The 576716-nt window shown below is 47.8% G+C and overlaps 3 protein-coding genes and 3 long non-coding RNA genes across 14 annotated transcripts in view; 4 read left to right on the forward strand and 2 right to left on the reverse strand.

Moving 5' to 3' along the window:
* Nucleotides 1-70663: 70663 nt before the first annotated feature.
* On the forward strand, nucleotides 70664-318507 carry Hdac4 (histone deacetylase 4). Of its 9 annotated transcripts, none has more exons than XM_040753010.1 (27): nucleotides 70664-70787; nucleotides 102561-102796; nucleotides 192497-192568; nucleotides 222955-223196; nucleotides 237541-237691; nucleotides 248195-248315; nucleotides 253825-253946; nucleotides 258571-258702; nucleotides 262143-262255; nucleotides 266163-266279; nucleotides 266370-266568; nucleotides 268779-269017; nucleotides 275010-275264; nucleotides 277814-278000; nucleotides 279604-279737; nucleotides 283278-283398; nucleotides 285952-285998; nucleotides 289432-289539; nucleotides 291694-291749; nucleotides 292702-292789; nucleotides 294669-294788; nucleotides 295444-295541; nucleotides 302805-302923; nucleotides 303307-303440; nucleotides 312656-312740; nucleotides 313515-313656; nucleotides 313921-318507. In XM_040753010.1, the coding sequence occupies exons 2-27, from the start codon at nucleotides 102775-102777 to the stop codon at nucleotides 313958-313960; spliced, it is 3264 nt and encodes a 1087-aa protein (XP_040608944.1). In that variant the 5' UTR covers nucleotides 70664-70787; nucleotides 102561-102774; the 3' UTR covers nucleotides 313961-318507. The 9 variants fall into 9 exon arrangements, with proteins under 9 accessions (XP_040608944.1, XP_012977596.1, XP_040608947.1 ...); XM_013122142.3 differs by lacking the exon at nucleotides 70664-70787 and adding an exon at nucleotides 71231-71265; XM_040753013.1 differs by lacking the exon at nucleotides 70664-70787 and adding an exon at nucleotides 71405-71530 and having other exon boundaries at nucleotides 283278-283383.
* A 57191-nt stretch (nucleotides 318508-375698) lies between these two features.
* LOC106022146 lies at nucleotides 375699-379392 on the forward strand. The gene is made up of 4 exons (XR_005879807.1): nucleotides 375699-375829; nucleotides 377114-377243; nucleotides 378220-378321; nucleotides 379310-379392. It is a non-coding gene; the product is annotated as an uncharacterized LOC106022146 (long non-coding RNA).
* A 15357-nt stretch (nucleotides 379393-394749) lies between these two features.
* On the forward strand, nucleotides 394750-402717 carry LOC106022138. The gene is made up of 3 exons (XR_001197178.3): nucleotides 394750-401257; nucleotides 402158-402245; nucleotides 402470-402717. It is a non-coding gene; the product is annotated as an uncharacterized LOC106022138 (long non-coding RNA).
* Nucleotides 402538-450507, reverse strand: Twist2 (twist family bHLH transcription factor 2). The gene is made up of 2 exons (XM_013122113.3): nucleotides 449786-450507; nucleotides 402538-403189 (listed from the first exon to the last, which is right to left on the reverse strand). Exon 1 carries the CDS (start codon nucleotides 450304-450306, stop codon nucleotides 449824-449826), a length of 483 nt encoding a protein of 160 aa, XP_012977567.1. The 5' UTR covers nucleotides 450307-450507; the 3' UTR covers nucleotides 402538-403189; nucleotides 449786-449823.
* Nucleotides 450508-545962: 95455 nt separating this feature from the next.
* Nucleotides 545963-546317, forward strand: LOC101833538 (60S ribosomal protein L39-like). The gene has a single exon (XM_040752774.1). It carries the CDS (start codon nucleotides 546004-546006, stop codon nucleotides 546157-546159), a length of 156 nt encoding a protein of 51 aa, XP_040608708.1. The 5' UTR covers nucleotides 545963-546003; the 3' UTR covers nucleotides 546160-546317.
* A 20579-nt stretch (nucleotides 546318-566896) lies between these two features.
* Nucleotides 566897-576716, reverse strand: part of LOC110343126 — a 14003-nt gene continuing 4183 nt past the window's right edge. Inside the window, exons 2-3 of the long non-coding RNA XR_002385320.2 lie at nucleotides 572118-572349; nucleotides 566897-568061 (exon numbers count right to left, since the gene is read on the reverse strand). This is a non-coding gene — a long non-coding RNA (uncharacterized LOC110343126). The remainder of the gene's footprint in view (nucleotides 568062-572117; nucleotides 572350-576716) is intronic.

The following is a 576716-nucleotide window of genomic DNA, read 5'->3' on the forward strand; positions in this document are numbered from 1 at the left end:
TTCTCATGGGTGCACACTGCAGTGTGTGTGTTCTCATTGTGCACACTGCAGTGTGTATGTGTTCTCATGGTGCACACTGCAGTATGGGTGTGTTCTCATGGGTGCACACTGCAGTGTGTGCGTTCTCATGGGTGCACACTGCAGTATGGGTGTGTTCTCATGGGTGCACACTGCAGTGTGTGTGTTCTCATGGGTGCACACTGCAGTGTGGGTGTGTTCTCATGGGTGCACACTGCAGTGTGTGTGTTCTCATGGGTGCACACTGCAGTGTGGGTGTGTTCTCATGGGTGTGCTCTCACTGCAGTATGGGTGTGTTCTCATGGTGCACACTGCAGTGTGTGTGTGTTCTCATGGTGCACACTGCAGTGTGGGTGTGTTCTCATGGTGCACACTGCAGTGTGGGTGTGTTCTCATGGATGCACACTGCAGTGTGGGTGTGTTCTAATGGGTGCACACTGCAGTGTGGGTGTGTTCTCATGGGTGCACACTGCAGTGTGGGTGTGTTCTCGTGGGTGTGCTCTCACTGCAGTGTGGGTGTGTTCTCATGGGTGTGCTCTCACTGCAGTGTGGGTGTTCTCATGGTGCACATTACAGTGTGGGTGTGTTCTCATGGTGCACACTACAGTGTGTGTGTTCTCATGGGTGTGCTCTCACTGCAGTGTGGGTGTTCTCATGGTGCACACTGCAGTGTGTGTGTGTTCTCATGGGTGCACACTGCAGTGTGGGTGTGTTCTCATGGGTGTGCTCACACTGCAGTGTGGGTGTGTTCTCATGGGTGTGCTCACACTGCAGTATGTGTGTTCTCATGGTGCACACTGCAGTGTGGGTGTGTTCTCATGGTGCACATTACAGTGTGTGTGTGTTCTCATGGTACACACTGCAGTGTGTGTGTTCTCATGGTGCACACTGCAGTGTGCATGTGTGTGTTCTCACTGCAGTGTAGTTGCATTCTGCACTCATGTGCTCAGATCTGGCATAAGGATGTTTCTGGCCATGCCCACCCCAGGGTCTGAGAGGCCGTCCAGCCTCTAATTATTCCCTTACAGCCCCTGGAGTCATAGAATCCCCCTCTGACCCAAAGTCTCCCCATTGTCTCCTGCTCTTCTCCTGGGAGACTTGGGAGCTCAGCTGGGGACCAGGAAGGAAACCCAGTCCCATGAGTGACTTGTGCCTGCCAGCTCATCCATTGCCTAGAAATCAATGGTGGGGAACTGCAGCAGTGTGTATAGACCTTCTATGAGTCAGCCAAGCACATCAACCTCCATCCCTCCCCTCCCTGTAATTCTTGCCTCTAGGAACAAAATCAGCACCCTACATACCCAGGGAGACAACCATGTGTACCCTGACTCCACGTATCTCCTAGTCAGGCAGCACCAGCCCCTTCGTGATGTTCCTGTAAAACAGAACAGGGTGAAGCATACTCACCACACTTGTCACAGGGCAGAATTACCTGGGAAAGGCATTGGGAATGGGAGATAAAACAGTTCCACACACAGCCGACATCTCTCTCTCTCTCTCTCTCTCTCTCTCTCTCTCTCTCTCTCTCTCTCTCGCTCATTTCTCATCCTCTGTCTCTTCTCTCCCTTCTGTCTCTTCTCCATCACTCCTCTCTCCCTCCCCCACTTCTTCCCCGCCCATCTCCTTGGACACCAGAACTATGGATTCTTGGTTTTCAGACTCTAGGACATGCAGCAATGGCCTCCCAAGGCTCCTGGACCTTCAGTCTTAGTCTATGTGTGACACCATGGAGATTTCTGTCCTTGGGTCTAATGAAACTGTCTGTGCCACCTCTCCTCATGGTTTCCAGCTCCAGGCCACTTCTGTGGGACTGCTTAGCTCCCTAACTGTGCAAGTGCTTTCCCAAATGGATTATCTCCTACAAATGGAAGGAAGCAGGGAGAGCAGAGACAGACACTGACACAGAGGTGAGCAGAGGCAGATATAGAGGCGGGTACTGACACTTATAGACGTAGATGAGCGTGGGTAGATGTGGTCCATGGGAATAGATGATGTGGAGATGGTATTCTCCTGGTCTGAGTCTCTGGAGAGACTAACAGAAACAGCTTGATGCCAAATGTTGCTAGAAGTCACCATGAGGTCAAAGTCAAGGCCCTTTCTGGTTGTTAGCCTCTCATACACACTGGCTTGAAGTCCCCAAGTTCACCATGCCACCTCAGGTCTCACATGCAAGCATCATCAACATACACAAAGACTATGCCCTATTGTTTAAAATGGTTTGTTTTGTTTTTCTTTTTGGCTCTTTTGGAGAAGCCTGCCATCCAGCACCCAAATAAATCATACACAGAGGCTTATTCTTATTTATGAGTGCCTGGCCTTAGCTTTTATTTCTAGCCTTGGCATCCTCCTCTCCTTGTCCTCTCATTGGTCTTGCTTCTCATTTCTCCTTCTATTTGTCCTATCTGCCTGCCAGCCCTGCCTATTCTTGCTTCTGCCTCGCTATTGGCCGTTCAGCTCTTTATTAGACCATTGGGTGTTTTAGACAGGCACAGTAACACAGCTTCACAGAAGTAAGCAAATGCAGCATAAACAAAAGTTGCACAGCTTAAAATAATCTGTTCCTGCTATTCCATGCTAAAAACAAACAGATTTGGAAGGGTACTGGTGAAAAGAAATAACAAAACAAGGAAACCAAATATAGTATGCTACAAAGATTATCCTGGTAGCTGGGAATCTCAAACCTGCAGGTGATGGTTTTCTGATACAAAGTGTGGAAGGCTTGAATCTCTTTGAAAACCTTTGTGGATCCTTCTGTGGTTCTGTCTGCCTGGCAGTCCTACAGCAAGCATTGCTGTGGTTTCCATCCAGGACAGTCTTTCTGTGCATGGCATTTTAGAACATGTTTTAGAAGGTTAAATGATAGAAGGCATGTTTTCAAGGGATGTCCTAGCTTGCCAACTGTCAATCTATTCTCCTGTCACCTGCCCAGTCAGGAAGGATGAAACACAGTGGAGACCGTGCCTCTGCAAGAGCAGATGCACCTGTAACAGATTCCCAGGTCACTGTATCCAGTGGTTTTTTGTATCTAGTTGTCACTGTATCCAGTGGATCACTCTATCTGGCAGCTCAATGTATCAAATTTCGCACTCTATCCACAAATCACTGTATCCAGTGGGTCACTGTATCCAGGGTTTCAACACATCCAGTGACTCACTGTATCCAGTGACTCACTGTATCCAGTGGCTCAATATATCCAGTGGATCAATGTATCCAGTGGATCAATGTATCCAGTGACTCACTGTATCAAGCATCTCACTGTATCCAGCACATCACTGTATCCATTGGAACACCTTATCCAGTGGATCACTGGATACAGTGACTCACTGTATTAAATTCTAACTGTATCCAGTGCCTCATTGTATCCAGTGGCTCAACGTATCCAGTGGTTCAACATATCCAGTAACTCACTGTATCAAGCATCTCACTGTATCCAGTGTATCACTGTATCCATTGGAACACCTTATCCAGTGGATCACTGGATACAGTGACTCACTGTATTAAAATTCTAACTGTATCCCAGTGCCTCACTGTATCCAGTGCCTTGCAGTATCCAGTGCCTCGCTGTATCCAGTGAACCACTGTATGCGGCATCTCGCTGTATCCAGTGGTACACTGTATCCAGTGTCTTGCTGAATCCAGTGCCTTGCTGTATCCAGTGGATCACTGTATCCAGTGTCTCACTATATGTACCTGGTCACTGTATCCAGTGGCTCACTGTATCCAGCGTCTAACTGTATCCAGGGTCTGACTGTATCCAGTGTCTGACTGAATCTAGTGGCACTCTATGTCCAGTGTCTCACCTTATCCATTGGCCCACTGTATCCAGTAGCTCACCGAATCCAGTGAGTCACTGCAGGTCAGTGCATCACTGTAATCAGTGCCTCATAGTATCTATTGCCTCACTGTATCTGCTGGATACAGTGCCATACTGTATCCAGTAGCATCATGTATTTAGTGACTCATGGTATCCAGTGGCTCACGGTATCCAATGGCTCAACGTAGCCAGTGTCTCACGGTATCTAGTGGCTCAATGTAGCCAGTGGCTCAACGTTGCCAGTGGCTTATTGTGTCCACTGGCTCACTGTATCAGGCATCTCACTGTATCCAGCACATCACTGTATCCATTGGAACACCATATCCAGTGGATCACTGTATCCAGTGGCTCTGTATCAAACTTCTCACTGTTTCAAACTACTCACTGTATCCAGCTTGTCACTGTATCAAACTTCTCACTGTATCCACAACTCACTGTATCCAGTGTGTCACTGTATCCAGTGGATCACTGTATCCCCAGCTCAATGTACCCACAGCTCACTGTACCCAGCAGCTCACTGTACCCAGCAGCTCACTGTAGCCCAAGCTCATAGTATATACATCTCACCCTATACGCAGCTCACTGTATCTGCAGCTCACTGTATCCAGCAGCACACTGACATCTCAAATAAAAACATGGGCACACAGGTCAACAACCTGCTAGCCCTGGGGGAGGCCAGCTCCTGCCTCAGGTCCCTGGAGGAAAACTGTGTGTCATCCGGGGCTCACCAAGTTCCGGAAATCCTGATGGTGGTTGTGGCCATCCATCTTCCCATGAGAGGATATACATCACACTGGACCAAAGTGGTTTCCTGGAGTTGGACACGACCTGGCAAGAGGGTTGTTCTCCCTGGGGCTGGGGTGATGTAGGGTGGCAGATTACACAGAAGGGTTAAGAATCTTCTCAGGACAAAGTAGCAGAGCATAGGTAAAGCTTGGCATTCCATGCTGATTGGTCCGATGGGGACCCTTGGGCACTCTCCTCAGGAAAATGACAGGACAGTGTGACACCAAAGCCCTCCCCAGACTGACCCACCCAGGGGTGGGAGGATGATTCCCAGCCCCCACGCCTTTGCACATGCCCGCACTCCAACCATATCTTACAGCACAGTTGGGGGCTCTGTGGGAGGAGCAAGGGCTGTGTGGCTGGGTGGTGGGTGCCTCAGTGGCTAAGGAGGCATTGTTTCTGAACACGAATGTCTGGGATGGGTGTTGGAGGAGACTGATAAATAAGTCAGCTGAGTCAGGGAAAAACTGGCTAGCCTGTGGTAACACCTTCTTGACTGCACAGGACAAAACTAGAATTCTCTCTCCTTCTCACTGTCTTCCTTTTTCTCCCCCATGCTCTTTCCCACTCCTTCCCTCCCTCTCTGTCTCATCTCCTCTTCCTCTATTATCTCCTATCCCTTCTTCTCCTCTTGTTTCTCATAACCACTGTCTCCTCTCTCTCTCTCTCTCTCTCTCTCTCTCTCTCTCTCTCTCTCTCTCTCTCTCTCTCTCTCTCTCTCCTTTCTCATCCTCTATGTCTTCTCTCCCTTCTGTCTCTTCTCCATCACTCCTCTCTCCCTCCCCTACTTCTTCTCCGCCCATCTCCTTGGACACCAGAACTATGGATTCTTGGTTTTCAGACTCTAGGACATGCAGCAATGGCCTCCCAAGGCTCCTGGACCTTCAGTCTTAGTCTATGTGTGACACTGTGGAGATTTCTGTCCTTGGGTCTAATGAAACTGTCTGTGCCACCTCTCCTCATGGTTTCCAGCTCCAGGCCACTTCTGTGGGACTGCTTAGCTCCCTAACTGTGCAAGTGCTTTCCCAAATGGATTATCTCCTACAAATGGAAGGAAACAGGGAGAAAAGACAGACACTGACACAGAGGTGAGCAGAGGCAGATATAGAGGTGGGCACTGACACTTATAGACGTGGATGAGCATGGATAGATATGTGTAGATGATGTGGAGATGTTATTTATTCTCCTGGTCTGAGTCTCTGGAGAACCTAACAGAAAGAGCTTGATGCCAGATGTTGCCAGAAGTCACCATGAGGTCAAAGTCAAGGCCATTTCTGGTTGTTAGCCTCTCATACACACTGGCTTGAAGTCCCCAAGTTCACCATGCCACCTCAGGTCCCACATGCAAGCATCATCAACATACACAAAGACTATGCCCTATTGTTTAAAATGGTTTGTTTTGTTTTGTTTTTCTTTTTGGCTCTTTGGGAGAAGCCTGACACCCAGCTCCCAAATAAATCATACACATAGGCTTATTCTTAGTTATGAGTGCCTGGCCTTAGCTTTGCTTATTTCTAGCCAGCCTTTCTTAACAAGTTATCTTTTCTATCTTTTCCCTCTGGGCTTTTATTTTTCTTATTTATATATATTTTACTTTCCTTCCTACTCCATGATTGGCTGGATGGCTGGCCCTTGGCATCCTCCTCTCCTTGGTCTCTCACTGGTCTTGCTCCTCATTTCTCCTTCTATTTATCCTCTGCCTGCCAGCCCTGCCTATCCTTGCTTCTGCCTTGCTATTGGCCGTTCAGCTCTTTATTAGGACTATCAGATGTTTTAGAAAGGCAAGGAATCACAGCTTCACAGAAGTAAGCAAAAGCAGCATAAACAAAAGTCGCACACCTTAAAATAATCTGCCACAACACCCTCCTGCTGTTCCTGCTATTCCATGCTAAAAACAAGCAGAATTGGAAGAGTACTGGTGAAAAGAAATAACAAAACAAGGAAACCAAATGTAGTATGCTACAAAGATTATCCTGGTAGCTGAGAATCTCAAACCTGCAGGTGATGGTTTTCTGATGCAAAGTGTGGAAGGCTTGAGTTTTGCAGCCTCTTTGAAGACCTCTGTGGATCCCTCTGTGGTTGTTTGCCCAGCAGTCCTACAGCAAGCATTGCTGTGGTCTCCATCCAGGACAGTTTTTCTGTGCATGGCATTTTAGAAAGTGTTTTAGAACGTTAAATGATAGAAGGCATGTTTTCAAGGGATGTCCGAGCTTGCCAACTGTCAACCTATTCTCCTGTCACCTGCCCAGTCAGGAAGGATGAAGCACAGTGGAGACCGTGCCTCTGCAAGAGAGCTACACCTGTAACAGACGCCCACAGCCTGTGGGAAAACCACGCTGGTCACATTCCGTCCAGACTGCCTACACAAGGGCTCAAAGGTCTTGGGGTGAGGTTTGGGACAGTGCCCTCTTAGAAGGCTCCTCGCAAAGCTGCTGGGAGACTCTCTGCTGGCACTTCCTGAGGAAGAGAGAGGGTGAAATGCTGGGATGTACCTCTAGCTGATACACTCTGCATCTTGGCTCTGAAGTGAGACATTCAACTGGTTCTCTAAGGATATGAGAGCCAGGCCTAGCAAGAATGTCCCCTGTCAAGGTGCTGAACACCTCGTATTTGGAGCTTCTTGTTTTTAGAGATTTTTTTAAGTTCTAGAGATGGAACCCAGAACAGGTGTTGCGCCACTGAGCTACGTCCCAAGAAATTCCTGATTCGGGGCCATGTGAGCAGTTGGTCACAGTTAAGTATAGACACTTCCTGCAAGACAGCATCTGCCAATGTCTGCATGGTCTGGAGTAGCCACTGGTTCTCTACAGTGTGGACTGCAGCTGCGTGGAAACTGTTCTAGCAGGAGAATGATGGATCTGTCATTTCTGCCTTCCCGGCTGAGTCAGATACAGCCAGAGACCTGCAGCAGGGGTCCCAGTGCCCCACAGGCAAATCTACCAATCAATTGCCTCCAGCCCCAGAACCAGGTCAAGCTACCAGGGCAAAGGTGTGACTGGGTTCTGAGGCTGGGACCCAGCCTGGGGCAGCATCGCTACTAGGCTTCCTACCTGCTCCCATTGTGCTCCTGTCATCCTGGTAGACACTGACGGACCCTTTCCCTCCGGATGCTTTTCTACTGATGTCAAGTGCATAAATGCTGAGCCTGACCACTCCCTGCTCTCTACTCCAACACCACCAGCCCTCTGTGGGTAAACCTGGGCACACTTTCCCCGGGCATATCCTCCGGTGATTCATCAGCATTGGGGATGCAGCTGTGAGCCAAGCAGAAAACCTCTTCCTTCCAAAAACTAGAGTTTGGGGAGAGTGATGGAGAGAGTCCTTCTCATGTGGGAGAAGGGCCATCACAGTGGCAGCCTGCCCTGTTCTTTCTAGTGCTTGTCCCCTCTCCCTAGTCTAAATCAATCCATCTCAATGCATGCCTTTGAGTTGACTTAGTGGGGGTCAGAAGCTGGAAGAAGTCTTCTGGCAGAGGATGGTCTCCCCAGCTGCCTCTCTGGGTAGCATGAGTACAGTAATCAAAGCCTGTCTTTGCCTTTGCAAGAGGGGCAAAGGATGGCTGCATCCTCAACAGGAAAGGGCAAGATGGTGGCTATATTGCCTCTCATAGACTCTTCTGGCAGCCAGATATCTCGGTGTCCCAGACAGTGGATAAGGATTTCCTGAGCTCCCTGTGTGTCGAGCATGTGGTCAGGAAAGTGCCAGCTGCTAACATCAAGAGTCCCAGGTGGTGAGGAGCCACTCCCAAGTGCATGAGGACAAGGAGAGGTGTGCACCAGGGGAGTTCTCTAGGCTTGCAGAATGGGATAGGTACCCTAAAATTGGGGGTGGGTAAGTCCATTTGATGCAGCAGGTGGCATCCACTATGATCTTGTCCCACAGGCTGTGAGGTGTGGGAGTACATTTCACCCTGTGCCTGTGTCAAGCCGCTTAGACAACACAGGTCAACCCCTCACCACACTCCTGTTTTCTCTTCCGGGTCCCCCCCCCGCTCATGCCACCTCAGTTCAAATCCATCAGCAGTTGTGACTGACACTGCATGCAGCTGTTCAGTCACTCGCTGATCCAAAGATGGTGGTAACCAAAGCTGAGCGAATCGAATGACCTTCCTTAAGGGTTGGGGCATCCAAATAGCAGCAGGTGTTAAGAGCTAAGCTTCAGTGCAGGCCCAGTACCTTCAAAGGCCCCTCCAGATGGGAGATGCACTCAGTTATCCCTGCATGATGGAGGTGAACCAAGCTGGTCCCCAGTGCACAGAAGGCTGGTATGGCTCTCAGGGTCAGCCCTCTGAGGATTGTGAGAGCTTTCTCTGTTAAACACAATACCCTTCACCTCCAGGCCAGATGAAGAGGCAGCCATAGGTTACTCAGTGACCCTGGAAATACTCTCATGTCCCTCTCTGGTGGAAGGTGGTGGCTGGTCGCAAGGGTGGTTAGGCATTGCGAGAAGCCACCCTGGGTTCCTCTCTAAGCTGGAATAAAGTTGGCATCATGGAGACTCTGTGGGGAGCCTATATTTGCTCCCTGCCCTCCTCCAGAGGATCCTTCTTCATTTTGTGGCCCTGATGGGTGGAGAGGAAGTTAAATTTGGCTTCCTGTCAAATGGTTGTGGGTTCTTAGAGGGGCTGATGAAACCTCTTTGAACAAGCCTGAGGTGGTGGTTTGCACACAGATGTTACTGGGTGCTCTCGAAACTATGTGAGATAATTGGTTTTTATACTGGTGCTTCTTCATCTCAATTACTAACGTGTTAGAAGTGGTTTCACGTGAAATCATCATGGCTCTCAGACTGTTCAGCAGCAGCAGCAGCAAACAGCTGAACCTCATCTGCCATACAGGTGGGCCAAGTGACTCCCAAGCTACCTCGGGCATGGGAGACTGAAGTTATTCACTATCACAGGGCAGACAGTGGGCTCCATTTCCTCAAGAGATGAACCTCATGTCTACCACTATCTGGCATGTCTCTGAGCACAGGACTTAGTCCAAGACACCTAGAGACAGAGGGAGGAATACATCAGGGACACTGCAAACAGTACCTAAAACATGGGACCTTGGGTATTACTAGAAGTATCCTGCAACAGGATGGAGAGACAGCAGGGACATCCATGGTATCCCCAGTGATTACCTGTAATACAGCCAGACCTCCTCGTGCTCATCTCCCAGCTGCCTTGCCACATGACACACCCACACTTCAATATCAAGGTCACCCACAGATCACTGCATCCAGTGTCTCACTGAATCCAGTGTCTCACTGAATCCAGTGTCTCACTGCATCCAGGGTCTCGCTGCATCCACTGTCTCACTGTATCTCACTGCATCCAGTGGGTCACTGCATCCAGTGGATCACTGTATCTCACTGCATCCAGTGAGTCACTGTATCTCACTGCATCCAGTGTCTCAATGTATCTAGTGAGTCACTGCATCCAGCGAGTCACTGCGTCCAGTGTCTCGCTGTATCCTGTGTCTCGCTGCATACTGTGTCTCACTGCATCTCACTGCATCCAGTAAGTCACTGCATCCAGTGAGTCGCTGCACCTGATGTCTCACTGTATCTGGTGTCTAACTGTATCCAGTGTCTCACTGCATCCAGTAGGTCACTGCATCCAGTGATTCACTGCATCAGGTGTCTCACTGCATCCAGCGAGTCACTGCATCTAGTGTCTCGCTGTATCCTGTGTCTCGCTGCATACTGTGTCTCACTGTATCTCACTGCATCCAGTGGGTCACTGCATCCAGCGAGTCACTGCATTCAGCGAGTCACTGCACCCAGTGTCTCACTGCATGCAGCGAGTCACTGCATCCGGTGTCTTGCTGCATCCAGTGGGTCACTGCATCCAGTGGGTCACTGCATTCCATGAATCACTGCATCCTGTGGATTGCTGTATCCACAGCTCACTGAGTCTAGCGTCTCACTGCATCCCATCTCACTGAATCCAGTGTCTCCTTACATCCAGTTGCTCACTGTATCCAGCTACTCACTGTATCCAGTGTCTCTCTGCATCCTGTGTCTCACTGTATCCATAGCTCACTACATCCAGTGTCTCACTGCATCCAGCAGCTCACTGTATCCAGTGTCTCGCTGCATCCAGTGGGTCACTCTATCCAGTGGCTCACTGTTTACAGTGGCTCACTCCATCAAGTGACTTACTGTATCCAGTGACTCACTGTATCCAGCGGCTCACTGTTTCCAGCAGCTAATTGTATCCCTAGCTAAATGTATCCCCTTCTCACTGTACCCAGCAGCTCACTGTATCCAGCGGGTCACCGTATCCAGCAGCTCACTGTATCCCCAGTTCACTGTATCCACAGCTCACTGTATCTCAAACTCACTGTATTTCAAACTCACTGTATTCAGCAGCTCATAGTGCTTGTGGAAAGGTTAAGGCTCACAAAACCAGGCTGAAACCCAAAAGGAAGAGGACAGTCCTGCCCACAGGATGGCAGACAACTGGTTCTGAGCCAGCACAGGACCTGCTCTGCTACCACTCCACTCACTGCCACCCACACCCAAATGCTCCCCACGAATTCTGGCCCCCCTGGCTTTCCACAGAGCCTGTTCAGGCTGCTCCAGTATCTTCTTCATCAGGACCCTGACTCCCAACAAGGAATGAAGTTGGTCAAAAACAAAAGAAGACCCTGAATATGGGGGCATGGGGAACTGAGAGCAGGGAACTCCCAGAAGCACAGAACTGTGCACCCCAGGCTTCCTCTCTGACACTTCGGCCTTCAAGCAGTTCCATCAGCTGCCAGGGCAAATCTACACACCTCTACTTCAAACTGTTGCCCCTCCTCCTCATTGGAGTCCCCCAGATTTTCATCAACTTCTAAAAACCTGTCACAAGCTAGCAAAGTGTCTCAACCAGTTAAGAGGCTTGGCAGCCTAGCCTGACAACCTGAGTTTGCTCCCTCAGGTCCCCATTGGTAGAAAGATGGATCTTACTCTTCTGATATCCATTTATGTACCATAGCACGTGAATATCCACACATCCATACCCACACAAAGTCAACTAAATGTCTCTGCAGAAGCGAGACTGGTCTCAGTCTCCTAAAGCTTCAAGTCCCCTGAACAGCCCAAGATTCAAGCCTGGAATCCCGGAAACAGAGTGGTCAGCCTTTAGACACTGCCAATGTGGAGGCATGTCTCCTGTACAGGCAGCTGCAGCAGGGAGGGTAAAGAGGGGACTCCCTCCCTGCTGCTGGGGGAATAGCAGAACATCCCTCCTCTGCTGTCACTGTGTCCCTCACCAGATCTCTCTGTGGCACAGCTGTTGGACCCTTAGAAAGCTCTTCACATTGTCTGAGTGGTCCTCCTCTAAGGGGGCCATCATCAGCTAAAGGTGCAGACCCTGCCTCTGCCAACACCAGAAACAGGCAGTCAGGCAGCGCTGGGCTCATCCTATGTCCCAGGGAAGGGCCCCAAGAGGTTAGGAGTCAGTCTGTACCCTTCTTCTCCATGGCCAAGGACGTCCCAGGAGCCATTCTCATCACAGCACTGACCACCTGCACCAAGGAGGCCTCCCCTTGCTTCTGAGTTGTGTGAGAAGTCCTCAGCATGGGACAGAGTTGCTCAGGGAAAGGCCACACTCTGCTGGAAGCAAGCTCCTGTGTGGTCTGTAAGGCTAAGGACAACTGGGGCTTTCAACCCAGCAAAGAACTGGTCTATCACAATTGGCTGGGCTCCAGGGGCTTGGCTGTCATGGACTCAGTGGTGTTTATAGTGGTAGAAATCTTCCTTCACCTGGGCTAGGGCCAGGTGGTTAATTTCCAGCATGGTCAATTAGCTATCAGTATCCCAGAAGGATGGAGACCTGTTCTCACTCAGGTTTCCCACAAGAAGCTTATGAAGTGGTTATGTAGCACCTGGAACCCACAACCCTCCTTTCTGGTGTTGGCCATGATGGAGGAGCGTCGTCTCACAGGCCAGTGCAGCTGGTACACACAGACACGGAAGATAGGAGAATCGGGGTCAGCTCTGGCTCCTACACTTGGTCTCCAGGGACTCTACTGCTCACTCAGAGCCACTGAACAATCCTAACTCTTTCTGGAACTGGAACTGTCACAAAGATCACTGAAGATCTAGAGGCCTTAGTCCAGGAACCCCTCCAGCTGGTGTGGTCCTGGCACACACGAACCGACACAGGGGGAACAGAAGTTTCACCGGGCTGCCCTGCCCCAGACACCGCTGAGTCGTGTTTGTGTTGGAGGAAAATTAAGGCTGATCACGTCTTGTGCCTAACATGGAGCGACATCTTCTGAGTCTCCACATATTGCTGTTTTCACTGAGCCACATGTAACACTTCAGAGTGCCAAATGCTTTTTAAAAAATAGACCTGGCTCTGAGCGGGTGCTACAGAATAACATGGGTAGAATATGGCTTTTATGAAAACACAAAATGCTAGCCACTCCCCACCACCCCACCACACACACACACATGCACACACATGCACACGCGTGCACGATCACGCGCACACACACACACATGCGCACAGGAGAATTACATATACTTTTCAAAGACAGGCTTGTTCTGGACAGGAGCACTGGGTAGAGAGAGATATAAAAGCACTGCTTCTTTATGCCTCAGGTTGAGCTCCTAGTGCAGAGAAAGGGAGGCCACACTTATTTTCTGCAAAGTGGCAGCGCCACTTGACTGTCTGTGTTGCTCGGGTGTGATTAGGATTGGCAATGCGACCATGGCATTGGGGATTTCAGAAATAGAAGCCACACTCCGGTAACTCTACTCAAAACCTGCCTCCCACTCACCACCTTATACCTCCTTGCCACCTGTCATCACCCTGGTGTCCAGTCACTTGAAAACTGTGGTCTGCAGCCTCACTGAGGGATGTAGGGTCACCATCTATCTCCTTGCTTTCTCTTCTTCCTCAGAGACAGCCCCTCCACACCCCATACCTGTCAGCGCTATCTAGAAGGCATCACCAAATAATGAAAGTGCCAGTTAAGAACTCCTCCAGCTCCTTCTCAGCATGTTTCCGTCAGTCCCAGCAGCCTATGCTGAGCCTGACATATCTAGGACAAGGCCACCCCTTCTCTGGAATATGGCCGCTTCTGCTGGCTTCCTAGGGCACCTGCTCCATTCACATCTCCTTTCTTTTCTCGCCTACGCATTCTCCTCTCTGTCTCCATCGGATGTTTACATCCCATTCTCTTTCATCTTGGAAAATAAAACAAGATACACAGAGTGTGAAAAGATCGGAGGTTTCCGAGGGCTGGGGGAAAGGGATTGAAGGTGAAGCCGGACCTTGGGAGAAGGACCTCTTCTCAACAACACTACCTGACCTTTGGATGATACTGCATTTGTCAAAAGTCGGGATGTAAGGAGTTAGGGAGATGACTCTGTCAGTAAAGTGCTTGTTACACAAACGTGATGACTTGAATTCCATCTCCAGCACCCAAAATAGAAAAGCCATGAGATGATCAAGCAGTGCACGCCTTTAGTCCCAGCACTGAAAAGGCAGAGACAGGTGGATCCACATGAGTTCGAAGCCATGCTAGTCTACAGAGCAAGTTCCAGTTCAGTCGGGGCCACACAGAAAAACTCTGTCTTGAAAAACAAACAAAAAGCAACAACAAAAATGAAAAAAGAAAGACAAGAGTGATGGTACATACTTGCAACCAGCACTGGAGAAATGGAAATTGGCAGATCACTTGGCTCACCAGCGAATGGACCTAGCCAAATCAGTAAACCTGAGGTCCTAGGGAGAGACCCTGTGGATAATGACTGAGGAATGACACCCAATGTTGACATCCACATGACTGGCACCCACGCTCACATACACACATGTAAGCACTCAACTGCACACTCATAAATATGTGCACACACAAAGTCATAGTAAACACATGAAGACATGTCAGACTTCAGTCAGAGATAACACATTCTTGATGTTTCATCCGTTGTAAGATATGCTCTACACTGACGTGTGATGCTAATGAAAACAGACCACAAACAGTGGGATATGGGATGGAAGATGGGAATTCAGGACTTCCCACCTAACTTTTATATAAATCTAAAACCATTCTAAAATGTTTGACAAGTGAAGTCTCAATGATGAAGGCAAGCTATGCCTTTCACACTGGCTGAGAGTCTTCTCTTGCACTACCAGACAGCAGGAAAACAGAGGAGAATGTTGACCCACATCGATGCACCCATACAAATATACACACACCATATAACACATATCACACAAACCATACATCACAATACATATACCACACACACACACATACATAGTATCCACACACCCAACACATATCACCCATACATCTCTCTCTCTCTCTCTCTCTCTCTCTCTCTCTCTCTCTCTCTCTCTCTCTCTCTCTCTCTCTCTCTCTCTCGACTTTGATCTTTAAAAATTCCTGCGAACCATGTTCTTAAAATTAAATGCTTTATGGTAGACTGTCTCAATGACATCTTGAGGAAATAAATTCATTCTTTGTTGGAAGATGGGCAGATGGTTGAATAGATGGGTGGATAAGTGATTGAATGGATGAATGCATAGGTGGGTGGATGGATGGATGGATGGATGAATGCATGGGTGGGTGGATGGATGGGTGGGTAGGTCAGTGGGTAGATAGAGGAATGAATAGATGGATGAATCGGTAAATGAATGGGTAGATAGGTAGATGGATGCATAGGTGGGTGGGTGGGTTGGATAGATGAATGATTGAAAGAGTGCATGACAGATGGGTGGATGGGTAGATTGATGGATGGATGAGTGACTCAATGGGTAGATAATGGATAGGTGTGTGGGCTAGTGGATGGGTGGATGATGGATGGATGGATGGATGGATGGATGGATGGATGGATGGATGGACTGAAAGAAAAATTAATTCATTTTTCCCAGTGTTGGGGACTGAACCCAGGTCTACACTCATTCTAGGAAAGCAGTCTGCCATCTAGCTGTGTCCCAGCCCCTTGTTTACTTTCTACTTTAAGGCAGTAAGTATCTCTTAAGTCTTTTGACTATTGACTCCCTCTATTTACTACATTGAATTTATAATCCTCCTGCTTCAGCTTGCATAGTGACTAGAATTATAGGCTTGCAGCATCAAGCCAGGCTACAATGAACGTTTTACAAGTTTTGTTCAGGTTCCCCTCAGGACTTTTGGAGAAGAAATGGACCAATGGGATTAATTGTAGGGCCAGCCTACTAGAGTCAGTCTGCTGGAGGAGCAGGGGCAGTGTGGAAAAGGCAGTCTTAAGGCACATAGTTTTGTCCAAATAGAAGGATGGGAACAGAGAGAGAGGAGTGAATCTTCTGAAAGCTGGTTCCAACGCATATGCTCTGACATACGAGACACCATGACAGGAACTGAAAATGGAAGGACAATTTCCTACCACCCCCAGGAAGCTGGGAATTGCAACCCCACACCAAGCCCTGCAGCGCACAGGGGCCCCAACACCCCCCCAACAACCATAGAAATGTGCCCAAAGCCAAGAACCCACAGAATTCTGGAATTCAGTCCTTGGGTAGCCCCCTCCAAGTAAAGAGCATTTCCCAGCCATAGATAAGGACAGATCACAGAAGCAAAGACAGAACAGGTCATCCTGGCACATCCATGAGGAATTCAGTCCTAATGTAATGCATGGAGGCTGATCTGGGGCCACCTAGGAGCCAAAGGTGGGGGGGGCGGATCAGTTGGCCATGGCCCAGGGTGACACTGACACTGGATAGTGCTCGCCACTCCAACCTCCTCTCCCTTCTGTTCCCTACCTTCACATTTGCTGCCTTCCTGGCTGCACAGATAAAGAGTGGTGGCTGGGTCAGTCTCCCCAGGCTGTGAGTGGGGCATTGTGAAACAAGACCACTGATTCCAGGGGGGGACACCCCTCAGCGTAAAGCAGCTTCTGTTCAGGTCTGTGCTTGTTGGGATGGTGGGGGTGGCAGGCACGTGAGCTTTGAGCTCATCTTTGTAAGATCTCAGGGTGGAAACACATAATCTTTTAATTAAAATTTTACTGAATTTTAACTTGAATTTCCCATCTGCCACCCTAATTATGCCTAACCCTAAACCTAACTTGGAGCCATCTGTGTTCTTATCTCATTATACTGGGGTTATTTGCATTGCTTGTCCAATTCCTTCAGGAAACAGTGAGTCCCTCATCAAATCTGGGCATCTTAGATCTTCAGAACCAAACAGATGTCACATATGATGGGCCTCAGAAAGGGTTCAGTGGGCCACTGTTTGTCCATGGGTGTTCAGTCAGGTGGACAGATGGATGTGAGGACACATAAGTAGCTAGATAGGTGTGTGAACCCCCCAGCCATCGGGCAGGCCATGCTTGATATCATGATTATTGTGCTGTGACAGCATGCTGGCTGGAAAAGCCTCCTCTTATATATTGTGGATTTTGTGTAAATTTGTCTAAAAGGCATGGACTGTGTGTGTGTGTGTGTGTGTGTGTGTGTGTGTGTGTGTGTGTGTGTGTGTGTTTCAGCTTGCTGGTCTCGAGTATAAACCAGTACCACAGAACCTCATTCTGTGGGTTGGAGTTAAGTCTTGGGAATCTTTGGGGACAGAGCAGGGGCACAGGCTTTGTTATAACTGCTGGAGTGAGAAGTGCTGTGTCTTTACAAATCTGACCCAATATCTGCTAACGAGCCAGGGCCAGGCTTATCTACAGTGAAATGAGCCACTAGTCCCTAGTTGGCCATATGCTGGCCTGAGACAGGGTTAAAATTCTCCCTGATTCTTGGAGGCATGTGCAAAAGGGCCAAACATTCTCTACAGAGCACTTCATGCACACACATGGCAAAAGTCAACACCTCACATCCCCATCCCTCCACCTCCTGTGCTGTGTGTCATCTGTGCAGTGGCACTGAGCGGCTGGCTGTGGGTTCATTCATGGAAGATTCTGAACTCACGGGGGAGCCCCTGAGAAGCTGACCAGTTAGAGAAGCCAGGCTGAGCTTCCATGGCAAACTCACAAGAGCAAACAAAGTCTCCATGTGCATCACAGCCAACGGACAACCTGAGGGACTTCACACCAGGTATCACCAGCACAGGTTATACACAAACTGCTCTCAGGGACATTGTCCGCTAAGAACAAGACGTCTCTGCTCCTGCGGGTGGGGACATACAGGTACAGTTGCTCCATGGTACTCGTACTTGCATGTGCTCATGTGTGCATGCTTTGGGCTCCTCTGCTTTGTCCGCCTTAAATTCTACCATTCAGGCAGAGCATTCAGCCCCTCCAAAGCCAAACCATCATGGATCAACTCAGAAATCACTCTGCTCCTGGTCACCCACAGCCATGAGTGTGACCCCTGAGTGCCTATGAGTCTCCAAACACATACTCTGTTCACTGGGGAGCACAGTCACCAGGCATTAGGGTAAGAAGAGACCTTTTGGGAACTCTTAATTCATAGAGAGCATTCTACTGTAAGAGGAATGCAACTCACCCCTGAGTGAATGACCAAGGATTAATGTCAATTAACTGTTCCAAGTTGCATCATTCCAACATTCTGGGGCTGCTGGCTTCGGGGACTCACTGTGACTTGTGGCTGAGGCCAAGAGCTGAGTGTGCTCCTTCAGATGACCCTGCAGGAGTTCACCCAAGGCACAGGAGCACAACTTTGGTTGGGGATGGGGGACAAGCAAGACTTGAGCACAGTGACTTCTCTACCCCATGCTGCCCTGAGAATCCTAAAAGGATTCCAGGCACTAGAGGAAAAACCAAAACAAAACAAAAAGAAACAAACAAAAAAGGAACTCATTTATTAGTAGAGAGAGAGAGAGAGCTGCTGCTATTCTCGGTGGGAGGCATATTTATTTCTTTGCATGAAGGTATTTCTAAACACAGGTAATTATAAGAATCATTACCCCGTGAACCAGCATGGGAAAGCATATGGTAGCTGATGTTTCATAAATAACTCCTTCCTGCAAGCTTTCCTTGTCTGCCACACCTTGCCACAGACACCAGAGCCTCCACATCCTTTCGTTTGGAAATGCTGGCAGCAAGTCCCCTTCTTCAGGAAAGAAAAGGAGCCAGCAGAAAGACCCTGGCCTCACCATCTCAAGAGGTGTTGTGGCCAGGGGGCTTCCTGTGAGCCACAGCCACAGCCCATCCACGGGCCTTCACTCGAAAGGAACAGGTCCTGCCTCCTTCCCGGACCCAGCGGCAGCTTATGGTCCTTGACAACAGTTGGGGTAGCTCGTCCCTGTCTCTGAATTTCTCTCATGGTAAGTGATGGAACTCTCCAGAGACTCTCTGTGGTCAGTGCATGATACACACATGTGTATGCATTTATGTACATACTTGTTACTGTTGCAGTACTGGGTACTGAGCCAAAAGCTTCACACAAGCTAGGCAAATTCTCTGCCACTGAACTGTATCCCTAATCCTTTATTTACTTCCTTGTTTTGTCACAGGGCCTCACTAAATTAACCACGCTGACTGAGACTCATTCTGCAGCCTAGCCAGGGCTTCAGCCTGTGATCCTCCCACCTCAGCCCGCAAGTCTCTGGGATGTGAAGCCTGAGGCACCAGGCCCACCTCGTTTTATGCTGTGGACACTTTAAGCGCACACAAACAGAACAGGAGGCATGCAAATGTGCCAGCAACAGTGACCAACCCCTTGTAGCCATGATATGAACCTTTGCAAGCCATGAGTGGGTAAGAGATGCTATTGCTCACAAATGTGAGCAAACAGAGACTTCTGCTCCTCCCCATCATCCACTCCCCTCCCTGACTCCCTTCCTTCCCTCCCTGCCTCCTCTACTCCCCTCCTCCACTGGCATTCAGACCCTTCCCATCTGCCAGGCCTGGTCCTGTTTATGCCTTTCCCTTTGTGTTCCAAGGTCTTAAATTCTTAGTGTTTGTGGTTTGTTTTGGTTTTGCGTGAGTTTAGAAAAGCAACACAATTTGTAACTTGGGACCACCAAGACATTCAGCAAACATTCTTCATTTTCTTTCCATAGGTGTCTCCTTCTCATTGAAAAACCCTTGACCTGCTTTTTGCATAAGGCAAGTCCAGCTAGTAGGGTTTCCCCTCTCCTGCTCCCTGATACACTAATGAGCTGGCTCCTCGAGGCACTTTCAGAAGCCAGGGGAGGGGTGCTTGCTTCTGCCAGTGTCTCCATCTCTTCTATCTCTTCCATTCAAGGATGGGTGTGGCATACTTCAAGGCAGAAGCATGAGACATGCTGCCCATGGCTCTTGTTTTGCATTGTGTGACATCCTCAAGTCATAGACAGTGTCCTCCTGGACACCATCTACCAGCTCTGCTCCTGTTGGGCCAGATCCCTCCAGGCCTTCCACACGCTCAGCCTCTCATTCCAGGGACTGTGTGCAAGAGCTGAGGACACCCTGGGGACTGGTTCATTGCGCCAATGCAGGCAGATCTTTGGAGCCAAGTATTTCTTAGGGACATAGCTTGCCATATGACACATTGCTGTGTCAGACTCGCCTTTCTCTTCCAGTTCCTGAGGGGCCTGTATAGAAGGCCCTGCTGTTTCTGCACTCCCTGCCTGGCATCCTGGCAGGTTGCTTTCTTTGGCTTTTGCTCAGGACATTCAGATGTCCTCCAGACATTGCTGTCCTGCATTCTTGCCTGTCACATAATTTGCTTGCTCCTAGAGAGGTGGGTGTGGGCCATTTCTGAGTCTTGCACTGTCTGGGGTTGTTTGTGGTGATGTGAGGTCCCTCTGGTATGGGCCCTCTGCTGGGAAGCACTTGAACACACATACAGGAATCTCTGACTATATGGTACATTTTGCCCTTTCTTAAATCTACCTTGTTGAGAAATATTTGGGTTTCTGGTTGCAAGTTCCCATTTTCTACCATTTTCTTACATTTGATGAAAACTATTTTCTTTCCCAACAGTCTGCCCCATTATTTCCTTAGAGCTTCTTGTTCATTCCTCTTCTGATTCAGTTTGTATTTATAAGCAAGCATTCAACCCAAGTTGAATGGCTGCAGAAGTTGCCACTTCTTGCCCTAGACTCCAGTAAGATTGGAAACTGAATTCTTTTTTGTTGTTGTTGATTGGTTGGGTTTTTTGTTTGTTTGTTTGTTGTTTGAGACAGGGTTTCTCTGTGTAACCACTCTGGCTGTCCTGGGACTTACTTTGTAGACCAGGCTGGCCCCCAACTCACAGAGATCCACCTGCCTCTGCCTTCTGAGTGCTGGGATTAAAGGTGTGCACTACCACTGCCCAACTTGGAGACTGAATTCTTAACCCTGGTATTCATGCTACCACCCATGAGGTTACAGGAGAGCAGCTACATTCCTCCTGGGCAAAGAACTCCACACTGGAAACGACTATGGCTGGAAGAAGCTAGCTGAGGCTGACTTTGCTCGTCAGCCACCTATCAATCACTAATGTCCCAGTGGCAGATCTTATCAAAGGTGACTCTGATCAGAGCTCTTGAAGTCTCAAGTAGAGCGAAGGGATGTTGCCTAATACAAGGAAGACAGCTTACATACCTTAGGCAGCAGGCATTCATGTGTCTGAGGGACACTTACATGGATGGTGTCTGTCAGTGGACAGGGGTGGGGCTAAGGGGTTGTTGCTGTCTATGTACCTCATTCCAGACTGCTTCTGGTCCTGGTTGTTTTCTTGCGGTTCCCATCAGTGTTGAAGGTAACGGGTGCTGATCTGGCTTGAATACCTGGGATTGTACAGCTGATGAGGTATCAAACTGCTACCCCAGTACTGGCAGCTGATCACGTGGTGCCTTGGTGGTTGCTAAGAAATGACTCATGCCTGGAGAGGAGGGTCTAAACAGTGACCCTAAGATATTTTTTAACAAGGTGTGAACAATAGGTCTACTGACACCGAGATTGTCAGGGAAACAAGTTTCCTTCAAGTGTTAGTTACATTTCTCACCATGGTTACAACTTGGCAAAAATACTAACTAATTTGTATCAATAGGATAAAGTTTTCTTTAAAAATTACTCTCGAGTGTGCCTTTTACTCCAACAAATCCATGAACAATGTGTGATTGATAAGACCAGTGGAAAAGTCATTCTCCCAGAGTCCAGGGTCTAGTGGATCCAAAGCTTGTTGATAATTTTTGACCAGAGGAGCTTATCATCACAGAGCCTGCTCTGTGCTCAGAATCAGAAGGGACCCAGAACCCCTGTGCCACCACAGGTCCAGTCCATGCTCAGAAGCAGAGGTACCCAGAACCCACCCTGCCACTGCAGGCCTTGGCTCTGTGTGCAGAAGCGAAAGGTGCCATAGAATAGAGATGTCAAAGGGCCAATTCCAAGGAAGATGGGCGTGTCACAGAGCTGCTAACAGTGCAAGCTTGTGTGCCACAGGAAGTCCCAGGCTGGCACAGGCTCCATCCAAGAACCTGGGTTTTGGGTAAAAATCCTCTGCTTTGATGAAAATCCCAGTTGTCTAATGTAGACTCCAGGAGGGCCCTGAGAGGCTCCAAGCCAGCACTCCAGCCGCTCTTCAGAGAAGTAACTTTTTAGGGTGCAACCATGGACCATCATCTCACCCCACCCCCAGCTCCAGCAAAGAGCAGAACAGTCAGGATCGATCCTGTGCAGTTGATCAAAGGTACTGTGAGTTCAAGAGTGTAACAGGTAAATCAGCACAGCATACCTGCTGGTAAGTAAGATTCACCCAGTATAGTAGTGGTATGATTGTTACGAGGTAACCAACCACTTTCTGATTGGATTTCAGGCCTACTGTAAGGGAGGGAAACCATGCCTAGTACCATGCCAAGGCTGTGCTGGGGAGGTCACAAACTGTGAAGGGAGGGGACTATACTACTGTTGTTTTTATACATGGGCATGCTGTGTCCACCAAACTGCTTTCTAAATGCTTACGCCTACGGATTAGTGTTGCTCTCAGCCTTGGACACTTAAACAGAAGCATCTATTTATAGTAGGAAGATCATTTCAAAGGACACAACCCATCCACAGTGGTGTCAAAGCCAGCTCATGAAAGGTGCTGAATGAAGGGGAATTCAAACCCAACCTTGCATGTTTGCTTCGAGTCAACCAGCAGAAGTGGACCAGCCTGCTGGTATCTCCACTGTGGGGGCAGGAAGGGCGAGGACCGAGAGGGAGCAGGAGTTTGTCACGTAATAACTGAAAAGGAGTGAGGCAAAGGTGACAGTAGGTTCTTCACGCAGGGTGGTGGGGACCTAGGAAGAAGGTGAGAGGAACCTTGAGCTTAGGCCCTGGGGGTATGAATGTGAGGACACGAGCTTGGAGAGGACCCCAGCCAATTCTTAGGACTAAAGAGCATGTCCCACACAAGACATGCTTTAAAGGCAAGGGCATCACAGGGCTATCACTTCCAAAGGTGACAAGAGTGTGGTCCGTTTTCTTGGCCAGACCTTGTCATTCAGAGCTGAGATCTGAGACCTTCAGACAAGTTCCAAACGCTGGTGGGGTAGTCAGGGAGGTGATGAGAGGCGGTGATTCAGTGGCCATGCTCACCTCTTCTGCATGCGTATCTGTTTATGCAAATCCCATTATAAGTTTTTTGAAGTCCATACTGGGTGTTTACTTTTGTTCTGAAAGAAAATAGTATTGGGGCGAATGTGTCCATGGCAGTCACTGTGGCTCTGGCCTAAAAGCTATTTCCATGGGACATCAGTGCTTTTAGATTTTAGGAAATCACAAAGCTTCCTTCTGGAGCACCGTGAAAGCATAGCAAGACACAGCCACACCTGAGACCACGGATAGAAGAGCAGGTGTGCACAGTGGACAGACGGAGATCAAAGAAGAGGCAGCGGGGTCAGGGACAGCCCTGTGGCTGAGGCTCCTGAGGGGAGAGCAGAGACAGGAGAGGGCACAGGCCTAGCCAAGAACAGCTAAGAGGAGGTAGGAATGAGAGAGCCTGGTGCTAAGTAGAAGGAAACCTGGGCATGGCCATGAGCGATTTTCACTTCAACATCCAGGTGACATATCCAAAGGAAACAACAAAACACGAAGATGCGTGTGACCCCCAAGGGCCCCAAAGAGTGCAGATGATGTGTATGTACCTTATTCCAAAGCTCCCTTGATGGCTAGTCTTGTTCCTCCACAGACAGACTCTGGGCCACCGTGGGGGACCTGTGGGCTGTCTTTACATAAGACAGTTGCACCCACATAATACCTAGGGATGTGAACTTCCCAGCTCTGCTCTAGCCCTTCGGTCTCTGTACTGTACATGGAGACAATGCAATTGGTCCCCAGAGTGATGCCCTCAGGACATAGAGAGAAGGCTTATCAAGAAGATGGAGGGGCGTCCCATAGGACCCGCATGGCTTGTGGATGAGTGAGACCCAGACACCACCTTTTATCCCCCCCACATCTCAGCATGACCCTTATGCAGTATCCACACAGCCTGGAGACCTTACCCTTCACCATCAGTTCCCAGACAGCTGTTTCCCTGAGTGTGACCCTGCTCATGCCCTGCCTCCGTGTGTAAGCCAGAAGCATGCAGAAGCCCCTTTGATTTTAAGCAAAATTCATGCAACAGAAAGCTTAACATTTAAGGTGAACAACTTAGCAGCATTTGGTAGTCACAGCATTTTAAAACAGAGGCATTGGGGCCAAGAAGTTGGTTGCCCTCCAGAAGGCAAGTGAATACCCTATAATAACTTCCTATAGGCTCTGTTACAGCTCACCCTATGCTAGATCTCACACACATCATACACACACACTCCTCAAATACACATGATACATATATACATATACACAAACCCACCCAAAAAACACACACCAGACACACCACACACATATATATTATATACATATACACACACACCAGACACACACACACACACACACACACACACACACACACGCTTGCTATCTGTCCTTACAACATACTCACATATGCCCTGGATAATCACAGGCTACATTGTGGGTGTCTGGGTGCCTTTGGAAGGTCCGTCAGTGGCCGCCATGCAGCCTCCATGAGATTGGGACATGGCATAATCAGGGCTAATGACACAGCACTTACCGTGTGATCGCCTTGCCGCTACGCTGTAATCAGCATGTAATTAAGTGGTCACCAGTCACCACGTAAACATGGCTTACGCTAGACTCATCTGTAGCTTAAATAGCCCCACAAAGTCACTTTAATTTCAGTGTTGAATGGAAAACAGTCAGTTGGCATGTGCAGAGAACACGAGGTTGGAAATGTGAGGTCCCTTGGGAAGGAGGAGGGCATTATCTCCAGTCTCGGTGTCAGGGGTGTAGCAGGGCAGAAATGGGCCAGGGTCTCCCTGCAGGGAGAGCTGGTACCACACACAGAAGCACTTTACAGACTGTTGAACACTCGCCAAGTCCTTGGGGACTTCATTCTGATAGCCTGCTGCTCCCTTTAGGACCAAAGTCTGAAGCAGAAACCATTGCAGACCACTCGTCGAGAATAACAAAGGAGCTCTGTCTTTCCCAGAGTGGAGGTGGTTCTACCACTCTGAACTTCCAGTCCATTCCGAGGGGTCCTGGTCTTCAGAATGGCCAGGGGACATTTTTTTCTTGTGATCTAGAATCCTGTAGGAGGAAACATGACTTCTGATTAGGATGCCTCCTAATCACATATGTAACATGCATATGTTTGCACACCACATGCAACACACATCACACTCATAGACTGTATACGTACATGCTGTGTACACACACATATATATACACATACCATACCACATACACAAACATACCCCCACAGGTACACACGTTGACACATGTATTGCAGACCTCAGGCACTCACATTACATACATATGCGCACACTATGCAAAACACACATACACTAGACTACCCATGAGTGCCCTACTCCCACGGCCTCTATCACACCTACAGGACATTTCCTAGTTCTCACAGTTGTCCCCATCGCTCAGAAATGCCACATGCCATGCTCTGGCTTCCCTTCTCCAGCGGATCTTAATCTTCGGGTCTCCATCCTTCGGTGCAACAGCAGTTCTAGCAGACTGACTTCTGGCTGTGACCTCAGTCTTCCTTTTGGGGAAGCGCGTTCCCACAGATGTGCCCAGTTCCTTCCCCATCACGCAAGTCTTTGGAAGCCTGTCCTGCTGCCCCAGCAGCCAGCACCAAGTTATAGTACGCCTGGGATTGCCTGGGTTAGCCAGTCACCAATGACACAGCTAGGAAGGGGACCTGCTTGGGGAGGGGGCATTTCTGGGGTTGTGCGCACGTCTGGCGAGGAAGCATGCCTAGGGAAGGGGCCTACCCGGAAACGGTGTGTGTCTGAGGAGGCCTGCCTAGGTAAGGGCCGTGGGGAGGGAGCATACCTACCCGAGTGATGCCTAGTGATCCCTGCTCCTACCCACCAGCACTGGGATGCAAACTGAGAGACCAGCATTGTGACTTGGTAGCAGCTGGGAGTTCTCCAGAGAAAGAGGAACACTGAGCAGTGGAGGGATGATGGGCCATCCTAGCCAGCCAGTGCGGGGGAATGAAAGCCCCTCCCTGCTGTACACTCCCCGCCCCTTGCCTTGTACCAGCCTCCACCTTAATTAGTTCTGGCTCCTAGATTAGGGAAGCTGGGACAGCATGAGGCCAATGAGCCTCCAGGTGAGTAGAAAGGACCTCGGCATAATGCAACCAAATGGAAATTGGTCGTATCAATTAATTACAAGGGCACAGAGCGCTCCAACTTGTCACCCTGCATGGGTTTTACAGAAGTTTGCAGACAGGCACAAGAAATTAGAGCCTTGCTCCTAATTAGCAAGGAGAACCAGAAGTTTCTACCTCCCTGATCTGTGTTCAGGAGCCCTGAGGCTTCACAAAATCCCTGGCTGGTCCGGTGTGGCAGTGAGTAGCCACAGGGTATACAGATGGGTCAGTCATGAGCGCTGTGCATGTTCTGCCCGTGTCCAGCTGGGGTAGCTGTGCCCCCAGGCCTCCTGTACATCAGGCCCTGGGAGTCAGCATGATGCCCCAGGGAGGGCTAAGGATAGGGACTATGTAGGTTACCCCATAGGCTGCTGTTCACACTGCTTAAGGAAAACCTGGTTTGCCTTCAGTGCTGTTGTATACAGGACAGTATAGAGTGGGTGACTGGTTTCACAGAAAGGACTCTGATGGTCTGAAGGAAGAAGATGACCCTTTGTAGGGCAGAGAAGAGATGCTCTGCTCTTCAGCTGGTGCCCAGCACCTCAGCATCCAAGCCATACTGCCAAGCACCCACCACCACCCACCCGTGCCTGACCCTGATGGCGAGGACAGCAGACTCTATGATTAACAAGTGATCTAGTGTCACAAGAGAGGTCAGAGTGGGCCAAGGTGCATCTCAGGACTGGACTGAAATATGTGCAGAAGATGGCGGAACACCACACTGTTGGGGACGCCAGCTCTGACCCTTCTCCATGCCTGAGTGTCAGGTGTCCTACCCAGCCACCCTCTGACACAACCACCTCCTCATCTTCCCCTCCCCCCATGTAGTGTCAACCAGAGGGCTTGACGCTCTACCGACCTTCTGCCCTCAGACCTGACTAGGACCCTTGGGCAAGTCCACCTCACCTCATCTTTCCTCTGAGGTCACCTGACAGCCCTGAGTTGTGGTTCCGCCCCACAAACATGTTTCTTATTTGGCTTCCTTCATGCTGAGGGATGTCCCCTGTATGTTCCCCTCTGAAGCTCCAGGTCAGGGTTGTTCCTTGGCCATCTCTCCTCTACTCTCAGCTCCCCAGCTGCCAAACCAGCTCTCTTCCTGCCTACCCAAGATGTGGGCCTAGCTTAAACACCCCATCACCCCCCACACACACTACCTCCTGGCTCTTGCTCATCCTCCATGTCTCACAGACTGGACTGCAGCGTATGGCTCTGATCATCACTATAAGGCTTGTATGTAGACAGCTTGGACACCAAGGCCTGAGTCGAACTTGCCTCTGCCTCTCTCATCTAGGGACCTGGAGCAAGGTCACCATCAATGTTTGGGTTTCAGGCCTCCATGACATGCTCCCTTGGATGTGGTCCTTTCTGCCTCTCCTGGGGTACACAAGAAGCAGGGACCCTGAAGAGGCACCATTTCCATGTCCCCACTCAGACAACTCACATGTGGCTCTGACTGCTCAGCCTGACCAAGGGAGTCAAGTGGAAGCCTACGCCAAGCAGGGTCCTGGGGGTCCACAGTTCACAGCTTCTTGGACAAGAAGAGGTCCCTGCTGGAGCCCTGTCCCCAAGGCTGATGCCCCCGTGAGTTTGAGTCCCCCTGGCAGTCTCTTCCTTCACAGGTAGCAGGCACTGCCCAGGTATATCTCAAAACACGTGTCTGTACGGAGACTTAGGAAGGGACCACTCTCGGTACCCGAGAAGTACCCACAGTCTGAACTAGGTCCTCCACTCCACATTCAAACCCCTAGAGGTTGGGGTCTCTTCTGTGCCACGGTTGTTCAGGTGTGCATCCACACAGAGGGCTTGTGCCCTTGCTATCTGTCCCTTGAACCTCCCGTCCCCACTGAAGTGGCCTCATGCTGAAAATGGCCGCCCCAAGTCCCTTGTCAGCAACCATCAGCAGCAGCTATGAGCACCAGCCCGACGCTAAAGAGCCCTTTAGAAAGATGACCTATTTTTAGTCGAATCTTCTGCCAGTTGCTAAATATCTGTTTAAATACATGAATTAACACATCTGTCAACAGTACTTAGAGTGGGGATAAAACACACCCTCACGGCGGAAGGTAATTTAAAACAAAACACGCAGCATAATGAGCAGCTTGGAGCCTGAGGCCCGGGAGCAGCCCTCCATGCTGCGCTCTTGTTCTCGGCGCCGGGGGGCCGTGCCCATGGCAACCTGGCACAGTTGTTCAAGGGGCACCGTAGGCAGCAGTTGGTGGGATGCACGGACCCCCACCATCACCCCCTAGACAGGACAAAGGGAGCCTGAGAAAGAACAGAGAAGGAGGCTGTGGGGGACAAGCCCCTGGAGTGATTGAATGGGGAGCCTCAAGAGCCACAACGCCACAGTGGCAGCGTCTCTGTGTCACCAAGCCCCGTGGGTTGCAGCTGAATGAAGACAGCTCATGTGTTAAGTTGGCTGTCAGGAGTGTTAATTACACCCCACAGCGAGCCTCCGACTCGGACGTGGAAGGAACGCTGGGGACAGCCTCAAGACTGCTTCTCTGAGAATCCGGAGAAAGCCTGCAGAGGGACACACACAAAAGCGCTGGCTGTCCTCCCTGCCTGTGACTGCCCAGTGTCCTGAGCTGCCAGCAGCTGTGGCCTGACCAGACATGGCCATGACAGCCCACAGCCAGAGCAGCCTGCATCCTGGCTGACGGTAGTCTCTAGGCCTTTCCAGCATATTCCATCCTGTTCCCCACGTGAGTGCCACTAAACGTGGACATAGAATTTCAGGCATTAGAAGACCAGGCTCTTGGTCTAGCCTGTCTACTTCTTTGTTGCATGACACGAAGAAAGGCATTCACCTCACCATACCTCAGTTTCTTCTCAGACCTGAGTGTGGTAAAGTGGCCTCGCCCACGGCTGAGTAGACCGAAAATACATGGAAGAAAGCAAAGACTAGCATGGGCCAGGCTTGGATAGTGATCTTCCATGGGTAGGGTCTGAGGAAGGACAACTGGTCTACCACTCTTTGGCATCAGTTTCCCCAATGAAGAATGTGACTGGGAGGTAAGATGGTGCCCTTGAAAGATGGAGAGGTACGAGAAAAACATAGCGGCCCTGGTGAGACAGGGAAACCCCATGTGCTGAGATGAAGGTTCCCTTACTGAACACAGTGGACATGGAGAGGGGTTCTAGAGTTAGGCTGGAACTAGACAGATGGCTCAGCAGAGTGGTCATGACACACTCCACCCAGATGCCCCTGTTGGCTGGGTCTATCTACAGGTCCCTGGAGACAAGGCATTTCCCCTGAAGCCTTTCCCAGGCTTTGGAGCCCAGGATAGCTTCCATCCTTTTTTGGGGACTTTCCAAGTTGTACCCTCAGATCCCCTAAGCCTCCTCTGAATAAAAGATAATGGACAGGCTATGGCTCCTCTTGCTGTTTAATTTCCCTCTCTGTCTTCCAGTCCTACTCTGGAGGAGCCAGCCCACAGGAAGATTACAAGGCATTGGGAAGCACTTGCTGTAGTGAACTATTCTAGAAGGAAGAGGTTGGTTCTGGGACACAACCTTAAGACCCACTGAAGACTCTGGGTATGAAGGATAACATCAGTTTGTACCTCTGCATCTGTTCCTTTATCCCCAATAAGAACATTGATGAAGCTTCTCAGGTCCCCTGTGAATGACAGCAGGTAAGACAGCGTAGACAGCTACAAAAAAGAGGGGTAGGAGACAGTTCTCTTGAGACACTCCAGATGACAGGTGAGCTGTCAGTCTGCCTTCAAGGAGCTGCTGACTGATTAGCCCCACCAAACTGGCCTCTTCTAAGAAACCTCAATATGGGTCATAGCTGAGGGTTTCCTCCCAGGAGAGGCAGATAGCCTGTGGGCTGTGAGAAATCCAAAGTGGAATTTTGTCCATCCTTATCCAGTAATTCTGACTGTGAGGAAGAGTCTTGAGAAGGGTAACCAGAGGTAGCTATTGCTTGGGGAGCACTTTGCCTTCTGTGGGAGGATGGGCCTGCTATGAATACTCATACCCCTTGATATGAGTTACTGAACCATGACATGTATTCAAGTGATGAGCAGCCATGAGAGGAAATGTGATGTGCTGCTAGTTTCATGACACAATGTGACACAAACTACAGTAATTTTAGAAGAGAAAACCTCAATTGAGAAAATGACCCCATCAGATTAGCCTGTGGGTGAATTTTCTTGATTGATGATTGATGTGGAAAGCACAGCTGGTCAGGAGCAGTGCCACCCTTAGGCTGGTGGTCATGGGTGCTATAAGAAATCAGACTGAGAAGGCCATGAAGAGCAAGTCAATAAGCAGCATTCCTCCATGGCCTCTGCTTTTGTTATCACCTCCAGGTTCCCTCCTTGAGTTCTTGCCTGGTTTCCCTGGATAATGGGATATGAAATGAACCCATTCCTCCAGAGGTTGCTTTTGGTCATGATGTCCTATCACAGCATAGAAATTCTAAATAAGAGAGAATTTGGTACCAGGAGTGGGGTGTTGCTGTGGCAGACATGACCAGGTGTTTCTGGAGGAATGTAGAAGGACTTTGGGAGTCTGGGCTAGAAAAGCCATCAAGTACTCATAGCTTAAGGAATTGTGGGAGCTTAGAAGACAACCTTCTTAGACAGCAATGCAGATGATGCAAGCCCAGAAAGTTCCTGAAGAACTGGTTCCTATACCATAAGGGAAGCTTGGAAATACTGATCCTGTTATCAGCATAGGAATCGGGAGTGGTAGCAACAATGGGGTAAATAAACTCTGTGGCAAGATCGGAGGCCGGGCACACTCCAAGTGAGATCATCTTCCTTCTGAAACATCCCTTTTAAATCTGGGCTGCTACCTGGAGATGCCACTGACAATCAAGGTGGGTCTTCAGACATCAATCAACAGAATCAGGACAATTCTTAGTGATTCTAACTGGTGGCAAGTTGATATTAAGCCCAACCATAGCATATGGGCTTCCTGTTAACCTGAAAGCATAGATGCCCCACTTTGCTATTGGAAACGCTTGCAGAAGTCAAAAACAGCTAGCGAACTCTGAGAGTATGATCCATTCAGTGCTCCCCAGAGCCTTCCAAGTTTTAAGGGTGATAATTCTTTGGTGATTATCTGCAACTACCGGGGTGGGATGATACACAAGGCCAGCAAGGACAATAGCAAGACAGCCTTTTTAAAATGACCTAGTTTTAAATCTGAAGATGAGACATAATTTCCAAAATTATAAAGATGTCTATCATGTTGATATTGATGGCATGCGATCAGAATAGGCCATAGATCTCTTTGAGAAACCAAAGATAATAAAATTCCCAGAGAAGATCACATGTAAACTTGTCGTATGAAATATATGGCATAAGAGAACTGTTTTTTTTTTAGCAACAACCTTATGACCTTGTGTGGCAACAAGACTGAAAAGTCCCATCACTGACAAAGTGAGTCACAGGACAGCCCTGGACAGGTGCCATGGTTGTGACACCCAATACAAACACACATTCATTGCTTCCAGGCCATGAGCTGGCTAAGAGTTATGGCTGCCTGGGTGATGTGGTCCCTTCTGAAAGCATCACAGGGCTTTCTTTGTTGTTCCTGAACCCTCTGCACCTTCTGCTAAATATCTTTACCAGGAGAGCACTCCCATCCTCTGGAGGTAGCACTGACTTGGTGGGAACCCCTTTGTTCATTTGCTAAGACCACTACAGAAGAATGCCACAGATTTCAGCCTGAAATACAGGATTTTATTTCCTTAGATTCTGTGAACTGTAAGTTGGGATCAGAATATGAGGAGGGATTCCTCCAAAAGCCTGCGGCTCGGCTTATAGGCAGCTGTGTTCCTATGGTCTTCCCTCTGCACATGTCTGAGGAATGTGCCTAGTTCACCCTTTGTGTTGGTGTAGGCTCAGTTCAACTCAGTTACTCCTTTAAAGGGACGCATCTCCAAACACAGTAACACTCTGAAGTCCTGGGGTTGGAACTTCAACCTTCAGTTTTGGAGGAGACACAGTTAAGCCAATATGTTTTGTCAAGAGAATGGTATTTAGGACTAGTGTACATGGAGGTGACTAACATGCCACATTTTCTCATTCCAGATGGTTCTCTGTTGTCATGGTGACTGAGCACTAACTGGCCAGCTCCTTCCAGTGACCAATGAATGGGTGTCCTCAGTCGCTTTTCTTCCTCCACTTCCAATGATGCCCCTGCCAATGCTGGGTTCTGAGTACCTAAACTTAAGTGGTATTGGATGAGCCAACCCAGTGAAACCCATGCTTTTCCTATATCTATACCTGTTTTGGTACTTTGGAGGCACTCACATAAAAATATAGTCAAGTACGTAACAATACAACTTGTCATGATTGAAGTAGGCATAAACAACAAATAACAAATGGACTCTTAAGCCTCCAGCTGTCATTTCAGTTACAGACTTAAAAACAATTCCATGTACTGTGTTTAGAAAAATAATACACATTTAAAAATGTCTGTAGTGCACAACAACTAGTAATTCAGCAAGTTTTAGAGATTCAGATTAAACTTATGGATTCAAAAATATAACAATCAGAATAGTGGCTCCCATATATGTATACAATTATTGTGTCAATAGAAGTAAAAATACATATGTTCAAAACTTATAAATCCTAATTAGTAAAGGAGTGGTTGGGCTGGAGAAATGCTCAGCGGTAAAGAGCACATACTGTTCTTTCATGGGGATCCAGGCTCAGTTCTCAGCGCCCACAGTGGGTGGCTCACAACCTCTAGTAGCTCCAGCTCCAGTGGTACTAGCTCCCTATTCTAGACTCCTCAGGCACCCATACACATGTGGCACAAACACACACATACACACACACACACACACACACACACACACACACACACACACGATTGATAGGTAGACAGACAGACAGATAGATAGACAGACAGACAGACAGACAGATAAAAGGAAGGAAGGAAGATAGAATGATGAAAGAAAGATGTTCCCCATTACCTTTCTTAGAAAATACAAACATTAAACTCCAGGGAGATCATTAGATACAGTTGAGGAAAGAATTAGTGAATTGGAAGACTTGAAAGTATCCAGACTGTACCTAAGAAAACAAGAAAATAAAAATATGATGAGAAGGCTGGCATATAAACAATGGAGAAGAATATCCTACATATTTACTGGTAAAATGATGACATATTTGTATTATAGGTCAAAGGTGAGACAAGAATCACTTTACACTTACATTAAATTTGGATTAGAAGTTATCACCAACACAGTGAGGACAGAGAAGGAAACAAGTGCATAAGAATTAGAAAGAATGGAGTAAATGTTTCTATATCCACAATTAATGAATTTAATGAATTTAGCACAGAAGGTACTAAGTCAATGTGCAGAAATCAATTATGCATATATGTGTACATGCAAAACACTAATATTTAAAAAATAATGTGCTTAAAATACAATTTACAAAAGCATCCCAATAATAAATCTAGCAAAAGGTATAATCTCTTTATAGGAAAAAAAATCTAACAAAATGTCTGAGAGAATCCCAGATCAGTAAAGGGGTACCATGTTCTTGGATTAAAAGGGTCACTATTGTGGGTATAACAATTCTTCCTAAAATATTTATGGATTCAACTGCAATACCAATCAAAATTTCAAAATCTCTTTTGAAAATTGGCAGTCTGGCTTTGTGGGGGGGGCAGAGGGAAAGGAGAGGGGGGAAACAATCTGTAAGTTGCAATGAATTATATACCGTGGCTACTACACAGAAACAGAACAGAAAATGAGCCAGGCTCACAGACATCATTTTGGACAAAAGCAACTGAGGACAAAAGACAACTGCTGTAAGAGTTCCCTGAGCTGAAGTTCAGGTCACTCACCTGCCACACTGAACGATGGCCTCTGCAAGGCTGGGCACCATCTCCCACAGGTGGAACCAAACATTGCAGTACTCTCAAAGGTAACACCTGAAGCCAGTGCCAGGGTTAGAGTTAGGGTTAGGGTTAGGGTTAGGGTTAGGGGTTTAGGGGTTAGGGTTAGGGGTTAGGGTTAGGGTTAGGGTTAGGGTTAGGGTTAGCTGTGCCCCTGGCCTGCCTCCTACGATGTGCGCATGATCTCCTCTCAGTTCTCTTTCTGGCCCTCGGTCCCGGGCCTGTCACACTCCTGGGAAACTCCAGGCACTGGGTAATGGTTATGTGTGCAGGAAAAGCCCTTGGGGCCGCCTGCTACTTCCTAGCAGTGCTCCAGGCACCACTCCACCCGAGAAGCTAAAGCTTCAGCAGTGGAGAGTCAAACGAGGAGGATGAAGGTCTGCTTGCTAGCATTTGTAAAGATGTGAGCCGGGACTTTCCAGCATTTGTGCAAACAGCCACCGTTTGGGACTAGGGTATGGCTTGTTTGGAACAGGGCTTGCCCAGCGCACATGAGGCCCTACATCTGATCCTAAGCACCCACAAACTGATTGGGGATGCACATCTGTGATCCCAGCACTTGGGAGGTATAGGCAGGAAGATCAGAAGTTCCAGGTCATCCCTGGCTATGTAATGAGTTTGAGGCCAGCCTGAGCTACATGATACTGTGCCTCAAAACAAAACAACTTCCCAGTGAATATCAATCACAGAGAACATCCCTTTTTACAGCTTTTCAGAGGGAGATAAACAGTCCTGGCAGTTGGGACAGCCATGTCACTAACACTAGCAGACGACCATCATCTCCCGCTGTCCCCATGACTCTCGCCAGTCTGTGCTACAAACACATCCTTGTAGCTCTTGGGAGCAGATCTTCAGATTGAAACAAGGCTTTCCTCTCTTTAGTCTCTAATAGGGAAGTCCCACAATCTTTGCACATTCTTCAAAAATGAAAAAAAAAAGACTTCTGTTGCCAAGAAGTTTTCTTTCGAAAGTTGCTATTTTTGTAGGACCTATTAAAATGCAGCACACCCGTTCCCCACGCTGACTCGGCAGGAGTTAGGCTCACAGGCCCTATTTCCAGAGCCCAGTTGCCATCTGGGCCATGCGCAGATGTTCTGGTAGGACAAGACCCCTCCAACACAAGTTTTTGTTCATTGTATTAAACAAAAGCAGCCCTGTTAATTTCAGCTTCATTCAGCACCAAGTCTGAAGGGGGAAGGGGGAAGAGAATCAATATTTGCTAAGAGAAACAGAACAAAAATCAGTCAGGGGGAAAACAATTATTTGCTGGCTTTTCATAGAATGTTACAAATAATGATGGCTCAAACCCAAGAAAATAGTTCAAAGAATTGCCCAACACCAGCCCTTTAATCTGTGGTTCAGTTTACCCTCTGGTTCACTCTGTGAAGAACTTGAATCCATGAAAATGTTTGTGGGAATACAAACTAATTGCTGTGCCGGTGCCAGGCTCCTCCATACGGAGTGTTCTCAGCTGGGTGGGATCCCACCGCAGCCCAGCTCACAGGGCAGAAGATGTTTGCCGCACACAATAGTCTGAGTGTAGGTACTTCTCTGGGAAGTAAGTGCGTTTCACAACCCACTAGGCATCCTGGAGATATACAGAACACAAGCAGGCACCTTCAAGGTTGGTCCATGATGGCCCCTGGACTCTCCCCCTCAGGGGGTCAGGAAAGTATGAGCAGACGTGGGAGATAAAGTAATGGCTAATCAGAAATGACCCTTTATGTACAAAGGGCCACTCTGCACAAGTTATTATCTCCTGGAACAAAGAGCTGGCAAGCCCAGACATGAGTCACTTTATTAACCAAGGGATTAGTACTGAATTTCACAAGGCCAGAGGCCAACCTGTCACAAAACACCAGTATCCTTCTGGGAAACAAGGGGTCTCCATAGAGGATAAACGAAAGGCTTCTGGGCCAGAAAATGGGACCTAACGTGTGTTGCTTTGCTATTCCAGCAGAAGGGAGCCCCTGCAGAGGGATCCAGGCTTCTTACATGAACATCATGGGTTTTTCTGGCTTTTGGAGATTTACTCTGTGTTCCTTGTAGAATGAAGCTAGAAGCTGTCGGTTTTGACTCCAGATGGTAGTCCAGAATGCCCTCTGATCCAGCCTGAGCAGAATTGGACTGAAGTTTCAGCCCTGCCAGGAGGACTTGCCTTTCTCCCCACCCCTTGTATTCTGTCTACCTAGATCACCACCTGGGGCTTGGCGGGGCTCCCTTCCCGACCAGGTGGTCTAGCCACATAACTTGAGATGGACCGTTGCTCTCCATGTGCTACTTTAACAGTCTGCAAAATCAGAACAGAAAGCGCAGAGATGGGGTAGCGAGCAGGGGACCAGGCCTTCCACCCCACAGTTCAAGGCATTGATCTTCCTGAGTAGAAGTCCGCTGAAGGGTAAGGGTGCGGGCAGGACATGGCCCCTGAGAGTCGGGGATGAGGGACCCAGCAGGAGTCAAGAGGAAGCATGCAAGGTAGGAGCAGTGGGGTCCATCCAGTTCAGGGAGCTCCCAGGCTATACTGGGTAGAGAAAACCTGACCATGCTGTGCGTCAGTCCCTAAGGCTCGAGAGCAGATATCAGGACAAGACATGGAGGAGAGTTGCAGAGCCACATGCCAGTTGCAACAGTAAGGACAGCAAGGAGATACCAGTGTCAGCTCAGCACAGAGCCAGGTCCTCAGCCCAGGCTGGCATAGAGGCCTTCCTTGAAAGTGCCTTAAGGGATGCCTGCTTCGGCGACAAGTTAGGCAAAAGGGATTCTATGTCCTTCTGCGCTAAGACTCTGACTCTACCTGCTGCGCTAGGCACCAGAAGAGGACTGCTTCCTCCCACTCGCATCCAGCATCCAAGACAAGACCCATGCGCACTTGTTGGTTTTCTTTTATTCTAGCCCCACCACTGGAATGCCAAAATGCTGTTGGTTGTTTTATTTTACTCTTTTGGCTCTTTGGACTTTGTTCTTTTGGGGGGCACCACCCAGCTCCCAAATAAATCACATGTGGAGGCTTATTATTACTTATGAATGTCTGGCCTCAGCTTGGCTTGTTTCGAGCCAGCTTTCCTTAACTTAAATTATCCCACCTACCTTTTGCCTCTGGGCTCTTTCTTTTCTCTTGCTGCTGTATATCTTGCTTTCACTCTTACTCTTTGGCTGGCTGTGTAGCTCAGTGGTTGACCTCTAGTCTAGCATCCTCCTCTCCTTGTTCTCTTGTTTCTTCCTCTCAGAGTTCTCCTCCTATTTCTTCTCTCTGCCTGCCAGCCCCGCCCCTATCCTTTCTCCTGCCTTGATATTGGCCGTTCAGCTCTTTATTAGACCATCAGGTGTTTTAGACAGGCAAAGAATTACAGTTTCAGAGTTAAACAAATGCATCATAAACAAAAACCAATACATCTTTACATTGTTAAACAAATGTTCCAGAGCATAAACAAATGCAACACACTTTAAAATAATATCCTACAACACCTGTGGCTGACTGACATGAAGTAGTAGACATAAGGACTCAGTGGACTTTGACCCCAGGGCCTTGTCCTTGGGGTCAGCTGCTTCTCCAGTGCTGTCCACAGAGTCAGCCAGGACTCCCAAAGCTGGCACCATCTTGCCCATTTCTTCCAGGCACCAGTCACAGGGCAGGTGTGTACACCAGAAAGGGGACAGGTGCGACAGTCCAGCCAGTTGCTAAACATTTACCAGCACCTCGTATGCGCCAGGTCGCAATGCCTAGGTCCGTAGAGTTTTGGAGCCACACTCTCCCCGGAACACTCACTGCCTGGTGCCTTTCCCAGCCACGCTAGCCCTCAAGCCAAGTTGGACCTCAGGCAGGCAGCTGGACCTACTTTCAGCTCAACCACAGTCCCTAGCCACCCCTGGACTCTCAGGCAGTCCCACTGCTGGGTCACCTTCCTCACAGAAGGGAAGGGGCACTCCTTCCCTAGTCTTTAGGTCTCCCTGAGCACAGTGATGGATTCTGGCCACTGCCTCTGGTCCCAGCATCTCAGAGACACTGTAGAAGAGACAAGTGTGGAGGGGTTTCCGTGGCTCTGGCACGCGGAGCTGCCAGTTCCATCCCCGGCACCACAAAGAGGAAATGTTGTGTTTTCCCCCTCCCCACACACACCCCTAATGCCACCCCGGAAGTTATTCTAGGGAACTAGCTGGAACTGCGGTGAGCACCTTGCTGTGAGTTTTTACTTTAGGCAATTTAGGCTACAGACAGGCCTTCCAGATGCTGCCAACCAAGCCACAGTGGCTGACATGTTCCTCTGGGGTCTCAGATTGTAATGGACATTGTTCAAAGGCCTGGACATTTGTCCAGTTCTCTAACAGACACCTTGCTCTTCCCACGACCAGTAGATGAACATTCTGAGAGGGATTATACCCTTCTCCAGGGGCAGGGGGAGGGGGTGTGCCCTTTTCAGGGGAGGCAGGTCCCAGGCCTTCACCTGCTCAAGGGTACCATTGCTCCATGTTCAGAAATCTGCATAGGAAAGGGCTGCGTGGCAAGGCCTGGAGTCCCGGGAGCCAGATGAAAACTGCCCCAATGGCAGGCTTCTCCGTCACGCTTCCACTCCAGTGTCCCTCACGGAAGAGGTGCGAGTGTTGACCTCCCTCCCTCCCCAGCTCTAAGGCCAGCAGCAGCACATCCGCACATCCGTCTTCTTTCTTGTCAGCGGGGACAGCATGTGAGGACGGGAACACTGACCCCGAAAGTATTTTCACAGCTGCAAGAAGGCTTTTCCACTTGAGCCTTTAAAAATAGGTTGTCATCCCCCCCTGGGAGAAGTAATCTAAGCAAAACCCATTTCTGGGTCCAACTCCAGAAGTTTATAGACATCTTCCATCTGTTTGTGCCAACCACACAGAGCCTAAGTCACTGCCTGGGCCTCAAGGTTCTGACTTGGGACCTGTATTATGCTGTCTGTTGAGGGTGGCTCAGCGCCGTCTGGCAAGTCGCCAGCAGCCCATGCCAGGGGGAGGATAAGGCCCCCTGCCTGTGTGGCATTCATGGGCTCGGCCCTAGGGGGCTTGCCATCCTTATTTCGCCAGCAGAAGCCCCAGAACTGCCAAGCCCGAGCTCTACAGCGAGCACAGCTGGGCAGAGCCAACAGGAGCTTTGCTTTGTGTTCTGCGACAGCCTTCATCACGATCATGTACCTCCAACATATACATGTACACATGTAGCACAGGAAACCTGTGTGCCCCAGGCCAAGGCCAGGGCCCATCTGTGACCTCCATGGCCCTTGGGCTCCACCCCTGCAGCATGACAGCACTTCTGGTGGAACTGCCCGGACAACGCTGTGGGAGAGGGCACCGCTGTGTGTTCAGAGAGAGACAGCTGTATGGCTCACTTCGGGCCGGCTCAGGCTGGCTCCGCTCTGGAGTCAGGCTGCTGCCAAAGTAGAGGGAGCAGAGCAGCTTCGATCCTGTGAAATGACCCCCCGTTGACCTCCTCCTCTTAGCCCCTTTATGAAAGATGATACATGGGGGGTGCCAGATGGTTTTTCACGCAATGCCTGATTTTTCAGAACAGCTGCACCAGGATTTGGGTGACATCTCGGGAAAGATGCTCTCCCAGTCTCTGCAGCCTCCAAAGGACCCTGCATGACAGCTCCTGCAGAAGGGCTGAATGGAATGGATGGAAATAAATCAAATGGGGACCAGAGAGGCAGCACTGTGCACAAAAGGCCCCACCCCATCCTCCCTGAGACTTGGGGACCATGCCTAAGAGGCAGAGAGGCCCATATGGGACACACACACTGAGCAGACCCCTAAGATGGTTAGAGATGAGATGATGTAGCTCTATGGGTAAGAGCTCTCCATACCATGTGTCCTGCCCTTATACTGTGAAACAATGGCTCACAGTCACAAAGGGGACAGGGTCAAGATCTGTGACCTGGGCATCCACACATACCCTTGACTGAATGAGGAATGAGGGTTCCACCTGAGTGAGTCCCATCCCTGAGGTCAATGTGGAGTTCTTGGGGCTTGCAGGGGTTCGTGCCCCACCTGCCCCACCCACCTCCTACACAGAGGCCAGGCTTGTCCTGGAGAGCCTTCCATTCTCATTCATGTCTCTTGTCCATCATCCTGGTGTGTTCCATCCTCTTCTAGAGGTTTCCTATGGTGTACAGAGTAAGATGGCACCCCACTCCGTCTCTCCTGGTGGGTCTCTGCAGGAGTGTGGCCCAGACCAGAGTACAAACCAGACCTCAGACCTCAGGGCACGTGACCCGGCCCACACCACATCCTGCAGCAGGAGGCCCACTCCCACACGGACCTGGATACATCCGTCCATCAAGCCTCCTAACAAGGGTGGTGGCGTGGAAGCAGTTTCGCACACGTGCAGCGTCCCATCTTCCGAAGGCTTCAGATTGCCGCCACTCGGCAGCCCGCTTCTCACAGCTGCAAATTAAAAGCTTCAGAACTGTGTGTCGACTGAAATGTCTCCGCTGCTGTGATTTCAGACAGAGGATTATTGCTTTCTTTCCTGTTCCCCGTCACTCAGCTTTTTCTCACTTTTTAAAAGGCAGTCATTGAAGATGATCCCTAAGGAGATGAAGCAGAGAACTCTGTGTTGAGATATCAGAGCTGTCCTGACTGTCAATCCCCAGTTCCCCAGAAAATTCGGAATTAAATCTGTTAGTTCTACATTTACGGAAACACCGGAGGTTACCTGGGGGAAATATTCACAATGAAATTTGTGGCTGATGTGGTCTCCCTGCTCTCAACCCTACCCAAAGCTGCTGTTACGTGGGAACCTTTTATGAATGAAAAACACTGAGACTACCAGCACCTTCAGCATTGACAGTCAATGCCAAGCTCAGGAGGCAAGGTCCCTGTGGCATTAGGGACTCTGCAGATATTTCACACCCTCTTTGAGGCTGTCATAGGGCATACTTGAACTCTGACATACATGTTCTGGTAGCATAACAAATGATTGTCAATCATCTTTCCATCACTGTGAAAAAATAACTGAGACAGTCAGTTTAAAAGGGGGAAAGGCATCTGGGTGTAGTGGTGCACGTCTTTAACCCAGCACTCGGGAGGCAGAGCAGTGGCAGGTGGGTCTCTGTGAATTCGAAGCCAGCCAGGTCTGCATAGTGAGTTACAGGACAGTCAGAGCTACACAGTGAGACCCTGTCTCCAAACACAAAACAACAGCAGCAACAACAAAAAGGTTTAAAACTCATAGTTTTAAAGTCTCAGTCCATGCTAGTTGACTTTTGGCATGTGTCAAGACAGAACATTGTGGTAGGATTGTGTGGCAGAGGAAGTTTCTCACCTCGTGATGGCTACTGTTGGGGAAGTCTTGTGTATATGTCAATAAAGTACTGTCTGGCCAATAGGAATCTAGATAGGTGGGGCTAGGAGTCCAGGAGGATTCTGGGAAGGAGAAACACAGGAGAATTCGAGATGTAACGCCATGGGGTAGGAGCCCGGAACTATTCTCCGGTAAGAGACATACTTAGATGAACAATTATGGGGTAATTACTTAAGTCAGAGCTAGCCAGTAAGAAACAAGCAAGGCCAACAGCTTCATAATTAATATAGCCTCCTGTGTGTTTATTTGGGGACTACAATGCGCCAGAGCCCAGGTGACTGGCGGGTGATAAACCAAAGCAGCTAACAAGGAAAGCTTCTCTTAACAGGCTACAAACAGAAACAAAGAGAAATCAGCTGGGGAAGCAGGTAGCTCTTACAATATAGTAAGAGGCATCTTTACCATGCTCTAAGGAGAGCCCAGCAAACAAACGCAGAAAAGATAAAAACACTATGTTTCGTACTTAAACAAACACGGGGCTACGGAGATGGCACATAGCTCCTCCAGAGGACCTGAGTTCAGTTCCCAATGCTCACACAGGATGGCTCATACTTGTAACTCCAGCTTCAGAGAGCTCTAACCCCTCTGGTCTCTTTGGACATCTGCACACACAGGTATACACACAGGCATACATAATTAAAATAAAATAAATCTTTCTAAAAATAAAAATGGGGCTGGAGAGGTGGCTCAGTGGTTAAGAACACTTGTTCTTTCAGAGGATATGGGTTCAATTCCCAGCACATGGTTGTTCACAACTATCTGTAACTCCAGATCCAAGGGATCTGATGACCTCTGTAGGCACCAGGGATGCGCTTGGTGCATGTACATACATGCAAATACAGCACTAACACACATAAAATGAAGTGATTTTTTAAATAAATAAATAATGAAAATGAATAAACACGAGGGGAGAAAAATGAGAGACCCTGAAAGAGTAGCTCCTTTGTGTATCATGATACTGTCAGAGCCCCTTGACGGGCTTGGCTGCTCGTGGGAATCACAGAGCCCATCCAATAGCTTTCTCCATTAGGTACGTGCCACTGAAAACTAAGGCAGAGTGACCAGGAGAAATGGCAATCCTAACCACATTCCACCAAGTCAGCGTGCACACCAGTTCTCACTGCCTGCAGAGGAAAGCACTGGCTGCAAGACCAAATAGGTCAAACGGCATAGCCTGGAAAACACGACCTGGGAGCTGGGGAGATGTCCCGGTGGGTATGCGGTGCTTGCTGGGCAAGCAGGGGGACCGGAGTTCAAATCCCTGGCACTCACGGAAAAGGCTGAGTGTGGCCTCACACTGTGGGGATTGGAGAGAGGAGAATTTATGGGCCTTGCTGGCCATCAGCCTAACTCCAAGTTGAGTGAGAGACCGTGTCTCAAGGGAATATAGGTGGAGAATGATAGATCAGTACATCCATCCCCTTCTCTAGCCTTTACACGTATACAGGGGTGCACACATCCCCACACATCTGTGTACAACACTGAACGCATAACTCTATACATAATAAAAGTAATAAATCAATAAATATAAAGATGTGTCTGCTTCTAGACTAAAGGGGCTTTATTTTGTTTGATTCCTCAAAGTCACTTCCAGGGGAGATGGGGAGAGGTGCTGTGTGTAGTGAGTACAGGAAGCTTGGTTTTCACAGCAGCCGGAGTCGGAGCTGGTTTGGCACAGTGTCTGCCCCACCCACAGGGCCGCTGGGAACACATAGCCTCCTCAGATGGTGGAAAGACAGCAGATCTGACGACAGGAAGCCAGGCAGCCTGCATCCTCTATAGTGGAGGGTCACCCCTCAGCTCCAGTCAAGGAGAGGGGACTTCCAATTCTCTGTCTTTTCCCAAGAGAATCCAGGCATCCAAGTGTTTACATAAAACCTCTTGCCTTTAAAATGTTTTCTTTGATTTGTTGTTGTTGTTGTTTGGGGGGGGTTAAATAGTTTTTTTAAAGTTTTCTATTATAGAATCCAGTTTTCAAAGGGGGTGCTGATTGGTTTGGTTGGTTTTGTTTTGTTTTAAAGGCGGAGTCATGCTATAACTCAGACTGGGATAGTGTCATGTAGGGCAGGCTTCTTACTTTGAACCCACGGTAATCCTCCGGCCCTAGCCTCCCAAAGTGCTGGGACGGCAGGTGTGAGAGATCACATCTGGCTTGATTTGCAATTTTGAAGGAAAATAGAAAATTTATTCTGCGTGAGACAAAAAAAACCCAAAACACAAAAACAAACAAAACAAAACAAAAAGCTTGCTCGTAGGTAGAGAGCAGGATGAGAAAGCAGAATCCACGAGAAGCGTATTCCATACCTGGACCCTGCCTCACGCCCTCACACCTCCAAGTCACATCCAGCCCAAACCCCTCCAGGAATCTGCCTCTGCCAGAGAACATCTCAGTAATCGCAATTCTGACTTTTCCTTGAGAGAGGAGATAGGCAGACGCCCTGGTAGGCAGACAGAGAGAGATGCTCTGACTAGGCAATAAAGGTGACCATCTCCAAGATGGCTGGCTTCCTTCTCAACCTCCTGACTTGAGAGAAAAAATTTTTGTCAGCTTTTGTCTTCCACCAGCAGAACCATGCTGATGGACCAGGCCAATGAGTTCAAAGCCTGCTCAGGACATGTCACACAACAGTTCCGTGTCTCAAGCTGGCCGTCCTGAAGTAGGGGAGGGAACCGCTTCAGAGGCCGTAAGACCCCCAGGCCTAGGGAGAGACTGGCTTTTGGCTTTTCGGCTTCCCCTCTCTTCTGTGTGCCTGCCCGGTGTGCGAGACACCACCCCCAACGCACACCTCACCCCCCTGTTCCCCCGTAAATGCCTTCCTTCAACTGCTGGCTCTGTCCTCAGAGGTGTCTGCCCACTGCTACCTGTTACGCTTCAGATTGTCCTGCTTTTCATTCTTTAACTGACGGAGAAAACGAACCTAATCAAGACCCCTGGACTGTATTACGTCAAGACTGTATCACTCTGAAGGAGGATCTTGTGACAGACCCTGCTGTCCCAACCAGAAAGATGCAGCTTACCAGAGCACAGGCCCAACCCCACTTTCTTCCTTCCTGCTATGCTAACGAGAGGGCCACAGGTGCAGCAGCCATACTGTGACTGTGAGGACAAAAGATGAGTGTAGGGAATGCGGAGCATGGAGGTAGAGATGTGGGTCTCTGAGGACGCCTGTGGGTAGCTTCTCTCTTCCGACCTGTTTTCCTCCAGATTTACGTAAGAAAAAAATAATACTTTACCTTAGCTAGGGTTCTTCAGAAAACAGAGTTTTCTGTTAGGTCTCAGGATGTCCGAATATCCAGAAATGGCCTCAACCTTGACTACAGGAGGATTTCTAGTGCTTAGATGAAAGCCAGCATTCCTCCGGAACTTGTGAAACTGGTTCCCATCAGCAGACTGGCCAGGGCCAGGGCTGAGTAAGCAGAAAGAATCGTGGAGCTATCATGATAGCAAATGATAGAGAATAGAGCATAGGTGAGCAAGAAGACTGCAAGAGAGAAAGAGTAAAGGGATATGAGAGAATACATGGGAGTAAGAGTGATAGACAGACAGACAGACAGACAGACAGACAGATCAGTAAGAACAGGAGAAAATACCTTCAGCTATAAAGAGAACAGATGGGTGTCTGGAAAGAGGGAAGCCTGGGAGGTGAGAAGCCAGCATTCTAGGGAGAAGGCTTTGAAACATATGTGTAACAGGTACTTGTGTTACTGAGGGAGCCTGGAGGCCAGCATGGACTTTGATATGCAGCTACACATGTATGTCAGCAGAGGCACATGTCCTTTCTGCCAGAGGTAAAGGGGGTTGACTCCTTTTGGTAGACGGGGACTGGTTTCACAAGTTCTGGAGGAATGCTGGCTTGTATCTAACCACCAGAAATCCTCCTGTAGTCCAGACTGAGCTCATTTCTGGAACGTAGGACCTCCTGAGACTTATCATTCCAACTTTTTGTTGATAGTAAGGGTCAGCATGGCCTCTGTTGCTGCCTCTCAGCTGGGGTGGGTCATGTGGTGGTACAGAAAGCCTGGAATGAGGGTCAAATGCCAGGAGAGGGGAGGAGCTCGGGACACGAGAAAGACCAAAGAACAGCATTGGAAGTGGCCTCTGGAGACCACAGTTTGGAAGTCAGATCTCTTTCACATACGCTTGAAGGTTTTGCCTGTCTACCTGGGACTAGTGAGAAGCTAGCCATTTTGGAGCAGCTTGCTGGGCCACAGCTGATTCTTGGATGGTATCTGTCAGATGAGTGGAAATCTGCTGGGACAAACAGTATCTATATTATCTTACTGGTTTAAAAATTTCCTTTAGTAAGAGGCATATTGGTGGAACTGGAGAAATGGCTCAGTGGCTAAGAGTGCTTGTTGCCCTTGTAGAGGACTGGAACTTGGTTCCCAGCACCCTTGTCAGACAGTTTGCAACCATCTGCAACTCCAACTCTAGAGTGCCCTCTGCTGGCCTCCAAGGACACAACACACACACACACACATACACACACACACACACACACACACACACACACACACACACACTTTAGAGATCAACTCCCAAGACCTGAACTTTAGAAGTAGTCATGTCCTATTACATTCTCAACAACTGGCTTCCTGAGATGCAAAGCTTTTGTTTATGGTGTTTGCTCATTTGCCAATTTCTGCCAATGGAGTCAGGAAGAGATATGCACGGCTGACTCTCATGTCTCCAGCAACATTCTCCCCCAGCTGTTAGGGTGAACATATAGCTCAGCTCTGAATTATCAAGGTAGGTAGGAATCCTCCAGCCCCACATGGGAAAAATGTGATCTTAGACTCAGTAGCTTGGCAATCTCTGAGGGAACACATAAACAGTTAGGGCTCCTCCCAAACAGTACACCACACTGCTCACAGCCTCCCCACCCAATAAATAGAAATGAGTATTTTTTCATTCTGCAAATAAAGAATATCAAGCAGATGAACAGACAAGACCACACGGGTGAGGACTAGAATCAGCAATCGACAAAAGAAGCCCACCAAAGGCACCCAGAACAGAATTAGAAGAAGAAATTGATTCCGCCTACATAAAGGTCAAAGTGGCAAAGGAAAACTGTAATGTTTGGAGATTTGTAGTTGGGTAGAATGACTGCAGCAAGAGCTGAGCTTATGACACAGTAGAGGGAGGACGGGGTGACTGGGAAGCTGTGTGGGAGGCTTGTTCTCTGGTCCAGCACTCAGTGCACAGTAACTTATTGAACCACACACCCAAGTCTTAGGCATTTTCCTTTTGAAATTAATTTCCACAGGAAAATTTTTAAATAGTACTTCATGTCTAAATAGTCTTTATCCAAATTATACAGAGGTGATTCAATGGTTGAAAATTAAATCGGTGTCATTCTGTCCAATGGAGGGGAAAAAATCTCAACATTTGTCAAATAAAAAAATATTTTGATGGATTTAAAAGATACAATTAAAAATAAAAGTCTTGGAAACTAAAAGTAAAAGGAAATACTGTTTACTTGATAAAGAGCATTTACTTGACAGAAAGAGATCTACAGTGAGCCCTGGAGAGATGGCTCAGTTAAAGGTGCCCTGGACTCTGGAATTTGGTTCTTAGCACCCACATTAGATGGATTGTAACCATCTCTAACTCTGGGGACTCTGATGGTCTCTTCTGGGCGATCACACATGTGTGCATGCATGTGTGTGCACGCATACACACACAGACACACAAATAAAAAATAAAAAATGTACAGTGCCTAGACCTAGTGATAAATCAGCAGAAGTATTTTTACTAAAATCAGATAAAAGGCAAGTATTTTCGTGTGTGTGTGTGTGTGTGTGTGTGTGTGTGTGTGTGTGTGTGTGTGTGTGTATGTACATGTGGAGCCCAAGGGTCAATGTTGGGTGTCTTCTTCATGTGTTCCCTGCCTTATTTCTTTCTCACTGAACCTGGACTTCATCCACTGGACCAGCCAGAAATCCCCAGAAACCCTCTTTTCTTCAGATCTCCAAGCCTGGGGTTATATGCATGTACCTCTTTGCCCAGCTTTTCATGTGACTGTCAAGGATCAGGATAGCAAAATCTTTACTGACAAAACCATTTGCCCAACACCTCCAAGTCAAGTGTCCATATTGTCTTCACTGTTATGTATGATCCTGTTGGAAGTTTTCCCTAATGTAATACAAAGAATGAAATTCAAACAGAGGAGGGAAAAACCATTCTTCACAGATGTACGAGATGATGCATGTAGAACCAAAAAGAATTAGACAGTTCTGCTGCCTGCCCATGCCACAAGCCTCCCATGGATAGGGAACGCCTATGTGTGATCGTTACATGGTTGTATCTCCTAAAGCCTAATGGCTCGGCTCCCAAAGTGACACTGTTGGGATGGGCATTTCCCAACATCTTCCTCTCTTCCTGACTTGCATACATTTCCACCATGATTTACCTGGGGATCTTGGGCTGACAAATCCAGATCTGTGAACTAAGCAGAAGCTGGTTGCCTCTGGTAGTTTCTGTAGCTGTGGAAATGAATACTGTGGACTTCCTGAAGCTGTGTAGGTAGAGCTCTTCCCAGTCAAACTCAGAACTGGCTACACTGCCAGAAGTGGGGTTTTGGGGTCCTTTGAACTGGCTACACTGCCAGAAGTGGGGTTTTGGGGTCCTTTGGGGTTCTGTGACACCAGGGAACATATATTTTGAGTGTGCTGGACTGATTGGGCTTTTCAATGCCTAGTCATTGCAATAAAGTACGCCAACACCATCCACAAGGCTCAGGCTCTGTGACTTGAAGGCTTGGAATTGAAGGAGGTCCCCAAAGCTTATGAATGGTTTGAGAGAGGGACATCCTGGTTTTGTTTTCAGATACAAGTAAACACAATACAGTGTTTGTCCAGCTTCTCACCTTGTGGCTTCCCAGAGCCAGTGTAGTTACAGAATGAACTGATGAGCAGGGGTGCACTACCCCAAGTCCACAGAGCTCTCTGTGCAGTTACGAACTGCTGGGCAGGGGTACACTATCTTAAGTCCCCCGCGCATTCTGGGAAATTTCTGGGCTTCATCCAATCAAGTCCTAATATCCCTCTCCATGTGGCTTCAGAGCTACTCTGGTCATGGAGTAGGGGTGTCATGAGGGGCCTAGGCCAGTCACAGGCCTAACCGTCCTAGACACACATTCCTGCCAGTCTCACAAGCGCTTGCTACGTGTGGACCCCAGTAGGCCATCCACGTGTCAGTTATCCAGCACCCTGATGGGGAGGAAGAGGGCCACTTTGGGCCAGCCATCTTGGCTGCTGGGGAAGCAGGAAGAGGCTCTGATAGTCTGTTTGTGCCATTCCGGGAGAGAGCATTTGCTGTCATTTTCCACAGAACCAACTATATCAATTGCGAATCAAGAGTTAAGCGAAATTTTAAAATTAAATCTGAAACCACAGGATATGTACAAGAGGGTGAGGATTATGCTGGGTTTTTATCAGCCACAGCTGCTCCATTATGTCTGTTTAGGGTAGAAACAGGCCTTTGAAATGCACGACCAAAATAAACACACAGGCAGCTGTAGCTGGTGTGGGTAAGTGAGCTGGCGAATGGAACCAGCCAGGGAGGCCACAGGTCACAGTCGCCTGCGTCAAAGGCAAAGTAAATAATCCATGCATTCATCTGACAATGCCTGAAAAACAGTCATCTTCCCAGAGAAAACCCTATCAGCACCTAGGAACCAGACATTTTGTGGACTGTTGCAATTCGTGCAAAAGTCGTAACTTTTTAAAAATACCAAATATGGAATTAGAAGTTGTGTTGCAGAGAAGCCCCACCGAAAGCATGGCGCCTCTATGCAGTAGTCTTCAGCAGTAACCATTCGTAAAGGCCAGTGTCTTCAGAGAGCTAGCGGGATGTCCTTTGTTTTACCCAGTGATAGCAAACAGAACTGAAAACGGCATTGAAAATTCCTCTCTGTGCTGAATAGTGCTAAGTGACCTTGAAAGGATCTGGACTCACCAGAGTCTCTGAGCATGCTTGTCAGGGGTTGTCATGTTATATAAATGGAGGTAGGAAGACCTGCCCACTGTGGGCGGCACCATTCCCTTGACTGGGATCCTGGACTGTGCAAGCAGAGAAAGGGAGCTAAGCCGCAACATGTAGTCATCACCCTCTGCTTCCTGATGGGGCCAGTGCTGTACTTATGGATAGAACTAATCTACAGGGGCACACCATGCCAAGTCCACAGAACTCTCCGTGAATTATGAACTGATAGGCAGGAAGGTACCACCTTAAGTCCTCAGCACGTTCTGGGCAGTTGCTTCAAGATCCTGCCACTTTTTCTTATGCACCATGATGTACCATAGAAATGTGAGTCAGAATAAACCCTTTCTCCCTTGTGTTGCTTTTGTCAGGGTATTTTATAACTAACTAATATAACCTCCCATTGGCAAGAAAATAAATAACTAGTTCATTCTCACATAAGGGTTAAGGTATTTCAACAATTAATTTATTACACTCATTAAAACTTACTGATGCCACATTTATAAATAAGTTTTATTTGACTTATGGTCAATAAACCTTGTATATTTTAATTTTTATTTTTATCATTTTTAATTTTGGGGGGTATGGCATATGCACACGAGTGCAGATATTTGTGGAGGCCAGAAGATGGCATAGGTCCACGGAGCTGGAGTTGCAGATTGTGAGCCATCTGGCATGGGTGCCGGGAATTGCCCCTGGGTCCTCTGTAAGAGCAGCAAATGCTACTAACTGCTGAACTATCTCTCCAGCACAAACCTTACATTCTTATAAATACACAGTCATTTCTGGGGGGAAAAATCATCCAGAGAGGGAAATAAAAGCACAAGAAGTCATAAAAGACTTTGATTTTCCTCACCCACCCGTGTGTGTCAGCATGTACAAACACATGTGTGCCTCAAGCATGAATGTGCAGTGTTTCACTTCCTGGGTGGAAACAGTTTTAGAAAGTAAAGGTGAGGTTAACAGGCCAAACTCTTATTTCAAGGGAAAATGTTGAAAACGGCTCACGCAGAGGGTTGGCATTTGTGTCTCAGTCTGAGATAATGGAATTACAGTTTTGAACAGTGCTGTCCTTTTGGATGTAGTTGAAGGCGCTCTGGGAAGAGGAGCTGCTTTCAAAGGCACGCTGGATTAAAATTGGTTTGGACTGTCTCGGGGAGCTCAGCCAGCATGGATGTTCTTGGAGGTAATGACCCAGAGAAGAAGTGATTTGTGCTCGCTTATGGTTTCCCACAGCAGGAAGCACGGGAAGGGAGAAACAAACCCTCAGAGGCAGATCCTCACAGAAAGACTGAGGACTGACTTCCCACAAACACTTGCTCACAGAACTGCACAGGTTCACCTGAAGAAGACGGATCTGACGGGTCTGAAGATTAGACTGCAGAATGCATACAGCACCCAAGGGCATCCTGGGTCCAGATGCCACATCCGTCGCTCAACACCTCTGTCTTCTGGCAGCATTGGCGGTGTGGGAGGCGAGGGTGTAACACTTACACCTTGCACTGACATCGCTGTCTCTAGAAGCCTGTTCTGCAGGTCACAACGCCTCCTTTCCGAATTGGGAGTGCCTGTTCCTGGTCCTCAGGATTGGAACTGTACTGGTTTGTGTTGGAGACAGGAACTTTTTGTGAACGAATATTTATGCTAATTGTTTCTTATGCCAGGAAGGGTGATAGAGCTCACCCAGGGGAGAGGGCTTGAGGTAGAAAAGGGGTTCATGTTGGTGAGTGGTGAGGTATTCCCTGTCCCCAGAGGTAGGGGGCAAAAGGGAGGCAGCCCGAGCTTCTCAGCTGGTCCTGCAGCTCATGCAGCCTCCTGGGAAGAATGAAGTTTGCCTGTATGCTGATGAAGAAGCTGACCCCGGGGCAGAGCCTCTTGCAAGGTATACAGATCTGAGCTGTTCTCAAGAGCAGAGTGGACATCTGCAGACGGTGGCGGGTCTTTCCTTCACATGGAGGCCCCACTACTCACTCTCTGTGTAAGAGTAGCAGAGCGGGTAAGCCCCAGGCCTGCTGTCATCAAGAGAACAGAAAGAAGCTTGAGAAGCCATGTGGACACTCTGTATCTCAGTCAGGGAAGTGGGAAACCAGACTGAACCAGTTCCAGGAAGGACAGGAGCCTGAGCTCCCACTTCCCTCTCCGCCTTGCTCCGGGTGTCTCTGTGTCTCTCTATGTATTTATCCCTCTTCAGTTTTTATCTGTTTCTTTGTTATTCTTCGAGTTTTCTTTTTAGGTGTCTCTCCGTGTATCTCTGCTGCTGTCACTGAATCCCACTTCAAAAGCTACCTCAAGGAAGGCTGCAGCCTGCTTACCGTCCAGGTGTCTTTCCTGGTCTTGGTGCTCTCCTCTCGCTTTCCCCCCCCCCCCAACACAACAACACTGCCACACGCACACCCCATGCAGGGCTGCCTATGAGAAGCCCTGTGTTAATCAACAGCCTAGTGTTTTCAAAGAGTTCTTTCTCTGTGGTTTTTCACATGGACCTCATCTTTTTCCAGAGGTCCCATATCCAAAACCATCATCTTCTGGTGGAACAATTTCAACATTTCCTCGGGGGACACAAAGACCCTGGGTCCAGTCCGTTCATTTATGTACATGCATGTCTGCTGTGAGATGCATCCCTACATATCTGCACTAACGTTTTAAAAATCACATCTATCTATGTATCATCCATCATCTATCTATCTATTTGTGTGTGTGTGTGTGTGTGTGTGTGTGTGTATTTTGTGTGTGCGCACTCGTGCGCCCGCACATGTTGACAGCGGGGGACAACTTGAAGGGGTCAGTTCTTTTCTTATACCACATGGATCCTGGGCATCAAACTTAGGTAGCATCAGGCTTGGTAGCAAGCACCTTTACCCACCGAACCATCTCACCAGCCCTGCACCGACTTTTGGGGGTTTGATGAGTCTCTCTCCAATTCCCTGACTTACATTCTACTTCCGCTGGTCTCAAAAGAGACATTCTTCTCAAAATATCTGGAGAGTTTTTGATGACATCCTATAGTTGCTTTTGTCCTTGCTGTCAAAATCTGAAGGTGTCATACCTAGAGCTGTTGTTTCATGGGCTGCACAGCACACAAGCCCCAAACTAAAATCCTTCTGGAGATGGTTTGGCAAATCCCATTTCTATGCTTCTGTTTCCATTCTGAGTCCATCAGGGAACCTCTTCAGGAAGAATAAAAACCTGTCAATGCAGGGAAGAATCTCTTCCAGTCAGAGTCTCCCACGCTTAACACAGAAAAGTCAAGCTCTGGCCATAGGAGGCACATGACATTGCTCTTTGGGCCAGGACACCTATTTGGATCTGGCATCGCAGTACAGGGGTCACGTCTTCCATTTGTGAGCACACCAGAAGAAAGCATGGCTTGTGAAAAGCCCAGGAGAGTTAGCAGGGAGATGTCTGCCCTGTCTCCGAGACTTCCTTACTAACTGTGTGTGTGAATTTAGGAAGCTACTTGGAGTCTCTGTGTGTTCATCTTTCTTCTTGGAAAGCCAGAATAACAATGGAGGGCATTACTGAAGACTGTACCAAAGAGTCATGATGATCCATATATATGATGTCAAGCACAAGCCTGGCAAGCTCATGGGACTATGATTCATGTGATTCTTCCTAAAACCATTCAGAGTGAAAGATGAGCCTCTGTGGTGCAAAGGGACTATCCAGTAGAGGATTCCCGAACTCCTGGCCTCAGGATGACCCCATCCCCCTCTCAGAAGTCACCAGGGTTGTTCTGCTGTCCTGCTGAACAGGCAGCACTGCATCTGTTTAGCTTGACACCCAAGATGAAGAACTAATAGACTTGGGAAGAGATTGCATCTCAGAACAGAGTCTCCTGTGGTGTGGTGTGTGCTACACAGTGACGGGTCCTGGTCGTGAAGCTGGAAAGTGGGTTCTGACTGAGAAGGACCTGACTCAGCTTTTGACCTTCGAATCCACCTTACACCTTACACCCTTGCACAAGCCTGGAATGGGCCAAAGGTCACTGTTCTTGCCATACCCCACCACTCCAGTAAGATCCCCGCCTAATTCTCCAGTAAGTTTTGCTTTTCACTTCACAGAAATCCCACAGGGACTTCCTAACTTGCTGGGCCCCCTGCACCTGTCTGCAATATCAGTTATCAATTAGTCAGCCCGCTTGGCTTTCAAACCTGTTCATTTCTGTCCTGCACCTCTGTATAGAGGGGTGAGCTCCTGTGATAGGGCCTGTGGCTAGAATGAGGAGGATGTCACTGAGAGCAAAGCTGATTCGAGTCATGACATATGATGCAAAGAACCTTTATGCAATAGTGGCGGTATCAAGGGTCTGGGAAAGTGAAGCTTCACCCAACAGAAGCTCAGGGCAAAAGATTGGTTGGTAGACAGGGTAGGCTTCATGGTGGTGGATAGGAAAGACTCCATGGTTGGCAGAGCAGGCTCTATGGTTGGCAGGGCAGATGCACTGGTAGGCACTGCAGGGTTCATGGTGGTCAAGGCAGGCTCAGTGGTACATAGGACAGACACCATCCCATGGTAGGCAGGCAGATTTCATGGAAGAGAGAACACCAGCTTGCCTTTAATGCATGATCAGGAGGAGGAACATGTCTTTATAAATCATGTCTCTTGAATTGGAAATGATAGCACAAGACTAACACTCAGGAGCAGTGACAGGAGCACGCCTCAAAGTTTGAGCCCAGCCAGGTATCTGTGTTGAGTTTCCAGCCAGCCAGGACCACATAGGGAGATCCCTTCTCAAAAACAAACAAATGAACAAGCAAACAAAAATATCAAATACACAAATTTTGTTTTTCAGTCTTGTTAACTCCTTGGCACAGGACCAGAAAAATCTGTATTTTACAATATCTCAAGTGTTCTGAGTCACCATTGAAATAGCTCCTACCGATTGAAGGGCAATCATGAAAATCTCAGTCCACAAAACACCAGCAAAGCCCACCCATCATCATGATGGCCTTCCAATGGCTAAAACATAAAGGTGCTAACTCCATAGCAGCAGAGGATCCCTAGCCCCCTGCCAAAGTACTCCTGGGCAGGGGTGGTTTATGTCAATCTTGACTGACATCTCCACCAGGTTTCCAGTTGACCTCTAACTCATGGGTTCTCCTTCCTGTGGGTGGATGGTAGAGCTGACACACCACCTGGTGAGCTGGCACCGAGTGCCAGCCATTCGGGGCTCCAGATGTCCTGTCACCGTGAGGAAGCTGACAAGAATTGCAGTCAGGGCTCCTCGTTTTCATCCCTAAAATATAGAAGTAACCCCTGGAATGTGCCCTGAGAGTTAACCTGTAATTATAAGCAGTAATTGGCCATCCAGTCCCTTTCAAAATTTTTTTGAATTGGAAAGATAATGGTTTGTTCTGGAAGCTGGGATCTTTGACTTCCATTTGTCCCCCACATCTTGGAGTGTGTTCCCTGGATGTGAATTGTCCTCAAGAGGGGACACATTGGAAGTGGCCTCAAGGGCAGCAGACAAGGACAGTCTTTCAGGGAAGAGCAAGGATTTATAGGCAAACACAGCTATTCGCAGAGTCTTCAATAAAGACATACAACCTGAACAAAAGGTAAGTATTTCACTCAGTCTATGAAAGCCCGTGAAATTTATTTTTTGCAAGCTTTTACAGTCCATGGCCTTCCCTTTCAATCTTGAATAATAGCACTGAGTCGAGCTGTAAAAGCTTCCGAAGTTTGAAGCCTTTTGACAAGTTAATTTAGCAGTATGGTAAAAAGTTTTTCCCCAAGACAGAATAAAGCCATCATATCATGAATGTAGCAGTCATCCTGAGGAGAGAAAAGACCATTAGGATTACAGATGATGGGCTTTGCGGAGATAGTTTGTGGTTTCGTGTAATCTACCATCAATATTTCAGGAGAAAGATGCTACACTCATCAGTCAGATGGAAGTCGATATCTCCACTTAAAAACAACACCAGCCAGATCACATGTATCTTTTATTGGAAAAATAACATTGTCTGTGCAGTTTTCCTTCTAGAGTTCTTTAGATTCTAACTGTGGTGCTTGCACGTCTGTGTGTTTGTGCGGGTGTGTGCGTGTGACAAAGAAGTCTTCCTTTTTATCTAGGAAAGGAATAAGGAAAAAGAAGCAACAATATTTTTGCTCTCTCCAGCTACACACGAATCTCCCTCCCACAGCTTCCCCAGCCCCTGGGTGCTGTGACTTTGCCCGTGCACTTTACCAGCGGTGAAGCCAGGTGAGCAGGCTGCCTGGTTTAAACAAACTGAAAGTCAGTAAAAGCTTGTCTCTCATTTGCTGCTTGTTTTTTGTTTTTTAATTAAAAGTTGGTACCACAAAGTACCTGGCTCCCATTTTCTGATAGCAAAGCAAGAAAGGAAACAGAACCACTGTCTCCCTCCAGCATCTCTGTGGGCGTCGCTGACTCTGGGAGAGGGGTCCACCTATAAATAGGATGAATGGGAACGATCCAGCCTTGTCATGATGGAGGAAAAAAGCCAAGAAAATTAATTATATTTAACAAAGAGATGCTTTGGATACCATTTGGTCCTGTGCCCTGAATATAAATCTCCAAATGTTTCTCACTTGAATGTTTAGTGGGGGGAAATAAAATTAAAATTAACAAACAGATGCCCATTGTGTTCATAGTGATTTCCTGAGCTGCTCTGAAGTCCTCCTGGGGAGCCAGTGGGTTCCACAAGATGGCTTAGGGAGGTGACCCCTGAGTTTTAGGATAAAAGGCATTTTTGTCTAAGAAGAGGAATGAGTTTTTGTTGTTGTTGCTTATTTGTTTGTTTCTATTGTGTTGCTACTGAGTTTGCTTTTGAGACAGTTTTTTGTGTTCCAGGGCTGGCACTAACCTCACTATGTAACTGTGGATGGTCTTGAACTTGTGCTCCTCCTGCCTCTGCCAGCAAAGTGCTTCAGTTGCAGGCATGGGTGACCATGCCTGGTTTTACCTAGTGCTGGGGATCCAGCCCAGAGCTTCCTGTTTGCCAGGCAAGTGCTCTCTCTACTCATGGTTTTCCAGTGACTCCTACCTTGGTGTGGTGGGGCACACGGTAGTTTTCATTTGCATTTTAACAGAGGAGAGATATTAATTGTCTGTTAAACTGGTGTAGGAAGAAAATGCCCAAAGAGCTGGGACTAAAAAAAGGAATAACACAATTATGGGACAGATTTAAAACACACCCTTTTGGGTCAGCCAGCCCTGGGTCAGCTTGAATTCTGTCCTCAGCTTTCTGAGGGACTCACCGAGCAGATCATCTCTAAGGCCTGCCGTGCAAGAGATGCTATGCCACCTACAACAGCTACCGCCGCAAAGGTGGGAGATGTCTAAGGTGCTGTCTGCACGCGCTCAGGTGGATCCCTCTCATGGCTCTAAGCTTCTTTGCTCTGGTTCCTGAAACGATAGAGAGTCCTGTGCACACCTGTCTGCTAGGTGGCTATGAGGATAAAATAAGGAAAGGCCCAGCCTGGGTTTGCTTCAGTGCTCCTGTGCAAGTAACTGCTGAGATGTTTATATTGTGACATATGCTCACAAACTTAGTCACACAACCATAGCCAGGCATTCCCTTTCCTGCTTGTGTAATAATCCACTGTTCAGAGGCATCACTCAAGACTCATTCACTCAGTCACAGACGAGGAACAACAAGTCCTTTCCGTGGCTGCTGTTGCATCCAGTTGTTGTGTAAGCAAGAGTTTGCATTGCCCAGGGAAGAATGCCAAGCAGCTGGATCACCAGGTTCCATGTTAGGTGTGTTTACACCGGAAGAGACTTGCAATAAACAAAAACAAAAGCTCCGTGTTTCAGAGCTGTGTGCACACATGCCCGCAGCCATGCCTTAGGAAGACATCGCTCTGCCACAGCAACACAAGGCACCTCCACTGGGTTTTGTTTTCACTCTCCCTGTAGTTTTGGAGCGACTGACTGTGGCTTTAGTTTGCCTTCACTTAAAGGGTAATGGAGTTAAACAATGAAGCTTTTCTCTGTGCTTTCTGTTTTTCTTTTTTCCATTCTGTATTTAAAATCTACCCACAGATCATAACCTATTCCTTCACACTGCCTTCTAGAACTCTAAAATTTTACTTTTCCCACAGAGATTATTTTTCTGCCAAGTTTGTCTTTTCAGGATGAAATAGTGGTTTTATTCATCTGCTCAGTAGGGATAGCCATTTGCACAAGCCCAGAGACTTAGTGGTCTGTCCCCATTGGTCACAAACATGCATTCGCAAATGTGATCATGAATTCCTTTCCTGGTTGTGTAATACTCCACTTTTTAGAGGTATTGTTCAATTCACTCACTCAGTCAGGGACTAGGAACATTAATATGCTCCCAGATGCATTCTCCGTCACAGATCACTGTCTTAGCTAGGGTTTCTATTACTGTCAAGAGTCACCATGACCATGGCAATTCTTATAAAGGAAAACATTTAATTGGGGCTGGCTTACAGTTTCAGAGATCTAGTTCATAATGGTGGGAAGAATGGCAGCATGCAAGAAGAAATGATTTTGAAGAGGTAGCTGAGAGTTCTACATTTGTATAGGCAGGAAGAGAGTGACACTGGACCTGGCTTGAGCATCTGAAACTCAAAGCCTGCCCACAGTGACACACTTCCTCCAACAAGGCCACACCTCCTAATACAAACCACCACAATCACATTTCTGCATGTACATGTGCTGTTGTTTGGACATCTGAGTCCTATACTTCTCTGTTTGTCCATCTCAGGGCCACTCTTTATAGCTACATCCTTAAAGCTTAGGGTGGATGGTGACATGTGATCAACACACATTTCCTTGGCTATTTGTCAAAATTGCCTGACCTACTTCCAGAAGCAACTAGCCAACAATGATATGGGTTCATGATACAGCAAAGAGAAGGCTCCTCACCCAGTTTCTAGTCTTTCCATCTATGGACATGGTATTTCTTTAACCGCATCTAAGATGCTGCCAATTAAATATATATACCATTATATGCTCTGTTTTGAGGAAAGGAACAAGTACTGCCAGCTAATTTATGACTAGAAGCTAAGGCAGGGTCAATTTGAAGTTCTATCTGAATTTTGAGATGTTAAAAATATTTTTTAAAACATGTTTTAGAGTTGATGAAATTTAGTAATTCTCCAGCTCTTTCAATGGTTTCATAACTCTCCATCTGTATATAACTCCTGTTTATCTAGCTAGGTACTATAAGGCTCTTGCATCGTAAATGGTATCTTTACTGATTATTAACTTATTGTTAATTGACTAATTAATTTGTTAGGGTTTTTTTGACAAGTTTATGTTGGGCAGCTCTGGCTGGCCTGGAATTTGTTGTGTAGTCCTGGATGACCTTAAACTTTCCCATGCTGGGATCACAGGTGTGTATAACCATACACAGATGTCACTTTCTTTGAAATTCTTTGAAATTGATGTTCCTAACAGGTACCTAGAAACACAGTCATCCCAACCTTTCCTCTGGTGTGGTGTTTGCCCACAGAGGCAGAGCTGCTGACCCCTCAGCTTAGCACACATGGTGGGCTGCAAGATGCCAGTTCTCCCAGCATGCTAAGATCCGCTGTGGCGTCGGGTGCCTGCAAGGCCAGCACTTATGTATGGCTTCTCAAGACGGTCCCAGGAGTGTAGGATCTTTGGACATTAATATAAGTATGTTGGTTTATTACTCACAGCATGTGTATTTGACTAATACTCGCCATGCTGTGGGCTTACATATTCTTCCTTTGAACTATGAAGCTTTGGTTTATGTTATCATGAGGTCGAATGCCTCACTGAAAGATTTAGCTGCTGTGCCTTCCTGGCCAGGCTTCCTTCCTACCACCACACAGGGGCCACCTTTGTCCCCAACAATGCTTTCTTTTCCTAGAAAATTCCAGCAATCTCCTAATCACAGACATGCTTTCAAAAGTTTTGGCTTACACATTGTTTCGCTCCTCAGACCTCTGGTGTTTATGTGTTAGCCTGTTTGGATATCACTTATAAGCAGTAGGTGGCTTTGATTTTTAAATCCAGCTTGACAAGCTGTCTTTACCTGGCAAATTTAGTCCATGGGGCTTCATTGTGATTTATTGTTATTGTGGTGGTTTATGGGAGATTAAATAACAAATCCAAGGTACTCTTGGAAACGAAGCGCTTTTCAATGTACCTTCCACGGAAAGGGTCGAAGCATAGAGTAAAGGGCGTATGTGGAGAGATGGCTCAGCAGCTCAAAGAACTTGCTGTTCTTACAGAGGAGCTTGACTCGTTCTTAGTTCCCATGTGGTGATTGACAACCATTCTCTAGTCCCAGGGGGACCCCATACCTTCTTCTGGTCCCAATAGGTGCCAGGCATGCATGATGTACCCACATATACATGCAAAACACTCATACACATAAAATAATAATAAATGTCTTAAAAGCTCCCCATCTTAAGAAATTTCTGTCCTCTTCTCCCACAAGCCGAGAATCGCCCCTGCAGGAAATCTCCCATCTCATAGGTTTAGGACACAGAATCTTATCTAAATAACAATTTGGGGCTTCAGACTGCCCCTTTTCTGATTGTGGGCTCAGTCACGGAGCAGACTGCCTGTAACTTTCCAATTCTAAGAGTTCTGAGACAAGCAGGCACCAACTGCCAGCTGGGGAGAGAGGGAGCCTCCTACTATGGGTAACTCATCAACTCCAAGTGCTCTCCATATTGAAAATGGACCATAATAATCTAGTTTTTATGTCATTTGATGTGAAGTGTCCCCCCGGGCTCATATATCTGGATACTTGGTTCCCGGTTGATGATACTGATTTAAGGAGATTGTGGAAACTTTAGGAGGTGTGGCCCTGCTGGAGACCAGAAATCACTGGGGTTGGCCTTTGAGGGCTCTCAGCCTCATCCCACTTCCTGGTCCCTCTCTCTGCTTTTGTGTGTGAATGAAAATGTGAACAGTCAGCTTCCTGCTATGCCTTCCCTGCCACGAGTGACTGTAGCCCTCCAGAACTGTCAATCAAAATAAACCCTTTCTTATTAAGCTACTTTTGGTCATGGCATTTTGTGAAAGCTACAGGAAGGAAACTAATGCAGAGACGAATGTGGGTGTACTCTGGATGCCCACATGCTCTGGGCATGTGAAAAATGCATGGGATCCCTTGGAACTAGAGAATGGCTGTCGACCACCACGTGGGGACTAAGAATGAGCCAGGCTCCTCTAAGGGCAGCGAGTTCTTTGGACTGCTGAGCCATCTCCTCCACACTCCCTTTGCTCTCTGCTTCACCCCTTTCTGGAGAACGCATCCGGGACATTCTCCTAGCTTTCTCTCTGCCTTGCTGTTGTCCATCCTTCCTCTGCCATTGCTTCCTGACCAGGGTCTATTGGATGGAAGCACTTTGTCTCCCCTCTTTTCCTGTCCTCATTCATGTTTTGGAACTTGTTTATTCTATCTCAACGGTAGTATTTTCTTGGAAAATGTTAACGAAACACCAAGCCAAAGCTCCCAGCAACACTAGCAACACACAGTGCTTCTCTTCTCAGATCTCCTTTGTTTTTTTTTTTTTTTACACTAGAAAGCGTCTGTGCTTGGGCCCCTGTGCCTGTTCAGAGTCCTCTTAGCGTTGCATTTCTTTGCAGCTGATTTTTCTGTCCTTGGCCAAGGGAAGGATTAGGAGGAAGGGGACAGAGGAGCAGGGAGGTCACTTCAGGGGCTTGTCCTTGGCTTTTCATACCACAATAAGTGTTCCCCATCTTCCAGGGTTCTGCCATCTGATAGCTAAGTACATCTCAAGCCAAACTGATATCCATGGATCTAGAAAACTCTACACTCTGAGATTAGGAGCTCATTCATTTCAGAAAAATATGGGCCACTTGCAAACACTGGCCATGGTCATATGGTATGGTTTGAATATGGTTTATATCCCTCAGGAGACCTGGTCCCCAGTGCGCTGTGCTGAGAGGTGGCAGTGGTACTTTTAAAAAGTCATTAAGTCAATGGAACTCCACTCTTAAGAAGTGAATAATACAGTTCTCACGAGCCTGGGAGAATTATCAACCTCCCTCATTTCATTTTGCACACAGGTTCACTTTGCACGCCACCCCTCCCCCACTCATTCCTTGAACACAGCCTGGTCCTCACTTCTTTTTTCCTGGCCATGCATGGAGCAGCTGAGGATCTCATCTGAAGCCAAGCAGATGAGGCTAATAGATCTTGGATTTTTAGCCTCTGTAAGCTTAATAACTGTCTTCTAAATGACTCTCCAGTCTCAGGTGCTCTGTTGCAGAAGAGAACAGATGGAAAGAACATATGAGGCCACAAGGCAGATGTGAGCATGTACAACTGGCTTAGCAGCAGATATCGCAGGGTTAGTGAAGGAGCAGAGGTAGGGCTGCAAAGTCCTGAGTCTGGCGGAGCCTCGGGCCAGCATGTGGGGAGGTAAGTGTAAGGTGGTCCCAGAGCCTCACTGCTGAGTGTGGGCAGGATTTGTGCACAGGGGGGTTTGGAGGCAAAGTCTTGACCCATCCCCACCCCAGTTCCATTGAGGATCAAGGAATCTTTGAACCTAAGACAGATGTACAGGTGGAAATCACAGGTTTACTTATTTAGGATTTACATGACTCATAGGAAAGGAAGCCCCTACCCCCACTAGCAAAACCTAAGTGTTTTTGTACCAGCCTAGACAGAAAGAAGCAATTATAGAAAGTAACTGAGTTATGTTGGGAGGCTAAAGGAAATGGGGATTATTTTAATAGGGCTATTTGTGCAGAAGTCTCTGGACTATTACTTCCTACTAAAGAATCTTCCTTCTCTCTCTCTCTCTCTCTCTCTCTCTCTCTCTCTCTCTCTCTCTCTCTCTCTCTCTCTCTCTCTCTCTCTCTCTCTTCCTGTCCAGAGAAGGTACTACTCACCACTCACCTGGGAGGTGGGATTGCCTGCTTCCAGGAAGGAAATCAGAGATCAGAAGGCCCTTCCAGCAAAGTGGCATGCTCTGGGGAGACACAGTCTGCGACTCCTCACGCCTTTGCATGATGCCTTACAGACTCTGCCTGAGTCAGTGGACTTTGAGTTGATCTAAGAGGAGATGTTGATGGGCCTGATCTAATCAGGGACCCTTTTAGAGGTCAAGAGAGGCTAACTGGTGAGATTCTCCTGCTGGCTTTGAAGGCACAGGATGCTGTTTAGAGAGACAAGAAACAGAACATGGGGGTGGCCTGGAAGAGTTCAGAAGGGTCTCAGCTGATCGCTTCTGGAAAGCAGGGACTTCAGGACCACTGCTACAAAGAACTAAGCTCTGCCATCAGTGCACTTGGAAGAGAACCCTGAGCCTCAGACGAGTGCAGGATCTTGGCCGACATCAAGATTGCAGGCCGAGGAGCCTCCTCACCCACAGAAGTTGACAGCTTAGAAATAGGCAATGCCTGTCTGCAAAGTGAAAGGCAAACATGTAACATGGCCACTGTAGCAGAGGCACTAAGGAGGCAGGGGCAGGATCCCGATCTATCCCTGTCCTGTGTGCCCTTCTCTACACTGGCTGTGAGTAGGGTCCCTGTGCCTGCATCAACCCAGTCCTAGGGACAGCAGTTCCCCGGGTTCTGATGCTCCCTGACAGGGCACAGCCGCTCTCTGAATGGCTGGGGGGACACTGGTGGAGGATGGGAGCTACTAGTGAACATGCTGTGTCCTGGACCCAGTACTGCCGACTTGAGTCGAGAACTATGCTTTCTCGGCAGTTCCCGCAAGAGGGTTTGGGAAGTCAGTTCTCTCCGCGTTTGCCTGAATGTGTCTCTATTCTTCATCGTTAGTGCATTCAGCTGGCCCAGCTTGCTAGGTGACCAGGCTCTTTGCTCAGTATCAAAGTCTGTGATTCTGCAGTTCCTGTGATGAGTCCCATCATGCCTTAGGGGCCAAGTTGTCACTTCTCCCTGATGACTCTTATGAGGCTTCTATCTCATTTGGTGCGGCACAGCATCACTCCTGTGTTATCTGTCTTCAGAACTCAGAGAGATTCCTGGATCTGAGGAGTTCTTTCCTCTAGGCCAGCGGTTCTCAGCCTGTGGGTCATGACCCCCTTGGGGGGTGGGAGCATATCAGATATCCTGCATGTCATATATTTACATTGCACTCCATAACAGTAGCAAAATTACAAAGTAGCAACGGAATAACTCTTTAGTTGGGGATCACTACAATGTGAAGAACTGTATTAAAGGGTTACAGGGAGATTGAGAACCACTGCTCTAGGCACTTGACACATCCACATCCCATTGTTTTTCCCTCTCTTCCTCCTTTGCTGTCTTGTGTGAGATCAGACCCCAGAGGTCCAGCTTGATTGTACCCGTGACTTATACGTGAGAGACACTGTTCTGAGGGCAACAGGCAGGGCAGGCTGAGCAAGGCTGAGAGACAGGCTCATCCTGATCGGTTTCCTGAATCCCATGCAAAGCTCAGGCATTGTGGAGGGATGGCCTTTCTGATGGCCATCAACCAGGCACCGGATTAGGGAGGAAAGAGAGCACTGCCAGGTGAGGTGACTGTCTTTGACAGTTCTCCAGAGGGCACAGTCCTATCCAGGTGGGGTGAGGTGCAGCAGCTCCACACCCATGTGGCTCCTGCTCTGAGTGATGACCACAGCCCTCTCCTTGGTTCTCTGGTTTGCACATGGATGATTTGCTCGTATCCATTTATTTACAAGTCACCAGTAACATCATCGATTTTTATTTTCTCTTCCCTATTGGATTTCTAATTTTAGTCACTGCATTTTCATGTCTCGAAGTTCCATTGTTAAGAGCTTTAGTTCTTTTTCTTAGCATCTTACCATTTGGTTACATACCTAGTGTGACTTTCCATAACTTCTTTAATTCTTTTTAGTACACTTATTTTAAACTTTCTTACATTGTGCCCGTGTCTTGAGAGGGTTAGCCTTGTTTTTGACTTCTATGCTTGAGCTTTCTCACAGTGAATCATTTCCTATGGGTCTTATAATTTTATATGAAATTTCACATTCCATCTAAGACATTTAGGTTGTATAATTTTTGGTCATGAGCTCACTATGAGTGAGACTCTATTGTTGGGAGTCCTTGAGAAGCCGGATTGGGAGCTGAGTTATATCAGAAGCCCCAAGACACTCCCACGGGGACTCATTTCTGTGTCAGTGTCTGGCTAGCTTGGGCCAGAGATCCCCATGCCGTCTGTGGTGTAGACCAGACCGGAGTGAGAGCAGCCTTCCGCACTGCTCAAGGGTACCTTCAGCTTGTCTTCAGGTATAGAGGGCATGCTTTCCCTACAGTGTGCTCTCTTTGAAGATGTGAACTCCATCTTCTCCCTTGTGCACTCATGCCTGCTTTAGAAAGACCAGGACAGATGTTTGCCTAATGAATGCATCTGTGAGGTTTCTTCTTCCTCTCCCCCTCCCCACCATGCTGGGAGCCAGAACTCAGGGTCTCAAGCATGTTAGACTTCCGATCTTTAGTTGTTTTGCTTTTTCATTGTTGGGGGTCCTCTTGATTTCTTGTTCACCCAGCTATGTCTGTTCTCAAGGGCTGTCTGCTAGGTTACCCTCTTTGATCTTTCGTAAGCTAGTCTACTTACCCCTCTGTATAATCCTGGACTTTGCCCTCTCTCCATGCTGAAACTGAAGATGACATCATCCTTCTACTCTTGTGTCTGCATTTCTCAGGCCAGCCTGGAGAGCTTCCTACTGCCCCTCTTCTGCACACTTGCAGGTCTCTGATTCTTGCCTCTTCCCATCTACCATCCCTTCCTCACAAGAAGCCTAGATCCCTGCATGAACTGCGGCCTCTGCCCTCCACCCATAGTGCCATCAGGATACTCAGTTTTTGCTCTGTTTCTTTCTTTGTAAAAAATTCTTCTACATTAGAAAACTTGCTTTTTATTTATGCTCTGTGTCATTCACATCATCCATCTTGATACCATTCATTTCCCGTCCCCTTCACATTCACCCTCTGCCCTTGCAAACTCCCCTACCCCTGCAAATAAAATAAAATTTAAGAGAAGAAAGAAAAGGAAGCAGCTCATCATGGAAGCTGTATGTGACACAGTGAGTCACACAGTAAACCTTTTTGTTCTTGTGTCTTTACTTGTATCCACTGCAGAGTCATTGGTCTGGTTTGAGGCCCCTGGTTTCTGCTACTCTATGGATGCTGGTCCCTCACTGGGACTCCTCTTGAATATCCTGTTGTTGCCCTGTATCATGGAGATCCTGCTGCTTTGGGCCTGCAGAACTGGCCCCTTAGAGTGGTCCTGCAGATCATGAATGGGGTGGATGGTGGAGTGAGTCAACTCGTAACTCTGGTTCTGGGTCTGGGTAGCTTTAGGGTTAGTCAGCCTGCCAGGTCTCCGCTCTCCAGCATTGCCCCTGACTAGTTCACCCGTTGTAGTGCTGAGCAACGGGCAGGGCCAGTTCTCTTGCTTTCAAGCCTTCAGGGTTGCTCTCCCACACCTACACCATCAGGACTAGATCTACTGTGTTGCCCAGTTGAGGTTCTGGGGCCACTCTCCTGAGGGATGCAGCTGGTGAGGGGCAGGGCCATCTCTCCTGCTCTTATGACCTCAAGGCCAGCTCTCCCACACACCACAGGCAGTAAAGGTGCAGTGGTAGCAGCAGCGAGCTGGGGGTGGGGAGGACAACGGGATGATGACGGAAGGGACATTTCTCCTCTGCCCATAAAGCCAATATTGCTCTGTTTCTATACCAATTGCCCATTCACCCACCATACAAATTCTCTACAACAGGGTTTTGGATGCTACAAGCACCGGTGGCCCTGAGCTGTTACATGAATGCTATCTGGTCTGCCTGGTCTTGGCCTCACAGTGATCTTCTGCCTGTCCTGTTCAAGTCCTTGCTTTAGAATGGTTCTGCTGGGCTTTTTCAGAGCCCGAGGCTTCTCTCTCACACTCCCACAGTCAACGCTGGCATGAGAAGTCTGGGGGGCTAAGGAGTGGTGCACTTCCAGGGTCCCTTTTCCAGAACATGTTCCTCACCCCGCGTCCCAGGAGTCCACCTCTAGGTGGTTTGCGGCTGTCTTGAGGACCACCCCTAGAACTCATCATTGCTCCAAGATGCCTATGCCCAGGCTTGAAGACAAGACACGTGGCTGTGAGTAGTGTCTGGGTTAGTGGACAGGGCATGGGAATGAAAACCCTTGAGGTGGGGAATGGGGTCAATGACAAGGAGAAGGGGCTGTGACAGAGGCTGGTGTCCCTGCTCTGGAGTGAATCTCAAGGAGACTGAAAATTGTGGATTCCACAGTTGCAGGGGCAGAGTCCACAGAAGAGGGGAGTACCTATTGGACTGAAGTGCTTTCTGGGCCACTCGGCCACTAGGGATTCAGAAGGTGACGTGGAAGCCTTGTCGGGCTCTCCTCTGGATCCAGTGCTCCTCTGTCTTTCCCCACACACTTCTCTGGGCCACAGAAACACCAGTCCTCACCAGGGTCTTCCCAGGAAGTGCACTCCTTTCACTTCAGTCAATGGCCTGTGACCCTCTAAGTTCTTAAAGATGAACCTTTCCCACCTAAAGGGCCACTTCAATAGATTCTCTGAAGCGTGGCCCTCTCTGTTCCCCTCTTTCTGTGTGTATCTGCTCTGAAGCTTAAGGCGTGGTTTGGGGACACAGGGACCCCTGAGAACTTTCATTTTTGCCACCTGGAAGGGAAAGGCATAGACTTGGTGGGCCCAGTTTTGTCACTGGACTAGGAGTCAGTAGATGGACACATCCCCTTTCGTTCCCAAGTACACAGGCTAGCTGACTACAACACAGACAGAACTGGCTTGCCTTCCTTCCTTTCTTCTGTTCCCCCATCTCTATTCCTAACCTGTCATTCATACCTCATGTGACCACTGGAGTAGTTCAACTTAGAGAGCAACCAAAAGGTCACGACATCAAATCCCAGGCTTACAAGTCCAGTGAAGGAAGTCAGTTGAAGTTCCCAAATCAAAATCCTGGGCTCAGCACAAGGTAAGGCTTCCAAGTAAAAGGACAGATAGCAGCAGACAGACAACATCAGACCGGGCATTCAAAATTGCCCAGCAGAGACTGCCAAGTTGGGGCAGTCAACCGGCGCTCTCATTTGAGAGTCCTGGGTGAGGGTCCTCTCCATGGAGGACCTTCTGCTTTCTTGTTCCCATGCAGGCTTTTCCTATTATGAAATAAACACCAGTAATCTTTGTTGTAATAGTCTACTTTCTAGCTGTGCTCAAGGACACAATGTCTTCAACCCCCTTAGTTGCTTGCTGTTTTCCCTCTCTGTTACAGAGCCAGAGACCAGCCTGACCCAGGACAGGGGGTTTTAGAGGACACTCAGCATAAACATGCTTAGGCCTGGAGTGGAAGGCAACCCTGATTTCCAGCCAGTTTTTCAGTGAAGCTCAAACAACACATGACAGCTCATCAATATAAATTAAAATGAAAAAAACCCCACTATTATATAAATAATTTCATTTATCATTCATGTGCACTTGTGGAGGTCCATGGAAAAGGTACAAGAGTGGGGTCTCTTCTTCATCCTGTGGTCTCTGGGATTGAACTCAGGTCCTCAGGCTTGATGGGATTCATCTTTTCCTAAATGAGCTATCTTGTGGAACCCAACCATTTCATTTTGTTTCTATGAATCTTTAGCAGGATATTGATTGACAGCCACACTGAGTAGAATAGAGCTCCAGAACTTAAATCACTTGCTGAAAAATACACAAAATTCAAGGTTTCATTTGTGCCTGTAGTTAAGAAATTGTCTAAAAGTTTCCATCAGGTGACACTCAGTGACGGTGTAATGGTGTTTACTTCTTCATGTTTGCTTTTATCAACAGATAAAGTGTTGCCTTTCTCCTGTTATTAAGGAATAGAACATTCTGTCATGTTCATTGGGCGTTCCTTCTTTTGTTTTCTTGTCTTTGCCTCTGCTTGTTTGGTTTGGAATCCTGTCCTTGTCTCAGCTTTGAAAGCCTTCTTCCTGTGAAGACCAGCCTCTATGAAGATGATGCAAGCCTTTCCCTATTTTAAACTTTGTGTCCCGATGCCTCAAAAGTGAGGCATGTACTTCCTCCAATACTGTTTTCTGGTAAAGCCTGTCTGAGAAAGGCATAGCTCTTAAATCCAGTGAGTTTTAAAGGGGACCGCCCTCATGCAGACTGTATTCCACATTCCATGTGTATCTCTTCCTTCATTTGCAAAGATCCACCTCCACCTTGCCCTTCCCACTCAATCCTTCACCACTGTCCAGCAGAGAGAAGTACTCCTCTGGTTTTTGGTCCCACGGTTGTGGGCTGGTTCCTGGGTGTTCTGCTGCTGTCTGGTTTCATCACCAAGCTACTCACATTCATTTGCCTGTGGTTTACTTTTATACTGCTGAGTAATATTCGTGGGTATTTCACAACTGGGGTTTGTCCATTTCTCTGCTTATTATGTTAACAATTTTAATTAAGTCAAGTGATCAGTACTTCCTTTCATGATTGTTGATGGTATGTCTGCCAGATTTACCCACTAACAGGTTCTTTTTTAAATGCTTAGGTCTCCCCCTTCTTGATGAGGTAGAAATCCATCACTTTCTTCTTTAAATCATTAGCATTTTGCATTCCATCTTCTTTTCTCACTCATTTGAAAAGCTGCCTTCATTACTCCCCACAAGAGTAATATTACAAATAACTAACAATTGGCCAGACACAGACTTTGGCTTGGAAAGCTGCTCATTAGTGACAGCTTGGACAGACAGGTCCTATCAATTTCCACCCTGAAGCTGGTTAATTATCTGGGAGCAATTTTACCTTCATTTTTCTTCTTGACTGTTAAGGGTCTTGAGTGTTCATCTTTCCAATCATGCTGATTCTCAGTTGCTTTGGAAGTTACACTTGGGTATTCACTGTGCTCTCTGACTGGGATTTTCTGCCACGTGTTCTAAAGTATCTGATGTGCTTGGCCCAGGGCCTACTCAGTGCACATTCACTATTGCTGTTAAAGTCTAAAGTTTTTTCCTACCTAGGCACTGGTGATCAAACCCATGCAGCTTAGTCTGGCTCCACTTCAAAACTCTGAGATGCTGGGATTAAAGGTATGCCCAATTAATTATAGATTATCTGGCCTACCCTGACCATTTCCAGTATTGGGGAGGATATCCAGAGCCTTGTTTAAGTCAGTCAGGTGTGCTCTATCTCCAGTCTCAAAGTCGTTTTTTTTGTATTTAATTTTTAATTGCTTGGCTTCATACTAATTCTTGGGTGTTTTCATATTATTTCTGATCTACGGACAGGTTTCTAACACCTGACCTCAGTTTGCGATTGGAACTCTGTAAAAACTCTCTGGGAGGTGCTGGTGTAGCCCCTCCTTTGGGGATACAACACTTCTGTGTACTGAGTACAACTCTGTGATATTTAATCAGCACACAGCAATCTCTCCAGCCACCACCAAACTCTACCTTTTGAAAGTAACTGAATCTAAGATTATATTCCAAAACTTTCTCATGTAACTTTACTTCAGGTTTGTCTTCCATTGTACTGGTAAAATGTCGAATTACTGTACATCCTTTCCTGTACTTCTGAATTTCATGTTTCATCGAAATGTTAGCTGACTACAGAACATGTGTTATTTTGTATGTAAATTTGGTTAGGTGTATTTTTCTCTACGAGGCTGCACTAGCACTCCAGAGTGAGGTCATTTGCTTTTGCTCTTTTACATTCCACAATTCACCCCTTGGCTTCTACAGCTGAGCTATCCTAGCATATGAATTTCTCCCAGGGAACGAAGCTTTCTAATCACTATTACTCTGAGATAATGACAAGAATCCATTGCATTTTAAGAATTGTTTTAACCCACATACCTAAAGCGTTCTCCAAGTCAAGGACCAAAAATGCTATTAACCAATGCTCAATCCTAAAAGACAAGGCATAGTAAACAGGCCAGCATCCTAGGTCACTAGTCAGGCGCCATGCATCAGGTGCTTGCTCCCTCATGCTGGACATGGGATTCTGGAAATTGCATGCACGAAGGATGAGAAGTTGTACTACTCTCCTGATGAAAGGAACTGGACCCAGGGGCGCCAGAAACGTGGCCTTTCATGCCCCTCACACCAGCGAATGCCAATCACAGGCTCTTGACCCAGGCTTAGTAGACGCCCAGCGAAGTCGCCGGCCACAGCCTTGCTGTGTACCGCATCTCAGCGAACCGGGAGGCGATGGCGGCGACCCAGGGCCTACACCTCCGCCAACAGCGGCGGACACTACCCCTCAGTTCCCACGACCGCGCTCAAGGCCCCACAGCCAGAGCCGCACCCCCAAACGGCGCGCCCGCCGCGGGGCAGGGCGGGGCCCGCCGCGCCTGCGCACTCCCTCTGGGCTTGGCGTCCCCGGCACGCAGCCCACGTGACCCGTGCCTTGCCCAAGATGGAGGTAACGAGCAGGCCTGGCTGGGCCCCCGCCTCAGTCCGCGCCCCTCTGCGTCCCCTTGGAACACGAGACAGGAGCTCGTGCACACCGTATTGACCCAGGCAGCGCCGCGGGCTGTCGAGCAGGTCTGGCCAAAGCTTCCAATCAGTGCCCGCCCAAGCTCTCTGCTCTTTCTCCACGGCGAAGCTCCCATCGCTGGAGCCTGGAGAATCCTCAGTACGCCCCACTCACCGGGATTGACAAATATGGGAGCCAATGGGGTTTGGAACTTTTGCTAGAGGGCGGGCAGAGGCGGAGCTTCTTTGTAGTGTCCGCGGAGTGGGGCCGGCTGTTGGGCTACTGTGGGGCGGGCTCAGAACTCACGGTCCAATGGAAGGGCAAATGAGCATTCGGGGGCGGGGCCGAGCCGTAATTGACGCTTTCTTCATTAGAAACCAGGCAGGGGGGCGGGGCCCGCGGGGGGGAGGTGACGCAAGGCGGTTGAAGCCAATGGCTGACGGGCCGCCGGCGGGAGGGGCGGGGCTGGAGCGCCTGACGGGCGTAGGGCGCGGCCTATCCCCGCGCGGCTCTGCGCTCGAGGGGGGAGCAGCATCATGGTTCAACGTGGGTCAATTTTTTGTGAATGAGGAGGGGAGGTTGTGGGGCCGCCGCCGCGGAGCACCATCCCCGCCGCCGCCGCCGCCCGAGCCCGAGCCCGCGCGCCTGCTCGCGCCGCCGCCGTCGCCGCGCCGCCTCACGCCCGGCCCCCTCAACGCGGCTGCTGTCGCCGTCGCCGCCCGAGCCCGCCCGCCCGCCGGCGGCGGCGCAGGCTGAGGAGATGCGGCTCGGAGCGCCCGAGCAGGGCTAGACGCGGCCCGCCGCCGCCGCGGTAAGCCACCGGCCGTCATTGTCCGCGCCGCCCGGTCGCTGGCGGCAGGTGGACGCCCGGCCCCGCCGAGGCCTCGGGGCCCTGCGCCGCGGGCTGGCGGGCGGGAGAGCGGCCTGCGCCGGCGGGCGGGCAGGTGGGCGCGCGGGGGCGGGGGCCGGGGCGTTTATGTAACTTTGTCAGCCTGTGAGTTTGCAGAAAACGCCCCTCGGCGGCGGCAGGCGGCGGGGCGGGGGCCGCGGCTGGGCCCGGACCGCCGCTGGGCTGGCGAGGAGCTGCGCGAGCCCGGGAGGCGACCCGGTGTCCACCCTGAGCGAGGGTTCCGAAGGCACGGCTGAACCCCACATCGCGGGAGTCGGTCGGAAAGGCCGGGTGTGGAACCCGTGTTCTCCTTTAATGCACACCGAAAATTTGTTAATAACTTGCAGCCGCTGATAGCAGTGTTTTGGTTATTGCATGCTGTAAATTGACCTGCTGTGACACGATTTTCAAATAAAGCGTCGCAGAAATTAAACTTAAGTTATTTTAGAACTAATGACTTTCTTAACTAAATCCTAATTGCATTACTGTAGAGACCTACCTAATTGCTTTCTGAGAGCCACTCTGACTGCTCGGGGAGAGAGGAAAGGCCTGTGTAGTCACTTTGCTTCCCTGCTTTTCTCTGCTTGGGCTTTTCTGCCTGTTCCCACAAACCACCTAAGCATTTAAGGCCTGCCTGAGTGTATTAACGGGTAAACAGCCCGGGCCCTGCCTCACTTTAGGGCTAGGGGGATGCTGGCGGCTTGCACCTTGACCTGGTTTCGCTTTTTCCTCCGTGATATGATCGTGGTTGCCGGGAGTTTTAATTGCCTCTGATAATTCCGTGCATTATTTAAGGACCGGCCTGATGAAAGCTGGTGTGGTGGTTTCCGAATCCAGCCAGAAAGGTGGTGGTGGGAGGAGGGTGGTGCTTGGGGAGAGGCAGGGAGGTTGAATTAAGAAAACTCAGCTGCTTGTACACAAATATACACTATAGCAGTTACAAGGCAGCAAAAGTTATTGCAGAATTTTGCAGTCTCTATGGCAACACAATTACTCCATTATAATTGGAAATGCAAAATGCCACCCAGTTAGAAGTTTCATCAGAATGGAGTTCTGGATATCAAAAATATGGGAGATTTAGTTAAAATTTCAACCCCCCCCCCCCCCGGTAGCTTCTGCAGCTCTAGTCTAGGTTCAGTTGTCTATTTTTAAGACCCATCCGCTTTCCCAGATCTGCCACTCCTCGGGATCTGTGGCATCTTTCCCCAGAAGAACTCCCCATTTGTGTGGGAGGGAAGTATTTTCATGCCTTTAAAAACACACACCCGACACACTGTAAGACTTCTATGGTTTTCTGTGTTCTGGCTTTTCTTTTAAAGATCAAATGCCTTCCTAAAGAGCAGTAATCGCCCAGAAGAGGCTGGGTTTGCTAGAAGGCAGAGGTAACACTGCCCCCTTTAGGGGTCTGCTGTCTGCGTGAAGGGGCGATGGGAGCCCCGTGGGGTGGAAAATGACTGTAGACTGCAAGTCTGCAAGGCCTAGGGACCAAGGACAGATGTGACCAAAGCAGCCCTAACTGGAATGTTCTGTGGTTAGCAACATCAGAGAGCTGTGCAACATGAAACGCCCCCAAATGGCACCTTCTCAGAAGCCTAGGGGCTGCTGCTGCAAGAGGTGGGCAGGACAGCATGGCACTCTGTCTTCCTGGGGCTCCTGGCACCCAGCTTGACTTTGCTTTCAGACCTGTGTTAGGAGGATGCCCCTCTTGATGTTTACCAGAAGAGCTGTAGTGCTGGAAGTTTCCACACATCGTGGGGCTGCTGCAGCTTAATTTCGTTATAACTCCTTCCTTTTAACTACTGCATATTTTTGCCCAGTAATCGACTTCCATTTTCCAGCCTCATTGTGAGGTTTCAATGCAGCATGAATGGCTTTGAATTCCAGTCCTTTGATGTTGGGGGTGGCACCAAAGGAAAGGCGACTTTGTGCCGTCCTAATTGCCAGAGCAGAAGAAAATTTCATCACTCCTGTCGAGCTCGTCCATGCCATTTTCTATTGAAAACGGCTGCTTTTTCAGAACTCTGAAGCTGCCATAAGTAATACATTAATACCTGATGTAGGGAGCCAGGACGATGCAGAAATGAGAGACACCTGCTGCTTGCTTCTGCTGCTGGATCGGGTGGGGGCTCAGTTCCACGACCAGGGTTTTGGATGTCCCTGAGGCTCTGGGGTGACTATTCAGGCTTTAGAGGGTGAAGCCAGAGTTGAGCCCTGTCCCATTGGTTGTAACCCATTTCTATTCTGGTGTAGGGGCCCCAGAGAGGTTTTTGTAGGGACTTTGTTCTAGTTGCCAGTGACCAGCCAGTGCCCTGCTGCAACTCTGGGCATTAAGTGTGACCCTGACCTTCGAGGTTCAAGGCAGATGACCGAGGGGCTGAATCAGAAGTGCTGCTGCATTTGAGCAGACGCTAGTCCATTCCTACACAACTCACTGAGCTGAGATGGGGTGTGCTCCTGTCAGGTTGGTTGCTTGTTTGTACTTGGGCTCATGTGAGTGAGCAGGATGGGCTTTGTTTAGGGTGGAATGTGGGTTGGCATCTGCAGCTGCTCTAGGCTTTGCTGCTTCCATTGCCTCCCTGACATGCCTCCGCACTTCCTGGAAGGCCAGACCAGGGTCCACACAAATGGCCTCCCCTGGGACCCTCCACGTAACTGAACTAGGTTAAAATCCTGTAAGTTCCTGAGCAGATCAGACTGTCCTCTCTGGATCAGGGAGATCACACAAATCAGTAGCTGGTGTTTAATGAGCATCCAGTCAGGGTCATGGGCCATTCTTCGAGAACTTTCCATCTAGGTTTCCTTTATTGCTCCCATAGCAACAAGAGATGGATGGTGCTACATACCCTTTGATGGAAGGGATGTGTGAGAAGAATGATAGCTTTGAGTCCCCAAACCTGAGTTCTCTTTGCCTCTGCTTCTGGGCCAGAATGAGCCTGGTGTGGAAGGTCAGTGCTGTTTGGACAAGCACAGCTACCTTGAGATGATAATTTGGATACCTCTCCAGTGTAGGGCCTGTCCTTGGAGCTGTCACAGCTCTCTGGGTTTCATCTGGGTCAGGGAAGTAACTCTGATGTCCTCATGCTGTCTTACATTGTGTCTTCTGTGTATGGTTTTGGGCCAAGTGTAGCATTAAAAGGCCCCGAATTCCATCCATAGCATCACAGAAAACAGAACAGTTCAGGTTAGCCAGTGGTTGCTACATCCTGTTCCTTGCTTGGGTCAGACAGATTCCAGGCTGTCTGAGAGCAGGTGGTAGTGGCAGAAAACGGCCTGTGGTCTGTGTTCATTTTTAAACAGAGCTGCTTAGTAGTCACTGGTAATCTGTCAGTGACATGGGAAATTTTTATTGGAAGCATGTATGTGGGGACCACAAACTTATGCGTTTTTATCCTAAACAGAGCCTTAAAAGAAAATAGGGACAGATTTAACAGTAAGAAAAAAAGTCTCTGGCGAAAGACTCCATAACCAAGATTCAGAGACAAGAGAAAGAATGTGTAACCTATTTGGACTTCATGAGATTAATGGCCAGTATATAAAGAGCTTTTGCAAACTACTAATAAAAGGATGGTCTTCCCTGTTACAAGATTAGGAAGGAATGCAAGTAGACATATCACAGCTAAGAAGGAAAGACTGAGCCTAGCTAATAACCCAGAGTACCGCAGAGTCCATCTGTGCCCTTTGTATTGGTGAGTTTGATAACAGCACCCAGGGCTGTGATAAGGATTCCTGTACCATATGACTTCCTAGAGTATAACAAGTTATATGTAGCAATTCCTTAGATTGGGGCCTAGGCGCATGAAAGCAGAATGTAAGCATTAGGTATTATACATATTTGTTCTGTAGCTAGAACAATATATACTGTCATGTAAAATGTTTACTTGTTCTACAGGAAAGTATCAAAATGTAAGTGACCATTCATTGAAATTACAGTTCTATCTTAGAATTTATTCTGATGAGTGACTGTAATAAGCACATTGTCACCCAGATACATGCAGGACATGGACTCTGCCATTTACAAAAGTACACTTGTTGCTGTTGGGGAGTTCCCCTGTGCATGGCAGGCAGGCAGGCAGGCATTTGTCCCAGAGCAGTCTGCAGACTGGCCTTCTGGTTTTAAAGGAGTCTCCAAGGTAATAGTGATGGCCATTGGGATATCAGGAAAATGGCACATAATAGACTTCCATTGTGTTTATACATGTTGGTGTTGGTTATAGATTTTGCAGTATAAAACATTAAAATGATACAGTAAACATATTAAAACAATTAGTATTGCTACCTCCCTCCCCCTCCCCCTCCCTTCCTTCCCTCCCTCCCTCCCTCCCTCCCTCCCTCCCTCCCTCCCTCCCTCCCTCCCTCCCTCCCTCCCTCCCTCCCTCCCTCCTTCCTTCCTTCCTTCCTTCCTTCCTTCCTTCCTTTTTGAAGGAGAATAACCAGGTCCTTGGGAAGCTGATACACTAGCATTAGAAGAATCTGAGCTTGGTAATCTGAGTCACTCCTAAGCTCTCCAAGGTGGGACTGGCCTCCTAGATATGCTCTGCTCGGGCACAGTCCATGCTGCACAGGCTGTTTCTAATGGACCTCTGTGGAAGCAGGTCTCTACCCCACTGTTCATGCAGAAACCCCTGTCAAGGCTTCTCTGGAGGACCCAGAAAGTCTGTGGGTCCTACCCTCTGGCTCCCTGGCCTTCACTCACGATGCTTGCCTCGTTGCTGAGCTTTCACTATTCCTGCTTTGCTTCCTCCCTTCCTCTTGGTCCTCTTTGGTCAGGGCCTTTGCACGTACAGCTCCTGTTGCCTCTGCTTTCTTCAGTTCATGTCTTGCTTCAGTCCTCTGTTCAACTTAGTTTACAGGCCTTCTTACTCCTTCCTCACATTCTCCAGTTGTGCAACTTCAATAGCTCATTGTGACATTAGTTGTTTAATGTCATCTCTTGCTGGCCGAACACTTCAAGGAGTCAGAAGGCCAAGAGTGCCTCATGCCTGCTCTGTGCCTGGTACATGGCAGCTCAGGTACCTGATGGATGGGTGGGCGGTGCAGTGCAGGCCTAAGGCAGAGCTGGCTGAGGACATTGCCCCGGTGCTGTCTGCTTGTGTTCTGGAATTGCCTGTTCTCTAGCCACCCCCTACCCCACCCCCTTCAAGCATCTGGGAACTTCTTGCTCCTGATTTTGGAGATTACACGCTGTTAAGTAGATCCATAAATACAAGTGAAGTGGGTTCTGTGATGTAGCAAGGAGTGAGAGGCAGAAAGGACTTACACACAGCTGCCAAGTAGCAAATGGGCCATTGTGCCTGGCCAGGGCAAATGCGCCCAGCCTGTCCCCTGGGTGGGTGGAGGGGGCTGGCTGTGGTATTCAAGGTGGCAGGATGCTGCTCCTGTTAAAGACATTTTCCCTGTTTGTTTTAATTTGGAATTAATAACATTACTTAGTCATTTCTTATTTAACCTCATAATTTTAACATGATCCCTTAATATGGTTGCATACATAAACATTTTCCAGTCTGCTCTGTTTAAAACTGCATGTTGAGCTTTGTTAGTTTACTGTTGTCTATGAAGTATTCCGTCTGTGTGAGTCAAGAGCTTTTGTTGGATTGATGTTTAAGCTTGAGACAATAAATCATCTATGGCTTGAAAGCCTGAAGCAGTATTCCAAGTAGGAGTGCTGTCCCAGTGGTGAGGGAATGGCGACTCCCTCATTGGTTTTACGGGTTGCTTTTTGCTAGAGTAGTTCTTTTTGAAGCAGAGTTTTTTATGCTTCTACCCCTGGTCTCTGGTGCTGAAGAAGGTCCTGAATATTTCTAATGGATCTATTAAGTTGTTTTCTAAGTATTCATCCTGCTCACAACCCAGGCTATAGTTTCAGACTAGGCTTGGGAGCTGGGACACCTGCTTTGTGGCTGGCACAGAGGTCTGGAGGATCCCAAACCTCCTTCCTACCACTGGCCACCAGACAAAACACAGATGCAGATAGGGACCTAGGAAGAGCAATGGACACACAACAGGTGCTTAAGGTTACTATCTCAAGAACCAGGCTTGTGTGGAGTGTGAAGAGGGCTCCTTATGACTGGGTGGTAAGAGGCCCCAGCAAGCTGGGCGAAGGGCATTTGTCTGAGAGTAGTGGGTGTGGTCTTTTTGGTTCAGGAACTTAGTGGTGGGACTGCATCAGGGTGGGAAGGCCCTCATGGTGGGATGGTGGCCCAGCTCCAAGGACTGCATAGCTGGAGTGTGTGAGCAGAGAAGAGCTGGGTATTCTTGTACTGGCTGCAGGGGCCTTGTCCTGGAGAAAGACAGTTGTGCCTTGCAGTGTAGTCTTCTTGATTCTGTTTCTTATGCCTATGCCCGGCTCTGTTGCTGATGGCATGACTGGGCTCTCCCCAGAGTAGGTGGTAGGGCTAGGGTTTGAGCACCATCATGGAGAGCCCCTTATGTCAAGCGTGGGCCATCCCACTCTGAGGATAGAGCTGCTGGCTTAGGGGACCGGGCTTGGTCTCTCTTTCTAGAGATCCTGCTGAGAGTTTCCTCTGTGGCCCATTGAGGACCTCTTAGAGAAGAAGCTTACTCAGGTCAGATGTTTGCTGGGAGCCAGTGGAGGAAAACCTCACCTTGACATCAGTGTCTGCAGCAAAGCCCAGTACTATAAGCCATTGCTTGTTGGCTCGTGTTATTGTAGTAGTGTAGCAGCTAGCAGGTTAACAGAGTCAGGCAGGAGACATAGTCCCTGCTCTTCTGTACTGCCTGGGGGCGGGGGCATCCTTTAAAGCTTGCTCACCTCTGAACTGGTTTTAGAGCCCTGTGATCCACTAGCTGAGGTCTGGGCTGTGGTCTCCTGGGCAGGGGGTACAGGTTGGCCAGTTAGGTCAAAGGTGCCCTTGGACTTTAAAGACCTTAGGAAGTAGTTGGTAAATGCCACAGTGTGTGAGGCCCTTTGTATGGTGTTTCTGTGAAGTTTGTACTAGGTAGGACTGGCATTGGTGATCTCTCCCCTTTCTGTGGGACACTTCTGTGCAGCTCCTGTGTTATTCTTCCCTTGCCTCTCTGAGCTGGAGGGACACATCCAGGGGCTGCTGAGTTTCTCAACTTTGCTCGTGAGTTCCCTTCCATTGCAGGTTGTTGTCTTTCATTTTATTGCCCTCTACATTTTGCAGCAGCCCCAGTGTCCCTTGCAGTTGTCAGCTGAACTGGCAGCTGACCTGAAAGATCTGTGCTTTGGTACCCATTGAAGTCCCCAGGCAGCAGGGCTGGCTCTTCTCTTCGGCAGCTGGCACGGAGCAAGCCACAGTGCTGGGCCTTGTGGAAGAGCATGTTGGGATTTACAGCTAGTCAATAGTCCTTCCTAAAGAAGAACATTTCCTCCATCAGGATAGACTGTGATCATCATTTGGGTGCACTTTGGTGACAGATTTTCATAATGTAATGGAAATTCAGCTACAAGAGCTAAGAGGCCAGCAGTGGGGCTTTACTTGTCTGAGGTGCCTTGTCTTCTGGCTCCTTGGGTAGGCTTCTTAAAGGTGTGGGGTTGTACGTGTGACTCTGCTCATCGTGGCTCCTTGGGTGGGCTTCTTCAAGATGTGGGTATGTATGCAAGGCTCTGCCCATTGTGTTACTATTTGCATGTAGTATATGATAGTGGTTCTGAGCCTGCCTTTCCACAGCTCTGGGTTGTTAGAGACAGAGCATGAGTGTTGAGTCAAACCTGAGTTAACCCCCCAGCTTCACCTTTATGACTTCCTTGTCTGACTGGCATTGCATGGCCTCTGTGCATCTCATGCCATCTGTAGGATGGAGGGAGAGGAGACCCATTGGAGGTTCTAGACAAGTGGACTCTCTAAGGCCTGGCCTTCATCTCCCTGCTCACTATTTGCTTGCAGGCCTCTGGTAGGAATAGTGGGAAGGGTGGAGCATATCATCTGCAGGGGTGTTATTGGTGACACCAATTTTTTGATTCAACTGCAGGACTTTTCTGAGGCCTGCACCAGCTTAGGATATCTCTGCATCTCCCAGAATTGTGGTTGGGAGGCCTCCCTGCAGGACGTTAGTGTCATTTGGGAGCAAGAATTTATCCATCTTTTGTCTTTGCAGGGGTTGTTATATAGCTTGTGGTTATCAAGCACCTGAGGGCGCAGGATAGTTGCTTTTGGAATGCTATGAGCCCTCAGGCACTACTCTGTATGTTACAGTCCCTACCTGCAGACAAGGCCTGACCTATGTTTGTAGCTGTCTTGCTTGTGAGTCTGCACAGCTCTTTGGCATGATGTGTATCTGGGACAGTGGTGCTGCCCTGTTTCCTGGAGGGGCTGTGGAAGTGGCCTGATGACCTTTTTATGATAGGTCTCTATTGTCAGCACCCTACCTGGTGTTGTAGAAAAGAGCTGTTTTGTGGTCCTGTGCCACAAACACAGTTGTTACGGGTTTCCCTGCATCTGGGTGATTTCCACCCTCCTCTTCACTGTTCCCCCTTGATATGCTCAGGAATCACTGTCATCCTAGGCAAGCTAACGGTGACTGGAGGGACGCTTTATGACAGGATGCTCAGGATATGGGTGCTGTAGGCATGTAACACCGTCTGCTAGCACAGCAAGGGACAGAGACCCTGAGGAGGGCAAGAAGGACTGAGGGAAAAGTGCAGGCCATGTGCACTCTCCATGGGATTGCTTTGGGCAGCAGCATACACTCTGGAATGAAGCCCTTGAGTAGTGGAGGCGTATAGAGTAGGGGACCAGATGATGTCCTTCTGAGATGACTGCAAAGGCAGCTTGTGATGTCTCTGAGTGTCAAGTAGATCTTTCTGGTGTTAGCTTTATCAGATAGGTCTCTCCATGCAGTACATCACTCACTCTGGGAAACTGACTGGCTCCCTTTCCAAAGTACAGATGGAGGAAGTGTTCCAGCAGGGCGGGAGCTGGCTCCTCTGCAATGTTAGGGATTCTCCCCCACCCCCCTTGCGCCTGGTCTTAGAAGAGCCAACTTCGTGGGTGACAGGGCCTTGCTAAGTCTCCCAGACTCCTTTACTGCATGCTCTTCAGGAAGGGTTGTCTTTGCCTCAACAGCAACTTGAGTTCATGCTGCTTGGTCTGCCTTTGGTCTTATAACATCTCTGAGTCAGGCACTGCCATGAGAATCACAGTCTGCACAGCATGGCTCAGCCTACATGCTGGTGCTGGGCTGGCCTCTTCCGGAAACTGGCTAGGACACCAGCCACCTCTTGTGGAAATGGCTGCTGTCTAGAGGGAGGGAGAGAAAAGGGATGCTGAGGAGAGCAGCAGTTGCTAGGTTGCTGCCATCATTATGAAGCACTTGGATCTTCCTCGGGAGTTCAGGAGCAGTCCTTGAGTGAGCTGGACTTCTAGCACAGGCCGTGCTGAACACTTTGCAGACCTGAATCCCATGTGATCCTCGCTGAGGGAAGAATGCTTTGCTCAGGAAGTGGAGTGTGTTTGATGAGGTCAGCCAGAGGGCTTGGGTGGGATTCTCTAGTGGTGTGTTAGCATGACTGCCATAGCATCTTGAAGAGACAGGGTCCTGCTTTATTTTACCCCCACTGGCTAACTGGAGAATATAGATGACCCCAGAGAGGGACTCAGCACCTCTATGGGTCTAGTGTGCCACCAGGTGGAAAGAGATTATGTTGTGGAGTCTGGTTGTAGTCCAGTGAGGTCAGTGTTCATGGCTGGGGTTCTAAGTAAACAGGAGGGTGGAGGGCAGATGAGGGGTAGCTGGGCTACACAGAAGTCCATAGGATAGGGCTTCCAGACCCACTAGCCAACTTCCCTCTGTTTCTGGCTCTGTTCCTTATGGCTGTTAGTTGCCTGAGGATGCTTCAGCCACAGGTAGGAGTGGGGCAAGCTCCAAGTTTCTCCTGAGAAGACATAGTACAAATACAGCTCAGGCCCAGGCAGTGATCCTTACCATACCCCTTCCTGTGCACTAGGGAGTTTTTGGAAGGAATATACTTTGGAATCAGACGGAGGGGCTTCAGAGCCTAGGCTTTGTGGGCCTCTAGTCTGTGACAGGTCACAGAGTCAACTGTTCAGTCTTCTGATCTCAGTCTGTTCATTTACAGCTTGGCTAAGAGACTTCTTTTTTTTTTTTCCTTCCCGAGACAGGGTTTCTCTATTGTTTTGGAGGCTGTCCTGGAACTCGCTCTGTAGACCAGCCTGGCCTCAAACTCACAGAGATCCACCTGCCTCTGCCTCCCGAGTGCTGGGATTAAAGGCGTGCACCACCAATGCCCAACTGGATAAGAAAATTTCTGTCTGAAAATTTTTGTTATCAGGCAGAATGCGGAGCCCAGTCTCCAACCTTGCTCCAGCATGAGAGGAATTAGCTTCACTACCTTCTGAGGTCCACATGCGTGGGGTCACCTGGTCTTGCTATGCTTTAGTGTCTAGCTTGGGCCAGACCCAGTGCTATCATGATATATGGTCCCTTATGTCCCATAGCTTGGATGCTCTTGCTTCTAGCCTACCACTGAAGAAACTGAAGTTCCTAATATGGCAGGTTCCATGGTGATGGCCATGGGTTCAAGTTGGCAGCTGCTCTGAGCCTGTACCTTTTTTGTCTTCATATTAGTTGGGGTACATAGTGGAGTAATGCCTCAGTTGGAAGGGGAGGGCTCACTCAGGAGTCTAACTTTGGGTGGCTAAAATGCATGGTGAGGGGCTTAGACTTTGAGAACAGGCCAGGTGTACATCTGGTGTGGTTGTGTATGAGCTATTTATTCTCTTGGCATTTGCCTTGTTTCTCTTGTTTTCTTGTCTGCACAACCAGAGTGGTGGGACCTTGCCCTGGTTGAGTCGTGTGAGGATCAAGTGTCACATTGCTGGCAGCAGGCATAGGCTAGCCACAGATGTATGTGTGTGGAGGGAGGCAGCAGCTGTTTTAGCCTTGGTATGTTATGCCTAGTGTAGAGAGTACTCTGACCAGAGAGATGTCTGCACACCCTTCACAGGTTTCCTTATGTAGAAGGCAAGGTAGAACATTCTCTTTGTGGTCGTGTTGGTGGCTCATGTTCCTGGGCAAAGCACACTGAGGACCATGGGTGACAAGACTCAGACAGGAAGTGGCCTTGTGGAACAGGCTGGGGAATGTTCTGGCCATTGGTTGATATTGTGGGCTTGGCAATTGCTCTGGCAGGTGACCTTGTTTGCCATTTTTAGCCACCCTCTCCCTTCTCTTTCTTCAACTTCAGTTCTGGAAATGCAGCCCCTGCCCCCATGCATGTACATAGAGATGTGCACACAGCTCTCATCATTTGCATGAGTGTGACACGCACGTGCGCATGCACACACACACACAGAGGCATACACACACACACAGAGGCATACACACACACACACACACACACACACACACACACACACACACACAGAGGCATATACACACATACATGCCTGGACACCGGAGCCCACATCCAGCATGAATTCAAATTTCTCTCTTAGATTCCTGGTGAGAAGAGGGTTAGGGTGCTCATTCTCCTCACCATTACTCACTGAGGAACTGGGGGTTTGAGGGCTCTGCTTGTGATGGTGGTTAGGGTTAGGATGATGAGATCTTTGCTTAGCTAAGGAGTTCTTCCTCTGTGTGGAGATGCTGGGCCTTAATCTTTACAGCCAAGAATACTGTACTGAGCAGTCCTCTCCAGGACAGAAGTCAAATGCCATCTCATCAAATGACCTTGAGTGGGCCAGGCATTGGGAAGATAAGGTTTCCTGAGGGTTCTGAGCCTTGGATTTTTAGATTTCAGAGATAGTCCAGGAGTTGCACTTAAATTTAGTGCCGACCTCTTTTCCTTAGAGTATCCCCCTTAGTGTTTCAGGTATAACTGTGACCTCAGTCTTTGCCAGGATAACCCTGGAGGTCGGAGGATGCTTCTGCCTGGAGAACTATACCCTCCATCTTTTTGGGACTCCATATGGTTCATTTTGTTCTTGGAATCATCCAGGGCCCCAGACTTTATGTCCCTACTTGGCTTGCCAATTCTGATGTTCATGGAAATTTACCTAAACTTTGTACTCTACCTGGGAAGTTAGCCTCAGAGCTGTGTTACATGGGTCGTCCTGTGGTATTTCTGCCTCTGGTGCCATCTCTTCCATGATGGCCCCTCTTAACTTCCTGTTTCAGTGCTGACCCTCTCCTGGTTGTGACATTGACTTGTCATGTGGCTGCCCCAGGGATGCCTTCCTGGCTTGGACCTAATCCTCCCTTAGACTCTTGCCTCCAGTTTTTCTCCTTGTTGCCCTGAACTGTCATCTTTCCCCATTGCACCCGGTCATGCCATTCTAATCTCTAATTTCTGCCTCATCCTCAGGGTTTTCCTAGCTTCATTCAGCTCCATTATGCAGGTTCCTTCCTGTATCCTCAGTGGACATATTACCTGCCTTGCTTGGACATATTGCCTGGGCTCTTCTGCTCAAGGCATTTATGAATTCTTGCCTTGGGCTGGTTTGGGTTGTTAGGACAGAGCTGCAGGTGATTGTCTTGTTGCCTCTGATGGCCAGACAACCCACTCTTGACCCCAGTGACAGTGTCACAGCCTTCTGTGACATTGACTGTTGTCCTTCCCTGCCTCCTGCCCTCTTGATGAGTTATGAGGTGTGGTGGATAAGGCCACCATTAGGGGCTCCAAGACCTGACATGCTACCTCTTTCTACTCTGGAACTGAAGTAAGTGTGCTGCTCCTACACAGCTAAGCCTTATGCCTGGAGTTACAGCTGTTCACAGGCTAAGGCTGGGAATAGGTTGCTTCTGGGCACTTTTTCTGTATTCATTTTGTTTCCTTTTGTTTTTTTCAAGACAGGGTTTCTCTGTGTAACCCTAACTGTTCTGGAACTTGCTCTGTAGACCAGGCTGGCCGCAAACTTAAGAGATTCACCTGCCCCTGTTTCCCAAGTGCTAGGATTAAAGGTGTGTGCCACCACTGCCCAGCTTACCTTCTCCATATTGAGGTTAGCTAGGGCAGAGCTCTCCTGCCGTTAAGCTGGCAGAAGGTGGCCAGAATTCCCCTTACCTTTGGACCTTGAGGGTCCAAAACAGGTGCTTCCTCCTCTTGAGAGTAGGCATGAGGGAGGCAGCGAAGTTCAGCTGAGGCAGTGCCTGGTAAGTGCTGAGAGAGGCCTTTCTCCCACTGTGGGGTGGCGGTGTCTGAGTCTGGTCTCCCAAGAGAATCAGGAGAGGCACAGGGCGCACTCCATGGACGTCAGAGTCCTCACTCCTTGTGTACACACGTGTGTGTGCCATGTAGTATTTGTTTCTCCCGCGTCTGGGCTTACTAGTGACCCTGTGCTGGCCCCACCCACAGCAGTGTGAGAACCTGGGGGACATACAAGGAGACACTTCTCTTCAAAGCCTGTCAGTGTGTCCTTGACCCATGTATTCATGGATATGGAAGTTTATCTTAAATTGTTAAAACATCACCCTTGGCCAGGTGTGGTGGCACAGGCCTTTAATCCCAGCACTCGGGAGGCAGAGGCAGGCAGATCTCTGTGAGTTCGAAGCCAGCCTGGTCTACCAAGCGAGTTCCAGGACAACTAGGGCTATACAGAGAAACCCTGTCTTAAAAAAATTTAGAAATTACCCCTGTCCATATTTAATACAATGAACATTTTAGACTAAAAGCACAGGGGCCCGGGGAGTATGCCTGGTCACAGCCAGTATGTGGGGAAGCAGCCAGACCCATCTTTGCAGTCAGCACTTGCAGGAAGGGCAGTTCTTTTTATTGAAGGTTTCCCCAATAGGGGAATAAAAACCTTGCAAATGCTCCTTTGCTCATAGCTGAAGGGGTTGTGGATCTCTGGAGTCCACCAGGCACCCTAGGCATCTCAGATTAAAAATACCTGATCAGACATGTGATAGGCCCTTAGAACCTTCATGTCTCAGTGCTAGCTTGGCATGCAGCCAGCTAAGCAGCTATGGTCAGAGGTGCCCCCGGGGCATTTCTTTCTCCCTGTCCAGGGTGCTGTTGGAGGCGATAGTACGCTGCACCCTGCTACTCAGCACTGCAGAGGCAAGCTGGCCAGCTCAGATGCCAGTGTCTGGCTCCCTGAGCATCTGCTCAGATGCTTCTGTCTCTCAGCCTCTCTTCCTTGGTTCCTGCTCCTGTCCTTGTTGGCCACCATCCGTGCTGCTTACCCAGGGATTAGATTTTTCTGCACAGCCTGCAGAATTGTACGGACTTACCAGCATCCTCTTGGCTTTCTTATTTCCATTCTGTACCTGTTTCTTTTCCTCTCTCATTGTATGGGTCAGCCTCTTAGCCCAGCCATCTGAAAGGGGTGCTGTGAGTTGGACGAACTGGGACTGTCTTTCATCAGAACAGGGAAGACTCAGTTTGACTGCCCTGTCTGTCAGTATTGGGTTTGGAGATGAACTTGTCTTGGTTGCTCTACCCATGGACAATTGTCCTTGCTATGGGTTTCTTTGAGATTCTTGGAGGGTTCGGGTACAAGGTACCAATTGTGCCCAGGTGATTCCATGTGGTTAAGAGAGGACTCCACCTACCTGGAGTTGGATCTGTTTTCTAGGTCTGACTCAATCTCTGCACAGATTCCAGATTCGCAGTTTGCTGATACCTTGTTCATTCTCTAGATTGAAGTTTGTGTCTGACAAAGGTCTGTTGAAAGCTGCACCCCTTCTGGGAAGAGCAGGGCCAGGCCCCATTGGTAAGGGGGAGAGCTGGACCTACCGTGATGTGGAGATTTCCCTGAGCACATGGGATGGGGTAGCCAGGAACAAGGTGTTTTCTGGGTGCTGTGGAGACCAGAGCAAGATTAGTGTGCATTAGATAGGTGCCTTTAGCATGGCTGTGCTATGCTCAGAGGTACCTTAGGTATAAAGTAGAAGCTGTTCCTTGGGTTGGGCTGTGTCCTGGGAAGTTCTGGCTCACCTGGACCTGTTGTGGGGGCCTCTGGAGGAGTGGACACCTACATAGAGGGGAGGGCACTACAACTCTTGAGGTTTACCCTCAGTTTCTGTGAGGTGACTCATCCATGTTACTATTGAGTAGTCTTCCGTTCACATGATCAGAAAGGTATATAATGAGAATTTTGTTTCTTGATTGCCTAAGTATTTTTATTATTTTCTAATATCATTAATATTAAGGGAACTAAATTGAAAGAATAGATCAGCAATACAAATAAGCAGTTACTGTAATTGGGAAAATACTAATGATTTAATTTGCATATGTGGCAGAAGCATTTTTTATGACTGCCTTGATAATAAAAGACAGGCTGAGTAGCACAAATGCAAGCAAATGAAGAAATCCATTAATTCTCCTATTCATTTAAAAAATGGTATTTCCAGCTTTTACAGTGACAGTTTAATAATTAGGGTGCCTAATTTTAATCTGTTCCGTGGGTGCACACCCTGCTTAGCTTGGGTAGCCAGCTGCCAGTGGTGGGATTCTGTGCTCGGCTGAGAAGAGCTCAGGAGGCTGGGGCCCTGATGCTGAAGGCACAGTGATACCCTTGGCTGTGTGATTGCCACTGCTATGGAACATGTGTGTCAGTCTTGTTGGAGATTTTGTGATGACCTGAGTAACTCAGGGTTGAGACTGTTGGAGGGGTCTTATCCTAGGTGTTTTTGCCCCTTCCTTCCCCAGGAACCATGTGACAGTGAAGGAGATGGTCTGGGTCAAACCAGCTGTGCTTGTGGTAGTGGGTTGAGGCCAGGCTTCTGAGCATCCTGCAGTGCCTATAGGATGCCCCTCCCCCACTTAACTGTCCCCAAGTCCTGCTGGTACTGGTTCAGAAACCCTGACATGAACAGTTCTTGCACATGGAAAGCAAAGGACACTGCAGTAGAGGAGGGTGAATCTGCTGCACAGTCAGAAAGACTAAATCGCTTGGGGGCAAGTTCCACGCATCATTTCTAGTTTGGGGGTGAGGAAATGAAGTCATCTCATTTACACATTTGCATTTGAATGAAGCATACCTTTATCCTTTCCTTTTCCGATCTGTTCATTTCTCTGTTTCTAAGCTTTGGAAGATGGGTCTAGATTCCTCAGAACTTAGTGACTTAGCAGAGCAGTCAGATGCAGTTAGAGATGACAAAGAGGAGTATTTGTGTGGTAGTAACTACACAGAATGAGAGGAGACTGCTTAACTGTAGTGCACTTTTAGAATATGCTAAACAATGCGCTGAGAGTCCCTGGTCTTGCCCTGTAGCTCCAGGGCTACAGTTTCCATTGCAGTGGTTGAAGAAAGGCAGTCAGTAGGTGGCATGCCACACTGGGTCCAAAATTGTTTCCTTCACTGTGACATGATATGCGTCTCCCGTGTCTAGGTAACAGTTCACCTTCTGTAAATACCTGTACATGTTCTGATGTTGCGTGTTGACTACTGTTTATCACCAGTTGTCTTATCAGCAGCTGGAATGTGAACATGGCTTTCATTGTCTGCATCCTGCGGATTCTAATGAAGGTGCTGTGCTGGTCACTGTGCACCGGGAAGTTTATAAGAGTGCCTTTCCGTGTTCTCTGAAGTGGGCTATGAAGGCTGAGTAGCAGAAGGCAGGCAGCATGGCTCTAAAGGGAGGGACGTAGAGGGAGTGAACCTATATCACCAAGTAACTTGACAGCTTATTGGATTTGTGTGTAGCCTTTCAAATGAAAAGGTGTGAAACTTGGCTCTAACCATTTCTAGGTGTACTGTTCAGTAGCATCAATTCACAGTCACAGCCAACTGCAGAATACTCTGTTCAGACTATACATGCTGTAGTAGGCTTGAAAGGTGGGTGCCTTTTATAAAATGCGGTTTTTTTTTGTTGGTCCCATGGTAAGCACAAATACTTGTTTACTACAAAACAGACAAACATAAGATGGGATGAGACTAATATTTGTAAGTGGTGTGTGTGCTATATAAGCGGTATGGCATATACATACTCTAAGAGATAGTCATGCAGCAGAAATATGTGATATGTAACAATAGTTTATATTTAGTCGTTATAATACATAACATATTGTATAATTGCAAAGTACATTCAGTGTCTGCATGCGTGTCTGCATGAGTCTGTACTTGTGTAATTGACTAGAGGCCTTTGGGGAACAAGACCCACGAGTCACTGTAGAACATGTGTACCTCTTCACTGTTATTCCTTGCTGACAACATCTAAACCTCCAAATCTGATCAGGCTGTTTGCCTTCTTACTTTACATTAGTCAAACTCAACTCTTGGCCTTGGTGCTCAGAGGTCAGGGATTGAGACTTTGCATTGTCTATGTCCTGGGTCACGTCACCTTTTTTATGCCTGGTCCTGGCCCAGTGGGAATTAGTACTGCAAGTAGCATGTGGGTCAGGGACTCCTCACCATACTCCTGACTGAAGCCAGTGGTGGTGTGCATTGCCTTCTAGCTGCAGTTACCATGTGGCCTACAGCTGGGGAATTGCCTGTAGTTTTCCAGCATCCTCAGTGCCTCTGAGAGGGCCAGACCTCATTCACAGACATTATTGCTCTTTCTCAATGACCTATGATGAGGCAGGTGCTATTAGCTAGTTCCAGTGCAGAGAATCATCACATAGCTCTAGAGATGCAGAGTTTGCATCAGGGCCCAGCCAAGTCAAGCTCAGCTCAACTTGGTGCTCTGTGGGGCTTTTGTTTTGGAGTGGAACCCAGGAGGTATGAAGACAGGGTGAGGGTGACCAGTCCATGACCTGGGAGGGCAGATAACCCAAGAAGACCATTGACCCCACCATACTGGAGCAAGTGCTTTGAAGGCTGAACACTAGCACCCCCTCCAGGGATTCAGTTTTCTTGGACAGCAGCAATCACATCTGGAGGACTGAGCCAGGGCTGCCCTTTTCAGAGACGCCTGGAAGAGGTGGGCAGCTGGGAGCCCTGTGGGCAGGTGGAAGCTGATTGGGTACTGCCTGCTCAGGTATTTGAGCTCTCATTTATTAATCATCACCAGCACTTGAGTGTCGTCATGATGACGTTCTCATTTTCTGGCAGGCAGCCTGCTCATAACCAGGGCTCACATACTTGTACCTGTAATGGAACCCTAGTATTGAGTCCCACTTTTCCCAGACTTGCTCCAAACTCTCTCATGTACCCTTGTGCCTGTTGGATGGTAAGCCTCAGTTTTCCTCTTTTCGTCCCTGGAGTTTTCTGCCTCCCAGCTTTAGTGCCTCTGATTTGTCTGTGGGAAGGACAGATCTCCAAGACTGCCTCCTTTCTACTCCTTGCCTGGTTCCACCCTGGAGTTCATTGCTTCTGGCACTTCATGTCTCCATTACTTGTCTTATAGAAGCATTTTATTCCAAAGATCTCCATGTGAGATCAGTGGGTTGGTACAGGTCATCTTTCTGTGAGAATGGAGAGCTTGGGAGTTGGGTGGAGCTGGAGGTCTGCACAGTTTGTTTCTGAAAGACCATTTTATCAGAGGCAGTCATCTCAGAGAGGAGAGTAAGGTGCACACAGAACCTCGTTGGAGTGAAAGAGGACTGCTCAAACGACAAAGTATCATGGGTCCCTAGGTGCAGCCTCAGGATAGCTGCTGAGAGCAGGCATCTCAGGGGCCTGCAGATAACATTAGGAAATCCTTTGTTCAGGGAGTTAAGGGCATGGCCCTATAGCTATGCCTCTCAGTGTAGTAGTAGTCCTTGGATATTGTCCAGGTATGTGTGCACAGCATGGAGACTGGCGGCTGGTGCATACCATTTTTGACTGATTCTTAGTTTCTTTGCCTCCCAGGCCCCAGGGCACCCCATTCCATCTTCCCTTTGGAGGCCATTACTGCATTCCCATCCCTACACTTTTGCCTCCTGTTGACACTCCTTTGATGTTCTTTATTGTCCCTGATGGTGGTGTCTGCTGGGTTCTGTCTCAGCAGCACAGGTTCTGAAGCTGTCACACACAGCAGTGACAGTGCTTTTCTGTGGCCAACTCAGGAAAAGGTACAGCCACATGGGCCCAGCCTGGTCAGGTCTGTGTCTGGGCTGCAGGCCAAGAGGGCACTGGCTCACATAGGTAGGCTGAGGATGCTTCTGGGATACTTCCTCCAAAGTGACTACTGCCATCTGATACTGTGCCTTCTCTTCATTCTTTTTGGTGAATAGGAGATAAGGCATTTGCTTTGAATAGAATGCTAATTTAAAATGAAATGCCTTGTGATGATGACAAGACACCAAGCAGGTGAGGTGGCCTTCATATGGTGTGTGGAGTCAGCGTTCTCCTATAGCCTCAACACAAGAAGGAGTAAGGTAGCATGTCTGTGGTCTACTGGGTGGGTGGGCCTCTGTTCCTGCCCATGCTTCTGGGCAAGTCTGTGGTGCTCCTGATGAATCAGACCTTTTCCTTTCTGTATGCGGTTCCTGCCCTAGCAATACCCGCTGCCAGTTCTGCCCGTTATCAGGTGGCAGTGACAGAATGAAGGACATTGGGCTGATTAAGGTGTGACCCTGTGTGGTTTGTGGGGTCTCCAAGTAGAGACAGTAGGAGTCCAGTTGCTCTTCATTACTCAGGGAGGGCGGGGGTACACTGAGGAGGTTTCCAGCTTTGGCAGAAGATGCTTTCCGCCACAAACGAGAATTCCAGTAGGCGCCGGGAGGATGTTGGGCCTAGTGTAGGCTGCAGATGCAGGGTTTTTGTGAGCAGGTGGTAGCTGACTGCACACTTGGGAGCATCACTCTGAATGATGTGGGGAAATGCCATTTTAGTTAGCAGGTGGCATTAGGACCATGGTGGCCATGCTGTCCTTGTTCTCCTTCAGTTCATAGAGACCAGTATAGCAGGCACACTGGCCATGAATCACTGACGGGAAACCCAATGTGACACTTTGTGTGCTTGCTTTTTGCTGTTTTGTTTTAATTCCTCTCTGAACTTTGAGTCTTATTTTCTGTGACTTGAGGGTGTATTTTCTACCACCTCTTATTGTCGTCATTGCCGTCAACATCATTATCATAGTCATTCCCTTTTATCAGCTGTCTCCCTTGTTGGGATTTCGGTTGATGCCTTGTGACTGAAGGTTTTGACACTTACCCAGCCTAGTTTTGGATTTCTCTGTGGGGTTTGCTTCTGGTCTTTGTTTGTGTAGTCTAGGAGCTTGCCAGTCAGCTATCTTCTCTGGCATGTCTGCCCCGCCCCCAAGTGCTGTGTTACCTCGGTGGCATGTAGTCTTAGTGTTTCTGTTTTTGCTTGGTCATTTTCCTAATTGTCTATAAGTGGAGAATTGCCTGTTCCTATAGATCTAAGATGGATTCAGGTTCACACTTAAGTAACTCATTGGGGGTGGGGAGCATGTCTTAGGAGACTTTTGGGGTTTGTCCTCAACCATTCAGGTCCTGTAAGCTGCTCCCAAACGCCTCTGTTGGTGTAATAAGAATTCCACTGAGAGCAGGCAAAAATATCCTCAACCAGTTGAGCGAGTAGATGTGAGTTTTGGAAAATGTTGGGCAAATAGGAGTCATGCTCATGCAGAGTCTTAGAATTGAGAGCGGGCGATTCCAGAGTGAACGTCAAGGGCAGCTGAGGAAGGAGCAGGCTGCCAGCATGCAGAGCCCTCCAGTATCTTGTGCTCAGGAGTCATCCAGACAGTCAGAAAGGACACTCTATGCACTGGCTGGTAGAAGAGAGAGAACCAGTGTCCATTTCAGGAGGGGCTGTGGCCACTTAACCCCATGCCCCATTTTACCCCGCTGGTGCAGAACCAAGCTGTGAGCTTCTCCACCCTCCTAGTCTCCAGACACTGTCCAGATGGTAAGACACTTGGAGGGCAGTCTGTCTGTTGGTGGTGATGAAATGAATGCACCTTGATGGTGTGTTCTGGAGGTGTGGCTGAAGAAGTAATGAAGAAGTCTGTGTGACAAGTTCATGTTTTTTTTTTTTTTTTAAGATTTATTTATTACATATACAGTGTTCTGCCTACATGCCAGAAGAGGACATCAGATTGAATTGCAGATGGTTGTGAGCCACCATGTGGTTGCTGGGAATTGAACTCAGGACCCCTGGAAGAGCAGTCAGTGCTCTTAACCTCTGAGCCATCTCTCCAGCCCCAAGTTCATGTTTTAAGGCACAGTAGCTACCTGGTATGGGCATGTGCACTGCGGATAGCAACAGGATAAAGGCTGCCTGGTGAGCTGTGATGAGGAGAGAGAACCCAATGCTCCCCTTCTTGTTGTGTGCTTGACTGTCCTCAAACAGCGTCTGGAAAGTGCCAGTACCCTGGAGAGAGCAAAGCACCCTCTGAAAGGACTTTGGGGTCTTCAGAGGCTCCAGAGGCTCCTTGAATAGCACTGAGAACTGCTATTCAAAGGGTGTCTGTGTGTTTGGAGATGGGAACTCATTGTCACTCATTGTCACTGTTTTCCATCTGTGACACTGTGAGGCTTCTGTGCAGGTGGCTGGTACTGCCCCAAGTCAGTGTTTCTGAGTACCTGCTGCTTTGTCAGGATGGCACTGTGTTTACTAGTCCCTTTAGGTGAATGTATTACTGTTGCTGTGATTAAACACCATGGCCAAGGCAACTTATGGAAAAGGGTTTATTTTGGCTTAATGGTTCCAGAGGGCTAAGAGTCCATCGTGTTGGGGGCACATAGCAGCAAGTTGCAGGCAGGGCAGCAGGAACAGGAAGTTGAGAAGTAACACACCCAACTGCATGCACAAAATAGAGGGAGCAACCTGGAATTTACACAGTTCTTTTAATTTTAAAGACTGCTCCTAGTGGCATATTTCCTTCAGCAAGGCTGCACCACATAAACATTCTCAAATAGTGCCACCAACAGCTAGAGACCAAGTAAGTGTTCAAATGCCTGAGACTATGGGGACAATTGTCATTCAAATCCAGAGTGAGGCTTTGAAGCCATTTGCCTCCTGCTCTGGGATCTATGTGGGTCATTGATAAATCTTGGGTTTTCTTTGGGTGTTAACAGCCATCTGCCTAGGACATCCTGGCCTTACGTTTGTTGTAGTTTGTTACTGAATAATCCATAGGACCCTGTACTAATCTGTACCACCTAAAATCTTTCTCCAAAATCATTTTATTTTTCAGGTGAAGGAAACAAGTATCATTTTATCTGAATGTTTGATCCAGTGTGGCCTTTAAAGAGTTTATTTTACCAAGAAGTTTGTACACGTTACAGATCAGGACTAGAATGTGGGTGTTCTTCATTTGTAACCTCAGTAACTAGAGATGGCTGTCAGCAAAAGGACTTTTGTGAGGAAAGCATGTCAGGCCTTGAGTATGTTGGCAGAGTGCGACCCTGGTTTCTGTCTCATCACAACTTCCAGCATCTGATCTCCCATGCATGGACCCTCTGTGCAACCCCCCTTTCCTCGCCCCTCTTTCTCTGTCTGTCTCTCTGTCTCTCTCTCCCCCCTCCTCTTTCTTTTCTCCATACCCTCCTCTCTCTCGCTTTCTCTCTTTCAAGACAGGGTGCATTTTATTCTTGGATTAGAGCATTCTACAATATTAGCAATATCTAGAGGGTTTCCAGTTGTGGGTTATCACAACCAAACAGCTGTGGGTTTTTTAATTGTAATTTTTTAGCAAGAATTTCATATAGTCTCAAAGTCACAATGTAGCTGAGGGATGACTTTGAACTTCTGGTCTTTGCTTGTACAAGTGCTGGGATTGTAGGTGTGTACCACCTCACCAGTTTATAAAGTGTTGGAGATCAGGTCCGTGGCGTTGTTTATGCTGGGCGAGCAATCTGTCAACCGAGCCACATCCCCATTCCACTTCTCTGTCTTCATGGGCAGGGCTAGGGAACAGGTTGGGTCTGTCCTGGAATGACTTTAGTGGGACACAGAGTTTGTGTATGTTGTGTTATTTCCTATCATCAGGGATTTGTTTCCTGGGTGCTAGGGCCCTTCATTGTCAAAGTTGAGTGTGAGGGCTCTGGTTTTTACCTTGTCCTCGCTAATACTTGGTGCTTCTTTGCTTAGAAATTTTAGATATTTTGATGAGTTAGTCCAACCCTGTTGTAGCTTTAGTTTTCATTTTCCTATTGTCATAGATATGGACACCTGTCTGTGCGTTGATTGACTGCTTACAAACTCTTGTGAGACGCTTGTTCTTACCATTCATATGCTCTTTTTTCCCCTCTTTAAATTGGGGGTGGTCAGCTCTTCATATTTGTAGGGATCACTGTGAGTTTTGGGTGTCAGTCTCTTGTTGAATGTTCTGTGGCAGGCTGCTTCTCCTGCTGTTTGGCTGTCTTCTCTTTCTTCTGAGTCTGGATAAATTGAACATTTTCTTTTTCCTTTTTCACTTTATGGTCCGAGGAGATTTTTCTAACTGTATGAAAATACTGGTTTTTGTGGTCTTTCGGACTGGGTCTGTAACCCATCTCTTGTTTTCATGATAGATTGTTAGGTGGGTCATGACCCAAGCATTATATTCACAAAGACTGAAACCTTGGGATTCAGAGTGGGCTCTTGACTATTACCAGATGACCTTGCTTGTATTGGGTTCATACTAGATTATTATGTTCCTTGGCTTGTTTATAATAAATCAATATAATATAATTGAGAATGTAAGTCTTCCAGGTCCTTTGTGTTTCTTCATAAAAATATAATATTGACTTGTAAATTTACAAAAATTATAATTTTATTGTTATTATTTTTTTCTGAGACAGGGTTTCTCTGTGTAACAGTTCTGGCTGTCTTGGAACTCACTTTGTAGACCAGGTCGCTATCACCACCTGACTTAATTTTAATTTTTATTGTGATTGCATAGACTACCAGTTAATTGGGGAATGTCAATGTCTGCACCATTGTTAGGTCTTTAAATTCATATACATAGAATATTGTTTTATTTATTTAAATCTTTGAATTTTGCTTATTTTATTCTTATAATTTCCAATAAAGCTTATAAGCTTATCATCTTTTGATATATTTAGCCCTTGATATTTGCTGATAATCTGATGGTATCATAAATGTTTTCTCAGAGTTATTTTCTTTTTGTCCGTGGTGTGTAGAAATCTCTAGGTATATTGCTCATCTTACTTTGCAGTCTTAAGCTAATACAGGCATTTTGATAGTTCTTGGTTGATTGTTCTAGGTTTTCTGTGCATATGGTGTACTGTGTATGGATGGTGACATCACCCTTCCAGTTCTTTTTCATGTCATGTTGCTCTGGTGAGGGTCTCAAGAGATGGCATTGTTTGGAGAGGTAAGCGTGGCATCTGCTGTGTTCTATAGATGATCTGCATTTGTCACTCTGCTGTCTTGTCACTTCTTGCTTGATGGTGTCATAACTGATGGCTGGTACTCCACCAGCCACTGAGTATGGTAAGGGACAGAGCATGCCCTCTCTGCTCACACCTCTTTTTGGAGCTTCATAAAGATTTTTAAAAGGAATACTCTTAAGATTAATAGCTTCTAACACTTGCTCATTGGAAGGGTTTTTACATCATATGAAGTCAAGCCAACTAGGATTTCAAAATTTCCAAGTTACAGGAGGGAGGAACGCAGGTAACCTATCACATGAAGCCATCATGCTACTTATTCTGTATGGAGCCTGGGGAGAAATGCAGCAAGAGATGTCTTTGTAGAAGTTTGTACCCAGTCTCAGACTGCAGTTAACAGGATGGCACACCTGCCACTGTGTCCTGAAGGTACCTGTAAATCAAAGTTACTTACCTTCTTTCTGGCTCTTACAGACATGGTCTTCTCATTTGTGTGGTGCCTGGAACACTCTGGGCCAGCAGGCCTATGCGCTAACTGTCTTCTGACCTACCTTGGTCTGCTTCCCCATACCTGTGTCAGATGGCTTGCACATGGTCTCTGGACCTGGCTCATCGGTCTCCCGTTTCTAGCTGTCTGTTTCCAGATTTTCTTTTTTTTTTTCCTTTTTTTTCTATTGTCTTTCTCTTAGGATCATGGGCCCTGGCCCAGCCTAGCTCTGAAACAGTCTGCAGTGACACTGGGGACTATTTTGGCCAAGAAGGAACTCCAGAGGCTGGTGTGTGACTGCATGGAAGGCAGGGTTCCCAGCTCTAGAGACGGCCCTCAGCGGTCTTGTGCTGCCATAGCAGCCCGTCCCCACTGAGTTCTTCTCTGATCAGGACCCCGTAGGCTCTGCCTCTCTCACATGGAAGGTGGCATCTTTTGAAAACCTTCTTGCTGGTAGCAGAGCTCTGAGTAGATGGCTCTGAAGCTGATTTTCATCATGCCCTAGGCAGTGCACGAGCAAACAACAATAAAACCCTAGCCACCAAACTCATAATAGGTTGTTGATGAACCTACCTGCAACCATTTACAGTTAGATTTGGGCATTCAGTATGTTGAGAAGGAGATGTGAATGGAGCAAGAATGGCAGAGTGTTCATGATGATTGAAGTTGGTCCTTTGGGTTAGTTGTATTAGTTGCTTTGCTTTGTGTTTGCATCAGGTTCCATAGTATGAAGCCTTTCCTTCAGCAAGAAAAACCTATGTGGAAACTACAAGAACCTTACATTAAAATTACCTTTATAGATACTTTTTCTACTGAATTTGTATTTTATTTATTTATTAGGTTTTTTTGAGACAGGGTCTCATTATGTAGCTCAGGATGGCCTGAACTCACAGAGATCTGTCTCCCTCTGCCTCCTAAGTGCAGGGATTAAAGGTGAGCACCACTAAGATCAGGCCATGTTTTTATTTCTTACTCACCACGTATGAAAATGATAAATAGTTTAGACCCATCAGAATGGAGAAACACCAAATGGCACATGTACCCTGGCATCAAAGCCTGCTTTCTGCAGAAGCACAGCCCACTGTCCTGAAGTGATGCATGGGCAGCTCTGGAAGAGCGGCTTGGTGAGGCTGGGTGGATCTCGGCAGACTGAGGACAGAAGCAGCGTTGAGTGCCCGGTACCATCTCCTCATGAGCCTGTTTGTCATTTTAGGGCTTTTGAAACTACTTATGAGTATACAAGAACATAAACAATGCATTGTATATTGTAGGAGCCAGGTTTCTCACTGTTAAAAATGAGGAAAGGGTGACTAGCAGAAATCTTGCAGTGGTTAGTTAGCTTGGAACCTTAGGCATCAGTACTGAGTTGATGTAAACAAATGCTTAACAAAAAAGATGGAAAGCCTGGAAAGCACAAGCAGCTGACGTAATGGATCTCCAGTAGACAGAGCTAAGTGAATAAGCCAGAGAAAGTTGATAACATTGGATTAATAGTATACTGCGCAGAGGAAATATTCACCTGTCTTCATTAATGCAAGTGACCAAATGCAAAGATAAGGGCCCCTCAGCATTGAATTTGAACTAGTATGTATAAGAGAAGGAAGCCAAGTGCCATCATCAGGCAGACTCCCCACAATGGCAACAATTGCAAATGGGCCCCCCTGATGAATCTAGGACCCAGAAGATACATCCTGCTATGTCTCTGTCCTTCCAAATAATTGGCATTTAGGTCTTTCAAGGCTCTTGTTAATTTTATGTGTCCTTGGCATAAAGTTGTCTATGATGCTATCTTTTGTCCTTTTGCTGTTTGTATGGTTTGTAGTTCATTCCCTCTTCTTGATAGCGTTTCATCATCAGACTGACTAAAGCTTTGGAATCACATTCCTTTCCCCTTTCTTTCCCTCTGTGTTCCTGATGGGGACTCACTGTCAGTAAGGTCTTGAGTTTGCTGTCTTCCTTCCTCAGCCTCCTGAGTGACCGACTGGGTTGCAGGTGTACTCCACCGTGTTTGGCCCTCTTTTTCTTTCTTCATTGAATTGATTTCTACTTTTGGCTGTTGTCTCTTTGTTGTTTATTTGGAGTTTAGTTTGCTCTTGTCTAATTTCTTGAATTGAAGCCTTTTCTACCTCGGATTCAGTGCCGAGAATTTCCCTCTGGGCATTTCATTGTGTTTCCGTTTTTCATTCATTGCAAAGTGCCTTCCAGTTTCTTCATTTGTGAAGTGTTTTGTTGTTTATTTTGAGACAGGGTTCCATGTAGCACAGGCTGTTCTCAGACTCTGTGTAATTGAGGATGGCCTTGAACTGCTGATTCTCTTGCCTCTGCTTTCCAAATGCTGGGATCACAGGTGCGTGGTGAACTGAAATGCATTATTTAGCTTGCATATACTTTAGGTTTTAAAGATACTTTTCTGTTGTTACTGATTTTTAAATTAATTCCAGTTTAGTAAGATGCTTATTTTATGCAACTTGAGTCCTTTTAAACTTAATGGTACTAGTTTTAATGGGCCTAAAGGTGTTCTGTTTCAGTGCTTGCTCTGTGTGTTAAAGGACAGTGAGGAAAGTGCACCTCACTGCTTTTGTATAGGGACTGTTATGTAAATGTCATGGAGTCACCTTGAGGTGTGTGTGTGTTTATTCTAATGTCCTGCTAGTTTTCTGTCTGCTGTTGTGACAGTCCCTGAGAATAAGCATTAGATCCTAGCTGTAATGGTTGATGTGCCCATTTCCTTCATGCTTTTCTTAGTTTTGTTTGTAGTGTAAAATGTGGTTTTCATTTACTCTTCAGTTTACTGATCCTTATGCCATTAGGAACTGGGCCTCCGCATCCTGTGTGATAACTTGAGCCTAAAGTTTATTTTATCTGATGCTAATGTCTCCTTCACAGATTGCTCTTGGTTAATGTTTGTGTATTAGTTACTTTTATTATTGTTGTGACCAAATGCTTGACAGCTGTAAGGGAGGGGAGTTTATGTTGGTTTATGATTTCAGAAGGTTCAGTTGATCATGGTGGGGAGGGTGTGGCTGAGCAGAGCAGGTCAGGGCTAGGAAGCAGAAAGGTGGGCTGCTGTGCTGGCCTAGCTCTTCCAGTTCCCTCTTTCGTTCTCTGGGTCCCTCAGTCTATGGGAAGTGCTTCCTATATCAAGGTGGCACTTAGTGCTCGGTTCCTGCTTCTAGAAAGGCCCTCACAGACACACAGAGGGGTCTTCATCATCTCTTGGGGGCATTCTAAGTGGAGTCAGTTGGGCAGTGGCACTTAACCTGCATGGTTTGTGTGATAGATCTTTTCCTTTCTTTAGTTTATTTGTGACTTCATAGTCAAGCTCAGCTCTATGAAGGAATGTATTGTGTAGCTTTGTCATCATTGCCATTGTGTGAATATTACACAGGCTAAGAGGACCACATTGTCACATGATGATCCTTTTTAATGTGACCACTGCTGTATTTGCTATATGCAGTCTGTTGTTGAGTTGAATGTCATTATGTGGCATGTGTCTGTATTGAAAATGCATTCGTGTAGGTAGCATATAGCTGGGTCTCTGTTGCTTGGGGAACACTGATGTTATATGAGTGACCTTCTGTCTCTACACCATTTCCAGTCCTACCTCATGGTGGTTCTTTCTACTTGGTACAAAAACTTACTCTTAATATATGTCTGACAAGCTCTGCCCCTTAGTGTAGTGCTGGACAATTTGACAAAGTCACAGGTAAAGGTGAGAGTGGGCTCAGTTGTCCTTAAATCCCAAACTCAGAAGCATTTTCTCTTTATCCTCTTTAAATTGTTGTCACTGTTTTTAAATCTTAAAATTCTGTATTTATTAGACTTTTTGTTAGGACTATTTAGTGTCTTTTTTGAACTGTGGTAATGTTTTCATTATGTGTTTTTGTAGTGTATTAGTTATGAACCTCATTCTTCTTCTAAGCCCTGGTATTTCTAGTGTTCAGTTTTGCCAAGTATGAGTCCTCCCAGAACATACGTATTGTGTCACAACAAAAACTCTTGGGTTCTGTTCCAAGGGCCTCCCCTCCATCAGTGGAGCTTAGAGAGTTTGTAGGAAGCCTTGGGTGGGAGCTGTAACCCTGGAAAGTTGGGCTTGGGCAGTGCTCTGGCCTTGAGAGGCTATTCTTTGAGGAAAAACCACAGTCCCCATCTGGGGGCCTGTCAGCAGAGTATCCAGACTATCTAAGAGCACACCTCAGAACATGATTCCTGTCTTAGTCAGAAGAAAGTTTTTTGCAAGATTGGCTAGACATGTTACAAGAAATGAAGGTGCATGGGGTGAGGGGTGGGATGGTCAAAAAGAGAATCAGGCCAAATGAAAGTTCGCAAGGGAAGTAGTGGAGAACAGTGTTTAAAGTTTACTTAAATGGCATCATGACTACAATGAAGAAAGCTGATACTGTGGAAGATCTTAGCAGTCACGTGCAGAATGTACCAGAGAGGCCGCCTGGGAATGCAGAATAAACAACAGATGTGTCTGAGGCAAGAGGGGTGGGATCTGTGGAGAGAGTCCAGCAGCAGTATAGAATCTCTCAAGAAGCCAGAATGAGTTGAATAAAAATAATCAAGGGTGACTGAGCGTTTTCCAGAGCAGGAAGATGGAAATGTATTCAAAGGGTCTTGCTGTGAGCAAAACGAATCAAGAGACACTTAGCGGTACACCGTCTGACAGTATTTTTAAATTTCCAGACTAAAGAAAAAGACATGGTAGTGTGTAGGCAGAAGAAAACGACATCAGCAATACCCAGCCCTAAAAGTTATGCAGACAGGAACTCTGGGGTAACTGACCTTAGGCTATTCCATGGGGCCAAGGGAACAGCATTACAGGATGGATGGTGTGGCCTAAAACTTTTATAACTAGCCAAGATGTGACTTTGTGCAAGATGGCTACAAAGTTGCCAGAATCAAGGGGTTTGCAGAATTGTGCCAGTTGCCTCCCTTTAAAGAAGTGGTGTCATGACTGAGAGGAGTAAAAGTTCTGAACCTATGAATAAAAGCCATGGTGCTATTGGGTGCGTATCAGTTGTCATAAAGATAAGGGTTACATAGGTGTAGGCAATAGTGCAAAGCTGGAAACCACCTTGAATAGCCCATGTTTGGAGACTGTCCTTGACATGATGAGCTGATTAGTTGCAAACAGCTGGGGAAAATACTTGACTTGCTTAATAAAAGGATACATAGGCTGGATGTGCTAGTGGATGCCTTTAATTATAGCACTGCAGAGGCAGAGGCAGGGCCAGCCATTCTGGCCTATATAGAGAAACTCTCAAAAAACAAAAGGATCCATCACATTCTTAATGAGAGAGATAGATATAGATAGATGCCTCAGTAGTTACTGGAGCCAGTGTCAGTCAGGTAGTCTTGGGTTGACATTCATTGGCTTGTCTCTGAAGTGACTGGGTTGTAGAAAAGTCAGTTTGGGGAAGAATCTGTTAAATCTAGGGCTTTTGACAGTGCCCTAAAACCTGCAGTCTTCCCAAATCCTCTCGAGTGGTGTAGAGTGACCTGGGAAAGGGCAGCTGGGGAGTAGGATGCATTCTGGGCAAAATCCTGGGAAAGATAAGTACAGCACAAAAGGTCTGAGTTTGGGTGTTACCTAGCACCTGCCTCTTGGGAGGGACTACCCCAGGTGCTTTTCAGATACTCTTCTGCATGGCCATGCATTCCTTATAAACTTGGGAAAATGAAGTTATAAAGATGGGTACATGAGAAAGAACTTAGGGGATTTGAACTACATTTTATGGTAGCAGCTGTGTGCAGAGAAGTCTGGATGGCTGCTTATCAAAAGAGAGACAAGGTGGGATAGTGGCATTTTCCCTGTGCACGTCATAAAATAGTGCAGCTTGGAATATATCTGTATCAGTGGCAAGGTTCTATACTACTTCCTTCCAAAAGCCTGATGATGGGGATGTTTCTGGAAGGGTGGTTGATATCTCTAGATAAGACTTTAAGCTGAGGTTGATTTTGCGTCCCCCCCCACTCCCGAGACATTTCTGGCTGTCATAATTGGCTAATGCTACTGGCATCTGGTGGGCGGAGGTCAGGGATACTGCTGGGTTTTGTCATGAGTGTAACAGCTCAACAGCCCAGCCACTGCATAGCTATTGGACGTCAGCAGTGCAGTGGTGATGAGGAACATTGCTCACCGGTGGTGTTTGCTCACATGTGATTTTTGACAAACCTCACTGGTTCATGCTGATAGGAATGATTTGGTGTGAATTGTTTTTTCTGATTCCTGGGTTTACAAACAAAGAGAATAGTGAAAACCTATTTCCTTAGTTTGGTGGTATTGTCCAGATTCAGTGTTCACATCCCAACTGAGGGCTCCTTTCTCTCTGACCATGTAGGTTCACCTCTGCAAGGCCAGGTGACAACTTCTCTTCTTGTGGATTACTTGGTTTACAAGACCCTGCCAGTGAGACTTCGAGTTTACGCAGCTGGGACCCGAGCCGCCTCAGTTTTGTACTTGCATGTGCTGGTGGAAGTTTGGAGCTGGTTGGAGCTACTGTTTACGTGGACATTTTGAGCCATTTTGAACTTAAGGCGCTGACACTGCTAGCAATGAGCTCCCAAAGCCATCCAGGTAAGGCCCGCATCTTTGGTTTCTAGTGTTCCTCTTTACAGATGTGTTGCTGCTGCCACTGCAGTCTGCTTGTCCAGTTCAGATTTTGCTTTCTTGTGGTACTTGCTGTTGGTTTGCAGCATCACCAGGTGCTCAGTAACTGGGGTTTCTTGTCTTTTGGTTCAAGGGGCTAATGTAGACCTCCTGGAGATTCAGAGGATGCCCTGGCTTTGCATTCCCACTCCAATAGCAGGCACTTTCCTTGATGTCAGGAAAAACAATTGTGCTTGAGTAGGTGATGGATAAATACCAGCAGGTAACTTGCAGAGTGAGATTCTTGTCAGGGCAAGTGAGGGGCAGTACTGCTGTGATGACTCAGGGTGGGGTGAAACCTTGGTTCCAACAGTCCATATAGTGTCTTAGTTTGCTTTCTTTGGTGCCATGTTAAACATTTCACAAGCCTTTCTGATTCTCAACAGCCCTAGATGCATTTGGAAATGCTGGGACAAAGGACTAGTCTAAGGTCAAGGAGCTGGAAGGGCAGAACAGGATTAGAAACTGCATGCTTGGGCCTTAACACATACATCTGGGACTTGGACTTAGAAAGTAGCAAACCATGAACCAAGATAAATGTGGAGAGCCCTGCCTGACCTGCACACTTCCAGCTGCCTTTGGCTACTTCTGATGCATTGTGTAGTGTCTAGAGCTTTACGTGCCAGGATCTGTACTGGGGACACACAGGAGGCTGGGCAGATGCTAGGGTGGATGCTTGAGGCTCTGTCAGCCTGCCTCTGAGCCTGCTCCATTGGGTAGAGGTAGAGGCATAGAGGCTTAGGGTCTAGGCCCTTTTCTCCAGGACTGCTGGGAACAGAATGGTCACACATACTTCTCTGGGGCATAATGGCTTTGATTGAGAGCTTCAGAGGGCAGAGTTCTAGGTTTTATTTAGGTAGGAGAGTTTTATTGATTAAGTTGTTCATGTATTGATTGTTTTACAGAAATGGTCTATGGTGATTATAGAAAAAAATTAAGCTGTGTAGACTGAAATGTCTATAGTAGATGTGGTATGTAGGTACGCCTTCTGTTCTGCAGTGAGATGGAGATGTGTATCTTTCCTGTGTGTGAACATACAGTGATACATGTGTCCACATCTGTATGTGAGGTGGATGTGAGCTAGTGTGTTAGATGTTTTTCCATGTTAGTGTACTATAAATATCCTTGGTGTCAGTGTTCACACAAACCTCTAACATTCTATGATAGTTTGTGACTGTCTTTATGTGGTTATGGCAGTGTTCACAATAGCTCCAAGTTGACATCACACAATTACTAGGAATACATTATGTGCAGTACTGTAAGTGTCTCCTGGATACCTTCTGAAAAATTGAAGCTGGGTCAGTAGACATTCAGGTTTAAAATGTCTTTAGGATGACTGAAATTGCTCCACAATGTTGTCTAACTCAGCTTCCTAATTGCAGTATATAAGGAGGTGTAGTTTCCTACCTTTCTCCACTCTGGCACTGGGCAGATTCAGTCTGTTTTATTTCTGCTAGCATGCTGGAGAAAATGACTACGTTTTCTTTGCTGTTTAAACGGGGTACATACTATGTGACCTGACCAGATACAATCAGATCTTGCACACACTACCCAGGAGGAGTGTGCTCTTGTTATTATGTTGTTGGTTTAAAGTTTGCAAATATATCTTAGTACTTACTGTGTTTCAAATTCTCTCATACATATGCATGACCTATTTATGTACAAGAATATTTGTACTTTCTTCCTAAATGTTACCAATATCTATTAACTCAGTTTAGCTTTTAAGCCAGGATGGCCTCTACTCTGTCTTCTTGGTTTCTGAGAAAAGTAAAATGTTCTATTGTAGTTGTAATTTTGGTATAGTCTTTTAACATTATTAATCATTTTTCTCTATATATTTCAGTGTTTTCCCCCAGTGCTTAATTAAAAATTAATGACTATTCTTTTGATTAATGAGCTCTCTTACCAGAGTTCGGCGTTTATTTTGTTCTGTAAAATACTCGCCTGTTTTTGGTTAATGGATCTTGCCCCATCTACTTACTTCTGATTTTTCCCAGCCACCTTCTTCAGTCCTTATCCTTGTAAATGGGGTCACCTGGATTCTGGATTTCTCCCTCAGAGAGTCTTTGCCCTTCGTGTGGGGAATTTTATCCATCATTGCTCACTTATTTCTCCTCCCTCCCTCCCTTCCTCCGTTGAGGATCAGATTTGGGGCCTTTTGCACACCAGGTAAGTACTCCATCACCAAGCTGCACCTCCAGCCCCTTTGCTTGTTTCTCTCTCCTAGGACTTCTAGGTGGCTCTTCTCCTTGGGTCAAGGTGTGTGTGCCTCTGGGTTAGATAGAGCTGCCTTGTGCTGACACCATTCTTTTTCTCAGAATGTTTACATCTCTGTGACTGGGCTGTTTGTTCAGGGCTTGGAGTTGACTGAGACTCCTGCCTCTCCAGCCCTCTGGTCTTCTGCAGATTGTTTTCTGCAGTCATATAACAGGTGTCCTCCACATGGCACATCACAGCTCTGAATGGCCAAGAAGGGAGCTGGCTCTGTGCCTAGGCCATAGGTCTTTACTGGTGAGACATACTTGCCTCTTGGCCCTGTAGTTTCAGGGCCTGTAGAATAAATATTCTGGGCTTTTCTAGTTGTTAGGCATTGCCCTGAATCTTTTCATAGTTTATTTATATTTTGAATTTAGTGGATTTTGGGAAGAAAGAGAATTAATAGCTAATTACCTAATTCATTGATTTTTTTTTTTTAATATTGGGGAATTTAATATTGGGAATTGAACCTGAAGCCGTGCATAGGTTAATTACAGCTTTTTTCACAGAGTTCCCCAGCCTTTAGTTTGCTATCTGGATCAGGAGACTTCTGACTATGCTGTATAAAGCTAGGGAACCAGGATAGTCATGCTGGTCCTTGTCACTGTCTTGTAGTTGTCTGTCTGTGATTCCAGTGTCTTCTCTCTGGTCCCATGCCCTGATCTGCCTGGCTCACTCCTACCTGTTCCTGTGTGGCCTGGTGCAGTGCTGGTGGCGCATTAGGTCCTGGTGGAGTCTTGTGGCCTTTGGGCCGTCTCTAACATTGGCAGGGCAGCTTGGCTTTGGCCTGGTGATGAAGTGGCCTTTTTATTTGCTGTGTATAACTCCTCTCCTCTGTTTTCCTTTAAACTCCCTGTGGTGCTGGGTGAGGCCTGCGTTAGGATTTTATTGCCGTTCTTTTTGGACTTTGCTAGAGCCAGGCCCTGGCTCTCTGACGTAAAAGCCGCCTAGCTGTTGGGATTTATTGCTCTAAATAACTGTTTCCAGTGCTGTGAGCAGCCTGAGGAAAGGGCTTGGGTTGGTTCAGTTTGTGAAGACTCTGTGGAAGGAGGGTTGAATGGTGCTGCTGGTTTCATCCTGCACTGAAGCCCTCAGTGTTGGGATATGCCCAGGCAGGCTGTGGTGAACTCAGCTCCTAGACCTCTGACAGGGAGGCAGGTCCCATGTTCATAGCAGTGTGAGGACTGAGCTGCTTGAGGTCTGCTGGAAGAACAAGCAGCCATTCTTTATTTCCTGTCCATTTCCCTTTCAATAATTGCCCTTGTCTTTCTTGATGTTAAAGTGCACTTAGGTGTCAGTAACTGACTGGCTACCAGGAAACTCAAGCATTGTCACCTGGTCACTCACTCATTTTTGACACTACCCTGTGTCTGCAGTGTGTTTGAATTTCCTTGTTTGACAGTATCTGCTTAGAGAAAGTAGATATCCTTTAGGAGACTTCTGTGATGACCTAGCTGATGGCCTCAGATAGGAAGCCAGTCAGGCAGAGCCTGGATCCTTCTTCCTGTTTTCCTATCTCTCCCTAGCCAGTGTCAGGTTACAAATAAAGTAACCACTTTGAGGGAAGAATGTGTGATCCAAGACTAGTGCTTTAGTTTGGTCCATTCTATAGTTTAATAAAATTCTCTGTCAGTCTGAACCATCACATGGAAGGCTCTGAAGGCTGTGTCAATACAACGTAATGACTAGGGTTGTTCTCCAGTCTCCAGGAAGAGGCCCTCTGCCCTTGGCCTGGGCTGAGCGGAGATCCTTAGATTCTTTCCATCTTTGTGCTCTAGTCCTTACTTTTTTGTTTGTTGTTTTTTGAAGACAGAGTCTCATTATATAGCCCTGGTTAGCCTGGACTCACTATGTAGACCAGGCTACCCTTGAACTCACAGGGTTTCTCTTGTTTCTTGCCTCTAAGTGCTGGGATTAAAGATGCATGCCTTCACTTGTATGGTCTTGAGTCTTATTTATTTCAACCAGTTTGACTGCCAAGGTTATTATGTAGTAATGAAGAAATTAAATGGTAATGAGCTTGTATCATAAAGGAAGATTTTTTGTAGCTTTTACATGCTGCTCTGCAATGTGTATGTTTCAGGGATACTGCACAGTAGGAGAGAGAATGAATTTGTGGACTGTGATGCATACAGATGTGAGTTCTGGGCAGCTGGTAGCAGGTGAGTTGCAGACTCCTAGTGAGGCCAGGTGTAAGAGACCACCATAGACCATGGCTGGTGTCAATAGGTCTGTAGGACAGGTGCATAGGCAGTTAAGTGTAGCAGGAGGCCTAGGAGTGTAAGCAAAGAGAGAGCAGCTTCATACAGATCTGGGAGAGAGCACCAGGAGGTAGCCACTCTGAGGGTTTTGGACAGTGGGGAGCAAGACTGAGCTGGCCAGGGTCATGGAGAAGTGACCAGTTCTTCCGTTTGTGCATCCAGTTCTCTGGATAAGGATGTGAGATGCCTCAGGCAATGGACCAGAGTTGGGTGGGAGTGTGTTAATTAATCCTGGGAGTGCTGCAGCCTGTTTTCTGAAGGAAAGGCTTCCAGAATGCTTCGTGTACATCCTGTTGCCTCCTGCCCAGCTCCTAGCACATGTATCTTGCTGGCATCTTCCCAGCCGCCACCCCAGTAGCATGTGTAGCTCTCAAGTTGTCACCACCCTGGCTTATCCATGCTGTGATTATCTGGGATCTTAATCAGTCAAGATTTGTTCTGGAAATCATGTAGACATAAGGACTTATTTTTCAACCTATTTTTTTTTTCAATCCTCAAATTGTGTTTTGTCTTTTAAAAATCACGAATACTCTGTCACTAGGAAGAGCTCAGAATATTCACTGTCAATGGTGTGCTGATGGTTTGTTTTGGCAATTTTCTGAAAATTCTTACACAGTTTGGGGAGCATTTGCATTTGTGTCCTTCTTTCAAAGCCCCCATTGTAGAAATGCAAATTTCTGAGTTCTGAGATGCTGAATGTTAGATGATTAATGATATTGAAATTTAAGAATGAACTCCTGGTATGTATTTGACATAGAAAACTCAATACTCGAGTCATTAGGAACCATTGAGCACAGCTTGGTGCTGGAACAGAAAGGCCATAATTGCAGCGCCCGGCAGTGGGGGTAGGTTGTATGTGGACAGGTGTGCAGATGCATGCCGCCTCCAGAGCTGGTTTATGCGAGGCCGAGAACTGTTCCAACTGAAGAACTGACTCTGTTTAACCGTAGGTGTTTAAAACTTATAGTGATCATAAATCAGCATTGATTACTTGCTTACTCCAAGTCAAACACCGCTGTGCTTTTAAGGGACCAGAATGAATAGCAAGTTCGTTCTGAATTGTGCTTCCCAGTTATTACATTTATGTGGCGTGATAACCTTGTGAGGTGAACTGGAAAGCCATCGTACCATTGTGTGGGTGAGGAAACCAGTATTGCCTGCCATCGAATAACTGCCTAGGTTGAGGTTAGACAGTGCTTTGGAGGCCAGCCAGGAGCTGGAATCCGTGACCCACACATGCTTCTCTGTGGGCAGCAGAACTCTGGGTGCTTTGGGCCCAAATACGTCTAGTCATCCTCTCTACATTCCAGGCCAGGCAGGCACTTTGGGGATGGAATGATTCTTGCCATGAGAAAGGCTAGGCAGATTGTACAAGCTCCCAGACGAGCTGTGTACATTGGAAGATGTTCCCCCAGAAGAGCTGCACTGGCTGAGTCTGAAGAGCAGGATATGATGCTTGTTGCCTTGGGGTAGCTGGCCTGTTAGAGACAAGGCTCAGAATACAGGGAGGAGAGAGTTGGGTGTGCTGTTGCAGTTTGTGTGGTCATGATCTCACCATGTCTAGATAGAGGCTCTGACCTTACTGCCATGGGTCTTAGTTATCCTAACTCAACCATCCTAGGACTTCTGGTTTTTCACTATGTATTTCATATTAGGTGTGTTTCAACCATGTTAATTTGGAAATTTGGGTGAAATTTAGTGCTTCTCCTCAGCACCTCTCTGCTTATTTCATAAGAACATAAGAAATGGGTACCGAGGAGCACTGTGATGATTAAAACAAATGAAGTGAGAAGGTAGGCTCACACTTGGCTTTCATCAAGTGCTCTGAGCAGCTCAGGATCGCTGACAAAGCACTGCTCAGCATTTCAGCCATTCCTAACTCCTGCTGTTACTGTGTCAGAAAAGAAGTCATGGAGCTATAGGTAACGCTTATGTGTTTAAAAAAAAAAAAGAGAGATGTGGCTACTTATATTTCTTTTACAAATAGCATCAGAGATAGCATTGGTAAAAATCTATGAAGTTGGTTAAAGTATCTTGGTGTTCTTATTTAGTGGTCATTAACAGGATGAATTTGTTTTCTGCATTCAGTGACGTTCTCACAAGACCAAAATCAGCTTTTGGCTCCATATTCCCTTTAGATTGTGGGATTGGTTATTGTCCAGGCATATCAGCCCTTGAATGACCAAGATTGGGATGGGCAGTTATGTGTTCATGTGTGTATGTATGGGTGCATGTGTGTGTGTGTGTGTGTGTACAATGCTTGTGTGTGCATGTGGAGGCCAGGGGTCAACTTCAGCTGTCATCCTCAGGAGCTGCACACCTTGTTTTTTGAGACAAGGGTCTCTCACTGGGACCTGGGGCTTGCTGATAAGGGTAAGCTGACTGGCCAGGGACCCCAGGGATCTTTCTGCCTCCACTTCCGCAGTGCTGGGATTACAAATACATGCCGCTATGCCCAGCTTTTTACATGGGTGTTGGAGATTGAACTCAAGTCCTCATACTTGTACAGCAAGGACTTTCCTGACTGAGCTCTAACCCCAGCTCCCTCCTGTGCCCCTCTGCCTTTAAATTCTAAACTCTCAGATCAGTTTTTAGAAGACTGCCCCTTGTATTTTGGTTGTTTAGTTCCCATGTCTCCATTCCTTCCTGCTGCTGTAATAAAACCCCTTTGGTGATAGGACTTAAGTCTACAGAAGTTTGTGGTATATTTTTAGAGGCTGGAAGGCAAAGATCAGGACTCTGTCTGGTGAGGGCTTCCCTGGCCTCTGCCTGCTCCCACCCTGCTGCCTTCTTTTGTGATGGTGCCAGGAGCTACTCCCTATTGAAGGGCCCTCAATATACTCTGGGTGTTGTCCTCACATTTCATCTCTTCCCTGTGGCCTCACTTCTTAGTGCTGCTATGCTGGGTGGGGAACACCAACATTTAGACTTTCACAGAAGGTGTTAAAGCTTCCACTGGAAGAGCTACAGGCCCCACTTTGATTAGTTTGCACTCACAGCTGGTGTGCTCTTCTTGTATTCTCCCAGGAAATCTCTTGGAGAAAGTGGACTTTAATTAGAGCCCTGCTTCTCTGTGACTTGTTGACTTAAAAGACCTCACTATTGGCAGTATTAGTGTTCCGAGAAAACTGTGGGGTTACAGTTTCTAATGCATGCAGTCTTAAGAGCAAGCTACTCTGCTTTTAGTGGAAGCCCCTCCCACCCATATCCAGCCGGCAGCATAATGCAGAATTCTTGATGCTCCTTATTTTCGTCTTGTCATGGAGCCAGTCCATAAGAAGGATTCGTCAGTTCCATGCCCCTCCCAGTGAAGTGTGCAGACCTATCTGTACACATTACCTTACTAGTTGGAGCTGCAGGGGCTCCTTATGACTGGTCAAGTGAAGTGGCTACCTTCTCCTGTATCCCTCTTTCTGGTTAGTGGTAGTTTTTTTAAAAATTAAAATAAAAATGGATTTATTGATTATTTCATGTGTATGGATGTTTTGTCTGCGTGTATGTCTAGGTATCACGTGCATGCAGTGCCCACCGAGGCCAGAAGAGGGTGCTGGACTCCTGGAACTGGAGTTACACGGCCACCGTGTGGGTACTGGGAATGGAACTCAGAACCTCTAAAAGAATACTCTTAGCCATTGAGTCATCTGCCTAGGCCCAGTGCTTTGTTCTGGTTCTATTGAAAGGGCTCAAGAGACATAGTCTTTCTTATAAACCAGGGCTTGAAGGTGTTTAGAAAGCTTGAGGTAGTGACCTGGGAAACTGGATGCAGGGAATGCAAGCATTTTCCTTGGGAAGCTTCTGTGTAACCTGGAGCCATGCAGAGTTCTTTTCATACTGTGCCTGGGGCTGTGGGTGGGGACACTTGAACCCCTGGTGGTCACCATAGTGATGGAAGAAAGTGGGAGGTTAAGGTCCCCTGGATAGCTAGCCTACATGGGCATTGGCAGTGAGCCGGGGCCTGAGTGTGGTATCCAAGAAGGGAACCAGATCTTCAGTGACCTTTGTCTCTCTCTCGCAGCAGCATTAGGGCAGGTAGCAAACAAGGGGCCTGCCTCAGAGTGGAGGTACTCAACCAAGGGTCAAGGACCACAAGGCACAGATATCCTCATTGGTGGGCCTTGCTCTGAGAGTCCTGGGTCTGCAAAGGGCATTCCCATCTAGGAAAGTGGTTCTTTTCTAAGTTGTATAGGTGTCACTGTCCTCTGTAGGCAGTTGAGGGAGTGTATTTGTGTATCCCTTCAGGTAGTTACCACAGTCTGTATGGTAGTAGTGCATCCCCCCAGCACCACTGCTGGGACTGAAGCTGGGGCTTTGGGGTGCCCACTATGGCTTCAGTGTCCCGTGATGTTTGGCCTGCAAGAAATGCACCTGCTGGGCTTTAGGTGGCAGGCTGGTCTTTCTTTTGAGCTGTTCGCTGTGGGGCTCCTTCCCAGCCTCTGGAAGTAGTCTAGTTATTCATCTACCTTCCTGTCTGCCAGTGATCTGGGTCTCTTCTGTCTTCCCAGTCTTGGGTAGCAGCTTGTAAACATCTCCTGGTAGAGGGGGAGATCAGGTAGGGATGGTCGTGTCCACTTACAGGCTATAGCTGACTCAGTGCAACTCAGTTCCACTCAGGCATGTATTAGCATGAGAATGCAACCAGTGACTTCCTTGAGCTAGGGGACTACAGACCTTGAACCTGGTGGTCTGAGGGCTTTCTGGGCCATGCTGAGGAGAGGGAACAGTTTGATTTTCCTTCAAGCTTGTGTAATTGATAGAAGTTGGGAGCTAGGCAAGTGGATGATCTGTGCTGTTGCCTTGCAAAGGTCTTTACCAGGCAGCAAGGAGTTGTATAGCTAACACCCAGATACCTCTACAGTGAGAGGGCTTTGCTTAAATAGGAGTGGACAGGCAGTTCCAAGTATTTGAGTTGCTATATTCATCTTAGTTGATTTTTGTTGTTGTTTCTTTGTTTCAGGTTGGCCTGAAACTCACCATATGGCCCAGGGTAGACTTGAACTCAAGATTCTCCTGCCTCAGTCACGCGAGTGCTGGGGTTACAGCCATGCCATGGGAAATACTTTCAGCTTGAGCACTGTTTAAAATTGTTTGTGACGATAATATCTTCACCACTGCTTTCTATAAACTCAAGCTCTATATTTTCTAGTTTCAGACCTTTTATAGTTTCACCAGTCACTGTTAAATTTCAGGTACCTTCTCTTAGTAGCTTGCCTGAATGCCTTCAAAGTGAGTTTTATTTATATCTGTCTGAAAATAAAATTCTGACCCTGGGAAACTAACTTGAGCTCCTGATAGATCTCAGCACTGGGCAGGAGCTTCAGGTCCATGCTAGGCCCCTCTGGATGCTGTGGAGTCCCCTGCCTGAGTGAGGGCTTTGAAATGTTGGTGTTGGCTGTATTCTTGCTTTGGGTGCTCACAGAGACTTTGGGATTGGCAGAGGTCAGATCTTATCGAGTGCTATGGCTTCTGTTGGTTCTAAACTGTGTCTCAGTCCCCAAGAGTCCCAAGGTCATTGCAGTACACACAGGGGACCCGCCTAGAAAAATATCAGAACTTAAATTCGTCCTGATTTACATAGTGAACATAGAACATTGGATCAGGTGCCACTTTTAGACTTAAAATACGTAATATGAATAAATGTGAATTTAGCGACTTGGATTTACATCAGCGAATCTTGGGCAGTTGTCATTCTGAACCACAAAGGTTACTACATTGTTGCTGAGGTGACTAAAGGGCTTTTCAAGATCCTGATTGAAGATTTGTAGAGGAGAGTGATGGGCAGAGGCTGATGCTGCCAGGCTGTGTAGAGGAAACTTGTAGGTAATGAAGAGGAAGTTCAATTTTGCCTTTGGGTGTGTGGCATCATTGGGCTGCCGGGGAGGTGCACTGGGGAGTCATAAGAAATAATGTGTTTCTAGGTCTGAGATAAGGCATGGCCCATGCCAGCCTAGAGCCATTTTCAACATGCCTTTTTTGGACCCTTGTCTCTACTTCAGTGAACAGTCTCAGTGCCAGGCCAGCAGGTGGTCTGCATTGTACCACTGCCAGACAGGGCCTCCTGGATATGTATGTGGCCTGGCCTTCCATGGGAGTCTCTCCTCTGTTCTTTTTCTTTGTCCCTACTGAAGGTGAAGCAATGTGCAGAAACAGACTAGTGCTGCTAGTCTCATTTGTAGCTTGTCCCCAGTCTGGCGTGGGTCCAGTCGGCACTGCATGTATTCCACAGGGGCCTGGCCTGCAGACCTCAGCGGAAGCTAGTTGTCTTGTCTGCTCCTCTGTTCCTGGAAAGCCTTGCCACACACAGCCAGGACCATGGTGGGTGCATCCGGTCTCTGCTGCTGCCATTTGTTTGGGAGCTGCTGGCTCTGCTCAGATACGTGGATGTGCAGTTAATTTGTCCTCATTTTTGGAAGGAAGTTGGTGGCTCAGACGAAAGGAAGAGCCACAGAATGTCAAACCCAGCAGCAACTGTCTGACGTGGCTGCTAATCACCGCAATATGAAGGAAGCATTTGATTTCCTTGCTTGTCAGGTTTGGACCATATTTTATTGACTCTTTGGAGTCCTGATCCCTCCCTATTAGTATTGTTAAACTTTTCTGTTATTGGAACTACCCATGGTGAGTCAGTCTCATAGAAGTCTCAGTGTCTGTGAAGGCTTAGTTTTGGTGTGAGCTACCGGTGCAGCCTTCCCAGAGCTGAAGGGAAATGGCAGAATCTCAGGTATAGCCTGACGGTGATAGCCACATTTTCAGATTGTTGTTCCTGTCACACTTCCTGGCTGCCACTCTCCTGACAAACAGCTGTTCTGTACAGCCAATGTGGAGCTCAGAGCACGAGCGTGTTCTAGACCTGACTCTTGTTTGTGTGATGAGATGGCTTGTCAAGCCCTAACCAGTGGACCCTGGAAGAGGTATCCAGACAAACTTGCCAGCCCCTCTCATCTGCTGAGGCTATAAAAACCAGGAGGCATCTGGGGAAAGGTGGAATTCCTGGATGGGGGTCCAGAGTAGGAAACCATGGAAAATGTAGGAAAGCCAGGGAAAGTCATGATTTTAGCCATTAACTGAATGTCAGTGTTGGTTCCTCAGCCCTGGCCATGCCCTGTGGTCACTAAGAATCTGAGCTCCGAAACTGAAGTGCATCTGCACGAGTTCTTTCAGGGTGTGTGTTCACCACTGCAGGCATGCCAGCATTTAGCGCTTGCTTTGTTCCTTTATGGTTGCCTGTGACAGGCCTTCCTTGGTGGGAGTTGAGTTTGTTTTTGGTAAACATGAGAACTAAGTGTTCCCATGTGGGAGCTTTCTCTTGATGGATGCCAGCCTCCATATTGATTTGAGGCCTCGATGGGAGCTCAGGAAAGGAGAGCACCTGGACCTGCTCTGCAGGCAGAGAAGTGACCAGTGTCCCTGCGTGGTGTCTCCCTTCACTCTGTCTTACATGAGTTTTTTAAGCTTATTAAAACAAAGTCATGCAGTATTTGCTCTTTCTGTCTGGCCCCTTTCAGTAGTGTTTGCAAGGTAGATATGTGTGGGTATATGTTTCACTGGATGGGCTAACCTCAGGTATTCCTTCGTTTGGTACTGATGTTTGCATGGTTTTCACTTGGAGTTCTTCTGCTTGTATGTAGCAGATCTCTAAGTGTGCTCTGACGTGTGCTGTGTGAGTGTGCTGTCTGTCTCACATGTAATCTTCAGTATTCTGTATGTCTTCTCATCTTTACTGCTTTGGCTGAATTGAGCCTCCTGTGTAACCAAAGATGCTGATCACTTTCATATGGATAAACCAGTGGTATGTGGGTGGTGGGGAAGTTGCCTCTTCAGTTCCTGGATGGAGATTCAGGAAACCAATTTGTCTTTGTTTTTCTTACTGATTTGTAGCAGCTTTTTTGTTTAGATTGGGTGGATATGTGTCTTTTTGTTGGTTATTCCTACTGCTGTTTTCTGTCAATCCTATGGGTTGCCTTTTTCTCTTCTTAGTGTTTTTATTTAACAGATGCTTTTGATTTTAATGTAACACATTATTTCACTTGATTTATTTGTGTCTGTCTGAAGGACCTGAGGATGTGTTGTACAGTTTTTAGTAGAAATGTATTTTGGCTTAGATTTTGTTAAGTGTGGCGTGAAGTGGGGATTGGACACTTTTAATGTTAATATTTGGTTAGGTCAGTGTCTCACTGAAGGGTTAATGCTTTCTCTTTCACTGTGCAATGCGAGTCAAGTCTCTATGAGAGTGGGTTTGGTTCTAGACTGTTCTGACCCAGTGCTCTCTTCTCCTGTGCCAACAAAGCCATCTCAGGCAATTACTGTTTTTTAGCTAGTTATGCTAGGTTGTGAGTTTTTTTTTCCCCAATTGTCTAAAGTCCGTTTCTGTTACCTACTGTAGTCTCTGTATTAAAATTTTGTTGATTTGCATATGGATTAGCTTTTATTTCTGATTTTCCAACCCACGAGTGTGGGCTTCTGTTTATTTTGGCCTTTAATATCTATTTTGTATTTCTCATAGTTGAGGTTTTATTTCTTTTTGTTAGATTTCTCTGTTTTTTGCTGTTTTGTTTCCAAATTTACCTTTTTTGTTCATGATGTTTAGAAATACAATTTTTTTGTAGTCACCTTGTCACCTGACATGTCACATAATTTGCTTTTTACACTAGTTTATCTACAGATTCTTTCAGAAAAGTGAACAGTGTTTGGGTGATGACTGTTCTGTGTGCTGAGATTTAGACTGTTTTTCTGTGCTGTCTGTGATCTTCCGTCAGCTGCAGAGCAGCTCTGTATTGGGGTCTTGCAGCAAGAAGGAAAACTCCCAGAATGTCATTTGCTGCAGGGTTTGCGTAAATGGTCTGTCAAGATAAGGGCGTTCTCAATTGTTGTTAGTGTGCTGAGATTTTTTCATCAGAGCATGTTAAAACCTTAGGTTGAACCACAGATCTCACTCCTAGTATGCAAAGTTAAAACTTTAACTGGTTTGTCTTAATATGTTAGAGTTTTTATGCATTAATTAATGATAGATTTTTCTCTTTTTATTGGACTAATGATAAATTTTCTCAATTGACTTTGTGTTTGTTTGCTTTGAAATGGTTTCTTTGTGTAACCCTGGTTGTCCTAGAACTAGCTTCGGAGACCAGGTTGGTTTCCAACTCAGAGATCCATGTGCCCCTGCCTCCTGAGTGCTGGAACTAAAGGTATATGCTACCACACCTGGCAGCTTTTAAAAATGTTAATCTAGGCTTACAGTTCTGTAACTATGACTATAATACCTATGTAGTCCCCATATTTATTCATTTATTTATTTATTGACAGCATTTCTCTGTGTAGCTCTGTCTGTCCTGGAACTGTCCTGACGCAGAGACCCAGAGATAACACAGGCCTCTGCCTCCCAAGTACTAGGACTAAAGGCATGTGCCACCATTGCCCAGCTTAATTTCTTTTAAAATTTGATTTTAAGCTAATGCTGACCTCTTAAAGTGTGATGGAGTTGTGCTTTCTTAATTCTATCATTGACAAAGGTTTTGGTAGAGTCAGACAGCTCTGCTGACCACATAGTCTCCAATGCACCCCTACCTCACATCTTCCTACTACTTAAGATCAGTGTAAGAACCTGCTCTGTTTTACAGATGGAATGAAAATCAGGTCATAGATTTAGATTGTATTTGGCCTGTGGATCCTAGTGTGCCCACCCAGTCAAGCCTTTTGAAGAGTGCAGAGCTGTTATTACCCTGGAAGTGTTTGGAAGAATCTCCAGGAGAACCATCTCCGAGTTTCTGTGTGGGAAGATTGGTGCCCCGAAGTGATGGGGCTGTTTGGACATCTTACTTCTCATCTCAGTTTATTCCACCCAAGTTTTCATTTGTCACGTTCTCTACGCTCTCATCTTTGTACTATCTGTAGGATTGTTGTTATCTCTCCTTTTCCTTCCCAGTGTTGGACTAGGGATTTACTAGTTGTTTTAGTATTTGTAAAGAACCAAGCTCAATTTCTTGATTCAGTTGAATTGAATAAGAATCAATTGCTGCTCTTATAACCTTGTTTCATTTTATTCTCTGGTTTCAATATGCTTGGTATATTGTTTGTTTCCTGATTAAGGTATTCAGTTCAATATATTTTTCACACTTTCTTGCTTTGTAGTAACCATACTTAAGGCTTGGAGTTCCCATATGTGCATGACGTTAGCCAGATTGTGTAAACTTTTTGATACCATTTGCTTTATAATTCATTTAGCAGTATCACCTAATTTCTCATGGGCTATTTGGAAATCCATGGGTTATTTGGAAGCCGTGCGTGTGTGTGTGTGTGTGTGTGTGTGTGTGTGTGTGTGTGTGTGTGTGTGTGTGCTTATTTTGGTTAGTCTTCCAAGTGTTTCCCAAGTTCAAGTTTATGGCAGTTTAGTCAGCTTTGATAATCGTAGTGCTCAGATCTGTGGCCTGGCCAATGTCTTGCTGCATTTGGAAGGCCCTGCTGTGATTGTAGTTGGGGACAGTGTCCTTTTAGTCCTGTCCAGTTTTGTTCTTGTGTGTATTAAGGCTATTTTAAGCCCATGCACATTGGGAGCCTTACACTTTGGTGTTAGAATAACCATGTTTGTGTTATTATGGGATGCCTCTTTTTCTCCCTGTGTTGCTTCCTAGGGTGTACAGTTCAGTTTCAGGTTCTATGAAAGCCAGGCTGTGCTGCTTGGCTCCTCATCCTTTGCATGTGGCTTGGAAGCTAGCAGCTGCCTGAGAGGCTGATGGCTGCAAGTGCTCTTCCTCTCTCCTACTCTTCTCTCTATCCTCTCACACCAGCACCTCACAGCTCCTGCTGCAAAGCCTGCAGACATCTATAACAGTTTGCATTTTATACTTGCCATCCTCGCCCTTGACTGGAGGGGGGCTTGGCATAACTCAGTTCTGTAAGTCCATAATGGAAGTTAAGTCTTTCCTGCTAGGGGTAGTTATCCTGTTTTCTGTCTAATGTCAGAGGTGTGTTGTCTACCAATCTTTAGGGGCCCTGTCCCGCATTGTCCAGACGACTCTGTCCTTGTTTCATGGCTTTACAGGTTAGCTGACTTCATGTTGCAGTGAAATACAGTGGCCTGAATTATGTCTGTAGCCTGAGTTACTCCAGTAGCTCTTTTATTCAGATATTTTATGAGGTGATTTGTGTTGGATCTTGTTAGTGATGTAAAGTCTCCCTAACTACCTGCCTTCCTCCCATTTGTGCATCCAGCACTCTTAACATGAGTGAAGAGTCTGTATAGGAGTTAGTGTTACCCTGGGAAATAGTTAGGGAAGGAGGGGATATGGTGGGCATCAGAGGGTATGGGGCCAGGGACAGAGTACTGGCTAGACAGTGGGAGGGGGACACTCTGGTCCTTCGTCCGGGGCTGTTTGTTAAAAACCTTAGTTCTTGATCATAGGATTTCCCCTGTTCTCATATACTGATTGAAATCAAGGTCCAAAAGCCTACAGTAAACCAGAGGCCGGTAGGTAAATGGTTTTGGGGTACCACACTTGGGATAAGGTGCAACATGGCTTCTCTAGAGTGTTTGTTTGTTTTGAGATATAGGAATGCTAGATGTCGTTAGCCATGCATTTGATGTAACATGGTAACATGTTGTGTGTCATTAACCATGCATTTAAGGGGATATTGTTGTATATAGTTAGCCTTGTATTTTATGTAACATGCTATGTAACCTTGCATTTGATGTGACATGGTTGTACATAGTTAGCTATAGGTTTGATGTGATGTGGCTGTGTGTAGTGAGCCATGCATTTCATATGACATAGCTGTGCATTGTTAGCCATGCATTTGACTTGACGTGGCTTGTGTAGTTAAGCATATATTTGATGTGACATGGCTATGCATGGTTAGTCATGTGCTTGATGTGACATGGTTGTGTGTAGTTGACCATGCATTCAATGTCACGTGGCATCTGGGAATGTGCAAAGAGGGTTGCAAGAAGAGCCTGGCTTGCCCATGCATCCCATTCTGAGAGGAGGCTGCCATTGGGGCAGCGATTTCATCCCTCACATTCCAACTTTTTCATTTCTAGGTGGTCTCCTTATTTGCAAACTTTAAAATAAAAGCCCGTTCTTGAGAAAGGGATTATAGCAATAGATTACAAGATCAGAGGTTTCCAGTCATTTCCATAGACACCCCCAACCATGGAGTGTGCACACTGGTGGGGCTCTGCAGACGCCATCTGAAGGGACCTCTGGGACAAGATTGGCCCTGGGGCAGGCCACTGGATACTGTGGCCAGCCGCAGCAAGGCCAGGCATTGCGGCAGGACCTCCCCAGCCTGGGCCTGTGCCTGTGCCTGATTTGCCAGCCTGGAGCTGCTTGGAAGCATTGGGTGTGCTGCTCCCAGAGGAGGAGTGGCTCCGCTTACACTTTCAGCCTCAGGCCGGGCAGCCCTGGCCAAGTGGTTTCTTAAAAAGAATTCTTCCTCCCCTGATTAATTTCTGGCATGCAGTGCTTGGGAGCTCTTGCGTCAGTAAATCGTCATGAGCCCTCAGTTGTCTGGATCAGACATAAACACCAGGCCTAGCTTCACCACTCCTGACACCCTGCCAGGCCTGCCTGCCCTCAAAGCCTCAGGATGGGCAGTACAGACACAGAGACAGCAGGGGCTATTGCTGCTCACAGAGTCCTAGTTCACAGGGCGCCTAGCTTAGCGCCACATGCTGTGCTCATGGGTCAGGATGCTTCGCCCAGTTGTAGCTTATTTATGGAACTGTGTGCTGTTTCTCCGCTGACATCCTAGACACATCCATCGGGTATTTTACTCTTTGGGAATGGTTACTGCTTTCCGTTGGCATTCCGTTTGGGTTTGGAAAGGTTCCTCCCTGTGTAAGATTCTCTCAGTGGTTTTAGCATCATGACAGCCTAGAGAGTGAGTATGTTCTCTGCTGTATGGACCAAACTTGCTGCTGAAGTCTGAGGAATTCAGTGAACTCACCAGAGGGTCTTTTCACTAGCAGGCGAGCCTCCTCTATTTTTGTCTTATCTCTTCCCTCTGTTTAAGACATCCTTTTGGTCTTGGCCTGTATTATCAGAAGAGGCCCAAACAAATAAACCTTTCTGTTTCATCCTTGAGTGCACACTCAGTCAAAGCATGATCAAATGTCCTGCCACAACTCCTTCAGATTCCTGGAGAACAGCTTGTAACTGATGGCCTGCTGTCAGTTCGGGACTCAAACATTAGGGCTTAGGTATCTTTAGGGACTTTGTGTGACTGTAGCCTCTGTGATCCAGCTACTCCAGATGCCAAGGGGTAACAGTGTGGGTTCTGGGCATACACTGTGGCTGTGTCAGGCATCCTGTATTTAAGCCATAGTTACAGTGCAGTGCTAAATCCTTGATGCCCAGGTGGCCTGTACAGAAAATAATCTCAGGGTCTTTGTTTTCTAGTCATTTTCTTCTGCTTCTACTTCCCTGACACAGTTTAAGATTTATGAATGAAATCTAGGGTGTTGGTAGTACTAACATATGTGATGCCATAAAACCAAAGTTACTAGTTTCAGCCACAAGTGTCCCTTGGTAGACTCTAGGGCACTGCCACAGTGGAGCTAGATCTCAGGTGTTTCCCACACCACCTAAACTGAATGTGGATAGGTGTGGCCACTTCCCCCCGGGTAAGGGAGCATGAGTACAAGACTCAAGACTTGCTCCCTAAGCCCTATGCCTCTCTGTGGGAATAAACTGCTTCTGCTCCAGGTCGGTCATGTTGAGACTGTGACTGGGCTAAGTATTCAGATGCAGCTGAGAGGACAGAGCCCAGCCCTGGGTCCATGTGGCTTCCGGGGGCGGGAGGTGGGTTCTGCAGTCTCTGGTTTTGAAACATGTGTTCAGTAAAGGCAGTTAACCTCAGGCATCTTAGGCTAAGCTTTTCCTGGAAACGTGTGTGGGTACCATTGCAGGTGATGTGGTCTTACTGGTTCCCTATCTCTCCTTGATCTTACAGGGCCTGGGAAAGTCTTGGGTCTGTGTGCTTCTGTTAGGAATGAGACTAGAATGTTCTCTGTGGATAGGGTATTCATGGGAACTGCTTCACTGTCTCTGTTTGCTGTCTGGGGTCTTAAGGTAGCATGGAAGTGAGCTTCTTGAGCCACAGAAGCATTAGCTACTTGCTTGTTGGAATGCCTTCAGTAAGGGCCCTGAACTCTCCCCACTTAGCTCTACTGTTCTGAACAGCACAGGGTACTTGTCTATGGTGGGTTCCCCATCCCCTGGGGTCTTTCATTTAGTGTCTTGAAAACTTTTGCCTGGGTGTGGTAGCACATGCCTATAATCCCTGTATTCAGAGGCAAAGGCAGGAGTTTGCACTTATGAAGCACTTACTCTTTTCTTTTCACTTGGGTGTTATTCTAATCTTTTGCAATTTGCATGTGGGTTTCTTGGTTCATTATGTGCCTGTTATTTATTGTGGCAAATAGAGGCAGTGTAAACATTCCCACTGACCATCTTTAAGTGCATTTCAGTGATGACACAAGTACTTGTGCATGGTTTTGCACTAGTTGTCAGACACTGACCTTTCCAAGTAGAAACTGTCTGTGCATCCCCTTCTCAGCCCCAGTGGCCGCTATGCTGCTTTCTGTTGTAATCAATTCCTAGGTACCTCAGGTAAGAGGGTTATGTAGTGTCTGTTCTCTGCCAGTGTCTGTTGTGCAGCACAGTGTTTTAGGAACCATCTGTGTATAGCACCTGACAGAATCTCATTCCTTTCCCAAGCTGAATAATGTTCCCTTATGCATGATTCATACCTTGTTTATGCACTCTGCTGATGTAGACTTGGGTAATTTCCAGGTTGGCTGCTGTGAGCACTGGTGGACTTGTATTTGTTTGAGTTCCCTATGGGGCAGACCTGGAAAATGTGCAAGATGATGATCCAGTGGGTCTGCTTTTTTGGAGACCTCCTAACTTTTGATGCCTCGCCTTTGTTGAAGATGGCTTGTCACTGTGCTTTCATTTGCATTTGCTAATATGTAGAGCTCCTGTGCACCTCCTCATATGCTCACTGGCTATTTATGTATCTTTGTGTAGATGTCTATCTAGGGTTTGGCTGTTTTCTTATTGTGGAATTGCAGAAGTACTTGGTGTGTTTGGTCTATGGCTTGCCCATGCTTCTCCCACTCAGTGTTGCCTTTACATTCTCTAGTGTCTGCTTTTGAGGAAGTTCAGATCTTGTTTCCTTTTTGTAGATTGACTTTGGGTCGTATCTGAGTTGCCGGGTACAAAGATCTCCTGTTTTCTGCTAAGAGTTTTATGGTTTTAGTTTCTGTGTTTAGACCTTTAGTTTAAGTTAATTTTTGGCTACTGTGTGAGGTGGAGATCTGCCTTCATTGCTCTATTTTGGGTGATGCGATTGATGTTGCTTACTTCTGAGTGGTTATGTGATCGGGATGTGCCTGGTCTTAGAGTTTTCTTTGGAAGCACTACCAGCTACAGCATAGCTGTTATTCTCTCTAGGCCAGGGTGTTGTGGCCATACTTACTTTTCCTTTCCTGACCCCATCCCCACTGCTCTGTTCCTTTATTAGCCTGTTGTTATCCATATCTTCTTCTGTTGTGTCTTCCTCTCTGAAGAATGGAGGATTTGAGAATGGTTGACAAGGCCTTTGTAGGAGTCAGGGCAGGTGTCATGCAGCTTAGGTCTGCAGTTGCACAGATGTGAATTGGTGAACCCTGTAAGTGTGCCTTCAGGTGGCTCTCAGCTTGTTGCAGAGACCCTGTCGGGATCTGCCCTTGGACCCTGAGTGCACTGGTGGGGAGACAGTAACACACACAGGCACCCTGGCTGTACTAGGTTCCTGCTGAGCAGACTGGTAGCAGCAGCATAGCCTTTTCAGGGAGCAGCGTTAACCAAACGCGCTTGAAGAACCAACAGCCACTCTTCCTTGTGTTGAATTTTCTTTACAAACCTTCCTGTTGGAATGATATACCTTGTGAATCTGTTTTTCTGCTTGAACTTCATGTATGGGATCATTTGGACAGAGTGGGCTTTCTCACCTGATGCCCCAAGCTTCTGGTTCCTTTACCTAACTGTGCTTAGACTTTGCCTCTGCATACCCAATTTGAATTTTCAGTTCAGGATTATTTGAGCATTTTCTTTGAAAAATGTCTCAAATGCTCAAAGTTTCTGTTGCTGGGCAACATACTTTTCAGGTGTGAGCCAGTGCTACTTGCCTGTTGTGTCCTCCTTAAGTTTTATAAGTCCTGTTAGCCACATCCACGCTCCCAGAGTGTCTGTGTTTGTGACTCCATGTAGGTGCACTTTTTGTGGTATGGATTTCAAGTGAGGCTATAAAGGATATATTTTGCTTTGAATTTTCACAGTTCACTTAAAAGTACAGGCTTTTAAAAGCGTTCATGTTCTTTGAATTTTGTGACACCCTTTATGCTCAAATAGTATGACCCTAGCTTTGTGTGACTACCATCCTGTTCCTCTTTCCATGGCACATGCTGGGTGGATCCAGAGGGTATTGCTTTTAGGTAGTTTCAGATTCTGGCTGGATCTTCCTTCCCCTGAGATCTGGGGTGGGGTAGGGTAACCTGGAATGGGCAATCCTCTCCCAGTGGTTCCCTTCTAAACAGGAGTTTAGCTTATCTGTAGCATACAGCACCTCAATGAATAGTCTTACGCATGAATCTTTTTTGCTTGTGGTTAATTGTTCTTATTAGTGTTTTTGGATACTAATTCAGAAAAATAGGATAGCTCCCTAAGATGTCTGTGACATGTGTTCCCTTTGGTTATATGCAATGTCTGCATTTCCTCATTGCTCCTTTATTTAAGCATACAGGCTCACAAGAATGCCCAGGTGCTCCGATCAATTGTGGGGAGCTCATCAGTCTACTGGAGTGAATCTCAAGGTGCTGGTGTTTAGCTTCTCAGGGCAACAGTATCTAGTCTGGTTCCCATTCCATACCTTTCCCAACATAAATCCTTCACTGAGCACTTCCTACACATCAGGGTACTCCAAGATCTGAGAGCAGTGATTAGTTTGATGTCACTTATGTGCTAAGAAGAGGTTAGAGATCAGAGGAATGAATAATGGTAGTGTGGCTGGCATGCCTGATATGACAGGTGCTCTCCTACAAGTAGACAGATTGGACTTCCGTGACAGTTTATGGGCAAGTACTGTGAACCCTGGGTTTGCCCACTTTGTAGATGAGAAAGCTGAGGTATCAAGAAAGGGGTTGTGTCAGCAGTTTGAGTTGGGTAAAAGGCTGCAGGCTTCCGTCTATCTGAAGGTTTTGTGATGAGAAACCTCAAGAGATTTGGTCAAGGGTCTTCTGATTTTAAGTTTTCAGATATCTAGGCAACCATGTATGAGTTGATTCTGAGGAGCACATCGGGACTGTAAGCAGCATGATGTCTGGTCATTGAGGTCCAAGCATGGTATGGAATATGTGACGTTGACTGTGGGAAAGATTGTGAGGAGTAAGGGAAACCAGTAGACCTCAGAGCAGGTAGGATGCAGGGAAGAGAACTTGGCATAGACAGCATGGTGGCTGATGTGCTTATGTGTCCATTGGGTGGGTTGAGCCACCAGATCTTGAGGGGTGGGCTTCCATCTCTAAAAGCAAGACAGGGCTGTGTAGATTGTTCCTTTCCTGGGGTGGTGAGCAGCAGGTGCCTAGGGAATCTGGCTGTGCAGCCCATACTGATCTTTAATTTAGAGTCCTTCTGCCTCACACAGCCTTGTGAGTGCTGGGATTGCAAGTTATGTGCTACCACCATGGCAGGGCTTATGTCATTTATTATAAATTGTTATGACTTATATAAATACATTCTAATTGCTAAAGAATGAATTTACTATGCTTTTGTTTTCTTGTAATATTTTGTCAAATCGCCAAAAAGTCAACTTCAAGGATGACAGTAGACTTGCATGGATGTACAGATTGCTGCTTCCCAACCCAAACAGTCAGAGCAAGTGCTCAGAGAAGATAAACAGCAGTGCTGTGCAAAGTGCTCAACAGCAGAGCAGACAGAAGGCTGGGAGCACTGTGTCAAGAGCTCTGTGTAGTGGCTTTTCGTAGAGAGATAGATCACAGTCAGTGAGTGCCTGCACAACACTGCACTGTTCTTAGAGAAGTTGTCCAGACTTCCTGGAGTGCTGCCTGGAGGAAAAGCTGTTGCAGGCTACTGATTGGTCTGTGGGTACAGGGTGGGGACACTGGGTCAGAGGGGTTTGGCCCCAGGCTCAGTCTGCTGACCTGTAACAATGTGGGAGGGGGTTGTCTGAAGGAAGAAAAAGAAAGGCCTGGTAAGAGATGCTGAGGGGACAGCTAGTAAGACCTTCCCTATTTGAGAGTTGAAACCTAAACTCCCCAGCCATAGGTGTGCAGACTCATGCCAATCCAGACCCAGTGGGACTTTCCTCCAACACTGCTGGAGGAACTGGGGTTGTCACTGTCAGCATATGTGTCTTTCTGCTGACAGCTCTGGGAAGGATGCAGCCATGGGCTTTTCTGAAAGAGTTCCTTGCTACCTGGGCTTGGTCAGCTCACTCCCACCTTCTGAGCACCTTCCGTAACATCACCTCTTAGCAGGCACAAGTGTTGTCTGGCTTTATGAGGCTTGAATGCCTTGATTTTAGAACCTGTTAAAGAGAACAATAAAACAAAGATGATAAGTATGTTTAACTTGTAAACACAATTTTAAAACCCTGAGTGTGAGTGAAAAGAATATCAGCACTTTATATATACAGCCACAGGAATATTACACGAGGAATACTGTGTAATTCATATAAAAATGGGAAAATGGTTTAGAAGAATAAAAAGGTCAGGGAAGTTAATACTCTATCTTACATAGACTTAAAATATTCAGATTGGTGGGAACCTGTAGTTCTTATGAGTGATAGGTTTGGGCCATCTGCAAGCGGGGTGAACCTTTCCCATGGTTGGGAGGGCAGGAGGCCTTGTGTCCACATGGCACATCCCGAGGCTGTGTGGACATGGTGCTGGGGATCTGAACTCAGCTCCGTGTGCTTTTGATGCAAGCACTCTACTGAGTAAGCTGTCTACCCAGTCTGTGATGGATTTTTCTTAGCTCCTTTAGACAAGATCTCTCTCTCCCCCCTCATATAGCTGTTTTAAACTTTAATTACAAAATACTGTTACAAATGCACAACCCTATTTGCCCCATGTAAAGAAACAACACACCAGCACCACCTCTCTGACCCTCTGCTTCTTTCCCCCTGCTTTTAATAAATATTTAAAAACCATGTACAAACATGTTCCTAAAAATATTGTTTTAGTTATTCATTTTTAAACGATGTAGGTGGAATTATAGTGTATGCTTTGTAGCTTGCGGGACTTTGGATGAAACTTTTGGATAAGAGTCAGTCTTATATGCAGGACCTGTAGTCAGTGTCTCTTGTTTAGTGTCTGTCTTAAGTCTGCTGACACAGTCCTTGCCCTGTAATGGTGTGCTGCTTATTTGTAGACATTCTGCCAGCATGTATGGTGTTGTGAGCCTTCTCTGTGTTTCCTGGTACGAGTGTGGATGGTGTATGGTGGAAGGTAACATATGCAGGACCTTGAGGTGCTCTGACTGCTCCAGTCGGCTCTGCTTCCACCTCCCAGCCCCCACCCCTGCCAAGCCATGTTGAGCTTCCTGCCAACCATAGCCATCAGGCTAATGAAAGGGAGCTCTCTGGTATGCGCTGAACTACAGCCAGTCATCAGCTTCCTTTGCAGGTGGTTTGTATCTTCTTGTCTCAAGTACCCATGTTTCCCTTGGATACTTGGCTGCAGGTCTGAAGGATGGGTGGTCTCTGTGTGTGTCTTTCCCTTCAGGGCTGAGCTAGTCCACTGGTTGCTTTCTTCAGGAGCATCTCCTGCTCTCTCTGTGATCTCTCAGGAATATTCTCATTTTAATATTTCTGTGTTTATTAATGCCATTGTTAACTCTTTCTGCATTGAGGTCTTTGTTCTGCTTGCATGTTCATTTTGTCTACATCCCATCCTCATTGGACCATGTTTTCTTCAATCTTATTTCTTTTCAGGACTGTGCTCCTGTCTACTTTTTTGTCTGAGACTGGTATCTGTGACCTTCTCTGTGAGTTAAGTCCCTCCCTCTGTGGTGGCTTGATAGCATGGATGTCTCTTTGATCTCTTAGTCTTGTATATTTTCACTCAGTATTTTATTTTATTTTTTATTCTCAATCTGAAGAGTGATATATTTCAGGAATTTGAGGAATATTTTACCACTTTATTTTTCTATCCTTTATGTACTACCTAAATAAAACAAGGCTGGCCTACCATTATCCCACGTCATGAGTAAAGTGAGAAAGTTACTGTGACCAGTACTGTTCTCTGCAGTTCATGTGGTTGTCTGGTAAGAATGGCTTATATGTCAGAAGAAAACCTCAGGTCCTACCTAGTATTCATGCCTTTCATCCCACAGTCTTTTCTAAGCTGGAATAGTCTTAATTGTCTTTTCTGATGCTTTGTGACAATAACAGTATGGAAACAGTCAGGGTTGCCATTTAAAAAAATGTCCTTGCTCATGATTTGTTTCCGGTGGTTACCTGTTGGGCTGTCAGACTGCAAAGCTGTGTCCTAGTGCCCTAAGTTTCCTGGCTTCCACTTGTCCCGTGAGACTTAGGTAGTGGTGCCAGTTGCCTGCTCTGAGAAGCTGCTGTTACCCATGGTGTCCTTAGTACACACCTGACAGAGCTGCTGGGTGGCTGCAGGCACCTGACACTCCCTAGCCTCCGATCTGAGGCTTCTGAATGCTCAAGACTCCAGCCTAACCCTCCCGTGGTCATGGGGACTCCAATCACTGACATTTGTTGAAGGTGACTTTTCACATAAAAAGGAGTTTTCCTTTCTTGTTTCTGTACATCAGGACTGCCGGATTCTTCTTGTCTGTTACCTGGATTATACTCCTTTATTGCTGTGATCATTTTGGTGCTCAGGCTGCCCCAGATAAGACCCATAGGAACTCCTGTTCTGCTTCCACTGGTGGGTCCTCAGAATTAAGGCCTCTCCTCACACTAACTCAGTAATGTTCCAGTCCTGGGGTTGCTGTATCTTTCATGAGGCCTCAAAGTGTGTGTGTGTGTGTGTGTGTGTGTGTGTGTGTGTGTGTGTGTGTACATGCATGTGTACACCAGAGGTGTCTTCCTGTATTATTCTCCATCTTACTTTTTTAATGTATGTTTCTTTATTTAAATTAGAAACATGCATGCTTCAAATGTCAATCCCAGTTCCTCCCTTCTCCCTCCACCAGCCCCACCCTCACCCCCAACCCAATTCCCACATCATTCCCCAGGGAGGGTGAGGCCCTCCTTGGGGGGATCTCCAGAGTCTGTCATTTCATCCAGGGCAGGACCTAGGCCCTTCCTCATGTGTCCAGGCTGAGAGAGCATCCCTCCATGTGGAATGGGCTCCCAAAGTTCCATTTGTATGCCATGGTGAACACTAGTCTACTACCCAAAGCCCCAGAGATTTCTGAGGCCTCCTCACTGACACTACATTCATGGAGTCTGGATCAGTCCCCTGTTGGCCTCTTAGCAATCAGACTGGGGTTTAAGAGCTCCCCCTTGTCCAGTCAGCTGTCTTTGTGGGTATCATCATCATAGTCTTGACCGCCTTGCTCATCACTCCTCCATCTCTGTCCCTGGGTTCCAGGGGGTCAGTTCAGTGTTTAGCTGTGAGTATCCGTCTCTGCTTCCATCAGTCACAGGATGAAGGTTCTAGGATGTCACATAAGGTAGTTATCAACCTTATCGTCAGGTAGGGGCTATTCTCTCTGCTATTATTTAGTTTTCCAGTTGGTGTTATCCTTGTAGATCTCTGGAAATCTCACTAGTGTCAGCTCTCTCCTCAAAGCTATAATGACTCCAACTATTATGGTATCTCTCATCCTGCTCTCCTCTATTCTTACTCTGACTCAACCTTCCTGCTCCCCCATGTCTTCTTCTACCCTCCTCTTATCCCCCTCTCTTTTTCCTGGTTCCCTCTCTTCTCCCCCCATGTTCCCAATCTGCTCAGGAGACCTTGCCTCTTTCCAATTCTCTGGGGTATCAAGCATATATCTCTTGGGAACCTCCCTGTTTCCCAGACTCACTGGCCCTGGGATTGTAGGCTGAGACTCCCCTGATCCATGTCTAAAATCCATATATGAGTGAGTACATACCATGTTTGTTTTTTATGACTGGGTTACCTCACTCAGGATGATTCCTTCTAGTGCCATCCATTTGCCTGCGTTTTGCTTTTTTGAAACAGGGTCTCTCACTTAACCTGATACGCGCCCTGTAGTTTACACTGGCTGAGAGTGGAGCTCCAGGGACCCTCTTCTGCTTTCTAGTGCTAGGTTCATGCTTGCTCACTTACATGACTTTGCCCACTGAGCCATCTCCCCACCCTCTGGCAGAGGATGGCTTTTTGAAGCATGCATTATGTGCGTGTATTGGGTCCCTGGCTTTAGCACAGAGGTCAGCTCCTTTCTGTGCTCCTGCAGGGAGATCTCTTGTGCTTGCACTCAGACCTCCAGTTCACTTGTGCTGGTTGCCCATCTCTTTTTATATACCCATGGACAGCAAGGTGCTTAGCACCCAGAACCCACAATTTATTTATTCACTATTTATTCAACTTTAGAATATTAAACAATAGCAACAACAATACATGTGTCTCTGTGAACAAGAAACCCAGTGGCCAGAACTCAGCATGCATTGAAGGCATAGGACCAAACCTGTGACTAAGGTACTTTAGAGAGTATGCTCTGGAGACAGTTAGATTTGGAGAAGCTGTCCCATTCGCCTTTACCTTGTGGTTGCTTGTGGGACAAGGCAGGGATACACACTGTCCCCGCCTCTGCATTGTAAGGGAGTGTCCACGGCATCTTCATTGGCTCCTGACTTCTGGCTCTGGGATGCCTCCATGGTGGCATTTCTTAACAGGTGAATCTGTGACCAGGCACCTATGAGGGGGTCTGGCAGTATGCCCCACTGGAACTTCACTCAGGGAGCATCCATACAAGTGGCATTATAGGGGCTGGGGAAGTGGTTTCTGTAGAAAGATTAATAGATACATTTGTTCTAATTTCCAACATTTCCTGCACAGAAGGGTACTGTTTTATAGTACCACAAGCTGGGTCTGGCCTAGTAGGTGGTTCCTGCATGCTGTGCCCGCAGAATTTCTCTTCTTACTTGTCATCTGATAGATCAAGGTCTTTCCCTTCCCAAAGGCTGTTTTTCTGTTGGGATATTGGATTTGGTCCCCACACTTTTCCAGAGTTATGAGGGACTGTGACCGCTAGCTACAAATTTACCCAACATGATCTCTCTTTGTTACTTTTGACACTTTATGTTCCTTTGCCAGGTAAGCCTCCCCCAGAGTCACACTCTGCACCTGCCCTGGGGTCTCCAGTGGGAAGCCAAGCTCTGCACAGCCAGCAGAGGCTCCTTCTTGTCCCTTCTGCTGTGTAGTTTGTGTGTGCATCATCCCCTGACTGTTCAAAGGTTACCCTTGGGTGTGGTGTTTTTTGGGTCTAATTTTATCTTTACCCAGATTACCCTTCAGTTGTCCAGTGCTGTTTATTTAGAAATCCCCGTTTGTACCAATGACTGCAATGCCACCTTTACCCTGACCTGGACTGTGTCCTTTCACCTGGCTCTGTCTGATCAGTGTGCCAGCACCACGCTGCCTTAGGTGTAGTTCTGTTCTTTGTGCTTCTCAGCTCTCTCAGCACTTGACGTGTACTGAATTCTTCTCCTTCTAGAACACCAGTGATGTTGTGTATCTTCCTCTGGTCTCTCCCCTACCCCCAATTCTCATCATACCTCTTAGAAGGTTTACTTGTAATTAGGTGTGTTTGTGTTCCTGTGTATGAGTATGCATGTAGTTGAGTGCAGGATTCCATGGAGTTCAGAAGAGGCATTGGAACTCTTGGAACTGGAGTTATAGGTAGTTGTGAGCCATCTGATTTTGGTGCTGGGCACCAACTTCCAGTTTTCTGCAAGACCAGTCATTTCTCTTAACTTCTGAACTATCTTTCCAGCCTCTCCCCACCCTTCAGATCCTGTGTCCCTGAGTCTTTCTGTAATATATTCTGAATTACTTCTGTGGGGCTTTTCACTGTTCAACAATTCTCTCTTTTACTTTATCTACTTCATTATTTATCATTTCATTTAGTTTAAAATTTCAAGAATTATAATTTATTTCTGTTTAATATGGCTCATTTTTAACTCTAACAAATACTGATATTAGTAATGGCTGTATGTTAATAATGATTAGTACATATAATCTCATTTACTTCTTAATATCCCTCCAGGAAAGGAGGACTGTCATATCCCATATGGCAGATGGGGAACTGAAGCATAGGGTGTTTAGGAGCTCTCCAGAGGTTGCATAGCTGTTAAGTAACAGGACTGTCCAGTGACCCTGCTGCTACTCTCCTGGCTCAGTGCCTCCCTATAACTTGTTCTTACGACTTGTGTCCTTATAACTTTCTGTGGACAATGTATGTGCTGATGACACATTCCTCCAGAGAGATTCTGGCATGACTCTACTCAGTGGGTGAGGTCCTGCTTAGCACACACCTCAGGTCAGGGTGCCTGAGCCTCGGGTGTCTGTCTGTCAGCTCTCACCAGCTGTTCAGACTCTTCCCAACCACAGCATGGTGAATTGTGGCCCTGAGTCCTCAGAGCACCTTCTTTCTGGATCTGTTCCGTTTTAGTCAGTGACAGGCCTGTGCTCTGGCCCTGTCCCCAGATTTGCCTTGCTTTGAACTCTTCTGAGACATTCTTTGCCGGCCTGCTTAGCATAAATTTGTATGCTGCATGGTCTATAGTGACCCCCCCTTTCAGCCTTCATTTTGATGACTGTCCTCAGTTGACTGTCTTATGAAACACTTGCTTTTGCTAGAAAGCTCTAAGTAGGAGTAAGCAGAGAGCTGGAATAATTTGAGAATTCAGAGGGGCCAAGACCATGCTTGCTAATGGTGTGGAAAACTAAGTGATTCCCAGATGTCATTGCCCTATGGGAGGTGCTCCATTGAAGGTCTGTAGGGACAGGTCCTATGTCTTGGAGCATCAAACCTGGGTTAGGGTTTCCTCCAGGTCTTTGCTCCCTGGAGAAGAGCTGTTCTTGGGTTGCAAGCACTTCTAGGGTCCTTACCCCAGCCTCTCAGGTCTGAGACAGTAAGATCAGTTCTTGGTTACCTCAGGGACATCCCATGTAGCTCTTTTGTAAAGAACTTTTGTTGTTCTTCTTGTAACGTACCTTTAAAATATGGAATGAATCCAAGTAGAAGCCTGCTTGGTAAAGAGAAAGGGACAGAGGAGAGCTTCCTTGTCTGGTCATCACTCCTCTTCAGGTTGCCCAAAGGCACTTGGGCAGAGATCAAAGGAGGAAGTAAGTGCCTTAGTCTTCCTCTGAGATAGTCTTAGATAGTCTTGTATGCAAGCTGCATCAGGCCACTGCCAACCCCCCCCCGCAAGCACAGTGGTGGCCTGCATATAGGCTAAAAGTGGGGCTTGCTAGTGGATCTGGAGTTTGTGACTGTGCCAGCTCCTCTAGCTGAGGAAGCCGAGAGGAAAAGGAATGTGCCTGGGTCATCAGGCCCCTGCCAGTCCTGAGCCTGGGACCACTGTCTTGGACTCTGTGGAAGTCTGTTTTGCAGATGTGTCCATCTGTGGGTACAGAGTGCTAGCCACCTTCCTTTTTCCTCTTTCTGTTCTGGTGAGTGCTGTGCAGTTTTGGTGCAACAAATACCAGCTTCACCCTTGGGGCACAGCCCGTTTCTAATTCAGTGTTCATTTTCATAAAGGTTGGTATGAACGTTTTCATTAGTTGAACACAGAAAGAAGAGCGGCTTGTCTCTCCTGCAGCATAGGACAGATGACAAACATGAGCAAAATCCAACAGCGTATGTGTTGGACTTACCCCTCACTACACATCCCGCAAACAGCAAGCAAGCATTGTGTTTGGAGTGCAGGGCAATGTTGCTTGGATTTTACTGATTGACTTGTGTTCAATCAAATGGTCAAGGGAGGAAAGAACGTATGTGAAAGTGTGTCTGAGCAGACCTCCTGGGTGCATGGTGAGGATTCAAGGCAGTTCCCCTCACTCTGGTGAGCCACCTCATCGATGGCTGTGGGTGGTGGGGACATCAATGCCTCCTACTGTGGAGATGGCTTCTCTCTTGCTGGCCCTCATGGGCTAGGATCTGGTCATTGAAACCCTGGCAATGGTGCTGGGGGCCCCTCTAAGAAGAGTACTGTCTTTGCTGTGTCATGCTACTGGCTTTGGGACCCAGTACCTGCACAGGTGCTGCTGTTGTTTGCCCGCTTAGCTTGGCATGGGATATACGGCCACATTCAATGGTGATGCTTTCTCATGACACTGAGGCTTATCAGCTGCAGACTCAAGTTGAGGATTGGGATTTTCTTCAGTTCCTTTAATTTCTCCACAGCAGTCCAATGCCTGAACTAACCCTAAAACTACAGCTCTGGGAACAGTCCCCTATTCTTTGGGGGTTAAACTAGGAGTCTAATTTGGGATGCAAAGAAGAAGAAATGAGAGGCAAGAGACAGACAGGCTGTTCTCTGTCACTTATGGCTCTGACCTTACTCCATTGTTGAGGCATTCTCTCAAGGCTGATACTAATATTCAAGCAGGTTCCTGGGTGCAGGGCATGGTAGACCTTCCAAGGCTGACCTGCCTTTCAGTGGACAGTAGACCTTCCACAGCTCATTTACCTGCAGTGGATAGTAGACCTTCCACAGCTCGCCTAACTTATCTTCAGTGGGTAGGGTTCGTTTTCCTTGTCTTTGAGGGCTTTCCCTTTTTGAGTTGCCTCTAGGCTGATGGCTACATGGGAGTAAGGCCAGCACCAGTAGACCAAGTACGGTAAAGTTGAGGTGAAAGACCTGCATGACTCTAGATGGCTTAGTTGTCAGCTGAACACATAGAAGACATTTCTTAGCATGCATTTGTTGGAAGGAAAGTACTGCATTGATTAATGGTGTAGCCTGTGTGAGTTAACTCATGGTTTGTTGTCTGAATGTCTCCTGGCCATGGTATGGGTGTGGCTAGTTTGAAATGAAGACAGTAGAAATTCAGGGATCATGAGCTGGCATAGTCTGCCATATGCTCTAGAAGTTAAGTTAGGTCCATTTCTACCTTGCCTACTCTCTAGTAGTTCCCTGTTCTGGGCTTCTGCGTCTTCCTGCCCTCAGAATGCTCCTCATGTGCATGTGTGCATGTGTTTCAGGCCTGCTCGACTGACAGTGTAGTCCTGGGCCTCTGTTTGGTCTCTTTCCGTCACTGTTTTCACTCTGGGCATCTCCCAGTAGAGGTTGTGTCCTTCTGTTGCTTCTGCCTGGTAGGCCACTGCCCCTTGTCTACAGGGCTCCAGCAGGTGTTGTCCCTCAGCAGGACCTCCCTTGAGTTATGCCTCCTGTCCTTCCACAGGCATTGCTGTCTTCCAAGTAGCCTGTGAACCAGCTTCTCCTCAACAAGTTGCTGAGCTGTTGACACACCTTGAGTTTGAGTAGTGTTCTCTATGGAGCTCTGGACTAGGCCTGTTGTCCCAAACACATGGTGGGTTTCACTTCTGCTGGCTGGGTGGAGCAGACACAGGTTGCTGGCACAGCCTGGCTCAGTCTGTACTAAAGTGTTTTATGATGACTGAGCAGATAGTTCGGTTGGTGCTTGCTCCATAAGCATGAAAGGTCTGAGTTTGAGCCCCACACCAATGTAAAAAGCTGTTGTGGTGGTTTATATTTATAATCCTCACACTAGGAGGTGGAGACAAGCCAGCCTAGCTGAATTGGTGAGTCTGAGGCCAGTGAGAGGCCCTATTTCAAGTAAGCAGGGTGAGTGGCTCTTGAGGAATGACAACCAAAGCAGACTGTTGGTCTTGATACGTGCACATACGAACATGCACACCTACCACATTTCTGTTCTGTCCCCTCCTCTGGCCAAAGCTATTCACCTTGGGTTAATATAGTGGCTATTGACTAATTACCTGCTCTGAATGACCCTAGAAAAACTTGTGATCTCATTCCTGTTGCTGGGCCTGAAAATCTGCTTCAGCTACCTTCCCTCTCTGCTCTAGGAGAGATTAGAGAGCAGCACCAAAGGACCCTTCCTTGTCTGCTATGGTGACATGACAGCATCCTTCCTTACCTCAAGTGTGGACTTGAGATATTCTATCAATGAACTCCAAAGCCTCTGCAAATAAGCTGAGGAGGGCTGGACCTGTTGGTACAGGGTAGACAAGGCATGGAGAACCTCGGATGCTTGCTAGCAGGACTGCCCTCCAGTGGAGACCCACTTATGTAGCATCTTCTCTTTGGGCCCCACACAGGTGGAGCAGGCAGGAGTCTCAGAAATTCTCTATCTCTGATTCCACTGTGACCTGTGTGTTAACACCATCCTGCATGCCTGGAAGGCAGAAGTCATTTTCCAAGTACAGAAAAACTAAATGTAGGCCAGAGGTCATTCCCCATGTGGGTGGGAGGAGAGGACGGAAGGACCATTGGTTCATTTAAGGGCTGTCTTGAGGAGGCTTACTTTGCTTGCCCTGGAAACAAGGGACTTCCCTGGGACTTGAGCAACTCAGTGTCCAGTTTAGTTGAGAATGCTTGTGACCTGAGATTAAAAAAATGTCTGGGACATTCTCTGTGAGTCTTGAGCTGAAACTTTCGTGGCACTCCTCATATCATCTGCTTGTTATATAATGTGACAACATGGATATGAAATAGAAACCAGATGTCAGGGCTGAGCAATGGGATTCTAACCAGTGAGCCCGGCGGAGCAGTACTGGAGTTGCCTCCTCCCGGTGTTAACTGCCCTTGGACAGACAGCTTTGGAGGGGCTTCTGGGATTGAACAGAGATCTTAATCTATGGTAAAGTACCTTTGAACTGCTAAGAAACTGGGAAGGGATTTTCTGAGTTTTGTTATGTAACTGGTCAGTGGTGTTCCAAATGACCAGTGTCTTGGAGTCAACTTTCAGCATTTAAACTCCTTCTGGGGACCACTGTACATGCCTCTAATGGGCCCATAGCATGCTTCTGAAGCAGCCGGGCTTAGAAATGAAGTGGGCATGCTGTTTGTTGGTAGGTCTGCTTGTGTGTCAGGGATTGGAGAACATTCATACTGGATGTCTTTGTTGTGCACAAACAGCCCTGTGAAGGGTCTGAGAGCTCACAGACAGCTCACAGTGCTGTGGGGTCTCAGTCTGGTGACCAGGCCCTGATACTGAGTGGGAAGAAGGGACCGTCTAGGTTCCACTGCCCTTGCTCTGCCAGGACTGGACGTAAGCACACATCTTTGCCCTTTTAAAATGAAAGTGCTCACATACCTAGGCCAGAAGAATAGCTCTTCCCTTGGTAGGAAGATGGATGGCCCTGGGCAAGGCTGTATTTTTACTGACTAAACACCCATTGTTTCCTGAGGCCATGTTGAATTCTTATTAGGAAAATTTATCACCAGAAACCTGGTTTGCTGTGTCACAATTCCTAGCTCAGGGAGGTGGAAAGGGACCCTGGCTCTACTGGCTCTGAAGGTTGCAGTCATCTTCCAAGGGATGCCAGGCCTTGCTGTATTAGTTATTGCAATTTCCTCTGCACTCCTCAGACACACTTATCAGATGGTACCATTATGAACCCTGTTTCACAGATGAGGAAAATGAGGCTTAGAGATGAAAATGGCTTGCTCATACCCCACATTTGGCATCTCAGAGCCTTAGGGTGGGCAGACTTAGGCTTTTCCCAGCTTTTTGCTGTGTGGTCCTTCTATGCAGGGTAGATGAGGATAGGCCATGGGGTGTTGGCTGCTGGGTGTTGTGTTCATTTTGCTGGTGAGCCTCAGAAGAAAAGAGACTGACCTCTGACACTTGACAGGGTATGATGCATGTCTGGGTACACTGTAGAGCCAAGTGCAACTGTTCCTAAACCCCGCTGACTGCTTCTAGCCAATACCACTTATGGAAAGAAAATGTAAAACCCTTGAATATTATTGTTCTGTTTTCCTCTTATGAACCTGGACAAGGTGTGTCCCAATGTTGTGCAGCCTGAGTGTGGCATGGTGTCTGAAGGGCTCCAGCAGGTCCTGGGCAAGAATGGCAAAGATAGGCCTGAGCATGACAAGCATTACTCTGGCGGGCCTTTACTCTTCTCCATTCCCTCTGCCTTGCTAAAAACCATTAGATTACACTCCTAAAGCTGGCCACCGAGGTCTATTCTCTTATTTGGTCACTTCCTCCTCCTGAGGCTGACTGCCAAGGTCCAGCTACCAAAGTATTGAAGTTCAGCAATTAAAAGCACTTCCCTTGTCTACCCTAATTAGCATTCCAAATTAAAATTAACCAGTTTATCCTAATGTGGGCTTTCCCTTTTTCCCTTTATAAACTGCCATTTACCCACAGCCACATCTGTCTGCTCTGTATCCAGAGGCAGTCCTTTGTTCCTCTGGGGCAAATATCCCTCCCCTGTCTCCTTTGTATTTTCCCCTTCTCCCTCTTCCTCTACCTCCTGTCTTTGTCTCTTATTCTCTGTCCTTAATCCCTCTGGGGCAAATAAACCTCCTTCGTGCTCAGAGCTTGGTCTTGGGATGTCTTGTGCTGACACCAGTCCTTTCAATGTCATGGGCAGAGAGGTATCCAAACAAGTGGGGCTTCTTCCAGAATCCTCTTCCTGGTGGTGTCAGCTGCTCTCTAACTCTCGGAAAGTCAGCTAAGATCATGTGCGTCGTTAGAGATCTGGGCAGGTAAACATGGGAGTCTGGCCACCCTGCAGTCTTTGCTCTCCGTCCTCTTCTTGTTTCTGAAGTAGCCTATGGCTCCAGGGAGCAGACTCACTGATCCTACTTGTCAGGGGATATCCACTGTGAATGGCAGGCAGATATTAGTACTGTGTGGGCTCAAGGAGTCTGTATTGGCTGGGCCTCTGTACTGATTAGGGGCATTAAGCTGTCTATGTGTTAGGGTTTCTGGATCCTCCAGTCCACAATAGAACATGGAGGGTTAGTGTGGGTAGGTGGGACTTGAGAAGACTGCTATGTCTTCTCCTGGGTTCCCTGAATACTTAAGGTTGGAGTATGAATGGGTTAAAGAGGACAGGAGCTGCTTACCTTGGCCAGCGGCTTGTACCTCCTTCCTCTGCTGCCATAGGCTCGGGAAAGTATAGATACATGTCCCTGTGTAGCTCTTCAGTCCCTTCTAGAATGTTCTTTTGGTGAATTAACATGACTTGGTGCAGAGGTGGTTGGGAAATGAGGTGGGAGTAAGATGGGATAGCAAGGGTGAGTGTTGTCTTAAGTCTTGTAGTCTTTGTCCCTCTGTCACCAGTAAGCCCAGTGGGCTTGAAGCCAGGTCCCTCTGTGCCAGAGGACTTGTCAGGACCCCCCTTGGCCACATGGGGGCCTGACATGGGACAGATGCCCCATGGCCTAGTGAACAGCATCTTTTCCAGCTTTTGGGTTATGTCATGGAGTTTGGAGCTGATTTTGGGAACAGGTTGTCTTGGTCTGGGATGAAGTATCTGTTGTGTGTGACTGGCACCAGGCTGGCACCAGATGATGACATCTCAACAAGTGAGGCCTGGCCACATGTCTTGAGGACTTTATGCCCCCATCAGCAAGATTATGTCCCCAGTTGTGGTCTGATCTGCTGGACCTGGCTTAGGCTCATCTGCTACCTGCTGGACTGTTGAAACCTCAGGATCACTGAAAAGTTGAACTTCTCTGCCTTCCCACTTTAACAAAGCTTGGAAAGTAATAGGATTCCATCTGTTTAGGAAAGTGATTCCCCAAGGAAGAGCTGCCCCCGCCCTCCAAACACAGACCTGTCATCAGGGTGTAGTGGAAAGACTACCTGGGGAACTAGCCAGTCATCAGATACTGGCTTAAAAAAACACTTCTCATGAGTTAAGCTAATGTATAGGACACTGTGGGACACCATTGTGGCATTTAGTCATTGGCAGGAAAGGCTGTTTCCCTATTTACATTTATGACCAGTGAAGGTAAGGGAAGCTTTGCTCCCACTCATGTTGGGATCTGACAAGGGAGGAGTATTTGGTCCTGGTGTAGGTGTGTGTATAATCTGTGTAGTGTAGTACTTAAAGTACAAAATTCATTGCCTGCTGCTCACAGCTGCTTAGAAGTAAGTTTGTGTTTGAATTGAAACAAAGCTGCACATCCACAATTTAAATATGATGAAAGACCAAACACAGCTCTTACTCTTTCCCTAAATCCAGAAATTTTTTTATCCATTTGTGATATTATGATACACAAATAAGCTTTTTTATATTATTTATTTTTAAGTTTAAATTTAGATTAGAAACAAGGTTGCTTCACAAGTCAGTTCCAGGTCCCTCTCCCTTTCCCTCCCCTCCTCCCGTGCCCTTTCCCCAACCCCCCTTCTATTATCCCCTCATTTCCCCAGGGAGGGTGAGGCCCTCCATGGGGTGTCCATAGTCTGTCATTTCATCCAGGGGAGGGCCTAGACCCTCCCCCAAGAGTTCAGGGTGAGAGTGCATCTCACATTGTTGGATGGGAGTCCAAAGTCCATGTGTATACTCAGGATGAATACTGTAAATCCAGAAACGTTTAGCACTTATTCTAACATTCTTTTGATGATAGTTCAGAATATTTCATTGATTCATTCGATTTTTCCAGAAAGGGTTTTTCTGTGTAGCATTGGCTGTCCTGGAACTTGCTCTGTGAACCCAGACTCATAGACATCTGCCAGCCTCTGCCTCCCAAGTGCTGGGATTAAAGGCCTGTGCCACTACCACCACCCTGCCTCAGAATATTTTATAATGTACAAATGTGGTAATATTATTATTCATGACTTATTAAAGCTTGCCTGAGGATTCAAAGCAAAGTCAGCCACAAACCATAGAGGTGAGGCAATGGTGAGGCACATCTTTAATTCCATCAGCCACACTAGTTAGCTATAGAAACTAGTTGGTGGTGGTGGTACACACTTTTAATCTCAGGACTGAGGATTAAGAGGTAGACAGATCTCTGTTAGTTCACAGCCATATTGGCTATACGAAATTGATCCAGTCCTAAAAGAAACAACTCATACAAAGATGATCTCAGTACCTGGGATCATACACCTCTAATCCCAGCACTATGGAGGTGTAGACAGGAATGATATAACTGGGCAGAGAAAGGGATAAAAGGCAGGAAGAGACAGGAATTCAGAGCTTTTGCCTCAGAGGATCTGTGTAGACAGGATTGCCATTTCAGCTGGGTAGAGGTAAGATCTATTGGCTTGACTGCTTTGCTTCTCTAATTTTTAGCTTGAAGCTTGAACCCCAGTATCTGTCTCTGGGTCTTTCATTTTTCATGCTGCACAAAAAAATTTAGGAAAAGAAAATTGGAGAGTCCTCCCTCTTTTTTTTTTTTTTTTATGCCTGACAAGATGGCATTTATAAAGAAAGGGACAAAAGTAGGAACCATATTGCTACCAGCATGCAGTTTATACACCCAGAGGACATAGATTTCTCTAGTAAAGGAGGTCTCAAGTCACAAAGTGCCACACCAGGCCTAGTAAAGCTAGGACCAAAGGGGGTAAGGAGAGGTCTATTCTCTTGTCCTGAATGTAAAGAAGTGTTGCCTGCCAAGCAGGCTTCTAAGTTGCTGCTGCTTTGTCTGTCATGCTGTGTCACACATATCTTTAGACTACCAACAGGAGTAAGAGTTGCTGAGGTGGTAGTAGCAGTCTGTAGGAAAGTGCTTGACCTGGGGTGTAGCAAGTCTTTCTCTGTGCCACCAGCCAGCTTCCAAATCACAACATGGAGACTTATTATTAATTTTGAAACTTTTTCGGACTAGAAATTTATGTTACGTTGTTAAATGAGCTGCACAGGTACAGTATCTTAAAGAAGAGTAGAAAGGTATGTACTGTATGTTCTAACAAAAATAACCTTTAATTTGTATCAATATTCAAAAATCCATACCAATGTAAAACATTTGAGACTAACGATTGTTCAAAAGTAGACTCATCAGTCTACACTTTCATCTCATTATTTTTATACTACATCTCCCTTTTCTCTTCAGAAAGACATCCTAGAGTCTAATCTCCTTGGTTCAGATTTTTTTTCTGACCATGACCAACAACAATTTGTAACCAACCCCCCTAAACAATGACATATCGATAGCCCACCAAATGAGCAAAATCACCCATCCTACCTTTTGGGAATGTGAGTGCTGTGTTCTCTAGACTGCTTCCTGTATTCTGGGGGCTCTGGCATCTTTGGGGTCCCTGAGAAAATTAGGATAATGGTGATGTCCTTGCTAGAATAGTCTATGAGGCTGGACTATCTCAGCCATCAGCCTTGAAGCTGTCTGTTATGGATGCAGGACTCTGAGGAAACTACAACAGTAGCACTCTGAGAGACTGGGTCACCTGAACTACCTGTTTTCATTGGTGTCTGGTCCCCTTGCTCTGAAAACACACACACTTTTAAAGTTAACATACATATCTGAATTAATACAAGTATGGATTGTGCTTTGTACATATGCCAGCCAAAGATTTTGTTTGTTTGTTTGCTTATTGGTTTTATGTTTGAGCAGGTAAAATATATACCTGTTTTGTAGTCTTTCCAAGTTTATTTCTTTATGTTTGTAACCAGGATTTTCAGGTCTCTCCCTGTCAAATCTGATCTCTATTAACCTGGAAGGAATCCACAGCTTCTTGTTTCCTGTGGAAACAAAAACATAACCTCTTCCCCAATGTAATATTTTTTTACTTCCATTTGGAAGTTAAGACATTTAAAAAATATAGAGATTGGTTTAATTTAGTAGCTTTTATAATCCAATGATTCTGAGCAGCTATTGTCTGCCCATCAGCAGTCAAGAAATTTAAAGTCAATACAACACCGTACAGGATCCAGACTCCCTGTGTATTGCCCATCTCTACGTGGCTTATTCTTTTTTTTTTTTAAATTACTTTACTTTTCTCTTTAAAGCCTTTATTATTTTTAAAATATTGTTTTTTTCATGACTATATTTTTTCCTTTTTTTTTCCTTAAGCCTGTGCATGTTGTGAAACACATTGTAACTTGTTTAGAGGTCTTTTTCAGTCTGATCCTGTTTAACTGCATATCTAACTTTTCTGTTTGCACGAGCAAGATTTTAAACCACTGCTTAGCTTAGCTCTTGGCATATTGGTTGCTCAAGCTTGCAGACAGTGGCTGGGAAATGTGTCTCTCTGCCACAGCCTGCATGATAGACTGTAGAACTAGGAAGCCGTATTGAGTTTTCTCAGGAAATCCATGCTACCACATTGGATGCCATTTGTAGTGAGTCTTTCTCTTTTCTCCAGCTAGCTCCAAATCATGACACGAAGACTTACTTTTAATTATGAAAGCTTGGCCAATAGCCTAGGCTTTTTTTCCTAACCAGCTTTTATAACTTAAATTAACCCATTTTTATTAATTTATGTGCTGCCATGTGGCTCATGGCTTGTTTCCTACATGCTTCTTTTGTGTCTCCTTATTACTCTCCCTTTCTTTTTCCCAGTGTTCTCTGTGCCTGGAAATCCTGTTTAGCTATTGGCTGTTCAGCTCTCTTTTTTTTTTTTTTTTTTTTTTTGGTTTGGTTTTACGGGACAGGGTTTCTCTGTATTGTTTTGGAAGCTGCCAGTCCAGCCTGGCCTCGAACTCACAGAGATCTGCCTGCCTCTGCCTCCCGAGTGCTGGGATTAAAGGCGTGCGCCACCACCGCCCAGCTGGCTGTTCAGCTTTTTATTAAACCAATCAGAGTGGCACATCTTTACTGTGTACAAAAAGATTCGCTGGGGCTTGTAGTTGAACTGTGGGGCCTCAAACATGTGTTTTTGTTTGTTTGTTTCTTTTCTTTTTTGTTCCAGACAGGGTTTCTCTTTGTAATAGCCCTGGCTGTCCTAGAACTCACCTTGTAGATCAGGCTGGCCTCCAAATCACAGAGATCTGCCTGCTTCTACTTCCTGAGTGCTGGGATTAAAGGTGTGAGCCTGACTCAACTCTGTGTGACACCAAGGAGTCCTTGGGCTCCAAAGGGTTTTTCATGTTCAATATATATATTGTTTTGTTAACTTTAGAATATCACCATTCTCTTGAACAGCAATTGTCTGTATTGTGTGGTTGCTAATCTCTGTCATGTAAACCATTTTCCACTATCATCTCCTTTAATGGCACTGGGGTGACAGCTTGATTGTAGGTTTTAACCCCAGGACTCTGGCAGAGTGGCCCTGCCATCTTTGTAGTTTTCTGTTAGTCCCAGGTCCCTGGAACACAGCATGTCTTTTGAAGAATAATAAGGCCTAAACAGCGTGTTTTGCTTGCTGAGTTTGTAGGATGGTCTTGGGTATGCTGAATTCCACCTACTGTTCTCATGGGTGTTCAGGGTTAAACAGGGCCTACTCTGTTCATCTGTTGTATCAGATTAATAATGTAAGTGTCACTATGCTACCACCTGCTATCATTTCATACTTGTGATGTCCTCTGTGTAATCCTTGAAGCAGGAAATGAAAGTGTCATCAACAGGTCCTGTTCCTGTCACACACATACACACTTGGTGTAATGTCCTAGCTGAAGGCTCGTCTTGTGTGAGTTTTTCTGTCTTTGTTTTATACACAAGGCTAAACAACTAGTTGGGAGTCCACTGCTGTAGGTGATAGGCTGGGAAATACAGCCACTGTTCAATTCTATAGCACCTGCTGGCCTCTCATGTGTGACTTTAGAGGCAGACATGCAAATGGGTTTGACTTGGGGACCTGGAAGCTAGTCTTGGGGTAGGGTTGGGGAAAGATAAGTGGTCAAGATGATTGCTTGACTGCCATTTTTCCCAAGGGACACTCTGTTACTAAAACAGGCTGAGGCTGAGAGAAGATACAGAACAGTGCTGTGCTCTTTACCAGGGGACTTGTAGCAAGGGCTTAGGGATGGGCCATTTCTACACAATGTCACCAAGTTGCTTGATTCCTTCTGCTTTGTAATTGGAAAGAGGGAGAGATCTGCTGACATATTTGGAGCACTGGGACCACTACCTCATGGATTCTCCTCCTCTGTGGTGGAAGCTGCTCCTGTTCACATCTGCTTCTGTCTCAGCTCTGGTGGTGAGGAAGGCTAGAGTCTCCAATTCTCCCTCCTGCTCTTTTCTAGGGTTGACCTAGAAAGATTAATTAACCACTTTGGTTTGAGAAGTCAGTTGAGGTCACTGCCAGTTTTTGCTTTTCCCTTGACTCTGAAGTGAACTTGTTCAAATATCCCTGGAAACCTTCACTGTTTCTTCCAGCTGACACTGGTCTAGGTTTTGGCCACCATATGTCCCTCATATACTGTCTTTGGGCAAACTGTTGTCCAGGCAGATGGAGTTCTTGGTTCCAGCCACAGCTTGCAAGAGGGCTGAAGGGAGACTGGAGTCGGGAGTGTTTTCTGGCTGATTTGGCATTAGTGGTGGTTATTATTGGCTAGGGCATCACTCTTGACTCCTCAGTGAAAGACTTAGAGGCCTAGGAAACGTTGGTGGCCTCAGGCTTAGACATGCCCTCCTTGATGTCAGAAGTCTTATTGGGTTTCTGATGAATGTCCAGTAAACCACACCCAGGAGCATGGCAGCAGTTGAAGATATTTCTTGTTTTTCTTCACAAAGAAACATGTTAGCACTTGGGAGATGAAGCAGGAGGATCACCATGAGTTCAGGGCCAGCTTAGATAAAAACAAACAAAGTAGCATCAGAAATAGGGCAGCTTTGTGAAAACTTGGCCTGTTTTCTTGTCCCATGGTTTGGTTTAGCTGGGGCACCCCGACCCCAGCCCCCACTTGAATGAAGAACAGTCCCTGTGGCAAAAATATTATCATCCTCTGATGGTGGTGGCTGCCGTAGGAAACACTTGACATATTAAGACTTGGGCTGAGGGGAGATGCCGCTTTCCTAGAGGGTCCTGCAGCAGGTACATGGAATCAGGGAGGATGACCTCCATGGAGTGACGGCTACCCATCTCACAAGGCACTATAGAAAGGCCTTAGTTCCCATCATTAACCTAGAGGATAGGCCTTGGGAACTAGGTAGAAGGGTGTATTTTTCAGATAGTGTGGGTCAAAGGACACCAGCTTTCCTTCCCAAGGAGGGTTTTGTGGATCCCTTGTAGAGCTCCTCCTCCTTAGAGCAGCAGGAGCCCAGGTGGCATGGTGTGAGAAAAAGGCTAGTGAGATGGCTCTCAGGTGTAAAGGTACCTGTCACCAAGCCTGACAAGTCATAGTGGAAGGAAAGAGCCAACTCTAGAAAGCTGTTCTCTGTTGTCTACATGTGTGCTGTGGCACATAGCTGTACAAGCCTATGTGTGTGTGCACACACATGCATGCAAACACAATTGAGAAAAGTGCCTTTGACTGCTTCCTGTAGGTTTGCAATAGTCTTACAGAAAGAAGGGAAAGGAAGAAAAGAGCCAGCTGGAGGATGTGTGAAGGGCCGCTGGGGAAGTGGGAGATAAGGGTGGCTGTTTCCACTCCTGTTTCTTGCTTCTCAGGAAGACTCCACCCAGTCTTACCCTTTGTCCCCAAACAGTCAAGGACAGTTGAGAATACTTTTCCTGCCCAGTTGAAGGAAGAACAGGTCCTGGGATACAAGGATAACTTTCTAAAAAGCAGGGCTTCTTGGTCCTCTAGCCTGGGACTGTCTGGACTATGAATGTGATTGTAGCATATTATGTATGCATTAAGAAGTCTTGAGACATGGGGGCTGCTGAGCTTTTCAGCAGAGGCTAAAGTGACTACAGACCTGAGTTCAGTTCATTTAGCCATCTGTGGCTAGTGGCTGCCCACAGAGCTGCTGTGGGGCAGCCAGGGCTAGAGTTGGCAGGTTCTTCATGTGCTTATTTGAGGATAAGGGCCTTCATCCTTTTGAAATTCCCTGATGGGGTGAGAATAGTGACACTGGGTCAGTTGGGGTCATCGCTGGTTCTGGGCCCCTCCTTAGGGCTGTATGAGTGACAACAGCAAGAACAGCATGTGCCTATTGTTCGGAAAGATCATTTAGACACAAAAGAGCAAATAGGATGGGCTTAAGGAGAGTCTGTACAATAGACACCTGTCACTTGTCTTCTGTATCTCACTCTGTCCCTAGTCTTTGTTCTCCCCTCATCTGCTGGATCCCCAGCTGTGTCTCTTCAGGCTGTCAGCTTGTGTCTCATTGCTGCTTGGACTTGTCTGGTGCATCCTTTCCCATGGCAGACCAGGGCAGGAAACTGGCCCTGAAGGTGAGTAGCTTGGCCAGGCTTCATGTGGGATCTGGAAGTCAGCAGGGTTGGCACAAGATAAGACCTACCCTAGTGTCACCCTGGCCTTTGCTATGAAGTTAGGCTCATTTGTTTGTGTGGACACTGTTGATACTTGAGCTTGGTCCTAAGTAGCTATTGGTCACTTAGGTATTAAACATTAATGCAAACTACTATGTGTCCCCTGTGTACCTGCAGTGTCTGTTTTCTCCTTTGACATTTCAAGCTTGCATGATGAGTGTATGGTCATGACAAGTGGTGGGTCATTTGAGTGCTCTGTTGAGTGTGAGTGAACAGGACTGCCTTTGTTCTGTTTGTTATAGATACCGAAGTATCCCTGTACTGAGGTGCCTTTGCCTGGCACTTGTCTTTCTGATTCTTTTTATAAGGAGAAGCCTAATAAGTGCATGTCTTGTGGTGTAGGGAAGCCCTGAAGAAGCCTCATAGTGGCACATGTCATCCTGTTTCACAGTCTGAATAGCTGAAACAAGAGGCGTGGTAGTAAGAAGGGGCCGCTTCTGGGTGTCCATTTTAAAGGAAAGTGCTGCACATTATAAAGGTCGGCTGAGTCTGAGTGATGCTTTGTAGTTCAACATTTTATCAGTGTCAGTGTCGCCCTAGCCTAGCCCACAGGGGATGTGTGTGAGCTTCACACTGCAATACATGAGCTTTTACCTGTGGCAACGCTGTGACTGGAGCCTGAAATGAGGTTGCCTTTGAGGAGTTGCAAGGACTCCATAAGAAATCTCTCATGGTACAACTTGTTCCCAGACCTTCCCAGTGATGCAAGGGCTCCAGTGTGTAGCTTGGTTGGGCTCTGCAGGTGTTTTAGCCCCTGTGATGCCCAGGGGTCTAACAGCCTCTGATAAGCTAGCTACCTCTGTCAAGGGGTCTGACCCAGCCAAATGAGAAGCCTAGATTCAGTCTGGGTCTGTCTGCTCTAGGGACACCCAGATGCTCCTGTCTTGTTCCTGAACCTTTCATAAACAGACTTGCTTGGAGTGGGTGGAGTACCTCTGTCTCAGTCCTTGCATATCTGTTGTATGAAATCCATTTTCCCATTGTGATAGCAACAAACAAAAGTACACAGTGACTGATTGCAGGTAGAGTGCTGCCTTGAAGTTAGTGTCCATCTCCCATAGCATGGCCGCGTGTGCTTTGAGATATAGTGGTGGAGTGTGACAGTATAACATGATAGAACTTGGAGGACTGAGAGCACGGACTTGCTTTGATTGATGAGTTTGAGGAACACAACTTGCCTTTGTGTCTAGAAGCCTTTTACTTTCTAGGTCCCTGATTTTACAAGTTTTTCCAAGATTTTCTTTTTGTGCTTGTGGTCCTTTGTGTGTCTTCACTCTGTGCTTGGTAGACCTGCGCAAGGGAGGTTGATGGTATGGGTTCCTGGAAGCTGTTGGGGGCCTTCTCAAGCTAGGACAGTAACTAGTGGTGGGTTGGTGAGTGACTCCTGGATTGCCTCAGAAAGGCCTGCTAGAGTGTGATCACTAACCCAGTGCTGCCTAAACCTGCCACCCAGGTTTCCAGGGCTGGGGCTAAAGCCATGTCTTAGGCTCCCATCATCTACACAGACACTCAGCCCCAGAGCCTAGGATGGAGTAACAACTAGCATCCTGTCCATCCCTATAGCACCTATGGGCCTCAGTTTATTACTTCATGACTTATCTTCAAGGAAAAAGAGCAGACATGATAAGATGAATGTGTAGGCCTAAAAAAAAAAACCCTACAAAAAACAAAACAGTGCAGATTCTTTTAAATGCCAGCCAGCATTGTGACCCTGATCTATAGTGGCCCTAAAACAAGAAATGTTCAGGGGTGACCTTTAAAATCAAGCATTGTCTGCCTCTAAAAAAAGTGAAACTGCAACTCATGAAGACAGGCAAAGCAGAGAAGCAGTGGCTGAGGGCACTGCACTCCAGGACTGTCACCAGCATACACTGGCTTGACATTAATGTGTTGTGTATGTTTTCACGTCTGCACATATTTTGGTGTTTAGGGAAGCATCACTTTTGATAGTATAGACCCTGCTGATGGTGTCTGTTTTCATTGGCTCTGGTTGGGATTCAGCCTCTCTCAATAGACCTTGGATCTCAGTATTCTTCATTTATAAAACGGGATGATGCAATTCTCTTGTCTCTCAGGGTTTTTTTTTGTTGTTGTGTTTTTTTTTTTTTTTTTTTTTGGCTCTTACTGGTCCATCATGGTTGGCTTTCCTGCTTGTTGGCTATAGCTGTCAGCTCCTACTTGGGGGATGGGGGGTGGGAGCCACAGGAGCTTGCTGGAAGCTCCTGCAGGTGGAATGCTGTTTGATGGGACCAGGAAGTCTTGAGAGTATCGAGTATCTTAGGGAAATGGGCGGTTTGAGAAGATGGTGGTCCAGAGGACTTCCCTGGCTTGTTGGAACAGGGAATCCTGTGGTGATTCTGTGGTCACTGGTCTTGATGGGGACATTTTATTTTAGATGCAAAGTGAAGCTCAGACTCTACTAAACAGAATGGAAACCCTTGGAGAGGCAGTGGCATGGGTAACAGTGAGGTAGGTGATGGTGAGCTGCTTCAGATGGTGAGCTGTTGCCATGAGCAGTGTCCTAGTTTATAATGTTTATGCTCACTTTGTGAAGAATCGAAGCCTCTGAAGAAAGGTGGATGTTGCACATGCCTGTGTTCGACTGTATAGCATGGCCTTGTCTCCTCCCACATTCACTCTTCCTCTCCCCAAATGGTTGGAGAGGCCTCTCAGTGGTGGAGGGAGCCTTGCCTTTTCCCCTCAAAGTTTTGGGTTCCATCCCCAAGACCAGAGTAAAAAAGAAAAGCACAAGTAACCATGGAGATGGGAAAAGAAACCCCTCTGCTTCCTTCACTGAGGCCCAGCCTGGGCATGGCCAGCCCTGTTGGACTGGCTGACTGTCTCTCACCAGCTAGCTATGATCACTAGTCCATATTCCATCCATTTTGGATGTCCTTCAGTAGTGACTGGGTTTTAGGCCTGTGGGTTTTCTCTGACCTCTGACAGATTCCTGAAGTGATGATTGGCCTAATGCGTGGTGTTCTGGTCCATTCCGCAGCTCCCCAGCATTAACAAACATGGCCTCATATGTTCCCAGGGGAGGGTAGCAAAGATGTTTCTCAGGTGAGGGAAGGGAGGCCCAGGCTGAGCTGTGTGCTTCAGAGGTTGGAAGTGGAGATGGTCTCCCCTGGCAGCAGCTCCCCCTGCCTCCCGCTCTGTTCTCACCTGGCCTAATCAGGTGAGTTCCAGAGTTCCTCACTGTTCCACACCACGTTCTCCCGTCCCAGGAAAGGACAACCCAAGAAACATGCTTGCTTTTTTCTTTCATTCATGTCTCTGTCCCCCCCCCTCCCGTCTGCCCCCATGGCTACCACTTCTCTGCTCTAGCAGCTGAGTAGTTTCCAGATTGCTTTCATCCTGTCACCTGCTTCCAGACACCTCTGCCCACAAGGTAGATAGGATTGCTTATGCATCCTCTAGAATTCCTCCAAAAGCTGGCATCATCCGTTCACCTATGATGATATGACCCTCCTGTTGCTCCTCCCTCTAGGTGCTCTGGCTTGAGGTGTCATTCTCTCCTGAAGGGGGAGGTCCCTGTGGTGAAGTTGGTCCTTCATGCCCTCTTGGGTAATCGTGTGAAGTGGTCTTCTGTTTGAGCATCAGTGTGACCTGGCCCACTCTGTGCTTGCTGTGCATGCCAAAGTGTGTTGTGTAGTTAGCAGCTACTGCTGGGGGATTAGGGGATAGGTTGCTGATGAGGGTGGCCTGGCTCCCTCTGTAGACATTTCTGTGATTGATTTGCTGTTTTTGTTTTGTTTTTATCACAATGCATTTGAAGTCTTCCCTCAGTGTTTACCCCCTGCAGGTGCTTAGCAAATGGCTGTTGCCATGGTCTTTCACCAAAAAAAGGCTTCACCAGGAAGGAAGGAGGAGGCCAGGGTTGTTGCCTCTGGGGTTTTCAGCCACTTAGAGTTTCCACAGTGCCATTGCTGTGTCCATGGAGCGTAGGCCAGTGTCTCAGTGTGGGGTATGGGTGGACCCAAAGAGAAGAAAACTAGAGGAGCCAAGGAAACAGCTGTAAGATGCTCTAGAAGGCCTCTGAGTTCTCCCTACTCTTCAGTCCCTTACAGCAGTCAGGATCCAGGCTTCATGAATACCTGGAGTTCCAACTTGTGTCTTTACTTCCTGGACCATACCTTGCTCTGGGAGACATATCTACCTTTGGACTGGATACTTCATTTACTGAAAGTTTTTTTGTTTGTTTTGTTGTTTTTGGTAAGATGCTTAAAATTCTTCACTCACATTGGGAAAGGATCAGGTTTTAGCCACACTTTGGGAAAGGGTCTCTCCAACATTCTGAAGAAAGCTACCCTATCAATGTCCTGGGAGTTCGAAAGTCCAGAAGTCATTGGTCCTCTGTTATTTCAAGGAGTTCAAATCCCACATATCTCAGTTGGGGGTGGAGTTGCAGGCTCTGGGATGTCTGCAACCTCCAGGCTAGTGACCATTCCCAGTGTATTTCTATAGGGATACTTGGTTACATGTTCTTAAAAATAAAACTGCATCTAATGGGGTTTACTGTTTATAAAGTTACAGACCTCCTTATTCCTGCCATAGGGCTGGAATGGAACTTGTCTCTGGGTGTTGTCGGGTACCTTTTCCCACATGGCTTTGGTCCCTTGTAGTTTTCTTTCTCTGTGTGTCCCCCTCCCTCCCTCCCTCCCTCCCTCCCTCCCTCCCTCCCTCCCTCCCACCCACAGAGAATTAAGTCTTTAGAAGATGACTTGTTGGCTGTCTTCCATTCTGCCCCCTCCTGTGAAAGAAAAAAAAAAAGGAGAAATAACATTTTCTCTTTCTGGCCCAATGCTCTGCTTGTGGACATTGGGCTATGTCTTAATCATACCTACTACCTGACCTCACCTGTTACTTTCGTTTGAATCCTCAGGTAGGCTTTGATTTGCTCTCTGGAAGGAGGTAGGTATTTTAAATAAAGGTTTTGGTAGGCTGGTTTTCAGTGCCTGCCTGCGCTGGTGCAAGGCTCTTTCAGTGCAGCTGGGTCACTACCCCCTGCCCATTGGATTCTCTTGGCTCCTGCCTCAGGGACGCCTGTGTTTATGGGGTTGCTATTCTCTCTCAGAAGCTCTCAAAGCCTTTGCGTCACACATCCAGTAAACAACAAATGTTGGCCAGGGGTTTGTGTTCTCACCCCAGAGCACTGAGCCAGAGAACTGCTTCCTTTGGGGCCAGCACTGGGTGGACCTGGACCTCACTGCCTGTGGATCAGGGCAAAGGAGCAGCACCTGGTGCTCCTAGAGAGGCAGTGTGCAGTGTCACTGCTGGGGCCCTTACACTGCAGGCCCCATCCACCTCTGGGCCAGACCTGGCTCTGGGCCCCCTCCTTCAGAGAGTGTGCAGTGCCAGTCCTTCCCAGCCCAGGCAGGCCTTTGCCCCGACAGTAGTGTCCGCCCCAGTTCTGCTGCCAGGCTGCAGATAAAGGGCTCTTCAGAACAGACACTCACTCTCCTGGGAGGGTGGGGCCCGTGAGCTCTTGTGAGTCTTACCTCTTCTCTAGAAGGTGCTAGTGGACATTTAAGATCTTCCTTGACATCTTCAAACTGTGGGAACTTAGAGTAACCGGTGAAAAGCACCCACACAGATAGCTCTAGTACTCGCTCTGCCAGCAAGGCCTACCGAGTGAGATTAACCTAAATTAGGAAGATGATTGTTCCTGTGTTAATTGTATGCTGTCTTCTGAAGCTGTTTTTGTACCCTCAACCCCAGCAGAAGGCTGGCTGTGGGCTCTCCCATGGAGTGCTGCATACTGGCATTGCACAGTCCAAGTTCTGGGTGGGGCGTATATACCTGTTTCCAGAGCAACCCCAGCTCCATAGTCTCTGGAGGTGATGAGCTGATCATCTTTCCTTTTTTAGACAGACTGCCTGCTGTTGTGCAGGCTGGCCTTGAACTTTGAACCCTCCATCAAGTAGCTGAGATGGCAGGCACACACTATTTATCCTTCTCAAAATCTCACTCCTGACTGCTCCTGTCTTCCCAGGGCCCCACCCCCACCCAGGTTCTTTTCACAGGCGATGCAAACAAACACCCTTCTATTTTCAGTATGCCCGTTGGTGTCACAGCTGTCGTGGCTTGTCTTGTTGGCCAGTAAGGCAATCCTTAGCCCTGCAGCTGGCCCTGGAAGTTTACACTTGGCCTGGCCAGCCTGGGCCAGCCATGGCAGGTCAGGATGACTTGCAAGTCCATTCCTTGCCTTGGTTCCTGGCTTTCTCACAAAACTCTGACAATTCTTGCACTCCATTGAACAAGGCCCAGGGAAGCTTGTGTTGGTGCTTCCTTTATTAGGAGTATAGGTTTCTGTCTGAGAGTTATCCAGGGACGTGCGGTCATCCTGTGGGGCACATGTGAAAAGGCAGAGGTGAGCACCCACTTCCGAGCAGCCCTTTCCTTTCAGTTTTCTTGCTGTCTGGGTTATTTATTCTGTCAGTCATGATTGGAGAAAGCTTTTCAAGTGAAAACATCAATTCTGGTTATCTCTTCTCTCTGCAACACAGGAAGAAAGCAAATCTCTTCCTGTAATGTGCCAGCCAGGCACACTGTGTGGTACCCAGTGCATCAGTGTGTGTGTGTGTGTGTGTGTGTGTGTGTGTGTGTGTGTGTGTGTGTGTGTGTGTGTGTGTGTGTGTGTGTGTGTGTGTGTGTGTGTGTGTGTGTGTGTCTGCCCCTGCTTGAGCTTGCTCAGCCCCCTCCCTCCCTCCCTCCCTCCCTCCCTCCCTCCCTCCCTCCCTCCCTCCCTCCCTCCTTCCTTCCTTCCTTCCTTCCTTCCTTCCTTCCTTCCTTCCTTCCTTCCGATTAAGCTTATAATCCCTTGTCTGTCCAAAACTCTGTTGGTGACAGTGAAGGGTCTCAAAGCTTTCCTCCTCCTCTTGATACACACAGAAAGAAATGTCCTTCAGTGATGAAAGTAGTATGCCTTGGTATATGGGGTCCCTGTGTCATTGGTACTGGCTATACCCATGGTCAGCTCTTTGGGAAGGCTTCATTTCCCAAGGCAAGGATTTAACTGAGCATGGAACCTTGTAAAAGTAATAATACAGAGAATGATAGCTCATATTTAGAAAATAAATAACAAATTTAGTAAAAAGTACTAGTACATTTTTAGGTTTTAATTAAAAGACCCAAGTGGATTTTTCCTGGTTAAAGTCAAGCACCTTTTTAAAGATGTTATTAATACAAGAAAGATTATACACAAAAATATTTCTTAAATTGTACCTTGGCTGAGCCAAAACCAGTATTTTTCCTTTGGTGGTTTGTCTTTTATATTTTATTAAGAAACAAAATAGCAATGAAGCCTCTGTCTAGACCGTAGAGATTGTCAGCCCTGGGTTCTCCAGCAGCATTGGAAGCTCTGTCTTCATTGGAGTGAGCCTTTGGAGTAGGAATTGGCTCGACTTCCCTTCCCATGTAGCCTTGATGTAGGAGCTTTGCCGTTTCCTGTGGTGACTGCACCGTCAGCGGGTCATTTGTTAGGGTCATGTTGTCTGCGCCCAGCTTTGGTTGTACACACTGTGCAGGAACCTATCATGGTCCCAGGTGGCAATGTTTTGTTTATAGATCCTTTGGCATTAGGAGCCTTCTGTTGTCACCTCTCTGTCTGGGTCCCCAGCTTCTCCATGGTAGTGTCATCTCTGACAGCAAGTTCCTTTCAAAGTCTAAACTGTTGTAATCACATTGAGTATATGGACACATTTGGTGGAGAATTGACATTTTTACAATATATTCACTTGTGTAGTTTGTTGATTGGTCTCTTGTATCTTTTTTATTGATGGCTTTGTTTGCTTGAATATGTGTGTAAGTGGATGAGTGTGCCACACAGGGTACTTATGTTCATAAGAGGAAAGTCTTCTTTCATGCCACTATATGAATTTTGGGAATTGAACACATGTTGTTTCATTTGGTGGCAAATCCCTTTACCTCCTGAGTCATCTTGATGACCCATGGTCAGGGCTTTTGTATTTACCACCCTTGTTCCTGGTGCTGCTGTTTGGATCCAGGACCTTGTTCTTCTGTAATGTCTTTCAGTTGATCTTATGTTTCTTTCTATAAATATCTTACAGTGAATTTATTCTTTTTTACATTGTAGCTTATTTTTCTGTTACAGATTTTCTTTTAAAAAATTAATTTGGTGTGTGTTCTTTTGGATGTGTGCACATGTGTGTGCAGGTGTGCTCACATGAGTTTGGAGGTCAAAGGTTGATGCTTAGTGTCTTCAGTTCCTTTCTGATTGTGTTTTGAGACAGAGTCCCTCACTGACCCTGGAGCTCACCAACTGGCTAGGCTGACTGGCCACTGCTCTTCTCCCATCCCTTGCCAGTGCTGGGCTCAGGTGTGCATCACTGGCCCTGGGAGTCTGAACTCAGGTCTTCATGCTGCACACAGGCTCCTTACTAACCAAGCCCTTTCCAGGCTGTGTATCTTTCTTTTAAATCAGCATTTTAAGATTAGTAATTGTAAATTCACCATAAATGTGTGTATGAATGTGTATGTATATAGTATGTTGTATACAATCACCTCACTATACTAAGTTCTTACAGTTTTTTATCAGCTTTCTATGGCTTTTTCATTGTTTCTTAGACAAAGGTCATTATCTGTAGAGGGGGGACAATTTTTCTTCTCCCTTTCTAGTTTTAGATGCATTTCCTGGTCTTGTGGAGTGACCAGGAGTTCTAGTGAGTTCTACAGGAGTAGATACTGATTTGTTCCGGCCTCCTGGCTATGTGAGAGAAGGTCTGTTTCCAAGGACTGGAATTAGTTCTAGCATGGGGGCGATAGAACTCACCTGTAATCCCAGCACACACTAGAGTCAGATCAGGAGTTCAAGGCCAACATCAGCTACATAGCAATTTCAGGCCATCCTGTTTTTCAGACATGAAACCCCGTCTAAAACACACAATCAAGAATGTAGCATGCTCCACACAGGTTAAGTTCATGGTGATCATATATCAATATCTTTATTGCATCTGTTGTTATGTTGACTTGAAGATAACTTGTTGCTGCAGACTCAGTTTATGATGACCCCACCTCTCTGCTGGGCTTCTTTGGGATCTTCATTCTGTTACTGAATTTAGTGGCCTCTAATTTCTGCTTTGGATGTCAGCTTTTAAAATACATTCCAAAAGAGTTTAATATTAGAATTATTTATCAAATGTTTTGAGAATCTAAACCTTTTGTGGTCCTATGTTCTCAGTGATTGTTTTTAATCTCTCAACATCTTTGATGGTTACCAGTAGTCTGACTTTATGACATTCTCTCCCTCCCTCCCTCCCTCCCTCCCTCCCTCCCTCCCTCCCTCCCTCCCTCCCTCCCTCAAGCAGAGTTTCAGGGTGTGATCTTAAATATGCCTTGCTTTCCCTGTGCTGGGTTATAGGAATATGTTTCTTATAGGCTCATTTTTTAAAAAGAGTTTGTCCATTTTATTTAAATTTTATTGTCATTAGTTGTGCATGATATATCCATATATTTAAAATCTCTGCTTTATATGGAAATTTTTAAAAAGATCAACCTTAGTCAGCCCCCCTCTCTCTCTGTCTGTCTCTCTCTGTCCTCACTCTATAGACCAGGCTGCCTCAAACTCAAAGATCTACCTGCCTCAGCCTCTGAGTGCTGGGATTAAATGTGCCACCACTTTTCTGCCTTCCATGGGTTTTCTTAGCCAGCAACTCCCAAACCCTTTTGGCTGCCTGCCTGTGATCCTTTTTGACACTTTGGCCTTGCTTCCTTTGTAAGCTATTTTTTTGCCCCTGGGTGCTGTGTGTTATGTGTGACATTTCATTTTCCTACTGAGTTTTCTGAGCAGTCATGTTGATAGTACACAGCCTTTGTTGTGATGGGGGAAGGATTGATCAACCCCTCTGTGGGTTTCCTCTAGAGTGTCCACTCCTGTGCTCATCAGGGGACATCAGATAGATTCTACATGTACATTCTACCTCATACCCAGCAGGACACCTCAAAATTGTCAAGGTCATCACAAACTAGGAGCCTGATGATCAAACTGTTGCACCTAGAGGAATTATAATGGTCAAATGAGTTGTATGGGGTCCTGGATTGGGTGCTAGCCCTGGAAAAGTTAGCAGGGACGCCACAGGGAGCTTCGAGGCAAGGATGGCTTAAGCTGAACCTGATGCATCTGCATTGGTTTGCTGCCTGAGACAGGTAAGCTTTCTGCCAAGTTCAGCAAAGTGGTACTCCTGTGTTCTGTGCCCTGCGGGGCCCCTAGGTCTCAGGCTCTAGACTGTGCTTGGTCACCTGTTTTCCAGCTTACTTCCTGTCACCGGCTGTGTCTTAAACTTCCCTCTTGAATGAATACCTTCCTTCTTTCTGGGCCTTGTTTTGTATCTTATACGTGTAAAGTTTGCCTTCCTTCTTGAACTGTTGTGTTACAAAGTTTTAAGATGGTTCTCCTCCTCTCCATGGGTCTCCCACACTTATGACCACAGAACCAGCTCTCCCCATGGGCCTCAGGTTTTGATGCGCAGGGGGGGGGCGCGGGGGAGGGTAGGTGTGACTTCTTTGCTCCTTAGAGTTCAGTTTGTAGTTTATTTAGGTGTGGGTTTCTCTTTGTTTTTCTAGCACACCTTTTTTAAACCCTTTTTTTCCTCTGTGAATTTGTCCTTTTGTCAATCCTGAGTAAACCCAAATATAATATGGCTCCATTGCCTTCATTCTTTATCTCTGTTTGCTTTTCAAGAGTCTCGTGTCTGGTTGATTCTCCCTTGCTTTTGCTTTTTACCTTTTCTTGTTAATCAGTTGTTGTTTAAACAATTGTTTTCAAATTCGCCTGATTTTCTTGTTGATTAGTATGGTATCTGTGGCTTAAAACATCTGGTTTTTATTTTCTTCAATTCATCAGTTGTGCTTTTTAGTTTTGAAAGTTTATTTGGTTCTTATAGTGATTAATGTGGCAGCTTTGGCATACCTTTGCATTGCTTAAACTTTTTAAGTATTTTAGCAAACTTTTTACTTAAGCAAATATACATGCAGAGAGGATTGTGTGTGAAATATTAATAAAGTTGTTTCTTCAAGGGTTGAGGCTGTTCATCTGTTTGCAGTGCTGTGAATATCAGCAGTCAGGCCTCACATCGCTGTGCCTGCCGTCTCACCTTTGCAAGCTCCTTTGTAAGTGGAGCTCTTGGGCTCTGGGTTGTACCATGCAGCTAGAGTGTGGCTTTGCCTCAAGGACACTTCTTCAGACAGGAATCCACATGCTGCTCCTGTGACCTTGTTGTCAGTAGCCTGCTGACAGTGCAGAGCTCATTGAGACTGTGGCTGGATTCCTGCCTCAGTCCTGAGCCCCACTACCTCTCTGCCTGCCTGGAAGAGGACATTAATGGGGCTCATCGCTTTCAGCTGTGCTGTCAGCACAACTTAGGTTCTCTTTCTTTTGATGGTTTTCTTATTTGCTTCTGGCTTGTGGTGGGCTGAGCAGTGTGACAGAAACCGCATTTAATGCAGAATCTCAGTTTCCACCGGGTAAGTGCCTGCGAGACAGATTTGCCTCCACGCTCCCAGGGGAGGAAGTTCCCAGCATTCATTAGCTGACTCTTCGAGTCCCCCCTGCCTAAATTTCTCCCTATCCCCTACTGAGGTCTCAGGGCTAGCAGCACTAGTGCTTGCTGGCAGAAACCTCTGTGCCTCTGCCTCTAGATCTGCCTCAGTATACAGTCATGCTCCAGCCCTGGTTAGACCCTCTGCCTACATGGCTGCTTGTGTTCAGTGTGGCCATGTTCTTCTCCAGTTATTCAGAGCGGGTTCTGTTCATCATGAGCTCGCTGTAGGCAGTGTGGCCATGCCATCTTCCAGCTGTTAGGACTTGGAGAGGCTCTGATGCACTGGGAAGGTGTTTGTACAGCACTGGCCTTTGACACCGTTCCCACCAAGGTTGCTCCTGCTGTGATTCAGTGTGGCTGGTGACAGCTTCATGCAGATACTAGCTTGGTCTCTCTTATCATGGGATGTATAGGGTACCCACTTGGTCAGCTTTCATGCATATCACCTGACATAGTTACCCTGAGCACCGCAGGTTGGGAGTCAGCAGAGGAAGGAACAACTGAGATGTTTGTCTGAGGCTTCTCAGATGGTGCAGCCAGTGGTCAATACTGATCATGATGGCAGCCGCTGGCTGCTGCCTCTGTTTCCTGGCTCCCCACCTCTTTCTTCTCGCCCCAGCTGTTCTGGTCTGACTGCTTCCTGGAGAACTGGATCTCAAAGAGCCATAGTCATGGCTGTCTACTGCATTCTGGTTTCTTGTCAAGACCTTACAAGGTCCATTCCAGGTTCCCTTCTGACCCAGTAGCCTTGTGGGTAATGATAAGGTTTTCAGAAGGAAGCCACTGGGCACTGAGGTTCTGCTTCATATGACTTAAGTACCCTCATTTACAACAGATGGCACGATAGTTGGTAGAGAACCTCAGCCCTGGGCCCTAAAGTGCTCCTCCTACAACAAGTGTGGGCAAAAGACAGTGTCCCACTTCCCTACTCTCTAAGTCCTCTCCCCTCATGCCACTACATGGTGTCTCTGCCCAGTCAGTGTCAAACTGAAAGGCAGGGAAATATGTTTTGGTTTTCTTTCCTAGTTCTTGACACCTGATCTCTTAGTTGCCATTCTGTTTGGGGCAAGTCTTTACTCCAAATTCTGCTGGAGTCACCTTTGTCTGTCTAAACCACTGTGCTCCTTGATGGTTGCTAGTCACAGACACCATGGTTTGAAATTATGTGAACTTACATCTTGCTTCATTTCATCCGTGAGAAGCAAAGGAGACCAGTGCCCATAGCTCTCATTGCTAGATTATTTACTCAGGCCTCTCTTGACTGCCAAGGGCTGGGTTCTTGTGCTGCAGACACCTTGGGGTGGTCAGGTCTCTTCTGAGATTCCCCTGGTGGTATTCCAGGCTCTAGTCAGTGGCTGATCTAACTTGCCCTGGTCTTGCCTTGCTCCCTCTTTAGTTGGGGTCACGAGCTACATTTGATGTCCATTTTGGAAGCCATGGGTCTTTGACCCTTCCTCATCCTCCAGCCCAAAACCTGCTTTGTTCTGCTTCAAGAGTTCCAGCACAATCAGTCTCACCAGAAATAGCCAGCCTCTCCTTACTAAAAGTTTGCAGCACTCCTGTTGCCTTCCTTCTGGGATAGCTCTTTAGTTCAGTTAGCCTTGTAAGAGCAGGGCTTTGTCTGGTCCTCCAGCTACTAGTATAGAGCCTGCTGTGTATATTCATATACAGCTGTGGATGAGCAAATCCAAAGATGGCTTGTTTGGTTTGAATTTGTCTGCATGCTATGCACGAGGCAGATGATGGCCAAGTGGAACATTGGCATTCTGTGTAACATTCTGATCACATCTGATGTTTTCCTTATGTAGGGTAGGCTTGATCACTATGGCAAGAATGTCCAATGTCCTTCTCATGAGGCTTCTGTGTTTGGGTCCAGTAGAGGATGAACAGCTGCCCAGTTTCCTTGTGGAGACTGCCCTGCTTGCCTGTTGGAGGAGGTAGTGGGCATGGATGAGTCATTTTACCAAGAACACTGGATGAAGCATGAGCCGACTTCCCAGAAGCAGCTTGTATTCATCTGCTTCTGTGTGAGTTCCACATGAAGGAGGTTTGGGACAGAAAGTGCTTTAGGGAACATGCCTTGCTGCCTTTACTCTGTCTGGCCTTGCAGTAGTGTTCACAAGCTTCATTGCTGCTCTCCAGGGGGTCATCATTCATGGGTATTGCCCTCCAGGGTTGGCAAAGAACCGGCATGTGTCTTAGGTGAGCGTGGTCCAGGTCCTTTGCTGACCCACCTAGCTAGCTTCTTGGAACAGTGTTTCTAGAACTGTAAGGGGCTAGGAATCCTCCATCACATCAAATGAAGGGACTGGAACTGGGGGTGCACATCATCCATAGACCATGGGCACCTCTTCAGATTTGGGAGAGTGCTTCAGAGTGCTACGTACAGCATTGGGCCTTGTTTGAAATGTCTATGGGGTCCTCCAGAACTCATGGACACCAAGGAAGAGAGTGTGGCCTGTACCTTTTCATAGGTCACAATGTGCTCTGCTTTATCCAGGATAATGGTATTTAGGCATAGAATCATGCTGTACCCACTAGCCTCCTCAGACATCCTCTGCATCAGCAGTAGGAGATGATCAGAGCCCCTGTGTCACTGTGCCTGGGCCGCTGCTTGAATTAGTCACAGTGGACAGTTTAGGTGTTCTGGCTTCCTTTTCATCCACATCTTCCCAGCTACTGGTACAGTCACATCTTGACCCTTTGCTTGGCAGTCTAGCTCCTAGTTCATTCTAGGAGAGAAGACTCTGGTATCAAGATAGATGTTGAGTCTGAGAGACCAGCCTTTTTGCTTAAACACAAGGAACAAAACTTACTCCTCATCTTACTCTAAAGTGTATTGGGTATGGGTTTGTAAACATGATGTCAGGTAAAGGGTGTTCCCTGTTTTTAACACACACAATCCACTGAGGGTCTCCTGGTCAGGCACTAGCCTCAGGAGCCCAGAATTTTCTGGGGGAAAGAGTAAACCCTGACTATGTTTTTTCAAGCATAGAGTGGTTGTTAAGTGTAAACTTGAAAATTCTGGGATCTGGGGTGGGGGAGGGGCCTTAGCCTACTGCAGCTCTGGGTTGACCCGGGCCCTTTTACTGATTGGTAGCTGTGTGCTGTCACCCAAATGTAAATGGAGGTCAGCTATGAGCTGATGGGCATTAAACAAGCCAGACTTTCCAGACCTGTTCTCACTGATGGGTGTTACAAAATGTACCTTTCCACCTTACTTTTTTTTTTTCCATACAAGTTGTTTTCAAATCAGTTGAATCCATCCTTAGGGTGGCCATGTAGAAAGTTCTGTTTGGTAGTTAACTCTTCAGGAGGTTACATAGCTAATCTATGTAAACCTTGCTGCCTTGGGTTTATGTACCTCCTCACTATTCCTCTTTCCCACATTTCAGGCCAGAAACCCCAAATTCCCCGGTGCCCAGGTTGGGTGGGTGGTTATATACAGATGGGGCCCAAATGAGGAGAGACTCTTCTTGGATCCTACAGATGCAGAGTGCTTGGACTTGCTGTGAAGAAACGGTAAGTTTTCTGTGCATGTTGCTAAATGCTGGTGGGAAGTCTTGGAAAGGACTCTTTCAGGCTGATATTATCAACCTGGCTCTTGGGAGTGCCTAGCTGGGTGACACCCTTTGGTCCGCTTAGCTGGCATAGGGGTCCTTAGTTGGCTCATTGAAATACCACAGGGGCCAAGATCCAGTGACATGGGGTTTATGCTCCCCAGGTTGGCTCTATGGGAGTCTTCTTTGCACTATACCTACCTTGCATCCTAATGCTGTGGCCCAGATGCACCTTCCTGCTCCTGTGCTGACCTCAGCTCTGTGTTGATCTTGTGTATCTGCCAGTGACAGACATGACAGTGCTTTGTAGGATTTGTACTTGGGTGCTTGGCACTTGTCCTTCAAGTAAGCAGAAGGGTCCATACTAATGTTCCTTCTACTTGTCGTTCAACAAACAGGGAGTGTATCTGCTGTGCACACTCAGACACCAAGATTAGCTAGATCCAGTCTTGTTCACAAGGATTTTAGGTGTTTAGGAAGGTTTACAAAAACTTAGCACAATACAGAGTCAGTCCTGGATGCCATCAATGCAGGGAAGAGGCCCAGGAGAGTGGCTGTTACCTTAATGCTTTGTATGGTTCCCTGTAAGTGCTACAGGGTATACATGTGTCAGGATTAGGGCTTACATTTTGCCATTGTTGAAGAAATTGCAAGAGTGAAGATGGCTGCACGTTGAGGTCATGTCCCCTCTTCCCTGCTGTTCACCTACGCTACTGCTGTCCTTGCTGCCAGCCCTTGTCTGCAGAGGTTAGAGAGTCTTTTCTCCATCACTGGGAATGATGCTGAGGGTCCTAGGTACAGTTACTTATTTGGGGAGGAGTCACCAGAGATACAGAGACTGGGTAGAACCCATGTGCAAGACCTGACCCCCCCATGCCACTTCCACCAGCAACTGACACCCTTTCTTATAGGGAGGGAGGGAGGCTGGGGTGCAGAGCTAGGCACACAGACAAGCCCTATGTTATCAGTTATCAGCACAATGGAATTGATCTTGTTAATCAGTGTTTTTCAAGGTATCTCTAGTGTGGACTTCCTCAGTGGAACAGGCCTCACTGATCACTGTATAACACGTCTGCTACTCATGGGCTTCTCTGTGATCATCAGAGTTCATCACAGTGTCAAATCCTTGTGTGGCCTTCTTTCCTACAAAGGAGACCTTGTGACTGTATGGTCTCTTACTGCTCCTCACCCGTCTTGTAGCTCACCTACCTTACCCAGATTGTTGTGCCTTGATGTGCTGTTCCACATGACTGGAAGGAGCTTGCTCACCATTACTAGTGCATGCCTGCTTGATCCATTAAGCTCATTCCTCTTAGAAGCATTTCCAACCAAGATAGACAAGTTGGGGACTGCATTTCCCCACACCATATACTCAATGCTTGTTTTGAGTTGGTTCTGGGCTTGATAGGCTGGCCTTTGGTCCTCTAGCATCCTTAGCTGTCTGTGAGCTCTTGGAAGCAGGATCTTCTTTCCATGTACCCTCTTTACCAGTTAGATGTGTCTAGTACCCTAAAGGTGGGTAAGCTGGAGCAGAAGAGCATCAGCATCAACTCTCACTCTCTCTCTGTCTCTGTCTCTGTCTCTGTCTGTCTGTCTGTCTGTCTGTCTGTCTGTCTGTCTGTCTCCCCCCTCCCTCTCCCCCTCTCCCCCTCTCTCCCGCTTCCACATGATTCTCCTGCCTCTCTTTCTGAACCTGCATGTGCAGGGTAAGAATATGGGTGGGTGTCCCTTTCTTGAGGTGCCATGGAGTCATGTACCTACATGTGTGTGAGAGTTGGAGTCAACAATATCTTCTGGGACATTGAAGCTTTTTGGCGAGTCAGCAGGTTTGAGCTGGTGTCATTTTTGTGTGAGCCTTCAGCTTGGACAATTATGAATCATTTGGTTACCTCCTGATTTACGTCAATCAAACCACATGTGAAGAAAGCAGCCGTGGGCAAAACTCTGCTGGCAGCTTGGCATCCGACAGGGGACATTCCCCAGGCACAGCCTCAGAAGGCTGCTTTCTGTGCTTGTCCTGGTGGCTTGGGTGGTGGGCCTAAGTGCCTTGTAGCTTGGACCCCAGAGGCTTCTGGCTCTGCCTCTTGCCCTTGTCTTCCCCTTGCAAGCACTACAAGTTGCTGGAGATGGTGTGGTGGGGCAGTTCCTTTGCTGTTGACTAGTGCCCTCACCTGTGGAATGTCTGCAACCTAAAGTAGATTCTCCTTCCCTCCCTTCCTTCCTTCCTTCCTTCCTTCCTTCCTTCCTTCCTTCCTTCCTTCCTTCCTTCCTTCCATAAAATAAATTCAGAAAAATTCCTTTTAAGAAAGACTTAATTACAAAGGAATCTCAGCCTCAGCCCTCCCTGAGAAATGGGAAGGGGTTGGCACTGGTTAAGGCTGGCCGGCCTGATGTTTGCTTCCAGTCCAGCTGAGAAGGAGCCTCTTCCTTTTGGATTAGTTTTTGGGCAGGCGTGGCCAGTCTGCCTTTCAATCAAGTCACAGTGACAGCTGTGCTCTGTGTCTGCTTGAGGAAGCCTCTCCGAGGAGCACCAGCTCAGGAACTGGCTCCCAGGGGACCCTAGTTCAATAGTTTGCTTGTGTTGTTTTGTTTGAAGTAAGCCAGTGGTATTCTTGTTGTTACTGTTGAGGTTACTTTCACTGCTGTTGAATCAACTGTTAAAGGTAGCTGATGTCCTGATCTCCCTGTTAGTGATAGCCATTGCTAGACTCAGACTATCACTGCCAGGCCCCAGCCTCCTAGCATGTCTCCCAGTAAGCCCGGAGCATTCATTCTGCCCATGAGCCAGGAAGTTGGGTCACAGTGGGTTTATCCCGGTTTCTGACCTCAGTTGGTAATAACTAGAATGACTTTCATGTCCTAGGAGATCTGGCTGTTCTTCTCCTACATAGCCTGGGAGTGTGCTTCTCTATGGTTGCAGACCTCTGGGTGCACTCAGCTCCAGTGGGGAACAGAACAGTGCCTTCAGTAGCTCTACTGCCTCAAACATCTAAAGGAAGCCATGGCTTACTGGTGCCAGGCCGGCCTTGGCTGTTTTGTCTCTCTCTCACTGCACTGCTTCAGAAGGACTTTGACTGTTGCCAAAAGATACAACCACAACAGCACTGGCACACTTCAGATAGTTTTTAAATACCACCAGAAGGCATCACTTAAAGCTTGGGTTGTCTAGGATGTTTCTTTGAAGCTTTGTGTGGTGTTGAGTCAGGCCTGTCACCTGCTCTGCCGTTTGTCTACAGAGGCCCGCCTTCTGCTTGCACGTTTGCTTTCTCACGTGTGCCCAAGCGTGTGCACCACAGTTGCAGAGCGGGAGCTCTTGTTTTGTCCGGTGTCCTCTGTCTCCTCCCAAGATGCTCCGCTTCATTTGTGATGACCTGTCCACACTAGAAGCTGTGTTCTTGGGTGGTCAGCCGTTACTATCAACCTTGTCAGGGTTGCCTTTGCTGACCTGGGGCTGCAGAACAGCAGCCTGAGACCCCTCCTTTTCCAGGTGTTGGTAGAAGCCTTCTGTTGAGACAGTCTCCTCCCCACTACAATAGTTGAGGCAGAAAACTTTCTTCATTTGCCAGTTTTTAACATAATGAGTTAGTTGCTTTGTATCTTTCAAAACTGGTGTTTTATCACTTTTTGTGGGTAACTGTGAACCATGTGTTTCAGTGCACTAATAGTCTCTTGTTTCGCTGGCCTGTAGGGGCCCTTAATTCCTTTGGATGTGACTCTGTAGTCTGTGATGGCTTCCTCGCTTTGTTATGACAAGACATCTTGTTGTGCTGCACAGTTCCTGTCCTCACACTGGGATTAACCCTTTACCTGGTTCTCAGCTCAGGATCCCTGATCGCATCAGCAGAGTCCCTTCTGACATGGAAATAGGCGCATTTGTGTTTTTAGGCTGTACAAATAAGGGTAGGGGCACCTCTGCGGGTCATTGTTGAGCCTGACTTCAGAATTCATATGTTGGCCTTGAAGGTGACTTTCTTGTGAGGCCATTGAGGAAGGAAGAAGCCCTTTGAGGAATTTATCTGCATCTCAGGGCAAGGGTATAATATAAAAGAGCAAGAGCCAGTGATGTGCTTGTCTCAGTTGAAGGGACAGAGTTGAGCCTCAGTTTCTCACCTTACATACTGCCCTGCTCCACCAAGGTTAGACAGCTCTGTTCTGTGGTACCTGCAGAGCTGGGCAGGTGCACCCACAGGTGTCTGGGAGATGCTATGACACTGATGGTTGTCTTGTCCTGATTCTCATTAGTGGGTGTGTGAAGTAGTGCCTCATCCTGGTGACTTGTGCGTTAGCTGAAGCCTGTTGCTGAGTGTCTTCCACGTGCTCTGGCTGCTCTCCTCTTTGCAGAGCTGTCTGTTAAGTCTACTGCCTGTTCTCACTTAGCTTTTTTGCCTCTTTATGCTTGAATTGTAGATGCTGGTTTTGTATTCTGAATACAACTCTTTTACGTGAGAGCCAGATACCCCTTTTCTTTGTGGATGATGTCCTTTGAAAACAGTTTTATTTATTTTTTGTGTTGGAGAGTGTGACTGAGTACATGTGTATACTTGGGTGTGCATGTGTATGCATGTTTATGGAGAGCAGAGGAAAACCTGAGATGTCATCCTCAGGAATGCTGGCCACCTGCTTTGGAGTAAGGTCTCTCACTGACCTGTAACTCACCAGTTAAGCTACGCTGGCCGGCCAGTGGGGTCCAGGGATCTTCTGCTCCCCACTTCTCCAGTGCTGAGATTACAAGTGTGCCTCCCCACACCCAGCATTTTTATGTGGCTTCTAGGGATGGAACTCAGGTTCACAAGGCAAGCTGTGTACTGATTAAGCTATCTCTAATCCATAAAGGCAAAAGCTTGAAATTTTGATAACATCTTATTTCTTTTTTTTTCTTCTGTTATTTGTACTTTGCTGTCATATCAGATATTTATTGAACTCACTTTGGGTGGGGTGAGGTATGGCCCTCTTCTTGGGGCCTAGGCTTCTGGCTTGTGTCAAATGTCAATGCTGAAAAGCTTCTAGGGCTTTTAGGAGAATGCCTGTTTTATGGCCTAGCTGGTTTCTGCTGTTTCCAGCGGCTGGATTTATTTTCCCACAGTTGTTTTTAATTGAATGTCCATGAGAAAGTGGCCAAGTAAATTGAAGGTTTCTCAGAGAGAGCCGAGTTTCTTTGTTGGTTTTTTAAACTGTGCTTTTTCATCGTTATTGTGAAGTTTGTTGGAATCTGCGTCATGTAGTGACTGTTCACTGGGCCTGGGATTGCTGGTCTTGTTGAGCATTACAGCATTAATGAGGCGTTTCCTGCTCTGAACAAAAGTTCTAAAACCATTCTCAATGCTCTGTAATTTTCAAATAGCTGTTTCCCCCCACTGATAGGTTAATTATGGGGCGCAGAATCATCAGGAACTCAAAAGTAGACATGCAAGCAGAGTCGGTGCAGGATTAAGGGAAGGGCCCGGTACCTGTGATAAGGGTCCACACCTGCACCCCCTGTACTCCCAATTCCCCACTTGTCAACACATTTCCCACAATTCACGTCTGTCCCCCCCGAGAATCCAGAGAATGCCCGCCAACAGATGAGAAGCTCTGAAGAGACCGTGTACAGTGGTGGCAGATGCGTCATTATAGGCAGTCCCCGAGGATGCAGAGGTGTTCTCAGAACCCTGGTGATTCCTCATGGGAGGATGTTTGGGACTAGTAGAAACCCATGAAGATTAGTCCAGTCATTCAAAATCGTAACGGTGTGCCTGACACTTTGAGTTCTGCATCTTGCATTGCTTTTAGTTCCAGACTGATGAGGGAAAACAGAAGGGTTTGTGTGTTTCTCACATACAAACAACTCAGGTCTTTGAGTCGCAAGTGTATTAGAAAGTGACTAATCAGGCTGTGTTTAACCTTGCACTAGACATTTACCGCCTTTCTGACTGAAAATGGGTCACTGAATTAATTCTTAGGTTGGTAGCATAGCATATACTGGGTTGGTTTCCTAAGGCCTTGTATATGTAGGCCCTGATCTGACCCGGAAGCCACTTCTACCTGCCTGTGCTGCTCCTGATGACGCTGCATCTCACTTGGCAGCTGAACATTCAACTACTTCCCTGTTTGTGAACTTAGTAACTTATAAGTTACAGAAGTTTGGGACAGAGAAGGGTTTAGTTCACGGGAGGCGTGGAACATTTTAAAATCTGGTTATTTTAGCCTCTTTGCTGTTTGAAGCACATTCTCAGCTCTCGCTCCCTGGACATCCTTTTCTTATTTTATGTCACCATGGTGCTTCTTGAATCTCTCGGCTTTTTGTTAGCTTGCTTTTCTCCTTCTAGTGGAACATACGATTGTCTTATGGAAATGACAGATCTGGAGTTTGTATTGCCTACCGTTGAAAGGTCTTTGCTGCTTTTGTTTTCTGTTAGTTGATATGCATCCTGGGGAGGCCCTCTTCTGGCATCTGAGGGCACTGTAGGTACATGGTGCACAGATACACATAGAGGCAAAACACACACATAAAATAAGATTTAAAAAGAGAAAGCACATCTGTACAGAACCAGGTCCTTTCCCAGAGTTGCCCAGATGTGTTTCATGTCTAGACATCATTGAAAGTGAGGTTTGGGGTTTGGCAGGTACAGCCACAACAACTGTTGGAGAGAGACAGTGCCTGGTTGGTGCATGACTATGAATGATTAATTAATGAAGCCCGAAACTAAGAGCCTGAACTGGACCTGACTACCATCCTCGCTGGGCTAGTCATCACATCCAGCATATGGACAGCTTATACTTCCCCTTACTAGCTGGCTTAGAAGAGGCGGTGTGTGCGTTAGAATGGCTGCTGTCATTCTGCATGTGAGACCCACAGGGACCTACGGTAGTAGCCTGCTCACATGAGGACAGCTCCTCTTAAGGCTGAAGGGTATCTTCCTCTCATTTGTTGAGCAGGAGGTGGGAAACTGAGGCACTGGAGGTCAGAGTTCACAGAATATTCCCATGAACTGGCATGGAAATCACTGTTGATATGGAAGGCATCAAAGTGGTACCTTGTCAGGAAATGGAACCTGGTCCTTCCTGTGTCTTCAGATGGTACCTAGTGTTTAGAAGCCTGGCGTATCCCTGCACAGAGATAGAAGTTGCATTCAGGTCTGTGAAACTTCATCTTTCAATGCTGTGATGGGTCCTATGGTGGAAATAGAAAACCCCTTCCCCCAAATTGTTTTCTGACCTTCACATATGTGCTGTGGCTTAGGTGTATACACACACAAGCACACACACACACACATGCCCACGTGCACAATTCTGTTCTGCCTAGTAGGTCTCTGAGGCAGGGCCTTGCTGAGACTCTCCTATGCCTTTGTTCCTACCCAGCCAGGCTCAGCAACCTGTGCAAAGATTCTTCCTAGACCCCCCCCCCCCCCGCCCAGTCTTACTTGCATTTGGTTAAGCATGGATGAAAAGGCTGAAAAAAGTTCATTCTCATACCCAAGGAGTCTCGCTCCCTCTCCTGCCAGAGGATAGGTTAGCTGGTTTCATGCCCACTCTGGTCTGCCTCCTCTGCCCACCTCCTGGTCCTTCCAGGGGCATGGGCTGGTAGACACAAAGCTAGGGGTGGTTGTGGGATGACTCATGACAGCATAAGGAGCTCTGATCTCCTCGTGTGATAGTTCAGATCTGGGCGGGGGGGCTGTTTACTTTCTTGATGACTGTCTTTACCCTTTACATTGCTGTCCTTTCCAGTCACCCTGACCTTTGGTTGGCTGGCTCCATTGGAAACACATTGTGGACACTGCTTTGTCCGCTCCCACCACTCAGGCCTTACCCGTCTTTGCACCCCCTCTTGTCAGCAGGAGCCTTGAATACAAAAATCTAGTAAGAGTTGAGTAAGAAAAAGTCACAATTGAACATAAATTCCCTTCAAAATTGTTCCCGATTCGTTCAGTAAGCTTACATCAACTGAATTTTGATCAGAGTTAAAGAAAGTTGATTTATGCGTGGAATTCAACTGTAGCTTGCATTTTGATATAAAGTGTTTTTAAAAAAATGCTTGATGACATTTGCCTTTTCAGGAAAACACTTCCATTCTTAGATATGACATTTGAAGGCCACATGTCAGGAATATGACAAATGACTATGACAAATGACAAAATCCGGAGGTGGGCACAGTTGTAAAAGTAGCTCCTGCTTGGCCTGACAGTGGCCATAGACAGCTCTGTTTCTTGGCCTGGCAGTATAGGAGTCTCAGGCACAGCAATGCCCTGGGCCTCGTCCCTGTTTGTTTACCACCAGTTGCAGTGAAACTATTGTAAAAAGACAGAATACTGGTCTACAGGCTCCTCCAGAGCCCTCACCTCATACACCCTGCTGGCATTCCTCACGAGGAAGGGTTACAAGCTGTGGTTTGGCATTTCCGGTCTGTGGCTAGTTTCTTGTGTGTTCAACTCTGTAGCTGTTTAGGGCTCTTCCGGGAGCAGTTACTGAATTCACCGTGTTCTGTAGTGTTCTAGCAATCTTTACTTATGCTTTGGCTGGGACTCTACATTTCGGACTTACTTGTAGAGGTGTATTGGATATAATGTGCAGTCCAGGTGAGGCCTTTCATGGTCATGGATTGGTGTTTATGAAACATGAGTCTAGGCACATGGATGGGGTAAATGGGAGTAGGGAGCTGCTGTTGTAGAGCTAAATTCCCAGAGGTGAAACAAAATCCCCAAGGTCACATGGGCAACAGGTGGCCCAAGAAGTTGTCCCAGGCCTTCTGCTTTTGTTGCTCCTCCTGTCTGTGTGCACTACTGCGTATGCTTAGAAGGCCTAGGAGAGTGTCCTGTGCCCTACCTGTGGCCTGTGGCACTACTGCTATGTGATAGGTAGAGCTGGTGGCCAGCTGGGCACATATTGGGAAAGAATAGAGTGTCAGGCAGGATGGCCTTGTTCTTGTTATAGGGACATCATGTAGGAGATGGGAGACAGGCACCATTTTTCTCACTGCTGTAGCCTGCCTGGCCCAGATAGTGGAGACTGAGTGCTAGCCCTTCCATAGCATGCCTCACTCACTCACTTTCCTTTTCTTTCCATGAAGTAGGAGAATGTGTGGGCACTCGTGTCACTCCAGTGGTCCCAGAACCTCCTCAGAGCATCTTGACCTACTGAGTAGATAGATGTTGATGGTCATGTGAACATATACCCAGAGCCTGAGCTATCCCTCTCTTGTTCCTGCTGCCTCAGGTGTGTTTCAAGCTCTGGCTGAGCAGTAGAGCAGGACAGGACATCGCTCTGGAATCTAGGAATGAAGTACATTGGAGTCCAGCAAAGGAAGGGCCTTCGAGAGCACATAAGGGGCCTTACTGGAGAGGTCAAGAGAGGACTTGTTTTCACCTGTGCAGCTTGACTAATGCAGCTTGAGCCTCAGTCTAAATCAGGAGCACTTGGAGCCCAGGGGCTTCCATTGGTGCTAGGACAGTACTATGGATGGAGCTCATGAGGGGGGCTTCCCAGCCCTATTGCTTGTGCTTTCTCTGTCCTGAGTCTTGGGAATTTCGGGCTGGTTCTTTGTAGTTCATCTGTTGCTCCTCACTTGTGTGTAGATTCCAGTGACTTGGATCCTTTTCTTCAGGGGTCATCACCAGGGTTGAGGATTCTTCCTACAGGACTCACTATCCTGTGAAATGGCCTCTTTCTCATCAAGGAACTCTTCTGTCATCAGAAACAAGAAGCAGTGGCTTGTGTCCTGAGTGCCACCACAAACCTCATACCTGCACAGAAGGGTGTACATGCTTTTGCCTCCTGAAGTCCCAACTGACTATGAAGTGTGTTGTGCGCCACCTCCCGCTTTAGAATCTGGGGCAGTGATGGACGTAGGAGAATTTATCCTCACCAAGTTCTCATCTGCACAGAGAATACACAAATGTGGGCACTAGAAAGCCTGGGTAGCAAACTGGACGATCTCAGCTAGCCAGGGACAGTGTCAGGACTGCTGTCACTCTTAATGGTATTTTGTCTCCGGGAGTTCTTTCAGATGCTGTTGACATCCCCACTTCAAGGCCTTCCCTGACCATCTACCCTCTAGAGCATGTTCTTCACAAGGTCACTTCCTTGCCCTGCTTCCCTTCCTCCAACAGCAGTCATTTGTGAGCCTTTCTATAGGGCCTGCAGGGTGCAGAGGTGGTAAACACTGTGCTTAGCATATGAGTGCTCTGTCAGTGTCTCTGTAGAACTTGGAGGCATTACCTGTTGGAGGGTTAAGTAAGAAGGGAAAGGTCACTACTATGCAGTGAATGGGGCACTCTCTGGGGTGGCCATTGGGGCACCTATGTCCTCGGATGCTGTGTCCATGTACTCAACAGGTAGTAAAGAAGCACAGTGTTTGTCAGACAGAACAGGGGAGCTGTCATCACCTTGCCTGGCTGATAAGTATGTCATGAGCCTGAGCCAGGGCAACTGAGGACTTAGACAAAATGTGTATCTAGAGGGGCTTCTGATTACCTTAGCATCCAAGCACTGTGGTTGGAATCCCTCTTCCACAGGCTGCACTACAGAAAATGCAGTGTCTCTGCAAGTGTTGGGGTAGTATATGGGCTCTTTTCTTATTGTTTTGAGGTTTAAGCATCTCCCTCTTGCAGGAAGAGCCTCATCTATGTCTTGGGTTCTGCTAGGCTCCATGTGGGGGTTTCTCCCAGAGCACAGGTATATCAGGTGAATTCATAGATGCTTGGACCTAGATTCCAAGAGAGAACAGCCTCTGGGAACATCATGCTCCTCGATGGCCCACTTGTTCCTTAGGTCTCTGCAGCTCCCAGAGCACACCTGTACTCTCGGGCTGAGGGCTCAGCCACCAACCTGATTGTTTGCCCTCCTCCTGCCTTTGGGGGTTACACATTGGTGTCCTGCTCTAGCCCTACATAGGCTTGGGCACAGGGTGAGGCTGAAGTAGTAGCTGACTGTTGACTGAGAGTGCAGCGGTGGGCTCCATCCTTTAGTCCTTGGGGCTACATGCCAGGTAATGGCATTACCTCATCCCTGACATGGTCAAGTAAGGAAAAGGGTGATTTCAGAAAACCCTAATCCATTTCTAATTAGATTTTCACCTAATTCTGCCCACACAGAAGCTTCTTTCTCCTGTTCCTCCCTAGTTATTTTTAAAGTCTTAAGGAAAACCTCTTCCTCCATTTATAACTCCACAGAGAGCAAATTATCCTGTTTCTTTTTTTCTGTGGGGGAATCTAAGCTCCTATTCCTAAGGTGACTTATTGTGGCCTCAGACACTGAGCCAAAGTTGTTGTAATATGTTAAAACCCATTTCACCTCCTGGAAATCATGCTATTTTGAATAGCCACAGGGAGCTTATGCACATGTATGGAGTGGATAGCCATTTTCTCCTGACTTCTGAGGTCAGGGGGTTTCAGTAGGATATCCTCCACACTCCAAGTTCATGGGCATGTATCGGGGGTCCCTATGCCCACGGCTTTCAGGTGAAACTGCATCTCCTAGAGTGGGATTCCTCCTGTGGCACTAATGTGCTGTTCTGGTGACCCCAAATCCCTTTGGGTACATACATACTTTGTCAGAATCCTTGATAGCTCTCCCTGACTTAGACCCCTGCCAGTTACCAGCTCACACAAGGCAATGGTATCTGCTCTGTCCTGTTGGAGTAATGGAGGCATAGACTGTGGTCTGCATGGGATATTTAGCTTTCTGAGGGTGTCCACCTGCTTCTTACCCTAGCCCTTCCCCTGTCTTGCTATCCCTTTTCAAGATACCTTTTGTTCAGGAGGGAGACAGCTTCAAAGACTTCCTTTTCCTGCCTGGGTTGTTGGGGGAGCCAGAAGACTCCCTTTGTGAGCCTGTAGCCTCCTATGTGTCATTCAGTACACTGGCTGGTGTCTGTTAGGGGTAATAGTTGAATGGTATTTCATCATGTCCTCTCAGGATGTTGCACAGAAGCATAAACAGCAGCCTCCTGAGGCGCTGGACCCCAGGTGGGTATGAAGGTGTGGGCACACACTGGCTCCATTTATAGTGATTTTGGGCTGGCACCCTTCCTCCTTCCTCTCATCTGTGGCACATCAGGTGGGATCTGCCAATTGCTTTAGTGTAGTTGATCTCTATAGAGACTTGGGAGCTGGTCTGAAGCTCAGCCGTTTCCTATTTGTTTTCTATTTATCTTTGTAGGATCTGATAAATGTTATTAATCTTACCCCTTCTCACCCCATGCTTAGACCTCAGACACACACACACACACACACACACACACACACACAGAGGGGGGGGGAAGGTAGGAAGGGGGGGAGCAGAGACAGAGAGACTGCCCTGAGCCTTGGTGCTGACCTAAAACTGTCCTCTTTTGTGAGATGCATGGAGACTGCAGATCTGTGCTTCCTGGTTGCTGCTTCTCCTCTCTGCCTGGGTCACACCTCCCAGAAGGCTGGACTTGCATACTGGCTGCTGACAGGGTAGGGGCTTCAATGCATGTTTCTTGGGTTCAGGTGAGAATCTCTATCCTAGAAAGAACCAAACCACTCTCCCTCATGCCCTCCCTGGGAAAGGGGAGACAGGGTTCATATCCTAGGTGAAACACTGTGGAGACCACTGTGAGAGAAGTCTATCCTGGAGGGTTCTCTGATATGCTTGGGCTGTTGAGAAGAAGAGAATGAAGCATACGGGCCAGAGGGGACACTGAACCTGGGTGGGGGAGCAGACACTGAAACCTTTACTAGACACAGGGTAAACCCTAGTCCTCAAGGATCTTGTGTTCTGACGTCCTTCCTTCTCATAACACGACTTGGTCCAAAATGGTGTTCTCCCATTTTGTGAAGAGGGCTCAGGACACCTTATGCCTGTTTCAGGTCTCAGGGTCTTTCTCCTTATTCTGATGACAAGTTGGGGCATGTTATACCTTCCCCAGCTCTCATAGTGCACAGACTTTTCGTCACAGGATACCACTATGTATCTGTGGGTGGGGTGAGGGAACACATACTTACATGGACTTCAACTCTTTTTCTTTAGCTCCTGGCTTTCTACATAGAAAGACTCTGTGTTGTGTCTTTTGTTAAATCTTGCAGGTTTTTGAGATTAATGCTATTATATTTGAAGTTTTTAAAAAGGTTTACTTGTTACTACTTTTAATTGTGTATGGTGTGGGGTATACATGTGCAGATGTCCCCTGGAACTGGATTTGTATGGGGTTGTAGGATCTTGGGAAGAAAAGTGTGTAATCTTAACTGCTGAGCCATCTCTCCAGACTCATCTTTGGTATCTTGTAATTCTTTTATTGTTTGTTGCTATATGTAGAAACAATAGCTTTTTGTATATTGTTGTCCTTATATATTTACTAATTAATTCTGGTCCCTATGATTCTTGATTCTCTACATGCCAAGGTAGGTGATCATTTTGCTCTGATTGGGGGTGGCTGAGGAGTGAGAGGTACTTCCATTGTGTCCTTGCTGGCTAAGATGCTTGCTACAGATCTGTGTTTACTCTGGGGTGTTGAGGGGAGGGAGGGAGAGAGGCTGAAAGAGACCCATGTGCATTTGAGTGCCAGTGGAAGTTGGTGGGTGTCTCACATTATCACTTTCTGCTCTTAAGACATGGTCTCTCTTTTGTTAAATCTGAAGCTAAGTTGGTGGCCAGTAAGCCCCAGAGATCCTCCTGCCTCCACCCTGATGGCATTGGACATTGGGGTTACACACATAGGCAGCCACACCCCCATACCTAACCTTCATGGTGTAGATTTGAACTCAGTTCCTTATGCTTGTACAGCAAGAACTCTTAGCCCACTGAGTCGTCTTCCCAGTCCCCTTTGTTTGCTTTTGGGGAGTACCCTTATTAATTCAAGCCTGTAGGATTCTGTTCCAACATTTCTATGATGCCCTCACCTGTCCATATTGAATCTTATTAATAAATGCTTTTTCTAGTTCTTTGTTGAGGTGATGTAAAATTTATTATTTGTTGGTATGGCAATTTAAAAAGTACAGCAAATTATTATTTACTGACCTCCTTCAACTCAGGGGCTGCAGTCATTACAAATGGAGCTGCAGATCTGGTCTGGGGGTTCGGGATAGGGGTGATGTCTCGGGATTTTTTTCAGACTGAAAGAGTCCTGTTGAAGCCTTCCTCACTCACTCTAGTCCCTAGATTTCTACTCATGAAGCTTGTGTGTAAGAGAGGGTCAGAGTGCTGAAAGCTCTGGAAGTTTCCTGGGAGCCCTGTGTATGATCTCAGTGGAATACTGTCTGTCCCACATGCCAGGTTTACCCTCAGGCCTCCATTGGCTGCTGCAGTCCCTTCCTATTTGACTAACTTGCCAGTTCCCTTACTGATATGTTGTCTAATTCTGACTGTTCTCTTGATAAATCTTCATAACCCTGTTCTTGTGTATTTTAAGTTTATTTATCAAATTGTGGTATTTTTGTCAAGACCAGAAGTTCCTTTGCTTGCATAAATAGCACGAGGTGTTCAGAAGCCCATGAGACAGTTACTGGGAATGAAAATAAAGCAGAGCTAATTGTTGATGAGGCTATTAGAATGGTTGATCTGTTATTCACACGAAGAATTACTTGGTGAATTTATTTGAAGATATTTAAATTATGTGTATATTTGTGCTATGTCAGGGAATGTGCACATGAATTCAGGTGCCCAAGGATACCAGAAGAAGACATTGGATTCCCTGGTACTGCTACTGCAGACAGTTGTGATCCATTCAGTGCATGCTGGGAACTGAACTCTGGTCCTCTGCAAGAACATTAAGAGTTCTGAGCCATCTCTATAGTCCTGTGAATGGGTATTTTTGAGTTTAAGAAGCAAGTACTTCCTTTGAGGTATATCTGATAGTACACAAGTGGTTCTCCTTGGTCTAATCTGTGGGGACACTTGGCCTAGTACCTGTGACTATTAATTGTGCTTTTCTGTGCTCTTTAGGAGTGGAGCATATGTCTTAGTGTTTTGAGGTCCTAGTGGAGTAACTTTGGGAGGTTGGTGTTGACAAGGAACCTTCCAGATACTCCCTCTTTGCCAGAGATGGAGAATGTAGCCTGGACCTGGCCTGATATTAGACAGCTTGGTGCTGAGCTAGAGACCCACTGGTTACATTCAACTTCCCTTTTTAATCTGAATTCTTCTGAATGGATTTTCCTACAAATAAATTTGTGAAAAGGAATATTAATTTCCTCCCAAGCTTTTAACAAAGAATACCTCCCTACACACACACATACATACACATAGCTAAATCTTTACAAAAGAGATTCCTCCAGGGGCTCTTCTTAGATTTACTTCTTTTCCTCAGTGAGAGAGAAGCCATGGGATCCGTTTGCTTTCTGTTCTTTTGAAGGGCTGCTTGGCATGTTCTGCTCTCTGAAAATCTGCTCTCCACTATTAACAAGCAGCTGGAACTCAGTTGAGTCTCAGCACAAACTACAAAGCAATGGCAGTGGCTGTGCAAAACAGATGCTGTTTGCATTAAAATAAAAGACAAACATAATATTTGCATTAATACAAAATTATTTGCATAGAGAGGTTTATCCTAACCCAAGAGCTGGTTACTTTTAACTAAGCAATCTTTTGCTGATTATTTCTCACAAAGGGTTGCTTTTGCATAAGTGTGGCTGATTTCAAAGAAGGGTTCTCGGACATGCAAATGTGGTGTCAAGTGGTTTGTGTTGAGAATAGCCCATGTGCACCAGTGATTGCTGTCACTCAAGCTCTGGGTAGCTTTTGTTTCCAAGCTGGGTTAATGAGCCTTGCCTTACTTATAGTAGCACTAGACTGTTTCTGCAGCGTTTTGCAGTCACTGGCTTACTCTCCGTGGAAAACAGCAGCCACAGTGGGCAGTCGGTGTCTCCACCCTCTGTTTTCAGTTGCACTTCATGTGATTCATTCAAGAATAAAGAAATTGGCACCAAGGAAAAATGATGGACTCTTAGAAGTGAAGCACAGCCAGCTTCATCCTTTAAAAATGTACTGATTTGGGTTTTCCCAAAATAGAGAGGGAAGTTTTGTATTGGGGGATTTCTATCTGTATAAGAGGCTAGCAAGGTGTTTCAAACAGTGATTTTTAACACACACACTACACTCTAGCGAAACAAGTCTGAGGAAACAGTTAACTCGTGGTAAAAGTAGTCTTGGTGATTATGCGAACTTTGTGTTGTTTTGTACATAACTGTGTTTACATTAATGTTCACTAATGCTTTATCTCAGCACTGTTTGAAGGCAGTGTAACCACCCTGGCGATCCTGAAACTCCTTCTGTAGACCAGGCTAGCCTGGAGCTCACAGAGATCTGCCTGCTTCTGCTTCCCTGGCACTCAGATTGAAGGCCTGCACCACCATTGCCTGGCTAGGTTTTGTTTTGTTTTTAATACAGGTTTTTAAAAAGAATAGTAATGAAAATAATTTTCTACAATTGATATAGTTGTGACCCCTTTGGGGTCAAATGATTGTATTAGATGTTTACATTTTGATTTATAACAGTAGCAAATTACAGTTATAAAGTAGCAATGGAAATAATTGTGTGGTTGGGGGTCACTAAGGGAGATAGAAAACCACTCTTTTTTTTAAAGGGCCTTGTTTTCTTGGTGTCCTCCTTCTCATCTGGTTCGTACACTCTGTCCACCTCCTCGTCAGTGGAGTTCCCTGAACCCTGAAGGGAGGGGTTTGATTGAGACTTCCCATTTAGTGCTTGGTGTTCCAAGTTGTCGCTGTCTCTGTCTGTCTGTCTTTCTGTATTATGACTGGCTGTGGATCTTTATATTTGTTCCCATTTGCTGCAGGAGGAAGCTTCTCTTATGCTGGCTGAGCAAGGCACTGACTGATTTATGAGTATAGCAGAATATCATTAGTATTCATTGTATCACTACAATCTTTTCTGAAAGGGCAGTAGATTTAGTTTTATCCATGGTCTCTGGGCTATCTGTACTCTGGTTCTTGATCACCTAAAGTGGTGACGGCTTCCATTTCATGGAGTGGGCCTTAAGTCAAATCATTCATTGGCTGGTTACTTCTACAAGGCTTATGCCACCATTGGTCCTGCATATCTTGCAGGTAGATAAATACAATTTCTAATACAAGTGTAAGTATTAGCTTACTTAATAATATCTATAAAATGTGAATATTTAATTAAATTCATGTTTTATATTCTCTTCTGTTTCCTTACAATATTTGTAGCTATATTACAGTTTATTTTTCTGTTTTGTTTTCTTCACTAATTTTTAGGTTGTGGGCTGTTCTCACTATCATTTATAATTTTAAATTTTCATTGGAAGAACTAATCTGCAGTAGGACATTGCTCTCTGAAGAGCCATTGTTCTCTGTTTTCATGGGACTCTCAGGTTTCCCAGGTTCTAGACAAGTTTTACTTTAACTCCTGTACCTGGGTTTCCAGAACTACACAAATAATGATCCAGTAGGCTACACCCAACATGAATACTGGCTTGGGGCAACCTTCTCCAGAGATTTTTGTTTTTCTCTCTCTCTCAGTATCCCTTTCTGTTTCTCTGGCCCATGAGAGTTCTCTCCCTGCCTGGAACCTCTCTTCCAGCTTTACAAAGTCACTTGCATAGCCCACTATGTGCAACATGTGGCCTACTAGTTAAGCATTTTTATCCTTGAATTACACTGTAGCCATTGAGCCATAGTTTGAAAGATAGGTGGCCGGGGTCCTATACTGCAGTGCCAAAACCTTGGTACCACACTCTGTAGTTGTCATATGGAACCTGCAGGCTGAAATCCACATCCTGCCAGTGACATTAATGTAGTTCATAGCCAACAGCACATTGCTTCTCCTGGTGCTAGCTCTATCTTTAGAAGATTAAAATAGAACATAATACGATGAAATCACTATATTTTTAGAAGTTGAATTTTGGTTTTATAAAAAGGAATAATGTTATACCTTAGTTAGGCCCAGTGTGGAAAAGTTATGAGAGTCCATCCATACTGTACATAATAGAAATGTGGTGTCAGTTGCTACAGCTTTCAGACTCCAGCAAACCGTCTTTGTTGGGGTGACTCATGTGCTATGGGATTCTTCCTTTAAACAGCCAGGATGTAATTATCTTGAATGCACCTGGTATAGTGGGAGAGCATTTGTGAAGAGTACAGAAGACAAATAAAAGTGTTTAGAGATGGAGGAAAGGCTGAAATCACTGTGTGGTCATGGCCCTAAGTAGTGTCTGGTAGGATGGAAACTATATACACTTTGTCTAACATGTTGACAGTCATGGTGACATTTGCATGCTATGGTGTGTATGCCCTTCCTTTTAAATATAATTATGTTTTGAAAATTTTAAAAATATATAATTAAATCAATGTACTCTGCTGTTAGCACAAAAATTAAGGAAAGTTTGTGACATTTTAAAAGTTGACTATGTAGTAGAACCCAAGAAGAACCTCCTCTTTCCACTCTGCATTACCCCCACCCCCGATGGCTATTCAGAAATATAGGAGGTCTAGAGGGGCTGGCAGTGTTGAGGACCAGGCTCCTGCTCTGGAGTCTATCCTGTCCTGTTGGCTACCTAAGTCCAGATGAACCCTGAGCTTCACAGTAGGGTCCAAACAGACCTAGGGCAAAAATTCTGTTTCCAGGACCTCCATTTTATTTGAACATCTCCTCTAGAATAATTTACTAGATTGGATTTCCAGTCCCTACTCTGGGTCTTCATCCCAGGGTCTGTTGTAGTGTAAAACCAGTCTTATCCTACTCCAAGTCATCTTAGCTGGGCAGACCCCACTAGCTTCCACGAAGAAAGCTCTTTTCTAGTTGCTTTCCCATGAGGAGGAGAGCTGAGTGTCAGCAGCACTGTTGACAGCACACATGGAGTTTATAAGATACTCCTAGATGGATGGTCTGTAATAGGAGCAAGTACTCTGGGTCACCATGCTCTATTTCTCTTCCAAGTGAAGAGGTGGAGGTTTAGCCAGTGATGGCCCTCAAGCAGCAGAATGGTGGGGACTGCAGCCACCTGGACTGACAGGGGAAGGTAGTATCCTCAGACTCTCTGGAATCTGCCATCTGCCATTGATTGTTGCCTCCTAATGTTTTCAGCAGGGTGGCCTGAAGTCTTGAGTAGCATCTTGAGACTTGAGTAGGTCTCTCCTTGAGACCTAAATGCTGGGACAGAATGATGGAATTGCTTAGATACTTTCTTCAAGGCCCCAGTCCTAGAGGGCAGGCTCTACCTTGGTCTGCCCCTGATAGTGGTGGTCAGAGCTATGAAATTTAAGCAGGCATTTAATTTAGTTAGAGGATACCTCTGGACCTTCATAGGAACAACTATTTCTTCTATTACACAGCCTGACTTGCTGCCATAGCCATTATGGAGTCATTGGTCCAAGAGATAGTGCAGGGCAAGGTCTTACCTTCCAGATAAGAATTAACACACCAGGACAATAGATAGCCCTGTATTTAGTCATGTCTTGGTCAGCACAAGCCACAGTAAGGCAGACAAGAAAACCAAAGTAAAGCAGCCAGCTCCATTGTGGATTTCACTGCACATTCATTTTTGCACAGCCTGGGTGGCATGTATAGAATTTAGATTTCACTATGCTGCTGCCCCTTCCTTTTGCAACTTACACACACTGTTTCAGAAGGCCAGAGCTTAGTCCAGGATGGGGAGGTGTTTGCACTTGTTTAGGACAGCTGGAAAGTATGCTGTTTTAGCACACGGCCCCGGTGGACCCAGAACTGACCCATAGTGAGCTGAACGAGTAAAACCAAAACACACCATGGGGTTTTGGGATTGTGAGATTTGAACCCTTGAACAAATCCTAAACATTGTGGTTTTGTTTTTCTGAGAAAATTGTAATGACTCAAGGAAGATTAGGTGTCAGTTCTTCAAAGTGCTGAACAGGTCTCCAAGAATCAGCAGACACTGTCATTCATTCATGTTCTTTTTCTCTGTAGGGCTGATGGCTTACCCAAGCTGCATAAAGGCTACCAGAAAGTCCTAAGGGATTGCCTTTCAAAAGGTTCCCAAAGAGTACCCCTCCAGCTCCTTGGTGACTACTCTGGTCCCAGCCCTAGGGCTCTGGAAGCCCTCTCTCACCCTCTTCGCATGGCCACTTAACTCTTTACTTCTGCGCCCCTTTCTTATCTCTTTCAAGGCATCTGGAATGAGCTCCATGGCCCTCACCATGGCTCTGGGCCCACAGGCTTGGCTCTTGCCCCACTGTGCTCTTCCAGGCATATAGACTGTGTTCTATTTTCTGCCAGTGGCTTTCTCCTCCTGGAAGGCACTTTCTGGTGTCCTTTACATGACTCTTTCTTATATATAGGCAACCATGGGATGACCAAGATACTGCCTGAGTGTATTCTGCTAGGTGACGGGCAGGCCAGCATAAAGCCTGAGTCCTTACAGCCAGCCCACCCCTTGGACATTTATTGCCACTTCCTCTGTGCTAGCCTCCCTCTCTTTCCTTCTGGCATCCATCTTTAGTAAGAAAGCCAAGAGCAGAGGGCAGTGGTGGCACAAGCCTTTAATTCCAGCACAAGGAACCGGGGGATCTCTGTGAGTTTGAGGCCAACATGGCCTACATAGTGAGTTGTAGGACAGGCTCCAAAGCTATGCAGAGAAACCCTGTCTCAGAATAAAACAATACAAAACAAGACAAGCCATCAGCATTGTAGGGCAAGTACAAATCAGCAGGGTAGGTAAAGCCCTGGGCTCTGTCCAGCCCCAGGGTGCGCTGCCTCTGACGTCCTCTAATGGTTGGTTAGGGTTTATTGTTGTGGATTAGTGGCATGTTCCTCTGAGCTGCTTGTTAACATCTACCTATTTTCTAGCTTTCGGTTGCTTAGCCACAGACACATTTAGCTAATTTATGCTGTTCAACAGCATAGACAGTGTGCTTGGAGGTAGGTTCATCCATAAAGTAGTTTTGGCTGTTGACTCATACCTTGCAGGGAGTCTTTGCACTCCTATCAGATGCTTTGGCATTAAGGAGGAGCTAGCCTAGACTCTGGCTGAACTCAGATCATGGGCTTCCCTCTTTGTAAGTCAACTTAACTCTTCATCATCTTGGTCCGCTTAACAGACAAGGAAGTCCAGCTGGGCATGTCTGACCTCAAACCCCACAGGCCACAAGGCCCCAGGTCACAGCCTTCCACCTCTCCCTAAGCTCTCTTTAAAGGTGACATTTCAGAAAACAGGAGTTGGCAGGAAAAGAGAGGTTGCAGCTACCACATCTCCTGGTCTATAGGTACTGCCGTACTATCCTTTGTCATTGTCATCCATCATTTGTCATAGCGGTTCTGGGAAACATGTATATCTCATTTCCAAGGTTATTTCTTCACTACTCTGAGTAAAACTGCCTTGAAACAGTGCACCCAGTTGGTCCCTCACATAGGGTAAGTGGACATGTTCTTGAGCATGGAGATGAGTGCTGTTTACAGAGCTGGCCAGGACTTTGTCTCCTGATCTTTGAGCTCATTTATAAATGTCTGATCGCCACACTCTTCTCTGGGGAAGACCTGTCCCCTGAAAGAAGCCAGAGAGAGCCACTGTGTAGCTCTTCCCATGAGACATCTGCTTCTGGCCAGGGGAAGGTAGGTCCAGGCTGTGGTGACCATCTAGACAAAGATGTTTTCTTTTGCTTATTCCTTTGCATCCTTGCTGTTAGCCAACTGCTGGTTCAGTCAGTGCTTGTTGAGCCTCTGGCACACTTGGCCATGTGCTCTGCTGTGCCAGCACTCCCTAGGACCAGGCCTATTCTCCCCCTGGCCAGTGTCTGCCTGTGCATATGCTATATTCTACATATGTTCCTTTTTGAACATGCTGTATATTCCTTGTTTCTAGAGCTTCTTAACTGTGTGGATGCTGTCATTTTTCTACATTTATATCTTCTTAGAGATTTCCTGAGTGGTAACCATCTTTGGGTTCTTTATGGCTCAGGCCTGACTATGCCCCCCTTTACATACAAGTTTAGGTTTCTGTGTGGTATCCAAGTGTTTGGGCAGAGCCCTTGTGTTTGTGCTTTGTCCTAGATGATCTGACTAAGCATGTTACAGAGAGAGCATGGTCCTAAATACCAAGCCTTCCTGGTGATTTGACACAAGCCAAAAAAAACAAAAACAAAAACCTGTGATAAGAAGGAACTTTGGAGAACCATAGCCAGGCTAAGGACCAAGTCTGCCTGCTATCACTTCATGTCAGCCAATCTCAGTCAGCTTGACAGAGGAGGAAGTCCAGCTGGAGGGTAGTTATGCAGGATTGGTGTAGCTGGGCAAGATGTGTTGGTGGTTCTGGGCTTCTGAGCTGTGTTCTTGTTATACCCTGTAAGTTCAGCACCTCCTTGTAGATTGACCAGGAGCCAGGAGGGCACACTCATTGGCCGGCATGGGGTTGGCAACACACCAAAGAACATGGGAACATTAGTGAGAAGACAAGCTAGACAGATTTTATTGGTTTCAAGAAGGGAGGGCCTATCTTTATTCTTGGCTGCTCAAGAAAAATTTCAGACAGAAGTAAATGAAAAGGGTGTGATCCCTGCCTCCCTTTCTTTAAGTCCCTTGAGTTCTCTGCCATGCCCACTTCATCCATCCTGCCTTACTTATGTCCTGAGCATTTCAGACAAATCCCAGAGGCCACCATAGGAACACATGCACTTGTCAGTTTTAGAACCTTCAGTGTGAAAGCAGTTCAAACTCATAGATACTACACTTCAGATATTGAGGGTCGATGTTCCACTGGGGCTGTGCAGTCTGATCCTCCCTCAGTGGTCAGCTGCCTCTTGTGCACCGTGATTAAGGCCTTCCGTAAGTGAGAGCTGCCCATAAACCAGGAGTGTCTGTCCTTGAGCAGGTATTTCCAACAGACAAAATCCACTGTCACTGTGTTCTATTTTAATCGCTTTTTTTTTGGTGGTGGTGGGGGGTCCTCTTTAGTCACTTCTTCAAAACAGAATGAAAAAAAAAATCATTCCTGACTGCTTCCCCTCCCCTCCCTCCTCTCCCCACTGTGACTGGAGCTAGTTGTGATTCTTAGGGGAAAAACAGCAGGAACACCTCATAGGTTATCCTTGACATTTTAAATGTCTGCCTGATTACCCCAAAGGAAAAATAGTGCTTAGAGAAAGAGAGTCTTTCTTCCATTTTCATTTTCTCTAATAAATACACATAAACTATGTTGGGCATGCCTGAGGAATTCACGACACATACTCATTAAAGTTTAATTCCTATTAATGGGCAGATGCGAGCTTTATTATAGAACTTTGGTATTTCTCAATAACCTGTGTGGCAAGAAAAAGCAGATCTTAATGGATTGGGGCACTCAAGGCTATTAGTGAAATTCACACAGGGAGGAGCTGGGTTTATTGAAAGCTGAGTCTGGTGTTAGCTTGGTGTGCAATACTCCCTTGCCTGGAAGGGGCTGAGAGTGAAGGAACACGGGGCCTGGGAGTGCTCAGCAGAGTAGAGTAGTTGGGCATAGGTCTGCTGGGGGAATCTGGTAGCTGGCCATTTCTGTCTCTGAGCCATTCATGACAGACTTTGCATAAGTTAACTGAATGACATATCTTGGTGCCAATCGGATCTCACCAATGGTCACATGGGTCAGAACCAGGGGACAGTGGCATTTTCATGGACCAAGGGGATAGTGCACTGGTCATGGAACCCAAACAGATCTTGTAAAGCCACACTGACTACGCAGGGAATAGAGTGGTCTGTGACTGTGCACCGGGCTGCTGGGTGAGGAAGCAGTAAGGGTGCCCATGTTGCAGAGGCCACAGGCTGCTGTTCTCATGGCCAGAACTCCTAGGGGAAAGGGGGCAGAGGGCTATACCTCTATTCAAACAATCAGGGAGCCATTTATGTTCCTTCTTTATTCAATAAATCATTTTTCATCATTGTTATTTTTCCCCCTTAGGCTGTAAGAGCTAAACTATTTTTTTCAAATTTAATTTATTTGTATTACATTTTTATATATTTATTTTGAGTGTTTGTGCATTTGTGTTTGTGTATGCCATAACACATGTGTACGGGTCAGAGGACAGTCTGTAGTAGTCAGCTTTCCTTCCACCATCTGGGTCCCAGAGATTGAACTTAGTGTCAGGCTTAGGGGCAGGCACCTTGCCCACTGAACCATCTCATGCTGGCCCTAACCTGTTTTAAAAAAAAAAAAAACTGTTTGCCAGTGTTACCCAGTTTAATAAGACATACATACACACATGCACGCACATGATTGCAGTTATAAAATGACATTGGGAGTCTCCTTCTGTCCTTTGTGCAGTAAGTCAGGCCCTGGCTGGGTGGCAGTGCCCTCTCACCTTTTACACAGAACTGGGGGGGGGGGGGGGGGCTGGAACAGGAAGCAAGGGTGGGTTTGAGAGGAGTAGGATCAGTTCCTCTGTGTGTATACTAGCAAGAGCTGAGCTCTCTAGGGTTAGGCTAGGGCGACAAGGAGAACAGAGAGGAAATGTCTTCACCCAGATCTCCGAGGCAGATCTCCTGTTTTGGAGATGAACAGGAGTGTGAAATGTAGCCTCTGGAGCTCAAGATTGTGTGTACATGGCAGAGCGAGGCCTGGAGCCATGTGTAAGGTATCTTTCAAGGTCTTTCATAGCTATCTGAGCCCCCAAAGCCATGTAGGCAACATGTGACCTGGCCGCGCATTTGTGCCCGTGTGCCTAATGTCTCAGGCCCAGTACCTGCTACTCTCTGCCTGCCTATGTGGTGATCCCTGTCAACTCACATCGTCTGAGATGCAGGCAGGCAAGAAAGTGCATGTAACCTTTCATGTATGGCCGGTGCTTAGTGAAGCTACCTAGAGATAGCAGTATGGGTAGAGAATCAAAGCTGTTATCTTAACCTTGGTGAAATATGCCTCAGTCATGTGGGTGGTCAGCACTCATGCAGGCTTTGTGTCTCAGCCTGAGTTTCTGTTGCTGTAACAGAGTACTCCAGACTTGGATAATTTCTATAAAAGGTGGTGGGAAAGCTCAAAAGCATGTTGCTGGCATTTGGCCATTCTCTGTATGGTGTTCCAAATAACATGCTGGAAGTTAGATGTGTTAGCATGACAGGCAAGCTGGCTGTCTTTATAGCAACCATGTGCACAGATTAATCCAGCTTGGTAAGAAAGAAGCCCGTTACTCCAGAGTACACTCATCTTTCACATTGACCCACCTATTCAGTGCCTTCTACCACACAGCACCGCTTCCTTGGAAATCAGGTTTCAACCTGTATTTTGGTGGACACACCGTATCCGTGCTGTATTAGTGCCCTTGATATGATGTGACAGGAATAGCCAGTCAACCACTGTCTTCAAGTGTACTCATGAGAGTGGGCAAGGGGCATGACCTGACCAGTCCGGCATCAGAACCAAGGTGTGTTTCATGAGCAACAGCTGACATCGGCCATCTTAAAGTAAGTGCTAACAAGGAAGTGGAACAGAGTACACAGAGAATCTGGCCACCTTTAAATTCTTAGAACCCACAACTGTTGTAAAGATTGTTTTAAGAAGTTTAGTGGACTGGACTGGGTACCATGAAGACTTTGAATTATCAAGGCTGCCACTTATCCATAGGTTCCCCTATACTGTATATCTGAAAACGTCTTCAGTAGAAAGAGAAGGCACCGTTCATCACTATAAACACCTCAGCTTTTCCTGTATCAAACAGTCTCCCGCCAATTACTGTATCAATTTACTCCTTTTCCTTTATAATTGTGACAGTGGGCTGGTGTGACACTAAGCCTGAGAAAAGTCTGGAAAAGCTTGACCCCAGAGTGGAGGGGATTTCAGACCTTACTCTAACTTCTTACTGTCTCTGGCCATGACCAACTTGACCAGGTCTTTTTCCCAAGGGAAACAACATTGATTGCATTTGAGAAAAAGAAAATCACCATATTTCCAGATGGAAGGAGGAATTTCTCAGTGGTCTGCATTGATGCAGAAAAGTTAGATTCATTAAGCAAACATACCTGATTAAAGATCTGTCTTGGCAAACCAGAAATGCCAGGCAGCAGCTAGGGGGAGATGGTGCACACCTTTAATCCCAGCACTCAGGAGGCAGAGACAGGTAGATCTCTGTGAGTTTGAGGACAGCTTGGTCTACAGATTGAGTTCCAGGACAGCCTCCAAAGTTACAGAGAAGCCCCATCTTTAAAAGAGAGGGGGGGGAGGGAGAGGGAAAGGAAGAAAAATACTAGGCAACTTCCTCAGCATGGTAAAAATTACTAGTCAGAAATTTACAACAGGTGCCATGCTTCTTGCCAAAATGACATTGCCAGTAAGACTAGAAACCTTCTAAGAATCCTTGACCACTGCCCTTGTGCTGTGAGCCCCCAGTACTGTAAGAAAAAGCAGCCTACAGTTTGGGAAGGGAGCAGTAGGACTGTCACTTTCAATGTGGAGAACTTGAGAGAAGCTGTGGACATTTCAACATCCAAGGATGCCCATTGCCCATATGCATCAGCAAACTAAAATAGAAACTTAAAATCTTAAACAGTTTTAAAGCTTTTATGTTTTAATAACATTTTAAATATTGTTATGAAAACATCAAACACCTAGGGAGAAGCCCAGGTAATTCGAGAGCCAGACACCAAATACTTTAAGGCCGCAGGCTCAGTCAGACTGTGGTTGTCGTGTGTGAGAGGAATGGGTGTGTGTGTGTTTAGAAACAGATTCCAGGGAATGTGACAGTTCAGGGGCCACCTTTACTTAGCTGCTTCTTTAGAAGAATGTTGTGCCCTGCTTTGCCGAGTATAAAGAACTGCACAGAACTACTGCAGGCAGGAAGGTGTGATACTGGGCACAGGAGCAGCAAGCTGGCTGAGCATTGAGATGCCAGCTGCAACCCAGCAGGCTACTGACTGATGGTGACAGATCAGACCTCTTGGCTGTTCTCATGAGAAAACAAACAAACAAAAACAACAAGACTCAGAGCATTGTACTTCGTGCCATGTGCAACACACCCTGCATGGGATGCAGTGAATGAAGGTTCATGAAGGAACCCAAAGAGGGAGAGTCTGTACCATCCTTGGACTGAGCTCTGCCAGTGACTCCAGGAGGTTCAGTCCCTTAGAGTTGATGGGTGTTTGCATATGGTCATCTTTTCAGAGTCACTTCTTACCTTGGAGGCCAACATGTCACATCACAGTAGTACTGAATCTTTGATTAGATTCTCGTGGTTATGAGGTTGGTCATCAAAGATGTGAAGATGTAGGGCTGGGGATTCAGATACCATTTTTAGAGTACAGCAGTCTCCCAGTAAAGGAGAGGATGACTTTTGGTCCTGATCCTGGCACTGGGCCCCTGAAGTCCTTGGGGATTTCCTGAGGAATGGAATGTGTTTGGTTCTTCTTCACTCGTGTCCACTTTAGTCTAGTGAGATGCCTTGGAGTCTGGTCACTAGAAAGACAGAGGTTTCAGGGTTGGAGCTGCCAGCCCTATCCACTGATGTAGTGTATAAAGTGGGAACAGGAGGACTAGACAGTGGCTCATAAAACCTGTTAACTGGTGAAGTTGAGCTTGTTGCCAGGTCAGTGAGCCAGGAAGAAGATGAATGGTCACTGTTCTAGTTTCATTTCTGTTGCTCTGATAAATGGCCTGACTGAAAGCAACTCTCGGGAGAAAGGATTTATTTGGCTTAACTTTGCATCAGTGAGGGGGAAGTCAAGGCAGGAACTCAAACAACTAATCAGAGCACATCCACATCCAGAACAGAGAGAAATGAATATATCTTCGCTGACTGCTTGTACTCAGCTGGCTTTCTTTACCCTTGCACAGTTCAGGGCCCAGCCATATTCAGGGTAGATCTTCCTTCATCAGTAACCAATCAAAACAACCCGGACATTCTCACAGACTCACCTGATCTAGACAGTTCTTTATTAAGACCTTCTAAACATGTGATTATAGATTGTCAAGCTGACTGTTAAAACTAATCTCACAACCACCCCAACCCTGGGGATGAAACTTCTATACCTGGGGACTTTGGGGATCATGTACATCTTCATATTGGCATTCATTTTTATCCTTAATAGTAAACCTGGTGTGCAAAGACAGTTGCCCCGTTATTCATGGAATTGTGTTTCAAGATGCTTATTGAGTGCCCAAACCACAGAGGGTACTGACTCCTCTAAGTGCTGCTTTTTTATGTGCACATGTACCAGTAATAAGGGTTAATTCACAAATTAGGCACATCAATAAAGGAACAGCTAATAATATATACAGTATAGCAAACATAACAACGTGTTCACATAAATCCTGTGTATATAATCTCTTTCAAAACACTGTCCTGTGTGTGCCACTCGCCCCCTTGTGATAAAGGCTTGGTGGCCTTTGCAACTTCTCCTTAGTGTGCCTGAATTACTCGCATGACTGTTCTTGTGCTTTGTGGCTGCTGCTAAGTAAAACAAGATTTACTCGAATGCAAGCTTTGCAGTACCATGGCAGCTGGTCTAGTAGGTAACAGAAACAGCTGCTGAGTAGCTGAGTAACAAGTAGGCGGCACATCCCCAGTGTGGATATCCTGGATAAAGTTTGCCTCACAGTTTGGGAAAGGTGGGCCCAGAGAACTCATCTGGTATTTAGAATGTCATGTAATTTAAGATGTAAACTTTTTTGTTCATTTCTAGAACAAGCTGCTACTATTAGTTGTTGTTATTATTATTATATTTTAGACCTGAAGTTGTCCCGTTCTCTACAGTCAATGTGAACAACAGGTACACAGTGTCAGAGTTGAATCAGAAGGTGTTACTCAACTGGTAGCAGAGTAAGTGGGTGTCAGGGTACAACATTTGCTGTTCTAGGAAAAGCTGGAACATGTCAAGCTAAGGTCTGACTTATATGTAGAATTCATGTTATCTCATCATTGTATTGTTGCCCAGGAGAGACAGCTAATTTGTATGTACAGTAAATATTATCTTGAAAGCTAAGAGATTTATACCAGTAAAAAGCCAAGAGATCATGTTTACGGGCCAAGACTCAGTCACACTACACGTTGATATTAATACACAGGCACATAGAGAAACTTTTGTAACTACATTGCGCAGTAGTCACTTTGAAATGTGAAGTTTCTTGTGGGAGTAAGGCAGGTGTTAATGTGTGTCATCCAGAGTCATTGGGCCTTCAGAGCTCAGGACAGATACCAGCTCAAGCCCACACTCCAGAAACAAGTCTCCACGCCTGCTAACTTATTGTGCCAGGGTTGGAGTGCTCCAAACTTGTCAGCTATGAACCTGGGATTTTCCCAGATGGAAGTGTAAGGTGGAAATAGAGGAGACTGGTGGAGGCCTTCTGTTGGTGCGCTAGCTGCAGGAACAAAAGAACCCTGAGGGTTTCCCTGCATTTGTTCCTGACTTAGCTATTGGAAACCTGCAGCCAGCCTAGGTTCCTTTTGGATTCCTGAAAATATCAACCATGAGTTTAAAATGCTTAAGTGTACACACACACACATACACCCTTTTGGAGCATTTTACTGCTTTGTACAATAAGCACTTATTTCTTTGCAGGAAAGAAAGGCTTGGGAAGTATTTTCTGCCCTTTGAGATTTTTCTTTTTTTTTTTTTTTGAGTAGTCATAAGGATTCAAGGAGACTGTTGTTGCTTTTACAATCCTGTGGTCAGGCCGTCCCAGGCCATGCTCTTGAGAAAGCCTTCGGACTGTGAATGGCAGGGTGATTTTTTTGGGACTAGTGGTTGCCTATAAGATATGACAGTGACCTCTCTGTCTTCCTTCTCATTCCTGGAACATGGTCTATATATCTCAGATAGGCTTAGTATGCTTCTTCTAACTATTATAAAATGCTAAAGTTGCTAGAACTCGATCCTGAGTGGTGCGGAGGAGCAGTCCAACTCTGTCTCCTGTGTGACTCAGATGACCTCCTTTATGTTGCTGTCTCTTCTATGGAAGGGCATGCATTGGATCTCCTGGGCCAAAGCTTCTGACTTCAGAGTTGAATTCCTCCCAAGACACACAAATTGGCTCTCCTGCTTGACCTGATCTATTATCTGTTTGTGTTCTGCTTTGAAACCCTGTCTGTGGGAGTTGCATGTCTGCCCTGTCATGAGTGACTGCTGATGCAGGTCTGCAGTGGTTTGCATGTCACTGCAGAACATCAAATACCGCTTGTCACAAGCTTAGGTTTTATGTCCTCTTTCCCTCATGTTTACCGAACACAGAGGTACCCGGAGGTCTCTATCCATCCTGTGCCAGGCTTTGGTGGTGGGTGGGTTCCAGTCTTATTCTTGCCTCAAGTCAGAATAGCCATATTGGTTCCTGAATATGGTCTAAAAATGGATTTCAAAGAAATGATTGTGTAATCTCTGTAAGGCCCTGGTGCTGGCAAGGCATTCCCCAGGCAGCTTGGAGTACCCCAGCACCCTGTTTCCTACTGACTGCCACACGTGCCCCAGCTGCTTTGTTTGTGTCAAAGTCCAGACCCTTACTCGTTATCTTGGAAGAGGGGGAGCTTGTTATCTTAATGCTTGTGGTCTCTGCAGAAAAGCCCACTTCTGATAAGCTCAGTGTGTGCTAAATATAAGTGAGCCATGCTAGCTCAACCAGATGCCCTCAGGCGGGAATCCCAGTTCACCATATCTCACTGGAGGCTGTTTCGATTATTCTACAAAGGGCCTTTCATTTTTTCTGGCAAGTAAAAATAATCAGTGCTGGAATTGAAACTGTCCTCTAAAAGAAGATGGGTGGAGCTGGTGACGCTGGGGGGGGCGGGGGGATGCGCATGCTTTCCAGTACCATTCACTGTCAGAAACTTTCTGCTCAACTCGCCCTTTCTGAAGCCAGTGTCTCCTCTCCTCAGATGGACTTTCTGGCCGAGACCAGCCGGTGGAGCTGCTGAATCCTGCCCGTGTGAACCACATGTCCAGCCCGGGTAAGTCAAGGCACTTGGTTTTGCGTGGAAGTCCTGCTGACTGAGGGAGTATGACAAGAGGCACAGGTCACTTTACAAGTGGACGTGTGATAGGTGCCCGATGCTTTGTGCTTACTCAGATTACATTTCAGCTGGTTTTTTTTTTTTTTTTTTTTTTTTTGGTGCCTGGGCTCTGCCTTTCTCTTCCCACCTGCCACACCACTGGCTCTGCCCTACAACATTGAGCACAGGTAGGAGAACCCTAAGTATTCGCCCAGCTTTTAAAGTTTGACTTTTTGAAAAGTTTTGTCTTTCACTTTCTCTCAAATTCAGTTTGCTCAAGTCATTTTGTCTAACACTGCCATAGTTTTGGTGTTTTGAGATAGTTTCCTAGTGCTTACCCATTGTGGAATGAGATAAGAATTTCTCACATGCTCTATGGGCTATGAAAAAAAAAAGGCAAATAAACATAGTTTCTAAGAACACCAGAAAATATAGGCTTTGTGTTAGCTTTTCTGCCATGAAAAGCATGCAGCACTCTGTGAGAGCCTGTTGCTTACTGTGGGGTGGGCTGTGGTTCTCACTCTCTAACCTGCCTTCATTCTGCTGCTGAGGCTGCATAGTTCCATTGTTGAGTACCTGGGCTTTGTTTTCTCATTCCTCAGACATGAATGATAATGCTTCCCTGCAGTGTTCTCACTAAGCTCAAAATATGTGTTAGCTTTTTAGTAGTTCTTCGATAAATGTTGTCTCTTAATGTCACACTGCCTAGTACTGAAGATGGCGTGGGATGTAGCTATGACATGCCAGCTCAAGAACCAAATGCTTCCTGTGCCTGTTCTCCTCGTTTTCTTTCTCTGCTCCAGGGATGGTGTGTCAGCAAGGGTTACCCCCATGAGATTCACTCTCCTTTTTGTTTCTTGACATGCATGGCACATTTTTGCAGTGTTGAAGGTCAGGGTGTTTGCAGCATGACTTAAAGTGAATATAGCAGCATTGTCAGTAGGCAGAGAAAGGCATGTATCTGCAGGTGTGTGAAACATCTCATGGAGCTTACGTGTTAGCATGTGTCTGAGAAGACACTAGCATAGAGAGCATGCTTTCAACTCCATTTTGGTCTGTTTAGCCAAGTTCAAATGCCTCACAGAAATAATAAGCTTGGGCTACAAAAGGCTTGAAAATTGGTGTGAAATATCTTTCATGTTGCATTTTTATAATATGGAACAGAAACACTGTGTTTTGTGTCACCAATTTGTGCTGTATTCCTGACAACTGAGTAATCTTACCTATTTTCTGGCATGCCATGAGAGTATATCCCATGTAAGTATACATCCTTTCACTTGAGTAGGAAAAGTGCCCAGGCAATCCTCATTGCCAATCACATCTCATTTCTAGATCATTCCTTGTCCTGCATTCAGGGACACAAGAAAATTCTGGTGATGATAAACAAGACTTGCTACTTTGTAGCAAGAATAATTAGGATTAGAAGCTGCTCTTAAAATTTCTCTGACACCACCTGCTCCCTTGATGCCGTGCTGAGGAGTGCTCAATTGGAGTTGTTCTTGGGAGTTTAAGACTTAAGCTCTCAGAGAACTCCCAAAGTCAGCCCAGCCAGGCCTCCCTGTACACCCAGCTCACAGCAGTCCTGCTCTGCTCTTTGCTTTTTCTTTCCAAGGCACCGTGTGTTCAGGTGCCATTTCATCTCCTCTTTCATTCTGCTTTGTGCTCTGTATTGAAGGAAGCAGAAAAAGCCCTGGCCTAAGGCCACTCAAGACACCGTCTTGTATCCCTGTTGCATTTTGGCTTCTTTGTTCCTCTGGCCAGCCTGCCCCTGGTCTCTGGGTTTTACTACCTCCTATCCCATCCCAGAGGCTTTGTGAAGGTGTCCCTAGCAGGAGTATTACAGATGAAGCAAGCAGTCCAAGGAAGACCAATGAAAAGTCTAGGATGAGAGAATCTTAATGGCTCTTGGTAGATGAAATCAACATGGGCGAAGGTGTAAGAGGAGTAGCCCAGCAGAGGGATCTGGGCGTGGTGGTTTACCCAGTATGGAGTAGGGTACTTGGCAGTATCTCTTGTGCCTGCCAACACTTTACCACAACCCATGTGCTCACCCAGTGGGAGAAGTGACTGGTTGAGATGTGAACTAGAGCTACTTTCCAAGTGTCAACCTCTTAGTCCACTCTGATGTGTTATTGCTGATGGGACTGGGTGAAGAGTTATGCTGGGGTCCTTTTCCTGCTATGCAGCTGCCTCCTGTCCCTGTTTTCTGACTCCTCCTATTCTCTCTTGTGGCATGGTGCTGTCCAGTTTTCTTCACAGGTGTTGTGTGTCTGTTAGGCCTCTGCCTTCAGTCTTTTTCTAGCTAGTAAGCCCATTAGCTGAAAAGGCCCTTAGAGGCCCTGGCCTGTTGTAGCAGCTTATATTTTCAGTCTTTTTGAAACCCTGTAACCTCACGCTGGGATGGGTGCTGAGTACCAGCATCCTGGGGCAAGAGACCAAGCAAGCATCTCAACAGGTAGCCTGTAACCTCCACCCAATCCTGCTTCTGCTCTGTGCTTCTTCCTCTGTAGAAAGGGATCTCTGGCTTTGCCAGTGGTGTGAGTATGGGAGCCAGGTGGCCTGGGCTCTCTGAGCAGGTGACTATTGTTACTTGCTGCCTTGTTCCAGGTCCTGGTGCTGTCACTGCTGTGCCTCTGAGCACCTCATAGCTGGCCCATGTTTCCCATGGCTTCTGCTGCCTTTCTAGCCAGTCTGTATCTGAAGAGACACTGCTCAGGACCTGTCCCTGTACATCCTTATACAGGATGCACTTGCCTGCGTGTTAGTAGCTTCCACTCCTGTGGCTCTTGTATCTCTTTAAGCAACCCGCCTACCACTCTGATTGTGTTCACTGCTGTCATTTCCCAGAAATGCTGCTGGATTTGAATGCACCCTCTTGACTGGCTGGCTCCTCTCCCACCCCATCCTAGACCCTGCTCTGCCAGCCTGCTTCCCAGCTGGGTTCCTTTACCACCCCAGTGCACCAGGAGGAAGAAAGCAACCTTCCCTTTAGGGTGGGTATGGGGTTGTTTACACTTCACAGTGGTCCACCCTTTCAATTCTGTGTTGCTGCTGCTGCAGCTGCAGCTACAGACCAGAAAAGCTCCTTGTCCACCACAGGATGTTATTCAAGGCATGTTATACAAGGCAGGTTATACAAGGCAGGGCCAGTAGATAGGTAGGTAGCTCTTAGTTTTAGAGCTGAACACTCAGGGTAACTGCCCAAAGCAAACAGTTCTCCCTGTGTGTGGTGTGCTCCCAAAGGGTCTTAGTTCCACGGACCCCAGTGTCATGAAGCTGGTAACTGGTTGGGGGTGTATATGGGTGGGGGTGTGACTATATACGTGGGTACTTGTTTGTGTGTGTGCGGGTGCATGTGTGTGAGGTCAACCTTTGTGTTCTTTTGCACTCATCCATCATTCCTGATGTGGAACCTAGAAGTCTGGATTAGGCTAGGCTGGTAAGCCCTGAGGGTTCTCTCCTCGTTCTCAGCAGTAGAATCAATGGCTTCACCACCATGCCCAGCTTTTCACATATTTTCTAGAGATTGATCTCAGGTCCTCATGCCTGCATGGTAAGCATTTCACCTGCTAAGCTGTCTCTCCATGGACCCCCCCCACACTTCTTAATTTTAAAAAGAAAATGTATAGTGGCCTTGGGCGTAACCTCCAGGTCTTTGTCTGTACAAAAGATGGTAAGCTAACTGTGTTTTCCATAGATATTTGAGAGTCCTGACAGTTAGGGAGAAAAGAAGTGCTTGCTTCTCGGTGTTGTGGATGGGTCAGCAGTGTCATTTATAACGGGACTAGTGTACAGAGACCGGTTTCTGTGAAGTCTTTTGTGCTCAATGCACTTTGAATCTCTGTTTATCATCAATTTTAATTATAGGGTTTAAGACTTTGGTATCTCAGGTGAATCTGCCAGGACTCGCAAGAGGATTTAGTTTGTCCTTGTCCACCTTAGGTAGCTGGGATGTTGCATTAGTTTTCAGTAGCTACACGCTAGCCTTGCATGTTTTCTACTCCCAACAGTTGGTTACCTTTAAGGGAGAATCCTTTTGGGGCTATACCCTGTACACTTGGTTGAACCCTCAGGTTTCTGTGTACCCAAGTGGCTCTCATGCTGCCATGTAGAACCAGAACCTCAATACACAGATCAAGGGGCCTCTTGACTAATGGGCTAAGTGTTTGGCTGGAGGAGAGAGCAGAAGCAGGTGGCCCTGTCAGGTTGGTTAAGAGCTTGAGGTAGAGAGTGCCATTAAGACCATCTCATTAAGGCCTGCAGAACATTGTGAGCAGCCTGGGTTGTGTCTTACTCCCTTTCTCCAGCAACCCTGGCCACACCCCTTCCTTCAGGCTTCCAGAAGGGCTGTGTCTTTTGACTGGGAGGAGAGCTAAAGGGAGTGCTGGGTCAGTGTGATCCTGATACCTCCATTCTTTTCCTATGGGTTCCCTGCCTTTGTGACTGTGTGCATTCTCTCTTCCCCACAGCCTTTCCTGTGTTTATTTGGATGTTCTCATTCTTGGTTGGGCATTTAACTCATTTGTTTTGTTTTTTATTTTTGATAAAAGAGTTTAGGTCATACCCCTCCCTCAGGGTAGGAATGAGATGGCTTTTGATAAGTTCTGATTTGGGTTGTTTAATTTGTAAAATGTGTTGCATCAATACTTTGTAAAACATTTATGTTTCAAGAGAGTTATTTTCAGATCTCTTTTATGGTTCTTTAAAAAGTGATACTTAGGTGTTTAAAATGTGAAAGTGTGAATTCCCGTAGAACTTTGCTGGGAGACTAGCTTACTATAGCATGTTAGAAGAAGTACTGAGCCTTTGAATTGGGGAGGAAGTTTGTCTTATGGTCTGCTTTTTGAGACCTCAGTGTGTCACTTGTGTAGAATTGAAAGGTCAGAAGTACTAAGTGCCATGGGAAGAACAAGACAGTGAGGAAGATGGACTCTAGAGGGCTGTCCAGGAAGCCGTAGCCTTGCTCATCCTTCACTCGCTCGTTCATGTAGGTTGGAGTTTGTTTTAGCTAGGCTCCATCCTTAGCTTTTGAGATATCTGCATGAGCGACTCAGAGATTCCTGTTTCTGTGACTCTGAGCCATGCCTATAGGAAGGGACAGTCAAGTCAGAATTGATCATGGGGTAGGAGAAAGGGACAGGATCTTACTTGGGGGTGGAGTTTTCTTGAGAAGCTGACATGATTTCAGCAACATTGGATGGTGGGACTGGCCGGGGACCGAAGGAGGTCCCTGAGGGATATTGGTGGCTGGGAGGTGCCATCCTTTGTCAGATTCCCTACTGCCAGCTAGCAGGCAAGAGAGGCAGGACACAAAAGGTGCAGGCCATGTTATCACCATTGCTACTCATTGTCAGTATCCTAGGCAGTCAGCCTTTGGGTAGAGGAGAGAGACTTCTGGAAGTTATGTAACCTGGCCAGTTCTGTGGAGGGTGATGGGAGGTAGCCACCAGGGTACTGGGGAGGAAAACCCAGCAGAGAAAAACTAGATGGATGGTGGCACAGCTGATAGATACAGTTGAAGGAAAGAAGGTTGTTGGGGCAGTCAGTGGGATTCCCAGGTGATGCCTCCACTTAGGATGTGAGGAAGATAGCAGAGTTTAAAGTAAACTGGATTGACCTGAAGCACTTGCATGGAGTCACATTAATTGACTATGGCAGGTACTTAGATGTACCTACATGGACTTTCCTATCAAAGGTAATCTTCCATCCATTATGGAGGAGCACTGTGAATCTGATGCGAACTGGACAGATAGAGGGATGTGAGGTCATTCAGACAGCACAGAGGTGAACCTTGAAGGCAAATATGGTTTCACTCAAGGCCACCAAAGAGCCTTTGTTCCCAGTGTAGTATGCAGAAGCTGTTTAGTGTCCGCATGTGAGGAACCAGGTGCTATAGATTTCAGGAGGACTTGGTCAGGGTCCAGCTCTGGTAGCTCAGTATAAATGATGACACTGATGACAACTGTTCTCTTGTCTTAAATTTGTCCTTCATCTAAGCAACTCAGTATAAATGATGACATGGATGACAGCTGTTCCCTTGTCACAAGCTTGTCCTTCATCTAAATGCCATGTGTCTTCTGTAGTGTCAGTCTTGCAGGAAGTACCTCAGAAGGTACAGGTTAGGAAATACACTGACCTGCCAAGTAACTTCCCCAAGGTCACTCATTTGTCTTCTGGCTGGCTCACAACAAGCTCCCATGAGATTCTCCAAGATGCCAACATCTGAGCCATTGGCACATACCAGATTTCCAGCAGCTTTTTGGACTGTTTCTATCCCTAAGGACCCAGAAAGTCCTGGAATGCTGCATTCCTCTTGGACCGTCTGAGGTCAGGTAAGGTCAGATTGATTTCCAGAAAGCTCAGGTTGAATGCCCTTGCTGCTTTGAGAGGAAGAACCTGGAGGAGGCCCACTACCCCAACAATGCAGCTCTCAGTTCACCCCATTCGCTCTTTCCACCAAGTGTAAGAAGCATCTGTTTTTACAAATTATTTCTGCTGTTTGTGTTGGGTAATAGTGGTTCCTACTATGGCCCAGCAGTTAGGTGAAATGTATAACCAAGTGTTTGGAGGTTGCTAAGAAGGAAATTCTGAAATTCTGTGTTCTTAAGTAATACTGACCTTACATAACTGGAATGGCAAAGACAATGCAGATTTGGTACCCTTCCCAGACCACTGGGACTATTTTTAATTTTCCAGTAATATACTTTTACCCATTGAGTCTAGGGTAATGAGATTGCTTTCAGAGGTGGTTTGAGATGTATGCTGCTGTGCGCAGGTTCAGCAGTGTTTTGGGGAGAAACTTTAACCAGGACCCTGACTAGACAGATTTTATACTTATGGGTGAGGACTAAGCTGGCTGCTACCAACTTTGCAGCCTGTGATTTTTCCACTTGTAAGAGCATGGCTGTGACCATGGGTGAGCCAGTGTTCAAAAATAATAAAATGCTAGTTTGGGTGTTTCTGTGTAATTGTGAAATCTCAGAATTCCTCCCCAGTAACACTGTTTATAACATCATTACAGCAAAGTCTCCAGTGCATGGCTCTGCCCGTTTGTCATTTCTGGAGATTCTGCTTGGCTTTGGTAGCAGTACTCACACATGGAACTGTGGGACACATTCACCACGTTTTGCTGGGCCAAGCCTCATTGTACAGAGTTCAGGAAGAACATGTGCCTGTGTGCTTCTCCAATGCTGTCACCCCCTGTACCAGGCTCTATCTGTAGTTCTTGTTCATAGGTTCTTGCAAGTCTTCTACTTGCATAGGAGGGTTTTCCTTCTTGGTGAGTATAGAATGAATCTGAAATATTAAAAGGATTATTTTAGAGAACTTTGAGAGTGGTTCTGAACTAGGCAGCAGGAGAAATCTAACCCTGACTTGAGTGTTTAGCAGAGAACCCCAAATGGTTAGCCATCTTCAGTGGCCCTTCGCTGTTTCAGCCAGCAGAGGACTTCCTGCAAGCAGAGCGCTGACGAGGCTGTGTGAGCCCCGACTTTTCAGCCCCACTAGCTGCTCCTCTCCAAACAAGATCCCAGTGGGGGATGCAGGAGAGGCGCAGTGGGGCAATCAGGTGTACCTCCCTTGTAGCACAGTGGTGCCCCTCACGCCTGAGGCAGGTATGTGCACTAGGAGCTCCTCAGATGGCTACTCAGAGTTGTGTGTAACCTTTGGGAGAGAACTGCGATCTGTCTGAGTCAAATTTGGGACACTCTAATGAGTAAAGCTTTCTGTGTTGTTGACAAAGATTCTTGGAAGTGATTTGTAAAGACAGTTCTGTTCCTTAGATATCTTCAACATCTTCAGGACTAAATTTATGCTTGTTGTTTGGTAAGAGTCTTGAAGAAAAATGCACCACACTGGGTGTCCCTATTAAAATGACACTGTCCATAGCAACTCTGACTGTCAGGAGGACACTCAGGAGTACTAACAGATGTGGGCGTGTCCACCCTTGTGATTGAAGGGCTTCTGTGTCCTCTTGTCAGCATGCAGGGAAATATAGTTGGAGATGGAAGAGGGTACACAGAATGACAGAACAGCCTTTCCCTGGCAGCCTCTGGTCAGCCAAAGGAATCCCAAGCCCTTCCCACATGCTTGTCTTATGTGGTGGTTATTGTTGATAGCTTTCTTGGAACAAGCAGATACTTGTAGTTTTGTTGGTGGGAGCTGTCATAGTTTCTAGGGCTTTTTTTTCCAGAACTCTTCCTGGTCCCTGGGATCCTTTGGCTCGGTTCCTTTCTTTCCTAACACTATGTAGAAGAACTTAGCTATGTCTTTGTGATCTCCCCTTTATTTTTACCATTGTGTCTTGTTTAGATAATTGTGGTTGTTGTTACTGCTGCTGCTGCTGCTACTACTACTACTACTATCCAAATATATAAGAGTGGGAATTGTTTTCTGTGCTTAATTTTAACAATTTCAAAGATGATGATGATTGTTATTTACTTGGTTTTGGTTTTCCAACACATGTTTTTCTGTGTAACATCTGTTACTGTCCTGGAACTCACTGTGTAGACTATGCTGGCCTGGACCTCCTGTCTCTGTCTCCTGACTGCTGGGATTAAAGGTGTGTGCCACTGCCACCCAGCAATTACTAAATTTTTTTAATATGTGTTATGTTTATTATTTATAGTTGTTTATATATATTCAGAATATAAATGTTCCTGTAGTTGAACACTTGCTTTTGTTTGTCTCATTACTTTTGGTTTTGCTGTAGCATGATTAGGCTCATGGTCTGCCATGTATTTGTGATAATTTTTTTTGTTGTAGTGACAATACCTATAGCTAGTACTTTACAAAGGAGAAAAGTTTGCTATAGTTTATAGATATCAAGGCTGGGAAGTCCAAGAGCATTGATGCCAGCCTCTGGCTGGGGTTCCTTCCTTCCCTCCCTCCCTCCCTCCCTCCCTCCCTCCCTCCCTCCCTCCCTCCCTCCCTCCCTCCCTCCCTCCCTCCCTCCCTCCCTTCCTTCCTTCCTTCCTTCTTTCCTTCGATCCATCCTTTTGGTTTTTCGAGACAGGGTTTATCTGTATTGTTTTGAAGCCTGTCCTGGAACTCGCTCAGTAGACCAGGCTGGTCTCGAACTCACAGAGATCCACCTGCCTCTGTCTCCCGAGTGCTGGGATTAAAGGCGTGCACCACCAATGCCCGGCTTCTGGCTGGGGTTTCTGATGCTTCATCCAGAGGAATGCAGAAGAGTAGAAGCAATATGGGGAGATGAAAACCTTCTTTCCAACCTCAGGAGAGCAGTTGTGAGCCTACTAGAAGGGCTTTGATCTTCCGCAAAGTGTACCACACATCCCTGCCCCTCTTGCTCACACTGGGGACTAATACCACCGTGAGTTCGGAGAGGACAAACCAAGCTGTGTGTGTTTGAAAGTTTGCTTTTTTTTCTTCTGAAATTAATTTTTGTCAATGCTTCATGGAGGGTTGAGGAAGGAATAAATAAACTGGCACAGAACTAGAAGCATGAGTGTGACCACAGTATTCGCTCTGCTGTTGAATCCAGGGCACCAATCCTTTGTGAGCTACTCCAAAGTCAAGGGCAAGTCCTCATCTGCTGATGCTGTTTCTGACCATCCATTCTTGCTTTTGTGCCCTCCACATTCTCTGATCTCTCCTCTAAGCTATGTACATTTGCACTGTATGTCTTCATATGAACAGGTCTGTGGCTTGTTGGTATTCACCTGGCTCCAGCCATGAAAATGACTGTTCCAGACTTGGTTGGCGGGGGCACCAACCTTCCCTTTCTTCCTGTTCTCTTCTCTACCTCTCTGGCAGCCTCTTGTGCCTGGCTTCTGAGGGTCCCCAGAGAGTGACATGGAAGTTTTAGTCACATCTTCAACCTGTAAGTGCTTAGGTTTGGTGGAGGACTATACACCTGGAGACTATATTTGGACTGAAGACCACTAGTCCCAAAGGCTCTAGGAAGCATCTTTCTTAGTTGGGGTTTCTATTGTTATGAAGAGACACCTTGACCATGGCAAACTCTTAGAAAGGAAAACATTTAATTGGGGCTGGCTTACAGTTCAGAGGTTTAGTCGTTTATCATCGTGATGGGAAACATGGCAGCCTGCAGGCAGACATGATGCCGACGAATGAGCTGGGAGTTCTACATCTTGATTTGCAGGCAGCAGGAAGTGAAGTCCCTACCACATATGAGACCTCAAAGCTCCACCCCCATGACACACTTCCTCCATCAAGGCCATACCTCCTAATATGCCACTCCCTATGGGCCAAGCACTCAAACCCAAGAGTGGGGGCCATATTTGTTCAAACCACTGCAGCATCTTTGCTTGGAATTGCTTCTGTTTTCCAACTTGAGTCCTTTCCCAGGTATGATCTTAAACTTTAGCAAATGGAGCAGATCATAATAACCAGCTCCTCACATGGTAGGGATAATGGTCAAGACCTTGGCTCTCTGCCCAGAGAGTACCCTTTCTACTCCTTCTCTAGGCTCAGACCCAGTCCAAAGCTCTGGCTTCCGTTGGGACAGGCTCCTGCTTCAGGTCAGCACTCTGTAGCAGCAAGTCTGGAAGCTCTAGGGAAAGAAAGGTACTTCCCATTTAGAGGTGAACAGGAGGATAGAGGGCAGAGCTGTTGGTGGCCAGCACCCTTGCAGCCAGCCCTCTGGCTGGCCAGCTGCTCACTACCCTTCAGAATTCTGTGGCTGTGTATCCTTACATGACATCTTGTCTTACTGTCTTCAGAGTGCCATTTAGGGCAGGTGGGATCAGTGTCACCAGCCAGTCCTTTACTGGAAGCACTTTCTTATGCATGATGAGCTGAGGCCCTCCTCCACTGTCCAGGATGCTATGAGACCAAGACCCTTTGAAATTGTCTTCCCAATTTAAGTTGTAGGTTACTGGGACTCCTGGTATCTCATAACTTCAAAGGATGCCTGTTCTCAATCAGCTGTAGCCATTCCTTTTAGGAAGACATGGATGGAGCTGCAGATTGAAGCCTCTGGATTAAGCAGTCAGACTGCTTCTGTACATGTCCTCACTGGCCCTTAGAGCTTGCTTCAGTGTCTCTGAGCTGTTTGCACACTGGAGGGCCAGCAACTCCAAACAGTGTCATTTGTCAGTGACAATGTTGCCTTTGCCGTTACCTATGTCAACTTCATTGCCCCTCTTTTTGTTGTTGTTGTTTTGTTTTCCAAGACAGGGTCCTGGAACTTGCTCTGTGTGCCAGACTGGCCTTGATCTCACTGATATCTGCCAGACTTTTTCTCTGAGTCCTGGTATTATAGACATGTGCTACCACCACCTGCCACCCCTTAATTTTTACGGAAAGTCCCTGAAGAGATCTGAAGACATGGAGTCTGAACATTGCATCCTAGGGCTTGTATACACCTGCTTGACATGTCTGTGTAAGCAGAGGGGGGAGATTGAACCCCTGCCTGGGATATTTTGTTTTATTTTTAAAATTTAATGATGATGATTTAGAATTCTTTGTGGTGCTGGGGAGCAACCTCAGGACTTCACTGATGCTGGGAAACTACACTGCAGCCCCCTGCCTGGAGTTTAATCCTGTCTTTGTAGCATTAGCTGCTTAGTAACTACAGTCTTACTTTAGAAAACTCGTTGGCAAATTGGAGCTAGTGGGGGACTTTAGCTGACAGCTCAGTACAGTGAGAGGTGAGAAAGGGACAGAAAGGCTCCACACATTCCAGTACAGCTTTGTTGACATTTCTCTTACCTCAGGATAAAGTCAGTGCTGTGTACTCCATTCCTGTATCTTTGGGCCTGGCTGTGCCATTTTCCTAGAGTTACTATTGCTATGATGAAACGCCATGACCAAAAGCAAGTTTGTAGGAAAAGGTTTATTCCACTCACCTGTAGAAGTTCTCATGAAAAACAGTGAGGATAAGAGTCCAAGCAGGGCAGGGGCCTGGAAGCAGGAACGGATGCAGAGGCCATGATGGCGTGCCGCTTACTACCCTTTCCCCCAGTCTGCTCAGCCTGCTTTCTTACAGAACCCAGGACCACAGCCCAAGGATGGCACCAGCCACAACGGGCTGGGCTTCCTTATCAAACACTAGTTAAGAAAATGTTCTACAGCAGTGCTTCTCAACCTTCCTAATGCTGTGACCTTTTAATACAGTTCCTCGTGTTGTGGTGACCCCCGACATACAATTATTTTCATTTCTACCTCATAACTGTTGTTTAACTATTGTTATTGACCATAATGTAAATATCTGCTTTCTGGTGATCTTAGGTGACCTGTGTAAAAGGGTTATTTGGCCCTGAGGTTGAAAACTCCTGCTTTACAGGCTTGACTACAGTACAGTGTTATGGAGGCATTTTCTCAATTGGGGTCCCTTCCTCTTAGTTGATGCAAGCATGTGTCAAGTTGATACAGCATTATCCAGCACAGCCATCTTGGACCACACTGAGTAATAGGACCATCCTTCCTCTAAGAACCATGGGGAAGGACCCTCCTGAAGATACAGAGAAGTATCTCCAGTATTCTGAGCTGAGTTTTATTATGTGATGATTTTGACTGTGAGAGTCAGAGTTCTGTGTTTATACCAAACAGGATAAAGGAAAAAATGCACTTATTTTTATCTCTCAGAAGTTTTTACTCAAGTTAATTTCTAGTAGGTTGATTTAAAATGAAATGTATAATACATGTACCAAAACTCAGTAAACTGCACATCTAACATAGGTGGATTTTATTGTAAGCAGACAGTTTATATAATAAGGCTGTAAAGGAATCCATTGGTATAATCCACCTGAGTACTTAACTAAAACTGGAAGATTTCATAGAACAGTGGTAGAAGATGTTAACTTGCAAAACTGCTCCAACTGTCCCTGCCTTTAAAGCAGTCCCTCACCCCCACCATGACTCTAGGTAAACTCTAGGGCCCAGGGTCCTACTGTATAACCCGTGAGACTACTTCTCAGCCACAGCATTGGTTCCTAGAACCAAAACCAAGTTCTCTAAGAGAGAACAAGTGCCTCTCAGGAGGTTTTACATTCCACGACCCCAGCTCAGGGCCTCTGCAGCACCTGGTGTTGTCAGAAGGTGTAGCTGTGAGATGGGGTGAGCCTGGACTGGTGCACAAGTCTGGAGTCACCCACCTACCTGGTGGTTAGGCCTGTGGGTCCTTCTCTGGTCTTCGAGGGTCTTCCCTCTGAGTCCCTCAGTCACACTGTCCCACAGAATTAGCTTCTGCCCCAAGGGCAGTCCTTTATTATGTCCTTTGTCCTGACTTATTTGTTGTCAACTTGATGCCTTAGAGTTATTTGGAAAGAAGGATTCTGATGTGAGAAAATAGCCTCCATAAGATTGGCCTGTAAGCAGATCTGTAATGTGTTTTCTTAATTAGTGATTGATATGGGAGCACCAAGTTCATTTTGGGGTGCTACCCCAGAGCAGGAGGTGTCCTGGGTTTATAAGAAAGCAGACTGAGCCAGCCAGAGAGAATAAACCAGTAAGCAGCACTCCTGTGTGGCCTCTGTGTGGTTCCTGCCCTTACTTCTGGGTGATAGACTATAAGCTGTATGATGAAATAAACCCTTTCCTTCGCACGTTGCTTTTTGTCAATGGTGTTTTATCACAGCAATAGGAACCGTAAGTAACGCAGCTGGTGTGGCACGTGTACGAGCCTTCTGAGGCTGGCCTGCTCATCAGCTTTCCTGTATTGTTTAATCTTTCATGATAAAAAGCTCCTTCTACATCTTGGGTCCATTCCAGAAATAGGAGGATGTTTTCAATAACATTCTCTGAAAGTCTTCAGTTTTTCCTTCACTTTGAGTCTTGGTACACGTAGGGTTCATTGGGGCCTCAAGTGTGAGTGGATACGGCTGTGGCCCAGCCACAGAAATAGCTCTCTCTGACAGCATGCTTAGTAAGTCTTTCGTCGTTTGCATAGTGACTCCATCATTCATGTCAGCCCCTGGAATATCTCTGCTGCTTCCCTCAAACCAAAAGCCGTGTTTGCCGAGCGAGATTTAATGGGCGATGCTCTTTCCTAGCTTTGTCTTATGCTTGCAATTGTAAGTGTGGCGACTTCATTTCTGCATTTCCTCGGTGTGTGCTGCTGCTTGTTTTAGCTCTCTTGTGTCCATTTAGAATGCTGGGGCAAGCTGGCTAATGTCGTTTGAGAACTTTGTAGCTGAGACTGTAGTCTTTCTGTCTTCCTCACAATGCCTCTATATAGTTGTGTAATGAGGTTTTCTACTCCCTGGTAGGGTGAGCCAGGGCTACTCACACTTCGTCTTTCTCTGAAGTGTTATTTAAAATGAAGGATCACTTAGTTGGACTTTTCCAAGAATGCCTTGGGAATGATTTTTGTGGCAAGATTTTGAAATATTGTCTGGGTTTATGATGATAGAATTATTTTGACCTTTTCTTTTTCTTTTTCTTTTTTTTTTTTTTTTTGTCTATCAATCTTGGAATGTTACGTTTTCTAGAAATGTGCCTGTTTTACACTGGCTCTACAATGAATTGGTTTAAATCTCTGACATATCTGTAGTAACGGGTCTTTCTTAGCCTCTAATTTTTTTTATTTAGAAACAATCTTATTTTACCTATCAATCCCCCATTCCCTCTCCCTCCCATCCTCCCATGCCCCCACCGACCCCCCCAAACCACCCCCACCACTCCCCAAGGATAGTGAGGTATTCCATGGGGTATCATCAAAGTTTGTCACATCATTTGGGAGAGGGGCTAGGCCCTCCTCCATGTATCTAGACTGAAATAGTATCCCTCCATAGGGAATGGGCTCCCAAACTCTATTTGGACACCTGGGATAAATACTGGTTCCATTGTTAGAGGTCCTATAGACTGCCCAGACCTCCTAACTGGCACCCATATTCAGAGGGCTTGGTTCGGTCCAATGCTGGTTCCCCAGATTTATGACTGGGGTCCCCATGCTCTCACTAGGTCAGGTCAACTGTTTCTGTGGGTTTCTCCAGCATGGTCTTGGCTTCTTTGCTCATCCCACCTCCCTTTCTACAACTGGATTCCAGGAGTATGGATTAGTGCTTAGCTGTGGGTGCCTGCTTCTGCTTCCATCAGCTACTGGATGAAGGCTCTAGGATGGCAATTAAGGTAGTCATCAATCTCATTATAGGGGAAGGGCATCTAAAACGGCTTCTTCACTACTGCCTAGATTCTTAGTTGGGGTCATCTTTGTGGATCTCTGGACATTTCTCTAGTGCCAGGTTTCTCTTTAAACCTATAATGGCTCCCTCTATTAAGCATCTCTTTTCTTGTTCTCCTCTATTCCTCCCCTGACTCAGTTTTCCTGATCCCACTTGTTCTCTTTTCCCCTCCTCTTTTCTTACCTCCCTCCCCCTCTCCACCCGTGTTCCCAATTTGCTCAGGAGATCTTGTCCTTTTCCCCTTCTCCGGGGGACCATGTAAGTCTATCTCTCTTAGGGTCATCCTTGTTTTCTACCTTCTCTGGTGGTGCGGGTTATAGGCTGGTAATCCTTTGTTCTATGTCTAATATCCATATATGAGTGAGTACGTACCATGCTTGTCTTTCTGTAACTGGGTTACCTCACTCAGGATGGTTTCTTGTAGTTTGATCCATTTGCCTGTGAATTTCAAGATTTCATTGCCGTCGTCGTCGTCCTCCCTCCCCCCTCCCCGAGTAATACTCCATTGTGTAAATGTACCATATTTTCTCCATCCATTCTTTGGTTGAGGGGCATTAGGCTGCTATCAGGTTCTGGCTATTACAAACAACATGGCTATGAACATAGTTGAACATATGTCCTTGTTGTGTGAATTTGCATCCTTTGGGTATATGCCCAAGAGTAGAATTACTGGATCTTGAGGTAGACTGATTCCCATTTTCCTAAGAAACCACCATACTGATTTCCAAAAGTGACCACACAAGTTTGCACTCCCACCAGCAATGGAGGAGTGTTCCCCCTTTCTCCACATCCTATCAGCACAGACTGTCATTGGTATTTTTGATTTTAGCCATTCTTGCTGGTGTAAGATGTATCTCAGAGTTGTTTTGATTTGCATTTCCCTGATGACTGAGGATGGACTTACATCGAGGTCTTTGATCCATTTGGACTTTAGTTTTGTGCATGGTGATAGATAAGGATTTATCTGCAGTCTTCTACATGTCAGCATTTAGTTATGCCAGCACCATTTTTTGAAGATGCTTTCTTTTTTTTTCTATTGTATACTTTTAGCTTCTTTGTCAAAAATCAGGTGTTCATAGGTGTGTGTGTTAATATTATAGTTTTCATTTCGTTTCCATTGGTCTACCTGTCTATTTTTGTGCCAATACCAAGCTGTTTTCAGGACTATAGCCCTATAATAGATCTTGAAGTCAGGAATAGTGATGCCTCCAGACATTTCTTTATTGTACAGGGTTGTTTTGGCTATCCTGGATTTTTTGTTTTTCCATATAAAGTTGTGTATTGTTCTTTCATGGTCTGTGAAGAATTGTGCCAATATTTTGATGGGGATTGCATTGAATCTGTAGATTGCTTTTAGCAAGATAACCATTTTTACTATGTTGATCCTACCTATCCAAGAGCAAGGGAGATTTTCCATTTTCTGGTATATTCTTTAATTTCTTTCTTTAAAGACCCAAAGTTCTTGTTATATAGGTGTTTGGTTAACATTACCCCAAGATATCTTATGTTGTTTGGCTATTGTAAAGGGTGATGCCTCTAATATTGTGTGTGTGTGTGTGTGTGTGTGTGTGTGTGTGTGTGTGTGTGTGTGTGTGTGTATTGTACAGTGCCTGAGCCCCAGCATGTGGCATATGGTCTCTTACTGCCACAGGCCGTGGCTTGTCTCTTAGTTTTTAATTTGTAACTTTAGTTTCTGAATTCTTGTTATAGAAGTTTGTTTGCTGCTTAGTCAATTCAGAAAACCCATTGTCTTTATTTTATAACTTGGTGTGTGAGCATGCAGTGACTGTTTCTCTTTTGGTTCATATGTTTATCTTACTTGTTTTTGCATTTGTTCTGATATCATTTAATTTCTTAAAATAAATCTGTATTCTGATTGTCAGAGATAATGTCCTGCTTTGTTCATTATCTCCCCAAGAAAAATACTGTCTTTTTGGTTAGTTTTTTAGTGTGTGTGTGTGTGTGGGTGTGTGTGAGTATGTGTGCGTGCACATGTGTACATATGCATGACTGACACACTTGTGGAAGTCAGCAAGCATCATGTGGGAGTTGGTTCTTTTTGTCCTCTGTGTGGTTCCAGGAATCAGACTCGGGCCATAAGGCTTATCATCAAGTGCCTTTACACATTGAGCTTGCTCTTGCTCTCACATGCACACCTGTTTGCTTGCTTGCTTGCTTGCTTGTTTTATAACAGAGTCTTGTGATATAGCCCCGGCTGGCCTGGCACTTGATCAATAGACAAGGCTAGCTTTGAACTCAGTCATTCTCCTGCTTCTGCCCACAGTGCTAGATGTGCCACCATGGACACCAGTGCCTGGGTCTTTTGTTTCTAATGCAAATATGATACCATTGGTACTCTTTTCAGGCTTAGATAAGAGTGACAGCTCTTTCATCTCAAATGTTTGTTCAATGTTTTTATGTCCCTAGGGGTGTCTGTAATAGTTTGAGCGTGCTGTTAGCCTCAGGGTCCAGGTAGCATCCACTTGGTGGCTGATTAGTATCACAAATTCTGCTTAATCAGTAGGCTTCTCCTCCCTACCTTGTTTTAGTCCATGTTCTTGAGAATTGTCTGCAAGAGGTGGTTGGGCTTGTGAAATTTTGTGTTCAGACTTTGTGTGGGTTCAGCCCTATCCTATCATTTGAAAGGTCTTTGCTGTTGCCTGTCATTTGGAAGTTGGATCTATAGACTGGATCAAGGTTGGTTGTCTGTAGTAAACTTTCTGGCTTTAACTGTGTGCTTCTGCCTAGAGATGTGTGTCTGGAATCAGAAGCCAAGGACCAGCTTTGCACTTAAAGTCTTCTCTGATGGTTCTCATCCTACCCACTCTGCCCCATATGTCACCTAGCAGTCAGTTGTGAAGCTGTAGTTGTCCTTTGGGACCCCAGCTGTTAGGTGCTTCGGAATTTTTCCACCTCATCTCTGCCTGCCTCACTGTTTCCATACACCTCTTGTTGCTGCCAGGCTGGCTATCTCCTGGCCGAGGGAAATGTCCTCTTCAGCTTGTTTCTTAGAGCCACCTGTACTTTGCCTTGTCCATACTTCAGTGCCCATAGCTCCTTCGTTGGGCTTCATCACTTGTAGCTTCTTGTGGCTGCGTGTGCCAGTGCTGCTTCTGTGCTGTCTTTGCTGTCCCTCTGACATAGCAGCTGTCCTCTGTTGTCCCCAGAGGTGTTCTGGCTCCTGTCTCCTTGGCCCTCTAAAGGAAGACCTCAGTTACATATTGGGGGAAGGGGTGTCTCTGGCCTTTGTTTTGGGAGCTCAGTGGTTTCTTTGTGAGACTGTCTTAATGTATTATATTTTTCTACTTGATTATTTTCTGTATCTGTAGGTGTGTATCTTCCACTATGGAAATTTTTAGCTGTTGATTTTTTTTTTTTTGAAATGTTGCCTCTCAAGAATTCTGGCAAATCCAAGCTCCACTCTGGAACCTGAATCCCAGGCCTGAAACATATGTTGGCATGCCTCTTCCTGCCATGTGGGATGGCCAGGCGGGAAGACTGAGTATACAGGGAAGTGAGGGGGTAGATGAGAAAGCCTCTCCATGTCCCCAGGCTCTAGAGTTCTGGGTGTGCTGTGGGACACTGGAACTCCCAAGAAGCTTTGGGCTTCTGAGGTTAGAGGAAGGCATGCCAAGACTTCACCAGAGCAAGTAAGGCCTTCCATTGGGCTGCAGAGAAGACTTGGGTGATGAGTCTGTCCCAGAAAGCAAGGGTTGGTACTCAGCATGTCGCAATTCCTAGCTGTTGAGAGAAAAGCCAGCTCCTTCCTGCAGGGCCTGGACAGTCCTCAGCTCCTTTGTGCCCACACATCCAGAGTCACTACATGTTCTTCCCCAGACAGGAGTTCTGAGGGCAGCAGTGTTGGCAGATTTCTTTAACTAGCAGGTGCCGAGGACCCTCTGGTCACTGTCTGTTATCCAGCTCTCTGCCCAAGGTCTTCACTCTGCTCTAGAACCTTCCACAGCCTGGCACCTTTCCAATGGAACTTGGTACATTCAGTTCCCCATTTTCTTGAGATTGAGGCTGAGTTCCAACTGGACTGTGACTGGGGTGTAGAACCCTCTGCTTGACCTCACCGAGCATACAGCATATTGGCTACCAACTGTTCCATAGAGCTGGTTTCCTTTGTGTAGCCTCAGGAAGTCCCAGACTCACAGAAGCCAGTTCACTGTGTGCCTATAGACCATGGCTCAGCCAGGGATGTGAAGGTAGCCTTGATTCTGCTTCTCCTCCCCTCATTCTCCTATACCACAGAGGTCTCTGACCTCACTCATCTAACCAGGGACTACTGACTTAGGGCAAGGAAGCTCTTCTTCATGTCTCTAGTGCCTCTGATGCCTGATGAAACTGGAGGGCCCAAGTTGTGCTTCCATGAGGTAGAGTGATGAAAAACTGCTTCTGTGTTAGGATCAGTGCTTCTTTGTGCTGAGGAGGTGTCCATTATTATCTGACTGACACTGGACAGAGTGTGGCCCTCAGAATCACAGACCTAGATTTGAACTGACACCTAGCTTCAGGACCCATGACCTGCCACCCTTGCCATCGCTGTGCCAACATGTCTTCTTGCATCTTAGTTCCATACTGGAAATCTTGCAGAGCAGGTCCCCTGCCTCTAGGCCCTGTGAGTCAAAAGGAGCCAGCTCCCAGAAGTGGTTGTCTGCAGGAGGCCACGGAGGATCACCCACTGAGTACAGAAAGCACAAACCCACAGAGATCACCTTGTTTGGCAACAACTGTCTTGGCTCAGTGTGATGACACTCTTATTTGTGGTCACCTTGGGCTTTTTCTGCCTGGAAAACGTGGACTTTAGGAAAGTGGTGCAAGTGTATGAGGTGAGCGCTGCCTTGGGGAGAATGAGATGGCAGAGGGAGACACACCTGTGTTAATTGTCGCCTTTTGTTTTGATCGTGAAAATAACCTGTCAAGGATTCTCTTTTCCACCTCCAGTCTGCAGTAGGGTTGGGCAGGGCTTCCTGCTGTTCCTGTTTTTCCTAGGGTTGGGTAAGTAGGTGGCTGCTCCTGGGCACAGGAGCTGTTCAGGAAAGAGACTGTATGTTGTGGTTCTCAGGCTGCAGGCTTTCTAGCCCAGCAGTAGCTGAGGATCAGCCTTTGGTAAGAACAGAACCCACGTCTCAGCTAAAAGGAGGAGCCAGTGGTCAGGCAAGGCCTCCCTCCTGCAGGCCCCTGAGTGAGGAACTCCACCCTGGCATTTTTTAGCATCCATCTCTGAGCATTTCTGTTGAAAGGCAGTGTGTGGTGGTAGAATGTCAGTTCCAGAACACAGACTCTCAAGCTGTAGGGTGCCAGATTCTGTCAGTGCAGTGGGAGCCCACAGAGGCTAGCTGGCAGCAGGGGGTTGGGGCCTGGGCTTTGGCTTGGTTCCTGATCCTACCCACCCTGAGAACTGCAGCCCTGGCTGAGCTGTTAGTCCTAGGTATCCCTGGGCTGTACACCTTCCTCAAGATTCCTGATGCCAGTTGTGTATACTGGGCCTTTTCTGTACTTGGTGATGACTAGCTATGGGTTCATGAGCAACTTATCTAAACAATGTGTCCTACATTTCCCACTTGCCTGCTAGGGCACAGTTGCACTGAAATCTGTGGAATCCTTATGCACATGAAACAAGTCAATATATATGTGCATATATATGGCTTCCAGCAGACCAGCCTGCAGGCAGGACATGGTATGGACCAAGATACCAGGAAGAAAAGGTTTCCTGTTTCCAGCAGTGTTTCTCATAGGATGGGAGACGGTAGCTCACCTTCAGTTATGGAAAATGGAAATGTGGGGTGAATTCGTGCCTAGAAAAGTGTTCAGCCTCTTACTGACTTCCAGAACTGTTCGTGGGAGACTTAGCTCAGAGATTACAGTAAGCATAAACTGTGTGTGGTATGTGTCTCTCCTGCCCAGTGCCAAGTGGAAAACCTTCCTATAGATGCATCCATGTTTCAGCTGAAAGGAAACAACACAAAACATCCTCTGTTTGTATCATTGTTATTTTTTCAAGCATGATTTATATTCTGGTGAATTGTTAACAGAGTTTCTTAGCATTGCTTACAAGCGTAGCAGGTAGGCAAAGAAAGATGGTACAGAAGACCTCCCTGCCTCTGAGGCTCAGGCAGTGCCACTGTGTTGTACCTGCTTCCTACAAAACATTCTTAGGTGTTTGCCTTGGAAAGGGCTTTTGACATTCCTCCATACCTCCTCCATATATACGCACCTGCATCCTCGCATGCACATTAAATAATTGTAATTCCATTTCAGACATCTTTGCGAGAAAGGATAGTGCAAATAAATCAGAATTTCTAGATAGAGCTTTTCAGTCCTTGTGAGTGATAGTTTTAATAAGTTTTGTGCTTAGAAGTTCCAAGGCAACATGGAAGTTGAAACACATGTGTGTAATTTCATTTGCTTTAGAAATGTACAAAAATAACACTAAGAACATAATATATCCTAAGTCCCAACCCATAATAGCACTCACCCCAATAACCAGAGTCTAGTTGCTAAACATGTGACCACATCAAGGCCAAGAAGACTGTAAGAAGAGCAGAACAGGCCACCATGTCCCATCAGAGTAGAGCTATTCTGAAACCTTTGCATTTCAGAACTTGGCCCAGCTCCAAGACTCCCGTGACTGAGGACAGGACTGTTTGAGTATCTTTGAGATCTGCCGCTAAGAGAGACCCAGGTCTTTAGGACATAGGACTTTGTAAAACACACACCCATACTACAAGATTACTCATCAATTTTAAAACTTGGCAAAAAAAAAAAAAGAGTTAAGCTCTTGCCCTGCCTTTCTTCTAAAACCCTCTGTCAGTGACAAGACAGAGAGCTTTTATAGACAGAACCCAGTCCAGACATAAAGAAGCAACTGCAGAACCAGAAGAGTGCTATTGGCAGCCGGCATGCTTAGCTGATAACACCCACCTGGGCCGTCCCAGGCTCCCCAGCTCTTGCTGGAAAATCACAGCCCAATCTTCCAGGCCCTAGGAACATACAGTTGACAGAAATCTAGGACTGGTAGTTCACACAGGCAAGTGTCATCAGTAGAGCTACAGGGCAGGTAGCCAGTACACATGGGAGTGTGAATGCATGTATGTGTTCCTTCCCATGTGCTGGCAGATTACAGGGGCTTTGGGAAATAGTTTTCTGACAGTACTTGACCTTACTGGGTCAAACAGAGCATAAAACCCAGTTTGAGAATCTGAAGAATGGGGTGACTTTCTGGCCACCTGATAACATGGAATTCTTACTAATTTATTTGAATATGCTGACAGTATTTTATTGTTCTGTAAGAATCTTCCAGAGACATTTATCTGGTGTGTATGGTTAAAATGGTGTGAAGGAAAAGGTGTGGTGGATAGGTGTGGAGAAGGTATGAGAAGGACCCAGGTAAGGGATCCTTTGCACAGTTCTTCTGATTTGTGTACTTTGAAAAACCAGTGTGTGTGTGTGTGTGTGTGTGTGTGTGTGTGTGTGTGTGTGTGTGTGTGTGTGTGTGTGTGTGTGTGTGTGTATGTGCGCGCGTACATCATAACATTGATTCTCTCCTTCTACCATGTGAGTTCTAGGGCTGGAACTCAAGTCTTCATGTCTGTCCACTAAGCCATTTCACTGGCCTTGCTTTGTGTGCTTTTGAAATTGTCCCCAAATACTTAAATTACATATTTAAGAAAGGTGGCATGCAAGAAAAAGACACCATGCAACAGGGGAAAGGATTCAAGCAGAGGGTTTTTTATTAGGCAAGGGGGAAAGGGAAGTATGGAGACCAGCCTCTGGAGACAGGAGCAACAGGAGAGAAGAGAAAGCAAAGAGGGGGAGACAGAGAGGGAGAGAAATAGAGGGGGCACAGAAAGAGAGAAAGAAAGAAGGATGGGGGTGGGCAGGGCCCTTTTAAAAGGGAATAGTGATTGCGTACAGGTGGTGCCCGTAGTGGCTGCAGCTGAGGACATATCCTGTCAGAACGCCAAGGACAGGCCAGTGTAGGTGCCTGAGTATTAATACTAGGAAAGGGTCATAAACCAGCAAGGGTGAGAGGGGCACATGGGCCACATCCAGAGATGTGGAAAGCCGGTTTGGAAAACCTTAGCTTACCTGGCAGACCCACCAAAGCCAGATCCGTCTCCCAGAACACAGAGTGATGGCACTGCAGAGTTCCTTTCCCTCAGAAAAGGAGTGGAGGCAGGAGAACCCTACCCTTTGCTCTGCTGGGTGGCTCTGACTGCTTCCCATCTAAGGTGTTCATTGAGAGTTTGTTGGCTACAGACTGTGACCCACAGGTCCTCTGCCTGGGGACACAGTTAATTTGAGGACTTGGGTGTAACTAGAACAGGGACCTAGGTGAGTGTTCATGGTGACTGTGATGCATTTCCAAGGCTCAGCCTTCATTTTCCAGGTCTGAAGTAGGAACAGTCTTCTCTAGCCTTAGAGCAGAGGCCATGAAACCAAGCAAGGCTCTCTAGCCAGTGCCCTGTGAGAATTCATTCAGTTCTGCTCCACTTGAGATGGGCGGCCCCAGGCCAGGCTGGGAAGCAGGGACTGCTGAGAAAAGGACACTTCCCAAGATTTCCCTGAGCTGTTTTATGTCCCCAAAGGCTGTGGGACTGGATAGCATAAACACGCAGGAACTCTTGTTCTTTGAATGTGGCTGTATGGTTGATCGAATGTAAATAGTGGAAATAATGAAAACCTCCAAAAGGTGGGGATATACATTTAAGAAATTCTCATTGGGTATATGAAAAAAGAGGAAGCTAGGAGTAACTGAAAAAGAAAGATGTTTCAGGAGACTTGTTGTTATGCATGTTGAAGTTCCAGAAGAGGTAAAATAGGTGGTTTTGAATGAATTGATCCAGAATGACCCTGAAAAACCTTTGGGAAATGTCCCTCAGCTGGAGATCAGCACTGAGGACTGGGGGACCAGGAGGTCTACACACAGAATATGGAGCCTGAGAATAGGGAGCCCAAGTAGGAGGTCTGAGGACATGAGGAAAAAAAGAACTCACAACACGGGGTCCAGACGAGATGGCCTCCTGTTTTCAATGACAGGCTCATCAGTGTCTTCACATTTCTGAAGGCCTGGTTTTCAATCTGGAGTGCTGACACATGTGTTGGGTGTACCCCTCGAACCTCCGTTACCACGTCAGGCTGGGCCTCAGCTCCTGCAGAATGAGAAGCCAAGGGCAAGCAGTGATGGGAGGATACCGTGGGACTTAGGGAGGAGACGATGGGAAAGGCCAATCTGGGCAGGAAGCTGTGCAGGAAGGAGTCCAGGGTGCCGGCCACATGGAAGCTGGTGGACCTTTAAGACAAGCGTTTCTACAACTGGCCTGCTGCTGCTGCTCTCTTGAGGACTGGATACCCAGCTGAGGCTGAGTAGGCCTGTTTTCACCCATGTCACCTGACCTGCTCTTTGCCCTACTACCTGGATTACCTGAGGACACGCTTCCTCTGAGGGCCTTTCTCAGAGGCTGCTCGGCTGCACCTGAGTCCTGGAGTGGCAGATGCAGGCAGAAGAGCAGCACTGTGCAGCTTGCTTCCAGGGTCAGGGAAAGCCTGCTCGAGTCCCCACCAGATGCCGTGCTGGGGAGTCTTTGCCTCTGGGCGTCACTCATATACTTGTCCCAGATAGGTTCTGGTCATTTGTCCTAAAAGTTTGGGCTCCAAAGAACTCTTCTACCTTAGCCTGTCAAGTGTCATTGCACCTCACTCAGGCCCACTGCCTTTATAGTGACCAGAGAGGGAATACACTTTCAGGATTGCCCATGTCACAAAGAAGCAAGAGGAAGCTTAGCGAGACCCATATTTTCCCTGGGTAGGCGTATGGTGTTCCCAGGGACTCAGTGAAAGAATCTGTGCCGAGGTGGCATGTCACCTATGTTCCCTTTTGTCTTTTACTTGATGACTGTGCCCTTGAGTGTGGATGACACACCAGTGTCCTCACCCTCTTTACTCCCTCTCCAACTCTCCCCCACCCCCATACAGGCACATGTCAGTGAGAGGAAGCCGTGGTTACATAGCTGAAATATCTATTATTTTTCCCTGCAGCTGAATGAGTTATTCTTTACTGAGACGCCCCTCGACTCTAGTGTATGTCCTGAACAGTGCTGCTTTCATTCTGTGTCTGTGTGGTGGTGTAAAGTGGTGTCGGGAAAGAGGAGTGGGCCACGCAATGGAAAGCAGGACCCGGGAGGGAGAGCTGGAGGCTTTTCCTGTAGGAGGCCTTGCTCCCAGCAGACCTGCCTTTCTCCTTGGAGCACTGAATGTGGGCTTTGTGTCCTCACTGACGTCACAGGCCCAATTGTATTGATAAGCCTTTCAAAGCACAGCCTATGGAGGAGTTTTCAGCCCTCCATAGAATATTCCTGAGAATACAGGCCGTTTTGTTTTGATGCTGTGTTCTTTCAGAAGAGAGGATTTCATTTTCTTCTCTTGGAACCCTGGGTCAAAAGCACCAGGAGCAGCCTCTGTTGGGGACTTGTGGCATTTCCAGTGGTTTTGATACAGAAATAGCACAAGTCATTCTTGACGCAACTGCCAGTGCCATGCTTTCATGAGTGAATGGGGACCATGGCCTCAATCTTTGCAATTGGCACTTGAGCAGGGCTACAGCCACGCCCCTTGGCCTCCTGATGATGGCTGAGGGGGTGGACAGACCATGTTCTCAGGAGCCCTTGGCTGAGTGTCCTTGCCAGTGTGAGTTCCAGGCCTCATTTTGTGTCTGCCAAGGTGGCCTTACTTGAAGGGAGCAACAACAGTAGGAAGTCATGGGATGTGAGTCGCAGGTAAGAAAGAGCCTTTGATCTGCTTCCTTTCCACCTCTGTAGCCATGAGTGAAGTTCTGATTGGCACTTGGGGATACAGGCGAAGGCAGTCTTTCTGTCCTTCCCCAATACTTGTGTAACAAGGAAATGCTTCTTGCAGCTCTCTGGCATTCTTCACTGAAGACAGTGCTGACTCCTAGCACCACGCTCTCTGTTCTTCACATAAAACAGTAGAACCCAAGCCCCCTGTGGACTTGAGGCAGGGTCTCTGTGGGCTTTCACATGGGTCTTGCTTCATGATGCTTGGAATGTGGGAGTGATGCCCCTTTCTCTTCAGTGGAGGTACTCCCCCAGAGACCTGTTGTAGTCCACACAGCCCAGAACAGGAGGGCTTCCTCTCCAGCTGTTGGACTGCTGGAAATGAGAGAGTGGTAACCAGCCATCATGCATTTCATGTGTAAAGGATTGGAAAAGAAGATCTAGGCAAAACTGACCTTTGGGATGGATGGTACTTATGCAGGAAGTTCAGATACACATGGGGCAGTAAGCATGGATGATGTCTAAGTGAAGAAGAGGTCCAGCAGTCTTACTCTTGTTCATCCTGTGTGGTAGGCATGGCAGCATTCCACTAACCTTTCAGTCTGGCTTACAAACGTAGGGCACCTTAAATACCCAAGGTTACAGCTTCAAAAGCAGCTTTAAAAATAGTGCCTTAGGAATTCAAAACACCAGTAAATTGAGCATATTGAATGAAGAAGCAAAAAATTCAAAACAAGCAATACAATCTGCCCCACCCTGTCTTCAGCTTTAGTTTATTACAACAAAGCTATATTCAGGGCATGGCAAGTACCTTCAGAGTTCCCTCCCCTTTCTTCTTCAAAGAGTATGCCTGCCCACACTCAGTCACACATGCTGGCTGTTGTTCAGAGAACCTGGTGACCCTTTTAAATTCCTTGGTGGGATGCTGGCCAGCCTTGACCTGCAGGTCAGGAGCTATACTGCCTGTGTTGCAGTGGGAAGGCTATCAGTGCTGCATAGTTGACCTCTGACTGAAGAAAGAGGTTCACTTGGTATCACATTCACATTAGTACCCCTTGGCCCAAGTGTGAATGTGGTTTCCTTGTAACAGGCTCTAAAAGATCAGCCTCAGCACCAAAGTACTGCTATGGAAATCGCCCCAGCTGTTTGTACTCTGCCCTATGACTGAGGAGGAGCTGCTGAGCAGCCCGGGCTTGCCAATGCCTGGAGCTGCCCATCCCATCCCCAGCTGCCCCGTGCACACCCTGCCCTGCCAGTTCCTAAGCATTCAGTTGTGTACCAACTGTGCCCCACAGAGGCCAGAGGAAGGTATTAGGTCCCATGGAGCTGGAGTTATAGGCAGTTGTGAGCCACTTAGCATGGGTGCTGGAAACTCAACTTGGTCTTTTAGAAGAGCAAGTGTCTTTAACCTCTGAGTCATCTCTCTAACCCTACCATCCTTCTTACCAGTATATGAATGCATTAGTGGAAATGGTTCTTGAAGCTAACCAAAGCAATCCTTTTAAATGTTGTGTATTTGTTTTTGTTTTCTTAAGAGATGCCAGCTATTCCTAATGGTACCCCTCTGTGAAAATTAGAAATGGGCTGATAGCATGCTCTTGTGCCCAGCACCTATGATAACAACATTCTTAATATATAAGATCATAGGTCATGTCAGCAGGAATCACACTTGCCATCTCCCCCAAGAGCCAAGTGAAGTAACCCATAGGGAAAAGATACAAGCGGTGAGGCAATGTCATGGTTTCTTTAATTTTTTATGGGGTTTTATTTAAGCTAAACTAACACTATTTAACTAGACTCTAAGAATAGATAGTTGATTGATTGTAGGCTAGTGTCCATCCCTAGTCAACTCACATTCTAAAATAAAGTGGCCACAGACTAAGCCCATCAGGGACCTTATGTGTCTGTAACTAATGAAGATGATGTGACTTAACCCAGGTCATCAGAGGCAGACTACCTAGCTTGAGGCAGTCTCATGTCTGTGAGTTCAAAATGGGAGACAGGTAAACCCCAGCAAGAAGCACCTACTGGTCAGTCGGACAGCACAGCACAGCCCCTGAGGAAGGAGGTCGTCCCCTTTAATTCCTTACCCTCTATACTGTCTTAACCTTATAAGAGAAACTGAGTAAACATGGAAATAAGGTTGTCCTAGAAAACTGGCATTATTTGTATTTTTTCCATCTTGTTTCATTTTGTAATAAAAGAGACCAAAAAGGAAAGACAAGAAGTCCAGTCCTAGTTCCTGTGTGTGAGAGAGACCCCTGTCCATGGAACAAGCATACATCAAATAAAAAGCTTCTAGCGTACCTAGCTTGAGCCAAGGTACAGAAAGTGCAAACATGCCTGTAAGTAGCCAGGCCTTGCTTCACTGATGATGAGGAACAGAAGTCTTGGCTGAGTGTGGTAGGAGAGGTTAATTCATGGCTCATAGCAGGCTTTTGTTGGGCATGAAGATCTCTAGTTGTCTTATGGCCACTTGGTGTCCTCATGGCTGGTCAGGCTGCTAGCTCAAGGCCCGGTTATTTCTTGGCTTCTGTCTGCTCCTACCCCCCTGCCAGTCTAGTCCTGGAGGATCTAGTAGCAACCAGAGGGCTAGCTCACAAGCCAGGGTGGTGCAGGGATCTGGGATAGGAAGATGGTGACTTTCATTGGGAAACCCGAGAGTCTACATTATGGCCATACTCCCTCCCTCCTTGGTCTCATCCTGGACTCTTTCCAGGGAAGCTGTATCTTGAGTTCTGGTGACTGTTAGAGCTCTTTGCAGCCTTATCCTAGAAGGTCAAGGAAGAGTCCTGGGACCAGTGATCTAGGCATTTGGCCACTGAGGCCAGCTTTGGGCGTTGCTGTGTGGGAATGGCTACAGGAATGCCAGGGACCAATAGAAACAGGCACCTTTCTTACTTAAGTCTGTGGGCTCAAGATTGTCAAGTACAGTTTACTCAGAAAGAGGATTTCAGGCAGGTCTTGCATCTGTGAGTAGAAAGCCCTGAAAATGTATCAAGAAGCAAGGGTATAGGATAACCGCTGTCAGAGAGGACTATAGTTAAGGCCAAGTACATAAGGACCAGGAACAGGACACAAGGCGCCTGCCACCAGGGTTGCACTTTAACTCCCTCGAAGCTTGAGTTCCTTCCAGTGGGTAGTGTTCTTTCCCCCTTCCCTGGGACTTGGCGCTTGTGTGGGGGTAGATGATGCACTACATTCTGGGCATGGGAGGAGCTTTCTGGAGGTAGGGGTCTAACCCAGTGCTCATCTGCAGAGCTGCCTGTTGATAGGTGCTGTAGTAGCAGCACTACACTGTGCTGGCAACTTTCTAGCTTCCAAGGAGCCCATGCATGGCACACTGCTCATAACAGCCTTCAACAGGAGAGGGGCTGCTTCATCAAGTTGGTAATTTATTCTTTTATTGTTAAATTATGTTTTAAAATTTCTGTGTGTGTGCTTATGTGCATTTTGAGGGATGGGTAGGTCATGCATGCAGTGGCACACTTGTAAAAGTTAATAGGACAGCTTTCAAGAGTTGGTTGCCTACTTTGATTGTGTGGGTGCTGAGGATTGAACTCAAATTGTTAGGGATTGAACTCAAATTGCAGGAGCCTTTACTCACACACTTAGCCATCTCTCTGACCCTGTGTTAGTCATTTAAAACTTACCTTTCCACCACATTGTTTCTCTCGCTTTAATTTGGAATTAATTTTGAAAGCACTGAGACTGACTCAGCTTCTGCTTTAAGTCAGAATCACAGTGCCCTCTCCTTGGCAGAACATGGGCACAGTGTGAGTACAGAAGCCACCCCGATAAACGCTCATGCTGCCCGCCAGGAACACACTTTATTGGCTGCAGTCAGTTGGGTAAACATGTTTTTCAAGAGGGTGCTCATTTTGCCATGGCAACAGGCTCTCCGCTTGAGTGTCTATCTGGACCACTTCTGTGGCACACACTGTTCTTGAGGCTCATACATAGCTCTACAGTGGCTTCATTAAGAGAAGGGGCAGAAGCAAAGTACAGGTGGTTTGCCCATCCAAGTACTGGCAACTTGGCTCCTTACATGGCTAAGCAGAGCCTTTTACTGTAGTTTCCCTTTATTGCCTTTGCAGTGTGGCCTCAGGTGGGCCATTAGGCCTGCAATGATGTCCTTTGAGAGTAGGGCCTCACACTTTGGCAAAGGGTAAGGAGTAAGAACTCAGTGCAAGTATGTCTCCTGACCAGATGGGCCACTGCCCTAAGATCTTTGTGCTTGAGGACAGAGCTCCAGGATCCCTGAGACTTGTGCTTTGAGTGTGTCAGGCCATTGGCCAAGGGACACCAGATGCCATTTGGGGCCAGCAACATGCCATGATAGTTGTCATCTAAGCTTTACAGAGAAGAAAGGACCCAGGCCCTGGGGCTAGCCTGCTGCCTCAGTGACCCATTTTCCTGTGTTGTGCTCTCTCCACAGTGGATGTGGCTACAGCGCTGCCTCTGCAAGTGGCCCCTGCAGCAGTACCCATGGACCTGCGCCTGGACCACCAGTTCTCGCTGCCTTTGGAACCCGCACTGCGGGAACAGCAGCTACAGCAGGAGCTTCTAGCACTGAAACAGAAGCAGCAGATCCAGCGGCAGATCCTCATTGCTGAGTTCCAGCGGCAGCATGAGCAGCTGTCCCGGCAGCATGAGGCCCAGCTGCATGAACATATCAAGGTGAGCAGCAGCCTTGGGCTCTGTGTCATACTGTCCTTCCGTCCAGGGTCTATTTACCTTTGGAGTACTGAGACATATGTAGACCAGCTACTCTCTGGGTGACCCCTGCTTCTTCTTTTTCTTCCTGGTGGTTGATGGGATTTCATCTAGTGCCGAGGTGTAGATAGGTGACAGCTGCTCTTTCTGTGGACCTAGAATCGACATCACCCCTCTAGTGCTTAGACCCATGGTCCAGGATTGGCAGCATCCAAGGAATGCTAAGACCTGAGAAAACCAGATACCCTCTAGGTGGCATGTGATTCCTTCTGTGCCCAAGATCAATTCTTACCTACAGAATGTCAAGACCCAGGAAGCAAGTGACCCTCGCCATAAGGATGCTGCAAATGTCCTAGGCCTTATGGCTCCTGCAGAGAACACAGGAACTCAGTGTAGAAGTTGTCTTCTAAAAATGCACACCCTTGTAGGAAGATGGCCAGTGGGAAAACAGACCAAAAGGTGACAAACACCCCAGAGAACTCAGGGTTTATTGTGGTTTTTCTCAGACTTTCCCCCCTGCACGAAGAAAATGAACAAGGAAACCAAAACACCTGTTAACAGAGACCTTTTTAATGTCTACTTTCTACAGTTACTTAATCTGATCCTAGAATTTGAAATTAAATAAGTTGGAAAGATGCATGTAGATGTTATATGGTAAGGCTTTAAGGCTAGGTGTGTCTCTACTGAGAACCATGTTGAACCACACTGTTCAGTAGAAACTACATTTTGCAGTAGTCACATTAAAACAAAAAGCCTCCCATACCAGTTGTACAAGTTGCCCACAGGTGTGTAACAAAAGCACCCAACACACCACAGTTTCAGCAACAGTGTTTTCTGCAGGTAAGGAATTGAAGAACAGCCAACGGGTTCTGCTCTGAGTCTCATGTGATTGCGCTGTGTTGGTCAGGGTAGTCTCATCTAGGCCTAGACAGGCTGGGAATGGAGGCTGTATGGTGGCTTTCCCTGAACCATCTGGCCCACCCACTAAAACCAAGATGGAGCCCCAGCATCTAAGAGCCTTGAGCCTGGATTGGTACCAACTACCTCTGTAGTGCTGCCATCATCAGAGTAGTGTCATATACCATAGAACAGTCCTGGGCAATGACTTCTGTCTTTAGGTCATGATGTGGATTGCTAAGGAGGCTGCACAAGGCTGGTTCCTGGTTCAGATAACACATAACAGAGCCCTGCCTATCCTGGTGAACAGGCCCAGTAGTAGCTCCAGGTCCCCTTTCAGGAATGTATGCACCAAGAACATTGTCTTTCTTGGGCCTTATAAGAAAAGAGGGTCTAGGAAACCTCACCCAGGGCTCTGAGAGCTGTCTGCAAGGAGTCCAGGCAGGGTCTTTGGAATTTTGATGTTTGCTCTGTTAATTGTCCTGGGATGTGGGGCTGGTGCTGCTGCTGCTTTGTTCTCTTGGGTTTGGGGTTGGCTGGTTAAGGACTCCACCAGCACCAGGCTTTTCACACTCCTCTTCCTTTCCTGCCTGGTAGGAGAGGCCAGTATCAGGCCTAAGAGAGAAAGCCTTGCTGACAGTTACCCAGTGCTCTGCTGCGGATGGCCAGGCCCACTTCTCATGGGGCCCTGTTTTTCAGAACTAGGAGCTGGGTGTTTGAGACTGGCTTCAGGCAGGGACCATGTGCCAGCTGGAAAACAGTAGAAGTCATTCCAGGTAATGGCACCCAGTGACCATGATGTGCCAGCTGACTGAATGCCACCTTACCAGACTGCTCGACTTATTTTTTACATGAGCCGTAGCCTCACGTGTCTCTTAAAAGCAGTTTAAAACTAGACTCTTAGCTTTTTCATGTCCCGTGTGGCTAGCCTTCACAGCTCCTCGACAGCAGCTTCCTGACCCAGTGTCATCATGTCCCCTTCTCAATGTTTGGTTTTAGAAGGTCACAGTCTGTCCCCTCCCTGGGCTTCCAGGTCTTGCTGCTGCATGGCACCTCTGCACAGGCCTGTGGGATGGGCCTCTGTCCTATACTTATGAGCTTTTGCTGTGCTATGGAAATCCTGTCCCAGAGGCTGGTTCTGTAGTCAGGTTTCTGGGCCTAAGTACCTCCCCCCACCCTTGAAGGCTGACCCTGAACACAGGGGTATTTTGCCAGGGATATACCTAGGTTAATTTCAGGCATTGGGTGGTGAGAGCAAGAACCAGGCCAAAAGTCCTCTATCCCCAGAGCAAACAGTAGAGTGAGTCTTGTGGCGTGAGACATGGGTTCAGGGATGTAGACCTCAGCTGGACACACCCTAACTGTCCTGGCTACCTCAGAGCCAGCCACACCTGTGCACGCACCGACTACCCTCCAGACTCAGTGTGGACCCTGGCCAAAGACAGACTCAAGAGCTCTGCTGAATTATAGTTTACAGCTGTTTCTGCCCAGGAGCCTTGCCGGCAGCATGCAGTGTGACAGGAAGATAGGGTTAGATGTGCAGTGGGAGGCCCTATCAGGTATAGTGAAGAGTCACTTTGTGTTCTTGTTCTGTCAGTTGGTTAGATGGTCGCATGATTCAAACAACACGTCTCAGGAATAAATCTCCCCGCCTGTGTGAGTTTTCAGGGCAGTTGCAAGAAGCCTAAAGAAGACCCTTGAGTTAGGGTGCCATCAGCATCAGTCAGGGTGTCCTTGCTTAGCACCAGACACCTGGTGTCAGCTCAGGTGAGTTCCTGGGAGCATGCCTTTCTACCCCACTGTTCTAGACCCTAGCAGAGGTGCTTGGTACAGGCCCAGAAACCTAACCATAGAGCTGGCCTCTGGGACAGGACTTCAGAATCACAAAAATGTAAGGTTACTTTTTTGTGTTTTAATTTTTCATTAAAATTGAGATCATAAAAGTCTTTAGACTATATAATTGTGTCATTGCATTAGCAGTCTTTTGTTTTGATGGTTTAAACTCTCTTCATGCCATCATATTGTTAACGACACTTGGCAGTGGTATTTGTCAGACAGATTTCTTGAACACACAATCTAATTAGTGTCATTAAATCATCAGTGAATTTGAATAGAATTTATAATTGGAACAGGAGTACTTTTTAAAGTAAAACTTCAGTTGTTAATTTGGGGTAAGCAAAGTCTTTCTTGGGGTTGTAATTCTCAGAATCACCCTATCCCTGCTGTAAGCCCTGTTCTTCTGCTCATTTCCCTATAGCATTAATTTCTCCTTAGCCCAAGGTGGGCAGGTGCAGGCTGAATGGAGAGGTAGTGTTGTGTCATTAGCTGGAATTGTCCTATAAAGGTTGTAGTTGTTTCAGATCCAGGTGGCATGGAAGATGAAGACAGTGGCCTAGAATAACCACATTGTGGATTCATAGTATTATTTTTAGTATTTAAAAGTATTTACCAAAGAAATGCATGTTCCTAGTGTTTCTACTTGAAAAGTAGTGTGGGGTTAGCAAGTAGCAGTGGGTCATGTCTCTCTGCTGCTCCAAGCCCCAGAGCTGACCTGGGGCACATGGCCGCCTTGTGCTCCATCAGGACTTGGTGCAGAAGTTCTCTCCTCTGGAGGAAGATTGCTCACACATTCACACTCCATCCTGAATGCACATGTATGCACTGCTCCTTCTTAGCCTGGTATGCCTCACCTGTCCTTTTGGTTAAAGAATTAAATGTTTAATTACTGTGACTGTCATACACTTGCTGTTCAGCTAAACTCCACAGGACTGGCATTAGATGACCTTTCCTGTGCAGCTGTTGGTTTTCTGGCATTCGTAGTTTCTCCTTTTCCCATTACTGACTTTCCTATGTGAATCCAGTACCCCAGCCCGAGGGACTAATGGCCAGTCTAAAATGAGTGACACAGACACTGGCTTTCTAAGACAAAGAACTTACTCACAAATTACCAGAAAGTGCAGCCTAGGATAGACATAGATGCTTCCTGAGAGGCAGCTGAAAGATGAAGAAAGTACCCACACTGGCTGTGTAGAGAAGAACATCCACACTGCCGTGATACAAGACCCTTGGGCGTGTTAGCCAGTGTCCAAAGCAAGAGCAGTGACCACTCTCCTTAATGTCAGGGACAGGACCAAAGACACTCCTGGACCATCTGTCCTTACCTAATTGACCTCTCTATCCTCTCCCACATTTCCTGCATGTCTTAGTTTAGGTACTATTGCTGTGATGAAACACCATGAACAAAAGCAAGTTGGGGAGGAAAAAGTTTATTTGACTTGTGCTTCCACATCTATTGTCTATCAAGACAAGGCGGGAACGTGGAGGCAGGAGCTGATGCAGAGGCCGTGGAGAATGCTGCCTACTGGCTGGCTCCCGATGGCTTGCTCAGCCTGCTTTCTTACAGACCCAGGACCACTAGCCCAGGAATGGCCCCATCCACATCAATCACTGATTAAAAAATACACTACAAGCTTGCCAATAGCCCAGTCTTATGGAGGCGTTTTCACAAGTGGGTTTCCCTCCTCTTAGGTGTCTCTAACCTGTGTAAAGTTGATAGAAAATTGCACACCCATGACTGCCAGTGTAGTCAGCCATCTATGTATGCCTTATGACTGTCTGCATTTCTTATGCTGTTTTTATGCTGTTTTTAGTTGCAATGTTGGTCTTTTACCCATAAGGTGTAGGAGTTCTCTTTATGAATAAGGGACATTATTCCAGCCCCCACTCTATTCATTCTCACTTGATACAGAGTAGTTACCCACTTGTCGTATCATGAATCAAATGTTCTTTCTGAAGAGATTTAAAATGCCACCTCTCATGTGCATATTTATATGTCTGTGCCTGTATCTAGCTTGCTACATCCTTATGCTGGCCCCGTGCAGCTCCAATGATACCCACATAGACTGTAGACTTAACTGCTACATCCTTATGCTGGCCCAGTGCAGCTCCAACTGTCTGCCTCCCCACACCTTGCCTCTCTGCAAAGAATTTCCCTGGTTTGCCTGGCCTGCTTCTTTCCCAGATGAGCTTCACAACCCTTCTCATGAAGTCTCCACATCACACTGGGAATTGAGATTGTTAGCTAATAGCTTCCTAGCATTGAATTTGTACTCAAGACACAAGATATTTGATTCAAATTTCTACCCTAGTAAATTGTTTTTGTTTTTCATGTAATGCATATAAATGTTTAAATTGAGATATTTTGTATTTGTTTTTATTGTGAATAAATCTGTTTCTGCATTTTTTTTTCCTGTTCGCTTATTGCCAGTATATAGATGAGTCCTGGATTTCACTCTTATGTGTAATCTAGAGTAACTGCATAGAATTTTCTGGTGTTGATTTTTTTTCATGTCTTCTGGATTACTGATGTTACCTGCAAACACAAATCATTTCCTTTTTTATTCTCCTAAATTAACTGAAATTTCCATAACTGTGTGATGACTTTTGACATCCCCTTACACTATGGGGCAGTTCCCTGCTGTGAGGTCAGCTGCTTGTGCAGGGTGCTGACTTAAATCCTACCACTGTCTTTCTGTTGGCCAAGACTACTGCCACGCTGAAGGACCAGTGCTCCTTCCCACACCCTAGCCTCCAAAATCTCTATATTCTAACAGGTAAAGAATACAACTCAGGTAGTTGGCTCCAAAGGAAAGGGAGTCTGGTTTGTGGCCCTGGAGACCAAGGTGCTATTGATTTTGCTTACTATCTGTATACTTACTTCCCTTGTTGCTGTGATCAGATACCTGACAAGCAGCAGCTTGAGGGGTTAATTCTGCCTCACATTTGAAAAAGGGATCCAGTCTATGGTCACTGAGGCATGGTGACAGAAGTGCAAGGTGGCTGTCAGGACCAGAGACAAATTCTGATGCTCACCACTTTCTTTCCGTCTTCAGTCCGGGGCTCCAGCCTGGGAATTATGCCATCACATTCAAGGAAGACCTTCCACCTGTTAAATATTTCTGGAAACACCTCATAGATGTACCCAGGGTTGTTTTCTTGGTGCTTCTAAATCTCATCAAGTTCACAGTGAAGTTACTCTTCTAACTTACTGTTGTTCCAAGTAGCCCAGGTTGCTTGTGATGCTGTCACGATTAGAAGGACCCTGTGTCCCTGCCCACTATCTGGAAAATCATGCCCCTGGTTACCTGGTCAGCCTTCAGCCGAAAGGAGTGGTGCACATCAGTCCCACCCTGGGATTTTCTGTTACGGGCCCCACTTCACCTTCTGCGCAAGGGCTACTGGCCACTCTTGTGCCATCCTGACTGCCTCATTTGTGCCAGGGGCTCCTGGCTCCTGAGCCTCAGGCTTCATGTTTCCCAATGTCATTTAACTCTGCTTTCTCCTCTGGGTTGTGGTGTGTGCAGACAAGAGTGAGATTCCATTGTATTTCCAGTTAACAGTAGAAGTTGGTAATACTCCCAAAACCTTGGGTATGGTAGGGCACAAGCAACTAACACTGGCCATTGACACCTTCTGTGTGTTAGGGTGATGAAGACTAGGCCCTGCTGGCACAGAAAGTATAAAGTCTAAAGCTACCATAGACAATAGAATACCGTGCTTAAGGAAAGATTGGAGTTAGGCTGTTTATGGATGGGGCAGGCTTGAAGAGCTCTATACTCTGCCCTTGGGATACCTCGTATTCCAACCCCAGAATAGACTCCACTGCCAGTACTCACCTCCCTTTTCATGATCTTACTGCTGCGTGGTGCATCTGCTAGTCTATTTAACACTTGAATGTCTGGATTCATTTGGGGACGGTGAATGACAGACGCACTGAGGTGCTGCACGCTGCTGGCTATGCCTGGAAGAATAAATTGTTTCCAGGGTGCTGTATTGAGGTTGCCTTTGGATTTGAGCCAGTTGGTCCAGTGAGTGGAGATGGAAATGGTTTCTTATTGAGAGCCCTGGGACATTTTAATCCCAAGTGTTCCATTACAAACCCTGGACAAACAACCCATATCCTGCCAGTCAGCAGCTTCACACCAATGGATGACTATTTCTTTGCTCTGTAATATGTTTCGGCTAAAGAGCATAATGGTGCCTGCCCTGTGCTTATCTCAGGAAAGTACATGAGATTCTGCCTCAAAGGCTCTTTGAGTGTATTTGAATATAGCTACAGAACAGCGTATTGAGCTTTGGTGGCTTTAAGGAAACAAATGTCCAGGTCCATCAAGGCAGACAGGACAGCACAGCAGTCTGGTTATCTCTTTCTCTTCTTCCTCACACTCTGTCCCAGACTTGGATTTCACTCTTTCTTCCAGAGTGTACTTGACTTATCCTGGTTTTACCTCCGGTGTTTCCTTTTTTAAGTAACATAAGGGTAGGGGACTGTTAGTCTACATCTGGGTACACTAATGGGTCTTTCACAGAGCAGAAAGCTTGGGAACAGGCCAGCTGTGCCCCAGGACAAGCTGCTTTGGGAGCTGGTATAGGCTGCACCATTCTAACCACTCATGACCTTGAACAGAGTCCATCTGTAGCAAAAGTCTGTGTGCAGTATTGAAAGAGAAGAAAGATATATACATTTGCTTAGCTTGGCTTGAGTCCCACAGTGGTGGTGGGGGCACATGGGCTTGTGCCCATAGGGGCTGCACTGCTGTGGCCCTTGCTAGCTGGTCTGTCCCTGGTGGCTCCCATATACAGGGTGGCAGTTTCCTCTAGTCCTTGATGTTAACATGTTAAGTGTGATGTCTAGCCAAACTGGGTCTCTCTACCCCACATCAGAGGTGTAAGTGGTCCTTCTCTGGCTACTCTTTGCTGACTGGCCATCAGATGTGTGATTATCCTAGGTTCACTGACAGCCTTCTGGCCCTGCTGGCATTCAGAGGGTAAGGATTGGCGGAGCTGTGGCCAGGAGTGTGCTGTGGAGGTAAGATCAGTGCATTCATTCACTTTGGGAAGCAGACAGGTGGCCATACCCTCAACATGGGGGGGGGGCGGGGGATGCAATGTGCATTTTACTGGTAATTGTCATGTATTATTTGAACTCACTGAAAAGCTGGCTCTGGAAGTGGGGTTCCCTTCCCCATTTCAGACCAAAACATGTTAATCCCAGAATGCCCCTTGTCTGGAGATAGGTTGACACCCTCTCCCCATTCTGTGACAGAGAGCATAAAACACTGTGTTGAGAGTAACCAGGAGGTAAGTCTTTTGCAGAGGCGGCCACTGTTGTTTGTCTCATAGTATTCAAGTGCCTACAGTGGGAACAGGAAGCAGGAAGGTTAGTCATGGAGAGAAAGCTCAGTCGGGCTCCAGCTGACTAGCTCAACTACCTCAGTCCGTCTTTGCTAGATGTGGTGAGCAGAATTTAATGATACCCATCTACAACTCTTTGTTCTTTTATTGGAAGCCTCACCTGAAGGGAAGGGTCACTTTGCTCCACCATAGACATCCTTAGTTGGGAACTCCAGCTGACTGCCTGATTTGGACTTTCCAGTTATTTAGGGATGTCGTCTCTGATGCTGTGCATGCTCAGTGACAGTGTTTTACAGTCTATCTGCTGTTTTTATGTGTCAGCTACTTGCTATTTATCCTGCTACTTTTGCTTTATTAAACTCCCTCACTCAAAAAACAGGTCACTATTGTAGAACATTCTCCAAACCATACAAACCAGCCTGCTTTCTTCTTAGTCTGGAAAAGGTGGCATTACCCACAGTGGGCTAGCCTTCCCCTATCAATCACTACTTAAGGAAAAGCCCTACAGGCCTGCCTACAGCCTGATCTTAGGAAGACATTTTCTTAATTGAGTTCCCTCTCAGATGACTTTCGCTTGTGTCAAGTTGTCATAAAACTATCCAGCACACCAACTCTGAGACAAAATACATATTTCCTTAAGTTGCTTTTGTCAGATGCATTGCCACAACAATGAAAAAAGTAGCTAATACAGTCCTTTAAGAAGAAGCCTGCTGTTAGGGTCCTCCACTATGTTAAAGTCTATGTGTCTCCTAAATCAACTGTAGCCATCAGGACATCCTGGGCACGTGTGACTATAGGACACACACATACAGGCTCATACACAGGTATCTGACATGCCTACTCTAGGGATGTTAGGGACAAATAGTACTCCTAGGGTTCAGGGAACAGCTTCCTAAATGGCTATGTGTTCTGTTGAGGCTGGACCAGAGATGTTGGTATTTGAGCAGTGTTACATGCAGCATAATGATGTTAGGAGCTTGACCTTTCTTATTGGCTGGTCAGTAATCATTAGGGATAATGTGAGTGTCCTGGAGACCCAGAAGGTTCCTTGCCCTGCTGGAGCAGTGGCTGATCACCTGATCTCAGCATCAGGCTTTTCAGCATAGAAAGCTTTTATTCTTGTTTACTTTTAAAAAGTCTGATTGGGTTTATACTTAAAAGATGTCTGTTAAATTGAGTGTCTAGAAATTTAAAAGTTGGAGTCAAATAAGCTAAATTTGAAGTGCATGAATGACGCAAAACTGAGCATTGACTTTAAAGTGATCCCATTTAAGTTCTGATTAGAATAGTGGGGCTGCAGAAAAAAAAACAATGGAATCTTGAAATTCGCAGGTAAGTGGATGGCACTAGAAGAAGCCATCCTGAGTGAGGTAACCCAGTCACAAAAAGACAAACATGGTGTGTACTCACTCATATATGGATTTTAGACATGGATTAGGATAGTGCCAATCTGCCGTTCCACTGACAGAGAGTCTGGGAAACAGGAAAGACCCTAAGAGAGATATGCATAGTACCCCAGAGAAGAGGAATGAGGCAAGATCTCCTGAACAGATTTGGAACACGGCGGGAGGTGGGGTGGGGAGTGGGAGCTGGGAAGAAGAGAAGGGGAGAAGAGGAGGAGAGAGTAGGTCATGGGGGAACAGGAAGGTTGAGTGGGAGTAGAATGGGGGAGAACAGGATGAGAAATACCATAATAGAGGGAGTCATAGGTTTGAAGAGAGATCTGGCACCAGTGAGACTTAGTGATCTAAAAGGATGACACCAACTGGCAAGCTAAGCAATAGTGGAGAGACCAGCTTAAATGCCCATTCCTGATAATGAACTTGAAGTCTACCTTATAGGCCATCCTAGAACCTTCATCCAGTGAAGCAGAGGCAAACACCCACAGTTAAACACTGAACTGAACCAATGGAACCCAGTGACAGAGAGAGAGAAGCGATGAGCAGATTGGCACAGAATGGGCTGGCAAAACCAGCAGAGTCAGCTGATCTGAACAAGGCAGAGCTCTTGGACCCCAGACCAACAGCTGGGAGGCCAGCATGGGACTGACCCAGACCCCCCTGAGTGTGAGAGTCAGTGAGGAGGCCTGGGCAACCTATGGGGCCGTGGGCAGTAGATCAGTGTTTATCCCTGGCATACAAACGGACTTCGTGTGTCCATAACACAAAGAGGGATGCTCTCTCAGCCTGGACTCTTAGGGGAGTGCCTGGACCCTGCCCTGAGTGAAATGACAGACTCTGGATATCTCCTATGTGGAAGGAAGTGGGGATAGGGTGGGTGTGGGAGGAGGGGAGGGAGAGGGAACTGGGATTGACATGTGAAGCAAGCTATTTAAAATTAAAGTAATAAAAAAATCAAATAAACAAACAAAGAATAGTGGGGCTGCTGCTGCTGATTTTGCTAGAAAAATTAGGTCATGTTTCTTATTTTTCTATCACTGTGATAAGGCACCATGACCGAGGCAGTTTATAGAAGAGTTTTATTTTTTTTTTCTTCTACAAAAGAATGTCCTGTTCCCACTGCAGGTACTTGTATACTATGAGACAAACAACAGTGGCCTCTTCTGCAAAAGGTTTACCTCCTGGCTGATGCCAACACAGTGTTTTGTGCTCTCTGTCACAGAGTTGACGAGGAGTGTGGCAGCAGGCAGGAAGGCATATGGCTGAGAAGGCATGTCTTGAGGCACAGTCACAGGCAGAAAGAGAGCTGAGAATGGGGGGTTTTTGAAACCTCAACGTCTGCCCCTAGTGGCACACCTCCTAATCCTTCCTAAACAGTTCTACCAATTGGAGACCAGGTATTCAAATGTATGAGCCTATAGGGGCCATTCTCATTCAAACCACACACCATGGTCATCATGCTTTAAACTATTTCATATGGTGGTGGTGTTTGAATCTGCCCAAAGTCTCTTCTCAGGGGTTCTCCCCCTGCCATGGTGTAAGAATGAGTTACTAAGGCAGGGTTTACTCACTGTGAAGTCAGCACTTCCAGAAGGCCTGCTATTATGCTGTGAGTTCTACACTCTAGTGGTGTCTGTATGTATGTCACCCTCTCCCTCAACAGTACAAGCCCTGTACTTGGGAAGCTGAAGAAGGGGTTCCTTGTGACAGATACTGTGTGTGATCAGAGAAAGGAGAGAAGTTAAGATTCAATGGCCCTAGGTACATCAGGTCACTGTTAGAGTTCCTGACTGTGCTGGGCTGAGGAGCACAGATCTTGTTAGTCCTTTCTACCCTGACGATGTGACTGTAAAGTGGAGAACATCTCACTAGTCCGATGTCATGGCACTTGCACAGGGCCAGTATTGCTATGGTGTGTCTTTAGGAATCCAGTCATTATTTGTAATCTAAAATCTTTATTGTGGTACAGTTTTCCTGGACTTCTGTGCCTCGAGAATTTTAGATTTGTGTGTCTTTGTGGCTGTAACAGGAGTCTGTTGAGCAGTGGCCCACTCCATTCTCCTGACTTAGGTGACTTTGAACAGTGCTAGATGTATGGGCCAGTTGTTTTGGAATGGATGGTTATAAACTATTTACACTATTGTTTTTAAAATGCCACCATGTTTGCTTTCTGAAGGTAATTAAAGCAAATAGAGTTACCTGATGCCAGCTGCCTAGCAATACCTTGGAGGTGCCATTACCTGTGGACACCACTACCGAGCCTGACTCTCTGAATATCCTTATTCAGAGGTGTTATTCTCGCAGCCCTTTAGTCTTAGGTTTTACTGAAAGTTATCTCAGTGGCTCAGTGCCTGTATTCCATGCCTGGGAGTAGATAAAGAATGTGTACCTTATAAAATTATACAATTTGTCACTTTTCCATCATATTCTTGGTATAATGTGATTTGAACTTCACGTGCTGAGTAAGTGGCATATTATGACTCTGATTGAAACCAAATCAGTAGTTTACAGTCCTACCTCTTCCAGTCTACCCAGTACTGTAGTTGATTGTGGAAACTGCTGACAGACACTGTCTTAAGAAATCCAACTAGGGAGCTATAGGGCCTGTGGTTAGAGGATGGTACAGGTCAAATCCTTGTGTGCAGCTCAGACCCTTGTTGAAGCATGCCCTTTGAGAAGTGTGCCAGGCTTAACTGTGGCTGGGCTGGATTATGGCTTCCTGGATTGGGGAGGATTCTCCAGGAGATTCCTTGGAGCTGGCATGGTACACACAGCGCTGTCGGCAGTGCCTGAAGGCTGGCCGTAATTGCAGTAATTGTTCAGTCTGTGAGACTGGAGGTCTCAGCAAACCCAGTTTGGCACAGGAGTCCTGGAGGAGTCCTGGTTTTCAGTCTACATTGGAATCCCAAAGAAGTAGGCTCTAGTACTGCCAAAGAAATGGATGTGTCTGCCGCGGGACAGAGGAACTTGCCAGTGAGCTTGGGGCAAGTAGGCAAAAGCAACGTTTCCTTCCACCTCCTTTGTGGGGGCTCCCACCCTAAGAGTGGGTCTCTCTGCTTCAAATAATCTCATTAGGGAATCCTTACGACATCAGGCATGCTTGGTGCACGCCTTTAAACCCAACACTCTGGAAGCAGAGGTATTTCTGAATTCTAGGCCAACCTGGTCTACATAGTGAGTTCCAGGACAGCTAGGACTACATACCCTGTCTCTAAACAAATAAATAAATGGAAGGGAGGGAGGGAGGGAGGGAGGGAGGGAGGGAGGGAGGGAGGGAGGGAAGGAAGGAAGGAAGGAAGGAAGGAAGGAAGGAAGGAAGGAAGGAAGGAAGGAAAAATTCTTTACAGGAGGGCCCAACAGCTTGTGGTTTCAGTTGCTTCCAGATGTAATCATATTGTCATCACAAACTCCTTCTAGGCTGTAAGGATTCAGGTCTAGGTGAAAAGCACTCCAAAGTTCCCAAGCACCAGTTGGTTTCCTGTCATGACTGCATTCTGTGCTGTGACCTTCACAGTCTTGAGTGGCTGGATGTTCTGCTCTAGTCTGTCTCCATACTTAACCACTGATCACTCACTCTGCTAAGGACACTCTGTGTCAGATTTTTTTTTCCATAGAAACGTCCAAGGGTCACCTGGTTGTCAATTTCTTGATCACCACTCCCTGACACTCTTCCTTCCATGAGGGAGCAACACCAAAAAAGTACCCATGTCCACAGGGTACCCATCCACTAATGCAGTGAAAGCTGGAAACTGTTCTTAGGCCAAGAGAAGAGGAGCCGGTGGCCCTGCTGAAGTGAGGCCCTGGGAGGCTACGTCCTCGGGCTGGAGGCAGACTTCTTGTTTGCCTTTTGCAGTGCAGTGCCAGGGGACTGACTGGTGGGCAATGCATTACTTGTGTTGTGCTTCAGCCTCTGCAGTGGGCAGATTGTTAGTCTTCTTAATTAATGGCAGTGTTCACCTGCAGTTTGTCTATGTAGTCCCGAGTCTCTCTTCGTTGCCTTACATTTTTAACTAGCTCTCATAAGGACCTTATATTTTCATGCCATCAGACATGCCATATTTTGAATCATGAGCTCTAATGTCTACATAAAGATACCTAGACCTTAGGAATGCTAAGAAGTGCGTTTCCATGGCTGTGGGTGGGTGATGCATGTCTTGAGGTGTCCCCACATTCATCCCTATGTGTCTGTCCTCTCAGCAGCTTCTTATCTTTGTTATGTCACAGTGGTGTATCCTCCTAGAACTCGACAGTGATAGAACCTTTATTGACTTCTTCATGCCGTTGCCTGCGCCACATGGTGCCCTGTTGAGTTTGCTTGTGGCTGACTCAGCCTTGTGCTTTTGCCTGCTGCCAACTATTACCTCAGGTGGATGCATACCGTTGTCTGTCTTTCCCCTTGAGGAGCTTGGGCTTGCCTCTGGGCCTGCCATGTGTGTAGCAAGCACACTCTTAATGTGGACTCTTATGGATGAATCCCTGAGGTGGAATTTCAGAAATCTTCCGTGTCTAAGAAAATGCCCAGCAGTTGTACAAACTGGCCTCATCATTTTAGCTCTCTGGGGTATACTCAAAGAACATTTATATCCTTAAGGTCACCTACTCCTCCCCAGTACTCTGCACAGATCCAAGGCTGTACTGTGAATCTTGACCTTAAAGTAGCAGAGGCATTTTAGGCTTGTCCTCCTCTGTAAGCACCTTAGATGAATGGGCAGGTAGGCCAGGTGCCACCCTGGGAACCCTAGTCAGGGCATGGTGGGCTGGTTCCTGGGTGTCCGTGGGTCTCCAGGCATCTGACCTCTGTCCTCCTCTGCCTGCAGCAGCAGCAGGAGATGCTGGCCATGAAGCACCAGCAGGAGCTGCTGGAGCACCAGCGGAAACTGGAGCGGCACCGGCAGGAGCAGGAGCTGGAGAAGCAGCACCGTGAGCAGAAGCTGCAGCAGCTCAAGAACAAGGAGAAGGGCAAAGAGAGTGAGTGCTGGTGGGCACAGTGAGGACTCAGGGCGGCCCCACCTGACCACTGCCTCTGCCGTCTGTGCTGCTGCCCCAGGCAGCTCTGGAGGGGCTCGTCACCCCACGCAGGAATCATCAGTGTCTTCAGTATAATTATTTCCGGTCACTCTTATTGGGCATAAAGGCTAACCAGTGCCCCTGCTTTGGCTCTGTCCAGGTGTCAGGAAGGACTCGGTATCGGCCTTGGTGCAGTGGCATTCTGGAACTCCCATGTTGACTCGGGCATCTTGAGACTACTTGGCAGAATTCTTTGCAGACACATAGCATATTGAAGCCTCAGACTCTGAGGTCTTCCCTGTGTTTTCTTTGCATACATTTTCTAAGTGCCCCCCAAGTAGGTGTCAGCCTGTAGGTGGACATGAAGCTGAGGATGTATTCATGTGTGGCCAGTCCTGCTTTGAGGCTCACTCCTCCCATAGTCTTACTTGTTCATACAGAGATTGATGTGGTTGATCAATATAAGAATAGCCTTATTTGACAGTAGCCGAGAGGCCACAGGTAGCACAACATTGCTAAAATCTACCATGGAGACTGTATTAGTTGCTTTCCTGTTGCTAGGATGGAAATACCTTGACCAAAAACAGCTGGAGGAAAAATTAATTCATTTTGGTTTATGGTACTAGAGGGTCTGAGTCTATTATGCCAGGAAGATGGGGCAAGACAACAGAAGCAGAAAGGAAACTGATCACATTTCAACCATACATGGGAGAGAGGGGGAACAGGAAGTGGGGTGAGGCTATAAACCCTCATAGCCCACCTCCCCAGTGACATACTTCCCCTAGCAAAGCCAACGGTTCTATAACTTCACGTGCATCACCACCAACTGGGACCAGCTATTGAAATACATGCGCCTGTGGGGGATATTTCTCATTCAAACACCACATGGACAGACCCCCCAAATCCTTTATCTGCAAACACTGAAAATGGCTAGCCATCTTTACAAATCATTGTAACCAATTTTTTTATGAATTTTAATCTCCATCTGCACCACATAACCAGATGCGTATACTTAAAACATTCTTGTAAAGTCTGTTATTTGACATTGTTTGAGAATCATTTTGGCATGTGGTATACAAAGATGCAGACAAATATGTCTATGACAACAAGGAGTAACCTGGGACCCAGGATGCTAGCACCTAGGGACCATCCACCCAGCGAAGAACCCAAGCAAGGGCGTTTGGACTGCTAGGCCTCTCGGTCTGCATGTCTTTAGCCTTCCCCAGCACCGCTGCTGTTAGTCATCTCAATCCCAGCTCTGTAGTACTCCCTTGGGCATCTACTTTTCCCTGACTGCTACTGAGGTGCAGTGTGAGTCTCTAACTGACCCTGTAGAGCTCCCCTTCCAGGATGTGTTCAGTTAGGTCTTTTGCCTGTGTTTCAGGTGAGATGGCTCCCCTAGCTCCCCTTACTGTGGTGTAGAGCTACTACTTGTATGCTGTGGAACAGAACTTGCTGTGAGTTGTGTGCATTATCCACCCTTTTCTCCCTTTGATGGTGAAGTTTTTGCTCTTAATGGTGTTTGTTGAACATAGGATTTTCAGTTCTAGCTTAGTCCAGTCTCTGTTTCCTTTGTGTACTTTGGATTGTGTTTTGGAAACCATTTATTTCTCCCAGACCATCTTGCAGCATCTGAATAGTTTCCCACTTTGTGGACATCCATTCTGCTGGAGCTGGTGTGTGTTGCATAGTTTAGGATGTGCATCTGGCCTCTCTGGCATCTCTGAGAACTGATGTCTGCATCCATGTGTTTCCTTGCTTCCTATTGGTTACGTCAGCCCTTGCTGTCATTGCACTAGTACTTGTAGTTTCAGTCACCACAGCTTGGAAGTGAGCCTGAGTACAGCAATGCTAACTTCCTACTTCCTACTTTCCTACTCTTGGCACTTAGAGTTTTCATTGAAATGCTTGAAACTGGTGGTTGCCATCCACACATGTCCTGGGTTTACCTGATACTTGGACTGACTCTGTATCCAGTTGGTGAGATGTGATATTTTACAGCATTGATTATTCCTAGCCCTTCGGTATTCTTTTGGTCTTTGTAATTTTTCTTAACAAAATGTTAGAATTGTATATACAGAAATTGTATGTACAGGAGACTTGAATGCACTTTAGCAGGCATATTTCAAGCCATCTGATTGAGTTAAGACTGTTGTGCATAGCTTGGTTTTGCAATTTTGAAAAGCAATCAGCAACCTGCTGACTCTTGATTCTGTGCCCAGCAACCATGCTAAACTCATGTTCTAATTATCAGCAGGGTGGTTTCAGGTTTTCAGCATATAGAAGAACCTCATCCATAAATACTGGCAGGTTTGTTTCTTATTTCCCAATCACAATGCCCTTGTATCTTTTCCATCTTTACTTGACTGACCTAATCCACTGGGATGATGGGTTAAAGATGGCAGCCTGCCTCCCTTTTGTTGGTACAGGCCACATTTTCCAGAGGGACTTATTCATTGGCCTATTTGTTTTACCAAGTTACCTTCCTTTGCTAGTTTTTTTTATGAGTTTGAATATACATGGGTATTGATATTTATCAGATATTTCAGCACCTTTTGGAGGTGATCATGTGATTTTTTCTGACATATTTAGTTAATGTGGTAAATACATCTATTTGGGTAGAAAGTCCACCTGACTTTTTTTTTTTTTTTTTTTTTGGTTTTTACGAGACAGGGTTTCTCTGTATTGTTTTGGAGGCTATCGGTCCAGCCCGGCCTCGAACTCACAGAGATCCGCCTCCCGAGTGCTGGGATTAAAGGCGTGCGCCACCACCACCTGGCCACCTGACATTTTTAAAATAAATAGCCTCTCTTACATTGATCATAAAGCATACTTGGCTGACTCATATTTTATACATCCTTAACTTTATTTGCAAGAAGTATTAACCAGCATTTCCCTTCTTGAAATGCCTTGCCAGGCTTAGCATTAAGACAGTGCTGGCCTCAGGTTGAGCTAAGCATTCTTTTTCTCTGGTCTGTGTGGACTGTGGTGCTGTCCCATTTTACATCCTTGATACTGTATTTTTGACCTTCTCTTATGGATGGTTGTTTGGTTTCATCAATTGTTTTCTTTAGTCTCTCCAGAGGCTCTTATCAGTTATGCTAATTTGTTTAGGAATACAGCTTTTGGCTTTATGGACACAGTCTGTTGAATGTATTTCTATTTCATTCATTTCTACTAATCTTATTCTTTCTCTGTCTTCTATTTTCTTTGGGTTTGTGACTTTCTGGCTTTGTGAGTTACATACCTAAATGATTGATCCCAGTGTTCTCCTCAGACATCTGAATGTGAAGCTATAAAATTTCCTCTAAGAACAACAGTATCTGTATTCAGTCTGTATTCACACACAGTCTAATATTTGTCTTAAGTGATTTTTTCCATTTATATTTAGTGCAACTATTGATATGTTTGTACTGAAGTGTCAGTGTACTTTACAAACCCTAATTATCAACCTCTTGCCTTTTCCATTTTCTTGCTCTATTTTTTAATGATATAGTTTTCCTTTTCTACCAACTTGGAAATTACTATTCTGCCATCCCTTTATTGATCACAGTTGTGGGTGCTATAGCTCAGTTGACTCTATCAAATCTAATCTAACTTAAATCCAAGAGCATTGTTGATTCAGCTAGGGTGCACACTCCTATTTACAGGTTGGACTCATCTCCATATGGGAACTTTTCACCTATGATGATTTTCTGTCACAGTTCCTTTAATCTAGTGGTGATTAATTTTTGTCTAAAAATGTTATTTCTCTAATTTTGAAGGTTAATTTTGCTGAGTATAGCTTTACTAGGCTTATATTTATTTTCTCTTAGTTCTGAAGTTCTTATTCCCTTCAAAAAATGCTGTCATTCCTATTGTTCCTTGCTCAGAGATAATCTTTTTTTATCTGGCTACTCTTAAGGGTCTCTCTCTTCCGCCTGTCAGTAGTGGTGCACACCTTTAATCTCAGCACTTGGGCAGGCAGCAACAGGGGGATCTCTGAGTTTGAGGCCAGCCTGGTCTACAAAGCAAGTTCCAGGACAATCAGGGCTACTACACAGAGAAACCCTGTCTCAAAAGCTAACACAAACAAACAAACAAAGTCCCTCTTGTTTGAAGTACTTCTCAAATATATTTTTAACTGGAGTTGTTTTTTTTTCCCTTGGGATTCATAGTCTTATATCTATGATTTAGTATTTTTATAAATCTTAGAACGGATTATTTTCACCCTTTATCTCAAAAGAAACACTATTTTCCCCTCACTCAGTCACCTGAGACTTCAGTTGCACACATTGGGTCCATTTTCTATGACCCTGGGTGTTTTTTCAATTTGCTTTCTTTTGGTGATTTCTTCTATTCAGATGTCCACAGGACTAATCTGAAATTTTCCTGCGAAGAGAACTGCTGTTAAGCTTGTCTAATGCACTTTTCATTTGCTAGATAGCTCATTTCACATTTTTATTCAGATATAGTTTCCATGGAATTTTTGCCATGCATAATCCAGTTATTTTAGTGTGGCCCCTCTAGCTGGGTCTCTCCTCCCTGTTGCTTGCCCCTCCCTTCTTGCTATCACTCCCTCCCTTAGTCAGAGTGCCTGGACCTAGTGTTGGTTGTGAATGAAAGGCTGAGATGTGTGTGGTTCAGAACTAGTGACACACTGGCCTAGACCAGGTTTCCTCTTGACTTTGTGAAGTTGCCCAGATGCATTAAAACGTTTTAATCATCTCTGCACGGTTTGAGCTCATCAGAGGTGAGTGTCAGGCTGACTTAAACACAGAAGCTGCACTCTCTGGAGCCTGTGAGGCTCCTTTGGTCATTCCTCCTCGCTGCTGTCCAGATGCTGTTGCCTGACCCCTTGTGCCACCTGTTCTCTGATCCAGTTACCTACAGAGAAACCATTGACTGAGGTGACCCTCCCACTGGCCCTCTGTGTCCAGTTCAACCCTATGTCCCAAGTCCCCCAGTGTCCCTGGGCTGCCAGCAGAGTCTGTAGAAGCCTGCAGGTCTTCTACAGAACTCTCAGCAGGTTTGACCAGGTGAACTTGCTTGGATCCCTCAAGTAGTTTGTCCTTAGAGTCCAGTGTCCTCAGCTCTCTGGATTCTGCCTCCCCTTTGCTCTGTTGGTGGTTTGCATCTTGTCTGGGTTGAAAGAATAGATTTAGGTTTTGAAGTTTGCCTTTGTGTAAGCTTTAGGATGCATGATTGACATCCTACCTTTAATGAATCCTCATTAGATTAGAAGTATTTACAAATGGGACTTTCCTAAAACAAAGTCCTTATGTTTTAAAAGAAATTAAATGACTGTCAAGTAAATTTAATTCACTTGAATTCACTCTCAAGCTTATCTTTAGTGTAAAGATTGTTATTATGCCAAATTAATTCTAAATTTAAATCAGGAAGTAGTCTAATATGCCAATGTAATTTTGTATATTTTTAAAATTAATGGTTTCAAAACATATATTTTAAGTTTATTGCTAGTTTACTCTCTTGTCAATTTGTTTCTCTATTCCATGATTTCCAAGTTCTAAGAAATTGTTTCACACACAAAATTAACATTTAGAATCATCAGTAATGTGATGTTTCACTCTTGAAATAAGAACCTATTTAATCTTTTTCACTTTAATTGATAGAATTTCAAGGTAGTTTCTTTGCCAGTCTTTGGGAGGAGATGCTAAGCCTTAATGATGTGCATTGTCACATCTCACTCATCAGTGACCTTAGACAGCAAATTCCTTAAAGGCAACTAAAGGCCCTTCCAAAGTAAAGTGCAGACCTGTTGAGAACTATATGTAGCATTTGTGCAGATCTAGCGTCTGAAATTGACTGTCTAATACTTGTCACTCGCAGGTCACTAATCTCATTTTCAGACTCCTTAGCAGCTCTCAGGCACAGCCAGTGCTAGGTCTAGACAAGCCTTATGACTCCAAGTAAGGTGGTTCATGGCTTGCCTAATGCTCCTCATGGAGGGCTGCCTTCCTTCTGCTGGAAGCCTGTCCTCATAGGAGTCTGTGCAGGGCTTGATTGTGTACATGCAGGATGGACTGCCTTATAGGGTGCATGCACTGATCCCAATGCCACTGGCACAATCCGCAGGCTGGACTCCTCCCAGCCCTGGGACTGGCCACTGACCCCCTCGTTTGTGACTCGTGTACCACAGTGTGTATCCTATTTACTGTTTGGTTGTTGTTGGAGTCGGGGAAATAAATAGTTGTTATTTATCAAAAGATTACAGTTCAGATCTTAACCATTAACCAGGCAATCTGTGTTACAGCCAACCAACAAGTAGCATTTTTTCTAGTTGCTGAAAAGCAACTCATCTAAATACTTTCTCAGAGTTTATGAAAATGGTCCAATAAAAATATTATCTCAAGACTCACAGAATGTGACTTCAGAAAACATCTCAGGTCTATTTATGAGTCAGAAACGATTTCTGGGCTGTGTATTACACCCGCCCTTTGTTGACCCTGTGTTGGAATGTGCTCAGCTACACTCCAGTCCCATCATAGGCAGCAGCCGTGGTTTTCACTTTGTGGATTTGGGTGGTCAGGTTTTATTATTAATAATAAACTGTACAGTTGAGTCTTTGGCAAGCTTGCATAGGCTTTAAAGCCCTAAGAATGTAGTCCTGTGGGGAGAAGTCAGCCAGCAGACCAACACTGGGAAATGCTCTTATGTCAGGCCTAGGCAGCTCGGCCATGGTGGGAGATTCTTGTTTATGCAGTCAGATGCCAATGACAGGAGGCATCTTCAGTTTCTAAACATTTGAAAAACCAGTATATAAAGTATTTGTTACCTCCTTTCTTAAAGATTTTTTTGACTTACTTTATTCAATATTTAATGAATTTTGTATGTATTTGTAAACGCCTACAGTGTTAAACATTAATTCTTAATCATACTGCAGTTTACTTATTGCTAACAAATAATGAACTTCATTTGGCTGTCAGTGAGTTCATAGGAGTACAGAGCATTTTCCCTCTCAGGTAACAGCAACATTACCTTTGTCAACCATATTCCTATTTGGAGACACTTGAGGATCTGAGGTACCTGCTAGCCAGTTAGTTCCACGAACAGGAAGTCTGTCCTCTGAGCAGAGTGCAGATAGCATGGCACTATGGTTTGCCTTTGGCTGCAAGCACAGCCTTGATGGGCAAGTGTCCTCACTTTGACCCAGTCTGACATGATGCTAGGCTGGGTGGTACTCAGTGACAGAGTACTTGCCTGACATGCGCCATGCCATCCATGCCTGGACTCTGTCTATAGCACTGCAACAGAGAGACACAGGTACAAAGGCTAGGGTCTTAGGTTGGTCACCCAATCCTGGGGGTGATCCCTTGTCCTATTTGTGAATCCATGCCTTCTCCATAGGCACAGGGAGTAGAGTAAGAGTATCATGCAGAAGCCAAGTTTTACCTCCTTGACAGACTGGTCAGCGCTATGCCCTGCCTTCTGGGTCCCCTGCCCTCCCATCAGCCTCCCCATATATCCTGTTGCCATCCAGGTCTGCTGTTTTTCCTCTCTGTCTACATGTCTTGACTGCTTACTCAGGCCTCACCTTGGTGCCTGCTGGTGTATGAGCAGTGTTGTCACCACTGCCTGGGACAATGCTGGCACCTCTCAGGAGCTCTGAAAAATCTGTCCTGTGGATAAGTGATAATCAGTTTGGATGTGGTTAAAAAGAAAAACAATTTTGCTGTCCATTTATTATGTTTTTGATTCTAGAACTTGCCCTCTATTGGAGAAATATGTAGAAGGAGAGCCTGAGCCAGCAGTGGGACACAGAGTAGTCCTTACAAAACTTTCCTTCTTAATTCTCCTTGTAGAATCTAAGAATCAAGATGATTCCCTCCGAACTTCAGAAATTGTGACCCTGCACTTGATTTAATGGTGTCATATGCAGGCCAAGTCAGTACATAACCTTGAACCCTTAATTTCAGCCTTACCACCTGACTGCTGTCCCACATCACCATTCACCCAAGTGATGCTATGGAGTCAGGATGAGGGTGTGGCTCACAAAAATCACAAATCTCCCAGGGCCAGCTCTGTGAGCACTCTTGGATTCAGTAATTGCCATAGAGTCTCCCATTTTCTATGGAGGGGTGCTGGTTTGTAGACAGATACAGGCCTTCCTCATCCTGCATACCAAGAGCTCATTGCTTTCCTAAATGGCTTCTTACCCCTTATCCATCTGGGCATCAATTTGGAAAGGCTTAGAAAGGTGGCCATCTAGGCCACTATTGTCAGTTTCACCCCTGATGTCATCACCACAATCTGGTTTGTCAGCAGCATCCTCCATAGTTTTTTAAAAACATGGTATTTAAAAAAAACTAATAGTTTCATCATTGTTATGGTGAAAATGCTAATTTCGCTTTTCATATGTTTGTTTAGCAGTGATGTTAAATTTGCTTTCTATCTGGGCTTGTGTTTTTCAAGTAGCTCTTCTGTGGACTTGCTCTCTGCCCCTGCTATACCACAGGGCATTTCCTTTATTGCTGATTGTAAAGATACTTGGTGTGTTTGCAAGCATTATCCTTTTCTTGGTTTCTGTTGGTTGTGTTTCTGTTCAGTTAACCTGTTGCTTTCAGGAGTATCTAGGAGTGTCGCATGTAGGGTAGACATTTCCACAAGCACAGGATCCTTCCAAGTCCATGCATTGACAGAGAGTTGGACTCGGGTGCAGGTGACTAGCATTGAAGTATGAAGTTTCCTGTCATGGGGTCTGCAGATCCTCCCACCCTCCAGGTCTGTAGATCAGTATGTCAGCCTGGGCAGTTGGTCTGCTTTGTAGGACCAGAGGATGTGTAACCAGCAGAAACTCTGCCTTGGGCATGTGTTGAAGGTGAGAAAGAGACACACTTTCTGATAGCAGCCACTTACAGTCCCTGTACTGAAACAGCTCCAGAGCATGCAGGATAAAACAAGCAAATGGCCCTGACAAACCCAGGGTCAGAAGAAGAGGCTAGCTGAAAGGGTTACCTTTTTGTTTGGTGGTCCCCGGACTGAACCCAGGGGTTTGCTAGTGCCAGACGAGAGCCTCAGCACTCCCACCCCCAATGATTTTCCAGCCTTTTGAAAGAAAAATCATGGGCAGAACTTTAAAAAAAAATGGAGGGAGGATGTGGCATGCAGTGACAAAGGAAAACCCAGAATAGACTTCATAAAAAGTAGCATGGGACATCTGACTGTCCACATTTTGACAGGAAATGAGAGCAGGGTGGATGTGTGCCCTTCACCTCTCCAGGTCCTCACCTGACCTCCAGGTCTGAGAATACCTGCTTATAGTCTTTATTCTACAGTCTAGTGTGTAGACTCCTCAGTAAATTCTAAAAGCAGCCAAACAGCTCAAGTGCAAGTCCACAGACCCCCAGCATCATGGCCACCCCAACACACACACACACACACACACACACACACACACACACACACACACACACACACACACACACACACCTAACTCCCAGGAAGAGCTGAGCCAAGTGATGATGTTAAGCCAAGATAGTGCAGTAAATATAGGTCCCACCGCTGTCCAGAACTACTCAGGGTACAAGTGGAGTGTCTCCGTGTAGGAGGTTAACCCTGGGTTCTAGGAAGAGGGTGTGTACCCCTGATACCTGATGGAAGAGGCAGGCTGTCGGTGTGCAGAGATATTTTGAAAAAATGTGTTAGCAAAATCTCTTGAAGCTGTTTGTATGATAGGATCACTCTACTGGTTCTATGTGCTTCATGAAGTATTGGGCACCATTCAAGATGATGCCTGAATATTGTGTGATAGTATTCATAGGAACCCTTAGCATGTTCTTCAGTAGAAGGATGAGTGGGCACAGCACTGAGGTGTCTGTGGAATACAGACTGTTTGTGGCAAGTTGGGGCATCCTCATGTAGTCCATTTCTGGGCCCTTGTGTTCAAACACAGCTTACAACAACAGTTACCATGCTACAAGAAAGCCCTGGGATGTACAATTTCTACCTGAGTGAAATGACAATATCTGCCTGCCAAAAGAGTGGGTAGCACCAGGTTTGAGGGTGGGGGGCAGAGGTTCACTGGATGCTAAGAAAGCCATAGCTGTAGTATATGTAGGACATTGGCTACCAGCTTCCCAGTAGAACAGACCTTTCCCCCTGGGTGGCTGTATAGGAAATTCTGTTTCCTTGGAACTCTGTTTTAGGTTGCTGCTTGTTCAGTAGAAAGAGTAGGGTCATCATGCTTCCAGCATTTGGCACTGAAATTTAATGCAAACTCCCTGCAGAAATAAGTTGTGTTAGCTAACAGAAGTGTTTTTCCCATGCTGAAGTCTGTGTTCCAGTAGGGTGCAGTCAAGCAGTGTTTGGATAGAAGACCTCCCATTCAAGCTCCCTGGCCTTGGGAGAGCTCTGCAGAGGGAGAACCCCACCCACCCACATCACCCACCCTTCCCACCCCTGCCTTGTCCCTTGCACTCCCTGCTCCACATACTCCCCTCCTTCTCACTCTGATATTCCTCCCAGGTGCTGTAGCCAGCACCGAGGTGAAGATGAAGCTGCAGGAGTTTGTTCTCAACAAGAAAAAGGCTCTGGCCCACCGGAACCTGAACCACTGCATTTCCAGCGATCCCCGCTACTGGTATGGGTAAGTGACCTGGGCCTGCTCTTGGGTGCATGGCATACTAAGCACTGTGGACCCAGTTTTTCAAAGACCTTGTAATGTAGAGGTGGTAGAGATGCTGACCCCCCCCCAAAACTCTGTAACTGGATCTGAAGGAGAGGAACTCTGGAGATAGCGTGTGTCACTGTTGGCCACATGAGGGGTGGGTATCTTCAGGGTACCAAGCAGCATTCCTAGCAGTGACCTAAACACCATAGGAGCCACTTGCAGAGGACTTCTGCCCTAATTATCCACTGTTACTTACTCGGTTTTAATCCATGCTTAATCAGAGTCTAGGTGCACTTTGGCATCTACACAGTAAAGAATTGGCTGAAATGGATGCCTCATGGTTATGGTATGGGTTTTTTTTTTCAAGGGGGGCGTTGGTTAGAGCCATCTGGAATTGTCCAGAGCAAAGAGAAAAAGAAGCAGACTGGACAGGACTATCTTCAGAACCTAGAATGAAGCAGGTAGGGGTGATACATGGCATTATTTAGAGAAGAAGGAGTAAGGGAGGTGAGAAGGGCCGGGAGGCTAGAGTGGACTTTAACATGCATAGCAAGTATGAATAGGGACTGAAGGAGCCTGGAGGTCATCATGGGCTTTGATATGCAACAACAGGTGTATGCCAATGGGTAGCCCTGTGTTCCTTTTGCCAGAGTCAGTGGAAGATAATGGAAGTGACAGAAACTCTTTTCACCGGTTTCTAAGGAATGATGATTGTAGGCTTTTAGCAATCCTTCTAGTCCAGCTTGGACTGAGCCTATAGTGTCATTTTTGAATATATACATTGCCTTTGGGGGAATTGGAATTCTCTTTGGGCTCAACAGCATCTTTATGATCTAGTTACTGAATCCTTGGGAGAGTTGGGGAGACCTGGGAAGAGATACCAACCAGGACAAGAACATACATAGTGGGCAGACCAAAGCAGGACCTTGTCCATCCCAAGACATAAAAGCAGCTAACTTGTCCAGGGTAAAAACAGTCTGAGTGGAGGCCTCACCAGCATGGGCCTTTTGTGGTGCAGTATAGAGCCCACTGAGGAGACTTGGCCGGTTCTCACACAAAGCACATGGCTAAGTTGAAATTATGTTATGTTGCTCTTAAGGGTCATTTCATTGCTAAAAAGTAACAATAGAGTAATTTTCCTAAATCAAAATGAAGCCATTGATTTCATTCAAGGGAAAAAAATAGCTTTCCTGGTTTGGAAATGGACAACTGTTTCTACTAAAACCCCTCTGATCCCACTGAAGTGTTCCTTTTATTTGTATAGATGACCTCCATTGCCACAACACAGCCTGGGGAGGAGCATTTGTACAGTGAGGCTCTTCATTGTTCCTTACATGCTCTGTGGCTACATACACTACAAATCTATAAAAGCTGACTACTGATTTTGATGTGGCTCAGAAAAGGCAGGTGGCCCCTGAAGAGTACTGATGAGTGGTCATGAGCAGGAGGGCCCTTGAGAAAGGCAGTTTAAGGAGCTAGAGAGAGAGCCTTAGTCTGTGGTGTTGCCTACAGCCTCTGTTGGAGAGGTCAGCCTGGACTTCTGCCATGTAGCAGCTCCTTGTCCTACAGTTAATTGTAGGTGTAAGGATGGTTAGGGAGATGCAGCCAAGGATAGCAGTGGGATGGTGGTTTGGAGGTGGACACTAGCATCCACAAGAAGATAGAGCAGTCCATCATAGGGCCTATGGATTTCAGTGGGGATGCTGTTGTAAAAAAAAATACAGGGCTCAAAGAGACACCTTTCTTCGCAGGAAGTGGGATTTATGAATTGAGTTGCAGCACCAGAAGGGCAGTCACAGTTGTATAGACAGATGGGACAGCTGAAGCAGAAAGGGATGGAGAGAAAGGCTAACAGGAACAGGGGCTGTGGAGTTAGATGTGTCTGGGAGCAGGACTCAGCAAGCAGGCAGCCTGCTACAGGTGAGGCATTATGAGGAAGGGAATTGGGTACATACTGAGAGATTGGAGGAATAATACATACAGGGGAGGGGAGAGTGGGAGAACTTTGTCCTGAGCAGGATGCTTCAGGGAGGTTCCAACCTGCACAAGGCTCTCTTCCCTGAAGCGGTTTGGAAGCAAGCTGGCTAGAAAGGACAGTACTTGACCTCAGATACACCACCCAGGAAACCAGCATGTTTTTATTGAGTTTGATGAGCACATAAGGATCCTAACCAACCATCATGGAAGAAACACTGATGTGCAGTGGCTGGCCCATTGCAAGACGTGATGGCAGAACAGTCTTCAAGAGAAAAGGTCAGACCTCTACCCAGCTTCAAACATCACGTGCTGATTGCCAGTAGCAGCCAAAAGCTAGTGAGGTCTGAGCATGAGAACTTGTAGAAGCCAACAAAACTTCTAGAAGGAAATATGAGGGGAGGGGTTTCTTTCCAGCAATAAAATTACCCTTAAGAGCTGAAATGTAACAACTGGCAAAGTCTCCTCATCAGTGGCATGAGCTGTGAGCCCGTTACTAGAAACAGACAACATCAACATTTAAAACAGTTCTTTGAAAGGCACCTTTCAAGAAAACAAAAGCGAGCAATAGAATAGAAGGAAATCTTCAGTATGCATCTGTAAAGTGCTTGTGAAACGGCTGCAGCTTAACACACATGTGACTATATGTGAACAGGTTTGCCAAATAAGCTATGTGGATTGTCATCCCAGGGAGATGCCACTTCTCACCTACAGGTCTAACGAACTTTAACAGACTACAGGTGGCAGCATCGGGATGGCTATTCCTACACAGTTGGCTAGGGGAAATAAAGTGATAAGATCCATTGGAAATAGTTTAGCAGACCTTAAAATGGTACTACCACCTAGCAGTGTACTTTCTAATATTTAACCAGGGATGCAAGTACACACCCAGGCTTATTAATCTTTGTGGTTTTAGCAGCTGAAACAGAAATGACCCACAAGCCCACAGCACGTGAGTGGCCTAATGGTTGGGTCACCATGCACTGCAATGTGCAGCAGTGTGGAGACCTTAGGTAGGGCAGGGCTGACACGTACCCCTCACCACTCTAGTCATGTGAAACTGGACCCAGCAAAACAAAGCTGGAGAGTCACCAGCAAAGGGACAAAGGGGATGGTCTGGGACTGGGACTGTTCAAAGCCTGATTGGCAGTGATAATACATGTAGGGCGGAGAGTGTCTACAGTTTGAGCCCTAAAACTTTTCCTTCTGAGCCTGTATAGTGCAGTGTGGCTGTCCATGCTTTGAAATTGAGGCTTGCAGAAAATCCAGACCACAGGATTTCCATGACTAAGCTTCATGTTAATTATATGTTGAAATAGTATTTTTATATCTCAGGTTAAGTAGGATACTAAAGTTAATTTCACCCATTTCTTTTTTCTCATTTTTATGTAGCTACTAGAAAATTTAAATTACATGTGTAGCTCACACATTTCTGTTGGACTCTGATGTTACACTTGATTAAAGAGTTTTATTTATTTTAAATCACTGATATAAATCTGATGTAATGGGAAAGGCCATTTGTTGATAGAATTTAAATGCTTGATTTTGTGTTGTTGTATTCCATATTCAAGATGGCATTTAGGAAGAAAAATAGCAGTATTTGTTTTTCTATCTGCAGTAATACAAGAACTGCCTTTATGTCTATTCTTCTATTTATTGTTTTGGTGGTGCTAGTGATGCTGTTAGGAATTGACCACAGACCTCACATATGCTAGGCAGGTACTTTTCCACTGAGGTACATCCTCTACCTTCTAAGACTTCCTCTTAAAAAAGGCCTAGTCGGTGAACCAGCATCTTCCTGCCAACTTTATTAGCATTCTAGGCTAGAAATCAGCGAGAGGTAGAAGCTGTTGTGTGGTCCTAACCTTTGGGATGTAAAAGTATGTGGTATAGGTAGGTTGAGTATGAAATTACAAACTTACATGGTAGGTGTGTAAATAGGTGTCAGTGATAGGGCATGAGATGTAGGCATTAGGGGGTACAAACATAGCCAGGGATAGGGTTTTAATCTTGATCACACATCTGAATCCTTCCTCGGTGAGTTTATTCCAGGATGAGGTGAGTTGACCTGCCATTTGAAGGTCACACCAAGGCTATCTGCTGGCATTTCTTCCCAAGTAACTGCTTGTTCCTGGCTTGCAGAGGGAGAAATGCCAAGAACCATGGGTAAGGGGCTGTTCCTTATACGTGAGCTGGTTATGGGGGCATGAAGGTCCTCTTCTGTAATCTCTAGACTCCCACAAAGGCCCCTTGGCTGCCCAACACAGCAGCAGCCCCAGGTCCAGAATTGTTTCCAGAGGACAAGGTGGTAGGCCGATCTACTAGATCTGGAGTGACCAACTTTCCATCTCTTCTTCAGTAGGAAGAAACCCTGTCATGAAACATATAGCAATGCTATATGTATTGGTTTCTTTTAATTACCATATTTAAATTGTTTTCCTACATTGACTATCTTTTTAACCCACACATGGAACACACACACACACACACACACACACACACACACGCACACACACACACACACACACCATTTGTGTTTGTAGGAAAGAGGAAAGGGATGCCAAGGACCCCATTGTATCTTAGCATTGAAGAAGTCTTCATGGCTGCCCTCTTAGATTTGTCTGAGAGTCCCTTCAGTTCATTCTTTGCACTGTATGCTTTCAGATATTTAAATATACACTTGTACATGTCTGAGAGCTCCCACTCTAGGCTCACATAACTCCAGATGTGTGGATGCCGAGTACTATGTATTGAAACAAATCATTTGCCCAAATCTAAACTAGAGAGTGAGCAATGTGTTTGAGTCTTTAAGCAGATCTCCTGTCTTCAAGACCACAGAATGTTTCCTGCTCTCAGAGTTCAAAGGAAAGCCTTGGTTATAGGTCATCTGGGGTGGCCTCAGTGCCCTAAACTTACCCTGCAGCCCAATTCCTGCTGCCATCGCCGCCTCCTCCCTGCTCTGAGCATACATCCACTTGCAACCTTTCTCATCTGGCCATTGTAGGGCTTTGAGTTGTGAGTGGCCATTAGAAGATCACCTCCTCTAGTCACTCCCAGGGTAGAGATTTGAGCAGCTGCTGAACTGCACCGAAAGGAGATGGCCAGGGGATTTGTTGTAGTCGGCATCCATGATGGACATATTCTGCAAAAGGAAAATCCTCAAGGGGCCCCGTGCTTGAGGGGACAGACAGATGTGGACATTACCAGCATCCGCTAGAAGTCCGTGTTGACCCCATCTCACTGCCTGCAGCCTTTCCTGTAACTTCTCATGCTTGGGCCCACTGATCTTCCATTGCTTACACCTGAAGACTAGCCCTCTTAGGAATCCCAGAGGACAGGTCTGGCTATCGGGCACACAGACCAGCTGTGGGCACTGTTACTTGTTTGTTTTGATTTACTCTCACCTCATATCCGGAGAAGAAGGGCTAGAAAAAAGTTATTTTTCAGAAGTTGGTATCCTGAGGCTTGGGATGCCTGGGCACACTGATATCTGTTTTTGCCTTTTTTCCAGGAAGACACAGCACAGCTCCCTTGACCAGAGCTCTCCACCCCAGAGTGGAGTATCAGCCTCCTACAACCACCCAGTCCTGGGAATGTACGATGCCAAAGATGACTTCCCTCTTAGGAAAACAGGTCAGTGTGCAGTCTGCTGTCTAGGTACCCCAATCCTGATGGCAGTCTGGGGACTCTGTTGAACCCCGGGTAGTGCTTTCATATCTTGTGCTAATTTAAGAAACTGGCTTTTGCATTCAGACGCTCTTTTAAAATGATCCTAAGCTTCCCTGCATATTTTATCCAAAAGCAATGAGCTTCATATGTGTACTTCTGCATTGTAGAACTTGGCTTCATCCCTGGAACACCTTGGGTAATCCCCTCTTGGGAATGTGCTCTGCTCTACAGTCTAGAACAGTAGGGTAGTTCCAGGACTAAGGTAGCTCCTGTAGATGTGCTGGCCAAGGTGGTAAGTATGTAAGCCTCTATATAGCCTTTGGGTAGCACCCAGACAGGGATGATCAAGATGCCCAAAGTGAAGGCAAGTACCCATGAGAAAGACATGCTTGATCCTGCAGGGACACCCCTGCTGGCCCACAACTTTGTACATCAGCTCTCTTATGGAGAAAGTCTGTAAAGGGGACTAGACTGTTGTCAAAACAAGAGGAATATATTAGAACACAGACAAGCCAGGACACTCTTGGTTTTCTTGGGTGATGGTTGTAGAAGACGGGGACTTTAGAGAAGGGCTAAAGTGACTGTGGACAGTGCATTGAGATGGCAAGAAGGGTGGGCTTTCTGGAGGCTGCTCCAGATGGTGTGGAGCTGCATGGCCTCAGCGTATGTGGTGGAGGTGCAGCCTCAACCTGCATGGCAATGCAAGGGAGCTCCTTCCGGGCTTCCTTCAGAAATGAACTTTGCGGGACACACCTGCTTTTTATTAAACAAGTCAGTGAAATCCCAAGTTTCTGTTGGCTCTAAGCAAGACTGCACTAGAGCCATGTGCAGTGGCTTCTTCATGAGGAATCTCAGAGACAAACAGGCTCACCTTTTACTGCTTCCTAAAGTAGGAAGTTTCAGAGGACACAAACTGCCAGGTGTCATTTGCCATGGCTTTGAACAAACCAGGGGCTGGCCAGTGAACGGAGGAATATTTGAATTGTGAGATGGAATGGCCATGACATATTTGTTGCATTCCTGGTGGATAAGGTCTTGCTATAGAAGGATGAAGACACAGCCTAAGTGCAGAGTAGTCAGCTCCCACCAAAGGATAGACCCTCCTGAACACACCCATGAGACAACTTCCTCCAGAGGTCAACTGGAAGAGACAGTTCATCTACTGTCCTGTCTGACCCAGAGCACTAAAGCAGCAAGACTACAGGCCATTGTCCCTCTTCTGCAGACAGTGGTGTGGGTTCCCAGGCTCAGGAGCCTGCCGGTAATTGGTAGCATCCTCTCTAAGAGATAGCAGACAGAACACTTAGACCACTAGCCACTGCTGGTCACCACAGCCATGTGGCCCTCGATGGTTGCTCACGGGGCCCTAAGGCTTCTCCAGGAGTCTCAGTCTACCTGCATTGGTCCTTGTTCTAGGCTGCATTTCTCTGGGGACTGTTAGAAGCCAAGCCACTGCCGTGTTGACTTCTAGCCTTGTCATACAGCCTATCTACCGACCCCACACCCTGAGAATAGAGGCAAGAATACTTTTCACACTCTGGAGAGGCTCCAGAAAACCTTAATTAAAGTTTGGTTAAGTTCCAAGTTTTAAGAGGCACCACCAGCTCATGAATAATATTAATAATAAGAATCAAGAGAAAGCATTTAATTTCCTATGATATTCAGGGAAGTGGCCTGCAGAACCCTGAATATGGCTTCTTCCATCCCTTGATGTTGCCATTGCTAAGCACACTTGCGTGTGTTTCTGATGAAGTGGTACAAGACAGAGTGAGTGAGGTTTCCTGCATGAAGTGCCATGATCGAGTTACAGTAGTAACTATGTCTGAAGAGTTCCTGGCTCTGACTTTCTACTAGTTTATGTTAACTTTCATATAGTTTCCCATCTCAGTCCTTAAAGGATTTCAATCTTTATACAAAGTGAAATAAACCCTTAGCAATCTTGTGCTACTTTCTCCTGTACTCCAGGCATATTTGCACAGGCCTTGGTTGGCTCCCTGGAATAGCTGCTCACTGATATGCTGTGTCTTTCTTCCTTCTCAAGAAAATAGCATGCAGCTTGCCTGAGCTTTCTCGTGCTCTGAACTCAACTATCTAAGTCCATCCCCAGCTACTTCACACATTAGTGGCTTAGGAGACACTTACCCCCTCACCCTGCATCTGCTCTGAGAAGCAGTCAGGGAAGACCTAGAGGAAGGCTTTGCTCCATTCCCCCCAGCTCTTAGATGGTCTGGACTCCTTTCACCCTGTGACTTGTCCTACCAAGCCTTCCCTTCAGTTCCACTCAACAGAGGGCCACATGGAAATTACCCAGCTCAGTAGACCAGGCTTATGGCATCTGTGTGCACCTGCCTGGCAAGAGCCTTGACATCCCTCTGCTGAAGGTGAGGTTCTGCTGCCCTCACCTTCACCTGCTTCCAGGAGCTCAGAGCTCGATAGTTTTCCAAATGAAAGCTCTACTGTCAGTCTCCTCCCATAGCCCAGCTCTAACTTCCTATCAGAGGTCGTGTTCCTTTCTGTATTATTGGCAGCAATGGTGTTTCTGTTGCAGAGTCCCCCGTCTATCAGAATTCTGCCTGTGGTCTCCCTTCCCACTGCTTCTGAACACCCTAAAGAATTACCTTCAAGGATGGAGAGAAGGCTAGGTGCCTAAGAGCTCTGACTGACCTTCCAGATTCACTTCCCGGCACCCATATGTCAGCTCACAACCATCGTAACTCCAGTTCCAGGGGAATCTGACACCCTCTTGTGGTGTACTAACATATGAAGAGGAAACACCCATTCACATAAAAGATAAAATAGAAAAAAATAATTGATCAAAATTTTAAGTTATCCTTGCTGGGTCTCTAAGACCATTTTAAAGACATGGGCAGTGCTTCTCAACACACTCACAAAGGCTAAGATGCAACAAGGACTTGATTGGGTCGCTGATAACTGCCCTCATTGACAGGAGCCTTCCTACAGTTTGTGTTTGTCCTCGTCCATTTTCTGTTGCAATCACCAAATTTCAAAGATCGTGTGTGTGTGTGTGTGTGTGTGTGTGTGTGTGTGTGTGTGTGTGTGTGTGTGTGTATGCATTGACAGGAGCCTTCCTACAGTTTGTGCTTGTCCTCGTCCTTTTTCTGTTGCAATCACCAAATTTCAAAGACCAAGAGAGAGAGGGAGTGTGTGTGTGTGTGTGTGTGTGTGTGTGTGTGTGTGTGTGTGTGTGTGTGTGTGTGTGTGTGTGTGTGTGTGTGTGTGTGTGTATGGAATGGAGACCAGGACATTTAAGAACATAGACCCAGAATCCAGAATTCACCCAGCACTAGGCAGGGCCTTCCTGCAGTATGGAAACTGGCTGTGGTAAGGGAGCAGCTTTTGTCAGTGTGGGTTTCTCCTCTGTTCTTGTGAACCTGTCAGACCCAGCCTGCCTTTTCTTCTCTGGGAAGCTGTTTAGGAAACCTGCTTAGTTCCACTCTTCCCAACAATCTTAAATCTGCGCTTTGCCTCAGCCTTTGTCCAAAGGAAGCTTCAGCTTCTCATGTGACTCAGACCAGAGCTTCCCCAGGCCTCTTCCTCAGAACCCTGGCCTGTATGAGTCCTGATCTGGCTGACTGTATGTGTGCTGCCACATGGTGGTAGGGCACTTCTCCCAGGATTCAGAGAGGCTAAGGTGATATCTCACAACTTCACATATCAACATGTTGTCCAAGCTTGACAGGACAGACAGAAGGGGTTCTGGCAGGTGACTGACTTAGCACTCCAAGCTAAGCGAGGGCTGCAGAGTCCAGGGCGCCTTCACATCAGGGTTTCCCACTGAGTTCCCACTAGACTGCTGCAGCTCCTGGCTTGTGCCACCCCAGGAGCAGGGATGAAACGGGTCTGCGTTTTTCTGCAGGGGACAGAGTTCCATCATGACCTCACAGTTGCAGGTTCCTAGATAACTTTGTCTGCACAGGTTTTACAAAAACCAAGCCAGGTCCCAACCTCAGCTGTGCCTTTTAGCCAGTATCAGCAAAGGAAGTCAGGGTCTAAGCTGTACTTCAGTGTGGAGAAGCCGTCTGACCAGTCCTACCCCTTGTGCTTTGGAGCGTCAGTTTGCCTTCACAGAGGCTGCCAGGATCTGGCTAGTGTTTGCTCCCAGATTGTGAGATGCAGGTGTCTTTGGGTGAACAACAAAGCTAGTGATTTGGAAGCTGCGGTGATGTCATGGTTGACAGCCTGAAAGGTGCCCTTGTCAGCTCTCTCAGGTATCAAAGCAGCTCTACTTTAAAGTTACAGGAGAATTGTTTGGGAGACCATCATTTAAGAAACATCCCCATTGAGTGATTGTCACACTTCAGTGGTTTCTTGCTATGGGCAATAAATCAGACAGTGAGACTGTGCTCACGTCATCAGGGTGGGATGGAAGCACACACACCACCTTGACTCCCAGTGCACTGCACCCACTGCTGGGCCTAATGGGAGCTGAGCCAAGTATCAGAAGAGCCCTGCTTCCATGCTACGCTGAAGTGGAAATTTACCAGCTGTGCATCTTTTAAACCATCAGTGCAATACCCTTGACCCCAGCTGTGTCTGCCTGGCTATAACAACATCTCCTTCCATACAGCTTCTGAGCCCAACCTGAAATTACGGTCAAGGCTTAAGCAGAAAGTAGCTGAGAGACGGAGCAGCCCCCTGTTGCGCAGGAAAGATGGCCCTGTGGCCACTGCTCTAAAAAAGCGACCCCTGGATGTCACAGGTATGTCAGGGAGCAGGTAAGACTCCACCCACACACCCCCCATCCTAACACAACACACCCTGCATTTTGACACTTCTGACAAATGAGTCTCAACCCAACACAGTTAATTCCCTTATACAATCCTGTTCAGTATCCCTGTACGTGCCAGGCCCAGCCACCCAGAGGTGGAGGACTGGAATGGCTAGCCAGGTCCTGCTCTCTGACTTAGTTCCCCTAGAGGGCTGCCATTGGGCCCAAGTTGGAGAACTGTCTGGCATGACATTTCCGGGTTATACCCAGAGCTTCTCTGAAGGTAGGTTTAAAACTGCCCTGTTCTTAGTGGTGATGGCATGTTTCTGTCTGCTTCCTACTGCGCATAGGCATCATGGGGCCTTGGAGCCTTCCAGATTGTTTCCCATTAGTATATCCAGCTGAGCAGAGGGAGAACAAGGAGCTCAGCTAGGTACACTTCAGTTAACAAGCTGGTGCTGTCCCCACCTGCTGGTGGACAGGCAGCAAGATGCAGGCCTCCCCACTCCAGGGAGTTCCTCCCAGCTCTTCCCTCTTAGGTTAGGTTCTCACCTCACCCGGGGGTCACCCCATCACTCTAGGAAAAAGAAAGCTGTTGGAGCTGACCTGGAGGGAGTTCCCACTGTGAACACGCTGTCTGAGGGTCAGGGTTCTAGTAATTGGCCTGTGAGTAGCACCACTGGGTCCAGTTTGTTTCAGTGAATATGCTAATGTACCAAGGAAAACAAAACGGCTTCTGTGCTGCTGTCCTTCAGAGCAAGTACACAAGTCTTATATACCCACCCTCAGGACAGAGGGCAGTGTGGCCTTCTAGAATCCAGGACTGGCTGGTAGATCTTGGATCTGTGCAAAGAAGATCATGCTACTTGCGCACCTGGGAACTCCTGTTTGTCACAGTCTTCCTTTCCCTGAAGCTATCTGTCCCATGCTTATTCTATTAGAAACACCTTATTTATAGGCACAAGGAAGCATTAAGACCTTAATGCATTTTGATCATGGTCTTCATGCAGCTGTCTGTCTCCTGCTCATACTATTAGAAATGTCTAAGATCAAAAAGCGTTACAATCCACACTCACCTGTCCCTCACTGGGAAATGGAGTTGGGAGTTGTAGGGGTTGTGAGTAGAAACTTCCTGTTGCTGTGCAGCCTGGCTGCCTGTAGCAGCAGTCCTTGCATGTGCTTAGGCTCTGTGCTTTCACTGACAAGGTATTTGTGAGACAGGGTCTCTAGCAGACTGCTCTGAGTGCCACACACCCCAGTGACTGAGTGACTGCTGCTGCTTAATGCGCATTGAGAGTGTCAGTCTGAGCTGGGCACAGACACAGTGAGAGGAGGTGCCTGCTCTCTGAGATCTTGCTGTCTAAGTGAGGCATGAGCCAAGGGAGATGGCCTGGGAGGCCAACGTGGCAGTACAGGTCATTGCTGAACTATGTTAGATAGAAGTCTGCAAGCCGCCTGGGCAGCTGCAACAGGAAAGGCTGTTTTCGGGCAACAGACAAAAAGGGATTCTAGTTAGGGTTGCTCCAAGTAGAACAAGGGAGCAGGAGAGGCCTACATCTTGCATGGAGGTCCATGAGAATGGGCCAGGGGACACAGCAGGTTTGCAACTCTGCTCCTCCCGGCTGGAATGAAGTCCATGCTGGGTGCAGAGTGAAGAAGCACCAGTGCTGCCTGCATCAGGGTTCACACTGAACCCACTTCCTCACGTGCTCCTCAGTATGCACATGTGTACACCCCATGACTCAACGTGGACCTCTTAGTGTGCAATCCTATAGCCTCCTCACTTAATAACTGTTGCCTTGTGTGCATTTCCGTAGACCGGATTTCTAGAGCCAGAATTAATAAAGCACTAAAATATCAGTTTGTTAAAAGTGAAAATCATAAAGCATGCCCACATTTTATTGCCTACAGTGCAGCATGCAGGTGAGAGTTTTATCTGCATATCCCCAGGAGTGTGTGTCTAGGAGGACTTGCTTGGTTCTGCTGCAGCCAGAGACAGGCTGAAGCATCAGGGAGCATAGACCAAGGGTAGAGGGTGAAAGCCAAGCAAAGCACATGTGTTAAGAAGTGAAATGGTAGGACCTCTTCAGTCCAGGTGGCCTCTTGATCCCAGCTGGTAAAGCTCACAGAAATGCAGTCACAAAGTCACCAGTTGGCATTTGGAAGAGAGGGACAGAAAGGATGGACTGAGTCCTGTTGTCACGATCAGTGTCTGGCATGGTTCTTACCACAAGTACTGGATACAGGGTTCTAGAGTGGAGGTAGAGTGTTGGCGGCTGCTAGAGGGTAAGAAATGGCCTCAGATTACTCAGGATGACCCAGTCCACAGAGGACTAAGCCTTCCCCCATTTGCCATGATTAAGGTGAGGATGTCTTTGCCCTAGCATACATAAGTCCAGGGCAAGTGAAGCCACTGTGCACGGCTTCCTCTTGTGTGTGTGGTGAAAGGTGCCCTCTTTAACTCAGACCAAACTCCTGCCAGCTCCGGAGGGCGTGAGCATGTTTGCTCCAGCTTTCCCTCCTCTGTCTTGCATGACCTTTCAGATTCAGCTCTGCAGGAGCCCTGTTAGCTGGGTGAGTGAGTAGCTGTGCTCTGTTGAGGAAGGGTGTCTCTGAGCTCCTTCAGTGGCCTGCTGTGTCCAAAGTTGGTACTAGACTCTGATCTCAGAGTGCTGTTGATAATGGACAGATACCTGGACTGTTCAGGAAAGCTGTTGTGTGTGTTTTCAGAAGTGTTAACCAGATGATGCCATTGTCAAAACACCCGAGCCAGATATCAGAAGCTCAGTATATGCCCCTGAACATAGAGTAGCCCCCCACACTGTGGTTGGAGATAGCAGCAGCCAGCCCATGGTGTGAAGAGTATTGTGGCTGGCCCACTGATCAGAGTCAAGTCCAAGACATGCAGATGTATCTTTAGACTGCTGTGTGATTTCAAACCACACCGGTGAGGTGCAGAAGCCACTGCTTGTGTTTCCTGGCCTCTAGGTGGTTAGTAGTGAGTTAAGAAGACTGCGTGTAAACTGAGCAGTCACAGTAGGTTGGTTTACTCTGAAATTCTTTTTATAGAGACAATGAATTTGACCTTTAGCTGTGAGAAAACCACTGGGTGTTTGTGTTCACTGGTCTTTTGTCTAAATATTAACAAGTGTTTAAGGCCTTACCTTTCTGATGTTTCAAACCATCTTGAAATTCAAAAGAGCTATGGAATGGGTACTGTGCACATCCTGAAGGCTCAGCCATGCGTCCACAGTGCGTTGGCTTGGGGAGGCTCATGGGAGTTCAGCAGCAAAGCCAAGACCAAGAGAATTGTGTATCATCCCTGCTTTGAAACCCTGCCCTGTTCTGCCTGCCAGCAGGATAGAAAGCAATGGAGCCCTTTTTGTCTCTCCAGTGCCCAACCCCAACCCCAACTTCTGTCTCATCCACAGACTCCGCGTGCAGCAGCGCTCCTGGCTCTGGTCCCAGCTCTCCCAATAGCAGCTCTGGCAACGTCAGCACTGAAAATGGCATCACACCCGCCGTGCCCAGCGCTCCAGCTGAGGTGGGTCAATCACAGACTCACATAGGGCAAGCATCCCCTCCAGTATCTGACTATCCAGTGAGGACCAAAGCATGGGATATCCTGGGAGGGGCCTTCTAGGCATTACTCCCCCATTCTCCTCATCATGGTCTTCCTCAAACATGAGGGCCGCAGTTTCCATCATACTGAGAACTCCCACCCAACCTTCCTTTTCCTTGATCTTTCTCCAGGTATGTTACAGGAGCAGCTGTCATCATACACACTGCTGAGGCACATGGGGCAAGTGTCAGGCATGTGAGAATGGTTGTGGAGTGTAAAAGACATATTTTAGAACTACACAATTTATAATAGCCAACAAAACTATGTTAGGAAAACAGATGTTACTGGTGGACACTAATGTGGGAGAAAGGAAAGGATCAAAAACTAGAAGACAGGTCCAAGGTGGCTTTCTAGAACAATAGGTCCCTGCACCTGCAGTTACTCCACAATCATCCCTGACTCACATGCCTGGCCCTGGATGCAGTGGCAGAGAAGGTAGGGAAGGCGGGTGAGAAAGATGGGCTCTGACCAGACTGGGGGAAACACGGGAGAACTCAGACTGTCACACTGGCGCTGCTGCAGGCCAGGGTGGAGCAGAGCACCCTGAAAGCAGCGTCTTGAATTGAGCCAGAGCTGCTGTGGGAGTGTAGTGACAAGGAAGTTTCTTGGGAGCTCCTAGCTTACAGGAGTCTGTCATTAGTGCTGTGGTTACTGACTGCCTTCTTCACCATTTAGGAGTGAGTCTTGCTCTTCCAAAGAGCTGATAGCCTCAGGTGAGATACATAGGCACAGTGCTTAGCATTTTCATTTTAGGTTCCTAGCCCCTTTATGTCCAGAAAGTTAGAAATGAGGGTCACTTCAAGAAATGAGGTTCACTCGGTCGATCTGAGGTCTCTTTTACTTTATACTTGTATTTCTCTCATCATTTGTATTCTTTAGCCTTTTAAGTTTTAACTTTCCTTCTGTAGGACTGAGGTCATGGCAGAGACCTGGCTGTAATTAACCTCAGAACACTCCCATGAAACTGCCTCCTGCCCTGGGATGTTAACTCTGCTTCCCTCTTGTTGGTTGCAGACCCAGATACACGTCTGATGTGGACCATTAGATGCATCACAGTAGTGTAAAAGCTCCTCATTTGGGTGTAGCATCACTGCTCAGGTTTAAGTTGTGTGTTGATGATCTTTATAAAGCCTAAATATGTAAATTGAGCCGCCACAAATTGGTAGAACATACAGAGAATCCCCCAAAATAATAAGGTTGCCCATTTTTCTCATCAGGCTGTCATTGTCACAGGCAGAGCTGGTTGTATGAGTGCTGGATCACATGTGAGCATCCCTTTTGAATTTAAGATACTAGAATTGGATGAGCTGTGGCTGAGGGCTTCTCATGTTTGGGCTATGCATGGTGGGGTCCTTAGGGATTCTCAGCTGTGTCCCAAAGACCTCTTGCTGCAGAAGTGTTGGTATCTAACACACCTCTCATTACAGACCGCACATGCTCACACTCCTGCAAGGTGTGCTCAGGTTCTGACCACTGGCCCCGATTCACAAAGGAACTACAGCACTCCCAGGAAGCTAACAAGCCCATCCTGTAGTGGACAGTGTTCTGAGGGGTTCTTCCTGTGCTCTGCCTAAAGACAGGAGACCCCACAAATATCCATGTTTTATGTAAGCAACTAAGCATAACCAAGCAAGTCTCTTTAGCTCCACAAGCAAGTGGGCTAAGCAGCCACCTGAGTGCTAAAAGAAATTACACCTTTGTAAACATTAGAAGCTCTGCTTGTTTGTTCTCAGCTTATCACGATGCTGTGCAGTCCTGCTTTCCATGACAGCTAGAACATCGTCCCTGGAGTGAGATCTAAAATTGCTTTTTACTTTTGACACATGCATAGTACACACACTCATACACACAGCCCTGTGATAATTACTTACACTGTGTGTGCAGGAACTTTGTTAGCAAACCTCATGGTAGCTATTAGAGCCCTTGTCTGGGCCAGTTGGCACATATAAGGCAGCTTTCCTGCCTGTCTCCTGTCACAACCCTGAGGCAATCAGTCAAAGTGCACAGCTTCCAGGTGACTCCCCAAGGCATCATGTAAGTCAGGGACTCTGACATGAACCCTAGGAAAGTGGCCACCTATGCCTTTGCAGGAAGGGAGAAATTGTTCTCAGGCCAGGGATACAGACATGTGACCTTTGTTCATCAAAAACTTTCAGCTTAGGTACTGTTTTACCCCCCAGGACTGAAATTTTATTATGCTAAGACTGTTTCCTGGCCTTAATTACATAGTACACTAAAAGAACTAAGAGACAATGGGATGGTTTCTTCATGGGAAATACCACATAATGCCTACATATACCTGCCTCAAAGGAACCAGCATCCCATAGTCTCATTTGTGTGTTCACTTGGTGTGCATTGAGGTGCCCAGCATGTAGAGGTGGAGATGAAACACTGTTCTTCTGAGCAGGGCCTCTCCATGTACCTGCAAAGAGTAGATAGAGCACATACTAGAGCACTCCAGACAGCTGGACCTGTCCCACCACCATCTCAGACAGAAATCGTAGAAAACTAGCCTTAACTACAATCCTAGACGTAACAGTCTGTGTTCACTCTAGCACTAACTGTAACTTAGCCCTAAGTGTATCCAAAACCTTAACCCTATGCTAAACCTAAAACCTAAACCTAAACCAACACTATGCTAAAGCTCCACACTTAACCCAAGTACTGACTGACTCTAACCCTGGCCTTAACTCTAAACATAGCCCTAATTCTAACCTTAGCACTAAACCCTCCACCCTAAACCCAACACTGGCTGTAGACCTGACATGAATATTAACCCAAACCCCAGCTCTCACCCTAACTTAATCCTAGCTCACACACCACCAGCCCTAAATGAAATTGTAACCCTACCTCCAGTCCAAACTCTACAACTAGGTCTAAAACTAATCTAAGCCTAACTAACTAACTTAATTGTAGCTCCTATACTAATTTTATACCAAGTTGTAACCTAACCCTATGACTAGCATGACTGAAGCCACATGTTGCTGCCATCATGTGACTGCTTAAATGACCCTGTGGCTGTCTTCTGTGCTTGCGAGCCATTTCCTTAGGACTGTTTCTTAACCACTGCATCCTCAAGTGGAGTCTCTCAATCAAGAACAACTCACCTTTTAAGGCTTCCAAACGCAGATTGCCAAATCAGTCTGCAGAAAGTACAGCTGTGTATAATCCCACGGCCATGTGTTTCAGCTTTTCTGAGCTTTTAGAAAGCCTGCCAGTTTGATGACTTGGTAAATATGGTTTTTGGTCACTGATAAAGTTAAGCATTTTCTTTCATTTCCCTTAATATGGATTCTTTTGTCATTGTCTTTATTGAGTTCTACTCTCATGTTAATTGGTCTTTGATTGACAAATTCTTTTTATTTTAGTCTTTTGTCTTTTCTGTACATTGCAGGTCCTGTTGTCACCATTATCTACCTCTTATATAAGAATGGTTTTTCCTGCTCATCAATAACTTTCTCCTTGGTTTCTGCTTTTAGTGTCATTTTTAGAAAAAGTCTAGCCACAAAAATATTTTTAAATTCGTTGTCCTAAATCTCCTGCCCATAGGTTTATGGTAAGTAGGCAGATTGAACCAAAGCAAACAAGGCAGCAAGAGCTCATTTGGAGGGAAACCTCAGGGACAGGAACACTGATTCTGTACCTGTGGCATGCTTTCTGAAGGCCACCGTCTGTGCAGCCTGTTTTTGCTTCAGGTACTAACTCCCGTGCAGTTACTACATGTCAGCACCCCAGACTGTAAGTGACCCTCCCGTGCAGTTCTGGATGTGCTAATTGTGTTGAAACACCTGTGGCAGACTCTGATAGTCAAAATGTCTTCTGCCTACAGACGAGCTTGGCACACAGACTCGTGACTCGAGAAGGTTCTGTTGCCCCACTCCCTCTCTACACGTCTCCATCCTTACCCAACATCACCTTGGGGCTTCCTGCCACAGGCCCTGCTGCTGTAAGTTGGTCTCCATGGGTCTGGATGACATGGGGTGGTTGTCTGCCCCAGTCCCCACAGCCTGAAGAACATCCTGGTTGTACCTTTCAGGGTGCAGCGGGCCAGCAGGATACTGAGAGACTTGCTCTCCCAGCCCTCCAGCAGCGGATCTCCTTGTTCCCTGGCACCCACCTCACCCCGTACCTGAGCACCTCGCCCTTGGAGCGGGATGGTGGAGCAGCTCACAACCCCCTCCTGCAGCATATGGTCCTGCTGGAGCAGGCACCCACCCAGACACCCCTTGTCACAGGTAAGTAAGAACCATAGCTAGGTCTCTGGGCAGTTTGGCCAGTCTCATTGGCCTCATGTAGCCCACACAACAGTAGTCACTCTATGGGTCCCTGTTTTGTGATACCTACCTCAGCTCTTACAAGGCTCTGTGTCCTGCTTAGGAAGCTGACCAAGGGGTAGAAGTCAATGCCAATGCCCTCTGTTTAGCCTCCTGCTCTCCCTCAGACAGGTTTCCCTGCAGCTCAAGGAAGCCAGTGCATGAAATTCAGAATTGACCTGGACAGACCCCTGATTCTGTTCTTGCTTGAGGATGATTACATTTAGAAAAATACAAGTTAGAGAAAGATAGGAAACCTGTACAGTTTACCTAGTAATGTGCTAAAAAAGACTGTTTCAGAAATGACACAGAACCCTACCTATTGGTGGCCTTCCCCAGCTGTATGCCATCCTTAGGTCTGTGGGTGACTTCCTCACAGCTATTGCTTCACTCAGAATCACAGCCAGAGCAACTTTAGGACTGGCTTGTACATGTTCCCATGTTCCCCTGGGCCAGCCTCTGGCTGGTGTTTTGGAGTACCCCACCTGCTTGTATGAGTCCATCTGTAGCACTAGGTATTGTGTTCTGCCTGGTGCTGTCTCATCTCCAGTGTGCACTTGGCTCTCCCAAACCAGTGATCTGGACAGAAACAGCATTTCCAGCCGCTGGTATCCTCTAAGACATAATGGACACCCCTGCCACTGCTCTGGAGAACAGTGTCCCGGTGACCATGGGTTTTTCATTATGCTCAGGCCCCTTCCTGTCTGTTCTCTGGGAAACCGCTCACTATGGGCTTCATCTTCCCACCTGTGAGTGAGATGCTGGCACAGAGTGATGACGCGGAAAGACTCAGTTCCCATAGGCAGCATCTGACACCCAGCAGCCTGGTTGGCAGCGCTGGTCTCCTGGTTGAGGCTGTTTCCTTTATATTGGATTGGATTGGTGGTTTTGGTTTTTGTTTGTCAGTTTACTTATTTGGTCCTTTGTTACTGTTTTAATAATTAATCTTACATGGTTGTCCAGGCTAGCCTCAAACTCTGATTCTCCTGCCTCGGTCTCCTAAGTGCTGGGATGTCAGGACTGTCTTTATGACTGACATCAGCCTGCACACTCTTCCCCCAGAAGTTCCACCCATTCTTCCTAGTTCCCTGCCTCCTCCATGTCGTGTGGTCCTGATGCTGCATCTCATTGGGTTTCTTCTGTTTTCTGAGGAAAGGAGTCTCCTGAACAGGGTTTCTTCTGCTCAGCCATAACTGTCCTTAGAGGTCCAAGTTCCCTATTGTCTAGAGCAATAACAGATGGTACTATGTGTAGTGCCCAAGCCTGTGAGCATTCAAGCCAGAGTAGTAGTACAGCATCCCACTATTTATGAGACCAGAGTTGCTCATCTTAGGACAATGCCCACTGGCCAAGGGGTCAGCTCTTTGCACAGACGCCAGCCTTCACCACGGTCTTCCTCCTGGGCAGACTGAGCAGAGGATATATGTGGAAGCCAACATTCTTCTTTAGGTCCTTCCCACTGCTTTGAGCTCATGTCTGCCCACTGTCCTGCAGCTGCTGCCTTTGCTCCACACCGTCTGCATACTGTGCTGTGCTGTGCTGCGCCCCTGAACTTGCCTGCTCTCTGTGAAGCCCCTCTCTTGTGCCCCTAGAGAAGATTTGCCTCCTTCCCTGTGCCTCCCTCCCTTCCTCTCCCAATACCACTCTGTGTTTGATACAAAGTGAAGTCTCCTGTGGTGGAATCCATTGAAGCTCGAGGTCTGGACAGTGCCTAGGCGTCAGTTTGTCTCAGTTTGGACAGGTCAGCTGCAAACTGTGCTTCTCTCTGGTAATTGGATGTGTGGGGAAGCTAGAAGAGCCATCCTCTGGAATACCTGTGAGAGGTGTGGTAGGCTGATGCTAGGCTGTTGCCACAATTTTGGAGCGCTCCTCTGACAGAATTCCTGGAGAACCTGTACCAATGGAATCTTCAGGTTGCCTTGCTTTCAAATTACACTCTGCCCCCCCTGAAGCTCAGGCTCCAGGCTTACATCCTGTAGCTGGAATTGGACCTGTTTGCAGACAGTCATGTTTCATAGAAGGCACCTGGGCTGGCAGGCATGTGGTTTTCTCCACTGGTTACTCAACAGCGTCTCTCCCCTCTCTTCTCCCTCTTCCCCTCTGCTGTTTTTTTTCCTCCATATTATCTTCAGACTGGTATCTTTCAGGCCTGGGGGCACTGCCCCTCCACACACAGTCCCTGGTTGGTGCGGACAGGGTGTCCCCATCTATTCACAAGCTGCGGCAGCACCGCCCCCTGGGGCGCACGCAGTCAGCACCCCTGCCGCAGAACGCACAGGCCCTGCAGCACCTGGTGATTCAGCAGCAGCACCAGCAGTTCTTGGAGAAGCACAAGCAACAGTTCCAGCAGCAGCAGCTGCACCTCAGCAAGGTGGGTCTGCCCAGATGCCTTTTGGGACTGCTCACCTAGAGCCAGATGCCATATGCCTTGCCCCTCTACTGACCTCGAGTGGCCAAAGCTGGGGAGGGAAGACACAAAGCACATGTTCTGGTGCATGGTCTGGAGCCCAGGAAACTGTGCTGTTGTGGGGAGCTGCTGTGCAAATGTATTCACAGCCTTCCTCACAGTGGGCCATAGCCGTGCAGGAGGCCATGCATTGCTGTGTGGGGCAGTCCACATGGGCAGTTCTCATAGGCATTTTCTAAAGCCATTTGCCAAGTAGATCTTTAAGCAAACCTTAACCTCAGGCCCACAACTTTACAATGGCACCAAGTCCCTGAAGCATATTTTTCAAGTCACCTGGCACCTGCAGTTGCTTAACTGTAGGAGTTGCACCATCAGAGGCAGCTTGAGACCAGATGTTCTGTAGGGGTCTGTGCACTCACAGACTGTCCAGAGTCTCTCAGCTCCATCTACAGGTGGAAGCCTGGGAAAAGTTAGTACCAGGTCCTGTCAAGTAGAGAAATGGAGGGGCTTAGTCTGTTCCCATCAGATGTGTCAGTTGGGTAACTTTACTATCAGCTCCGATGAGTGTATTGCAAACAGCCCAGCAGCTGTCCTCATAGCAGCCAGATGGTGGATGGAACATCCCCAGGTGACATCCTGTGGTGACAGATGACAGAACACACCTCTCTTGTCATGGGGTCCTGCAGCATGTATAGACCCAAAAACCTGGTGGTTGGGACCAGTCATGAATGGACCCTGCTATATATTTCACTCACAGGTATAGGCAAAGCCTTAGACCAGCAGTTCTCAACCTTCCTAATGCTGTGACCCTTTAATACAGTTCCTCACGTTGTGGTAACCCCCAAACCATAAAATTATTTCATGCTACTCCATAACTGTAATTTTGCTACTGTTATGAATCATAATGCAAATATTTGATACTCAACCCCTGTGAAAAGGTTACTCAACTCCCATTGGGGTCACCACCCACAGGATGAAAACTGCTGCCTTTGAGACATGAATTAAGTTAGTGGTTGTCAAGAGCTACAGAATTTATGTATGTTTAAGGGTAATGAAAATGTTCTCAAGCTAGGTTACAGAGTCTGTAAAGTACTCTGCTGTTCAATTTAAAAATGTGGATTTTAGGACTTATGGATTACATTTATTCTCAATATCTGAGGTGGGATACATTCAAGAATACTCAGTATGTGCCAGAAACTAGGAAGTACAGAACCCTGTGAACAACAGCCAAACTGAGAATCGAAGTGGCTGCCTACCACCTAGGAGAGTGGTCCATGCCGTGTGTATGCACTGGGACCGCTGGTGCCCATCCTCTGGGGCAGAGTGGGTTAGCACAAGGTTTCATCATGGTATACAGCTCAAAACTTAGAAATTATTTGTTTCAAGAATTTCCTGTTTAATATTTTTAATGTTGATTTGAGCACAGGAAACTGTAAATGAGAAAGGACTGAGATGAAGGCACCCCATCGTCTGCCTGTTGTCGGGGTCCAAGCCTTCTGTGGATTCCCTATGGAAGGTGGGAAAGGATCAAGGATGAGAGACTGTCCTGGAAGATCAGGCATGTACAGAGGAGTCTCTAGTTCAAAGACGTCTTCAGAGGCCTAATTCCACATATTCCCAGGACAGAGGAATGACAAGTGGCTTCTGTCCCCACCCATCCCACCCTGATCTGTGCTGTGAGCTGAGAGGTCCAGGATCAAGCTGGTTTCACAAGAAAGTTGCTGCAGACCACATGCCCAGCATAGGTCCAGCAAGGCCCCACCTGCCAGTCAAGCACAATACTATCAGTTCCCCAGTCCCAAGTCCCTTAGCCGACAACTTTTATGCCCAGCACTCTGAGTGTGTCAGAAGTTAGGAGCTCCAGACATAACTGCCGTTTGCACAGGAAAGGCATTTGCCTGAGGGTGAGACAGGCTCCTGCCAAGTATGTATACTCCCAGGTGTCAAAAGCACTTTCATATCCATCTCTCTAATGCCAGCCTAGGCTTATTAATTTCATTATGTCACTACCTGAGTGGTGTGGTAGGAGGTTTGAAGACAGGAAACACCCATTCACGTGTGACATATTCTTGAAGATGACTTCAGAAGCTGGGTAATCTCACTGGGGTTTGTTACATGATTGATTTGTGATAGCAAATGACAGTTGATTGAAATGTTTATACAATGTTTTCCTGCAACGCCCAGGAAGACAATGATGTTCTCTGTGCTATCTGGCATCAGTGTTCCTGCCCTGCTCTGTGAGAAGCTTGCTCCCTGAGGGCCATCCACACCCTGCCTGACAGTGGGGACCACAGCTGGGCTCGCTGCCCACTGCGCATCCAGCTGCCATGAAAGTACCAGTGCTCTGAAGATATGACATGAGTCGTTACTCATTCTAGCATTGTGTTTTCAGCAGTCTTTTGTGCCCATTTTCTGAGGGCTCCTGAACTAGCTTCTCTCTTGACTCCTGGGGATTGGATTGGCAGCCAGAGTACCTGACTGAGTATTGGCTCCTGACACGCACACTGTGCCCACATTAATGTGCTTCATAAAGGCATGCTAAGCGGAGAAACCTTCCAGGGAAGGAAGTCTACGGGATGAGTTCAGCCTGGCAGGGAAGCACTCCTTTAGCTGCTGCCTTGTTTCAAAAAGTGGGAAGTTGTGATCATACATGTGCTTCCTCTTTCCATGGAAAAGGGGTAATGAGCTGTATCTTCCCCATTGTTGAAAGCAGTTCTTGCAGCAATGCTGGGTCTACAAGATCACTTGATCTTTGTGCAGGCAAAGTGTTGGCCTTATGGAGTCTTACTCTCTCTTGAATATGAGAACTTGACTCCTGGGGGTGGTCTGTTTATGAAAGTATTCAATAGTTTTTAAATTCCTTGCACTTGCCAGTGGGATTCAGAGTTCTGAACTCTAGTCTGGTATTTTTATCCTGCTGTTCTGGATATGGTAATATGTATGTTCTCGTCCCTTGGTAAAGCAGGGCGCTGATGTCCAAGAGGACTCTGGACCACAGGAACTGATATGTTGGCAAGCTGCTGCTTTCCTTCCCCCTGACTTCTCTTGTCATATTACCCGAGGCCAGGTTTGCTTCCCCAAACCAGCTCTGCATTAAGATCAGGTCTCTGTGGCCAGGAAGCAGAGCTGAATTTCAAAGAGGGAGAGAGATTATCCCTGCTTGTGACTATAGCTCATGAAGACTAGTTGCACCAGCACCTGCGTCAGTGCTGAGCAGAGCGACTCACCCACTGCAGGCCATGGACCTGTTCTGCATCACTGACAGCGCTCTGAGTGGCCCCTGTTGCCATGGCAGCATCCCTCATAGGCACCCTCTGGAGGGAAGCCTAGCCAAGCCGTGGCCCCTTGAGAGCCTCCCTGCTCTCAGCTCTAGAGTTCCTGCCTGCCTGGCCCCTACCAAAGCTATAGACATGCCTGTGTGACACCAGTGAGCTCCCACATTGTCAGCAACCTGTACCCAATGTGGAGAGGAAGCAGGGAAGCCCCTCCTGGTAGTGGGGACCACTTAATATATGAAAGGACAAGAAACCAAAAGCAAGAAGCCTGAAGGCTTTCCAGCATCAGGCATAGCAAATAGAGGAGCCCTACAAACGTGTACTGATGTGAACACTCAGCCTACTTTCCCAGAGGCACCCTCCTCAGCCACAGTCAGTCAGCACTGAGATGAAAAGGCAGCGAAAAGGAGCCCTGTCCAAGCGTTCTAAGGAGACATTCCTTTGCCTTATGTGTCACTTTCAGTATTGCCTACATTAACTCAGCAGACTCCAGCCGTTAGGAAAATTGGATGTTGTTCAGTGCAGCCCTGGAACTCCAACCTCTGAGAAACAGAGGGTACTCAGAACCCTGGATAGTATAGGGACACTGAGGAGCCATGACGCCAAACAGAACACAGCACATGCCCAAGCCAGAAGGGCACAAAAGTTGTTAGGAGTCAACTGTGGGGCCCTAAAACACCCATTGTTTTGGTGGTCACTGGGCTCAGCTGTCCCCCTAAACATATCAAGGAAAGACTGTTTCCCCTTTAGCAGGGCCATAGATGCTGAGGTGAGGGCTACATGTGCTCTCTGACATCTTTCTTCAGTGTTGAAGCATAGAGATGACGTTGAACAAACCCAGTAATGGAGCCTGCCTGTGCACAGCACACTTGTCCTGCCTCCTCCTTTCGGAAGACACCTCGCATCCTGCCTGTGACAGCCTCCACCTGTCACAGTTGTTATGTTTTCTAATGCCACCCTAGATAGGGACCTGGGTTCCAATCCATCATGGGCTGTTCTCCGTGGTCACTTATAACCACTGAGAGCTGAGCATTTACAGTGGCCTGAGTTCCTGAGGGCCCAGTCACCTTGGGTGGGCCAGCCATACAGGGACAATACCATTCTCCACCTTTCTTTACCCTCTCCTCCTCCTTCGTCTCTGTGTGTGTGTGTGTGTGTGTGTGTGTGTGTGTGTGTGTGTGTGTGTGTGTGTGTGTGTGCGCGTGCGTGCGTGCGTGCCTGTCTGTCTGTCTGTCTGTCTGTCTGTCTGTCTGTGTTGGGGGGCATAGTTGGAGAGGGAGGAGAAAGGACCTCAGTTTTGTTCCCTGACTGCTTGAGCATTGGGGCAGGACATACTATGCTCTAGACCTATCTTTCTACCTCTGCCTCTACTTAGTACTCCTGAAGGTGGTTATCTCTAGTTGCTGTGTTTTGCATCACAGTGCTTGTACTTCAGCCTCTCCAGCCTTTCTACCCTCACTTCCCTTCTGGTCTCCACCCAGGGCCAAAGGGTGGAGAACTTTGAGCCCTCTCCCATGTTCTGATCACCGTGGTCTGCCTCTGCATTCATAGCCCTGTTGCTACCTCTTTACACCTATGCCCCCTGTGCAATGGAAGCCTGTTCTAGAGGTCCTGGTGCTGGGGAGAGTAGGGTGCAGGAAAGACATACTGTTTGCCAAAATGATGTCACCTGCCCTTCCCCCACCCGGAGCCAGAGTTAGGAGTTTGGGGTACACAGGAGTAAGGTGGCATTGACGCATCTGTGAAGCAGAACAAATACTTAACGATGTGCTTTTGTTGAAGCCTGCTTGCCAAGCCTTTCCCATCAGCTGAGGAGAGGCTTGACAGCTCACTAAATTGACATGGGCCATTTACAGTATGCCAGTCTGCATGTGTACAATGTGACATGATCTCAGCCATGCTAGTTAACATGTCTAGGACTTCACCCAGTCATCCCATTGTATGCATGTGCACACTTAGAATGCTTAAGGTACAAGACAAGTGCTGCTGTCACTGTCCTATGTCCCACAGAGTTCGTCCATCAGCCTTCTACCCGTCTGCCTTTGTGTCTTGGGGTTTTAGGAATAAGATCTCCAGCATGCTAGGCTTTGAGAACCAAATTGGAGACATCGTGCCTCCATGTGGGACCTTCATAAAAGTTAGTTGGGGAGCTTGGCATGTGTTTCTGACAGGGTACCCCCAAACTGATGCTGCACACTTTCTGAGAGGCAGCCTCTGAGAACTTGCTGGACCCTCCCAGTCCTGTACTCACTGCAGAGTAGTGGATGTCTGGCTCTATTGCCCTTATCCTGAAGCCATAGTATGTCCAGCCAGGCGGCATCTGGGGAGGATGTTGTCTCAGCAGCCCTGGCTACTCACCTGGCCTCTCTCCTGCTCACCTTTACTCCCTCTGCACAATGAGCTACAGCCTTCAGCCTGACTTAGTTTTGCTGTCCTGGCACACAGAATACCTGCATAAACACTCAACTCCTAGTACCTGTCTGCAGGCCACATGGCCTTAACCCCAAGCATCATTTCCTGTGCATCTAAGATGATGCTGGGGTCCATGTTGTGTGGGTAAATGGTACTTGCCAGCCCTGGGTCACACAAGTTCTTGGTAGAGCATACCTGTCCTGTGGAATGGAGGAGCTTGTTCTAGATCCTTGACTGTCCTAACTTCCTTTATGTCCTTTGCATTGCAGATGATCTCCAAACCCAGTGAGCCACCCCGGCAGCCTGAGAGCCACCCTGAGGAGACGGAAGAGGAGCTCCGTGAGCACCAGGCCTTGCTAGATGAGCCATACCTAGACCGGCTCCCTGGGCAGAAGGAGCCCTCCCTAGCTGGTGTGCAGGTGAAGCAGGAGCCCATTGAGAGTGAAGAGGAGGAGGTGGAGCCCACTCGAGAGGCAGACCCCAGCCAGCGTCCAGCCACTGAGCAAGAGCTGCTCTTCAGACAGGTGTGGAATGGGGAGAGCAGGCAACTGACTCAGCTTCTCCCTCCATCCTCTGAATCACACTCACTCACTGTTCTGGCCTTGGCCATCTTCCTGCCTTCCTGGGCAGTGGGGTGTGTTTGCTATACACTCTCTGAAGGTGTTCATGTACCTTCTTGAACATAGGGGCACAGGAAACTCAATGAGAGGTGGTAGATGGTAACAGAAAAGCAAGCATCGGTGGGATTCAGGCTAGCCACTAAAGTTGGAACAGGGGGGGTAAAGTGTTAGTCAAAAAGGAGCTGAGTATGATGGTGTATACCTTTACTCCCAGCACTGGAGAGACAGTCAGACAGATCTCTATGAGTTTAAGACTAGCCTGGTCCAGGTCAGCCAGAGCTACATAGTAACACCATGTCTCAGTAACAAGAGTCAGGGTCTGCTCAGCCTAGAACTTTGGTGCTGCTGTTCAATTGACTGTCCTTCAGGTTCAGAGAGGACAGTAAAGTCTGGGGCACTGTACACAGTAGCAGACCGTCAAAGACAGAGGACACTCAGTGAGTGGCTATTAATTTGCAGTGAAAGATAAACCAGCACTCGTCTAGAAAAACTAGGGACATTCAGACAGGGAATGTGAAACCCTGAATTAGAAGCCAGAGAACCCCCAAGGAGGCTGCTTTTGCGTCAGGGGTGACAGGTAAGCCAGGGGATCCAGAGTCGTGGGCTCTAGTTGTATTCCCAAGAAGCAGAGCTTGATGCCTGGGGCATATACTCCTATTTGCTGGACTCCAGGATTCTCCCAACCAAGCCCCTTATCAGTCCCATGACACTCTAGATGCTTCTCCAATAGCATTTGAAATACCAGAACAGCAAGTTTCTTCCAGAAGACACCTGTTGACTTCTGTTCTCAGATGGTTCCTCCGACAGCTAGGAAGCAGCCATAGCATGAGAGTGCCTTAGATTCTCATGAATACCTACATTGGGAATAGGTCTGTAGTCTGTCCCCAGCACCTGACTTTGCTGCTTTTCTCTGTCTCATGCAAAGGTGGCCTATTTGATTCTGGGAATACTTAGCCACCTCTCTTTAAAGTCTAGTAGAATTAAAAGGGTGATGAATGCCATAGGTCTTATGAGCCAGGCACTGTCCACTGCCCCAGGTTGATGGACCCAAAGGGACATGGGGACATGTTTGTTGTGTCTGAAGTATACCCTCAGAGGAAGCCAATACCTGCTTGCCCTCATCGAAACTCAGTGTTGTGTCAGAATATTTTAGTTGCTGCTTTTGGGAATGGTGTCTTATAGACACCAGATGATCCAATCATGAGATCGTCCCTAGGAGTCCTTACTCCTGTGTACTCTAGAGAACCAGTGAAACTTCTTCATGGGGACCTTGGACACAGAGTAGTTTGTGGATGTGCACAGAGGAGATATCAGCTCAGGAGAGTGAGCTGCTTAATGGTTTGATGCAAGCTAGGGAGGCTGTGGGCCTTCGGCTTCTGCACGGGTGTTTCTGGCCCTACTACAGGAGGGGCTGTGCCTCCCTACTGTGGCCCTTGTGTCTGCTAAAGACTAAAGCATCTAGATACGTTTCCCCTCTCTGCCCACATCCCAGGGCTGGGCCCTGATTCCCAGGAGGGGGCATTTTCCACATGGGGCGAGGTTTGTGAGGATGGGAAGGAGTCGGGCTTCCTTTTTAACCTGCAGCAGTGATAAGGGATGATATGGTTCCTTTTTTCAGCTGTCTCAGGGCCCTAGGAAGTGGCTTCCTCTGTTCATACACAAGGAGCAGCTTCTGGGTGGGTCAACCTTGGAATCTCCTCTGCCTCATTCCACCCATCTGGTTCACTTCCCACTGTACATGTACCTCAGCCAGTCCCTGGAGTCCCCATCAGGGTCCACATCCCTCAGTGTAGCTAATCACCCGAGTGGTGACCTCATATTTCACAGGTACCCAGTCAGATTCTTCCAACCCCACAGTGTGTCCTTGTCAACCTAGTCCTCTTTCCTGGGCACCTAAACTCTTAGTAACATGTGCCTTTTTGTCCCCCACAGTTCTGGCTTTCCTATTTTGAGAAGGCTAGCGTGTTTGGAGACCTAGGCAGGAACACATCAGATAGTATAGAGCTGGCCCTTCTGGACTGTCTTGGCTCTCTTGCCGGGTTTGGCGCACAGATTAATCACTCTTTGACTGCCAGAAGAATCTGGAGGAGTGGCAATGTGTACTCACTGTTGCATTTTCTCTATGGCTGAAGTGGTTCTCCCAGCTGAGGACCTGACCCTGTCTACTGCCAGCCCCTCCACCACTGCTCACCATCTCTTTAGAGAGCGCCACCTGGACCACACCTCCCTGTAGGCCTTTGAGATGCAAATCCCATCATCCTTTTAAGCAGGCCAGTATGCCAAGTGTCTTCTCTTCTATGATTCCACTCAGATCATGCCCCACGGTAGGAGGCATGATAGTTAGTTGTCCCACAGTGGAGAGGCCTGTCAGTGTTTAGGGGTGACTGTGTAATAAGTGTCACAGAGCAATGGGAAGTGTTCTGCCACTAATGGCCCTCTCTCCTGCCCTGCAGCAAGCTCTCCTGCTGGAGCAGCAGAGGATCCACCAGCTAAGGAACTACCAGGCATCTATGGAGGCTGCTGGCATCCCCGTGTCATTTGGCAGCCACAGACCTCTGTCCCGGGCACAATCCTCCCCAGCATCTGCCACCTTCCCCATGTCAGTCCAGGAGCCCCCCACCAAGCCAAGGTTCACCACAGGTAACTTGTAGCTTCTTGCTGATGGTGGGGGCAGGGGGCAGGGGCAATCTGGGGCTGTGGAGCAAACCACTGATGAATCTGGAAAGAACCCAGGTCACGCTGTCCAGAGATAAGCAACCAGTGCCATGCCAGGCCTGAGAACCACACTCGGTCACGGCACTACACCATGATGATGTTATTCTGGGGCTGGTCACAAGCTCAGAAAACCACCTTCTCTCTTCCCTCCACCTGTGTGCCATCATGGAGATGCCCACTATTAGCCAGCAGCGATAGCAAGTGTTCCCCTAAGCCAAGCCTAGGACAGCAGCATTGCCATGCACCCCAGTGGCACCCTGTACAGTGGTTAGTGGAGAGCTTTGTTGGGGCAGGGACTAACTCTGGACCTCTCTCGCCTCTGCCATTGCACCTGCCCTATAGGCTGGAAATGATATCTCAGTGGCCCCTTAGCTTGTGCCTAAACTGTCCAGAGGTCTGGAGCAAGCTCAGCAGAAGTATGGACAACAGCAGCATAGAGGCAGGGACAGAAAACTGTCCCCACAATATGGCCACATCACCTCTTCCAGTAGTTCCCTGCAGTGACTAGCAGGGAAGCTAGGATGGTTCTTCATAGCGTTTTGATTTAACATTTCTGCCTAATGAAGAAAATGAATGGCTTTATCCTTCACGGGTCTTACAAAATGTCTTCTTGTAAAACACTGCAGCTACAGCCAAGTTCTTTTCTTAGAAGGAAACTTCCTATTTAGGGAGAAGTTTCAGTAGTAATACCTAGAAATTAATATTACTCCAAAAAAATTAAAACTGTACCTCACAAAACCCACAAAATTTTCTGTCCATGAGCACTTGACCATTGGTTGAAATTAATGTATCCTTAAAGGGCTGCAGCTCAGATACAGGAACTCTATCATACCTTGGTGGAAAGTTGCATGTAAACAGTGCTCCATGCCCTCTGTGGCTAATCAGAAGAGACCTTCCTGTCTGCGGCTCTGTGAAACCAGTCATGGCTGACACACTTCCGTGGTCAGCAGCTTCTGAGCTGTGTTCATGTATTTGCTCATTTCAGATAGGCATGTTTGTGCATCTCACACATGGGTTTCAGCTCCCATTTATTTTTGTGTCTTCTTGAGTAAACTCATACACGCCACCTCTTACCCTGTGTTCGATGCTCTGGAAGTTATCTATTGGCAAGCCACAAAACTCCTGCTGGCCTGGACCATGTGGTAACCTTGGACAGTACCTACCCGTCAGACCTGCTTAACGCAGAGCCTAGTTAGTAACCAGGCAGACAGGCCTTGAAGGGCCAGCACCTGTCATTCCTAGAATTCAGTGTAGCCCAGAGGCCACTCAGACCCCTTGTCACCTTTTAATCCTTGACCTCATGGTGTAACCGCAGTCTTTCTGAGCTGGAATGCTGGGCACTGCCGTCTCTCACTCACTTTAATCTGGATCCTATTATATCAGCTTGGAAAGGGGTAGGGTAAACTTGAACCAAGAACCAACTCTGCTCTGTTCCCTCCTGGGAATTCTGCTGTCCCAGGACCACCTCCTGGCATTTGATTGGCTCAGTCCTGGGCACTGCTCTGACTTCAGCTCTGCTCCACTACAGGCCTTGTGTATGACACGCTGATGTTGAAGCATCAGTGCACCTGTGGGAACACCAACAGCCACCCGGAGCATGCTGGGAGAATCCAGAGCATCTGGTCCCGCCTGCAGGAGACTGGGCTCCGTGGCAAGTGTGAGGTATGGAGCCTCTCTACGGTGATAGAGGAACACCTGCTGCCTTGCTTGCTCGTGGACATGGCCTCCGGCCTGCTCTATTCACAGTGTCTGGCAGTACGTTTTCACATTATAGTGATGGAGAGAGTCCAGGAAGCATTGCCTGTGTCTCCTCATCCCCATCCATGCTGTCTGTGGGCTTCTGAGAAGCCTGTCTTGGCACCTCTTATGTTGTGATAGAATACCTGTGCTTTAATAAAGCAAAGAGGTCTGTTTACCACCTCACAGTTTTGGTAGCTGGAGGGTCCAAACCAAGGTACCAGCATCTGGTGAGAATCCCCTGACTAAGCCACAACTTGACAGAGAAGCAGAAAAGATACTGCTGTGTGAGCTGGGCTTTCTCTGTGACGTCCTGTTCATTTGAGAACTAATTTAGTCAGATAGGCCTGAACCGTAGTAACTTGTAAGGATGAAGTCTCTGTTTCCCCGTCACCTTAGCCAGACCCACCTCTTACAGGACCCACAGTGCCAGCACTACTATATTGGGTGCTTAGCTTCCTTCCCATGAGCCTTTGGGGACTTCTCATGGCAGAGTCCAAGCTGCTTCCCTAAGCTTCTGTGTCTTCTATAGAAGCTTCCCCCCACTGCGCTGTGCTCCTCAAACCCACGGTTCCAGGCTGCTTCTCCATGGCTATCCCTGCCCTCTTCCTATTTATTTCCCAGCATGCTCCTGTGGCTGAGCAGTGTGCACATCCCTACTTATGCAGTAGAAGGATCCAAGACCCAGAGGGAAGACCAGCCTACATGTCCTGTCAGCCTCATAAATACTGTTCTTCAGATGTTACATCACAAAGCTTCTCTAAGAATGTGTGGAGAGCTTTGGACCTTTTTCCCTCAGATGTTAGGTTCCATGAGGCAGTGGCAGACATGGAAAGCGTCTCCCTCTCACCCCCCCCCCCCCCCCCACCTAGTTAGCTTTGCTGTGGTTTCTTTATGCCAGACCCTCTGCCAGGAGCTATGTTGGGAAGCTCTAGTAGGGTTGTCTGTCTGGCTACTAGTCCTCAATGTCCCCAGCTTCCATGCTTGCTCTCATGATGTCTGGCCTACCTGCCAGTGGGGTCCACTATGTACCCCACATTTGGCCACAGCAAAGCTGGTCACATGCATTAGGACCCTGGCCAAGATCATGTTCAGCCTCTCATGGTTCTCCACACATGACTGACAGCAGGTGTAGAGTTCCAGGTCCTGTGCACTCAAGAGTCCTATGCTGAGGAAGAAGGATGGGTTTGGGTACGGCAGGCACAGGGACAGGCTCTATTTCTGGTGCTGTTCTAGCAGCTGAATCTAAGCTGCTAGATTCAGGTGGGTTTTCATTCCCCCATCTGTGCAGCAGGCCTGGCATCACCCACAGGATTGCCTCAGTACCTGCCGTGACCTCTCTTCAACTAGAAAAACCCCTCTAGGTTTGCCCTCAAGTTGTCTGCACATCAGCACAGGAGTCTCAAGTGCCTCGTGAAACAGCACCATCTGTTTCCTCCCTGTGAGCCCACCTGCCCTCCCTTACACACCGGAGTATTCCGAGGCTAGGTCACCCCAAGGCTCACATGGCCCAGGTGTCCCTTACCACTCGAATTGTACCTCACTTTTGGGGATGTCCTAATATCAGGCCCACACCTGCTCCTGATGACTCTCTGGGTGGGAGGAAAAAGTGACGGGTGAGGTGAGACCCGAGGCACCTACCTGCCTTGGGAATCTATCCAGAATGCTATGCCACTGGGGGGCAGCATTGGCCTGTGTACACAAGCCCTAAGAAAACTCTTTTCTCTTGTTCCAATTGGCCTTCCATTCTGCCCATCCAGGTGCTTCCCTGAGGCATCCTTCAGTTGCCAGCATTCACTAATATTTTGTTCCCTCCCGGGAAAGTATACTCAGGCAGGGACTGTGAGGCAGATTCTCGACCAAGAAAGCAAGTAGACCCAGGCAGGGATGAGAGCAGAAATATCTGAGAAAACAGGACAGCCCTCCAGCCCACCTTCCATTGTGCCTTTGTGGAGGTGTGAGAGACAGGGCCAATGGCAGATGGAGATGAGAACTGGCAGAGGGTTCTTAGATGGCAGGCTATGAGGTCAGAGCAGAGTTGGCAGGAGCCTCAGGAGGGTTTGGCTAGGACAAGATGGGGTGTAGAACCATTGACACCAGTAAAAACTCTGACAAGCTCCCTAGGTGTAAGTACCCTAGTCCAAACATGGGAAGCTCATCACGGAAGCTCCTTGTGCAGAGAAATTGTTCTCTTAATTCAGCACAAGAGCAAACGCATATCCATACCAGGTCCCCATTGTCTGGTTGCAGCCTGAGTCCTAGGTCCCTGTCATTAGAGTTGATGTCCAACACAGAAGTCAAGTAGGTGATGTTATGCTGTTCCGAAGGCTCCCAACTACTGACACTGAAACTGGAGCCTGGACTGTACCTCACTCTGGGTAGGCACTTGCTAGAGGTCTTGTGGGTAGTCTCACCCATGTTGGCGCTCAACTAGAGAGGTCTTCTCTGTAGGCCCAAGCCTCTCTGCCAGCCTGCGGAACCAGGGCCACATAACGTTGGTTTCACCATATAGGTCAGCACCTGCGGGACCAGACAAATGGTCAAGAAGGGGAGATCAGATTCTGTCAACAGTTTCTTGAGTGAGGAGGACTTTCCTTCACCTGACCCCCAAGGAGACCTTTCCCTATAAAATATATGTCTGCTTCATAACCTCCTGGCCAGCTAGTTAAGTGGTTGCCTCAGCTGCAGAGCAGGCACTCATCCGCTAGTTTCTAGAGGTCTGAAAGTAGCTCAGCAGTTGATTTGATGAGCTTACCAACTGCAGAGGAACACAGGACTCCTAGTCTTCTCCCAGTGCAAGCACAGACTGGGGTATGTCTGCTATGCTTAAGGGCGGGCCACAGAGAGCTGGTATTGAGGGAACACTAGGAGCAGTGGCTTGAGTTCTCTTGAGAACGAGCTTAGGCAGCTTGCCCCACACTTGTGCTATTTTAACCCCAGACCCTAGTTTCAGAAAGTAAAGTAACAACTTGTTGGAAATCATTTGTATGACAGTGAAGGGTAACATGTTGAAAGCTAGAATTATCTTTTTAAAATGTTTTCAAAACTAAGATTCAAATGCAAAGCACCTAAAAATATTGGGTTTGTTTTTTGTTGTTGTGGTTGGTTGGTTGGTTGGTTGGTTGGTTGGTTGGTTGGTTGGTTGGTTGGTTGTTTTCAAGACAGGGTTTCTCTGTGTAGCTTTAGAGCCTATCCTGGCCCTCTCTCTGTAGACCAGGGTGGCCTCGAACTCATAGAGATCCACCTGCTTCTGCCTCCCTAATGCTGGGATTAAAGGCATATGCCAACAACAGCCATCCCTAAAACTATTGTTAAGCATTGTGTTGTGTACTGTTTTGTCTCTACCTTTCAATAATCTAATCATCATATACCCATCCTCATAATGGAACTGCACTCCCTCTGGGACTCTGGTCTTGCTGAACTAGAGATTGAGCTAACACGTGTTCTTACCTTGTGACCCCACAGTGCATCCGTGGACGCAAGGCCACATTGGAAGAGCTGCAGACAGTGCACTCGGAGGCCCACACACTCCTCTATGGCACAAACCCTCTCAACAGACAGAAACTGGACAGTAAGAAACTTCTAGGTACTCGAGACCTTCCTTACATCCCTACCAGGTTTGACCTCCTGCAAGTGATGTTTCCACCCCTTGACCCCTGCAGCTGGGGCCACTGTGTGACTTGCCAAGACAAGAAGATTGGCTCCTGCCAAGGCCATGGGTACAGAGAAGCCTGGCGCTCCAGTCAGTTCTGGAAGACTGATAAGAGGCATGGAGAGTCAGTCCTGGGCTTGGCCACTCTGAGGCCATTGGTTGCAGACTAGGAAGCTGTGTCTTGGCCCTATCAGTCAGCCCCCGCTATGGGCATGTTATAGCTAGCATAGACCTAGTCTGCCTCATCACTAAGGTCTTTGTCCAATAAAACTAGGATTTGACAAACTGGGGCCCTATGTAATACCTTAGTGTATCCTGCATCGCCTACCTGGCTTACCCACAGAGCCCAGCAGCTCAGAGACAGTGCCTTTGCAGTGATCCAGGACTACAGCCATTGGGGATAAGGACAGAGCAAGGGTTGGTGGTTGTTGCTGGAGTTTTCTGTCCTGCCAGGTCCCGCTGCCTTGCCCCAAATAAACACACAGAAGCTAAATTAATTATTAAACTGTTGGCTGATGGCTAGGGCTTCTTAATTGGCTAGCTCTGTCTTAATTTATTAACCATTTCTAATAATCTGTGTATTTCCATGTGGTCTTGGCTTATCAGAGAAGGGTCCAGACCTGTTACTCCTTCCTCCACTCCATGGCATCTCGCTATCTCTCTCCCCAGCCTTCTCATCTCCTAGCCCTGCCTATCATTCTGTCTGGCCATTCAGTGTTTTATTCATCAACCAATAAGAGAAACATATATACAGAAGGACATCCCCCATCAGGATGTCCTTGGGACTCTGACTTCAGGTCCTGGTACCACAGTGGGGGTTCTTAAGCTGTACCAAGTCCTTCTCCTACCCACACTTCCCTAATGAACCCCTTGTGTGCTCACCTTCACCCTCAGTCAGACGACAGGGGACTCCCCTGCAGGACACTGACAGTGCGAGTTCCGCAAATAGTGCACTCAAAACTGATGGTGGCCGCATTTACAAAGCCACTGCCCCTCCTAAGCTGCCAGTGTGGGCTCCACACTAGGTCAGGAGCAGACAGGACAGTGCTTGCCAGCAGCTGGAGACCAGTGCTGTACTTAGTGTCCTTGAAGAGGGAAGACACTGGACAGGGCAGTAGTGAAGGAGGAGGGGTGTTGGGAGAATGTGAAAATCCAAAGCGTGGTCACCAGAGGAAGACGTTCCTGGGCTGGAAGACAAGCCGAGGCAGTTTCCCCAGAATGGCACAAAAGGCCAGCTGAAAGGAGAGGACCAGTCTGTTGTGATGCCTGGTCCTAGCAGTAGTGCCAGGGAGGGGGGAGGGGGAGGGGGTTTGTGCTGGAACTGCAAGGTACTTCTTGCCAGATCACAAGGGTCTCGGGAGTAACTGAGATGAAGAGCAAGCGGTAGGACTGTGTGACATGTCTCAAGGCTCCAGAGAGCTAGGGTGTGCTCTGCTTCCCTCCTGTCACTGTCCCCCAGCCAGGCTGCCAGGCAAGCAGGAGGAACAGAAACATTTGCAGCCTAGGAATTTCATTCTTTGGCATTATTTCTCAGCCCCTGGGGGTTGTAGTCTGCACCCCTCCAAAGACCAGGCTTTCCCTGCCTACCCTGTCCCCATTCTTTGTGTGTTCGTTGTCTATGGAACGGATAGCCACCATGTAAGACACTGGTTTGACTTGGAGCTACCCTGTCCAGCTCCCCTACAGAGCCAGCTCTTACCCCCCGAAGATTTCCCTCTACTGCAGGAACTTTGTGTATGCAAAGTTTAGAGCATTTTTACTTGCTGCCCACCTGTCTCTGGGGGAAAGATGCATTAATGCCCCTGTTCTGCCTCCCATATTTGTATATGCAAATAAGGACCAAACCATGAACCTAGGCTGTGGGTGCTTAGCTATTTGAGGCAGAAGGGCAGTAGTGGTAAGAAGCTGGCCCAGGTAGGACCCAAGGGTCCTAGCCTTCAAGAAACAGCAAGAAGTAGAGGCCACATCAGTGCTGTTTCCTCAATATGAATTTGAGGCCTGGTAATGGCAAGGAATATGCAGGTATGGCCTTGTTCCTACATTGCCCATAGTGGCTCATGGGCCAGCCCCTGAGATGCCGGCCAGGAATGGGCTAGTTTCCTCAGATCCATAGTTGGAACTTGAGTCAGACATGTAGACACAGCGAACCTCCCTTAACTCCCAGATCTGCCAACATTTAATGGAAGAGGTTCTGTGCTTTAGTAGGAACACTCTCAGGTATAAACAAGCTTCACTGCCCACAGAATCTCTAGGCAGTGCGATGTCTGGGAGCCCGCCCCCACTCCTGTGGCTGCCTCACCGTGAGAGCCTGCTCCGCTCTGGCTCTGGCAGAGCCACTCTGCTCCCACTTGTTGTCTGGTGGTGAGCCTTGCAGTGGAGCTGGGGGTTCTGAGAACCGTCTTACCCCGGTCCACAGCATGCTCTAAGGGCTGGGCACCCCCAGAGCCAAGCTCCCCCGATCTTCTGACCCTCATCTTCTCCCCACAGGCTCGCTGACCTCCGTGTTTGTCAGGCTCCCTTGTGGTGGTGTTGGGGTAAGTATTTCTTTAATGTGTAAATAATGTCCTGTTTGTTCTCAGAGCCCCAGTGGTCACAGAAATCATTGCCTTGCTCTCTCGAGTAGGTAATGGCTGCCAGGTGTTTTCCATAAACAGTACTAGGAGGCAGGCGGGGCCATGTGGGGCTTCAAAGGAACTGAGAGCCGGGAGCATTTTTTTTCACCAGACTCAGGCACCTTTCTTTGGGGAAGGTTGTCTGACAGTGCATCTGGAGCCCCACTAGGCCACAGCTCTTGTGCACCAATGTGTAGACTGCCTCGGAGCCTACATCCCGGCAGCTCTGTGCTGGCGTCCACAGAGGCTTCTTGGGGCAGAGTGGGTTTGTTCTGTCCACTCACTAACTTGGACTCCTGACAGAGTTCTCTGTGGGACACCTGTGAGTCAGGTGACATTTGTAAGGCAGTCTCTGGTCTGTGGTGATAGCCACAGGGGCAGCTAGTCACTCGGGAAACAGGCTGAGACACAAATGGCAAAGGACACCATCAAGGTGTCTGCTGCATCTGCTTCTGCACAGATAGCCTTAGTTAGCCTCACTGCTAAACCAGCCTCAGGAGGCAGGGGCTCTGCTATACTCCTGGGATGTGAGAGCAGGACCAAGCCTCCTTCCTGTCTGATCTTCTGACCCTCAGAGTCCCCCTGCACCACTGTGTGTTGGACCAGCACGTGGCCAAAGTTGTCCTGGCCAAACTTGTACCATGTTTGATCACAGATCCTGGGGTGAAGCTGAGGTCTGGATTCTGTTATGGAAATGAAACAAAATTGTTTTCTTCCTGAGTCTTTACAGAAATCGCTGCTTTGAAAATTGCCCCGTCAGAAAGAGAATCGATGGCATCTATTCATACCACCACCAAGCCCTCCTGGAGTTACTTTGTTTTGTATTGTAAATAGGCTACAATCTCTTAATTCGGGGCAAATTTTTGGCCAGACTTGAAACGATTTGGATTTGCACTGCCCTGAAGCCAGAGAGCCCTGTGCAAGGCAGCATTTATAATTTGCAAATGAAAACTAAATGCAAGCTTAGATCTTGGGGTCGAACCTGGGCAGTCTCCTGCACCAGTAACCCAGATCTGAGGTACAACAGGCATGTCAGTTGAGTGCAGACACACTGCACAGATGTGAGTGGAGCCCATGGGACCCAGCCTGGACAAGGGATCTTCAGGTCTTTCACATGGGCTCTGATGGCCTAGAGGCTCTGGCCTGAGTGGACTACCCATTGGCATGTCAGAAAGGGCAGTGGGGATGCCGTGGGGGGATTGAGGCCTGTGTAGGATGAGGAGCAGGCACCCAAAGGCAGGCTCTCTGTCCCTGGAAGTAGCTTCCTGTTACCAATTCCTTCGTATAACAGTTCTTTGAGAGTTTAAAACTCAACCTTTCTTAGCTCTGTTAAGTAAAGGTTTGAAATAGTTTTAACCTTTTTTTTCCAAACCAAATAAAAACACTCTTGTTTTGTTCACCTCGTTGGTGAGAATTTCAAACTAGGAAGGGCCTGAGTTCTCCACTTTCTCTACTGCCTGGGGGTGTCTTGTACTTCTTCCACCCACAGCTTGAGCTTCCGATTCCCAGGCACACCCAGATTTGCCACATGCTCCATTATCATTATCCACCTTTCCTTTCCCAGATGCTTCTGTGTCTCCCTTCCACCTATGTCTGTCCTTCCTGTAGAGCACTTCTCCCCCGTAGCCTCCATCCCACATTAGGATCACCACCATGACGAACAGGACTGCTCCTCTGTACCACTCAAGGGAAGCAGCTGAACAGAAATGGGAACAAAAAAGCAGGAAAGTCTTGTCAGGCCTTTGCAGCCTGGGCTACAGCAGTGGGGATTGCCCAAGGACTTACTCCTTGCTCTGTCTGCAGGGGGCCTGGTCAGGCTGCAGACACTTACTCTGATGCCCAGAAGAGTATGGTCTGCAGAAAGTCCTGGAGGAGCAGGCAAATGGCATGTGTAGTCCCTTGCCCATGTCGTAGCCAGACTCCCTCTTCACATTGAGCTCAGACATAGCCTTTAGCCTGCCCTGGCCTGCCCAGGACACTGCTGCTCCCTGGAGATCCCAAGGCAGCTAATGGAGTATCTCCTGTACTGTGGTCACCTTTGATATTATAATTAGTTGATAATAATGGTTTGATTCTCCAGCCAAAGCTGGTCTTCATGGGACCACAAGCCAGTGTCCCAGCTTTGAATAGTGATGCCTCCCAATGGCCATTCCTTTGGCATTTGGGAGCTATTTAAATAACATGGCCCAGGCTAAGTACCCCTTCCAGCAAAGTCTAAAACCCATATAAAGGGTATTGTAGATGATCTGTCTCTAAGAGCAAAACTTGTGGAAAAGCTGGAAAGAGTTGCTCCTCCTACTGATGATCAGTGTCTGTCAACTAGCAGGATGGTATGAAAGGCCCAGGATGGAGATCTTTGAAAGGAGGTGCTGTGGGTCTGGATTCCCAGCTTCTTCCCAGTGCTCGGAGGTGGTATATGTGAGGATCTGGCAAACCTCAGACTTCAGAAATTAACTGCTGCTAACCAACCAACCCTGACTCTACTCCCGCAGGCCAGAACTCCCTGACCAGGGCCTAAATCTCAATGTATCTGGTCCAGGCCCCATGTAGCCTCAAGGGCACACTTGTAGACAGTTGTTCCTGTGTCCTGACATTGCAGACTTTGATCCCTGCCTACACTCCTGTCTTGGCCTTCCCTGTAAACCCAATAGTGGGAGTGTCTTGTCTTGTTCTCTGGAACTGAAAGATGGTTCTGCAGGTTCAATCTCTAAGATTCATGTAGTAAAAGAAGAGAACTGACTCCTACAAGTTGTTCTCTGACTTCCACAAGAATTCATGTTCATGTATGCATACCCATACACACAAACACACACAGAGTTGTAATTTTTAAAAATTGTAATGCATTTCATTTTCTGCTTATTAACACAACTCTGAGCTACAGTTCCAGTTTAAGAAGGAAATCAGCGCCGGGCGGTGGTGGCACACGCCTTTAATCCCAGCACTCGGGAGGCAGAGGCAGGCGGATCTCTGTGAGTTCGAAGCCGGGCTGGACCGACAGCCTCAAAAACAAAACAGAGAAACCCTGTCTCGTAAAAACCAAAAAAAAAAAAAAAGAAGAAGAAGAAGGAAATCAGTAGCCTAGGATCTTATTGTCAGCTCCAGGTTTGTTGAAACAGTGAATGGAGAAGGGTATCAGAGGGGATGGAACACGCTATTCTGGTTACTCGCTTTTTACTCCTGTTCTTACTGTTTAGACACATCTCAGAAAGAAATGTACCTGGTATGGGTTGCTGTGTCTGCTCTGACCATTCTATAACACAGGGACAGAGGTTTAGGGGATCCAAGCTACACAACCCAAGTGATGGCAGTGACAGTGACCCAGGATTTGGCTCACCGAGGAATGTTGTTTTCACAGGTGGATAGTGACACCATATGGAATGAAGTACACTCGTCAGGGGCAGCCCGCCTGGCTGTGGGCTGCGTGGTGGAGCTGGTCTTCAAGGTGGCCACAGGAGAGCTAAAGGTCAGTCCGCATGACAGATCCAGCTGGAAGACACAAGGAGGGTCAGCCCTTTCCCTGCTAGCCAGGGTCTAGAAAGGATTGGTGCAAGGCAGCTCCTGTCCAGGATAACGTGGATACTCCCTGCTGGGGAAAATGTATGCTTCACTTTCTGACTTGGATCACTGGAGCCCTTTGCCCCTCCCAGTTGCTGAGGAGCCCAGAAAGCTTTTGTTATGTAGCCCGCCTCCTCGGTGTCAGCTACATTGAGATTAAAATGAGACCTTTTCTGAGTGTTCATTGTAAAATAACAACAGCATCTGTCATAGTGCATGACATCTGCATATGCACCTCTCTTGCAATGCAAAACTGGTGGAGAGACACTGACCTTGTGTAAGTGAGGGTTGGAAAGGGAGTGTCTTGTGGTCTTTGTGAAAACTGGAAAGTGAGTAACTTCCTGACCTGTGCCAGCATTGGCCCATGGCGCGTGTTGAAGGACCCTGCAGCCTGCTGTCTGTTGTGTAGTCGTCTCACCCATGTAGGGTGTTTGCTGAGCCAGACAGCAGGTGCGATGTTAAGGCCCTAGCAGAAATCAAGTTTGTTTTGTTTTAAAAATTTATTATTATGTATACAGTGTTCTGCCTGCATGTATGCCCACAGGCCAGAAGAGGGCACCAGATCGCATTATAGGTGGTTGTGAACCACCATGTGCTTGCTGGAAATTCAACTCATGACCTCTGGAAGAACAGTGCTCTTAACCTCTGAGCCATCTCTCTAGTCCCTTGTTTTTGTTTTTTAAACCCTTAATGCTACCACTCATCCCATGAGAAGCACTGCCCCATGCTAGGGTCCCTGTCATGTGCATAGGGACAGGCACCTGTGAAGTCAAAACCCCATCACTGGCAGCTCCTGCCTGTCTTGTTCCTGAAAGTGAGAAGCTTGGTTTTACTTGAGAAGTGTCTTAGGTCTACCCAATTTGGAAGGCCCATAATTTTTCTCATCATTACAAGGAAAATGGGTGTGTCTGAGAAGAGGATCTGGCTCAGCTCACGGGGATAGGTGCAGAGAGGCTTCCTGGAGCTAGCCTGTACATGACCTTGCTCAGAGCCTCCACACTGCCTTCGTATTCAACATGGTATGCTAAAAGGCGTGGGCCTGAAGGTGGCAGGTGTATACTCTGTTCTGGGGAAGTGTCCCCTGGTGGGTTCATCTGTGCTCATTGTGGGGACTGGTGTGTCTTCACACCATGCTTGCCTGCTGCCCAGGCAGGTAGAATCTGAGGCTTGTTAGACCCCTGAAGCCGGTGCCCAGGACTCAGCAGCTTGCAGACTCAAGAATGAGGAAGGAAGTTTGCAGGTCCGAGTGTCAGAGGGTAGTCTCTGTCTTGTGGATCTACCTCTCAGTCTTACCACTATCCTTGTCCTGGCAGTCAAGCCCCCTTGGCTGACCTTTGTGTGCTCAGTTAAAGCTTGACCGTGCCTCTTCCCGGTGCTGCAGAGTCGGAGGCTTGGATGGGTGTTTTACAGCAGCAGCCCCGTGGCGTGCAGGTGCTCTTACAGTGCAAGTGATGGGGTGTAGATGTGCAGTCACAACATCCAGTGCCAGCTCTGTAGTGATGCGTCTAGGTGGGAGTAGAGTCGGGTGCTGTGTGTGCTGTTTCTTCCCCCAACGGCTAAGATACAGTCAGGATAGAGGTGGCCCAAGGCCTGCTTGAGGCCTATATGAGCACTGTTTGTTTTTTTTAGAGGAGGAGGGGAAACAAGTTCTCATTTAGCCAAGCTAACTTCCAGCTCACAGTGTAACAGGCTGGCCTTAAGCTCCTGATCTTCTACTGGGGTTATAATGCCCAGCTTCCTTTTATCTGTATTCACGTCTGCTACAAGGCCTCTGGTGAGCAACAGGCACCAACACCATCTGGAACCCTTAGTCCAAACCACCTCCAGTGACTGCAGCCCTGACCCTTGGTACTAGGAAACAGCCATTGGGTCTACTGCCTCGGATCAGGCTCTCTGAACAGACTCCTTAAAGAAAAGCCTGACTTCCTCCAAACTCAGCTAACCCCACTTGCCATCCATGTCATAAGACCAGTAGTAATGGAAACCACATCCTCTTACAGCTTCTGAATCTGGTGTTTGTAGTGACTTTGGGGATTGACAAAATGTTTGCTGTCATTTGCAGAATGGCTTTGCTGTGGTTCGTCCCCCAGGACATCATGCCGAGGAGAGCACACCCATGTAAGTGGACACAGCAGGCTGATAAAATCATAGATAACAGGGCTGGGTGAGCATCTCAGGGGCCCAGGCAGGAGCTGAGTGGCCTTGTAGACATCATCCAGCATGCATTACTTTGTCTCCCTTGCCCACAGACAAGGTAGACATGTGATTTGAAAGTCATACAGTTGGATGAGGAATGTGGGTACAAAGCCTCCCTTGTTGGGTTTAACAAAGAGAAGGTTCAAGTGTTCGAAAAGTATGACATCAGGGAGGCTGCTCCAGAGATGTGTGTGATGATGCTTTAGGTCCCTAGCCCACAGGAATAGTACCATTCACATTTTTGATGGGTTTTACCACCCTCTTTAACCTAAGCAAGGTAATCCCTCAGAGCCTTGTCCAGAGACTGACCTAATTAGATAATCCCAAATAGGTATTTCCAAATGATTCTAGATCCTATCAAGGTGACAACAGACATTAACTGTTAACAGTGTCTGTGTATGTCTTCAGTGTGTGTGCATGTGTGTATTTATCTGATATATGTATGTATGTCTGTGTATATTTGTGATGTGTGCATGTGTGTTTGTGTATACCTATATATTATGTGTGTCTGTAGGTGGGTTTCTTATGATATATACACTTATGTGTGCCTGTGTGTATGTCTGGGGTGTGGGGAGATTATCTATGGTGGGAAGATATATTTGTGGAGAGTGGTATGTGTGTCTGATGGGTGGGTCTTATGTGGCACATGTGCTTATGTGCCTGTGGATCAATGGTGGGTAGGTGGGTCGGTTGGTTTAGCATGGCTTGTGTGTCTGTGTGTCTGTCTTTGTGTCTGTTGGTTAATCACCAGCATCAGTTAAGGTTTCCAGTTAGGAACCAGCTGACCTTCACATAAGCCCTCCAGAAACTCACAGGACTCTAGATGTTCTGCTATGAGTTGTGCAAAAACAATAACTAGATGTCTCCTCTGCAGGGGGTTCTGCTACTTTAACTCTGTGGCAGTTGCAGCCAAACTTCTCCAGCAGAGACTAAATGTGAGCAAGATCCTCATCGTGGACTGGGTGAGTGCTGCCTTCCCAGGCATGACTTGGAAGAGCATGTGTGCCCACCTGTTTACCCCGTGGACGGCCTCACTGAGTATGGGCCTTGGACCTCTACTGAAACTTGGAATCAGGGAACTGAACTTTCTGAAAACGTCCCAGAGATTAGAGAAATAAAGCCTGTACCCATTAGAAGTCAGCTTTAAGACTGAGGTCAGCTGATCCTGCCAGTCATGGGTTCTAACCTACCAGAATAGTACACACAGGTGAGTGAGGCCACCGTCACTCAGGAAGCTGGAGTATTGAAGGGTACACTTAGGCTTGACTGTATGCTCTGACCTGAGGACATGGACCTAGCTGCCCACCTTATGCTTGCTGACTCACTTCATACAAAAGACTGGGCCCCCATCTTCTTAAGTGAGTGTAGCTTCTTACAACCCACTGTCTGGAGTGGCTGCTTCTTCTCTGAGAGCTGAGCCAAACATCAGAAGCAGCACATTGTTCCATGAGTAGACAGGTGTTGAGTTATGCATGTTAGCACCTCTTCTTAGTCATGGTGCCTGGGTGTCATAAGCTCCGAGCAGCAGTAAAAGAGGCAGCCTGGGCTTCTGCCAGGCTGTGATCACCTTGGCCCTGATGTGGGAAGTGGCCCCCAGGACAAGTGTGCTGGGTGACCCTAATCTGCAGAACTGCATGTTATGTGAGCAGCTATAAGAAGCCACCTGCACACAGAGATGTCTCATGTCATACCTTACTAAGCCAGTGTCAGATGGAGATGTCATTTGGATTTCATACCCTTCTCAGTTTCAGAATGAAGCAAAAAGCATAAACCAGGAGACAAGTCAACTCTTGGATCCGGAGTGGGGCCTAAGCAAGGAAGGAGAGGCAGTACAGTTTTACACATACCAGTGCGCCTGCCCCTCTTGAGGGAGAAGGGCCATGCAGTTGGTGGCAGCATAGGCGTGACAGTTATGCTCTGGGAACCATCGAGTCAGCAGATGACCCACATAGACACTGTCTTATCTTTTCAAGGCTAGGACACACTCCCCAGGACCACACTTTGTATTAAACTGAATGATGGTGACACACATAAACACTACTATGACTTACTGTACACAATGTTGCCCATGTGCTTACTGTACACAATGTTATCCATGGCTCCTCCTCTCAGCAGGCACTGGTGAATGAGATGGAGGGCACTCATCTTCTTGAGTGGCAGGACATCCACATCCTACACTGAGCACAGATGACCCTGGAGAGAAAGCTTTTCATCCACACAACTGTGCAATACAAAGCCCCTCAGCCTGCCTCTCCTGGGAACCAGTTCTCATGGTCCACGGTAGTGGCCACAGGCCTGGCAGAAGCCAAAGCTGCCTCTTGCTTCTGACCTTCTGGGTCTCATGGTTACATGGGCATCATGTCTAAAGAAAACAGCTGGTGGGGGCCTGGCTACCTGTCTGTCACCTAGGTTCATCTGCCATATACTGTATGAGATGAGAAACCTCACGTGTGCCTATAAGTAGCCAGCCCCAGAACAGTGATTTCCCTGATGGAAGTAAGGAAATGGCTCACTGAAAATTAGGCAGGCACATCAGATGAGTCAGATGGCTTTGTTTGAAATCACGGCCTCAGCTAGAAGATAGCTCATCCTCTTCACTGAGTCAGGAATATGCTCTGGTGCTCAGGGTTATAGAGACACTGTTGACTCAGACTCTAGCTTCAGCATCTCTGTGGTGCTGCTGGCACCCCCTACCACCTTACCACGAGATGCAAGCCATGCTGAAGAGTTTAGGGCATTCTCCAAGTAGGAACTGTTACCCCAGGGGACAGGGGACAGCTGGATGGTGAGGGCTGTACTTGAGACCTGGTCCTCCCTGAGCCAGTTCCCTTGGTCTCACAGGATGTGCACCATGGGAATGGGACCCAGCAGGCCTTCTACAGTGACCCCAATGTTCTCTATGTGTCCCTGCACCGCTATGACGACGGGAACTTCTTCCCGGGAAGTGGAGCACCGGATGAGGTATGTGGAGTACATGAAATTTTGGAAGTAACTAGTTGGATAAGCCAACTTGGAGTCAGGAGCTGCAGCTATCTGGAGATGCAGGCCACACCTGACTGCCACACACAGACGCACCGCTTCCCAGCTCAGACTGCCCTTCCAAAAAATGCTAGCCTAGATTACACTGTGTATAACCTGAGCCAGAATTTTGTCTCATGTTCAGTCAAACTGTACACATCATTTCTGTTTGTACCTTGAGATGGCTCTTCCAGTCACGGTCTTTAGGGGCATCCTTAAGCAGCACATCCCTGTCCCTCTCTGTCCATTTGGCACCTGGTACTACCTGGTGGTCCAGTGCCTGCCTTCTGAAGACAGTCCCACCACAGTCCAGAGGCACTTCTGTGCACACACGGTGCACAGATCCTCCAGAGTGTCTCTCAGTTGGTCCTTCTAGTTCAGGGCCTGTGATCAGCTGAGCCCTGTAAAAACTGCTCCACTGACATCAGTTCCAGGTACTGGAGTGGCCAGCTTCACTGGTGAGCATACTCATGAATCCACAGGACATGTGAATATCCTTACGGGCCTGCCAGCCCAGCACACCCTAGTAAAAGTGTCAGCTGTGCCAGTATTCCTTTCAGCGTATCAGTGACAGCCGTTTCTCTCCTTGTGGCCACAGGTGGGCACAGGGCCAGGCGTGGGTTTCAATGTCAACATGGCTTTCACGGGTGGCCTCGAACCTCCCATGGGAGATGCAGAGTACCTGGCGGCCTTCAGGTGAGTACCCATCGGTCCAACCACAGAGATTGGTCCTTCTGAGTCCAGGGGTAGCCAGGCAGGCCAGGGACTCTGGGGATGATCTCACTTCTGTTACCATCTCCTTTCTTGGGTGAGCCTGCCTGTTTGGATCTCAGTAGTAAGATGGGGAAAGGCTTCTGCTACTCTGGAAAGTTCCATTAATCAGTGGAAGCTGAAGGGGTGAATCTCAGAGCTCTCATTTCCTTCTCATTCTCCACAAATCGTTTGTGGAGTGATAGAATGTGGAAATGAGTAAAGGGGAAATATTATCTCCTTTATTTGTATGCGTGTCAGGCAAGAGTCATCCCATTACACCACATCCTGTGTGCTGCTGTGGCTCCTTAGACCGGCCACAAGGTGGTTGCTTTTTAAAAAGCATTGACTTTTGTTGTTCGCAGCTCTTTTTATTTCCATCAGGCCAGACTGAAACCATTCATGCAGCCAACAGTAGATGGCTGGGCTGCCGCTTTCCTCTTGTTTTACCATGGCAGCTTTCCCCTGCTGCTGGGCAGTGAGGAGGCTCCACTCGAGTAGGTCACAGCCCAAGAATGGTGCCAGGGTCTGGATGGGCCGAGCAAGGGACCTTCAGTCACATAGCATTCCTTTTTGTACTGCGGATGAGAGCGTCATCAGTCCTCCAGGGGTCTTCTCTGCCTCTTTCTGTAATTCTGGGGTCATGCCTTGACCTTTGTACATATGAAGCACATGTGTACAGGCATGTGCCTTATGTGCGTGCATACAGACGTGTGTGTGTGTGTCTGTGTGTGTGTGTGTATGTGTGTGTGTGTGTGTTTTGCTGCATGCATATATGCCCATGGGGCATAGATTTCTGAAAGTGTGAGCACATTTTTGCAGGTATGCAAGTGCATATGTCCCTAGTTGGTGAGATTGCCTGTAAAGTTTATGTAGACTCGCCATGTGCTCTGTGGCTATGCTATCAAAGACTTCCAACACTTCTCAGCGTCTGCCTGCTCATTTTGAAACAGGTTCCCAGTCCCACTTCCCATTGGAAAAGTGGTTAGGGTCCAATATGGTAAAGGCCTGGCCTAGTGTGTGAGTTGACTGCCCGTCAGTACTCCCTAGAAGTGACAAATCTCATTTGATGAAGCTCAGTCTTCCGCTCAGCTATTGGCTGGTTACAGATGGGATCTCAGGCCTTAGGAGCTTTGTGCTGACTGCCACTTATCTCTGTCCCTTTGGTTGGTTCTGGTGTCTCTACATGCCACTGATCTATACCCACCTCACTTACAAACTAACCCCAAACACTAGAAAGTCTATGAAAACTCAAACTGAAGACCAAGGTGTGTCATGCCCTCACCCACTAGCACTGGAGCCTCGCCCTCTCCACAGCCCTGGAAACATGAAATATCGGTGGTGTGAGAAGAAACCATGGCCCAGTTAGTGGCCTTTATTTCTGAGTAGATGCTGTTTGCAGGTCAGGGCCTGTGAAGGCCTCATGGTGACTCTGGTACAGAAAGAAGATGGTACTCTGTTGATGACAGTAATGGATACCCTCCACTCACATCAGTCCTTGCAGCCGGTGACTGGGCCGGCCCTCATCCCCCAGGCCTTGTCCTCTGCCTGCTGAGTTATGCTCTCTGGGGGCATCTCTTGAGTATGCCTGCAGTTCTGTGATCCTGGGGCCAAGTCTGACCCCTGCTGTGCCTGCCTAGGTATCTGCAGTGTCTGACCTGCCTGGCCAGCCTTTGAGGTGAGCCTTCCTTCCTTAGTCACTCTGACATCTGTCCTAACGTCTGGCAAAGTGTATGAATGACAATCCCTTATTGAGAGTGCCTCAAAAGCTTCAATCGCTTCTTTGAAAGGGGAAATTGTTTCAGATTGGGGTTTTTTTATTATTTTAATGTAAAGTAGCACTTTGAAGTTCACAATTTATGGTTCCCTGGGCATCAGGTGGGGAAAGAGGGGTCAGGGGCTCATTCCCCCTTTCTTCTTCAGTCTCCTCCTTCAGGGCCCCCAGGGACAAGGCTTGCCTCAAAGGCAGCACCTTGTTCTTCAGAGCCCTCTCCTGCCAGGTCACATTTCCAGGGGATCAAGCCTCTGATGAAGAAAAGATAAGAAAATTGCCCCTAATGAGATCCAGAAGTGACCGGCACTTTCTCCTCAGGCTCAGAGACTTGTAGGAGAAAAGGCACTATAATTCAAACCAGGCCTCGAGCCAGACACAGCTTTGAAGTTGGCAGAGCTCAGGCAGAGCACCGTGGGCTGGAAAGCAGAGAGTGAGTGGTCCACAGTCCTTAGCCTCCTGGGCCTGTCCTCAGTGCCCAGCCTCAGCAGCGAAACAGTTGTGTGGCATCAGGAAGCGTAGCAGTGATGTCAGTGGTGCTGGTGTTCTGAATGGTACCTTTAACTTCTCCCTGGCCTCCAACTACGAAGCCTACTGCCTTTCTGTGGACTGCGAGCCCTCCTTCTATTGTACAGTGTGCTGCTGTTGCTGCCTTTTCCAAACAGCTGTTTGGTGACACCCACATGGTCCCTGTGAGTACATACTCTGGAGATACCTGCTGTAGTCACCACTCTACTTTCTCAATGGCTTCATGTCAGAGAAACATGCACTTGCTGTGTAGAGATTTGGTTAAACTATCAGCTACCTTTTTTAAGGGTAGTTAGAATTCATCATGGCATTCCATCGCTTCCCTGGATAGACTTCCAGCACAGACAGTGGTGGTGGGCTTAAGAAACAGAAGTTTAAAGCTCAGCATCGGAAGTCCAGTGAGTCAGCAGCCTCTCTTGATATGCTTGGCTTCCAACCATCAGGGGCCTCAGATGCCCCCAGAGGTGAGGCCCAGGCCAAGTCTTTTGGGGAAAAGGGCATCCCCAAGGAAATTGCCTATCCACTTCAATCCTGGTAGGGGCTGTTGAGGGTTTCTGCCTGGTGAATAATAAGTGATGTGTCTCCTGCAGCCTGAGTTAAAGACCTGGTCCCAGGATGAAGCAGGCAGAGTGTTTGAGTGGACCAGTCCAACGATTGGTGAAGAGGTCTGGAGGGCGGGACTACCTTGTTAAACAGCACTAAGCCATGGCACTGTGGGAAACTAGGACTAATATGAATGTGGGCAATGTGATCTCCAGCACTTGCTTGTAGGGGTTGCACAGCAACAGGCTAGAGAGCCAGAAGAGCAGGTTTGGATATGTGGCAGAGAATGCTCTGGCTGGGGACATTGTGGAAAAGTGAGTTAGCATTTAGTAACCCAGGAAAGACAGGTATGGTGCATTAGGACAATGTTCCAGGTGTGAAAAGGGAGGACCCTACTCCTCTGGTCCCTAAGAGACGAACTACATCAGGGAGAAAGCCAGAAGAGCCCCCCATCAGCCCAAGTCCTTGTCAACTTAAGGGTGCCTCTATACAGAGTCTGGGATGTTTTTTCCTGCTGTAGATAAGTGGGAGGAGGTCCTGGAAACCAGGGGCCTGTAGAGGGAAGGGCAAGGGCTCCTTTAGAGAGTGTCAGTATAGGGGAGTGGGGCAGGAGAAAATGGAGAGGAGGGTGGAAGCAGAGTGTCAGGATGGAGAGTGGACCTTGGTAACTTTACTACATAATATTGACCCCTGGATGAAGGGACACAGAGCTTAGTGGCCCCCCACCCTGGGTTGAGTTAGAACAGTGGGTTTGGTGAGTCCAGATAATGCTACGAGGCTCCCAAGGCACGGGAGCTGGGAACACCTGCTCTCGTGTGGGAACCTGGCTCTTGAGACAGTTAGTGTGCATTTCAGAGATGCCTCTGAGTGCACTCTGCCCACTCGTGAGACATGGGGTCTATGGCTCTGGACCCCTACATTACGCCTTACCATGTAGCTGGCAGTGAACATTTCCTCTGAGATGCAGTGTGAGCCTGCATCCCTGCCTGGTGCACGAGCCCCACTTTTCACCAAGCAAGCCACAATGCAGATAGATATGGGCATGTGTCCTCTAGGCCGTGCATATACATGAGAGCCCACATGCCACAGGCTGTGGGGCGGTTGATTTCAACACAGAACAACACTAGTAACACAGAAGAGACACTCAACGCGCAACACACAGCATCACATTGCATACATAGGACCACAGTGGTCGCCTTCAGAAAAAGCCTGCATCCCTCAGCCTGGGCACTGTTACTTGCATCTGAGTACCTGAGGGGATCTTCATTCCCTCCCTGCACCAAGGGATGAGCTGTGGTCATATTTCCAGCCTCTCAGAGAGCTTCCATTTGGACTCATGTGTCCTTCCTCCAGGCAGATGCTAAATTGATCTGTTGCCTTGGGAAGCTTCACCTCCCTGTCCCCAATCTCACTCACAGACACAAATACACACAAAAATACAAAAGGCTCTTCCATTTCGGGAACTAAGTTGATTCAAAATTTATTTTGAGAAGTAAAATGAAAGCTCAGTCTCCCCTTTTCCTTGAATACTAGTTAAATAGGGACATCTTTGAGGTTCCTTCCTGTAAGGTGGTGGGTAGGAGACACATCCACAGTGCAGCAGAGAGTACCCAGCTGATACTTAAAATAAAAGCTGTGTCCCAACAAGAATGTCCATGGTGTCACACTTGGATGCTGGACATACCCTCTAACACATACCTTACATTCAAGGCCGTCACCAGTTATCCTGACTTTTCAAGGTGAACTGAGAAGACACCAAGCCTAGGACATTCAAAGACTGCATCTGCTGATATCCACTAGTACTGTGTATATGGGGTCACTTTGGCTGCAGCCCAAGGAATGCTTTTGCTTTGGTTATGATCCATAACACACAGCAAGTTTAAGCCACAGTACTCGTGGCATGAGTTCCATTTATAATGATTTTTAGCAGAACTGTCTCTGGGGCAGGTATTGGATATTAAATAACTCAGCTATGCTTCAGAACCCACCATAAGCACTCCCTGCAGTACTTAGCAAATGGCAGTTGACATAGATAACTATGGTTTTACTTGGAAACAAAATGCTTGGCTTTAAAAATCCCTATCAAAACAGGTGATATGTTCTATGATTCTGCTGAAGACAAGGCTCTGTGACAATGTCTTCACTGAATAGTTAACACGTGGTCCTCTTGGTGAGATGTAGACAGTCACTGTCAGTCTAGCCGTCTTGTCAGTTCAGTGTTTCACGCCCCCAAGGAATGCGTAGGACCTCACAGAGGCCTGCAGAGCATGCCCTGGGGAGACAAGCCCACTCCATGCAGTGATGCCAGTGAGATAGAAACTGTGCAGCCCCAAGACTGAAAGACCACCTGCCCAGACGTTTGCAGAAAGTGTGCTGGCCTACATCTGTGGTTACCTGGATGTGTCCTGCACTCTAGCAATGGTCCTCAGAGTCCCCAAGGTTCAGACTAACCTTGGAAAGCCCCATCATCCTGAGACACACTTCCAGGAGAAACTAGACTGCGTACATCCTCCAGAGAAGCAGAAGCCCAACCCCTCCACAACTGCCCAACTTTGGTTTGGAATACATGTCTGGGCTTCAGTTACCGGAGGTTGAACTTGATATGTTTTTAATAGACCTCTCCATACTGACCAGCGCCAAGCCAACTGAAGTAGCAGATAAGGCCTCACCAGTCTACCTGCCGCTCTCTGACTGAGCTGTCCCTGGGAGCTCTGATATAGATAGCACATGTTCTGCCACCCTGAAATCAGGGGAATAAGCAGCCAGGATTCTACCTAGAATCACTCCTGCGTTGGTCCCATTAAATTCTTTAGTGTCTTTAAACTCATAGTTGATAGTTCTGCTGACTTTGATAGGGAATTTACTAGATAGGAGAGGTTGGAGGAAAAAGTGGAGTTGTTGAGCACTGTGTCTGCATTTGAGTATATGGCAGTAGGAAGGACCATCTCCTGGCACATCTGTCTTTCTCTCCTGTGGGGTTCCTGCAGACAGAGTTTTTTTTTTAAGATTTATTTATTTATTATGAATACAACAGCCTGCCTCCATGTGTGTCTGCATGCCAGGAGAGGGCACCAGATCTCATTACAGCTGGTAGTGAGCCACCGTGTGGTTGCTGGGAATTGAACTCAGGACCTCTGGAAGAGCAGTCAGTGTTCTTAACCTCTGAGCCATCTCTCCAGCCCCTGCAGACAAAGTTTATAAAGACCCACCCCATATGCTAGAAAGGCTGTGAGACACAGTTGTCTTCTGGGTGGCTTCACAAACAGGCAGCCCAGAAAGATGCAGAGGGTCCCAACAGGCTCACAGCCCTACCTTTGCAGTCACATGACCAGGTTCCACACCCACCTTCTTCATCTGCTCCAGGACACAGAACACTCTGCTAGAGCTAGGAAACCACAAATATGTACTTTTCATGGTCTCTGCTGGCCCCCAGAGGGACACTGAAAATTGGTGTTGGCCATTCTAATGAAGTGATCTCTGAGGATGCTTGGAGCCTCCTGGGTCAGTTGCAGGACTCTGTTCATGGGTCTGCACCATGGCTTGGCATGGTTTTACATTTAGAGGTAGAGTGACTTACCTTTGAACTACGCAGTGCTGTTCATGTTTTATACAGTTCTCTTAACTGTGGCATTAGTTTCCCTTTTGCCATTCTTTAATTCACTCTCACACATACACAGATGGCCATTGGTTATGGGCACAGAGCACCGTCGGGTGGGTGGGAAGACTGTGTCACTGCACCCCAGCAGAGCTGCAGAAGGTAGCCAGGGCCCTTACCTTCTCAGTAGTTCCCAGTCCTTGGGCTGCATGGTGACCGTATGTCTTAGTTACCTTCCACATTGTTGGAACAAAAGAAACTTAATGAAAGGAGGGTTTGTTTAGGCTCACAGTTCAAGGGTGTCGTGGCTGGAAGGCCATAGCATCAGGATTTTGAATCAGGGGCTCAAATTGCATTTACAGACAGGAAGCAAAGAAGGGGAACATGCGGGTGTCAACTTCTTTGGAAGTCCAGGAGCCCAGCTCATAGAATGGTGTCTGCCTCATCTAGGATGGGTCTTCCTACCATAGCCCAGTGGCTGACTTAATCGAGATAATCCCTCATGGGCATGATCAGTGGATTGTATCTAAGGTGGTTCCAGATTCTGTCTGATTGACATCAGTAGTAACTATCACAGTGTGCCTTTCTTAGATGGGAAGATAGCTGAGCTGATAAACCACAGGTTTGGGAGAGGCCAGAAGGGCATTTGCATTGATTTCTTTCCAATTCCGCAGGTGCCACAGGCCTTGAAGAACTATGTATTTGACACTTACCATCTTCCATATGCCATGTCCTTCACTGACCCGGTAATGCCTTCTCCTGTCCTTTACAGAACGGTGGTCATGCCAATTGCAAATGAGTTTGCCCCAGATGTGGTACTGGTGTCATCAGGCTTCGATGCTGTGGAGGGCCACCCCACACCTCTTGGAGGGTACAATCTCTCTGCCAAATGTAAGTCACTAGAGTTTACCTTCTCTATGTCTGCTCATCCCACAACTGGTTTGTGCTCTGTGTGAGGCAGTAAGAAGGGCATCACATTCATTTCTTACTCAGAATGGGACTGTGCTAACAACCATCAGCAAGCCCTGAGCAGCAGCAGACTAAGTGTTGAAAGCCCTAGACTCTACCCTGGGGACAAAAACTTGAGGGGACACCCAGTTCACAAGGGCATGCACTAGGTTCTGTCAGCTGGACTGTGGATACTTGGCAAGCATTCAGCCCTTCTCCAAATATGAGAGGGTGCGGCCCCGCCTCAGTTACTCAAGATAGCATCTCAGCCCTTGCTGTGTGGAGTTTCTGAAGTGCTCCACTCACATGTCCCTCTGCCTTTGCAGGTTTTGGGTACTTGACGAAGCAGCTGATGGGCTTAGCTGGTGGCCGGATTGTGCTGGCTCTTGAGGGAGGCCATGACCTGACGGCCATCTGTGATGCTTCTGAAGCATGTGTTTCTGCTCTACTTGGAAATGAGGTATGGAGTCATCAAAGCCACCACAGGCAAAAGGCTGCTGCCACAAGCTCAGATAGTAGAAGGCATGGGTCTCTGACTTTGGCTGAAAGATGAACAGAACAAACACAGAGCTGGCCCAAGACTCTCAGAGGTGCTTGCTGTAGCGTGTCAGTCATGTCGTGGATAATGTGATGGCCATGCTTCATCTTGCTCTCTGGTCTCCAGTATGGACAAGGTTTCTCTGGCAGCTTGTCGTGGGCTTGGGTGGTGTCTTAGTCAGTGTTTCTTTTGCTACAACAAAATGCCATAGCCAAAGGGCAAGCTGGGGAGGAGAGGACTTATTTGGTTTACACGTTCAGATCACAGTCCATCCTTGGAAGCAGTCAAGACAGGAACTCAAGCAGGGCTGGAACCTGCAGCTGATCCAGAGGCCAGGGAGGGGAGCTGCTTACTGGTTTACTTCCCCTGGCTTGCTCCGCCTGCTTTCTTGTAGAACCCAGGACCACCAGCCCAGGGATGGTACCACCCACATGGACTGGGCCCTCTCCCATTGATCACTAGTTGAGAAAATGCCTTACGACTGGATCTCATGAAGGCATTCCCTCAGCTTAGGCTTCTTCCTCTCTGATGACTCTAGCTTGTGTCACGTTGACCCAAAACTAAGCCAGTCCAGGTGGCATCAGCATGCTCAAGCTGAATTATGAACTCAGGATTGGTCCAGAACCTCGTTTCTCAGCAACCAGTTGCCTTCTCCATTCAGGAGTGATGCTCAGGTCAGGGTTCTGCACAGCCCACTGGTATTGCAGGACAGAGTCGGGAATATTGGCATGCATAGCAGTCTTCAAGGGCCTGGTCAAATAAAGCTTTTGAGGGCTAAAGTGACCACTGTGTGGACTTCCATCTACTATGCCTGAGGAGGGTCCCTTGTTGACATTCCCTGCCCTGCTCCTGCGTTCCAAAGCCCTGACAAAGGATTTGCACGCACTCCTGACAGAGGTTTAATTGTAAACCTCACAAAGAACCAGAGCAGAGCTTGGACCAGGCAGTCTTACAGTAGCCTTCAGGGTATTGGGTCCTAGGTAACTCCAGAAGACAGAGCAGGGCCATGTCCTGTGGTATGATCCAAAGGTATGAATCCAGAGCAGGGAGAAGGGGCAGAAGGAAACCTTTTGGACATGGTCGTATCAGAGCTTCTGAGTAAAACTCAGCTGGAAACTATGTATGCAGCTAGAGCCCAGAAGAGGAGCTGGCTGCAAGCCTGTTGTGGTGTTTGATCAGTGGGGTGTGGCAGGGAGCCTGAGTCAGGATTCCTGGAAAGAATGGATGTGCCTCCCATCCTGAGAAGCAGCAATGCTCACAGTGGACAGGTGGCCCAGTGGCACCGAGCATCAGGCCGAGGCGTGACCTCACAGGAGAAATTTGTGGATTCCAGGGTCTGGGAGAGGATGTAAGAGGGTCTTCCCAGGAGCTTTGCTTTGATGGGAGAGAGCAGACGGTGGTATCTGCTTAATGGAGGAATTCATGGATAAAAAGAAGACTCATCCACTGCCAGCCCACGAAAAGCAAATGACATATGATCTGCTCTGATTGGCCTTAGGTGCCTGCAAGAATCTCTTCCTGAATTCCAGCTTAAAAAACACAGCTGGCCAGGCCCACACCATAAAAATGAGATATCAGGTAGGCCCACACTAGAAACAGACATAATCAGGATTACTTTGTAAGCCTCATTCCAAGTCAGCCATTGCAAGGCTAGCCTCTGCAGCGGATGGATGAATAAGTGTGTAGTGGCATTGCCAGTGACAGGGTTCCCTGCAGAACCAGCTCCACATAGCTTTCATTGGGCTGTTGAAACCTATTGGAAGTGTGTCTTTCAGCCCACTCGGTTGTCAGGCAGGCCACCCTAGGCGCTGTTAGCAACTGCAGCACACTCTGCATTCCTCTCCCTAGCTTTGTTTCTCATAGAGCTTCGTGCCCACCACGCACACACGCTCGCACACATCTGTACTGCACTGACTGATTTCTACATATTATCTCTCTGCATTATATAATGTTGTGGGCAAGGTATTTTTCACTGATAGATTCCAGGTTTCCAGAAAGTAATTGGCACTTTCAAGATTGCTCCATAAGTAGCTTTAAATACAGGAATAACCTCACTGCTTTTGCTCCTATGGCTCTGCTGTAGTGTATGGGAGTGAGGACCACAGTACCTCCAGTATTTCTTTCTGTTCAAGGTTGCTTTGACTGCTCAGTACCTTTGTGTTCCAAGCTCAGTTTTCTGATTGTGTGAAGAGTGTGTCGTTGGAATTTAGACAGGGACTGCGTTAAGTGTATAGATGGAAACTAAATGTGGGAGGTCTGTCCATCTTCTAGGTTTTCCTTTAGTACTGTGTACTGTTCATTACAGAAGTATCCAACATCTCAAGTTTATATTCATTTTTGTTTTTGAACAGGCTTTTGAATAGAATTGGTTTTTTCTCAGCAAATTTGTTAATGCATATTTAAAAGTTTTGGTTTTTTGGTGGGGTTTTTTTGTTTTTTGTTTTTGTTTTGTTTTGGGTTTTTTTTTTTTTTTTTTGGTTTTTCGAGACAGGGTTTCTCTGTATAGTTTTGGAGGCTGTCCTGGCACTTGCTCTGTAGACCAGGCTAAAAGTATTGATTTTTGTGTTGATTTTTGTTTCCTGTTTTGATAATAGTGTTTGTCAGATCTAAGAATTTTTGGTAGTCTTTAGACTTTTTAAAGTATAGAATAGTATTGTAGGCACAGGGATAAATTTACTTTTTCCTTTGCTATTTGCATCTTATTTCTTTCTCTTTCTTGTTGCTCTGGCTAAGATTCCAAACACTGATTTGAGTGAGTGAGTGAGTGAGTGAGTGAGTGGTGGTGCCTGTATGGCTGTTGCGTATGGGCTTTGTTGTATTGCCGTTGTTACCCTACCATCCCAGCTTCTTCTGCATTTCTGTTAGGATGTGATGTTTAATTTTGCCAAAGTCTTTTTCCACATCTATTGAAATGACCATGTGATTTCCCATAGTTCTTTTTCTATGCTACATCACACTTTACTTATACTGTTTATTTATACTGAACCATCCTTAGTTGCATGAAATGGGTCTAACTTGGTTATGATATGTGATCTTTTAATGTGCTGTTGGACTGATTTGTACTCCCGGCCTCCCTTCCCCAGTATTTTGCATTCATGTTTGTTCATCAAGGAGATGTGCCTGCAATGTTACCCACTTGGGTATGAAGACAATATGGTACCCAGTTTTGGTATGAAGACAATATGGTGCTGGCACAAACAGACGTACACAACCATGGAGTGGGATGAACAGGCATTACACGTTTTTGTGCATGTGAAATCTTGAAACAGTAAGAACAGGATGTGACAGGGAAACTGTAAGGGAAGAGGAAGAAGGCACTGGCTCAGCCTTCAACCTTGGATGCCATATGAAACCCACAATTGATAAGCACTTGTTAGGACAGGGCTGGTGTTTTGAGATGTGTGGAGCTGCTTCCCTGTGCTCCCACCTTCCATCACTAGAACAGAGCCCTCATTCATGAAGTACTCTACGTGTGGCATTGCCAGAAAACGCTTACACATAGTTGTCTTCCTAGAAGACCCCAGCCTGGAGTGCAGACTCATCATAAGATCCCAAGTGTCCCAATGCAGTTTGATCCTTCCTCTATTCTGAAGGAGGACACATAGAAGCTTTGTCACTGAGGATGAGCCCCCTCTGTCCTGTGTCCTTTCTCTTGGGGACAAAGAGCATCTCACTGCTGAAAGGCCACCATATATCATCCATTCCAGATTTCATGTCAGCTTTCATGGGGAAATATTTTTCCAGAAAAGGGAAAGAAAAAGCAGTTGAGAAAGATTTCAGAGCAGCTGGCACAGGCAGAGAGCAGACATATGGCCAGCTCGGATGGCAGTTGGCCCCTGTCCTTTCTTTATGGACTCCTGCTGGAAGGGAGCCCTGGAATCCAAGGGTGGTCTGCTCAGCCACTGCACTGAGCAGTTCGCGTGGGAGGCAGGTCCAAGACACTGGCGAAGGAGCAATGCTGGCACAGCGACTGAGATGAAGAGTTATGGCTGGGGACTTTGGGTGTCACTGAGGCTGTCAGCACGGTGGGCATGCTGCACAAAACCGCATGTGGCCTAGGGCACCCTGAATATGCATAGTAAATTTAATCTGGAGGAAGTCTGGTACAAGGGAGGCCTAAGAGAGCTGAGGAACCAGGGTTCTGTAAGAACTTCCAGCTTTCTGGTGAACCTTGTGAGCGTGCACTGCTGACACACACCTTGTGAGCATGCACTGCTGACACACACCTTGTGAGCATGCACTGCTGATACACGCCTTGTGAGCGTTCACTGCTGACACACGCCTTGTGAGTGTGCACTGCTGACACACCTTGTGAGTGTGCACTGCTGACACACGCCTTGTGAGCATGCACTGCTGACACACGCCTTGTGAGCGTGCACTGCTGACACACCTTGTGAGCATGCACTGCTGACACACGCCTTGTGAGCGTGCACTGCTGACACACGCCTTGTGAGTGTGCACTGCTGACACGTGTCTTTTGAGCATGCACTGTTGGCACAGCCTTGCCCCAAAGCAGTGATCGGTGTGTGTTCTGGGTATGGTCTGAAGAGATGATACTGCATCTGTGCTGCAACCACAACCCTGTATCTCAGGATCTCTGTTCTGCCCTTGCTTCCCATCCACAAGGGGCCTTGAGCCCTGTCTTATTTAGGGTTTTATTACTGTGAAGAGACACCACAACCCCAGCAGCTCTTATAAAGGGAAAGCATTTAATTGGGGTGGCTTCCATTTCAGAGGTTTAGTCTGTTATCATCATGGTGACATGGTGGCCTGCAGGCAGTCGTGGTGCTGAAGAAATAGCCAAGTATTCTGCATCTTGACTTGTAGGCAGCATGAAATGTTCTGAGAGACACTGGGTGTGGCTTAAGCATATGTAAGACCTCAGAACCCACCCCCACAGTGACACACTTCCTCCAACAAGGCCACACCTACTCCAAGAAACCACGCCTCCTAAAAGTGCCCACTCCCTTTGGGGACTGTTTTCTTTCAAACCACGGCAGGCCCCATGCAACCAGACATCAGTCCCTGTTGGAAACATTGCCATCTGCTGGTGGGGGCACAAACTTAAACGCAGGTCCTCATGCTTATACATACTGCCCATTGAATCTTCTCCCCAGTCATTACATGTGCATATGTCTGCCTGCCTATCCTGTGGCACATACGGAGGTGAAAGGACAGCTTTGAGGAACTAGCCCTATTTCATCAAGGGGTTCCGGGGATTGAACTCAGGTTGTCGGTCTTACAGCAAGCACCTTTGTCCACTAAACCATCTTACCAACCCTCAGTTACTGGTTTCTCTGACTGACTCTCCATCTCATGAATTAGTGTGCTTAGATCTCAGGGCATGAGAACATGAGCACTGATGGTCTCTGTACCAGCTCCTAACAGATTATTGTCATTCAGAAAGGAGATGTGATTGGCGGGGGGGTGGCTGGATGGTTGTCTGCTGTGGTCAGTCAGCATAGACAGCTCGTGTGTCTGGAATCCCATGTATCCACCATATGATCTTGCCCATCTCTAGTCACTCATGCTTCCTGGGCTACTTTATCTGCTGTATCTCAGAAGTGCCTGTTGCTGTCTCCCACCATGGTGGACTTCCCATCTTAAGACTGTTTTTGAGTATCAAGCCATCCTGGGTTTTTTTTTGGGGGGGGGGGGGATGAACTGAAGCTCTGTCATTGCCATGCGGCCTTCTTTACATTCAGTCACAGTCAGCCCTCAGATCCCTGTGCTAAACATCTAGGTGCCACTCAGCCTTCTTTTGGCCAGCTGTGCCCCAGCAACCCTTGGTTTTGTCACTGGCTTCCGGCTGTCCTCCTAGATTCCGTGTGCATCTTTTGCTAAACAGCCCAAAGCTGGATTCTGTCTCTGTACCAGCCATCTGCTGTACATGGGACCTTGGTCACTTCCAACTCTCCTGATCACTTCCCCAGACTCATTCTGTCTGGCTTGTCCTGTAGCTCCCAACTTCCTTCCTTCCCATCTCTTGATGTGATCTGATGGAGGGTTCCCTAAACTCCCTGTGTTCCCAGTGCCCATTTGAAAGATGTTCAACAGGCATCCTCACTGGGCCAGCACCCTCAGCAGTGTCGGGAGGTGCCGTTCTCTCTGGTGAGCCAAGGCCAGGACCACAGTGGTCTCACTGGGATCTCCAAGGTAAACATATGACCCCTGTATATTTAAGAAACTGTTGTTCATTGGAACAACAGTTCCAGCTTAACTAGGTCTTGCATGTTTTTCTGCCAAACTGGCAGCCTAGTCCCAGCCCCTCCCAGGCTACATGTCTTTCACTTACTTAATTTCACTGACTGCACATTTTTGTCACTGTCATTTGTCACCCACATTGGTTGTGGGCCACATTGCATTTCTTCCCCTATTATTCCTCATTTCCTGCCTTCCTGCAGGACATTCTTACTGTGTCTAAGGAATATCCTGTGGGTTTTCTATAGGAAAGTGACAGTGTGAACAACACCCCACTTTGCTTTGGGGAGATGCCTTGTTCCACCCTGATTTGATGACATCTTCTCTGGCCATATAACCCAGGGTAGCCAGAGAGCCCTCTTAGCACACAGAGATAGCAAGCCGCCGCCCTTGCTGTTGGAGAGCTGTGCATGCCCCACCACCCTGGCTGGAGATGACCTGCTTTCCCTAGCAACCTGAAGGGTCTGAGTCTGCCTTTGATGTCTGTAGTTTGTTTCCACAGTACCTATAGGTTTCCAGTTTTGCTTTCCCTTCAGGGCTCTTCCCTGCCTGAACCTGGGACTTCCCAGCTCTGGAGAGTCCATAGTCATTTGTTGTGGGATATTTAATCACACTGTGAACTCTGAGACTGTTAATAAAGTTAACCCTGAATCATGGGACGAGCCAGCAACTAGCTGACTAGAATTAGCCTAAAGAAGCCAGGAATTTGGATAGAAAAGATGAAAAGGAAGGAGCAGGGGCGGGACTAGAATTCGGCGCTTCTTTTTGGTTTTGGGACAAGTGAAGAGCCGCATCTGCAGCCCAAACCAAGGTCACCTGATTGCTTGTCAGCTTCTCTGATCTAGCAGTTTTCACCCCCGCATTTGACTTCTGAGTCTTTGTTGGTCAGTAGAACGATAGAGACTTAGTTTAAACCTACATATTGCAGCCCTAGCAGAGCGAGGGCCACAGGACTGGAAGGCCCTCCAGGCCACAGCCAACAGAAAAACATCAGTTATTTCCTTCCTCCTATACCCACTCCATAGGAGCTGGGCCTCTCTCCTGAGCACTGTCTGGCTTGGGCTTGGGCTCTGCCTCACCGCTTCAGCTACAGCATCAGGGTTTGGACTTCCCAGCCTACCTCCTAACGTTCTGGTTGTTGCTGCTGCACTCTGGTCTAGAATGCTGGCTGGCTCCCCTTGTCATGGAAATCAGCTCTCCTCTGGTGACCACAGAACTCCAGGTGTGTCTGGATGTCTCCAGCACTACACGGGCCCTTCCTCTGTCCTACCCAGGATCTAGTGCTGTGCTGGGTCCTTCTGCACCCTTGGTCTCCTACCTATCCCACCTGACGATGCTTTTCATGGCTCTGGTGACCTCGGGAAGTTCTGGTCAAGATGTTTACATTGGTCAGTGTGAGCATGAAATGTCCCTTATGAACTTGTGTGTTTGACACTGTTGGGAAGTTGCATAACCTTGTGGCTGTAGGGCTGGCTCTAGGGGCATGGCTTGAGAGTCAGTCAGTTCTCTTCTCACCTGTGCTAACGCCTGATTGCGGGTGTGGGAGCCTGTGCGGCTGCTCGTGCCTTGCACACCTCCCACCAGGCTTTACTGAGCCCCCACGGCCTGAGCCAAGCAAGTCCTTCCTATCACAGCAGTGCGGAAGATACGTGTGATTTTTACTCATGGTGATGTCAGTGGCCTGACCATTGTCGGCACTGCACCTTGGGGCTGCACAGTGCTTATCCACCTCAGTTACCTCACCTCTACTTGAAGTCACCGCTTCCCTCCTGCTCCAGGCATGGGTAGAGAATCATTAAGTTCTATGTCTGGAATTATTAGCAGTTCTAGCAGGAATGTCTGTCTTCCCACACATACACTTGCTTACTTCTGTGTTTATGCTCAGGTTATAGTTTGGATGCTAACTCTGTGCTGTGTTACCTTAGTGCTCAGCCTGCCCCAATTGCAGCCACATTGACCTCTGTGCTCTCTGGTGTCCTTGTGGCTTGTCCTCAAACAGGTCCTAATTCTGACTTCACAGGGTGCTGTGAGCTTCTCCAGTCTTTCCCTGCCCAGCCTGACCTCAGCCATTGTCTCTTTTGTTGGTGAATGGCTTGAGGGTGCTGTTGGCCCCCCTTGCCCCAGGCTCCTGCTGGCCGTGTTGAATGATGTCTTCAGTTAGAAGGTCATGCTTCCTGGGGCATAATTGGCAGCACTCACATGCAGCCAGATTGGGATGGATGTCCCACAGAGGGCTGCAGTGACTTTGGCCAGAAGCCCTGGATCAGGAAGCCCAACAACTTTACATGGCAGCTGTCCAGTCAAGTTAATGCCAGGCAAACTCGGGGTGACTTTGTTTTATGGCTTCCACCCAGAGCTGAGGTATGTCCAGTCAAGTTAATGCCAGGCAAACTCGGGGTGACTTTGTTTTATGACTTCCACCCAGAGCTGAGGTATGGCCAGCTTCCCTTTAGGACTGGCTCTAGCTCTCTGGCTGGTCTAGGTCTGTCTGCATAGCTGTGGTTGCAGATACTCATTCTGCCCTGGGGCCCTGCTACTTACTTTATGCCTTGTTAGATGTTTCATCTGTGGGAGACCTACTCACTTCCCTCCATTCGCCTCCATCCTACACATGTGTGAGAAAAGATCAGAGACCTTGGGCATTACAGAAGCAGGTCATAGAAACTAACCATTCTTTCTCTGCTCTGACAATGACACCAAGCTGATATCCACTATGTAGCCTCCTCCTGAGCCTGACCTCCTAGGAACCCATGAATACAGTCCATTATACCCTAAGGAAGAAAACAAATACCAAGTCATGTTGGCTTTTTAGAGTTACTTTGTCTTCCCTACAAATTATTGTATCTCTGGGAGTAAGTGCTGTCTCTAGACACCATTACACATACATAGACTATATGCTGTCCATTGCCATCATAATATATCTGTCTCTCTTACAGCTTGAGCCTCTGCCAGAAAAGGTTCTGCAGCAGAGACCCAATGCCAATGCTGTCCACTCCATGGAGAAAGTGATGGACATCCACAGTAAGTGGCTGGCCAAGTGATCACAGGGACCCAGGCAGGAACACAGGCCTCTCCTTCCCTGACATTTGATGAGCTAGTAGAGTCCCTGCTCTACTGGGGTCCAAAGAATCTGGGCACCAATGGTCTCAGGTTACTTAGTTCAGATACCCTGAACCAGGGTGCCTTGGACCAGAGGTACCCAGAATGGGATAGAAGACATCTCCCATTCAAGCAGCAAGTCACAGGTCTAGGCAGCAGGCGTATAGCTAGGCACCCATGCAACACTCTGTCCCAGGTACACCTGCCACTCCTTGCCTGGGCTGTCTGATATGCCTCACATAGATAATGCATACCTGAAGGCTTCTCCTAGCTCCCTTTGGGCCGTTTAGTTCTGGCCTCAAAGCTGATGCCACTGATGCCCCTGATTCTCAAAAGCTGCTCAGACAGGGCACCCTGTGCTGGATCTGGGTGTGGCCTATCCCCAGCATCCACCAGGTTCCGGGAGGGAATCCGAGTCTAGGTGCCATCCAGTCTGCATGTGCCTGCTCCCAGAATTTCTGGTTGCCCACGGCAAGGCACAGTCCATGAATGTGGAGAACCAGGCACCACAACAGTCCCAACCCCATGTCCAGTGGCCTGTGCTACAGATAGGTGTGAGTTTGTCTCCAGGCAGCGCTCTTTAGAGAGGCACTCTTCAGGCTCAAGTGAAAGTCTTCATAGGGCCCCAGTGACCTGTGAGCCAAGCCAGCAACCTGCCGAGGTGGGAAAGTCACTGAGTGTTGTCCCTTCCCTCAGGCAAGTACTGGCGCTGCCTGCAGCGTTTGTCCTCCACCGTGGGGCACTCTCTGATTGAGGCCCAGAAGTGTGAGAACGAAGAAGCTGAGACGGTCACCGCCATGGCCTCACTGTCTGTAGGAGTAACGCCTGCTGAGAAGAGGTAAGCCTCTGCCCATGTCCTCCTAAGGCCTCCTGGGAACACCTGACAGACTCTTATGTGTGCACCCAGCCCTGTGCCAGGCTAGCCCTGAGTGGACAGGACAATTGGTGGACTTGCCCACCGACTCTACAAACTAAAACACCAGGGAAGAGCTTGAGCCTTGATGGGGCAGGGATCTCAACCACTCTGTGGGAAAGGGAGCCTGATTGCACAGGGCCTCACCTCACCCACCATGCACACTGCCCGGCCCCTTTCTCTCCACAGATCGGAGGAAGAGCCTATGGAGGAGGAACCACCACTGTAGCCCCGAAGCTGCTCTTCTCTCCTTCGTTTGTCTGTCTTGAAGCTCAGCCAAGAAACTTTCCCGTGTCACTCCTGCGTCCTGCCTCGGTGCTCTCTCTGAGTGCAAAGGGACACCAGGCGTGCAGCAGCAACGGGAGGCCTTTCTGCCGCCCTGGACCATAGGTCTGGAGACGCACACGAACACCAGGTGTGGCAGATCACATGGAACACAGGACAGCGCGCAACACAGGCACACAGACACGCGGAAGCCACGCACATGCTGGTGGGTCCCCCCGGGGAAGCCCGAGAAGGAAGAGGCCTGTGGCAACTTGGGCAGAGTTGCTGAATCGAGTTGACATGAGGAAAATGAAAATCAAAGATCTAATAATACAGAAAAAAACTTGATTAAAACTGGTGCTTAACATTTGATTCTTACCCACAATCCCACAGTCTCCGTGTAAACCACTCAACTCATCTTGTAGCTTTTTTTTTTAAGAGAGTTTTCTATGGCTCTGGCCTGCCTTGTGAACCTTAGTGGGGTGCTGTGGGGGTTCACAGCTTAGTGAGGGACAGAGTTGGAAGAAACTTTAAAGAAAAAAAACTGGACAGAACAGAAATGTGAGCCTGGGAGTGAGCTGGAGCTTCCTGAAGCCATCGGAAGATGCGAGTTTGTGCCTTTTTTTATTGCTCTGATGGATTTTTTTTGTGGCTGGGTTTTCTGAAGTCTGAGGAACAATGCCTTAAGAAAAAAAAAAAAAACCACCATGAATTGGTGTGACAGTGTCCTGTGGCTGGCTGAGCTGGTGACGCTGGCCTGGCATTACAAGAGTAGGTGCCAGCCACTGTCGCCAGGGGCCACAGTGCAGCCAGCCTTGCGTGGTTTGATCGCTGTTTAAGGAAGATGAGGTAGTTCCAAAAAGCAGCGAACACCGCCGGCAGTTTGAAGTCCAACACATTTTAAACGGATCCAAAGTGTTCTTTTCTCATCCGTCACGTAGCAGTCGAGCATCTCCATTGGTTGTGAAGCATGTCGTAGGCACACTGCAGTGTTACGATCGGAATGCTTTTCATTAAAAGCAGGTAGCATGAAGTATTGCTTAAATTTTAGGTATAAATAAATATATATATGTATAATATATATTCCACTGTATTCCAAGCTAAGAAACTTGATTCTTATGAGATCTTGATAAAATATTTATAATGCATTTATAGACAAAGTATATATAAATATATATAATAAATCCAGACCGCAGAGGTCCTGGCAGGTGAAAGACATGTGTGTTAGCTCTGAGGTGCTGAGGGCTGGGGTCTGGATTGAAGCCCAAGGAATTTTGAGCTCCAGATTGGCCGGCTTCCAGATCGCCAACATGTTCACCCCTGGGCAGCTTCCCCACCAGTTTGTACTTTAATTTTAATTCTTTTCTAACAAAGCCTCTGCCCTCTCCAAGCCTCCATGCACATATGTACCTGATGAGTTTTTATAGCAAAGGATATAAACTCGCTGTTGATTTTTGTATGAATTTTTCACAAAAGATCCTGAAGAAAACATTGTTTTGTGGATTTTACATTTTTTTCTCTTACCATTCAGCAGTTTTCTGAAGGTGGTAATGTCTAAAACTTTTTCTTTCTAAATTCTTACTTGTACATTTTTTTATAGCTCTGAAGGTTGTTTTTATGGTTTGGTTTTGTTTCTTTTTGTACAGCAGGCAGAGCTCTGCTGTGTGCAGGACCATTGCGGTCATGCTTGGTTTTAGAGAGACCCTCTCGGGAATGGATAGCAGGTCTGCATGGTGCCCTTGCCTTGTCTTTTCAAGCTCCACCCCGGAGCTGCACAGCCAGGGCCTTCTGTCCTGCAACACTAGTAGTATTACAAGGGCGGGCAGGCCCGTGAGTCATGAGGGCGGTCAGCATTAATGAGTGTGGACTTGTAACCACTCCATCAGGATAGAACTCCAGCTCTAGTTTCCCAAAGACCTTTTAAGCATGTCCACGGCGCCCGGCTCAGAGCCCGGCCCTGCACCTGTCCAGGGTTTCCACTGCGGACTCATAGCCTGGGCTCAGGCTGGAGCCACAGTCCTGAGTTTGGCCTGTGGCTGCTGAACCAAGGCCCTAGTCACTTGAGCCTGTAGGAGCACAGGGTCCTGAGGGACGGTCAGTCTTTGTCTTTGCTCTTTTTTTTTTTTTTCTATGACAACTGACTCTTTGTACTGCTAACTTCTTTTCTAGCACTTAAAGCCACCAATTTCATTCCAAAGTATGTGGAGTTCAGACTGGCAAAGGGAAGTTGAGATACTCAGAAGGAACACCCAGCTAAGTTTCTGAGTTAGGTGGCATTCACAGGGTAATGGGAACTGGGTCAGGCTTTTGACAAACAGGCTGAGCACGCAGTCTTGGACTTTTGGTCGCCGTGCTTCTGTGAGTGAATGCTAAGCTAAGACAGAGGGTAGAGAGGTCTTGTGACATGCCTGACTCCTTCCTCCCTGGGGCTACTGTGGCCCTTGGCAAAAGGAGCCAACGTGAAGGAGCCCATGTGGCCCTCCCCTGCTTGTGGCCCTGCGTGGTGGCAGAGGCCAGCTAGCTGCTCTTCTGGCCGCCTTGGCCGTCTTCTGCACGCCCTGCCACCTGCCCTCTTTGTGCCAGCCACGACTCGTGGGGAGGTACACATCATCTTACTTTTTCAGTGGCCAGGGTACTGTGAGAGGGACTCACTTTAGTCCCATTATGTCACCCTTTGATTTGGGCCTGGCCAGGGAGCCAGCTCACCCAGCCTCCCTGTGGCTCACCCAGCCTCCCTGTGAGCTAAAAGCATTACTTACCATGTAGCCTTTTTTTCCCCTCACAGTTATCACCCAGGGTGGAAGGAGGCCAGAAGGTCGGCCTTGACCTCCAGGGCAGGACCACAGCACTCCCCTGCCTGGACCTTGAACCTTCCACCTTCTCCCTTCCTTTGCAAAGGCCTTGGTGGGTGCTGGCAAGGGAGCCGGGAGCAAGCACTTTACATCCCTTTAAGGGAAGCCGGAAGACACCATGTCCTCAGGATGCTGGTGTTCGCTCACCATGGATCTTCCAGCTGCACCCTGAGAGTCCATGCCCCACCAGCAGGCGGCTGTTCCCAAGGCCACACCCACAGGGACATCCTGGGGCTCTGGCTTCCAAGGGCCGCTCTATCAAAGTGTTTCAGTTTTTCTTTCCTTTCAAATCTGTCCCCAAGAGGAAAGACCATTTTGCAGTGGTCTTCGCAGCACTGGTGATGGACTTGGTTGTGTTTCTTTCCGTCAGAACATTCCTTCTTCACTGGTCACAGCCGCGTGCTCATTCCATCCTTCTTTTTGTAGACTTTGGGCCCATGTATTTTATGGGCATTGATACATATATAAATATATAGATATAAATATATAAATATATTTTTTTAAGTTTCCTACATCTGGAGGTTGCATGGACGTACGCCGGCATGTCTTTATATTGTATACAGATTTTGCACGCCAAACTCGGCAGCTTTGGGGAAGGAGAAACAATGCCTTTCTTTCCCCTCTCATGATGTTTGCAGATGCAGAAAATTTTTTCTGTAAAACACAACAAAACCTTGAAGGAGAGGAGGGGGGAGTTTGAGTCTTATTGAACTTATTCTTAAGAAATTGTACTTTTTATTGTAAGAAAAATAAAAGGACTACTTACACATGTCTCATTAAGAAGTTGACCTAGCACCTTTGACAAACCGATAGAGAGTTGATTGTATCCATGTGCAAGCTCCATATTCAGACCCTACTGCCTGTCTCTCAAGCTGGCTGAGAGGGTTTTGTTTTGTTTTATTTGTTTCCTTTTCTCTCCCTGCACAGGGCCAGGTGCACCTTACCTGCTGTCCCCAGCCTCTGGTTGAGAACCTGGGGTTCGGATGAGTTCCCATCTCAGCACAACTGTGTTGATGGGTTCATTCCTTCTGGAAGGCACGGGGCTGGGGTTCCACATTGTGCAGTCCAGGCCTTTGTAAGCCCTGGGTCTAAGTGATACTTGGCTCTGGAGGAAATCATTTCTCCCTCTCAAGGGTCCGGGCGTACTCTGCACCCGGCCTTGATGGCCTCAGTGGCTTCACATTGATCAAAGTCTCCTATGGAAAGAAAAGAATGCAGACAGGCCCTGTTCTGGGGGTGTGCACCCCCCTGAGGAGGCACCATTTTCCAGTCTGTAAGAATGTTAAACATGCTGTCTCTATGTGTGCACAGGAGGCTGAGCTCACTCAGCAGAGCTCACTACAGGAGTGTGGTCGAACCCGTAGAAGCGCTGCGACGCGATGCTGTCTGGGCTCCGCAGCCACGGCCACCTTCTCTCTGTGACAGCCTGTGTTCTCTTTGGTTGTCTGGACCTCCCCTCAGCGGCGCTTTCTCCTCTTGGCGGGGTTGGAGGTCATGTTTGGTTTTCTCATTCTTGTTTCATTTTGTGTGGTGGGTTTCACTGACCGGAGGTGTCCTCTGGCGGTCACCTCTCTCCACCTCCCAGGTCCAGGGTTTGTACCACATCACACACTTGTCACTCTTGTGGTGTAAATAAAGACTGCGTTTAATTGCCCTCCCATCTCTGCTTGTGCTCTCTCCTTCAGCGTGTGTGGGCCGGGACCCTGGGGACCGACTCCTGTGCCCAGGGGAATCATTGGGACCCATTACCTGGACTTCTGTCTTAGGGTTTTCTATAGCTGTGAAGAGACACGAAGACCACGGCAACTCTTTCAAAGAAAACATTTAATTGAGGGGGCAACTTACAGTTTCAGAGGTTCACTCCATTGTCATCATGACTAGGAGCATGGCAGCCCACAGGCAGTCCTGGTGCTGGCTACAACTTGACCAGAAGGCAGCAGGAAGTGGACTAACTGTCACACTGAAGAAAGCTTAAGCAAGAGACCTCAGAGTCCACCCCCACAGTGGCACACTTCCTTCAAAAAGGCGCCACACCTAATAGCGCCACTCCCTTTGGGGGTCATTTTCTGTCAAACTGCATTCCACTCCCTGGCCCCCAAAGGCTTATAGCCATATCATAATGCAAAAACTGCATTCAGTCCAACTTCAAAAGCCCCCACAGACTCTTCTGAGACACATGGCAATTTCTTAACTGTAAGCCCCCTGTAAAAATCAAAAAGCATACTTCCAACATATAATGGCACAGGATATACATTACCATTCCAAAATGCAGGAAAGGGAGCATAGTGAGGAAATACTGAACCAAAGTGAGACTGAAAATTAGCTGGGCAAACTCCAAACTGCAGCTCCATGTCTGATGTCAAACTGTTCTTCAGATCTCCAACTCTGTTCGGCTTTGTTGACCTCAACACACGTCTTTCTCTTGGCTGGTTCCACTCCCTGTTAGCAGCTACCCTAGGCAGGTGTCCCACGACTCTAATATCTTGGGTTCTTCAAGGCAATCCAGGCTTCAGTTTCACATTTCATAAAATGCCCTCTGTACTAGACCTGCATCCAGAGACACCCCCGACACATACCTGTCCTCAGTTGCTTTACTCTATAACTTTTTTTTTTTTGGTTTTTTTTGAGACAGGGTTTCTCTGTGGCTTTGGAGCCTGTCCTGGAACTCGCTTGGTAGACCAGACTTGGTCTTGAACTCACAGAGATCCGCCTGCCTCTGCCTCCCAAGTGCTGGGATTAAAGGCGTGCGCCACCACCGCCCGGCTATAACTCCTTTATTCTTAGTTCTAAACCCAGAACCACATGGCTTATGCTGCTATGTTCTGCTGCTTGCTTGGGCTGGAACATGGTCCCCTTATTACGTCTTCACCAGCTTTCTGTTCTCTGTCACTGTCTAAATTTGGCTATCCTTGGACTTGCTCTGTAGACCAGGCTGGCCTCAAGCTCAGAGACCCACCAGCCTCTGCTTTCCCAGTACTGGAATCGAAGGTGTGTCCCATCACACCCAGCTCTGAAGTCCCTTTATTTCCTTTTCACAAGTGGGAAACTTAGCTGGGTGGGATCTTGCCCTGAGGTCACCACTCCCTTTATTCCAAATTTAGCTCTATTCCACTTCCTGGTGCTCTTTTTCTCTGCAAATTTTTGATTTTGTAATTTACCCTGCGCAGCTTTCTCCTTTTCACTATAAATCTTCTTTTGAGTTACTACTAATATCCACATGGCAGCGTCTATACTAGGCTGTTTTGAGATTTTTTTTTTTCTGCCAGTGGAAAATCTAAAACTCTTCACTTTAGCCTCAGGAAGACTCTGGAAAATGGCAAAAGGCTTCTACTTCCTTCACCAAAATATCACAGGAGCAATCTCTAGGCAGCATACTTAACTCTGGACCTCTTGAGTGAACCCCTGACAACTCAGATAGCTCTTAGTACCACTGTCTTCCATGCTTCTATTAGAATGGCCCATTAAGCAGTGCTTTAAAGTACTCCACTGCTTTCATAACCTAAAGTACCAAAGTCCAAATTCCTCCAAATACACACATGGTCAGGTCTATCAGCAATACCCAACTCCTGGTACCAACTTCTGCCATAGTTAAGGTTTTTATTGCTGTGAAGAGACACCATGACCATGGCAACTCTAATAAAGAAAACCTTTAATCAGGGCTCGCTTACAGTTTCAGAGGTTCACTTCATTATCATGGGGGCCTGCAGGCAGATGTGCTGGAGCTGAGGGTCCTACAACTTGCAGGCAACAGATGGTATTTCCTCATGCTTTGCCTGAAAGTAGAGTCCAGTGTGGTCTCCTCATTCCAATTCCCAGTCATTTAAAGCATTTTGCTATTACCTCCCCTGAAGTTGTTTGCAGGCAGTGGTGATGTGAGCCAGCCTCACTGAACGAGGCCCAGAACTGGTATGCAAGCTGCCAGTTCCCACCACTAACAAGATGGAGCTGGGTACCTCATCTCCCTCCTGGAGTACACAAGGGGTCCCTCTGCACAGTGGCTGAGCTACTCCCACCTGGTCACCTGCGGAGTTTGGTTTCCAGAGGAGCATTGTCTACTATCATGTTAATATCAGCTGGTCATATAAAATGAATGTCTTTACTGTAATTTCAGTTTACATGTCACAGTGTGTCAGCACGGACATGCTGTGAAGCAAAACACTGGGTCCGGATACCCCCGGCCTGAGATCTGCTAAGGCTGTGTCAGCCTTCTCTGAAGCCTGGCTAGGGTTGTCCTCCCATACACTCCTGGGGTCAGCAGACCTCCTTTCCCGACTCACACACAGCCTAGCCTGGCCACCCACAGCAAGCAACCTGGGAGAGGGCATCCCTGCGCAAAAGATTAGGGGGCCTGTCCTTGGAGGTTTTAAATATCTCCTGGTCTTCATTCATTCATTTCGATTACAAGTCAGATGCATCAGCCAGCCATTCCTGGAAGACTTTACCTCTCATTTGATAAGGGGAAACCTGGAGAATGTTCAGAATCAAAGCCGTGCTGGGAAGCATGGTGAAGTCACGGAAACTGAAGGGTTGTTTCCATAGTTCCGAGAACTCTTAGCCCCAGCCCTGCAGGCAGCAAAGCTGAGAACCACTGAAGCCCTTGCTAAACTGTCCACTTAGGAAAGTGTCGGCCCCTGACATGTGCTCCGCTGTCATTAGCCTCCATTCATCCAGGGCACTAGTTCAAACCGCGAAGGAGGATTAAGAGAAGGAGCATGCTTAGGGCATATCTCTGCCGTCACTTCTCCATTGTTCACACTGCCCCACAGCCTTAAGTAGCAGCTCTCCTAGACTGGCCAGGCAGGAGCAGCAATGAAGCCAGCGAACCTTGACCTAATCCACACCCCTGGTCATGTGTAGACTGAACAAAATCAACAAGGTTAATGGCCTGCTGGGGGTGGGGTGGGAGGGGTTCCCTAGTGTTAAGAAATATGTTCACAATCATGATGACCAGACAGTGGGTAGAGACCCAGCCTGGCCTGCAGCGTGAATGCACAGTGGTCAGTAAGATTGTGAGTTGTCCTGAGATTCTGGAGAAACTCTTCCCCTGGAGGTCATGCCAAACATCAAAGTGAGTGGCTACCTGGAATCCAAGACAACCACACCACACCCAGCTGGGCGAGTGGTTGGTCACAGGTAGGTGTGAATCTTCTCTCTAGGACAGGAGTCCATTAGTGTCAAATTGTGTGGGACACTGGATGAAGTAAGGCAGAGAGAGATAAGATGCCTAAAAGTTGGGTTTCCCCAAAAATGGCCCAGCGGATCAGGAAGCTGGTCAGACAGGGAATGCATGAAAAAGCCTTGATCCCATGAGTGTTCATCACAGCCGCACCCCAGTGTGTGAGGAGGGACTCAACCAGCATAGGAAGGATGCTGAGAGACGCCTGACTCCAGAGATCTAAGATTTGAGAACACTGGCTCTATGGAGCACCACAGCAGAAACAGGACACACACACACACAGGATAATGCTAGTCCAGCACCACATGGTGTGGTTCCCAGAGCCTTACCCAGTTGGCCACCCATACCAGAGTCCCCAAGTCCTGACCCCAGGATGAAGATAATCTGAGGTAGTACCACTTGATGTCAGACGCTCAAGCCATTCTCCAGAATCCTAAGGAAGTGCAAACTTGGAGACAGAGACTCCTTCCTGGGGTCTCAGGTTAATTTCTACATCAGGCAGATGTGGGTTTCCTGAGCCAAAGAGTCCTGGCCCCTGTGCCCAGCACTGCTTCCCACATATACTCACCTGCTTCTCGGTGGCTAGCTGTGTGCTGTCAGGTCCTGTCCATAGACCTGCCTCCTAGGCCCACGGTCAAGGGGGCAGAGGCAGACACATGACACCCCAAGCTGGTAACTTCACCAGGATCCTAAGGGGAAATGGCTTGAGTTCACAGTGGAGACAGGTAGGGGCGGATGGAGAGAAAGAAGGGCGTGGAATGGGCATGACCACAGTTGGAAAAGTGGAGTGCAGACACACAGGGGTCCTGCAGAAGAGCTGGGTATGACTGGAATTCCTAGAGAAGGGACCCAGCACCCACAGACCCTAGAGAGCTGTCTGGGACCTGGAGCTCTTCCATCTGGAAGACATGCACAGCTGCAGTTATCCAGTAGGGTGTGCTGTGCAGGAGACACCTGCCCAGACTCTGCACCAGTCTTCTGTGAGCAGGGAGTGAGAGAAGGGGTGGAGTCCAGGGTGGTACCCAGATGCACGATCAGAGCAGACTGGGTGGCCAAGGTGACCAGCTTCCTGGGAGCCAGTCTAGTGAGGCCGGCAGCGCCAGCTTTAGACGCACCGACTGAGCAGCACTGGCCACCATCGCTCCAGCTGGAGATGGTAGCAGATACTTGGACACAGGAGTCTAGAGACAGAGACGCAGAACTTGACTAGAAATGCACATCAGGGTATCTCGGACTAGGTGTCCATCATGGCCACGAAGCTGGGTGACAGGATAGGACAGTAAGTGTCGAGCTGAGAAAAGAGGAGATGCAGGAGGGAAAGCAGTGAAGTAAGGAAACCACAGTTTGCGGGACCCAGGGCCAGCAGTCCCAGGACGGCAGCAGTCCCAGGACGACGGCAGTCCCAGGACGACAGCAGTCCTCCACTGAAGCACTGGTTAGGAGGTCAGGAGTGGGGAAGTCTCTCTCATGATGCCAGAAGAGTGAGCCTGCAGCACATACCCTGAACATATCCCCCTTCCTCATCCGCCCTAACTCGTGGATGTAGAGACCCTCTACAGCACTGGGTACCACTCCCACCCCAGAATGAAGTCAGAAATCCACAGCTCTGAAATTTCCAACTGATGACGGGAGACATGAAACTCCTGCTATGTCACTGATCTGACAGGGCCACCAGTGGAGGAAGAGATAGCTGTTCCCAGAAGTAAGAACGGTCCCTGGTGGTGATGTCAAACGGCAATGCTCACGCTGCACTGCTGGCGGGACCCGGCTGTAAACCAGCTCTGGCTCCACTCTGGTGTCTCCTTCCTCCACAGCAGCAGGTCCCAGCTTCACTACAGACACAGCAGCCCTTCCAGGAGAGACGCCCCCTTGCCTGACGACTGCCCAGCAATGTGTTGGATTCTTTGTTTCACAAACCCCGCCACGTAGTCTCCATGCCTGCCCATATGCCATTTTGCTCACAGCATATTTTTTTATCTTTTTTGAACATTTAACATAATCTCAATATAACAAATGTCCTACCTTTTATTTTTCTAACAACATTTTAAGGGTCTGGACTCAGTGGTGAAGAGTGTACAATGCTCTTGCAGAGGACCCAAGTCCAGTTCCTAGTACCCACATCAGTTGGCTCACAACTGCCTGTAACTCCAGCTCTGAGAGGTCCCACGGTGGACACAGTCTGCTGGCTTCAGGCACTGGACCGAGGTGCACATACCTCCCACACATAAGTATAGATTATTAAAAATAATAATAAATGTAGCCGGGCAGTGGTGATGCATGCCTTTAATCCCAGCACTCGGGAAGCAGAGGCAGGCGGATCTCTGTGAGTTCAAAGCCAGGCTGGACTGACAGCCTCCAAAACAATACAGAGAAACCCTGTCTCGTAAAACCAAAAAGAAATAATAATAATAATAAATGTTTTAAAACATTATAAACAAAACTGATTATTGACAGTTTAAAACTCTCGGCATTGGGAAGGAGCATTTTATAAATATTTGTTTATATGCTTAGATCTATTAAAATACCACCAGTATTACTACATTAAAAGAAATTACCAGAGAAGAGGAGTAAGTTGGACTCACAAAACAATGAATAACAAGTACAAAAGATGGAATTGGAAATTATAGTTATTTGCCCCCATCAAAAGCGCAGGCTCAGGTTCTTCACTGGTAATTCTGTCCTCACACAGAGAGTCAGCTGACATCATAAACCAGTGTCACGCATGGCAGAGACCTGTGCTAGGCGCTTCCGTAGTCACTGCACCAAGAAGCTGTGTAAGGGCAGAAGGACTTTTTCTGCCACTGTTTGAGAGAGTGCAGTCCTCCGTAGGAGGGGAGGCATGGTGGCTGGGCTGACTGGGTCTGTTGCAGCGGGCATTTAAGGCTGCTTGTTCACATCTCAGTGGATGAGGAAACAGATCCATCTGGAACCAGGACCAACACCAACCCTTAAAACCCACCTATCCCCAGTGACCTACTTTCTCCAGCAAGACCTCACCCCCTACAGACTCCACAACTTTCCAAAACGGCACCACTGCTGGGAACCAAATGTTCAAACACGCGAGCCTGTAGGAGACATTTCACAACACACCCTTAGACCTTGAACAATATATCAGTGCATTGAATCCATCAAGACACAGAAATATGGAACCATCCCATGGTGAAGTGGGTATCATCCCAAGAATGCAAAGTTATTTCGACATTTAAATATTAATATCTAACAATGTATTGTCTAACAGATAGTCTGAGCAAGATTACAGGATTTGAAATCAGAATGTGAAATACGCATGAGGCCACATGAGTAATCGCAACATGCATCTAGGAGGACAAGGCAAGGAGATCCAAGTTCAAGGAAAGCTTGGACTACATAGAGAGATTCTATCTCAAAAGAAAAAAAAGCACCTTGCAAAAATTAAAAATACTTCTATATATTAACAATTGATGATCCAAAATTAAGTCCGCAGAGCCAAGTGTGGAGGCATAATCCCAGGTCTCAACAGACTAGGGTAGGAGGATCATGAGGTAGGGGCCAGCCTGGACCACATGAGACTTTGTCTCTCAACACTAAACTGAATTGTGATAAGAGGAATCAGAGAGCAAGTGTGCTGTCACCATCACTCTTGCAACAATGCCAGGATGCTCTATTGACAGCATTTCATACTGTTAGAGTGTGCTGACAGGGTGTGGAAACCACCAGTAGAAACAGAGTAATGTTGATATTAACAATCGTTCAAAGAAACCAATGGGTTCATGCCACAGGCTGTGGTGATATTTTGCTTGTACAAATAAACACCCTTTACAACAGATGCTCTGAGAGTGTGTGGGACACCACCAATGCTCTGTTGACAGAGTTTGGACACCAATGGTGTGTTGATGGAACATAGACGTCACTGATACTGCATGAATAGAGTGCAGATGGGGGTCGACAGATGCCACTGGCATTCTGTTCCTGGAGCATGGATGCCATCAACATTTTTGATAGACTGTGGATGCCGCTGACCACAGCTGACAGTGTGTTGACAATATTGGTAGTGCATTGACTGTTGAAACTCAACTGACAGTATATTGAAGTATAAACATGGTTGGTAGTGTGCAACCTCATTGCCACTCTGATAAGAGTGTGTTGACCCCACAGCCATGCTTCAAAAGCACTGAATTCACTTCATGTGTCTGTTGCAGGGCCCGCCCTTTCCAGCCCCACGTTCACAGATGTCTCATTCCAACCTCAGGGAGACTCCACCATCTCCCAGTCAGACTGCTCTCCTGGGTTCCTGGCCCTGCTCTGTCCCAGACAGCCACTGCTGGCCCACAGAGCTATTTAACTCAAAATTGGTTGATGTGATATGGCGTAGAGGTCTGAGCCTGCTCTTCCTGGCACATCAAGGGCTCCATGCTCACACGGGGCTCCTCTCTGCCACGGCTGACATTTGCGCCTCCAGAGGGTCCACTGGAGTGCCAGTGTCTGTGTTCTTGTGAACTTTACTCCCAGGCGTTAGGTGGCAATTTCTAGTCTTCTGCCTTTTGATTTTAGGGGTTTTTGTGTTTGTTTTTTAGGGGTTTTTGTGTTTGTTTGTTTGTTTTTTGCATTGAAAAAAATTTCCATTGCAGTGTGGCCTCCAGGTCCATGTGTCCATGGGGAACGTGCAGCTGGTTCTCCTCCTGCTTCCTGACAGCTGACTTGGTGGACTGGATAGAACATAGCACTGTATCGAGAGCTGCCAGGCATCTAAAGTGCTGCGCACTAATGCCAGCAGAGGTGACCCTAGGCAGCCGGAGAACGGCTGAGATGAGCACAGGGTACACGCCCAGACCAGGAGCGCTAACTTTCCCATGCCTACTGCCATCCCAGGGAAATTCATTCATTTTGTCCCCAAAACAGGCTTTGGATGGGCAAGCCAGCAGCACTGACTCCTGGCCCACAGCTTGGCTCTGGGAAAGTAAGCCAAGCCAATCCCAGGGAAAGCTGACTAGAGATGGAGAGGCCTGCCTGGAGCAGGCAGCTCCCGTGGCACCAAGCGGGATGAGAGGACAGAGGAAGCGCCATTATGCCCAGGGGAGGCTGAGGGTGTGGTCAGCATCAGCGGCTTCCGCTGGGTGTCCCTGCATCTAGGGCGGGTCTCAGCCTTTGTGTGGGGGAACATCTGGTTCTGATCCTTGTCATCCAGAGTGACAAAAGTATTCTGGGTGGCAAGGGGAAGGGCCCCAAGTTCTGACATCTCCTCCACAGGCATGCAGGGTGGTGGGGATATTTTAAGGTGTGTGACTTTTGTTTATGCTGCATTTGTTTAACTCTGTGAAGCGATGCTACTGTGCCTGTCTAAAACACCTAATGGTCTAATAAAGAATTGAACGGCCAATAGCGAGGCAGGAGAGAGAAATAGTCAGGGCTGGCAGGCGGAGAGGATAAATGTGAGGAGAAATCTGGGATAAGGAAGGGATCTGGGGAATGAGGGAGGAAGGAGAAGAAATTCAGGGGCCAGCCATCCAGTCACCCAGCCACTCAGCCACCCAGTCACCCAGCCACACAGCCACACAGCCACACAGCCACACAGCCACCCAGTCACACAGCCACACAGCCACACAGTCACCCAGCTACACAGCCACACAGCCACCCAGTCACCCAGCTACACAGCTACACAGCCACCCAGCCACACAGCCACACAGCCACCCAGCCACACAGCCACCCAGTCACCCAGCTACACAGCCACCCAGCCACCCAGCCACCCAGTCACCCAGCCACACAGCCACACAGCCACACAGCCACACAGCCACACAGCCACACAGCCACACATCCACCCTGTCACCCAGTCACCCAGTCACCCAGCCACTCAGTCACCCTGTCACCCAGTCACCCTGTCACCCAGCCACCCAGCCACACATCCACCCAGTCACCCAGTCACCCAGTCACCCAGCCACCCAGCCACACAGCCACACATCCACCCTGTCACCCAGTCACCCAGCCACCCAGCCACCCAGTCACCCAGCCACCCAGCCACCCAGCCACCCAGTCACCCAGCCACCCAGTCACCCAGTCACCCAGCCACCCAGTCACCCAGTCACCCAGTCACCCAGTCACCCAGCCACCCAGTCACCCAGTCACCCAGCCACCCAGCCACACATCCACCCTGTCACCCAGCCACCCAGTCACCCAGTCACCCAGCCACACATCCACCCTGTCACCCAGCCACCCAGTCACCCAGTCACCCAGCCACCCAGCCACACATCCACCCAGTCACCCTGTCACCCAGTCACCCAGCCACCCTGTCACCCAGCCACCCAGTCACCCAGCCACACAGCCACCCAGTCACCCTGTCACCCAGCCACCCAGTCACCCTGTCACCCAGTCACCCAGTCACCCAGTCACCCTGTCACCCAGCCACCCAGTCACCCTGTCACCTAGCCACCCAACTACTCGTCACCCACTCACCCAGCCACCCAGCGACACAGCCAGACACGGAGTAAGAAGGAAAGAAAATGTATACAGGAATAGAGAAAGAGAAAAGCCCCAGGGTCAAAGATAGATGGGATAATTTAAGAAAAGCTGGCAAGAAACAAGCCAAGTTAGGGCTAGGCATTTATAACTAAGAATAAGCCTCAGTGCATGATTTATTTGAGAGTTGGGTGGTGGGCCCTCCCCAAAAGACTAAAGCGCTAACAGAGCAAAACATCTCACAACAGCAGGTCCACTATTGGGGTCCATGGGTGTGGCAGATTCTGTTTAGTCCAGCCTCACCTGGTGCACTGGCGATTGCTGGGAGCCATGTGCTATCAGCTGAGAAACAGAGAATGGGCAGGCTGGCCATGGCTAGGGAACAGTGCTGACATGACCTCTGCTGGCCCAGGACTGGGAATAGGTGTGAACTCATCCCTGATACCTTCAGAATTCTCAAGCATCACCATTCCCTCGCAAGACCCTTAGTGTTTGTGTGGGAAGAAGGCTCAGTCCTAAAGAGTGTAGCATTCCAGCTCCTTCCACGGAACTAACTACCCTCCATCTCTATTCTGAGGCACTCAGAACACTCCGTCCCCTGGGTCTGTTTTATGGTCTAAACTTCAGACTCTAAACTCTAAAGCCTGCTGGCTCCACATCTACTTGTGTCTTCAATGTCCCCGCCCTTCAGATGCGCCTCGCATGGGACTCACCTGGCTCTTGTGGAGAAGCCGTGATCAGGGAGACAGAGCTGAGCGGGCGGCTGCACCTGAGTGTGTTGAGGATGCCGTGCCTAGCTCTCTTGCATCGCTTCCTTAGGATGGGCACTTCCTGCCTCCAAGCCCGAGGCCCCTTTGGCTGGTGACCTGCAGGGACACACTGCCAGGGTAAGTGTGACATGCTGAGGGACATGGGCTTGGCTCAGCATGGATGCCTTTCTCTTGTGTCATAATTGTAGCCCTGTCTTTTCTCTTTCTACAACCAAGTCCAAATCGACATGTTCCTGAAGCCATTTGACTCAGCAAAGCTACCTGGATCCCAAGACACACAGAGGGCTGAGTGGGGTCTGTGAGCATTGATGCTGTTTGGCTGCTGATGGGATAAGACTGGCGTTAGCTGGGAGGAATCACTGTGGGGACCAAGGCAAGTGGCCCTCTGGCCACAAATGCCAAGGCCTGCTCTCCAATGCCCAGCAAAGAACATTTTATCAGTAAATTGTCATGTGCTCTTGGAGTTCACTGAGATGTGGGGTCGTGCCCTTCCTACCTCAGAGCCGAGCATGCTTGTGTCAAGTGTTCTCCAACTCAACCCAAGATGAGAAGCAACCCAAGAATGGAAACACTGCATTCCTGAGAACAGCTAGAAGGGAAGCCATTTCCAACAGAGGCTACTACTGTTTATCACATGGTATAAAAGTGACTACAACTGTTTGTCACATGACATAAAAGAGCCGGAAGTGAAAGAGGAAAACTGGGCTTCAGCCATGGAGAGGAAGCTCAAGCTGAACCCCAGATGACTGCTTCAACCTCCCTGTCTGTTTCTGCGGCGTGACGTCATCAGTCTTCTGCTCTTGGCCCTTTCAGTGGGAAGCTCATTCATGGCAAATCGACTTTGCTGTCGGGACTCTTGACTGAGAATTCGAGCGTGGTCACTCCAGCATGGCCTCCCCAGTCATCTGGATACTGCAGATGCCCCGCCCTGGTGACGGGGTTTTGCTATCTGACAGCTGCTTCTATCTGCTACTTACTGTCTGTTCTTTTCCTTGTGCATGGTGTATACTTAGTATATAACAGTGCTCATTTGATGTGGAAAGCCATCTCCGTACTGCACAGAACATCACCTCAGCCGTAAATGAGCTTGTCCTAAAGTTCTGCCTCCTGTGGCCCCTGGCCTCCGACAGGCGCAGATCTGAGGCCTTCCTCAACCAGACCTTGAGCCAAAGCCACTCCCAAGTCACCAAGGATGGCACTCCCCTCAGCTCCCTGCTGAGGTGGAATATGGAGAAGCACAGAGTGCCCAGACAGGAAGTGAGGCAGAAGGAGTCCTTGAGTATTTGGGCTGAGTCTCGGGAGTCTGAACACTGCCCTGAGGAGAGCGCTGTGGGGCAACAGCCCTGTGAGGCCAGGCAGCTAAGACTTCCCTGTCAGCGGGCATGGCCCTGAGTGCCCACAGAGTCCCAGGGTTGGTGGATGATGGGTGGGGCCCTGGGCCTGAACATGCGTTTTCATAGGAATCCCCTGGGGCTCCTGGAGCAGGGGTAGATCCCAGGCCTGACCCCCAGCCCGGCTCTGAGATGCTCCAGGGATACACTGGGCCACAGCTGCAGCCACCCACAGAGGAGGCTGCGTCCCAGCGCTGAGGAGGCGTGTGGCAAAGCAGAGTACATACTTCTGTCCAAAAATAGATTTTATCTGAAGAAGAAACAGATGGGGAGGGAGCCGGCTCCTTCTTTAGCGGAAAGTGCAGGGAGCATGAGGGAGCCTGCCTGGCCTAGCCCCTCTCCTCCAGTCCCTGAGGACAAACTTGGAAATCCCCACGGACCCTGGGGCACTTAAGCAGCTGGTGAGGTCTGACCAGGCCGGGGGAGAGGTTGGGCAGGTGTCCTGAGGGAGCTGGCTGAGGAACCTCATGTCCCTTCCTCCCTCAGCCCTGGCTGAAGACTCCCAGCCCACCGGGCATGATGTAACTAAGGCCACAGACATTAGCATGTGAGAGCCTTCAGCTGGACACCCTGGCTATGCTGGTGAACAAGGGCCTCCTGAGTGCTCACCTGGCAGCTCCCTCCAAGCTAACCCAGGACCTCTGCTCTGCAGCCCAGGGCTGCTCAGCTGCAAGATTGGCAAGGGAATCAGTGAAGCACCTAGAAATGTAGCTGCCAGGGATCCTGGACTTTGCAGCCTATTCCCACTGCTCTACAGCTGACTCTAGGACTCTTCGGTCAATGCCTCCAAGCACGGCAACTGTGTCGTCACTCATGATGTCACTGCTCCTAGCCTCACTGTCCAGCACCCAAGGGCTCAGTTTCCATGTGTCTTGTGGAAACAGTCTGTTCACTTGACCAAACCAACTCTCTTCAACCAGGATAATTATTCTCATAAGAGAATAAGGTTAAACGGAGACCAGAAGTGCCTTAGAGAGTCTAGGTCCATACCCGAGCTGAGGGCCCATTTATTTCCCCCTGGGCAGGGTGCCTGTGAGCCCTGCTGTGGACCACAGTAAAGTGTCTGTAGCAACAGAGACCCCAGATGCAAGCTCACCTGGGAGCATGCGCACGAGCACACACCTTGGATGAGGGGAGGCCCGAGATACTCACAGGCATTTACAAAACCTTGGTTTGTATTCCAAATAGCACGGTAAAAATGCCCAGGCCCAGAAGCTGTGAACATCCGAATCTCAAACACAGCACAGAGACAACATGCTCACCTGTGCCTCACTGCCATGAATTGTATGTTCTCAGCTCATGCCACACAAAACCTTGGTCCACCAAACTGAGCTGGAACCCTGTGCTCTGGCTGGGACACACAGGACCTGTAGTCTGGAAAGCCCGAGTTGTGATGGAGACACACATCTTTTCTTGCACAGGTGTCCGGTGGGCAGTCCCAGGATAGAGATTAAAGGTGCTTAGGTGGAAGGAAGCATGAAAATTATGGGTCTCTGGGCCCTGCTGGAGTATGGAGCTGTTGAGTGAGTTCATAGCCGTGCTGAAGGCTGCATCCCAGCATCCTCCTGTGGACTCCAGTCATGCTGAAGGCTGCATCCCAGCATCCTCCTGTGAGCTCCAGTCATGTCCATGAGGCCTGATCCCACCCACTAGAGGCAGATGAGGCATGACGTGCTCTGGGGAGGCAGGACCACATCAGCCAGAATACGGAGCCCACCACATTACCACACTCCCTTTTTGGGAGTGGGAGCTGATGGCCTTCAGAAAAGCCAAGCTTTAGCTTCAGACCCCACTGTCAGAGACAGCCACCACCACAGAGACTGAACCTGGGCAGAATGCGTGGTTACACCGAACCCTCCGATAATTCCAGGAGCAGGGCTGCTGGGGGAGGGGGCACTGCTGCCCCGGGGGGCTGCTGAAGTCATGGAAAGAGAGGGCTTTCTGCTTCCCACCTGCCTTTCATCAGCAGCCACATGGCCATCTGGGACATTGAGGACCTGGGCCCTAGCATGAAGGTTGGCTCTGGAGTGACAGTGTAGTAAAGCCAAGAACATAGGAGTCTCACAGCACACTGCGTGGTTCTGTACAGCTGCGGGGAGTGGGTTGGAAATCCAGTGGTAAGCTTCCTGGCAGTCAGTGCAAAGGGGGAAAGCAACCTGACCTTAAGATGACAATAAATGCTTTTGCCCTGCTTCCCAGAAGCATCCAGGGCAACCCTGGAGGTCACAGGATCATGGCTTGGTGCTTTTTAGTTTGAAACAAACAGAGAGGAGAAAGCCCCCTCCCTTACCTTGGAAACAAGATAGACATTTAAGGACGGGGCAGGCCCTGGAGATTATTTTGTTCCCCAGGGTCACAACACAGCACAGCACAGCCCGGGGCAGGGCAGGGAGGTGTGGGAAACACAGGGAGTGATTCACAGATGTTTCTGGAAGTGTGTCTCTCCCTTCCTTCAGCTGGAGGTACAGGACTCCCAGCTGGTGCTGCCTCTAACTCTGCCCTCAATCCTCCACCAAATAGTGCCTGGGGCCCTTTGTCTCCCTTCTGTGTCCCCCTCTAACTATAAAGTGTGGCCTGACCTGGTAGTCACATCACCCTCCTCTGACCTTACCCCTCGGGGCAAGGGCTGCCTGGCCACCCTGCTGGATCCAGGCTCCTGATGGCTTTGCACAAGTTCTGGGTCACTTTGCCATAGTCCATTCATCCAGTCTGTGGATGGATTAACTGTCCGACCACCTGCTGACGTAAACTCAAGCATTCTATGCTCACTGACAGAGTGCCACGGCCACTTCACCATGAAAGTAGGGGCTGGCTCACCGCCCAGGGCTCAGGGGAGAGCTGGCAGATACCTACAGAAGCCTTGGTGGGAGACTGCATAGCCCTCTCTCGAGGGTTATAAATATCAAACAACAAAAACAGAGTGTCTTGAGGTTTCTACAGTGCAGCCCGGAACCCACTAAGCCCATCAGAAAGGTGAGGGCGACACAAAGGCCGTGACCTTGGTCGTGTCTGCAGTTGGCTTCTTTGCTGCATTTCAGGCTTAGTAATGAATCATGGGTCACACTGTCTGTGACACAGGGAGGAGCAGCTTTTGGAAGTGCTCATGTGGACAGACACCTGGATAAAAGTATAACCAACAAGGCCCGACTGTGGGATAGGACTGTTATCCATACGCCTGTAGCCGTCCGTCAAGACCTCAGGCGGGCAGAACTTCTCTTAGACAGTAGGGTAGTTCCTATACCCCTCCTATGCCAGTCTGTGACGGGGCCACTGAAGGTGAGCGCCTGTCAAAACCTGTGACGTTCACACATGCAGAACACCTGCCTTAAGCATTGGAGGGACAATGGTGGCAGAGTACACCCCAGAACCCAGGGCAGCACTGACATGAATGCCCCACCCCCTGGATCCCACCTTCAAAACTGGGCCCCTCCTAAGCCATCCCAGAGGCCCATGACAAGCAGGAACTGTCCCTCGGAGACAGAGTCCTGGCTTCTGGGTGGTCAGACGCTGGTCTGCGTGAGTCACTTGGCCCGTGAGGGAGCCATGCTGGCTCCCCACACCCACATGTCATGGTCCCAGCCCAAGTGTTTTCCACACTCCTTTGTGTTCCCAACAATTCTAGGAAACTTTTATAACCTTGTAAAAGACGAAGAAGTAAGAATTGGAAGGAGAAGCCTAGCTGACTAGCTGGGGGAGCGGGGGAAGGGGCAAGCAGCTTAGACAGAACCATGGAGGGCGAGCAGCCAACTCAGGGTGGGCCTGGCTCTTTCTTGTGCTCTGAGCCTTGGGTCCCTTGGGCTCAGCTCCCCTCCCTTCCAGACCTAGGCTCTTCCTAAGAGGGAAGCACTGGCCCCACGCACAGCTCTGCTCACACAAGGACACGTTCTGATCTATAGCGAGGTGTCCTTGTGTCCCCTAGAGCCCTGCGGCTACCACAGTCTCCCAGCATGACCCTCAGGGACTGTACACTGCCCGATGTCTACCCTCATCGACTTGCTCTCAACGGGTCCTGTCCACGCTCCTGTCCACTGAACTCACGCTCCTTGGGTAGCAGAGCCTGTATTTCTGGTGTAGACACAGGCTGGCTCCGTTGATCATTTCTCTGTGATTCAGTGGGTCTAGGGAGACAGGAGATTGCAGCTCATGGACCCAGCCTCTGTACTGAAGGAATGGCCTTCTCTTTCCACTCGATGACGCGAGTTCTCTCTTCCTGAATATAGGCTCTCCAGGGTCTTGATTTAGGGATGTTGTAGAAACGCTGTACCTCAGTACTTTGAGAAAAAAGAACGTGTGGAAGCCAGCTGTGGTGCCATGCGTCTGTGATCTCAGCACTCCAGAGGCAGACAGAGGTTGAAGGAACTCTGGGAATTCAAAACCTGGCAAGTTGCATGCTACTCAGGGCTACATTCACTGCTCATGGGGGAGATCTAAAGTGGCTCGAGAGGAGGTAGGGATCTCAGTACCTCCTGCACCCCAAAAACTGTTCGAGGAGGTAAAGACAGCTCAACACTTTCAGGGTGTTTACTAACCCTAACTTCTGACCAGCAAGCATGAATGAAGGCTAAGAGCCTGGTGTCACAGCAAGAACGTTGTGATTTGGGAGACTAAAGAGCAGGGAACAGAGGTCTGAGGGTTGAAAATGTCCTCAAGGCTCGCACTTAGCTGTGTGGCGAGTCTGTGCTAAATGTTGTCATTGTACTCATTTAAGAGCGTGTCACCTCTCCGGGAGCCAGAGGCTGGTTGGTCCAGAGACATATGATAGAAGCAAGCATGACTAGAGAAAAAAATGTCAGTGTAATGATGCCTAACAGTATTCTGCTATACGCATGGATTGGTGCCTATTGTCATCACAGAGGCTTCATCCAGAGGCTGATAGAAACAGATGCAGACTCACAGCCAGACATTAGACCCAGCTCAGAGAATCCTGCTGAAGTGAGGGAGGAAGGATTGTAGGAGCCGGAGAGGTCAAGGACATCACAAGAAAACCCCACAGAATCAGCTAACCTGGGCTCATAGGGACTCACAGAGACTGGACTGACAACCTGGGAGCCTGCCCAGAGCCAACCTAGGCCCTCTGCCTATATGTAAGACTTGTGCAGCTCGGTCTTCCTGGGGGAAGAGGCTCTGTGACTCTTGCTCGCCTTGGGGACCCTACTCCTCATATTGGGTCACCTTGCCCAGCCTTAATACAAGGAAAGGTGCCTAGTCTTGCTGTAACCTGACACTCCATGTTTTGTTGATGTCCATGGGAGGCCTTCCCTTTTCTGAATAGATTTGGAGGAGAGAATGGGTGGTGGCGGCAGAGGGAAGGTTGGGAGGGGAAGAATTGGGAGGAGAAGAGGAAAGAAGGAAGGGGTAACTGTAAAAGAAAGTGTGTCTTCAACAAGAAGGGGTGTGCTGCTTTGTCAAGGGGAAAACCAAAGTTTATTTATTACAACAGTAGAAAGGGTAAAGAAAAGGTACTGACTTAGGCCAGTCCACAGCCTCTGCAGTGACTGATATTTGTGCTGACGATGGCTCTGAGTTCCACCCCTCCAGAATGTTCCTTGCAAAGTTTCTCACAAGGATGGTAGTGATTGTGAGGCTCTGGGCATCCATAGCATCCAGGCAGAGGCTATGCGGTCCCTGGGCATCCACAGCATCCAGGCAGAGATTATAGGGTCCCTGGGCATCCACAGCATCCAGGCAGAGATTATAGGGTCCCTGGGCATCCACAGCATCCAGGCAGAGATTATAGGGTCCCTGGGCATCCACAGCATCCAGGCAGAGGAGATATGGTCCCTGGGCATCCACAGCATCCAGGCAGAGGTGATGTGGTCCCTGGGCATCCACAGCATCCAGGCAGAGGCTATGTAGTCCCTGGGCATCCACAGCATCCAGGCAGAGGTGATGTGGTCCCTGGGCATCCACAGCATCCAGGCAGAGGTGATGTGGTACCTGCCCTAAGGATGGCTCCAGACCAAGGAGATGTAACCAAGTGCAGAAAGGGATCTGCAGCCCCAATTCCAGCCAGGCTGGCCTAGCTGGCACGTGACTGTCTGCAGGGCCCAAAGCCCTCCAGGCCATGAATAGCATCCAGCTTGGAGCAGAAAGAATGGAGGTATATAAAAATGCTCCCCTGACCAAGCCCTACCTTCCCTGCACAGACACTGTGTAGAAAGGCTGGATCCGGGAGGGTGCGCACGATGGAGGGGGACAGCACCATGGGGCTCTGCACCCTAGTCCGAGTCTCCTTGCTCCTCATGCCTCCTCAGTTCTCCTCTGCTTGGGAGGTCTCCTTCCCCCAAAAGGGACAGTGTGGCCCAGCTTGGCAGGGAGCTGGGAAGGCAATGCTGAAGAGAAGTGACCCCACCTTGAACTCTGCTGGCAAGGAAGTGCGGTCCATAAGGAGAACAGGAGTCTGGGCTTCTTCACTCTCTTGGCCGGTAAATCAACCTGGGAGCAGGCGACTGGGTGGGAGGACAGGGTGGGCCAGCCAGGGCTCTGGCAGAGGAGGTCTGCTTAAGGGAGTGAACAGAATGCGTGTGTGTGTGTGTGTGTGTGTGTGTGTGTGTGTGTGTGTGTGTATGTGTTCATGGGTGCACAGGTATGCATGTATATCACTGGGTGGGATAACCTGTGTTCTCCAGCAGAAACTGACTTGTTTTAAAGTTCTTGAAACTTGAGATAGGGGTGGGAGGGGGTGTGGGTACCCTGAAAAAGACAAGATTTTTCCCATACCCTCAGAGAGGGCCTCCCTGAGTCCTCTACCCACACCAAAGGTCTATGGAGACTTCTCTCTTCCTCCCCAAAGTGTCCTCTCTCCTGGAGAGGTGAGTCTCCTGGGCTAACCCTCTGAATGCAAGTGGACCCATCCCTGGGAACCTCTGTCTGCAGGATCCCTTGCTGAGGGACTGGGCGGGTTGCTAGGAAAATTAACACTGAGATGTGGCACTCCTGGTTGTCCCCACCCTCTATCCCATGGATTGTAGGGTCAGGGTGGCAAGGTGACACAGTTGTGAGGACAGCAAGCTCCGAGGTGGGTCAAGAGTTTAATCGGTGAAGTGTGAGAAATTATCTCTGGACTGTGAAATACGCAGGCAGCATGGCTAGTGTGGCTGGAAGCCAGCAGCCGTGAAATGTCCTAACAGGGGACAAGACCTGAGACACTTGAGCCCTGGGGACCACTATGACTACAGTATTTCAGGAGCTTGCCAGGTGGGGACAAGTGACCACAGGCTCAGGCCTATCTGAACCCTACCCCACCACTGCCCCGTCTTCAGAGGTGGCCTCAACACCCAGGGATGATTTGTGGTCCCCCTTCCTCTCACAGCCCCGCCCCATTTCACCTGCATGTGTCCACTCGTGTATGTGGAGATCAGAGGTCACCCTTGGGTGTCCTTCCGGTGTCTCACAGGTCTGGAACTCTTCTATTAGGCTAGGCTGGCCAGTGAGCACCAGAGATCTGCTTTTCTTGGCCTCCCAGATGTGGGGTGACAGGTGCTGTTGCATGATCCCTGAGGTGGAACTTAGGTCTCCGTGTTTGGAAGGCAAGCTCTTTACCAATCGAGCCATCTGCCAAGCTCTTTATACATTTCTGAAGCCCTTTCCCGGGTACCTGTGCTGCCCCGAAGAGGCCATAGCCCCAAGCCTTGGATCAGAGATGAAGGAAGAGGCCTCCAAATGGTGGCCTGGCAAGGTCCTAGGGCCACTTCCACTGCGCTGGGGGTTCACTCTGATTAGACAAGAATCTTGTGAGACTGTGGATAGGCCGGAAGAGGGGTTTGTGGGACAGTGATGCCTTGCAACCTCAGATCTGAGCCACAGGCCCGTGGCCCGAACGTCCTTCTGAGCATTAGGCCTGACGGTCCTGGTGCCCACATGCAATATGAGCTGCCACAACTTGCTGCCCTGCAGATGCAGCCAGATGTTTGGGATGCAATGGAATGCTAGTGTAAGCAGGGCGGGGCGGGGGAGGCTTCTGGGACCTCCAGCCAGATTTCTGACATCCTTGTGAAAAGCAACTATCGAGATGTGGGCCAAATTTCCTCCTTGGAGACCAAGGATGGGGGATATGTGAGGGAGGGCACCAGAGACCAGATGTGGTGGAGTAAATGCAGAGTGCGCAGTGCGGCCTCTTGGTGCAGAGGCCGAGGGGAGTGAGCCTGCTTGCCTAGGACAGTCACTGTGCGGGGAGGAAGGGATGTCCGTGGGGAGGAAGTGGCTGTAAAGAAATTTAACATGACTTTTAAAAAACCTGTGTCAGCTCGAGAGCGTGCAGCAAAACTGCATGCCAAGGATGGAGGACAAGCAGGGCCTCTCGGGGGCCAGGCAAGGAGGAGAGGGGAGGGCTGCACCCCCGGCCTCCCTTCCTTCTGTGGTGGGTTTGTTTTTCTTTAAGGAAAAGAAGACCTCTTGGTGATGTCACCCAACAGTGGCATACACCCTGCTCAGCTCAGTCCTGGGTGGCCACTTCCTCAAACACTTGTTTCCCTGGTAGCTATAGCAACATAGGCCTGAGGCCAAGGGGCAGGGCTGGAGGACTGGAGGAAGGAGCCTCCTCTTTACCCACACCGCCTCCAGTGCAGTCCAGAACACACCCTCCTCTCAGGTGTTAGGAGGTGCTGGCTGTAGACTTTAAAGGGGACACTTCCTGGCCCATTGTGTAGTGTTGTTCTTGATACCACCCACAGAACTGGCATCCTTGCTCTTTGCTGTTCCTGTCCAAAACACCACCCCCGAACAACTTCTCCACAACCACTCCAGCCCAAATTCCACAGCTCTCTCCCGCCCTGGCCCTGGCAGGCAGCACCCACTTCTCTTCTCTGCTGTGAGAAGAAGCACAGTTGCTAGCCACAGCGTCCCCGCCAAAGTCACTGTTCCAGGTGATCCAGCAGGGCTACAACTCTGGCTGACTCTACACCCATTCATCGGGTCTCGGAAATCACTCGCCCCACCCACCCAGTTGTGGAAACATTTGGTTAAAAGGAGCCTTGACCAAAGTGCAGTGGCCAGAGAGACAGCCATTGCACCGTACCGCGCCGTAAGTCCGCCCTCTCCTACGGGACGGTCAATACTGAGGCAGACCCTGAGCTTCTCGGGCTCAAAGAGCATGGCTGAAGAACCCGGGCTGTGGGGCAGGCAGCCGCTCCTCAGCTGGAACGGGAATTACATTACATTGCTGACTCCCGCCCCCAGGGCAGGGCACCGCAGCTGGACTGACTCCCAGCCAGCACAGCGCTCTGTATGCAGGGGCTCGCCTTATGTCCAGCGGAGAATGCTGAGAGGAACCGGGCCCTGGAGAAAACAACCGAAACCGTTTTTGTGAACCCACAAGTAATAGAAATTTGGCAACAGTTGTCTATCTACTTAACATTTTTAAAAGATCCCCCCCCCCATCCACTCACTCATTTGGTACCAAATCAACTTTAAAAATACGTTTTACTCAGAAATGTCACCACCTAAACAAAGCAGCCTGTAGTTGGCAGCTGTGAGTGGCTGAGCAGGACCCATGCCAGTGTGCTCAGAGCATAGCAAAGGTGGGGTGTTCCATCACGCGCTGGTATGACCACACATCATGGCACCCGTGTCTGGCTCATGTAGATGTGCTTATTATTTTTCACAGCTGCATAATATTTGTTTGTATAGATATACCATAGTTGGACAACTATCCCTCAGGCACTGAAAATGCAACTTGTTCCTCTCTCTCCCTCCTTTTTGTTGGAACTTTATGTACATACACGCAAGTTTTCAATTTTCTAAGAGGGACTTTAAAAATCAGCCGTATAAATGTCTGCTTCTGAGAAGGAAAATGAAGCAGACCCGAGGTCACGTGTAATCCTCCCTCATCCCCAATTTTAGCAGAAAAATTATGCGTGTTTGGGTTTGCCTCCATAAGTCAAATTCCTAATGCATAGCTCTCCTTCATGCAGCAGGGAGTTCTGTCTCGTTTATGAGTCATCCAAATCCCACAGGTGGAAATTCTTCACTGAGCAGATTAAAACGATTCAAGATAACTGATGTGTGTTGTCCGGGATGAGCGCTCCCACAAGGAAGTGGGAACTAGGGTCATTTCTGAACCCAGAGGCAGCTGAGGAGCAGTCAGAGAGACCTGGTGGGGGGCTACATACGGTGCCTGCTTGGACCTCCTCTTCATTGGGAAGACGAGAAAGAAACCTTCTGCAGGAGGGACAGTCCTCCAAAGGAGTGCTTTGTTTGGCCTCTGTCCCTAGCCAAGCAATGCCTCTCAGGTAAAGTCCTGGCTTACAGCAAGATAGCCACAGGCTTCTTCCACAGAGCAACATGGCCTAGCCCCACTTTGGGAGAATCCATGCCCAATCTGACCCAGTCACACACATCACGCCTGTGGTTCCCGGTCTGTGTCACTGAGGACACCATGGAGGGGCTCAACTTCTGGTCACTCACGAGTCAGCTCAGGTGCCATGGTGAAGCTAGAGCAGGTAGTCCCTCCCTCAGCTCCAATAGACAGACTCTCCATCCAAAAGCCACCCTGACTGGGCCCTGGCCTCCAACAATACCTGTCATCTTCCCTCAGGCTTAGCCTACCTCCAGGCAGAATATTTCTAGCTCATACCCCGGACCTCCATCCTGCAACACGTCCTGCAGGGTGGTCAGATGAAGAGCGGACTTGGCTTAGGGAGGCCGCGGAGCCCTGGATGCATCCGGGGGCAGACCTATTGGATCACCACTGTGCCTGGTCTGATTCTTACTCCATGGAGGAGGAAGAGGTGATGAGACAGTTAATACATTGCGAGGACCTAGCACAGGCAGTAAGGTGTTATGTCCCAGTCATCAGCCTGCCCATGCTCTGCTCATGGCTCTCCTGAATCAGTGAAACGGTCCCCAGAGGGAGTGGCACTGTTAGGAGGTGTGGCCTTGTTGGAGGAATTGTGTCACTGTGAGGGCAGGCTTTGAGGTCTCTTTTCCCAAGCTTCCCTCTGTGTGACAGAGGATGGGAAATGAAGCCTTGAAATGAGCCTGCTGAACCCCAGGGAAACAGTTCAAAGTGTCCCCTGAACCTCCAATGGACACTGGCCTGCTATTTTGGGGACACATCCCTGATAGGTCCACAGGCCTGGCCTAGAGAACAGAGGTCTAGGTTGACTTCTCAGATGCATCACCTTGGGGGAGTTGTGGCATCCAGCTATCGGGGCCTTGACGAGGTAGATGGACCCTGTTCGCTGAGGCCCAACTATGCACCCACAGTGTGGAGCCTATGAAATCACTTGGTGCATTAAAAAAAAAGAGCACTGGAAGTATTTGTTTATACCCACAGTGTCCAGCTAAGCAAGCCACACATCGGTAAAAGAGAAAAACTCATGTGAAACAGCCAGTCAGCACAGAGACAGCCCTCTTCCCTGCAAAATCAATGGGCATTATAGCCAAATGCTCATTCTAGGGTTCCTAGACAAAAGGACATTCACCCAGTGACAGGGGACTCCTCGAGCACAGGCACCACAGGTTGGGCAGCCACTAGTCCCCTGTAGTGCTATTGGTTACATGACTTCTTGGATATTTCCCAAGTCCCCAGGAAGCTGTTTTTTTGTCCCTGGAGGAGTCACTGGGAAGATACACACGGGTACCACCAAACCTAGCAGAGAGCAAGCACACAGGTATCCTCAGCCTGCTGTTACCTGTGTCCAGGAAAGACCCTGGGGCCCAAGCAGTCCCTCCTTTATTGGTCTGAGCCACCCCAGCACCTTCCCCTGGCAGAGTCCCTGACTTCCTGCCGCAGAGGGGCGAGCAGCCTAGGGTGAGGAACAGAAAGAACTGTACCACAGCATATGTGTTTACGTTTGCTGTGACCTGCAATGGACACTGTTCTGCTAAGCCTACAGGAGTCAAGCAACATTTGTTCTTCATGTGAGTCAAGCACCAGCTGCCTGGATTGGTGCTTTGCAACACAGTGATCCCAAGACCTGCTTCGGAGGAGACGCTGTGCATTTTGTGACTTGGTTTTAGTGGCTGTGATTGGTGGAGAGACGATTCCTTCCAAAGCCAGGCGTCTGAATGTGGGGTAGGGTGCCATAATTATGCATTAATCTTTAAACCCACTCACTGGCTTTGAGAGTGTTTTTCTTGTTGTTTTTCCCCCGGCGTTTTGTCTGCATTCATTTCCCCCTGATAATTGGGATTTGTTGTTGCAAATTAATTGAGAGGAGTGGTGTTAGTTTGTGATTCTTTAACACATGGGTTCATATCTCTCTCACAAGGTCTCTTCATTTGGGAGACTGTCAACCAAGTCAGAGAAAATTCTGTCCTTAAGTTAAAAACAGAAATCTTGGAAGCTCTGTAGATGAAAAAAATTATACTTAAAGCCACAAAATTACATAACAGTGGAGTTTTTTTTCCACAAACATCAATTTTCAAAGTACAGTTTCCATAGATTCATTTTCTTACACCCTGCCTCCAAAAGGGGGGAATAAACAAAATACAAAAAGAACTATTCTTCTTTCCCTTCTTCTACTAAACTTTTGGCTTTGCCTCACGGTCCGGCTTGTCAAATCTCTGCAAGGGCTGTCCATGGCTAGTCACTGCTGGAGGGTCAAATGTTGGCATCGAAGTACAAAAGCAAAGACACGATCCCATCCTGTCCTTGAAGAGCAGCTCAGGCTAGGGCACTTGGGGCATGGGGGGCTTCTCACCGCAGTCCTGCTTTAGGCCTGTGACAGCTGTGGCTGGGCACCGGGCACAGAGCAACCTCGGGTCACACTCACAAGATTCGCTCACCCTGAGAGGAAGGTGATTGCGCACAGAGTCAAGGGCCCAGGGCTGAGCGAGGCTGGTCTGGGAAGAGAGAGGCAGAGCCCAGTGCTGTCCAGGGAGTGCTGGTGGGCAGCTGCATTTTCTCTTCCAAGAAGGGAGGGCAGGGCTCCCCCGGGCCCTTGGGCTGGGACATGACTTTGCTTTTTCTACCCGGTAGACATTAAGGGTATTCTAACAACAGACCTGAGCTGTAAATTAATCAAGGAGCCAGGGGTGGCCATCTGGTGGGGTAGGGAGAGGAAGAGGTGGGAGGGGCAAGAGGTGCAGGGACTGGACAAGTGTCTGGACAGTGAGGCAAGGCCAAAAGTTTAGTAGAGGAAGGAAAAGAAGAATAGTTCTTTTTGTGTGTCCACGCCCCCCCCCCTTTGGAGGCAGGGTGGTCTTCTAAACTCACAGTAGTGGAGCAGGACTGCTGTAGGGTTCAGGGTGCCTTGACTCCTGACTTGTGTGCTAAGACCTGAAAGCAGACCCATGTCCTAGCAGTAGAGAATTCCAGAAGCCTGGGACCTCAATGGCACCTTTAAAGCAACCGGCATCTTGGATCACAGAGTCAAGGCTGGTGGTGTCGGTGAAGCCAGAAATGAGTGCGGCAGAGAGACAGAGGCAGCACAAGAGACACGAGGCTTGAGATTGGCCCAGGGGCTCTCATCTAAAGTGGAAGCTCTCCAAAGCCAGGAAGACAGCAGGGTGGACAGCAGGGTGAGTGGCAGGCCGTCTGCAGAGGAAGCGCAGTGGGCTGGCAGAATTCCAGTTGCAACCAGGAGACAGGGATCTCGTTATGACGCACCAGGCTCTGTGCACACACTGCTGCAACACTGAAAGAACATTCTAGAAACAGCAAGTCCAATCTATGGTGCTAGAAGGAACAACTCGGTCAGAACTCGCTGATGCCGGTCATTAAGACATTCTGTTTACATCCCAACTTCATCAAGCAAAGTTGAATGAAAACGGGCAGCTTCTCTGTGAGAAAAACAAAACAAAACAAAACACCCAGTTGTTTTCCAGACATAAACAACATGGTACCTGTCAAAACAACTCGATGGCTACGGTGTGTGAAGCTAGGCAGTGGAATCTCGCCTACACACACCAGCGGTGACTACAGCTAAGAGGCCAGACCCAGCAGGGGTGCTAGCCAGGAGAGTGAAAGGTGATTGTTTTTTATGGCGTCTTTCATGTAGTCTAAGCAGCTCCTCAGCCTCAGCCTCCCTGGTGCTGGGATTACAAGTGTGGACCCCTAGGTCTGATGAGACGCTGTGGTCCCTTGGGAGTGGGGAAGATACAGCAATAAAGCGCTCGCCCAAGAGCCCACGTGAAAACAAGCTGGTGGACTGTGGTTGCTGGCTTGCAATCCTGGCGCTGGGAAAGTAGAGACAGGCGAATCCCCAGGACTCAGCGGCAGCTAGCCCAGCTCACTTGGTGACCCCTCAGCCTGAGGACATCTCAGATTGCCATCTATCCACGATCCTGCCTTCCACATACAGACTGGGCCCCCAACTTGACACAGGTGTGACAATACTCGGCAGTCCACAGCTGAGTGTCAGGTCAGCGAGAGATGCCATCTTCAACCACGAAGTAGAAAGCAAGTATCCGGAATGACAGCTGAGGTTGTCCTCTCTCCTCACATGCTCACGGTCACACGTACCCCGTGCTTACGTGTGTGCATGCATGGGTATACACACACACACACACACACACACACACACACACACACACTAAACAGGAATGGACTGAGATTTCCCTCTGAGTACATCATCAAGGAAGACCGTGGAGACGTGGCCTTAACAAAACAGCCTAGCAGAGCAGAGGCCTGGAGATGAGGACAACGCAAAGGAGCAGGTCCACCATGAACGAAGAGCCAGCACCACCATGAACGAAGAGCCCGGGTCCCTTGAGGGTTGGGAGCTGCACTCCTGCGCCATGGGTCTCTCCCCAGGGCCTGAGCTGCAGGGCTTTCGATAGACATGCTAAGGGAAAGCTGAAGCTGGTGATGGAAATGAAATTGTGCCAGAGTGTTAGGAGTCGGTGAGAAGACAGGGTTAGACCCACCAAGTGTGCGTTTGGACCCTGATGGCCTGCTTGTACCTTCGTCACTAGCCCCTGAACTCTGCCAGGTGTCAGAAGCAAAGTGGAAGCTCCAAAAGTAAACAAACAAATAAACAAAGGCAGCAGGTTCTGCAGAGCCCACTGGGACTTCTCCCCACTCCAGAAGCAGCTGTGCTATGCCACACAACTGTCCAGGCAGGTCACCGGTCACCCTTCTGGTCTCCTCAGATACTCTGCTAATCGCTGCCAAACGCGGACACAGCTGGGGCTGGTTCCTAGGCGAACTGCCCAAGTCCCACGGCCCGAGGAACCGTCAGGTGCCATGGGATGAGTCTGTAGTCACAGCGTTCGGGACATTGAGAGTGAGGGATTGCAGATTCCACGTCAGTTTGAGCTACATAGCATGACTTAACAGGGAAGTTCCCGTCTGTAAACAGTAAGGTAAAATAGACCCTTTCCTCCCCAAGTCGTTTTTGATCATTGAGTTTCATCACACCTTAGTTTCAGTTCCTGCCTGAGTGTCTGTCCCAAGGCTGCTGTAAAAAGCCATTCTCCAGGTGTGGAGGCAAAATGTCCCACATCATGGTGGCTGGGTTGGTTCTTTCTGAGGCTGAGATTGAGTCCATGCCGGGCTTCTCTCCATTCTTGGGTAGCTGCTGGCCCTGGCATTACAAGATTTGTAGAGAAGACACACCAGTACTTGCCTGCATCCTCAAATGTCCCCTGTGTCCCCCAGTCTCATAAGGACAGTCTCATGGCATTCAGGGCCCACCCTAAACCAGAATGTCTAGCTTAATGTTAGGTCTGCTAAGGCCCCTTCACCTATTAGGCTCACACACAGCATTTAGAGATGACACTACCAAACCCACAATTCCGCTTCTGTCACCGTCACAGGCAGACACAGTCATGAAACTAGAGGACCCTGCTCGGACGGCTGGTGGGGATCATACATGACAGGGGCCCAGTCACCTCATGTATCCTCTTGCAGGGACAGAGGGCAGCATTCTGCTGAGCCAAGACCACTGTAGCCCGAGGTGTCCCCAGGAGGTTCAGTAATTAAAGCTTGCCTCTTTTGAGACAGTCACGAGAACCACGACTAACTTACAGGTTGTCAACACAGAAACATACCATTCTCCAGCCCACACTAAACACAGTTAAACATCAGCTAGCAAAGTGTGGCTGTGATCCACACGGGCCCGTGGCCCGGCCTTCAGGATGGACCTGGGCATACTGTGGCCTGCTCTGAATGTCCCCACCTTCCTGGACTCTGGGCCTGCAGTCAGTGAAGATGTGTTCTCTGAGGGTGGCTCGCTGACTCATGCCCCTCTGCTAGATGTCAAATAGGATATTCTGGAAGTTAAGCCTTTGTTTTTCTGCGCTTTTCTCCCGTGTCCAGTTTCAAGCAGATCACCAGGCTCTTTGTGAGTTTTTGGCCTAGGGGAGTTCTTTGGGTTTTTTTGTTTTGTTTTGTTTCCAGGCATAAAGCCAGAGCAACTCGAAGCCAAAGGCCCTTTCTGTCTTTTGTAAAACTCTAACCCTGTTTCATAAACAGAAAGCCTGGGGAGGGTGGGGGAGGGGAGGGCTGGGTGTCCTGCCCACCTAAGTGTGGAGCACTGTGCCCAGGTTCCGGCCTCTGGCAAGGGGTTTTAAGCACAGGACACAGTACATGAATGGCTGTCAGTGGGTCCCTCTAGGAGAATGCCAATGAGCAGGGCTCTCTAGGACAGTCCTGGGCCTTCACTGCCAGTGTGAGCTATGTTTGCTGCCAGCTGCACAGGCAGTGGTGGGTCTTAGTTGGTTTAAGAAAACAGAGATGGGGTCCTCCTGGCTTGAAAGTGCACACTCTACTGAAATAGAAAGCAGGAAAAGACTCACAGTTTGGAGTCTGAGCCATGCCCCTCCCCCAAACAAGGAGAGGCTAAACCTCAGAACAAGATAAGGGGACTAAGCCAAGAGATTCCCAGGGTCAAGTGCAGATCCAAGTCACCCAACATGGGGCTCCAAAGGGGAGTGGAATCCAGATAAGTGCTTCCTGCAGCTCAACTTCCCCTCTGCGGTGCAGGCCCAGAATGTGGAAAGGGAAGCCTGTAGCCCATGTGGCGGGAGCACCACTACCTCGGGCTGACTGTTGACACCTCCCACTCTGAGGGACACAGGCCTGTGGAGAGGAGTCCTTGCAAGCTGGGTGGGGCCTCTGGATGGGAAAAGAAGGGGATGGGTAAAGATGAAGAAGACACAGCAAGAATCATCTACAAGTAGCCCAAAGTGAGCCTTCCAGCACCTGGAAAAGAACAGCAAGAAACAGCTTAAAAAGAGCAACTGGGTGACCGGAAACCAGCAGAAACGCAAACTTCAGGAGTGAGCGACACGGAACACAGCCAATCAGGAGCCCTGGATGTAAAACAGATGCTCACAGTAAAAGGAAAGCCAGCGATGGTAAAACACTAGACCAGTGGTTCTCAACCTGTGGGTCATGACCCCTTTGGGAGGTTGAACAACCTTTCACTGGGGTCTCCTAAGACCATCGGAAAACACAGATATTTGCATTATGATTCATAACAGTAGAAAATTACAGTTATGAAGTAGCAACTTAAATAAGTTTATGGTTGGAGGTCACCTCAGCATGAGGAACCGTGGTAAAGGGTCCCAGCATTAGAAAGGCTGAGAACACTGTTCTAGACCACACATGGAGAGGTACTGCGGAAGATGGGGACGGACATTCCCAAGATCCAGTGCGAACCAACCCAAGCTGAAGCATGACAGAGACCCTTGGGATGGACTGCTCAGCCTCCTCCAGGGCTTCAGTAGAGAAGAGGGGGAAACGGAGGCTCCGGTGTCTCCAGACTGGAGTAACATGGACGGCAGACAGAGCCCGCACCCCACCAGACAGGCACGGCAACTCCAGTTCCACACAGAGCATGTGAGACGTCTTCTGGGAGTCGGCACGTGGCCGTGGAAACACGAGGAAAGCTACATGGAGCGCCTTCCTGATTTGGGAAGGGCTGCGGGTGTTTTGGGGCTGCATTTTAGGGAAAGAACATCCAAACAGTAGCATGTCTAGAAAAGTCACAAAGGACAGCCACGCTGGATGAAAGATAACATAAGAAGAGGAAATTATTTCCATTATTCTAGTGTTCACCATCACTATAAATGGGTTTAGATTTCTGTACAAAAGTTGACATCATAAACCCAACTTTTCTCTCCTAAGTACAAGGACACAAAACAAATGACGGAAACAAGAGGGTGTTTATTATTATTATTATTATTTACAGAGGAGTAAAGGGAGGCTGTGTATCAGGACAAGCGAGACAGATCTAAGGCCGCTATGCTCACAGGCTCCCTGGACAGTAATGGGGTGACAACCCAGCTCCGACTCTCAGGGTTTACAGCTGCTCTCATCCTCCACGCCAAGTCTGCCGTATTCACGGGGACCACGATACAAGCTGAGGAAGCAGCCTGCATCTGAGGTACTGGGGGTCAGGCCACCAGAGACCTCCTGCTCCTTCTGAGGAAGATGCCCCACGCCACTGCCCAGACGGCTGGAGGGAGACGGAAGTGTGTCAAGGGGTGACCCTCTCCCCACCGTGTGACGCAAAGGGCAAGTCATGGTTGTGTGTATATTGTCCAGACACAAACAGGCCAGCGTGAAGGCTGTGCTGAGACTCAGCAGGTGGAAGGCAGTCAGCTGAGGAGGCCAGGGCTGGAGTAGAGGCCAGGGCTGGAGGAGTAGAGGCCAGGGCTGGAGTAGAGGCCAGGGCTGGAGTAGAGGCCAGGGCTGGAGTAGAGGTCAGGGCTGGAGTAGAGGTCAGGGCTGAAGTTAGAGGCCAGGGCTGGAGTAGAGTCTGACTGAGGAAGGTACAAACAGGTGTGTCCCGGGGAGATCCCTGAGCTGGCCACATTTCACTTTTTTTCACTTCTGGTCTTTCCAGGATTCACCCCCCCACCCCCCGCCTTAACTCTTCTCCTTGAATCAAGGCAGATCTGACGAGCTGTGTTGTCCTGCTCGGCGTCTTTTAGGACATTTGACAGAATTCTAGGATCTCAGAACAGAGCCCTTACCGGCAGCTGCCGCTGCTGCACAGAGGCCTTTAGCCTCCATCTTCCGTTCTGAGCATGGGCAGAAAGACCAGGCTGGGAGCCACACGGTGTGAGCTTCAGCTCACATTTAGCATGGAATTTTAAGGCAGATTTCTCAGTGTAGGAATGCTGCTTGTGGGCAGGCAGCACGAGTAGACATAGGGCCCAAAAAAGTTGGTTCTCTGACGGAGCTGGAGACTGTCCAGGTTCAGATGCCCAGCCTGTTTGAGGCCATCAGCCTGCCACTGGCCTCACTCCATTTCATGGAAGTGAGACCTCCTCCCAACACACGGGAGACATACATAATACTTGTTCTGACTGATGTTATGTCAACTTAACATACAAACTGGAGTTATTGAAAGGAAGGAACCTCAACTGAGAGGCTTCCATAAGCTCTAGCTATAATGTATTTTCTTAATCAGTGATTGGTGGGGAAGGGCCCAGACAACTGTGGGTGGGTCCATCCCTGGGCTGGTGGTCCTGGGTCTGTAAGAAAGCAGGCTGAGCAAGCCATTGGGGAGCAAGCCGGTAAGCAGCACCCTCCACGGCCTCTGCATCAGCTCCTGCCTCCTGGTTCCAGCCCCGCTTGAGATCCTGTCCTGACCTCCTTTAATGATGAACAATATGGAACATGTTCAACATGAACAATATGCAATAAGGAAGTGTAAGCAAAATTAACCATCCCTTTATATCTTGCCTTTTGGTCGTGGTGTTTCGTCACAGCAATAGAAACCTAAGACAATACTTGAGCCATCTTATGTGCTGAAACACCCATGTAACTATTTAAACCCTGTGTGTGAGTGGGTTCGGAAGGGCTTTTCAAAGGGTCATGCCTCTCTTGGCTGGGGACGCGCGGGCAGAGGCCAGCCTTCCTTGTGGGGCGCATTGCCCCGGTGGCTGGAGTGTGAGGTCACCTGCAACGGCTGAGCCATTTCCTGTGAAATCAGGACACGGGCAAGCCAGGCACCCGGCTGTGTCTCTTGTAAGCAGACCCCTGGCTCCTTCCTCTTCCCTCAGGCTTACTGACCAGCCTCCTCTTCTGGGCTCCTGCCTCCATACATTCTACCATCTGCCCACTCTGACTTAGGTACGGCTGCTTTCTGGACCATTGCAGGCATCTCAGCGGGTGGGTGCCTGAGGTTTGTGAGAGGGGTCCTTTTAGCCCTGATAATTGGCAGCTGTGTTCCTGAGTCCCTGACTTGTATTAATTGCTCTCATTGGAGCCAAGAGCAGCAGTCTGGGACTAGGCTATGATGAGCGGTTGGCATCTCAACGGTTCTTGGGAACGTGACTTGAGTGCCACCATTCAGTGCTGACCTACAGCGACCCCTCCCATAACGCTTGCTTGCCCTGGCCCGTCTAGGTGCTACCCATCCTCAGCAGAGAAACCAGCAAAAGTTTCCAGGACCGAGGGGGACTGAGGGCATTCTAAGCAGCTGGCAGCACTCTGAGTATTTAGGTGATAGGTCAGTGTGACTCTTCCCAGGGCCATAAAAAAACCTGCTTAGAGCCAACCATAGCGCTGAACTTCGACAGCTACGATCTCCAAGACTTTGGGGTCTCTTGGCCAGTCTTCCCCAGACCCTGGGAACTTGGCCAGAACTGAGGGCAGTTGATTTTAGTATTATACCACCCTGGACCCTTTCTTCATCCTCTGAGGATGCTGTGGAATCAGAAACCAGCCTTTCAGATGAGGTGTATGAGGTGACAGCCCTGGGTGAGGGAGGGGCATGCCTGCCACCATCACATAGTGCTGCCGAGCCACAGCTGAGCTGTCCCCGAGAAGTCAAAGAGGCACAAGCAGTCCCAGAGTAAGCGAAGACTCTCCCAATGCTTGACACTTTCAAAGACAGGTTCCACTGGCTTCCAGCCTCTGACTGGGTGGGTCAGCACAGGATCATGGGAGCCAGGCACCCTTTGCCAAGGAGTCTGCATCTGTTCATGAATGCTACCTCCTTCCCGTGGCAGAATGCAGACAGTCAGCATCTGGGTCTCAGGCATGGTTCAGGGACAGCTCCGTCACCAGCTGTTTCAGGGTTCCACCCTGGATGCACGCTCCTCTGAATGTGTGTGTCTCAGGGGTCACAGTCCCGGGACTGCAAGGCTCTTCACGGTTCCAGGCAATGATGCTCTGGACTGAGTCTAAAATCTAGACAGACACACCAGGCCCTCAGCAGCAATCAAGGCACTGGTATTTGCAGCTTACTCAACCAACAGACCCCTCCCAGAGCTTGAGCACACCCCATAGCTCAGCTGATGGCCTGTGTGGCAGCACAGACTGCCAAGACTAAACAGAAGTCCAGGTGACAGACCCTGGAGAGGCTGGGACACAGTGGGAACGCTTAGCAGGTACTCACCCCACCCCCATCTGTCCCTCTCCTGCCTGTTTTAACTTCTTCATTTCAGCAGTATGTGTATTCATTTACATGTGAGAAAGAAACGCCCCACTTGTAGTGAAAGTGAAGCAGTTTGGGTTTGTTTTGTTTTAGACCATGTAAAGTCAGATAGCAGCTTATGAAGCCTAACCCTTCCCCCATCATTTACATAATCACATAATCTGGAGGGTACACTCTCTCCTGTCACCTGGGTCTTCCTTCCCTCAGTGGCTTATGTCTCTCTTTTGCTCAAAAAAAGTCCATGTTTTACAGTTTGGCTGTGAATAACCTTCGAGTTTGGGTCAGTAGGATAACTGGGCTGGCAGGCATTAGTGGGCTCCACTGTTTTCTGTTTGTAGCTGGACTAAGTTGGCTCAAGGCAACTTTAAAAATGAACCAGAAGATACTATTTCTAGTATCTTCCTCCACTATAGGATCTTGAGGAAGGCACTCAGGTCTTCAGGCTGCCAGCAGGCACCTTTACCTATCAAGCTGCCACACTGGCTTCTAGGAATGTTTCCACTTTGACATAACAAGAGATTCTAGGCTTTGGCAAACATCAGCCCTGCACCGCCCCTTGGCGCTTTAGCCCTGTACAGACCTTTCTCTGAACTCTGATTCTGTGTGGAAACGGTGATTCAGGGGCCACTGTCTGGACATACCCACAGTTGTTAGCCCCTGTCTGGACATACTCACAGTTGTTAGCCTCTGTCTGGACATACCCACACTTGTTAGACACTGTCTGGACATACCCACAGTTGTTAGCCTCTGTCTGGACATACACACAGTTGTTAGCCTCTGTCTGGACATACACACAGTTGTTAGCCTCTCTGGACATACACACAGTTGTTAGCCTCTGTCTGGACATACACATAGTTGTTAGCCTCTGTCTGGAAATATCCACAGTTGTTAGCCTCTGTCTGGACATACACACAGTTGTTAGCCCCTGTCTGGACATACTCACAGTTGTTAGCCTCTCTGGACATACACACAGTTGTTAGCCCCTGTCTGGACATACCCACAGTTGTTAGCCTCTCTGGACATACAAACAGTTGTTAGCCTCTGTCTGGACATACACACAGTTGTTAGCCTCTGTCTGGACATACACACAGTTGTTAGCCCCTGTCTGGACATACCCACAGTTGTTATCCCCTGTCTGGACATACCCACAGTTGTTAGACACTGTCTGGATATACCCACAGTTGTTATCCCCTGTCTGGACATACACACAGTTGTTAGCCTCTGTCTGGACATACCCACAGTTGTTAGCCTCTGTCTGGACATACACACAGTTGTTAGACACTGTCTGGACATTCCCACAGTTGTTAGCCTCTGTCTGGACATACCCACACTTGTTAGACACTGTCTGGACATACCCATAGTTGTTAGCCTCTGTCTGGACATACACACAGTTTAGCCTCTGTCTGGACATACCCACAGTTGTTAGCCTCTGTCTGGACATACAAACAGTTGTTAACCTCTGTCTGGACATACACACAGTTGTTAGCCTCTGTCTGGACATACCCACAGTTGTTATCCCCTGTCTGTACATACCCACAGTTGTTAGCCTCTCTGGACATACAAACAGTTGTTAGCCTCTGTCTGGACATACCCACAGTTGTTAGCCCCTGTCTGGACATACCCACAGTTGTTAGACACTGTCTGGACATACCCACAGTTGTTAGACACTGTCTGGATATACCCACAGTTGTTATCCCCTGTCTGGACATACACACAGTTGTTAGCCTCTGTCTGGACATACCCACAGTTGTTAGCCTCTGTCTGGACATACACACAGTTGTTAGCCTCTCTGGACATACACACAGTTGTTAGCCTCTGTCTGGACATACACATAGTTGTTAGCCTCTGTCTGGAAATATCCACAGTTGTTAGCCTCTGTCTGGACATACACACAGTTGTTAGCCCCTGTCTGGACATACCCACAGTTGTTAGCCTCTCTGGACATACCCACAGTTGTTAGCCCATGTCTGGACATACCCACAGTTGTTAGCCTCTCTGGACATACAAACAGTTGTTAGCCTCTGTCTGGACATACACACAGTTGTTAGCCTCTGTCTGGACATACACACAGTTGTTAGCCCCTGTCTGGACATACCCACAGTTGTTAGACACTGTCTGGACATACCCACAGTTGTTAGACACTGTCTGGATATACCCACAGTTGTTATCCCCTGTCTGGACATACACACGGTTGTTAGCCTCTGTCTGGACATACCCACAGTTGTTAGCCTCTGTCTGGACATACACACAGTTGTTAGCCTCTGTCTGGACATACCCACAGTTGTTATCCCCTGTCTGTACATACCCACAGTTGTTAGCCTCTCTGGACATACAAACAGTTGTTAGCCTCTGTCTGGACATACCCACAGTTGTTAGACACTGTCTGGACATACCCACAGTTGTTAGACACTGTCTGGATATACCCACAGTTGTTATCCCCTGTCTGGACATACACACAGTTGTTAGCCTCTGTCTGGACATACCCACAGTTGTTAGCCTCTGTCTGGACATACACACAGTTGTTAGACACTGTCTGGACATTCCCACAGTTGTTAGCCTCTGTCTGGACATACCCACACTTGTTAGACACTGTCTGGACATACCCACAGTTGTTAGACACTGTCTGGACATACACACAGTTTAGCCTCTGTCTGGACACACCCACAGTTGTTAGCCTCTGTCTGGACATACAAACAGTTGTTAACTTCTGTCTGGACATACACACAGTTGTTAGCCTCTGTCTGGACATACCCACAGTTGTTATCCCCTGTCTGTACATACCCACAGTTGTTAGCCTCTCTGGACATACAAACAGTTGTTAGCCTCTGTCTGGACATACCCACAGTTGTTAGCCCCTGTCTGGACATACCCACAGTTGTTAGCCCCTGTCTGGATATACAGCCCTGTGTGGCAGCACAGACTGCCAAGACTAAACAGAAGTCCAGGTGACAGACCCTGGAGAGGCTGGGACACAGTGGGAACGCTTAGCAGGTACTCACCCCACCCCCATTTGTCCCTCTCCTGCCTGTTTTAACTTCTTCATTTCAGCAGTATGTGTATTCATTTACATGTGAGAAAGAAACGCCCCACTTGTAGTGAAAGTGAAGCAGTTTGGGTTTGTTTTGTTTTAGACCATGTAAAGTCAGATAGCAGCTTATGAAGCCTAACCCTTCCCCCATCATTTACATAATCACATAATCTGGAGGGTACACTCTCTCCTGTCACCTGGGTCTTCCTTCCCTCAGTGGCTTATGTCTCTCTTTTGCTCAAAAAAAGTCCATGTTTTACAGTTTGGCTGTGAATAACCTTCGAGTTTGGGTCAGTAGGATAACTGGGCTGGCAGGCATTAGTGGGCTCCACTGTTTTCTGTTTGTAGCTGGACTAAGTTGGCTCAAGGCAACTTTAAAAATGAACCAGAAGATACTATTTCTAGTATCTTCCTCCACTATAGGATCTTGAGGAAGGCACTCAGGTCTTCAGGCTGCCAGCAGGCACCTTTACCTATCAAGCTGCCACACTGGCTTCTAGGAATGTTTCCACTTTGACATAACAAGAGATTCTAGGCTTTGGCAAACATCAGCCCTGCACCGCCCCTTGGCGCTTTAGCCCTGTACAGACCTTTCTCTGAACTCTGATTCTGTGTGGAAACGGTGATTCAGGGGCCACTGTCTGGACATACCCACAGTTGTTAGCCCCTGTCTGGACATACTCACAGTTGTTAGCCTCTGTCTGGACATACCCACACTTGTTAGACACTGTCTGGACATACCCACAGTTGTTAGCCTCGGTCTGGACATACACACAGTTGTTAGCCTCTGTCTGGACATACCCACAGTTGTTAGCCTCTCTGGACATACACACAGTTGTTAGCCTCTGTCTGGACATACACACAGTTGTTAGCCTCTGTCTGGACATACCCACAGTTGTTAGCCTCTGTCTGGACATACCCACAGTTGTTAGCCTCTCTGGACATACACACAGTTGTTAGCCTCTGTCTGGACATACCCACACTTGATAGACACTGTCTGGACATACCCATAGTTGTTAGCCTCTGTCTGGACATACACACAGTTTAGCCTCTGTCTGGACATACCCACAGTTGTTAGCCTCTGTCTGGACATACAAACAGTTGTTAACCTCTGTCTGGACATACACACAGTTGTTAGCCTCTGTCTGGACATACCCACAGTTGTTATCCCCTGTCTGTACATACCCACAGTTGTTAGCCTCTCTGGACATACAAACAGTTGTTAGCCTCTGTCTGGATATACCCACAGTTGTTAGCCCCTGTCTGGACATACCCACAGTTGTTAGACACTGTCTGGACATACCCACAGTTGTTAGACACTGTCTGGATATACCCACAGTTGTTATCCCCTGTCTGGACATACACACAGTTGTTAGCCTCTGTCTGGACATACCCACAGTTGTTAGCCTCTGTCTGGACACACACACAGTTGTTAGCCTCTCTGGACATACACACAGTTGTTAGCCTCTGTCTGGACATACACATAGTTGTTAGCCTCTGTCTGGAAATATCCACAGTTGTTAGCCTCTGTCTGGACATACACACAGTTGTTAGCCCCTGTCTGGACATACCCACAGTTGTTAGCCTCTCTGGACATACACACAGTTGTTAGCCCTGTCTGGACATACCCACAGTTGTTAGCCTCTCTGGACATACAAACAGTTGTTAGCCTCTGTCTGGACATACACACAGTTGTTAGCCTCTGTCTGGACATACACACAGTTGTTAGCCCCTGTCTGGACATACCCACAGTTGTTAGACACTGTCTGGACATACCCACAGTTGTTAGACACTGTCTGGATATACCCACAGTTGTTATCCCCTGTCTGGACATACACACAGTTGTTAGCCTCTGTCTGGACATACCCACAGTTGTTAGCCTCTGTCTGGACATACACACAGTTGTTAGACACTGTCTGGACATTCCCACAGTTGTTAGCCTCTGTCTGGACATACACACAGTTGTTAGCCCCTGTCTGGACATACCCACAGTTGTTAGCCTCTCTGGACATACACACAGTTGTTAGCCCCTGTCTGGACATACCCACAGTTGTTAGCCTCTCTGGACATACAAACAGTTGTTAGCCTCTGTCTGGACATACACACAGTTGTTAGCCTCTGTCTGGACATACCCACAGTTGTTAGCCCCTGTCTGGACATACCCACAGTTGTTAGACACTGTCTGGACATACCCACAGTTGTTAGACACTGTCTGGATATACCCACAGTTGTTATCCCCTGTCTGGACATACACACAGTTGTTAGCCTCTGTCTGGACATACCCACAGTTGTTAGCCTCTGTCTGGACATACACACAGTTGTTAGACACTGTCTGGACATTCCCACAGTTGTTAGCCTCTGTCTGGACATACCCACACTTGTTAGACACTGTCTGGACATACCCACAGTTGTTAGCCTCTGTCTGGACATACACACAGTTTAGCCTCTGTCTGGACATACCCACAGTTGTTAGCCTCTGTCTGGACATACAAACAGTTGTTAACCTCTGTCTGGACATACACACAGTTGTTAGCCTCTGTCTGGACATACCCACAGTTGTTATCCCCTGTCTGTACATACCCACAGTTGTTAGCCTCTCTGGACATACAAACAGTTGTTAGCCTCTGTCTGGACATACCCACAGTTGTTAGCCCCTGTCTGGACATACCCACAGTTGTTAGACACTGTCTCGACATACCCACAGTTGTTAGACACTGTCTGGATATACCCACAGTTGTTATCCCCTGTCTGGACATACACACAGTTGTTAGCCTCTGTCTGTACATACCCACAGTTGTTAGCCTCTGTCTGGACATACCCACAGTTGTTAGCCTCTCTGGACATACACACAGTTGTTAGCCTCTGTCTGGACATACACATAGTTGTTAGCCTCTGTCTGGAAATATCCACAGTTGTTAGCCTCTGTCTGGACATACACACAGTTGTTAGCCCCTGTCTGGACATACCCACAGTTGTTAGCCCCTGTCTGGACATACCCACAGTTGTTAGCCTCTGTCTGGACATACATATAGTTGTTAGCCTCTGTCTGGACATACCCACAGTTGTTAGCCTCTGTCTGGACATACCCACAGTTGTTATCCCCTGTCTGTACATACCCACAGTTGTTAGCCTCTCTGGACATACATACAGTTGTTAGCCTCTGTCTGGACATACCCACAGTTGTTAGCCTCTGTCTGGACATACCCATAGTTGTTAGCCTCTGTCTGGACATACCCACAGTTGTTAGCCTCTGTCTGGACATACACACAGTTGTTAGCCCCTGTCTGGACACACCCACACTTGTTAGACACTGTCTGGACATACCCACAGTTGTTAGCCTCTGTCTGGACATACCCACAGTTGTTAGCCTCTGTCTGGACATACCCACAGTTGTTAGCCTCTGTCTGGACATACCCACAGTTGTTATCCCCTGTCTGTACATACCCACAGTTGTTAGCCTCTCTGGACATACATACAGTTGTTAGCCTCTCTCTGGACATACCCACAGTTGTTAGCCTCTGTCTGGACATACCCACAGTTGTTAGCCTCTCTGGACATACACACAGTTGTTAGCCTCTGTCTGTACATACCCACACTTGTTAAACACTGTCTGGACATACCCACAGTTGTTAGCCTCTGTCTGGACATACACACAGTTGTTAGCCCCTGTCTGGACATACCCACAGTTGTTAGCCTCTGTCTGGACATACCCACAGTTGTTAGCCCATGTCTGGACATACACACAGTTGTTATCCCCTGTCTGGACATACCCACAGTTGTTAGACACTGTCTGTACATACCCACACTTGTTAGCCTCTGTCTGGACATACCCACAGTTGTTAGCCCCTGTCTGGACATACCCACAGTTGTTAGCCTCTGTCTGGACATACCCACAGTTGTTAGACACTGTCTGTACATACCCACACTTGTTAGCCTCTGTCTGGACATACACACAGTTGTTAGCCTCTGGAGATAACCACAGTTGTTAGCTGCTGTCTGGGCATGGCCACGGATGATATCTACTGTGGTGGCTGTTCTTGGTTGTCAACTTGACTACATGTGCGATTACTAACACCCCAGCAGCTGGTTAGGGGATTATTTTCTAAGCTAAATGATCTGAACTGGGAAGACCCACCTTTAATCATCTGGGCCACCCCTTCTGCTGGCAGCCTACAGAAAGGACAAGGAAGAAGGAGCCTCTTGCTTTTCACCTACTTGTGCTCACTCTATCTGGCAAGTTAATTTCTTCACTGGCATTAGAGTCTACTTCTTTGAGATTCTGGTGTATATTGAAAACCAGCTGAGATATCCATCCTTGTGGACTGAACAATTACTGGATTCTCGGACTCTATGTTGTTAGCCATTGTTGGACCAGCTGGACCACAGCCTATATAGGCTCTTTTCTCTATATATTCAATCTTTCAGTGTGTTCCTCTAAAGAACCCTAATATGCCCACTGTCTGGACGTGGCCACAGTCATTACCCACTGTCTGGACATTGCCACAGACATGACCCACTGTCTGGACGTGGCCACAGTCATAATCCACTGTCTGGACGTGGCCACAGTCATTACCCACTGTCTGGACGTGGCCACAGTCATTACCCACTGTCTGGACGTGGCCACAGTCATTACCCACTGTCTGGACGTGGCCAGAGTCATTACCCACTGTCTGAAAATGGCCACAGTCATTACCCACTGTCTGAAAATGGCCACAGTCATTACCCACTGTCTGGAAATGGCTAGTTTTTGCACACTGTATGGACATGTCCATAGTTTCTACCCACTGCCTGCACATGGTCACAGGTTTTACCCACTGCCTGCACATGGTCACAGGTTTTACCCACTGCCTGCACATGGTCACTGTTTGCATGTGCTCATACTCGTTACCCAACTTGCTTCACAGTTGTGAGCTCCCAGGCATCTCCTATAGCATCTGAAACCTAGGCATAGAGCCTCAGGGTCCTCGGTTACAGCCTCACAAAGCAGGCCCCAAGGAGACATCACAACAAAGAAAAACAGTGAAGACAGGTTAGGTCCAGGAAGAACAGCCCACAGAAGTGGTGGGAGAATAAGGGACATGTGTCCTCCCTCAGGGTGCTAGGGCAATCTAAGGAGACATGGAACAGCAGACAATAACAGGAGACAGAGAGATATTAACTCCTGGTATGAGTTGAATGTGAAAATTTTCCTGTAGGCTGGTGTGTTAAAGCAGAGTTGGTGGCACTCATTTAGGGGGTTCTAGAAATGCTAGGAGGTGGAGCCTACTTGGAAGAAATATAGCTTCTTCCCCTGTAACTCATTGCTTCCTGTCCACTGTGATGCAATGAGCTCTCCACACTCTGCTGCTCTGTTGCCATGATGTTCTGCCTCCCTAGGGGCCTACAGCACAGGACTGTGGCCCTAAACCTGGGAAACGACAAACCAAAGGAAGCCTTCCTTCTAAATTCTCTCTGTCAGGTGTTTGGTCACAGTCACAATGACAGTAACTAATCCATCCCCAAAGTCCTCGGACATCTGCTGCACAGGAAGACAAGAGCAGAGTGGGCAGGAGAGAGAAATGGCTAAATCCAACTTGAGGATGGCTGACCAGCAGGGATAATGGAAATCAGACGGTAAGGGGGAGGCTGTGGTGGAAATTCTGAAGGGAAACAGAGAAGAGATGCTAAGAGTAGAGGAGCATGGTTATGGGCCTGACCTTGGCCAAGGAGAACACGCTCAGGGAGCAGCTGACCCGAGGGTCCCTGAAATGATTTCATGCTTTCCCAGCCTGGCACCATGAGCTCAGTATGCAATGGCCTTAACACTGCCTCATCTAGCTGCCTCAGGAAGGGATATAGGCTGCCTCATCAAAGCAAGGTCCTCACAGCCCTTCAGTGTCAGCTGCTGGCCTTTTGTGGGTTCCAAGTCTGTAAATGCTGCCTTAGGCCGATAGAGGGTGTAAAGTGTTTGCAGCCACTGTGACTCTACAGCAAGCACCCTTTGTAGGTGCTGTGGGACAGGGCATTGGCTGTTCACTGCCATCATCAGAGGCAGAACAGGGTAAGGCAGACAGGTAGCACTCCCTGCAGAGCCTAAGGTGGCTTCTTCCTGCCTCTTCTGGTTTGGTGGGGCTCCAAGCGACCCTGGACCTGTAGCTCTCATCTGGGGTATCATCTAGAGATACTTAGTCAAGTCTGCAAAGGTCACAGGAACAAGGCCTGGGATGTTGAATTATCTTTTAGGGAACTGTCGTTACTCTTCCGCAGGTGGTTGTGAGGTTGGTATGGACACTTGAGCACGTTGACTGGCCTTGGCCACCAAGGTTCCTGATGACTTGCAAAGAGTCCACCATCTTTGCTACTGCTGTGCTTGGGGGAGCTGAGGTGAGGACCATGTCAGGGAAGGTTACCAGAATGCAAGGACAGTCTTGTAGAACCCAAGAGAGCCTGGACCCTTTGAGGAGACAGCCACCACATCCCCACAGCTAATTGGTGGGACCCCGTACTGGTAGTCCGTGGGCCCAGGGGCGTGGCATTTATAGGAGGGTGAGCGGATAGCAGAGCCTCTCGATGTTTAGTGTCCTCTCCTAGTGTCTGCTGCTCTAGCCTCGCTGTGGGTTTGTTTTAGACAAGACAATTTTTATCAGCAGTGCTGGAGTCCCTGCACCTTCCCTACCTCTGACTTAGTCACAGGCCACCTTAGGTCATCAGAGAGAAATGAAGTATCTTGTCCCTCTACGGGGACCACACCGTTGGCCACACAGCCCGCCGTCCGTTCGCCCAGGCTGACCCTGAGAGCCTGAGAGGAGTGCGGGCCACAGGCCACCCCATGGGTGCTGCCCACAGGCGGAAGGGCCGCTCACCTCTTCTTGCCTCTTGTTGATGACAGACCGCCGAGGATTCCTGAAGCAAAGGAAAAGGACGTAATAAGCTTAATTGGAGCACCGTAACCTTATTATTATAATCATTCCCCTCTGAAGAACTGTAAATAATTCATCCTCGGGGCTCCGGAGAGGTCTCTAATTAGTCCTTCGTTAGGCACTGGGAAGCCGCTTCCTCCTATGGTTTTGTTTTTCCCTGTATCCACTCACCACGTCGAGAACTCAGCCTCATGTGGCTTTTTTTATGTGTTCAGATTGTGTTTTAATAGTGTACTCTGCCTTCCCGTACCCACAGACACTCTGGCTGGGGCCAGTGCTGGGGTGACAAAGGCTTTCTGTTCCTCTAGCCCTATACTGGCATTCCACAAGTCAGAGGGTTTGAGGCACCTCAGAGGGTCCCTGTGTGGCCAGGCCGTGCTCTAACCTCCTCCTCCACACAGGTGAGGGCTGGCAGGGGCAGGAGCAGGGCGGAGCCTCCAGGTAGCTGGCGCTTCTGCATCTCCAGATGCCCCCTCCCTGCTTTTCAGCTGGAGATGAAGTAAGTGTGACTTTGCACAAGGCAGCTGGAGCCTGTGCAGGGCCAGGCTGCATGGCAGGGGGCTGCATTGGAGGGACATCATGAACAAGATGTCTGAATTCTCATTGGAAAGCCAGGTGAGGCTCTTGGAAGAAACAGGAAGTAGAGGGGAGAGCATGGATGGCAGAAGGACAGTGAAGGACCAGTGTTTCCAGCCATCATGTGCACGCCTACAGAGCCAACGCCCAGGGTCCTAGAGCATGCCACACACCCATCCCTCGTGTCTTCACTAGGATGGGTGTGGTGTGGTCTGCAGTGGGTGGTCTTTTCCTTCTCCTGTACCTAGAATCATTGAGGGGTCTGAAGCAAACACTGACTCCAGCCACCATCACACGAGGCTGGAGAGCCATCAGCGGCGAGGCTCACTGTGGAGACGGTGAAGTTCTTTGTGCAGCTAGCTATGTTTTAGCAAGCTTTTCTGGGAGGGACAGGCTAGCAGCCGGGCGTGTGCCACAAGGCTACCTTGTGACATCTGCACTCACGGAGACAGAGGTTCGAGCACCGGCTGTGACACTTCAGGAGCCCTTTCTGACAAAGGCATGGCCGAGCAGGGGGCTGAATCAGAACATTTGTGGTTGAGCACACGCTTCTAACTCCAGCACTTGGGAGGCAGAGGGCGGTGGATCTTTATGAGTTTGAGGCTCGTCAGGTCTATGCGGTGACTACCAGAACAGCCAGGGCTACACAGTGGGACCCTCTCTACAATACAAAACAACAAAAACCCACAGTTGACAAAAGTGACAATGTCTTTGTGGGGTGCTCAGGGCATGTGGCTTACTTTGGAGCCTACAGCTTATTGGACTTTCCTGCCCCTCCCCAGGCACCCTTGGGACATGGGCCACCCTTACTCAGGTGACAGGGGTTGAGGGACTTTGTCTCCCACAGGAGGAGAACCCTGAGTTCTTCACGTGCCCTGCTGACAACTGCACCGGTCTTTCCTGATTGACTCAGCCAAGTCCACAAACTCATGTTCCTGCTCACAACAGGGTCTCAGATCCTGGATAGGCCTTGCCCCCAGTCCTGTGCGGTGTCTGGGCTCAGAGACTCCTGTCTTTGAGGTCTCCTGGATCCACTGTCCTCTACTGATCCTTAGAGGACACTGAGCCAGGAGAGATGGGTGTGAGAACACCATCTTTGCTACCTCCTGGTGTTAAAGGTCAGGGTTGGACCATAAGATAGTACAAGCATAACCCAGCCTTGTAAACTCAGCACCCCAAAGAGGATGCCATCTTTACATGTGTACATTTTCTTGTCTTGTCACGGGGGTTTAGAGAAAGGGCAGGTCCTCTCTGGAATGAGTTTCTCTTGCCATGGGAAGGGCTGACAGTGCACTTCTGGGTATTTCTGAGAGTCCTACTCTCTCTCTAACCCCACCCAGATTGTGGCTCTGAGGTGGGGAATGATCTCCCACCACACTGTGCTTATCTCAAGAGGACAGCTAAAAGTAGCATCAGATTAATGGGACAATGTGTTGAGCCTCTAAACTAATAGACAGGTGTGACCACTCTCGACTAACTAGGACCAGGATGTGATTTAACACGAAAACATGTTTATCGATGAGAAAGGAAGGCTTGCTCCCTGTCTTAGTCAGGGTTTCTATTGCCGCGATGAAACACCATGATCAAAAAGCAAGTTGGGGAGGAAAGGGTTTATTCAGCTTACACGTCAGCGTTGCTGTTCGTCACTGAAGGGAGTCAGGACAGGAACTCAAACAGGGCAGGGTCCTGGAGGCAGGAGCTGATGCAGAGGCCCTGGAGTGATGCTGCTTACTGGCTTGCCCTCCATTGCTGGCTCAGCCTGCTCTCTTACAGAACTCAGAATTCTCCAGCTCAGGGATGGCACCATGGTCTGGGTCCTCCCCCATCAATGACTAAGTAAGGAAATACCCTACAGTTGGATCTTATGGAGGCATTTTTCTCACTTGAGGTTCCCTCCTTCAGATAACTCCAGCTTGTGTCAAGTTGTCCTAAGACTAGCCAGCACAACTGATGGCTACAATCCTCTGGGGGCCAGGGAGCGGAATACAGTGACTTGAACAGAAATGCTCCCCATGGGTTCATGTATTTGAATTCTTGGTCATTAGGGAGTAGTGCTACTCAGCAGGGATTAGGTGTGGCTTTGTTGAAGAAGGTGTGGCCTTGCTGGAGGAAGCGTGTCACTGGGGGGTGGGCTTTGGAGTTTCAAATGCTTAAGCCAGGCCCAGTATCTCTCTCTTCCTGCTGCCTAGAGATCTTTATATAGAACTCTCAGCTACTTCTCCAGCACCACGTCTGCCTGCAGGCTGCCATGCTTCCTGCAAGATGATAATGGATCGAACCTCTGAACTGTAAGCCAGCGCCATGCCATGGCCATGATGTCTCTTCACATCAATAGAACACTGACTTAGACACTCCTTAAAGGCAGGAGACAAAGACACCTCTCCCCCAGGGGTCTTTACCAGTGTGGCCAAACAAGGAGTGAGAGTAAGGTGACAATCAGAGTGAGTGAACAAAATGGTCACATTGTTCTGTGGGCTTAAAAGCACCAAGAGATGCTAACATGCAGTCATTAGAATTAGTAAGAATTTAACAAGCTCAGTGCTCACAAAATGTGTGTGTAAAGGTCAGTTTCCCTTCTCCATCCCAGTAACAAACACAGAAATAACCATGAAATGGGCACTTGATATGTGAAGCAGCTGTACTCACGCAGATTTACATTCTGTAGCAATTATGATGAGGTCACCTGCCCTGATTGGAATAATAGGACAGTGGGACAGAGCACAATGTTTCAAAATGGTGTAAGTAGCATATGGGAAAGCATAGGCTTTTCTGGAAGCGTGCCAGGAGTGTTGGATGCCCACATGGAAAATGGACACCAGGGCATTGATGTTTCCACAGATGGCTGCACTGGACATCTCAACCTTCAGTGTGGCCTTGACACTCCCTTACAGCAAGAGCCCAGAGAGAGCTTTACAAACACTCCGGCCAACCTGGTCGGCACAGCGAACACGGCCTTACCTGGCTCGACCTCTGGCTCCCTTACTCCCTCTCTGGGTGCTTGCATGAAGTCCTGACACTAGCGTCAGGAAGCAGGAACTGTCCCACAGGATGAATCCCTGCCGCGTATGAGATGAACAAAACCAGGTTAATATAAGTTATAAGAGCTAGTGGGACAAGCGAAAGATAAGGCTGAGCATTCATAGTTAATAAGTTTCCATGTCATGATTAGACATGGTTGGTGACCCAAAAGAAAGCCTGCTACAACACACACACACACACCACGCATGCAAATGCACATACACATATATGTACACACCACAGGTAGTCAGAAGAGAGGAAAACTAGCCACAGTGTGAGACACCATCATACACCCACCAGGCTGGCAAAACAGCTTGGCGGTGCAGGATGTTGCTGAAGGTGTGGCCCAGACAGAACTCACACGGTGGGCGTCCTAATTGTTTCAGCCTCTTTGGGACAGTGGGGCATTTCCTGTGATGTTGATGATGCGAGTCCCTGGGAGTGACATGTGAATGTTCTAGAATCTTCACAGCGTGCTCCCCACAGTCACTCTAGTGCATCCATTGATGTAGATTTGCTCAGTGTCACATGCAGCGGCGTGGGGCTCACGACAAGCGGATGAGGAAGAAAAGGCAGAACCCGAGAAACAACGTAAATTCAGTTCCGAAACAGGTGGGCCTGCGTGTCTGCATAGACACAGGGTGTGTGTGACCCGGGAGGAGCAGGGGAGGGTCAACATAGATGCTCCCACGGTGGCCACCCTTCGCGTGGGTGACAGGAGTAGGCTATGTCCGGGAAAGACTCTGGCAGCTAGTCAAGTTCTATTCATTGGCTACATGGGAAGTAGCTTGCAATCATTTGTGATTTCTTTTGTTTTAAATTAAACAATCTTTTTTTTTTCAGAAGCTCTGCATGTATCTGTTCTAGAACCATCTTTTCATCACCTAGGAATGATCATTGTCAATAGTTTGTCTCCCAGGGTCTTTCCCTAACTAAGCATAAGATGTAAACGTGTTTTCCGTCAGAGTGCCATCACACTGTAGCTATAGTTACCCCCAAAGTCTACAATTGTGTGGGTCTTTGCAACCAGCACTGTTATCTACTTCTAGAACATTCCAGCATTCAAAAAAGAAAACTTATTAGATTACTCTGATCCAACCCCTGTAACCTGAGAATCTAATTTCCATTTGTATATACCTCTCTCTCTCTCTCTCTCTCTCTCCTCTCTCTCATTTTCTAGACAGGGTTTCTCTTTGTAGCTTTAGAGCCTGTCCTGGAACTCACTCTGTAGACCAGGCTGGCCTCGAACTCACAGAGATCCTCCTGCCTCTGCTTCCTGAGTGCTGGGATTAAATGCACCACCACCACCCATTTCCTGTTTTCTTTCTTTTTTTTTGAATATTTGATGTGGATGAATCACATAACACATGGCATTTTGCACACAGCTGAGCACACTGTCATGTTTCATGTGCATCAAAAAAGGCTGTGTCGATCTTCACTATCGGGGAGCGATGCTCATGGGCCCTGTGTGAACATGTGTGTAACCATCTGCAGCTGTTACACAGGTGACGCGTCCTGTCATATGAAATCCCTTGAGCAGTGTAGAGGGGTCTACATTGTGATGGCTGTCACAGCAGCTGTGGTACTCTGCTGTGGTCGGCCACGTTTTGCTAATGACTAGCTGCAGTATCTTGTGGATCCTGGGTTACCCTTTGGAGGTTCCATGGAGCACTGCCATTTTAAACTGTCATTTCATTGTTGAACTGTAAGAAATCTTACTCTGGACACCAATCCTTTACCAGATGTGTGGCTTCCCTCTATTCTTACCACTCTATGAGCTCCCTTTTCACTTTAAATACATATGCTTTAAGTAAAACAAGTATTTACATACATTTGATGAAGTCCAGTTTACCTGCTGCTTTCTTTGGTCACTTGTATTTGTGATGTCAAATCTAAGAGACAATTGCCTAATTCCAAATCATCTAAATATTTTAGTTTTAGCTTGATCCATCTTCATTCATCCATGGGCAAGGTGCGCAGGGGCACCACATCTCCCCCCCCGCATGCTGTCAATCAGTCATCCTGCACTGTTAGTTGAAGTAACTATTTCCTCTCCCACTGAATTGTTTTGGCCTTTTTTTAGTTTAAAATGTCTTTTTCTTCCAGTATGCTTTGATCATGTTTTCCCTTCCCCCAACTCCTACCAGATCCTTCCCTACCTACCCAACTTCATGTTCTTTCTCTTTCTCACCCTCCCCCAAAACTCCCTCAAAAACCCATGGAGTCTGTTCAGTGTTGTCCAACTAGTCCTGGGCTAGTGACAAGTTCTCTCTCTCTTTTTCCTTAAAAAAAGTCTTCATGGCTATGGTGGCGCACGCCTTTAACCCCAGCACTCTGGAGGCAGACGTAGGTGGACCTTTGTAAGTTCAAAGCCAGACTGGTCTACAGTGAGTTCCAGGACAGTCAATGTTACACAGAGAAACCCTGTCTCAAAAAAAAACAAACAAAAATCTGTGATGTCTTTCTTTCTGTTTCTTTGTGAAGAAGAGCACTGTTGACTCCTCTGGAGCAGTTTGAATTTTAGTTGCTGTATTTGCAACTCCAGGATCTCTATGTAGCTCTTTAACAAAAGTAAGGTCAAAATGAGTAAAGACATCAGGAAACTCTGGGGAGGATATGAAGGGAGCCCCTGCACATTGGTGCTGGGTGTAAATACTTCAGACACCATGAAGAATGGAATGGCGCTTCCTTAGGAAAACAAATAAGCAAAAGTATGATATGATCAGCAGCCCCACTCCTGGGCATATATCCAAAGAAAGCAAAACAAAATCACTTTGTAATAGAGACACGTGCACCCGGAGTTCACCTGGACACAGCTCACAATGGTGTAGAAACAGAGCTGCCTGTGTCTACCAACTGACCACTGAATAAAGGGAACATGATACTCACAGACTAAGGAATATTATCCAACCAGAAAAAGCATGTGGAAGCTGAGGTTTGCAACACGGTAGAAGGCAGTAGAAATCCTTTTGTTTAGAGAAATAAGCCAGACACAAAAAGACCAACACTGTGTGCCCCCACATGTGGGATCTAACTGGACTGATCCTGTAGAACAGGAAGATGGGAAAATGGTAACCCGCAGAAGTTAAGTTAGAGTTAGTCAATCGACAAGTCCAGTAGATCTTCTGTGCTGTCTCACATAGAGTGACCACAGACATGCCTTGTCCACGGTGCCATCAAGAGCCTAGAAGGATCTCTGAAGGCCTCTGTCTCCCCTACTTGGCAGCTTGTGCCCTCTTATCTCAGAACCAACTCTGAGAGTTGGAAAGTTGCAGGCAGCCTGCTATGTGATTGAGCCCACAATACAAAAAAAGTGTGAGGGAGCAGTTTCCAGTCACAAGACAGCCATTAGATAAGGGGAATTTGGGAAGGGCAGGTCCTGGCCTTTTGGAAGAGAAAAGAGGCATTTCTCGTGGTTGGAGGACTTTAGAAACCACTGTCTTGTACCCGATCAGCGCACTAGCCACTTCTGTGTCACTCCCTGTGGATGGTGTGCTAAAAACTGCTTCACTTTCTTAAGTCTCTCCAATCCATGGTTACCTGGCTTCCTACAGGCTTGATTTAAACATTGCATACTGTGTGCGTGTACCAACCTGACAGCATGTCATAAGTACATGCAATCTTTTATTTTCATATACCTCTTTAAAAACAAGTAGGAAGCCGGGTGGTGGTGGCGCATGCCTTTAATCCCAGCACTCGGGAGGCATAGGCAGGCCGATCTCTGTGAGTTAGAGGCTGGGCTGGACCGACAGCCTCCAAAACAATACAGAGAAACCCTGTCTTGTAAAAAAAAAAAAAAGTAGGGAAAAACACAAGAATAAATAAAAATGAACTATTTCTACTGATCTCTGTTTAGTGAGACACAATTATTAATTTTCCTCCAGTTACTTTAGTTTCTTTTTATTGTGTGAATATATTTAAAATAGTTAACTTAAATTCTTTATTAAGTCCAACACCCAGGCTTCCTCAGGACAATGGATAGTCCTGATTCTTCCACAAGGACCACACTGACCTACAGCCTTGCCTGCTTTGTGAACATTTTGAATAATATATAATAAGATTATATGTAAGAGTGTAATGTTAGGATCTTGTTGCTGTGCAGGATCCGGTCTCCTCCCCCCAGCCCCTGAAACACTGTCTGTAGGCCCCTAGCTAACAGGCTTCCAGGTGCCAGGATCTCAAACCTGGGAAGTTAGTTTATATCAAAGGAGAGATTGGTGGCCACACAATCTCAGTCATAGGAACCAGAGAGCCTGCTTGCAGCTCAGACTGTGAACCCCCCACGTTCTCAGAGAGAACGCTTCTGTCAGGCAAGCCCCAATTTCTTCTCTTCAGAGCCCATCCCATGCCCCTTCTGTCTCTAGTCTGGGGGCCTAACTCTCCTCAGAGCCACCGCCATGCTGTTATTTGCCAACTGTATAGTTGATATTGAAAAATCTCGTGGCTTCAAGGAAAGCTGTCTCCATGTCCTCTATCACACGGAGACTGTCCTGCAATATGCCAACTCTGAACACCCGAGCAGCAGAGGCTCCGGGTCCCGGGGTCGGTGATGTGATTTGCTTGCTCAGCATGCGTGGCCCCAGGGTCTGTGCTCAGCATAGCAGGCTGCTCACGGCTGGATGGAAGTTTCCTTAGCCCTCCCTAGGCAGGCATTCTTGCAGCCCTTGCAAGGCTGTGCTGTCTGAATGCTGGGGTGACTCTTAGCTCTCCAACAAGCAGGTCACTGTGATGCAGGAACCTTCCCTTCCTGCTTTCTGAGAGCCTGGGGTCAAGCCAGTAACAAAGCCACCTCAGTCATTTTCACTCAGAGCCTGCAGCATGTGCTCAGCCCTGGGCATGCAAGCTGCCTTTGCGATTCCACAGATGTGGTGGTTTTTCTAAGCTCCATTCCAGTCATTTCTTTCCCCAGCCTTCTTTTTACACTTTCATCCACTTGGTGTTATCCCAAGCTACGGTGGTGATAAGCCATCATTATCTACATTATTATCTAAGCTGAGGAAGTTCTCCGGAAGTGGGCTCCCTGCAGTCTGCAGCCTTCCAACTTCCCTGGGCCCAAGGGACCCTGGACTGCCAGGCTGCTGAGGGCTTGCGAGAAGGGTGGGGGCAGATGGGAGAGAGGAGTGGGGGAAGGGTGGGGGCAGATGGGAGAGAGGAGACACTGCAGAGGTCACTGTTGAAGCTGAGAAGTCCGTCTGTTTTCTCAGAGTAAGTGCTCCGGGCTTGTTGCAAGTCTTTAGTTAATGTTAAGTTCAGAAAAGCTTACAAACATCCCCCTCACCAGCTTGCAAGGTCTGCTCGTGGGTGTGTTGGAAGCATCCCTCTGCCTTTCCCACGGGTATTACTTGCAGCTATTCTTACCTTAATTTGGTCCATGTAGTTACCTGCATTTACAAAAACCAAAAAGAATAATAAAAATGAGTCAGCCCGTGTCCTCGTCCCTCTGCCAGGGTCTTAAAGTCTGCCTTTTGAGTGTTCCCTGTCGTTGTCAAGATGTTATCATGAGTCTGGAAGGCTATTAGGAAGTGGTCCAAGTGTCACTTTTGAGACAAGTCCATATTCTGATGGAGAAAAGATGTGGGCACGGACACAGTCAACGGAACACGGGTCACCAGGGGGAAATTCTCGCATCCTCAAAGGAGGAATCAGGGAACAGAGGGCCAGCCAGGCTGCATCTTCTCATTGTCGGCCGTGCCCTGTTCCCGGGGTAACTGGTGAGACTAGCAACACAGACATGGTTTCAGGATGTGTTGATTGGGAAAAGCAAAACACAAACTTCCGTTGGAGGCTGGTTATTCCCCTGCAGTGATTAAGTGGGGCCAGCCCCATAGCAGGGAGGGAAGAAACCCGTACAATTTGTCAGGGAGGAGAAAATTGTGGCGTCTCAAATTAGATTTCCCCCCCCCTTCTTATTGTTGTTGTGTGACAGGTGCCCTAAACTGAAAGCTTTTTTTTTTAAAAATAGGTCAACATGTCTAAAAGCAAAACATATTTCCCCATAGCCTTGTGAAGGACTTGGCAGAGGTCAGAGCACCTCCTGGCAGGGACTGAAAAGCCCAGAGCCATTCCTTTGTGCTGTGACCCAAGGGTGGAGTTGTCAGCCAGGAGGTAGGAGGTGGGCCCCAGGGACCAGGGTAGGAACTGGAATGCAGTCCCTGGCCAAGCAGACCAGAGACAGGAGGAGGAGGAGAAGAGAGGGGGGAGGAGGAGGGGGGAGGAAGGGGAGGAGGTGCTGTGGTAGGAGGACTTATTTTCCCCTTTGCTTCCCCCTAGAGAAGCTATTTTCCCAATAAATAACTGGTGTGTCACATGAGATATAAGCCTCGTGAATTATTTTGTCCTTCTTGGGATCCAGGATTTTCTCATGAAGACTCTGACGGATGCCACAGACCTCCAGGGCACTCCCCTTCCTGAGGGCCCATCCTGCCCAGGCTCTCTGTCCCCACACCACGGAAGTCAAGTCCGGAGCTTTTTGCTTGACCTAATAACCCAGCATCTCTTAGCCTGACTTTTCTCCCTGCTTCTTACTGTTTTTGCCAAAACATCAGGTGGAGTGTGCTTGAGGAGTAATTCCCCAGATCACTTCTCCCAAAGCAGACTTCATGGACAATGGCAGCTGTCTAGGTGTGCCTGCACTAACGATTTTTCAGGGAGAGGGTCTTCCTTGGTTGAAATGAGGCAAGTCCCGAACTGAGCCGCTCACAGGGATCCACCATCCCCAGTTCAGTAGGATCACAACAGAAAGACAACAAGTCTGTGGTCACATGGGTTAGGGAGCAGTGATGGTGGTATACCACAGCCTCCGTGAGTTTGTCACACAGAAGAACCTGCAAGGGTGTCAGTGGGATATGCTGAAGGTCTGCCTGCCCAACCAAGTCTCTGTGTGCTGTTGTGCTACCCGCACGAGGCAAACCAGGGTCTCTGTCTGTTTCATGAATGCAGAGGGCGCCGGGAGCATCTCTGTGTGCATTCGTAGGACACACTCGGTGCCCTGCAGGAGTGTCACTATACTCCCAGGGCATATGCAGGAAGCATTCTAACCAACTTCAAGTTACACTACAGAGCCATAGCAATAAAGACAGTTTCATGAAGCGGAGTAGAGGACCCAGACATAAACTCACAGCTGCAGCCACCTGATTTTTGACAAAGATGCCAAAAGTATACATTGGAGAAAAGAAACCAACTTATTTAACAAATGCTTCTGGGGATATGGGATGTCCACATGAGGAAGAATGAAGCTACGACTCTGTCTCTCATCTTGTACAAAACTGATTTCAACATGGGCCAAACACTTTAAGACTGGAAACTTTAGAAGTCCCAGAAGAAAAGACTTCAAAATATAGGCACAGGCAAGACCTTCCTAAAAGGAGCCTAAGAAAGGAAACAAGACCAGGGACTGATAAATGGACATATAAACATATCGCATGAAATTGAAAAGCCAAAGACACAATTATTGAACCGAGACAGCCGAAGAGTGGGAAAGAAGTCTTGCTGATCTGATCGAGGATTCATATCTAGATTATATAAATAACTTTTTAAAAATCTAAATACTTCCCAAACCAATGACCCAACCAATTAAAGGAGACAATGGAACCACGAGAGTTCACAGAACACAAAACATAAATGGTCAGTAAGCGCTGAAAATGCCCAGCTTTGGCCACCAGGGAATGCACACTAAAGCTGCATTGAGAGTCTATTTTCTAACTAGAGCAGTCATTAAGAAATGTAACTACACATGCTATCCTAGGACAGCGGCAAAAAGTTAGCCCTTAGCCACCGTTGGAGGGGATGTAAATGAGCCCAGCTATTATGGAAATCAGTATGACGACTCCTTAAGAGAACTAGCAAAAGCAACAAAAGCCTACCTCCTGGTACAGACATAGAGGAATCTATTGTAGGCACATCACAGAGACACCCCCACATTTGCTTTGGCTTTTCTTTTTCCAGCACTAGTCACAATAGCTGAGTTAGGAACAAGCTTAAGCCTCCATCACTAGATGGATGGGTAAAGAATATGTGATCCATATATGCACAATGGAGTCTTATTTGGCCATAAAGAAGAATGAAATGATGCTATTTATTAGAAAAATGGATCAACTGGAGATCATAGTAAGATAAATCAGACGCAGAAAGACAAATACCACATCTTTTTTTCTCATTTGTGGTCTTGGAATTCTTTATGGACATATAAACATGTATTTGTAGATATGTATAACCATATGTATATAATGAAGAGGAGGGGGACTGGAGGAAGGGAGGAGACTTGAGGAAGAGAGGGGAGGAGGGTTGAAGGGAAAGGAGGAGCGCACGATGAATCCTTGCCAAGAACAACAGAGCGGGGGAATTCCTGAGCATGCCTGGTGCTGACGGGTTCAGGCCTGAGGCTCCTGCACTGTCATGAAGGAAAGGTCACACGCTTACACCCTTGCCTCGGGAGGAGAGCAGGTGGATCTGCTGCAGCACTGGCATTCCTCTTAGGGTCTTGAGTTCTGGGATAACTGAATTAGCTACTCGGGGTGGGTGGGGTTTCAGGCAAAGAGCCCAGGGATATGCCCTGGCCACTTCCTCCCAACCCTATGACACAGGAAAGGGTGTGGTATGAGGGTCTTGGGAAGGCCTCTCGTGTGTGTGTGTGTGTGTGTGTGTGTGTGTGTATGTGTTGTGTGTATGTATGTTGTGTGTGCGTGCGTGCGTGTGTGCTGTGTGTATGTGTGTGTGCTGTGTGTGTGTGTGGTGTGTGTGTGTATGGTGTGTGTGTGTGGTGTGTGTGTCTCCAGTTGACCTCCGGGTCATCACTATGGAGAGAGTGTGGTGTGTGTGTGTGTTGTGTGTGTATGTGTGTGTATGGTGTGTGTGTTGTGTGTGTGGTATGTGTGTGTGTGGTGTGTGTGTATGGTGTGTGTGTATGTGCTGTGTGTGGTGTGTGTGTGTGTTGTTTTTGTGTATGTATGTGTGTGTGTGGTGTGTGTGTGTGTGTGTGTTGTGTGTGTCCCCAGTTGACCTCCGGGTCATCACTATGGAGAGAGTGTGGTGTGTGGTCACCTGGGACCTCTGCGGTGGGGCTGGAGTGGAGGCTGTGTGTGTGCTTGGACTTCAGTGGACTTCCATCCCTGCAGTGGACTTCCATCCCTGCAGTGGACTTCCATCCCTGCAGTGGACTTCCATCCCTGGCTCACAGAAGGCTGTGCTGGGCCGAGAGTAAGCAAGGGGCAGGGAAGCTGGCTCCTCTTGGCTAGCATGTGTGCTCACAGGTACACACAGCAAGGGCAGTCAATGGCGGCCACAGCGGGTCTGTGGGTGAGACCTTCCTCCTGAAAGGCTACAGCACCCATGGGGGCTGTGGGGGTGACTGTGGAACCCTAGAATGTCCTAGGGTTCTGTATCCACACATGTCCTCCTCGCTGGTGGGGTGCAGGCTCTTTAAGGTAGGCCCTTATGCCTCCATGCTGGACTCGGTCAGGGTCAGGGACACAGTGCCTTGCAGCTTCCTTCACTATCTATGACTTAGAAAGGGAGCAGGTCCCTAGGCTGATCCCCAGGGACCTGGGAGTTGCCCAAGCGGTCAGCTTTAGGGCAGGCATCGAATGGCGGCAGTTGCAGACTTCAGCCAGCAGATGGCAGGGGAGAATTCAGTGTCAGCACTGTGTGGCCACATAGCCCAAGTCTCTGGCTGCTGCAAAGGAGAGACAGAAGGGTGGGGGAGACCAGATGGGGTGGGTCAGTGTGGCCCATTGCAGGATCTGAATGCAGTTTAAAGCATGGCCTAGAGCTGGCTAACCAAAATGGGCAAACACTCCAGCCTGCGGCAGAGGGCTTGGGCCAAGCAGACAGAAGTCCTTGGAGAAACAAGGACATCTTGCTTGACCTGGGGGGCCTAGAGCTGCAAAACGGGAGCACCCTACCTAGGTCCACAGCTGAGGGCTGAGGCATGCCCTCCCATCTCTTCTCTGCCTGGAGCACCCCAGACTACTGCCCCCAACCCCTCCTAGTGCTCAAGATGAGGGCAGCCAGCTGCCTGGAGGGGATGAGGGCACCGCGATGCCTGATGCTGGTGGTTCCTAAGCCTTGGTCCCGGCATGGCTGGGCATCCCTGTAGATGTCTCGGGAACGTCAATAAAGGGTGGGGTGGGGGTATTGGAAGGGAGTATGAAATTTATGTGGCCAGAAGTAGAGAAGTGGAGTAGAGCAGGAAACGCATAGACCAAGGAGAAGGAGGGTGGGAGGGTGGGGAGGAATGGGGCCAACTTCCGGGGCTGTCTCCCTCTGGCACCCGGCAGACCTGTTCTGATGGTTCTCATTCAGGTAGCCCGGCACACAGGTGCAAACCATCATTTCTTGGCGTCTCACTAGTAGGGAGAAGGGCTTCGGGCCATGGGAAGGCACGGTGTCCCCTTCAGCACAGGGTCTCTGCTGACAGGTAAGCAGACACTCCCCCGTCTGTGTGACCACACATGCATTCACTCTTGACAACCACAGCATGAAAGATGGGCTCTGCTCTTGGGGCCGGGCAAGCACCTGAGGTAAGGGAAAGTGTGGGAGGGAGAGATGGGGACTGCAGGAATGTAGACGGAATTCCAAGCTGCCCCAGGGGACAGTGAGGAACCTGAGGTGCGGGTAGCTACAATCACCTCAGGGCTCATCTCTTGGTGGCTAAGGCTGAGGGAAACTGGAGCCTGCCCTGGGCCCCTGCTGTGGCTTGTTGATGTAGCTGGGCGCTCTCCCCCTCACTGGGGAGGGTCAGCAGAGGTTGGAGGTCAGACTGTGGTTCAGCTTGGCTTGACGAATTTACTTTTAAACAAACCCCTCTGGGCTTCTCCCCTGAGGCCTGTCACATAAATTTCTATTTAGTGCCACTGGGTTTCCAGCAAGGGAGCTGCCAGGATGATTTGAGAAGGAACCAGGAGGTCAAATGGTCTTGTCTAGGGACTATGTAGACGAGAGCTTGGCGTTGGGTGCCAGATGGGGTTGTGAAAGGAAGGCTCAGATTGGAGGCATTTCCCCATGACTCCTGGAAACGGCCGCCCTGGTCAGTGGAGAGGCCTCAGGTGTCTGTGGTTCCTTAGTGTGTGCACACCTTGGGGGAGGCTGCTGAGGGCTACAAAACCCACCCTCCCCTGGTTTCTATATCTGCAGAGAGAAATCCAGTACAGTGTCTCAGATCTGCAGGAGCCTCCCGGTACTCTGGGCGTCCTCTTACCTGCTCTATGGGGGGACAGAGTAGTGTGTGAAGAACCGAGTGAATGTATGTTGTTGACGTGGGCACAGCCACGTCAAGGACCCCTCATGCCTCAGGTCCATGGAGGGGGCAGCGTCTTCCCCAGCTGAGGCTCAGATGAATAGCAAAGCCTTCTTCGGGTCTGAGTGTCAATGCTGATAGTGTGTGCATAAGATGTCCACCATGGCTTTCTCCCCCAAGGATGTTTCCAGACTGAAGACTGCTCCCCTGTAGATGCCGCTCCTATTGAGATTAGCTAAACCCGCCTCCTTGTTCAGTAGTACCTAAAACCCTGCCTCCTGTTTATCTGTATGTAATATACCCAGCTCCATGTTCGGATATATGCAATAACCCTGCTCCCTCTTCAACGCTGTAGAATAAATACACTGGCTTCTGGGGTACTGCAACGTCTCCATCAGAGAGCCCAGTCCATCTGGTTCCAGATTGTTTGTGTGTTCTTGTATTTGCTTTTTCCCTCTGCTCCAGTCAGGTCTGTCAGGAGTGATAAGTGACCCCTTTCCACGGTGGAATCTGAGACTTGCTGGCCCTGGAGCCCCCCAAAAGCCACAAGGCAGAGGCCCAAAGCTTCTGACTGTCTTCTCATGTCTATTTTTGTGTAAGTCTTTATAGAACGTTCAGCCCTAACTCATTATTTTATGCATGTTATTAACCTTTGAACCTTGGCTCCTTGAGGTGTCAGTGAGGTGGTCAAAGGTCAGAGGGATCAGGTCCATCTCCAGACCTGTTTGGAAATCCCTCCACACTCCACAGCAAGAACACATCCCTTAGTTATAGCCCCTGCTTGCCTTTGAATGCCCGAGGAGAAAAATGAGGTTTCCACACAGCCGCTACTTCAGAGGTATCCTGGGAGAGGCACATGCATGCTTAGGGTGCAGCCAGCCCCTAGAGACCCCAGTGAGACGGAGTCAGCCTGCAGTCCTCAGGAAGGTGGTATAGCGGACGTGCCCTCCTTCTGTTGAAGGATGTGTGGGCCAAGCAGGCAGAGAGGGTGAGCAGAATGTAAAGCCACAGACAGCACAGCACAGTGCAGCCCTGTTTGTGTTGGCAATGCGGCTGCCCAGCCATTTCCAGGTTGGGCGGCTGCGTGATGGAGAATGTAGGTCAGGGGTTTAAGCAAACACCTCTGGACCTCACACCTATGTGAGTGCGAGGAGGGGCACAGGGAGCTCCTGGAGAGCTGGTAAGCACGAAATTGTCTCTGGATGGCAGTGACGGCATCACCAGTTGTCACTTACCTTGGTGGGGCTGGGGCATGGGCAGAGATGCCAATCTGGCTGTAGAGCACGGAGCGCTGAGAACAGCCGACGGGAAGGCGGCACCTGACATCAGGCAGAGCAGAAAAAAGCAGCAGTGGAGGGAACAGAGGGAGAGGGGATGCTATGGACATGCAACACTCAAGGAAAGCTGAGCAGGGGCGAGAGGCCACCGACAAGCACTGGCCCGAAAGACCTCAGTCACAGAAAAGAAATAACACACCCCAGTCTGCGACCATAGACGTTCACAGGCTCTGTGGCAGGTCCCAGAGGCTCACGCCTGTTTTCGGGTCCCTGAAAAGATGGCTTTGTTGTCAGGGGTCCCAGAGGCCTTGGAGACACGGTGTGGAAGCCACTCACTTGTATGGTCAGGACTAGTGAACCTGCAGCCTGTAGGAAGAAATCCTATGAGCTCAAGAGGTAGGTGGAGCCACCACCCAGGCAGTGGTGTCTGTGTGTGTGTGCGCGCTTGTGCGTGTGAGTGTGTGTGTGTGTGTGTGTGTGTGTGCACTGTTCCCCAGGAGTCCCTGTCCCCTCATTTTACACTGAAGTCATCACACCACTTGACCCCAGTCCTAGCAACCCTGCTCTTGGTCAGACCTCTGCTCCTGGAGGCCTGAGATGTGAGCAGTCCTGCTTCTGGGCACGGTGGCCTTTTGTCTGTTTAGGGGCTCAAAGACACAGCCCCAAATGGAGCTCCTCTCTCTCCCCTTTGTCTTTGCTTTAACGGGATTTATTGCCTTGAGATGGTGATGCTGTGTGGATAAGAAAAACCGCTTTCCCCAGGAACCGCAGAGTGGCCCTGCGAGCCCAATTGCCTTGGTGGGAGGCCTGACCTCACTTCCTCCAGTGCGGTAATTAATGGGACAGAAGAGCAGCCTGGGAGAGCCAGGTCCCCAACAGCAGCACACACTTACAGTGCATTATTTCTGTGTAAAGAGCCCTTGGGGCCATCACACTTGCAGGTCAGCGGGCATAGCGGCCACTCTGGCTCGCCCAGTATTTACTGAGAAAACATCACATGTCTTCTCGTCTGTTCTTACACTTAATATTTGACACTAGTCCGTACAAAAAAACAAGTGGGTATTTTGAATGGGGGGGTTTCTTCTGAGTGCCAGGAGCCGTGGATCTGAGTCTGTGGTTACAGACTCCTCTTGGGGCCGTCTTCTTCTCCTTTGGTTGGGAGGCAACCGGGAGAGGGGAACACTCAGGCCAAAGGTCAGAGACCGGAGGCCCTCTCCCTACCCACAGAACTGCATCTCCAGCCCTGACCACTAGGCTTCCCTGCTTCTCCCCCCCACCCCACCCCCTTTGCTCTCTCTCCCAACAGGCAGCTCTGCCTGTGACCTTCTCACCTATTTGTTCACCAAATATTTACTGTGCACACCATGAGCCAATTTCATTCCAGGCACTTGGGACAATCCTTGAGGACAGTGAAGCAGACCAGACCCCTGTCCTGAGGGAGTTTATGTTCTGGGAGCAAATGGCAAGTATCAGTGAGCCCCAGGTGTGCTGGGAGGCGAGGGGGAAGGGCGGGAAGAGGGAGAAGGGCAGCTGTGGGCTGCGTGGAGGCCAGGGAGGGAGGGAAGGTCACTGTGGGGGATTAGATTTGGACAGATAACCTACAGGAGGGAATGGAGCTTGCACAGGGACATCTGGGGAGGAGCATGCCCGAGCCGGGACTTTGGTGGGCATGGTGGAGGAAGGCGCCGAGCAGAAGGTTATGGTACAACTGGGGCGGACCACACCGTTAAAACAAGTGGAGGTCTGAAGTCACTGTCAGCGGTGAGACTGCTCCAGCGGTTGTGGGAGGGGCTTGCTCACTGCCTTTAGCTGCTGCACATGCTCAGTGTCTCCCTTCCCGCCTCATCCTTGTCCTGGTCCTCTTTGACTTCCTCCTGTCCTCCAAGCACACTTCAGGGAGGATGGCTTGTGTCCTTCCATTCCACAAGGGAAAAGACCCAGAACTGTCTGCTCTCCCCAGCACGGCCGGGGAAGCCTGCCAATTCACGTCCTTCAAGGCCTCCACTCACTCCACAGTCGTCAGAGCAGGTGGGGACTAGAACCGATGCTTGCCTCGGTCATGAGCTCAGCTTCCCCACTAACTAGAAGCTACGAATCTCCCAGGTTTTCCCTCCTGTAAAATGGCACAGAGGGAGTGCTAACTTCTGAGGGCTGCTTTGAAGATTAAGCTGGAAGACACGCATTGCAACCTGTTGTCAATGGCACCAGACAGTGGGTTATTACTGGGGCGAATGTGTTGGTCACTATGTGGACAGTTTTAGGTTCAAGGTGATTGCAACTTCCCTCTAGTTTTGGAGATCCATCAGGTATACAGACCTAAACATGTTGACTACAGTCGTGGGAAGACGGCCCCTCCTACAGGAGCGCTGTGTTGCAAGCTCACATAGCGATGGAGACCCATAAACCACTCAGGCACATCCCTTGTAAACCCCAAGGCTCAGGATGCAGGACTGAGGTCGAAACTTCATGTTAAATAGAAAGTTTGGCAACTCAAACACCCCACACACCAGGGAAGGAAGACCTGAAAAATGGACACTGAGCAGTTAGCTGAAAACAAAAATCATTAAGTACAATAAACAATAAAATATTCAGGAGTTCTCAGGAGAAACGCATGTTATGAGGTAGATTCGAAAGCTCTGCCTTCCGAATGAGATCAGGAAAACCAACAGAGCCAGCTCCTCTTATTTCAGTTAATTTTGTGTGGCATGGAACATATGTGTGTGGGTGCATGCACACTGGAGTTCCTCGGGTATTGTCCATCTTGCTTTTTAATTTGGTTTCTCCCACTGGGGATCACTGCGTACATGGACTAGCTGGCCGCCTCTTCAGCACTGTTCCTCTACTCTAGTCCTGGGTTACCAAGTGGACACCATGCCAGGGTATTTTATTGGGTTTTGGGGTCTCAGATTGAGTCTTCATACTTGCATGGCAAGAACTTCACCAAGATAGCCATCTCCCGACCCCCCCCCCGCCTTATTTTAGTAAAGAGAAACCAAGGCATGCAAAATGGAGAATAGAAGATAGATCAAAGTATACTAAAATGGTGGGACAATGATACACTGACAATTTTTAAATCTTAGTGGAAGGAGTGATTAGTCACACACACACACACACACACTTTAAAAAACAAAAACAAACCTTTAAAAAACAAAAAACAAACTTTAAAAAACAAAAATGTAAATGAGGACATATTAAAAATTGGCTACCAAGAGACGATTTGGGCTAAATTATTTCATTTATTAACAGGATGTTAATCCCAATGATCCAAAACATGCAAAGGGAGAAGACAGAGTTTCACAGCATTTTAAATCCTAATCCCCCAAATCGACAAAAAAGGCAGAAAAGGAAACTACAACACCAGGGAGAGAAGTCTAAGAACAAGGGAACAAGACACTTGCAAAACAGTCTGCCAGACTAAGTAAACACCCAAGCCCCTCCCAGAGGCATCATCTTACAGATGCTCTGAAGGATTTCACAGGAGAAGATCCCTATTGCCTGATGTTGAGTAAGTATAGGAAGAGGAGGAGGACGGAGTTAGGAAAAAGAAAGAGGGAAGGAGGAAAAGAAGAAGAGGAAGAAGAAGCAACAGCTTTTATGACATAGGCAGAAAGAGCCAGGCGTGGAAATGACAGCGCCAAAAGCATCGTGAATAAGATTCCAAACATCAGGCAGAGCTCGGGGAATCCTGCAGAAGAGGGAGAGGAAGGGTTGTAGGAGCCAGTGAGGTCAAGGACACACAAGAAAACCCACAGAATCAACTCACCTGGGCTCACAGGGACTCACAGAGACCGAAGTGACAACCAGGGAGCCTGCATGGGACTGACCTAGACCCTCTGCATATATGTGACATTGCTTAGCTTGGTCTTCTTGGGGGACTCCTAACAGTGGGAGCAGGGGCTATCTCTGACTCTGTTAACTGCTTTTGGGACCCATCTAAACTTTGCCTCATGCGACCTTAGTAGGTGCTTAGGAGGTGCCTAGCTTCACTGCAAGGTGATATGCCATGGCTGGCTGACATCCTGGAGGCCCGCCCATATCTGAAAAGAACTAGAAGAGAAGGAGTAGACACAGAACATGTGTGGGGGGGGGGGGGCTCAGGAGAGAGGAGGGAGGGGAAACTGTGGTTAGGAGTAGACACAGGATGTGTATAGGGGGGTTCAGGAGAGAGGAGGGAGGGGAAACTGTGGTTAGGATGTAAAAACAAGCAAAAGAAACTTGGTACTTCACTGTGGCATGAAAGGGGAGGGGCACATGGAGAGGCTCACCCTCTTCCTCAACAAGGGATCCCAACTGAAATACAAATGAACTAGTAAATCGTCCCCTGCTTGAATTTAGAACCAAGTGCTGGGGAGAAGGACGGGAGGTGACCATCCCAGCCTCTCGGTTCAGTGCGTTTCTTGACAGGACGCTCTGTTTCACTCTATTTCACCGTGCCTCTTTTAAGGAGATTGTGCCTGTCGAAAGTCATCTACAAGACTCAGGGTGCCTAGAGCCAGCCGATGAGAGCTGGGGGACAGAGGCTCCAGAGCTCAGGAGAAGAGGCTCCCTTGTCTCTGCTTTGACCCCACAGGCCAGCTGTCACCCCTCAGATATCATCGTGCCTCACCTGTCTTCTTTGGAGCCCCTGCTGCTCCCATCACCGCATACGTCAAACGCTGGTCACGTGAGTGCTAAGGAGGGAGACTGAGGCAGGCCAGGCACAGGTGCGTGGGCTTGCCATCCGCGCCTTGGTACTGGGAAGCAAGAGGACTTCCAGGGAGGCGATGATGGCTTCTAGCTTCTATCTGTACAAGAGGAGCACGGCAAGAGTGACATGAGGAGAGAGGGTGGCAGGGATTGTCTTGGGGATTCCCACAATTCCTGTGGACTCCAAGGGTTCAAGACCAGGGCCAAAGATGGGGCTGCTGGCCTCTTCCCAGCACTGACAGACACGCTTTGGATCCGGAGTTCTCCAGTGTGGAACAACTCTGCACTTCATACATTTTAAGTTTCTGTTTTTAAAAATGCAGTCATGTGTGAATAAATTGCAAAGTCTGCAGTTTCTGGGATGTAAGAAAAACTTAAACTGTGGCCTTACTCTAGCCAGTTTCTTAAACTGGGGTCGATATAGAATGTGGGATCACGAAAAAATTGGCAACGATATAAAGTTTTCTCAACACATAGTGACCAAAAGCAACCTGAAGCCGAATGTGCATAATAGACGCAGTGCTCACTCATAGTGTACTGCAGAACTTCCCCGCTGCCTTAGTTATGAACACAACATGCACACTTCACACTGCAAATGTCTCATACCAGGCAAGACCAGTGAACATGTCTGAAAAGCCTCTGCTAAGACTCAAGGCTACTGCATTAGTTGCAGTAAGTTTTTATTGTACAAATCAAGTTTCCGGCATTCATAGAAATATAATGGTTTAAATATAGGAAGCAAAGACTTCTAATGTTTTCCTACCGCTGTCCTTCAGAAGGTAAGCCTTTACACAAGCATTTGGTGGAAGAAGGCTGTGGCAACTTGCTTTGTCACTTTGACACAACTTAGAACAACCTGGGCAGAGTCTCAGTGGGGAACCATCTAGATTAAGTTGGCCTGTGGGCATGTCCGTGGGGTCTGTCTTGATAACTCTTGTTGATGTGGGAAGACCCAGCAGAAGCATGGGCAGTGTTTATAGGTGTCACTCCCGATAAGAGGGCATGGAGGAGGAAGATGGTTTGGGTTTTGCTCACTCAGCTTTCACTCTTGCTGGTGAGCTCATCTACTCTGCTGCTGCCGCTGTCTGATGCTAAGCCAACATCTTTAGTCTTCGATGTGAACTGGACACAACCTGCTCTCCAGGAATCCTCCAGGCTGTTGGAGCCAGATTGGAACTGCTTAGGTACCTAGCCTCATGTACCAAGAAACTACCAGGTATTTGGCCTCTCTGGTGTGAGAAAGCTGTTGTTGCACTTCTATGATTGTATTTTATAAGCCATTGCTAAATCTCTCTTCAACATACATTCATTCTATTAACTCTGTTCCCCTGCAGAGCCCTGACCCTATACAAGGGAATTCTCTGGGAATTACCCGAGGCTGAGTCAATGAGACAGTAAGGCAAGGGAAGCTTTTGCACAGAACGAAACCAACAACTAGTCTATTTCTCCAGAAATGCCCAAGGGTGAGGTTGGGAGTAGTCAATATATAGTCCTTTCTGGCTTTGCATTAAAGGTTAAAGAGTTGGAAGGGCTTTGGTGGGAAGGAAGAGTGTCCGGGTCCTGTGGCATTTTAGCCATGGTTCTGGTTCTGTGGCATTTGTAGCCATGGTTCTGGTGTGCTTCTGGATGGCAGCAGGGTCCACTCCAGGTAGGTCAGCCCATGTTCCTTCTGGAGAACCGTCATGACACAGGTACTTGGGAGTGTAAATATGTGCCTCACAAGAGTTGCATCCAAAAGGTCCAAGTGTTGTTGTCCTTTCAATACCCTGAGGCTGGGAATTGGTCTCTGACAGAAAGTGGCAGAGTCTCTCTCCTCTAAGATCCCTTGGCCTCAGTCTGAAGCTTCTCTAGTGTAGCCGGGCCCCCTCCCCTGACTGACCATATCACACAGACCAGTCAAAGCCTGGCTTCCACCCCAAACATTCTCTGGCATCCGTCTGTCTTGTCCAGTGGCTAAATGCCTGCTTATATGTGTGATTCTGGCATCCGTCTGTCTTGTCCAGTGGCTAAATGCCTGCTTATATGTGTGATTCTGGCCCTCTGGCTGCTCCTGGGGCCTGGATCTCATGACCCCTTAGAGCACACTTTGTATTTCGGATTCTGTGTCCCCCTTGCTACTTGGGACCATGCTGCGTAACAGAGGCTCTGTCTCCTCCTGACCTGCAGAGGATGACAATCTGAGCTCCCAGAAACTCTGGCGTCCCACACTGGTAAATTCGTGTGGCTGCTGCAGGCGATGTGTTCTGGGACCGAGGCACACACTCCTCACATGGGACCTCTTTATCTAGTGCCTCCTTTTTCGTCCCTGTGTGACTGTCCCCTGCAGCTAACGTTGGACTGGGGAGCGCCTGTGCTTACACGGAGGGGCTGGTGACATGTGTTGGCGGTCGAGTGAGAGTGGGGGCCAGGCAGGCTCAGAAGGAGTCACCTGCTCTCAGTGTGGGTAGGGGACCGCCAGTGATGCACACAGTGGCTTGATCTCCTCCCAGAGCTGGCAGAGCTTCCTGCCCCTTAGAAGCCACAACTCCAGGCACTCAGCGCTCTGGATTCACCCTGGCCAGAGGCCCTGTGAGCCCTCACCTCTCCCATCTCTGAACCAAAAGTCACACAACTGATTCCTATGGTTCTTGGATCAAAACTAAGTCCCAGATGCAGTAGCTCAGGGCAGAGCGCTCCCTGGATGTCTTAGTTTCCTACATCCCGACTGCATGCTGAGTCATGGGTGGTCCCTTCTTCCGTATCTCTAATACACAGGGCCTTCCGTCACATCCTCTTCCTCCTACTGACTGACTTTCCCAACATGTTCCACAGTTTTGGTTCCTAGGAAGGGCTCTAACATGGACGCTCTTTCACTGCCTCCTGTCAGGGCAGGAAATGGCACAAGACTCCCTTCCCACCCTCCCATCTCATGCTTCTCTTCCCCCCCCCATACTCTCCCTGTCAAGTCAGATGCTCACCAGAGTCTAGCAACCTAATGTCCTTTTCCTATCGTACTCCTCATTTACAACGGATGGGACTTTCTGGAAGGGAGGTTGAGCCTCAATTGCAGGTCTTACCACCCACACCACAGACACCAGAACCTACTTATGATCTAGTCCCACAGGCACTACTTTTAGGGGCTTTGATATGGTCCTTAATACATCACAAAGCAGACCCCATTCATCAAAGACATACTCCTCTCCACATCACACAGAAGAAGATGGCTATCTTGGGAGTCTCCCCAGGTAGCTCAGCCTTGGTTGCATGCAACTTCGTCTCAGGAAGCCTGCAGTCACCCCTGCAACAAGGCGGTACACCATCCGCACCACATGGAGAAAGGTGGCCGCGGTGGTGCTGTGAATACTCACACGGGCCAGCTTCAGTTGCAAGTGCGAGCACCTGTTGCAGGCCCCGAGCCACCACTCCCCACCTCAAACCTGTCTGACCTTATCTGTCCATGTTCGGGTACCAATAGTGTGTGACTTTTCCTAGGGGGATCGGAACAAACATCTGTGCATCCCAGGTAGAGAACCAACAACAAACCAAAGTTATAGTCCCGCCAAGTCCAGCTTGGTGAACCGACGACTTTAGTACAGGACCATGAATGACTCGGAGGCAGCTGCTTACAAGCCACTCTCCGTTCTTCCCCAGGCCCTTAGCAGACAACTTTGTGGCTTGACTCCTTTTGCCTGGTTACCAGGACTGGGGAGCTGGTCTGGGAGGGGTGGTATCTGCTGTTGTGCAAGGCAAAGGCCACCACAGGCTCTTCAGACAATGGTGGGGGTCACCAAGGTTTTGAGAGGGAGCAGTGGGTCCTACCCAGCCCAAGTGATTAGTAGATGTAGATCTCTCTGTCTCTGACCCTGGAGTTCTGGGTTTTCAGCCACACTTGCAACTAGCAAGCCCCAGGGACCCTTGTGTCTCATCCCCATGGCCCAGCACAATTATGCAAAGGGTGTTTAAATGTGAGCAGAGGGTGGTGGCATGCACCTGTAACCCCAACACTGCGGTGGAATAAGTCTTCTTTACACTGTGGAAATGGGTTGCTCTTATCGTTAATAAGAAGCTGACTGGCCAATAGCTAGGCAGGATTTTCAGGGTAGAGAGAATGCTGGGAAGGAAGAGTGTGGAGTCTGAGGAGCTTCCAGCCAGATGCAGAGGAAGCAGGACATGTAGAAAATGAGGTCACAAGCTACAAGCCACGTGGTAGAACATAGATAAGAAATATGGGTTAATTTAAAATGTAAGCGTTAGCTAGCAACAAGCCTGAGCTATCAGCCAAGCCTTTATAATTAATAAGTCTCTGTGCATTTATTTTGGAGTTGGCAGTCCCGACTAAAACTCCACTTACACAACACTCAGAAGATTGAGGCAGGAGGATTGCACATTCCAGGCCAGCCTGGACTATAAAAACCATGTCTCAAAAACAAACCAACAAACAAAAAACCATATACTTGTAAAGTCATTTTCTTGACAAGATCACACCACTCTGATGACTCCCACATGTGTGGGTTTCCCCATCTTTGCTTAGACCATGAGCTTACCTTCGGCGGAGAACACATTTTCTGCCCAGGGATGTGGGCAGCGTCTGGACATAGTTTTGTTGTCCCCAGTGGGTGGAGCCAGAAGTGCTGCTGACTAGTCTCTAATACGGGGAGCAAGTGCCCCTCATCCCAGATGTGATCCGGTCCAAGTGTCAGCAGGACTGTGGTTCAGAAACCCCATTCAAGATTAGTCCCAAATACCCCAATTTATTTTGCTTGGATGGGCTCTTGGCTGTAGCGGCTGGCTGAACTTTCTTCATGTTTAAAGGCACTTACCCTACTTCAGTTATATTTTTCATCTGGTTCCTTAGACCTCCTTAAGGTCATAGATGGTAGATGTTGTTGGATCATTTTCTTTTTTTATTCTTTGTTTTGCTAAAGAAGGCATTTGAAACCCCAGAAATCCCTTTGCTCATGGCTGTGACCAAAACTTCATCTTGGTGTGTAATTTTTAAATCTTCCAACCCAAAACATGCTTTACCACAGGCTTCGTCTGCTCCTTGATCTGTCTGTTACCCAGGAATGTGTCTTTAATGTGGAACGAAAGGGCATTTTGTCAGTATGTGCTTGACTGACGCATGTCCCGGTACTGCGGTCAGAGTGGCTGTGCGCAGCCCTGACCTTGGCTTTCCTTTTCGTTGGTGTTTGATGTATGCTCATTTACTACCAGCTTGAGAGCTGCTGTCCTCCCGGTTCATTTTCTCCAAACGTCTGCTGATTCTACTCCAACAACTGTTTTGACTTAGACTTTAGGTGACGTATGTTTGGATGAGAATGGCCCCCACAGGTCCATACATTTACATACTTCATCCCCAGCTGGTGAACTGCTTGAGGACTAAAATGTGTAACCATGTTGGAGTAGGTGTGGCCTTGTTGGAGAGAGTGTGTCACTGAGGGTGGGCTTTGAGGTTTTAAGTGCCCACACCAGGTCCAGTGGATCTCTGCTTGCTACACACGGACCAGGATGTAAAACTCTCAGCTCCAAGTGGTGGTGGCACATACCTTTAATCCCAGCACTCGGGAGGCAGAGGCAGGCAGATCTCTGTGAGTTCGAGACCAGCCTGGTCTACAGAGCTTGTCCAGGACAGACTCCAATACAATACAGAGAAACCCTGTCTCGAAAAACCAAAGGAAAAAAAAAACCTCTCAGTTACTGCTGCCTGCTACCATGCTCCCCTCCATGATGATAACAGACTAACCCTTCGAAATTATAAGCAAACCCCCAATTAAACACTTGCTGAGAGTCGCTTTGGTCACGGCATCTTGTCACAGCGATAGAGGCGCTAACAGATACAACGGGGCAGACACAGAACACAGCCTCTCTGCCACCTGTCCTTTGTCCATGCATTTCTGTCCGTCTCCCTCCAGCAAGCCCAGGGTAGGACTAGGACCAAAATAACAATTTGTACTGCACCTAGACACTGCCCACATCCTGGGTGGGAAACATGCTCTCTGCTGAAGAGAAATCAGAGTTTGAGCAAGGACGAAGAAACCTGTACCATGTGGTGGTCACCACGGTGACCGGATCTTGTCAAGACAATGGCTTCAGAAGAACATAGTGACTGAAGTGACGGGATAGCCAGGGGCAAGGTGGATTCTGGGGCTTGCTGGCTGTCAGCCTAGCTGAAAAGCCTGGAACCCTGGATCCAGTGTAGGGTGACAGAGAGGGACATTTGACATTCTCCTCTGACCCCCCCCACATGCCTCCCCTGACATATTTATACATTCACGAACAGAACACACACGTAATGAAAAAACCAGAGAAGAGCATTAGACACAAGCATTTGCTTTGGGAAATAGCGCAGGGTGGAGGAGGCAGAGCGCGTGTGGCCATGAGTCCATGCATCGAGGATTCGCACCCACAGATGTCTGCAAGGCTAAGGCCGGGGGCTCAGCTGGGTGTGCCCCCTTTCTGCCGCTTGCTCTGGAAACTCAGTCTGCCTGGTGCATGTCACCAGAGTACTTCTAGGATAAAAGCACCCCCTCACGACCATGTCTATGCCATTAATGGCCTCAGCGTTAGGAGCTGGTCCCCTTTCCCCAAGTAGGATTTGCTTATTCTATGGCAAAAGTCCCTGTAGTAAACTTAGCACGCCAGCAAGCAGCTCACCTGTTTCCCCAAGGTGAACCAATAGGTAGGTGCCTGTCATTTCTATCTAGGCTCCTTGTTCAATGCAGTCACTAATGTCCTTCATCTCCCCCTGCTACCCCACCCCCACCCCAGTGACCCAGCTTGGCAAGCCCTGTGGATGGTGCAGGCACACGGGCAGTCCTGATGTACAGAAAGCCCTTCTAAGACTTCTGGAAAACACAGACTCTTAAGAGCTAAGCCATGAAGACAGTGTAGGCTCACCGGGGATCCTAAGGCCACGAGGGCTTATCTTAGAGACCCTGGGGGGGGCAGGTCATTTTGGCCACCCCCTGTGACTCCGTGGGAGCACTTTCTTCCTAGCCAGTATTTCACACCCCTCCTCTCTGCTCCACTGAAGCTTCCTCTACAAAGAAACTACATCATGGCTGTGCCAGTGCTCCCACAGCCCAAGCCAGTCTGTGAGCCCCTGTGCTTATTCTCTGATGCCCCTAGGCCTTCCATCTGCTGGGGCTAAAGACCCTGGGTGGGGGTGAAGTGGTCCTCACATGGAGGGCTTCAGTCTAGTGAGAGAAGGACTTACAGACAGACAGCCTAGACTGGGTTCTATGGGTGATCAGGCAAGTGCATGAGTTGTGTGTGGCGTGGAGCCTTCTGGGTTAGGTGCTATGGGTTATGGGTAGCCTGCTGGGCTGAGCACTCTAGATGGAGGGTGGCCTCTTGAGACCCTTGCTGTAGGTGATGGGACAACTTTTTAGGCTGGGGGCTGAAGTTTGGGTCTGTTCTCTTGCACGTTCTGGATGTGGTCCTATGCATACTCAGTCTTTGGGAGCTAAGTGGAACCACAGAACCGTCTTGCTGGGCACTTCCCAGACTCACCCTGGTTCTGGCACCTGCAGGACTGGTTGATCCTCTGGAGGCTAACAGGGCTGGGGGTTATCTGAGTGTGGATAGCCCTCCCGTGCTCTGCATCCCAGAGAATGCAGACACACGGAGACCACATCCAAAACGCGGTAATTGGCCAAACCCTCAGGACTAGGGTGCCATGAGAACCATTTTTATTGAGGACTGTGGTATGCAGTGGATTGAGAAATTGCCATAGTCAGAAAAAACAAGTAGGAAATCTTCCAGAAAACAAACACTGAAGGAGGAAGTTCCAGGACAGGGAGTGTTAAACATGTGGGAGACTGAAAAGGAATTTCTAGAGGAGCACGGGGCCATCCAGGTCTCAGTGCCTGCAGATTTGGCCGGGTGGCAGTTCTCACTACATTTCAGGTCTAAGAGACTCTCTGATTAATTTCTGTGGACTTCACCAGAGTTACAACAGCAACTCCCAGAGCGCTAATTAAGGAAGAGAGGCGGACAGTGAGTCATGCTGGAAGGAACCCTCCCAGCCCTAAGAAAGCATCTCAGGTCCTCACGCGGTGGGAATGGCCTCAGATCCAGGCAGCTCTGGCATAGGGTCAGCAAGATAATGGTCAGAGCTCCTACTAGTCTCTTTCTCTCTCTCTCTCTCTTTCTTCCTCTCTCTTTCTCTCTCTCTGTGTGTGTATGTGTGTCTGTCTCTATGCATGCTCTCTTCTCTCTCCATCTCTCTATTTTGTTCATGTGCATGTGTGTGTGTATATATGTGTGTCTGTCTGTCTCTGTGCATCCTCTCTCTCTCTCTTTCTCTCTTCTATGCATGTGTGTATGTATATGTGTGTGTGTGTCTCTATGCATCCTCTCTTCTCTCTCTATCTCTGTTTCATGCATGTGCATGTATGTGTGTGTATGTATATATATGTGTCTGTCTCTGTGCATCCTCTCTCTCTCTCTAGTGTGTGTGTGTGTGTGTGTGTGTGTGTGTGTGCGTGCGTGCCCATTCACAGGCTCCAGTCTCCAATTGCGTGTTCCCCAGAAGAGCTGACAAGGACATCTGGCATGGCTTCTTGCAGACTCACCCTGCTAGAAGCTGACAGACTTTCTGGGGCTTGAACCCAGAGCCTTGCATGTGCAAGGCAAGTGGCTACCACCAAATTGAGCTCTAGCGACTCCAGAGTGAGATCTCAGAAGCTCATGACGTGGGAACTGCCACCCGCCAGGCTGGAAGGCACAGTGTCCATCTGGCCCCAGCCATGCAGTCACTTTGGCAGACCAAATCTTTTCTTGAGAACTTGGGTGGTAGAGAAGGAGACCAGAGGTCATTGCTTCAGTCATATGCTGGGGAAGGTTGACAAGGCTCAAGCCATTCCTATCCAACACAGAAGTAGAGCCTGCCAAGAATGAGAGAAAATACAAATGTGTGTTTTCTCTCCAAGTGAGAAGTAGCTTGGAGACCTTCCTGCCATGTGACTACTCTGGCTATGGATCTGACTTGGGAGGCCACAAAGGACCCACAGCCTGGGACTCTTCTAGGAGCCAAGGACTGAGCAGCAAGTGTGGACATTATTCCCAGCAGAACTTGGTGCTGGGCAGACAGAGAGCTGAGTTTCACAGGTACAGTTTCACAGAACTACAGCCTTCTGTCTGGGCGATAGATGACTGTGTTCTTTCAGGGATGTTTGTCCTCAGCCTCCATCCCTGCTAACATTTTGCATATAGATAAGAACCAGCTTGCTGTTCAGCCAAAGGGAATAAATCTGCAGACCAGGAAGGGACCTAGTGGCTGAGTCCTGACAGCTGGTACAAGTACCGAGAACCTTGCTGTGAGCTGTCAAAGCTGTGTCTGGGATGGCCGGTGCAGAGTACGGGGCCACACAGCTCTAGCAACTCAGCCAATGAGTTGGTCCAAGCTGCTAAGCAGCACGCTGGAGGCCAGAGACCCAGCAGGGAGCACACACACTGTGGCCAGGCCCTCACGGGATTGTAGCCGACAGCAGAAAAGTGATCCCAAGCTATGTCCTGTTCTCTTGAGTCTCACAAGGTGGTGGAGAAGCATGGTCAGCAAGTCTGGAACTGTAGGAGAAAAGGGGTTGGAAGATTTGAGAAGCTGTTTAAACTGTGGGGATTTCACTGTTCACACAGAGAGGAGTCATAAACCCAGGTCAGAGTCACAGTTCACCCGACACGGAAGCCGCCTTCTGGCCCCAACTTCCCCATAGAAGTCGTTCTCGTTTACTGGTTTTAGTTTATGTCTACGGCTGTTTGCTTGCATCATGTGTATGCACCACATGCATGCAGTGTCTGCAGAAGCCAGAAGAGGGCATCAGATCCCCTGGAACTGGAGTTTCAGGCAGTTGTGAGCCACCATGTTGTCGCTGGGAGCTGATCCCAGGTCTTTTGCAAGACCAGCCAGTGCTCTTAATCACTGAGCTGTCTCTCCAATCCCTTCTCCGAGTTCATTTCTACATCGTGGCAATGCAGAGGCACTTTCTCACAGATGAGAGCACCCTCTTCATGAATTGTATTTTCAAGTAGCATTGCTTGTTTTAACTAAAACATTTAACCAAACAATTGTAAATTCACAGACGGTTGTTAGAAATCATACTCGGAGGCCCCATGTGACCTCCACCCCGTTTCCAACAATGACAAAGGCAGAAAATGAGGCTAGAAAACCGACCTTGTGCAGTTCGGTCAGAGCATCCCATCACTCTCCCTCTACACCTCTGGTCCCCGGGTCTCTCGTCCCCAGATCTCTGATGGTACCCTTTAGGGACAGCTCCCCTCTCCCTCCTTCCCTGAGCCCTGCAATGGCTGCTCTGTCCTCCAGGTCTAAAGTTCATCATCTGCCATAAAAACAGGACTGTTCAGATGCAATTTCTTGGAATTCACTGTTCCACACATTGTAATTTTCTGGGGACTTGTCCCAGCTGTACTCTGTGGCTCCTTTCAATGGTGGAGACATATTTGATGCTGTGAATGTAGCTCAGCTTGGGTCACAATTTGGTTTTGAACAGGTTTCTTTAGGATACAAGCCCAGGAACAAAGTTTCTGGGTCACAGGGCAACAAGGTATTTATAATTTTCAAAACCTTCCAAACTGCTTTCAGGAGGCTGCCTCATTTAATGTTCATACTGGCGATGTGTAAGTGACCTATATCCTGGGCATCCCTTCCAAACTGTGTGCAGCCGTTCTGATAAGAGTAAAGAGACACTTCGTTTTTTTTATCTCCCTGGTGCATCAAATCTCTCCTTTGATAAATCAAATCTCTCCTTTGATGCATCTGTCACAGCTTTTGTCCCTTTGCTGCTGAGTCTCAATAAAAATACAAAATAAGTTATTTTATCTTACCCTTACATGTTACAGTCCATCATCAAAAGAAATCAGAGAAGGAACCAAGAGGCAGGAGCTGAACTCAGCTGTAATTTGATTTTTCATTTCCTTTAAAAATATTTACTGTAGTTTTGCTTTTAGGTATGTGTGCAAAGAATTACAGGAGGTCACAAGCCACCTGACATGAGCACTGGAAACCAAACTTTGGTCCTCTAGAAGAACATCATGCAATCTTAGTACCCAAGCCACCTCTCCAGACTGTTTTTCATTCTTCAGTAGAGGTTCCTTCTTCTCAAATGACTCTCGATTGCTCCATGACGACAAAAACACTTATCAACCAATGCAGTGACCCTACGTTCATTGCTAATGCATACAAATGCAATTAATTTTGTCTGTTAGTCATATATATGGGAACTTTCTGAATTCAATGAATGTCCTGGAATTAAAAAAATAGACTCTGGGATTTGGGTATAGAAGGACATGTCATCAACAGGCAGGCGGTCTCATTTCTTCCTGTCTGGTGTGTTTACATTTTATTCATTTCCTTCTCTTGACTTATTGCTATGGCTTTGCCTTCTACCAGCATGTTAATTTGCAGCCAACCTGTCACACTCATTCTATATACCTCACATTCCATCTTTCTCAGTAAGTTTAATCTGGACATAGGGACTTGATAGGTGCTTTTACCTGATTAAGTTTCTTCTGAGAATTTCGCTTCTCACCACCAGTGGGTGCTGAATACTGTCAAGGCTTTGCCCATCGGTTGATCGGCCACCTGCTATTTCATCTTTATTCTTGCAATATTAATGCACTGTAGTGGTTGTTAAAATCCCCTTCCAATTTCTCCCCACTCTCCTTACCTTTTTCCTTACAACTTCATGTGAATTAAAATAAAACAAAACACTGATCTGTTTTGTTCCAGAAGTATGTGCATGGGTAAAGACCATCACTAAAAACTGTTTTTTTTCCCTTTCCTAATGGCTATCAGTTGCCAATAGCTCCTCATTGAAGGACAGAACCTCATGAGCCCTCATTGACCCATGCTGGGATTTCAGATCTTGTACAGGTCTTTGTATAGAGAAGCCTTCCCGCCAGCCTGGTTCTAGAGCCGCATCAGTCCCAAATAAACACACAGGAGGCTATATTAATTATGAAGCTGTTGGCCTTGTTTGTTTCTTACTGGCTAGCTCTAACTTAAGTATTTATCCCATAATTGTTAATCTAAGTATTTCTCTTACCGGAGAAGTTTCCGGGCTTCTTATCCCTATGGCGGTTACATCTTGATTCCCTGTGTTTCTCCTGCCCAGAGTCCTCCTCGTTTCCTAGTCCCACCTATCTTGCTTCACTATTGGCCAACAGTGCTTTATTGTCATATGCACAGGACTTCCCCAACAGGTCTTGTGCACACAGTCACGGCTGCTGTGGGTTCATGTGTGCAGTGGTCCTGTTGCAGCCAGCAAATCATGCTTTACTGCAGATGTCCACTATCTCAGGCTCTCACAATCTTTCTCTCCTCCTTTCCTTTATGATCCCTGAGTCTTGAGGGGATAGAGGTGTTGTAAAACTGTCCTATGTCCCCATAACAGGGCACTCCACAGTCTCTTAATTAATTGTGGGTCTCTGTATTTATTGTCAATGCTGTAAAAAGAAGTGTCTCTGGTAAGGGATGGAGGCACACTATCTGTGAGTATAAATATAGGAACTTGGGGGGGGCAGTTTATCACTGTATCCATAGAGTATAATAATGATATTAGGTTCTTCCCTAAAACTTAGGACCTAGCAAGTCATGAATTTTGGCCCAGTTAATGTACCAAATCTTATGGAGGGGAGCTTTAAATTCAATAGAAAAATCTTGAACCAGCTTTGCACTCCTGCAGTATCTCTTACTTGATCAGTGCATTGAGCAATAAATGTATATGTATATATATGTATATGTATATGTATATGTATGTATAATCAGAAGAGGGTGTTGAATCCCCTGGAGCTAGAATTGCAGTAGTTATGAGTCACCCAGACCCTGGAAACCAAACTCAGGTCCTCTGTATAGGCTATATTTACTCTAAACCTTCCCCCAGTATTTTTTTTAACTTTTTCTTGTATCAGGGTAATGTTAGCTTCATATATTGAATTGTTTTCTCCTATTTGTTTTCTGTTTAAGACTGTATAGAATTGTCATTGATCCATAGTTCAATTTTTAGTAGAATTTTTGAGTATGAAATTACGAATTTAGCTTCCTTAATATGTATGGACTGTTCAAACAATCTAGTTCATACTGGGTGAATTGTAGCGAGCCTCTGGCTTTATTTTCTGTTCAGATGGTTTGTGGAGTTCAAGCCGACAGATTTATGTAGAGTTATTCATGGTGTGCCTTCAGGATCCCTCTGAGGTCTTTAGGATCTGTAATTTCATGAATGGTATTGATTTTTGCCTTCCCTTTCTTCCCCTTTGTGGGTATGGCTAAATTTGTCAGTGTTGTTTGTCTCACCCATTTGTGTCACTGATTTTCTTTATTGTTTAGTATTTTCAACAACAAGAACTTCTAGTCTCATCTTTATTGTTTTTTTTCCTTGCTTTAATTTCTCTCTTCTTTTTAGGTTCTTTAGGTAGGAATTAATTTTTTTGTTTGACACATTTCTTAGCACTACTGTGTACCCAAGTCCTACAAATTTTTATGTGTTGTATTTTCATTTTCTTTGATTATTTTTTAAGTTTCTCTTAAGATTTTCTCTGTGACTTGTGTGTTTAAATTTTGTAAATCTGTGTGTGTATAGAGGGGGGAGAGATGAATTACTGGTTTTTTGGCTTGACTTTGCTGTGGTTGGATCATACACTTTCTATGATTTTTACTCTTTGGAATTTGTTGAATTTATCTTATGGTTCAAGATACAATCTGTTTTGATTTGTGTTTCATTAGCACTTTAAACTATCCTCTCTGCTGCTTGTGGGTGTTCTTTTGTAGATTGTTCTATGAATTATTGGGAGAGGGACTGAAGTCTTCAACTGTAACTGGGCTGGTCTACTTCTTTCTGTTCTATAGTTTTACTTATTTATTTTTATTGTGTGTGTATGTGTGGGGGAGGGGATACTCGTGTCGTAGCATATGTGTTGAGTCAGAGGAGAACTTGGGGAAGTTGGTTCTATTTCTTCCATTGTTCTGGGGGCCCTGGGGTTGAACTTAGATGGCCAGGCTTGTGCAGCAAGTTCCTTTACCTACTGAGCTAAATTGCCAGCTCCATCAGTTGTGTGTGGCAACTCTGTTGTATGGTATAAGCACATTCGGAGAAGCTGAATGGTTGCGGCCTGCTGTTTGGTATTTTAAATCCAAGATGGAAATTCCTTTCTATTGGTATCTTTAGACTATTTACATTTAGTGTAATTATGGCTGTGTTAGGATGTATGTGTTGGGATGTATGCATGCTATTTTCCTTTCTGCATTGTTTGTTGTATTTGTATTTCTCACAGTGTGCTTGAACATTTTTTATAATTCCATTTTTGCTTCTTTTCAATCAACCAAGTAAATGTAAATTCAGGGTAAGAATATGAATTACATGTTAGCATTTGCATTTTCTCACAGGTGAATTTTCCTCTGTGGTCTGCTCAGCACCTTAAAGTGCTTTGGGTATAGAGCAGGAAATGTGGTGGCTCATTTGGTGACAAGAAGTTTTCAGAGAAGTGGAGAGAGTCTTTAAGTAGTCTTCCCCTGGGGAGGTCTCTGCTCCCTACACGCTCAGATCTGCACAGCCTGCTGTCCTCGGGGCACTGATGGTTTGCACACTTCATTGTTGGTCAGGGTCCACTTTGCTTTGTGTTTTAGGATTTAGATTTTCTTGCAGCTTTGTTTTGAACAGGAATTGGTTTTGATGACTTTGTCCCCCAAATTCCTAGAAGTAGGAGATTCAGATCCATTGCTTTGCTTCTCCCTCAGGATAGAGCTGAGAATTTTGTTTGGTGTTGTTTATTTTTATAAAATACCGAGGAAACATGAGATTTGAGTGAGGCTGGAAAAAAAAAGAGAACACAGAAGACCTGATCTGAGACACCCACTGATCTGGATTTTACTGTAGGCAGTGGGGGCTCAGCTGCGCCAAGGACCCTCAGCAGCCATGGAGACGGATTTGGACTTGTCCCGCTGTGGGACCTGGAGGAGCAGGTTGATCAGAATTGCTCCTGGTGTGTGAACCCCCTTGCACTAGCACTCCAGGTGTGTGAACCCTTGCACTAGCACTCCAGATGTGTGAACCCCTTCACTAGCACTCCAGGTGTGTGAACCCTTGCACTAGCACTCCAGATGTGTGAACCCCTTCACTAGCACTCCAGGTGTGTGAACCCCTTCACTAGCACTCCAGGTGTGTGAACCCTTCACTAGCACTCCAGATGTGTGAACCCCTTCACTAGCACCCCAGGTATGTGAACCCCTTCACTAGCACTCCAGGTATGTGAACCCCTTCACTAGCACCCCAGGTGTGTGAACCCCTTCACTAGCACCCCAGGTGTGTGAACCCCTTCACTAGCACTCCAGGTGTGTGAACCCCTTCACTAGCACCCCAGGTGTGTGAATCCCTTCACTAGCACTCCAGGTATGTGAACCCCTTCACTAGCACCCCAGGTGTGTGAACCCCTTCACTAGCACCCCAGGTGTGTGAACCCCTTCACTAGCACTCAGGTGTGTGAACCCCTTCACTAGCACTCCAGGTGTGTGAACCCTTCACTAGCATTCCAGATGTGTGAACACCTTGCACTAGTACTCCAGGTGTGTGAACCCCTTCACTAGCACTCCAGGTGTGTGAACCCTTCACTAGCACTCCAGGTATGTGAACCCCTTCACTAGCACCCCAGGTGTGTGAACCCCTTCACTAGCACGCCAGGTGTGTGAACCCCTTCACTAGCACTCCAGGTGTGTGAACACCTTGCACTAGTACTCCAGGTGTGTGAACCCCTTCACTAGCACTCAGGTGTGTGAACCCCTTCACTAGCACTCCAGGTGTGTGAACCCTTCACTAGCATTCCAGATGTGTGAACACCTTGCACTAGTACTCCAGGTGTGTGAACCCCTTCACTAGCACTCAGGTATGTGAACCCCTTCACTAGCACTCCAGGTGTGTGAACCCCTTCACTAGCACTCCAGGTGTGTGAACCCCTTCACTAGCACTCCAGGTGTGTGAACCCTTCACTAGCATTCCAGATGTGTGAACACCTTGCACTAGTACTCCAGGTGTGTGAACCCCTTCACTAGCACTCAGGTGTGTGAACCCCTTGCACTAGCACTCCAGATGTGTCAGAATGGATGAGCGTCTCATAACTAGGAAGCCCTGGGTGGAGAATGAGTGATCCTGACAGTCAGGACACACTTACACTCAGCAACTGAAGCAAGAGTGGCTCAAGAGACTGACAGTGGTTCTCCGTTGCTGTGGCTTGAAGCTTCCTGTGTTAAGACTGAATCCCCAAAGTTACGCATTAATACTGTCTGCGGGTAGCAGGAGGGTATGCCCCCGTGGAAGCATTACTGGCTTCCTGAAAAGAGGAAGAGAGAGCTAACCAGCACATTTGCTGTCTCACCATGCACCAACTCTGCCTGCCTACCCCAGAAGCTGAGTAGGACTTGGACTTCCTAGCCTCCAGAATCACAAGCCAAATGAGCTTTTCTTCTCTATAAATGACCTCGTTACAGGTATTTTGTTATAGCTGCAGAACATGGACTAAGACCATCCCACGTACTTTAGGATGCTCCATTAAGACCAGCAAGGACCAGGGGCCTCTCCCTACCTGCCCTGGGTGATGAGCTCATCTCTCCTCTCTGCATTGCTCTTCGGCCAGCCTACTTCTCTGCTTCCTCATGGAATCTGTTCTCTCATCTCTTGCTTAGGGGTCACATGCCACCGCCTCCCCCACCCCTGCCGCTGACTCCGGAATCACATCCTTTTGGCTTCAGTTCTTGCAGCCAACAAGAGCAGCCTCTGTTCCCCCAAGCCCCTAGAGGACCCTGCTTGGCCCAGCTCATCCTTTTGATAGAGGCCACCCATGCCTGGGCTCTTGGCAGCTAAGTGGCTATCCAGAGTTCCCCTCCCTCCAATCAGCAGAGTGGGAGCAGCAGAGATGGCTGTGTGGAGACTGTCCACACAGAGAAGGAAGACATGGGGACAGAGAGAGGTCTTCTAATCCCCCCTCACCTTGAGAATTCCTCAAAGTGGACAGTGGGAGGATTGGGTCTGGAGGTCAGCGGGACTGTCCAACTAGTAGAAATTCGCAATTCCTTCCAACTCCTTAGCCTTGTCTGCTTTTGTTTAATCTGTGAATTGCTGGGTCAGTTCCAATATGATAAAGAGTCACATTTGTTAATCTTGGCATCCTAACAACGATTTTAAAATCCGAACAAAGCGGAGGGAGCAGCCGTTTTAAAGTTGTAAGGCCAAGCAGGGAACGTCTGTAAGGCGAAGCATGGAGCAGAGCCACTCTGGGCTGTGTGAATCTTTCACCCAACCATGGAGGAAGGTGGGGAATCTTCCATCCGTTTGAACAAGAAAAGGTAAGCAACTTGCACCAGCACGAGCTGCTCTTATGCCCAGGCCCTGTCTGGAGCATCCTGCCCCCACAGGCAGAATGCACACAGCACAGGTGCTCTGGCCTTATTTTCGTCAGGTCGATATGAAGCTAGAGTCCTTCCCACTCGACCACCTGGGTTGCATGGAGTCCACAGGGACCATGTAGCTCAGCGGTGGGTGCTAGCCTTATCAGGATTTCTTCTCACCTCTGGACATCTGCGTAGCCCCGAGCACTGGCAGCAAACATTCAGAGGTTCATTTCAAACTCGGCCCCTCCTTGTCCACTCACTTTTGAAACAGCCCTGTGGGTTGGCTTTTGGTGTTCACCATCCCTTCCTCACAGATATCGGTTCTGTTTCCTTGTGCCGTGGATCTCATCAGACCACAAAGCCATCTCTGCTCATTCTTTGGAGGGATGCACGGAGGCCTTGCCAGAGCCTAGAGAGTGTGCGTGACCCCAGGACCACAACCATCTGTGTTCTAAGAACATTCCACCCGGCTGCCCTTTCTGCTTTCTTCAGAGTCATCGTCAAGGTTCCCGTTTGGCCGTGGCCTCTCAAGATGTCAACGTGTCAAGAGCGTTTTCTGTGCTGCTCCTTGTACTGTGTCAGCCTGGCCATGTTTAGCACTCTCCTGACGTCTGTTCTCAGTGGAAGTGTCGAATACGCATTTGTTAAAATGTTCTGTGTTGTAAGCTGAGATCCAGCTCAGAGAAGACGAGGAGCAGGAATTCAGGAGGAACTTTATCCAGCAGCAATGGCAGGGTTGACATTGACGGCCTCTGGGTGTCATGTTCTTCCAGTGTCACTGGCGGCTGCATGTGCTGCTCCCAGCCGCTATTTAGAGGGGGAAACCCTGCACCAGCTCTGCCACCCAATGCCAAAGAAGTGGAGCCATCCCCAGCAGGAGCCCCAAGGCTCCCTACAACTCCTTCTCCTCCCTTCCACCAGAGCTTCAAGAATCACGGCCGCCACAGGTTGCTCAGACGGGAAAGCCATGGCCAGCATGAAGGCTTGCACACGAGAGTCCTCAGTACTCACAAAAGTCGGGTTGAGGTGGTGCAAGTCCACACCCAGCACCCAGGCCTGGGGAGGCAGAGACAGGCAGATCTTTGTGGCAAGCCAGCTTCGCTGAATTGATGAGGTTCTTAAAAACTAAGGCAGTGGCGATGGCTCATGGGAAAGGCGATTGTCTTCATGTTTGATGACCTGAGCTTAACACTACTTGATGGAAGGAAAGAACCGCCTCCTGCAGGCCTCCACATGTGTGCCATGGTACACAAGTAGTAAATGTAATTAAAAGTAAGTAAGTAAATGGAGTGGAGATAGAAGACACCAACTGCATAGACACATGCATATACAAACACACATACATAAACACACATGCGCATACACATATAAACATGTGCAGCTCCACATATACACACACAAACATGTGTACACACACAAACATGGATGCACATATAAACATGTACACACACACTTGCCCATTCGCCATAGGTGGCAGGCCATGGAGGCCGATGTGGAAGTCCCTGTACTGCTCTTATTTCAAGGCACCTCAGGAGCAGGGGCCGGACCCCACGAAGCTCCCTGCGAGACGTTCCTTCCAGTCACTCAGCAGTCAGTCTGGGCAGCCTGTGCCCAACCTTATGGAGATCATCTTGAGATGGGCACCTCCTGTCACGCCCTCAGACCCCCCAAGCCCCCCAAGTCCCTGCACTCATCCCAAGCCTCTGCCGGCTTCACACCACCAGCCTGTCCCACAGCCCTTCATTCCTGCTCCCCCTCCCTAAGGACCCCCACTCCCTGCACCCTACATCTCATAGGGATGGTGCTCCTCAAACCCAGAGATCGTCCCACATGTGCCTTGGCCCACGCTGCCTCATCCCTCATCTCTCTGGCCTCTGCTGGCCGCCCTATAGTCATCCGGGACGTTGCGGTTCACCACAGCAGCCTCACCTCTGGGTCTTGCTGCATGGGTGGCGGCCACCCTTCAGTGTCCTTGCTCTGTGTCACCATCTGGCCTGAGGACACACTAGGCGATGTCAGGATTTGAAACCCTTTCTTTCCTGTAGCACATTCACCTCAGCTCTGTGTGTAACCACCCCCAACACAACCTGAACATCACACAGAGATCTCTGACCACACCCCACAGCCAGCCCCTGGGTCATCGCCAACTCCTTCATCTTCACCGTCTTACAGATACGCCCTCACGTGGGCCACGTCTCTAGACACAACAGCAATGGAGGCAGCCGGCCACAAACTAAGACTGCTGAAACCGTAAGCCAAGGTAAGTATTTTCTTTCAAGCTGTTTCCCCTCTTTTTGTTGGTTTGCTTGTCTGTTCATGTTTTTTGTCACGGTGAGTGAAATGAACATACTTTGTTTCCTAGGCCCAGGTCTGCTGACACTGTCTTTAGACACACATTAGCATTTGTTGGCTTCTAGAAATTTCTACGGCTAGCGATGTATGGAGAAGCAAATGTATGTCTCTCATCCTTTCTCGTCCCTTTAGAGTGACAAGAAGTTCGCTTCTGCAACCCACTGGGCTTTCTGACGTAGAGATGAGAACGGCAACGACAGGACTGTGCGGGCCTCTTTATTGTTCCTGGGTGTGGGACATTACACACAGCGCGTGGCAGTCACTTAGCTGGTAAAATATCTCAATAAATAAACAAATAAGCAACATATACACTGAACAGGGAATATAAAAGAATGGCTAGCTGAGCAGGCCATGAAGAAATAAAGAGCAGGAGTGTGCCAGCAAGAATTCCAGGCTTCCTCGAAACAGCCAGGGAGGTCTGGGGTGGGAGGGGTCTTGGGTTCTTGTTCTGAGAGCCTTGGTCCAGTTTAAACAGGTTCTACAAGAATGCATGTCGGTTTTATTTAAAAATATACATTTAAAAAGGCACTTAGAGGGAAATACAATCCAATATATCCTTACAAATGCACTCTTGTATCTAGAGCTTTCCACAAAGATCCCCCCCAAACCAAAACCCAGGAGGATAATCCAACGATGAGGACACAAAAGTCACTGGCAGGCGGGAAGGCTGGTGCCCATCCCATGGGGCACGTCTGAGAGATGTGAACCTGGGTCTGCTGTCCTGTGGTTGCTGCCCCCTCCGAACACTCAGCTGGGGCACGGGGGCTCGAGGAGCCACGAGGCTGTCCAGGTGCCGGAAGTCAGAGCCGCGGATGTATCCATCCCACTTCCATCTGAGATGTGCAGGCAGGTCTGCAAGGGAAGGAGAGGGGAGACGGTGGATCATTGGCCTCTGGGGAAGTACGGCCTTTCTCCGAGGGAACCTGGGGCTGCAGGTAGGGAGAGCTAGCTAGGTCTCATCTGTACCACTCTCAACTTCTCCCCTGCGGGGCCAGACCTCAGAGTTCCCAGGCCCTGCAGCCCACTGAGCACAGCACCGCATCTTCTCAGGGCCACACGCTGGCTCCTGAGAGAGACACCAGAGCAGACTTCCAGGGTGAGGGAGGCCAGAGCTAGGAGGGATGGGGTGAGGATGCAGGAAAATATACAGCTCCTGGGGAGAGCCATCCACCACAGAGTTCTCTTTGCAAGTTCTTGGGAATCTATACTAATACTTTGGAAATAACTATAGATTCACAAGTCCTATGAGCAGTTCAACCCATTTCCCCCTAAGCATAAACTGATACCACAGCTTCAACATCTGGATAGGCCCATAGCTCATGTACATGCCTTCGTGCATAGTGTGGGACATATATGTGTGTCCAGGATGGGTGGAGAAAACTGTATGTCGTGTGTGTCGTGTAGTGTGTGTGTGTGTGTGTGTGTGTGTGTGTGTGTGTATGATGTGTGTGATACTGTATGTGTGGTGTGTGATGTATATATAGTGTGTGTGGTGTGGTGGTGTGTAATGTGTATGTATAGTGTATCTGTGATGTGTGATGTATAGATAGTATATGTGTGGTGTGTGTACAGTGTGTCTGTGGTATGTGATATGTGTATATAGTGTTTGTGGTGTGTAAAATGTGTGTATGGTATGTGTGTGGCATGTGATGTATGTATATAGTGTGTGTGTGTGGTGTGTATAGTATGTGATGTATGTATGTATGTATATATATAGCATGTATGATATGATATAAGTTATGTATGCATGGTGTGTGTGTGTGGTATGTGAGGTGTGTATAGTATATGTGTGGTGTGTAATGTGCGTATATAGCATATGCATGATGTTGCTTAGTATGAATAGAGTGGGTATGTGTGACATACATGTTCAGTGAGGTGTGTAGTGTATATTGTGTTGTGTTTCTTGTTCCCTCGGCTGTCATTGAGAGATACAACTTTCCCACCACTACAAGGCCACACAACTGATTTTTAAGTCATGTGAACCAGTGAGATGGAGCCAAAGGGGCCTGATGCTAACACCAGCCTGCAAACCCTACTCTGACTGTGATCTGATGCTAACACCAGCCTACAAACCCTACTCTGACTGTGACCTGATGCCAACACCAGCCTACAAACCCTACTCTGACTGTGATCTGATGCCAACACCAGCCTACAAACCCTACTCTGACTGTGATCTGGGATAGGAACCTTCTGGGGTCACCTAGCACAGCTGCTCCTGATGTCACTTCCTGCAGCATTCAGATCAAATGTCATGCTCATGTACACACACCCATGACCTGTGAGGCAACATACTTACACACAAATATGTGTGCATACATGTATGCACACTCATGCCTTAAACACACAGGGTGCTCTGTGAAGAAACAGCCTCCCTTAGCAAAGGCTGATCTGGAACCAAACTGCCTAGAAGGGGGGGGGGCATGTCAGTAGGTGACAAGGCAGATTGACAGGGAAAAGGGCACCTGTGCTACATGGATGTCCTAGTCCTGGAGGAGTCAGGTGGTTTTGACAACAGATCTCCATCACTCATCTGTGCCCATCTTGAGCTCACTGAAAATGTGCAGAGAGCTGGTTAGACACTGGTCTGAGAATCAGAAGGAGAGGGGTGACCATTTAGTTCAAGGTTACATTACATTACTGCCGCGTGGTCCAGAGAGTGAGGAGAAATATTAGCACATAAGGGATCAGTATCCCGATGAAAATACCGTCCAGGTGAGTGATGAAGCCACGAAGGATGGGAACATTTAGGTCTGAGCCACACCCCAGGGCTGCAGCCACACTCCAGGGATGCAGCCACACCCCAGGAATGCAGACACACTACAGGGCTGCAGCTACACTTCAGGGCTACAGCTACACTTCAGGGCTGCAGCCACACACCCCCCCAGGGATGCAGCCACACCCCAGGAATGCAGACACACTCTAGGGGTGCAGCTACACTTCAGGGCTGCAGCCACACTCCAGGGGTGCAGCCACACTCCAGGGCTGCAGCCACACTCCAGGGATGCAGCCACACACCCCAGGGCTGCAGCCGCAGCAGGGCTGCATCTGGCTTGTTACTGGCTGTCCAGGGCAGCTCACCACACTACTACACCTGCACTGATTGGTGTGCACAGGTCTCAGACTTTCAGCCAAACTGTTCCCAAGACCTGAGCTCTGTGAGGGGTTTTTCAAAGCTCCCGAATACTTTCCCCTGGAATTAGCACAACAATCTGGAAAGTCTAAAAGTTTCCCTAAAATTAGGCACAGACAGACAGACAGGCAGACTGACTGACTGACAGACAGGCGTGTGTATGTGTGTGTGTGTGTGTGTGTGTGTGTGTGTGTGTGTGTGTGCTTGCTTGCTCCTTCTTCCTCCCTCCCTCCTCCTTTATTTTTCAAGTTCAGAGTACTCCAAATATTTAAGCCTTTTTAAGTGGTCCCGGGCAGAGAGTCAAAGGCTGTTCTATTGGCGAATGTGGTTATAATTAGATAATTAATGGGGGGGAGCTAAATGGAAGCCTTCCTCAGTGGGAGGAAATAATTACAACAGCGTTTGATATCTGAGCTGAGCCAGCCCACCAGGGGAAGCACAGGGTAGTCCGTGAAAAGCACAGAATGGCAGGGGCTGTCCCAATAGGGTAGGGTTTGGGGTTGGCTTCATCTGCCAGAGGGTCCTGGGGCTCAGGCAGAAGCAAGTGGCAGGTTCATTAGTCTTCTTGACTGAGAGCCTCCCAGCCTAACCCCCTTGATGTCACCTTGACCCCCACATGTCTGTAGACATGGGCAAATGAAAAACATCTGGGCTCAAGATGGCCTCGCCACTGAAGGGTACGAGCCCCATGCATGGGCCTCCTGTGGCTCACTCCGGTTCTACCTGGCCCCAAGCAGGCTGCAGCTGGACTGAGAGCAGTGCTCAGTGGCCCTGAAGCAAACCACTGGGTACTTAGAAACACTAAGGGCCTCGTGCTAACCAAGGGAAGGCACGGCACTCTGGCTGTGAAGTTTGCCCTGCCATCCTCCCCCAATGTCTCCCACTCTTTCTTCCCTCCTCCCCTCCCTTCCTTCCATCCACGTGCACATTCATCCACCTCCCAGCATGCACTGAGTGTCTGGCGTGTGCAAAGAATGGTGCTGGTTGCTGAGACGGCTGAGACAAATCAGAGTATGACAGCAGAAGAAACACATATGTAAACTAGACACTGAAAACTGTCCCAAGGACAGCACAGGCCAGATGCTGCTGCTGCAGAGGAGACTTAGCTGGACTGCCAGAAAGAGCACACAGTGTGCATGTGCACACACACATGCACAAACACAGACATGCATACATACATGCACACACATGCGCACACACATACATAAGCACAAACATATACAATGCATGTACACATAAATGTGCACACATGCACACATGTACACACATGCATGCACACAGACATACATGCATATACATACACACATGCATGCACACACATGCATACATATGTACACGCATGCATATACACACACATGCACACAACACATCTGGGTTTCTCATGTGGTGCCCCGAGAGGTGGAAGAGGACATGACCACAGAACTTGGGTGGGGCCATCATCTACAGCACAAAGAAGTTCAGAGTTAAGGCATTAACTGACCCTTTGCCCCTAGAATGAGAAAAGGATGAACTTTTGGCTCCACTGGACCTTAAGACCTTACAGTTTGCTCAAATGGGCCAACCCCTGCCCGTCTGTCCTGCTGTCCTGCTGTCCTGCTTTCTGTCTCCTACAGTAACACTCGGCTATCTCTAAAGCCAAGACCCTTTCAACTCCTGATTCCAGTCCCACAGAGGTTGGGGAAGTGGCAGGCTGGGTAGGACTACCACTGGACTGGAAGCTGGGGGTGGCATCAGCCCACATGGATCCCGTTGCTCATTCCACTTGAGGAGCGTTTGGGCTTCTGGAGAGCCCCGTCTACCAGTTGGGGCCCTTCCCATTCTGGATGAGTCTGGACACAGCTTCTGAGATGCCCACACCAACACCAACGGGAAGCCGGGAAGGTGGGGCAAATAGCATCATCTGTCGAGTCTCCGAACTCCAAGCAAACAACTATCAGAAAAGACTCCTCACCCACACGGGGTCATGAGCAGAGACCTTCATGAGGGGCACCCACCAAGTGGCCCCAGGGAAGGAGGTGGTCTGCTTTGAATGAGAAGCGCAGGTTGGAAGCTATCAAAACAGACTCTCAGGAGCCCCAGAAAGCTTAGGGATGAAGTGGTTTTAATCGAGGAGTCAGGAGTTAGCGAATGGGAAAGCAGATGTCGAGGAGCAAGTCCTGAGGGCAGACATTGCTGGGGACCTCCCTGTCCTGGAGGCGGGTGTCAGTCACTAAGGAGAGATCAGGAAGATCCTCTCAGCCAATAAAAACAAAGCCTTCGGGTTAAAGGGGGACTTGGGTCTGGAAGAAAAACTGAACCATGCCACAAATAGATTTCTGGATTTGAGACTAAGGAAAACCTGTGGGAATTCAAACACAAAAAGGAACAAGACCAGCCAGACTCACAGTGGCTTCCCACCTGTGTCCCCTACCTGACAACAATTCTAGTTCAGTCTTGATGGGGAAAAGAAGTCACCACGGAGGCTGGGAGTCCCCAACTATGGCACCCAGGGGAACCTGCTTGTGCGTCAGTTTTTGACTCCACAAGTGTGACAAGGGACAGTACATGTATCCCCACTACCAAATGGAGGGTGGCAAAGAGTCACTGTGGGCTGGGCTGGGAGACTGGCTGGCTCTGGTGGCCTCTTAGGTTGGGACACCTGTGGGTGCTGGAAACCCTGATTGAGTCTTCACGAGTTTGCAGCAGGAAACGCCATCAGCAGACTGGGAGGTGCATCTGTGAGCTGCCCCGCCCCCATCACAGCACTGCCCAGGCTGCCCTGAAATTTGCAAGCTTCCTGCATCCCAAGTGCTGGGGTTACGAGTGTGAGCCACCACTCCCAGGGTCACTCTCTTAATTGCTGCAATGCACTACCTTCCAGAATCAGCGAAGAAAATTCAAGAAAGGATTTAATAGACACCAAAGGACAGTAGTTCCTACTTTTGTGACTTCAGCTATTCCAGAATGTAAGCAAGAGGGTGCTTTTCCTGTTTTTGTTTTTTTTTTAATTCAAGGCTATTTATTTTAGAGCCTAATCTTTAGAACCATTTTAGGTTGATAGCATGGAGATTTTCCCATATACGCTCTGTATTCATGCAATTACAGCCTCCCTGCCACAAAACACCGACACAGCCAGACACCCGTGCAATGGTACAAGAACCAAAGGATGGAACACTCCCCCATGCATCTTAATGGAAAATGCTAAGACATCAACAAGCCAAGCTAGACCTCTGTTGCTTTGGTTAATGTTGGATGGAGGTAAGGTCTCAGCTTGTAGTCCAGCCTAGCCTTGAACTCTCTCTCTCAATTCTCCTACCTCAGCCTTCCAAATGCTGGGATGACTAGTGTTGGCCTCAGTCGTGTTTTTAAGAACCAATTCCAAAATACCAAAAATGTTTAATTCAGGAGTTCAGAATGAATTGCAACCTACAGAAAACCTGGGGAAAGAGGACCAGTGAAGTTCCTACTTCGAGGTCAGGGTGACAGGTCTGCTCAAGGGTAGGGAGGCCTTGGGAACATGGTTCACCTTCTCCGGGAAAAAACACTAAACAGGAGCAATGATTGGCTCTACTGTGTGGGAACTCTGAAGGTCATGGGGACATTTAGTGTCAGTGCTCAGGCTGGCCATGTAGCCATGATGGTGAAAGTCTGGAGGGGAGGAGATTTGAATGAGAAAGGCCCCAAAGTCTTGTATATTTGGCCCTTAGTGTCATCCCCTCCCCCCTTGATGGAACAATGTGGGAAGGATTAGCAGGTGTGGCCTTCTTGGAGCCGGTGTGTCACTGTGGGTGAGCTTTGACATTTGAAAAGCCCATGCCAGGCCCAGTCCCTCTTTCCCTCTCCATCCCCCTCCCTCTCCACCTGCCCCTTCCCTGCCCCCTTTCTGCCTACTGCTGGGGGAATCAGGATGTAAACTTCCAGCTACCGCTCCGATGCAATGCCAGGCTGCTTCCCGCCACGATGGCCATGGACTATGAAACTGCAAACCACTCCCCAGTTAGATGCTTTCCTGAGTTGTCTTGGCCCTGGAGTTTCATCACAGCAATAGAGCAGTAACCAGGACACTTGCCCACAGCACCTGATTTGCACTTAGTAGCTGTGGAGAGAGGGACACGATGAGGGGACAGAGAGGACCAAGCGGCTCCCAGAGCTTAGAACAGGCCGCCGCCCTCGCCATGCCTGGTGAGCAGTGGCCTCCTGTGTCACAGGACCCAGGAGAGTGGCAGGCCTGGACCAGGGTGGGCTGAGAACAGCCCAGGTGGAGGCTCGCATACCTAAAGGTGGGAAGGCACACTTATTATGCGAGTGGCAGCCTCATTCTGGGGGAGCACAAGTCCCGCCTGCCAACCTCATGCTCCATGTTGTAGGGAGACAAGGGAGCCTCAGAAATCTCAGCTGCCACCTGCTACAGAAGGACAGTGGGTAACAACCAGACTGGCATTACTAGGCTAAGAGAAGACACTGCTAACTCCACACTCAAACCAGCCCCATTCCCCGCCACCTGAGACGGCCCATATCACCCAGGTTAGACTGAGACGGCTCATATCACACAGGTTAGACTGGGATGGCCCATACCAACACAGGTTAGACTGAGACGGCCCATACCACACAGGTTAGACTAAGGAGGCCCATACCACACAGGTTAGACTGAGATGGTCTATATCATACAGGTTAGATTGTGACGGCCCATATCACACAGGTTAGAGACTGAGATGGCCCATACCAACACAGGTTAGACTGAGATGGCCCATATCGCGCAGGTTAGACTGAGATGGTCCATATCATACAGAAGGTTAGAGTAGTGGCAGAAACAAGAACGTGGACATTTTGCTGTTCCTTGTCTGGGCCTGGCCCCACTGTGGCCCCCCAGCCTAAGGTGGTGCCAGCCAGTTTCAAGGATCTCAGACATATAGGCCACGGGTTTCTCAGGACAGCCTCATGTGGGCCGGGCCGTGCTGTGGGCACTGCTAGCCACGCTCAGTGATCACCCATCTGAAAACAGCATGCACCAAGATGCTGGGGATAAACACCGGGAGTCACCCCACTTAGCCGAAAGGCTTCATTTCCCACTGGGTAAGAGTGTCAAGGAGAGCGCTGGGCCTCTCAGGGGGACCAGCCCTGGGCAGCCTCAGGCCTGCGGCCAGTTCCACGCACACTCACCCCTGTGGCTGTCCCTCCCTCCCTCCCAGAAAGCTGTCTTTTTGACAAATGCGTGTGCACGGCCAGGGAGGAAGCAACATGTTTTGCTTCTAAGGGCAGAATCTTCTTCCATTCCAGATCCTCACAGCCAGCTCAGCTCGGAGGAAGGCAGGGCAGAGCAGAGACAGTGAATTACTGTAGACAAAGGGGCCAGCTCTCAAGAGCCGCAAGCCAGCTTAACCTGGACTCTCAGGGCTCTGGCCCGTTAGGAGTGGTGGTCCAGCTCCCTTGCTGGATGCTGGGTACTAGAAATTGGGCGCTAGGTGCCGGGTGGGAGTGACCGGTAGAGACTTATGGGACAGACGGGAGGTGTGCAAGCCGGACTTCCTTTCCTCCCAGACAATATGTCTGCGCACTCAGACCTCTGAGTACCCTCTGGATGGCTTAGGCGGTGGGGAGGTCATATGGGCAAAGCACAGAGCCACAAGATTGACCTCAGAAAAACCTGGCCCACCGCCAGGCTGAGTGAGTGAGCCTCTGAAACGGGAACAGTGACTGAAAGAGACCTTCCGAAGAGTCTGAAGGTGGGGGTCGGGGGGCACTTCTCTGGGATGAAGGATGTCAGTGGGACCACGGGGCAGGGACAGAGACAGGCTGTTCTTTCTCTGAGGCAAATGAAAATCGCAAAGCAATGGGCCTTCTGGGATTCATTTGTTTTTATAGTTTCCTCTGGGTGGCTGTGCCGGGCTCCTTGCAGGAGGCTCCTACCCTTCAAAGGGCTATTGGAGCACTCGCCTACCTGAAGCAGAGACTGTGTGGTCTCCTTTGTGGGTTTCTGGACCCTGTTTCTAGAGAGCTTGGCTGTGTATCTCATCAGACGAAGAGGAGACTGTGACGCTGGCCGCAGTGCTCTAAAAGGTGGCCAGAGCAGAGATGGGGAGCTTCCCTGGTAGCAGAAGGTGTCCTTTAATCTCTAGGATGTCAGGCTTCTCTACCTCCCTGCCATGACCCAAGGATGGCATTCCATCTCCTGCCTTCATGAAGCCCCCAGAGTCCCAGGGAGGGGATGGCGGTCTCCAAACCCTCCCAGGTTCAGGGTGAGACTCAGAAATACATGCGCAGTTTTGGGACCTGCTACTCTGATTCTGCTGCAACCGGGGTGGCCTTGGGAAGGGTAACCCCAGGGCACCTGTGAGGTGAAGCCTCTGTGTTCTCTGGCGATCTCTGGGTGACAATATCCTGGCATCTCTGAACCCACATAGCTGAGTCACATGAAGAAAGGCGAAGGTGGGCAAAGATGGTCAGACAGGTCTTCCCTGTCTCTGCCCTCTCTCTAACGCCATGCTCCAGGCTGCATAAGTCCTGGGATTGCCATGTGTGACAAAGGGGAAACCCACCATCATCACATTTCTCTTTCTCGTTCCCCCCCCCCCCCCACTCACCCTGTCATCAGACTTGGCTTTTTCCTTCAGGGACTTCAGGATGACTTTTTGGAATGGTCCAAACACCACCAGGGAGGGGTGAGGCTTGCCCTCTCTACCCCAGGGTCACCGAAGGATCATTTTCTACCCATCACCTACTGATGACCACGCATCCCAGGAGCTAACCCTGTCCCTTTAATTATCTGGTGGGAGCTGCCACCTCCCCATTTTACTGGCAGCCTCCTGCTCAGTGACACCTGACTTTTCTTCCTCGTAAGCCATCAAGAGGCTGCAAAGGGGGGGCATTCCTCAGCTTCAGAACCACAATGAGCCAGATCACCAGAGAGGAGTTGACCCCTTTCCAAGCCCTGTGGCTTCCCATATCCAGGAACTACTTCACCACTGACTTATGACTTCCCCAGATGTCACTGAATCAGCTCCCACATAAGACCCAGGGGAGCGAGAGGAGAATGAAAAACTGCCCCATCCCAGTCTGGTGGTGACAGAGGCTCCTTCAGGGACCATCTAGTCAAACATTGTCATCTCAGAGGCAGAGAGAAGACAGGACACAGGTGGGCTAAGACGGGCAGCCAGAACTCAAGTCTTGGCCAGAAACACTATTTCACACGCAAGGCGCCTGACATGCAAGCACAAACTCCGGGGCGATAGCTTAGCAAATGCATTCCGACGGAGCCAAGCAACACCTGCTCGCCCCCTGCAACAGCAACAGCTCAGCGGAATCCGAAGGACGGTTGCTGAGATGACCACAGCTGGGACTCACTTTGGGGACAGACAGCACAACAAATCATTACAGCAAGCGCGCCATAAGTATTCTAATGAAGCAGTCATGTAAGTCCACTCAGGACTCCATGCTGCGGTATGAAATACAGTCAATATACATCCCAAACACCCAATTCCAGTGAAGCACTGGACGTTATTGAAAGCCTCAGCACTGTCTGGGGACAGATCACGGAGTGCTGGGACAGAGAAGTGAGGTTCAGCCAGTCAGGTGAGGGTGAATTGGGTCAGTGTGACTCTGTGGAGGGCCCAGAGACACATGGGACCCTGTGTGACAACATGGAGATGGAGGTGAATGTTGCAACCACAGACACTGGGTATGCACTGCAGAGCTAAGTCTGCTTAGGTGAGACGTGCCCCAATCAGGAGGGGCCCCTCGATGGCCCAGAAGATCGGGGACACAGACTCAGCAGGGCCAGTAGGGAGTCACAGAGGCCAGACTGATTCGTTCACAGGACCCACGAGTAGCTCAGCGGGTCCTTAGAAGAGAGAGAAATGCAAGCATCCATGTGAAAGCTGGGTAACTTACTGTTCTAGGATTTGAACCTGAGCCCCTGGGGTCAATGCCACAGCTTTATGCTCCCTGCCTATGATACAATTCACAGAGCAAGCTGAGAGAAAGGCCTCGGAATGAGCATTCTTGTAAGTGGGAACCTACTGCAAGAGGCATCCAGGAGGGAAAGCAGACAGGTAGCAGGCCCTGCTGTGCAGAAGACTGGGCCAGCAGTACAAGAGAAGGGAGGACCAAGAGGACTTGGTCCTGTAAGAGGGGAAGGGACATGCAGAGAGGGGAAGATGACTTAGGAACAGTCTCTATGTGCAGGGTGCAATGGAGAATGTATCCAGACACTGGCGGCTGACAACTTGGTCCTTTTTATATGCCAGGCCCTGTGCATTATTTGTCTGAAGGCATGGGACACTCACCAAGCAGGTGTTTGGGGTCCACAGGTGTTTGGGGTCCACATTTTAACATGAGCCCTTCCCCTTGAGGTTCTGAAAGTCAGTGCACGGTCCCAGTGACCAAGTGGAGGGGCAAACGGGAGGGAGGCGGAAGCAGGTGTCCAGCAATCCTCACACAGGGCTCAGGGATGTAGAACCAGGACAGTTGGGGGAGGGCTTTGTGATTATTTCCCTGGGCAGATGCCCTGTCACCTCAGATTCCTAGAGTGAAGTAGAGAGATCCAGAAATATGTTCATAATTGCTAATTTTTAAATTAATATTCTTTAAATAAAATTCCACATTCATAGGTGGCGGGCTATTGAAATAAGCTTCATGTATTTATTTTGCTTTCCAAGTGTTTTTTGAATAGGAAAACAATTATTCTGTATTTTCCTGAACAGTGAATTTTGTCTGAAGTAGAAAGTGATATGAGTGGATTTTAGCACATATGTATGCATCTCTGGCCATATTCCTAGAGAATAAAACCTTGATGGAAACCAATTATGGACTATGGGATGCAGAACGGTCCTGATTTCTAGGACACTGGGAGTCAAGGTGAGAACGTGGGAACCATGTCCTTGCTAACGGCAAACAATCCAGCCTATGTATTTAGTGTCATTTCCTGGAGCACCTACCTGGCTCCATGGTATGGTTTTCAGGGTGATTGTTTCTGAAAGAACTGTTGATATGGTCACAAGAGTGACAGGTAGCCTACTGACCCAGCAAATGAATGACATTCTTGGTGGTCTTGCCTCCCTGGCCCATGCAGAGACCACATGGGCTTTTTTCCAGATGTCCACATGCACCACGGGTCGACTTCACCCCCACAGCATCTCCTTCAGTGTTTTCTTCATGCAACTTACTTGATGGTAGGCACAAGGGTGAGCTCGCACTCCTTGGGGCCTCCATGGAGGCACAGGCTGAGTTGGACCCACTTCCATGTAGGTGTCCCTCCAATTCTGCATGACAGGTATCCCATGGACAGGCTGGTGTGCCTCCCTCTGCAAGCTTTGCCTCACTATATAATGGGCAGTACAACGTTCTCAGGAGGCGAGAAGACACTTGGCACATGGCTGGTGCTCACTGCAGGCTAAGAACTCTCTAACAGAAGCATGAGTTCCAGAGCAGTTACTAACAAATGAGGCCACCAGCCCATGAAGGAGGAGGAGTGCTGCCCCAAGTCACATACACTGGCTTCTCTGGGATTCTAGGTAGCCATTCCTCCCAGGTGACACAATACTAGCCACTGATGTCTGAGTATAAGCAGAATTTTCTCTGAAAGCCATCACTCAACAGCAAACATGGCCATACAAAACAAGCGTAGCAATTCTGCTCTAGGACCAGAAAGCAGGGGCTGAGGGAATATGTTGTCTGTCAAAGAACAGGCCATAGGACTTTCTTGCCTTGGTATCACACATACTTGACACATAGAATCATCCCTAGGTACCTCAGGACCCCCTCAGAATGTCAACATTTGTGAGCACTTAAGTCCCTCATGAGAAAAGCAATAGTATTTGTAGAGTACACACACATCCTCCTCTAGACTTCAGTAAAAGAGGTTACTATGCTTTGAAGAAAAACACAGAGCATGCCACAGACTTTACATCATCTCTTGATATACGGGCTATGATATAAGGTCTGTGTACATGGCTGTTAACAATGTGTGGCTTAGTGAAAGTTCTATACATGTTCAGGACAGACAAAATCACTTTGGAATGTTTCCGATCCTAGACTGATAAGATTTATAAATAGGCAGCACATAAATATGCATATGTATGTATACATATATGTGTGTATTGCATGTGTGCACACATATATACAAAATACCATGTGTAAAGGAATGTGCACACACATGCATGCACAAACATTTATGTGCACACATGTGTAGACACACATTCATAATATATACACACTTACACATGAATACAGAGACTTACATATACATGCATGGTACACACACACACACATCTCTAAAAAGGGCAACTTGTGCCTCGAGTTTTCTCTAGCTGCTATTTACTGAGTTCATGGGTTGGTGCAGAGATTTTGAATGGCAAGGTCCCGCCTAGTTCCCCACCAGGATATCACTGTGACTACAGGTAACTGAGCCTGTCAGTTAGACCCAGTGCCTCTTCTTGGCTGGCTTCCACATCCCTCCTCTTCCTGCCCCTCTGGGACTCTGGGGGCATCCACAGGTCTGCCGCTAGGAGAAGGATCCCCTGCACTGGAGCCAGCTGCAGCTGGGAAGGTGGAGTGTGTGGACGTCCAAGAAGGACACTAGGAATGGTCCCTGTGTGTCTACAAACACCTCCAGTTTCTTTGTCTCCGATGGACATGGCCTGGGAAATCATTTATGGGACTCTTAGATGCACAAACATGTCCTTGCACTTTTCTCCTGTTTAGAGGGACAATATTCCTAAGTTTGGAGGCCTGAGATGACTTTTATAAAAATTATAGCAAAGCTCAGGGCCTGAGATACCAAACAAGATCTTGGAACCATCAGAGAGCTGAGGTGCTACCTGTGGTATATAAATGTTTGCTGCAAACTTCATGACAAAACCCTGTCCTAACTGCCCATTGAAAGCTTTTAATTAAGATGAACTCCATCTTAACATCCCATAGTCAATTCTCTTGCCAAGATGGATCCCATGAATATGCAAAATGGTTTTAATGTTAATTTTATAAGAGAGTTCAGCCATCTACTCTAAGGCCTTGATCCAAAAATCCACCTTCCCTCCCAGGTTCTCTTTAATCAAGCTTGGTCAGTAAATAGATGTGATGCAGATGTCCTGTGCGGCTTTAAAGAATGCAGGTTGAATTCACTTTAAACAAAACACTGCCCTGCAATCAAATAAAATGGATGAAAGTAAACCAAGAGGGGGGAAAAATCAACAAAACCCTCACCCGAGGCAGGGCTCTGAAAATAAGGTAATAAATCTGAACCACAGATAAAAACTTGAAACAACACGTATGGAAAGTGCAAGACGACTAAAGTTTTTTTCAGCTTCTAATCTTGTGACTGTAAGGAAATCTGATCCCCAAGAGCCATGTCCAGGGCTCACATAAAATCCTGGCTGAACCCTGGCACAGTTTTACAATTTGTGATAGCTGGAGTAAGAAGAGCCTTCCACAGCTGAGCTCCTGGGGCGTGGGTCTTAAAAGGCTCTCTGTATCCAGTTCTCCTGGAGGACACGCCTCTCATAAAGCGAGCATCTTACAAACCAAGTGTACCGATAAGATTTTCAGGAGACATGTGACTACGATGCATTCTGGGAATGCTTTCCCTGGCAGCAGTGCGGTTCTGTCAGAGTGAGTTAGGTCTCATGGAAACAGCAAACAAGCCCTTCCATCTCGAGGTTTAGTGCTGCATTCTTTCAGTTCTGGCTTATTGGGGTTGGCTCGACTCTGTTCTATCTACACAGTCAGGGCAGGGTTCAGGCTGGACTCCAACATCGGATGGCTTCACCATGCATCATTTTCAGGAACTTGGGGCAGCAAGAGACATCAGAGTGACACGAGCCAGTTATTCCACGCTCTAGCCAGGAAATACCAGTACCATTTCCTCCCAAGGCTCATTGGTTGGAACCAGTCACATGGCCCCATCCAACATGGCTGGGGTGGCCCAAGGAATCAGAAGAAGAAAGTCAACTTGTGGGTGTCCCATGGAATCTACAAATGTTAAGTTTCAAGCACAGGTCTGTATAAAACAGAAAAGGAATTTGCAGACAGAATTTGAGGCGCCGTCGGCATAACTTAAGCAGTGGCTCTCAACCTATACGTCGAAACCCCTTGGGTTTGTATGACACATATCCTGCATATCGGATACTTACATTATGATTCGTAACAGTAGCAAAATTGCAGTTATGAAGTAGGAATGAAATAATTGTATGGTTGGGGGTCAGCACAGCAGGAGGAACTGTAGTAAAGGATCATAATGTGAGGGAGGTTGAGAACCACTGACTTAGAGAAACCTCTGCCAAATGCCAGGATTTCATTCCTGCAAACGCATAAGGCCAAATCATGTCTGGGGGAGCCCTAGATGCTAAAAGAGGTGTGGCAGAAGGACACTTAATGAGCCCTGAAAAAAACCTCATTATTAAAACGTTCGTGAAAGTTATGCAATAATACAGACAAAAATCTCAGAAAGATGGTACAGTGACATTTATATTTTGTTAACCTTTTCTTTTTAACTTTTCTCAGTTTTAAATCAGTTCTTTGCAAATTTTATTCCTTGTGTTTTGATCATATTGACACCTTCCCCAAGCTCCTCTCGGATGCACCCCTTTTCCCTATCCACCCCGCATTATGTCTTAAAGATAAAACAGAGCAAAAACTTGTTGAGTCTAATTTGTGTTGCCCAAACAGTCTTGGCTTTGTAGTTATCCCTGAGCATGGTCAACCTGCCACAGGCCACACCCTTCAAGGAAAAAAAACCCTACCAGCCCTTATCAACTGTCTGTCCTCAGCGAGGGAAGCGACTTCATGCACGCCTCACCTAACCTCACCTGTCTCAGCTGCTGTAAATAAGTGTGACTGCCCTGCCTGTCTGGAAACGCAGTGTCCTTGTCACCATCTACTGCCCCTGGCTCTTACACTCTTTCCACCCTGCCCGCCCCTCCCCTTTGGCAATGATCCCTGAGCCTTGGGAGAACAGGGTGTGACACAGACTACTCATTTAGGGCTGAGACCTCCACTGTCTCCTAACTCTATGGCAGTTTTGTGTCTCTGTGTTAATGGCCATCACTCCAGTAAGACGCTTCCCTGATGAGGGTCCAGAGATGCACTGACCCATGAGTAGAGCGATAAGTCATTAAAAGCGGACTTAATAAATGTCTACTTAGCAGAGCCATGATGGAAGGTCCTCCAGGGGTCTATGACCTTTCTAGCCATCGGTCTCGGCTGGCCTGCTAACTAACAGTGCCGTATGTGCGTTTCTATGGTGTGGGACTCTTCCGGCCTTACCCCTGCTTCACCAAAATGCTGAGAAGCCGTCCCTCTGTGTTTTCTCCATCCTCACGGGATGGGTGACCTGTGGGTAACTTCAGGAGGCTTGTTCTGTTTGGAGAACTGTGGTCATTGCTGATAGTCCTGGGTTTTGATGAATGGGCCTCTTTTGTCCATGCAAGAAATCTACAAGAAGCCTGAATGGGTTAACCTTGTGCTCAATTTCTCATGTCCCTGGCACCTCCTCCTTAGACTAGACAGCTGAGAGGTATTCTAGCATGTTCTGAGATCCCATGATAGTCATTCCATTCCAAATCTTCCAGGGCAATAACAGCATACGCTAGCTTTCTCTCTGCCCTCCTTGGTCACTGCTGTGCTAGCGGGGTCTTGGTGGTTTGAATAGGTGTGGCCCCCATAGACTCGTGTGTTCGGATGTTTGTCCTATAGAAAGTGGCACTATTAGAAGGTGTGGCCTTGTTGGGGGTGTGTCACTGTAGGGGTGGACTTTGAGGTCTAATATGCTCAAATTATGCCGGTATGGGATTCAGTTCACTTCCTGTTATCTGCAGATGAAGATACAGCACTCTCAGTTACCTCTCCAGTTACCATGTCAGCCTGCATGATGCCTTCCTTCCCAAAATGATGAAAATGGACTAAATCTCTGAAACTGTAAGAGTTTCGTAAGAGTTGCCAGTCACAGTGTCTATTCGCAGAAACAGAAGCCCAACTAAGACAGGGGTGAAGCTGTAGAAACAGCATTTTGGATTTCTGTGTGACTATTCTTGCTGACATCAGAGCACAAACACTCACCTCTTCTCACCCATCATCCCTCCTCCCACTCCCCTGCCAACCTCCTTATTCCCTGTTTCATAGACATTGCACCACCAGTCAAGTGTCTTTCACAATAGGATGGAGTCTCACAGACACCTCACACCCCTGACAACCAGGAGACAGCCAGGAAGTATGCTTGGGATGTGGGATGAGGGATGAGGTGAGCTCATGATGGGGAGAGGGAACAGCACCGCCGTAGGTTCTCATCACACGCATGCCTATAGCATCTGAGAATTAGAATTCCCCTGCAAGCCTTGGACTGTGGATGGAGAAACATGCATGGCATTTTAATGTATCTAAAGGATTTGGAAAGAAAACACTTTGTCCTTTAACGGGATACCTGGAGTTTAGGGCATTAGAATTGTGTGGTTGAAGGCACAATTAGCCATGGGCACTACAGTCGTTAGTCCACAGTGCCACTCCAGTCTGGAACACAGTCACCAGATGGTCTGGACAGGCATGAAAAATATGGGGACCGTTCTGTCGGGTTAGGATGATGCTTGCTGCATGCTTGTATTTGTGGGAAAGCCCCCTATGGTGTGAATTTTAGACTGAAACCCAAGTGTGGTTTTGAGAGTCACAGATCAGCCCCCTCTATGACACAATCCCAGGAAGCCCCACAGTGCTTCCCTCCACCTCCCTAGAGCCCTCAGTGGGATTCATGGTGTGGCTTGCAGGACTCCCAGGGACCCCAGCAATGCCAGCATTCTTGATAACACGGATGGAATCTCAACTGCCAAATCCCAAAGACAGCGGGGAGGTACAGGACACAGATCTGGATGCCTACATGTTGTGCAAGCTGGTGAAGCTTGAATCACCGTGAGGTGAGAGGTGGCACAGGACTGGGTACCAATCTCCAACTGAGACTAAGGTGTCTCTAAAGCTACAGAGGCCATATGTTCATTCTCCTCCATTCACTGCATGAAACAGGCCAAGTGGGCTAGCCATGGTTTGGTGAGGCACCATGTAAATCCCTGGAAATGGTCACTAGCCAGAGGAGCTGGGCCCCTGGTTCTGTAGAGCCCTGCCACAGCCCAGGACATAGAACCAGTGATGTGAGGCAGGAAGGGGCCGCTGCTCTGAAGATCAGGTTAGGGAGACCTGGAGAGAGAGGGCAGGGTCTGGCTAGGATGGCTTAGCTTCTGCCCATCTGCGTGGTTTGGGCAGGGTCTGCAGACTTCCAGGAGTAAAGAGTAAGGAAATATGGTACGCAGGGAAGATATGCCTCCTAGCCCATGTGTATTGTACATGGCCTCCACAAACTCACTCCTAGCATCCCTTTGCTTCACCCCTGCTGCCCCAGGAAGCTAAAGGGATCTGCTAAATGATGGGTGCGGAGGAATATGTATGAGCAGCTCAGACACAGGGCTCTTCCTCAGGGAGGACTCAGCTGTCTGCTGGGAGCTCACTTCACTTAGCCTGGCTAGCACTGGGGGAAGGAGCCCTTCTTATCAAGGGACAATTCTATTATCTTAGCCATATATCCCAGCACCCAGACAGAAGGAACTGTCCATTCCCTGCCCCCAGCTTTGCCCTGGGGCCTGGGCAATGGAACCACAACCTTTAAGTGCTCATGAGTCACTCCAGACCTAGAATCTTGTTTTGAACTTAACCCTCAGCATCCCTAGCATGGCTAGGGAGGGCAGTTTCAGAAGTCAGCTTTGAAAGTCAGTACGGATACCAGGTAATGTGCAGGAGAGTCCCAGGGCTGGGTGGAACCCCCCGCCCCTCTGCCTGGAGGGAGGCACAGGCTCTCACTTCAGCCGCAGGAGGCAAGGAGACCTGAAGGTGTCCCAGGGTAGCCGGACCCCAGGGCAGTGGTGAGGATACATAGTTGCTATTTGATGAAGCTAAGAACTGTGAGTATCCACAGTACCTTCCTTCTAGGGAGGAGCTAGGCTTCCCAGCTTTTCCCTAAGACTCCTGAGAGGAGGGAAGTGACTGGGAGGGGTCAGATAAGCAGGGTGATGGAGGGAGGGGCCGAAGGCAGTCAATGCTGGGTGAGACAGACCGAAACCAGAGCTGCCAGTGTTATCAGCTGTCAATCACTGGAGTCCTGGAGATGCAAAAATGGAAGGAAGACCACAGCTTCGTGCATCTCACAGCTGGGAAGGCAGAAACAACAAGACCCTCAGTCAGTGGCCTGGGAGGCAGAGCATTCATGCCCTTCCCCAGGGCTCTCTCTAACGCCCATTGAGCCAGGAATACATCTTTTCCCTCAGTGGGCTTAGGGCTCCTCCCCAACCAGGCCTCTAAAAAATTCTTTGTCTCAAGTGCTAAATGTTTTCCCTGATACATCTTCAAAATCCCACACCTTCTGGATCTGCTGGAATTAGGGTGAGGTGTACTGAAGGCTGCTGGGCGGTCTCTGCGTCTCGGTGCATATAGCTCTGCGTCTTCTATCCTGTCTCCCTTCCCCTTCTGCTTTTTCCCTCCTGGTTTTTCCTGTTTAGTGTCAAGTAAGCCAGCCAGGCTCCTCAGGGACCCACAGCTGCAGAAGCAAGCAGGAGCGGATTTTAAATCAGCAGAGAATTTTAGAAGTGACTCAAATGGAAAAAAGAGCTGGTATGTGACCCTGGGGCTCTGCTGCTCCCAAGTGCAAAGCCCCCACCCTGTGCGTGGATGCCCTGTATGCATGGGGCTTTGTGTGCACAGAACTCTGTGTGTGCAAGACTCCCGCTGTAGGCATGGAGTCCTATGTGTGCACAGCTCCCACTGTGTGTACGGATCCCCATGTGCGCTCTCACTGTGTGCACTGATTTCCACATGTGTGAATCCCCGTACGCACAGATTCCCATGTGTGCACAACTCCCATTATGTACAAGGACCCTTTGTCTTTGTATAGCTCATAATGTATGAACGGATCCCCACTGTGCAACAGCTCTGTCTGTGTTCATGGACCCTCCCCCATTGTGCACAGCTCTCTCTGTGTTCATGCTCCTACTGTGGGTACAGATCCCCACCTGCACATAGTTTGTTGTGCATTGATCCCTGTGTGTGTACACACATTGCCTCCATGTGTATAGAGACACGTGTGTGCAAATCTTGTGTGAATGAACTCTCCTACATGTATAGACCCTACATGGATTACCCTGTGTATGCAGACCTGTACTTCTACGGAGGAGTACATACTATTCCCAGGGCATTTCCACAGGAGGAAAGGGTCAGAGCTTCCACGCAGTCCAGACAATACAGCAGGAGTCAGTGAACCCCAGAGTGTCTCCTGGGCTCTTCCAGCACTGTTCCAGGGAACACAGGAGACAGTGGCGGCTGAGCTGCAGCTCAGCAGGAAGGCACTTGCCTTGCACGCTTGAGGCCCTGGTTTGCATATCCAGCCCCACAACCCAGTTTAATGAGCAAAGAAATCCCGGAGGGTGGAGACTCAGGAACTCCAAACCCTTGCTCGGGTTTCTGGAATTAGCTGAGAAGCAGAGCAAAGGAGGACATGGAAGGCAAGTCTATACCATCTCACTTCTAACTAAAAGGACCAACGTTGAGCTGCTTGCTTGTCGTAAAACCCTGGCATTCCCTGGCTGGCTGATGTCTTTGCCTGAGCAGACCATCCTGGAGGGATACACCTGGCTTGGGAAACCCGATCCTGGGTGCCCAGCTTTCTGGCAAAGAAACCCAGAAACCATAGTTATATTTTGTTTTCGAAAACCTTTGTCCTTGGAGGACTTTCAAACTTGAGTGCTAACCTCCCAGTGTTCCAAGCAGACCCCTTCAACCCCTCATCACAAAGCAAAAAGCAGGCTGTGTGTTGCAGCACTCTGTGTTCCTGCAGGAGTGTAGCTCAGGGGTCTGAGTGTTTTTACAGGCCACTAGCTCCTGGTTGGGAGATAGGGCGCAGAAAGAGGCAACACTCAGTCACAAGGCCAGTGGGAGCCTTAGGGAGGCTGGGATGAGAGCAGCAGGCTTCAGTTCCTACATGCTTCCCAAGGACGGACTGTTCTGTTAGGCAGGGCATCCTGGCACAGCAAGGGACAGCAGGTTTTTGTTTCTGTTGAGGCCACAACATGAAAGTTTAAAACCATGATGATGCATTTTCCAGCCCTCCTTTCTGTCTGACGGCCTCAGAGGTTCTGAGAATGCAACTCAGTTCAGGTGGGCCCTGAGCCTCAGAGGGGCTGGGATTCCATGCCCGCAAGCCACACCACATAGCTGAGTTCATCCAAGACAGTCACCTGGCCTTGGAGTGGGACAGGTCCAGGAGCCTGAAAAGTCTCTACATCCTGGCTTTCTGTATGACCCTTCAACAAGGGTGCAGGAGAACGTGGGTGGAGAGAAGGGGGTTGGCAAAGGCTGGCATGGCTGGGAAATGTAAGCCCTCAGAGGGAGGACCCTTTTGCTTCCTGAAGCTGGGAATCCCTGCACTCCATCATAAGGGTACGTTGTCCCCCAGGAAAGGTACAAGATGCTCATAGAACTCGTGCGGTGAATGGATGGGGCCCACTCAGCCTGGGGCTGGAACTGAGCTGAGATGGGGTGAAATAGAAGACCTCACGGCAAGTCCGTTTGCCTAGTGTGCTGCCGGGCGGCAACCAGGGCTTTCCTAACCACACTCTTCTCTCGAGACAGTGATGCTCCTGGAACTTAAGACACCCTGTAAGAGTCCCCGGGAAGTCTCTTCTCTCTGGGACACTCCCCCCCAGCCCAGGCAGGCTGAGGTCCTGACTGAGCGCACGAGCAAGGGAAGGAGAGGACATATAGTTGAGGCAGTGATGGGCATGGGCAATAGAGCACAGACTCCCATAGCTAGGGCTGGTGAGAGGTGAGCCTTGGGTGAGTCTGGCCAACATGATGCCAATTATGAGTAATGGTCCAATATGTGAGTGACCTGGGTTAGATCTGCGACTCTCTCTCCACACACACAGCAGGTACCCTCCCCAGAGAACCCACTCCTGCTCAGTCCGCCTAGTGGTCGCAGTCCATCTAGACTCTATTTACTCTGCTGTCAGCTAGTCCTTCTCAAACCATCTTTGCCCATTCTCCTTAGCAAGTCCTTCTACATCCCAACTGCACCCAAGCAGCATCCTCCCTTCTGCTAATTCAGGGGGCCTCCTGTGAGCACTGTCTGATGGACCAGCTCCCCAAGACTGTACACACACACACACACATACACACACACACACACACACACATACACACACACACAGAGAGAGAGACAGACAGAGAGAGAGAGAGAGAGAGAGAGAGAGAGAGAGAGAGAGAGAGAGAGAGAGAGAGAGAGAACCGCCTGCAAGCCTCCTGCTGCACACCACTAACTGGGCCCCTGGTCTTCTCATGCATGTTTTTCAGTAGGATATATTGGTGTAGAGCAGGGGCCACAGGGCAGGGGAGGCAGGGATGTATAAGGCACTGAAGTAGCAGGTCTGGCGGGGAAGGCACATATGGGTGAGGGTTTCCACACTACAAAGCAGATTCTGAGAGTCGAACATATTCAGTTCTGAGAGAATGGCCTGTGGTTGCCCCTCACTAGTGGGGAACTCATTTTCAAGTCCTTCAGTCACTGACTTCACCAAGACAAGGCCAATCCCAAGCCCTCCTATAAGAAGCTCAAGCCAGGTAAGGCAACATCAGACCCCAGTGAGCCAAGGGAGCCAGGCAGGCTGCGTCGTCTCAGGATGCATCACACTCAGACTCGGGCCTTTCTGTGTCTGGGGAACCTGCCTCCAAGCAAAGCACACAGGACAGTTTGGTCATCCGAGCCTCTTGATGGGTTGCATTATGACCTCACTTTTTATGACTTGATTATTTCAGTCCCTAGAGTGAGGTCACATGCTCCTTCATTCAACACGCCCACCCTTGCCACTGTCTGCAACATTAACACTTAAAATTCAAAGGCAGTCACCTCCAGAAGCTGGCCTGCTCTAAACAGAGGTGCACAGACCCCTGCTATGAGGCCTGCATCCTTCTGGCTCCACTAAATTTGTCCCAGTGGTCACAGGCAGCTACCAGAGAGCATTGGAGACTTAGCTCCACATAGTCGCTATCGCTCTTGGAGGAACGCTCTCCTTGTGTGGCATCTCCTGAAGCAGCAGACTCCAGAGCAGGGCCAACAGCACCTGGGAAAAAGATTGGGCCCTGGCTGCTACTTGCTATGTCAGAGCTGAGGGCAGGAATGGAGTCAGATCCCTCCCAGCTGGGCTCTGACAATCACCAGAACTCTGCACATTGAGCAGGTCTGTGGATTCCCAGGGCCTTAATAAGCCCGGGACCCTCTGGATCGGTGGGTGGGGGGCTGTCTGCTTCAGCACACGTTGGCTGCTGCAGAACTTGCACAGGAGGGCTGTAGGGAAGGTACAGTGTGGGGCTATTTCTGCAAGGGAAGGTGAGCTCCGACAGAGCACATGGTGGCCCAATCATGACGAGGAGCTGAGGTGAGGACTGGGAAGCGTCTGGGGGAGGATACCCAACACACAGGATCCGGCTTCCTACCCTCCCTGCCTGGCTTCGCCATTAAGCTTACTGAGTGTGAGCTTGTGACACCAGGAATAATAATGCAGTCCTTTCCATGCAGGAGCTGCACTGCGCCCTTTACCTTAAGCATGCATGTGACCAGTGCTTGAGGGCTCCATGACTCACACCATTCATTTCCCCTGTGCCCCCCAACATGTACCCAGATGGTTTATACAGTGTCTCTGAGACAGCATCAGCAGCTGAAGATCCCTCCTCACTTCTCACCATAAATCTCCATGCTTCCTTTGTCCCAACTCTCACAGTCACCTGAGCAGAGTCTTGCCACTTTGATATTGCCACTATGTGACTGGGTAAAGAAATAACACACTCAGCGACCAGTCCCCACACATCCCATTGTAAGCAGAACTGGTCATTCAGAACCACGTTCTGCTGTATTCCCAGCTGAGACTTCTCTGTATATAGAAATCTGTCGCATTTCTCGCTAGGAATCTATACGGTAGGATCTAAGTTTCCTTTTGTATTGCATTGTTTTGTGTGCTTGAACATGTGTGTGTATGCACACAAGTCAGAGGATAATCTCAGGTGTCTTTCCTGAGGCTCGGCTCACCTTTCTTTTGAGAGAGGCTGGGCTCTCTTCCTGGCCTTAGGTTCATCGAGTAGGCTAGGCTGGCAATCCCTAGAGGTCTACCTGCTCCTGGGATTACAGTACACACATCACCAAGCTTGGGGTTTTGTTGTTGTTTGTTTAATTGAGTTTTTCTCATGCTAGTAAGACAAACACTTTCCTGGCTGGGCCACCTCTCTAGCTAGCCCTAGTCTTCATTTCTGTGGCTGGCATCTTTTCGGCTCATAATGGGCAGCAATTGGCTATTGCTAAAGTGTATGAAAGACTGCAGAACTCTGCCCTTGGGACAGAGTTCATGGTCATGGGTCCTGCCTATCCTGAATAACACTGGGTGTGGAGCAGAGCTCCTGACAGACAATTGTATCATCTACAAATGTTTATTTATCTTGTACTCTTCAGCAGTCCTTTCTGTTTTTTTCATTTCTGTGGAATTACTGTATCTTATTTTTCAAATTAGCATTCGAGATCTTAGAAGCCACTGTGGCATTTTTGAACGAGGTATGCTTTGCTGATTCTCTCTCCCTTGCCTGTGGGATTACTTTAAAAGACAAAAACAGTCTTACCAGACACCCCTGCTGACTCAACACAGAGCTGCTCACAGCTCCGAGACAGGAAGAGGCTCCTGTTAGACGGAGCTGAAGTTTCAAGTAGCAGAGGGATTGTTCCAGAAGCACTGTTGCCACACACAGCTTCAGGATCCACAGAGGCCAACATACCTAAGACCTTCTCTGACTATAGAAGTGATATGGAGTAGTTTGAATGTAATTGCCCCCATAATCTCAGAGAGAGTAGCACTATTAGGAGGTGTGGCTTTGCTGTAGGAAGTGGGTCACTATGGGGCGGGCTTTGAGGTTTCCTATACTCAGGATGCATGCCCAGTGTCTCAGTTAACTTCCTGCTGCCTGCAAAATGTAGGACTCTCAGCTACTATCCAGCACCATGGCTGCCTGCATGACACAATGCTCCCTGCCATGATGATAATAGACTGAACTCTCTGAAACAGTAAATGAGCCCCTGAAATTAAATGTTTTCCTTTATGAGAATTGCCATGGTCATAGTGTCTTTTCACAGCAATAAAAACCCTAAGACGTACCAATTCTTGGGCCGTGGTGGTGCATGCTTTTAATTAGGAGGCAGAGGCAGGTGGATCTCTGAGTTCAAGGCTAGCCTAGTTTAAAGAGTTTCAGGACAGCCAGTGATACACAGAGAAACCTTGTCTTGAACCTCTCCCCCAACAAAAAGACATGCCAATTGACATAAGTGATCAAAAGAACATAAATACTTTGGATGCTCCTTAGTACATTTTCCCAAAATGTATTACAAATTTTGCAACTATATCAGTGCTAAACTACCTTTGTATTCTGTAAATAAACCCTCCTTTTTCCCAGTGATGTGTTGTTTAGAAAGATTGATACATTTATTTTTCTTGCAAATGTCCTAGAATTTAAACTTCTGGGGAAGTTGGTTTCTTTTGCTTCTGTTGGGTACCTTGATGGTCTTGGGGTGAGCTTTGGTAGGCTCTGGTGGGCTCACACACTTTTCTTTTTTTCCCGATCTGTTTTCTGTCATGTTGACATTTCATAGACGAGGGCTTTGTCTCGGCCACTGCTGCTGATGCCCCATGCTGCCTATTAATGGCGTGCATGGGGTAAAGGGTATGGAAGCTGTCCAGCTGGACGTCTCCACCATCCGTGGTACCCCTCTTCACCATCAGCTCAGTTTTCATGTGTGTAAAATATTTTATTTTTATTTACGTGTGTGCGTATGTGCCTGTGGAGCCCAGAAGAGGACACTGGATCCCCTGGAGTTGGTGTTACAGGTGATTGTGAGCTGTGTGGTATGGGTGCTGGGAATAGAACTCCAATCCTCTGCAAGAATAACAAGTGCTCTTAACCACTATCTATCTCTATTGTTGAGATAAGGCCTCACTGTGTCTCTGAGCTGGCTTGGACCTTACTCTGTAGCTGAGGCTAGCCTTGAGCTTTACTTACATATTCACTGGGGGGTGTTTATGTGTGCACATATATGCATGCAGATGTGTGTGCACATGTGTGTGAATAGGGTGAGGCAGGGTTTTCTTCTTCAGTTGCTCTCCTCATTTTTTGAGACAGGATTGCTAGACTGGTTGAATTGTGAGCCCCAGGAATCCCACAGTCTCTGCCTCTGCAGGGCTGGCAATGCCAGTGGACACCACCACACCTGGCTTAGGCCTCCTAATATTGAGCTTCTTGGCAGTAAGTACCGCAGTCTCTCACGGGCACAGATTACCACTGTCTAGGTTTCTTTCTTCACAGAATCACTGTCTGCACAGCCAGTTATGGGGCTGGAGACTTGAACCCTGACCTGGGGCCTGGGCCCTTCCCTCCAGCCCCACTAACAGTCCATAAAAGCCAGTGTGACAAAGCCAGTGTGACCAGCCACCTCCTTTGTCTTTTCTTCCTTTATTGCATCAGAATCTTCTAAAGTAAACTTTCACCCAGCCAGGACTGTGCTAGGCCAGAGGGCTTTGCCAGGGATCTGTGAGGTAACTTTCCATCTGTTTGTTTGTGCTTAGCTACTTGGGGACAGGGGGGAAAGGCACAGGGACCCAGGACTCCCAGAAGCTCAGCCAGTAGCTGACATCATGGGAATTCGCATGGCCTGACTCACGGTGTCCCTTGGTTGAGGGCTCCTGTGTCCCCAGGAATTTGTGCCTTGCAGTCACTGGAAGTCCAGCCCTTGAAGATGGTGTTAAATCCCATAGTTTACAGCTACACACAGCACAAAACCACAGGGACCCTCTATGGAAATGTTGGCCAGCGTCATGGAGTCTTCCAAATTTCCTCTTTCATCTCTTGGCTGAGTCCACCTTCATCCAGCGAGGAAACTGCCATAACATATCTGTCCTAATGGGCAGTACAGTCAGATGGGTCCTGAGGTGACCCCTTCTTCTGCTGAGTCCTGAAGGTGACGCCCCTTCTCCCGCCATCAGGACTCCTTGCGGAGCTGCCTGCTGGTCACCGTGTCTCAATACAGAAAAGGAAAATAAAACTGAGTTCTCTGTGGCCTGGGAGATGGACTCCAGCTGTCCCGCCCCCTTCCCTGGCTTGCGCAGTTAGATCAAACCGACTTAAAGGAGGGGATTCCAACAACGGTCTTTCATCTGCCTTGTTTCTGGGGCCGTCTAGTGGCAAGAGCACAGTGAATCCACTCAGGCTACGATGTGCTGTGATTCTCTGTCCGCCAGCCAGTGCCTTCCCTGTGGACTCCATGTATGCTTCTCTGTAGTCGTGACCAGAGGACAGCTGGCCACGGGGAGGGGACTGTTGTGACAGAGAGAACACAAAACCAAGAATGTAGCTGTAAGAGTCTACTCAGGTCTGGAAGGCAGTGCTATGGGGAGTCTGATGCCATGGGGACCCAGCTACCTCACCTTCCTGGATCACCGTGTGACGCAAGGAACTTTGTGAGCATCAAGACGTGTGATAGACAGGTCGTGAAGACACATTTGCAAACCTTGCTTGCAGTCACAGTATTCACCAAAGTCAAAAGTGGGAAGCAGGCAAATGTCCATTAACAGGGCAGTGAATGTACATAATGCTGTACAACATGGAATATCATGTAGCCTTAAAAAGGAAATCCTGGCATAACTGCAAGTTGGGTGAACTTTGAGGTATATGATAATGAAATAAGTAAGTCACAAAATGATAAATATTGCAGGATTCCTGTCCTATGAGGGTCCCCAGAGGCAGAAAGTAGAATGGTACCAAGAGTTGGAACAGGGGGTGGGGAGCTGGTGTTTAATAAGTACTCAGTTTCACCCTTGGAGACGAGGATGTGGACATGGCGGTACTGATGGTTATAACAGTGTGATTGGAATCACTCATCTGAAAACAGCGCAAGCATGGCCTGTGCCACAGAACCACACACCTAAGAAAACAGCATGAGTGTGGTCAGTGCCACAGAACCACACACCTAAAATACAGAGTGGGCATAATTAATGCCACAGAGTCACACACTTAAAATACAGAGTGAACATGGTCAGTGTTGATAGTACGACACACCTTAAAAAAAACATGAATGTGGTCGGTGCCATAGAATCATACACCAAAAACAAAAGAATGAACATGGCCAATGCCAGAGAACCACACGCCTAAAACACTGCAAGGCTGGCGAACTCTATACTGTGTGTTATAATTGAAAACAGAACAAGAGATGCCCCTGCCATGGTAACAGCAAGGCAGGGTCTCCACAACAGGTCTCAACGTCCCCATCCCCTCTCTGACCTGTTGGCATCACAGCTGTAGGAGAGCCTCCAGTCAGAGTTCCTGGGTTAGTTCTAGGTGTTCGAAGTCAACTTTGTGCCCCTGAGAGCCAAGGCTAGCCCAAGTGAAGATCATTTTTCCCACCCATCTTAACTTCAGCCCAGGGAAACAGTATTGTAGGCTGCCATGGTAAGATCTGCCTGGGCAATGATCTGTGCTATAGATTAGGGCTGGAGCCAAGACAGTGTGGGGTTTGGTAGACCTGTCAGGAATGCTCCTCAAACCTGGTGTCAGAGAGTGAGGACTGCAAAGACGTAGCTCTCGGCTCCCTCAAGGGAAGCTGAGGTCTAAAATCCTCCTTTGATGTTGCTGCCCCCAGAGCCAGCCTGGAGACAGGTTCCCTCCCTCACACCAGGTCAGAACCCTGTCGTCAGCCCATGACACACGCTACACTTGCTGAGGGTGCCTTAGCTTCACGAGTGGCATATCCCTCCTCACTTCCACATTGCTGACATTAATTACATCCTGTTGTTTCACAACAGAGCAGAAAACGCTAAGGAAGGAAGTACCATAGGATGTGTTTCCTTATGCCTGGACATCCAAGTCTGAAAGCTCCGGGGTGACTCCTGTGTAGCTGGGTGACTTTTCCCTGAATGCCGGTTTACTCCCGTCCGTCCGTCCCATCTGTCAGCAGGTGTCTGTCTGCAGTGACTGCCATGCAGGCTGCTTCTTCCCTGGGCACCTGAAGAGGCTACTCCGTGACCAGCTCCAACATTTGCATTTGTTTGCTTTTATTTTCCTTTGCTAGAAGCTTCCTGCTGGAGGTGAGGCAGAATCCCCGTGGTGGTTTGCATTTACACTTCTCTGAAGGTCAGCCATGGTGCTGAGCATCTCATAGGCTTGCTGGTCATTTCTTTCTCTTTGGAGAAATGTCTATCTGAACTTTTGGCTAGGTTTTTACTCAGATTGCCTGCTTTTAATTGTCAAATCTTTGGAATTCTTTATACATTCTGGATATTAACTCATGTGTGCATGTATATATGTGTGTACATGTGTATGTATGTATGTGTGTATCTACGTATATATGTGTGTATGTGTATGTAGATATGTGTGTGCCGTGTGTGTACATGTGTGTATTTATGTGTTGGTGCGTGTGTGTGTGTACATACATGTTTGCAAGTATGTGTGTACATTTATGTGTTTATGTGTCTGTATGTTTATGTGTGTGTGTGTGCGTGTGTATGTGTATATGTGTGTGTACTTGCATGTTTACGTGTGTGTGGTGTGTGTATGTGTATGTGTGTGTGTTCTCACGCGTGTGGATGCAGAAGTTGACGTCTGGTGTCCTCCTCTGTTTTTCTGCACCTTGTTTGAGACAGAATCTCCCACAGAAGCTGACATTCACCGTCTCAGCTGTGAGATCTGTGTCTGCTCCACAGTGCTGGGGTTACAGATGTGTTTCCCCACACCCAGCTTTTTACGTGGGTGCTGGGGATTGCCTCTCGGGCCATGTCCCCAATCCCTTGGGTATTAAATCAGATTTATGATTTGTGACTGTTTCTTCCCACCCCATTAGTGACATTTTTATTGTTCTCAGATCTTTCCATGCCCAGAAGTTTTAATACTTCGTGGTACCAGACTGCTTTTGCCTTTACCGTCTGCCTCTGGTCAGCTTTGCTGGGAGCCCAGATTGCTTTTTTAGTGAGTGCAAACCTCTGCCTCCCCAGCAGCAACAGCAGCAACCTGGACTATCCTCTCTTTACCCCTGACATTCCTTCTTTAAACTGTTCCTCTCACAGCACAGGAGGCAACTTCCACTCTGTGCAGACCTGCTCACTCCAAGTGTGGCTTTGCTGGAGTTCCCTCTTTTTAATCCTCTCCAGCCTCATCTTTTGCAGGGAAACTTTTAAATCATTTGCTTGCCATGTTCCACTCCTGACAATCTGCCATTTCACCATCCCTTAAGTCTCCATAGCCTGTTCCCAGTGTGCTGATCCCACCAGAACCCAGCCCAGGCAAAGCCATCAATCTCTCCTTCTTTATCCCACATATCCCCAAACACTAGGGTGACCCAAGCCTCGACACCACTCTATGGGACACAGAGTGATTGATTCTCTCCTTGTTTGTGGTCTGGACACCTGATGCCTACTGACCCCTTTGAGACCGACTTTCTTCCTCTTGAAAGTCACTCTATCGTAGACTGTTCTAGGGCATGACATCAGGAAAGGCTGCACTGAGAATGTGGCTTGTCACAGATGCAGTCTCCCAGCATCCTAGATGCCCCCCCTTCCCCCCAACCCCAGGAAACGTCACTTGGGTTTCCTGGGAGGTAGCTTGGAAGGTGACTGTCAGCTAGTGTGGCTGTGCCCCTAAGTGTAGTGGGCTGGACCCTTGCCCCGTGGCGACTCCCTGCTCTGCTTCTGCACCCAGTGAGCAGGCTTGGGCGTCTTTTCTTTTCAAACCCTGCCTGACTGTGGGATTCCATGAGCCCCGTGTGTGTCACTGTAGGACAGCGGCTCCCAGGGGAGCATGCGGGAAGCACGGTGCCCCCATGTCAGTTCCTCCCTGACCTCTGTTCTAGACTGCTGTGCTCGATGAGGTCCCACGGCCTTTCCCCCAAGGCATCGGGAGCCAGGGGCAGGAAGCCACAGCTGGCCCAGTCCAGCTGGTCCATCTCCTGCAGCGCTTGCTCCTCCTTCTGTTTGCTCCTAGAACCATGCCCAAAGCCACTGCTGGCTTTCTGCGGGCCACAGCCCTCCCATGCACCTTACACTCTCTGCTGACCCCGAGGCCCCTGCCTCATCAGTTCCTGGTTCTCAGCTCTTGGCCGCTGGAGAAGCTTCACATGAGCACACACACACACATGTCCAGTCTGTGTGGGACTCAGCCACCCCTCTGTACACATACTAACACCTCAGATGTTCTCCCAGGGGAAGGCAGCCAGACATGGACTTAAAAATGACCCTGACAGAGGTACACTGGATGTCATGGCTAAGGACCATCACTAGAGGGCGTTCTGGGGCCAGGCAGCCTAGGAAGTTACAGTAAGTGCCAAGAGGGACAAGAGCTCCCCCTTGGGTGGAGGCAGCTGCTGGAGAAGGCCAGAGGGGTGGGTGTTCTAGCTAAGCGTCAGAAGAGCAAAGTCACAGGCCATGGGAATGCCATGTTTTAGGGACCGGCGTCTGGACCCCTGCCACTCTGTTCTCATGGGCCCTGGGCACAGAGTGGAGAGGTCAGGCTCAGTGCAGGGCAGAAGCAGGGCAGGGCCTGTCTGGTTGGTCAAACTGCGGGGCAGCGGGGATCAGGGTAAAGGAACCAACATTTGGCAGGCAATGCCAAACACTCGGCGGGTGACAAATCTCCTGTTACCCCAGGAACAGTGTGAGTAGGATCAGCGTGTGTACAGGCAGACAACATGAGGAACAGCCGGAGAGGATCGGGAAGGAGACCACCCACCCCTGCTGAACACCACGAGGCAGGGACACAGGAAATGGGAGGGGCATGCTGGTCACATTTGACTTCTTCCTCGTCAATTTGACTGGATTTGGAATCACCTAGGAGACACACCTCTTAGTCTGTGAGGATTTTTCCAGAAAGTTTTAACTGACCGTTGAAGCCGTCTCCTAACTGTGGGTGGCAGTGGTCTACGGATGCGGGGGAGGCTAAATAAAAAAGGGTACCTGCATCCATCTCTCTGCTTCCTGACTGCCCACGCCACGTGACCTGCTCCTGCCGCCAAGCCCTCCTCGCGGTGATGGGCTGCAGCCTCGGTGCCAAGCCCTCCTCACCGTGATGGGCCAAAGGGCGCCCTGCCTCCCTGAAGCTTCCGGGCAGGCATTTTGTCACAGCTGCGAGAGACAAGTGAAACGTGGCACTGCGGTGGCAAAGTGGTTCCTGTCGAGGAGACGTGTGAACGGCAACTCACACTACACACAGAAGGGGGGGTTTGCCTCTGAGGGCGTCAAAGGCTGCCGGCGGGGGGAAGCAGCTGATGTCTCATGCCACTGTGGGAGTCAAGCCCCCAGACGGCATACACCTGTGCTCGGCTCTCCCCTGACCCCTGTGAGTGCAAAGGCCCAGAGCAGGTGTCTACAGTAGTTTATCCTCAGAGTACCTCAAGGCCCCCCCCCATAAGACCTCTACCCACTGGGACAACAGGTCCCTGCGTACCCACGGCTCTGTTTCTGCTCAGCTTCTGTTCCAGTGAGGCCCAGTCTTCTGCCCCAATCTCCCTTCCTTAGACTGACCTGGCTCTTGGGCTGGGTGGGGCGTGTTAAGAGCTGGGAGCCACCTCCCATCCTGCACCCCTGGGATCAGTCAGACTTTCCTGCTTGGAGACACAGATCTGCTCTGAGTCACCCTGCCCCCAGGGCTCTGATTCATGGAGGAGGCCCCTGCAGGGGACTGACCCCAGCCATTAACTTCTTGCTTCTTTGAGGTCTCTACAGAAGGAATCCACGGTTTTGAATCAAGGACCAAGGTGCAGGCCTATGAGAGCTTGGCATATTTACGGTGGAGAGCACCGCAGAAGGCTCTGAGCGTGGGAGAGCTTGCCCCTCACCTCTGGCCACTTCCCGCCTTGCTGATGGAAACTCACAAAAATGTCAGTCATTGCTCTGAAAAAGATTTGGTCATCTGGCAAGTGTGGCCCTAAAACTTGCCAGAAGTATGCGTCAAATGTGTGAAAGAAAACAGGAATAACAAAAATTAGATTACGACTAAGACTCCAAAAGGAGACACAAGATTCAGCCCTGCGGGAGGCTGAGCTGGGGGGGGCTCATCCTGTGAAGTGGACTGCAGAGAACAGGCCCAGGGAAAGGTACATGGGGGGGGGGGACCTGGGCCAGAAACTAAGTTCACATGGTGTCACCAGCCCTCCCAGGTCCTAAGCACATGCCACACAGAACACCGGGTGGGGACCAGGGTTCTGGGTGGCTAACTTTTTTACCCCCTGGAATGAAAATGAACACCTGAAGGAGAGTGGCTTCCTGCCTGCCTCCAGGACTGAGATGACTTCAGAGCCTCCTTCTCAGCATGGCTCAGGGGAGTGGTCAGCGAGTTCATTTAGGTGTGTTTGTTTCTTGTTGTTTTCTGCTTACTTGCATGATCTGCGGTGGTTAGTATACACAGAGGAGTAGAGAAGGCAGAGAGGAATCAGAGTTCCGAGGCTGGTCAGCCGGTGGGAACATGAGCACTTGGGGATCATGGGATCTCTGTCCTACAGGTGGCACGGCCAAGGACCTAGCGGGAGGTGGCCCTGGCAGATGGAGTTCGAGGTGCAGCCCCACAGTCAAAACCACAGCTCCTGTGGTCAAGCTTGTGAGCCTCACTGCTGACCTAAGGCAGCCTACTGACACACTCCAGAGGAATGCACCAGATTAACCCCACAGTCACCGCGTGAGGACACAGACAGGGGTCGCCTGTGGACGAGGAAAACGTGACATGTCCCTCAGAAGGCCACTTTCTAGTTTTTGTTGTCATGCTAAGGATCAAATCCCGGGACTGCAGCTGCCCCAGCCCTCCATCACTGAGCCTCCTTCCTGGACCACTTCCGTAGGATGCAGAGAGGATGTTGAGAGAAAGTTCTAGGGAGGACCCATCCCCTGGGGAGAGGGCTCTGAGACGGTATGATTGAGGGCACTGCTTCGTGGAGGTGGGCAGGGGGGTGGCTAGCCTCTTCTGTAGGAAGGGGTGTTGGTGGCCATCCTGTCTTTAAGAACCACTAGCCGACTCTGGGTCTGTGCGCACAGATAGCAAAATGATTCAAGGCATCAGCTCGCCGTTCATAAAACATAACTGTCCCCGTCCCAGGTTTACTGTACATGGTTTCAGGCTACTTCAGTGAGTTGCAGCCCAAGGGGTTTTCTGCCTTGTATGGTACAATGAAATGAAGATTAGGGGGGTGTTCACATGACTGCATCATGTGGCTATAACTGTTCTATGTTTATTACTAGTACTTTCCCACTGTGTCTAAATTATTAATTAAACACTATGGAGCGATGGGTAAAAGGAAGCAGTGTGCATAGAGTCTCACACTATCTGAAGGTACCTGGGTCTGTGTGGGAACACCAGAACACCAGACCTTGAGCAGAGACCCAGGAGTAGGCAGCTGTAAGACAATGTTTACTAAAAACAATACAATGCCCGGGGCAATAAGTTCCTGAAAAGGGCTTGCCCCCCGGGAACCGTCCTGTCCTCAACCTTTTCCAAAGACTAACCGCACCTTCAGACCCACCCACATCCACCTCTGGTGTCAGAGAGAACCAGCCAGGGTAGAGGAGAGAGCAGAAGCTTCTCTGGAAGGAGCCTTTCTTAGGAAGTTTTCTTGAACCTTTATGGGGCCTGCTTAAAGTTTTCTTTACATCGTCGAACGAGTCTCTGTGTTGTCAATCCCCGACACCCTCCGCACGCTCTCGGACACAGGCCGCGCAGCAGACGCGACAGGTCTGTGTCCCCGCAGACAGAGAAATCTGCTGTAAGGAAAAGCTGCCATGTGGGAAGGGAACTGTCCCCTCGGGTATCTGTCAGTGGTCCCCACTCTGCAGCTCTCTCTGGGGAACGGTGCTCTGACCTGGGCATGCTTAGAGCTTTCAGTCTGGAACTACATGATCTCCGCCCAGTAAACATTCCCTTTATACTATCTGGCAGCCTTGTATAACACAAGTCTCTTGAGTGGATGTGGAGAGTCCTGAAGCATGGCTAGACTATGATTCAGAGCAGCCCAGAACTTCTCACCAATGAGCACAAAACTGTATTAATTTCTTTGTTGTTAGGCAGACCTGCCATTATTCACTTAGACCAGTGGCTCTCAACCTCCCTAAGGCTGCGACCCTTTAATACAGTTCCTCATTGCTACTTCGTAACTGTAATTTTGCTACCGTTATGAATCATAATGTAAATATGTGATATACAGGATATATGGTATTCTACTCCCAAAGGGGTCAAGGCCCACATGTTGAGAACCACAGACTTAGAGGGATTCCTAGAAGCAGAATTGCTGGTTTAAAGGGTATTGCAGCTGGGGTGTGTCTCAAGAGTAGAACACCTGCATCACACTCCAAAGCCCTGACTTCCACCCCCAGCACTGCAAAGGGGTGTGCAAAAGTGGTAGCATGGATCATCTAGAAAGTTCTTTGAAAACAGGATATTCCCAACTTTAAAAAATCTAATTCTTCTTAGGCAAACTGCATGAGTTGTCTTCCAGGCCACTCCCAACTTTCTGGATTCTGAGGATGGTCATACTTTTTCATCTTAATGAACCACAGCATCTGCCTATTTTATTTAGGATTTCTTGTATTATCATTGAAATTTCACACCTTTCTTAGTTTTTTAAATTATTGCGAATCCATAATTTTGCTAGTATTTTCTAAGTCACCATGGTTTGTCCACTGTCTAGTAGGAATCAGACAGATTGTAAAGTAGACCGGAGGGGATGCTGCTGGACAGAAATGCTGAGGAAACGCCTGTCCTTCTGGAAGCTTTTCTTCATTGCCATCTGAAGACCTCAGTGGATATGAGATGCCAATAGCACTTTATTTCAGGGGTGAGGGCAAACATGATTGACATAGCTTCCAGCCTATAGAAGGCTAAGGTTTGGTTGGAGGGAGTCACTCTGTGGGACCTGTCCTGCTACACTTAGAATGGGCAGCTAGAGGAAGTCAGAGGGGGCAGTGGGGACTTGGAGAACAGTGGTTTCAATGTCCCAACTGTATTTGTCTATGATGCAGCAGGTAACCATCCCTACCAGATGCAGCCATAGGGCCTCAAAGGACAAAATCCACGTGCCCCTTGGGAACTCACCAGGAAGCCTGACTTTGCTATCAGTTCTTGGGAACAGGTGTGCTGAGGGAGAAGCTGACTGAGCGGATGCTTTCCCACCAGGCTCTCCACTTGGGGATAGTGAAGCCGCGGGTCAAGGCAGGAGGGGGCATAGCAAGCCCAAGCGTGCTGACCTGGCTCCTGGCCCCTGCAGGGCATCTCTGAAAGCCACAGGAGGAGAGAGACGGTGCACAGACGCCTGTGAGCAAGGATGGACACTACAGAGTCTCTGCTCACGTGGTTAGGGGAACGGGCAGGGTCCCTAGGGAAGCAAGTGTGCTGGCTGTGCCGTAGCAGTATGTGATGAACGAAAGCACATTTCTCTGTAGCTCGGAGCCCTACAGATGCAGGGGAGCCCACTGGAGACAGAAACAGAAGGGCTGCAAGACCATACAGTGTCTATTCTGTAGAATGACCCACTCTTCTTGTCAAGGCAGCATCCCAACCAGGTCACAGGCCGTTCCTTCTGTTTCCACCTACACTTTCGGAATCTCTCTCTCTCTCTCTCTCTCTCTCTCTCTCTCTGCCTGGTGGGGGCAGGGAGGAATGAGGGGCAGTGTCACATTAAGCAGGTTCTGTGTGCTGGCAGCTTCCCGGGGATTTGCAGGAAGCTCTTCCTACCCAGATTCTCAAAATCCAGACCATGCTAGGGCCAGCAGTGTCTGGGTTTTTACCAACATCTCAACACTAGAGTGCACAGTACCACCAAAATGGTGGCTTTCATAAAGGAACAGGACTGCGGACCTGTGAGATGACCCAGCTGGTAAAGGCACTTTCCACCAAGACTGAGAACCTGAGCTTAGTCCCCAGAGTTCCCATGAGAGAAGAGAGCCAACACCCACAAGTTGTCCTCTGACCTCCTTTCCTCAGAGGTAGATAGATAGATAGATACATGGATAGATAGATAGATGATAGATAGTTGATGGATGGATTAGAAGTAGATAAATAAATAGTAAATATAATAACTTTTAAAGGATTAAAATTGAACCCTGCCTGAATGAATAGAGTCCTTTTGCCATCCCTCTTGGCTGGGTGGGTGGCTGTGACAATGTCTCAAGGACACATTGGAACACAGCAGAATTAACCAACCTGGGAGGAAGGGAAAAAGTGCCAAAGAAATAAAACCTAATCTCCTTGAGGGACACGGTGCCACCTTCCTATTGTCCCTCCTTTCTGGGATAGCATCTGCACAGAAGACGGGTAGGGGTCTTGCGTCCTTGCTGTTGGCATCAATGGTCAGAAAGTCTTTGTATCTCTACGTCAGTCTGAAGTGGTCTTCTCTGCAGGTGACAGATTAGTCCAGGTGGGTCTGTCCCTGTCACCAAGGCGGGCAAGGCAACCTCTATCCACCCCATTACTAATGTGCAAAATGTTCCCTGCCCTTGTCAGTGGGTGGCCCGCACACCTGCTCTTCTCCTTTCCTCAGAGTTCAAGAAGTCAGTCAGGCTTTGAGAGCTGTGAGAACTCAGCAGACACGTTACTTCAGTCAGAGGCAAAAGAAGATCACGGGGCCAGCATTTCTGAAGTAGGAGTCGGGGGCATAGCGGAATACACAGAATACAAAATCTGTAATTTGAAACATTTTTCAATATTCCATAAATGCAGGATCAAATGCATTCCTGTTGTGGAAACACCACTGCTAAAACATTCCAGAACGTTTTTTCTCACTCCACGCAGAATCCCACACCTGAAGCAGTAGCTCCACCTCGTTCCCATCAGCCCCTGGCAGCCTCCAGTCAGCTTTCTGCTTTATATACATTTCATAGAAACAGAATTGTGCAAGATGTGGCCTTTTCCAGATCACTTCTTGAGCTTTATGTGTTTTCAAGATTGCCCCTGGTAGTATGTGTGTCTGGCCTTCCTTCCTTGACCTGGGTGGAACTCATGCTATCCACCCTTTCCTGAGCTGATAGGCAGGTGTGCTATTCCCGCCTTCCAGCTGCTGTGAACATCTGCACATATGCATGGGTTTCCATGGCCACACCTGTTTTCAAGGCTCCGGGTTATGTATCTGTGATGGAGCTGCTTGGCCAGAATGACACTTAGAGTTTTTGGTAGTGAGAGGGCTATCAGAAACCTCCCACCATTTTACAAATGGGGAAACTGAGGCCCAGGGAGTGACCCCCCTCCCCGCATTCCCCGCCAAAACTGCAGACCTCAGAGCAGAAAAGTGTCCCTTACTCCATGCCTGACCTCTGGTGTCTCACTCATCAGATACAAAGCAGCAGGCTTTGCCTGAGAAGGCCCCGGGGGAACCAGCCTGCTTCCTACAAAGGCAATGGGTTTTGGTTTTTGTCTAATTAAAAGTTCCCAAATTAGAAAAATACCACGTCAGAAGTTTCTGAAGGGAAAGAATCACATGTGATTTATTCTGGAAACAGTGACCTAAATTAATTGCAAAATCCATTGTGTGGAGTCACACCGCTCACACGCAGCCGCAAGCATTCAGCCATCCCCAGAAGCCACTCACGAAGGCTGCGCTCGGCAAGCACCACGCAGAAGGGGCACAGGCGGCACCCAGGGACAGACAGGCAGGAAGCTCGGCATTGTCTTCTGCTTGCCCTTTCCCTCTCTCTGGGCAGAAAAAGTGAAACTACGTAATTGGCTTTAAACAATACTTGCTGTAAGTACAGAGAGCTACACAGCGAGCGGGCCGCCCGACCAGGGGACGACTGCAGAAAACCTCAGCGTGGCACCTTCTGTCATCACCAAAGTCGTGCTGCTCAGGAGGAAGGTTGCACTACTGGGTGGTCTGGTTCTGTTTTCTCTAAGCCTCAGCAGGCACCTGGCAGAATCTCCTCTATAAGCTGCCCTCAAATGCCCAGTGGCTTTTGAAGCATCGGCTACCATTGGGCTGTACCTACAGTCATTAAATCCGGGAAAGCACAGTAAACCGAGCTGACACTCCCCACTTCCTCTCATTAGCTCTGCAGAGGCTGATGGTGCCCGGTTCATACTCAGCGAGGGGCTGCTGTCTGCCCAAGACCCTAGAGATGCCAGGTAGTGGGGCAGCTCCTGGCACACAGCCCTCGGGGCCTTTCTCTCACTGCCTCCACTGTCTGGAAAGGGTCCTTTAGTGCCCCTGGCCACTCAAGCGTTCTTCCCAGGATCCCAACTCCTGTCCTGAGGACCTCCACTTTCCCTGGCATCTCAAGACCTCTGGTCCTGGTAGGGCCTCAGAAACAGGACCGCGGCTGCAGTTTTTCTAATTCCTTTCACAAAGCAGTGTAGATGCCTGAGAGCCAACAGGAGGCCAAAGCTCCAGGCCTTGCAGAGTGGTCTATCCTGAGCCAATCTGGGCTGCGGAGGCTTTGTAGTGCTTTGTTCTGGGAAGGCTGGTGGGACAGGCTTGTTCTGATAGACCTCCACTTCCTGAATGTCAGTGGTTCTCAGCCTTCTTAATACAGTGCAACCTTCTGTACAGCTCCTCACGCTGTGGTGACCCCCAGCCATAACATTGTTTCCCTTACTACTTCGCAACTTCACACAAAGTAATTTTTCTATTGCTATGAATTACAATGTAAATATCTGATAGACAGGATACCTGATATGTGACCCCCATGGAAGGGTCCTTTGAGGACCCCCCCTGCACCTCCCCAAGAAGGTATGACCCATAGATTGAGAACTGCTGCTCTGAGGAATTCTGGGATGAGAGGCCGAGACACTGCGGGCAGCAGTGGGGGAGGGCGGGGGGCAGAGCCTAAAGTCTTTAGAGCCCTCACTACGGATCCCGATTCCCCACTGGGCCCATCTCCCTGAAGTCTGAGCATCTCTCCTGTTTGGATATCAGTTTTCCCCACTACTCTGTCCTTCTTGGGAAAGGGGACGTATTCCTATTACAAAGCATAAATGGCACACGAATGTATATAGGTTCCCTGGGGCACATGATGAGGTGAAATTGTTCCATACTGAAATTACACAGACTGCCCACTTTTGCAGGGTACTACACAGAGCGAGGCTGTGACAGAAGGCTAGTATGTGAGACACGCAGAGGGGTGACCCTGATTCCACTGGCCCTTTAGTGGACACTAAAGAGATGGCTTGAAGGGGAGCTCTGAAATCGGCAGTAATTTGTCATCTGGAGAAACAGCCCAAGGTTCACACTGCCTTTGCAAAGCGTAGCTTGCTTACACGGCATGGCCCAGCACTTGACTGCGCAGGAGCGATCAAGTCCATAACTCTCTCAGCTCCACTTGAGGGAGTTGCCTGGCTGCCACACACTAGGGTAGGCACACACTCTGGCCCCTGTGTAGTTTGGGGTTAGGTAAAGCAAGTCATTTTGGAAGAGAAAAATCCACAAAATAGGACATTTCCAGGATCTTGGATATAGATATAGATGTCTGATTGGGGATAGTTTTGTACTACTAATTAGAAAAATAACTAGAAAACAAGTGCAGCTGTCACATAAGGAGAGGGTCTGGGGTCTGGGTGAGAAGTTTCCACTGCGTGGAACTCCCAGAAAGACAGGATCCTTACAGAGGGCATGTTTGCCCCTCCGACATGACCTTGTCACTCTGGGGACAGGCTTTGTGACACTCCACTATTGCCTTTAGATGGGAAATCTCACTTGGACCTCAGTAAATAATTTTCACAAAGTCGACATCTTAGCTAAAGTGTGAACCAGTGCACTGGATCAGAGGAGAAAGGACAGGATTTCCAGAGAAAGAGCCGCTCCCCAGGCAGGAAGACTCAGCAGCCAGATCTTTCACTAGAAGGTTCCTAGCTATGTGTAGCGGCATAAGCAGGCTACTCAAAGAGGAGAACCTTAGTGGCTGGGTCTGCGCTGATGAATTGAATAGCTAGACACCAGTTTACATGCAGCCTGCAATTCAGAACTCATTGATGTCAGGAAAAGCAATGCCCAATGAAGATGCTCACATATCAACCCCAAGCGTGTCCGCAGAGGCATGCTGATGCTCAATTAAAAACAATGCCTTCCCTGCTTCCTCTCCCACTTTGCAGACATTTAGGCATTTTCCACAGAAATAGTAACAGCATTTTTATTCATCAGGAGAAGCAGTCTCTTCAGGAATACAATGAAAAGTTTACACAAGTTTTCAGAAAGCACCCCAGTCAGTGCAGAGTTTGCCAAGCCTGCCAGTGACCTGAGGTGAAAGTCTGAGAAAGACCACTGACCGACATGCTTATCAACCGACTGTTGACTTCTGATCTCTCGGCACACCCAACTAAATCAGTCCACTTACAGACCTCAGAGGGATGGCTGGAGTCTTCGTCTCTAGATGCGATGGAAAGAAGATGCTGGCTGCTAGCATTTCCGCTCAGGGAGTGCTAACTCTGAGTGGAGCACACAAAGGCACCCGAGAGGCAGCAGCACACCAGCTTATCAGATGCAGCCTACGTTTCTCCTCTGGAGTCTGTTTATTTTACAAGGCAGGCCCTTCCTGCTGTCCAAGCAAGCAAGGCTTTCTGGGACCTTCTGAACAGCGGTCACAGAAAGGCTGGGTATGAGGGTGCTGGAGAGACAGCTCGGGAGTTAAGAGCTCTGCCTGCTCTTCCAGAGGACCCAGGTTTGATTCCCAGCACCCACATGGTGGTCACAACCATCTGTAACTCCAGTTCTGGGTGATCTGATGGCGTCTTTTGGCCTCCACAGGCACCAAGCATGCACACGGCACACAGACATATATATAAACAAATCACCCATATGCATGAAGTAAATATAAAGTTATACAAAAAAAGACATAATAAAAAAGAAAGGAGGGCCGGGCGGTGGTGGCGCACGCCTTTAATCCCAGCACTCGGGAGGCAGAGGCAGGCGGATCTCTGTGAGTTCGAGGCTGGGCTGGACCGACAGCCTCCGAAACAATACAGAGAAACCCTGTCTCGTAAAAACCAAAAAAAAAAAAAAAAAAAAAAAAAAAAAGAAAGGAGGGCTGAGTGGCACTTGGAACAATGGGAAATGGCACACGGTGATAGTGTGGGCCTGCCTTCTTTCTGAGCCAGGAAGGGGGTTCCTGACTGTCAAGGTTTCCTTCGAATTCACCCCCTCCCAGCTACATCCCAGATGAGCAGAAAACACAGATGAAACTCCAGAACATCTTTCCCCAAATGTGCCCTTGATGGGCATGCTCTTTGGGTTTTTGTGAGCTAGACAGGCGATTTTAAAATCGCTGTCTGGTATGGAAGCTCAGAGTTCCACCCTGTCCTTTATAGAAGTAGCAGAAAATTGAACCACAGAAATCAAGGACTCAACCAGGTCAAAGATGCCAGAAATGAAGCCACAGTTCTAAAGAGGCAGAGGCTGGGTTGTCCCCGTCTTCCCTTGGTCACATGATGAACGGAAGCCATGCAGGAGAGGGGCCTGAGCCCTGAGCAGCTCCATAGACCTGGGGCTTTCAGCCCTGTCCTGTCTCCCTCATAATCACAGGACTTGACAAAATTTTGAGCAAGAGTTAGGGAACAATAACAAGAAAATACCACACTGCTCCAACACTATTCAGAACAACTGTGTTCTGAAGAGCTGAAGGTTTCCTTCATGCTGGAGTCAAGTCACATGCTAGCTTCAGCTTCAGATCCCAGGTTTCCTTTGTTGTGACAACCATTGGTAATCACAGAAGGGGGGGGGAATTCCACTGTGCCTCAGTTTACACCAGCATAAAAATTACAGCCTTAACATCCCATTCTCATCCCAAATAAACACTCAATTAAGGCAGTTTAACATAGCTAAACCATACTGGAATTCTTGCTTCAGAATGGAAACACAAAATGTGTTCCCAAGACAAAGTTCATGATTTGAGATCTCATTCCATGTCTCTATCTGTCTGCCCCCCCCAACTCGAATCTTTATGTTACTTGGTGAATCACTCTAAATCATTCTTTAGAATTTCATGATTTTATGTAACTTTGATGACTATAACAATGAGCCAGTATAATCTTAGCATCCTCAAAAGTAGATGCTTACCCCTTTCAGACAAAACTGTCCACAAATCTATTTGCAATGTGCTTTCTCTGCTAGTCTGGAAGTCAACTCCTGTTGGAAATAATGTTCACTTTAACGGTTCTGGGACACCACTCTTTGCTTGGAACTTCTAATTAATTATATACTGAAACTGTATTGAGACCTCAAGTTCTATATAGAAATACAATAACACAAAAAAGGAAAATGTAGATTATTGTGTAGATTTTTAGTTTATTACTCAGAGATAAAACATAGTATTAATTCCTTATGAAACTGACCCTTTTAAACACAGATTAATTCTTATAGAATATGTTTTACTTTTTTTAACTGGGAAGGGGAATTGAGAGGAGCGGGAATATAATCAAAGATATGATATACTCAAAAGAAAGTGTCTTCATGAAACCCACTGGGTGGAAAAATATTACATGCCAATAAATATTTTAAAATTTTTTAGCTTTGAGATAACTTTAATTTTTCAGGAAGTTTTGTGCTTTTGCTCATTTCTCCTGAGGATGGCATCTTCTCAAAGTCTAAAACTTCATAGGCCCTAGACATTCAGGTATTATCATCTTATTCCTGCATGTATGTGTGAGTGTGTGTGTGTGTGTGTGTGTGTGTGTGTGTGTGTGTTTCAGTGCCCTGCAGTTCTAGCGTGTGTGTAGGCTCAGGTGACCATGCACAATATCTTTTGAAGCAGTTTCTGAGTTTCATCTTGGCTTTTGAAAACAGCCATGTATGTGTCTTTTCACCCATTCCTTCTGTAATCATGACTCGGTGTCTTGGCTACAGTAATTTATCCATCTCGTTGGATTTTACAGCCTCCTTCGTGAACTTACTGCTGGGGAGAGCTTTGCATTCACTTTGCTTTCTGTAATATGCTTCTACTTTCCCAAGAAAAGAAACAAACACACCGACATTCCTGCCCCATTCACGAGCTTCAAGGAGAATTGATGGATGCCGATACTAGGTTGAAAACCTGCTACAAACTGCAGTCTTTAAACTTGCCTTATTAAAATATCTACTTCTTTTTTGAAGTCCAGATTTAAACTCCAGTTATGAGCTGGAGTGCCCTGTGCACAAACAGTAGACCTCATGATATCTTTGTCAGGCAAAATTAGCCCCGCATCTGCGCCTTCTGCTAGGGACACAGGGGGTGAAGACGGTGGAAAGGTAATGCTTCCAGGCTTACAACCTGTTTGAAAAAGAGGCGTTTTTCAGAAAACCCCCATAAAGGATGACATTTCAAAGGACCTCAAAAAGCCACGCCAGCCCCCACTCCAGCCAGACTGGAGGCAGGAAAACGCTGCTGATCGTTAGAAGTTCAGCTCCCCCCCCCCCAACACACACCAGCAGCTCTTACAGCAGGGAATTCTGTAAGACAATCTCACTTGAGCTGCAGGTAACTCAGCTGTTTGGTCTGGTCTACTCCACAAACAAAAGCTCGGCTGGGATTCTGCATTTCCGCTCCTCTCCAGGAAGACTTTTCTTTTGAGACTAGCTAGTTCCCCGGATACAGCAAACACCTCCATGAAGCAAGCTTCCAGAGGGGAGGAAAAGCTGATGTGGGTTGGAAGGTGAGGGGGACACACGCATTGTCCATAGGGGCAAAAGTGCTCAGGAGGAAAGGAGGGAAAGTGGTTGAAGATGAAAACCTGTTGAGAAACCGAGCAGAGTCAGCAGAATGGGAGACAGTATCTCCTTCAACCGTGATGAAGACAGCAGAATAAATTGTGGATGAGAAATGACTGTCTTTCCCTGTCACAGGCCAAGCGACAGCAACCCTGCCCAGAGGCTTACAGCATCTCACAAACACTCCGGGCCTCTTCTGCAGCTTCCTTAAGTTAGCTGAGTTCTGTTGACTGGGAAGACCCCCGACACCTAGTCTAACTGAGTTTTTGAACACCCAGCCAAGGAAAGGCAGCATAAACTTTAATGTAAGTTGGACTTCATGGACCGAGCCATGTTTTTCTCCACAGTCAAGGGCAAATTAGGCTTTGTGTTGTTAGTAGAAATATGTCACAATAGATATTAAAAGTATGTGTATATACACTTCAACAAAAAATGTCTAGGGTTTTCCCCCCACTGAGGTAGATAATTAATGTTTCTTGGAAATGTTACAAAGAAATAACCAATTACAATTAGCAACATTTCCAGGAGATTAAAGTAATTACTATTGCACGTGTGCTCCTTAAGAGACGTGGGTTAAGAACAAGAACACAAAGGTGTTCCTTAACAACGGAAATAAACTAGATCAAGGCAGGTCCAGCATCAGTACATCAAACATGGGTGCATTTCCTTGGAAAGAGTCCTCTGTGTGTTCAGACATCAGCTTACCTGACTAGCCATTGTATTCAATTATATGAAAGTAAACATGCCTGCATCTTGCTTTCCAACTCAATGTGTTATCTGATAGCTTAATGCCTTTTTGTCCAAATAAGCTCTTAGCATTTTTCATTTGTTTATTACAGATACTGCGCTTGAATTTTAAAACACACTTGATTGCGGTATGTGATTGAGTCAGTTTTTAAAGGGAGCAAATATCTCAAATGAATTTTAAATGTGCCTACTAAATTCTTGCATCAGGGTAATATCTCCCGGTGTCGGCTTTCAATAACCTGAAAGGCTATCTTAACAATAATTCTGTTAACATTTTTCTTAAACAAATGCTGTGTGTGTATATAAAGATGGCGCATCTCATCTGCCCTTGCTTCCTCGGACGTGGTGTAAACCATGGTATAGAGAGAGAGTGGAAGTTAACTAATGGACCCTCATAATTTAGGCAGCAAAAAACAGAATTAATGTATTATCCCTCTGTAGCTTCGAGCACTCTGCCAACTCAAACTTTCTTTCTTAGAGAAATACGTGGTTGAGACAATTCCCATCTGTTTTTGACAAACACAGGGGAAGATTCCCACAAATGACTCTGTTAAAAGCTCCTCTTAGAAACTATAAAATGGCCATTATTCCGGGGGTTTATTTCAGCAAAACAATTTTCAGTGATAGGAAGAAAGAAAGAAAGAAAGAAAGAAAGAAAGAAAGAAAGGAAGGAAGAAAGCCCATTGTATGAGACCAATGTTTTATAGACAGAGCAGCAACTTTCAAGATATTATAAAACAATAAAAACAGGAATCGATTTTTAGGACAATGGGTGTCCATGCTGATCTTGACTCACCTTAATTCCTTCTGTATAAAGTGGAGACTTTCGTTTAAAAGAAATATCACAAGATGTGTGAAAAACTAAGGAAAATTAAGTAGGAAGATTTTCTACAGCACTTTCCCCCCAAAAGATCGGCGCAGCAAGGCCTCCAGAGAATGGGGCCTTGAGCCTTTGCCTGGCTGAAAGACACTGCCTCTGGGCCTGCTAGGTAGAGGTTCCAAAACGTTCTTCCAGAGAGAAACACACCTTCCAGGGTTCAGAGGTGTCCAGGTGCCTTCTCCCCAGGCAGGGCCCAGTGTGCACTGCTTCTTCATCCCATTCTCAAACCTGTTACCCCCACTGGACCCCTTGTATCTGCTTGCTGCAGCGCCGGCGGGACCGCTCTGTGTCTTTCCAAGTTCAAGGCTGGTGTGCTAAGCGCCCAACTCTAGATAAGATCCACCTGCCTGCCACCGCTGCATCCAGCCAGGCCTGGCTGCTTGGGGTCTCCTGTGCTCCTGGCGCCCGGCGATCTGCTCCGCATGGCTGTGAGCCTGGAGCACCAGCGCAGGACAGAAAGCTCCCTGCCTTCCCCGGTAAACTCCGCGGCGACACCGGCCTGCATCACTGTACCTACTGAGCGGGCTAGGGCTCGAACGCTCTAGCATCCAAGGCGCCTGCCGGAACTGCATTCAGAAAGAGCTGATTGTCTGCACCACTCGTGGGTTCTGTGGCTATGCAGAATGAGCGCGAAGCAACAAGTCTCCGCTGTCCTAAAGAAAACGTTTTGACAGCCGCTCCCCCACAGGGTCACCCACAGACACCCATTAACCAAGAATGGAAAGTGTGCCCATTTATCCAAGAAGTGTATTTGGACCCTGCTTGGGGGCTACTGGCCGGAGAGTCCCGAACTGATGCCCCTGGCAAAAGGCCTCGGGCGTGCCTGTGGGACAGGGAAGTTTTCTCACCTCCCGCCAATCCTTGCAGGGTGGAGAAACTCACCCCATCCCTGTGCAGTGGCCTGAGGGATCTCCACGAGGAGGGAAGCTCTGGGCCGCCCACCCATCCGCCCGCGCATCGTGGGTGCCCATCACAAGCAGCACCTACCCTGGCGTGCGGGTCCGGAGGTGGTGGGTGGCGCGGCGCTAGTGGGAGGCGGACATGGACCACGCTCCTTCCATGCGCCACACGGAGAAGGCGTAGCTGAGACGCTCGTGAGCCACGTAGCTGCAGCTGGTCATCTTATTGTCCATCTCGTCGCTCTGCAGAACCTGGTAGAGGAAGTCTATGTACCTGGCGGCCAGCTTGAGCGTCTGGATCTTGCTGAGCTTGTCAGAGGGAAGTGTGGGGATGATCTTGCGCAGCGCTGCGAAGGCCTCGTTGAGTGACTGGGTGCGCTGGCGCTCGCGCACGTTGGCCAGGATGCGCTGGCTCTGCAACTCCTCGAAGGACTGCGCGCTCGGACTGCCCTTCTTGCCGCGCTTGCCCGGGGTCGGGCTGCCATCTTCGCTCGACTTCTTACTGTAGCGCCGCTTCCGGCCGAAGCGCTTGGGCTGCCGCTCCAGCTCTTCCTCGCTGGTGCCCAGACTGTCCACGGGGGACACCGGCGAGCTGGAGCCCTCCTCCATGGCGCCCGCCCGGCGCGCGTGGGGCTGGGGGGCGCCGAGCGCACTCCACTGGCCAAGACCGCGGCCGCGGAGCACAAGCTCCTGGGTCGCTTGCAAAGTCTCTGATTTCGAGGCCGGCTAGTGCAAAACCGAGGTCTCCGGGAGAGGAAGTTATTCTAACTTTTTTGGAAACTCTATCCCGGCTGGGTTGCTAAATAGCTGTCAGGAGTAAGGGCGGCGCGCTGATTGGCCACGGTGGCCAGGGGCAGGACAAGTTCTGGGGCCTTCGCCGTCCGCCCCCCCCCGGGGGGGCGGCACTTTCAGTTTTGTCTCCTCTTTTTCGGCCCTGACTGTGGCCGGCGTCTCTGAGGCCGGGTCCACGCGTGCAGTCTGGGCTCCTACCTAAGGCACGGGCCGCTAATCAACGGTGCTGACCCTAGGCTCAACCGGGCCTGGCTTTGTCTGAGCCTCGTGGAGCAGATTTGGCCCTGCCAGGGTTCAGGGTCTCCACGAGGAGTGGAGGAGGCGAGTCCAAGCCCAGATGTGCTCGGTGGACCAAGGACGCAGCTGGGAGCCTCTTGAGGCGCGCACTGAGACCTCGCTGTCAGCAACGCGATCCTGCCCGCAGTGAGTGGAGCTGTGCAGGCAGAGAGCCGCGACCCCGGACAGGGCAGATACTCGCGTGCTGCCAGAGATGTCCTCCCCCACGATCTCGCCACTAGGATCCATAGAGACGCTGCCCTGCTCGGGCCAGAATGCGAGTTGGGGACCCCTTTTTAATTCCGATTTTTCTGGGGAACTTGGGTCTAGACACCTTTTCAGAACCTTCCCCCTAAATGCTTTATAGCTTAGGTACCACAGCGAGCCTCTGCGGGAGCGCCGGGTGCCCGCCACGCCCGCCTGCCTGGCTCTGCCCCGAGTGCTGGGTCCCAGTTTGGGGCTCAGCCTCAGCCTCTGCACTCTGCTTCGTTTGCAGTCGGGTGGTGGATCCAGAACATGAGAACAGGGAGAGTCTGACCCTGCCCGAATCCCCTGTCCTGGTCACTGGTGGGTAGCTTAGGCAGGAGGGCTCAAGGATGCAGAACATTGGGTCAGGCCTAGGTGAACAGACATCACGGACCCCCGGCCTTTTGCCATCTGGACGCTGAGCGCCAGCTCGTTTGAAGTGCTTGGGGTCTCTTTGTTCGCCAGGCTGCTCTAGCTGGGGCCTGGAGGTGGTTTACAGCTTCCTTGCCTTTGAACCTATTCCCAGGTGACCAGAGCTCAACTAGGCCTGGCTTGAGCAAGGCTGTCAGATGAGCCCTGTGATCAATGGCTGGCTAGGTCTTATTGAAGTTGAACCTGGGGCCAGGGAGTCCCCAGCATCAGCAGCTCCAGGGGGCAATTGGGCGGGCCACGAGGTGGGGCCCGCGGGCTTGAGACACTGTCTCAGGAAGCTGTAAGGGCTATGTATGGCATTTCTTATCCCCTCACCAAGGACCTGGGTTCTCTGCTCTTGGGGACATCCAACACTCACCACCACCGGAACAATGCTGTGTGGAGAGCAGGTCCACTTGCAGAGAACTGTCAGGGTCCTACATGTAGCTCCTTAACTGCTCCCTGACTAGTTAAAGCTACTTCAGTCACTGTGTCCAGCCTGGCCCAGGCTGACTGACTGCCTTCCCTCCTCCCTTCCAGGAAGGCCACTTTTTATCCAGTACCCCCAAAGTAACTTGCTTTCTTCTTTAAAAAAAAATCAAAGCTAATTTAAGGAGCAAAAGACAGCTCCTGCCTGCCTGGGTCGGCTTTTCCAGGGACTTTCGAGGGGTAGGCTTTGGGTACAGGCATGCAGGGTTAGTTTTGCTACTCTGTATCACTCAGGGTAAGGAACCCTCCCCTTCCCCCAGGCCCTGGACCCCCCCTTTAAAGCTTGGCTTAAATAAATCAGATGATATTGTCCCCTCTCTGAAAGTAAAGGGTGTTTTCAAACAGAAGCCTTCCAGTGCCGGGCCCAGCCCCCTCCCTCCTTTTTGTGTCTGTGTTTCTCTTTCTCACTCTGTCTTCTCCTCTCCCCTCCTCCCTTCCTCCATGAGGCAGAGGTCATAGTTGAGACGGAAAGGAAAACAGCCCAGCCAAGAAGCCCTGTAGGTCTCAAGCAGCCCAGGGCTCAGTTCAGACCGAGGATGGGGGTGGGGACATTGCCTGGAACATGGAGCTGCCATGCACGATGGGGGTTCCCTTTCACCTAGGACAGTGGTTCTCAACAATCCTGATGCTGCAACCCTTTAATATATCCCTCATGTTGTGGTGACCCCAACCATAAAATTATTTTGCTGCTACTTCATAACTGTAATTTTGCTGCTATTATGAATTGCAATATAAATGTCTGCTATTCGACCTCCCCCAAGGGGTCGAGACCCATAGGTTGAGAACCACTGGCCTAGGAGATGGGCATTGCTGATTTTCTCTGAGGTCACAGGGGCTCACTTTTTGTGAATTCCCAGCCAGCAGCTCACTTAGGTCCTCTCTCTTCGTCTACGTAGGGCTTTTCTACCTTAAACACTTTTAACAAATCAAAATCGAATGGACTCTGAGAAAAGCCCTTGCTGGTGGAATTCGGATTACCTTTCTTTCTCAGGAATTGCCTCAGTTGAAATGTAAAAATACAAAAAAGAAAGAAAACATGGGGCATAGGCCATACCAGAGTCTGCCCAATGTCATGAACCAGACGGTGGCAAGGGGACAGACACTTAGCCTTCTCTTTCTTTCAGGTTGGTTGAAATGAAACACTAATGAAAAAGGATCCAGCCTGAATCTTTTTCCTTTTAAAAACCAAGCCATTAATAAGGCTAATAAAACCAAAGTATTAATAACACAGGAACAAAACATGTTTGTGTGTAGATATCCACCAGACCACCCAGATTCACTCAGACATGTGTGAAATATCATGCAATAAGGTTCATGGGCACACATGCAGTTCTTGGTATATTTATTCGTTATCGAATGTGGAAAATCATGTCAACGCGTCTTTTCATGTGTATAAAAACATGTGCTTTGTTTCATGGGACTTCGATTTATTAAATAAAAATATTACCTGAAGTTCTGAAAGCTTCTTCTATAGCCTGCTCTCCTTCGGACAAGGCACTCTTTTCACAGTGAACTTGATGGCTGCTGGCTGGGTGTTAGTGACATTGCTGATACTGTTACCCGGGGATGGTCTTCAATGCTAGGACACAGTCAGACAGTTCCTAAGCTTTATTGGGATAATAAAATGTGTGCTTGATATTCAGGAACTTTTTTTTACAATTCCTCAGAAGCTATACAGAGGGCCATAAATGTACGTTCAAATGCTAGGCTGCTTGCTACCTTTTGTTGAATGGCAGGTATGGTAAGCACACCTGTGAGCTCTGCAGACTTGTCACAGCAAAGCTGTGAGAGATGAGTTCAGACATTCAGCATGGCTCCTGTGTGTGTGCGTGTGTGTGTGTGTGTGTGTGTGTGTGTGTGTGTGCGCGCGCGCGTGCTGGTAAGCTCCTGGCTTGTCACCTCCTCTTGAGTAAGTGAGGCAAAGTTTAAGCAGATGACAGAAACCAGTATCTGTGTAACAAACCCTGTGACATTTATCAAGAGGTTGAAGATCCTTCTTGGTTCTTACATTGTTCTTCGCAGTGGCTTGCACAGCAGGGGAACTCAGGTATCTTTCTTCTGAATCACTGTCTTAGACATAGCGGGCAGTGGCCATGACACTCTGCGTATGTGAGCCCTAACTCCAGAGGTGGGCTTTTGAGAATTGTGTCAAGCTCGTGGTCTGTCTCTATAAACCACAGGAGCCTTTAGCATTCCTTGGCTGAATGTTAGGTCTGTTTGGGGATCTTACACTGTTTGCTTGTTAACAATGACCTGTGCCACTGCTGGTGCCCTTCTTAGCTGGATTTGTGTCGTTCAGAACATCCCCTGTGTGAGCATCTGGCAGCATGGGGAGCTTTAGGTATTTACTTCTCACCCTACACCCCCTGGGTTAAGGAAGTCCCACGGTGAAGGATTGAGTCCTAGGGACAGACCTGACGTCTTCCAGAAAGTTAGCCGTAGTGTCAACCCCGCCTCCATCACAGGGGCAGCAGAAGATGAAGACACACTTCAGAGGACTGGATCTCATGTCCAAGGTACACACTACATATAGGAACAATTCTGTTTTCAAAACTCCTTCAGGTGGATGTGTGCTATGACCTTATGGTATCACTGTTTGCAGTGTTACCAGGGGTGTAGCTCGGTGTCAAGGCTAGAAGCATCCTCAGCCTCCCTTCCATCCGTCTCCCATTTTTTTCTTGATTGGATGCTGCCCTGGCTTGTGGAATTTAGAACCAGCTAAAACACTAGCCTCTGGCAGCATCTGCAAAGGGATTCCCAGAGAGGTTGAACTGATGAGCCTAGAACGTAGGTGGCTTCATTCCGTGGGCCAGGGTCTGAGACCTATGAAAAGGAGGAAGTGAGCCTAGCACCAGTGTTTATTTCTCTCTGCTTCCTGACTGCAATCAGCCACCCACAGCTACCTTGCCATCCTATGCCATGAGCCAACACGAGCCCTTCTTCCCTTAAGTTGCTTCTTGCTAGGCATTCCATCATGGTGATAAGAAAGACAATTAAGATACTTGTCAGTATTTGTGTTTCTGGTGATAAAATCACCAGCTGCAAGGTCAGCCTTAATAGTAATTATTTCACGTCTTTGGGGTCAAGGTTTCCAGAGACGGAGAAAGCAGACATGGATATTAGATGAGAGGATAAGTAATGATGCTGACTCCAGTGGAATTGAGGCTCATCCTGTATTTTCTTAGCAATGGGCATCCTGGTCCTGACCCATGGAAAGACCTGAGATTATTGACCTTTCTGCTATCTTCTGGAATGAACCCATTTATCGGTCAAGGTCTGAGGCCAAACTCTGCCACACAAGATTGGAGCATCTTTTTGTAGGGGAAGGTGAGGACAGGACTCTGCCCCAGCCAACTTAGTAACGTTAAAAGGAAAAGAGCCTAAATGTGATTCCATGAGCCACGGCAGGGCAGGATGAAAGATCTTAGCATAAAGGCCATGGATAAAAACATATGAGTTACAATCAAATCCATGTCAGTCAAACACGAGTTCCAGTGGTCACCACTGGCGGCTCACAGCTCAGGCAATGGTGAATAAAAGGGCAGGGGCAAGCATGTTTCAAAGTCATTGAGGAGCTGCTGAGAAAATGGCTCGTCCCAGCATGGAGGGATCACACTGGCACCACGCTGCAGTGGAGGTGGGGAATGGGTGTGGATGTTGAAGGCAGAGGGAAGCAGCCCACCCCTTGATGATTCATAGACAGACCATCTCTTCTAGCACTGCGTTGGTTCCTGGAATTCCATGGTGAATATGCATGGGTAGTATGGTGTCACGTGGTGCTTTGGGCTCTGCCCCCTCTGCTCAGCTCCCAAAGGGCTCCTTGCACTTTTTACCACCATGGGTAAGTCCAGCCACCATGGGTAAGTCCAGCCACATCTGGGGTCATGCCAATGGCTAAGGGGTGCCTATACCTCTGCACCAGAAGGGTACCTGTGGCAGGAGCTCAGGGCCTGGCATCCTCGGTTGCAGATAATTGAAGGGCCACCTGAATCTGCTTAGCAGAGAAAGAATATAGTAAATCATTTGTATGGATATATTGGCTGCTTTCAGGCTTGCCTACGTCCGGAAGACTCAATGCTTCTCCTTCTCCGCATCTCAGCTCTGCCTCCCTCTGTGTGGAGATATCACATCTGACATGAGAGGCCTGAACCTCCAAGGCAAGATCTGGCTGGCTTGACTTCAGGGTTAAGGGCTGGGGTTGCTCCTGTAAAACACAGACAGGAGGTCAGGATGGTAAAGGTGAGGAGGTCCCCAGGAAGAGACACTGGGCTGATGAACAGTGTGTGTGGGTCTGGAGACCATGGAAAGTGGTGGGCAAGGATCCTGAGGCTCACACAGAACCACATAGAAGTTTCGATTTCCTGCTGGTGGCAGTGGGAAGCAGAGAGATGCTCCAAGGAAGCGATCGCCATAATTGATTTCTTTCTGAAGGCAGCTGCCAACTAGAAAGCTCTTGCAGAAGACAGACAAGGAATGACTGAGTGTGTGCACATTCATGTATGCAAGGGGGGGTGAGGTGAGCATGTACACATGTGTGCGTGCCTGCGTGTACATGTTGGGAAGAGAAATACAGCATATGCCCACATGTTTAGGCATGTACATACGTGTGATCACACACATATGTGTTGGAGGGGAGTGTGTGTCTGTGGTCATGCGCACATATATATATATATATGTATGTATGTATATATATATATATATTTACATGCGGTATGGAGGGTGAGGTTTCAGAAAAGGAAGCTCGGGGATTGGCTGCTCCTGATGTGACTGGCTTGGATTAGAGCGAGGTCACACTGTTCCCGTGCAGGACAGCAAGTGTCTTTGTGGTTTTGTTTAAACTAGTTGGGACAGGAAGGCATGCAACTTACATGCTGTGTTAGCATGTAAGAAAACAAATTAACAAGAAGCGTCTTCAGCACTGGCTACATAGAAAGGCAGAGAAAGAATCAACGGGGGGATCACAAGAGACTTGGTTCTGCCCCTGCCATTGCCTGGATGACCTTGGATTGGTCCATTCAATGCCAGAGGACTCAGTCTCCCCTTGCAAATGAACAGTCTAGTGTGGATAACCCGTTTCACCTAGCCAGAGTGAAGACTCCCTCTTCTTTCTGAAGTGGGAGCCTATGTTGGGGACCCCGGAAGACGTCAGGAAACACAGAGTGTGACTCTCTCTACTCTGTCTGAGTATGTGCAGGGAGCTTTGGTGGCCACACATGCCTGAACCTCATAAAGTCCTGCTCCAAGGTGGCCTGGCCATAAACGTTCCTGAAAAGGTCATTTGAATTTATCATCCCCTATATTTTATAATTACAAATTATGGCCTCTCTTCCCCATGACAATTTTGAGCTTTAGCAGACCTTAAATTAAAACTTTATACGTGTTTCAAAGCAGCCTTCAGAAAACTTGAGATTCATGGGTTGAAAATGTGACTCGAGCAGACCTCACTACTTATCTGACATGTTTAAAGCCATGAACTTGGAATTAAATTTGTGTGTTAAAACTCTGATTGCATCTCAAACATAAAAACACACCAAAGACATCTGTAGGGAAACAGTTCTAGGCGTGTGGTGAATTCCTCTTTTACAGAGGTCACCAGTGCAGCGAAGCATTTGCTGCAGGCCGCTCAGGGATGACACAGACACACAAATGGATGTCCTTGTTTAAAGTGCATGTGTGTGTGTGTGTTTGCAGGCACATGTGATTGTGTGTACATGTGTTGGCTTGTGGTGCATGTGTACATGTATGTTTATGTGTGTTTACATATCAATGTTCATATATGTGCATTTTCTGCTTCTAAGTATGGTGCTGATGTGCACTCATGAATGTGCATGTTTATGTGTGTGTGTTTTTGGAAAGAACTGTGGTGACATTTAGCTTCCTTAGATCATCCGTATTGGATTTGTTTTACATGCTCATGCATTTATCATTTTGTGTGTGTGCATGTATGCCACAGTGCACATGTGGAAGTCAGTTTCTTCCTTCCTCCATGTGTGTCTGGGGAGTGAACTTCCCCAGTGCCTTCACCTGACGATCCAGCTCATCAGTGTGCAAACATATGCACCTATGGGGGTCATTTTCATTCAAGACACCACACTCACCTCAGGTGAGCATATGAGGCCTGCGTGTCTCTCCTGAGTGCTCCACTGATGGGCACACCCGCTTACACACCCATTGGCTTGAGATGACTTGTGTCTCTGAGTAGACAATATGTCTATCTCTGTTCTCTTAGATACATACAGTGTTTCTCTTCTCTAGTGGTGGAATGGTTGGTCCCATGAAGTATCTGCCTAGCCTTAGAAGAAACTGTCAAACTACTTTCCAAAACAACCAGGCCATTTTACATTCCTGCTCAGATTTATTCAGGTGACTATAAATAGTAAAGAAACAAGTAAATAAAACACCCAGATAGAAAACCTGGCATTTCCACGCAGTGCTGGTCAGGGAAGTAAGCATGGCACAGCCCTGTGACTGACAGCTTGGCTGGTCCTCAGTAGCTTAAATACAGAATGACCATGTGACTCCAAAACTCTACCATTGGGTACATACCTACCCAGAAGAATTGAAAATAGTGCTAAACAAAAACTTGTATATTCATTCATGGCAGCACCATTCATAAGCTCTCAAACAGAAAACATCCACAGGCCCACAGACAGAGGAACAAGCCAACAAAATGTGCCATAGCCATGCAATGGGGTGCTGTTTGTCATGGAAAGGAATGAGGAGCTGATACGGGCTACAGCGAGAGCAAACCTTGAAAACCTTATGCTACATGAAAGAAGCCAGACACAGGAGCCCACATAGTATGCCTTCATATATGTGGAAGATTCCAGATAGATAACAGCTCCATGCGGAGAGAAAGCAGGGCGTTGCTGCCAAGAGTTGGAGGAGGTAGTCTGTCAGCCAGGCCTCTTACTTTCTGCATTTTATGACACTCTGGGCAGCTTGTGGAGTCAAGGAGGCTCTGTCTTTCAGAGCAGTAACTCCTGGAGATAGGAAATAGCTCGCCTCACAGCACCCTCTGTATGCAAGACTTGATATTTTCTTTATGCTCAAATATAGAAAAAATCAGTTAAGTGGGGGAGGAGAGAAACAGGAGGAGGAGGAGAGGAGAGGGGCAGAGACTGCTTCCTGTGTTGTCCTGCTGTCCCCAGCATGAAGCCTGAACCACCTACAGACAAGAGCCTGCTGGAACCAAGTCCCCAGCCTGTTCATTCATCGTCCTTGTTTGCCTTTATCAGGAAAACCCAGGCTGCTTTGGTTGTGTTATTCATATTTATTGATTCTGCCTCAGGTATCCCAGGAGTCTTTGATCTTTAGTTGGCTGTCTTTAGTTTAGGTTAAGTGTGAACTATGGTCACACAAATTCCTCCCACACCTTCCTCTTCTGCTCCTGAGACTATAAAGACAGCCGGGGGAGTGTTTGACAGGGCCCATGCTCTTACACACTCTGTCCACTATTCACATTGATCCAAGTTCAGTGACTCACACCCACACCCCCCACCCCCTACAGCCCCCGCACCCCACTCCCACCACCCCACCCCCATCTCTGAGGTGCCCAACTTCTGATAAGTTTGTCAGGGGGGGTTATCTCTGTTTTAAAAACAGCACCCTTGCATTCCAATCTGCACCCCTGCATGGAGTATTTATTTCTCCGGGAGACCTTGTCAGTCACACATTTTTCTCTCTTGTCCTCTGCTCTCTGTTATGCTGCTGTCTGACGCACGGCAGCACCTCCCTCCCCCCCTACACACACACACACACACACACACACACACACACACACACACACACACACACACCCTGGGGACTTGCTCTCATGATGGTTGGCCTCTCAAAGACTCCAGGCACTCTCTAGCCTGTTACTGAGCGGGAGCCGCCGCAGGTAAAATGGCGGAGCTGAAACTTGCTCTTGGAAGCACCTGTCTCCTCTGACAGGCTGTTGGCTTGTGTGCTGAGTTTGTCTACTGAGAGTCACCTGCCGCTGTCACTGTGGACACTGGGGCTCCATGTTTCTGCCCTCAGAGGCTCCTACGGCCCGGGGTTGGCTTGGGGCCTAAATGTCCTATAGCTTTTCTCCCTCTACGATTCCGCCACGCCTCAGCTTTCAGTCTGTCTTATTCAACTTATTCAAGTTCTTGGCCCTCTTGTTCCTTCACATGAGCATAGTAGCCCATCGTAATGGAGTAACTCTTCCCACCACCATGCCCCTCCCACCTTGATAAACCTTGTCCTGTGAAACCAAGAGCCCAAATGAATCTTCCTTAAGTTGCTTTTGTCTGAGCAATGAGAAAATAGCACACTCTGTGGTGGTTTGAATGAGAAGGGCTGTTGTGGGCTCATGTGTTTGAATACTTGGTACCCAGTTAGTGGAACTGTGTGAAAAGGATTAGGAGGTGTGGCCTTGCTGGAGGAGCTGCTTAGCTCCTTGAATCGTGGTTTTTTTCCTCGTCAGTCACTGTCTGCTCATGGAAGTGCCCTGGGAAGCCTTCCATTCAGTCTTTCCATCCCCAGGGCTGGCTGCTCCAGGGTCCTGGCCCAGCCATTACAGGGGGCAGAGTAGAGAGGCAGAGTTCTTCCAGAGTGTGCCTAGACCAGGACAGCTGCCCAGAGTCCACACAGACCCCTGTTTTATTCAAAACCCTGTTTATTTGGGGTCAAGTATATGGTGTCTGTATGGTGACTCTGATTTGGAATGCTGGAGTCACAGGTGTGACTTTTCCCCTCCAGCAGAGGGACTGCACAGGCTGGCTGTGGTTTCTGATTGCCTTTCGCCCTTGGCTTCAGAACACGCTTTATCTTTTGGGGTCGTGGGTGGACATATTTACACTTAGTCAACCCTGCTTTGGCTCTTTCTTCTTTTATTTGGCAGAGCTATGCTTGCTGTTCCTTCCTGGGGGGAAGCGATCTCGCAGCCCTGAACATCTGGGGAGCACCACCACACAGAGCACACACACAGTGGCCAGTTTTTCTCGATTTCACTCTGCCTCTCGCATCACCATAGCTCATGACTCAAGAGGTCCTGTGAGGACCAGGGTCTGCAGAGTGTAGGCATCCAGGCTGTACACGTCCCACTTGCTCAAAACCACGGGGGCAATGGCGGCTGGCAGGCATTTTGACCCTCACTTTACCCGTCTCCATCTCCTTTCGATAGGCTGTTCCTGTTGGAAAATGATGACAAAGATGGACATCCGGGCCTCAGGGATCTCACTTCTATGACGTGTCCATGGAGTTGTGACCTTGTAACTCAATATTTCCCAGCCTCAGTTCTATAAACAGGAGTGACTGCCGGGCACATCTGCAAGCTTTCTTGATGACTGAGGTGGTGGACAAGAGGGAGGGACCCTGGTGACTTGGGTCTTCCAGGCTTCCTCTAACATCTCTCCCTTTCCCGGTGTGGCCTGTGGTGACAGAGCTTCAGCTCTGCAATCTCTCCATCTCAGGAACTTCAGCTTACGATGCTCCTAGGGAGCTGAAGATCCCCAGAGCTATGAGCGTGCAGCCTTGCATAGAAAGGGGACTCTGGATGTGATTAAGGGTCCAGAGTGGGGGTAGGAGCTGAGCTCAAATTGGAGCTATGGCCTCCATCCCAGAAATAGACAGACATGGCCCAGTGCTTCCCAGAACCTCCAGGAAGAACCAGCACTGATAACAGACCGTCACAGCTCTCTTTCCCACCATGTAGCCAGGATACCTCATGGCAGCCCTCTGGCCAGCTGTCCCCGTGAGCACAAGGTGCAGTGCCCAGGCTCAGGATGTAACCCCGTAGTGCTACTCTCTGCTGTCCTAAAGGAAGCCCAGCTGTGCAGTCCTGTGCAACTCCTGAATTTGCTTAATCACGTATTTGCTTAATTTTCTTGCTAAGCCCAAACCCCTCAGGGTCCCCACATGAGGTTTCTAACAAAATGTGACAACAGTTCAAATGGACGTGTGGGAAGCCTTATTAAGATCAAGACTGCCTCATGCACCCACAAACCCCCACCCCCCAAAAGTATGTGGCTGGTCCAGCACACAGCACCCTGGGGCCGTGTAGTCCCATGACTACACAGCACACAGCACACAGCACACAGCACACAGCACACAGCACACAGCACACAGCACACAGCACACAGCACACAGCACACAGCACCCTGGGGCCGTGTAGTCCCATGAGGTCTGAGGAGAACTGGGCTCAGTCTCCTTTAAGTGCTGCTGAGACTTCCTTGGTGGGCTTTCCTAATGCTCACCCCTTCAGCTCCATTTCCATAACAATAGAGATTATGCTAGGGCCTGGGGTGAAGGAGGCTACCAGGCTCTGTCCTCGAGAACTCTAGCCGGTTTAATTGAAAAAGAACTTTGAGTTGCTCCAGTTTTGATACTGTAGGATGAAGGCGAGGATGTAACTATGTCACTAGACCCAAGACAAATGATAAATGGGTCTTTATTGGGGACAATTACGCAGAAAAATACAAAGAACCGCTGGAGCGTTTTCCTGCTCTTTCTACTGGATCCGATGACCCAACAGAAAGAGCACAGAAGGAAAGCCACGCCCTAAGCTCCTCTCTTTCCGCTTCTATCCACCTGAAGCCTTTTCAGGTTCACAGACCAGATGCCCACAATTCCCCTTTCAGTCTAAAGAAGAAGGTTTTAAGCCTGATGCAAAAACTACATACAATGATAACAAATGTCAAGTATACTCCAAGAAAAGGAAAGGTAAACATACACAAATTAAAACCCACCATCAGCGAGAGCAACAGTGGACTTCAGGAACAGGGAGGAATGCACTTTATTTGTGTCAGGACAGACTGACAATTCAATTAGAATGATATCAGGGAACAACTAGGAAAGACACTGCCTAGGTCTGCCTGGGTTCCAGAGAGCCCAGGCTACCTCACAGAGAAGTTGGATGAATACTGACCTTCAGGAAGAGCTGTCGCCATGGGGGCTCATCAGATGCATGGAGTTCCTGCCTTTGCACAGATGCTGCACACTTTCTGTAAGCTGCAGGGGGACCAGGAGGTCCAGAACACGCAGTTGGAGTGAAGGTTCAGTAGGAAGAGACGGGAGGTGCAGAGTTTAGCTTTGGTGTGTCCTCAGGTTGTTTTCATGCTAGGAGTTGAAATGTGCAGTTGGGAAACCCTGTGAGAGAGGAGAGCTTGAGTCTTCTCAGGTCATGTGTGGACAAGCTCCCTCCTCTGACCCCGGGACCAGTGACACTGTAGATGTTTTCATGTATGAGGTTAAACCACAGTCCTCGTAAGGTCACTGGACAGTATCAGTCTAATAGGATGGTTCGAATGCTGGTTGGTATAGTTGGTCTTCAGTGACAGTTTAGAGGGATTTAGATCACTGTAGACACAGGTGGATCTCTAGGGCGTCTAGGAGGGCAGTTCTAGAAAAGTTTAACTGAGTTGGGAAAACCCACTGAAACTGTGGGAGGCAGCACACCCTGGGCTAGGGTCCCAGACATAAAAAAGAGAGAGGCAGCTGAATGCATCAGAATTCATCTCTCTCTGCTTCCTGACTGTCACCAGCTGCCTCAGATTCCTGCTGCCCTGCCTTCCTTGGCATTGTAGGCATTTTGGACGGATCAGGTGGAACAGGTATTCTGGGACTTAGGAGTCACAGGATACTGAGTGTTACACAGCTCAGATGGAAAGGTATCCTGGAGCTTGGGAGCCAAGGACCACCACAGGTTGCAGTAAGTTTAGCTGCTTACAGCTCTGCCTCAGGGAAAGGCTTCTCCGGTGTATCAGCTCTGCTCCGGCAGGACAGGGTCTTCCAGCTGGGGATGTTCACCCAGTGTAGCAGTTTTGTTCCAGCATGAGGTTTCCAGGGCAGAAGTATTACAGCCCTGCTTACTCTGCTCTGCCCTGGGTCGCCTCCGCTCAGTCGCAAAAAAACAATCTTTACCCAAAGCTGGTCAAAATGGTTTATTAAAATGACACAGCTGGACCGACCAAGCTGAACATACATAGGGTTTATATAGGGATTCTTGGGGGCAGGGGAAGTTTTTCCAGGGTAGGGACTGGTCAGATTTCAATGCTGAGCTCACACTGGCTAGAGCTCCTGCTCAAGGACTGGCTAGTTTTCTGCACACGATTAGGGCCAGATTTGGCTCTGGTTTCAGGGCCAAAGTGTGTTTCTTTTTCTGGTCCTTTTTAGACTTTTGGCTCTAACTTTAGGGCCAGGGTGTATTTCTTTCACTGATTCTGATTCCAGGGACAAAGTGTGTTTCTTTGGCACTGTTTTCAAGATCAGGGTGCATTTCTTTAGTTCATGTTGCAGGGCCAAAGTGTGTGTCTTTGGCTGGTCCCTTTTCCCTACAGTCATGATGAACTGAACCTCAAAATGTGAGCCAAAAACAAACCCTTCTTTCCTTAGGTTACTGTTAGTTTTGTCACAGCACAAGAAAAGTAATAGGATGGTCAGTTCCTTGAAATGAACTGTCGGCTGAATCTGGTCCATAGTTAGTGCCCAATAAATGGCAGGTACCATGCACTAAGGTTGCTATGGTTACTGTTGGTCAAACAGCGGGTGATCTTGTGCTACATGTATCTTTGTTTACACAGCAACAAAATGGAGCGAGACACTTACCACATTTAGATAGATGCTTGTTAAGATGCCATGACTTGGAATGAAGTCGGATGTACATTCTTCATGGAAGCCAGCATGTGGGGCGAGCTACAAGTGTGTTCACAGAGCGGAATGGTGGAGGGTTTGCCAATGTTCTCTCTGAGTGAGTGTGCATGAGTGCTCTGCATCGTGTGTGTATGAATGTATGTGTGCATGAGTGTGTGTGTATGAATGTGTGTGTATGAATGTATGAGTATGCATGTGTGTGTATTTGTGTGTATTTGTGTGTCTATGAATGTATGTGTGTGTGAATGTGTGTGTGAATGTGTGTGTGTATCTGTGTGTGTGTGTGTGTGTGTGTGTGGTGTGCACATGTATTATTTAGTGGGCTTTGTTTCCAGGGAACTATATTATCCTTCCCACTGAGCTGGAATTAAATCACAGCTCAGGGTCTGATGACATCACTCTTTCCACTTTGGGCAAAGAATGATGTTCCACGAAGCATTCTTTTCAAAGTCTGCTTTGAAGAGACGGTGAGGGAGGTGGTTGGCAGCTGGGAGAAAATCAGAAGCAAGCTGCAGCCTCTGCCTTCCTGCCCAGACCCTGTCAGTCTCGGGGGGGGGGAGGGTTGCTGCTCCTACCGAGAGGCATTGGTAGGTAGGAGAATGCGAATTAGGAAGAGAGGTGGGTGCCTGTCCCATATTATCTCTCACGCCATCACTTCCTCTGGTCACTGCTTGGTGCCATCGCCTCTAAAGAAACAGTGAATCAGTCCAGACGTCTTGTGGGAAGGTCTGAGAAGGCCATTCAGCCAGTTTCCCAACTTGTGAAGTCTAGAACTCTGTGGATTGAATTCTCCAAGCCACCAGGCGCCCTTCACAATTTTAAGTAGGAGAAATGTATGTGTCTGGATTGTACTCATAACCCATCTTATGAGCTTTGTGTGAGAGAACATTAGGAGCGGGGCTTGGTGGACAGAGACACGAGAATCACAAATCCAGAGTTAGCCTAGGCTACACAATAATGCCTTGTCTCTAAAAATCAAAATAAAATAAAGTATAACACACACACACACACACACCACCCCTACAAAAACAAAACAAAACATTGAATCTAAGAATTGCAGATCACTCTGCCTCCATTCTCTGCAGAGTTCTAGTCACCACAGAGTTCTCAGGGTTTGAACAGGTAGGGCTTGCTAGGGTACAAGGACAGGTTGCTGCTTCCCAAGACCCGTGAGAAGCTTCATGTCCCCTGCAACCTGATGGCATAAAGTAACCTTGGTGTGTTCTTTGAGAAGCAGGACATGGGACAGTGCACCATACCATGAAATGTCGCTGATCCCCTTAACACCCAGCCGTGGTCGCCCAGCGCAGTTTACAATGAGAGCCTCGATCTATAACACGCAGGAATCCCTCCTTATCCACAGCAGTGTTTAACTTTCTAATTTCTTTCCCCTGCAATCTAAAAATATTAGATAGAGAAATCCGGAAATGAACAGTTTGTGTTTTAAGATTATGCAACTTTTATTGTTAGTTATTACTGTTAACGTCCTGCTGTACTCTGTTTCTAAACATTACAATTTATTGAACACTTGTGTGTTTGGTAATTAGGGAACACCTCAAGACACAGCCTACTGATAAAGAGCACTACTGTGGGATCCAGTTTACCATGCTACAGACTTTGTTGTTATTGCTAAATTAGGTACATTTACCTATGAAATATAAAAACACTAATCGCATAGATTTTTAGGTCTTATTTAATTTTGATTTTATTCATTTTGGTGCTTTTCCTGCACGTGTGCATGTGCGCCATGTGTGTGCAGTGCCTGTGGAGGTCAGAAGAAAGCATTGGCTCTCCAGGAACTGGAGTTCCAGGTGGTTGGGAGCAACAAGGAGGGTGCTGGGTATCGAACCCGGGTCCTCTTCAGACAGCAAATGCTCATAACCTCTGAGCTGGCTCTCCAGCCCCCTAGCCCCAGGTTTGAAACATTGGCTTCCTGTGTGGAGGGTCAAGAGATGAAAGAGAGAAGGAGTAAGGACAAAGATGAACATGAACACACGCAGGAGAAATGACATAACCGGGCAACAAGAATATGCTAAAAATAACGTGTAGCTTCCGATACCCTCCTCACCCTTGAAACAAGAACAGGATGATATAAAAAGGGAACGGGGAGTGAAAGAGAACCCCTGAAGAATAAAACATGACTGCTGGAGTAAAAATTTTCAATAAAAGATTGTGAAAATAAAAAAAATTTAAAGTCTTATAAGGAAACAAAAATAGCAAGTCAACAGCCTGGATTCCTTCAGGGCATCCGGGCCTCTCCACTGAGCATGGGTCCTCCCCACACTGGGGCTCCTGCCTCAGGCATCAGACAGCTCCCTTCTCCCTTGTGCTTGCCTTGCTTCACTGGAAGTCTAACGCTCCCTGCTGAAGTTCCAAGAGGCATCTGCAATTGACTTGCTTTTCTATCCGCTCCAGCCATACATGTTTCTGGCTTCATCCCAGCTTCACATCATCAGATTCTTGGGGGAGTCTAGTGCCCACCTGATGTGGACCCCTCTGGTTTGCCCTTGAGGAGCATAGACAGCATCTAGCTGGCGGCCACGGGTGTCCAGACACACAGGCGTGGCAGGAGCTACAGAGGGGACGTGCAGTACCTCACTCTAGCGCTGCCATCGGCCTTTAGTTGGTCATAGGCACAGAGCATGGACTGTGGAGCCGTCTGGCTCGCAAGGCGGCACCTGAGCTAGCTCTGTGAAGAGCCTGAGGCATGGACACACAGTCACTCTGTGGGCTTTCACAGGCTGCCCCACTGCAAAATGCCTGTAGAGGGAGGGGCTGATTCTGATTTCCACAGGGACCTAGGACACATCAGCAGAGCTTGTAGAGGAGGAAACGCCGCTGACTTGGCCTGCAGCTGGCTCAGAACTCCTGCCAAGGACGCGCTGTAACCTCCAAAAGCCTGTGAACTCCAAGAGCGGGAGGGATGGTAGAAGCTGAGCCAGCCTCCCAGGTCCGTCCACTCACCAAGACCCAGCCCCGTGTACTCTGCCACCTCCATGTGCCTGCCACCTCCATGTGCCTGCTACCTTTCAGGGAGGGCAGATGAGACAGGAGACAACCAGAGGCAAAGGTGGGCGGCGAAGCAGGCTGCCCTTCAACCCGGGATGCTTACCTTCTCAGAGACCGGGGCGGACCAGGCCTCCCTCTCTGCTTGGGGCTTGGGAATGGCAGGTGGAGCTCCACCAGCCGGGCCCCATCCCTAGCAGTTGGAAGACCCCATGGAATACAAAAAGTTCTAGAAGCGTAGTTTATAACTACTGGGGTAGTTAGAAAAAGAGGTGACAGTTCTGGGAGCGAGCCATTGTGGCCCTTCCCTCAAGGAGTTCACTGCTAAGGGTCTTGTCAGTAGAACCCTGAGAAAAGAGTTTAGTGTGTTAGAGACAGGGACAGGCACTGCCAAGGGGAGAGCCAAGAGACGGGTACAAGCCAGACTTCCATGAGGGGCTGCTCTAGTTGTGGGTGAAAAAGAAGTCATGTCATAAGGTGCCTTAGATTCATCCACGTGGTCCGAGTGATGCGCCTGTGTGTGAGGAGACTCCTCTGGAAGATGGGTCTACTTGGGTCCTGGGTGGCAGGGTGTGAGTGGGAAGACACAGTGGGGATGTCCTGGGGAGCAGAGACAAGCTCTGGTTCTGTGGAAGGCTCAGCATTGCATACTGGGAGGGGCAGGAGAGATACCCCGGATGAAGAGGACAGTGTTCTGAATGTGGGGAGATGCTGTTGGGGTGGGGCATGGTCAGTCTGAGATAGGATGGGTGTCTCAATCCTTAGCCTCAAGGCTAAAGATATCTAATAGGGATGGCTTTAGTGTGGTAAGATGGCGGACTTAGGTTAGGAGAGATGAAGGCTTCAAAGGTGCTATTCCAGCCTGTGGAGAGAGGAGTCTATAGCATGGCTGGGGCCTGTCCAAGAGACAGGGCAAGGAGTAGGAAGCTCAATGGGAAAGAGACAAGAAGGCCACTGTCTCTACCTTCCTACCATTTGCTTTTCTTCAGCATGTGACGATAATACCACCACAGCCCAGAAGGATGCCAGAGGCTCCCTGAGGTGGGCCATAGCATCACCACCACAGCCCAGAAGGATGCCAGAGGCTCCCTGAGGTGGGCCATAGCATCACCACACAAACACAAGGAGCTCTGAGGGCAAAGGTCCCGGTGCATAGGTGGTTCCTGATGACAACTGACCTGGCAAAACTGCTCTCTGCTGCCAGGACTCAGGGTCCTTAAGGGGCCTGGCAAGGAGCTGGAGGAGCCAAGTATGGACACATGATACCAGGCACCATTACTGGAGCCAGTGGCAGAGCAGGGACAAATGTGGACCAATCTTACTCCATCTCAGCAGACTGACATGTTGGCAGGACTCGCCCACAGAAGATAGGCACATGGTATGGTCAGCGTTTTCCAACTGAAAATTGGAGTTGAGGATGGGTGGGAGAAAGGAGGACAGATGTAGACCAGGATAACCCAGACTCAGCTTTGTCATAAAAGAGAACCAGACTGGAAGGCTGGGGAGCTGACACTTAATTGAGAGCAGAAACTGAAACACATTTGTTCCCTTTGCCCTGACTGCGCCAGCCGGCACGTCATTGCTTCTCTCGGGTCTGTGCGTCATGCGCTGGGTGGTTCCTGTTTTCCCTCCGCCCCGAATCCAGAAATACTTGAGAAGATTCAACAGATGCGGTTCTATCTCTGTTTCTCTTTGTTATTTAAATTAGGGAGGGAAGCAAAATTTTAGGGAAATGGTTCTAATTAGCCAACAAAATAACAACATCTCAAACCTGCAGACTAGCCGATCTGAACTTGATTTGCAAATAGGAATTCGAAGCTAAGGTTGTGGAAAACCATCATTTGGCTTTAACAGGGAGAATCGGCCTCTGAGAAGCGAGCGGGCGTACATTAAGGGTGACTCTTCGAGAGGCAATGGTTTAAACTCCTTGTAAACATCACTTGAAATGGAAACCAGAGCGAGGCTGCATCTCTGTGAATCACCCGCACCCAGATGTGGCAACCTCAGCTGAGGAACTCCTGCTCTGGTTTCCAGATGGCTTGAGAGCAGCAGCACAGCCATCCCTGGCATGCTTCCCTCAGTGTTAGGCGAGTCGGAACTTCCTGCTCCACTGGGTAGTGCCACGGTGAAACTGGCCATTGTCCTGCCAGGTTTGGGGTGGGGCTGAACAAAACAGAGCCTGAACATCTCAAAAAGACAGGGCAGCTCTGGACAGCTGGCTCTTAATTTACCTGTTTATTCTCAAGGAGGTCTTGGAGCTGGCCCTGCTCTTTCTGACACATCAGGCCCCACAATGAATTGCATGGTGGTCCCCAAAAGATATGGCCAGCTAGAATCCGCGCCGTGCCCTTACTGAAAGAGAAAAGTCTTTGCTCATATAATCAAATGAAGCATCTTCAGATGGTGCTACCCGGGTTAATCAGATAGGCCCTATATCAAATAACAATTGTCCTCTTTCTTTAAAGTATTTCCTTCTTTTATTACTGGCTTGTTATACATTATCAGTTAATTCCAATATGCTTCATGGAATTTCAGCTTAAAAACAAATTGTGTAATATTTTGTATGTCTATTTATTTGTTATTTTTACATTCCAATTCGAGTTCCCCCTCCCTCCCCTTCTCCTTCCATCCCATTCCCCCATCTACTCCTCAGAGAGGATGAGGCCTCCCTTGGGGAGTCACCAAAGTCTGGGCTACCAAGTAGAGGCAGGACCAAGCCCCTCCTCCCTGAATCAGGCCAGGCAAGGTATTCTAACACAGGTAATGGGTTCCAAAAAGCTAGTGCATGTACCCAGGATAAGTCCTGGTCCCACTGCCGCCCTCCCCAACAGATCAAGCCACATAACTTTTACGCACATCTAGAGGATCTAGCTCAGTCCCAACAGAATACAAGAGATGGAAGAGAGAACCTCAAGAGTTGAAGATAGGATAGACAATTGTCCTCTTAAGAGATGAAAGAGAAGATACCAATGGAAGTTAGAACATGACCACGTGACCAACCAGCCAACTGCCTAGAACTGACAGAGGCTGGAAGAGGAGGGGCAGAATCTCAGCCAGAGGACGCTCAGTCCTGCCCCCCTCCTTAACACTGGAGTCTGGCCAGTCTAGCCTGATTGGTAGATTCTAGAGGCAGTCAGAGACCCTGTCTCAAAAAGGAGGTGGGTGCTATTTCTGAGGATGACATCATAGGCTGACCTCAGCCTCTATGTACAACACACACACACACACACTCATGTTCTCTCTCTCACACACACGCTAGTGTTCTCTCTTTCTCTCTCCCTCTGTCTCTCTCTCTCTCACACACACACACAAACACATACACACCCTGGCCATTTTTTGTCTTTAAGACCCATAGCTCTCATACAAAAAGAAGATGCTAATGACTCTTTTGGGAAAGACATCAAGACCCAAAATGCGGCTTTCCCAGGACAACAGGCAGTAGGTTTTAGGACTGTAAAATTAGGATCGGCTCTAGAACAGAAAGTAAACCCCATGCCTCACAAGATACCTAAAGCAAGAAGTCTTGAGTTCCACATGGGAAAGACATACAGAGAGTCAAGGGTTTGAATCCTGAGCCCTCCTCTTTGGATGGAACTCACTTCACAACAGTGGTATTTGCTAGTCTGATATAATAATTTTAAAAGCATGTAAGTGGATTTCTAAATTCTATACCAGCCTGGTCTACACTGAGATTTCAAGACCTGCCAAGCTACAGTGTGAGATCCTATCTCTAAGAGTGTGTGACCTCACTTCACTAACAGGCATTACTGGATCGGTGCCTCTGAAATGTGGGTCAAGGAGGACACAGCAAAAATTATAACTGCTTAAAAGTCTGTGCAAAATAAAAATAAAACCCAAATTAACTGATGCTTGAAAAATACTACTGAAATATGAAAGAAAAAAACAATAACACCACTGGATAGAATCAGTGAAGAACTGAAAAAAAATAACAAACAGGCAGAGTCTAGGGACCTGTGAACTATAACTGGAGATCTGTGTTGACCAAAGTCTCAGGAAGAAGGAAGAAAAGGAAACCCAGAAAAAGTATTGCAGGTAAAAATGATGGAAATTCTCCAAATTTGCCCAAAGATATGAACACATATACATCTGAGAATAAACCCCAAACGGGATTAACTCCACGTGCAAAGCCACTGTAATCATCCAGAAAAGATATTTTGCAAGCAAGACAATCCCAGTTCAGTCTCCAGACCCCACAGTAAAAAGTTGAACATGCCTTGTTTCTGTCAGCCCATGCTGGGAAGATGGAGACATGCTGGTCTCTGAAACTCACTGGGCAGCTGAGTTGGTGAGTCACAAATCAATGAGAGATCATGCCTCAAAGAACAGGATGGACAGCTCTGGAGGTGCAATACCTGAGATTGTCCTTTGGTGTGCACACGCATACACACACACACACACAGACATACACAGGCACACATGTGCACACATATACACACGTACACATGTACACACACCTTGGAATCAGTAACAGGAAACAGTACTTGAATCCGGTAGGGAGAAACTTGAATGAAGGTGGGTTTCTCTGTAGGTGCAAGGACACAGACCTCAGGCCTGAGTGCCATGCCTGGAATGGTGCTCTGGAATGTAAATGTGCTCCTGAGAAAAGCCATCACAAGTGTGTGCTGCTGCCAAGCCTATCTGAGAGAATTATCAAGGGATGTTCTCTAACAGAGAGTGAGAGATTGTGGGACTCAGAAAGGCAAGACCATGGAAAGAACCAGAATGCTGGACAGGCTACTTTGGAGGCTGATACTCCAGGCAAGAGCGCGGTCACCTATGCTCTGACCAAATGTGTGTTTGGAGTCCCAGAGTTCCGCATCCCGGCAGCCACGATGAGGCCAGACCCTCTCTTTCTGGAAGATGGCAGGGCTGTCAAAGGGAGAGGATGATGGATGGAGATTATCAGGTGCACCTGGTAATGAGACTTCTGCTGATCTGGGAGAAGTTTGAGAATGACGATGACATGCAACCTCCAGGAGCTAAGGCTCTCGGTTCTCTAGCTACAAGGAATCCCACCAGCAACTTGAAAGAGCTGGGAAGACTCCAGTCTCCAGATAAATGCATAATAGGAGCTGGGTGAGTGAGCCACGCTGAGACTCTTGACTCACAGCCACTGCAAGACACAAATGTATATTGCTTTAAAGCACACACAGGCACACACAGCAACTATAATTCATTGATAACAAAGTTATGGTCTAAATCAGTTGATGACTTACTTAATGCAGACAATCAGTGTGTGCTTATTCTGGGGGTGTCGGTTCAATTGGGAACACTTAGCAGTTCTTGAAAAAGAAATTTGAAATTTCCATTTATATTAATTTCTTTTTATACTTTTTTTTTTTACGAGACAGGGTTTCTCTGTATTGTTTCGGAGGCTATCGGTCCAGCCCGGCCTCGAACTCACAGAGATCCGCCTGCCTCTGCCTCCCAAGTGCTGGGATTAAAGGCGTGTGTATGGCTGCCTTGTCTACATGTATGTCTATGTGCTACGGGCATGCCTGGTTCCCATGGAGACCAGAAGAAGGTGTTGGATCCCCTAAGACTGGAGTTACAGATAGCTGTAACCATGTGGGTGCTGGGAATCTATCCTGGGTCCTATGGAAGAGCAGTCATTTCTTTTAACCTATGAGCCTTCTCTCCAGCTCCATATTTATATTTCTAATGACAGATAAGTTTAGTCATATATGGACATTCTTAGCTGATAGCTCTGTATGGTTTACTGTCATCAACTTGGCAAGATCTAGAATTCCTAGGAAACGAACCTCCGGGCCTGTCTGAGGGGGCCTTCTAGATTGGGTTAACTGAGGTGGGAAATCCACCATAAGCGTGGGTGAGCTAGTCCTCAGTGCGGGGGCTCTGGACTGAACGAAAAGGAGAATGCGAGCCGGGTACCAGTATCTACCGCTCTCTGCTTCCTGGCTTTTGATGCCTTGTGACTGCTGTCTCAAGCTCTGCTGCCGTGGCGGGTGATACTCTTGGGACTGTGAGCTAAAATAAAGGCTTCCTTTCTCAAGCTGCTCTTGTGAGTTCTTTTGTCACCGCAGCAAGAAAACTAAAAAATCCCTAACCACCAGATGTGCAGCCCTGTATATGATGCGTTTGAATCTCACAGAGAGTCCTGGCCATCTGTAGGAAGTCCTGAGTGCTTACAAGTGGCAGGCCTAGCCATGTGAAGCCCATGAAGCAACATGCAAGCAAATCCACTGTATGATTTAACTTATATAAATGACAGAATCGAGTCTTGGACAGCCCTAACCATATGGGTGGTTACGCGGCAATCACTGGGAGCTTTAGAAGATACAACAATGGAGGGGGCCTTGGGGGTACTGTTCATCCTAGTGTCTGGGTTCCTGTGTATAGCCGGTTCTTACGGGCTGGGAAGTCTCATTTCTCTGCTTGGACTGGGTGCTGGCCTCCTAAGAACTGCAGCATCCCATCAACTCCACACACAATGCTACCCCACGGCCAGATAGATATGCGCTAGGCAGTGACGTCACTCCGTGCCAGGCACTATGGCAAACAATTGGGCTCAAGCTTGTAGACAGAGCACCTTTCCTCTATTTAGAACCATACTCAGTGGAGTGGGGAAGGCTGGAGTGGTGGTGACTCAGTACTTAAGAGCACTGCTGCTCTTGTAGAGGACCTGGGTACAGTTCCCAGCACCCACACGGTGGCTCACAGCATCTGTAACATAATGCCCTTTTCAGCTCTCTGAGGGCAACAGGAACACACGTGATACATTGCACATGTGCAAGCAAACACTCATGCACATAAAACTTCAAAAAAGGATTCATCTTGAAACTCCCCATAGGTGCAAAGTTCTCTCTGCAGCGGTTCTCAACCTTCCTCAGACTGTGGCCCTTTACTACAGTTCCTCATGTCGTGGTGACCTGACCATAAAATTACTTTCATTGCTACTCCATAACTGCAATCTTGCTAGTGTTACGGTTCATAATGTAAATGTTTTTGGAGATAGAGTTTTTCGAAGGGGTCGTGACCCACAGGTTGAGAACCACCTCTCTAATCGCTTGCTTAGCTGTTGTGTGGAATAGTTGTTGTCAGCTGCTGGCAAAATTTCCATACATGGCACTCAGGTAGGAGAGTCAGAGTTTAAGGAGTCAGGGGACTGCAATTCAAATGTTGGTGATTTGTTCTGGGGGAAAGTAAAGAGCAGGTGTGGAGTGTGCCAGAAATGATCCTTTGCTCTAACTGAGTCGCTGCCTGGTCCCCACCTGCCCAGAGCATTGCAGGGAGTCACCTGCTCTGATTAGCTTGTTCCCAAACCCTGTCCACTCCCTCATCAGCTGGAATTTGAAGATGGGAGAAGGGAGGAGGCAGGATGTCCACCTGCCCCGGCAGCACTTATGACTCAGGTGCCCACCCCCCAAACTCGGCCTGATATCACTAGGGTGGGGGAGGGGCGTCAGCTCTGTGCCTTCCTGGTGAGATTTGTGCCTCTCCCACCCCAACCGGCATCACCGCTTTTCTGACCTGGGCTCTGGTTCTCCATCGGGAATCTTGGTACACTGACCCAGCTGCTTACGGAAGTAGAGTGGAGTGTTCTGTGTGCCACCAGATATCATTCCCAGATGTGTGGCTCCCAACTGTTAAATCCAGTGTCTTCGAGGAGGGGACCCTTCTGCCACAGGTGGCCCATTTCCTCTACTAAGAAGATGAGCACCAGACTCGGGAGGGCTGCAGCCTTCAGGGAGTAAGAAGTCAGGTCCTCAGCCTCCCCTGCCCCCACCAAGGGCAGCTCACCAGGTCCTGGCAGAGCGCTCCAGGAGAGCCCCAAGCCAAGGAACTCTGAAGGATGGGTTTAAAGAGTCAATGCCAACTCTGCAGGGCCAATGGACTCCCACGGGGCTGGGTGTCAGATACATCTATGCCCACACAGGACCAAAACCCACGGCTCACAAGCCAGGTGGCCAGTGCTCCCAGACAGATGGCTCCTCCTCCTTCCCCAGGCAAACAGAGACATTGGTCAGAACTGCTCCCAGTGGCGACAGTCTAGACTCACCAGATTGCCAAGCAGGTGTTTCTTCCAGTGCCCAAGCATTTTAAAGAGAAGGTTCTGTTTGCAATGGAAGCCACCACACAGTGGTTAGGACTGTTTAGAGGCAGGTAATGCAGACAGCAAACCAGACACTTGCGTTTTTCAGAAGGTAGGTTGGAGTAAAGCCAACGACAAAGAGGGTCTCCTTGGTGTGCCAGGGAAAGATCAGGCTAACCTCGCTAATCTCCTGGACTAATTCATTTGTTTCTCTGAGAATTCAAATAAAAATTTTTTTTGTCATCCCTGTCTATTCTTTCAAGTTAGACTCTTATCTCAGATAGCAAGATATGTTTGAGGCCCCTCTTAGTTTTTTTAGGTAGGGAGGCCTATACCGGCAGCTTTTGAGATTTGTAGAATTGTTGTGTTTATCTCCTGGATTATAGGATCTGACTCTGCACCCTGAAATGTACGGCAGAGAGCACATCGGCTGATGTCGCGCCCCACACAGGGTTCTCTGCGCTCCCCGCCCCCATGTTGGAGTCTTAGCAGCACTTGACATTAACAAATCACTCTGTAGCCCCCTGAGTGCCTTTTAATTTAAAAACGTGTTCAAGCACTTCTGAAGCACCCTGGCATTCGAATGTTTAGAGCAGGAAAACCACTTCTAAGTTCTTAAAATGAACCACTTTAAATCTCAAATCGCATCAGGTAGTTCTCTCTCCCTTTGGAGAGAGTTCACGTTTAAAGAGGCAGCGTTATTCCTAAAGAGGAAAAAATATGATGAAATTAAAAACACATTAATTGTGCAGTCCTTGCTTCCTAAGTTGTTGTCTGCCCGGCTGGTGTTCAGCGTGTGGACTTCAAAACAAGTCTGTAAGGGTGTTAGCAGTGGTAGATGAGAAAGCTCTGTGATGTCGGCTGTCCCGAGTGTGACTTAGCAGTCAGTGGACCCCACAGGGATACACCAGACAACTCAGAGAGAGCCTCTGAGGGAACACCTGTCTGCTGTGGGAAGGGCGGGAAGGCTTCTAGCACTGATGACTCATCACCTCTAAGGTTGGGAGACTCGGAGGCTGACCCAGTGTGCTGAGGAGCAGGGTGATGCAGCCAGCTGCGAGGCTGGAGCGAGGAGTGTAGGGGGAGTAAACAGCCATGACCGTTAGCTTTTACTAGGGGAGCATGCTGCCCCCGCCTTGTTTTTTCTCTTAGAAGTGCCTCCCATAAATGGTGGGAATCCTATAAATATCCCCTCCCTGGATCCACTGGAGGAAGGCGCATGGGGAAAGGGGTGCCTGACTCTGTGGTGGAGTGGAATTCCACGACCCCAATTCAGAATCGTTCTCTGCAGAACTCGCCTGCTTTCAAGTGGTCCCCGCATGGGGCTCTCAGAGTATTCGAGGCCAGTGCCAAGCCAACTATCTCTGCTTTTTATCTACTGACGGAAATAGGAGCGGTACACACAAAATTAGCTCCATAAATAAATGCCGAGGTCTAATTGCCCAGCCGGCCCTAGCCCAGGAGGTTGTGGAGAGACGCTCTGGTCTCTTTCATCTCTGGTTGCAGCTGGCCCGGGATGCAGGAAACCCTGTGTTTTCTGCCCTCGGAGAAGTGCTCTGGTGGCCGTGGTCCACTTTCCTGGTGGAGAAATATTTACTTTGTGCTAATTGGTCTCCTCTTGGCAGCCTTGGCGCACCATCAGGACTCTTTGAGTTGAGATTGGGTCCTCTGGGGAAGGAGAAGAGGTGGCAGGCTGCTTGGCCCAAGGGCATTGAGCTGAGGGAGACGGCTTGTGTTCTTCTGGAAGCAAACATCTGTCCCAGGACAAACTCTCAAAGTCGTTAGCTCACAGTCTTTCCCCACGGACACCTCAGACACCATTTCTGTGTGACACACTGATTGCTAGTCTTACAGTGCGGAGTGGCCCCCCGGGTCTTCTCATTCCTTTTGCCAGGTACTCTAAATATCTTAAGCGATCATTTGTGGCTTTGATAAAGTGACCATACCCATGCTAGGAGATGTGGAGAATACAGAAACAAACATCCGGTAGAAGACTTCCACAATCCATCACTCAGAGGAGCTGGGGGGGATGGACCCATAGATAAGAGTGCTCACTGCACAAGCATGACGTTCTGAGTTCAAATCCTCAGCACTCATGTAAAAAGCTGGACATGGGCATATAATCTCAGCACTATGGGGAAGGAAGTGGAGACAGGAGGATCGCTAGGGCCTGCTGATCAACCAGGCTAGCAAAAAAAAAAAAAAAAAAAAGGAGGGGTAAATTCTAGGTTAAGCAAGAGAGACTCAAGAGACTCTACATCAAGGGAATAATCTGGAAACGACAAAGCAAGACACCTGGCATGCTCCTCAGGCTTCCACACACCCACAGGCACACATCCCACACAAGCATAAACAAAAAAAGAAGTAATCACCCCAAATATCCCTGAGCATCGTCTCCTTAAATGGGCTTTGTAGCCTTCCCCGCTTTTAGCTAAAGGGCGGGGGACGTTTTCCGCTATTATTTCAGACTCTCGGGGAATAGTTTACATGGGCAGTATAAGGTTTCATCACTAATTTTCTGGTATTTATTTGAAGACCCACATCTGGTGATGGACACTTGGTTGTGTTCAGACTTCCTTCTTATAAATGAGGTGGTGACGAATGCCTTCAGACTCGATTGTTTCCACTTTCCTTGTCCTCCCAAAGAAGACGAGTGGGCATGACTTTGCTGAGTGATCGCCTTTAATCTACACTTCAGAATCACTTTCCAAAAGCATTCTATAGGCTTGTCTCCCCACCCCTTCCAAAAGAACCCAGGAGGACACCCAAGCTCAACCCACTTAGGCCCAGTGCAGACAGCAGGGCTTTAAAGGATGCAGCTTGGATCTTGGTTTTCTTATCTACAACGCTTATCAGTGAAGGTAAATACATTCAAAAATTTTTTTTGAGACAGAGTTTCTCAGTATAACAGCTCTAGCTGACCTGGAACTTATTCTGTAGACCAGCTTGGGCCTCGAACTCACAGAGATTGGCCTGCCTCTGCCTCCTGAGTGCTGGGATCAAAGGCATGCTCCACCATTGCCCAGTGGGGCTGGTGAAATGACTCAGCAGTTAAGAGCACTGGTTATTCTTCTCAGGACTCAGGTTCGATTCCCAGCACCCACATGACAGTTCACAACTGCCTGTAACTCCAAGACCTGGCACTCTCACACATGCAGGCAAAATACGTTGTAATTTACTCATACTGCCGAATATATTCTTGTTACTCTTGGTCCCCCCACCCTTTCAGATGTAGTTGTAGTGGTTTGACTGAGAGTAGGGATGAGTTCATATATTGAAATACTTGGTCCCCATTAGTGGCACTGTTTGGAGAGGTTTAGGGGATGTGACCTTGCTGGAGGCTGTTCCTCACGGGGGGTGGGGTTTGAGGTTAAAGCACTGCGTCTTGCAGCTGAAGATGTGGACTGTCAGTTTTCTGCTGCTACTGACACGCCTATGGTTTGCTGCTATGACTTCCTGCCATGATGGACTCTTATACCGCTCAACCATAAGCCCCACATAGACTCTTTCTTCTGTAAGTTGCCTTGGTCATGGTGTTTTATAACAAAAGAAAAGTAACTACTTGCTAGCTAGCCTAGGGAGTTGCAGTACCAGTATCCTCTCTGTAGTCCAGGCTGGCCTCAAAACTCGTTAGCAACCCTCCTGTCTCAGCTTCCCAAGACCTAGGATTACAGGCATATGCCACCACGTCTGGCTCCTATTGTTATTTCTTTTAACTCTTTCATCTTATTGTTGATGTGAAGTAGACCCGGTGTTTGCTGAGGAGCCAACAGATTCCAGTGAAACCACTGATGGCCTAGCAACTCTGTGACGTTTGTTATGTGGTCACGTTCCTCCCATCTTTTGGGGTGACTGTGTCTGCCCTCCCCAGCTCATCTGTCTGTGATCACTGTGCACTGGTGTGGTGACAGCAGACATCGCCCCCCTGTATCTTGTTGATCCTTCCACAGGCCGTGCTTGTGACTAGCCTGCTGTTTCACTCCCTAAGGTACTCTGTCTTCTCTTCCCTCCCATAGTTGTCAAGGCTTTCTCCTTACCCTCAAAGCTCTGTAGTTAGCTATCTTCACACGCACCTGCTCTTATTTATCTCTCTGGAATGCAGGGGCACTCTAATGTCTCAGTGTATGTGTCCCCCGGATGTCTGGAGACATTTCCAGTATTATCTCTGCAGACACGGCCTATTTCGCAGCTGCACTAGTCACCATTCTCTCTGGAGCGCCTATGAGACATAGGTCCAGGCTTTCCATTTCGCTCTCTATGTCTTCATTCTTGGTTGCATTTCCATTTCTTCATCTCCCCATGTTGCTTGCTGATGAGTTTTCAGATTTTGTTTCCATCCAGTTATTGGTGTCTTCAGAGAGGCCATCTGCCCCTTGAGGACAGTGTTTGTTACTGGTGGCTTAGTAATGAGGCTCCACCTTGGAAGCCTGAGTAGCTGGTGTGACATCTGCTGGCACCTTCATCTTGCATACCTGTTCCCAGACCTCTGAGAAACAGATCCCTCATTTTATAGTGACCAACCTGCAGGATCCTGTCCCCACAGCAGGAATGGGCCAAGATGAGGAACCTTTCTTTTTTGCTAGCTCTTTGAATAGCTGTATTTTCAGTTCTGCTCACAGAGGTCAGGCGAAGGTGTTGGACATCGCAGGATGGGAGTTACAGTGACTGTGAACTACTGTAGGTGGTGGGACTGTACCTAGGTCCTCTATAAGAGCAGCAAGCAGCCGGGTGGTGGTGGTGCACGCCTTTAATCCCAGCACTCGGGAGGCAGAGGCAGGCGGATCTCTGTGAGTTCGAGGCCAGGCTGGACCGATAGCCTCCAAAACAATACAGAGAAACCCTGTCTCTTAAAAAAAAAAAAAAGAGCAGCAAGCACTCTTAATCACTGAGTCATCTCTCTAGCCCATTTTCTTTTCTGTTGAAACCATTTTAACACGCTTCTTTCCAAATATGCTTATTTTGTAAAGTTACCGAAACCCCATACTAATCCTAATTGGGATGAATTTAGAAGATTGGGTTTTCAGATTTCATCTTTCTTTCTAGAAACAGGATCTTTTGTGTTCTCTGCTCTGTCATCGCCTCTTGCCAGCTTTCTCTCCCTCTTCTACCGGAACAAGTCTTGCGTCCTGGAGACCAGCATCCTTGGCTGGCACTCTAGACCTCTTCCAAGCAGCCTAGGAAAGTTCTCCTCTGCCCTGACTTCTCTTTGCCCCCTGATTCTTTTGTGGGGGGAGCACTCTTTGGTGATTCAGAAATTCATCTCTTGCCTTGTTTCTCTTCCTCTAGCCTATGTTTTGCACTCTGTCAATGATGCTTCAGGGTTTGATTTCCTTGTGGCAAATTCAACCTCATAGAGCGGTTATTTTTCTGCCCCCAGGACGGAGGGGTGAGCTGGTTCCCTCAGTGTGGCTTCTTCAGCCCAGACCCTGTCTGATCTCTTTCCTGGGGCTTTTACTCAAACATCCGGATGCCTACCAAGCATGAAGATGGAAGGGTGCCCACCTCTTACGACATTACACCTCCTCTCTTTTGATGGACAGCCCACTCTAATCATCCTCCCCTCCCCCCACCACATTCCACCACACACTCGGACTGCTCATGGTACCCAGGCCTGAAAAGCAACCCATAACCCTAAAGAAAACCACCTCCTGGGAGGCAACCATCCCAAGTCTGCTGGAGGGTGGCCAGAAGAAGGCTGCTTTCTTCTTGTCCCTTGCTGGGACATTTTGTGATTCCTAGGATGGTGGGCGGGCTCCAGAGTTGTGGAATGCTTGCCCCCCCCACCCGTCACTGTTCTGCTTCCTTTGTCCACTTCCTTCCTCCAAGCATAGACTCTGCACTTGACTTAGCCAAAATGAGGGCACAGAACAATCCAGAATGACAGGTGTCAAAGTTCAGGATAACTTGAGAAGGCTTGATTAGTTGCTTACAGGTGTCTACAGGCACAAACATCTGCTCTGGTGTGGTGTTCTCATGTGGTGTTTGTCTCATTTTTCTTGAATCCTGCAGCTTTGTGGCCTCATGTTTAGGGAGCAAGTGGAAGTAGCTTGGAGAAGTGAGAATTCCTGGGGTTGAGATGTGGGCATTATTAGTTCCTGATCCATGGAGTCTTGGTGTCAGCTTCCTGCCAATCCAGCACTGCTCCGCTGAGTTTATGTCTGCTTCCATGAAGGCTTGGGAAGAGTACTGATGGTCTCAAACACTCCAGGAACTCTGGAATATCTGCGGGGTGTAGCCACAGATGTTCCACGTGGTGTAGGCAATACCTTTCTACAGGAGTCTTTTCCAGGTTCAGTGGTAATTCAGGGCATGAATAAGACAGCCAGGCAGCTGAGTGGTGTCCATAGAAGGGCTGGTTTTCTCTGATCCATACTTCTTGGTTATAGAATGCGGTCAAAGCAACAAAGGTCAGATGGAGGGGTTCCCAAACAGCAACCAAATTCCCAACCCCAGGGCAAACTCTATCATCTGCATACGGTCACAGTCGTCCCAGACAACAACGGCACAGAGCCACAGCTTTCCTGGAACTTTGACAAGCGGCTGGTGAAGTTCCTCTGACTGAGTCCAAAACCTGATTGTGGGCTGGCAAGACAGTTTAATGGGCAAGAGTGTTTGTTGTGTAAGTCTGATGATCTGAGATCAGTTCCTGGAACCCGCAATGGGAGAAGAGAACCAACTCCTGAAAGTTGGCATCTGACCTCTACAGAGGTTCCATAGCACGCACGCACGCACGCACGCATGCACGGGCACATACACACCATACACATAAACACTAATAACAATTTTTTTTAATGTGGCACAGTAAGAGATTAACAGTGATAATAAAATAGATTAATGATAACAGTAGAATTTGACAAAACCCCCAGCCATTGCTAGAGCTGCACTTTGGGGACATTATTAAGTAAAATAACAGTTATTTGAACATGAGCACTGGGGGACCTGGACAATCAGATCACCAGGAAGCTGCTAGGTGACACCGGTTCACAGCACATACAGAGTGTGGACTTGCTGGGTGAAGGGATGGAGATGGGGTGAGGCAATGGAGAATAAAATAATTATACAACACTAAGTGTGTACTGTCTGTCTGCCTGGCTGCACTGAGGTCCCGCTGAAGCCCAGCATCTTTGAGGGGCTTAGTTCCCAGACTCCAGATTTCATTGTCTTCTATGTCTCAACCCTAAAACTACCTGTCCACTTGCTAGTATAATACCCAACAGTAAAAGGATAGAAGCTATCTCTGAGGATCAGCAGAGAGCCTGGGTATCTTGCCACTTCTACTAAACCCCACACTATAAACCCAAGGCAGAGGCATAAATAAATAAACAGTAATGAGACAGATCAGGAAGGAAAAAGCAAACTATGAGCTTGCAGAAGAGCTGGTCTTACACGTGACAACCCTCAAGTCTAACAAACAGACCCATCCAAATGAATGACTGGATTCAGGAAAGTTGCAAGAGACAAAATCAATATACAAAAGCCAGATGTGTTCCACACACTAACTATGAACCATTCAGAAAGCTATTAAGAAACCAAGTCCCATTTATAGTGACGTGGGAAGGAACAAAACACTTAGGAACACACCAAGCCCCTGAGGCAAAAGACGACTAAGGCACACTGCCTGAGCTGGCTTGTGGACTGAGAGACAGCATTAGCTTCATCATCTTCATAGCAATCAAAATGAACTAACGGTCTTGAGGGCAACAGTAGCTTTTTTTGCTGGGGTATATTCACTGTTCAGTGCTGGGCTTCGTACAGACAATTTCTTTCAAGTCTTCATGTACTTTGATCACACTGACACCTTCTATTTTTTCCTTACCTCTGGACTCTTCTCTTCCCCAAGTGTCCCTTCTGTGCCCCCTCTCTCCATTCCTCCCTCTCTTTTCCCTCCCTCCATCTCTTTTTCCCTCCCCATCTCCCCTCCCTTCCCCCTCACATACTCATGGAGCTCTGTAGCTCTGTATAACTAGGACCCACAAATGAAGAGAACACATGGCATGAGATCGCCTGATTTATTGCACCTGACACAATAATCTCCGTTTGCATCCATTTTCCAGCAAGTAGCATCATTTTATTCTTTGTGGCTGAATACAGCCCACTGTGTGTGCATGGTACATATTCTCCGTCCATCCGTCTGTGGACAGGCATCTTAGCTGACTCCACAATCTGGATGCAGAGAGCATGCACACACAGATGTCAGCATTCTCTGTGCGTTGCCTTGGCGCTCCTCCATCACACACCTTGAAGTAGTGGAGGTGGATCATATGGTGGGTTTGTTTTTAATTTTTAAACAGTTCTCTTTAACGCAAAAGCTCTGTGTGTGTGTGTGTGGGTGTGGGCGCGCACGTGTTCACGTGTGTGATAGTAAACACAGACATGTCTTTGAAGAAGCCTTCAGTGTCGCACTTCAGAGTCACCCATTGCTCATATCTTGGCGTCTACCATCACTTCCACAAACCCTGTACACATCAGCTCAAATATCTGTGGGGATGCCTATACCCAAGACCCCAATGGATGTCTGAAGCCAAAGACAGGACCACACCCAGATGTCTAAACTAGTCCTGGTGAGATGCTAAACACAATCACTATAATGAATCACAACAACTGTAGCAATAAGCTGTCATCAAGGTTGTGTGGATGGGTCTCTCTTTCTGCTAAGTGTCTTGGCATTTCTCACCTGTAGGCGATGTAGTCAACTGAGCACACTGCAAACAGCTGTGGTGTGTGTGTGGGAAGGGGGACAGGAGACGGGGGATGGGGAGGGGGCTTTTCTGTCATTTCAAGACACAGAAAGGCCAACGAGTGCTTGCTATGTGTTGTTTATTTTTAAACTGGGCTCTTTTAAAAAAGTATTACTTATTACCTTTTTAAAAATTGAATGCATTTTAATTTTTCTATTTACATTGTCATAGACACTATACATAATTAGCACACTTCATAATTATTTGTGTATCTCTTTATATATGTAGCAATAATAAAGAGCAAAAAGCAATCAATTTGAAGGTATATGGAAGGGGCTGGAGGAGAGAAAGGGAAGGGGGAAAGTAATTTAATTATATTTTAATTTAAATGTATTATAAATAAGCAAGTACAAATGATTACTTTTGGTGATGATGAGGTTTGAACCCTAGGCCTCACCCATGCTAGTTAAGGGCTCTACAACTGAGCTGCACTGACAGTCTGCAGGCTAGTTCTTTCACAGTTTGCCTTTTAAACTGAGAGCCACAGTATTCACACCTACACACTTCATCTAAGCATCCTAAGGCACCACACGTCTCTTTTTGCTTCTGGGTGGTTTCTTATTGTTATAAGCAGTTGTAATTAACATTACCCCAGGTGAATGGTTACACGCAGTCATGGGCATTTCCCAGGATCATACTTTAGAAGTAGATTGCTGGGCTAAAGTATGCTGTCATTGTTTTTTTTAACTACCAAATTGTGAGAGGTACTTTGATAACTCAGTATTAGGATTGACAAGATGGCTCAATGGGTATAGGCACTTGTCACCAACCTTCATGGTGGAAGAAGAGAACCAGTTCCTATAAGTTGTTCTCTGATTTCCACATGTATGCTGTGGTCATATGCATGAACACACACACACACACAGAGACATGCTGGAAATAAAATTTCAAAATAAGACTCTGGTACCCAAGGGGAGAAGAGGAGGGAGGAGGAGAACAAGAGGGATCAGGAAGACTGAGATGGGGAGGAATAAAGGAGAGCAAGACAATAGACAATAGATACTTTAATAGAGGGAGCCAGTATAGATTTAAAATGAGATGAGATCCACAGGGATGACCCCCAACTAAGAATCTAGGCAGTGGTGCAGAGGCCGCTTTTGATGCCCTTCCCCTATAATGAGATTGATGAATACCTTAATTGCCATCCTAGAGCCTTCATCCAGTAGCTGATGGAAGCAGAAGCAGACTCCCACAACTAAGTACTGAGCCATGCTCCTGGAATCCAGTTGTAGAGAGGAAAGAGAGATGAGCAAAGACTGTGCTAGAGAAACCCACAGAAACAGTTGACTTGAACTAGTGAAAGCACACGGACCCCAGTTGTAAAACTGGGGAACCAGCATTGGACCGAACCAAGTTCTCTGAATGTGGGTGCCAGCTAGGAGGCCTGGGCAGGCTATGGGACAGTGGAGCCAGTGTTTATCCCTAGTGCACAAACGGACTTTGGGAACCCATTCCCTGTGGAGGGTTACTATTGCAGCTAAATACATGGAAGAGAGTCTAGGCCCTCCCTCAAATGATGTGACAGACTTTGATGATCCCCTGTGGAAGACCTCACTATCCTTGGGGAGTGGGTGGGGGATGGGTTGGGGGAATCGGTGGGAGGCTTGGGAGTATGGGAGGGTGAGGGAACGGGTGGATTGATATGTAAAATAAGATTGTTTCTAAAATAAAAAATATGCATGCAAGACATTATCACAATAAACCTCATTATTATATATAATTAATATGTTAATAAAGACTTTAAATATTAAAAAAAAAGAATCTGGTACCCAATTTGCTCTCCTCCCCCATAGCCACTGCAGGCCTGCCTGTCTGAACTGGCTCTTGCAGAAACAATCTCTTTCTCCAGGAGGAAGGGCCTCTTCCTAGACAGGGAGGAGATTGGGAAGACAGAGGGACAGAGAGAGCACCACAGCTTGGCTGGAACCAGACTTGGACATGCTTCCTTATCAGAAGTTTTTGAATTGGTTCAAGGGAAAAGCCAGCCAGTGGCTACCGGTGTCAGGCAGCTCAAACATGGAATCTATATTTAAATTTTCATGATGCATCTCCTTTTCACTTCGTGAAGCTTGCCCTTTTCAGTTGTGGCCAGTGACCACCGTGACAGTCACGACATCCCGTTGCTCCATCTGACCCACCTCAGCCTTGGAATCAGGAAGACAAAGATGTGGCTCCCCCAAAGTGAGATTTTAATTTTGGGAAGTCCATGTGGCAAAAGCGCCTTGAGGTTCCCTTCCAAGCCACTTACACTGTTTGCTCCAAATGTGGGAACAGCCGAAAGAATGTGTGTGCTCAGTGCCAGCGACACTAATTCAACAAAACTTCCTTCGGAGCCACCCAAGTTCTCGGCTCCTGCCAGAGTGCATTTCACAGCCCCTCATCCCTGGGATGCCCACCCAGGTTGAGCTGGAAGTCGCTTTCCAGAGCAGTGCATTGGAGCAGGGGTTACCATCCGAGGGAGACAGGGAAAGCAGGCAGACACAGCGAGCAGCCAACAGGCAGGCCCCTGCGTGCAGACTTGGTACGTGCATTTGGGGACCGGCCCTCTCTCTGCCGTTCACACAGTCAGTGCTGGGCAGGGTGGGCATTGCTGCCCCGGTGAGGAGGCAGAGCCACCAGCAAAGCTCTCTGCCATCTTCTGCACACACCCTGTGCAGACTCACTGTAGTGCAGAGGCCGTCAGCTAAAAGGACCAAATGGAGTCAGGGTACAGAAACAAAACATCCATTCCAGAGAGGGCAATGCTGTGAGGCTTGGGATGAGGGCTTGGTGGCATCTGGGAGAGTGGCATGCACCAGAGGGTTTGGCTCCAGGTTTCTGGTAGGCGCTCACTTGAAGAGAAAGGGGTCCTCCACAGCCTAGGGTAGCCACACATCCAGCCGCCTCCTCAGAGACTGTTTCATGACACCACCACCAAAGAGCACTGCAAACATCAACATATGCCTTTAAATAAGGAAAGAGGTGAATCTCAAACACCAGAAAAAGTCACACGCTCGCACACGCGCGCACACACACACACACACACACACACACACACACACATACACAACTTTTCATTAAGGCAGAGTTTGTGTTCAGTAAAAGGCATTTTTATTTTATGCAGACAAAAGTCAGTGGTTCTGTAACCACCACAATAGAGGGTCTAGCAGTGCAACTCTGGTCGTGACAAGCTGGCCCATGCTGTCTACATGGCCCCAGGAGTAGCCTCACATCCAGGGAACAGATAGCTTTATAGATGTAGGTTTTCAAAACCTGGATGTCACACAAGTGGGCAATGATGTGAAGAAATGGAATCTTTGTACAAGGCCAGCGGGAGTGTAGGATGACACAGGTACTTTGGAAATGAATGAATGAATGGATGGATAAATAAATGAATGAATGAACAAACAAACAAATAAAACCAAACATACAATCACCACTATGACCTACTAATGCGCTTCTGGGTAAATGCCCCAATAAATAAATAAATACATAAATAAAACCAAACATAGAATCACCACTATGACCTACTAATGCGCTTCTGGGTAAATGCCCCAATAAATAAGTAAATACATAAATAAAACCAAACATAGAATCACCACTATGACCTACTAATGCGCTTCTGGGTAAATGCCCCAATAAATAAGTAAATACATAAATAAAACCAAACATAGAATCACCACTATGACCTACTAATCCCACTTCTGGGTAAATGCACAAAAGCATCAAGTGCATGAGCCAGAGCTGATTCTTGCATATGAGACACACACACACACACACACACACACACACACGTTCCTTCTTAGGAATGGATCAACGAAATTTGATAAGTACATGTGATGGCATACTATTCAGCCTTAAAAAAGAAGGTAAGTCCAATTGCAACTTGAATGAGCCATAAGGTCATTAAGCTAAGTGAGATGAACCAGTCACGAGAAGACAGATGTGGAATGATGCTACTTTGATGTGGTGCCCAGTGTCATAGAATTCAGAGAGACAGAGGATAGAATGGAGGGGCAGGAATATGGTGAGGGAATTATGGCCTTGGGGTTTAATGGGGACAGGGTTTGGTTTTATAAGAAGGGGAGTTATGGATTGTGGTGATGCTTGCATGGTATAAATGGACTTTGTGTCTCATAACTGGGCATTTAAAATAGTTAATATGATGAATTTTGTATGTTTTATCACAGTGTAAATCCTCATGGGTCTGTCTGCAAGCCAGTCTTCACTGTGTTAGGACTGCTTCTCACGGTCTGTATTTTCTTAAGAATGTACATGACAACCTATGGAACTTGTGTCATCAGAGAAAAGACAGGGTCACTTCCCAAACTCTTACCAGTTCCTCTTCCCTCCTTCATGCCCACTGACTTTTCTTTCTCCAACTGCCTGTCCTCAAAGGTGGGCACGGGTAACATCAGAACCATTTGCAAAGACGGTAGACCCTGAGAGGCTAAGTGAGCAGAGTGGGCAGGAGCCCAGCCAGGCCCTCTAGGCGGGAAACGTTTTCCACAGTCATTCTCCTTCTGTCGCTCAGGCTTGCCTCCCTGGTCACCCTGTCTGCTGGGATGCTTTTGTTTAAGTAACTGGAGTCTTTGCCTGTCAGAGGCCTGGTGACATGCCTCCATGTTGGTCAAGCCTGGGACATTTCCATATGCAAACTTACCCAAACACACTTGGTGCTGTCCTGATGTCCCCCACCCCCACATCAACTCTGCTACTGCTTTCTAACTGGCATTATCTGGAGAATTTCCCACTCTGTCACCTTCTTCTGTGAACTCCCCCTCTGATGGGAGGCTGCCTGTCTCAGGTTGCCTGGTGGCTACCTTGAGATCATTTGCTGCGTGTAGTCCAGACAGATGTCCACCCTTGGAGCTATCCCCTCCGAGTCCTATAGAAGCAGAGAGATCGCTGTCTGGCTTCTATGGTGACATATAGGTGACCCTTCCATTGCCACTTTCAGAATTCTATCTCCTTGCTTAATTCGGTAGCTGGGTTGGGGGCTTCTGATAAGGACCCTATGCAGGAGGCTTAAAGCAGCCCTGTTTACCATCTGCTGTCTTTTCTCTCTTGTAGATCATTGGTCTGTTATTTTCAATTCTAGCAATTAACAGAATACCTTGAACGGGCTTGTGTCTGCATAGGGAGCCATGGCCAAGGGTTGGTGTGGTCCAGGAGGGGACAAAGAGGTACAGTCAGGCCGTAGGGCCACCTAGAGCCACATTGCATTCTCCAGCTGGAGACACCAGAATGTGGATGGTGAGGGTTGGACAGACCAAGGATACTGGCTGGCTAATTACTGGCTTCTCTCGAAGGGTCTCTTCCTTCTAGAACCTTCAGCAGCAGCACAAGACCAGGCCTTCAGTGTATTCAGCCAACTTTGGCCTCTCCAGCCCCGCCGTGGGGGCCCAGAGCTATGTTTATTTGTGTCTTTCTGAGGGTCCTCTCACCATGTTCCATTTCTGGAGACATATTTGGCAGAGCTGCACAGATTTCCTCCTCTTCTTTTTAAAGTTGCAAATGCTTAAAATTCTGCTGGCCTTTGAGCTCCCAAGGGGAGCCCCCCATCTCCAGCCCCCATGTGCCGTTGCCATGACGACCTCTCCTTCCCTTTAAAGTCTGGAATGCCACATTCCATAAGATTTGCACAGAAAGTCGCTTGATCATACGCAAAGGCCCGTCTGTCAGCTCCAACATTCTGTATCAATAAACACGCTGGGAGACCCACTCTCAGCCGCACTTGTAGGAAATCAAGCTTTGCAGTCGTCTGTAGATGCTGAAGGAGTCCAGAGCAAGAAAAGCCCCAGCACGGTGAAGCACAGTTTGCTCCCTCCCCATTCCTTTCCCTGGGCATACCAACCTTTTTACACTATGATTACACGAGCACCAGAGTGTGTTACACAGCCGGGTAAAATTACAGTGTGCCGTGGAATGCAACACCCGCGCCCCAAATATTGAATTTTACACAGATACTAAGAGCATTTAAAATGGTAAAGCGCATTTAAGTCCTCAAATAAGTAAGTAAGTTTAATTACCTAAAGAATTAGATTTCTAGAAAATGATGGTTATTTGCTGGAGGAAAATAACATCTAAGCCGTGTTTACGACTTAATGGCTGTCATTCTGGGAGGCACAGTCTTTTTTTAAGTCTGTAGGTTCAACATTTTCCAAAAGGAGCCCAGGACCAACTGCCCTTGGGTAAAAGATTGTTGTATATTTTGTCTTCCATCAGTTGGATGAAAATAAACAAAAGACACAATGTTTCTTTGTCAAAATAAAATTCCCATAACTAGAACAAAGCATAAGCCAGACAGTGTCGATATTTTTGTTACTGTTATGGAAAGCCTCTCTATATGGAATAATGACAGATTTTATGTTTGTTACTAAGCAGAGAAATTTCACCTTTAATTATTTCAAGAGCCCATTTTTCACCGTGTGTAGCCTAGCTGGTTGTGATATTCAACGGCCAGGAGGCATTAGCTACTGATTAAAGGAGAGTCAGGAACCCTGGATAATTGCACAGAAATTTTGGCATTGGTTGGTGACAGCCTAAGGGCAAGTCACACACCTGCAGGGCTTTGGCACAGTGATTCCATAGGACCCGGCTCAAGGGACAAGTTGACAGGGAGTTCACACATCTGAGTCCCTCAGAGACACAGCTGAGCTGGAGACAGAGGTGATGTGACAAGGTTAGCTGTGCGTGGGCAGAGGATGGTCAGGTATGTTGTGGCTATAAGTCCGCTGGGGGCACTCGGGTGACATAATCAAAGGCTGTGCAGCCTGCATCAGTAAGTCAGATCTAGGAACAGATAGGAAGCGAGAGACATGGGCCCCCAAAGCAGCCGGCAGATGGGCACTGAGCTATGGGCAGAGATTCCTCCTGGGCCTCCAGCACCACCGGCCCACAGAAAGTTTGGTTGTGGCTGGCCTTGTGCATTTCATCTCCCGAACAGTGACTGTCAAGTGGAATATTGCTTCAAATTGGCTCCTTAAGGCTGTCTGCTGTATATTGTTTCCTAATTATACAATATACTTCCTGTCGCAAGGCATAGGCAGGAACTCGGTCGGCCAAGCACGACTTTTCCACAGTCTTTTTTATACAAGTTAATGAGTCAAACCCATCCATTGTTTAAACACTGGGTTTACAATTCATAAAAAACATCTCTCAGCTTTGTGTTGCTTGTGTTTGTCTGTGTGTCTGTGCAAAAACACACTCACAGGCATTGTGTAAAAGTTACACCTGCTTAATAATTAGAAGACGTCGAGTTCAACCGCAGTGATGTTTCAGAATTAGGACGCTATTCCTAGTATTAATTCAAGGCAGATTTATAAGTGTTTTATAACCAAAGAAAATTGCAAATGGAAAGGACTTGTGTTCTTTTCCTTAGGTCGACAAATTCAGGAAAAGACAGAGCCCCGAGACAGGGATTTTCATTAAAAACAAAACAAAACAACCAACCAACCCACTGTGCCACATCAGAGGTGTTATCTCTAGAGTTAGGAGACAGCGGTCAAAACCATCTTTACCTCCTGGAAAAATTTTCCAGGAGGACGTACATGATTGCCAACACTTCTGCCGAGTGTGAGGGTAACGAGAGTCTTCATTAAAACCACAGATTTAGGGTTCAAATGCTCTTTGGGGTCTTTTTTGTTTTGTTTTGTTTCTTTTTTTTAAGGCAAGATTGTAAAAATGAAATTATACTAAGGCTGACACTAGATTTATCAACTTCCTCAGCCTTTTATTTATTTAAATAGTTGCATTTAAGAGTTCAGAATACGCAAAACTTTACCCAGGAACCATAAAAAGAAATAAAACTGTTCTATTTAAATAGTGTATTTCCCTGCATAATTTTAAATTAGTTTTAATTTTTAATTAAATGTGAAATTGCTTGGGAAGGCGTTGGTGCCTCCTCAACTGTGCTAAAGAAGAAATTCATTTTGGCTCAATTTAGCAGTTTTCCATTTCCTAACAGCTCAAATAAGTGAAAATTAAAAAGTAATTTAAAAAAAAAGAATTCCATTAACTACAAAATGGTCTGTATCAAGTTTATTAGAAGTTATAACTTGTTTCCAGAACCCACTTTCAATTTTAAAACTAGATTTTAAGAGACTTAAGCGGAACAGCACTCAGCAAAAAAAATTGAAGATTGTTCGGAAGAAAAATCCTGCCCTAATCATCCGTCCAAAGTCGTTTAGGACAGCTTGGGAATTTCAAAGTTTTGAGTTCGGTGCCACCGCATTCACATAACGTGCCCTGGTCTCCAGGAAATACTCTTTATGGCACTTTCATTTTCTGAAGCTGGAGTTCGTAAAAACTTTGGGTTGCAAGAGCTTCGCTTCATTTTATGTCACCGCTCACCTCTTTGCTGTTTGAGTGACGCCACTGAACTTTAGGTAACCTCCCGAGGCTGTCTCTATCTCTGCCTTTCAGGGACCAGACACTGCACATCAGGGTGGTGTGGAATTGGCCCCTCCTGCTATCCCAGTGACCCTGGGGCCTGGCCTGGGCTGCTCAGGGCACCTGGGAATTGGCCGTTTTGTAAACGGGAGGGAAGGAGACATTTGGCAGATCTGGAAGAGCACAGACAGCCTGGCTGGGTGGAAAATGGCTCCCCCTCACCCCCCACCCTCTAGGATTCAGAAAGGAAACCTACCAGGAGGCAGGGAGTGAGCAGGAGGTACATGATTGAATTTTGTTTGGGGCTGTAATTACACTTCCAGGGAAGCGGCCAGGCTTGCATGAGTGCAATCGAGGGAACGCTTAGGTCCCGTAAAGGTTCCAAACACCATGGTTGCAAAGACTGTCCCTTGATTAACCAGCCAAGATGTTCTCAAAGCCCTCAGCCCTGGTGCCTCAGGCCTCCCTGGGAAAGTGGGGTAGGAAGTTAAGCCCAAATCTAGCAGTTATGGAGAGTCGGATTTGTATTTTTCCTGAAAATTCAACCAAGAGGAGAGGGAGCTAGGGAGTGACACAGTGTTCTGTGACTACACTGGGCTTCTAGACCCCAGGGGCAACCACACCGGGCCTGGCCACAAATTCCCTCTGACATCTGCTAGTTTGAGAGCCACCCTCTCTGGCCACAAACAATTGTGTATTCTGCATTTTAGGATCTATCCTAAGGAGAGGGGGTTTCAGCTTCCAGGTCCTTCTGAGTTCAAGTGCACATCACAAATATCGTCTGATTGGGAACTGCAGTCTCAGGCACAGTCTGGTCAAAAGAGCCCTGGGTGGGGAAAACAAAGTTCTAGGTTTCCCCCGAATACCTGTAATCCCTTATGACTTCGTGAGAAGCCCAGGCCCGCCAAACATCCCGCTCCATTGCAATGAGACACAGATGCATTGTGATGTGACTCTCCAGCCGCTGAACGCTGCTGAGCAGGTGTACTGACCTCCAGCAAGACAGCAGCTGCTGCCGCAGAGGCAACCCAATGACCAGACAGGGAGTCAATAAATGGAAGGTGTCTGCCCATGGGATGATGAATTTTGTGTGTGTGTGTGCTGAAGAAGACACTGTACTCCATGAAATAAGCATACAAATGATAAATGCCATCAGTAAATACCACCAGCCCTGGGTGTGAGTGTGCCAATAATTCCAGAGCTCTGAAGGCTAAGGCAGGAGGATTACTTTGAGTTTGGGGTCAGCCTGGGCTTTAAAGTGAGCACACATGCTTAAGACGGTGTCTCAAGAGATCAGAGCACGAGGATACAAATAAATACCATGTGGCAGCATGTGTGTGATGCCCCGAGAGGGCTTCACAGGATCAAAGCAGAATGGCAGGTTCCTGGCTCCGGGCAGGAGACCAGCAGTTAACGTTGAATGGAGATGGGCTCAGCTTGGGAAGATTTCTGAGTAGTGATGGCTACGTAATACTGTGAGTGTGGTCAGTGCACTGAACTGTGTGCTTAAAAGTGGACATCATGGGAAGTATAATTTTAACCTCACACTAAATAATAACACAAACAAGAAAGTTTGCTACCTGCCCCTGAGCCCCCCAGTAGCTCCTACTGACTAGTACCTTAACCAAGGAAAAGTACCCAGAGCATCTGAGAGAAAGGAGCTAGTGGGACTTCAGGACTCGAGAGCGGCCTCACTCATCACCATCTACTGCCCTGAGAGCCTCTCTGACTGGGTGTTGGACAGAAGGGTCTGAACCTTGGCTCCTGGAGGAGATAGTGCCTGCTCAAAGTAAAGGTAGTCACAGACAGCAATAGTATCAGACAGCCTCCTAGATCTCAGCATCCCCTTTACCGGGGTCCTCCAGTCCCCAATGAAGGACCAGAGCTCTCCCAACCCCTGGGGCCAGCTGTGGCATATATACCTAAAACTACTTCCCAAAGCACCAGCTGTTGGCTGTGTAATCTTAGGCCAGCCACTCTACCTGTCTGGGGTGCAGTCTCCCCCCACTCTTGAATAAGAAGACCATCGTAGACATTTTTTTTTCCAGCTTGAACGCCCTGTGCTTTTGAAATAGTGATCACTTTGCTTTGGTTTTGTTTTAACCTAAGTTTGGTGCTAGTTCCTTACTGCAGAGGCGAGCAACACTGTGGTGTGGCATCTCTCTGATTTGCCGCTGCGTGTGTTCACGCATGTGGAAAGAAGAGAATCAGCCAAGCCTTTTCCTAATAGAGAACACATTGCCCGCTAGCCTTTGAAGTCTTTTATCTGCGTCGGACCACAAGGGGGCGATGCACGCCGGAATCTTTCAGCACCATGCAGAGAGCTGTCTTCAAGGAGGGGGCTTTGTTCTCTCCCGGAGTTTTGTAGGGTCTGTCTTCGGAGGCTCCAGGGGGTGGGGGTGGGGTTCCCACATCTTCAAGGGCTGAGCACTCCGGAGAGGCGGGTGGGAGTGGGGGTGGGGTCGCGGCAAGAAATCCTCCAACAGACTTCAGTGAACAATGAAACACGGGTGTTTTCCAGTCAGGTACTTGACTATGCACGAAGAAAAAGTGAAGTATGGCAACCCGCCTGGATTGCATGCTTGCCTCGCAAAGATAGGCTTGGAACTGAGACAATTTTAGACCTAGAAGCAGGGATGGCTCACTTACTACTGGGGCTTGATGTCACCTCATTGTGAGCTACGGGTCTTCCGACAGGCTGGGTAACTTGAAAACCACAAAATTACCATGGGAAGGAAGACAAATTGACAGGCTTCGTGTTCAAATACTCTGGTCCTCTACCTTGGTGGAGACTGAGGGGTTATGTCCTGTCTTGTCCCACCATGTCTTCATTCAGGGACATAATCACGCTTGTGGTTGGGAATACCCTCCATGTACTAAAGTTAAGTAGGATTTCATCTTTCAAGGTGATACCTGCTTCTGCTGGCATTCCCGTATCTGTTGTTTGCCAGACACCCATCAGCCTGACCTTGGATTGCTTGTCATGTGACTGGTACCCCAAAGGTGTCAAGCCCCTGGTGACAGTGGGGAACAGAGTATATGCCAGCTCTGGTGTCCTTGCTCCTGTCTTCTACCCAGATTATGCTCTAACTTTGTCTAACTGATTTTTCAAGAGCTTTTCACAACCCCATGTTAACAATTCCTTTTCCTATAGACATTCCATACGTTAGTGATGGTACATTTCCCAGGCATCCCTTTGCCTGTGATCAGCTGTGCCCAGTGCCTTCAGTAATCGACCAAATAGCACCAGAGCTGAGAATAAAAATCTGACACTGCTGGGCTCAAATACAAATTTGTGGTATTCACATTTCAGCCCAAACTTATGATACATATTTGTAAATAAATGTCTCAATGTGAATTCCTCCCCAAGCAAACACTCACTGAAAGCCTTGTGTATGCAAGACAGAGTTACTAAGCTTTCAGATCGCTGCAAGAGGAGACTTAAAAGCTTCTTGACCATGGTAGTTTGGTCTATGGGAAACAGACCCATGAACACATCCATGAAGAAGATAACACTCACAGCCTGAAGCTTGGGAAGCTACATTGCACTTGCTTTGAGACGCCTGACTAAAGTAATCTACTCGCTTATTCATGTAGCCTACGTGCATTTGACATTGATCAAGTGCCTGGGCCATTTCAGGCACTGGAGCATTGAGAAAGATGGGTCCAGCATGGATGGATAGAACCTCTAAACAGCTATAGACCTTGTCAATTCCCTCTGGCCTGCATGGAATCATAGGACCCAATCTACCATTTTCCTACAACAGAAACAAGCAACAAAACAGAACAACTGTATGAAACAACAGTTTTCACAACCCTTAAGGCCAGCAGTCACTGTCGGATGGTGAATGTAAGATGAGCCCCCAAATAACCCAGTTTGCTGCACTGTTTCCAGGACACAGCACCAGTCTGAGTCCACCAGGCCCCTAACACTGAAAAGGAAGAGTGGAGAATGTGGGGAGGCAGATGGAGTCTCAGAGGAGAGAGAGAGAACTCTGGAGATGAGGTGGGCGGAGACTCACACTATCTGAGCAAGGGATGCTTGTGGGGGAGCTACCCCGGAGTCTCCTCAGAAGAAAGGCAACTGTAGCTGGCACCCACATAGACCTTGCAGTAATAGACACACCCACAGACAGGCAGGGCACCAGGCAGACTGCTCAGCATTTACCCCCACAGAGCAGAAATAGAGCCCTAGACTCCAGAGGCACTGGTCCCACCTAACAAATCAAAAGCGGGATTCCAGAATGTGAAGAAACTCAATTGCATCTTGAAGAAAGTTCAAAGTCACCCCATACCCAACAAGATGAAATTCACAGCATTTGGTATCCAATCAAAAAATCACCAGACAGGCAAAGAAACAGAAAAATATGACCTGCAACAAGGAGAACCCCCTCCCCCCACCAATCAACCAAAACAAAACCAGAAATGATATAGATGTTGGGATTGACAGATGGAAAAATTAAGTTACCATAACTGTGTCCCATATGTTCCAAAATTTTAAGTGAAGACTCAGAAAATACACAAAAGACAGGGTGAACATTAGATAGGAGAGCTGTAGCATCTGAAATCAGATCCAGCAGGGATGGATTAGAAGTGGATTGTTCATTGCAGGGGAATCTATCAGTGAACTTGACTACACAGTGATGGGAACTTCCCAAAAGAAAACACAAAGAAACGAATTTAGAGTAAGTGAAAGCAGGCCAGAGAACTTCAGAAGACCTGAGTGGTATGGATAAGAGTCCTAGAATGAAAGGAGAGACGGGCGTGTACACAGGATGACAGAGCGGCCAAACTGTCTCAGACTGATGAGGACTCTCAGCTCAGAGACCCAATAAGCTCAACCATAGGGAACCACACATCCCACGAAGAGAACTGCAGTGTGGAGCTCCAAACCCTGTGGTGGCTGGAAAATCTCTAAGGCAGAAAATGACATTTTACTTACACAGGTGACCATATGAGATGAGGGTAAATTTCTCAGACACATCCACGAGATGGAGAAGCAATATTCAAATAACAACCGAAGCAGCTGTTAGGCTAAGATTTTAGAGCTGGTCTTAACGTCAAGATGGACTAAAGAAAATAAAACCAACATTTTCTAGGAAATGTTCAAGAAATCGTGCCCAAAGGAAAATGGCACCAAATGAAATGTGCATCCTTGTAGGGAGAGATCTACATACCCATAGAGCTGGCCACGCCCTTTTGATCTCTCCTTACAAATCCTCAAGAGGAACTGGGGTGCCAGGACTGGTGGATACAGTAAGAGCATTATCTCGTTTCTCTTAGTTTATACTGACCTCCTTTAAAAATCAATCAACATGGCATAGGATTTATAACATTTGCATAAGCACAATGAATGACCATGTTAGCATAACACCCAGGAGCAAAGGAATGCAGTCAGCATTGCCTGGAGACAGGCTGCAGCAACTTAAAGGCATACACTGTAAGCTCTAAGAGGGTCACTAAAATGGCAGAAATCTAAGAAGCTGTATAAAGGAACACAACAGGGTCATAAAAAACCATGTGATGGTTCCTTTAGTCTGTAGGACATGAAGCAAAAGCACACAGGCCTGGGGGAAGAAATAGGCAAACCACAAATACCAAAGTGATTTCAATACTCATCTATAGTAAGTGATGGAACACACGGGCCGAGAATCCACAGTGATGGAGAAAATAAGAGCAGCACCAACAAGCTTAACTTACTGACAGGGAATTCCCTGTGCAACAGCAGGATACAGATTTTGAAACCCGCAGAATGCGGAATGTTACCACTGAACCCTAAAGCAACAGAGAGTGAAGGCGTTAAGAATAACACTGGAGTACTGTACGAGCTATGCCAACAGGACTGTACCTGTCTCAGAGGTTAGATTGCCTGTCCTGCAAGCATCAACACCAGAATTCAGCTCACCTACATCCATGAAAATGTCAGGTGGGCTAAAGGCCTAACTATAATCCCAACGCTAGGGCTGCAGAAGCAGGGGATCCTCCGGGGCAAGCTGGAGAGCTTGCCTAGCTGAGTCCGTGAGCTCTGGGTTTAGTGAGAGATCCTATCTCAATATACAATGCAACACAATAAAATAGGATAACATAATGTAATATGATCAAGGGAGACAATTGACATCAACATCTGACCTCCACATTCATGTGCATACACATGCATGAGTTTTAAACACACATGCACAACACATACACGTGTGCATACACATACATATGTAGCAATAAATTGGGCTTATCGGATGAAATGGACCAACTCTTTGAAGATGAAAACTAAAAAAAAAAAAGGTCACTGAAGAAGTGCTGTGACAAAGGCAGTTGTGTTGACGTGATGACTGAGATTTCCTCACAACTGCCTGCAGAGGCTGGAGTGGGTGGAGCCTGGATGAGTCACCTGCAGCCTGAAGCTTGCTGCTTGCTATTTGTAGAGGAGGCGCCATGGCTAATATAAGCTCAAACTGAGCTTGGTCACAAATGAGGATCCTTGGAAGTCAGACCCAGGCTGCAGGAGTGAACTTCTCCTGGGCACCATTATCCTCAGACAGCCTTGTAGCTCAGGCCTGCCAGCCCTCCCACCAAGGTGACGGTTGAGGGGAGCCTCTGGGGATCCTCACTTCCGGGAACCAGAAGAACAGGGGATGAAAGGCTGCTTACTTAGCACACTGAGGAAGATCATGGTTTGGGAAACTTATCACCGCCGGACTTGGAAATTAATTTCAGGATGTACTTTCTGAGTCTCTGTGTGAATCCATGAGCATAGTCTCTGTAAAGCTAGGAAGAGTGAGTTGATAATAAGCAAATTCCCCTCCTGATTGCAGCCCCTGCCCACCTCTGTGAGGCCTGGTGGGTTCCTTTGACGCAAAAACCTTCCTAGGCCTTCTCCCTGGGCTGCCTGACCCCTGACCCTTGGGGAACATCCACAACAGCAGCTCTCAGAGCTGTGGACTACCATCTAGAATCTATGAAAGAGGAGACTGAAGAGGGCTGCGAAGGGGTCAGCTGGGTGCAGCTGGTGGATCTGCTGTCCAAGGGTGGCAAACGATCTTGAAGGTCATCGTGTACTCTCGAGGCAGGGGTCAATGAGACTCACTGAGAATTAGAACTCGGTTCTTTTTGAGGTTCTATGTCAGACTAGGACTATGCTTAGTCGCAGACTACCCTCCCTTCCCTCCCGTTAGCCAAGGGAGACTGTCAAGGGTACCTAGAAACACCCCTGCTCTCACAGCAGTGGCTGCATTTCCAAACGGACAAGGTTTGACTCCTCCTGCCTCTTCTGAGCCCTCTACAGCCTCCTCTTCCACTGCCTCTGAGTGGGAATCCCAGCCCTGGGAGCTGGTGCCCTCAGCAATTGGTCTTCACTTGGAAGAGCCGAATGCATCTCAGACTCCAAGCCCATCACTGTCGGTTTAAACAGTCTACTATCCATCAGCTGCTTGAGATAGAAACTGGGGGGACAACGCAACTTCATCTCACCCAATGCCCAATCACTTCTAGATGCTGTCAGCTTTTAACCAAACCATGTCCCAAGTCCTCTGGCCCTTCCTCACGCTCAGTGTCTTACTTCCATCCAAGAGCCCAGCCTATCAGGTTTCTCCATCAGGAAACTCTGCTCTAGCCACAAGGTATCTCCAGGAGACCTGGGATGAGTTAAGGAGAGGGAGCTCCATCCCCTCCTCACCGGCTGGGGTCTGCATCCCCATCTGCTGTGACAGAGTAAGCTCTCAGCACAATGAAGAAGGCATCTCCATCTTGCTCAGTACTCTCCAAGTGTCCCGTCATGCCTAGGGAGAGCCTGCACGCTTCTACTGCTTCTGCTCAGTAGCCTTGCCTAAGATCTGGCCTTCCCTCTTGTCTTTTCTTCTGGACTCACTGCTGTGATTTAAGAAAAGCAGCAGGCGAGAGAAAGATGCCATGCGACAGGGTTCAAGCAGATGGGTTTTTATTAGAGAAAGGGATCATAAAAAGGGGAGAGGGGAGGAGATAGGGAGAAAGAGAGAGAGGAACAGAGAGAGGGAGAGAAAGAAAGAGAGAGCAGGATGGGAGGTGGGCAGGGCCCTTTTGAAAGGGAACATAGTGAATATGCACAGTTGGTGTTCTTAGTGGCTGCAGCTGAGGGCGTATCCTATCAGAACCCCAAGGACAGGCCAGTGCAGATGCCTGAATACTAACACCCACAGTACCTGGATCTCCCTAGACAGCTTTCCACTTGCACCCTTAGGGACTCTATTCTACTTCCCATTGAAGATGCCTGGGAACATCTCCCACCTCCATGATTCTCAATGCCCTCCAATGTAACACTCCTAGTAATTGATAAACATCCCCCATTCTCTGATCCCACAAGGCCAGGCCCAGTTTGCACCTATGTGGCCAGCACTGTGCTCTGCCTGCAGGCTCTGGGAGGGAATGAGGACCCAGTGGTGCAGGGAATGGGTGAAGCCAGCAGGACACACCTAACACCTGTGACATGGTTCATGATTACTCAAATTTCTTCCCATCATTCTCTGCCCCCTAAATTCTCAAAGACTGTCTCCCCTTAAATGTCTTCCAAGATGTCCTTTGGCCGTCTTCTGCTGTCTGGATCACTTCCCTACTCTTGTGCTGATCACGAAGCATAGGGACCTGCCATTCCCAGACCTATCTGAGTAACTCCAACACCCAGGACTTCCCAAAGTCTCGAGGACGGGGATGGTGAGGACCTACAGACCTCCTCAGAGTTGTGGTGCTTTACTCGTTGGACTGTCAAAGGTCCAAGGACATGAGGAACACTTTGCTTACAGTTGACCCCAGAGGGAATGCCCAACCCAGTCCACCTTGCATGCAGATGTGTGTCCAGGGAGCTCAGTCTGGCCAGGAAGCACTCAAGACACAGACAAGACGTGCGAAGTGGGTGGGAACTTCAACAGTGGCCACACCCATCTGTGGAGAGTGAGTGGCTGTCACAGCCATTCACAGGAGGCACTCCTCGGTGGCTCTGGGCTGTGACCCCTTCTGAAAACACTTAGGGCCTTTGAAATGTTCGCTTTTCCCAGGCTGAAATTAGAACTTGGCAACGTGGCAGATGTGGGCGGAGGCGGAGGTCAGAGGTGCCCCTCTTCTTGCTGGTAATGAACGTTAATGAAGTGATCAGGGGCTGTGACACGGGAGAAGGTGGCAGGCTTGGCAGGGAGTGGTTGGCCGGTGCAGTGATGGATGGACGGAGTTCCGTGCACATGAGGCCAGCGTACGGAGCTCAGTCATCATGCTGTCTTCATTAGCTTGGAGAACAAGGTGGCTGGTGGAAGCCAGGGAGTCCCTGGGGTCTCTGAGTCTAAAGGTCTATTTGTAAAACACAACCTCTGACCTGTGACCTTTAGGCCTTCCTTTTTCCTCCCTCCCTCCCTCCACCTCTCTCTCCTGCTCTTGATCCATTTCAAGCTTCCTTCCTTTCTCGCTTCCTCCCCCCTGTTTTCTTCTGTTTTCTTTTTGAGTCTGGCCCCAAACTCAATCTAGCCCAAAGGATGACGGTGAACATCTAACCACCCTGTCTCCACTTCCCAAGTACCCTGGTTGCAGGCATGGGCCACCACACCTGGTAATATGCAGAGCTGGGGGGCTAATCAGGGCTTTGTGCTAGGTAAGCACTCCACCAGCTGAGCTGTGTCTCCAGATCTCCTCCTTTCTGCAAAGGGTTAAGCGCTGATATGAGCTTAGAGCAGACCGAGCACCCTGGTCCTGGGCATGTGAGCTCTGTGAGGTCACTGCACAGGGAATGCTGGGAGGAGATCAGAACAGACTGAGAACCTTGGTCCTGGACATGTGGGCTGGTGCAGTCACTGCACGGGGTGACTGCTGTCTTCCTTCCTTCCGGACCCCGTGAAGCTACCTACTGCCGCAAGGCTGCCTTGGCAGCACCTTTCTGTTAGGGTTCAGACGAAGCCCAAGGCCACAGAGACCTCAGAGCACCTGTCTCCTGGGATCAGTCCTGCTCCTGCTGCTTCTCCGTCTCTTCCAGTTCAAGGGCAGTGGCGCCTCCTCCTCTTCTCCTTCTTCACAGGGCAAGAGCAGAGGACTCAGCTCTCCTATCACACTGCACACGACAAAGCCAAGTGGCAGCCATCACGGCACAGTGCCCTCCTCAGTGGTGTGGTGTTCACAGGGACTCTGTGGCCGGCTGGGATTGACGAGAAGTGTCTCTCACTCCTCCCTCTCAGGTGAGAAGCCAGGTCCCTGTTCTTAGCTCCCATGGGATATGGTGCTCAGTTCCCCCTACCCTACAAGGACCTTCAAGTTGGAGTGCCAAAGAGAGTCTGAGAAAAGAGAAGGTGTGTGTGTGTGTGTGTGTGTGTGTGTGTGTGTGTGTGTTTAGAAATAGTGAGCAAAGGTTTCCAATGCTCAATGGAAAAACAAACCCGTAGAGTCAAGGAACGTAAGAAGCTGTGAGCACAGAAATAAAACTACAAGCGGCTAAATGGAAAGAAAAAGAAGAAAATTCAAACTTAGTCAGTGGGGATGATGCATGATACAAAAAGGATGTCATTTGGCTTCCTGCCAGGGAGAGATGTGAGCCAGAAACAAAGGAATGAGGTGAAATCAAACAAAACACCCAGAAGCACTGAAAGCAAAAGCTACAGGCTTCTACACCCAAGAAAAAGGCTCTCCAAAGATGAGGGGGAAGTCAAGATTCTACAGATGTACAAGAGCAGAGAGACTTTGGCCTCATACTTGGCATGCATAGCCGTGGGTGGGGTGACTCCAGGGGACCATGAGAACCTGCAGGAAAATCTTCCATGGAGAAATGAAACTTTCCACTCGCACAGTCCTTGAGCTATATGTAGAGCGCCGTGGTAACACTTCAGAGTAGTGGAGATAACAGTCCTAAAATAACACAGCCTAGTCATGTGGCAGAAAACCTATCACAGCCAAAGGGGCAGTTGTGTGGCAGATGATGAGGGGCGGGGCTTGTGGGAGTTCTCAGCTAGCCAAGAGTGAAGCCATCAGTAAGAGAGAGCACCCGTTCTTTCCTTAAACACTCAAAACACTTCCAACCTGCTGTCCCTCGGGCTGCAGGAAATAAGATAGATGGAAGTCCTTGAGCAGTCTGAGCTACCACGCTATGGGGAGACCATAAATAATAGAAGCTGCTAGGGAGTGCTGTGCGGGCAGACAGAGCTGGGAAAGCCAGGAGCACCTGGTGTTTAAGAAGGGACACTTTGCCCCGTGTGGGAACTCAAGGAGAGCTTAAGATGTCCGGGGTCCTAGCTTGTCCTGTGGCAGAGGACCCAGGCAAGCAGAGCGTGCTGGGTAGAAGGCAGGGTTAACGCTGCCATGAGGACAGCTGAAGAGACTTGTGGTAATCTGAATGAGAATGGCCACCCAGGCTCATGTGTTTGGATACCTGGTCCCTAATTGGTGGGACTGTTTGGGAAGGATTGGAGCTGTGGCCTTGTTGGAGGAGGTGTGTCACAGGCAGTGGGCTTTGAGATTCCAAAAGACTTGCACCATTTTCCAGTGCTCTCTCTCCCTCCCTCCCTCGCCCCACTCTCTCTGCCTTCTACATGCAGATGAGGTTGGGAACTCTCAGCTGTCCCCGCCACCATGCCTTTGCTCCACATCATGGACTCTAACTCTCTGAAGCTATAAGCCCAATTAATTGCTTTCTTTTATAAACTGCCATGCTCACTTTGTTTTGTCACAGAAATAGAAACATAACCAAGACAAGGATATGGGTCTCTGCTCCTTCCCATTCCTGCCACTGGTGTTGTGGAGGTTAAGGATGGGGGCTTGTCCAGGACCCAAGAGCTTCCGGGTGCTGTCTGTGCTCACGTGCTGGAGGGGACAGAGGAAGCAGGGGTAGGGTAAGTTCTCAGAAGGCTTTGGTGTCACTGTTCAGGCAGCAGGAGGTCCAGGAGAGGATGGAATCCCCCAGGTCCCCTTACATGGGTAGATGGTGACCAACATAGAGAGGGTCCATGTCCTAAAGGTACAGGAGGTCAGCAAGAGTTAGGATATAGTGATGGGAAGCAATGAGGACCCAGGAGAGGCAGGGAACATGAAAGGGGATCCACAAGAGGGAAGAGAAATCATGTCCCAAACTGGAGAGCAAACCGAAGAGAGAGTGGGACATTTGAAACCAATGTCCAGCAAGGGCTGCTGCTATCAGGAATGACCACATGAGCTAGGAACCATGGAGGAGACTAGCAGAAAGGGGAATGCAGAGAGTGGGCAGGACTTCTAGAAAGACACTGGGGATTCATGAGCCATGAGGGGAAGCTTGCTGGGGAGAGGAATGAGGAGCCAGAAGAGCTAAGGAAAAGAAACACAGGGAGAAAGATGGAGGAAGGAAGAGCTGGAAGCAACAACAGACCATCTGCCCACCCAGAAGCACAGCCATGGGGAGAGCCCATGACCACTCACCATAGGGAGAGCTCTGAGAGCCGGTCATGCAGACTTGAGGCCTGGAGCCTGAGGTGGAGGTGCCACTGGGGACAGACAATGACGCCCATGCACAAATGACATTTATTATAACCCTAAAAGAGAGGGTGGATGTGCATTCTGAGCACACAGTCATGCAGGCTGAGGGTGACAGTCAGTCCTTCCTGAACTGACCCTCGTAGAAGGGACCACAGATGGCCGGACTGAGAGGATACACATCTCATGTCAGACTGGATACAGAGAAGCATCTCTTCCATCCACAGTGCTCTGCGAAAGCAGAACAGGGTCTCCTTCACCTTGCCGACAGGAGCTCTGGTCCATGCCCATGCAGTTGCCACCCTGACCTGCACAGCCCTTGCCCCTCTGCACCTCTGGTTCTGGGATGAGCATGGGGAAGTCAGCTGATACTTCACAATGCACTCTGGTCTCTGTCTAGGAGCTAAGCACTATTGCTGCACACAGAGAAGCAGATAAATGGGAGCCTTTGCCAGTGTGCCGGGAGCCCTTCCACACCTGTTCCTTCGTATAAAACCGGCTTCTACTCATGGGGAGCTTCTTCCAAAGCTGTCACCACCTAAGGGAATTATGGGACTTGGACTCCACAGACCCACAAGTTGCATACAATGAAGCTTTCGCCGTCTACTTTGAGGATAGCTATAAGAAAAGGAAGGTACCCCTACATTTTAGGGAGATATGAATAGCAGGGAGGACTTTTGGTTGTGAGTCTGTGGAAACGGAGGAAGGGAAAATGCTCCAAAAATGATCCTAGTAAAGGTGCCTTTCTCCATGGGTCAGGTCACAGGCCAGGGGTCTCGTTCACACTGTAAGGAGCCTGGCCTCTATTATTCCTCTAAAACCACTGGGTTTTCCATGTGTCTTGATCCATTTTGTGAAGGACAGGAAGGTTTCAGATGTGGGTGACAAAGGGACACAAGGAGGAGTGGAGTTGGATTTAACCCAGTGGAGCAAAGATGGAAGGCTCCATCCCATTAAGCCTTGACGTGTCTGCTGAGTGTCCATAGAGACAGATATGGAAAGAATTTAGCATACCCCTTTATGGCCAAGAAGTTGACCATAATTACTAACGAATATCTAGCTGTGTCTTGTGCTGTTCTGAACATGCTTTCCCTAGACACACAGTGATAGGTGGCTGGTGTCTAAGCTTCATGTAGCTAACCAGTTCCAAGTGTTCAAGCATCTGTCTGTCTCCTGTGCTGGTCTCCACCCCAAGCAAGTTGGATACTTCACACACACTGATATCATGGTAAGTATCATGGTCCAGGGGGTGTGTATTGAGATTTCGAGGTTCTGGCATTGCTGAACATGGATTTAGATAGGGACGTGTCACTAAGAAAGGCCGTATGAGAACAGTGTTCAGATGAAGGGTAGGGAGCTATCCTCATACGGGAGGGGCAGGTGGTCTCCCAGCTCATCAGAGGTAGAGCTAAATACAGTGAGTGTCTCTCTGCCCCTGACTCTAGCTACTGGCTGCCTCTGCCCCTGGCTTCTGAGGGCAATGACTGCCATCTATAGAGGCCAGCGGGGAGCTGTCCCCTTCAGCACTGCTTTCTAGTACCAAGAGCTGGGCACCCAAACCTGAGCGGCTTGCCTTTCAGAACACAAGGGCTCTTCAGAGTGCGGGCCAAGGGCCAGCTGTCCACTGAGGACAACCAAAGGCTAAGCTGTCCCCCGAGAAGACCACTCCAGCATTTGAGCCCATATGGTCCAGGAATTAAAATCAAATAAGGACAATTGCTAAAAACCCATGGGCAAGATCAGCTACCATTTTTAAAGATTTATCGATGAAAACTCAAAACGTATGAGCTCTGTGAGCATCCGCCAAGCATCCACGCTTGGTGGGGTGACCCTGCCATAGCGATTAAGGCCACATCTGGCGAGTCCACCCACCCACCAGGACACCCTGGATACAAGGTAGGAGATGGTGACTAACACAGAGACCAACAACTGACCCAGGTCCGGAGAATAGGGGCCCCAGAATGCTCAACGCTAACTAGAACATCCATCTCCCAGGGATCATTGTGGAAGAGGGGGCACGAAGACTGTGAGAGCCAGAGGTGGCGAATGCATACAGAGTGTCCTCCAGACAGAGCAGGGCAGCTGTGCGTGGGAACTCACAGCAGTTATGACAGCGCGCACTATACCTGTGCCAGCTTAGGCCAGACAAAACCTCACCATGGAGATGTGAAACCAGCTTCTAGCTGCAACGCTGTTGACAGCCAATAGCCACTGGAAGAAGGAGAGTCAGTGTTCTCTGAGAGTTGCCACTGGCGGGTCAACCAGGCCCTGGTGGAAGGCCACACATCCATGAATATGTGGGCAGTATGACCTGGATTTGGTGGGTGGGAGAGAGAAAAATAAAAGGGACATAAAGTTGGGTGGTGGGTAGGGAAGAGGTAGATCTGAGGGTAGTTCCAGAAGGGGGTAGATATGGGCAAAACTTGGTGTACAAAATTCCTTTTAAAAACTAATAAAAATTGCCAAAACGAAAAAAAAAATGAAGTTAATACTGTGACCTTACTAGGTCTCCTCTGGGATGAGACCTCAGGGTCTGGGCCCCATCCCTGCCTCCCTCGCTGCATTATCTGTCTGGGGCAGCCACACTGGCCTCCCGGCCTGTCCACAGGCATGCTGGTCTCACTCTGGGCCCAACACCCTTTGGCTTCCTATTCCTTCTAGAATACCCTGGAGGCTGCGTGGTATACTCTATGTGTCTGTGCTCCTCCACAGACCATGCTTAAATGATTCCAGGCACAGGCTGTGAGCAAGCTGGTCCTTTGGGGTGCTGGAACAGAGGTCCTGCTCCCCCCCGTGGGCCATGGGAACCAGGGGGACCCTTTGCCCTCTGTTCTTCCACCACGTGAAGACACATCAAGAAAGCCACTGCCAGCCACCAACTGCTGGCACCACCTTGTGTTTTCTGGGTTCTACAGCTGTCAATTATAACTTTCTCAGTTTGAGGCATCTTGTTACAGATCCAGGAAGAAGTGATAACATTGCCTGACTTGGATCACTTACCCTGAGGAGCTTGTGACCCAATAAAATATGTGCTTATTTATTTTTATTTTCTGTCTATAGTGCTTATAAAATAAATTCTGTGAGAATGGGGGTTTGTCTTATATGGAATCTCTCTCTCCTCAAATGATGTCATTTGACAATGATGTTCATTAATTTCCCAAGTGAATAAATGAAAGTTTTAAAAAGCATGGTCAGGCTGTAGATCTATATCTATCTATCTATCTATCTATCTATCTATCTATCTATCTATCTATCTATGTAAGATTATGTAATTAATCAATTCCCACTTAAACCATATAAAGGGAATTTCTCATGTCCTTGTTTTTCAAAGGCAAACATTTCAATGTGTTTAATGTGCCTTGTCATGCGGATGTACAGAATTTATCAACTACTTCCCTGTGTTGGGAGAATTTGGTTCCCTTTACATTAAGCAATGCTGCAAACAGTAGGAGCCTACCGCTCTGCCACGTACTTCTGAGTATGGAATATAGAAAACATGCTGTCCTTGGCTTTGGGGCTGCAAGAACAACCAGGACCCCATCCTTCATACAGTTCACTGACAGGCAGGCAGAATGAGGAATGTGTTGCAGGCAAGATGTGACAGACAGAACCCGGTGTGAAGCACTGGACGCAGGATTCACAGGCTACCTCCTCCAGCTGCGTGGACACAGGCTTTCCACTTGACAGCGCCCAGTGACATTGTCATTGTGGACACAGGCTTTTCACTTGACAGCACCCAGTGACATTGTCATTGTGGACACCATGGGTTTTTTTCTTCCTAAAGCTACCTTGCTTTTATACCCTCTTGCCAATTGTATCAAAACTAAGGATAGCATGCTGAAACAAAAGCTGTGATGGGTGACTGGATTGTCTACACATCTCTTAGTTAGTTCCGGTCATGTCCTTCTAATGACACGTGACGTAGTGAGGAAGGGGAGTGAGCCTGGGCAGACAGACGTGCTCTCTGCCCTCTGAGTGATGAGAGATGGGGTGATGAGAAGACAATATCATGCAGGCCCCTCCACATCACCACTTCTAGTGCTGGCTGACAGAGCAGTCAGTCCAACTAATGCTAACCTGGACTGGAAGCCATGTGTCAAACAGAGGAGGCCTGGCTGGTGGGTGTCCGGAGCTGAGTCAGTGTGACAGACTTTCATCAGAACATGTGCAGAGAGTAGGGAACCAAGCTTTGGAGAAAAGTGAAGTCTGTGAAGACCTAGTTAAAGCACAACCACAAAACACAGAGTTTACACCAACAATGCAGGTAGGCAGAGAACGTGCCTGTCATGGCATGGCTTGTGTCCTAGGTATTCAGCTTGACTATTTCTAGAAACTACAATGGAGATGTAAAGCACTGTTAGATGGCATGCAGTATCTAGAGAGTTGCATACTCAAAGGCAAAGTGCACTCCTGCTGGCGGAAGCCAGGCCAAGCACAGTGAGACACCGCGCGTTCCTGCAGTCATCCTACGAGCTTCCTGCTCAAAACCAGCTTCCTAGGTCTAAAAGGTTTGCTTATAGCTACACTGGCTGAGCTCTCCGGCTGACAACTTCAACCATTGCTCCACGGATATCAGCACTAGGTTAGGATGACCTTTTACTGAAGTTCTAGGCAGGAAAATGTTCCTTCCGGGGATGCCCCATGTTCCAGGTCTGTGTACCCTTGCTGGTGCAGAAAGGGGAGCTGTGGTAGTTACAGACCTCTCAGGCCTGGGTTAGATGGCTGCATCATTGAGCAGGCAGGACCCGAACTGTACACTCCATCCACTCAGGTGATTCCTCAGAGTACCTCACCATCCTTATGCCATTTGGATCCCCAGCTTCTTAAACAGCATCTGTGTCTTTACTAAGATAAAACTTCAAGGGCATGGGTGGGTCCCAAGGGGCTACAATTAATTGGCCCTCAAATCTTCCCCAAAGAATGAAAGTGCCTTTGAGGATATGAATGGATTAGAATTCCCCAAGAAAGAAAGGCTGCCAGGGGTGATGTTTCCCTTTCCTATTGTTTAAAGAACAGAATGTGTTTCTTTTTATCCTAATATAAGAACTAATGCAATCGGATAATAAAAAGCAGAGGTGGAATTTATCCTTTAAGGGAATTTCAAAGGGCTGTAATCTCCCTTTGAAACTGAAATGACTTCTAAGTGGGACCTGCTCCATACACGGGGCAAGCTGGTTTTTAAACACACCCCACGTGAGTCATCCACCTGACAGCTAGGCAACGTGTCCAGATGCAGACAGACGTGTGCATCTTCAAGGTCACCTCCTTCAGCATGGGAGCTATGAGAAACATCCACCTTTGTGAGGTTCAGTTTTTCTGTTTGAAAAAGAACTTGGCTGGCATGGCCTTCCTTTTCTATTTCTGGTGCTATTTAAATTAATTCCAGTCTTCTTCAGAGGTGAGGGAAATTTCTCTGATAAAAAGCCATTGATGTCTTCAGGTTTTTCATCATCTTATAAAAAAAAAGAACTGTGCTGCACCATTTTATGGGGGCTAATTTAATGGAATGTCGTGTTATTTATTTTACAATGTGGATCTGAGGTTAGGGCAAAAAAAAAGCCTGAATCTTTCTGATAATGAAAAGCAGAGTTTTGAACATTGAGAAAATCAGGAAAACAGGGAAATTATACAGTAATATTATGATATATAGATGCAGTTACATTTTTTGAGATTTTATTTTCTTGTATTTTTATGAGTGTTTCACATACATGTATCTCTGCACCTCATGTGTGCCTGGTGCCCACAGGGTCAGAAGGGGGCAACAGATCCCCTGGGGCTGGAGTTAGACACAGCTGTGAGCCACCCGTGGATGCTGGGAATTGAACCCCAGTCCTCTGGAAGAGCAACTGGTGCCATTAACCACTGAGCAATCTGCACAGGCCTGCAGTTACCTTTGTTTTTTTTAAACGAAGGTTTGAGGCTTCTCAAATGTGAAGGCTAGATGGGTCTATTTGAGGAAAAGGCTCACTTCCATTGCTATCCAGCAACGTCATGTCCTTCCTTTGTTACAAACACCCCAAAGCATGTAGCAAGTTTTCAATACTTATTGTGCACCCTCATAATGAAGCCTCTATAACAACAGGGGGAGAAATCAGCAACAAAGCCACTTAGATTACATTCACAGCTTCAGCTCAGTGCAGCGGAGGAAGAGGTGGCTTTGCCTCCAGCCATCTGAATCTTCCAAGGAGGCTGGCAGTTCCAAGAGATGTGGCATCAGCTCCCACCACCCACGGAGACCAGTGAGAAGCAGCTCCTCCACAGCCCTGTCTTCTCAGAGAGCCCTGGAACCTGCTGGCTTTCACCTGCTGCCTGTGCTTGCCTTATCAAAGAGCCTCTGTCCTTTAACCTCGAGCTTCACCTCCTCCTGGAAAACCGTGGGCCTGCCACCCTGAAGTCATGTGGCTCCGTTAGCCGCAAGGTGGCTGTGGACTTCATTCAGACCAGGAAGGAAATTCCAGTCTGCAGGGGGATGCCACCTCAAGGACGCTGGGTGATAACAGGGTGCCCTTCTCCATCCCAGTTGGAGGAGGAAGCATCTGCTGCCTGTGAGGTGACTTCTGGCTTCCACCTCAGCCCTTCATGACCCACAGAAAGTTCTTCTCACTTTCTGCCCAGAATACTACTGGTCACTGTCGGGCTTCAGATTCTGCTACATCTGGGATTGTGTACACGTACATAAACCTGGTGCGAATTTAACCCCCACTTCTCTCACTTCCAGACCTTGGCGCTCTCGTGCGCGCGCGCGCACGAGTGCGCGTGCCACACACACACACACACACACACACACACACACACACACACACACACACACACACACGCAACAATCCCTCTCCTCACTGGTGAATCACGTCCTTCCGTATCCTCTCACCACAGTCTTTGACTTGGGAGTTGAGTACTTCATAACTGAGGAACAAGAGGCCCCATTTTCACAGCTTCATCTCACAAGAGACCATACCCAGCATGGCCCCAGAAGCGGTAAGCAAACAAACTGTTCAGCATTGGTGAAATTTGAGGTGCACCCTGCAAATCAGCTAGAACACGATGCGATATAGGTACTTAGGGGTTTGTTTCGCCCTCCGTACCCCACAGACAAGGAAGACGTTTTGTGTGATCAGGCAGGGGCTATGGGAATGCTCTCATCTCCGCAGCTACTGCAGGGTGGTCTTTTACCATGCTGCACTTCACTGAGGGTGGGGAGGAGACTGACTCCACTCATCTTCATAGAATTTGCTTTGTGAGCTGTAGGTTGGTGTTCTCGTCAGGGCTGTGGTGACACACCATGACCAAATCAACTTGAGGAGGAAAGAATTTATTTGGATTATGCTTCCACATCACTGTTCATCCCTAAAGGAAGGCAGGACGGGAACTCACAGGGCAGGAATCCAGAGGCAGAGCTGTTGCAATACTATGGAGAGGTGCTGCTTATGGGCTTACTCCCCATGGTTTGCTCAGTCTTTCTTATACAGCCCAGGACCGCAAGCCGGGGATGGCGCCACCTACAGTGGTCTGGCTCCTCCCCCATCAATCACCAATTGGGAGAATGCCTTATAGGCTTGCCTACAGCCCTGATCTTATGGGGATATTTTTTTTAAATTAAGGTTCCCTCCTCTCAGATGACTTTGGCTTGTGTCAAGTTGACAGAAATCTGTACAGCACAATTGGGGACATAACGCCTTCCCAGAGGAGCAACTAGCTTCTACCTGGGATGGAGGTGAGACATAGCAGTTTCCAGGATGGCCTCTGTGGGGGAGGGGGAGGGACGACAAAGAACAGGAACCTGAGGTGACTCACTTGAGTTAGGAGACCCTTTCACCTGTCTTCAGAGCTGCCCAGCTTGGGGATTTATGGGGAGAGCAGTACCACAGGCTAAGCTGCTCTAGAGCCCTGGGCCTAACATCTGTGAGGAGAGACATGAGGCAATGAACCACACCTAACAGGAAGACAGCATGGAACAGAGGAGGCTCAACTCCAGAGAACATACATGTGGCCTAGGGGAGACTGGGCAGCAACTTGGTGAGAGGTTTGGGAACAGAAAACCCAATATCTCAGAGATGCATGTCAGTGAGAGAAAGGCTTCACTCAATGTCCAGGGAAGTCTAGTTGAGTTCGCCCTGTACTGTAGTCTGGACAGAATGCTTCTCAGATGATCCACATGCAGCAATGCGGGAGGCAGGAAAGGAGACGGACACAGTGTGAAGTCAGAGACACCAATGTCCTCACCCCTGCTCAGCCCGTGACTCTGCAGGTCATGGAACCAGTGAACGGCGCAGACTCTTCTCTTTTCCTACATTTGCTACAGCAGAGCCTCCACACTGACTGGCTTATGGTGACTTCCTTCCCACCCCCCCTCTAGACTCCCTCCCTATCAGACAGGTGCTGCCTCCTTCCTCTCACCAGCCCTTCTCTTTCATGTACCATGGCTTCTGTGCCTGGCCTGAGCTCTGTCAGGGAAAGGTGCTGGCCAGCCGAAGGCTTGCTAGGCACTATGAGCCATTCCTCACCTTCAGGCTCTTGAACTTCCCCCAGTGGAGCCACAGCGAGAGCCCTCACCCCCAGTGCCCTCACCCCCAGTGCTAGCCACAGAGAGAGCCCTTGTCCCTACACTGGTTCATCCCGTAACCTTGAACTTGATAGTTGTGCACTCACCTGTGAAATCAGGACTGTCACCTCACAATTCTTTTAACAAGCACCCAAAGGGTGTCTCTGGTGAACACTCTGAGGAAGTGCTCGAGCTAAAGGCTCCTGTTCTTTACTACACACTGTGAAATATTGGGGACCCGAACCCACACCATGGAGAGGCCGCACCTCTAGGCATAATTAAAGTTACCAAGGGAAGGTGATCTGAGCTGTACCTACTCATGATGGATGAGATTCTCAGTAGGTCCTGCTTAGTTTTTGAAGGGATCTGTTGGGCACGGAGCCACGCCCTGCTGTCAGTTTAACGGGTGCATGTTACCCACAGTGGGACACATTAGACCAAGCAGACACTGGCACCCGCCAGCGTGGTTTGGCTCCCAGCCCCGCCGCTGTTCATTTCTGTGAATTCAGACACGCTCTAAACCTCATTTTCTGCACTTGGAAAACGTGGCCAACAATGCCCTGTTCAGAGGGTGACTGCGACTATTAAACCTGACAACAGCGTCAAACAACAGTGGCGGTGGGGCTCTGGCCGCTCCCTGCTGCTTAAGTCACTCAGTTGCTTGTCCTTATCGCACGGTTTCTAGTGAGCTTGTTCTGAATACATTTAATCAATGGCCCAAAATTCCAACAGAGGAAAGTGCATATTGCAGACAGTTTCCTTGATATGCTATCTAGACAAGGGCAAACGCTAGGATTTTCACGGACACCTTTCAAGTATAAAATTTAATATTCCATCATTGGGTAGCCATAGTCCATGAAGGAAATCCTGAATGGAAACACAGTGACTCTCCCTGGGATAATGTGGCAAGGGCTAGAATCCTGTGTGTTGATGTGCATTGGTGTGTAAATGCAGTATTGAGTACATGAATGTATGTGTATAGACTATGTGTGATTGTATATATATATGCATGCATGAGTATGTATGCGTCTGTATATGTGTAGATGCATGAGCTTGTTTATGCATACATATATGCATGCACTTGTGCACATACGTATATATGTAAGTGCATATGCCTGTGTGTTTGTGTATGTGTCAATGTGTATGCATGTCTGGATATGTTTATACATGCGTACTTATGCATTCTTGCCAATGTTTTCTCGTCTCTCCCCCATTCCTGCCTGCACAGCCCCCTGACTCCATTAATCACGGAGGTGGCACCTCATAAAGCTGCTGGACTCTTGTGCCTCACGGAGTCATCATGCAGATTTACGGTGTGACATGTGGGTGACTGGTAACTGTTGCTTTACCTCTCGGCAGATGTCCATGTGGTAAAAGCAGAACCATGGCCTGAGACTGCTGGAGAGAGCCTCAGGGCTGTAGCCAGAAGTGGGAAAACACCTCATGCGTGGAAGACTGCTGGCTGATGCCTCTGCCTCACCTCTGCACCCACCCAGATTGCTTCACGGTTTACAACATCCTTCCACCGGCTTTACCCCATAGGCAGACAAAGAAGCCCCTACCCTTAGGCCACGCTTCATTTTAAGATGTAAGATGCGTGGTAAGCTATGCACCAGCACAGGATTTTACCACAAGAACCCAGGTCCTAACTTTCAGGAACAAGTTTATCACACCCACTGTCAGCCACTGTGGCCATGATCGTAGGGCTGCCCGCATCCTGGGAGGTTCAGAGAGCATCCCCAGTGTCATGGCAACAGGAAGGACCTGCAGTGGGGGATGTCAGGAAGAGCCTGCAATAGGCAGTCCCTGTCTGCAAATGGACAGCCTGAGGTCCAGGAAGATGAAGTGAGGAGCAAAACACGGGCAGACGCGAGACGGCCCGTGGCCTTTTGACTCACTGCTCAGTGCCTTTCTCCGTGGTAGCTCAGAGGAACTCAAAAGTAGAGGAGCAACTTTACAGACTGACTTTTAAAGACACTGGTCTACAGCAAAGCGGGGTCTGAACAAGACTCACTGTGGTTTCTCAGAGTCTGGTCCCTCATCCCACCCGTCCTATTCTATGCAAGCCAACATGGCCACCGTGTGGGCATGGCTCCGGCCTCTGGTTGTAGAGTCCCTGTGTAGTTCCAGTTGTGTAGTTGACACAGGCTACTGTCATCCCTGAGACTCAGACTGGCTGTGATGGTGAGTCCTGTACTGACCTCTCACCACTGGGATGCGTACCATAGAGAGGACACAAGACAACTCTGAGAAGCTCTGGCCCTGGGATGTCATCACCATCCTCATCATCGCTGTCTCAGCTCAGCTAACATATGGGGAACAAAGCAGTCTCCCCTGCTCCTTAGAGCGTTCAGTAGTGGGACCCTCGTGAACTAGACCACTCAGCCTGATCTTTAGGTTAGCTCAGGACATAAAGAGCTAGGCAGCTGTGTGTCCATGCTGCTCCCCGGCCTCAAGGCTGCTACCTAAGAACACTTGCTGATGGCTTGTCTCTTTCTTGGCCAAACTTAATGAAGATTCATTCCAGGCCTGAGTATCTGATGGGTAGTCAGGGGGAGGTGGTGTGTGAAGAGAACCAGAAGCAACCAGAAGGGAGATCAAGGAGCCCTGAGCCTGTGTCTGAGCCCCTGAGGCAGCTGTGTGTCAGCAGCTAGGCACTATGTGGGAGGATGGATGGGACCAGGAGACAGACCAGTGATGGCAGATGGTGACCAGGTAGCCATGAGGAGCCATGGAAAACTTCCGGGTAGAGGTTGAAGCAATGACATAGCAGTGAGAAGCTGGGGAGGGAGGAGCCAAGGGACTAGTAGTTTCTCATTGAGCTGACTGGAGACCATGGTCTGAAGTAGGGTGGACCACATGACAACAGTGATGTTCCGGAGACATGTGGACTGTGAGTCATGGCGTAGCGAGGCCAAGGATGCCCGAGTTAGACCTGAGAGTCTAGATAGCCTTGGATTGTGAAAGTAATGAACGCATAGAGAAGAAGCAGGAGGCTTTGGGAGTTCTTATTTCAATTGTGCAAATCTTCTGAAACCTGTTGTTTGACTGACAGAAGCTTCTCTTCCTACCCTCTAGGCCTGAGTCCCTGGTATTTTCTTAAATCTTCAGACAAGCACCTGTGAACGCCAAGGCTTGTTTAAGACACTTTTAGTCATGGGTTCCCTGGGCTGTGGGTTTCCGGAACTCTGACACCTACAGAGCTGCATATCCTAGGTCCTTGCTTATGTCTTGGGTGAGTTCTCAGGCTTCCCTGCACTCACAGAGGAGGGGACTCTCATGTGAGTCTCGATGGCCATTGTTGCCTTAACAGCCACGACTCTCCAGCAGCTGCCTGCACACTTCATTAGCCAAGCTGCTCTCCTCCGGTCCATTAATCAAGCTGTTAAATACAGGACTTAACACCACACCAAGCCATTTATCTGCCTAGGCCTGGGCTTCGGGCTCCTCCATCCCCTGCGGCGGCTGAGGAAACTGTTAACGCCTCCCAGCCCACAGCCCAGCTCCAGCTCCTGCTTTGCACATTAGCCCAAAGCACATGACCCCCCTCGTCCACCTTCCTTTCTCCCCTCTCTGTGACTGACAGGGGAGGCACCCACTTTTGTGCAAACCCAAGCTTCGCCAGTGTGTCTGTCTCCTTTGGCAAGCACTTTGCTGAAAATTTTCTTCAGTTTCTCCTTCACTGGTGGCGTGGAAACCACTTCAGGCAATATGTCCAGAATGTGAGTGTTTGCATGAGACTTGATTCTGCAGAGTCAGGTGGAATTAGAAGGTTCTCCATGTAGTTCTAGTCCCACTCCAGATTAGTGCCCAAGTCCTGGAGAGTGCAAGCAGCTGGGAAGAGTCCAGAACCCCATGGGTCTCCTTACCCTAGGCTGGACTTTACCTTTATACCACACAGCTACCAGCCTGGTATGTGGGTATGGCTTGTCCCTCTTGACAGGACTCCTTCCCACCCATTGTACAAATTGTTTGATCACACAGACTGTCTGGTCTCGCTTGCCATGGCCAGGATGACAGAATGTATATTGTCCAAAGATGGCAGCATTGGCTGCTTTCCCTAAGCTGGCCCCAAATGCCTAAGACAGTGATTCTGGCCAGGGAAACAGTGAAGCTAACTACAGATTTTCACCTCTCCTTCTGCTCCTCCAAACCCCATCCCCCAGTCTCATCCCCTCCCTCCCATGCTCCCATCTCCGGGGGATCACATTAGCTCTTCCCCTCCAAACTTCCTCTCCCTATCCATTGCTTTACCCTTTACCCTAGACCCCAACACCAGTATGCACTCCCTGGGAACCCACAGACCACTCCAACCAGGGGAAAAAGTAGGCTAACTGCAGATCTACACCTCTCCCTCCATTCCCTAAGTCACATGTCCCAGTTTCATCCACAGCTCCGTGGCAGACCTGCTGTGACCTCTTCTCACCCTCTGACCCCATACCTAGGGGACTAAGCAGACCCTGACGGAACACCCTGCTTCCCTCCCTCCTACAGGTCTCCTTCAGCACCCCTTCCTAGCCCATCACCATTCCTAAATGTCAGCTCCCAATATCTAGCAATACATTTTACCTGGAATCCACAGTGCCCACACCTATCAGGAACCCAAAAGAACTTCCTACAAGGCAACCCAGCCACTACCACCTCAGCAACATGAAAAGACAGAAAACACACATGCATTCACATGCATGCACTTTTAAGTGCACACATGCATATGTTCACACGTGCATGAGCACATACACATACACAGCCACCACCACCAACAACAACAAACAAGAAAAAATCCAGAAAACAATAATTGCTGGCCATTGATGTCTCCCAGACTAACAAAATGTATATGAAAACAGGATCCATCCCTCTGCTGCATCCATGAAATATGCTTTAACATCAAGGATAAACATCACTTCAAGGTAAAGGATGGGAATAGATATTCCAAGCAAATGGACCTATGAAGCAAATGGACGTAGCCATTTTAATATTTAACAAAATTATTTCAAACCAAAAGTAATCAGAAGAGAAAGGTAAGGACACTACATACTCATCAAAGGAAAATCCCACCAAAAGGACAGTTTAAAACTGGAGAGATTGTAAACTAGAAACATAATAGCACACCTAAAAACTTTAGAACAAGAAGAAATCACACTCAAAAGGAGTAGATGGCAAACTCAGACCTGAAATTAATCAAGACAAAAAACACAAAGAGTCAATGAAACAGATTTGTTTCTTTAGAAAAATAAATTAATAACCCCTTACCCAAATTAACTAAAAGGTGAAGAGAATATTCAAATTAACAAAATCAGAAATGGAAAGGACATAACAACAGACACTGAGGAAATCCAGAGAATCATAAGGACATACTTTAAAAACCTGTACTCCACCAAATTGGAAAATCTAGAAGAAATGGATAATAATCTGATACATATCACTAACCAAAGTTAAATCAAGATCAGATAGATAATTTAAACAGATCTGTGAATATGAATCCTATTGAAATAGAAACAGTAATTAAAAGTCTCCCAAACATAAAAAGTCCAGGGCCAGATGGTTTTAAGCATAATTCTACCAGACTTTCTAAGAAGAGTTAATGCCAACACTCATCAATTTATTCTTTATTTGCAGATGGTATAATAGTATATGTAAGTGACCTGACACATTCCACTGGGGAACTCCTACAGCTAATAAACACTCTCAGAAAAATAGTTGATTACAAAATTAACTCACAAAAATTAGTAGCCCTCCTATATACAAATGATAAATGGACTGAGAAAGAAATCATGGAAATGGAACCTTTCATAATAGCCTCAAATAATAAAAAATATCTTGGGATAACTAACAAAACAAATGAAAGACTTGTATAATAAAAACTCCAAGTCAGTGAAGAAAGAAACTGAAGAAGATACCAGAAGATGGAAAGATTCCCCATGCTCATGGATTGGTAAGAATAACAAGTAAAAAATGGCCATCCTACTAAAAGCAATCTACAGATTCTATGCAATCTCATCAAAATTCTAGCACAATTCTTCACAGATCTTGAAAGGACCATTTTCAGCTTCATAGAGAAACACAAAAACCCAGGATAGCTAAAACAATCCTGCATAATAAAAGAACTGCAGGATGTTCCACTATCCACCATTTCAAGTTGTACTACATTGCTATAGTAATAAAAATAGCATAGTATTGGCACAAAACCAGACATGTTGATCAATGGAATACAACTGAAGACCCAAGCAAAATCCACACACCTGCAGAACCTACAGAAGCCTGATTTTTTTTTAATAAAGAAGCCAAAAAACACACTGGTAAAAAAAAAAAGACAGCATCTTCAACAATTGGTACTGGTCAAACTGGATAGCTGCATGTAGAAGAATCTAAACAGATCCATACCTGCATAAAACTCAATTCTAAATAGATCAAAGACCTACACATGAAACCAGATATGCTAATCCTGATAGAAGAGAAAGTGGGTTACAGCCTTGAACACATTGACACAGGAAAAGACTTTCTGGGTAGACTGATAGCACAGGCACTAAGACCAACAATTAAGAAGTGGGACCTCATGAACCTGAGAGCTTCTGCGTGACAAAGTGCACCATCATTTGGACAAAGCAGCAGCCTACAAATGGGACAGACTTTTACCAACTACACATCTGATAGAGGGATGATATCCAAAATATATAAAAATAGATATCAAGACCACAAATAATTAATTTTAAAATGGGGTACAGATTAAATAGAGAATTCTCAATCCACACTCTCCCTCTCAGGAATGAACACAGGTTAATACAGACTGGTGCCACAAAGATGGCCACTAAATTCTTTTCTAATGAGAGGCAGAACGGGAGTAGATGTGCATGGGAGGGGAGGTGGGGAGTAACTGGGAATAGTGGAGGGAGGAAAAGCTTCAATCAGGATATATTATGTGAGGAAAGAATCTATTTTCAATAAAAGGGGGGAAAGAAGAAATGAAGAAAAAAGGATTTCTTTTTCTCACAACTCCTTGGGGTTCAATCCAGGAGGACTTGGTCCCATATGTGTATTTGGACAGGACATCATAGCCAAAGGAGGGCATGGCTGAGGAGCTCCTCCGCCTCGTGGCATACAGCAGAAGGAGCAAAGAGGTCGCCGGGATGTCCTCAGTGATCTGCTTCCTCTGTCTAGACCCAGCCTCTAAAATTTTCAGGACCTCCTTGACCTGGTTAGTTTTTATTGTCCATTTGACACTACCTAGTGCCACCTGGGAAGAGGGAACCTCAATTGAAGAATCACCTTGGTCAGGTTGGCATGCACGCAGCCACTTCTATGAGGAATTGTCTTGATTGATGATTGATACGGGATGGCCCTACCCACTGTGGGTGGCACCATCCCTAGGCTATTTAAGAATAGCCGAGAGGAATCAGTGAAAAAGCTAGTGAGCAGAATTCCTCCATGCTTCAGTTCTTGCTTGACTTCCTGTCCTGACTTTCCTCTATTATGATGGACCATGACCTGAAAGTGTAAGCTAAAATAAACTCTTTCCTTAACTAAGTTGCATATGGAGTTTATCATAACAGAAGCAAACTGAAACATTCTCCAACCAGCGCTGTCTACTTAGAGTCATGTTTTCAACCCATGAGCCTGAGAGGGACATGGCACCTCTGTTTCATAGAACACTGGATCTTGGTACTGTTCCCTCTCAACTGACTGTTATAAGCTATAAGTGGCCAAGGAAGCTCACTTCTTACCTTTAGGTCAACTCCAACTGCAAGTCACACTGAGTGTAACTCAGACCAGGTGAGCCTTTAGCTAACTCTCCCTGCAGCAGCAAATACAAGACTCCCATGGAAACCACCCAACTGAGTGACCAATTGTCATTTTAAATGACTGGGTTTTGGACAGCCTGCTGGCTGTGCTCTCAGTCACCAGCTGTGGCTGCATTGTGCTGATCCTGGGTATCCAAGACAGGTAAGTACATGCTCAACAGAACACTCAGGACTTACATCTGGTCTGACTCTGCTTCCACACAGATACATGACCTGAGCCATTCATCCTGCCCAAGTCTTATTGCCCTCTTTGTAGGTGGACTTTCCACCTGTTCTGGACTGTGTTGCTGAGTGGCATCATTTCTTGTATCAGTCGGTAGAATCCTAGGTAGAGAGTGTGAGTTCGAGGCTTCCAGATTTTCTGTGTGCAATAGCCTTACTGGATCTCAACCTGGACTTGTGAGTAGCTTTCAGGACAAGATAGTGGTTCCTGGCTTAACCAACGGTTGACTGAGGGGCTGAATCCACAACTGATGATGTCATTGGTGCTGGATGGCACAATTTCTTGCTAGGATACCTGACAGAAGACATCTCTTCACTTCTTAGGAATTCCACCCCTACCCCCAGAATTAAAATCCATTCCCCTTTCCTGTATGTGGAGCCCAGATCTACAGTTCTACGTTTCTGATTCTGTTAGTTTGATCACTTGCTTTGAGGCATCCAGAATCTAGGCACAGTACCACACACCATCCCCGCCACTCCCAATCCCTAAAGGCCATTATCTTTGTGCTGAGGTGGAAGTTTCATCCCCCTTACCTTCCTCGGGTAGCCATCAATGAGAAAGAGTGCACTTGGGGTCAGGGACTGAGGGAATCTTCCTGGCTCTACTGTCAGGACTTGGGGAATCTTTATCAAATGAGGTAAAGACGACAGAGTCCCAGGGACCCCTAAAGTTCTGATTCTTCAGACTTAACTGATTTCAGTGAAACAGGAACCAGCGTTTCTTGGCTGTCAGAAACACATATCACTGGCAAAGACACACAGACTGAAAGGGAACGGGTTGGAAATGGCAGGCCAATAAAGCATACACCAATAGGAACAACAGTGCTTGGACATGACAGAGACGGCCAAGTTAGTCAGAATAGATTTTTTTAAAAAAAAGATCATCACACATTAATAATGGAAATAACCTATCCAGAAATATGATTGTAAATAGGTATGCACCAAATATTGGTACCCCAAATTTCATAAAATGAACATTATGAGACATAAATGTAATGGTGATTTAATACCCCAATATCATCAATAGGTCATTCAGACAAAAAAGAAACAAAGAAACTTCAGAGTTAAACTGCAGCATAGATCAGATACACTTTTCACACATTTCTGAGAAGTCCATGTAACTTTCTACAAAAACAAATCATGTTTTAGGCCATAAAGCAAGTCTTTTTTAAAACCTGTTTTCCACCAGCTTTGCTTTTCTTATTTCTTTTTTCCAACATATTTTTATTTAAATTAGAAACATGAATGTTCCACATGTCAATCCCAGCTCCTTCTCCCACCTCTTCTCCCTTGCCCCTCCACCAGCCCCCCACCCAATCCCTACACCATTCCCCAGGGAGGGTGAGGCCCTCCATGGGGGATCTCCAGAGTCTGTCATTTCATCCAGGGCAGGACCTAGGCCCATCCCCATGTGTCCAGGCTGAGAGAGCATCCCTCCATGTGGAATGGGCTCCTACAGTTCATTTGTTCGCCATTGTAAACACTGATCTACTACCCACGGCCCCAGAGATTGCAGAGGCCTCCTCTCTGACACTACATTCAGGGGGTCTGGATCAGCCCCCTGCTGGCCTCTCAGCCATCAGTCTGGGGTCCAAGAGCTCCACCTTGTCCTGTCAGCTGTCTCTGTGGGTTTCACCATCATGGTCTCGACCCCTTTGCTCATTACTCCTTACTCTCTGTCACTGGGTTTCAGGAGTGTCACTGGGTATCTGCCTCTGCTTCCATCAGTCACTGGATGAAGGTTCTAGGATGGCATTTAAGGTAGTCCTCAATCTCATCATCAGGTAGGGGCTATTAAGGTAGTCTTTCCACTATTGCTTAGTTTGCCAGTTGGTGTCCTCCTTGTAAATCTCTAGAAATCTCACTAGTGTCAGCTCTCTCCTCAAACCTATGATGACTCCCTCTATTATGGTATCTCTCATCCTGCTCTCCTCTATTCTTCCCTGACTCAACCTTCCTGCTCCCCCATGTCTTCCTCTCTCCTCCTCTTCCCCCCTATCTTTTTCCTGGTTCCCTCTCCCCTCCCTCCAGGCTCCCAATCTGCTCAGGAGATCTTGCCTCATTCCACTTCTCTGGGGGTATCAAGCATATCTCTCTTGGGAACCTCTTTCTTTCCCAGGCTCACTGGCACTGGGATTGTAGGCTGACACTCCCCTGATCCATATCTAAAATCCATATATTAGTGAGTACATACCACATTTATCTTTTTGTGACTGGGTTACCTCTCTCAGGATGGTTTCTTCTAGTGTCATCCATTTGCCGTCGAATTTCAAGATTCCATTGTTTTTTTCTGTTGAGTAGTACTCCATTGTGTAAATGTACCACATTTTCTCTATCCACTCTTCAGTTGAGGGGCATCTAGGTAGCTTCCATGATCTGGCTACTACTAATAATGCTGCTATGAATACAGTGGAACAGACATCCTTGTATAAATAGGCATCATTCGGGTATATGCCTGCCTAACAGTGGAATTGCTGGGTCATGTGGTAGACTGAGTCCCATTTCCTGAGGAAACTCCACACTGATTTCCAAAGAGGTTGTATAAGTTTTCACTCCTACCAGCAATGGAGGAGTCCCCTTTCCCCACATCTTCTCCAGCATAAGCTATCATTGGTGGCTGTCATCGGTGTTTTTGATTTTAGCCATTCTGACAGGAGTAAGATGATATCTCAGAGTTGTTTTGATTTGCATTTCCCTAATGGCTAAGGATGTTGAGCACTTTCTTAAGTGTCGCTCAGCCATTTTAGACTCCTCTATTGAGAATTCTCTATTTAGTTCTGTACCCCACTTTTCAATTGGATCCTTTGGTGTTTTGGGGACTTGCTTCTTGAGTTCTTTGTAAATTTTGGAGATCAGCCCTCTGTCAGATGTGGGGTTAGTGAACATCTTTGCCCAATCTGTGGGCTCCCTTTTTGTCTTGCTGACTGTGTCCTTTGCCTTACAGAAGCTTCTCGGTTTCAGAAGGCCCCATTTATTGATTGTCGATCTCAGTGTTTGTGCTACTGGTGTTATGTTCAGGAAGTGGTCTCGTGTACCAATTCATTCAAGGGTACCTTCCACTTTCTCTTCTAACAGGTTCACTGTGGCTGGATTTATGTTGAGGTCTTTGATCCATTTAGACTTAAATTTTGTGCATAGCGATAGACATGGCTCTATCTGCAGTCTTCTACATGCCAATATCCAGTTATGCCAGCACCATTTGTTAAAGATGCTATCTTTTTCCATTGTATAATTTTAGATTCTTTGTCGAAAATCAGGTATTCATAGGTTTGTGGATTAATCTCAGGATTTTCAGTTAGATTCCATTGGTCTACTTGTCTATTTTTGTGCCAATACCAAGCTGTTTTCAGGACTATAGCTCTGTAATAGAGCTTGAAGTCAGGGATGGTGATGCCTCCAGACGTTGCTTTGTTGAACAAGGTTGTCTTGGCTATCCTGGTTTTGTTTTTCCATATAAAGTTGAGAATTGTTCTTTCAAGGTCTGTGAAGAATTGTTCTGGGATTTTGATGGGGATTGCATTGAGTCTGTAGATTGCTTTTAGCAGGATTGCCATTTTTACTACATTGATCCTACCTATCCAAGAGCATGGGAAATCTTTTCATTTTCTGGTGTCTTCTTTAATTTCTTTCTTTAAAGCACAAAGTTCTTGTGATACAGCTCTTTCACTTGTTTGGTTAGCATTACTCCAAGGTATTTTATGTTGTTTGTGGCAATTGTAAAAGGTGATGTTTCTCTGATTTCTTTCTTGGCCCTTTTATAGTCTGTATATAATAGGGCTATTGATTTTCTTGAGTTGATCTTGTATCCTGCCACTTTGCTGAAGGTATTTATCAGCTGTAAGAATTCCCTGGTAGAGTTTTTTGGGTCACTTATGTAAACTATCATATCATCTGCAAATAGTGAAAGTTTGACCTCTTCCTTTCCAATTTGTATTTCCTTAATCTCCTTTTGTTGTCTTATTGTTCTAGCTAGAACTTTGAGTACGATATTGAAGAGATATGGGGAGAGGGGACTGCCTTGTCTTGTTCCTGATTTTAGAGGAATTGCGTTGACTTTCTCTCCATTCAGTTTGATTCTGGCTGTTGGTTTGCTGTATATAACTTTTATTATGGTTAGATATGTTCCTGTTATACCAGATCTCTCCAAGACCTTTATCATGAATGGGTATTGGATTTTTTCAAAGGCTTTTTCAGCATCTAGTGTGATTATCATGTGATTTTTGTTTCTCAGTTTGTTTATATGGTGGATTGCATTGATGAATTTTCATGTTGAACCATTCCTGCATCCCTGGGATGAAACCTACTTGATCATGGGGGATGATTTTTCTGATGCGTTCTAGGATTCAATTTGTCAATATTTTATTGAATATTTTTGCATCAATGTTCATGAGGGATATTGGTTTGAAGTTCTCTTTCTTAGTTGTGTCTTTGTGTGGCTCGGGTATCAATGTTATTGAAACCTCATAAACAGAGGTTGGCAAAGACCCTTCTGCTTCTATTGCATGGACTACTTTGAGGAGAATTGGTATAACCTGTTCTTTGAATTTCTGGTAAAATTCTGCACTGAGGTCTTCTGGCTGTGGGCTTTTTTGGTTGGGAGAGTTTTGATGGCTGCTTCTATTTCCTTAGGTGTTATAGGTTTATTTAAATTGCTTATCTGTTCTTGATTTAATTTTGATAAGTGATATCTATCCAGAAAATTGTCCATTTCCTTTAGATTTTCAAATTTTGTCGAGTATAGTTTTTCAAAATATGACCTGATGATTCACTGGATTTCCTCACTGTCAGTTGCTATGTTTCCCCTTTCGTTTCTGATTTTGTTAATTTGCATGCTCACTCTCTGCCTTTTGGTAAGTTTGGATAAAGGTAAGTTTGGATAAAGGTTTGTTGATTTTCTCAAAGAACCAACTGTTTGTTACATTGATTCTTTGTGTTGTTTTCCTAGTTTCTACTTTGATTTCAGCCCTCCAGTTATTTCTTATTTCTTGGCATCTGCTCTTTGGGGTGAATTTGTTTCCTTTTGTTGTAGAGCTTTCAGTTGTGCTGTTAATTCTCTGGTGTGAGTATTCTCTAGTTTGTTCCTGTGGGCACTTAGTGCTATGAACTTTCCTCTTAGCACTGCTTTCAAAGTGTCCCAAAGTGTCTTCATTGTCATTGAATTCTAGGAAGACTTTAATTTCTTTTTTTATTTCTTCTTTGACCCAGGAATGATGCAATTGCGAATTATTCAATTTCTGTAAGTTTGCAGGTTTTCTGCAATTTGTGTTGCTGTTGAATTCTAATTTTAGAGCATGTTGGTCTGATAAGATACATGGAGTTATTCTAATTTTTTGTACCTGTTGAGGTTTGCTATGTTGCCAAGTATGTGGTCGATTCTTGAGAAGGTTTCGTGTGGTGCTGAGAAGAAGATATATTCTTTTGTGCTTGGGTGGAATGTTCTATGGATGTCTGTTAAACCCAATTGGGTCATAACTTCTGTCTATTAAGTTTCTGTCTGTTAGTCCTGTCTAGTGGTGAGAGTGGAGTGTTGAAGTCTCCCACTGTAAGTGTTTGAGATTTTTTATGTGATTTGAGTTTTAGTAATGTTTCTTTTACGAACTTGGATGCCTTTGATGAGTAGGAAGTGACCTCCTTCATCTCTTTTGATTGATTTTAGTTTAAAGTCTAATTTGTTAGATATTAGGATTGCTACCCCCACTTGTTTCTTGGATCCATTTGATTGAAAAATCTTTTCCCAATACTTAACTCTGAGATAATGTCTGACTTTGAAGCTGAGGTGTGTTTCTTGTATGCAGCAGAAGGATGGATTCTGTCTTCGAATCCATTCTGCTATCCTGTGGTTTTTTTTCTTTTTCTTTTTTTTGTTTTTCAAAGCAGGTTTTCTCTGTATTGGTTGGGAGCCTATCCTGGAACTTGCTCAGTAGACCAGGCTGGTCTTGAACTCAACTCACAAAGATCTGCCTGCCTCTGCCTCCCAAGTGCTGGGATTAAAGACATGTGCCACTAACACCCAGCCAGCCTGTGCCTTTTTATGGGCAAGTTAAGATCATTAATATTGAGGGATATTAATGACCATTGATTGTTCATTGTTGTTTGTTTTGGAATGGTTGTTGGTGGTAGAATTGTATGTGGATTTCCACCTCTTTTTTTCTTTTGCCTGTTGGTAAAGTGGGATTATCTATTGTCTATGTTTTTCTGGTTATAGTCAACTTCCTTGGGTTGGAGTTTTCCTTCCAGAATTTTCTGTAGGGCTGGATTAGTGGATATATATTGTTTAAATCTGGTTTTGTCATGAAATATCTTGTTTTTTTCTGTCTATAGTGATTGAAAGCTTTGCTGGGTATAGTAGTCTGAGCTGGCATCTGTGGTCTCTTAGTGTTGGTAGAATATCTATCCAGGACTTTCTGGCTTTCAGAGTTTCTATGAAAAAATCAGGTGTAATTCTTAGCTGCTCTTAATATTCTTTCTTTATTCTGTATGTTTGGGGTCTTGAGTATTATGTGTAAAGGGGATTTTTTGTGGTCCACTCTACTTGGTGTTCTGTAAGCTTCTTGCACCTTCATTGGCATGTCTTTCTTTAGGTTGGAAAAGTTTTCTTCTATGATTTGGTTGAATATGTTTTTTGCCCCTTAGAGGTGGGTTTCTTCACCTTCTTCTATACCTACTATTCTTAAGTTTGGTCTTTTCACAGTGACACATATTTCCTGGATATTTTGTGTTATGGATTTGTTGGACTTAAAGTTTTCTTTGGTTGATGAATCTATTTCTCCTAGTGTATCTTCAACACCTGAGATTCTCTCTTCCATCTCTTGTATTCTGTAGATTATGTTTGTACCTGTAGTTCCTGACCATTTGCCCAGCTTTTATATTTCCAGCATTCCTTCAGACTGTGTATTTTTTATCATTTCTATTTCAGATTTCAGCACTTGCACTGTTTGAATTATTTCTTGCAATTTTTGCTTTGTCTTTTCCTCCATTTCTTGCATTTTTTGGATTGTTTTTTCTTCAATCTCTTTAAGGGATTTTTATCATATCATCTTTGAGGGCCTCTATCATTGTCATGAAGTTGTTTTAATGTCATTCTCTTCTGCTTCATTTGTGTTGGGATGTTCAGGTCTTGCTGGTGTAGGGTCTCTAGGCTCTGGCAATGTCATTTTTGTTTTTCTGTTGCTGAGTGTGTTTTTATATTGTCTCCTTCCCATCTGTTCTTCTAGTGGGTGCAGAAGGTGCCTCTTCCTCTCCTGGTGAGTATGAGACCAGGGTTCCCTTCTGGTGGGTGTAGGCAAGTCCAATGCTCTGGTATCTCTCCTCTTCTAGTCTTGTAGGTGGAGAAATGGACTAGGATGCTGGGGTGCTTTGTATCCCACACGAATGGATGGAACCCCCAGTGGTAGACCCCAGGCACAGGGGTGTGGCCTGGAGACAGGCCCTGGTAGATTTAGTCTTGTGGGTGGAGCAGGATATTAAGATGCTGGTGTGCATTGCCTCACCCCACCAGGGTAAAAGCCACAGTGGTAGACCCCAAGCACAAACAGCCTCCATAAAGCAAGTCTTAGCAACAACAAAAAATATCAAAGTAATATCTTGGTAGAGTGGTAGCACATGCCTTTAGTCCCAGCACTCAGAAAGTAGAGACAGGCAAATCTCTGAGTTCGAGGCCAGCCTGGTCTAAAATTGAGTTCCAGGACAGCCAGGGCTACACAGTGAAACCTTGTCTCGAAAAACCAAAGTAACATCTTGTATCTTATTAGATAGTAATAAAATAAAACTAGTAATCAATAAAAAGAGAAGCTGTGCAAATACACAGATATTGAACTACATGGTCTCAAGTGACCAATGAGTCATCAAAGTGTCAGAGATGAAATTTAAAGATTCCTAGCGTCAAAGAAAAACAAAGGCACAGCTGACCATAGGTTTTGAACACAGCAAAGGTTTCTGAAATGAATATATTATAGCTAGAGAGACTTGGTAAGTGAGAATATACCCAAAGCCTTATAAAACAAAAATAAACCAAGCCTAGAGTCAGTACAAGGAAAGAAGTAATGAGGATTAGGGAAGCATTAAGGAAAGAAAGATGGAGAAAAAAATCACAAAGAATGAATGAAACTAGAAGTGGGTTCTATGAATTGACAAATGGGATTCAGCCCTTAGCCAAACCAACCAAAGGAAAGATATGACCCAGTTTAATAAACTTTGAGTTGAAAGGGGGGGTCACTTAGGGAATACCCAGAAAGCACATTTAAAAAAGCAAAAACATTGAAATACTGAAAGAAACGGACAAATCCTTGGACATAAATGATATACTCAAACTCTCAAATTGAATCAAGATATTTTAAGAGTCATCAAGACATTGCAAGAGAGGGTATGGTGAAACCACTGAACAGGACCACTCATGGGTAGAAAGAAAGGCTTATTGGAGAGCAGATGGCCAAGGCTATCTGGGACAGGAAGCAGAGCACGTCTTTGGTGTGTCTCCATTTACCTGAGTTCCTTGCACACAGCTGCAGTTATAGTTGCAGTTTTTTAATTTTAATTTTAAATAGCTTGTTTTACATGTCAGTCCCAGTTCCCTCTCCCTCCCCTCCTCCCGCACCCCCTCCACCATCCCCCCAGCCTCCCACCCTATCACCATTTCCTTCACATAGGGGATATCCAGAGCCTGTCATTTCACTCAGGGCAGGGTCCAGGCACTCCCCCTAAGAATCCAGGCTGAGAGAGCATCCCTCTTTGTGTTATGGACACACGATGTCTGTTTGTATGCCAGGGATAAACACTGATCTACTGCTCAGGGCCCCATAGGTTGCCCAGGCCTCCTCACTGACTCTCACACTCAGGGGGTCTGGATCAGTCCCATGCTGGCCTCCCAGCTGTTGGTCTGGGGTCCAAGAGCTCTCCCCTGTTCAGATCAGCTGTCTCTGCTGGTTTTGCCAGCCCATTCTTTGCCAATTCGCTCATCGCTCCTCTCTCTCTGGCACTGGGTTCCTTGGGTTCAGTTCAGTGTTTAACTGTGGGTGTTTGCCTCTGCTTCCATCAGTCACTGGATGAAGGCTCCAGGATGGTAACAGACATCAAGTTCATTATCAGGAATGGGCATTCGAGGTGGTCTCTCCACTATTGCTTAGCTTGCCAGTTGGTGTCATCCCTTTAGATCACTAGAGGTCACACTGGTGCCTGATCTGTCTTCTAACCTATGATTCCCTTTTCCCCTAATCTACCCCCCACTCAACCTTCCTGTTCCCCCATGACCTACTCTCTCTTCCTCTTCTCCCACTCTCTTCTTCCCAGCTCCCACTCCCCCCACCCCTCGCCGTGTTCCCCATCTGTTCAGAAGATCTTGCCTCATTCCTCTTTTCTGGGGTACCATGAATATCTCTTAGGTTCTTTCCTGTTTCCCAGACTCTCTGTCAGTGGAAGTGCAGACTAGCACTATCCTGATCCATGTCTAAAATCCATATAAGAGTGAGTACATACATGTTTGTCTTTTTGTGACTGGGTTACCTCACTCAGGATGGTTTCTTCTAGTGCCATCCATTTACCTGCAAATTTCAAGATTCCATTGTTTTTTTTTTTCTGCTGAGTAATACTCCATTGTATAAATGTACCACATTTTTGCTATCCACTCTTCAGTTGAGGGGCATCTAGATTGCTTCCAGGTTCTGGCTATTACTTATATGCCTAAGAGTGGAATTGCTGGGTCTTGTGGTAGATTGATTCCTATTTTCCTGAGGAATGTCCGTACTGATTTCCAAAGTGGCTGTGCGAGTTGGCACCCCCACCAGCAGTGGAGGAGTGTTCCCCTCTCTACACATCTTCTCCAGCATATTTTGTCTTCGGTGTTTTTGATTTTAGCCATTCTGACAGGAGTAAGATGGTATCTCAAATTTGTTTTGATTAGCATTTCCCTCAGGGCTAAGGATGTTGAGCCCTTTCTTAAGTGCTGTCAGCCATTTTAGACTCCTCTATTGAGAATTCTCTACTTAGCTCTTAACCCCACTTTTCAATTGGATCCTTGCTCCAAGTTTTGGAGACTTGCTTCTTGAGTTCTTTGTAATTTTGGAGATCAGCCCTCTGTCAGATGTGGGGTTAGTGAATATTTTTTTCCCATTCTGTGGACTGCCTTTTTGTCTTGTTGACTGTGTCCTCTGCTTTACAGAAGCTTCTTAGTTTCAGGAGGTCCCATTTGTTAATTGTCGATCTCAGCCTCTGTGCCACTGGTGTTATGTTCAGGAAGTGGTCTCCTATACCAACTCGTTGAAGAGTATCTCCTACTTTCTCTTCTAAGAGTTTCAGTGTGGTTGGATTTATGTTGAGATCTTTGATCCATTTGGACTTAAGTTTTGTACAAGGCAATAAACATGGATCTATCTGCAGTCTTCTGCACATCAATACCAAGTTATGCCAGCACCATTTGTTGAAGATGCTTTCTTTTTTCCATTGTATAGTTTTAGCTTCTTTGTCAAAAATCAAGTGTTCATAGGTATGGGTTAAAATCAGGATTTTCAGCCTGGCGGTGGTGGCCCACGCCTTTAATCCCAGCATTCAGGAGGCAGAGGCAGGCAGATCTCTGTGAGTTCCAGGCCAGGATGGACCGACAGCCTCCAAAACAATACAGAGAAACCCTGTCTTGTAAAAACCAATAAATAAATAAATAAATAAATAAATAAATAAATAAACAGGGTTTTCAATCAGTTCCATTGGTCTACCTGTCTGTTTTTGTGCCAATACCAAGTTGTTTTCAGGACTATAGCTCTATAATAGAGCTTGAAGTCAGGTATGGTGATGCCTCCTGAAGTTCCTTTACTGTATAGGGTTGTTTTGGCTATCCTGGGCCTTTTGTTTTTCCATATAAAGTTGATTATTGTTCTTTCAAGGTCTGTGAAGAATTGTGCCGGAATTTTGATAGGGATTGCATTGAATCTGTAGACTGCTTTTGGCAAGATTGCCATTTTTATTATGTTGATCCTACCAATCCAAGAGCATGGGAGATCTTTCCATTTTCTGGTATCCTCTTTGATTTCTTTTTTAAAGACTCAAAGTTCTTGGTATACAGGTTTTTCACTTCCTTGGTTAACATTATCCGCAGATATTTGATGCTGTTTATGGCTATTGTAAAGGGTGGTGTTTCTCTGATTTCTTTCTCAGCTACTTCATCATCTGTATATAATAGGGCCACTGATTTTTATGAGTTAACCTTGTATCCTGCCACTTTGCTGAAGGTGTTTATCAGCTCTAGGAGTTCCCTTGCAGAGTTTTTCGGGTCACTTATGTAAACTATCATATCATCTGCAAATAGTGAAAGCTTGACTTCTTCTTTTCCTATTTGTATCCCCTTTATCTCCTTTTGTTGTCTTATTGCTGTAGCTAGGACTTCAAGTACAATATTGAAGAGATATGGAGAGAGTGGACAGCCTTGTCTTGTTCCTGATTTTAGAGGAATTGCGTTGAATTTCTCTCCATTTAGTTTGATGTTAGCTGTTGGTTTACTGTATATTGCTTTTATTATATTCAGGTATGTTCCTGTTATCCCTGATCTCTCTAGGACCTTTATCATGAAGGGGTGCTGGATTTTGTCAAAGGCTTTTTCAGCATCTAGTGAGATGATCATGTGGTTTTTCTTTCGCAGTTTGTTTTTATGGTGGATTACATTGATAGATTTTCTAACGTTGAACCATCCCTGCATTCCTGGGATGAAGCCTACTTGATCATGGTGGATGATTTTTCTGAAGTGTTCTTGAATCCGTTTTGCTAGTATTTTATTGAGTATTTTTGCATCGATGTTCATGAGGGAAATTGGTCTATAGTTCTCTTTCTTAGTTATGTCTTTGTGTGGCTTGGGTATCAAGGTAATTGTAGCCTCATAAAAAGAGTTTGGCAGTGAGCCTCCTGCTCTTATTGCGTGGAATACTTTGAAGAGTATTGGAATTAGCTCTTCTTTGAATTTCTGGTAGAAATCTGCATGGAGCCATCTGGGCCTGGGCTTTTTTTGGTTGGGAGACTTTTGATGACTGCTTCTATTTCATTAAGGATTATAGGTCTGTTAAGATTGTTTATCTGTTTTTGATTTAGTTTTGGCAAGTGATATCTATCCAGGAAATTGTCCATTTCCTTTAAATTTTCGAATTTTCTGGAGTACAGATTTTCAAAGTATGTCCTGATGATTCTCTGGATTTCCTCAGTGTCCGTTGTTATGTCCCCCCTTTCATTTCTGAGTTTGTTAGTTAGCATGCTCTCTCTCTCTGTTTTTTGGTTAGTTTGGACAGAGGTTTGTCTATTTTGTTGATTTTCTCAAAGAATCAACTCTTTGTTTCATTGATTCTTTTCAATGCTTTCCTGGTTTCTACTTGATTGATTTCAGCCCTCAATTTGATTATTTCTTGGCGTCTGCTCCTCCTGGGTGAGTTTGCTTCTTTTTTTTCTAGAACATTCAGCTGTGCTATTAATTCTCTAGTGTGACTGTTCTCCAATTTCTTCATGTGGGCACTTAGTGCTATGAACTTTCCTCTCAGCACTGCTTTCAGAGTGGCCCATAACTTTGGGTATGTTGTGTCTTCATTCTCATTGAATTCCAGGAAGTCTTTAATTTCTTCCTTTACCCAGGGATGGTGCAACTGTGCATTGTGTAATCTCCATGAGTTTGTAGGATTTCTGTGATTTGTGTTATTGTTGAATTCTAATTTTAATGCATGGTTGTCTGATAAGATACAGGGGGTTATTCCAATTTTTTTGTATCTGTGGAGATTTGCTATGTTTCCTATTATGCGGTCAATTTTAGAGAAGGTTCCATGTGGCGCCAAGAAGGTGGTATTCCTTTGTGTTTGGGTGGAATGTTCTATAGATGTCTGTTAAACCCATTTAGGTCATAACTTCTATTAGTTCTTTTGTTTCTTTGTTAAGTTTCTGTCTGGAGGTCCTGTCTAGCGGTGAGAGCGGAGTGTTGAAGTCTCCTACTATTAGTGTGTGAGATTTTATGTGAGATTTGAGCTTTAGTAATGTTTCTTTCACGAATGTAGGTGCCTTTGTATTTGGGGCATAGATGTTCAAAATTGAGACTTCAACTTGATGGACTTTTCCTTTGATGAATATGAAATGTCCTTCTTCATCTCTTTTGATTGATTTTAATTTGAATTCTAGTTTGTTAGATATTAGGATTGCTATACCCGCTTGTTTCTTGGGTCCGCTTGATTGGAAAATCTTTTCCCAACCCTTTACTCTGAGGTAACATCTGTCTTTGATGTTGAGATGTGTTTCTTGTATGCAGCAGAAGGATGGGTTATGTCTTTGTATCCATTCTGCTAGTCTGTGTCTTTTTATAGGCAAGTTGAGACCGTTGACATTGAGGGATATTAATGGCCATTGATTGATGATTCTTGTTTGTGCTTGATTTATTGGTAGTGGAGTTATTTTGTGTAGGTTCTCCTCCCTTTTTCTTTTGGTGTTTGGTAGAGTGGGATTATCTATTGCCTGTGTCTTTGTGAGTGTAGTTATATTCGTTGGGTCTAGGTTTTCCTTCTAGCACTTTCTGTAGAGCTGGATTCATGGATACATATTGTTTAAATTTGGCTTTGTCAAGGAATATTTTGTTTTCTCCATCTGTGGTAATTGAAAGCTTTGCTAAATATAGTAGTCTGGGCTGGCATCCTTGTTCCCTTAGCGTTTGTAGGACATCTGTCCAGGATCTTCTGGCTTTCATAGTTTCCATTAAGAAGTCAGGTGTAATTCAGATAGGTCTGCCTTTGTATGTTACTTGCCCTTTTTCTTTAGATGTTCTTAATATTTTGCTTTATACTGTAGGTTTGATGTTTTGATTATTATATGGTGAGGTGACTTCTTTTTCTGGTCCAGCCTATTTGGTGTTCTGTAAGAGTCTTGTACTTTCACAGGCATATCCTTCTTTAGGTTAGGGAAGTTTTCTTCTATGATTTTGTTGAATACGTTTTCTGTACCTTTGAGCTGTATTTCTTTGCCTTCTTCTATACCTATTATTCTCAGGTTTGGCTTCTTCATGGTGCCCCATTTTTCCTGGATATTTTGTGTTAGAGATTTGTTGGTTTTGAGATTTTCTTTGGTTGATGACTGTATATCTTCAAATGAGTCTTCAACACCTGAGATTCTCTCTTCTATCTCTTGTATTCTATTGGTGATACTTGCATTTATAGTTCCTGATAGTCTACCCAGCTTTTCTATTTCCAGCATCCCCTTGTTCTGTGTTTTCTTTATTGTTTCTATCTCATCTTTCAATCCTTCAACTGTTTGAGTTGTTTCCTTCATTTTTTTGGTTGTTTTTTCTTGGTACTCTTTAGATTCTTTGAGAGATTTGTTTATTTCTTGAATTTTCCCCCCATTTCATGGATTTTTTGTTTGTTTTTTCTTCTATTTCTTTAAGGGATTTCCTCGTTTCCTCTTTGAGGGTCTCTATCATCGTCATAAAATAATTTTTAAGGTTTGTCTCCTCTGCTTCATCTTTGTAGTGCTTTTCAGGTCTTGCTGGCGTTGGTTCTCTAGATTCTGGTGGAGTCATGTTGGTCTTTCTATTTCTGAGTGTGCTCTTATTCTGTCTTCTTCCCATCTCTTCTTCCAGTGGGTGCTGGTGGGGTCTTTCCATCTCCACTGGTCTCCTTCCTTCCTGAAGCTGAAGCTGGGGACACTGACACTGAAGCTGAAGCTGGGGTCACCGGAGGTTGGGGTCTGGAAGGGCTGATGTTTTTCCTGTGTGGGCGGGTCTTCTGGATGCCCAGAGCGGCACCTGAAAGATCGAGGGGATGGGTGTTGGGCACGGGATGGGGAGTGTCCCCCACCTCAAGACCCAAGCTCACCTGAAGCTGGGATCTCCGGAGGTTGGGGCCTGGAAGGCAAGACAGATTTTATATGATAGTCAGCATGTCAGGGCCTTTGAGTTGATACAGGCTGTTGAGATTGACATAGAGCTACATGTCCTTTCATCTGTTTTTGGCATAAATTAAGAGATATTCCTGTGGTTTAAAGGAAGTTTCTTAGAGACATGCCTTTAGACCTCTGTTGACCAATAACAGTCTTTCTGTTTACTGGTCCAAAATCCTTTTGTATAGGATGTTGTCACCAGCACTGCCATTTTGGGGTCACACACACACACACACACACACACACACACACACACACACACACTGGGCCTAACAATAAACTATTGTCAATGGTGAGAATAAAGCAATAATAGTTTTCCAGCAAAGAAAAACCCAGAAACATGTAAGTCGGCAGCAGAGAGTAGCAGTTAACCACAAACAATGACTCCTTTCAGGTCCTGGAGCTGCCCAATGTCACTCCAAGGCCATGGAGATGTTGATATCATTGCTTCCTCTCCAACAAGAATAACAGAAATTTCCAAACAAGGGTCAAATTCAAAGTTACCCTCAAATCCAGATAGATCTTGAGCAGATCTATCTCTGTATGAGGCAGAGATGGTGAGGGACCTGTTGTTCATAGATGGGTTTTCTCAGGGTGGATGATGCAATGAGGCTATGTGAGGTGGTGGATCCAGTCTTTAGAGGTCCCGCTGTGGTGGAGGGACGCTGTGGAGCCATCCTGAATGGGGAACAGTTCTGTAAGTGCATCCAGCATTCAGCCCTGCTTCTTCTTTCTCAACTCCAAAGACAAGAAGCCTGGGGGGAAAGAAGGCTGGAGGAAGCCAGATCTCCAAGATGCCACATTCACCCCAGACAACTTGCACTGAACCTGGGTTTCTTCAGATACCCTGTAGTCCCATTATGTTCTCTAAAGATGAGGAAATGTGTGGTAGGGCAGAATATTCTGAGGTGCTCAGAGAAAGGGCCAGGGAACTCAGGCCTGCAGGGCCACCTCCAGCCAGGGAAGATGAAGACCCTGGAAGGGCACCTTGCTGGAGAAGTCTCAATAGGCATAATCATGGTGGAGAAACAGATACCAGCGGTGGATGGGGGACTGAGTTAGACGAGGCAAACCAAAGCCTGGGAGGCAGCAATGTGACATCAACAGTAGACTGGATTGAAAACCCAAACCCAGGCCAAGCTACCACACCCATTTGCATGAAGTCTCTCGTCATACCATCAAAGTGCCACCTATGAAAAAAGGAAGGACAGTGTCTTCATTAGGGTTACTATTGCTAGGATGAAACCAAACCATAACCAAAGCAAGGTGGGGAGGAAAAGGTTTGTCTGGCTCACACTTCCACATCAAAGTCCGTCACTGCAGGAGGTCAGGACAGGATTCAAACAGGACAGCAACCTGGAGGCAGGAGCTGATGCAGAGGCCATAGAAGGATGCTGCTTACTGGCTTGCTCCTCATGACCTGCCCAGCCTGCTTTCTTATAGAACCCAGGATCACTAGTGCAGGGATGGCTCCACCCACAATGGCCTGAGCCCTCCCCCATCAATCACTAATTAAGAAAACGTCTACAGCTGGATCTTATTGAGGCATTTTTCTCAGTTGAGGTTCTCTCCCTTCAGGTCTCTAGCTCGTTTCAAGTTGACATAAAACTATCCAGAACAGAGAATCTTCAAATTATCCTACTACCCACGCCACTGATAAAAGAGCAAACTGGGCCTCACCATGGTGGGTGGGATCATGAAGTGCTGTGCACACTTTGGAAAAGATCCTGTAGTTCCTCGAAGGACTATACACAGGCTACCAGAGAGTCATGGCAAGGTGTAGACCCAAGCAAAATGAAAACACATGTGCACACGAACCTGCACACCAAGGCTAGGAGCATCTCGAGTTACAGCAATATGAAATACAGGTCAGCTTCCAGTCAGATTAAAATAAAACCTCACATGAAAATTATAGTGGAATTGAACTGTAATTCAACTGTTCCTAGATTGGGCATTAATCGACTGGGCCTGCTGACATTTATAGACTGCCTCACTCAACCACACCAGATCCACATGCCTCCAGCCCGGAGCCTCCACGACAGTAGACCACATTCTGAGATATAAATTAGCACACCTTAGAGAAGGCAACACAATAGAAATCCTGTTAGGCTGTGGGTTTTTACCAAAATGAAGGAATTGCACAAGAGGTTATAAAATATTACATAGTTGGAAAATGCCAAAAATATCTGAAAAATAAATGTATTTCTGAATAACACACATTCCAAAGATGAAGTCCAAAGAGAAAGTTAAATTTATTTGTATGTACTCATGCATGTGTTCGCGTGTGTGTGCACATGTGTGCATGCATGCGTGGGTGCGTGTATGTTTGTGTGTGTGTTTGTGTGTGTGTGTGTGTGTGTGTGTGTGCCAGAAGATAAAAGATAACCTCAGGTGTCATCTTCAGGCACATTGTACTTTGAGATAAGGTCTCTTACTGGCCTGGTTCTCACCAAATAGTCTAAGGTGGCTTACTAGTGAGACCCCAGTGTTAACCATTCCTGCCCCTCCAGTTCTGGAATTATAAATGCACATTACCTGTGTTGGTTGTTTTTTTGGTCAGCTCAGCACAGACCAGGCCATCTAGAAAGAGGGAATTTCATTTGATGAATGCCTCCATCAGATTGGCAGGCAAGTCTGTGAGGCTTTTTCTTGACCAGTGATTGACATGGAGAGACCCGGTCCAAAGTGAGTGGTGCCACCCTGGAGTAAGTGGTGCTGGGTTGTATAAGAAAGCAGGTGGAGCAAGCCAGTAAGCGAAGTTTCTCCATGGCTACTGCATCAGGTTCCTGCCCTGGCTTCCATCAATGATGAGCTGTGATAAAGACATGTAAGATGAAATAAACCCTGTCCTCCCCCAAGCTGCTTTTGGCCATGGTGTTTACCATAACAATAGAAACCTAACCCAGACAAGGCTGTACTTGACATTTTTACATAGGTTCTCAGGCTCTGACTTCAGTCCTCGTGGTCATGTGACAAGCACTTGCACCATTAAGCTGTCTTATCCAAGAACAAGGAATATTTGTAAATCCCCAGGGGGAATCTCAACAGTCATTAGCCTGGGCATCTTCACAGCCACACCAGGGCTGTTCAGTCTCAGCTCTGACCTTTCGAGCCAGATGGGCTTTTGTCATTGGGTGCTGCCCCATACACCATAGAGCGCTTAGCAACACCCTTGGTCCCTCATCCCAGGGAGATGAGTGCATCTCATCCCATGGTGTTTGCTTCTGGTACGTTTCACTGCCTTTTCAATGGAATGCCATCATTTTGGGGGTCTCTTTCTGAACCCATTGGATTCATTTTTCTGTGTTTCCTCCCAGCTGTCTGCACCAACTCAGAGATTTGTGGGTCTGGTTTTGGTCTTTTGTGTTTTTAGTTTTGTTGTTTTTTAAATCAAAACTGCAATGAACTTCTTGAATTTATCATCTCAAATGGCAGGGCTGCTCCATCTCAGCTCTCCTGACCATTGGGGCCAGGTGCATTCTTGTTACCAGGGGGCCTATCCTGTACACACTGGAGTCTTTAGCAGCATCCTTGGTCCCTATCAGCCAATGCTAGCGTGTCTCCATCCCCATACACATATCCCAAATCACGGCAATCATAACTGTCTCTAGACATCAGCCAGTCCCCAGGGACAGCACAGCTTTGATGAGAACTCTAAACTAGGTGGAGATGGAGCAGTCCTGGTCAGTGGAAGGGACCACAGCTCCCACTCTGCACCTCCAAGATCGGACCCAGAAGCTGAGCATGCAACAGGCCTGCCCTTCCCACTCCTTAGGACACTTGACTCTCAAATCCATCCCATGAAGAAGACCCACAGTCACGATGTCAAAACTGAAGCTGAGCAGACACGGCCAGGGTAGCATGGAGGCTCTGGTCCACTGGCTGTGCTAATGCCAGAGTGGCATTTCTGTCTTAGAGGTCTCCCTGGTGTAAAAGGCGACAGCTGGGCTTGAGGCTGTGGGAAGGGCCAGGTTATCTGTGTGCATGCAAACCTCTTTACTGAGACTTCTAACTGCGAGCTGCACCCACCAAGGAGCCTGGCTTTTTGTAGATACTCCAACATGTTCGGCATTGAGGCCAGGCAGTCACTGTTTACAGCAGGAGCTCACGAGATCTCAGCCCTTCTGGGAAGGATATAAAAGGCTGACTGAAGTGTTATAAAAATTTAGGGGGGAAGGAATGCTAATGATCATACAAAGACAGAATGTGAAGGAAGCTATGGCCAAGAAGCGGCGGCGTACAACGGGCCGCAGGTCCTGCACTAATGGATGAGTCCCAGCGAGGGAAGAAAGAGCTCGCTTTCCCGTTTCATCCAAGTCCTGATGAGTGTAAGATAAATCACGTTTGGAGCAGAACCAACATGACTGGATTGAGTTTTACCACAGTGTTTCTGGCGTTTCTGGCAAACTTGGACCTAGGTCAGCTCATTGAAAACTTACATCTGCCGAACACTTGAAGCTTGCTTTCTTAAGACGCTGCTGAGAAGAAAGAAGGCAAGGCCCAGGCAGAGGGGAGAGGCGACCCACATAGCGCTGTTTAGGACTGGGAGTGAGGTTTTGCCCAGAAATGATTCCGGGTTCTATCCAACCTGGGATGTGATCACCCTTTGCCTAAAGGTTGAAGGTCAAAGCAACTTACACTCCTGCTCCTCACAGAGGGCTGTGCTCGGGTGCAGCATCTCCCCACTGCTGGGATTTCACCAAGCCCAGAAATCTCCACCCCTCCTCCTAGGGAGGAGCTCAACTTCTTATCTGCAGTCTTCAGTGTTCCAGAAACACCCTGAACTTGGGGATGGAGGGGAAGAAAGAAAAAAGAAAAAAAAAACACCAAGTCTTCCAACCTGACTCTTGGAATTGGCTGAGCAAGCTGTTCTCCTAACCAAAATGCCCCAGGCCAGCCAGGGTTAGGTGTGAGGAGGCCAGGCCCACTGGTCCCTGGCCATATTGCTCCACAGCGCAGTCCCAGGCCGCTTATGTTACTCTCCCCTTTGTTATGACAGAAGAAACTCAAGAGCATGTATTTTGGCTCATAGCCCTCGTCCTCCATGGCAGGGAAGATTTGGTGGCATGCAGGGTGGCAGGGGTTTGTAGCAAGGTCCTCTCACATCCTGATGGCACAAGAAGCAGAGTTAGGCCAGGAGAGAGAGGGATTGTGTTATTACCTCAACTACGAAGGATCCACCCCACATGACCCACATCTGCTAGCCAGGCCCTCCCTGTCTCCCAACACTTCAATAACCTCCTGAAACAGCGCCACTGGCTGGATACCAAATGTTCGAATACGTGGGCCTGTGGGGAGCATTTCACATCCACACTGTAACAGTCCTCGTGGTCAGCAGGCTCCAACTCCTCCCACGGTAGGGACCTGAATCCTCCATCCCCTCCCCCCCCCGCCCCGAAGCCTCCTCCAGTGGCTTCAAACCTGTGTGTCTGCCTTCAGTGAAAGCAGAAGAGACGTGAGGGCAGGAGAGAGAAGGTGAGCAGGAGATCTTTCAGAAATGAGGCACCACAGGCCTGGGCATTGGGGGTCCTCAGAGCTGGGTGGGACCCTGATTCTTGCCATCCCCAGCTGTGACATGTCAGCCAACTGTGTAAAGCATGCAGCCTCCTGAGGTCTCACATGTGGACTGGGCGTGGTCACGGGCTGAAAGTCATGAAGTTCTCCCTAAAACGGAACTTCAGCAGTGCACATAGCCCTACAGCAGTGGCCCTCAACATTCCTAATGCTGCAACCCCTTAACACAGTTCCTCATGCTGTGCTGACCCCCTCAACCACAAAATTATTCTGTTGCTACTTCATGACTGTAATTTTGTTGCTGTGGTGAATTGTAATGTAAACATCTGATATGCAGGATATGTGATAATGTGACTCCCTACAGGGGTCCCAAACCACAGTTGACAATCACTGCCCTACAGGAATGATTCACACAAGCATGGCACGAACAGAGTTGTGTGTGCACTACCTGGAAGTGTCACTGTTTAGATAGAGCATGACATGTGGCTGGGGATGGCTCTCTCCTCCTAGAATACAGGCTACACAAGGGCTGAATTGCCCTTACAGCCCTGTCCTCTGCCCCAGGGCACGGGGACACAAAGGAGACAATGAATGTGATTGTAAGTGAGGGCAGAGCTTGACACACACCCCATTTTTCCCTCTCACCCAAAGTACTGTCTGTTGTGATATAAGAAAAGCAGATTGGAGAGAAACGCCATACGACAGGGTTCAAGCAGAGGGGTTTTTTTATTGGAGGAGAAGGATCATAAAAAGGGGAGAGCAGCCTGACCAGCCTCCAGGGACAGGAGCAGCAGGAGAGAGGAAAGAGGGGTAGAGAGAGAGGGAGAGAACGAGAGAGAGAGAGAGAGAGAGAGAGAGAGAGAGAGAGAGAGAGAGAGAGAGAGATGGGAGGTAGACAGGGCCCTTTTAAAGGGAAACATAGTGAATGTTCACAGGTGGTGTTCTTAGTAACTGCAGCTGAGGGCGTGTCCTGTCAGAACCCCAAGGATAGGCCAGTACAAATGCCTGATTACTAACACTTCTATGCAATCTTTCTCCTACTCTGAGCACATCCCATCTGCAGTGTTTTCCACCACCTAAATGGGATGTTTTCCCAGCAATCACAGACAAAGAAACACTAGTCAAGTGAGAGACCAGAGCCACTATTGACCAAATGCACAGGCCTTTAATAATAGTACTTTAGGATACTTAAAGCAAAGCAGATAAACTAAGTTAAAAAGGAAGAAATTCACTGTTGGTCATTTCAGCACCATTCTGTCAGTAACAGGAAAATTGTTGATGGCAGTAAGGACCTGGGCAACTGTCAGCCCACTTGGCATGACTATTATTTACACCATGCTTAAGTGTGTAGAGACAGTCGCTAACTAAAATGTATGCTGTCAAGTTTCAATACATTTAAAGGCACTGAAATTCTAGAGAACATGTTTTCTGTCTAAAACAAAAGTCAGCCACAAACAAATAATAGAAAGATAGATACCTCTATTTTTCCCCAAATATTTTAAAATTGACTTGAAATAGATCTAAATAACTTTTGGATCAAAGAAGAAATCACACAGGAAACTACAAAATGCACTTAGCTGCCTTATCGATGAAATCCTCATGACAGGGAATGCTAGAGGGGGAATTTAAACAAACAGGAGATAGCTAAAACCAGTGATCCCAACTTCCACCTAGAAACGCATGAAGTTAGTTATTGTCCCTTGTCTGTGGCAGAACGGCCTGACCGAAGCAAGGCAGGAGAGTGTGCCGCTCACAGTGCCAGAGGGTTCCATCTATGGTCACAGGACCCCATGAGCTCGGGCAGAGCACCCACGGCAGTGTGAACGGCAGTGTGACCAGCGGTGTGATCGGTGGTGAGAATGTGTCATGGAGAATGCTGCTCACCTCACAGCAGCCAGAAAGCAGAGGACAACACAGCAAGAAGTCGTGAACGCTAAGTCCCAAGTGTAAGAAAGAAACTGGTATGGTTCATTTTCAGTATGAGGGTCCCTTAAGAGTTCATTGGACAGTCTGCTATGTGACTGGCCCATGATCAGAAAATGGGGCAACCTCAAGCCCCAACTTACTCATGAATTCAGTGGGTTTTGTAGCTTAAACCAATAGGAGGGGTGTTTGACAAGGTGGCTATGCTAGATTGTGATTCTCTAAATCCTGGCCCGTGAGAAAAGGTGGACATGGTTTTCTTGTAGTTGAAAATTTGAAAACCACTGTCTTTCACCACATCAGTATGCCACTCTCCTTTGCCTCATCTCTGTGCTGGTCCCCTTTCTGCAGAGTAGTGCATTAAAAACGCTTCATGTCCACTAGCCTCTTGAACTTGGTATTAACTTATTTCTCTCATAAGGACCCATCCCCTGTGACTCATCTCTTCCAGTTAGACCCCACCTCTACTCATCACCACTTCTCAATAATGCCAGCATTGTGATTCCATCAAGGGGTTAACCCGCAGATTAGTGAGAGTTCTCAGGATCTTGTTGAGTTGGGGATGGATGACCTCACTGGTTCTCCCAGGGATGTACTCTACTAACCCCACCCTCCAGGCATCTCTTAGTCCAACTACTGTGACACTCAAAATCAAAGGTAATATCTTACAACATCCACACAAAACACCAGTAGGATAAATGTGAACGGCCTTTGAAAGGAGTTGGGTATAAGACCTTTGCCTACAGATACTACAAGTAAAGTGCATTGGCCCTTTAGGCATGGAAACCTCAGCCAACTAAGGAGAAGCCATTTGAACAAAGCCCTTGGTGATGACAGTCACACTGCAGCCTTGGGGCTGTCCGGCTAAAAGGGAACCTCTCACACAAAGTCACAATGACAACTGCCATGTCCGGTATGGATTGGTCCTGGAAACCTGACTGAAGTAGTGAGAGAGTGAAGAAAGGGCAGACACACAGAAAAGCTGGGATTGGATGGTCCATGGCCCACCCTGGTGGAGTGGTGCAAACTGTGGGACAACCCGGAGCCCTGCTGAGTTCATGAATTCAGAGTCCAGCAGATGGGGGAGGATTAGCTGGTTGGGTAGGAGGTGTCTGCAGGCGCCCGCTCAGGCAGTGAACTCCTGGGAGGAGGAAGCTTTGTTACTAGTTCTTGCACACACTGTTCAGTCATTCATAAACATTCATACTTGCACATACCATCGGCATTTGTTCTCAGGCCAGAGGAAGGCTTTGTCATCCCTTTGAGCCTGACCCAGGGAAGGCCTTGCCACTTCCATTGGTCCTTGACATGTTATGCCCGTGTCAAACATTGCACATTCACTTAGGACTTCATTTCCTCTTTAAATATTCACTCTGGGCTTCCTCAGCTGCCCACACAGGGTGACCAACTGAAAAGACCAATAAAATCACATGGGCAAATCCCAAGTATCCCTCTCTCCATCCATCTGCAGTAGTATCTACTTCTGGACCATAGCAGGGATAGCCTTTCCCCCTGCCTACCCTTTGTCATACTACATTTTCCTCAGAGTTAAAACATTTGTGCCAGGACAAAGTAGAAGGCTCAAGAGACTTCGGAAATAAATAAAAGTCCACCTGTCTGGGAAAAGAAGTCAATAACTGCTGTAGGGGGGGACTGGCCAGCTAATCTGCAGAGCAGTGATTCTAGGAATGTTGGTCCAGTTGCCTGCAAACTATGCAGAGAGTTCCAGGGTTGCCGCTCCATGTTCAGGTGGACTATTTTTTTTTGTGGTGCAGCTATGCTAGAGTTCTTGTTCCTATGAGTAGACCCTCACATGGGTGCTGGGAACTGAACCCAGGATGCTTATATATTTTGCAGTCATTTATGCTTATAAGGGTTTTTTTAATCTTTTAATATTTGTTAACAGGAATAAAAACCCTGAAAAGGGCCTTCCCTTCGCCATCGTGCATTGTACGCCTGAGTCGACTTCTCACCATGTCTTCTCCCAAGACTTTCAGAATCAAGCGATTCTTGACCAAGAAACAAAAGCAAAATCGTCCTATTCCTCAGTGGATTCAGATGAAAACCAGTAACAAAATCAGGTACAACTCCAAGAGAAGACACTGGAGAAGAACCAAGCTGGGCCTGTAAGAATTCACACAATCAATGGCAAGAATTGAGTTTGCACTGAATCATGGTCAACGCAAGCAAAGCTACCAGATGACACTTAACATTTTTGACCTGGAGATTTGGTCATATTTAAGTTGGGAATGATTTGTCCAGTAATAAAAAATATAGAGCCTTTCAAACTGCAAAAAAAAAAAAACCTGAAAAGGAGCGACACTATTAGGAGGTATAGCCTTGCTGGAGGAAGCATATCACTGTGGGGGTGGGCTTTGAGGTCTCTTTTGCTCAAGCTTCCCTCAATATGACAGTCAGTCAACTTCCTGTTGCCTACAAGATGTAGGAATCTCAGCCATTCCACCATGCTCCCTGCCATGATGATAATGGACTGAACCTCTGAAACTGTAAGCCAGCCCAATTAATTTTTTTCTTTGTAAGAGTTACCATGGTCATGGTGTCTCTTCACAGTAGGAGAAAACCTAAGATACTAGCTCATTTATATTTAACACACACACAAGCACACACATGAAGATGTATACATGCATGCACAAACACATTTACACACACAAGTATGCACACAATCACACACACATATTATGTGTTTGTAAATGCAAACACATGTACACACAGACACACTCATACCTACACAATGTATAGGTCATAAAAATAAGGTTATAATTATATATATGGTATATGCATATTTATGATTAAATGAAACCTGTTATTTTGTACACTAAAATGGTTAATAAAAGATGCAAATGTACACAGATCAACTTATAATTTATCACATTAGGGGTAAGAACTTTACATAAAATTTTGAGGCTATTGTGAAACCTGTGCTGTGGGGAAAGCATGTATGAATTTAATAAGTTTACAAGTATTTACCACATAAAGATCAAGAATCTTTTTATTGAATCATTGAAATAGAAGCCAATGAGTCTGCCTAAAATGATCATATGTACTATTTTATAAGAAACTTTGGGCCAGGAAGGTGGCTCAGTAGGAGCCATCTATCTCCCTGGGCTCACTGCCTCCCCAACTGATTCCTGCAAACTGCAAAGCACCACAGGGCCCTGAGCCTCCAGCAAGAACTCGGCAACCATGCACTGCACCAACTACATAGTCCCCAGAGAACTCAGGCCTGCATAGTACACATAGCGTGCTCCCAATATGGGCCACTGCATGACTGGAGGCGGAGGTCACTGAGGATCGTTCCTGGGACAGAGTCGGAGTGCAGGGCATGCTGTAGGCAGTCTCCTTTGAAGCCTGTGAATGGTGAGGTATGAATGCCGGGGCTGCTGAGTGAATTCTGAAAGTCAACTACTCAGGTGAAGTTCTACTGTAATGGAAGCATGCTGTAAGTGGGGTGTGGGAGCCCGAGGGAAGGGCTGATATTAATTGAGTGATAGTTAATATTAAAAAAAATTCTATAACCCATGGACTTGCCTGTTCCCTCAGGGGAGGTTTGGCCGCTCTGGTTTGTTCAGACCTACCAAAATCATGTGCTCAACATGCAAGTTAAAAAAAATCCATCTATAATTAGATCTGCCCAGAAGTGAATAAAAGACATTTCCAAAAAGGTTTTCAACAAAATAACGTTCAAATGGCCATATGTTTAACTTGGCTTGGAGTCACAAAATATCACCGTGTTATATGCTATTCATGTTGTAAACTTATATGGGCTTTCCAAGTGATCCAAAAGCTAAAGAGGAAAAAAAAAAAAAAAGAAAAGAAATCAAATAAAGAGGAGGTAAAGGCTCCAGAAATATGAAGAAGACACACACCCAAAGTGCTTGTTAAAGAAAAAACAATCCAGGTGACTCCAGTGTCCACTGTGCCTCTCCCAGTGTGCAGACTGGGCTGACTTCCTGGAGACAGCCAGGTTCGGGGCATGGGAGCCAACTTGGGGCTGACCGAGCAGCACCACATATTCATGGGTGTTGGTCACCTCCTGGGCATACTGCCTTCGCGGCCCTGACGGGCAGTCCAGGATTAAAGAGAGCAAAAGGCTCCCGGCCCTGACGGGCAGTCCAGGATTAGAGAGAGCAAAAGGCTCCCGGTGGCCCCAGCTTTGATTCTTTGATAGAACGCAGGGCACAGTGGCTACAGACGACGGCTGAACGTCCCCTGGTGCCAACTTCACGTCTGTCTGTTACTTGTCAGTATCTTAACTCGGCATAATCATAAGATAAATAGATACACAATGCTGGAAATAAAAAGCGGGAAATGCTAAATAGTATGGAATTACTCAAAAGTTTCACTTCTGGAGATGACAGAGGAGGTAATTCCCACCAACACTTTAGCCAAGAAGAAAATAGAAAACCCAGACAAAAGAAAAGCCTGAGAGAAGACAGGAAGTGGTTAAGGTGGCAGAAGGTCTGTTACAGGCTAAGGTACAGGAAAGAGGGGAGCGCAGTCTGGGCAGTCTCCAGGGTCCTGTGTCCACTCCAGAAGAAACAGGTAAGAGCTGAGCAGAGCTTAGATTCCAGGACCAGGAGGGCACACAGAGTCCACCACAGAGGAAGTCCCTGGAGAATCTAACACCTTGGTTCTCTTTCCAGTTTCTGGCACATCTCAACTGGTAATTAAGAAACAAGAAAACCCCAGGCTTACAAGGAAATAAGAGTAGAAATGATCAAGCTGGACACTTGATCAGGACTAGAGTTCCTGCTTAGCAAATAGAGCAATGTGTGTATATGGGGGAGACAGACAGATAGACAGACACGTGTACATATTTTTTTTTTTGTTTTTACTAGACAGGGTTTCTCTGTATTGTTTTGGAGGCTGTTGGTCCAGCTCAGCCTCGAACTCACAGAGATCCGTCTGCCTCTGCCTCCCGAGTGCTGGGATTAAAGATGTGGGCCACCACCGCCCGGCGACACATGTACATATTATACACATATATATACACACAGAGAAAGACACACAGAGAGAAACAGAGACAGAGTCAGAGAGACTAGGAAAACAAATTGGAGGGAAACAACAGACAAAAGAAGTAAATCTGAAGCAGCAGCCTCAGGCTATAACAGACACAAGCTTCAAAATAATTAAAATAATTATCACCAATGCGTTTAGCTGAATAAAAGACACAGTAAGAAATCTTGCCGTCTTGAATGAGCATCAGAGACGTGTTGCGAACGCCGAGCACATGGGTGCGTGGGTGGATTATACACAGCTGAAGGGAGAATGGGAGCGCTTGAGAGGGAGGAGCATCAAGGCAGGAACTCAGGGAAGCAGCAGGAGGATTTGGGAGAGGACACAGAGGGAAGGGTGGTGAGGTGACAGTTCCTGGTGGAGAAGGGAGGCAGAGTGTGGAACCTTGGGAGTGCAGGGTGGGTTTATTTGCACAGATTTTCATGCATTCAAAAACACTGGCAAATATACCTAGCTTTTCAAGATGGTCAGTATGTAACTGTCAAAGTACATTTGGCTTCCAAGAGTACTGATGTCCTAGATATGTCAAATGCACAGATGTCATATATATGTATACACACACACGTATGTCTGTGTGCATATATGATGCACAGATGCCCTGTGTATTCAAGGCAGCAACAATGCAAAGCAGTGGGAATACGAGCAGAAAACAGCACAGAGCGGCCATGTCCTCTGACAAAGTAGAAAATGATATTGATTGGGATGAATTAATTAATCTCTGTTGTCAACTTGAATCAGCATGGAAACACACTTCTGAGTGTGCTTTTGAGGGTGTTTCCAGAAAGGTTTAGCTGAGGTGGGAGGAACTACCCTGAATGTGGACAGCACCATTCTATGGGCCGGGTTACTGAACTAAATAAAAAGAGAAAGTGGGCTGAGCGCCAGCATCCATCTCCGCTCCCTGACTGGGGGTGCAGTGCGGCCATGCTCCATGAGTCCCAGCGTCCATCTCCGCTCCCTGACTGGGGGTGCAGTGCGGCCATGCCTCATGAGCCCCAGCGTCCATCTCCGCTCCCTGACTGTGGGTGCAGTGTGACCATGCTCCATGAGCCCCAGCGTCCATCTCCGCTCCCTGACTGTGGGTTCAGTGCGGCCATGCCTCATGAGCCCCAGCGTCCATCTCCGCTCCCTGACTGGGGGTTCAGTGCGGCCATGCTCCATGAGTCCCAGCGTCCATCTCCGCTCCCTGACTGTGGGTTCAGTGCGACCATGCCTCATGAGCCCCAGCGTCCATCTCTCCGCTCCCTGACTGGGGGTGCAGTGCGGCCATGCTCCATGAGCCCCAGCGTCCATCTCTCTGCTCCCTGACTGGGGGTGCAGTGTGACCATGCCTCACACTCCTGCTGCCATGCCTTCCCTGCTCTTAAGAACTGTGCTCTTGAATTGTGAGCCAAAACAAACCCTTCCATCCTTCAGTTTCTTTTGTCCAGTATTTGAGTACAGCAACAAAAGTAACTAACACAGGAGGCTAAAGAGAATGGGAGCTGGGCATGGAGGCAACACTTCTTCTTTTGCACTCAGGAGTAGAGGTAGAAAGGTCGGTGAGATCAAGACCAGCCTCAGCTACATAGTGAGATTATATCTTAAGAAGAAACAGAGAGAGAGAGAGAGAGAGAGAGAGACAGAGACAGAGACAGAGACAGAGAGAGACACAGAGAGAGAGAGAGAGACTAAGTCCATGGATTGGAATGTAGGTAAAAATATGTAGTTATAGTTTAAAGTAAAAAATGGCATTAAGATAAAGCAAGTAGTTGAATCTTAAATAAGAGACAGGCTGTGGGGACACAGGAAGACAATCAATGTGTAAATAAAAATGTTAATTATGATATGTAAAATTATCTATAAAGTTATGTGAAAATACAATTTCCATATTGTATTTCATATATAAATTTCATTAACACTGAACAAACCACCCTACAAAACATTAAAGGCACAATTTAACCAGGTAATAGTTTTAAAAATCAAGTAAATATCCACTAACTGTGACAAAGAAACCCAAACATTGCGTCACAGTAGAGGCCATGGATGGGTGCTGCTTACTGGCTTGCTCCTCGTAGCTTGCTCAGCCTGCTTTCTTATGGAACCCAGGAGCACAGCCCAGGGATGGACCCACCCACAGTGAGATGGGTCCTGCCCCATCAATCATTAACCAAGAAAATGATCCCATAGTCTTGCCCACATGCTAACCTGGTGGGAGGAATTCCCCAGGGGAGGCTCCTCTTCCCAGGTGTGTCAGGTTGACAACTGACGCTAAGGAGGAGGACACTTGCTTTGTTGATACAGGGCCAGGTGGAATTCACGTGGAAAAGTAGGAAAGAAAAGCAATGAGCAAAACTGACCATTTCTAACATTAGGAGCCACTGTACAGCATGCACGGTTCTGCTCCACACTAGGGGATGGGGTTCATGAAAGCAGCTTCAGGAGAGAGGATGGAAAAACCCGACAGACAGCTCATCACCACACCATGTCTGCCTGCTTTTGACTGGACGAACAAGAAGCCAGTGAAACTACAGAAAACCTTAACAAGCTGCCACCTCTGGTACCCTGGGAACAGAAATGGTGGCTCACACAGACGCCTCTCAATGGTGACTATATTTCATGTTCCTCCTCAGAGCGCAGAATTAACTCAAACAACACTTTTCTGCTCATAATGAAACAAAATGCAAGGTTATAGCAAGAAAAAAGGCCTTCTACTGGGTAATTGGAATCAATATAGGCTCCAGGGGCAAAAGGCAGAAATCAAACACCAGTTGGGGATTTTCTAAAAACAAGGAGACTGGAAAAGACACAGTGACAGCAACAGGCTAAAGTTGAGGCATGACCTGAGAGAAAGTGCACAGGTCAGAGCATCAGTCACTAACAGTGAAACAATAAAAGATTAAATATCTTATCAAGCAAGCAGAGGGAAACACAGTAATCAAAAAGAAAACAGCAAAAGGAAGTTGTAAAGATAAAAGCCAAAATTAGTTAGAAAAATAAAACAACAGAGAAACTCATAAACTAAAATTTTAGTTAGACAGAGGAGAGAGAGAGAGAGAGAGGTGGGGGGGCAGGAAATACAGACCCACAAAATCTGTGTTTAAATAACCATTGAAACAAAGGTTTGGTTTGTTTTTCCTGTGTCTATGAGTGTTTTGTCTGCGTGCACTATGTTCATGCCTGGTGCCCACAGAGGTCAGAAGAGGGCATTGGATCCTCTTGGACTAGAGTAACAAATTATTATAAGCCGCCATGGGGGTGCTGGGTTTGTGAGGGCAGAATCCACCATAAACTGGGAGAGGACTTGTAGTTTTTTCCATCCAGGACACATCTGCTTGAAAAGCACTAGAAGCCATGTTTGAAGCTATAGGGAACTGGGATGAAGAGGGGTCGCTAGTGAAGGCAGGAGGTAGGATGGAATGAGACACGGGATGGAAGGGACAGCCTCAGAGTCCAGGTCTCTGTAGAATGAATGAACCTGAACCAGAGCACGCAACTACACATAGGCCGCTGTCCTGACCAACCCATACTGATCACTCTGGGGCCTGTCACACACTCTGCCCTATTCCCCAGACCAACAGTCCTGTGCCCTGCAGGCAAGGAAGAGCCTCTGCGAGAGAAAAGTGAAAAGCATCACTCAATTACTATCTCCAAGTCAAACAAGAAATCTCTCAGGTGGCAGTGGAAAGAGCCAACCCAGATAAGGCACCTACATATAATAGTCTGGATGTTAGGAGTGGGCCCCTTCTGGGTGACCAAGGAGCCTTGGGTCATAATGACCACCCCCTCACTGCCTGTGCTTTCAGGAATGAGCTCCAATGGCTTCTGGATGATCTAAGTATACAGCCAGGGCACCACATCCCAGCGGCCCTCGGGGGCGTGTCTATGCACTGTCTCCTTTATCCTCTAGCCAGGCCTCAGCGCCTTCAGCATGGACAGTGAACAAGACAGCAGAAGCATCGTCCTTGTGTCTATTAGCATTACCCACTATTATGCTAGGCAGTCTCAGGCCTCGATTGTCAGAGATAGCCCTTCCACCAAACACAGGCCCCCAAATGCAGGATCGCTAGATACCGGGTACTAGGTCCGAGTGGGTACCATCCCACTCAACACCTAGATCTGAGGGGAGGAAAAAAAATGCATCCTGCCCACCCAGGCAGCGTGGCTTTTCTCTGGGAGATGATGGAGACTAGTCTGTGGGTTGTAAAACTCCTGTGTATCACTGCCCTGGGTAAACCCTGTTTACAACCATCTAGCCAGGTCCACTGAGAATCCAGTGCATGTCCTGGAGATCTATGTCAATGCCAGTGTTAGTCCAAGACCTTGGGGAAGATTTTGCTGTGGGAACCCCATGAGGCATCCAACTGGCCACCAACTCCCTTCATAATTGTGCTGAATACATCTAGATTGAGTCATATTCTGAAGCCACACAAGACATCGGGAATGTTGAGACAGCTTCGCCGGACCTGGATGTGCTTGTTTTGCATCTTCTAGTGAGACCACAAATTAAGAATCAATTAAGTAGAAATTAATTCAGCAGGATATTTAACTCAAATCACAGACGAGCACTTCAAATCTAGGAACCACTCACACACTGTTTATGAAGGTGGTCTCGGCCGGAGCTCAGTGTAGTCCGATGGGTGTCTGTATGGAAGGAAACTTGAAGCTTAGTTTGGGGGACACTTTAAGCTTGGACTGGAAAGATGTCCTGAGGTAGGGATAAGGACAAGATGAGCCCCAGACTCTGCAACTCCTGTTTGGTGACCTTGGGAATAAACAAGGACCTGGGCTCCAAGCCATTGTCTCACCTCAACCCATGCTGCGCAGCAGGACCCTGGGCAGAGAGTGAGTGACCCCAGTTGAGTCTTAACAGAAGTTCACATTCATGTGCCAAGTTCATTTCCTCCAGCAAACTAGAGCACAGGCCTCAGGGTCTTGCTCATGCTAAGTGACAAAGGTTCAGTCCAGCTGGGGAACACCCCGGTACGTTGGAATAGTTTCACCCCCATGTTGGCTTCCAGTTATACCTAGAGCTACAGCCTCAGCCTCCTGATGTCTGGAAAATGGTCAGGGGCTTAGGGGCCTTCATTTCTAGAGAACAGCCGAAGCAGCCTGAGGGGATGTATGGCTTTCTTCTGACCACAGAGGAAGGAGTCTGGATTCTAGTCTTAAATTTATTTCCAATACCATCTCTTTATGAGACCCAGGCAATTTTTACTTTCTAGCTTTGCAATGCTTAGCTTGAGACTGTACATCTGAGGGGATGGGAAATCTTTGTTGTATTTTGCTTTTCAGCGCACTGAATACCTGAGGCCAGTTAACTGGGTTTCAAGTGTTCACACTGCACACTGAAAGAGGCCCAACCATTACATACCTCCCAGGAACGTTTGCATCCCGGGGGAGAGGGGGTGGCAACCATCAAAGGATGCATGATGTCACCAGGCCTGCTCCATCATGGCCTACACACAGTCAGCTTAGCAGGAATCTGCTTTTCAAAGAACCAAGCAGTACATCGAGCGTTTCTGCTGACACGGAGTGTCCCCTGCCAGCTGGCTGCACCGAGTGCTGTGGGCCGTGTAAGGCAGCTAATGAGCTGCATCGCCTTCAAACAGACTTATTGCAAAATGGAGCCAAGATGTATACGATAAGTTGTCGTCAGGGTCCAATGGACTGTAGAGAACGCGTAGTAAATGGTCAAAAACAGAGTTATCTTTCTTCTCCAGAAGTTCATTCTGAGCCATGGCCAGCATGCGATGCTAACCACTTTCATCAAGTAAGAGTGGCCTGATCTCATACACAACATTTTATTGGGGCCTTAAAAAGTCCACCCAGGCAAGGTCAGCTTCTAAGACCCAGCTTGAAGCCTTCTTGCTTACCACACTGATCCTAATACCACCAGGGCCCTTTTGAGCAAACAGGGGGATTCGATGACTGCTGTGGGCCCCGTTCTGGACTTTAAGACAGATGGACAGGTCAAGTGTGAGCAAGCATGGGGCTTTGGGATGAGTCCTGAACCCAGAGAGCTTACAGGATGACGGTCACATAAGCCAAAGATCGGCCAGCCAGGCCGTGTTGGCAATGGCAAAGACATGTCATGATAGAAATGACAGCAGGGTAGGGGCTCAGCTACCAGCATCTGAGACTTCTCCCTGACCCCAGGGGCAAATGTCACTTGGAGGAAGATGAAGATGGCACTTAGGGTAAAGACAAAAGAGAGTCGTCATCAACTGGACCGAGTCATGAGGAACCAGGAATAAGTTAGGAGAGGTGACTGGTGAGGTGTCCCAATAATGAACTCTCGTCAAAGGAGACAAGCTGGACGGTGGGTCTCAGCAGTGGCCAAACACCTTAGATGCAGCCACCAGTGCCCAGGGCAGGGGCGGGCTACCCCATGAAGGAAGGTGGGAGTCGGAGGTTGTGGTCAGAGCAGCCTGAAGAACACTTGGCCCTCAGACCAAAGCACAATGAACTCATTCTCTCTGCAAAGGCAGGGGGCCAAGGGCTTTTAGGAGGAAGCCCCCACACCACAACAAATGCACAAGGACCCTGGCCCCCTCGCTCTCACAGCTCCAGGAGGACCCACAGCTGGCTTCACTGCAAAGGGTTACCAGATGGAAGGAAGGCGCCCAGCGGAGAGAGCATCAAAGCACATGGGCCATGTTTGCTCTCCGCAGTCTCCATCCCCTCGTCTCTTTCTTCCCCGTTCCCATCTTCCTCTCCCCTCACGCCCTTCGAGCCCACGTCAAAACCCCAGTGACCGGAAGTGAGTCGCATGCCTGTTCTCTGAGGCAAACCCCATCAGAACTCCTGGAGGAAACTAGCATGCCATTCACAGACCCCAGAGTAGGTTCTGCCACAATCTGCTCCACTGTGACGTTTGTAGTTTGGGTGATGAATGTCCCCTGACCAGGGCAGTGATGTTGGGAGTAGTGGACACTTTAAGAGGCATGTCCTAGGAGGAGTTTTGAAGTCACTGCAGTGTGTACTCAGCTGAGGTGATGGGGCCTTGGACCACACCATGCTCTCCATCTGAGGTGTTCTGATGCCTCCACCTCCTCCGCCATGCACCTCAGGACCAAGTAAACCGAAACCTTGGAAACCACTAGCTGAAATACACATATATTGAGTGAAATAAAATGGTCTTGCGTGTTTCCTCCAGTGACTGAAGGCCAATGCCGGGTACAAGGCTTCTCCTGCCAGGCCCACCCACCTCCCACTCTGGCTCCTAGAGCTGTGCTGAGTCCCCAGACCCGGGCTCCGCCCATGAATCCCTGCAGAGGAATCTAGACTCTAATCCTCATGCATTGTCACCCTCATGCCATCTGGGTCCTCCCTGGGGTCTCCCCAACCCCCTTATTCTACATGGCAGGTGGAATAACAATAATCAATTGCTGTGCCCTTAGCCTGCTAGCCCTCAAAGTCTCCAAAGAAGATGGCTGCAGAAAGTTGGGAAACTCACCAGAAAGATTCACAGGAGGAATTGAGAGGGGACACTCTGACACTTCAAGTGTGGCCACCCCGTGCCTGTGGCTCAGCCTGATAGAATAGGCAGGTCTGAGTGGGCTGAGTGGCAACAGGCAAGCCCTGCCTTCTTCTCTGCCTTTGCTTTGGGTCGGAACATCTTCTAACTCCAGGGACCTGAGTCAGAGATAGAGGCAGATGCTAAAGCGATGAGAACATGTGGGTCTGTGGGTCCCTTCCAGGGAGATCCCAGGGAGGCTGAGAACCAGCCCTGTTGTGAGAACCAGCCCTGCTGTGCAGTTGTTTCGATACCCTCTCCTGCTTGCCCCCTCCCTGTCTCTGGCACAGACAATCCCCTGAAGAACACAGGGACCCTCTTCCTGACTCTGCTCTCGAGGACCTAGCCATACCACTTAACTAAAGCCACAGTCATGGCCATGCACAGGAGAGGGAGCACAAGATGACAAAGCCAATGATTAGTAGGTCCATGGATGGGGAGTTCGGGCTCTTCCTCTCTGGGGTTGCATATCTGTAAGGCAGAATGGGTATCAGTGGGATGTAAGAACTAGGAAGTCGGGTTTTCTGAACTCTTGTAGCAACTGGAGCAACAACTTGTAGCTGGGCTGGTGGGAGATGAGGAAGTCTAGATGGCTGCCCCCTTGTACTTTTGGGGCACCTTGTACCCGGTACCCTTTTCTGTTCTGCAACCCCAGACAGGAGCTAAGGAGACAGGAAGTCCCCACACTGCCAACCTCAAAAGCAAATGGCACCTGGACTGTGGAGAAGATGTCTAGTGACCCCAGTAGAATTCAGGGCTCTAAGCCTTGAGATCTACAGACATATAGAGTCCATGCCTCAGCTTACTCCTCCTCCTTCATCCCGCCTTCCTCCACTCCTTCCTTCTTCCCCAGTGAGTTCTTCAAGCCTGAGAAGGAAACCCAAGTCCACTCTTTGGGTGTCAAGGGATTATGCAACCTTGCAATAGTCACACAGTTGGCTCAACACCCTATGACTACACCCAGAGGCAGCCCTGGCCACTGCGGTGAGGAACTGTAACCAAGTGTGAGCTATGGAGCCTCACAAGGACGCCAGACGGATCCTTCGTGCTCCCACCAGGCTCGGGGTCACCCCAAGATCTTCACAGTAACAACATGAGGGGTACGTTGCATAGAGGAACCCAAGAACCATCCAAGGGGACTATGACTATGACCCCAGTGTGGGGCAAGCCATCAGGATGTCCTACGCTGGCTGGCCTCGCACCCTGCTGTCTGTGTACCTCTCTAACAATCCATTGCTGCACCTCCATGGCGTTTAAGTCTGCGATGGCCATGGAATCACACCCGTGAGGGTTTCCTTGTGCTGTGAACTGCTGATGTGTCCATGAGGGCAGCTGCTATTTCTTGAATTGTCCTAAGGAGCTGGAAGACAAGATGGCCCAGAGTTCACATCCTCTGTTCCCACCCCGGATGCCAAGAGAGAACAGCATCAACAGGAGAGCAGTGTGGCTGCAGAAAGACAGGAAACTGCAGGCAGCAGCCTCAGTGCTGTCGTCTGTCTGTCTGTCTGTCCCAGGCACTTTTTTGTACACGGCCATATAAGGTTTCCACCAGGTTCTCTGACATCGCTATGTTAGAAATTCCTTTTACACCCCAGGAGCGTAGAAAATATTCACCAGTGTGTCCCTTGAATTCTTTTACCATCTTACTTGTGTTCTACTTATCTCTTTAAACCATCTGGAGTTTATTTCACTATGAGGTAAGAATCTAACTTTAGGATTGGGGGTATTTTTTTTCCCTAAGAAAAACGTAACGACTTATGCCAGTGACATTTATTGCACAATCCATCTTTTCCACACGGATTTAATCATCTCTTTTCATGTAATGAACGTGAACTGTCTTGAGTCTCTTCTGAATGGTCTTTTTGTTGCCTCTCCTTCTTCACTGCTGTCATCCTAGGGTGTCCTGACACCAGGCACCTGGGTCACTCCCAATTACTATGATCCAGGCTTGGTTCTTCTTTTTGTTTTGTTTTTTGCTTTTGTTTTTCAAGACAGGGTTTCTCTGTGTAGCTTTGAACCCTGTCCTGGCACTCACTCTGTAGACCAGGCTGGTCTCAAACTCACAGAGATCTGCCTGCCTCTGCTTCCCAAGTGCTGGGATTAAAGGCGTGGCACCACCACATGGCCTTTTTTTCTTTAAAGATTTGTGTTTATGTTTAGTTACATGTATGCACATGCGTCTTAGGGTGGGGGGGGGGAGGTAGCATACACGAGTGCAATTGCCCATGGAGGCCAGAAGAGGGCGTTGGATCCCTTACAACTGGGGTTGCAGGTGGCTGAGAGCGGCCACACAGCGAGTGCTGGGAATGAACTCTGGTCCCCTCAAGGGCATCGCATACTCTTAACTGCTGTGCATTCTCTCTCCAGCCCTGATTACTCCTCTCCTGTGCATGCTTCTAAGACAGTGGTTCTCAGCCTGTAGGCCATGACCCCTCTGAGGGTTAAACAACCCTTTCTAGGTGTCCGATATCAGATAGCCTGCATGCCACATAGTCACATTATGATTCATAACAGCAGCAAAATTTCAGTTACGAATTAGCAATGGAATAATATTGTGGTCGGGAGGTCACCACAGCGTGAAGAACTGCCTGAAAGTTAGTTCAAATGTCACCCACAGAGCCTAGAGACCCCCACCTGGGAATTCTAATACATTTAAGTGAGACCCTCCCCCAGGGGCATGGGCTGGCTTGCAGATACCAGTCATTCTAACGCTGGACCAAGCTTATTTCTCCCCGGAGCTGAGAGCCTTGTGTCCCTCTTGGCTGACATCTCTCCTGTATGGCCTCCTCCCTGTGCATCCTGGCGGTCTCTCGGGCTGGCCCTCCACTCACTGGGGGAGCTTCCAAAGGATTCATTGGCCCTTTACAGAGGCTAAGACTTGGCGTATGCTCCAGCTTCAAAGGCGCCACTCCCCTCCGGTGCAGCCCCCTTCACCTCCGCTGCCTCCTGCCCGCCCTTTCCGTCTCCTCTGTCCCCTGTTTTTCTCACATTGCTAATCTCATTTAAATATTTCGTGGATGTTAAGATTACAGAGCAAAGCCCTATTTAGCAGTGTCCTCTGCAGCACAGTTGTCCCGTCGTCACGTGCTGGCTTGTGCCCAGAGCTGCTGCAGCCCGGGGTCACACCGCTCCCACCCCACCCTGCACCCGGTCTTACATCCGGACACTTAGGGCCCCTCCCGCCCCTCTCCTCCCTGGCCCGGTTGCCGGTTGCCGTCTGAGATCCCCCAGCTTCTCAGCACTGGTCTTCTCCACTCCCCCAGGGTGTATTTGCAGAAGGCATCCCAGGCGCTTCCACTCAGGCCTCCTGGCACCAGTCACATGACTACGAGAGCTAAAACTTCTCTAAACCGCAGCAAATTCCATCAGCCCCATTCTAACAGGTCATCTCTCACCAGAGCCATGGATCAGGAGGGCTCAGCCTGTGTCTTCAAACTGACACTTTTGGAGACATGTGGATGGACGGCGACCCTTCAAAGCACCCCTTCAAAGCACCCCGTTCACGTGTCTTCCTGTGGTTACACTTGGACCCTCCTCCATTTCAACACCATCAAAGGCTTTGATTCTACTCCCTTCTCCTGTCTAAGGACACCAGGCTCAGCAAGAGAAGTAACTGCTCCCTGGGTGTCGGGATGGCGTCATGAGAAATGGCAATGACGGGCATAGAAGCCTCAGTGCTTTTGAAGGTAAAGACGCACCATCCATTCCTCGCCAAGGGCTAGGGAGCTGAGCAAAGAGGAGACCTGGGTGATGAGCAGACACAGAGGGGTAAGTACCTGTAGGGGGCTTGATGCCACAGCAGGTCAGAGGGTGCCAGCAGGCAGTGCAGGGAGGGTTGGATTTCTGATGCTATGGTGTAGGCTCGAGCCCTTTGGGGAGTAAAATGAAACCTGTACCCCTGCTTCACCTGCCCCAGAGGACCTCGCCACCCCAGAGATAGCGCCGAATCTTGGATTTGTAAGTGACTTGTAGAGCAGGAAGTGTCCTATTAATAAAGTGACTTTTGTCACCTTCCAGCTTGCGTTGTTAAATTGTGTTGAGTGACACATTATCCATATGTTACTATAGTGCAACCCCTTGAGCTGACTTGGGTTCATTTGGACCACAGTTCTGGAGGATGAAGGGTGCAGTGTTGGTCCCTGCCAGGCTCCGGGAAGTGACATTGGGATGATGTCACTGTGGTGCATGTAACAGTAAGGGTAAGAGGGTAACAGGAAGACAGAGTGAGGAGGGCCAGGCCTACTCCTCTGTGACAACCTCTCATGTGGGTTAAGCAGGATCCCAGAAGTACTCCCATCAGCCCCTTCCTAGGCTGGCACCTCAGTGACCTCCGTGTCCCATTACCTCCTACCGTAATGCTCTGCTGAGAAACGAATGAGGTCACACCACCCGAGCCCTGGAGTACAGGTCACACCACCCGAGCCCTGGAGTACAGGTCACACCACCCGAGCCCTGGAGGGACAGGTCACACCACCTGAGCCCTGGAGGGACAGGTCACACCACCCGAGCCCTGGAGGGACAGGTCACACCAGCCTCTAGCAAGTAGCAGTGTCATGGCAGTCCCTCCACCAAGACCTTAGTGTCTTTATCACTGTCACGTCACCATCATCACCCCCACTTATCTCTGTGCCATGGAACATTTTGCCTGCATTATCTAATCCATCCCTCATGGTGTCCCATGAGATACTCAAACATACATCACTCTGAGCAGCATGTATTTCACAGATAACAGAACGAGGCCTGGGCCCAAGGATAAGATGCTTCTCCCACGAGGGGAGGTAGCTTGTCCAAGTTCACACAGCCAAAAAAGGCTGCATCATGTTTGGATGTGAGCTCTGTGTCTTCTACCCATACTCCACTCCTCAGGCTGAAGTCTGGAAGGAATGAAGAGACCTCATCAGGATATAGCTAGAGTCACAGCAGAGAGAATGGCACAGGCAGGCCAGAGGGCAGAATACAAGGAGTATTTATACTCCAGCCCGTGTCCGGACAGGATTGCTGCATGGCCTGCTAACTATGTCCATTTGATCCCAGGCTATGGGGCCGCAAATCCAGCAGCCATCAGAGTATGTGCCACGCACGGGGCACAGGAATAGAGGTAGGGCAGGGAACACTGCTGATGGCAAGGGCAGCTAGCAGCACCTGACTTCCAGTTATTCACAAGCCTCAGTACATTCTCGTGCATGCTTTGACATTAAATATCTGTCTCCAGTATGGTGTGGCAGTGCGCATGCTCCTGCAGTTTCTGAGTTAATAAACTTTCAACTCTTTGTGTAAGAATAGATAACAAATGAGCTGACAACACTGGCAAGATTCTTTGCTCTCTGGGAGGGAAGGCACCTGGCCAGCCCACCTCACTTCTGGGGAGGCAGCCCCAATCGGAGACAGCTGCAGTGGCCTTGCCTAGGGACCCAGGCCTGGCATGAAGCCCTGGACGCTGACAGGTGAGATGCTGCTGGGCTTAGGTACCAATAACGAAATCAGGTTAGGAGGACCCTAGAGACCATCTTTGACTGTTGATTATGTAATGGACCAGCCAGAAAAGAGGGATGGCATGGCATCCTGGCATCTCCCACTCCTCCCTGTCCTCTCTCTCTCTCTCTCTCTCTCTCTCTCTCTCTCTCTCTCTCTCTCTCTCTCTCTCTCTCTCTCTCTCTCTCTCTCTCTCTCTCTCTCTCTCTCTCTTTCTCTCTCTCTCTCAGTGAGGACACCACTGTTACTGTTGCTAGCACTATAGACTGATGAGATATCAAATAAAACTATCTACTTGTCCTTTGACTATAATGCCCAGCCTCTCATCTGCTGCCGCTTCTGGCTTTCTAGTCTGAAGGATGCTGAGCCAGGCCGAGCCTGTCCATGGAAACCTGCCTTTCTGGGCCTCTGACACCCATCAAACTCCATCTCTCTTCCCATCCCTACAATGCCAAAACCACTGCAGGAGTTGGATTAAGGTAGGTGTGGCTTCTGAGGTCATTCAGTTTGTCCCCGCACCCCTGGTGCCACGGCAGCCCCGCTCAGGGCTCTCCTTCCATCTCCACTGTCACCAGTTGCACCCAACAAGCGTCAGGCAGGGCAGGGACAGCTCTAGGCCTTGACATGTGTCTTGTTTGTCATCATCTAGAAGGAACTGCATGGAGAGGAGCCTTTTTGGTGCCTTCCCTACTCAGCAGCCCAAGAAACGTACCAATAGGCTCCTAGGGACAGGAGCCCTTTCCCACAGTGCCTGTCCTGTGACCCCAGCCCTGCTCTGCCTGGTACACATGGAAGTCTACCCACAACAGCAGTACCCAGCTGTAAGGCAGCTTCAAGCCCAGAGCTATAAAGAAGGTAGTCCCTGGGAACGCGCTCTGTGAAGGTAATTCCCCTCAAGGCTCCATGTAGGCCTCTAACTCCCAGGTAGAATTGAATTGGCCTAACTCATAGCCTCAGCCCCACTGACCAGAGAATCTATCAGGAGAGTGAAGGCCATCCTGTTCAACTCCTGACCTAGAGGTGAAGTCCCAGGCAGATTCTTCATGATTAATCCTATTTAACTCTTGCAAAGCGATGACAACAGTGCTCAGTTTATGATCTCATTTATCACCCTCCCTGTCACTAAAATATGAGATGCAAATGCCCCACCTAAATATTTGAAGAGAGGCCAATGAGCACCGAGGATAGATTCCCTCTTTAGCAGCCCTGGCTGGAGATCATCACTACAGGGTGCTCTCTGGGCTGGCCTCCCCTGGTGTCATCTGGGGTTTGCTACGGAGCAAGAGAGGAAATGGACAGGATTCAGACTTTTGTCTTGGGACTCCATCTCCTACTAAGCCAACACGGAGGCATGCACTCCATCGCTACGTGGTAAGAGATGAAAATGATGAGCTCAGCTAACGTCTGAGAACAAAAGTGGCAATTGTTTGCTGGTGGGAGGGGAGCATTTGTGGGCTTTGAAAACTCTGAAAAATAAGGATAAACATTTCTGTGACTCATGGATGAGTCATGGCCAACTGTCTGCCTGACCTCTCTCCGTGGTGGGTTCTGGCTGCACTGACTTGGGCTAGCCCACGCTCCTGCCCTGGGCTCTGAGCTAACTCTCAAGCCAGTTGATCTAGGAATGACAGCAGCAGATACACACAGCGCATGGGGTATGCCCAGTCTACACAAGGAGGCAGAGGCTGGGGATGCCAGGATTCCTATGACAGAGGCTGAGTTTGGTATGATTTCTTCCTTCAGCAATAGAGCTAGACTAGCTGTGCATTTGGTGAAGAATATTCTAGATTGATGTGGGGAGGACCACAGAACTGTCAGTGTGGAGTGATCCAGCTAATGGACAGCAAGCACTCAGACTTGTGACTTGGCAGAGACATCTGGTGTCTGCTTCCCTGGCCTACTGTGGCTCTGTCTTAAGGCTTTCTCTACAAGGACAATTGGATGAGAGAATCAGGGAGTTGAGGGCCTCTGGTACAGCCCTCCCTGGGACTGGCAGAAACTGGTGAATAAATCACACAGTTCCCTCTGCCTTGCTGATTCTAAGGTGCATTCCATAGCAGACCAGCAGCCCCAGGGGGAATAGGCCCAGCTGTCCACAAAAGTCATTGCCAACCCTTCTATTGATTTTCCTTCCTTCCCATATGGTGTGTTCTGGAATAACCATCTGTGTTCAGATCCTGTCTTAGGGTCTATGGGGTGGTTTGAATAAGAGTAGACTCATATATTTAAATGTTTGGTCACCAGGGAGTGGAACTGTTTGAAAGGATTAGAAGGATTAGGAGGTGTCACTGAGGGTGGGCTGTGCAGTTTCAAAAGTCCATGTCAGGCCTAGGATCTCTCTCTGATCAGGACATAGCTCTCAACTACTACACCAATGCCATGTCTGTCGGTGCCACCATGCTTCCCACCATGACAATAATGGACTAACCCTCTGAAACTATAAGCAAGCCTCCAATTAGAGGCCTTTTTTCTAAGAGTTGCCTTGGCCATGGTGTCTCCTCACAGCAACAGAACAGTGACTAAGACAGTCTGCTACTTGGGAAAACCCATCTGAAAAGAAGGTATGTGTTCTGCTTGGGTCAGAGGATTGAAGGGGAAGAGAACCTGGTTCTCTCCTCTGGAATCTTCAACTTTAACCCTGGAGAAAACAGAGAGACTGACGTACAGCAGCTCAAAGCTGAACCCCAGATCATCGGGCACCCTCCAACTGTGCCCCAGGGACCTGCTTCAAGTGCGGTTTAGCCCTCAGGAATTCCCATGAGCCCTCAGGAGTTCCCATGAGCCCATGAGCCTGTCAGTTATGCACAAACTTGAGCCTCGGTGACCACCGTCTGTGAAACCTTAGCAGTCACTTCCTAGACTCCTAACTCAGGTATGCTCTTTAATCTCTTGGGTTTTGAATGGCACATCTGTGATTAAGCACTCGGTCATAGTGGCATTTCAGGCCCACAGGAAACACACAGTTACTTCCCACATGGTGTCTAGTAGCTAACATGCACACGTTTATGAAGTTAATCTCTGCTCTCTGTCTTGAGCAAAAATCATTTCAGTTATGATTAAAATGGTAAGCATTAAATCAAATAAAACTACAAAAGTAGTAAAGAGAAATGTCAGTTAAATACATCTGCAACCATAAGGTGGGTAAATAATTTCCTGAGTGACTTCAATGGAAAAAAACTATATAAAGAAAGAAAACACACAAAACTGCTTTATAAACAATAAGATAAAAAGGGAAACACCAAGAATTTGCAGCCAGGATGGGCACAATGCTTGCACAGTCTCAAGTTCAAAGCTGCATGTCAGTACACTAACAGCATTTAAAAAGCTACAGTATGTGGTGAGATAAAGACTACAACTATATATACTGATAAACTAGAAGAACGCATAGCCGTGCTAGTCATTAAAGAAGGCCATGTCTTGTTTCCCTCACAAAGAAAAGGAAATGTGAGCAACGGGGCTGGGGAGAAGGCTCATGTGACAAAGTGCTAACCTCACAAGCAGGAGGACTTGAACTTGATCCCCAGACCCCACATACAATACAATCCCAGCACTGGGGGGGTGGACACCCATGGACCCTGGATTTGATCCCCAGACCCCACATACAATACAATCCCAGCACTGGGGGGGGTGGACACCCATGGACCCTGGATTTGATCCCCAGACCCCACATACAATACAATCCCAGCACTGGGGGTGGACACCCATGGACCCTGGATTTGATCCCCAGACCCCACATACAATACAATCCCAGCACTGGGGGTGGACACCCATGGACCCTGGATTTGATCTCCAGACCCCACATACAATACAATCCCAGCACTGGGGGGGTGGACACCCATGGACCCTGGATTTGATCTCCAGACCCCACATACAATACAATCCCAGCACTGGGGAGGGTGGACACCCATGGACCCTGGATTTGATCCCCAGACCCCACATACAATACAATCCCAGCACTGGGGAGGGTGGACACCCATGGACCCTGGATTTGATCCCCAGACCCCACATACAATACAATCCCAGCACTGGGGGGGTGGACACCCATGGACCCTGGATTTGATCTCCAGACCCCACATACAATACAATCCCAGCACTGGGGGGGTGGACACCCATGGACCCTGGATTTGATCTCCAGACCCCACATACAATACAATCCCAGCACTGGGGAGGTGGACACCCATGGACCCTGGATTTGATCCCCAGACCCCACATACAATACAATCCCAGCACTGGGGAGGGTGGACACCCATGGACCCTGGATTTGATCTCCAGACCCCACATACAATACAATCCCAGCACTGGGGAGGGTGGACACCCATGGACCCTGGACCTCACTGGCCAGCCTAGTTCACTCACAGAACTCCAGGCCAGTGAGAAATCCCTTCTCCAAAAAAAAAAAAAAGTGGAGAGATACTGGGCAGCAGGGACACCAAGACTGTCCTGTGTGTCTCCTACACAGATATGTACATACATGCACAGGCACCCACATAAACACACACACACACACACACACACACACACACACACACACACACACACACTGAAAAGAAAAAGAAGTACCTGGAAACCTAGACAGGAAAGCCATTGTCCTGAGCTGAAGACTTGAGATACACAACCACCTCCAGTTTCCAAGGGTTCACCTTCCCCACCCCATGGATTCTACTCTAGCAAGTTAGTATCTCTCCTCCCCACATGTAAGAGTTATGTCAGAAAGATACTAACTGAAGGAGTGCTTTCAAGGACAAGATGTTAGCTAGAAACATGAATTTGAGGGAATAAACGGAAGCAAATCAAACTGTAGGAGATGCTACAGTTGTGAAAAATAACACCAAGCCAACACAGGTATTTGTATAACAAATGTTCACAAAAGGAAGTTAGTTGAAATCAGAAGTTAAGTTTAAGGTGTTTAGGACATAAACATAGAGATGCTTGGCCACACACAGGCACCCCCTAGTGTACATCCATAAAGTCTAACTTTAATGAGGGCATATAATAAGGGAGGGAAAAAATCAATCCCAGATATTTCATTTTAAATAAGATGATTAAACATAAATCATCTATACATTCAAGTAAGACAGAAAGGGATAAAGACTTCCCATTTAAAAAAATAAAAAGGAAGGAAATCACAAGGTATGTAGAAAACAAATTAAGAAATTATAAAAGAGAACCACACCATTAATAAATAAAGCCATGTGTTCTCATAAAGAGCAAAAAACAGAAAAGCTTGGGAAAGCATGCATGTGCACTGTGGTCCCTACAGTGTTTAAAAGCATAGAAAGCCCTAGAATAAGTCAGCCAAGACATTAGATGTTACTTCCTCTATAATTTTAAAACTTTCACTTCTTTTTCAAATATTCTGTAATGAATATGAGTTCAGTTACCATAAAACGGATCCCGAGAAGCCACGCGGAGGGACAGAGACTGTAGCGAGACAGTTTTAAGTGGCAGATGTTGAAGGGCAATGGTGGGTGGTTAAAGGGGCGGAGGTGAAAACTCAGCCCAGGAGGGTGGTGCCATGGGCTCAGACAACCGTCTCTGTTGTGCCCTGGACCCTCAGAAGCATGTGGGCAGAGAGCAAGCAGAAGCCACAGGCTGCGGGTAACAGCAGGAGAAGAATTCCAGGGCATGAGGACATGAAAAGCTCAGAAAGGTCCCCAAAGAGGGGGGACGCTGGGCCTGGCAGAGAGAAGGACTCATGGATCCCAGCCACCGAGGGAAGCTGTCAATCATGGGTAAGGAGACAGAGGGTGCGGGCTCAACAGCAGGTGGAAGCTGGAGACACCCTTTCTTGGAGTCGTCTCTGAAGACGCCATCTAAGTCCCTTCGTTTTTAACTAGTACATTAATTTCCGTGACAAGGGGCTTATTCAAGTTCCACGCTGTCTTTCCAGTCTCACAGATGTGTTGAGTCGATTGTTATAGACACTTCTAACAGCACAGTGGTCAAACTGATGAATTTCAAGATGCGTTGGGTTTTCCAAACTCTGATGGGAAAAGCTCCGGAGGAATGTTCACCTCCCCATACACTGCAGATGAGAACAACAACAAAAAAAAATGCAAGTCATCCAAGATACTTAGCAAAGTCACATATTTGTGTAACCTTTGATGACCCAACAACTCCTCCTCTAAGAACAGATCTGAAGGGCACACTAAGGGAAATGCGCTTGCATAAGGCATAAAACAAACCACCATGACTCTGGTTACCATAGCCAAAGGTGGCAGGCAGCACAAAGGAGCTAGAAAGGGAGAGCTGCCGGGATAAACTGTGGTATGTCCATGAGTGGAGTAGTATGCAACTATAAAAAGGAGCTAGAAAGGGAGAGCTGCCAGGATAAACTGTGATATGTCCATAAGTGGAGTAGTATAAAACTATAAAAAGCAATGGAATGTTCTGCATAATAGTAAGGTGTGGATATACTTAGGATAGATATAGATATATAGATGTAAACAGATATACATATCCCAAGCAGGGGCACCAGAGAAATGGCTCAGAGGTTAAGAGTGATCGTTGCTCTTGGAGGGGACCCTGTTCATTCCCCAGCATTCACAGAGGGTGACTCATGGTGACGTCCAGCCCCAGGGGATCCACTGCTCTCCTCCAGCACACACATACACATAAATAAAAAACTCCCATCTTTTTAAAAAACCAAGGTAGGTTCAAAATGCCTGTCTCTGTGGTGTTCTGAGTAAGAACACGCCACCTAGGTGCATTTTCCTGAACACTTTGTCGCCAGTTGGCGGCACTGTATAGGAAGGATCAGAGGGTACCGCATAGTTGGAAGAAGTGTGTAACTGGGGCAGGCTTTGAAGGCTTAAGATCTGCTCGCTCTGCTTCCGGCACACAGCTCAAGCTGTGAGCTTTGCTCTGCTTCCCATGTGAAACTCGAGCTGTGACCTTGCAGCATCCGGCTGCTGCCGCCACAGCTGCCACCAGGCCTGCTGCTTGCGGCCACACGTCCTCGCCATGACCAACTCATGTCCAACTGGAACTGCAAGCCACATTAGCCATTTGTTCTGTAAGCTGCCTTGGTGGCTGTGTTTTTCTCTCAGCAACAACACAGCCGTGTTACTCTGTGCTAGAAATTTGCATATGGATATGAATAAGATGATTGATGCTGGCTGAGAATTATCTCTGGGCACCTGGGGGAAGGGATTACTCCAACTGGGTTAACTGAGGCGGGAATACCTACTCTGAATGTGGGCATCACAATGCCCTATGGACTGATCCTGGACTGATTTACAGGAAAGAGATGAGCTGAGAACAAGCATTCACTCCCCCTGCCTCATCCTCCTGCCAGCATGCTCTCCCCACCATGATGGACCATGTCCTCCTCAAACTGTAAGCCAAAGTAAATCGTCCCTTCAGTAGCTTCTTGTCCGGTATTTGGCCTCAGCCATAGGAAAATACAATAAACACTTGAGGCAGACCAAGAAGGCAGAGCAGAGGACTGGTTACACTGTAGATGAGCAAGGCCTGCTTGCCCAGCTGTAACCAACATCAAATTCCATACAATAGCAACAAATACAATAAAAAGTTTATAAGCAAATATTCAACTCCTAAATGGGAGAAGAAAGGATACATGATGGCAAAATCGCCTGCAGGAGGAAGGAGCAAGGGACAGCAGTGACATCTCTGAAAGTAGCACAGCTTCACAATCTGATGTGCAATCCCTTAATAAATAACACGCACCGTCATGGTCAGACAGTCACATGATGTGCTGGCTGTGTAGCCCAGGGCAAATCCTGGAGCTGCCTTGGAATCCTGTCTGTCACACCGGCCCCCAACCATACTTCACATCACCATTACAGATGCCCTCGGGGTGAGAAGGACCTTGGAACTCAGAGAGGTCAGCATCCTGGCTCTCCACGTGGTGAATGTGAGCTTGGAACTCAGAGAGGTCAGCATCCTGGCTCTCTACGTGGTGAATGTGACCTTGGAACTCAGAGAGGTCAGCATCCTGGCTCTCCACGTGGTGAATGTGAGCTTGGTGCTAGCTGGGCAAGCAGTTCTTGCTCAGCCACAGGGCAAGCAGTTCTTGCTCAGCCACAGCGCAAGCCGTCCTCTGCTTTGCCTTCTCGGTTTGCCTCAAGTGTTTAGCATTTCCAGCTTTTTCCTCCACCTGTGAGAACCCTGTGGAAATTATTCTTAATGGTCCATGAACAGATCAAGGCCCAGCCAGGCTCAGATGTCTGTAGTTGCTGTGTTCTAATTTATTGGCAATATGTTGAGTAATGTTTTCCTCATTGTTTCCTAGTTCGGGCTCTTTACCAGATGAAAAGTGGCCAAAGACAGTTATTAATTAAATAAAAATGCAGCAACCAAACATGGAGCGTGGAGAGCCCAGAAGGCTAGGTAGAAGGGAGATCGTCGTACCTTTCCATTTAGGCATTTATTTTCGGGACCCATGTGCAACTAACTTCTGGTTTTGTCTCCTATCAAACAACTCTTTGAACTGGTTTTCCCTCTAAAGTCATCTCACACGAACCCCTATTAGCTCATGAGTCAGCGCACTCTCATTAAAGAGAAACTGTGGAAAGCAAATTGAATCCATTTCCAACTCTGAAGAGGAAAGGGTACAAGGGCCATGGAGTCAGTGGTCCAGGATACTATCCTGCCCATTTGCAGACAACACTCTGAAACCCTGGCATTTAAGCAGCTCTGCCTAAACTCCTTGTTTGACAGATAAACTGAGCCAGGACATGAGGGGGTATCGCTATCAACAATGCATGACTACATAATGGCTTGCATGGGGGCTTTGGATCCCCAGGGGCTCCCCCTTGGCCCCTGGAACAGGGCCAGTGAAACCAATGAAAAGCATGCCCAGCCCACGTGTGGTTCCTGAAGAGGCTATTGCTAACGGAAATGCACAGTGACGTAAATTGGGCAGACGCTCATGTGTTACTGTTTTGAACAAAAACAGAACATGTGTCTTTGCTTTGCCCCCTGTGGGAGAATCTTCTGCTTGACTGTGCTGAGCATCAACCGGGTGATCCTCTATAGGACAGGACAAGCGGGGAAGGGGAGCTTCTGGAGCCTTCATTCCAGAGACTGAGTATTCTCACTGCCAAGGGGAGCTGAGAGACCCCTACATAACTGCCTAGGGGGCAGGTCTTTCTGTCCCTGCTGACCTGAAGACCCGCTGTCTCTTCACTTAACAGAGAGTTGGTGACATTTCATAACGTTATCTGAGTTAATAGTTTCTGAAGCTTGAAAATGATTTGCAAGAAATCAGTGGAAATATGAGATATTGGCCTAAGTGAGAGTATTTGTGTGTACTAAGATAGAAAAATCATAAAAGCTTATGAATTTTGAAAATGTGAGCTTTTAAAGATTTTATATCTAAATTCAGGCCTGTCAACCTTGGTGCTATTGATACTGGGGGAGGGGGGCGGCTGCCCTGGGCATTGCAGACAGTCACGACATCCCTGCTGTCCACTCACTAAGTGGCAGAGGCCATTGCCACAGCACACAGCACTATGTGGTAACTCATGCCTTTAATTTCAGCAGTTGGGCCGTTGAGACAGGCAGATCTTTGAGTTCGAGGTCAGTCTGGCCTCTAACCAAGCAAAACAACATACAACCATTGTAACCATTATTAACATCGCCAGACATCACCCAGTGTCTCTTGGGGACAGAACCACCACAACAAGCACTCAGTCAAACACTGGTCATGTATCTCAGATTGAAAAACACACAGCACCTGCTGCCCTCCAAGAAGCCATCCAGTAAAGGCACCCACCAGTTACCACCAAGCACATTTCTATAGTTCCAATTAAAGATTCTCCCCAAAGGCAAAGCTTCCTAAGGGCCCAGCGGCCTAAGGACCAACCCAGCCCCCACTCAGCACAGACTGCCGTGGATGGAAAGAGGCTGCTTATAGCAGGCAACATAGGGCAAGGAGAGCAGAGGCTGGCACAGGCGTGCATATATGGGGCCTACCTGCAAAGCTTGCTCCCTGGGAGCTCTGCTTCCTAGTGCTGGTTCTTTACATTAATTACGGTAATAACGTCACATTATAGAAAATTTGGAAAGCACATAAAAGCACAAGGAGACGTAAAAACAACCCCCTCCGCCGTCTCACCATCAAAGAAATTGCTCTTGACAGATGCGCATACTTCAGTCCAGATGATGCTCCACGCACATTTTTGCCTTCTTAAGGGTCCATTTGTTTTGTTTTAAAATTCCGTGTTGAGGCTCCCGCCTCCATCAAGAGAACACTTTGGAAGTAAAATGGATTATAATGGAACTAACCATCCATGTGTAAAAGGCACAAGGCAAAGTGTTTCCCAGGTTTTTGCAGATAGTCTTCACGCCTGCAACATACATAGGTCACTGCACATGAAATGCAGAGTTGGCCTTGGGTGCCAAGCTGTCTTGGCAGTATTAACCTGTTCCCTAAAAAGCTAAACTCCACTAGCAGAAGAATGTCTGCTCATAAAACCTTTGCTGCCATTAGATTCCACCACTCTTCACGAGCAGAAATACTACCAATTTCCGTCTTGACTTACATTTCTTTATGAGGGAGAATAGCTGGACTTTTAGTTACACACCCTCTTCAATAGTCTGTGGCCCTGTCTGAGCTTTCTCGAACCTCCTATCTACCAACCCTGTGTGTCCTCCTCTTAATAATGGACTGCTCGGTGGGTGAGAGCATTTGCTGCTCTCCCACAGGGCCCTACGTTTCCCAGCATCCAAGTCAAACGGCTCATAACCACCTGTACCTCCAGCTCCAGGGCATATGACTCCATCTTCTGGCCTCTGTGGGCACTGCACTCACATAGACACACATATACACATAAATAAAAATAAATCCTTAGGAGCTGGAGAAAAGGTTCAGCAGTTAAGATCACTAGATGCTTCTCCAGAGGATCTGGGTTCATTTCTCAACACCCACATGGCAACTCACAACTGTCTGTAGCTCCAGATCCAGGAGATCTGACATTGTACAGACATACTTTCAGGCAAAACACCAATGCACATGAAATAAAAACAAACAAAAAAATAAGCATTTTTAAATAATAATGACAGTAATAATGTCCTATTCAAGATTCATTAGCAACTTTCCTTTTATTCAGGTACACAATTAAACACAAATTTGCCCAAGGATTTTAGTACCTTTTAAATATAAGTATGAAACTCTTAAGAAAAATCTATGAACCTAGAGCAGTTAAGGGAACCAAGCCACAGGAGAACTCATACTTGATGAAATAAGGAGGAATGGAGCAATTAGAAAAGGACTTTAAGATTAAATTGTTGGGTTTTATGGTGAAGAGGAATAGCAGCCATTAAGTGAGAGTAGAAATGTCAGGTTGAAGAAAGATCTTTCTGGGAGCCCTGACACTGGAAATCACACCACTAAAGTAACAACCAAAAATTAAAAAGCAGCTAACTTAAAATGTATGCTAGACACAACTAAAGAGAGACTCTATGAATTAGAACACAGGCCTGAGGATATCACTCAGAAAGCCACGCAGAAATGAAGAAACTCAGAGACATGAGGGAGCAAGTAAATCATTTCAAGACATACATACATACATTCATATGCACATACATACATACATACATACATACATACATATGTACACAGACACACAGACACACAGACACACACACGCGGAGTCACAGAAGAAAAACCAATCAAATGGGCATACAGACAATTCAGTGCAGAAAATTACCCATAACTGCAAGTTAAAGAAACTCACTTATAAATGAGAAGGACTAAACTTCTACAAAGGAGTCCAGCTCACACATCAGATGAGGAGCATTGTGGGGGAAAAGGGAAAACATTCCTAATACCAGATCAAAGATCTGTGGCAGGCTGCCCCCAAAGCCTGGCACTTGTAGTTTTGAGGGGCAAACAAAAACAGCAGGCAACCCAGAATTCCATGCTGGAGTAAGCTGCTGTGGACACAGTCGGGCACACTCTGAGTGGCATCTGCCAGGAGTTTCCGCATTTGCCAGTATGTGGAGCCTCGAAGCACTAGGATTGCTTGCATCTTAGAGTGCATGATCTCATCAGGCTGGGGTGGAGCCCAGGCGTCAGAACATCCCAGTGTGAAGATAACTTTGGCATCTCCTGGCGTAGATCCCTTAATTATTGAAGAGTGAACTTTAGCGAAAAGAAAAATGAGCCCACCCCCCACGAAAGTCCATAACAGGGTGTGGTAAGATCCGGCAGAGGAAACCACAGTGCATGACTCCATTAAACACTGAACTGCAGGTGATGGGAGACTCAGCATGCACTAGACCTTCCTTAAAAACAAATGGTGACTTGAACAACGCTGGCCACCAGTATTCTAGTTAGTGACATGAAGACAAGAAGGTATCTTGGAGTAAAGTTTTAAAAAAATGAGGTCACTTGTTTAAAAGCTACAGGTGACCTTTGAAAGAATAAAGAAATTAATAGGCAAATTAAGACAAAATTGCCAAAACCAAAACAGGTCATGAATGTTGATGGGAATCACAAGAAAAGACGGCCAGAGAGTGGGGCCAAGGCGAGGGGAGGTCAAGATGAACACAGTGTATTAAATGCACACACAAGACGCCATCATGAAACCCTGCTTTGTGTCACGTGCTTTTCCTTGTTGGTATGTTTCTTTGAGATAGGGTTCTCTATTATATAGCTGTGGATGTCCTGACTCACTATTATGTAGACCACACTGACCTTGAACTCACAGAGATTCATCTGCCTCTACCTAGTCCTGGAGTTAAAGGTGTGCACCACCACACCTATCCTTGTTGTATGCTTTTTAGAAGCATGAGAGAAAAACTCAGATGTATCAATAATCACAATAAATGTAAATGAATTAGGTTCACATTTCTAAAGACAGTTTTTAAACTACTTCAGCTGCTAAAATTGAACTTTTTCTCATTCATTGAAATGAGTGTGAAATCCTAAACACAGCACCCAATTCTCAAAAGAAACACGGCTCACCAAGGCTCGGCTGTGCAGCCTGCACACGCTCAACAACACCTCGGAGAATTGAAAGAAAAGAGGGAACACCCACGTGTGGAGCCTGGGTTGGGTGAAAGTGATGCTTTTAACTCAGTTCTACCAACCATTGATAGAAAACCCAAAGGTTCTGGAACTCCGGAACTCACGGAGTGGACCCTGAGGTCCTGACAGAGACAGAGGGTGAGGCAGGAAGGGCGCCTAAGGCACAGCCCCAGAGTGAGCATGGGTGTGAGTGACCAGGTGCCAGGATGCATCATGAGAAAGCAGTGGAAACAGCTGTGACGCCCTCAAATCAGCTATGCCTGCACCTTCCCGGCCTTTCTTCACAGGACCCATTCCTGAGGACCAGAAGCTCCTGTCCACAGCTGCACGGGACTGTGACTCTCCACCACAAGGCTCAGCAGCTGGATAAGGATAGTAATTTTTAAAAGCTTGGGTTGCACATATCTGACTTCTGAGTTGAGATTTGCCTGAGTTCAGGAGGTAACGTGAAAATCAGGGGTGAGTCAAGGGCTTGCCTAATCCCAAAGCTGTGAAAGGCTACCCCCCAATGACTACACTTAAAGGGGCGGGGAGCAAACATTACGCCCCACTTAATCCCAACATGGAATGCTCCACATTTTGTCATGTGATACTCAGCCCTGTGCACTTTATGACAGACACACCCTAAACACGGGGACACAGGGCCTGGAGAAAAGGAGGGTAAAACATGCTCTCAGTTGCTACACGAAAGAATCCTGGATGGCTTTATGCATATTATATCAAACAGATTGCAGGGCAAGAAGTGTGGTTAGGGACGAAAAGATCAAAGTGGTAATTCTAAGAAGATTGGCAGCCCCCAGCCCACGCACGTCTCAAAAACTGACGCAGCTGTAGGACGATGGCAAACCCATCATCAGGGCAAGATGCTCTTTGTTGCACTCCCCTCACTAACAGATGAATTAAGCTTTCAAAGTGCCCGTAAGAACAGAAAATATTGAAACCCCATAATGTGTGTTATTATGCATCTCACAAATACACATTCTTTCAAACACACACATGGTTTTTTTAAGTTGGCCACATACATAGTGGATCAGAAAGGAACTCTTGAAAAAAACAATCCCAAGATTTGAAAATATGCAGTCAACAATGAATTTAGAAATAAAAGTTCAAAGCCAGCTAAAATGTCCCCGTACATTTGGAAACCAAATAACACCGTTAAATAATTCATGGGTCTGGAAGAAATTGTGATGGAGATTATGAACATTGAGAACTGAGTCACAATAAAAGAACTATGCAAAACAACTGTGGCCTGCAGACGGCCATCTTACTGGGAATTTAACAGGAAATATACATAGGAAGGAAATAGCCTAAGGAAGTGAGCATATTTAAAACCAGCATGCTAAGAGTTTTGGAGGTTACAGGGCTGAGTAAGTATACAATAAAAAATAGCAAAAGTTAGCATTATTGAAATGATAAGAATTAAAATATAGAAAAAACGTAAGTGTATTCTTTGCAAAGTACTAACTTTAAAAACAAACTTCTTTCTTCTTGGTTGAGCATATTAGAAATTAGTTATCAATAAGCAAAAATAAATGAATGACCCAGGACCGATACACTTGAAATAGTATATATGATCGACAACCTTCTTTTAAAAACTCAGATCCAGAAGATTCTACGTCAACTGCTCTGTTCCAAGGACTAGAAAAAGATGAGAAAACATCCCCACCACAAGCTAAGGTCCCT

This window comes from Mesocricetus auratus, unplaced genomic scaffold (assembly GCF_017639785.1).
Source record: "Mesocricetus auratus isolate SY011 unplaced genomic scaffold, BCM_Maur_2.0 Super-Scaffold_100010, whole genome shotgun sequence".
Lineage (NCBI taxonomy): Eukaryota > Metazoa > Chordata > Mammalia > Rodentia > Cricetidae > Mesocricetus > Mesocricetus auratus.

Excerpts from the sequence above, each read along its gene's own strand:
- Hdac4 (XM_040753010.1), top strand. The coding sequence starts at position 102,775 with ATGAGCTCCCAAAGCCATCCAG. Across the intron at positions 266,569-268,778 it reads CCAGACACCCCTTGTCACAG|ACTGGTATCTTTCAGGCCTG; the intron begins GTAAGTAAGAAC and ends TATTATCTTCAG. Across the intron at positions 303,441-312,655 it reads CTGCTCTACTTGGAAATGAG|CTTGAGCCTCTGCCAGAAAA; the intron begins GTATGGAGTCAT and ends TCTCTCTTACAG.
- Twist2 (XM_013122113.3), bottom strand. The coding sequence starts at position 450,306 with ATGGAGGAGGGCTCCAGCTCGCCGGTGTCCCCCGTGGACAGTCTGGGC.
- LOC101833538 (XM_040752774.1), top strand. The coding sequence starts at position 546,004 with ATGTCTTCTCCCAAGACTTTCAGAATCAAGCGATTCTTGACCAAGAAA.